The sequence below is a fragment of the Alligator mississippiensis genome, chromosome 1 (genome assembly GCF_030867095.1).
Source record: "Alligator mississippiensis isolate rAllMis1 chromosome 1, rAllMis1, whole genome shotgun sequence".
In the NCBI taxonomy this organism is placed as follows: Eukaryota; Metazoa; Chordata; order Crocodylia; family Alligatoridae; genus Alligator; species Alligator mississippiensis.
In genome coordinates, this window is record NC_081824.1 from 465,088,388 (window position 1) to 465,534,403 (window position 446,016).

Sequence of the window (446,016 nt, forward strand, 5' to 3'; positions counted from 1 at the left end):
CATAAGAGTCAGCAGTTCTTCAGGTAATGAACTTGAATCTGCAATACCTCTACAAATGCTTCACAACTACACATGGCAGCCCTTGGCCCTTAGCTGCCCTTATTGGAAATCAGGTCCAGCTGGAGCCGAACTGGTGCAGGATAGTCCAGAGCAGTTTCTTCAGGATGAGAGGAAACCACAAAACCAATGCAGCTGCATCCAGCTCTCCTCTGCAGCGCCCTGCTTTGACTTGGGAATTACCCCAGAAGTCACTACAGGTACAAGCAGTTCTGGCCATATATTTCACTCTTAAACCAACAGCAAAAGACCTTCTGGGGCTTTGGTTCAGTGCTGATTGAGGGAAGAGCATTGCCCGTGTAGCAGGCCAATAAGGGGCACTCCTGTGCTGAACCACCCACCTCACTGCCCCCGACCAACTACCAAGCTCCAAGCATCTCCCCTGGGGCACCTATGACCGGCCGACCCCCCTTCCTGGAGCACACCCGTAAGCCTGGGGTAACTGCCGCCACCACCTGGTCTCAGGTCTGTCTGGGCCCTGTGCTGCCCGGGATTCACAGGCCCTGTAGACCTTGGGATGTTTCTATAAGCCTGAAGCATAGAAAGTAGCCTCCCTTAGTCAGCCGAGCAAAGGGAGCAAAAAGACATGCTCAATCCCTCTCAAGCATGTACCACAAGGCTTGTCAATGGATAGCTTTAATGGGTAGAGGGAAGGCTTTGGGAGAGGTACGAGTCAGAGAAGTATCAAAATAACCCTGAGCAAACCGAATCAGCCTGATAGCCATTTAATACACTTTTAAATGGCTGTAAGCTACCTTTCTAGTTAGGTTTCTGGTCATTTACTCACTTCAGCCTCCTGGAAGAGAGAGAGCTGCAGAGGTTCAAGTTGCTGCGTAAAAGTCCCAACATTTGCTGGGAGGAGCAGACAGCCAGGTCTGACCGCTCACGTAGGTCCCTGGCTGTATTACAGGACCTTCACCTTATCCAGGAAGTGCACAGCCCCACTAGGGGCAACGCCTTGCTGGACCTGGTCCTGGCCACAGGGGATGACCTGGTGAGGGGACTGCAGGTCCTTGACCACCTGGGCAATAGCAATCATCACCTGCTGGATTTCATTATACAACGCAAGGCATCTAGGGCTCACACCAAGGCTAAAGCCCTTGACTTCAGAAGGGCCAACTTCAATGAGCTTAGGAGACTAGTGGGGGAGGCACTGAGGGCCCAGAAGGTGGAGGAGATGGGAGTCTATGAGGGATGGTTGTACCTTAAGGGGGCGATCCTCCAGGCCCAAAGGATAACAGTCCCTGAGAGAAGCAAGGCAGGTAAGAGTGCTCAGAAACCCCCTTGGCTCAGCAAGGGCATTCAGCAATGCCTGAGGACTAAAAGGGGCGTACAACCAGTGGAAGGGAGAAGCTATCACCGAGGGGTACTCCTCCTTGGCCCAGGAGTGTAGGAGGGCTATTAGGAAGGCCAAGGCAGAGATGGAGCTCAGGTTAGCGTCCAGAATTAAGGACAACAAAAAGTCCCTTTTCAAGTACATTGGGAGCAAGAAGAGGGCACCAGGTAATGTAGGGCCCCTGCAAGACACAAATGGTAATCTGGTGGCCACGCCAGACAAGAAAGCTGATATTTTTAACAGTTTCTTTGCCTTTGTTTTCTTGAACGGGGACCGGGATATCCCACCTACCAGTGGTAGGAACAATCTTGGAGATAGATCTATCAAGCCTTCAGTCAGTGCAGATGTAGTTAGGGATCTTCTGGGAGGGCTAGACATTTTTAAATCTGCAGGTCCAGATGCCCTCCACCCAAGGGTGTTGAGGGAGCTGGCAGGGGTCATCGCGCAGCCCTTGGCCTGGCTGTATGAGCATTTGTGGCCATCTGGCCAGGTGCCAGGGGATTGGAAACTGGCTAATGTGGTCCCAATTTTCAAGAAGGGGAGGAAGGAGGACCCAAGCAACTATAGGCCTGTAAGCCTTGCCTCAGTGCTCGGGAAGATCTTGGAGAGAATCAAGGAGCACATCTGTGGGGGCCGGCAGGGGAGATCATGCTCAGGGGCAATCAGCATGGGTTCATCAAAGGCAGGTCCTGCCTGACCAACCTGATTGCCTTTTATGACCAAGTAACTAAATCCTTGGATGATGGTGTCACCATGGACGTAGTCTTTCTAGACTTTAAGAAGGCCTTTGATACTGTCTCTCACCCCATCCTCATCAATAAATTAAGCAACTGTGGCATTGATGCCTGCACAGTTGGATGGGTAAAAAATTGGCTGATGGGGCACACCCAGAGAGTAGTGGTGGACAGGTTGTACTCAAACTGGCAAGATGTGAGCAGTGGGGTCCCCCAGGGCTCGGTCCTCAGGCCCGCACTGTTTAACATCTTCACCAGCGGTTTAACATCTTCATCAGTGACTTGGACGAGGGGGTGGAAATCACGCTGTCCAAATTTACTGATGACACTAAGATGTGGGGCGAGGTGGACACACCTGAAGGGAAAGAGAGGCTGCAACTAGATTTAGACAGACTACAAAGGTGGGCAGATGAGAATAGGATGAGGTTCAACACAGACAAATGCAGGGTACTGCACCTTGGGAGAAGGCATCCACAGCACACAGACTGGGGAGTTCCCTTCTTGAAAGCACAGAGGCAGAAAGGGATCTCGGAGTCATTGTTGACTCAAAGACGAACATGAGCTGCCAATGCCAGACCGCAGCCAGCAAGGCCAGCCATACCTTGTCATGCATCCAAAGGTGCATCTCAAGCCGGTCCAGAGAGGTGATGCTCCCCCTCTATGCGACTTTGGTCAGCCTGCAGTTGGAGTACTGCATCCAGTACTGGGCGCCGCACTTCAAAAGGGATATGACCAGCCTGGAGAGGGTTCAGAGGAGGCCACCCGCTTGGTGAGAGGGCAGCAGGACAGGCCCTATGAGGAGAGACTGAGGGACCTGAGCCTGTTCAGCCTCAGCAAAAGGAGGCTGAGGGGGGACCTGGTGGCTGCCTAAGCTCATCAGGGGGGATCAACAGCAAATAGGCAGAGCCCTTTTCTCCCCAGCACCACCTGGGGTGACAAGGAACAATTGTCATAAGCTGATGGAGAATAGGTTTAGGTTAGAGATCAGAAGGCAAGATTTTAGTTAGGGTGGCCAAATTCTGGAACCAACTTCCCAGGGAAGTGGTCCTCGCCCCTACCTTGGGCAAATTCAAGAGGAGGTTGGATGATCACTTGTCTGGGGTCTTGTGAACCCAGCATCCATTCCTGCCTGTGGCAGGGGGTCAGGCGAGATGATCTGTTCAGGTCCCTCCTGACCCTAGCTACTAGGAAATTATGCCTCCCTTTCTTCCTGGAGAGCCTCTCCCTTAAATAGCCCTCCTGACCTCACCTTCTAGATCCCATCAGGGGCAGGTGTTATTTGATGCTGACCAACCAATTTGAAAAGCATCACACCTTGACCTGGACTCGAGCCCCTGCCCCCAGGTCAGGAGGCCAGAGCTCAAAACAGTAGAGGCTAGGTCTACACCTTCTTACCTGACAAAGATCACATACGCCATAACCTGGGGCAACCAGATTGACAGACAGGTGAGAAGACTGAGACAAAGAAAGGAGAAAAAAGAGAAAGAAAAAACCCCAGAAGTCTAAAAGTGTGAGTCTGGAAGAGGACACTTCCACAGCCGCCTTCCTTTGCCATGTGCAGCCCAAATACTGTGATGTAGTTGATGAGCTGCGAGAGGATTGCAGCCACTAAGCGGTGAGGCTTAACAGGTGCAGCAGTTGTGTAGCCTAGACAGGCTGGATGTGAAAGGAGTGCCTTGGAAGTATGAACAATTAAGACTGCATCTTGCAGTGTGCTCCCTGCCTATTCAGACCCAGAGAACCAGCACTTGTGAGCAGAGCTGTGTGGGATTTAGCCCCCAACCATTATGCTCACTCAGCAGGCCAGGGGAAAAGCAACCCAGTGACCCTCCTGCCTGTAACCAGTGCCTTTAATGCCAGTTCTGCCACGCTGAGTGCTAATCTGGAGGGAAATCCAGCTGCCTTTTGAGCTCCACCACTGGCCCTTCCCCAGTCCCCATGTTCTGCAGGACACGGATGAGCCGAACTGGTTGGCAGTGAATTTTTTTTTAATTAAAATCAAAACCTCTCCCCCCCTATTAAAAAGAAAACAGTTTACATCACTTTACATAACAGTTCTCCAAATCAACATCAACTCTCATCCTTTAACAGCTGTCTTCACAGTGAAAATCCCAGCACAGTCGCAGATTCTGAGCAAGCGGACCATCCCAGCTTGTCCAGGTGGCGCATGCGCAAAGAACCCTCCCGAGGAGGGAAGCGGGGCAGCGACCTAACGCACGCGCACTAAACCCTCCGGGGACCGCTTGGAGGCGGCGGTGAAGCTGGCGCATGCGCAGTGAATCCTCCCGGAGGGGTGGTGTATGCGCAGTAAACCCTACCGGGGGGGGGGGAGAGAGACTAGAGCCCGTTAACGGAGAAAAGTAGGCGCATGCGCAGTGACATAGGGGAGTGCTTCGTATTGGCGAGGGGAGGTTAGGGCATGCGCCCTGCGGTACAGGCGAGCGCATGCGTCCTGCGACCGCCGCCTTTCGAACGGTCCCGGCGGGCTCGCCGCTTCCCGTCTGCGCATGCGCAGTGGCGCCTCAGCGGTTCTGTCAGGGCGGGTGTGACATGGCGGTGGCGGCGGCAGGAGGCGGAAGCGGCGGCTGGTTCCCGGCTCTGGCGCTCGGGGTTTCCCTCCTCAAATGTCTCCTCATCCCAACCTAGTAAGGGACCCGAGCCGGCGGCTCTGGCGGCCCCTCGCTTCCCTGCCTGCTGCGTGGGGAGGGGGCAGTGCCGCCCGCGTCTGGCGCGCATGCGCAGCAGGGTACAGCCGGGGTGGCGGTGTGCGCATGCGTGATGGCTGCTGAGCTGTCAGATTGTCCTCGGTACCGTAATTGCACGAATACAGCAGGACTTTGAGTAAAACGAGACCCCCAGGATTTTGATGGTGTATGTGCAAAACTGCATTTGTTACCATTTTGAAAGTGAAGATTCCCCTTGTTGGAGGATTTTGTTACATTTCTCCTTCCACTCTGGAGGCATGTGGCTGGGGTGCTCCATATGATGCATGCGTGACCAGCTCCATGTGCATTATGGGGGATTGGTCTGAGGCCCCTGGGCCAGATCCTAGCACTCCATGGGCTTGATTTGTTTTATCAACAGTATTTCTGGCACCCCCTAGGTATTTTTGGCATCCCTGTGGTGAATGAGCCTCCAGGCCCCTTTCAGCCCCGTGATTCATAAATGATTCACTCAGTGCAGCAGCGTTTGCCAGTCCGTGCTTATGTCACCTCCCCACTCTCTTCCTTCTGTGGCTGAGGACAGTATTTGGGCCAGCCAGTGGGTTACAGATCTGTTCCATTTCTCCCCAAAGTGCACGTTTCTATGATACGAATATTCTGTGTTACGCTTTGATTGGCCTTTTTACCCATAAAAATGATGCCAAATTTGCATATAATGGACTACACGCATTGCAGCATTTTGTCGCGTAGACAGCTCTGACTCTTCCCAGAGTCCCAAACCTGAGGGGAGAGGCAGTTTAAGGACTAGAAGTGCAGTGTGGGGTGTAATGGTGTGGGAGTGTTTGGGGTGGGTTTTTTTTCCTGGAACCTGAAGTTCATAATTTATCATTTCTGAGACAAATAAGTGAGAATCTCTCTTCCATATTTATTCTGGTGGGGGTTAAATTTGAACTTGTAATAAAAGCAGTGTTGAATGGGACAGAGAATATTAATGGGCTCATTCTGAAGGGGACTTTAAAAATGGCCTGAAACAGGCTAATTGCTGTTCAGACCCCCTCCAAATTTCAAGTTTGATGTGTTCCAGATGGGCAAAGTATGATTCTTGCTCTTTGAGGAAAGCAGCATAGTCAGTCTTGCGTAAAACCCTTACAGCCACTTAAGTATTAGCTTTTGAAATAAATAGTTTGCATAAAACTTTCACAGTAAGATAGAGGCTTCGTGCAAGTTGATTTACTTTTTTAAGTAACAATAGTTCTGCACTCAAAGCATACATTTACTTTAGAAATTTAGTGTAATTTTTTTTTCTCTACCTCTGCTTCCCAAAAACATGTAAACCGTTAGGAAAACAATGGACTTTGTGTTTCAGGTTCATTTTGGCACTCGTGAAATTTCCACCTAAGATTTGTTATTAAAATTATGAAGTTTGAATGCTTTCAGTTGCTAAACAAGTCTATGCAAGTATTCAAAACTTCTTTACTGTCCAAGCCCACAAGGCTGGGAATAAACTCCCTCCAGAGGTGGTGAAGTCACCTACCCTGGAGGTTTTCAAGAGGAGCTTGGACAGTCTATCCTTAAGTGTGGAGACGTCTTCCCGCCTAGAGCTGGGGGGCTGGACCCAATGATCTGCAAGGTTCCTTCCAGCCCATAACAATCTATTAATCTATTTGTAGTAGTAGCTCTGTATTAATACTGTGTAATGCCCAGGATCCTGGTTTTCTCTGATTTTAAAAAGTCCCCATTTTTTTATTTAAAAAAAATTACCTCAGATCCACATTTTTCTGTGATTTCATAGATTCATAGATTTCATAGGCATTAGGGCTGGAAGGGACCTCGGAAGTTCATCAGGTCCAGCCCTCTGCCCCAGGGGCAGGAAGTCAGCTGGGTCAAAGGATCCCAGCAAGGTAAATGTCCAAATGTTTCTTGAAAGTGTCCAGAGTAGGTGCTTGCGCCACCTCTGGGGGGAGTTTGTTTCACGCCTTGGGGGCTCGGACAGTAAAGCAGTTTTTCCTTATGTCCCGCCTAAAACGGTCTTGGAGGAGTTTGTGACCATCCCCTGGGGTGCTCTGGTGAACAAATGTTTCCCCAGATCCTGATGCACACCCCTTATGTACTTATAGGCTGCCACCAAGTCACCCGTGAGCCTGCACTTTTCCAGGCTGAAGAGTCCCATAGCTTGCAGCCTGTCTTCATAAGGCCTGTTCTCATGCTGTCTGATTATGTGCATGGATCTTCTCTGGACTCTTTCAAGCTTCTCCACATCCTTCCTAAACTGTGGAGCCCAGAATTGGATGCAGTACTCCAGCTGTGGCCTCACCAAGGCCAAGTACAGCAGGAGGATGACATCCTGGGTCTTGTCTTACTCAAGATGCAAGCCAGAGTTTTGTTCGCTTTGCCAGCTGCGGTATCGCATTGGTGGCTCATGTTCATCTTGTGGTCAGTCATGACCCCCAAGTCTCTTTTGTTCATGGTGCTAGCAAGTGTAGCATTGCCGAGCCTATAAGTGTGATGTGGGTTTTTATTCCCAAGGTGGAGCACCTTGCATTTCTCTGTATTGAATGCCATCAGGTTTTCATCTGCCCACCTTGCAAGCCTATTGAGGTTGGCCTGGATCACCAGCCTATCCTTAAGTGTGGAGACTCTTCCGCAAAGTTTGGTGTTGTCAGCGAACTTGGCCAGTCCACTTTTGACACTTATGAAGACATTAAAAAGTACAGTAGAACCCTGATTTATGCAAGTATTGTGTTCCGGGGGAATTTTGTGTAAGTTGGGATGACTTTCCCCATAGGAAATAATAGAATAGTGAGAGGTTGCATTAAGCAAGGCCTACCCGCAACAAACCCGTGCTGGCTGTCCCTCAGGACACTGCCTTCTCTTAGCCTGTCAAGAATCGTTTCTTTAATAATTTTTTCCAAAATCTTCCCAGGAATTGAGGTCAAACTGATTGGCCTGTAGTTTCCCAGGTCTTCTTTCCTCCCTTTCTTGAACATGGGCACCACACTGGCCTTCTTCCAATCTTCAGGTACTTTGCCCAAGCACCACGAGTGCTCGAATATCCTTGCCAGTGGCTTCACTATGATGTCTGCCAGTTCCTTTAACACTCTTGGGTGCAACCTATCCGGACCAGCTGATTTATGGGGGTGGGCATATATTCATCTTCACCCCGGTCATCCCACATCAGGGTCCCTTTGGGCTGGTGAAAAACTGACGCAAAGTAATCATTAAGCAAATTTGGCTTTTTCCTGAGTGTTGGTAGTCAGCTGCCCCTGCTGATTTAGCAGGGGTCCAATGTTGCCCTTGTTTTTCTTTTGACTTCCCACATATCTAAAGAAGGACTTTTTATTGTCCTTGATTCGTGCAGCCAGATGGAGTTGAGTTGCAGCCTTGGCTTTTCTAGTTTGCTCCCTGCAGGTGCAGACCAGTACAGAATATTCCTCCTTAGTGATGTTTCCTGTCCTCCATCCACTATACGCCTCTCTTTTTAGATGTAGGAGGTCCATGAGTTCCACTATATATATATCTTTAAATATTTATATTTTTTAATTGCGTGCTTGTATGTGTGTAGGTGTTTTATTTTAAAATCACAAAATGTGGATTTGGGGTTACTTTTTTAACCGAAACCTGGGCACTTTTTTAAATCGGAGAAAACCAGGATCCCTGGTGATGCTTAGCCTTGGTTTTAAGGTACATTAAAGCTTTTTCCCTTTCTCTTTTATGTATGCGTTGTTTGATTCTGCTCTTATAGGCTGGGATGGTTCATTTTATGTTTTAAATACATTGCTAGACAGTTTTTTATCACAAACAAAGGACTAAAATATTTATTGATCTGTTATTATAGAACTCAGACCTTAAGACAATCCACCCTTAATGTAACCAAAACTTCTGAATATTTATGATGTAACTTTAATTTGGCAGAAAGCCATTTCAGATCAGAACATCTAACAAGTATCTTCCGATATCTTGGCTAATGGTTTTTGCATTACCGAGTAACAGGAGTCCTCTTTTTTTCCCAGTGAGATGTGTTCTCATTTTCAGGTTTCCTGTACAATAAGAATATTGGCTGCAATGAGTCTTTCCATGTAGTTAATTTGTTTTTTTAAATTTCTATGTTTTTCAAGGTATTTGGTAGCATAATTTGATTCTTTACTTTTAGCCTCTCAGTAGCAGGCATTCTAAAAAAAAAGACTCTTGTTGTCAAGAAAAACTGAACTATAACTGGATTTTAGTGCTCCTTCTCTAAAGTATTTTAGAAACCAAGCTGTGACTCGTGGTGTCTTGTTACTACTCCGCCTGCTTCTTTTGGACTCATTTCTGCAAGCTGCATCAAAGCTGTAGTGACAAGGCAGCTGTTCTACCAATACAAAGTGATGTTTCTTTATTCTTTTCTTTAAATGATGAAATGTTTTGGAAAATGTTGTATTGGCTAGTGTGGATTTAAAGACAATTAATGCAAATGTTCTTTACAGTCATTCCACAGATTTTGAAGTACATAGAAATTGGCTTGCCATCACTCACAACTTGCCAGTCTCTCAATGGTACTATGAAGTAAGTTTTTTGTTCTGTTTCTTTTTCTCTCTCCTTAAATTGTGCCTGTGTGTGGTGCATATCGGGCACCCACCTATTGCGTCTTGGAGAACATAGCCCTTTCTTCACAGAAAATACACATGGATAATGTTAGTAACTGGGGATGGCTGTATTGCAGTAATGGCTAGAGATGCGTCATGGATCTGTGCTGTATGGGCACTCAGTGAAAGGCAGCACCTATCACAAAGAGCTCATAATTAACATTATCACAAAATGTAACAGGCATTTCAGATGGATCATAAGAAGGACCCGATAACAAAGTGAGTAAATTGTAGGAGATTAAGCAGAAATTTTATCTTGCTATTTGCTTGGCCATTATCAACTAGTAAGTCTGGGTAGGTATCACAGTAGAGGTTGAATTTTAGAGGGATATGCAAGAGGAAAAGAGAATATGTTTGTAGGTCTATCTAGGGGGTTCTTGAGCAACCCGTTTGTGCTGCTTGTGTGTATTCCTCGTTTATAATCTAAATGGTCACTTTTTGAGATAACATGAGGATAGTTTTTTGGGCATGAAGCCATCAGGCCATGAAAAACCCAATTAATACAGAATGCCTGTAGAAATATCCTCAGCAGGTACAGCTTTTTACACTGGCTCCTCGCAAAACACTGATTTAAATTCAGGGTGCAAATCCTTTACATTTAAGGTGCTCAGTAGTCTGGATATACTGGATCTAAAAGATCCCCTAAGGTTCTGGAATGAAGACTGTGGTCACCAACTCTATACTCATTAGGCACAGTGAAACTTGCTGCCACAAGGGTAAAGCTTACCTGCTCAGGAGACAGGCTCCCTCAAGTTTGGCACAAACTCTCACAGGAAACAGTAGCAAGTCTCACCCCCTTCTGCTCAAAGTGCACATTGTCCTTCTTCAACACAACATGCACACAGAAGAGTATGTACGTTAACAAAATCCCTGAAAACACACCGTCATGAAACCCGGCACTTCTCACAAAATCTCTTTCTGGAGAGACTGAGAGTTGGTAGCAGTGTCTGGTGTGCTGTTGGAAGGTACATGGATGTATACAAGGATGGTTAAGTCTATAGGACATATATAGAACAAAATAAGTCTGCTGAGGCTGCAATAAGGATATTAGTTGCTGTTTTCTGATGTCAGCAAATGTCCGCTGTCAATTATTTTGTTCAAGTTCTTGCCTGTTGTGCCTATTACTGTGGTGTCCAGCTTGAACGGAGGCCACAAAACTTCTGTGAGATTGTAACTCTTCACTCCTTTACAACATGTGCTGGGTATAAACCAGGCACCTGTAACAAGCTACCTGTGATCTGTTATCAGTCCCAAGGGGTATCCTGTTCCTCTGTCGCCGTGGCCATTTTTACATAGAAAACTGCTCAAGTCTTTCATAGATTTCAAAGACATTAGGGCTGGAAGGGGCCTCGGAAGATCATCGAGTCCAGCCCCCCGCCCGAAGGGCAGGAAGCCACTTGGGGTCATAGGATCCCAGCAAGATAAGCATCCAATTTACTCTTGAAGGTGTTCAATGTAGGTGCTTGAACCACCTCTGATGGCAGGCTGTTCCAGACCTTGGGGGCTTGGACAGTAAAGAAATTCTTCCTTATGTCCAGCCTGAAAAGGTCTTGCAGTAGTTTAAAAGCATTCGACCTCATCATCCCTTGAGGCACTCTGGTGAACAAACATTCCCCCAGATACTGGTGGTCACCCCTGATAAACTTATAGGTGGTCACCAGATTACCCCTGAGCCTGTGCTTTTCCAGGCTAAAGAGCCCCATAGCTCTCAGCCTGTCGTTGTAAGGTCTGTTTTCCTGACCTCTGATCATGCACGTGGCTCTCCTCTGGACTCTCTCAAGCTTCTCCACATCCTTTTTGAATTGTGGAGCCCAAAACTGGATGCAGTACTCCAGCTGCGGCCTCACCAAGGCCGAGTACAAGGGGAGAATGATGTCCCAGGATTTGCTTGAGAAGCATCTGTGGATGCAAGCCAGCGTTTTGGTCACTTCACTAGCCGCAGCATCGCATTGGAGGCTCATGTTCATCTTGTGGTCAATGATGACCCCCAAGTCTCTTTCTTCTGTAGTGCTAGCCAGTGTAGCACTGCCGAGCCTGTAGGGATGCTGCAGGCTTTTCCTCCCAAGGTGGAGAACCTTGCATTTTTCAGTGTTAAATACCATCAGATTCTCGTCCACCCATTTGCTGAGCCTATCCAGGTCAGCCTGGATTGCCCTCCTGTCTTCTGGTGAGGATGCTTTGCCCAAGTTTGGTGTCATCAGTGAACTTGGCCAGTCCGCTTCTGACTCCAGTGTCCACATCATTAATGAAGATGTTGAACAATATGGGTTCAAGGACAGAGCCTTGGAGGACCCCACTAGTCACAGGGCACCATGACGATTGACTTTCGTCAACCACCACCTTCTGGGTCCGACCACGGAGCCAGTTTCCCAGCCAGCGGATTGTGGTGGACCCAAGGCGACAATTGGCCAGTTTCTCCAAGAGGTGATCATGGGATACCAGATCAAAGGCTTTTTTGAAGTCAAGATATATGACATCAGTCTTTTCTCTCTGCTGCAGCTGTTCCACTTTGGATCTAATTGAGAGGAGCTCTGTGTACATGATCACTCTAAACAACTGTGCCTTGATATTCATTTGTAATATATTAAATCTTCTTTTGTCCTTAGGCAACTTCTGAGTGGACCTTGGACTACCCTCCCTTCTTTGCTTGGTTTGAATGTGCACTGTCACACATTGCCAAATACTTTGACCCAGAAATGTTGGTTATCCAAAATCTGAACTATGCCAGTCACGCCACTGTCCTCTTCCAAAGACTCTCCGTCATCCTTACAGATACTCTCTTTATATATGCAGTTCATGAGTAAGTCTTAATTGTTCTGTTTCATATGTTGTCTGTTTAAAATATTGTTTTTAAAGATATGCGCTCATCACAAAAGATTGCTTTAGGTTTGTAAATTTATAGGAACAGCACAGTTGCTGAAGCCTATGTCAGGAACAAATGAGGGTGTGGAGCTAAGAGAAGGTATTTTTTTCCTATTGTTCCTGGAAGGGCTGCTGCTAATAATAATTCTAAATAATAAAATAAAATTAATGATAAAATAATAATAAAACGTGAGCTTGTATGTTTTACACATTAGCTACCTTGTTAACATGTTGTGCATTTGTTGTGCATTTGGCTGGTGAATTCTGAAAGAATTAGGGGGTTACTCTGGATGACCCCAAATGGTCTTCTAATCATCCTATGGTGATTCTTAAATGAGTCACTTCCTTGCTTCTATTTAATGTGTTCTCCTGTCATATATTAAGTCATTCTATTTTCTGTTGCTCTTCTCAGTAAAAGCTAAACATGACATACAGTCAGATGAAAATAAAAATACCTAGTGTATTCAGATATACCTTACAGTTGGAACGTGCATGTTCATGCGTGAGAAAGAGAGGGAGTGATGTCTTGTGTTGAAAGGGAAGAAAAAAGGCATATTGCCTGCCACAAGGATATTGTAACTAGGTCTTATACAGTAATACCCCATTTATTCTTTGTAAAACATGGCCTGAAGGGCTGATTGCCAGGGATCCTGGTTTTCTCTAATTAAAAAAAAAAAATCCCCAATTTTCAGATTTAAAAAAGTACACTAAACTCCACATTTTTCCACGATTAAAATGAAACACCACTAATATAAATAAATAAAGGAATAAATAAAAGCCCTATGCCCTCCCAAAGTTCTACTCCAACCTCTTTTCCCTGCCTGACCTGCCACTTTGATCTCTCCCTGCCCTCTTGTTCTGCTTTCTGCTGCCTGCTCTATTTTCCAAGCACTACACCGTAGAGGCACTTGGGGCATGTTTGCTGCTGACTAGCCACCCCTGCAAGAGAAGATATATCACAGCAAATCCCTACCTCTAGTATTAAGTCAAACGATACTTAAATACAAGAAACTACGTACATGCAGTTACACACACGCACACACAAGTGATATTTCATTTTATCATGGAAAAGTGTCGAGTTTAGGTTACTTTTTTTAATCCAAACACTGGAGATTTTTTTTATCAGAGTAATCAGCAGGGATCCTGGTTTTCTCTGAGTCTCTGTCTCAAGATATAGTACATGTATGTAGTTTCTTGTATTTAAGTATCTTTTGACTTAATACTAGAGGTAGGGATTTTCTGTGATATATCTTCTCTTGCAGGGGTGGCCAGTCTGCATCAAACATGCCCCAAGTGCCTCTACGGTGTAGTGCTTGGAAAATAGAGCAGGCAGCAGAAAGCAGAACAAGAGGGCAGGGAGAGATCAAAGTGGCAGGTCAGGCAGGAAAAGGAGATTGGAGTAGTACTTGGGGAGGGCATAGGGCTTACTTTGGCTCCCACTGTTTTAATGAGCCAACTGTATAATTGGGAGAACTGTTGAATAGGCTCTCTTTGACTTAATGTAATGAACTTACCCTTTTAAAATGACACTACTGCATTCAGTTCAGCGTAAATCTTTAATAGATTTCAAACGTATCTAGTTTAACCAGCATAATACGCTTCATATTAAGAAGCAAGATAGCAAGGATTTTATTTCAAAATAAAGGAAATGTCTGTTGGTCTAATTTTTTTCCATTTTTAGTACACTTTCAATAGAAATGATTTCAGATATTATCTTAAATATTCCATTTTAAACACTGTAATATTGTGCTAGTGCATGAAAATGTGGAAATAAAACTTACTGATTCTATAATAAACAAGTTATTCTGTCTGTCTTCTCTAGAAAAAGAGACTGCAAAAACAACTAATTAAAAAAAAATAATAATATGCTTAAAGGCCTTACTATGATTGTAGAAGATTTTTCCTTTTCTACATTGAGATTCAAGAATTGTGTAAATTCTGCCTGAGGCACTTTTTCTCTTGAAGAAACTAATAGGGCCTTCAGAGATGTGTAAAAGGAATGCAGAACTGTTCCCATTTTTAGGAAAAAGATATTTCTAGTTCAACACTAAATAGTATCAAATCATTTTTTCCCTTTATTTGTTTGCTTGAACACTAGCAGAAAACCATTTTGCTGTAGGTTAGTAAATGAGAAATGGCAGTACTTGCCTGAAGAGACCAGCACTTGTGCTAATAAAATAGATGCCAAAATAAATGACTTTGCATTACTGTTTCATTTCTCCCTTGTTCAGATGCTGCAGGTGTGTAAGTGGGAAACGAATTGGAAAAGACCTTCTGGAAAAACCAATGTTTGTTCTTGCTGTGCTGCTGTTATGGAACTTTGGTTTGTTAATTGTGGATCGTATCCTTTCAGTTAGCTGTCCGAAAAAGGAAGACGGATACCACAAACAGATGTGTGGCATAAAACCACTAGTTGTTGAATATATGGTTACAATGGTATTATTGATCTTGTACAACATCCTCTAAGAGGACTATGACCTTGGGATTGAAAAACGGCTCTGCACTTACTCGGTGTGTGCACTTATCCACACTTTATTCAGATAATCAGTGCTAGTTAAGTACATTGAGCTTTGAAACTTCTGCCTCATTTTCAGGGCATCTAATAGTCACTGTTAAGGCTGCTCTTAGAAGCTTTGAAAATGAGGAGAGAAAGCAGTAAAACTGCCTGGCTCCTGCCACTTGGCTTCTAATAAGCTCCCTTGTATAGCTACTTCTCTTTCACTGTTTCTGGTGCAGCTGAAGGGTGCACAGTTAGTTACAGTGCAGTGCAGTGCTGTGCATGTAAGCAGTTTATGCACTTACCTAATATTCAGATAACCTAGGGTAATAATGTAAGTCATTTCTGGGTCATGGCTCCATTTGACTGTCTTTTATCAACTAGATAACCTTTCATGTCTCTTTAAGCAAGCAGTGATGGAAAAGCATTCTCTACTTCTTCCTTGATTCATGCTTAGATATTCACTTTCAGTACAATGGATTTTTATTTGGATTAATGCTTCTTTCTGTTGCTCGCCTGTTTCAGGTAACTAAAATCAAATATTCTGTTTTTTGTCATTTGTTGTGTGTGACATTTTCAAAAAATAATTTCTAATAAAAGTGTAAACTATTTCATGGGCTTGCTTCATTTGAAACCAAAGGAGTGAACTGCTGTCTGCTAAAATCAAACATTGTAGGATTTTTTGTGCTATTCTTGAGAGTTCAGATCTGGCCATAAAAATATTAGCTGTGCTGTGGATACAGTCTTCCTGTCTTTCTGTGAAGGAAGGATCTGTGTATCCCTGCGGTTAGCAAAACAGCATATTCCTCCCCACCCTGGCTGTTATATCAGCTTTTCTGGAGGGAGCTACCTTAGACAGAAAAAAAACTTGTCTTTCTGGGAGAGTATGTCTGCAGCAACAAAGAAACAAGAAACCTACTGAATGCTAGCACCCTGGTAGAGGGGCAGGAAATTATCTTGTGCTTTGCATCTACCTAGTACTGTTGTTGTCTTTTACTCCTGATAAATGAGCACATGGGCTCCCCTTCTCACTGCTGTAAGATATATATTTTTTCCTTTAAACAATGCAGGAGGGATGCCATTAAAACTTAGTAAAAAAGGTAGTTTAGGGTTGATTTCAGACCTCATTTTTTTTTTTTTTATAACTACAAAACCACTCCTTTCCTTTAGGAAAGGCATTTGGAAGGGGCTGCTCTGTTTGCTGTTCTCCTACATTTCAAGCACATCTACATCTACGTAGCCCCAGCCTATGGTGTATACTTGCTACGATCCTATTGCTTTACTGAAAATAAAGCAGGTAAGTGCAGTTAATGTTTGCGCTATAGTCCGGCCCCGTAGTGCTCCAACCTGAGGGCCCAGCCATGCATAGGGGCAGAGTGCAGGATCTGCCCCACTCGGCCCTGTAGCCACAGCCCCCACACTCCCATCCCTTTCCCCCAGTGGGAGTCCCTGGTGGAGCCCTCCCCTGCATTCCCACTCTCACAGGCAGGGAGGGAGGCTGAGAACAGCCACAGGGGGAAGGGGTGGCCGGGCACAAGCTCTGCCAGGCAGAGGATTCTTGTCCCCAGAGCCCCTGGGCTTGGTGCTGGGGTGGGTCAGGCCAGGCTGGGGTGTGTGTGGTGGGGGGCAGGTTGCCAGCAAGCAGAGCTGTACTTCCTGCAGGGGCACGTTGACTTGCAGAGGGGCAGCCCAGGGCCAGGGCTTACAGAGAGGCCCTGCAGACTGGATGGAATTGCCTGGCGGGTCTCATCCAGCCCACAGGCCATATTTTGCCTACCTCTGCTTTACATCCTGATGGGCTACTGTAAATATTTCCTCGTGCATATGAAAATAAGGATGAAATACTATAGGAATGACCCACTTTGCTGGGCATCACAGAGAAGAGTGAGTTTTAAATATTTAAATGAGTGGGTAGTAGATTGGCAGAACAGACTAGAGTAGGTCTTTTATGCATAGTAAAGAGCAAGTATATGGGAATAAACATTGCAAAAATGTTCACTACTTTAAACTTCAACATTTCACAAATTAATGGTGTTTACAGTAGAAAACAATTGCATCCCCCGTCAGGGAGAATTCAGGCAGTCACTGGCTAAGTGAATAAGCCACTGTGTGGTTGTTGAATCCATGTCACTACCTTCTTTACTTGGAACTGATTTAATCACACTGAATTGGTTGTCTTTTTGTAAACTGCTTTGAATTTTAGGTTTTCATTTTCACCAAAAGAACTACTTATATCCAGATGGGTGAAAAATACAGTCCAAATATTTAAGAGATTCCTTCTCATGCCTGCCTCGAAATGCAACCAGTCAATGGTGTATACATTTCACTGAAAAAATAGACTAAGACTCTGCTGCCAGAAAATTCAGTGACCATGAAATTCAGGCCAAGGGGGACAGGGAAGGCGGGACAGGTATAGGTTGACTGAATTTAATTCCCCTCATTTCCCCCCTCCTCACTCCTACTTTGAAATACTGTAGAGATAAATTCTGATGGGCCATTGTGTGTCCTTCTAACGTATAACATATAACAGTATTGAATGCATCTTTTTTTTATTGTTGTTCTGTTGGATATCCATGCTCATGAAGGCACAGCAGTTAAAGATCATAGATTTTCAAAACTGATGTAAAAATGTAGGCATTTTAAACTGCATGTAATGTGCTGGTTTTTTTCTAAGGAATAGCTCCTCATCTTACATTAGATTTCCTGGAAATGTGTGTATACATTATTTACAAATAATTACTTTAATTCTTTAAAATAGCTTTAATTCTTGTTGCACAAGCAAAATAAACATTCTAGTTGTGTTCTTAACATGACTTCTGGAAGTAGTCCATAATTAAAAATAGGGGGGGAGAACTTTCTGTAGGCCATATTTTTGCGTTTTTTACCAAAAAAACCCCACTGTAGGGAATATGAGAAATGTAGGCCATTTCTCATTTTAAACTTGTACAGAACTTGAGCTTTATAAAATAACTATAATGTGCCCATTTAAATGGAATTGTCAGTGGTATGAATAATATGTTACCATATTATATAAATATAATATATTTGTAATGACTATGCCAAGAGTAGAGTAGATCTGTATAGTGTTTGAGGAATAACCAAGATTTATGAACCTAGCTGTTTGAGAATGATACTTACTGAAAACCTTCACTTAGTGCAGGGCTGTCTAACTTTGGTGTGGCCAGGGGCTGCAGGACCACATACAGTACAGGCTGCATGCTGCAGGGCTCCTTGGGAACCCTGCTGCGTACAGATCCCTGTTTGTACAATCAGTGGGAGCCTCTTGCCCCCCACTGCTACCACCACTGTGGGGACTTTTTTCTCTTCTGCCCACCTCCCCCCCTGCCCTTCCCCTTCCCCTGCTGGTTCTGTTGCAGGGGAAGCAAGTTCACTGGGCCTCCTGCCATGCTACCCTACCCCAGAAACCCAAGCTGCTTTCACCACAGCAGCTGGAGCAATAGGAGCAGGGATGTGACTGGACAGGAGCCTTGGGGGGCGGGGGGAATGGTCACACATTAACTCTTCATGGGCTAGATGTGGCCTGCAGCCCTGACTTAGTGATATCTGTCCTAGTCACTGACTGTTAAAGTACATGTTTTGCCTTCTATTCCAGAGCAATTTATATTAATAAGACTGTTGTTCTGTAGATGGATCCCTTAAATGGAGCAGTTTCAGCTTTCTTCGCATAACTCTGCTGGGATTGATTGTCTGCCTTGTTTCTGCTCTTTCATTGGGACCCTTCATAGTATTGGTAAAGACTTCAGTTTCCCTCCCACTCCTCAAATATTTCTGTAAACTAAGTTTAATGTCAGAAATGAAACAAAAAGCCTAATGAATCTCCTAAACGGGTAATCTCTTCTGTTGTTTTTCTGTACAGGGCCAGCTACCTCAACTCATCTCACGGCTTTTTCCCTTCAAGAGAGGGCTATGCCATGCTTACTGGGCTCCTAATTTCTGGGCTTTGTACAATGCTGTGGACAAAGCATTAGCAGTTATTGGTACAGTAAATTCACTTTGTATTTTCAATGCTTATTTAGCTCTGATGCCCTTGGGGGGAGAGAAACAAGACACAGAATTGTATTTGTTACATGACTTTCATGAATTTGAAACATCTGCATAGTTGTTTGCTTTATGAAACTGTGTGATTCCCAATTGCTGCTATTAAAGTAGTTTGATTTACTCAGTTTTTTAGTAAAATGTCTGTAATAATGCAAACATGTATTAACACAACTGTAGAACTTTATTTGGCGTAACAATTGTGCATGCTTGTAGTTCTCTGACTTATCTTCACTTGCAGGTGTAAAATATAAATTCCTTGATCCTGAGAAGATGCAGAAGGCTGCCATGACAGGAGGATTGGTTCAAGAATTTCAGCACACTGTCCTTCCTTCTGTGACACCCTTTGCAACATTAATCTGTACTGTCGTCTCTATATTGGTAAATCTAAGCAAATGGTAGTCCTAGAACTTAGACTTTTTTTGTCTATGTTTTATTTCTCATTTGAGTAAAAAGTTTTTAGTGAGCACTTTCAATGTCCTATTGCTCTGGAATTAAGTAACTTTGCCTTGAAAAATGATGATCAGGGTAGATATTGAGGCAGTTGCAATTTTTTTTTCTTTTCTCCCTGTATAACAAAACATAATCCTGTAGATCAGGGCCATCCAGCTGGCAGCATGTGGCATTCATGTGGCCTGCAAGGGATTAATCTGCAGACCCTAGTCTCCTGCCTGGCTGCTGCTCCCCTATTGCTTTGAACCCTACTGCAACAACAGCCAGGGTTTCTGGTCTTTTCTTCTGGCGTCTGTTTTCTGGGCTTGCTCTAGGAAGTGGTGCAGTGCCCTGGAGCCTGTGGCTTGGAGACAGGAGTGGGGGCAGTGCATGTTCAGTGAAGTGCCTGCCCGTACATGTGGTATAGCAATGGGGAGGGGACTGGCCACACATGATGTGCAACAGGGACAACACTGGGGGCATGGCAGGGAGGCCTTTGGTTTGCCCTATTGTGCCCCTAAACACTGAGAAGTTGTACAGCCCTGCTGTAGATAAGTAACCTGCTTTAGAATTCAAGAGGTTTGTCAAGGCTGGACTGAGAATAAGTGACAAGTGTCAGGGAAACTGGCTGTGTTCACAGTAGAATTAGCTGGAGCCAGGCATAATGTAGATCTCTTGCTTTTCATCAGGCTTAAGTTTGATGCTCATCTCTCTTGTAATAAAAGATGGGAAATTGAAACTTCAGATTAGCAATTTCATTAAGAGATCTTCCAGTCTAGATAACATACAGATTTCAGTTAGCAGTTGGGCAAATGTTACTGAGTAATTAGGCAGTATCTTGAATGAAATGGTTTGGTAAGTTAAATTCCCAGAGGCCATTGTCCCCTGTCATGCAAATCACCATTGGCTTGTTGGTGCAACTGAAGCTGTGCTCCTGCTGCACATATACCTGCTTTATAGAAGGAAGAGTTTGTTCTCCAGTGTCATCTGTTTGTCACCTTTTGTAGCCATTAGATCTACTCAGCCAAAATACATACCTCTTCCTTTGCTACAAATTCCCTCCAAAGTAGAATTGGAGCTGGATATTCATTTGCACTTGTCAGTAATATCAGTAATTGTCATAAGGACAATGGATTGTATCCAGAATTGTGAAATTTTACACTGAAGTCTTGTTTCTGCCTATTGTTTCTAGCCCTCTGTTTTCTGTCTTTGGTTTAAACCTCAAGGGCCCAGGGGATTCCTTCAGTGCCTGATACTTTGTGCCTTGAGCTCCTTCATGTTTGGCTGGCATGTGCACGAAAAAGCAATACTCCTTGCTATTCTTCCCCTAAGGTGAGTGACTACTTACATGGCAGTTTCTCAGACTTATGACAGGTTGATAAGCCTGTCAGGAGGTTTTGACCTTTTCCATATGATGAGATTTTTGTCAGAGAATCCATACTTTGCATGGAAATGTTCATCCTGAAACATTCAAACGAGCTTTACATTCAGGAATCCTGTCACTTACTGCTTAAAAGCAGCCACCTACATAAGAGCATAAGAACTGCCATTTACTGGGTCAGACCATAGGTCTATCTTGCCCAAAAGCCTGTGTCTCACAGTGGCAGAAGTGGGTGCTGAAAGGATAGCACATAACTGTTCAATAATGCATAAGTCAATGCAACACAAATATTTTTTCTCAAAACAAGTAGTTTTCTTCCAACACTGTTGAGCAGTTCATCCTCTTAAAAAAAGAAAAAAGACCTTTAATTTATGGAAACTTTTGGATGAAAGGTTTCTAATAGCTGCTAATTCCCACAATAGCCCTCTGACATAGCTAAGTATTATACTAAAGTACACGCAGCAGAGGTGAGGAGAAACAATGTGTTCTTGAACAAATTGCTTTAACAAGTTAGTAGTAGAGTGAGAGAGAAATTTGGGAGTATTGACTCCCCTACATTTTTTTTCCTCATCTTTCTTTCCATTTTGAACAAAGTTCTGAGATTCACTTTGCAGTAGGTTACATTTGAGGGCTAATTTTTTGACCTCTGAGTTGCTCTGTCACTTCTCTGATCAAAAAGGACTGTGCTATTTACCATTTTTATTTAACATGTTTATGGTAGTTCCCAGGAACGAGGGTTTTCTGTAACATCTTTAACAGGAGCAAATGCATGGTTGAAATAGGTGGGCCAGTAAAAGATCTCACAACAGCCCCCTGCCTCTTATATGTTTCCCTGACCTTCATGGTTATACTGGCACTCCAATCTTACTACAACATAGTGTGTCTAGGACACAGTTAAGGACAAAGACCCATTCTGTGAGCTGCTTAGCATAGGATTTAGGTTAGTCCCTGCCCCAAACAGCTTACAGTCTAAATAGGGTAAGTCAGAGGCTAAGATAATTTACAAGCAAAGTCTGCAAACTTCAGATTCCCCAATACTTTGGTTCTGATTCATTTTTAAAACATTACAGTGGTGGTTTTTTGTTTGGAGGGGATTAATTAATGGAAAGATAGGGAGGGGTTGAAACAAAAAGCCAATTGGAATAGGGGAATGACATTAGAGTGAAACCTGCACAACATCCAGTGTTAGTGTTCAGCTCCATCCTTGAACTGCATTCTGTAGCTGTGCTACAGCTTAAACTTCTGGTTTGCTCTTTTCTACAGTTCCTTCCCTGCAGTTCCTTCCATGTTTTATGGGAAAGACATGTCATCCAGGTTGTAGTGACCAGATAGCGGAGTCTCTGTAGAAATCTGAGTCCCAGAATTGTTGAGCTTCTCCTAAGCTCCTTTTTTTTTTTTTTTTTTTTTAACACCATCCAGTCCTGGTGTAGCACTGTCTACTTACGCTGCTGCTGCAGCCATCCACCTGCCTTCAGGCTCCATCTCCAGGGACTTGCACAATTAAAAAAAATGAAGTTATTTTTGAAGAAGCAAAAATCTAAATCAAAATTCTTTTATATTTTAGCTTATTGTCTGTGCAGAGAGCAAAAGATGCTGGCCTCTATCTGATTCTAACGACTACAGGGCACTTTTCACTCTTCCCATTGTTGTTTACAGCACCAGGTAAAGCCTCATGCTTCCTCCTCCTCCCCTGTTTCCATTTGACTTTTCTTTCTGTTTTTCTAAAGATGATTTGGTGCCAGACCTTGGTTATTATACAGGCAATGTCAGAAAAGGTGACCAGTGAAAGAGAAGAAATTCAGTTGAATTCAGTAACAAGAATGCATGGAGCACAGTGTGATTTGGGGGCTATGCAAACAAGTGTGATCTTTTTCCTAAACCAAAAATGATTTAGTCCAGAGAGGAAGCACTGAGGCCCTGGCACACTGTTTCTATGATCAGACTCCTAGTATTTAAGTAAAGATGGGGGATAGGGTGCAGGGGAGAACCTGGTAAATGCTCTCTCCCCCTTGTGGTTTAGCCACATTTTGGAGAGTCCTCACCTTCCAAGTTATACATAATGATTAGCATCTTTCTGCCAGAGGGTATCTGGATTTGGAGTTCCTTTTTCAGTATCTGGCAATGCTACTTTTTAGAAGCATAGGGTTGTCAGGGCCCTCAGGGGTCATCCATTCCAACTGCTGCATGAACACAGCTCCTAAATAGTCCCTGTCCAATGCATTTCCAGCCTCCTCTTGAAAACCTCCTGTGAAGGATATCCCACAACTTCCCTGGAACAGAGAGTCTGTGCTCTTAAGAAAAGAAAAGCTTCCTTTTTCCTCTTAACTGTTTTGGTATAACATTTCCTCTTTATTTAAAAAAAAATTGCTAATTAGGGGAAAAAAACCTACTGGCCATTTCTAGTTTTATAGATGACATTTTCCAGTAGCCTTGTTTATTAGCCAAACTAGGTGGTATCTAAAGTCATAAACAGGCATTCATCTCTTGCTGTAGAGAATTCCTGACAAATTTCCACCACTAGAAATCTTTCTGGGAGAGGGAGCATTGAAGTGCTCAGCCTGCAACTAGGAAGGCATGGGGAGCAGTGGCTGTTCTACTCTCACCCCGAGGAGGGAGTTGAATTTCAGGGAAAGACTCCCTGTGCCTCCCCAAACTGGGGTTTGGGGAGCAGGTGGGGAGCAAAGCCCTCAATCCATTCCCCAGGTCAGGGAGCCCTGTCTGGGGAGTAGCAAGCAGCTTCTTCTCTACTCTGCTCCCAGTCTTCAGGAGAGGAGCAGAAAGGCAAACCCCCAGCCTGCTCCTGAGACCCCAGTCTGCTGGTTCTTCCCTCCTAGTCTAAGGAAGGGGCAGGAACAGCAGGGAAATGCCCCTGGTGTTTTCTCCAGACTGAAGTGACCCCAGTCTGGGGAAGACATGGGAGCCTTTCTCTGCCACTTGACTCTTCCCAGGACCAGGAGGAGTCAACCAGTGGGGAAGCATACAGGGATTCTTTCCTACAGGAGAAACTTGATGAATGCCTGGACACTTGTAGTTTTACTGGGAGAGTGGCGACCCTCCCAATGGAAACAATGCCTGTACATAGCCTAAGTATCAGTTATATTAGTCATTATACAATACTAACATTGTGCGCTAATCACCTAAAATGAAAAATTTAATGTGTAAAAATATGTTAAAGGGGAAAGTATCAGATCACTGTGAAATGACTGAATAGTACATTAAGTAGTCAAACACTAAATAGCCCATGGTTATGTAAGTAGGATGTCTGCTCCTTTCCTTTAAAGGCAACATTCATTAAATAGTGAAGGTGTTAATATGATCTTTCACAGTGTGACCTTGAGGATGCTACAGCACACACGATAAAATGAAGTATTGCATGTGTGCTCCGTTTTAAAAATATTTCTTACATTTCAGAACTTCCAATTAAAATACTGCTAATGCTGCTGTTCACAGTCTATAGCTTCTCTTCACTGAGGACTTTGTTCAGGTAATAACTGAATGAATATTTAACACCTAGGCTACTGTTGAAGCGTTTGGCTTGTATTAGTGGGAGGACCCAAAGGGTGAAGTCTTGGTCCTGTGCCCAGTAGACAGCTGTCCACTTCAGATACTGGACACCTTTGTCGTGAGACAAGACAGTGGTGGAATATCGACCAACTGAAGTACTTACCTGGCCTTCAAGATGGTGAATGCGCAGCTGAGTGGAAATATTGCCAGGGCAAATGAATTATAATGCCCCAGTGTATAATCTCTCTCTGTTTTAGAGACTGATTTCAATCTCTAGACAATCGGCACAATAGCTTTCACAATCGGTAAAACTCACTTAACTTTTCACATACTTGATTTTCTTTTTAAGGAAATCATTTAATGTGTATATTTAATGTGCTACTGCATTGTTAGTTTAGTGCAATTTGCCATGGAAACACCAAATGTTTTGGCAACCAAATATCAGCAAAGGACTAAGCATTAACTGCAGGTGCAATCCTCACTGAAATGACGGGCCACCCACATGCCTTAGCAAGTCTGATGTGTCTCCCACTGCATCATCTAGATTCTAGCACAATGGCTCACAAACTTTTTGGACTAACAGACTAATGTCAAGCCCCCCAAATAGCTCATGAACTTTCATACACCCTTATCATCAAATCTTTAATTAAAAACACTACAGGGATAATATAAACAAAGATACAGTCCTAGTTTTGTTAAAGTAGACATCCTAGTGTGCCTTTATTGATTTAATATTGACAAGATGAGTGTTCCCTGCATCAATGAAAACCAGTTGTCCCTGTTAAGGCTGGCATACTGGTTCTGACCGCAATTTTTCAGCCCCTAGTCCAGGGGTTGTATGAGCTGGAGAAAGCAATGGTGTTTGCTTGGAAAAGACAGTCCATTTCTCTTCTTGCAGTTTGATTTACTGTATTTTCTTAAATCTAAAACAACACTGAATTTAAGACAATCCTCCAATAATTACATTCTGTACATGGAAAATGTATACATTTATCCCCCCACCCCACCCCTGCAGCGGGCAGGCACTGGGGAAACAGGTGGTGTGGGGAGGTCAAGCAGTCTACTGCCTCCCCGCACAGTCTTGGGCTGCCCCTTTCCCCTCTACCTCCGCATGCTCCATCCCCATTCTAGCCTGGGGCGCTGAGCAGGGCCGCAGCCCCAAAGCAGCCATGTAGGCTGCATGCTGCTGCTACAAGGCCATCTGGGGCCATGCTCAGTGCCCCAGGCTGCAGCGTGGATGGAGCTTGCTGGTACAGAGCAATGGGAGAGGGACAGGTGGGGGAGTAGAGACTGCAACTGGAAGATGGCAGGGAAGCAGGCACTAGCTGTGGTTATAGCCAGACCCTGGGTAGGAGCTGGAGCCTGAGCCACAGCAGTTGCCTCACCTCCCCCCAGCCCCTGCCCTCATACTCAGTTCTAAGATGAGGGGCTTCCCCCTATGTTAAATAGCAGGAAACAAAGCCTCACCTTAGAACTGAGTAAATACAGTAATTGTCAGCCTTCTAGTTGAACTTCCATTTCTGCAAAGCTCTGAAATTCTGCTCCTACAAAGCTTAGATCTCTGTAGTGCTTAGCGCTATATCACTTTGCTAGTCCTGATCTTAGATAATCAGGAACAGCTTAGGGACAATGAGAATAGTCTCCCAAGGCTTCTCTTAATGGCTTCATTACAATATGAAATTCATTTAAAGGTACACATGCAGGTGTTAATGGCTGTGTTCTTAGTTCCTGTACAAAATGTCTGACAGCTTGCTTTCAATTTGGAGACCTCTACAATGTGTCACATGTAAGGTCAGAAATAATGACATGATATCTCCTCCACTTCCTGGATGTAGAAGAGGTGGCTTCAAATGAAAGTACCTCTGAAACTATGAAAGGCCTCTTGGCCTCCATTTTGATAGGGTGGGAGTGGCACGTGGTGACGTGAAATGGTTACTCAGATTTCTAGTCTAGATGCAAACCTGCTAAAATGTGGGCTCTTGTATTTGGGTGTTATCATCCTGTGTTATAAAGAAACTAGCTTTACATTGTACTTAAAGTATGCTCCCAAGCTGTGTCTTTAAGTGCATGTATTTAAAGGTCTAATTGCGGTTTAAAGTCTTGTGACTTGGTTCATAGTGAATAGGCAGGGCGAAGCCAACGTGCTTCATGTTAACTGGAAAATAATAAAACCTGCAGTTTCTTCACTGAAACCACTTATTTCCTCTTTCGCAGGAAAAATGGGCCTCTGCTGAACTGGCTGGAAATCCTCTACCTCACTGCATTGGTGCCTCTGGAAATCTTCTGTGAAATTGTATTCCCTTTGAGCCCCTGGAAACTGAAATTGCCTTTTATCCCTTTGTTACTAACTTCTGTATACTGTGCTCTAGGCATCACATATGCTTGGCTCAAACTGTATGTCTCTGTCTTGACTGAATCAGCAACTGTCAGACAGAAGGCAGAATAAAGAAGCATCACTGGGATCAGTGCCAAGAAAACCCTTCACGTGGACCATCCGGCACTAGGGGGAGTCTTCTTCCAAGGACACGTCCGCAGTGAAAAGCCAACGGTACAGTGTACTGTTCGGCTCATAAGTGCAGCTTTTCAGCACCTCTGTACCATCCAACTGTTATACCTCTGATCAAAGCAGCTGTCTAAAACACTGCGTTTCTCATGAGATGCTCCTTGCCATGTATAAACTGTGAAATCTAATGGAGAAAAAAAATTATATAAAAAATATTGGCCGCTTAAAATGTCCAGATTGCTGCCCTCAAGAAAATATGGCTACTGGTAAGGGATCATGGCTGTGTAGACAAGAACATTGTAATCATGTGCTGTGGAAAATGTAAATAAAATTCTTTTTTAATATTCCTGCATTCATCATCTTGAATAGCCTTGCAGCTGATATGTTTGAGCTTTGCTGCAAAGTTATTCTCCAAAGGAGGTGTATGAATTCAAGTCAAATTGTGAACTGTTTTTATGCCCAGTAGTTGTTTGGCCAGACTTGTATGAAAACCCAGTTCTTAAATGCTGATGAAGTAACATACATGAACCTGATTCTGTTTCTACTGCACTGGTTCCTTCCACCCCTTGCCCTACTTCCCAGTTACCAGACATATTCCTGAGTCCACCTCACCTTGGAAAGTGACAGCACTAAATGATGACCAGCTCTTCAAAAACAAAGAGAGCAATTATCGTACCTCCAAGAAAAGCACAAGGAACTTGCTGTTGGAGAACATGGGATATTTTTATCGCTATTACATTTTATATAAATAACTTGAAATGGAAACACAGCAGAAGAGATTAAGGGTTTTTATATAACGTGAACTCTGCCCCCCATCCAAAGGAAAAGCTATTCCTCTACATCTCTGGTTGTGCAGTGGCAGAGAACAGGTTCAACTTCCACAATCTGTTCACAGCCTTTTTAATCAAGGTTCCTAGATGCTGAACTGTATTAAGCTGTGCATCTCTCTTTTTGAACTCACATTGCATGTTTTGCCTACTACATGGAGAAAATTCTTTTCCCTAAAATCTCCCTAGTTCTAGTAAACAGTTGCCAGATCCTGTATTTCTGATACCTTTTTCTGATGCCAGATCCTGTAACTGTCTCAGGGAGGGTTTTCAGGGAGCAACTTGTAAGCAGATCTCTGCCTCTTCAGCACCCATGGAAGAGGTCAGCCTTTATTTACAATAAAACATAGGATCCCATGTTAGTAGTTAATATGGTTTAAGGGCTTGTTGTTTCCAGAACTCGGCCATCTGTTTACATAATAGAAAAGCAGGACACCAAGCAACCAGCACAAATATTTTAATATATTGTGAGATAATAAATGCTTCTCTGCCCTCAGCAAAATATCTCCAGGTACCTGTAGCATGGAAGAGATCAGCAGCATCCCTGTTATGTAGTGAAGTTATAAGTGAAGTGGTGCTTGCTTTTTTTTTTTTTTTTTTAATGCTTGCCCAAAATACCAGCTTCCACTGCCGCTTTTTACCCTCTGCACATTTCTGTTTGGTAAAACTTTCTTGTTTGATGTTTTTGGATAGTTGTTGAAATTTCTCTGACACCTGCTAGTGCCTCATGCTCTTTATTTGTAGTTCTCTTACTGCTTCAGTGTTGCAATGTACAGCAAACTCTTCAATCCATCTCTGTTTTCCATCTGTAAAATGGACATAATATGGCAGTGGAGCCCAGAGCGCAGCTTATGAAGTTCAATTAACATGTGAGAGTCTGGTGTGAAAGCTCCTAGCTCATATGCAGTGCTTCTACAACTGACCACTGAGTACCCAGCGGGAAGAAGTGCTTGTCCTCTGGTTTTCCTGCATCTCCTACTTGCACCAGCTCCTGCCATTTCTGTTCAGGTTCATAATATTGGGTGTTTGATAAAAAGCCGATTTCCTGTGTTAAAAGCAGGTTTAGATATTTAATAAACAACCGTGGAGGTCCCAGGCCTTCAGGTTACAGCTTGACATTGTGAAGGCAAGTTAATTAGAGAAGGCAAAGCTCCATGTTAAGCATCTCCTCCCTGGACAGACAAAGGGAAGCAGTGAGGTGGCTGAAACCTGTTACCAGCACAGGCCTCCCAGGATATCCGCTCCCAGCCCCCTGACCTGCAGCAAGAGCCATTGGAAAACAGTACTGGGTCACTGAAGATGCCACAAGTGATTTGTTAGATTTGTGTTTTTAAGCCTCCCTTGGAGACATTGGGTGTTGGCTGCCGCCCAGGCTGGGGATTGTGACTGAGCTGCACCAGGGCTCCTGCTACAACTTGAAGCCAGTGGTTCCTGGCTAGAGGGTCTTGCCCTCTGCTCGGGGCCAGACTGATGCTACATTTGGGGTCAGGAAGGAATCTTCCCCCACGTTCAGGCTGGTATGGACTGGGGGAGCCGGGGGTGGGGGGGCATGGCCCTCTACCCAGCATCTCTGGAGTGGACATTAACCTTTTATAGAAGCAGGGAGTTGGTGGCCATGGTCCCCCTGCTTCACCGGTGGCAGGTCAGGGTGTGCCATCTGCTGCATCGGGGTGACCAGTTTTGCGAAAAGATTAGAGACTGGAGAGCAGGATGGTCTGGACAGAGCTGATCCTGCCTCGGGCAGAATTAGTTCTCAACATTTTATGTACACAGACCCATTTGCAAACATCGATGGCCAGCCCCGACCCAGTGCACCTCACTCCCAGCCCCCAGCGTGTGGGGCAGGGAGCTGTGTAGGGAGCAGGGCCCCTACACCACCAGCCCCTTGCAGGCTGCAACTCTCCCCGCCTGCAAGGGAAAAGCCAGGTCCCCACAATTTTTCTCCTTTAAAGGAGAATGCATCCATTTTCAAAGCGTGTTCATCCATTTCTCCAGGTTGTAGCCATACGGGTCCAGAAGAAAAGGCGATCGGGATCTCTTTCCTTTATCACGGGAATTTATTTTTTTTTTATTTTATTTTACTGTTTTGCAAAAAAATCTTGTTGGCCTCAAAAGATATCGTCGCTACAACGAGTCCTGATAGCCTCGATCCATTTCCCTCCCCCCTCCCCAAGCTGTGTAATCTATTCTTGTGACCCACTTTCGGGTCGCAACAACCTCCAGGTCGAAAAGTCCCGGGCGAAGTGACCTCCGCAAGCCCCCGGAACGGGGCCGCGGGGCCACACGGGATTCGGGACAGGACGGACCGCCCGTCCCTGCTCCGCCCTTGAGCGCCGCGGGGCGGAAGTGGGGGAGGGAGGAGGAGGTGGAGCGCTGCGGGGCGGAAGTGGGAAAGGAGAAGGAGAAGCAGGGGGCGGCCATGTCGATACTGCCGGACGAGTCGCGGTCGCTGCTGCCGCCGAACATCGTGAACCGCAACTCGTTGGTGCTGGGCGGCATAGGCTGGGCCGCGGTCGTGCTCAGCAACCTCGGCTATCGCCGCCCCCCACTGGGCTCCGGTGAGGGCCCGGCCTCGGCCTCCCCCCTCCCCCCCTTGCCCCGGGCCCGGGTCGCAGCGTAACGTGTGTACTTGTGCGCGTGTCCGCAGGGAGAGCGCTCTAGACACACATTCACAGACACCTGTTTACAGAGAGATACCTATAGATGTGTATAGGGCAGGGGTGGGCAGTTATTTCGGGCGATATGTACGGTATAGGGATTTCTATCAAATCTATACATGATAATATCTGTATTTCTGTAAAACCATACATATGTGTGTGTGTATCTACCTGCCTCTTTAGATCCATGGATATCTGTGAGTGTGTGTACAGGTGTACACGCACGCAAAAGTACACATACATTTATCTAGCTATGTATCTAAATAGGTAGCTATACAGCTAGGCCGATATCTATAGAGAGAGATGGATAGGTATAGAGAGAGATCTGGATCTGCATCCAGGCACGCTCGTACAGGAGACAGAGAGAGCGTGTGTGGTTTCGTGAGCCCACGTTCAGTTCGTGAGACGTCTGAAGTCCCAGAGAGGTCAGTAGCCGTGTTCGTCTGAAGTCGGGCAGAAGGCAGGGGAGATGTGTACCTTATGGACTAACTAAATCATGTATAGAGAGATTTTATATAAATGTGTGTGTGTCTGTGTACACCCAGAGAGGGAGCACACAAGAGTGCAAAAGTTTGCACAGATGCAAGTGCACTTTATCAAAAGCCTGAAGTCAGACTCAATCCGATCTACAAGGAGCACACGCTTTTGTGACCTTGAGTTTGCTTCATCCGATGCTGTGAACTTGGGTTCACAAAAGCTTGTGGTGGATGGATGGATAGATAGAGTGCGTGTATGTGGGCGTGTGTGCATGTATAAACTGATTTAGTTAGTCTATAAGGTGTGTATCTCACCTGTATTCTGCCTCAACAGCCAGATTGTGGGCAATACCAATCACATTTCCAGCACTGTGTGTGACAGAAGGGACCGGGTAGCTTATTGCCTGCTCGCACGTCTCACAACTGCCCATTGGGAAAGGAAAGAAAGATCTTCATGGTGACTTCCAGGTTTGTTGTGGGGTCATTCTAGCTGCCTGGGACAATTTCTTTCTCTCTGGGTTTTCTCTCCATGTCCCAGGTGTCCATCGCCAGATCCTTGGTCTATCGATAGGCTGGTTTATTGGCTATTATGCAACCAGACGAGAAAACTACTACTACGCTTGCCGGGACAGAGCTCTGTTCCAATACATAAAGCATCATCCAGAGGACTTTCAGCTGAAAGGTGCAGTGAGTCGTTGCCTTAAAAAAGACCTTAACATCTTGTAGCACAGTAGTTAATATGGAAGAAATATCGGGAGAATAGAGTCAAAACCCACTCTTCCATGCAAAGCCCCACTGGTAGCCTGCTGGCTGTTGGGTAGGCAGTGTCTGTGATGGATTTGCAATGTGAAATGTGGTTGTGGTCAGGAAGGTTAGAATAAAGAAGGGACCTTTTTCACTTATCAGATCTGCTGCCTTAGTGGCTTTCCCTCATGCCTTGTTGACAGGATGAGTTGGGTCAGGCATGGAGCCGTCGTGGCTGTGAAGGAGCAAGCTGAGGTGGAGATGCAGAATCAGGTGGTCTTGTGCGTTCCACTAGGGCAGCAATCCTGAACCTTTGCAGGGCCCTGGCAGCCCATCATCAAGTTGCAGCAGGGAGGTTTAGGTTGGATATTAGGAAAGACTTTCTCACTAGGAGGGTGGAGAAGCACTGGAACAAGTTACCCAGAGAAGTGTTTTTCCATCCTTTCAGGTTTTTAAGGCCCACTTGGCAAAGCCCTGGCTGGGATGATCTATTTGAGAAAGGTCCTGCTTTGGGCAGGGGGGTTGGACTAGGTGTGACCTCCTGAGGTCCCTTCCAACCCTTATTTACTATGATTATCTCTCTGCTGCTATGAATGTGGTGGCCTCCCTGGCTGAGACCCACTGCTGGTGCTGCTTTCACTCACCCCAGTGCTGCTCAGCCAGGTGCTCATGCTGCCTCCAGGTGGAACTGCCCTGTGTACCTGCTTCATCACCTGCCCAGGAAAAGCTGTGCCATGTGCATCTCCCCCTGCACTGGGGCTCTGATCTGACTGGGGCTTTGTGCAGCCCTTAGTGGTCTGGCATCCCCTCAACTCCTCCTGGAAACAAGGGGATGGGACAGTTCCACCCATGCCTGTGTCCGGAAGGAGGGTAGGGGACACTGGACCAGGAAGTGTTGCACGGCACAAGGCAGCTTTGCAGTCTGCTTGAGACTGATTAGAGCCCTAATGCAGGGGGAGCAGATCCGAGGCAGGGTGGCTTTACCTGGCTGCTGCCATACCCTTGAGAGGGCCTTGTAGTACCCTGCTTCAAAACTACTGCACTAGTTTCGAAATGCCTCCTCCAGGATGGGGAACCTCTTGTGCCAGGGATTGGCTAAAATAGTAAGAGATGGTCCCTCTTGCAAAGCTTTCAGTATAAGCGTTGGTAGGTTATCCAGTGTACATTGGGAGTATGTCATCCCTAGCGTTTTCTGGGATTAAGCATGCCATATGATGGATTCTGCCACTTCTTTGGGGAGACTGTTTCATAACTCTATAAGTTTTGCCAGATTGTTATCAACTCACTTGAGCCCAGGAGAACTGTTGGAGACACTCAGAGGGCTAGCAGTGCTGGTATAGTGGAGATGTAGAGCCCATCTGGCTTTTCAGGCCTACTCCAATGGCATCTTTATCTTTGATTTTGTTCTGAAATTACTAAATGAGCGTGGGATCCCACAATGTCATTCCTGCAGGGTTCCACTTCACCTCAGCCATTTCCAAGAGCCACTGTCCTGCAATGCTTGAATTCAGTCATCCTACCTGATTACTGTTAATTCTTGACTGCCTGGTTAATCTGTTCATAGATTCATAGATGTTAGGGTCGGAAGGGACCTCAATAGATCATCGAGTCCGACCCCCTGCATAGGCAGGAAAGAGTGCTGGATCTAGATGACCCCAGCTAGATGCCTGTCTAACCTCCTCTTGAAGACCCCCAGGGTAGGGGAGAGCACCACCTCCCTTGGGAGCCCGTTCCAGACCCTGGCCACTCGAACTGTGAAGAAGTTCTTCCTAATGTCCAATCTAAATCTGCTCTCTGCTAGCTTGTGGCCATTATTTCTTGTAACCCCCAGGGGCGCCTTGGTGAATAAATACTCACCAATTCCCTTCTGTGCCCCCGTGATGAACTTATAGGCAGCCACAAGGTCACCTCTCAACCTTCTCTTGTGGAGGCTGAAAAGGTCCAGGTTCTCTAGTCTCTCGTCATAGGGCTTGGTCTGCAGGCCCTTAACCATACGAGTGGCCCTTCTCTGGACCCTCTCCAGGTTATCCGCATCCCTCTTGAATTGTGGCGCCCAGAATTGCATGCAGTACTCCAACTGCGGTCTGACCAGCGCCCTATAGAGGGGAAGTATCACCTCCTTGGACCTATTCGTCATGCATCTGCTGATACACGATAAAGTGCCATTGGCTTTTCTGATGGCTCATCACACTGCTGACTTATGTTCATCTTAGAGTCCACTAGGACTCCAAGATCCCTCTCCACTTCTGTTCCACCCAGCAGGTCATTCCCTAGGCTGTAGGTGTGCTGGACATTTTTCCTCCCTAGGTGCAGCACTTTGCATTTCTCCTTGTTGAACTGCATTCTGTTGTTTTCTGCCCACTTGTCCAACCTGTCCAGGTCTGCCTGCAGCTGTTCCCTGCCCTCCGGCGTGTCCACTTCTCCCCATAGCTTTGTGTCATCTGCAAACTTGAACAGAGTACATTTCACTCCCTCGTCCAAGTTGCTGATGAAGACATTAAAGAGTATCGGTCCAAGGACCGAGCCCTGCTGGACCCCACTGCCCACACCCTTCCAGGTCGAAACCGACCCGTCCACCACGACTCTCTGGGTGCGACCCTCTAGCCAACTCGCCACCCACCGGACTGTGTAGTCATCCACGTCACAGCCTCTGAACTTGTTCACCAGTATGGGGTGGGATACCGTATCGAAGGCCTTCCTGAAGTCTAAGTATACGACATCCACCCCTCCTCCTGTGTCCAGGCGTTTTGTAACCTGGTCATAAAAAGAGACTAGATTAGTCAGGCACGATCTGCCCACCACAAACCCGTGCTGGTTTCCCCTCAGCATAATTTGTCCTGCCGGGCTCTCACAAATGTGAGCCTTGATAATTTTTTCAAAGACTTTGCCAAGGATGGAGGTGAGACTGACTGGCCTATAGTTGCCCGGGTCCTCCTTCCTCCCCTTCTTGAAAATGGGGACCACGTTAGCCCTTTTCCAGTCCTCCGGGACTTGGCCCGTGCGCCACGAGCATTCAAATATTCCCGCCAGTGGCTCTGCAATGATGTCAGCCAGTGCCTTCAGCACCCTCGGATGGAGCCCATCCGGGCCTGCTGACTTAAAGGCATCCAGTTCTTCCAAGTGACTCTGCACCATCTCAGGGTCTACGCATGGCAGTCTGGTGCCTTGCTGCTGCCTCTCTACAATCCCAGTGAGAGACTTGTCGTGCCCCTCACTTAGGAACACTGAGGCAAAGAACTCGTTGAGGAGTTCAGCCTTGTCCCCCCTGTCTGTCACCAATTGTTTCTGCCCATTTAGCAGGGGTCCTATTCCTCCCTGGGCCTTCCTTTTACTCCCTATATATCTAAAAAACAATTTCTTGTTGTCCTTTACTTGGGATGCCGTCCTCAGCTCCATGGTAGCTTTGGCCCGCCTAACTGCCTCCCTACAAGCATGAGCAGAGGAGGTATATTCGTCTTTGGTGATCTCTCCTTGTTTCCACTTTTTGTGTGCTCCCCTTTTGGCCCTTAGGCTGCCCTGGATTTCTGCGGTCAGCCAGGGAAGCCTCCTGGCCCCTTTCCCTCTTTTACCCCACGCAGGGATTGTCTCGCTTTGTGCCCAAAGGATCGTTTCCTTAAGGCACAGCCACCCTTCTTGGGCTCCCATCATTTCAAAACTCCTACTCTGCAGTGCATCCTTGACTAATCGCCTGAGTTCATTTAAATCAGCTTTCCTAAAGTCTAGCACTTTCACCCTACTAGGTACCTTACCCACTCGACGTTTTATGGTGAATTCTATTATTAGGTGATCGCTGTCCCCCAGATGACCACCGATCTGTAGGTCCCCTACCATGTCATCCCCCGTTGCCAATACCAGATCCAGTATGGCATTCCCCCTAGTGGGACACCATGTACCTCCTGTGTCAGGTGGAGGTCCTGTACACAGTAGTTGTCTGGGTTTGTGTAACATTTCTGTTGGTGCCATTTCCGTAATACTAATAACTCCAGAAGATGTTGTGAACTCTCCATCCCTGGAGGTTTTTAAGGCCTGGCTAGACAAAGCCTTGGCTGGGTTGGTCCTGCTTTGAGCAGGGGGCTGGACTAAATGTGACCTCCCGAGGTCCTTCCCAACCCTAATTTTGTATGATTCTAATATTGTTGTTCCGCCCCGCCCCCATCCACAGCCCAGAATTGTAGACACTGAAGAGAGGGTAACTTGAGCTGTAACCCAGAGTCTAGTTGATGAAACAGCTTCTGTTGTGATGCTGCATGCCCCAACAGAAAATTTTGTTTCCAAGAATGGAAGCTTAGCTCTTGACTGCTTTTGTTTGTGATGGAGGGCTTCCAGCCAATGGCTGACAGACCTTGAATCTTTCTTTTCCTGGAGAGGAATGGGTGAAGTTCACTCCCTCAAATTTACTTCTTTTAACTTACCCTATTTCTTTTTTAAACCTGCTTCTTACACAGTTTACCTTTCCCTCCCACCTAACCAACCCCCTCTTCTGTTAACCAAGTTCATGGTAATTAGCCAGTCGGGCAGAAGAGAAAACTGCTTCTTTAGAGCTTATTTCATTTCCAGTCTGGATCAGAGGTCAATTGTAGACTGGTCCCTTTTCTCCCTTTGTCCGCTCCCTTTCTTCCAGTAATGGCCTGATTTAAAGCACGTGGAACTCAGGTTAGAAGTGGCAGACATGAGCTGTTCTGCATTTGGGCATGCATCAGCAAGCTGGTTCAGTGACTGTTCAGACACATTAATGTCCAGCTGAAGTAAGCAAAAATAGAAAAGTTGTGACCCTGAAGTAGAATAGAATCTGGCTCACTGATACCTGGAAGAGAGATACTGCAAGCAACTGAATTTGAAAAAAATTGGGGGTGCGCCAATAAAGATTTTTCTTGGTTGTTACCGATAGCCGATTATTAACCAACCATATCAGCCAATGCTAATCCAATAACTAATTTACAGGAATGCAGCCAGGCAGTGTGGAAAGCAGCTCCTTGCAGGAAAGTCTGTGGAAGAGAAGGAGCATGGGGGGGGGCAGCCCCACTCCCTCCCTCAGTGCAGGCCCCCAGAGTGAGGGAGGGAGTGGGGCTCAGGGAGCTGCTCAGCCAGGGCAGTGGAGCAGGATGCAGCTGAGGGTGGCTCGTCCAGGGCATCAGCGCCCCGGTGCTTAAAATTGGCAGCGGGTCACTTGAACTAAAGTTCATTGACTTGTTCCCACTGCTGCCAGGGAGGCAGGGGTTGCATGGCCGGTGTGGGGCTCTCGAGGGAAAGACAGCAGAGCGGAGAGCCCCAAGCTCGCACTAGATAGCCTGCATCTGCCCCTTCATAAATTTGGGGCACACATGACCCCCCCCATGCCTCTCCTAGGGGGTGCACACAGCAGTGGGAGCTGCCCCTCCCTGCTTCCCATCCCGTGCCCCCTCCCCACGCCCCCTCCGTGTTTCCCACCCTGGCCCCGGGTCCCATTCACCACACTGGCTGGGCAGCACCCCCAGCCCCTACCCCACTCCCTTTCTTACCATGGGGGCCTTGATCTGCTCCCCCCCCATGCTGCCCAGCTGCATTCCTGGCCGCATGCATGTGTGCTGGTGCGTGCATGTACATGGCATTTACGAGCCCCGGCCAGAAACCATATTTACCGATGAACTGTACCAGCTACACTGGCCAAAAAAAGCCAGTAGCCAATAATGTTAATTTTCCTGTTATCAGTGTTTATCTGATGTGCAACTGATATATTGGTGCACCTCTAAAAAAAATTAGCAAGGAAGCAAACAAATAGCATTAGGTATAGAATCTGTTCTACTGCCTAAATGGTTGGTTAATAAGGGAAACTAGATTATAATTTGGCCTTTCTAACATCCTAATAACCTCTGTAGAAGTACTGAGATGTATTGATAACACACAACCTCTGTGCTGGAGTCTATTAAACCTCCTTCAAAAATGGAGATGGGAAAAGTTTAGTAAATAAATTGAGGTGCCCCTGGAATAGCACCAAATGCAGCAGTCACTGGGATTGATTAAGAGTCAGGATCCCAATGTTTTCCATGAGCTTTGGGTTCAGTCTGTAGCAAAGGTCTTGATTTATTGGTCACATACAATGCTGAATAAACCTTTCCAACTGCAACAATTGCCTTTTGCAGAAAAGAAAAAGTTGGGTGAAGTTTTGGAGCCCTTCCATCCAGTACGCTGAAGACTCCCCAAGCAACTACTGACTTGTCTTCTGGGGCACGTTCTTCTCGCCATTTCCATGCATATGATTGGAGCAGGCTGTATACGACTAACTGTCCAAATACCCTGGCTTAAAATGCAAGGATCTTGTATTTAAAAAGTATGAATAAAAACTGTTCCCTTCATTAGTAATATTTATTCCTAGGCTTTTCAGTAGTGTTGTTGAATCCATGACAATCCAGAGAACATGCAAGAAGCAAGATTGGTTTGGTTGCATCTTTTTGTATTATAGTTGTGCTGGAAGACTTGTCGAATGCTTCCCCCCCCCCCAATTGTATATTTGGTCTAGTAAAATATATTCACTGCATTTATTTTTGTGGTGCATTTAAATCTCTATGTCACTTATTCCTCTTTAAATCTTAGGATGATTTTGTGTCTTTTGTCAAATTGCTTGATTTAAATATTGTTAAGTTACAACTGTAACAAAATGGTGGAGGTCCATGGCTAGACAGTTAATGAAGAGAAAAACTGCAGGCTCCCTTGCTGTGAGCTACACTTAATTCCCACTTTCTCTTGTCATTAGCCTGCTTTTTTTTAGGGTTCTTGCTGGGGTTGAACCAAAGGCTGTCTTGCTAGGCAGGATTTCTATCATGCTGAGAGAGACCACAAGGCTGATACAACGTCTACACTCAGTTCTTCTTGCCCTCTGTATTCTCCACCTGTCTCTCCTCTGCTGTTATTACTTAGGGCCAGACTCTTCCTACAGGAAGTAGTCTAAATCTGTAGGCATCTAAGTAAACGTTTGGCACGCTTTTAAGGCTGCTGGCCAGGTTGACCCAGGGGTCAGAGACAGGTAGGCAGGTGCTAGAACCCAGGTACCTCCCCTGCTTTTCCCTGTATTGGCTACTGCAGCGGTTCCCAATCTTCAGGTCACAGCAATAAAAAACGGGGTTGTGTATTCCCAGGGAGGGAGGCATGGGGGGAGACACGTGCCCTCCAGATTTGTGTGCGAGGTGGCAGATGCGGGCTGCCCACCCGCCAAGGCCTCCACAGTAGAGTGGGATGGGGAGGCTCTGTGCTGCTGCTGGGAGCCCCCGCTGGCTACGCTGCCATGGCAAAGTGCCCCCTGCCCGCCTGGCAGCAGCGGGGGGCACAAGTCCATGCTGCTGCCATTGCTGCCAGGTGGGCAGGGGGCACCTTTGTCATGGCAGCTTGGCCAGTGTGAGGCCCTGGCAGCGACGCCAAGCCTTCCCACCCCATCCTGTGCCAAGTCCCACCTGCTGGGCCACAGGGGCCCTGAGGGGAGGGCAGCAGGGTGGGGAGCCCTGAGCCCACCGCCTCCCCACCACCACGGGCTCCACTCTGGCCCTGCTGCCCATGGGGAAAGGGGCAGGGGATGGAGCAAGGCTCTGGCCAGCTGGGGCTCAGGTGCTGCTGGGTGGTGGGCAGGGGGCTCTAGACCCTGGCGCTGGTCCTACAGCCCTGGCAGCTGCCCCCCCTGCAGGCTTCAGATCATGAGTGAGGGGCACCAGCAGGGCTGGTGGAGTGGGGGGCTGTAGGTGGGGAGTGAAGGGCACCTGGCGGGGTAGGGGGCTGTGGGTTGGGAGTGAGGAGTCACGCTGAGGTAACGTTTGGGAAGCACTGGCCTACTGCCAAAGCCCCGTGTCCAGGGTCTGGATCAAATGAATCCATGGCCCAGATCTGATAGGCAGGCCCTGATCTAAGTTAGGCAAGGTTCTTTGGATATCTTTTATTAGACCACATCTACCCTGTGGCCTTTTTTGTCCCCTGTTTTTCTTCGTCCTCCCCTGCTTTACCTTTTTTGGTTTTTCTCATTTCTACCCTTTTATATTTTCACTGACACCCTGTCACTTTTTTAGCTTCTCCCATTCCTGCTTTCCTGATCTCCAGTTATTCCCCTTTTCACAGGCAGCCTCTTTTCCACCTTGGATTTTATCACTGTTGTCTCCTGACCTTTTTGTTTTCTTCCCCCTCCACTCCCCTGCTTTGCCATTTGTCTTGCTTATCTCTACCTAGTTACATGTTCACTGACATCCCTCCACACTTGTAGCTTTTCTCATTCCTGGGTGTCGTGGACCAGCAGAGATTCCCTATGCCCCACGAAGGGTGACTGTGTCTGAAAGCTTTCTAAGAGCTTTTTTCCAACTACTTAACTGATCTAATAAAAGATATCGCGTCTACTCAAAGAACCTCGCCCACCAGTGTCTTTGGACCAACACGGCTACAACCAAAAACTCAGTAACGTCAATGCTCTAAGTTGGGTTTTTACCAAAGGCACCGAGCATCAGCATCTCTTCTCCGCTCCGCTGGGATCTCGGGTTCTGTGGTGCTCGCAGCCCGATGTGAGCACTGAATACCTGATTTTTACATTTAAAGGGGAACTTGTTGACTGTGGGTGCATCTGTCCCTCAGACTGGCTGATCACTGCAGTGCTGAGCTGTGGCACTAGACAGATGCCTGAAAATTGTCTTGAAACAAAAAATCCTTGATACAAAAAAATCAGTGGACTAAATAGAGACATTGGATTTATGACACGTTATCACCTCTCTAATACCTGACTCCCCAGGTACCTTTCCACTATTTACTGGCTACATTTATTCCCCTTCCTCCCTCCCCACCCCAGCCTCTCTCTCACCCACTGACTCCTCAATTTACATCTTTGCTGACTGCCTTTCTTGCATGCAGCCCAGCCTCAGGCTTCTTTACTATTCATTCCATCCAGGAAGAGCACACACCAGCTGCAGATGCTTCCTTAGTCTGACAAAGGGTATTTATACCCAAAAGCTTGCTATGAAGAACTTTGCCAAATATTTGAGTTGATTGGGTATCAGATTTACCCAAATAACCTTGTCTGAAAACTGTCTAACACTTAACTCATGAATCCTCTTTATCCTCTTTGTGTGAACTGTTGCATCCTCCCTGCTGCTGTTGATGGTGAAAGGAGTTGGGCCAACAGCTTAATTCAATGATTCTCAACTAGGGTGCCATGCAATCCTTAGGGTGCTACACAATATTAGCAGTGCTAGGCCTGCAAACACTTGCATGTGACTTGTAAGATAAACCTAGAGATCTCAAATGGGAATCCACGGTGTCAAAATCATCTTGGCCTGCTGTGGGTTTCCCGAGTTCTTTGCAACAGAAGAATCACTCTAGTATTTTCTGTAGTCAAAAAACAAGTGAAACTAAGAGCTGGTACTTCCCAAAGGGATCTAAAAAGTTTGAGAACCACTGGCTTAATGTATCACTTTGGGTCATGCCTTTAAACACATGCTGCCCCTCCTTTAGTTCAAACCTGTTTCATAGTTTTTAGGGCCTGAAGCATGTACACCTTTTGCTGCTGTCACCATTAGATTTTTCTTTTTCCATCATGCAGCTGCTTCATAACAGTTTCCCAAATGTGCTCCTAATAAATTGCATCTGGTCCAGATTGCTCCCATGCTTTTGAATCCCGGAGTGATACCATTTTCTCATAGGCACAGCCTTTGCTTGCTGCAGCATCAGAAAGTAATTCCTAGAGCATCTCTTGCCTAAATGAGCTCTCACAATTTGATTGATACTTAGTTAACAAGCCTCTCTTCCTACCAGACAACTCTCTAGGGCTGTATTTCCCAATCTCTAGAGCAGACTCTTGACTCATTTTCTTTACCTGACTCAGTCAGGTCAGCTCCATCTCTGCTTCTGCTTATTAATGGCTTCTCACTAGACATGCAGAAAGTATAATGGCTTTCAAACTTGCTCTGATCTCTCAATGCATCTTAAGGAAGATCATTTGGATAATAAATATATTGGGAATTAAAAATAAGGCTCTTGTAAGATAACTACCTTGCAGTCCCAAGCCCTTTTGTGTAACCTTCACCTGTATGGCCTTTACGGGAGCAGCGAAAACCCATTCCTAGAGGTGTGTCACTATTGCTTGTTTCTGTGTATACCCCAACTGCTTGGCTCTAAGGTACAAGCTGCAATAATTTGGGTATGTTTTAAAGCAATCCCAAGGGAAAATAACAAATGGTGAAATCAACGGTGCTTGCTTGAGCTTTGTTTGGGACAGCTTGAGTGATTCTTAACCATTACTTTTATTCCCCTCCTTTATTTTCCTCACTGTCTGTTGTGGTGTGTGTCAGGCAAATGCAAACGCCAGCTAGAGCTGCTGATGTTTTCCTGAACAAATACCCTCCAGGCCAGTGGTTCCAGGCCAGGGGTGCCCAAGCCCCAGCCCATGGGCTAGATGTGGCCCATGGAGCTGTGTGATCTGGCCCATGGGGCTCCCAACAGCTCTGGAAATTTAGCAGAGGAGGAACAGTGGCAATTACCAGTGCTGCTGCTCCTCTGCTGCCCAATTTCCAAGCCCCACAGGCCAGATCCCATGGCCCCATGTTCTGAATCTGGTTGGCATACGTGGAGCCAAGGCAGTGGACCTGATCCAACATGTAGGCTGGGGCTGAAGTGGTGGCCCTAATCTGCCACATGTAGGGCCAGGGCACTGGGTGAGGCTGCAGAGTTGAGGCAGCAGACCTGAACAAGGTGCACAATCCAACCGGTGCCAGATCAGGCCCACAGACTGACCCAGCACCACTCCTCCAGCCCACGGGGCCCAAACTGTTCTAAACCCCTTTAATCGTGCAGCCTGCCCCCTCCTCAGCCCACACGCAGTGCTGCAGCCCACCTCCTGCATGGGCCAGTAGCCAGGTATGCCAGACACCTGCAGCACCTCTGGACTAGAAGCAGTGTAGCCATGTTTGTGTGGCACTGTCCCCAAACGGATTAGTGCTGCCTCTCAGCAAAGCTAATTTGGTTTCCGATTCCATCCCCTTCAGCCCTAGTATCTACCTTTGCAACCCAGCAGTGGTCCTGCAAGGCTTGCTGGTTGCAAAGTGCTGCTCCAGTACAAATGTCATTAATGCTCTAGAGCAGGGGCGTCAAACTCAGCTGGGGCCCCAGGTTGGATCTGATTCAGCTTGAGGCATGAGGGCTACCACAGGGACTGCTGCACGTGTGGCGGCGAGGGGCCTAGGGGGTATCAAGTCCAAGGGCAGCAGTGGCAAGCCAAGTTTGCTACTGATGGCCATGCCCCCAGCATCTGGTGGCTCGCTGGTAGCCCAGTGAGCTGGAGAGAGGCTCTGCAGGCCAAATCTGGCCCACAGGCTGAATGTTTGACACCCCTGCTCTAGGGTAGTGGTTCTCAACCCTTTCTAGGCCCCGTCCTACCCCCCTCCTCATAAAATGTCAGCTCTTCACTTTCACTCATTTTTTTGACTGTGGAAAATAGAGCAATCCTGTTGCAAAGAACTGAAGGAGGCTGCAACAAGGCAGTATGGTTTTTACACTGTGGGTGCCTACTGTAAATCTTTGGGTTTATCTTGTAAGTTACAGGTAGGTGTTTGCACACCGAATTGTGCTAATAACACAGAGTACCCTTAAAAGGATCCCATGCCACCCTGATTGAGACTCACTGCTCTAGAGAGCAGAAGGTTGCTTTGATGTTGTTCAAGACTTTGCTTTACTTGCTTGCATGTACTTGTAAGAAACCAAATGAAACTCAAAAGATGACGTTTGTGTTGGTGGACTAACGAATCCACAAGTGAAAGTTTTTCAAAGTATGGCTGCAGCTAGGGAAAGTGTCATCCAACCGAGTCAGAACAAACCATTTGTCTCAGCAGACATCACAGTGTGGAAGAACCCTATTTATTTTGGCTATTGCAGCACAGCATACGGTTAGCAGAAGGTCAGGATCTCAGTGGTCCATCAAATAACTTCAGCGGCAGTAGTTGCAGTAAGGCGCTGGCGGTACACAGTCTCTGGGTGGCGGGCTGCCCCTATGGGATTCATCATAAGAGAGTTGGGAACTTTGAAATGTTCTTGTTAGTGCACAGAGATGTAAATATCCTGAGCTTGGCACTAGGTCTGTTATTCCAAATGGCCAGTGGGAGGCTATTTCGTGGCAACAGTGTTTAAAACAGGTGATACTATCATCATCATCATCATCATTACTACTACTACTATATCTTTGCTCTATTAAACACCTTCAAACTTCAGTACAAAAAGAATAGGAGACTGGTTTGCCTTCTGAGCGTAATATTATTATTAACTCTCTATATTGTGGCAGTGCCTAGTGTAACAGTCCCCCAAGCATCACTCATGGGTGATACTTTATTTGCAAGACCCTCCAATGTTGCTTAATGCCATGGGCAATTTTGCTTTCCAGTTTCTTCAGGCTGACAGCAAAGTCTGACATCGGCCACAGGGTGTTATTCAGTGCTGTTGTTTGTAGACCAGGGAGGTTTGGGACTGCTGATCTACAGCCACAATAAGAGTTAGGAGCCCTACTGTGCTGTGTGCAAACGCCCAAAATTTTGTTCTGCTTCCACAAGCTTCTATAAGAAATAACAAGCGATCTTGGAACAATTCAACTGCTTAACTTCAAATTGTTGTGATGCCTGTGTTTTTCTCATTTTAGTATGAAAATTAATGGAGTATCATTACACAGCAGCTTTCAACCTGGATGACTCCAAACTACAGTACACATGGCACATGCATATAGTAAAGTAGCCAACAGGATCCAACGCAAGCCTTGCCTCCACAGACCCTTGCCTTAGCCAAATCCCTAGTCTTACTAAAGAGATGGGATCTCCAGTGTCTGCACACAGCAGCAAAGAGGGCTAGATTTTAAGGTCTTATCTAAAAGCTGGAGCTAACAATATTGGAGACATTTGAGTCATTGTGAATGTCGCTGCCGTGCACTGAAGCGAGGGGTTCAAGGCCTTAGGAGGCCCGGCAGGCGGGTACTTGTGACGCTTGGAGTGGAATTAATTAGGCGGACACTTATCAGTTGCAAAGCAAGATTGTTTACTTACGCCGCCAAGGTGGTGAATGACGGAGGTCAGATACTTGGTTAGTTACAGCTTAGGGTTCATTAGGTCGGTCTGCATAAGCGTTCGGGCAGAAATAGTCGGGGCGGCAGTCGTTGATTTACATCTGAGATTGGGTCAAGACGGGGAACTTAGACAAGTGATCAAATTGTCTAATTACTCTGACACGTATGTTCAGAGGAATCCAAGGTGTGTATGGAGGACTCCGACTTTACGGAAGTAAAAACGGGTTTTATTTGTGTAATAGCCAATTGGTTTTTGCCACGTCATAAATTTAATTAGAATCGCCAATTATATAGCGGTTTTCGCTAGGGTGTTATTTTAGGGCTACTCCCTGTATTACTCTGACCAGTTATAATGATTTATGTAAAGCACAGAAGGTTAAAGTTTCATTTCTGTTAGTGGCGCAGCTATAAATCTCTTGTTGCCATGCACAGCGGAGAAGGCTGTTACGACCATTTTGTTAACCCTTAGTTAACCTAGTGCAAAATAAAACTGCTTTAAATAATATCTCTTGCTTGTGGCATGGGCACTGCTTAATTGGGTTATGACAGTGAAGTGAACCCCTTTTTAAAAAGATCTTCAAAGAGGGAAGTGAAAAAAATCAAGTAAAATGCATACAGCACAAGTTGTCTATCATGGAAAGAAAGGCTGAGACTTTCCCTCCAGGATTTGAGCCAAGGGTGCCTAACAGCTTTGGGTGATAACACAAATAGCAGTTAAATGAGGCTGATAATCACTTGGATTTTGGGGGAAAGAAGAGGGGTGATATGTGGCCCTGCTCTATTGAAGTCTCATTTCTAAGGATGTGTGCACATTTACTAAGTCAACTTAAAATAAGGCAATTTAACTAAGACAACTTAAGCCACATCAGAGCATACATAGGTATAGCTCATTGACATGGTAGTAGCCATCTTGTGAGCTAAGTTGATTTAACTAATGCAACTCAAGATAACACACCTCAAAGGTATATTATCTTGCACCGCATTTAAGTCAACTCTGTTCCATGTTTGTATGTACTCTCTGACAGTTAAGTTGACTTTAAAAAGGTTAACCATCAGAAAAATAGTACATGTGTACACACCCCATGATGCCATCTCGCTGAGGTCTTACCTTTGAAGGTAATGGCGGGCATTTCACCAGGTAAGCATGGTATCATTCTGGTTGATCTCTCCAATAATATCATTGTACTTTCTGGTCAGTGCATTGGCTTTCCTGGTCAGGGTCATCAGAACATGGTACAAGCCTGTAAAATGATGGTAAAACAGCTCTTCGAGATTGGCATCCCCTCTGTTCTCTTTTTTTTCCTCTTTGTTGGTGACAGGGAGTTTGCATTTCTCTCTGGGGACTTGGGCACCCTCCACAGCGAGTTTGATTGATTTCAGCTGGAGGTAGTGCTCATACAAGTCTTTTTCACCAAAATCAGCAGTGGCTGTCTCATCCTGTTCCACAAAAACACCTCTCAGGAGACTGGGGAACAAGACCAATTGTTCCATTTTTTGGACAGCAGAGAAGTACTCTTCCATGGCCATAACCAGATGGTTCTTCTGCCACCAGATCTAAACTAAAGACTGTTCACTAAGTGCAAGTGCTGAAGCCTTGCACCTTGCTTGGTGCTAAGGTGGGAGAGAATAAGCACAGCAAGCGTGCAGCCTTTGAAAGTGAAAAAGAGGTGGTGCTGTCATCTCCAGACACTCCTCTATATGTAGCTAATCAAAATGCTGAGCAGCAGGAGGTCAGAGTCTGCTTAATCACTGTTTGGCACCATGATGAGTGTCACCCAAAATGATCCCTAACTTGACCACAAACTGAGACATTCAGCGGTCACCTTATCTTTCAGTGCAGAGATAAGAAAGGGTTTGCAAGAGTAGCGGCTGCATGGAAATCTAGTGTGCAGCCGATTGCAACAGATCTTCCAGACAAAATAGGGAGAATTGGGATCTGGAATCCTGCCTCCCCACACAGAGCCTGAGAAGAGCAATGCTTCCCCAACTTGACTCTAACTGCAAAGCTGTCACACAGTTATGCCATTGCTGGCACTGAGTTCCCTGTAAGCCCTTATTGCAGAACTCAACAAACACACATTTCCCAAATGACCAGCAGACTAAATGCAATGTATTAAGCCCAGATACAGAGAGAAAGAGCAGTAGTTTGTCTGGAGAACAAAGGGGAGGTGGCAAAAAGGAGGGGAGAGAATAAGAAAAACCTGTCTGAAAAAGCTCAGGGCTAAATCCCTCAAGTTTAGGTGCCATCCAGTGTCTGTTAGGCCCCCTGCCAGCTAGTGGACTACACAGCCCTGAGCTAGGTGCTCAAGCTCTCTGCACGATGCATAAGCAGAGTTATCCCAGACTCATACAGAAGTTGGGCTGGAAGGGACATGCAGAGGCATCCACTGCTCAAGGCAGCATCATTCCTATCCTAACCATCCCATGCAGGTGCTTGTCTACTTAGGTCACGCTGAAGCACTGCCTGGTACAAGCATTGATGAGCACGTGTTCTATTCTTTTGCTAAGTCATGGACCAATGCAGTCCTCACTAGAGCTAAGACTGGACCATGACTTGCTTGTGCAAGTTTCAGCTGAAATACATATACACAAGGCTGAAACAAGGTAATATGAAATGATACAAGATAGGGGGGGCTGCCAGGAAGGGGAGCCAAGTGCATCGAGCATGGGACAACGCAATACTTTTATGATGAAGAAACAGGAACACGTGGATAAGGATGCACAACAGGGACATGGCAGCCTGAGGTAACCAAGAGCTTGTGACGTGGTTTCTTTTAGTCAACATGGTTTTGCTTAGTAATGTGGGTTAATCTGTAGAAAAGAGGAGCTGGGACACCTGGAATCTTGTACTGGCCTGGGGGAAGGTCACAGGTAAGCACAGGTAAGCCTCGTCACAGGTAAGCACAGGCTAATGCAGGGACGGGCAATTATTTCAGGCAAAGGGCCTCTTACTGAGTTTTGGCAATGCATCGAGGGCCGCATGACAGGCAGTTCAGGGCAGATAAATGTTAATTTTCTAAATTTTTTAGGGTCCCCACAGGCCAGATAGAATGGCCTGGTGGGCCGCATTCAGCCCACAGGCCTCATTTTGCCCACCTCTGGGCTAACGGGAGGGAGAGCACCGTGTTCAGAAGACAATGAACCTCCGAGTCTTCACCGCTGAGTCCTGTGGTCTTTCTTCGTATATGCCATGGTCTTCGTACACTAGAGTCAGAGATGAGCAGACACCAATAAATATAGATACAAAAGTCTAGTTCTACTCTTAAAATGACACAGCCAACCCTGTTGCACAACTACAAGGCATGTTGCCCAAAACACCAAGGGCACCCTGACCTGCCACAAGAAACCAGGAGGACGACATTGTCAATCCCGGCTGCTGCAAAGGCAGGCAGCAGTTGTTAAAATATATTCGCTTAATTCAAGGAAGAAGGCCACATCTGCCCCGCAACTGTACAGAGGAAGGCAAAACCCCCAATGTCCGTGCCGATGGGACCGTGGGGGTAGGATTCCTTCCCGATGCGAGAAGTGGTTGGTCTGACCCTGAGCAGAGCCTCCAGGCTTCAAACACAGCAAGAGGACCGGCACACCTAGTCACAAGCCTAGTCCCTAGTGGTGGTTGCAGCCAACACCCTATGCTTTGAGGAAGGCGAAACAAAATCCTAGGGTAATTGAGAATGGGATTCAAAGCAGCCAGTATGCTGCCGCTGCAGCATGCTGAGAAGAGGACTGTTGCCTCGCAAATCTGTTCAGGGCTTACAGCCAGGATCCTTCTCCCTAGAGCTCCCTAGTGTCTAAGCCAGATTTGCCCTTCCTGTGGGGCTCTGGGGGGAGAGAGATGATCTATCATAGCCCAGGGACTTAGGCACTCACATAGGAGATGGGGAACGAGTTTACCATTCTGCTTCCACTTGCACTAGGGACTTGAACCTGGGTTTTCCCCTTCTGATAGCCTGCAGACCAGTGGGTATTTTGGGGGCGAGTTACTCTAGATCTCTCCAGTTGAACTTATTGCATTTTCCAGAAATGATGCGCAGCACTGTCTGCAACATGCATTTAACTCACAGCAACATGTTCCTTTGTCCATAGCCTCAATTTCCCCAACTTTGAAATGGACATAACACCACCTGACTGGGGTTTTATGAAGTTTTTATAGGACCCTCTTGTTCCCCCTTTTGACACAGGTGTTTCATCAGGACTTAGCCACCATGGGTCAGTCCAGTTAGGAGGGGAGCTGTGATCAGGTATCTTTGGTACAACTCTGTTTGCTTACACGAAGGTACAAAGTCCTGTTTCCTAGAACACACGAGCCGCCAGTCAGTTCCTCTGCTTACAGTAACAAACCTTTCACTTTTCCCCCTCGAACACCTCTGCCCAGCAGTTATATGTGATCTACCAGAAGGTGGCTTCAAACCATCAGCGCTGGGGGTTATGGGCCTAGCATACTTCCACAGACCATCTCAGCTCCTGAGCAGCCTTTGGTTTGGGTGCAAGCATGTGCATTGCAATCACTTGCAGCTCTCTCTAAGCTAAGGGACCTACAAGTCTTATAGAAATTAGCTTTACTTACTGCCTCGATCAGCTAGAAATGGAGACTCTTTTAAAACCCATCCAGAAGGAAGGCAGTAAGTGACTGGGTACACTGCAAATGTTACATGCTGACCTTTCATATCACCACTGCAAAAACAACTCACTTTTTCACTCTCCACACCTCTTTCAACCACCCAGTGTTGAGTGTCTCGAGGTCTCTCCGAATTTTCTGATGAAGAGACTCTGCCCATCCTGTTCCAAGGAGGATCTCGCTCCCGTGACGCGTCCCCGGCCTCAGTTCCTACAGATACATTATCCGTTTCAGGGGACAGCAACACTGAATTCCTGTCTCCTGAAACCTCCTTACATTGTCCATATGGGTAACTCTGGGCTTAACCCTGAAACCCAACTCTATCCCATGCCCCATTCTGTTTATTCAGCAAAAGTATGTGCCTGTTTAGTTGCGGAGTGTAAGGTTTCTGACTAGACCGGGGTGGGCAATACTTGGACTAAAGGACCACTTAGGGAGTTTGAATGAGCTGTTGCTGGTCAGGTCAGCACCTGCCCCCACACCCTGCAACAACTCATCCGAGCTCCTTGAGTGTTAGATTACTAGACTGGTGCAGGGGTGCAAGACAGTGTGGGCAGGTGGGCAGGCAAGGACTCCTGCGGGTAGGGCGGTCTCAGCTGGGTGGAGGAGATGGGGCCACAGGAAGCGGCATCCTGGAGCAGGATGGGTGAGTGGGGCCAGGGCTGGGATCACAGGATGATGACAGTGCAGGGCCAGGGCCCAGGGCAGAGCCACAATCTGCTCCTCACATGGGCCCGCACTGTTACCACCCCACAATCCCAGCCCTGGTCCCCACCCCACCCATCCATCCTGCTCCTGAATGCCTCTCCCCACCCTCCTGCAGCCCTATCCCATCTTCCCAGCTGACACACTCTGCCTGCAGGGGTCCCAAGCCCATAAGTGGTGAGGGGGAATATAATTTAGGGGGGGCTAGGCCCCGCCTGACCCCTGCCTTCCCCTCCTGCATGGCCATTGCAGGGCTGGCACAGGCTGGTGCTGTATGTGGCAGAGAAGCGGCTGCACACCGAGTGATGCCGGGCACTGCAGGACAGCAGCTCCGTGGTGCTGCTCATGTTGCCAGCTGCCATGAAAAGTTTAGTGGGGCTAAGCCCCGTTAGCCCCAGCCTTCTACCGCCTATGCCCAGACCTGTCTTCATGGAGACCCTGCCTGCTCCATCCAGCACCCCCAGCAGTGGATGCAGGGCAGACAGGACCAGGAACAGCTGGGGATGCTGGAAAGTTGAGTCTGGCCACTGTGCCACCCCAGCCCCACTGTGTGCCTGGGGTGGTGGGACCAGCCACATGTGCTATAGCCTGGGCTGCCCCCGTGCCTGGGCCAGGCAGGGCTGGGGACCCACCGTGAGCCAGATGCAATCCTTTGGCAGGCTGGATCTGGCCCACAGGCTGTATTTTGCCCACCCCGACCTAGACTACTGAATCTACATCCTTTTGCTCATTGTGTGGGCTCCTTAGCTCACACCCAGACAGAAGTGCTGGGGTATGATTTCTCCTGTCATCCAGTACAGGTTGAGCAGCTGGTCCCATCCCCTTGGCACTGTTTTACCAAGCAGCCAGCTGAACCTGTTGAACGTTGCCAGTACATCTCAGCAGTATTGGGGCGGGGAGGGGGGGGCAGCACAAATGTTTTAGCTGCTTTGAATATCACAAACCTGAAACACTTCAGATTCAAAACTTCTCCCTTGACTTGTATCTCACGTGGGACTTCAAGTGCAGCGAAGAACACATTGCCTGAAGCTTCTGGTACTGTCAACAGTCTCTTACATAAACCTCAGGCCACCTTGCAAAATAGTCCCGAGCTGCCAGGACGTATTGATTACTGACTGGTCTCTGCTCCAGGCCAAGGCTCAAATCTGTCTATGGCCATATGCTGCCATGGTGTCCTTCTACCCAAAATAATTCTGCCCTGGGACTCTCTCAGTCTTACAGGCCCTCCTTTTCCAATGCAGACATCACATTTTCTGCACAAATTATCCACAAACAACCTTTTTGCACAACCACCAGACACAATACTGCAAAACACCACGAACACCCTAACTTGCAAACAGGCAAAGCAAGGGAGTGCGAGCACCGTTAATGTCCTGCAGCTGAAAGACCTGGGAGTAGTTGTTAAAATAGACCTGAGTGATCCAAGGCAAGCCATGCCCCGCTCTGCAGAGAAAGGCAAACTCCAGGCCAATCTGACCATGGGATGAGTCCTTCCTGATCCCAGCTATGACCCTCAGCAGAGAAGCAAGACCAACTAGCCTGGGGCGTCCAGGTTTTTTAGTCTCAGCAGGAACATTAGCTCACCACAATCTAACTCCCTAGCCTTGGCTGCAGCCAACACCAACTGCTTTTGAGGAAGGCAAACTAAAACTCCTGACACCGGTAGCAACAGAAGGGGGGAAAAAAATCCCTCCTGGCTCTATGTGGCCAACAGCAAAGCCCAGAAGACTGGGAAAACCAAACAGCTCTACTCTGCACCACCACCTGGGGACTGCAAATACAGGTCCACGTCTCACACACCCCAACTGGAGAGACAGCACTTCCCTTTCAGCCATCCTATCCCCTGCAGAAATGTGGATAATTTGTGCAGAAAATGTGATGTCTGCATTGGAAAAGGAGGGCCTGCTCCTTTAATCCTCTTTAAACTTGTCCCAGCTCCTTTAATCTTCTTTCATATAACCATGCCATTTGTGCAACCTGCTTCATTCAACAGCAGCTGAGCCTGGTCCTCTCCTTTTGGCACACACTCTGGTCTGCAGAGCTCCTCTCATTACCTCCAAGCCATGTGAGTGTTGGGGCAGGGGGTCTCCTGGGCCTCCTATGGCAGAATTGGGTACAACCAACAGGGACATATTCATAATCACTAGTTTTTCCCAGTTCCCATATAATATTTTCCTTTAAACTTCAGCTTTTCCTACCATGACCAGAAAGCTGTAAGGTAGCATGGTACTGGGAGGGGGTTTGCCTATTCATCATCCTGTCCTGACTACTTTGACACTGGGGTCCTCTCTTTTAGAAGCTTTCAACTGATCTGGGATGCATTTCTGCTTTCCCACATCCAGGAGATGTACCAGGAACCACTTCTGTTCTGCAAACGATGGGAAGAGGAGACAGCTCTTCCTCCCTGACCACACTCACTCCCTTGGATTGCAGATTCCTTGCTCTCCCACTGAGAACAGCATTTGTAAGAAGTCCCGCTGGAAAACTCCCTGACAAGGTATCAGGATGGTCAAGCTTGCTCCTAGGCCTATGAAGGATGGTGAAATCAGAGCCTGGCGGTTTTTCCACTTGACATGTGGCCTCTCATGTTTCCTGAACCTCCAGAGCCATTGCAAGGTGGCTGGGTCTGTCCTTGCCACAGACTTCCTCCTGCAGAAGTTAAAATGTGCTCTAAAGTTAACCGTTCAGAACAGGTCCTTGTCAGGTGGCACAATCACCTCTCTGAGGACAACTTAGACCTTTGGTCCAATAATCCTTCACCCGAGTCCTTAGGTTTCCATATTGTCCGCAAACCAAACCATAATCATTGACATCTGTGTCCAGTATGAAAGGGGTTTGGAAACCCAGATATGCCTTACCATGACCAGGCATCGTGAGCAGATGGAGTTACTCAACCGACTCATGCCCACTGCAATGGTTTACATTCCTCACCTATTGCATACAAGGATTTTGCAATATGAAGAATTCATAATGAAACCTTCTGTAACTGATGCAGAGTTCAGCCAAACTTTGCATCTCTGTGAGTGTTTGGGGATGTGGTCTGTTGTGACAGCCTTGATTGCGTTGGGTCTGTGGAAATTTTCTCTTTGCTGACTGCAGGTCTCAGGTACTTTACCTCTTTTTGGAACAACTTACACTGCCTTGGGCCCAGTTGCAGGCTGGCAGCCTTCAGCTCCTCCAAGAGCATTTGCAAATGCATCAGGTTTTGTTCACCGGTATATCCCATATAGGCCCAGAGGGTCATGCCACACAAGGCCCTCCCCAGAAGCCTCTCACGTGTGGCAGGTCCATTGCAGAAGCCATCACTTCAACTTGTTACAGGCTTTGTCCTGCTGTGCTATGTACACGAGATAACTTTCAGTGCCAGAGAGTTGAGAATAAGACTCAAGCAGGAATCACCTCTCTTGGATCTTTTTCTGACCAGTAGGAAAGAACTGGTGGATGCTGTCAAGGTGATAGGAAAGTTGGGAAGAAGTGATTGTGTTATGACAGAATTTACGATTCAAAGACAGGGAAGGCAGGAGATCAGCAGAACTGCGATACTGGATTTCAAAAGGGTGGAAATCTAACTCTGGGGAATAGTAGGCAATATAGTTGGGAATAGTAGTAAGGGTAATAGTAGGTAAGGCCCAGGACAGACTGAAGATAAAGGGTTCCAGTAGGGTTGGCCATTTCTAAATAACATAGTACTAGAAGCTCAACAAAAAGCTATTCTGAAAGGATGGAAGCACACGACCAATGGCAGGAGAGCAATGGGGCTGCACAAGCTGCTGCATAGATGCCTCCAAATCCAAAGGAAAACGAAGAGGCAATGGAAGGAAGGGCAAATCACTGTGGAAACAAACCTCACTCTCACCTGCCCCAGACCAGTCCTTGCAGCTCCAGCGGAAGACACTTGCCAGCCTCTGGGGTGGTCATCTTTGCTTTGCAAACAGAGATATGCCTGGAATTAGCAAGGTTCTGAAAAGCACCTTTTTTACAGACAATCAGAGAGGGAAATAAAACAGAAAAAGGCTTTGTCACATAGACGATCAAACTGAACTGTAAGCTGAAGAGACAGAATGCAAGAAAATCAACCAAAAGTGATCTCATCCTGCTTTTCTTACTAGAAAGCAGCACATCCCTCTGACCAGCAGAGTCCCCCCTCACCGCCCCTTTGAAGATTAGAACAGAGATCGGAGAGGGAGTGACGGTCTTGTGAGAAGTGGGCACCCACAGGTGCCTGGATATTTTTATCTTTGATGGATGTTTTGTATTCAGAACACTTTCTCTGTTTGATATACTGCTCTGTGAATGTCCTTTCACAGCATCAGATGAAGTGAGGTTGGGATCACAAAAAGCTTATGCATATCTGATTTAGTTAGTCTATCAGGTGCATCTCAACAATGTTTTATTACATCAGCTCTTTACAAGTTTTCTCTGGCAGTTAATTAAAGGCATGGTAAAACAGGACAAGTTCTCTTGGCTTCTCAGGACAAGTTCTCATAATGGGCCAAATTCTCAGCTGGTGTAAAGTAGCTTGACTCTGATGAGCTGTGCCAATTAACACCAGCTGATGAGTCAGTCCAACATCTATAAATAAAGAAAACTGTTGAGCAATGACTCTCTGGTGGGTTTAAATAGTATCTGTTTGAAGAGAAAAACAGGATTTTTTTTAGTTGTAGGTGCCAAAGGTAAGTAGGGTTGACAAGCCAGTCGATCGACTAATCAAATATTGTCAATTTATTGGTCAATTGACTGCATATTTTTGACTGGTCAAAGATTATAGCAATTTTACAATAAACTAACGCTTTTTGTAGTCTTCTTGACAAAATTATGATTTTTTATTTGTGTTGACATATTTCTTAATGGAATTTTTGTGTGTATTATTTTGACCTATTAGCAATTTTTTTTTCAATTTTTTACCAATGTTTGACCAGTCAATTGCCTGGACTTTATTCGACCATTCAAATACGCAGCTCTAGAAATAAGACATTGTAGTAGGATTCATGGCTCAGGTGCTGCAGCCCAGCTGCAGGTGATTGAAAGGGGATTGCCTGCCTGCCTAGGAGGACTGAGCCAGATGATTGCATGGCCCTGAGGAAGTTAAAAGTTCTCAAGCAAGGGAACAGAGGGGAAAAGGAAAGGCTGAGGAGTTACCACAGAGCTGAGATTACTCTCTCAGGGTCTGGGAAAAGACCCCAGGGTGTGAGTTAACCCTTTATTATTTAGTTATTTGTTTGTACTGTGATTATATTGTTTCCTGTGTGGACAAGTTTGATCCAGGAAAAATAAAACTGTGCTGTAAACAGTGACAACCTCCTACAAACATGTTTTCTGTATTTCTATCCTAGACTCCTGGGAACAGAGACGGAAAAGACCTGATAGTGAAATCACATGCTTCATCTCCCTGAAGAGCAGACTCATCCTCTCAGCCAGCATTTCCCTGTCTTTTGGGGCCCTGGTTCTCCCTTTTTAAGTTTGCTGTACTTGTACCCCTAGGTTTTTGTGTTATGGATGACAAAATCTTATGGCCCTACAACCTCACTGTAACCTCTCTGGGGACCTGAAGGATATAATGGAGTCAGTCAGAGGCATGATATATGAAGAATGCACCCAGGGCTGCCCCCCACACTGGGCAGCAAGCACTGTTGCATACAGTGTGTGCCACTGAGTGCAAGACATTCTGGGAATTATACAGGAGACCCTTGCCATTCACGGGGTATACGTTCCAGAGATCCCCACGAATGGTGAGATCCGCGAATACCGATGGAGCTCCCCATCAGACCCCACAGCTACCCCCTGCTCCCCCCCCATTGTTCGAGGGGCTCTCCCCACAGTGCCTGGGGACTGACCCCTTCCTCCCCGAGTGCTGCCATGGCTGCATCCAGGTGAGAAGATGCCACTGCTAACACCACTTCCCTCCACGTCCCCAGCGCGATTTCTCTGCCCTCCCCTGTAAATATTTGAATCTGCGAATCTGGAGTTCGCGAATAGTGAGGGTTTCCTGTAATTCCTGTAATTCTCTAGACTGGCAGAAGAGGTCATTCTGGGGGGGGTGATTTTCACCCCATTTTTTTGCTGCTGAAGCTCCTGTCCGAAAAGCAAAAATGGGGTCAATTATACCCCCAACAGCAGCAAACTCTACCCTACGATACTATGATGTTCAGAATGCCTTGCACTCCATGACACACACCGCCTGCACTACTGCAGTGTGCAGCCAGAAAAGTGCAAGCAGAGCAGGGAACAGGTGAGGGAGCCCCCACCCCCAAATCCTGCCAGCCTTCTTGCACCTCTCCCCTTGGGCAATGCCCAGGGCACATACCCCCTCCCCTGCTCCACGTTGCACTACTGGAGTCAGTCCTTGTCTACACCACAATGTTGTGTCAGTAACATTTCAAGGGCCTTCACACTCGAGACTCTCTGACATAGCAGAACCCTCTGCTCTGCTGGCAGAGATACTCCAGACCTGCTGAGATGAAGCCATCCCCTGACAGGTGGTTGAGGCATGTGAAAACAACCCCACGCCTGAGGCTGGCTGCTGCAGTCTCTTCAGCCCTTGGTGCCTTCCCAAGGTGAGTGGAGCTATGTGGAGCTGCTGGAAGCGCCCAAGGGTGGCTGCTTGCCAGTGGTGGCGGCTGTCTCCTGCTAGCCATTTTGCACAAGCAGCCTCCTGAGACAAGGTCTTGTCTTTTTTTTTCCTTCCTTTCCCTCTATATTAACCCTTTCCCATTTTCTGCTTCCCCATCCCTTCCTGTGTACTCTCAAGAAATCCACATATCCTGGCTTGAGAAACACTGGGCGTGTCTACACAAGACACTAATGTTGCAGTAAAGTAATTCCACTGCACGTTAACATAGCTGGCAAAAATCATGCTAATGAGCTAATGTGCAGTAGAATGAATACACTGCACATTAGTGTCACATAAAAAGTGTTTGTCTGCTTTACTGTGCAGTAGTGCCAATTACAGCTCATTGAGTTAGTATCTCTTATTACAGATGCTAACTTATTGTGCTGTAATTACAGCGCATTAATGAACGTGTAGATGTGTCCACTGTCTTAAGCCATATTTTCAACCTTGGGAGCCCAAAGATACACAGATAAGAGCCTTAAATAAGGGAGAATGGTGTCCACCCATTCAAGTCAATGAAGCAAAACCAATTAAAACCAGCCCAGGGTCTAGTCAAACTCCTAAATACACATTAATTTTCAGAGGTGCTGAGGCCTCACAACCATCCACTAGATGTCCCTGAAACCTTAGGATTTTAAAAACTTAGTGCTGACAAATGCAGGGCCTGATCTTGAAGATTAAGAGGACTAGCGCTACCTGATGCAACTTCTCAGACCTTGAGCACCCTGAGTTCTGGGGAGGTTCAGCTTCAGGGAGATGGTGGCTGGTTTCATGGCATCAGTGGAGGCTTGGTATGGTGGGAAGGGGTCACTAGTTCTCACAGCTTTCCCATGACTCTTAGAATACCAAGTGCCTTTTCCTAGACCCCTGGCCTCTAGGTGAATATAGTTAGGTAAATACTTCCCATTTCATTAAGAAGACAAACAAGCAAGGTAAGTGTCTAGGCTAACCTGGTGAGAAGAAAAGCTGCGAAACCTGAGCTGAGTGCATCCAAAGGGCTCAGAAAGCAGAAGACCAACAAGCAGGACCCCAGATTTGTTTCTTTCTTTTGAAGGTAGTGGGGTTTTTTATTTCAAAGTTAAAGCCTGGCAGGTAAGGGGCTGACTTGTCATTTTTGAAGGTCTGAGCTTGGCAACCCAAGGAGCAGCAAGGTGGACTTTTGAGCTTCTGACTTGCTGTGTGCTTGGGGTCCTGGTGGTACTCTGGCTTGGAAAGGTGGACATAGAGCATCATATATGTAGTACCACAGTCATTGGCCTGGGGCGCTCGCTCACTCTGTGATGAGATGCTGACAAGCCTTTTCCACTGTGAGAGTTGACACCCTATATTCCAGGGCACCTTACAGAACTGGACTCTCACCTGTTCCTCAGGTAGGGTTTGTGTCTGTGTGTGGGTGGAGCTGATATGGCTGGAATGCAAAGGGCAAGACAGGTGGGGATGAGAGAGGCAGGGATGTTTGCACAGGCAGGGAACACCTCTGTTTAATTTAGGAGTGATTCACGGAGGCTCACACCCTACCTCCCCATTTCAGCCATCACTGCCTAGTCATCCGTTCAGCTGCCCAAGCCACCCACAGGGTAAGTGGTCAGTCACTGGGATGCACAAAAAAGTTTTGCCTGTCTGTGCTCAGGATTTGCATGGAAGCAGCTGCTGATTCCTGTAACTGGTGCAAATCCTCAGGGAACATGTTCATCTCCCACCTTAAAGATCAGCTAGGGGCTGGACATATGGGGGCTGATTGCTGGACCTTCCATTCATGGCTGACATCAATGGGAATTGATACAGGAGTGGGCCCTGAGCTAGGGACTGATGAGGGCTCATGACCCTCAACTGAAAGGCGCCTGCAGCACAAGCCTTGTAGGAAGGTCTCGTGCCACGAAGGCAGACAAGGTTCTTTGGGTGAATCTGATATCTTTTATTAGACCAACTTAAATAGTTGGAAAACAATTTTTAAGCAAGCTTTCAGGTTAAAAATAAGGCACTAAGGCACCCTTGCAATACGCAAATGCTAAGCTCTGGTGAACAGGTGTTCCCCCAGATCCTGATGCACACCCCTTATATACCACCAGGTCCCCCCGTGAGCCTGCACTTTTCCAGGCTGAAGAGTCCCATGGCTCTCAGCCTCTCATCATAGGGCCTGTTCTCCTGCCTTCTGATCATGCGCGTGGCTCTCCTCTGGACTCTCTCAAACTTTTCCACGTCCTTTTAAAATTGTGGAGCCCAGAATTGGATGCAGTACTCCAGCTGCAGCCTCACCAAGGCTGAGTACAGTGGGATGATGACATCCTGGGATTTGCTAGAGAAGCATCTGTGGATGCAAGCCAGAGTTTTGCTCACTTTACCAGCTGTGACATCACACTGGTAGCTCATATTCATCTTGTGGTCAATCATGACCCCCAAGTCCCTTTCAGCTGTGGTGCTAGCAAACATAGCACTTCAAGCCTATAAGCGTGCTGCAGGGGGGGGGGGGGGGGTGTTCCCAAGGTGGAGTACCTTGCATTTTTTGGTGTTGAACACCATCAGGTTTTTGTTCACCCATTTTCTGAGCCTGTCTAGGTTGGCCTAGATCACCATCCTGTCCTCAGGTGTGGATGCTGTACCCCAAAGTTTGGTGTCATCAGCGAACTTGGCCAGTCTGCTTCTGATACCAATGTCTACATCAGTAATGAATATGTTGAAGAGTATTGTCCCAAGGACAGAGCCCTGGGGGACTCCACTGGTCACAGCACACCACAATTATTCACTTCCGTTGACCACCACTCTCTGGGTCCAAACTCGGAGCCAATTGCCCAGCCATCGGATTGTGATGTAGCCAAGGCCACAGTTGGCGAATTTTTCCATGAGGAGATCATGGGACACCAGATCGAAGGCTTTTTTAAAGTCAAGATATATGATGTCAATCTCTTTGCCCTTGTCCAGGTGATGGGTCACCGGGTCATAGACAGAGATGAGATTGGTCAGGCAAGACCTACACACAACAAACCCATGCTGGCTATCCCTCAGGATGTTGCAGTCAGCCAGCTTGTCAAGAAAGGTCTCTGATAATTTTTTCCAAGATTTTCCCCAGGATAGAGGTCAGGCTGATAGTCCTGTAGTTCCCTGGATCTACTTTCTTCCCTTTCTTGAGAGGCGACCTTGTGGCTGCCTATAAGTTCATCACAGGGGCACAGAAGGGTATTGGTGAGTATTTATTCACCAAGGCACCCCCGGGGGTTACAAGAAATAATGGCCACAAGCTAGCAGAGAGCAGATTTAGATTGGACATTAGGAAGAACTTCTTCACAGTTCGAGTGGCCAGGGTCTGGAATGGGCTCCCAAGGGAGGTGGTGCTCTCCCCTACCCTGGGGGTCTTCAAGAGGAGGTTAGATGAGCATCTAGCTGGGGTCATCTAGACCCAGCACTCTTTCCTGCTTATGCAGGGGGTCGGACTCGATGATCTATTGAGGTCCCTTCCGACCCTAACATCTATGAATCTATAGGCACCACATTGGCATTCTTCCAATCTTTGGGCACTTCACCTGAGCGCCAGGAGCTCTCGGAGATCTGTGCCAGGGGCTGAGCTATGATGCTTGCCAGCTCTTTAAGTACCCTGGGGTGTAAACTGTCTGAGCCAGCTGATTTGAAGGTGTCCAGCCCCTCAAGGTGTTCCTTCACACGGTCTGCAGTGATGTAGGGTAACAATTCTCCCTCGCCCTGGCCGTCCCATACCGTGTTGAGCAGGGCAGTTCCTTGGGGCTGGTGAAAGACCAACGCAAAATACCCATTAAGCAGGTTGGCTTTTTCCTGGGCGTCAGTTGTCAGCTGTCCCATTTGGTTTAGCATTACCCTTGCTTTTCCCCACATATCTAAAAAAGGACTTTTTATTGTCTTTGATACATGTAGCCAGTTGGAGTTCAGTCTCAGCCTTGGCTTTCCTAGTTTGCTTCCTACAGGTCTGGACCAGTGCAGACCTCCTTTGGGGTGGATCCAGTCTTCCATCCTTTGTAGGTCTTTCTTTTTAGATGCAGGAGGTCCACAAGTTCCCTGCAGAGCTGAGGGGGCTGCTGTGCCCTTTTGCTGCCTTTCCTCTGAGACAGGATAGACGTTGCTTGTGCTTTCAGGATCACTCCCTTAAGGAGCAACCACTCATCCTGAACTCCCCTCCCCTTTGGGTCGTGGTCCCTTAGGGCCACACGTACAAGTCTCCTGAGCTTGTCAAAGTCAGCTTTCCTGAAGTTGAGGACTTCTGCATTGCTGAGTGACTTGCCAGCTTTACGGTGGATAGTGAATGTGATCAGTTCGTGGTCACCGTCTCCCAATTTCCCTTCAATCATTAGGTCGCTGACTAGTTCATCCCCCGTTGCCAGTTCCAGGTTAAGTAGCACTTTGCCTCTTGTTGGTCCATAGACTTCTTGCGTCAGATAGAGCTCATCCATGCACATGAGGAAGCTTTGTGACCATTCAGAATTGACCTAGTGCTCGTCCCACGAGATGTCTGGGTAATTGAAATCTCCCATGACAACCGTGCACCAAGAGTGTGCAGCCTCAGCCAGTTCCCTGGCGAATTCCTGGTCGAGCTCTTGATCCTGATTAGGAGGTCTGTTGTAGACTCCTACCATTGTGTCCCCTGTGCCACGTTCTCCATGTATTTTAACCCAGAGGGTCTCCAGTCATCCACCCTGGGTGCCAATGTCGGCTTGCAGGGACACACAGCTTTTCTTGACATAAGAGCTGCTCCCCCACCCCTTTTATCTGCACGATCGCTCCTGTACAGGGTATAGCCATCTATACCTGTGGCCCAGTCATAGGTGGAGTCCCACCGGGTCTCCGTTATCCCTATGAGATCGTAGTCATTCTTTTTTAGCAGGAGGACCAGTTCCTCCTGTTTATTCCCCAAGCTCCTGGCACTGGTGTACAGACAAGTAAGTGTCCCACTGGAGGCCCTAGTCCTCCTGCACATCGCTCTGGAGCTGGGGCAGGGGTGGGCTCCCTTGAGTGCCTTAGCCTGCTGGATTTGCAAAAGTTGCCCAGTGGGCTGGCTGTGGCAGTAGTCGCCGCATCCCCCAGCGGGCTTTGTTTAAAGCCCGGTCGAGCAGATCAGTTATTCTGGCTGAGAAGAGCCTCCTCCCCAGTGCAGCAAGGTGGAGGCTGTCTCTTCCCAGCAGACCACTGCCTCTCTCACCAAAGAGCAGACTGTGATCGTGGAAGCCAAAGCCTTCACGATGGCACCAATACCACAGTCTTTGGTTAACTACCTCGATCCTCCTCTCCCTCCTCAGCCTATAACCTGAAAGGGGGAGGATCGAGGAAAACACCACCTGCGCCCCCAACCCTCTAAGCCCCGCTCCCAAAGCCCTGTAGCCCCTCATGACCCAGCTGGGATTGCTGCGAGCCGTGTCATTCGTGCCCACATGGATAAGGAGCATAGGGTAGCGGTCAGTGGGCCAGATGAGCTTTGGGATCCTCTCGGCTATGGCCTGGATACTGTAACCTCCATGACAGGCGCACCCCATCCTACAGTCCTTGGGCAAAATTCAAGGATGTGGCAAGACTATTAATTACACATGGCAGTGGTGGTAGTTCAGTTTTAGAAAAGGAGAAAGGACAATAGACCTCCTGTTTGTCTTCAGAATCCTACAAGAAAAGTAGAGAGAAAAGAATACATGGACTTTGTGTTTGTCTAGGTTCTAAGAGAAGAAGAGGAAAGTATCAGCAAAGTACATGAGGCTAATAAAAGATATGTATCACCATATCTCCACACAAGTCAAAACAAACACTAGCAATACAGATGTTTGACGCTGAAGGTGGTGTCCATCAGGGGTCTGCACTCAGCCCCCTCCCTCTTTGCTAGGGTGACAGATGTAACGAGCAAAGACATTAGAAGACCTGTATTGTGGGATATGTTGCTTACAGATGACCTTGTGACTTGCAGAGAGAAGTAGTACCAGAAAATTTCAAAGAATGGCACAGCATACTTGAGAGCAAAGGTCTTCTAGCCAATGCAACGCAGACCGAATGGAACATCTGTGGAAATGCACATGCGGGTGTAATAGAAAACTGCGGGCAGAAAATTAAAGAGATGAATTGCTGTAAATACCTGGGTTCTATCATGAATAAGATGTCTCTATATCATGAGCTGGGTGCACAGAATAATTGGAGGGAATTATCAAGGTGATACAGGATAAAAGGATACTATCCACGCTATAGCATGAGATTTACAGAATAGCCATCAAATCTTATGTCTTGAAAAGTTGGGTGGTAGTCAAGAAAAAAGAAAGGAGACTGGACCCTTTTCTGTACTTAATGGGTGCTAGATCAAGAGCATGGTACAAAAGAATCTGACTAGCCCTAATAAAGGATGGTTTGAAAATAAGAACCATAACACAGGGCCTGATCAATGAAAGAAATGTGTGGCAAAAGCCATTTAAACATTAGCAGCCCTGGAGAAGAAAAAGGCTGAAGAAGTGTGAGCCGTAGTGGTAGTACTGTCATGGACAAAGACCCCATTGTTCAAGGCAAAGAAGACAGATGCTCCCTGCCTCAATTTGGTGCCTACAACCTAAGACAAGAGCCAACAGGTGGCTAAGGAGAGACAGACAGGAGTTGAGCCTCATTCTGCCCCACCCACTTTCCTGTGCTTTAATCTTCATATTTTACGTTATGGTACAACATCAGCTTCCAGTAAGTAATTAATTTCTTTATTTAATGTTTTTGCTGTGTTTGCCTATTATAGATATAAATAATGTATGCTACATAGATAACAACAATTGTATATTTTATAAAGACCTATAAAATGCTAGTCTAAAGGACATCCACCTACTAATGCGGAACAGAACAGACGTTCCAATTCATTAGAAATATGACATCTGTTTAAAGCTGATACTATTTTCCTAGAAGATGTATAGCAACAGCTTGGAGCCATTCCAGCTCATTGTTAAGTACATATTTGTACAATTTGAAAAATGTATATTTATTCACCATATAAGGTGTGACCAAGTTATTTGTTATCTAAGAGACACAAGGCTCCCATGATTATTTTTGTTTTATTTATTATAGTGTTGTGGCTCCTAGGAGCCCGAGGCATAGAACAGCACCCCAGAACACTAGGTGCTGTACAAACACAGAACAGACAGTCCCTGCCTCAAAGAACTTACACCGTTCCCCTCCCATGGGAAAACTGGGAAAATAACTTGTTGTTGCAAGCTCCATGATGGGAAGGGAGGGGCTTGAGGCCACATGGAGCAGAACAGATGTATGACTATTTAACATGGTTGATCTCAAGGATCTGGGGCAGGACAGCAACCTAGATCCCAGCCTTGCTCCACCTGACTGCTCCTCGAGCATCAGGGTTTTCCTTGTTCAGATAGAAAGTTCATGGACACACCCCATGAAAACTGTGCATCAGGTCATCTCTCCTGAGTATCACACAGATTCCCTGCTCGCCTTACAGAAAGAATGACATGAAATCTAGAAGTTGCTGAGCTTTTGTAATGCTCCCATGAGCCAGGAGATACCGTGTGATCCCCACTGTCCTGGTGAATGCCCATGGAGGGCCCCAATCCCAGGTGTTAAGGTGGTTCCTGGCATCATCTATTTAGCGCCCCGTGGAGCCTATGTAACCCACTAGTGGAGTCAACTTGGTGCCTGCAGAGGCCGTGTGCACAGTGGGTATCACCTGTCTCTGCAGAAAGTTTGTAGCAGTCACAGAACCAGGTGGGATATCCCCAGTGGGAAACACTGCTGAGAGAAAAGGCAAAGACTACTCTGCCAAGCAAGGGGGGGCAGCATCGGGCAGTTCACCTGTCAATGCATCCTGGTGTCCCAGCTGGCCCCGAGTGCTCAGGACGGGGTCTGAAAAGTCCTTCTAGCTCCTGACTCCTTGAGGAACAGCAGGAGAGCCTCCCAGCCAGCAGGCAGGCCAGCCTGGAAAGGGGTCGTCACTGGATGGGGAGCAGCTCCACGTGATTTTTCTGCCTAGCAGGAGCCACGGGTTTTGCCCAGTCCAACACACCATTTTTTGTTGTTGCAATTTCTCCCTCGGTCTGATAAAAGCTATCATCTTCTCAGTGTCCTCAGGCTTTGAGATGCAATTCCAGCTCAACCCCAAGCAGCAGTGGCCTTAGGGCTTTTGGGGCTCTGGGCAAGAGAGTCATTTGGGGCTTCTTCGAGGCAGAAGCTGAAGACAAAGTTTGTAATAAGTTGAAGAAAGACAGAAGGAGGGGGGGAGTTAAATAAATAGTTGAGTGCTAAAATGCAAACCTCACCCCCTCCAAAAAATGGCTGCAAAATCTGGGGGCCCCCTAAAGCACAGTTTGCCCTCCCCTACCAGCCCCATGCATGCCACCCGAGCCGAGCCGGCCTCCTCCTCCTGCTCCTGCCCCAGGCTGCGCACGGGCTTGGAGCGGTTTTGAGGGGTGGAGAGGAGCCTGCAGCTGTCACCCTGTAACACAAAACCGCTCCAGCCTCAACCCTCCTGCAGCCAGGGCTAAACTTGGGGCAGCTGGAGCGTGACAGCTGCTGGGAACCACCCCTCGCCCTCCCCTTCCCCGCTGCAAGGACGGCTCGGGAGCGACCCGCGGCAACGGCAGCAGCGCTGCTTTGGACCGCTTCATTTTGAAGCACTTCCCGGAACGGCGGCGAGCCGAGAAGGGCATCCCACAGTGCTCCGCTCCGGGCTTTCACAGCCATTTTGAAGCGCTCCAGCGGGGGCGGGCGGGGCGCGGGCGGGGCGCGCGGGGCTGGAGCGCTCCGAATGTGGAACGCTCCAGGCGCGGGCGCCGCAGCCGCAGCCGCAGCCGAGCCGGGCCGGGCGCTGCGCAGCCTCCCCGGGACGCGGGCAGCCCTGGGGCCTCCAGCCGAACAGGTCAGACCCGCAGCTGCTCCAGCGCAGGCAGGGGCGTGGGAGCCGGGTTTCCTCCTGGATCTGCTGGCCTGGGGCCCCAGCCTGGGGTGCTCAGGGCTGTTTTGGGGTGCAGACCCAGGCGCCAGGAGGATCACCACGCTCCGCCAGCCTGGGGACGGAGATGGGCACAACCTGGCCAGGAAACTTAACCCCTTTCCCACTTGGCTTCTAGAATGACCAGCTTTGCCACCCTTTGGCAGAGGTGCGGGGACCTGGCTGCCCCCAGGATTTGGGTTTGGCAGACCGTCCCCCGAGAGAAGCAAAGTGCCTGTCCTGTCGCCCGGCGCTGCAAGCCGGAGAGGTGAAAGGGAAGGTTAAAGAGAGGCGGCTGAGTGGCTCCCGTCAAAAAGACTCGCTGAACACAACAAAGTCATTCAAGCCCTGCTAACGTCCGCGGGTTTTCAGGTGCATAAAACCCCGGATGCGTTTGACGGGCCGAAAGGAGACAGCTCTGGGTAAGAACAGGATCTGTAAGAATCAATGACCCAGAAAATTCAGACCGTCCAACTCGTGCTGTTTTGAGTCTTGACTTTTTTTTTCTTTCTTTTTTTTTTTTTTTTTTTTTTACAGTCCCCTCCCTCCTCTCCTGGTCATACAGCTTCCTGAGCTCATGTTTCACTGCATCCAGCCCTGCTAGCTCTTTTGGTCTGGCAAAGAGAAATCCAAGCCCCTGCAGTAAAAAAAGGATGAATAGTAACTCGGGGCATAGACATCTGTTCGGTTTGAAGCTTTCCAAGTGCCTTTGAAGTGCTGCAAAAAGCAGTGGTGCAGACGCACACGCCTGACGAGGCACTTCAGAGATGCCCGTTCCGCTTCAGAAATGACCCTGGGAAAAAAACAGCAACGCCTTTGAAGTGCTTCACTCCAGAGCGCTTCATGTCACATTGGCACCCTCCAGCAGAGCCCCATAGGGAGTTGCTCGGTCCTCCAGCATCCCACGGTGCTCTGCTCCCCACCCCTCCACACAGCTCGAAGCAGCTGCCTCAGTGACTCACAGTGATCTCCACTGCTCTGAGCTCGCAGAATCAAGCTCACATGTGGCCGTGGTTATTGATTTTTGGGCACGACGGCAAGCCAAGCCCTCGCTTTGCCTGACCCCTGCCCCAAGGGCTCAGCCTCTGTTGTACTGGGATAGCATTGAGGACCCTCTCAGAGCGGGTCCCCCGAGGCCAGCACCCATGATGTCACTGCAAATCCCTCCTGCCCCACCTGCAAAGCGCTCTACCAACTGGAGGGAATCGGAGGTGATGGACCTGCTGGACATTTGGGGCGAGGAGGACATTCAACGGGCGCTCCGGACAACCCGTCGCAACCAGGCTGTCTACGAGCGCATTGCCTCTGAAATGACACTGCGGGGGCACAACCGCGACTGGCACCAGTGCCGCGCCAAGGCCAAGGTGCTAAAGGCACACTACAAGAAAGCCCGCGAGGCCAATCGGGCTGGTGGCGGCTGCAAGGTGACATGTGCCTACTACGAGGAGCTGTCACAGATTCTAGAGGAGGACGACTCCACAGAGGCCCTCTACATCGTCGACATCGGTGGCAACCCTCAAGCCACTGAAATCTCTGATGCCTCTGACCGGGAGGAGAAGGAGGACACTCCAGTTCTAGCCCCCATCATCATCAAGGAGGAGGCACTAGAGATTCAGGAAGAGTCCCCATCCTCACAGGAGACCTCCGATGAGGTGGACATCAAACCACCAGCCCCGTTCTGGCAGGACATCCTCCTGACCTCACACCAGACCGGATCATCAGCCTTGTGTCCAGCTGCGTCCTCCTCTCAGCCAACTGTGCCTTCCACGTTCCCAACACCTGGGCATCTGCCGACTGTCCTCTCGCAGACACCACCAAGCGCTGCCCCACAGCTGATGACAGCAGGCCAAGCCTCTCCTTCCCCAGGACCCAGCTGCCTGGGGATGCAGACAGACTGGCTGGGCACACCACCCCCTGGTAAGCTGCGCTCCATCCCCATGACAGTCTGACCCCACGGCATCATAGGGCTTTCCAAAGGGGCACAGGGTCCTGCTGGGTTATCCAGGGAGGACACGGATAACCATGTTCAGGCCATCCCTGGGGAGACTTTGCTTTGCTCTGCACACAGTGGGCACAGGGGGCATGCTCCGTGATGGGTAAAGATTTCCCACCAGTGGAGGTGACCGGGATGCTGACACATCTGCTGATGGTTCCCGGTGCCCTGCCTTGGCTTGTCAGCTTGGTGTTGATGGCAGGGTGACCGCAATTCTATCTCCTTGCAACTGGAAAACAGATTGCTGTTAAAAGGGGCAACAGTGAAGCCAGGGTTGTAGGGCACCACACGGGAATCTCCCCGGAGAGTTTTAGGACCCGCCCTGCCGTGCATCTCTGGCTGCACTGTCAGTTCACGGGGACTTGGCTAAAGGCAGCTTAAGTGCTTCCTCGTTGCCATCCACGAAGGGGTTAAGATGATCCTACCCATCCCTAGGCTGGCAGGCACAGAAGCAGCTGCCGCTCCCTTCCCTCCCCCCCACCCCTATGGCTTGCTGCTGAGACAGGGAAGAACTGGGAGGAGACAAGTCCATGGGCACAGCCCAATCCTTCCCCACCCCCATTTCCTAATAGGCCGGAATGGGCACTGAGGAGTGACCAAGGCTGCTGGCCCGCCTAGCACCAGCTTCCAGCACCTCCCTGGGTGTCTGGCTGGTGCAAGCAACTGGTAAACAAAGCAATACAGTAGAGTTTCAGGCACACCCCCGCCCAGTCACTTGCCATGGTTTTCCAGCCTGCCGTGCACCTGTCCCAGCTGGCCACGACAGCCCCTGCCCCCACCAATCCCTGGGCAGACAGTCACAAACAACCACCCTCCCCAGGTGTCACAAGCTCTTGCTGAGCACTCCCCTGCGCAGTGGGGAAAAGAGAGACTGGCAGTGCAGGGGGGAGGGGGAGGAAGGGAGAAGAAAGTGGCATTTAGCCCAGGCAAAGCTTTTGTTGGCCCATGTAGGACATCGTCTCTAGGTCTGCTTGCTTGGGACTTCCCAATGGTATCAGAGCTGTCGTGCCCACTTCGTGTGCTGTCCTGTGCTCTGGACCCTGGAGCTCAAAGTACACCCACAAGACTTTCTTCTCCATTGTGTTCCAGGTGTCAAACTCATCTGGCCCAACAGGCCAGAGGAGTGATGCAGGATAAGTCTGTGAGCTGGATGAACAGCATGGGGCTGGCCCTGCGGGCTGGATTGGGCCCATGGCTCCCCCTGCTCCCCCCTCCCACCCCCATGCCAAATACAGCACCAGACTGGGACTGCATTGCATGTGGTCCCTGATTGGGACATGAGTCACATGCGGTGCCCACTCCAGCTGGTCTGGGGTGGATGCTGTGTTGAGCAGGGGTCCCAGACCAGGCAGAGTGGGCGCTGGATCCGGGATGCAGGGGACCCATGGACCACCCCCATCCCTGCATACTGAACCCAGTACCAGTTCTGGCTGCTCTAGGACTTGTGCTGCACACAGTGTCTGCTCCAGGCCAGCTGGCGCAGATGCCATGTGTGGCATGTGTCCTGGACCAGCCAGAGCAGGTACTACAGGCACTGAATGTGGCATGTGGGGGTCCTGGACTGGCCCAGAGTGGGTAAGATGATGAGGCTCTGTGCACTTTATCTGGGACAGGTCTCTGTTGGCTGGCTGGGCAAGGTTCACAGGAGCTTCCGCAAGTGCCCATGATGACCCAGGGGGAGTTGGCCCATGAGGTTTCCAGCGTCAGGGTGGAGGAAGTAACAGACCCCCATATGACAGTCATAGACCCAGTGTACCTGCTTCTCCCCTGGCTTGTGAAGCCTCATGCTGGGCACTCTCACCTGGCTGGAGGCCCGAGCATGATCAGGTTTGCAGAGTGACTCACTCAGGTGCATGACTCTCTTACCTCAAGGCAGGGTAGATTTGCACCTTACAGATTAACTGAATCAGAGATAAGCTGTCATAAGCAGAGGGCTTACTTCATCTGATGCTGTGAAGGGACTGCAGGAAGCAGAGCTGCTAAATAGAAAGCAATGACTAGGACACAACAGAAAGGGAAGCGAGATTGGGAAAAAAGCAGGGGACACTGCTGGGAGAGGCAGGGTGGGTAGGCAGGAGAAAAAAAAAAACCCTTGAGGGACACAGGACTTGTAAAAACGTATCCAGGTAATGGGATCAGAATCCGTGATCTTGGTTAGACCAAATTTAACACACTGCAGTCTGTGGGTGATTTCTTGTCCTGCAATTTCCCATTGAAGTTCACTTTTAAAGTGTTGTTATCTAAGAACAGCTACTCTGAGGTCCATGATAGAGGGTCCAGGGAGGTTAAAGAATTCTGCCACAGGCTTGTCTCCTTGTGGCATTTATGTCAGATCGATGTTCGTTCTTACAGAAGGTTGGCCCTGTCTGTCCAGTGTTAGCAGCAGGGGGGCACTGTAAGCAGGTGATGGTAGATATGACCATGGTGAAGGTGCAGGTTAGTGACCCTCAGATGTTATAATAATTCACGTTGTTTGGTCCAGTGCTAATGTGGGCTGTGTCGAGGTGGGGGGACACAACTGGACATCTTGCACTGGAGCAGAGTCTGGTGCCTTGGTGAGGAGTTAGGTAGCATGTTGCTGGAGAGATGCGGTTTGCGGCTGGGGGTTGCCTATGAGCCAGGACAGGTTTGTCCCTCTTGACTACCTTGAGATGGTTGTTGTTTCCAGTGGGGGTTGGAAATCATTAATAATGTGGCTGAGGTGATCAAGCTAGGGGCTGTAGGGTCTTTTCCCATTACCTTGATTTGCTTTTACAAGCCCTATGCCCCTCAACGGGTTAATGGCTTTATTTTTCTCTCTCCTACCCACCTTGCCTCTCATCAGTGCCCCCTCCTTTTTCCTTCTCCCTTCCCTACCTGTTGTAGACTAGTCACTGTTTCCTATTTAGCAGCTCTGCTTCCTGCAGTCCCTTCACAGCTTCTGATGACGTAAACCTGCTGCTTAAGAGATCTTGTGCATTACTCTAGAAAGGTACATGTCTACCTTGCCTTCTGCCTGACTTCAGACTAACGCAGCTAACCACTTCTCTCTTACCTGAACTTTCAGAGACCCTGTGTATATTCACCCTTATTCAAACCTCTGTGATTTAAAAATAAGCCGAGAAATATAATGAATGCAGAATCCTTCACAACTTCTCCAATGCTGCCTAATCCCGGTTATGCTAGAAATACCACAAAGGAATATTCAGCATTTTCCACTTTCCTGGACATTTGAGAGAGGGGTGGGATAGGGATACTAACCAAACACTTGTGAGCCATCAAAAAGTTTTAGGCTGGAGTCTAGCTTCACATCCTGTCTGATTTTTATCTGTACAATTTTATCAGGCACCCATTGGCACGTAAGCAACTAGGACTACTTGTGAAGATGCCTGACTACAGACATCCATGCCTGAACATGTGGGCTGTGGTGTGTGTGAGCAATGGGAAATAATTCTGATGAAGCCATTTACTGTATCTTTAAAACAGGGAGGCCAGAACCTGGGAAAGCAGAGTATAAGCAGATCAGTGAGACAGTCCCTCAGAGGCTGCCAGTGCTCCTAGTCTGCCCTCTGCCTTGGGCCACAGGCTGGGCAGGAATTGTCTGGGCTTCGTTACTGCACGGAGATTGTAGGGAGGTGCCGCGGGCATGTAGCCAAAGTTCGCTCTGCCCCTTACGAGGTTCTGCGCCGGTTGCTAGAGGACTGATGAGTAAACACTTACTCCTACCAGCTGTCCCTCCCCTCTCTGACACCTGTAACCTGTGACTGAGCAGTGGCTGGGCTGCACTTACACACAGCAACCTAAAAAAGACCCAAGCCACTTCCTAGACACTAAGGGAGGAATTAGACCAGTGCCTTGGAGCTGTGTAACCCCTTGAGCAGGAGACAGGATTCCCTTGCACCTCTGAGCTTTCCCCTCCTTCTCTGCCCTGCAGGCCCTGGGGAGATGAGCATTTCATCAGAGCACAAGTCTCTGGGGAAGCAAGTCACAAGCAACCTGCAAACGGTGAGTGGGGCTGGCCCAGGCTCTGTCTTGGGGGGATCAGAGCAGTTTGGGAGAGGAGCAGAAACCCTTCTGACCTCTTCCTGGCTCTTATGGTGCATTTTGTCTGCTTGCTGTCCCTGAGCTGTTGGGATCTGCCTGCACCAGGATGTAGGATCTGCCCGCGCCAGAGCAGGGCAAGGGGATGAGAAGTGTTTTCTGTTGACCTCGCTTGGATCACACTGTTGATTCGCAGCATAAGGATCCCTGAGCAGGGACATGAGCTGTGGCAATAACAGCCCTGGAAACAGGCAGGTCTTTGCTGCCCCCGAACAGCAAGAAACTAATTTGACTTGAACCTAAATCTGTCAGACCCTTAAAGGAATACCTGAGCTTTTCTTGATTGATGACTTCTACACAGTCAAGAATTAAGGCAAAGTTGTGTTGGAGTTTAGGCCATGTCTGCACTGGATCCCTGGACAGCTGCTCTCAAAGACAACCCCCCCAGCCTGTAAGGTGTGAAGCTGCCCTGAAAGTTTCCCCCCTTGCCATTTTCCAGCACACCAGAGACAGGGAGCTCAGGTGAGGGATTGCAGTGGTTTCACCACGTCAGTTCTGGGCTTGGCACATGCTGGGCAGGAGTAGGTAGGTGGGACTTATTCAAGTGCAGCCCTCCTCTCCCAGGCAACAGGGACACAGTGCAGACATTACCTTTGAACAGCATCGCCAGAGAGTAGTTTCACTCATTCATGCCAGTGTCAGTGCTCATGCAGCGCCTCTCCTCAGTAGATCTCAAAGAGTTTTTGGAATTACTGTCCCCATTTTACAGATGGGGAAGCTGAGGCATAGATCCTGGGAGTGACCTGCCTAAGGTCACCTCACAGGGTAGTGGCAGAACTGGGAACAGAACCCAGTCTGCTGAGTCCCAGTCTGTTGCTGTATTCACTGCTAACTGGTAAATAACTGTATCTTTGGATCTAACCTTATATCCCCCTCCATGTTCCCCCTGGCTCTGGGTTCAGTCCTGCAAAGTGCTGAGCACTCAGCGCTTGACCCAGTAAAAACCTTAAGTACTTTAAGCATCTGACTAGCATCACTGAAGTTGATGCTCACATAATCAAGCCCTACCTGCAAACTAAGCAAGGGAGCTCGGGTAGAAAGGCTGATCTGTGCCTGGTGATAACTTCCCAGGGGCTAGCTGTGGTCACAGCAGGGTTGTATAATGCATGTGACTTGCATTACAGGAATAATAGAGTAAAAAAATCCCTGCTTCCGTCACTAACTTCTCCCCCTGCTTTTGCCTCAGGGAGCACTAAAGACTGTGCACAGAGGGGGAAGCATTGCAGTTTTTCAGTGGCGTCAGGACTGAATGGAGTTGAGGGATCTTGTACTGCTGGAGGGAATGGAAGGAAGTAAAGTGAATTGGACATTCAAAGACAGAAGCCAGAAGTGGATCCAAGATTTTACAAAGGGGAAAGAGGGAACAGTGACCGGTACCTCGAGAGTGGCTGCATCTCCTGCTCCCAGCTGCACAGCCTGGCTGGAGTGGGAGAACAGCTCCTTTCACCCCCAGACAAACAGGCAGGGGATGGGGGGATGGAAAGGAAGGGAACATGCCTCCGAGCATGGAGGGGAAGGGAGAAGGGAATTGTTACCTTCTTCAGGGACTTAAAAAAGCCTCCTGCTGCTGCTCCCACTGCATGGTTAGAAAGGAGGATACACCACAGCATTGCTTCTGTTTGTAGATTATTTGTGGACCTTTTTTGCAAAGGCTGTGGCGATAGACAACTCCAGTATCCTGCACAAACTCAAATCTGAGTAGCAACTTTCTTCCTCCTGAAATCCCCTTACCTCTTCAGTTGGATAGACAATTATACTTCGCTTCCTGTCCTAACATATTAACATATTGCAGTTTTATGATGCCTTGATAAACAGCTTCTGTCTTCTGCCCCAGAAGTAGCTGCATTTCAGTGGTAGGAGATCAGCTTCCCCAGCTCAGCTGTTAAGGTATAACAAGATCGTGAAGTAGGTCACCCCCATTTGGGTTTTTACAAGTAATATCTCTCACAGCACTAGTTTGGCCTTTTAAGGGAAAACTCTCATCAAAATGAGCAAGAAAATCAGATTTGAGTGGCTACGACTATATCAGGCCTAAGGCTCAGTGCTTGACACATTTATTCCACAGAAACTTCCCAGTAACAAAGAGAGCTCAGATCTACCTGCTCCCCAAGCACATGCCTCTGTCACTTAAACAAAAGAAGAGTATGGGCAAGGATAGAGAAAAAAAAAGATGGTCCAGCAGTTACAGTGCTCGCCTAGGAGTATTCAGTCGTGTTCTCTGCCACAGCCTTCCTGTGTGACCTTGGGCCAGTCATTTAGGCCATGTTTGTACTATCCCTCATGCTTCCAGTGAGTGCTGCTCTCCCAGCCCACATGCTTCTGTTCACAGATGCCAAACCCAGCCCTGAGGTGGCAAAGCTGCTTCCCAAGCCACACACATTTGAGCTCTCTGTCCCTGGCATGCTGAAGAGCAATCATGGGGGATACTCTCAGGGGCCACATTCACATGAGTGTGCAAGTGCATTTTGTGGCACCTCAAAGACTTTTGAAGCACCACAAAACACCCCCCATGCATTTGATTTGGTTCTCCGTGCTGCATATTTGCAGTGTGGAACCAAATTTAGATACCAGGAAACCCCAGTTTAAAAAGTGCACTGAAAAAAAGCATTGTGTCCCACCTGAAACCAGAGCCTGGCCAGCCAGAGCCATGGTCCAGCTACCGACCAGGCTCCGCGTGCCCAGATTGCTGCTGCTGGAGCCCTGGGAGGCCCCCAGGACCCCAGGTAAGGCTGCTGGGGCCAGCCGAGGCCAGCCCACTTGGGGCAACTTGCTACATGCAAGATCATGTATGTAGGGGTGTTCCCCTGAGACAACTAGCAGCAGCACAAATATGTGCCACTGCGATTTGTCCCTGGGGACATGCCCATGCACACTCATCTAGATGCACCCAGAGTGGCTTCACTATTTTGGGGTCTGGTGCATGGAACAGGAACACCGAGGAGCCCCCTTTAGCCCTTCTATGCTTCAATTCCCCATCTACAAAGTGGGCGTAATAGCCCTTCCCTTGCTTCCAGGGAGGTTGTGAGCGTAAGTCCAGGTAAGAGGGTGGATGGGTGAGACGCTACAGTAATGTCAGCTCTTCAGTACAGTCCTAGTTAGCTGGTAGCAGGATGTGGCCTCTGACACAAAGACAAGCTGCTCTGGTCCCTCCAGGAGAGGGCAGAGGCACATCTGCCCCTTTGATCTGTCATTCTGATCTCCAGCTGCTATTAGGTTTTTTTTCCTTTTTTCCAAGACCCTACCAGCCTGCGGTATGTAATGAGTGTGGTGTTTTTGTCCCTGTGCCTGTAGTTGTCGCCGATCATAGAGCTGAATGTTGGTGGGGAGATGTACATAACAACTCTGAGTACCTTGAAGAAACACCCAGGCTCCAAGCTGGCTGAGATGTTTACAGGCCAACCCAAGCTCCGGACCGACTCCGAGGGGAGGTACTTCATTGACAGGCCAGGGACCTATTTTAAATACATCTTGGAATATCTCCGTAGTAACCAAGTGCCCACCCAATGTGTCCAGGATGTGTATAAAGAGGCCTTGTACTATGACATTGAGCCTCTGATCAAGCAGCTGGAAGATTCCCCGCAGATCTTTGGTGAGCTGGTGGCAAGGAAGCAGTTCCTGGCCCGTGTGCCCAGCTACAGTGAGAACATTGAGCTGATGATCCGCATCGCCAGGGCGGAGGCGGTCGCTTCCCGTCAGTCTAGCGTCATGGTCTGTGTGGTCAGAACTGAGGAGGATGTGGCCAAGTGTCACGAAGCCCTGAACAGTTTGGACACGGATAAGAAATCGGTGGTGAAGTTCGGCCCCTGGAAGGCGACGCCAACTATTTCTGACCTGCTGGACTGCATCAAAATGGATGTGGAAGCCAAAGGGTACAATGTTTCCATCCAGCCCCACGTCGCAGAGAAAGGCTTCCGGTTCAAATCCTATGACTTTTTTTACAAATTTGTCTTCACGTGGTGGTAGCAAAACGCCACCCCTGGCAAGGATTGTTATTAAAACAAAGAGACTTTAATGCAAACAGCCTTGAATGGTAGCCCATCAGTGCCCTTCCTGCAGAACCATTTGGGAACCGCGTGCGGACTTTCCGCAGAGTCTCTTTGTGGACTTTGTGGACTTTCCGCAGAGTAACATGGGCCAGGGGAAGGATCTCTTGTGTTGTCCTCTGCAAAGTTAATGAGGAATCAGGACTGTTTTAATAGAAAGGTAATAGAAATGTAATACACTAAAACTCAGATCATTTATATGATCGTTTGTATGAAGCATCTGGGTTTTAACCCCGTGAAATATCCAGGTTTTGCTATCCACTGGGCTTATTCCTGCTATAACTTTCAGTCATTTTATGCCTGCTCTCCTGAGAAGTGACAGGCCTGGCAGAGCCAGTACAGATCCAGAATAGGCTAAATTTCACTTAACTTGTGCGTTGTCAGCTCCAATGAGGGACGTGTGTTAAAGGTGGGGTAAAGCCCCTGCTTTGTGCTGTCCCAAACCTGAGTGCCATGTGCAGGGCTAGTGCAAATGAGCAGCCAGTTTCATTCCTAAAAGCCCTGAGAGATTAAAACTGCTGTCAGGACCCAGAGCAGGATAGGGATGCACTGTCCTTCCCCTTTTCCCTCTCACCTAATTCTATGCCAGAAGCCAGGACTGGCAGTAGAAGAGAAAACTCTCTGCAATGCACTGCCACCAAAAGATCCCCTTGGCTCTGTGGGGATCCTTCTGGGACCTGCCAACCAGTTTGACTGCAAGAAACAACTGTGGGAGCAGTGCAAACATTCAAAGGACCCAATCCATAATGTTTATTTTTGAGGAACAGGGAGGATAATAGGCAGCTCCACCTCCAGACACGAGGTTGCATTTCCAGGGTGGCAGGGGCATGGGGATCATCTTTGTAGAGCAGCCCATCAGATCTGGCAGTGTCAGTGGGACGGAATAAATGCAGGACACCAAGTCCTTAGTTTGATTATAACTTCACTCTGAAGGTCCTTTAGATTAGTTATACATATTCAGATGAAAGTCATATGAGCACATGCAACTCCCATTGAACCTCCTGGGAGCTGTGCTCATTCTTGCCATGGTTATATTTGGTCCTCCACTGAGAAGTTAAATGCTGTAGCACAGTGGCTTTTAGCCTGTGCTCTGTGGCCACCTGGGGGTCCACAGACTATGTCTAAGGGGTCCATGAAAGATGACTATGATCAATCAAAAGCAGGTGAATAGCCACAGTTATAATTCAAAGGGATCTGCACCTCCATTCAATTTTTTTTTAGGGGTCTGCAAATGAAAAAAGGTTGAAAACCACTGCTGTAGTACAGTTTGCCCAGCAGGCTGGATGGGCAGTGCCTGGTCTGTCCACGGGCTGGATGCCAGTCTGACGCACAAGTCAGATGTGGCCCCATCCAGGTGTGGGGAGCGGGATGGGGCAGCCCGACCTTGATCCAGCCATGTGACATAAGGGGGTTAGCCAGGTCCCAGCGAGGCCCCCCAGGGTGGGGAAGAAGCATAGCATAGCCCCATGAGGGGAAGAGGGTATGGCCTGGCCCCCTTTCAGCCATGATTCGGGTATGCAGGGGAAGGGGGTTTGGTCTGGCAGAGGGCATGGCTCAGCCCCACAAGAAGGGTGTATGGCCCAGCTCCAACCCACTGCACGGGACTTGGGAATCTAACATCAGGGGAGGGTGGTGGTATTAATCATCACTGCTCCCCACCACTGCCAAATTCCTGTGCCATGGCTCTGCAAGCTGCATGTGTCTTGTAGGCTGGAGGTTGAGCACCCATGCCTTTGCATAGTGTTTGTCATCCTTTTCCATACCAGGATCCCACATTAAAAAAGAGAATCATCAGGGCCCTCTCTCACCATAAAGAAAGATGTTATGCTGTCCAGGCTGACAAGCTATTCCTAAGCAAATATAATTATGTTTATTTTCATGTATTGTCTTGCAGTAGGGCCATAGAGCCCCAGTTCTGGACAAGGACCTCAGTGTGCTATGTACTGTACAAACACAGAACAAAAACTGTTTGTCATTTAAGAGGAACATGCACTCCTCTTGAGTGCAGCTGTGTTTAGCTGCTTTTCTTGCGACATCTGTTAATGTCGTCACGTTGCAAATGAATGCGGGCTTTCGAGCTGTAAGAAAAATCCACAATGATTTTGGAAAGGAGTGCTCCTAAAACAAAACTCAGTGGAGAATTTTTGCCTGAGCAGGGGCGCAGGATTAGATCTCATACACTGTTTTGAAAAATTCTTAAGATTCAGAAGTTTATTTTGTATTTATTTTTCTACTTGAGGCCACAGTTGGTGATTTTAAGGAAATGGAAAGCTGCAGGGGGGCCTGGAAAATTAGACTGGCCATTCGAGTTTGTGGGTATGTTTACTCTAACTCTGAGAATATGGGTTGCCCCAAGGGCAACGTGTATTACAGGTTGCTAAATAAATATATGTTTAAAAGCCTCTTTGTACAAATTAGATGGGCCTTCTTTATTCATCTGTTCTCCTTGTACACTACAGGTTTAAAAAAGTAAAATACAGTATAGAAGGACTGACTGCTGGTGCAGGTATTCCAGGAGTGTGAATAAGGAATAACTCCACTTGAGCCAATGCAGTTATACTGTGGACAACAGGAATAAGTGTGAGGAAGGTTAGTGCCATAATATTTAGAAGCTTAAGCAAGAAGTTAACTTTTTAGGAGGTGTCTAAAAAGGTTTAGAAAGAGGAAATGTTAAAAGGATCTGGTTAGCTTAGTCTAAAAAGAGCAGACTGAAGTTTATTCTAAAGGGGATGGTGGTGAATTACTCTCTGTGTCTTTTAAGCATAGAAGTTGTCATCTACTTGATTTGCAGCAGTGGCCATCCAGATTAGCTCTTAAGAAAAGACTTGCTAACTATAAGAATAGTTAAGCACTGGAACAAGTTACCTAGGGGGCTGTGTCTAGTTTTTAGGAACAGGTTAGCCAGACAGCTGTCAGGGAGAGCCTAGGTACATCTTGGGGAGGTTCCTACTTCACAGCAGGATGATGGAGCATATGACATCCTGAAGACCCTTTCTGCCCTGTATTTCTATGATTTCTTTTAATGTATGAATTTTGGTGTCCAACTTGAGACACCTTTAAGCAGAGTGACTATATCTTTCTTGTCTCGAAATGGGACACTGCTTCCCACCTCCTCCCCTCTCAGTTGTTTCTGAGTTCCTGTTTCAGCTGAGTGTGGGGGGAAGGATGCCGAGTGCTGGAACTGGGGAGGAGGGAGGGGGAAACAGCTCTGTGTTCATCAGCACTCACTATCCCTGGTGACTTCTGAAAATCCTGGCCCTGACCCTCAATGTCCTGAGCATGCAACATTCCCAATTAGTGCTAAGGTCCGTTGCTCTAAGGTCCAGAGCTCTAAGCTCAGATCCTAGGTACATTGAAATAAAAGTCTCCCTTGACTTCAAGGGAAAAGAACCTGGTCCTGTGGTTCACTGAGCTCATTCTGCTTTCAAGGCAGTCAACCACAGGTGAGGGAGCTCAGCATTTCATAGGATGTCACAGAGGGGACTATCAGGAGGATGTATGTCAAGCTCAGGGCTGTGCAAAATGGTCAGATGCAAACCCAAAAGCTGAGTTCTTGGTCTTGTTACTAACACGAAAGATGCCTCAAGTTTAGAAAGACACGTCTCAAGCATGGAATTTAAGTGGTGCTGGTGGTGATATTATTGTTAGACATTATAGATCGAAGTCCCGTATCCCTTACAGACATGATTGGGTCTTGCAGCAGTAATGCATTTGTCCCAATATCTTCTCTATGAGTCTATGTGACTGACTGGTATTTTGAGAAACTATCCTTTCAAATCCAAACACCCAAGTGTGAGGGAAATGGGTTTCAAATCTACACACAGCTCCAGAGTCAAAACTGGTATTTGGCCTCTCTCTTTGGAAAACAGAAAGTTTAAAACCTGGGTTCCCTTTATAATTTTGGTATTTATAAAATCCTGTCTTATGGAGGGACTGCCCAGCCTCCCTGTGAAACTGAAGATAGTTTCCCAGGGAAGGGTCTTCTTAATTTCACCAAAAACCAAATAAACTGTCCTGGAATTTCCCAACGCATCTTAGAACAGACATTTTTTTGGAGAGTTTGGGTTGCTTCTGCACAGCTTCAAACCTTTCCTGAAAATAGAGAACACAAGCCAAACAACCAACCACAACCAATAAACAACAGGCAATGAAGTATTTCTTCATGTACATCTGAGTGCTGCTTGAACCATCACGCATGAATCAGGCCGGGAAACCTTCGGCAAAACAGCTTCACCCTTATGTACCCAGCCTCCAGCCCAACCCCTGCTGCAGCACACTCATCGAGCTTGCAGACCAAATCCTCCCATTTGAAAAGAGGTTGGGATTTTTCCCTATTTAAAGAGACATCAGGATCAGGACCTGATGCCCCCTGCCTGCAATCAAAGGCACACTGCCAGTGACATCGGGTTGTCCAAGCCTTAGGGGAAACTGTAAATAATTGGCACGAAGCGAGACCTTCTTCTATATATTTTACCTGTGCCTTTAGACCACGTTCTGAGCACACGTGCAGGTATTGATCAGGGCACAGTGCTGAACCAGCCAACAAGAACAATGGCAACAGGAACTGATCCTCCCGCCTCCCTGAATTGAGCAGCAACAGCCCTCCCCTGGCAACCCCACGCAGGCAAAAGCATACACAAGTAAGTCAGGCCTTGCAAGAAATGAAGTGGGGGCTCTAGGACCCACAGAGCAGCGTCTTGATTAGGATGCACTGAGCTGTAAATTCAGTGTACGTGAGGAGATGCAGAAACAGGGATGTGTTTGTGGTGCTCGATACACCCCCCTCCTCACACTGGGGAAGTGAAAAGTGAGGAGCCAGCCCCCAAATTATACTGATTTACTAAGAAAGAGGCATATCTCCTGCCACGCCTGGATGCTGCTTGTTAAAGCTCGGCCAACTGCAGCTAAAGGGAGGTGTGGGTCTCTCTCCAGTGTCTGGTGAATTCGTGCCTGCCAAGGACCACGCGCTCCATCCTTGTGGACAGCCACGGCTGTGAGCGCAGAGCGTGCCAGGCAGGGCTCGAATGACACTTGGACCCTTGCGGGGGAGCCTGCAAACAAAATTAAACCAGTTCATTGATGAACAAATCCAGCTCAGCGAAGGAGCAATCTGCTCGGAGACCCCCCCCTCCCTAGGTTATAATTTCCAAATCTTATATCTCTTATGGGGAGCCCCCCCACCCCCAAGCTCCCCCTTCATTTGCACCCTAGTGCCACGCACAGGGTGCCTCAGTGGTGCACCCCACGCGTGCAGCAGCCAGGCCAGTGGCAGCATTAGCATGACCCCCTGCCCCTGCACCAGGCTGCAAAGGCAGCTCCTGACTCAGGGATCTGCATTTCTCAAAGGGGACAGCCTGGCTCCCACAGCAAGCCCCGCCCCCTTCGTGGACCATTGAGAGGAAGACCTCCGCGGTCCTAGAGAGGCCCGTCTCGTTTCCTCTGTGTGCTGCGGGACGCTGAGAGAGACAAGCCGGCTACGGTGGCGGCGGCGGCTCAAGCCGCGCAGGTGAAAGGTGGCGCCCAAGATGGCGGCGCACCTGAAGAAGCGGGTGTACGAGGAGTTCACCAAAGTGGTGCAGGTAACGGCCGGGGAAGGGACGGGAAGGGAAGGGAAGGGGGGGGGTCCGCCCGCCCGCACTAACAGCCCTCCGCCCGCAGCAGCACGAGGAGCCGGCGGCCAAGAAGCTGCGCCTGGCCAAGCCCAGCAAGTCGGCGGCGCTGCACGTGGACCTGTGCAAGGCCGCCTCGGCCGCCGACGCGCTGCAGCACCTGCTGCACTTCGCCCGCCAGCCTGTGGAGGCCGAGAGCGTCGAGGGCGTCGTCCGCATCCTGCTAGAGCACTACTACAAGGTGGGCCGGGCTGCGGCTCCGCCATCCGCTCCCTGCCCTCTCTCTCTGTCTGTCCCTCCCCACCATGCTGCGTGTCCCTTCCTGATCTGCCACGTGCCACATGCAGGCTGCCCGTGCCACTAGCATGACGCCTGCCACAGGTTAGCATATAACTACGCAAGAGTCTGATGAGCTTGTATAGAGGTGCTTGGCTGTGTTAGTCTGAATCAGGCTTTAGGTAAGGCAGGCTTCAAACATGGAGGCTCACTGGTTTGGAGAAGCACCAGCTTTCACAGGCAGCAGCTTCATCAGATGTGAGGAGCGTCCATTCCTTATGTTTGATGAAATAGCTTGTCACCTGCAAAAGATTGTCTCTCTGAACCAGTTAGCCTCCAAGGTGCCAGCCTTCCTTATTCACTGCCCATCCCCTGTATGAATTGTACTGCAGCTTTTACAACCTTGGTGTTTTTGTTGTCTGTTTCAGCAGACAGGCGAAGGAGTTAGCACATATTCTGCATATGCGCTATCTCCTTCAGGGTCAGGCTTTAGTTATTGGGGTAGCTTGGTGTGAGAGAAGCTAGAAAGTGATTGCTGTATCTGGTTTGTGAACAGGCAGATTCTTACTCTAGGCTGCCGATCTAGTCTCTGTCATCATCACCCTTCAAGTTAAGTTTTATTAAAAAACAAGAGAAATAACACATTTTGCTGTCAAGATGGTGGTCTTCTCCTTGGTCGTCCTTCAGCTTTGTCTTGCGAATCATAGCCTTATTGTAAATAATGGGTCTTTATTGCAAGCTGAAGCTTTGTTTCTGCAGATCCTTATAACAGTTTCGTTTTAAATCAGTCATTCACTTGCCCTGTTGAAGAAGTCATGAGGGAAGTTTCAGTTTCAGCCCAGGAATCTGCTGTCTGGCTGGAAAGAAAATATTTTGTAGGTGAGAGGTTTAGAGCGAACTCTGTTTTTTAACCCCGTGAATCCTGTTCTGTTTAAACAAATGATGTGGAGGCTCCTTATAGCCGTTCTTACTCGCTTTACAAGATGTTGGATCAGCTACACATGTTTCCCTCGCTTATGGTGTACATGAGTTCTTGGAAAACAGCACATAACTTGAATTTGCATAAAGGGGACCGACCTACTTTACAATGTAACAAATAGGGATACTTCCAAGAGCTCAACTGTACTGCCCCCCAGACCCACTTCTGCCACTCTTACAAGATAACTTTGGTATTCACCAACAGCAGACAGTACACACAAGCACAGCTGTGGCTCCAGAAGCACGGGCACCAGCTGCCAGGGCTCTGCGCTGATGGGACTGGACTAGGTCAGGCTGTAGGGGCTGGTGCTGTAGCCTGACCCAGGCACCACCACCCGGCTCAGTCCCCCCCAATTTTTTCTTCCTCTGTCTATGGCATCACTCCCACAATGCTCCGCACAAAGCAACTGACTGCAGGCCTCCACTACACTGATTGCATACAAGTGAATTTATCTTGCATATAATAAAGGTTTGGTATAAAAAGAGTCATTGCATAAGAGCGATTTCACACATACAGAACCTGCATAAAGCAAGGGAAACCTGTACTAGTTCTTTTCCAAATATGAATTTACAATGTTCTTAGAAAAAAGAAAACCCCACAATGTAGGGAACCTAATATATCAAGGCCCTGACCCTAAGAAGGTGTTGGAACATTTTGCCTGTAACATGATTTTCTCTCTTTTTTGTGATCTTGAGTAGGAACAGTTGAATGAAACTGTCTAGGTAGCATGCTTATTATTCGTTAGAATATGGTCAACCTTTTGGCCCTGTGGGCTGGGTGAGTAGCATGAAGCCAGTCCGCGGGCCAGATCTGTGCAGAGTCAGTGTCTAGATTGTGCCCTGTGTGGCCATTGCAGAACCATGCTATCCAGTCTGCTGGGCTCCCCATGGGTCTGGAAACTTGGCAGCAGGGGAGCAGCAATTAAGGTTGCCCAGTTCCCCTCCCACCATGAAGAGTCCTACAGACTGGATGATATGGCTGCTCAGGCCAGATTTGGCCCGCAGGCTAGAGATTGAGCACTGTTTGTATTTCAGGGGACTTATCTAGGGTTCAGATGCATATCATCTTGTTGGGAGCCGTTGTACAATCAGAAGGTAGATGAAATTCTGCGTAGATAAGGACAAGTGAGCCAGTGTTGGAAGGAACAGTTTTAAATCCGCACATGAGGCCAGTATTTCCAGTACTGAGCCTCTGCAATAGGGGCCAGTTTTCGACATGCACTAACTCTGGTTATGGTGCTCCTGGTCAGACTTTTTAAAGAGCCTGGCATCCAGCCTGCTGAACTCCTCTGAAAACATGGCCACTCACTTGGTGCCTAAATGGGGTGAGAGCTGTGCTGTTTTGAAAATATAACCTTTGAGGACTCTCCGTTTTAACTAGAACAGTCTAGACAACCTTTTCCCAGCTCTTTCACTTCACCAGGAAGAGGGGCTACAAGTCACTTCTGTACTGGTCCATGAGGTGATCGCTGGGCCTAGAGGGTAGGGTAGGTTTCCCTGGCTTTTCTGGGAGTAAAGGAAAATCAATTCAAAAGTCTTTTAAATTAAAAAAAATAAAATAAAATCACAATTCTCATTTATGAAACATTGTCAAAAACATTGGAAATGGTTCATGTTCACCATTATCTAAATTGTGGGTGCTCAGTCTCCAGCTGATGGATCAGATGTGGCCCATGGAGCCATTGCATCTGGCCTGCAGGGCTCCTAACATGTTGGTAAATTTGGTGGTGGGGGAGCAGTGGCTATTAATACAGCTACCCACCCCTGCTGCCAAAGTCCCAAGCTCTGTGCAGCAGGTTGGAACCAGGCCATGCCCCCTTCTTCCTGCCCACCCGCAGGGTCAGGTTGTGGCCCAATCGTGGTCTGGCCCCACCCATGCAGGCTGGGTTTTTTATAGCCCTGCCCCCATTTTTGCACAGCCATGCCCCCTTTTTTCCCTGTGGAGTCAAGCTGCCCCTCACCCCTGTCCATGTGGCTGGATGGGTGCCTGCTGCACCTGCCCTGGGCAGGCAGGACTACCAGTCACATCTGACCTGTGGGCAGACCAGGTACTGCCCATTTGCTGCTGCCCCCTCCCCTGGAAAAAAGGTTGAATACCATTGTTCTCAATTAATAGTTTTCTCTTAATTGAAGAGCATAAGAAATTGTGGAAGCACCTTGTGTAGTAACCTCTGGAAGTACAGCTTGTATTACTGAGGCCAATAGCTAAGTTAAGCAACACATTGCTAGGGTACTTTATCTTCATTTTTCAGGGTATACACTATTCTCCATCTGGAGTCAGGTAAATGTTTCTCCCCGTTGACGCATTGTTTTGTATTATGGGGTATCTGCTACTGAAACTGCTGCTGGAGACAGAACACTGAAGTAGTTGTCTGTTCATTTGAAGCCCTGTGATAGATTCTGTGTTTGAGGTCCCTTGATTACTTGGCCACCTTCCTAAATGTAGAATTCTGGCCTTTTTTGTCTGCATAATCTAGGTCAGGAGTGGCCAGCCTGTGACGCAAGTGACATGGGCAGCCTGTTTGGCACATGATGGATCAGGGAGGTGACAGGCAGCACAGCAGCAGATAGGGCAGAAGGCAGAGCAGGAGCTCATGCAGAGGATGGAGATTGGAATAGAATTTGAGTGTGCAGGGCTGATTTGTGGCATGCCTGCTAAAACGGGCGGCCCCCACTGATCTAAGTGATTTCCCTTAGACCCTCATGGCAGAGAGAACTTACCTCTAGACATCTTGAACCAATAAGTCTGTTATATATGCAAATTGTTCTACTGTAAATGAGTTGACACTGATACCTAATGATGACGAAGTTGTCAACAAGGACTCTTTCACTGTTGCTTGAATTTACCAGGAAGCTGTGGCTAATATACTTATCCATTGTTCTGGATGCAGGAAGGCACTTGTCTTCTTTCTGTGGGAAGAGGCACAAGATATGGTTCCTCCCTGCTGCTAAAAGACTTCCTTTGTACTAGACTCAGAAACTTTTTATCCTGATGCTTACTGGGTGCCTCAAATTCAAGCTTCCTCTGACTGCCTTCTAAAGTCTCTTTTCTCCCCTTAACAACTGGTAGAATGCTGGTGTGTTCTCCTACTGTTTGAATACCGAAAATGTACAGTGTAAAACAGAGCTATTTAAAACCATAAGAATTTAGTACCATAACAACAACCCTTCAGCTGCAAACCCCCCCAGAACCCAGTTGTAAGTACCACATTCACCCAAATACAAGACAACCCTGAATTTAAGACTACCCCCCAATAATTAGATTCTGGACATGGAAAATATATGCAATTATAATTTTCATGAATGGAATCTAATTATTGGGGGATCATCTTAAATTCATCCTCCCTTATTACTGCAGGTGGTAGAGGGAGTGGTGATGAGGGGAGCAGTAATAGGGCAGCTGATAAGGGGATAGGCAGTGGGGGGCAGTAAGGGGCTAGGCAGTGGAGGGAATAGTGGGGGGCAGGTGGTAGGGAGCAGGCAGTGGGGCAGGCAGCACGAGGCTTGCCCCCAGCCCTTGTTCACCCCCCCCTTACATTATGCCTGCCCCCTCCCCCCAGTTTCAGGCCCTCGATCCCCCTTCCTCTCTCTCTCTCGCTCCCTCCCCCCCCCGACTCCATGCTGCTTCTGCTTCCCCTTCCTCATCCTCCACCTGCCCTGAAGTGTCTAAGTTTCTACTTCCCTCCAGCCTCTCTGTTCATGCTGCAGCCTGGAGCACTGATTATGGCTCCAGCCTGCCCCATAGCAGCGGAGGGCCAGACTGGAGCACATGTTCCAGGCTGCAGAGGAACCTGCCAGCATGAGCAAAGGTAAGGAAGAGTGCAGCAGGGGTGGGGAGAAGCAGCACAGGGGAGAGACTGGGGGCAGCAAGGGCTTGAGGCTGCAGAGGAGGAGTGGTGGGGAGTGCACAGGCAGTGCGGGGCATGCAGCAGCTGGAGCTCATCTAATCAAAAAAATACAGTGTATCCTTTATTATTGTGTTCAGTAGATGAATTCTCTAGAACTGTAGAACTGCCACAGAGCTCTCAATAATCAGCTGAATTTGGCCTGGGTGTGCTGGAGAAATGGGGTATAGTTATGTTGCATGCTCAGTGGTTAGTGCTGCACTGTATGTGGGTCTTAGCCAGTTTCTCTACATTATAGTGTTCAGTTTATGCATTGGGTAACTTGTTTCTTTCATCTCAGGAGAATGATACCTCTGTAAGATTAAAGATTGCTTCCTTGCTGGGCTTGCTATCAAAAACGGCAGGATTCTCTCCAGACTGCATTATGGATGATGCCATTAATGCGCTTCAAAATGAAAGTAAGTTGTACTTCTCAAATTGTGTTGGGGATCCAGTGAAAATCCTCTAATATTTATACATGTGAAATGGCAGCAGGACTGCTACGTGAGCACAAAGAACAGCAGTGTGTGAGTGAGGATTATTGTCGGATGGAAAACTTTCTCCTCCACCCTATCCTATTCTCTATTTCATAGATAGGGATGTTCAGCAAATGTGACTTTTGGAACCACTGCATCTGGTCTGCAGGACTTCCCACAGGCCAGGAAACTTGGCAGCAGGGGAGCAGTGGCTATTACTGTGGCCACCCTCCTCCCTTCCCCACCAAATTCCCAAACCCCAAGCTGTGTGGCCTGGTTGGAACTGGGCCAGTTCCCCTCCCCCCTTGCAACTGGGTTGGGGCCCTGTTGCAACCACCCTGGGAGCTAGATTGGGACTACAGGCTAGATCTGGCCCATGGATGGATGGGGCACTGCCTATCCAGCCCTCCAGCAAGAATTGTTAAGCACCACTGCTATAGATAGAAGAAACCTTATTATCACGTTCTTAGGACAAGCAAACCATTCAGCAGTACTTTTTTTTTTTTATATATAACTTCAGGCTAGAGATGCAAATAGTAAGGGAGTGGTGTCTTTTGTTGTAACAACATAGGGTGAGAGCCACTGTGTTCTCAAGGTTCAGTTTTTAGGCAACGATCTTGTTTGTAAATAGAGTATTTTCTTACCCTGTTACAGAATAAAACATCAGAAATTAGTTGCCAAGCTGCACAGGAGCATCTGTCCACAACATTGTTCTGAGAATAGTGAACAAAGCCCAAATTATCCACTTAAGTAGCTGTGAAAAAACTACTTAATTTTAAAAGGCTTCCATCTCCCTGAGTGTGCTAATTAAAAACCACAGAGGAAAGCTTTCAAAAAGCAAGAAACTGATTTGAGAGCACGAGTCCTATTGCCAGTCATTGGGATTAAATAATTTGGAAAGTTCCCCCTCTCCCCCCCAAATACATTAATAATTTGTGTCATGGAATTGAGTACATACTTAGCAAATTTGCAGATGACACCACGTTGTGTTGAGTTGGAGGCACTGGAGGGTAGGGTTAGGGTCCAGAACCAGATGAGATTTCAGCAAGAACAAATAATTGCATACATAAATATAAACAGGCATTCCCCAATCTAGGCTGTAGTAATACAGGGAAGGACCTGGGATTACAGTAGAACATAAGTCAAATATGAGACAACCATGCTTTTGTTGCAAAAAGACCAACAGTATACAGGGTCATATTGCAAGAGTCACTTGCAAATCAAAGGAAGTGATTATTTCATTCTGTTCAGCCCTGCTAAGGCCTCTCTTGAAGTACTGTGTCCAGATTAGGACCCCATGCTTTAAGTTTGGAAAGAGTCCAGAGAAGAGTAACAAAAATGACTAGAGGCCTGGGAAGCAAGACATACAATGAAAGCCTGACAAACTAGGGTTATTTAGTCTGAAGAAGAGAAAATTGAGGGGGAATTTGATAACAGTCTTCAAATACATGAAGGGCAATTATAGAGGGAATAGAGATGTGCTTTTCTCTGTGGCTATAGGGGACCAGGAGTATGAGCAACAGCCTCAAACTGCAGCGGAGGAAATGTACATTGGAGATTAGGAGGAACTTTCTGAATATGAAGGGGGTCAAGTATTAGAACAAGCTACCTAGAGAAGTTGTAGAATCTCCATCCCTAGAAGTTTTTAGGAGTAGGTTGGGCAGACACTTAGCTGGGATGATTTTAGTCATTTGCTTTGAGCAGGGGGATGGACTAGATGACTTTGTGAGGTCCCTTCCAGTCCTACTTGCCTTTGATCCTGTCATTTTAAGAGATCATCTTTAATGTAAATACACTCTGGTGTATTTGCTTTACTTGCAAATAAGTTTAATACTTACTTGCAAATATATATATATATATATATATATAAAATACTTTCTTGCACAGCTGGGCAGAGCCTTCCCTTTATTTGCAAGTAAGCATAATACTTACTTGCAAATAAGATCTCTCTAAACTTACGAGTTCAGTAGATATGGGAGCCTTTCACGGTTTTGTTTTACAGAGTCCCACCAAGTTCTTGCTCAGCTGCTGGATACGCTGCTGGTGATTGGAGCTAAACTCACGGAGAATGCAGCTGTCAGAATGAGACTGGTAGATGTAGCCTGCAAGGTAATATAACCTTACTGATGTAGTAAACATGCAGTAAAGTCAAAATTCTGCATCTTTATATTGCTACAACTCCTGTTGTGATCACAGGAAGTTGCAAGCAATTTATTTTGTTTAGTATCTTCATCAACAACCTGGAAGATGGTATAGAGTGGACCCTCAGCAAGTTTACAGATGACACCAAGCTTGGGAGAGTAGTAAATACACTGGAGGGTAGGGCTAGGATTCAGAGTGACCTAGACAAATTGGAGGATTGGGCCAAAAGAAATCTCATGAGGTTCAACAAAAACAAGTGCAAAGTCCTGCACTTAGGACGGAACAATCCCATGCACTGGTAGAGGCTGGGGGCTGACTGGCTGGGCAGCAGCTCTGCAGAAAAGGACCTGGGGGTTACAGTGGGCAGTAAGATGAATATGAGCCAACAGTGTGTCCTTGTTGCCAAGAAGGCTAATAGCATCCTGGGCTGCATTGGTAGGTATGTTGCCAGTAGGTCAAGGGAAGTGATTATTCTGCACTGAAGAGACCACATCTGGAGTACTGCGTTCAGTTTTGGGCCCCCCACTACAGAAAGGATGTGGACAAATTGGAGAGAGTCCAGCGGAGGGCAGTGAAAATGGTGAGGGGGGCCAGGGCACATGACTTGTGAGGAGAGGCTGAGGGAATTGGGCTTATTTAGGTCCCCACTGTGAGGGAGGGAGTGGGGCAGGGGCAGGCGCTGCCTGGGCAGGGTGTGGGATGCTGCTGTGGGTGGATTGTCCAGGGGGTGGGGAGGGGACACTGGAGGATAGGCAAGTCCTACTGCTGTGTGTGTCCCCAGGGGAGGCATGGAGGGCATGTGCCTGTCCCCCCTTCCCCCCCAGATTTATGCACAGGGCGAGGGCGGGCTGCCCACTGCCCTGCCCCAGCTGGGCAGAGCCTGTCTCTGCCTCAGCCCCACTCCCTCTCACCACAGAGGCCTCAGTCTTCCCGCCTCCCCCATCCCCTCACTCCCCCACACCCCTTCCTCCCACAGACTTACCGGCTGGATGCTGCTCTCCAAGCTGCCAGACTGCATTCCTGGCGGGGCGCATGCTGCGGCTGTGCTCATTCACACAGTATTTATTGGTGACATTTATCAGCTACACTGGCCAAAAAAAGCTGATTGCCGATAATGTCAATGTTTCCCTTTATTGGTGCCAATCTGATATGGACTGAGATAGATAGTTTCATAGTGCTTAGGGTCAGAAGCGACCTAAACAGATCATCAGGTCCAACCCCCTGTCCTGGGCAGGAATGAGTGTTGGGGTTATAACACTTCAGTCAAATATCTATCTAGCCTCCTCTTGAAGACCCCCAAAGTAGGCAAGAACACACCTCCCTTGGAAGCCTATTCCAGAGCCTGGCAGCCCTAAGCTTAAAGTAAATTAAAACAACTCCTGGACGTGGGGGTCCAGCCGGAAGTCTGGGTGCATACCCAGGCTTGAACTTGCAACTGTTTGGCCCCAGGGCAGCACCCCGCTAGGCCAGATGTCAGTGCACCTACAAAAAGGGTATAGGAAATGAATAAATAGGAAGTTCATACATACTCTTTACTGACATTAATTTGCATCACTGGTGGAGCATTCCTTTGCAAAATGTTTTATTTAAGTTTGTCTCATTTTTCTCTGTTTACTTTGAAAAATCAAACCTTGACCATACTCAACAGTTGTTACAACTGTATCCTTGAAGTATGCTCTATGGAGTATAGGCCACCTTGAATAAAAATCAGAGTGAACTGTTGCATATTATTTTTCATTATAAAGATTAACTGAGTCATTGAGCTGTTTCTTTTAGTTATGTTTTAAAATATGCCTTTTAATATTTGTCTTGTGATGAATCCTCTCTTGAAATATTTTGTGGAGGATATCTAAAAGGAAATAATATTATAATAAAATATTTTTTAAAATAATGGATTAATGGGATTTAATAATGGTATATTTCATTGATATGGAAGATTGGTAAAATAGTGCCTAGTTATGTTTACTGTTTGAGAATTTATCTCTGGAGGATTTTCTGTTTTAATATTCTATTAGGGTGCTAGCTATATCTGCAATGATTTCATCTCTCTCTTGTCCCGAATCAACTGGAGTTTTAAGTGAATTTGTTGCAAGATGCAAATTCTTGTTAGCACTAATAAACTTGAAAATATATTTTAAGATAAATTATGGTAACATAAACTCAGAGACTGATAGGGTGTGACTACAGGCTGGGAACTAGGCAATCTGTTGGGAATAAAATTGTCAGTCTAATGTGCGGATGATATTTGTACGTGTCAGGTATCATTGCTGCATGAGTAGTTGCTCATTTGGTGTGTTCTGCTTGAGCAGGATTTTGCAGGCATAACTGGGATACTTGTTTTTAAAAATATTGCTATATGAGACTGTCTGTTTTAACTCTTATTGAAGAAAGCAACTCTCTAAGCAGACAATGTAGTTTTATTGTTTAAAATTATGTACAGAAGTTTTATGTCCGATAACACTTTCTCTGCATAGTTGGAGGAGGCATTTAGGAAAAACTGCTAAGGATCCAATATTTGCAGGGAAGTTACTGGAGTACTGAGTCCAGTTTTGGGCTCCACAACTCAAAAAAGATGTGGAGAAGCTTCAGAGAGTCCAGAGAAGAGCCACACACGATCAGAGGTCAGGAAAACAGACCGTATGACGAGAGGCTGAGAGCTATGGGACTCTTCAGCCTGGAAAAGTGCAGGCTCAGGGGTGATCTGGTGGCCACCTATAAGTTTATAAGGGGTGTTCACCAGGATCTGGAGGAACATTTGTTCACCAGAGTGCTCCAAGGGATGACAAGGTCGAACAGTTATAAACTGCAAGACCATTTCAGGCTGGACATAAGGAAGAACTTCTTCACTGTCCGAGCCCCCAAGGTCTGGAATAGCTTGCTGCCGGAGGTGGTTCAAACACCTACTTTGAACGCCTTCAAGAGAAATCTGGATTTTTTTTTTTTGCTGGGATCTTATGACCCCAGCTGACTTCCTGCCCCTGGGGCAGGGGGCTGGACTCGATCTTCCGAGGTCCCTTCCAGCCCTAATGTCTTTGAAATCTTCCTTCCCTCCCTCCCCCCACAAAAAACCCCCCAAACAAACCCCCAAACCAAACCACTATTTTAACTTAAAACAAAACTATTAGGAGACTTAATCTCTGTCCAGTGTCTTTCTGCTTGAGAGAAGAAAAGGCCAAGATAAAAGTTCCCAGTTATATCTTGTTCTCTCCTATTTATATAGCATCTGACAGACGCTTCCCATGGTGTACGAAACAAGTGCCTCCAGCTAATAGGCTATCTTGGATCTGTGGAAAAAGGTGTTACAAAAGAAGCAGAAAGCCAAGCTACTAAGGATGTCCAGAAGATAATTGGGGACCACTTCAGTGACCAGGACCCACGTGTTAGGACTGCAGCTATAAAAGCTATGGTAAACGCTCTTGGTGCATTGGAGTAAATTGGGTGGCTGGTTACAAGAGAACTTGTACAAGATTGTAAATGCATCCAGAGGAATTCAGACGGGGAGGTGATGTGGTAAATTATTTTGATTAGTGTGAAAATTAACATTACTCAAGTAACAATAAAATGAATCTTAAATAAGTGGAAGAGAGAGCTAGGGTCTTACACAATATTTTAGATTTTTAAAAGTATCATAACATTTTCACTGTAGTGGCTGCAGTTTTTCATAGATTCATAAATGTTAGGGTCGGAAGGGACCTCAATAGATCATCGAGTCCGACCCCCTGCATAAGCAGGAAAGAGTGCTGGGTCTAGATGACCCCAGCTAGATACTCATCTAACCTCCTCTTGAAGACCCCCAGGGTAGGGGAGAGCACCACCTCCCTTGGAAGCCCGTATCGTATTTTGTTGGTATCGGTAACCATAGCACTCACCTTTTAGATTGGCGTGAAATCTTTCTTTGCCTGAGTTATGCTAGATACATAGAATGATGGAAAAATAAGGCTGAAAGGGACCTCAGGAGTTTGAATCTAATGGAGGTGATCTTTTTGGCAGGTGCGCCACAAATTATCCCTAGACATTCTTTGAGTGATGCTCCCATCACTTTTCCTTCCCTGATTGTGCTGCTTTTTCCCCTCTGCCCTGTGCATCCTTCCTGATTTGCTGCTCTGCTTTCTGCTCCCTGCCCTGTCTGCTACTGTTGCCTCTCCCCTGGTCTGCCGTATGCCACACACACAGACTACCAGTGCCACTTGTGGCACATGTGCCACAGGTTGGCCACCCCTGATCTAGTCCAGCCCACTGCTCAAGGTAGGATCATTCTTACCTAAACCATCTGAGACAAGTGTTTTATATAGTCTATTCTTTAAAACTTTGTAACAGGTTTTAGAGGTACTCAAAATTACTTACCCACTTTTGACAGTCTTGACTGCATTTTCTTGCTACTGTGTTAATCATTTTTCTTTAGAGCTGTGCGGGCCGGGCCCCGATCCCGCCCTCGTCGCCATGCACGGCGGTGATTCCGATCCCATTCTGGCCGCCATGGGCTAGCCGGGGGTGAGCCGGGGTCAAACCGGACCCGTCTTCGGTGCACACGGGCTGTGGCCAGCAGCCCGGGCACGCGGGGCGGTTTAGCGCACGCGAGTTAGAATTAGTTACGGAGGCGTAATGGTTGATTGAAAAGATTATTTACTTACACCGAAGATGGTATTGGTGTAGGCTGGACAGGTTTCCAGGCACAGCTCCCGCTTGAACCCTCGTTGGAGGACTCTGACAAATCGATTGCTCTCATGGAGTTTGCTAGGCTCTGCGGGTCCGGTTAAGTTGGGTTCGAAAAGTTTCCCCGGAGTTACTCAAGCTCCGTGGGTCCGAAATTACAGGAAAGGGATACATCTAGGATTGCGCTCGGCGATGGGGAGAGGCGAGAAGCGAAAGCTCCGTAGACCCGGTTCTATTGCCTCTATTGCCTACTTAGGGGAGGCGCGCCAGGTCCGCGAGGGTCCGTAGCACTTGGAGATCTTCACACAGAATCTCTCTTGTCCTCCCTCCTCCGACTTGGGCGGAAACTACCCAAGCCTTTTGTATGGCTAGCAAGCCAATTGCTACATTAGGAATGGGCCAATAACGTGGCGTGAATCCTAATACAAATGGCGGGAACTTCTTTACAATGTGTATCACTACGATGCAAGAAAGAGATGCACACTGCAAAGAAGCTACAATTTGGCGGGAAATTCCCCGTTGCACCAGAGTTCTCTCTTGCAGCAGAGAGCTCTACCGTGCAAAGAAAGCGACAAATAGCGGGAAATAATTTAGCGGTGCTGAAGCGCACGCACAAACAAAAAATCACAACTTTGGGTTGTGACAAGAGTAATCTCATTGGCAGTTCATTTGTAAAAGCCAGCTTAGAAACGTTAAACACATTTTATTTCTAATGACAGCTGATAACACTTTACCAAATACATATTTCCTTTATAAAGGAATGAAGGGAAGGGTGGAAGTCCTATCTGATTTACTGGAGTCTTTTGAATATATGAAGCAGTTTTTACAATGAAATGCTGCTTAAGTTAGAATTTAAAAAAATTTAACACTGTCTTAAGCAACATAGATGTTATATTCTTGTAAATGTGCCTTTATTTGATAGAAATAGTAAGGATTCTGTGATTCTATAATGTTTTGGTTTTGTTTCATTTTGCTTTCTTAAATTGAGACTCAGGAAATTTGGTAGGTCATAAATTTAAGAGAGTCGTATTCAAAGAAATATGGTATTTCAGACCTGGGGTTACAATTTTGCAGGAAGAAATTGCCTTGCTTATAATATAAAATGAGATGGTTAATAACTCAGTAGAATTCCTGGTTAAATATAGAGGGAATCAACAAGAGTAAGTAGCTAAAGATGATCAAATGGCAGGAGAGTAGCAAGGAACATGGAACGTTTTGCTTAACATTTCTGATCTTAATATTGGGTGTGTTTTTTTCTCTAGCTGCAGCTGCATGAAAGAGGATTAAAATTGCAGCAGACTATTTACAGCCAGGTAATGCTTTATGTTTAATATTAGAGCATTTATTTTTGGTTTCTGTGCAATCCAAGAGTCTGGGGAGGGGAAGTAGTATGTTCGGAGTCAATGAACAGAGAGGTATTTGCTTTCTGAGGATATAATCAAGTTCCATGCATCATTCATTGTCTTTAGTAAACTAGGTTTGAAAATGTAAGTCTTTTTCAAATCCTGTTGTGCTCAGATATATATTTTTACTGGAGGGCAGAAAGGGTTGGAGTAAAGCATTTAATTATAGCCTGCAGTGTGCATACGTAGAATCATTTGGAAGTTCAGATGTGATATGAGACCACTGCATGGGTAAGATTGCAGGATCAAGACCTATGAAAGTGAAAATAACCTGAATAATAGATCCTTGTAGTGAGGATAGATACTATCAAACATTCTTCGCACTTCTCTGTTAATTCAGTTAGTCCAAGGGCTCTCCTGAGTTGGACCGAACTGAGCCTATAGATATTACATAGAATTAGTGGAAAGGACAACATTCTGGTTGGGACTCGATGGGGAGACCAATGTATTTTGACCTTTAATCTTACCTAGCTGATAAAACAGCCTTTATAAGAGTTTGATGAGAACTTTAATAAACTTGGTGGAGGATTTTAAAACACATTTGATTTGGAAACTTTAATTGCAGGCTTGCAAACTGCTCTCAGATGATTATGAACAAGTGCGCAGTGCCGCAGTTCACTTGGTATGGGTCCTCAGTCAGCTGTATCCAGAAAGGTATGTACCATATGAAAGTTAAGAGAAAAGTGAAGGAGGTATTATTCTTTTAGTTTTCAGTGTCAGAGTTGCCATTTAAAAGAGTGTTGGATATTAAATGCCTGTATACTTGCTTATACCCTGATAAATCAAAAAAGGGCAGAGAGATTAGCCTAGAAAACTTTGGAACTCTTCCTTATAATCATTGTGTTACAGCAGTAGATGTATAGCATTATTCTTTATTTTGATGGCTTTTACCATGAATAACATTTTATACAAAATCTCAGCAATATAGTTTACATGATGTGCTATTGTCTTGATCAGCATTGTCCCGATTCCATCTTCCAATGAAGAAATCCGCCTAGTGGATGATGCATTTGGAAAAATTTGTCACATGGTCAGTGATGGCTCATGGGTTGTTAGAGTGCAAGCTGCTAAACTGTTGGTAAGTTTAATTTTTCTCCTATCATCTCCATAGAGGGTCATAATGTTTGTTTGATTTAGGAGGTATGAGGAGAACATTGGGTTTTATTGCTGGTTGGGAGTGCATAGTCCAGTGTTCAGATCAATTCATTTTTGCCACAACTTGAAGGCACTTTCAAGGTGAAAGTGGGGGTGGGGATTACTTATGTTCAGGAGATTAGAAACTGGATTCCAAGCTGGGCTCTGTAGTTGTCCTTCCTGTGGAGTATGGGTTCCCCAGCACAAACAGATACTCCTTTCACAACTCTCTCATCCTACCACTTAAAGCCTAGACTTGTGATCCTCAACTGATACAGATTTTGGAGAGAATAGATTGGGCAAAATCAACTTATAAGCAGATACTCACACTGTTACTCTCCTAAATACTGTGGAGATGAGTACTTACATAACATCCTTAACACATGGAAATTGGGCCTATCTATGCTGGGAGTGCTAGTTAACAGATTCTGCTGTGTTAAATCGAAAAATTGTGTTTCTTTGTCATTCTTGGGATTTTTTTCTAGGGATCTATGCAGCAAGTGAGTTCCCATTTCTTAGAACAGACACTTGACAAGAAGCTGATGTCTGATCTGAGGGTACGTGAACATTGTCTTCATTATCTTGTACTATGCATAGTGTATTGCAGTTGTACAACAGGTATGTTAATGCCAAGCTGATTTGTTTATCCAATTCACACCTCAGGGCAAGTGAGAACTAATTGATGATGACGGGTTTTCTGTTAGATTAAAGTTAATGAAACATTTTCCAGTTTAGGTTTCATTAGTTGTTGTGTTCTTGTAATAAACTGCTTTAGGCTATTTTAGGTTTTGGTGGTGAGGGGAACATTAGCAAGCACTTCTAACAGCCCTGTAGTTGTATGGCTTTTCATTGACAACAAGAAGATGAAGTTCTAGTTTTTGGAACAAGCTATACCATTAGTGCTCAACCTTTTGGCCCCGTGGACCAGATTAGGCCATCTGCAGGCTGGACTGGCCACGGGTCCTGGCACCGTACTCTTCCTGATCCCATGCTCCACGACTGGGTTCTAGAGCACTGGCAGTGGCCTCTTCCACTCCCCACATGCTGGGATTGGGTCCTGGGGCCCAGCCTGCCCCCACCTGGCCCTATGCACTGGGTTTGGGTGCACAGATCTAGCGTGCAGGGGGCCTGGGGCTTTTCATGGTTTTGGAAATTTGATAGTGGGGGAAATGAGTTACCAAATTTCCTAACCCGTTCCTAACCCTTGTGTGCCAGATGGCAGAGCATAATGGTTGGGAGTTTGAGCACCTCTGAGTGAAACGCAGGGTCTTGCTGGTCATTTCAAGTGATAGCAGATGAAGCAAGGGACTGAGAATTGGGAGGCTTTGGGATTTTATTGCTGACTATGATTGATTCACTTAATATCTTGAGAGAAACCCTTCATTTGGTTCAGTTTTTCCATATAAAATGGTGATCATTCCAGATTCACTAATCTTTTGTAAAGTGCTTTGGAACCTTGTATGGAAGGTACTCTAAAATTATGTGTGTGTGTGTGTGCGCGCGCACGCACGCACACATGCATACACTTCAAGTGAAGCCTTTACAAGATGCTGACTGACACATTTTAATTAATAGGTTGTCATAAATCATGTAAAATGGACAGAAATAGTAGCATCAGTATTAGGATTTAACCACAGCTTAACAAGTGTAATAAAAGTGACATTTAACAATGTATAAATTAAACTATTTGTCCTTTCCCAGCAAATTGTTGTTGTGATTACTAATTTTCAAATATGGAGATAGTAATTTTCAGTTTTGGTAATGATGACTCTCTCTTTGTTATCAACATTGAAACTGCTGGCTACACCTTCTTATGGAATTAGGACAGACTATTCAGTATATTAGTCATTCATTTTTTTAAAATCTGTTGGTTGCAATGGTAAAATTTGTTTGTATAGAGGAAGCGAACTGCACATGAACGAGCCAAAGAACTCTACAGCTCTGGGGAGTTTTCAAGTGGCAGAAAATGGGGAGATGATGCCCCCAAAGAAGAAATAGACACGGGTGCTGTGAACTTGATTGAGTCGGGAGCTTGTGGGGCCTTTGTCCATGGCCTGGAAGATGAGATGTATGGTAGGTAGAAAAGGGAGAAATTGCATCTAAGGTCCAGGATGTATTGGGTATTGTAGGCTTTTAAAATTCCATTTGCCCCAACTATTTTATTTTCCATAGTGAAATACCTTATTGCAAAACTCTTCTCATTGCAATTACAGTGGCCATGATATGTGGGCAGCTTTTCTTCCTGGTTTTGTTGTTATTCATGCTTTTGCCCAGCTGATATAATGTAATATAAGTATTGATACAAGCGAAACAGTCAATAATGTACCCAGAGATGAGTAGTTTTTAAGAAGCAGCTAATTCTTAGTTAAGTGTCTTTAAAAAGAGAAGCTGTTTCCACTGTTGAAAACCCCCATTTGGAGTTTTCCGGTTCACGTAAATAATTGGATTACGTCCTAAGCTGGAACCATTTGTTGCTCTTGCTAGAAATCGATACATCCTGTAGAGCAGGGGTGTCAAACATGTCTGGCCTCATGGGCTGAATCAGACCCATGGATCTCCCCATCCCCCCATGCGAGCTCCTGCTGGTCCTGGACTAGGGAAGAAGCCTGGTGTTCCAGGTGCTTGGCTGCTGCTGCAGAACAAGTCATGGTGCCAGGTTTCTTCCTGTGGTGCTGCTGGGACTACAGTGCCACAGGAAGGTTCCCCCTACCCTACCCCCATGGGCTATGTGTTTGACACCCCTGCTCTTCAGCACGCTCATCCTGGGATCTGACAAAAAGCCTTGGTTCTTTCTAGCTTAACAATAACAGATTTTCTTTCTCTTGGAACAGTTGTGTTGGATTTATAAACCACTGTGTGAAGCCTACTGGCCCATAACTGTTGGCATCACAGTGACAAAACAGTAGAACTTTTGTCATTAAAATAGTCTGACTTGGAATGCACTCACATCCATTCAGTAATGTGATCACACCTCTGACCACTGCTCCCAATCCCACTGTAATGCACAGCACTGTAGGCTTCCTTGCTTTTCATGTTCAGTTTTTGAAGCCATCTCCTAGTCTACCAGCTTGTCAGAGCACTGTCAGTGAAATTGTTCATCTCTGGTGCCTTAACACTGCAGAGGAGGTTGGTGGATAGGGGGAAATCTTCTTCTGTTGCATCTTTCTACTTAATCACAGGCATCAGAAATCAAAACAAATTCATCATACAGCCTAGCCTGCTTTATTTCCAAACCTAATTAATTGTTCCCAAATTGAGTTTGGATGACAAACAGAAATTTCATTAAACAATAAGTTGCGACATGTCAGATTAGGTTCTCTTATGTTTCTGCTCTGGTGCACATGTCACAGAAACTGGAGGGAAATAATCTTTTATCGTCACAAACTTCCTATGTTTGGAGGTTCTTCAGATGCACACAATATTTGTATATTATGAATAAATTCTAAGTATTTTGATCTCTACTGGGCCAGTAGCATATAGGGATGGTTAGCCCTGTTAGTTGAAAGTCAAGCAGAAGGTAGGGTAGAGTGGCATCTTAGAGACAAACAGGTTTAGCGAAGTAGGAGCTTTGCAGGCAACAACTTAACTTTGTCAGAAGCCAACATACAGAATTTGCTCTGTGACATCAGCAAGCGCTGTCAGATAGCAAATTTTAAAAGTAGGCTGTTGCCTATGAAAGTTTATGGTTCTGAACCAGTTAGTCTCTAATATACCGCCCCCCTTACCTTCATTCTAATAATATGGATGTTAATCATGCACATGGGGATTTCTCAGTAGAAGGGAAAAGGCTCTAAGCACTAAGCGAGCTAACTTTTTGCTTTGACTATGTTGAAGTGAAATCATTTTTTGGATGAATGCTACTGTTCAGTACTATGTGGAGTACTGCACAACAAGCTGAAGAAGAAAGTGAAGAATACTTCAGCCAATTGAAAGGGCAGGTCATGTATAGGGAGGTAGAATGCCATGCTCTTAATGTGTTGGACCAGGATACTGGGGTTAGAAATCTAGTCCTGCAAAACGCTGCATTTATTCATATACCACAGACCCTCTCCCTGCTGCCCTACATAAAACATGCTCCTTATTTTGGGAAGGTAGAATGTAGGAAAAGATTTCTCCAGTCTTCCCTGTCACAGCACTGGCTCAGCCAAGACTGGATCTGTTGGGCACATGTAGCAGGGATGGAGTTCCATTGTCAGTCACTCCCCTTCCCTTCCCGTTGCTGCTTCCTTAACACAGCTGCTGGCAATTCAGCAGTGGTTGTTAGAGGGTTAAACCTATAGGTGGGTTGGCCCTGCAGCAGGTGGAAGGAAAGTGATGCTGAGACTGGTGGGAGTCTGCCCCATGCCGAGCACAGCCCACTACTGCCAGTCCCCCACAGAAATCAGTTTTCTGGCCTGTGTCATGCATCCCAATTTTGACTGGCTTATTCTGGGAGGTGGAGGGGAAATGCATGTGGCCTGCAAATAACTATGGTATGCCTCGAGCAGCATCAGGTAAGGGCTTGGTGTTGTACCTGACAGTACCTCTAGCAGCACTTGTAAATACTAGCATGTATTATGCTGAAGGTGATACCTTCCAGGTTAGAGGCATTCATTCAGTACTAGCTTGGCAAGGATGAATTCTACCTGCTGAAGTATCTCTGGGTTTTCCTTAGCAATCTTCTATCATAGGCCTGAGTTTTGCTTAGTTTGGCCATTAGGTGGCATGGCTTTTTTGACCAGTGTTAAAGTGAACAATTTAACATGGGATTTTTTTTCTTCTCTTTTCAGAGGTTCGGATTTCTGCAGTCGAGGCTCTCTGTATGCTGGCTCAGTCTTCACCTTCTTTTGCAGAGAAATGTCTTGATTTTCTAGTAGACATGTTTAATGACGAGATTGAAGAGGTGAGATTGCAGTCAATACACACCATGAGAAAGATCTCCAACAACATCACTCTACGAGAAGACCAGCTTGATACTGTGCTGGCTGTCTTGGAGGTAAGCACTCTGTTTGGGAGGGGTTTTCTGTGTCCATTGTAGGAGTATTAGAGCTATTACCTTTTCTGTGTAAAATCAAATTTTAGACTATGTAGAATACAGCTGAAATTTTCAAATGTGGCTAGAGATTTTGGGTACCTAGCTTAGACCCCCTTCAAGGTATTTCAAGCTGAGCATTCATATATTGAGGCACTTAAAATAATTAGTCTTTCTGGAAAACTTAGGCCTGTATCTTTTTCTTTTATTCTAATTTCTCTTCATACTTTAGCTACCGTTAGGGGTATATACAGACATTCAAAGAGGTTTATGGGGAAGTTAGATCGTGTTTAAAAATGGCTACCCCATCTAACTTCGTTTGCTCAGGTGTGGACCTTACACAAAGCCCTAGTGAGGTGGATCTAAGTATGAAATGTAGAAATTCAGGATGGCTAGATTGGTCTAAAAATGGCTGACCCAATTTAAATTGACCTTGGAGGTAATCTGACTTAGATTTGGGTCTGGCAAGACTGATTTTAACTGAACTTCTGTACAGATCCCAGCATTGCCCCAGGGCTGGGAAAGCTCAGCTGCTGGCCATAGCCCCAGGGCTTTGCTTTTTCTATTACTCCCCCTCCCCAAGGACCAAACAGCCCCCAAGCCTGCCAAACCCCCCATTCTTCAAGCTGCCTCTAGTGCATTGCTGGTGTTTGCCAATGCTGGGAGCCAAGTAAGTAAGTTGGGGTTGGTGATAGAGGGATAGGGGTTGGTCTGCTGCGGTGGGGGTTGGTGTTTGTGTGGGCATGGAGGGGTTGCGGGGCTAAAAATAATCCCTGGTCCTGGGGGTGGGGAGAAGAGCCCACACCCGATTATTTCCCCCCCCCCAACCCCCCCTAATCTCCCTGATTGGCAACCAGTGTTCCTAAGGTATGTACAGGCAGTCTCCATATAGTTTCTCTCATCCTGAAAGGTCTCAGACTGCTTTAGCTAACACTTCCCAACTTGGCAGCTAAATCATATTTGGGCTCCAACATAAGTGATTTTAAAAATCACTTTTACTTAGGCAGTTAAAACTGCACGGAGGAGGATAGGTTTGGAGCTGTTCGTTCCTATTGCTGCTTCCCTCACATTCTGTTGCTTTGTCACCTGCTGCTGCTACCTCTATCTCCTCCTTGGATCGCTCCATTGGCTGCTGTTTGCGTGCTTTACCAAACCGGGACTCTTCTTCACTTCCTTGTTTCTGCTCAGTTCTGTCACTTCTGTGATCTCTTATTCCCCTCTGTTTTAGCTCCTCCCAAGCCCTGCAACTATCCAACCCTTTATGGCCATCTCCACTTTTGTCACTGTGCCGTATTTCTTACGTGTCCTGTCCTGGAGTTTGGTGTTTTCACTGTGATCTCTTTGAAGCCTGTCTTTAGATGGAATACAGTTTCTTTTTGAAGTTTAGTCCACTCAGCAGTGGCCATTTATTTACCAACCCTCAAATAAAAAAATACTGAACATCACTGTCATGCCTCCATTCTTTGATCATTTCTTGCACTGCTTCTGAACATTGATTTGTTTGCTTAGACTGCGTTCCTTGACAGCCAGGCCTCACTGCTCCTTTGTTCGAGACAGTGCTGACTAGGCTGTCTGTGCTCAGCAGATCATGAGTAAAACCAATCCACTCAGCTCTGGAGTAAAACCATGGAAATACAATGGTGCAGAGCAACACGCCCCAAGCATTGGCAGACGAGGGATGTTGATTTGCAACTGCAAGGTGTTTTTAGGCAGATAGAATGTAATTATCCAAATTGGAATTCAGCCACAGCATCATGTCTAACATTTCTAAGGACGGTGCTGGGAGACCTTGGTGCTACGGTGCATGTTAACATGGCACTTCTTGACAGCCAAGTGCCCCTTGAAGTGTCATTTCATCCTAAAAAGTCAGTGTAAAAATGAGGTATTTTGCAGTTCCAATGTATTGTGTGATTGGACTGCATTATTCAGCTTGTGCATATATATATAATATATTTTTTTTAAATCTGAACTCCCAGTCCCACCAGCTGAACTTGGCATCCTTCTTGTCTGTATGTTATCAGCACTAATAAACATTCTCCAGGCTGCATTATGTCCTTGGGGGCATCTTTGCAAACCCACTAAAGACCAACAGCATCTTTCACTAAACCGAACAGAGGCCTTTTCCCTGTTCAGTGGCCCTCAGGGTTGATTTTCAAATGGTGAATAATGGACCATTTCTTCCTAAAGGGAAAATGTGGTTTTTCAGCCATTATCATCTTAGCCATGCAGTAGTTTCCCAGAACTTCTGTATATCTGCCATAGACTGTGCTTGGGGGCACTGTACTACTCCTACCCAACAACAATTGTACTCATTCTGCTTGGGAGGGTTAATGGCGGAGAAATTCACATTCATTTCCATAAATGAAGCATTGATATAAGGTATCTTGGCTGAGTTCAAAAGCAGTAGAAGCCGCAGCTGTTGAGCTGGTTTACCTATTTGTGTATTTTGCTTTAACTGTTGGATTCAGGGAACCTATGGGCTTAATTCTATAAAACACATAAAAGGAGGCAACATCTTTAAAATATGCACACACCCACACGTGTCTTGTTTTTTAGGATTCCTCCCGAGACATTCGGGAAGCACTTCACGAGCTACTCTGTTGCACCAATGTTTCTACGAAAGAAGGCATCCACCTTGCACTTGTGGAGCTACTGAAAAACCTAACTAAGTATCCTACTGACAGAGAGTCCATTTGGAAGTAAGTATAGCTTTTCTGCATAGTTCTCACTTGTTTGTTTTCTTAGGATGCTTATATATTCTTTTTAATACCTGGATGTTTTATTTAAATGAAGCACATCCACTACTGATGTGACTTCCTGTACCCTTGTCGAAACTGAGGACAGAAATGGTACTAAACATTGTTTAACTGATACCTGAGGTAGACATTCAGATAGAATTTAGCTACCAGCTATATTTGCCAGCATGCCTATAGATCAGGGGTGGGCAAAATATGGCCCACAGGCCAGATCTGGCCTGCAGGGGGTGGTGGCTCTGGCTCTAGTAGCTGCATGGTGCTGTGCAGCCAGAGCTGCCACCCATGGCAGAGCATGAATCTGCCCACAGGCGTAGTACACCCAGCACCCTCCTCCCTCTGGAGCCCTGACCTGGAAGCTGATGGCCACATTTGGGCAGCTGTAGGCATGGCTGGCAGCTGCCAGGTCTGGACTTTAAGGGGTGGGATGTGTTACAGCTACGAACGGGTGGATTCGTGCTGCAGAAGTGGGGGGGGCACGCTAAAGTTGAGGGCAGGTTCAGGTTTCCACACTGGTTGCAGCCAGGGGTGAGGAGGGGGAGGGAGTTGTGGCTCTCAGCAGGTCACCAGAATTCCTTAAGTGGCCTGCCCACCCAAATAATTGCCTACCCCTGATGTAGCTGAATCCCACTAAGGATGACTCCACTGATCACTTCCTTATCATAAGTAGTCACTTCAGAGTATTCCCAAGGTTTCCAGAGTAGATTAGTTTTATTCATAAGTTTAAATATAATCGTTTTATGGTTTGTTGTGTGAGTGTTTTGGGTTTTTTTTCTGGTAACTTAAGAATTCATTGAATATTAATGTTATACTCCTCTGACTTTTTGCATCATATACTAATTGACAAATATATTGGTTATGGGTTATTATCCTGTTGTATGCAGGGTTTTTTTCTAGTTGAGCATTATGATGAACATCTGGGTTTTGTCTTTCATGTAAGATGAGCAATAAACAGAAACAAAAGACATAATCCTATCAAGCCCTTGGATTGAAATGGAAATGTTGGGATTCTTAGATGTATTTCTTTTAACTGCTTTTTTCCTAATAGGCTTGTACCTTGCATTATTGTTAAAATATATATAATAATTAAAAGGGAGGGGTGGTTATTTGCTAGTATTTAGGATTTGACTTTTTCCATAATATATTGCCCCAAAATATGCCGGGTATTTTAGGGACATGTAGTAAGACAGTTTCTTGCCCCAAAATGGTTACTGCCTGTTGCTTGATGTTTTTTTTTTCTCCCTCTAGTTATATTTTTGGATTGTGTTTTTTCTAGTTATGCTTTCGGTTTGTTAAGCTTCATAAACTATTAATGAAATATTTAAGACTGTTCTTCAGAGTAGGGTAATTCCTGGTTCTAGTTGGTACCTCTGGGTGCTATTGCAGTATAAGTAAATAACATAGACAAAGATCACAATATTGTACGTCTTGCTAAATGGCCCCTCGTTTAAAAGTGTTCTTGCCTGTGCATTTTCAGATGCTTGAAGTTCTTGGGAAGCAGACATCCAACTCTGGTGCTTCCACTGGTCCCAGAGCTCTTGAGTACACACCCGTTTTTCGACACGCCAGAGCCAGATATGGATGACCCAGCCTGTATCTTTTTTTTTTTTTTTGTACTGTCAAATGGTTGTGCTAACTTCGAATTTGTACATATTTGTCTAATTCTCAAATTTTGTTACGCTCCTGAAAGCCTACAGCGGGCAAATCCTGTTTTCAGAATTTATTATGCCATTTAGTTTTATTACTCATCCAAGAGTGGATCAGGTTTTCAAATAACCAGGCTACCTGGAACCATCCTTTTAAATCCCAGCTGCTTCTAATTAGCCTGTTATGCCTCAGAGGAATAAACTGGGTACCATGAAATTTGTAGTTCATCAGGTCAAACCATCATAGTGCTGATGTTAGGGTGTATGGTTCCTTTAACCCTTTTGTTGAGGAGGGGGGTGTTTGGGACCTTTGCCAAAACTTCCCCTTATTTCACTGTTGTAGATTCCACTGGTTCGCTACTTTCTTTCATTCAGAGGTGGCTGAAGTCCATTTGTGCTGTAATTCATGGTCTTTGGGCCTCTGTTTTCTTTAACAAATCCTTAAATTCTAATTTAAGTTTACAAATTAACATGCTTAGTCACTGTTTGCATTGGAACATCTAAAGCACTAGAATTAGTTACCATTGTCATCATCATCATCATTAACATGGAATATAAAATACAGTTTTTTTTATTGGTTATCCTCCTCACTTGTCTAATTGCAGACATGATATTGTTTACAATATGTGCGGAGAAAAGTTTCATTTCCCAAGGGAAATGAAAGGAATCTGAAATGAGTTCAGAGAAGAATTTATACCTAACCAGACAGTTAAATACAATAAATTGAAACTTCTTTTGATCCAGGATTAGAAGAACTTAGAGGAAGAAGACTCTTTCGGTTGTATATTTTTTTTCTTATTTGAGTTCAGAGGAGGTTGGTTAACAAGTTCTCCCCAAATGACTGTGTGTACAACTCCTGCGTCAGAAGAAGGTGTTGGTCTTAACACAGAACTGGGAGCCAGGAACTCCATAGTAAAGTTCAGTAATGCGCTTTGTTGGTGAAGAAGTCATTCTCTGCAAAATGTGTCTTTGATTTCAACCAAATCATTTGCAAATTTGCATTGAATTAGTCAGTGAGTTTCAGCTGAAGATGTTCTGGGAGTAGATTCACCAAACAGTAAATGTATTGGAGAAACTTTTTTTAAACCCAACCTGTGGTTAGGGCATTCATGCAGGCTGTAGGGGAAACAAGTTGGATTCCCTCCTTCCAACTCCCAGAAGATTGCCCTAGCCCCTGTGGCCACAGGGTGTTTGGAGGCAGGGTGCTGTGAGCCTCTTTAGAGCTGTTCCACTTTGGGTAAGAATCTCTAATCTTCGTTGGATATGGGGCTGGAATCCAGGTGTCCCAGCTCTCACATAAGTGTCCTGACTTCTAGGCTGTGGAGTCACTCTGCAGTCAGTGTTCAGTCATGGTATCCATGTAGCGCAGTGTATAGCATGTACCCTTGCCTTCTTCCTTTCCATTGCTTCTCGGCTTCACCAGTATGATGATGCACCAGTCTGTGGACCACACTGAAACATTTAGTGCCTTTGTATCACACATTTACTTGGTCAGACAACTGTTGATGATGATGATTATTACTCAGCATTCTTGTTGTACAGAACTTCATAAATACTCTTCAGGCAAGGAAGTGTCGGTGTTTTTTTAAATTGCCATTCTCTGAAGAATCTAAAATCACCTTTTTCTTTCCCCCCTTTCTCCTTAACAATTAAATTAGATATTGCTGTTCTTGTCCTCATTTTTAACGCTGCTAAAACTTGCCCAACAATGCCAGCGTTGTTCTCAGATCACACCTTTAGGCACTATGCCTATCTTCGTGACAGTCTCTCTCATCTTGTCCCTCCATTGAGAGTAAGTTTAGTCACCTTGATTTGCACTTTGGTGTTGGAAATAACCACTCATTTTCTTGATTGCTGTGAATATTTAGTGGAGGTATTCCTCACTTTTTTTTCTTTTTTAAAGAATACTGGCCTTCCTTAACCACTTATTTCCTTTAGGTGGGTGAGTATTTGCATTTGTATTGTAAAAGCAGCAAAAAAACATGAAATAAGTACAGTGTGGGTTTTGTAATATTTTACGGTGTCTGAGAGAATGGTCAGGGGTTTTTTTTTTTTCCTGTGACAAGCAATGTTGACTAGTTGTTAGAAAAAGAGACTGAGAGGCAGGACTCCTGAGATCTTCACGGCTCTGCCTGTGACTTGGTGAAATTCAGGTCATGTGGATGGTGTGCACAATTAACTATTTCTGATTGATTTTGATTGCATTCCTGCTTGTTTATGTCCTGAGACAGCAGGTGGCCTTAAGTGGGTCCCTGTGCGCACCTGCTTTGCATGCAGGGGTGAATTTCACTTTGTGATCTTGGCAGTGTCACTTAGCCTTACTTTCTTCCTCTCTGTAAGCGGGCGATGTTTCCCTCAGAGGTGTTGAAGTTTTCAATTGTCTTGTACTTGAGACCTTTGGCAAGAGGGAACTAGTGTTATGCAACAAAGATATGAAACTGTAGGCTATTCTGAACTTTAAAAAGTGTTGAAGTTCTCACTTTGGGGTCGTCTTGTTTAATTTTGGACACGTTTTGAGATCCTGTTATCCGAACTTAAGACTTTTTGGTTTCCTTTTATTCAGTTGCCAGGTAGAAAGCTGGTGTCCTCCCCTGTGTCCCAGAGTGTTACACCACATGAAGATCCTTCCCAGCAGTTCTTGCAGCAGAGTCTTGAGCGAGTTTACAATCTTCAGCACTTGGACCCACAGGGCACACAGGAACTGCTCGAATTCACCATAAGGTAAGGTGTAGTGGCTCTTGGGACAGGAAACCAGTTCCCAGGTTTTATGAAATAGCTCCTTGATTCCCAGTACTGTTGTTTAGTTTCCCAGTTTCTAAGGGCTGAGCTCTCTGCTGGAGAGAATAATTTGATGAACAGTACTTGGGTTATATGAAATGTAATGGGTGTTCCCCACCCCATGGCATGGAAACTAAGCAGCTACCGTGTATTTAGAGTGGCCATGTTGTGTATACAGGCAGATGAGATGTCTTCAGAGTTTTCTTCTGTTTGTCTGAAACCTTTAGGTTGACCCTAAGGTCTGCATCCCTACCTCTGCTTGTCCAGTTTTAGTTGCCACAAAATCCAGAGATCAATGCCCATAAGGGGTGGAGAGGTGGGGGGAAGTAGCACTTCCGGTGGGCGTTCTTCCCACCAATCAGTGTAATTGAATAGTCTGGCCCTTCCCCCCCAGTACAGTTATTTTGGGGATGATCTTTGACTTTCAAAGTTGTTGTGCCCCGCAGCCTGCCTTAGTCTAGATGCAGGTGCAGTAGAGCTTGGAAGTAGAGGTTTTGTGCTGCCTCTCCCATTTCATCTCCGGATTGATTAATCTCCACCTCTCCCAAACCCCCACGAACAAATTAAAACAATTGATTGTAATACAAGGCTTTTGGGGGTGTACAAGAGACTGCTGTCCTGACTATTGGGTAGGGGGAAAGGAGGGAAGAAGTAGTAGAAGACTCCCTCCTCCCTTGCCATTAGTATTAGGTAGAGAAGTCATGTACAGGCCCAGTGAAGTGGCATGTCTTCCTGGTTCTCACTTCCAGCTCTAACTGCAGCAGTTTTGCTAGTGGTTAGAGCATGGGCCATGTGGGTGGGGGTGAGGAAGAGAGAAACAGTTTAGCCAGTTGCTTAACCTCTGCCTCAGTTCTTCCATCTGCAGATTCAGAACTCTGCTTGCCTTGCAAGGGTGTTGAAGCTTAATTAATGTTGCTATAGAAATGAGCATTAACTGCATTGTCAAAGCACAGGAGGAGGAGTTTTCTGGCTGACTGTTAGTTAGAAAGCAGCTCTCCCCCACTCAGAACATAAGCACTCATTGAGCAGGACACAGGGAATGGTCCACAAGGAGTATGTGGTTCTTTCTTCTAAAATGGCAAGGGTGGGCGTGAATGGCTCTGTGCACCCCAAGTTGGATTTATGTGGCTGTGTCTAAGGAAGGAGCTGCTGCTTTGTGTGGGAAGGATCCTTCATGGCTGCAGAGACTGGGATTCTTATAGAGTCTTTACAAATTGACAGCAAATGGCAAAACAAATGGCACGTTTAGTACTGCCTTAAGCTGGGAACTATTTCACGTACAGCATGTTTAATTAAAATGAAGCCACTGCAACCTATTGTTATAAGATGCCTACTGTAGGGGTCAAGCAAGGAACCACAATGCTGATTTAAAAGATAGTCTGAAAATAATACATTGCAAAGCAGAATGCAGAACAAATGACAAGGAGATGGACTCTGTTTATTCCTTGGAATTCTATGGAACTGGAGACAGATGTTTTCTTGCTAGAAACCTAGATTTGGTTTAAAATGTCACAAAAGCTGGAGCAGTAAAAGCTTGCATGTTCTATTAGATTGCCCAGTTTATTCTGAGAGGCAACATGGCTTACTGCTCCACTGGTATTCAAGTAGTTACTTGTTATGTATTACATTATATAACCATATCTTGTAGACTGTACATCAGACTTTCAAAGTAAACCACGTTTTAAAAATGCAGCTATATTTCAAATATAACAGGTTACATGAGCCCAGCATGTTCCAAACCCATCTATTTTAGCCAGTACCAGCAGTGAGATTTCCCAGCTGATTAACACAAATGGACTGTTTGCTGCTCTGAAAAAATCTGAAGCATTTGAGTTAAATTTGAAGCTGCTACACTATACAGTTCCCATAGGGCTGCAGAGTAATGCAGGCTGACAGACTAACTGCCTCTCCTGCTGTGCTCGTGTCAGCTTTCAGGAAGAGGAGAGAAGTGAGCAGGTCCCAAGGTGCAGGCTGATCTGTACTCTGTTTTCCTACCGCTGCTTGTGGGGCTGGGCAGAGGCAAGGCTCAGGAGTAGGTAACATCAGAATTACCACTGCTGTAGGATTTGCAATGCATTGAGATTTGCCATTTATGGTGATTTATTTTCATCATCATCATGAAAGTGATATTTGCTTTTTCTTGTCTCTGCTCCAGTGACCTCCAGAGGCTTGGAGAACTGCAGTCAGAACTGGCAGGGGTGGCAGACTTCACTGCAACTTACCTTCGGTGTCAGCTGCTTCTCATCAAGGTTTGGCTTCCTCTGCATTTCTGAGAGCTGGAATCCTGTTGTAACTGGCTGTTGCATTTCACAGTGGCATGCTAAGCAACTCTTGCACATTTCACATTTTCTCCCTGTTAGTGGATCAAACTATTCCTAAGGTCTGCTTTAGGAAACTGATTTACAGTGTAGTCTCAGATGCAGTGGTACTCCAAGCACAGGCCTGGGACTGGGGAGCTTTTAACTCGGCTCTGACACTGCTTTCCCACTGTGGCTTTGGCAAATCATCTTTATACTTTGTCTACACTGATTTCATCCACCAGTACAGCTGCATTCATAACTTCCTCGTGTATATACCTGGTTTACATTGGCATGTGAGGTCTGCATTGTGATCTGCAGTGTAAAAAATGTGTCTGTGCCAGGGGTTGCACAGTACAGCTACACTGGCTGAAATGTGAGTGCAGACAAGATCACTGAGAAGCTTTGTTCAACAGGAAATTTACATTTTCCTATTCATGGCTGTCAGCAAGTACTTTTGCTGAACTGGTTTTAAAACTGGTTGAACTGGTGGTGGGTGAAAATTACCCTTAGCACCTTTGTAGAAACGATACTTCAGACTCAGGCAAGCCCAATTTCAGTTGTGTTATTGAAAGGTGGTCCCATCATTTTTTTTAAATAACAGCAGGTAAACTGATTCATCAGGAGCCATTATTGATAACCAGGTCATGTTCTTGTTGCATTTGGGAATTTGTACTCTTTGCCTCATTTTCCAGTCTTCAAAATGGGAAGGAGGCTTACCAGGCTTCTAGGGATGATATGAAAATTAGGTTTTTTTGCTTTGAAGGTGACCTATATAAATGCAAAGCATGAATAATTTGTAAACAGTTTCCCAGAAGACTAGCATGACTGCCTACTGAAATACAGTGCTGCTATGAAAGTTAGGGGGAAATCAGCTTCTTTGCTCAGGGTGAATTTACAAGTTGGAATTTCTTATACCAAGCTAGCAAGTCCTTGACTCATTTTCACTCCAAAGATATTCTACATAAGCACAGTTACAGTTTAATATGCTATTCAGTTGCTGACTCAGCAACTTTTTGCAGAAGCAGCATGTGCTATCCATGCAGAAAATCAGGATTTGGGAGTCATTTTGAGACTCGTTCTTCTTTAGGAAGAGGGTAATTGGAGTGAACAGGTACACAGGGGCTAAGAGGATACTTTCTTGTGCTTCTGGCAAAGACGTGTTGCTTTGTTTGTAAGAACTGGGAGGCTTGGGCAAGGGAACTGTTCTTAAATGAGAAGTTTGATCACATAGAAAAATGTTGTAATAATAATCGTAATAATTTGGATAAAAACCATAAGCAGTTCAGAAACACCAAACCATTTATATTCCTAAATAGATTACAAAGTGAAAACCCTTATGTGTCAAGCCAACCCCTTTCATTTGGAAAATACTATGTCAGGAAAGGGTATTATCTTCCACAAAATAGAAGTGGCTCGTACCTTCCCAGTCTCTCTGGGCTGACAGGGTTCCTGACATAGAACTATAGGTGTTCCCTTCTTTTTGGAGGTGATGGACCAGGATTTTGAGAGCTAATTCAGATGGTGCGTATACTCTGCGTATTCTGAAACTCGGCTTCCTAGGAATTCCTGTTCAGCAATATGGAAAGGAAAAAGAGTTTGGAGGTGGGATGGAGGCAGTGGGTCTGGGCAGAACATCAGCCTTGCTACCTCTTACTTCTGCTGTCTCTAATTAATGAGTTGCTGTTAGTGCTTATTTATCATCTTGGCCTCTTGCGGGGGTGGAGTCATGGACGAATGTTCTGGGATACCTGGAGCTGAGAATTTTTTTGGGGTTGGCTCTTAGTGCCTGAAATCTGGAGTTCTGTGACCCCACCATATTTTTATTCCTGAGGGCACCACAGTATGGTGCTGACACATTCTTGAGGAAGAAGAAAGCCAATGCTGCTGTTGGACCAGCACAGAGGGGTTGTATGGGAAGAACGCCAAGCTTATCTAGTCTTTGTTCCTAAATCTATTGAGCTCTTCGTATTCCCACTAGAGTGTATTAGCTAATTATGAACTGTCCATGGTTTGGTTTGGTTGTTTGTTTTTTTTTGTAGGCCCTTCAGGAAAAACTGTGGAATGTGGCAGCTCCTCTGTACCTGAAGCAGAATGCATTGGCATCAGCAGCAGCAAGACAGGTGAGACTGAAGCCATGTCTTCCAGGGTCAGGTCCTCTGGGTAGAGACCTTTTCTTTTGTGCCTTATGCCTATGACACTCCTACATAAATGAAAAATGCCAGTAATCTTGGATTCCAAAAGCCATGTGAATTGTGTAAAAGATGAGCCAAACATGAGGGTTTTTTTACTTGCTCCTGACTCCTGGATAATTGGAGAGATACTTTATTGCCTGGATGCTGATTTAGAAAATAATTATGTAAGTAGCAGGTAATCAAGTGATAGTTTATGAGAAATTAACCGTATCCAAGATTTTAGGCTTATGAGTACTTCTTCAGTATAACTAAACTGATAGCTGAAAATTAGAAGTTCTGTGTCAATGTCAAAAGATATAGCTAGGTGGTTGACTTAATTCCAGTTGTATCTGAGGCTGATAGTCATCTGGGTAGACTGATAAGGGATTCTGATGGCCTTCTGGAGATTCAGCTTGCAAGATCAGCTCAGCTCCAGCCCCCTTATATGTGACAGTCTGTATTTTAAGCACTGACAGCCAGTTTTAAAAGTGCCTTAAATGACAGTGGAGCAGTGGTGAAAGCTAGAAATGTAGAATCCATGACTGCTTTAGAGATGGAGTGCATGTCATTGTCTATGAGCTGGACCTGAGGTATACAAGTCTTTTTGTTCAGTTCAGGTTTGAGACTGAACTGAACATCTGAACTTAGGAAAACTGTGAATCCAAAACCAAACCTTGATTCGTGCCCATGTTTAGTGTGGATAAGAGCCATCTGTGAGTCAACAAAGGCTACAGCTGCAATCACAATGGTGACCATGTGCAAAAAACCCCCCAAGCTGGAGAACCTAAATAAAAGTGGACAAGAAAGCAAGCTATTTAACAATCTGGAAACAAACCTAGGCTAGCAAGGAGTGTGTCGACCTGCTGGGAAAAAATATTGACCGCACGCAGTCTGCAGTTAATTAAAATGTAGCGAGAGGTAGCTATCTCTGTCTGTCAGAGCCTTCTATGTTGTAGACGGCTGCCCCCAGAGACTGGAGGAAACAAACGTCTATCAGCCTTGTAAATCTTTCTCTAATTGCAATATCTTTCTTGGGAGCTCTGCCCAGCAGCACATCCTCAGGGAGGCTGATATTTCTTCTCATTGTACCTACAGATCACTTAGCAGCCAATAGGAAGAGAGGGAGCCTTTCCTATCATGTCATTTCCCAGTACCTGAGTTCAGTGTGAAATGCTGATTTATAGAGAAGCTAGCTACCTTTAACTCAAGTACTTCTTTCTTCTACATAAACCTATCTTCCTCTATTTCAGTGACTGTCAAACTTTTTAGGCTCAAGTCAACCCTCCATAACTCTTCTGAATTTTGCAACAGCCCCATTGAGAATCATCGAGTTAGTCTAAATTCAGAAAAGAGATGGAGGGAGTCTTGAGACTAAAAAGGTTACGAACCACTGATCTAGTTGAGGGTAGTGGGGGCAGGGCTTAACCCTGCCATGCTATGCTGTTTCCATTGTGTCCCCTCCTTGCCTTCAGTCTGTACTTGAGGGATGAAGGTGGCCCTTGCTGCTAATGTTTCCCCTGTGAGGTCTTGTGTACCAACAGTGACCCCCAAGCTCCTCTTGCTGGTTCCAGGAGCATGGGAAGTGTGAAAGGGATGAATCGAGCTTCTAAGCCAGATAGGGGAAGAGAGCTTTTACTTCTCTGTACAGGAACTAGGCAGCCTTAATGAGATCTTGTGGTTCCTCCTTCCTCTTTAGACAGCCATGGCACCCTGGTTGAGAATCACTGGTCTACATAGTAAAATTAGGCAAATTGACATTATCGGGAATTGGCTTTAATGGCCAATGTGGCCAATAATGTCACCGATAAATGCCATGCACATGCATGCACGCGGCCAGGAATGTAGCCTGGCAGCTTGGAGAGCAGTGTTTGGCTGGTAAATCTGTTTGGAGGAAGGGGAGGCACCAATTGAGGTCCCCACAGTGAAGGAGGGAGTAGATCGGGGCAGGGGATGGTGCTGTCTGGCTTGGGTGGGGCACAGGGCAGAGCTGTGGGTGGCTTGTCCAGGGGTTGGAGGGGGTGGCTCTTGCTGCTGTGTGTACCCAGGGGGAGGGTGGGGGGGAATGTGCCCCCCCAGTATTTGTGCGCAGAGCGTGGGCAGGCTGCCTGCTGCAGGCTTGGACCTGGGGGCTACGCTGGCCTCTTTCTGGCAGTGGGGCTGGGCTGGGGCTGTGCTCAGGGTGGGCAATGGTAGTGCTGGGAGGGAGGGCTGTAAGGAATTTTGGGTGGCTGTAGCCCACCATGTGGCTCCCCTCTCCCAGCTCTGGCTCCGCCCACCCCAAGCACAGCCTTGGCCCAGCCCCACTGCCAGGAAGAAGCCGGTGCAGCCCTTGGCCCTGAGCCTGCAGCTAGCAGCCTGCCCTCACCCCGCACAGAGGCTTGCTGGCTGGATGCTTCTGTCCAGGCTACTGGGTTGCATATCGGTTGTCGCAGGGGTGAGCAATTATTTTGACTGGAGGGCTGCTTAACGGGTTCTGGTGAGCTGTCGAGGGCTGCAAGGGCAGCCCTGCCCCTTGACAGGTGCCCTGCCCATGATTGCTAAGTGGAAGTCCCACCCCCTAACCTGTGACCTTTGCCACCTGATGTCCCTCCTCTTGCCCTGGAAGTAGTGTTTGGGAAGGAGGTTTGCCATCTTGCAACTGAAAAAAAACCAAGTTGTATACTAAAAATCAAATGTCCACAATAATATATTTTAATTTTATTTAAAATATTTTTTTCCTGATTTGTGTGTGTTTTCATTATGTATATAGAGGTGATTGCATAATAGCTCAAAATGAAGTCTTACTCATGTATATTGCAGGGGATCTGGGGGGAAGTGTGGGGTTTTTTGGGGGCTGTGCACATAGATGTGAATGTGGGTGGGTATGGGGGTTTGTGGGGATGTATGGATGGGTGTGTGAGTGGGTATGGGGTTGGGGGTGTGGAGGCAGAGGGTGGCTGGGGGTATGTGTGGGGGGTGGGAATGGAGTGTGCGTGGGCGGGGGGTGTGGGTACATAGCAGTGAGTGGGATCCCTGTCAGAGGCGCATGGGTGTGTGGGCAGTGCTTGTGTGGAAGGGTGTGGGGGGATGTGAGGGAGGATGTGGTTGTGGGGTTTGCAGGGGAGGGTTTGTGAGTGGTGGGGTGTGCATGGGACCCCTGTGTGCGTCCCCTGAGCTGGTTAGCACCTGCCCCCACCCTACAATAGCCTGGTGCTTGTGCGCCCTGCAGTGCCTCCCTAGCAGCGCCCAGTCTCACCCTGTGTCCACTCCAGACTCACCCCAGTAGGAGTGGATTAGCCAGAACCCAGGCACAGCTCCAACCCAGCATGCCCTGTGCCTGTTCCATACCTCCCACCTGTAGCATGTCCTGCCACCTGCTACATCCTTTCTAGGCAGACCAGACGGCGGCAGCTTCTTGTACCTGGTGCTGCTGTTGGCCCCAGCCCCGCAGTACTGGTGGGGACCTGCGCTGCACGGCTCTGACCCTGCACCTGCTCCGGACTCACCTGCTTACACTAAACTGTGGCAGCAGCAGTGCTGGCCAGGCAGAAAATGTTGCTCAGCACTGGGGAAATATGGCTTTTCCCCATCACTGCTGCCCAGTGCTCACTGGTACAGCTATTTGGAGCCCGTGCAGGGTTGCCCAGCATCTGCTCTGCATTGTCATCGCTGCTTCATGGGGCAGCCCAGAGGTGGCAGTGACAGCAGCAGAACCACAGGGCAGCCCAATGCCTTGGCTGGGCAGCTGAAGCAGGGAGTAGCGGGCAGCAGCAAGGGGGATGGGGGCACTTTTCCACTGCGCTGAGCAATAGTTTCTGCCTGGCTGCTGCTGCTGTTTTAGTGTGAGCAGGTGAGCCCAGAGCAGACGCAGGGTCGGGGCTGTGCAGCGTGGGTCCCCACCATTGCCACAGGGTTTGGGCCAGCAGTGGCGGCAGATGCAGGAAGCTGCCACTGCCTGGTCTGCCTAGAAATGCAGTCCAGCTGCAGAGCTGCCCCAACCCCTCTGCATGCCCAGGGGGAGGCAGGATGTGCCTCCACCTGATAGTGCCTGTGCCAAGCGGGATCGAGGGACACACTGCAGGCCCAGATAAAGCCCCTCCACTGGCTGTTTTTTGCCCACCCCTGGGTTATCGGATTGGTACTGGCCGATATGGCTGGTTAATAATTGGCCATCGGTATTGGCCAAAAAAATCTTTATCAGTGCACCCCTCTTGTATGGTGTAGTTAACACTTAAAATGGGATGTGAATTATTTCATGACTGTAAGGTTGGTTGTTAGAGAAGGCCAGTGGTATTGGCCTTGCCCACTCTGTCCCCACCATCATGGTGCGCCCCACCTCTGCCTCCTGTCCAGGATCTCTTGGAGCACTCTGGTTGTTTCAGACAATCAATTGGAGCGTGAATAAAGTGTTACGGACAAGCAGACTACGGCCTTTATAATATTAGAATGGGGTCCAAAATTGGACATAGTACTCCAGATGATATCTCACCAGTGCTGAATAGAGCAGAAGAATCACTTCCCTTGATTTGCAAGTGATACTTCTGTTAATACAGCCTAGTGCTGTTGAATTGAAGGACTCTAAATCACTTATTTCAGATCTGAAGCACCCTCCTCTTTGGATTTATGCATAAGTCTGCTACCTTCTGCTGCTTACCTCTTGGATCAGTGGTTCTCAACCTTTGCAGGCTCAAAGCACCCCTTGGAAATGATAAGCTCTTTGTTTTTGCTCAGTTTTTAACTACAGAAAAATACCATGGCAAGTCTTCGGTTGCAAAGAACTCAAAGCTTACAACAGGGCAGAATGTTTTTAACACTGGATTCCTATTTGAAATCTCTCAGTTTATCTTGTGAATCACATCTGCACACCTAACAGAGCAAATATTGGATGAGACCAAATGGCACCTCTGAAAGGATCTCGAGGGACCCCAGGGTCCCATGGTACCATGGTTCAGAGTCACTGTCTTAGACTGATACAGCAGGCTAGCATGAGTAATATAGTGTGTGGCTAGTGAGTATCCTGTCCTGAAGAGCTTACTATGTAGATGCGAGGAAGACCGGATTCAGGAGAAACATAGATAGAGGAATGCTTGTTTCCACAAGGGTTGTGCATTGTATTTCTTTCATTTACACGGAGATTTAGGTTCTGATGCCCTTATGCCTGCTAGGTAGTACATCATAGTATCATAGTAGCTAGGGTCAGGAGGGGCCTGAACAGATCATCCAGCCTGACCCCCTGCCACAGGCAGGAATGAATGCTGGGTTCGCAAGACCCCAGACAGGTGATCATCCAACCTCCTCTTGAATTTGCCCAAGGTAGGGGCGAGGACCATTTCCCTGGGAAGTTGGTTCCAGATTTTGGCCCTAACTGTAAAATATTGCATTCTGATCTCTACCTCATTCCATGGGTATAGTTCCACTGAAATAATGGGGGCTACTTGTGGAATAATATACTATTCAGTAAAGGCAGAAGAAGTAGAATCGATGACTGCGCCTGTCGAACCCCTAACAGTTTGATAATCAATTAATCCCATGTTGTCTATACTGTAGATTATGGAAGAAACTTACAAAATGGAGTTCATGTACAGTGGAGTGGAAAATAGACAAGTGGTCATTATTCATCACATGAGACTGCAAGCAAAAGCGTTACAGCTTATAGTGACTGCACGTACCACAAGAGGGTAAGAATTGCGTATAATCAAGGAGATGGGGCTTCTTGAAAGGAAAACTGTAATAGCTTCCTTCCCTTGCATGTGGCTGAAAATGTCATTGTTGTCATTGTCAGCAATCCCTCAATTCAAGAAGGATTTCTACCACGACTCATTGATGGGTCTTGAGATGACTCAAGAGTCCAATCCTTGAGCCACAGATCTATCTGCAGAAGTTTCAGGTCTTTCCACAGGGGAGGGTAGGCCATAAGCCAGGCTTCCTCTCCTTTTCCTTCTTCCACTCTCTCTTCTCTGGTTCAAGGGAAAGATGCTTTACCTCAAAATGGGCAGCTACGTGGTTGAGGTTACGGTGCCATTGGAGTTGGTCAGTAGCCAGGTCCTCCCATGTCTGAAAACAGCAAAGATGTAAATAACTGTTTGTTAAAAGAATGTATATTAAGAATGAAAAGATTTAATCAAAGAACTTGTACAGCTACACAGCACAAAATCAAATTATAAAATAGCTTGGAATGCACAAATCATTTGATTTGAGTTGTCTATGACACACTGATTTATAAAATACATAAATGAAGATATTGAAAATTTATAGCATGCCATTTATTTTTAGACATATTTAAATAAGAAAAGTTTCACATTAGTATTGTTAAAGGATTCCATCATAAACTTGGTCAACAGGTCTTTTCTGTTTAAAAAAAAAAAAGGGATAAGGGAAAGAAAAGTGATGTTTTGCTTAATCTTTTTTTCTTGCAACAGGTGTTTTATGTCCCAGTTGGGTAGATATTTAATCATGCAGATAACTTTGATCATTACAGAATCATAGACTATTAGGATTGGGAGGGACCTCAGGAGGTCATCTAGTCCAACTTCCTGCTCAAAGCCGGACCATCCCCAACTAGATTATCCCGGCCAAAGCTTTGTCTAGCTGGGTCTCAAAACCCTCCAAGGATGGAGACTCTACAGTCTCTCTGGGTAACCTGCTCCAGTGTTTTACTACCCTCCTATTAAGAAAATTCTACCCAATATCTAACCTCAGCTTCCCTTGGTGGAAAATTACACCATTGCTCCTTATTCTGTCATCTGCCACCACCGAGAACAGTCTCACTCCATCCTCTTTTGAACCCTGCTTCACGTAGTTGAAGGCTGCTATTAAATCCCCACTCAGTCTCCTCTTCCGACTAAATAAGCCCAGTTTCATCAGCCTCTCAAGTCATGTGTCCCAACCTCCTAACCATTTTTGTTGCCTTCTGCAGGACTCTCCAATTTGTCCACGTTCTTTCTGTAGTGGGGTGCCCAAAACTGGACACAGTACTCCAGATGTGGCCTCCCCAGTGCAGAATAGAGGGGAATAATCACTTCCCTTGACCTACTGGTGACACACCTACCAATGCAGGCCAGTATGCCATTAGTCTTGGCAACAAGGGCACATTGCTGCTTACGTTCAGCTTCTTGTCCACGGTAACCCCTAGGTCCTTTTCTGCAGAGCTGCTGCCCAGCCAGTCACCCCCAGTCTGTACTGGTGCATGACATTGTTCTGTCCTAAGTGCGGGACTTTGTACTTGTCCTTGTTGAACCTCATGAGATTCCTTTTGACCCAATCATCCAATTTGTCTAGGTCACTGAATCCTAGCTCTATCCTCCAGCTTATCTACTACTTCCCCCAGGTTGGTGTCATCTGCAAACTTGCTGAGGGTGCCCTCTATGCCATCTTCCAGGTGGTTGATGAAGACATTGAACGAAACCGGCCCCAGGCCCCAACCCCTGGGGCACTCCACTTGATACTAGCTGCCAACTAGACATCAAGGCATTGATTACTACCCTTTGAACCCTCCAGCCAATTTTCTATCCACCTTGCAGTCCATTCATCCAGCCCGTACTTCCTTAGCTTGCTTGTGAGAATGTTGTGGGAGACGATACCAAAAGCCTTGCTGAAATCAAGGTATACACATCCACTGGTCTCCCTGCATCCACAGAGCCAGTCACCTTGTCATAGAAGGCAATCAGGTTAGTCAGGCATGACTTGCACTTGGTGAATCCATGTTGACTGTTCCTAATCACCCTCTTCTCCTCCAAGTGCTTTGAGATGGATTCCTTGAGGATCTGCTCCATGATTTTTTCAGGAACTGAGGTGAGGCTGACTGGTCTGTAGTTGCCTGGATCCTCTTTTTTCCCTTTCTTAAATATGGGCATCACATTTGCCCTTTTCTAATCATCTGGGACCTCTCTTGATCACCTTGAGTTTTCAAAGATGATGGCCAGTGGCTCTGCAATCTCATCAGCCAACTCCCTCAACACCCTCAGGTGCATCCCATCAGGCCCCATGGAGTTATATATGTCCAGCTTTTCTAAGTAGTCCCTAATCTGTTCTGTCACCACTGTTGGCTGCTCACCTCCTCCCTAAAATGTGATTCTATGATTCTGCCATACTTGCTAATCTTCCTGTGCATCAGGATGGCTTGTTCCTGCACTCTCAGTAAGGCTTTTTTAAAGTACAGCCAGGTCTCCTGGACTCTTCTCCCCTCCTCAGTCTGGCCTCCCAGGGGATCTTGCCCATGAGTTCCCTGAGGAAGTCAAAGTCTGCTTTTCTGAAATCCGGGGTCCTTACTCTACTCCTCTCCATCCTTCCTTTCCTCAGGATCCTGAACTGAATCATCTTGTGGTCATTGCTGCCCAAGTTGCCATCTGCTACTACATTCCCCACCAGTTCTTCCCTGTTTGTGAGCAGCAGGTCAAGAAGAGCACAGCACCTAGTTGGCCACTCCAGCACTTGCGCCAGGGAGTTGTCCCCTATACTCTCCAAAAACTTCCTGGGTTGCCTGTGCACTGCTGTTTTGCCCTCCCAGCAGATGTCAGGGTGGCTGAAGTCCTCCATGAGAACCAGGGCTTGTGATAGGGAACATACATGATCTTAATAAAGATGATCTTAATAAACATGATAACATGATTGGGAACATGCATGATCTTAATAAAACAGATCATATTTTATTAAGTTTAGTTTGATTACTCCAGTAAGTAAAGTTCTAAATGACTTTTTAAGTATTTGTAATTTTAAGGATTGTAATTTTAGCTTGGTAGAGTGTGGGTAAAATAGTAGGAAGATAGCTAGGAGTTGAGCTTTTATTTTTTGCTTACTACCAATGTACTCCATTGCCTTGAAGTTATTTTACCTATTTGCTTCTCAATTTCCCATCTATAAAATGGGGGACTTCACCTTGGCACTGAGAGCTCATTTGTTATGTAAATGCAAAGCGTTGGGGTTTTTTGGGGGGAGTGTGGGGGAGGGGTTGTGGTAGTATCACAGTGGCTTCAAATTATCTTTAGGATTTTGCTTATCTGTACTATCTTCTAAAATTTCCATGTAGCTTTACAATGTTTATGGGACTAGCCAGTTTCTCTCTAATATTTCCCTTTTATTTTCCATTCATCTTCACTTCAGAGTGGAACCCCTTTTTGGGATGTGTGAAAAGTTTTTACAGGAAGTGGACTCTTTTCAGAGGTAATTGCATTGCTCTTTTCCTTTTCCATTTAAACTTTTCTTTTTTTTCTATGCTATCTTAAGTAGAGAACGTGTCAGACTAATCTTAGGCTTTCAGATACCTAATTTTTGTTTTAGAATTAAGTTGGGCAGTAGGTAGAGTTGGGCTGTAGGCACTGCTAGCTCTATGCAGTGAGTTTCATGCTTGATATTTGGTTTCACCTGTGTGTATGCAGCTCCAAATGGCACCAGTATGCTTTGTACATAAAAAGCCTGATCATGCACCTGTTGAAATCAGTTATAAAGCTCCTGCTGTCTGATATAGAATCAGGGTCTTGGAAAAAAGAATATGTAAGTACAGCTTTACTGGGAAGATCTGAGAGCACAGTTTTTCATTTGATTTCTTTAATTAACGAACCTTGGTTATAAGAGTAGTAGTTAATGGGAAGGTTAGAAACTTTGAAGGTAGTTTTTGGCCCCTGATACTCTGACAACTCCTCTCTAATGCTTTTAACATAGCCCATCAGGCCCCATGGAGTTGTATATGTCCAGCTTTTCTTTGGTATCTTAGTGCCAGCTTTTCTTGCATTGCTTACCTTTCTTTTGGTATTTTTTGTGAATTCTTTTTAAGTACTTGTTCATATGACTGCTACTTCTGGAGCACATGCACCTGAGATTGGATTATTTTTGTCAGCTGTGTCCATGGGACTTCCCACTGTGCCTTTAACATCCTTACCCTGTCATCATTTCTGGGAATAGTGAAGGGTGCTTAAATCCTCTCCGTTTATTCAGCCACAGAGTAGTTCAGAGCTCTTCATCTCTGACATGGTGCATGTTTTACCAAATCACACGAGTAGCATTTGTCTATAAGGCATGCAAAATCTTATAGCTGATTTCAGTGGGTTAAGGACAATGAATGGACTGTTGACCCAGTCTTGCAGACCACCTCGTGCAACTGGGGATGTACACCAGCAGATTGGTTTACTTTAGAGCAGAACAAGAAATGGTAGACTGTCTTCTCCTGATCCCAGGCTATTTGTACAGTGCTATCATGCCACAAGCTCCAGAGATGAGCTATGGGTCCTATGAATTCTCCATTGCATACTCTTGATATAATTAGGATTCTTTCATATTACCTTGGTAGGGTTAGACTATTCAGGATCTCCCCAACTGTTTGTAGCTTTTTGCTGACAGGATGAAATTCAAGTTAGTATTCACCTAGTGATTAACTAAATGGGTGTTTGTTGTATTAGCTCATGCCATGAATTAGCAAAGTTAAATCCACCAATGCAGATTGTGTGTACCCTAATAGAGCATGCTCAAATCTGTTTGCTCTGAGCAGCATATCCGTTTTAGAAATTTGGCAGGAAGCTGCATGGGAACCAGACCCCACTGTCATCCAGGCCATGTTCTTAGTTGAGACATCAAGATCCAATTCCTCTTTGGCAGAGCTGTCTTGCGATCATTAAATAGGCTTTCTGGCACTCACTGATTGACACTCAGGTCACGAGACACTAGTCAGCAAGAACAGAATCCCTGGGTAATGGCTTGAACCAAGAACAGTGACTGCACAGTACCTCCTCCTTAGAGGTGTGGTGTTCATATACATCCCAGGACCTCCCCTCTTCCCTGATGCTGTTGGATCCTATTCTGGCTGGATCCCCCATTGGTGAAGAACTGAAGGATGGGTAAGCCTTCAACCCTTTTATGCTTCCAGTTTGGGAGGAGGAGAGGGTATGAGGAGCCCTAGGGTGGAGGCCTGGCTCCAACATAATTGCTGGCTAAACTAATCCCATCTTGTGCCCATGTGCATGTGTGCACCAGAAATGGGAATCCATGTGACAACCTGTCACAAAAAAAATAGGGTAAGTAGTAGGTGGGTTTTTTGTTAATGTTGCAGCTGACCTTGAAGCTTGTCTGTTGATTCTGACACTTTTACAATGTCAGCCCTGTTGTGATAGTTGAAACAGATAAAGCTGAACAGATAAAGCTGAACCATTGAGAGAACCAAGGAGTACAGTCCTAGGAAATGACTTTGATTTACATTCCTTATGTTCTTAATACACGCAGATGTTTTATCTCTGAGCTCCCCCACATGCAAGGCAGTTTTGTGGATAAGCTGCTAGACCTGATGCCCAGGCTTGTGACCTCCAAGCCTTCAGAAGTGGTAAAAATCCTGCAAACAACGCTACGACAAAGCGCCTTCCTTCACCTTCCTCTGCCAGAGCAGGTGAGCAATCCACAGGGAGCGAAATAGAGGCATCTTCCAACCTGTTCCCAGAACTAACTTCATGAGGGGCCACCACAAGCCTTTTATGGGCCAGTCATGAGGGACGTTTTTCTTCATACTAAATGTCAGGGTCTTCAGGACTGTTGCCAAAAAAATAAAGAGCTTGAATAATTTTTAGATAATGTCAGGAATTTAAAAAAATTCACACACAATGGATTCTTTGTTAGAAGCTGGAATAATTGTCTCTTTCTCCCACTGCTCCAGCTCCATAAAGCTTCTGCAAATATCATTGAACCTACCGGTGAGTCTGATAACCCTTTGAGGTTCACATCAGGGTTAGTTGTGGCTTTGGATGTTGATTCAACTCTGGAACATGTGCAGGATCCTCAGACCACAGTTAAAGTTCAGGTAATGAATGATTGTTTTAAAGGATAATGGAAGTAATTAGCATTTTCTCCTAGTGTTCACCATAATGATAATATTCTTAAGTTACAAAAATGCTATGCTTATTTTTGATGAGGGGTTTATTTTCTGTGATTAAATACGGCATTACATTTAGATCAGTGGCTCTCAACCTTTTTAGACTTAAGCAGTACTCAATAGACTCAAAGCATCCCTCCACAACTCTTGTGAATTGAGCAGCAGCCCACTTAAAAAAACAACTTATTTATGACAGTGCTTACCTCCTTCCAGAGGGGTTGGATAATGGGACACAGGGTATCGGGCAGGGACAGGGACTGAACCTGAGCCTCCTCTTATCTGCTTATCTTCTCACACCTTGTGGCACCCTTCAAAGGATCTTGTAACACCCTATTGAGAAACGCATCTATTTAGGTACTAGTTTGCAGCTAGTACACAGGCTTTGACTTAAGCACAGTCCACAGAAGTTTTGGTTTGAGTCCACGTCTGCTTATGGGACAGATCAGGGCATTGGGGTAAGCTATGTAAAATTCCAGGTGGTCAAGCCTTCTGATGGCACTCTGTCATTGTAAATTTTTCAGGTTAATGCTGCTTTTTGTATTCAGGAAGCATGTTGTGGGCACAAGCTAAAACAAATATTAGACGCTATGCATCAGAAGGGTGAATGAACTGGTGGGAGCAGAAGTTGCTGTTTGAAAGCTTACACAAAGATATAGGCACATTGTCCTCCTTATTTTAAATATCCTTCCTGCTATTTAGTCACTTACAGAAAACATAACCAAGGACACAGTTGTGATAGTGCAGAATAAATTGTATAGCCCTAAAGATTTTCATTGCAGGCTGGGAAACCCAGTGTGTAGTGCAGAGGTGAAAGCCAGTTTTAATGCATGTTTTTCTATGCAACAGTCCGGAATGGCCACCATGTAGCCAACAAAACTAGAGGATTAGCTACAAGGTTAGGAAGGTAGGGAATATAAGTTAGTGTGAGAAAAGCCAACCACGATGTATAAATTCCAGGTACAGTAAACTAAGAACATAAGTGTAATAAAATCATAGAGCAGTAGGACTGGATGAGACCTCCAGAGGTCATGTAGTCCAATCCCCTGCCTGAGGCAGGGTCAGCCCTATCCAAACCATCCTATAAAATCCATGATCTAAACTCTACATAAGACTACCATCAACCCTGACACAACATAGACATAATACCCTAACCTCCTGTGTCTTGTATGTAATGCTTCTATTGATGAATCCCAAAACTACTTTTGCCTTTTGGGTCAGACCAGTGGTCCATCTAGCTCAGTATCCTGTCTCTGACAGTACTAGAAGTAGATGCTATAGAGGGAAAGTATTGAACTGGATGTTTCTAGAGTGATCTATCCCCTATTCAATTCCCTCATTGGCATTCACCATTATATGTTTAGAAATGCCAGACAAAACATCTCCAGCCGAATTCTGTTTAATAGCCATTAATAAGAACAAACTTCTGGTGGTTTCTTCTTTACTTCCATTAGGTATTATATCCAGATGGGCAGGCACAGTTAATCCATCCTAAACCAGCGGACTTTCGAAATCCTGGTCCTGGAAGGCACAGATTGATCACTCAGGTTTACCTTTCGCACACTGCCTGGACAGGTAAAGAGCACATGCTTGTGTATATTATCTTCTCCTATCCCAGCCTTTTGTACCTGAGGTGCATCTCACACAGACAATGCTACTCTCTCTTAAAAGGACTTCTGGGGAAAATGCAATCTCCAGCTGCCATTGCCTCCTTCCCCAGAGCTTTCCATATTCTGGAGGGAGCTCCTACGTATCCTTGTGACCCCCTGAGCAGTTGTATCCCTCAGCCTGACAGGGCTGACAGTCCTTTGCCACCACTCCTTAGCTAACCAAGCAGCCTGCTGCCGGTGTGAGAGGGTGTTTGTGTGCCACCCAAAGGGGAGCACGTTTTCCAGGACACACAGCCTTTGAATGAGAGAACAGGTATTAAATGCGAGTCACTCCTTTTTTAGCAGAGAGCAATTAGCACTAGGTCTCAGGACTCAGTATCCTAATTATAGAAATGTTGAGTCCTTTTTAAATGATCCAAGTAATTAATTGTTCTACTTCCAAAGAGTATTTGAACACAGCAGTGAAACCCTGAAACTGTGCATTTGACAGTACTTTACCGCTGATTTTAAATATATGCTTTTCTGTATCTTCACTAAAAAGAAAAGCTTTATCCCTGAATTCATCTTGGGCTTTGATGTTAATACTTCAGTAGTAGTTGGCATTTTGCACTTGTCCTCTACAATGTGCTTCCACGACTGGTATATAGGGCATTAGCCTACCAACGTAAAGGTCCAATATTTCTTTTCAGTGTCTCCTAAACAGGGTTCCTGCTTTTCCCTTTCACTTTATTCTATTCCAAGATTTTATCCATTTCCAGTTAACAGTATTTGGTAGGATTTTTCTCTAACCAGTACTCACATTTATTGTAGTTTTCTGTTTGCTGTGATATTTCTTACATTTCTACAATTTATGGAACATAATATAGCTTTGAAGCTTTCACTTATGCAGTTGTGTGCTGTAGAAAAGATGGCTTTCTTTTAAGATATGGAGCACCTGAATGTAGAGTTTTCATGCTCCATTGAAGTTGATGGAAATTTTGCCATGGCTTTCACAGAGTAGGATGAGTCCTGTTATTTTATGATTCTGCAGTAGGCCTCCTGTGTGATCTTGGTCAAGTCACTTAATATCTCAGTTTTGGGGGTTGCTATTTACCGTATTGTGTAGATTAGTGAATAAAGTGCTTGAGGGAAAGAGATCATGTAATGTTAACCATTATTCTTAGAGACAAGCGTGAGAATAATGGTGCAGCTGTTGAACTTTTGAGATGTCTAGTCACAGACATCAGGAGCATGAGGAAAAATGGGGGGAAGAGAAGCTTACCTTGCAACTAAAGCAATGACAGACTGGCATTAAGAACATTCAGACTGAAGTTCAATGCTGCCTTTGCTTTAGTCTTGACCAAAATGACCAGAAGATTTTCAAAATGAACTTTAATAAAGAGATGGAAGTATAGACCAGAACAGGGAAAAGAGCCAGTGTAAGAGCACTTAGGTATGATAGGTGTATTCATATTGGCTGGGTCTGAAATTCCCCAAAATAATTGTTGCGCAGTTGAGGAAATAGCCAAAGTACACTCAACACCATTAGGAAGCATCTTAGAAAGCTTTTGGAAATTGGTGAGGTCCCAGAGGAGTGGAAAAGGGCAAGAAGCCAAGATCTTTTAAAGCTGTCAGCTTAACTCTCATCTCAAACAAAGTATTAAACAATTTAACAAGAAAAGCAGATTGCATCAAACCATTTAATTTCCTTCTGTGATAGGGTTGTTGAGTTACTGGATAAAAAGGAAGCAATAGATCTGATCTGTCTTGACTCAAGTAAGGCTTTAGACGGTATCAGACCTATCATTTTTGTAAGCTAAGGAACTGTGATCTAGGGCATGTAATCACCATAAGGAGGGTGCACAAGTGGCTAAAAATCATTCTTGGAGTAGTTATCAGTGACTTGCTTTCAGACTAAGAGAACATTTCAAGTAGGTCTGTGCAGGTCTATCTTGGGCCTCACTCTAATTGGTATTTTTATTGATGATTTGGATGGTGGAATGGAGCATTGACTTGTAAAATCTGCAGGTGATACCAAGCTGGGAGAGCATCCAAGTGTGCTGGTGTACAGGGTCAGAGTTTGAAATGATGTTGACAAATTAGAGAGAGATTCCACAATGAACAAAGACAAAATGCAGTAAAGGTAAAGGCAGGCTGCTACACTCTTAGGGAGAAGGAATCAAATGCAAGGGGGGGATAAGAGAGTAGAAAATGCTATGGCATAAAAAGATCCGGGGGTTTCTTGTCCATTACAAATTTAAATGGGAATCAACAGTATGATGTAGTTGCAAAACAAGGCGATATATTTCAAAATGTGCCTTAGATATGACATGGGAGTAATTATCTGCCGTATTCACCCCTGATGAGTCTTCAAGTGGAGTACTATGTCCAGTTGTTGGCATAATACTTTAAGAAAAATGTTGCTTTCCTGAAAAACAAGAATTTTAGAAAATATGTCCTGTGAGGAAGGGTTGAAAAAGACTGGATTTTTATAGTCCAGAAGGAGAAGACTGAGGGGAACACCAGCATCCCAGTGTGTGCCTGATGAAGAAGAAATTGACCGAATTGGCAATGAACATGATGTAGCCTAGATACTAGGAAATGCTTTTAACAGTTAATTGGGGTGGTGAAACACTGGAATTGGCTACCTAGGGATGTGGCATCTCCTTCATTGCAGGTTTTTAACAGCAGGATAGGCAAACAGCTGTTGAGGATGATCAAGGTATATTTGATTCTGCCTCTGACCTAGTAAAGGGGCAGCTGGAGGGGTTGGATATATTTAAGTAAACCAGCCCTAATGATCTTTATCCTAAGGTACTTAGGGAATTAGCTGGAGTCATAATGGACCCACTGGCGCAACTGTTTTCACACTCGCGCTCAGGATAGGTCCCGGAAGATTGGAAAAGGGCCAATGTGGTCCCTGTTTTCAAGAAGGGGAGGAAGGAGGAACCAGGTAACTATAGGCTGGTTCGCCTCACCTCTATCCTTGGGAAGACCTTTGGGAAAATTGTTAAGGATCACATTTATGGGGGACCAGCAGGTAAAATAATGCTGAGGGGCACCCAGCACAGGTTCATGGCAGGCAGATCCTGCCTGACTAACCTGGTTTCTTTTTATGACCAGGTCACAAAATACTTGGATGAAGGAATAGAGGTAGCTGTTTTTTACTTAGATTTGAAAAAGGCCTTTGGCACAGTGTTGCACCCAGTTCATAAAAATAAGCTAAACAGTTGCAATGTAGATTATTACACAGTCTGATGGGTAGAAAATTGGCTTATGGGACACACCCAGAGAATGATGGTGGACAGGTTGGTTTCTACCTAGAGAAATGTAGGCAGTTTAACAAGGATAAATGGTGTGTGTTGCACCTGGGGAGGAAGAGTCATAGACACTCCTACAGCCTGGGAGGTACCACTCTAAGTAGCACAACTGCGGAAAGGGACATCGGAGTTGACTCCAAAATGAACATGAGTCACCAGTATGATGAGGTAGTAAGTAAAGCTAACCGTACTCTTTCTTGCATAAACAGGTGCATCACAAACAGGTCTAGGGAGGTGATACTTCCCCTTTTATGCAGCATTGGTCAGGCCGCAGCTGGAGTACTGCATCCAGTTTTGGGCGCCGCACTTCAGGAGGGATGTAGATAACCTGGAAAGGGTTCAGAGGAGGGCCACCTGTCTGGTTAAAGGCCTACAGGAAAAACCCCATGAGGATCGATTTGCAGGACCTGAATCTCTTCAGCCTCCTCAAGAGAAGGCTGAGAGGTGATCTTGTGGCTGTCTACAAATTCATCGGGGGGGGACAGAAGGAAACAGAGGATACAGTGTTTACCAGGGCACCAGTTGGGGTAACTAGAAACGATGGCCACAAACTGAAGGAGAGCAAATTTAGATTGGACATCAGGAAAAAATTCTTTGCAGTGAGGGTTGCCAAAATATGGAATACACTTCCAAGGGAGGTGGTGCTGTTCCCTTTCTTGGACGTATTTTAAAGGAGATTGGACAAACTCCTGGCTGGGGGTCATCTGCCCCCAGCACTCATTCCTGCCCAGGACTTGATGACCTAATAGGTCCTTTCCAACCCTAAAATCTATGAATCGGTGCAGGGGGCTGGACTAGATGATTTCTTGAGGTTCTTTCCAGTCCTAGCTATTATAATTCTTGTCTTCTTCTTTGGAGCCTGTCCTAGGGGTCTCTCTTAGACTGCTATAAAGATAAAACTGGCAAAACTGTATTTGCTGTAAGCATGCTGGATTGCCATCTCGGTTGCACCAGTGTAAATGCCAATAGTCTGACTTGGGAAGACAGATCAGCGGTTATCTACCACTTTAGATTCAAGACACCACTTGGAGGAAGTGCCACACTTAATTTTCACTTGTCTTCTGGCTACAGAAAAATAACAGAGTGATTCTTCTGTTGCAGGGAACTCGGCCCACAGCAGGACAGAATTAATTTCTATTTGAAATCTCTGGTTTTATCTTGTGAACCATGTTTGCACACCTAACAGTGCTAACATTTCATGGCACTCTGCAGCACCCTTGAAAGGCTCTCAAGGCACCCTTGTTGAGAATTGCTAGGATAGGTAGTCTGGTACTTGCCATGCAGGATCAGGTTCTGATCATGTAAACCAGGGGTGGCCAGCCTGCAGCATACATGCAACAAGTGGCATGGGCAGTTTCTGTGTGTGTGGCATGCGGCAGATCAGTACAATGGCAGATAAGGTAGAAAGCAGAGCAACACATGGGGCAGGGAGCAGAAAGCAAAGCAGCAGATTGGGCTGGGGAAGAGAATTAGAGTGGCACTTGTGGAGGGTGCTGGGGTAATTTGTGGTACACCTGGAGTAGCTATATTGAAATTTGTGGGTTGACCATAGTTGTACACAAATTTTAAATGAGATCAAATATCATCTATATCCAAGACATCAGTAATTTGCTTTTTCTTCAGTATTGTTTATTCAGCTTGCTGATCAGGGATTGCATCTGTTTCTTTTCTTTTCAGAGCCATGTCAGATTGAAGTGAGGTTACTATTGGCATACAATTCCAGTAGGAGCAAAGCTTCCACTAAAATCTCCAAATCCACGTGGAGCGACAGCATGGACACTTTTCCACAGTCTGAAAGTGGCATTGAAGGAACTATCCCATTCAGCAAACCAGTCAAAGTGTATATAATGCCCAAACCTGCCAGACGGTGAAGTCAATTGCTAAAAGACTTTATTTGTGGGATTGCTGGGTTACATATACACAGATTATTGTATTGCAGGATAGTGGATCAAACCATAATAGTGTTCTGTTAAAGTGAAAGACTGCAAAACACAATGAAGAATACAGCTATGAAAGAATAAGTGGCCTCCTTTATTAAAAGACTGGTTACAGCATAAGTTATGGATAGGTACCATGAACACAGGCATTTCTAAATCAAATCAAGAAATGTGAGACACTTAATATTGATGTTCCATCCATTACTCTTTTTATTGGGTCAAATTCTGCAGTCCTGAGTTCCTCCTCTAGGAAAGATCTCCTGTAGAGGCCACTGGGAGTTTTGCCTGAGTGAGGATTTGGTAAAACTGGCAGTGTTTACTATGTAAATACTTAGTAAGGCATTTTAGATGCTTCTTATGGTTTAATGATGATCTGAAATAGAGCAGAGTTTTTTGAAATGTCTAAAATGTGTGTTGGTCTTTCAGCGCTGGGTAAAGATTTTTTTCCTACAGCACTGCTCTATCTGGGCAGGAGCCACTTCTCAGAATGCAACACTGGGCTGTTCCTGGGCTGGCTTATGCCTTTGCAGCCATATTGAAGGCAATGAATGATTGATGGCCCTTGCCACTCCAAAGTTTTTGGTGCCTTGGCTGTTTTAAAGCAAACAAAAAACCCAAACAACCCTCTTGCAAACCTGTAGGCTTTCTGTTTCAGGGTAGGCTGCTTACCTTAGAACAATGGTAATGCAACACCTGTGTAAAATCACTGACTTGCCTCTGCATATAATGAAAAAGATGCTCTATATTTTTACCTTGTCATTATTAACACTCCTTCTCACTTGCTTTCTGTACGTCTCTGTGAAGAATGTGTGCAGTGGCACAGGCAAAAAAAACCCCCCAAAAACCCAGCTAGCTGTCCTGTCAGTAAGATGCAGGATCTTCTACTGCTGTGCTGTGCTCAGGAGCTGAAGCAGATCTTGGTGTGGCATGATAAATGGTCTTTCAGCATATACAGTTTTGAATCAGTTCAGTAGTTCACTCTCTCTATTAAATTAGCGAGGTCAGTAGTCCAGGCTTCTTATCAGGTGGGAAGAGGGGGCAGTTAGGGATGAGATGAAAGGAACAAGGAGCCTTGCCTAGAGGATAGGCACCATGGCATCCTTACACTGGAGCAGAATGACTGTTCCTGTCTAGTGGCCTCAGGCTCCGGAGGGGTTGTTCTTACCTGAGTTCTGTTGCTTCTGCAGCTTCAGCTGAGAAGGTATATCTTGACATCATTCCCCAGCACAGGCCTGTGTTTCAAAGGCCTCTAGGAGCACCCAGTGACCCCCTAGCAGTCTGTAATACAATTTACTAGAAATGCATGGTATATGAATTTTTCCAGCACAATGGCCAAATAGTCCCTGTGTTCATAAATTATTTGTAAAAATGTATATTTGCAGCAGGTAAGTCAGATAGCTGAGGATGATAGTAAATCCTTCTATTTACTTGTATAGAAACTAGCATAACACATTATGCATAAACCCTTTTAAATGTGCTTTTGTACAATAAACTTGGAAAACGCCAACCAGACTTGTTTCTCTTTATTAGAAGAGTGAACATGTATTTTTGGCAGAGGCTTGTGCTAGAGAGACCACACCCCTGTTGTTTCCACAGGGGTACTATTGGCATGTTTCAGGTGACTAGGTACAAAGCCACAAATATCTGTAGTCCCTGGGCTGTGTTAGTTTATCATAGATTTAACTTCACTTCTTAACTTTTATTGCTCTTACAAGCTGTTTTTGTATTTCACCTTCAGGGCACTGGTTTGAAAACTTCCTGCATCTGTAGCAAAAGAGCTGGTCGTCATCTGACTGCGGGCTCAGTTCTGTTTCCAGTGGACAGGGGTTGATGTACATCTCTTATCACGAAGCTGCATCTTGGGCAGACACTTGATGTATTGAGCTACCTCCTTGCAGATTTTCTTCCTCTCTGTTTACACTTTAGCAATATGTGTATAGTTTGTCATGGCAATAAAGATTTGTGATCCAGTTCGTGTCCATATTATACAAGCCACTACAATTCATCATCTTGCTGGCAAGTGGAAATAAACCTAATCTGAGTGGACTGTGGAGAGTGAACTGGCTATTCAGCCCTAGAAGTTGCTTTGGCGTTGCAGAAAGAAGCTGTAACACTGGTGGGTAGAAGAGAGAAGCCCTCACTGATGCTACCTCTTTTCCAGTGAAACCTTGAGGTTTCAGCATTAATCAGATGTCTTTCATGAACTCTGCATATCTGAAAAGGAAGGAATTGTCTGGGCTCTTCTGTGACTAAAAAAATGTTGAGCTATGAATAGTCACCTGGTCCAGGGCAGTAAGCCAATCATACTCTTCTTTCTGGATCTTTAAATAAAATAAAATGCTTGCCATCTTTTTCCTGTTGCTCAACATGGTCATGAAGATAGTCTGCTTAACCAAGGGAAATTTGTGATACAGTAGGCCTCATTGGAGAATCCATTCTTCTCTTGGTGCCTAGTATTAACAATTGGCTACATGTCATGTAAAATCAGACCAGAGTCTTTTATCCTGCATGTTGGTAAGGACTGAGAGTCAAAGCCTAGAGGAATTTACCAAAGCACCTAATCTGCATCTTGAGGTCAAGTTTTTGAAGGTGTTTAGACACCAGAAGTGCCTTGCCTAACAAAACTGGACTGGTAAGGGATGGTTATATTTGCTTATTTACTGATTTTTAGAGTGAGGACACCAAAGATTTGTTCTCTTGCTTCTACCTTTCCATTCTCCTGTTTGGATTCAAAACATGGGCTCTTCCATTAGCCATGATGTTATCCCACAGTCAGTTTAATCTTTGATACTCACCTGACATTTTCCTTTCTCTGCATTACTCCTTGTTCAACCTACAGCCAAACTCTAGAAATTCCTTCTTCTCCTCTTGGGTGTCTTAATGCCATTGAGACAGGTGAATTATTCCCCCAAGTCATTGTTTGACTAAATCACTGTCAGTTCATTCTTATGAAGATTAAAACTCAATGCTGCTGCTCTGAACACTGCTCTTTTCAAAATTAAAATGTATCTACATCTTCCTGGTGTGTTGACAGACAGACTTGAATGGATACTCTTGATGCAGTTCTGTCTGTCCCAAGGGAGAGACTATCACCTACCTGGGATGTTACATGAGCTATCTTGTTGCCTTATTTGCATTGCAAATTTAGATTTATTTTACAATTAGCTCTCAGACCTGTCTCTCTTAAGATGTTGCTTTCTAGTCCTTTCCCTCTTATTGAATCTGTGCTAAGTGTGTTGTCCTCTGATGCTTTTCTTATCCACCCAGATTTCTGATCTTGTTTGTTTGGGTTTTGTTTGCTTTTTTTTTTTTTTTTTGGGGGGGGGGGGGGGAGAGGGATTGTATTTTATGAGTATTGTTATTAACTTAATGTACCAAGCCATACGTTGAGTAAATTTGTATTGTACTTGAAAAGACATGGAGAAATTCACCTTTTTCAATTCATGGTAAATCTTTTCTGGACCCTGACTTCCCATTTCTTTCTGCATCTGAGACATTTAAGCACTTCCTGAGAAATGATGAAGACAGCTGACACACTCATAAAGGTCACTTTGGCCACACCCCTTGTCCCATCCTAGCAGACTTTCTACTCCCACTGTTTCAACTTTCTGCTTGAATTCTTGGATTCCTACCTTGCAGTAGGAGACAAAAAAGGACTGATCTGGGGATGGATGCCCTTCCACAAAGGGCAAAAGAGAACCAGAAGAACACATGTGGCAGAGTAGTAGCTCAAAGCCTCATCTTTTGTGAGATCTAGCTCCCTCTACGGGGAAGAGGTGCGCTCACGGTAATACAGGGAGGCAGCAGAGGTCCTTTGTGCAGAATGTACTTGGAACAGTGGAGGAACATAGGGAGTACTTTGGAAATTGTGCTGGAGAGAAGCTGATTAACCTAAAGCCAAAAGAGGCAACATGTTGCTGAGAAGAGCTTCATCCCTCTGCCTGAGAAGTCATTTGGGAGGAGCATGGAGTATTTGACAAGGAGCAAAAAAGACGGATCTTTGAAACTTTATAAGGTCCTGGATGTCTTTCCCCTCCCAGATATGATGCAGCAGTGGTATCATGACATCACTGCCTCCACTGGCAAAGGGCAGAGCTCTGAAAAAAGGCACACAAAGCTTTACAACCTTCTCATCAGCCTTTGGCCTCCCAGACAAACCTCTTTCCCCAATGTAACAGGAACTTGTTCTCAGACAAGGTGGAATTTTGAGTCTGTATTGAAGGAAGTGCTGCATTCGTGGCAGGTGGATCTGTGGGGTTGGCACTTACCATCTTTCATTTAGTTTTGCCCCCAGATAAATTTTGAAGCAGGGGGGTATTAAGCTCAGAGAGGGGCTGGTCCAACAATATTTTACGGAGTCAAGACTCTCAGTTTTCTTTTTCATTTAAAGGAGCCTGCCCCAGGCACCATGGCACAGCAGCGGGGCAATGGAGTTGTACTGAGCTTAGGCATGAATTTTGAGCTGAGGTAAGTGGCCCACAGATTTGATTGAAGGTTACTTTGACCTGGAGTTAGCTGGTGACCTTTGTTGCAATTAGGAAGGAAAAATCAGCTCTACATGTTTTGTTTATTATTATTATTATTGCAAATTGATTAGCAAGCAAATTAAAAGTCAATTTTAAGCCTAATAACTTAGACTTTAAAAAAATGGATCAATGCACTCCTCAAATCAAGGATGCAATTAACCACAAAATCAATTAACAGCATGATCAGAGCAGCAGCTGAAAAGGAGCAGTATTCAGACCAGGAAGTTATATAATGTGCCAAGTGAGTCTTATGAAACACCAGCCCCAGCAACTGCAATGTAACCAGCTTCCTAGCCCTCAGAAGCAGGAGTTTTAGGCCCTTGAAGGTTGCTGTTTATTGAAAGATTTCTACAATTAACCTTATTCCACCACAAAATGGCTTACCACTCTCCACTCTGGTGGCACATTAGTTTTATGTAACGAAGTAATTTAAGGGGGTGTTTGCTAGAAAGGTAAATCCTAACACGGGTATCTACACAAATGCACATTGATCCTCACCTTAAAAAGTGCTTACTTACTGATTAATTTATCTGAGTTGCTGCTGTAATAAAACACAGGTTCAGTGTGGGGGGTGGGTATTTTTTTAGACTTGTGGTCTTCAGGGCATCAGGAGTCAGGATTGCAGTTGGGTGGGGATGAGGTGGTGTCTCTGGTCTGCCTCGTGCCTGTGGGTGTCTTGTGTGTAATTGGCTCAAGGCCTGACTTCCTGCATGTTTTTGGCAGGATCAGTGACTGTCTCACTATTATTATCTCTCCTTTTTGACTCGCACGCATGTTTTCATTCTCTCGGCATATCTGAAAACGATCGTGGTCTGTTTGAACCGCTGCAGAGTGACACCAGAATGACGCGCCGAGGGACTGGCCTTCATTCAGTTCACATTAACCTTTATTTCTGCAGAACAGAGTTGGAAATTTCTTGTGTGCTGGGCCTTACTTGAATGAGGCCTCTGCTTCTCACACAGAGCTGGCGATGATCTGCCTTGGTTGTATGCGAGGCTTGTTCTGCCTCTCCCCACTGCTGGATCCCGCACGCTGGCTCACAAAGATAAGCAGTGTGGGCTGAGCTGTTCAGTGGCAGTAACAGCTGGGATGAAGTCTTTTTGGCACGGAGCCCAGAAGTGGCTCTTTGCTAAAGAGTTTGTCAGGGTGGGAGTTCACCGCCTACTGGGAGACGCTTTCCCTCCTCCCCTTGTGATGGGAGGGAGAGAAGCTGAAACCTTGTGTATTTGAAATCTTTCCCCAGGAAGTTCAGTCCCCATCAAGCCTTTCCGCTTTGGAAATAGCCTGTGGCTTCAGATCAAAACAGCAACTTAGAATAAGATGCACGTCTGGGATATTTAAGGGAACGTAGCGTAATCCTAATGAGATGCGGATGGGGTTGATACAATACTGTGGCCTAATCCAATAGAAACTCAGCTTCCGTGTTTGTTGGCTTGTGAGGCTGTTTCAGATGTTGAGAGAAAAGCTTGGTCTTTGTGGTGTAGTCGATTCCTCCGTGTGGGGCTAAAGAAAAGGCAAAGCTGCCTCCCCAAATCACCCCATCGCTATGATCATTGAAGGCAGGGATGACAGAGCTCTCTGGGATTGACTCGCTTACCTCTCTGCTAATGCTGTTGATACTGGTGATGGGATGCAATTTACAGGGAATCTGCCTTTCCGCCCACAACATCCAATGGATGGAGTCTTCCCTCATTGAACAGTCACCCAGAGAAGACATTTAAGGTGGCTGCTTGAAGCAGCAGAGGACACCCTGCAACAGGTCAGCCAGGCAATGGTGAGGAAAGGCTCTCGCTGTCTCAAACAGCACGATGGGAAGGGAACATGCTGCAGCTCCCGGAGCCGAGTGATGCTTTCTTCTTCAGTACAAGCTTGGGGCCAGTTAAGCCTCTAAAGCATTTCCTCCTGAAACTAGTTTGAATGTCATGTGAATGGGGCAACTAAAGGAAATATGGGCCAGGAGATGTTTGCATCACTTCTGGCAATGCCTCCCATATGACTCGGTCTGTGCTAATGGGGCTGGGATTGTTTGCAGTGGGCCTTTTGCCAAGTGAATGTCTTCCTACTCTGGAATTTATTCTATGCCTTAAGATTAGGAAAGGGGTGCTAAACCCTGGCCTGCAGGGCCATGTCATCTGACCTGTGGTGTGTGTCGTCCCCCCCCGAGGGTCTGGAATTTGATGGCAGGGGAGAGGTGGCAGTGGTAATTGCTGTTAACCTGCTGCCAAATTTCTGGGCCCTTGGGAGGAGCCCTGTGGGTCAGGTAATGTGGCCCTGCATACTAGATCAGCCTGCTGCTGGATCAGGCTGGCACAGGATCAGGCCCACAAAACAACCCCACAAGCTGAGCTCGCACAGGATCTGGCCTGTGGGCTGATCCCATTCACTCATCCAGCATGCGAAGCCAGAAGGTGGGGTGCCACTGGCTTAGGAGATCACACATGGTAACCAGGTTTGGCCAGGAGCCACATCCTGGTCCAAACAGTTAAAGTACAAAGGCCTTTTAATGTCAGGCTGTATTTTGCATGATGTATCTGTGAAGAATGTGTTTTGAGAGCTCCCCACTGGAGACAGCTATGGCTTTTTGGGCAGTGTTTCCTTTTTTATTCCTTACCCCCTAACTATTTGGGACTATGTCATAGCACTTAAACCAAAAATAATTGCCTACTAATTATCCTGGCTGCTGTGTCAATGAATGCAAATGCAGTCCAGAAAGCAACTCCTGGTGCTCCCGGTGGGCCATTGCCTCAAATATAGCCCTAATGGTGCAAGATATGATTATAATTAAGAGATATGAAGATGCATTTTTATTCTATGGATACATTTTGTTTCCCCCTTGCAGCTATTCATTACTAGAACACTTGCACTTGGTTTAATGTCATATGGAGGAAAGCAAATACAACACTGTAGGGCCCTGATGTAGTGCCAAAAACACCCTGACCTTGACTTGTAAGAAGTTGGTGTGTCAGGGGCAAATGGCAGGAGAGCGACGAGGGGCCCAGTCCTTGTTGTGGCAGCACAGCTATGGCCCTTTCCCCTTCATCCCCCTGGCGATGCACATGCACCTGCCAAAAAGCCAGGATGGGGCTCTGCAGACCTTGGTGCCGTGGCTTGCAGCCTCCCTACCACCTGTTGAGAGCAGTCCAGACTCCGTGGCGGGCAGTAGGGGCCTGCCCAGAGCCCAGGCCACCTGGCTGGGAGGCTGCAAGCTGCTGCACTGAGGTCTGCAGAGCCCCAGCCTGACTCGTTGCTGGCAATGTGTGCCCACGTGCCTTTGGGCAGATGGCGGAGGAGCTGCAAGAGGTGCAATCCTTGTGGCAGCACAGCCCTAGCCCCTTTATCCACCATCTGCCCTGAGGCATGGTTGCCAAGCAAAATGCCTTTATGTGCCATACTCTAGCATATGTGCCAGGGGTTGCAGACCCTTGCCATAGTGGGGCCCTGATGCAATTTTGCAAAGTCAAGGAGCTGTGTACCCTTCCCAAAGCAGGGCTGTGCAGTGCCTAACATGCACAAGCCCGGACTGGTGTCTCCTATGCACCACTATAATGGAAATAAATTAGATGGACTTGACAAGAAGCTAGTCAAGGAAGAAATTCAGATGTGTTCCAAGTTATAACCGGTTGGTCATGTTAGTCCACCTGGAGAAAGGAAAAGGTGCCATAAAACAAGAAGCTTACAATCTGCAGCTTTTATTGAAAATCTACTTATTCTCTCAATGTTAGCTGATTGGAAGCACCTGAAATAAAGATCCCAGCCTCACTCCCCCAGCTTATTAGTAACTATTTGCTAATCTTGTCTGATTTAGGGTACCTATTAGCTTTCATTTCCATGACATCAAGCTCTGGCTTTCTAGTTAATCTCACTGCTGAAGCTGCATGTTAATTTTTTTCTTTACTCAAGTGAACTAACATCACAGGGGTTAGTGCTCATCATTTCTCATTAGTGGGGCATCCCTTTCTTTTAAGGCCCATGTTTTACATTCATCCCATGCTGACATGGTTTTTGAGTTAAAGCAAGATTTACAAATGCAATATTATGGAAGTCGTTTAGAAAATTATTCATCCCAGAGAAACAAATGTGCGCTGCTGGGATGACTCCAGGACTGGTAATGGGATGAAGCACACTTAAAATAATGGGCTTGGGAGAGACCTCATGGGTCAATCTCTTCACTGGATTTAGACCGAATCCAAAGAAGATGCCAAATGCTTTTTGTATCGCCATGCATCTGCCACACCATGGTACTCAGCAAATATTCTATGGGTGTCGTATCTCCAAAGTATTCCTAGTCAAAACATTCACGTGTCCAAAGCTTCAGTCCAAAAGAAGATGAAGCAAAGGATGAGTCAGCCCTCAGAACTACAGGACTAGATCAATTTTGTGATGCAAGGAAGCAGACCTCTAATTGATTACTCCGCCATTTCTGTCAATTCACTTATGTTCTGCATTGCTGTATTTGTTCACTCTGGATTTTTAATCTCACATTCATGCCTTGGCACACTGAAAATATGAAGTACAAAGCAACAATCTTGGCTCTTTATGGAGTCAAAAGGCACAAGACTGTTCTGGAAGAGGGCTGATGGGCTTAATGCCTCAGCATGTTGAATGGAAGACACCCCCTACTTTGGCACCCTGAGCAACTAGGGCATTGTACTCCTTCACGGCCTTCTCTGTCTGCAGAACTAGCACATCAATTCCATTTTTCTTAAGATAGTCCACCGTAGATGCTGGTACCTGAAACAAGGAAAGGAAAAGGTAGGATCAGATGGTACGTTCTTTCCCTCGTATATTAATGAAACCCAGTCACTGATTATCTCTATTAATGAGAGATTCTTTGGGGCTGCAGTGGATAGGACAAGGAGCAATGGTCTCAAATTGCATTGGGATAAATTTAGGTTGTATATTTGGAAGAACTTTCTTGACTATGAAGATGGATCAGCACTGGAAACGGCTACCCAGGGAGGCTGTCGATGCTCTCAAGAACTTTCAAGGATGGAGATGATTAGATGGACACTCGACTGGGATGGTTTAGTCAGGGATGATCCTGCTTTGATCAGGGGGTCAGACTAGATGATCTCCTGAGGTCCCTTCCAGCTCTACTAGTCTATGAAAAACATTAATGTGATCCTAGGTACAATTCTGAACTTGACTAGTAGGAAGGTAACTGTGGAAATGGCCTTGAAATGATACAAAGAATGAAAAATGTTGTAAGTTTGTAACACCACAAGACTGCCTGTTTAGCTCTGCCTACTAGCTCAAACAGAGTATAGCATCTCAAAATTAATTATGTTTAACTGAAGACCAGCATTTCTGAATTTCTGCAGCTATAACAACATCATGCAACACTAGCTGGGGTGTTCAATGACACTCAGTCACAGTATCACAGGCGGGGGGTCTAGCTTACCATCAGTTTTAAGAGTTTAAAAGAAAAGTGACCTTGTCAAAAAATTCTTACTGTTAAACCATCCCCTGGCAGATTGTGCAAACCCATTTATAGTTTGACATTGGGCTTCCAGCATGGCACTATGATGCTCTCAGCAATACTGTCACTACCAGGAGACTGCTCAGAAAAAAAGATGCTAAATTCACATCTTTTTCCATAGGATGTGTCTCTTGGCCCTTTTCTTTTTAAATGCAACTATTTTATGAAGGTCAGACCATGGGGCTGACAACCAGTTGGCCTGAAGACCAGTTGGCAGCTCTCTTGGAACTAGTGAAGGGAACGACAACCATGTAAGGAGGAGAATTATAAGCAGCTGCAATTTGTGGTTCTCTTATGCTAAGAGTGGCCACACCATGGCTTGCAAGCCACATGATGCTCCTGAAGAAAGGAAAGTAATGGGATGTTATGTGCAGATCACCAAAACTGGAGCCAACCCAGCTCTCAAGCTGCGTGTCCTCTAACAAGGTGTCTGTTTGTGGCTAGAAGGGTTAAGAAGTTGATCCAACCCATTATAGACCAAAAACTTACCTGTAAGGCCTCACTCATGCCACGACCAATCACTAAAGTTTTAACTCCTTTACTGACGACTTCTTCAAGATCGGCAGGTTGCACTCCAGGGGAATGCTACGTATTAATGGGGAAAAAAAAGGAAAAAAGCTACAGTTTGCAGGCTGAGAACGTTGAGCAGCCCAAGCTTTCTCTACGTATGTTGTATCGGGTATTATATTAAATTTATATGGAACAAAAACATCCCTTTCTTCCCGACACCCAATTTAGGTAATACGAGCAATTTCAAAGGATGCTCTAGAAGCAGTTTTTAAGTGCACCAGTGAAATACGATTGTCCTCAATTGCTAATTTCATGCAATCACTCTTTATAAACAGCTATAAAGTGAAAGGCTGTGTAGCCAGATTATATACATTTAAAAGATTTCTGGTGGCGAAGACCTAACAAATACTAAAAGATTTAAAAAGACAGTTTAAACAACAAAAATCACTGAAATATAGTGGATTTCATGCTTATGGCAAACCAAAATTATCCCACTTTTTTTTTTTTTTTTTAAGGCTCCTTTAGATGCTCAAAATTTAAATTGAACTTTGCGTATATAGTTTCTTCATATCTGGTTGGCAGGCTTTCCAGGCTAGAATGACCCAGTTTGGGTCAAAGGTAGCTGGCTGGTAGGACCTGGCCATCATCATGTCCTCTGCTATGGTACAAGGGAAATGCCCACTACAGCCACTTCTCGTCATTGCAGCAAGGGATGAGCCCCCACTGCCAGAGCTCCATATTTACAGGTCATATCCAGTGGTTTAGCGGGCTGGATGCAGCCTGCTGGCCATGGGTTGCTGAATGCTAGCTTACTTGCTGGAATTAATTTGCTAGGGACAACTGAAGCGTATTGATCAGCGTCTTGTTTAAACTCGGTTTCATTTTCTGGTTTTGCTGCACTCGTCCAAGTCCTTAATTTGGCAAAGGAATGTTTGAATCCAAACAAAGTGTTCTCACAAAAAGAGATTCATCTCGTAAAAACCTGGAGAGTGCTTGAAGTTCTTTTTAAAAAATGATTTTTGACTGCAAACAACTTGTTCCTTTAAAAAAAAATAAAGTACTTTTGCAGACATTTTTCCATTATTTTTTGTCTTAATTAACTTTCCCCCCAACTTGTGACTGTCTATACATGCAGGGTAGCAAGTGTTCTGTGAACAGACACGGAACAACCTGTGTGGCTTTTTCTTATTGTGTGCATTTTGTCTAGAAAACTGTTAGCTCTCTTGATGGCATTTAAGAGTCTTTAAGAAGCCTGTGAGTTGCTCTTTATTAATGACAAATGGGCAGCACTGCAGCATATCTTTTAAAGGATACTCTTTTTATGGAAGCAACGATTTCTAGGATGTGAATGTGATCTGAGAACCTGCTAACAGACACATGCAGAATCCACCCCTCTCTCTAGAACATGCTGTGTTCACTGAGCAAACTAAGCTCAGGGCATCCATTCAAGAATTTGGCTTGTTTTACTTGTTTGTCATTTTTGCTCTCCAGTACTTTGGGGATGTGCCTATTTATTTCTCCTTGACACAATGGCTATGATGGCCAAAGGAGACTCAACACTAGGGCTTTCTCCAGCACCAGTCACAGTCCTAAACAGTCGACAGGTTCCTGGGATGTTTTTTATTCTGAAGTCTTTCCAAGGCGAAGCCTCCTTGTCCAACATAGAACCGATATTCTGGATTAGACTGTAGGCCTTTCTGTTTTCATAAATGGGGCTCTGGGTAAGAAAGTGTTGATGCTTCAGAAAGAGTATAAGAAACTGGGCATGTGTAGAGTGATCAGAGCTGCCTGGTTAGCTGTTATATTTTATTGCGTACCACATGCTCCCAAATAAAACATGCACCTTGCTTTTAGAAGGCAGGCTAGAAAAAAAAAACTGCTCCAGACTCCTGGCAGACTGAGACACACGGTACATCCCCCTGGAAATGTAGACTGCGTTAGGGTTGCCAACTCTTGACTGAAGCTATTCCGGGAGATCTTTCCCCCCAACATTACGTAATGTCATTAATTGTACTGTTCAACCTGTTCATAATATCAACCTCCCAGATTGCTTTCAATAGTCACCGGGAGATCAATGCCAATTCTGGTAGACTTCCGGCCAATTCAGGAGGGCTGGCAACCCTAGGGTCCATCCAAATGAGTGTGCACAAGCCTGGCTGCCTGGAGCCACATGTGCACTCATCTGGACCCACCCATAGTGTCTGGGAAACGTAGCATCCCAGGAAGCAGTCTGGGTGAGGCAGCAGGAACTTCTTGGTGTGTCAGGATCATAAGGCTAGGCCCCAAACCCTTGCAAGGGTAGTAGTAAGACTGCTAGCTCTTTACTTGTATAAAAATCTATTTATAAGTTTCCATAAATAACGAAGTGTTATTTCCACACCACAAACCTCATCACGATACTATCTATCAGCCAGCTCTGTAGCTTTTCACCCAACAGCCTACTGCCTCACCTAGTACCTGCCTCTTAGTTGGTCATATCTGCTTTTTGCCTTTTCCCAAAAGCTACTGCTTCCTGTGACATTTGAAGCAATGGTGTGGCCAACTAGTTAGTCCTTGAATTACTGGGGAGTTGTTGCAAGAGGGTTAGCACTGGACTCTGCCCCTGCTGTTTGCTGCCCCAGGGAGAAGTGTTGCCATCTTATCAGCCATGAGTCATAGCATCCGCTTGCTCTATTCCACTGTACTGCTATAGCCATGAAGAAAAATCAGCGTTGCTGCTGAAGACACTGCACCTCAACTTTGGAGGGCTGAGTTTTTGGAGTGGGGAGATGTGTGGGGTATGCCAGCAAATACAGTACCTCCCTACCTCGTATTTAACAACCCTGATGAACCAATCCTCCATAAATGTTTCTAATCCCTTTTTGAACCCTGTTATGGTGTTGGCTTCTATGACATCCTGTGACATCAACTCCCACGCATTAGTTATGTGTTACGTTAAAACGTTCTTCCTTTGTTTTTGTGCTTAAGCCACTGCCAGATGATAAAGGAATGTCTTTGGATGCCCCCTTGTTATGAAACATGGCAAATATCAGTTCCCTATTCAGTTTTTCCACATGATCTTAGACCATATCCTCCTCTCCCTGCAGCCATCTCTTTTCCAAAGTGAAAAGACCCAGCCTGTTCAGTCTTGTGCCCCCTCAAGTGAAGGAAACCCTGGCCCTATGGTAATTGTGCTATCCTGAGGTATAAAATGCCAGCTATATACAGGGGGAAGGCAAGTTTATCCCCCTAATAGGCACGTGGGCCAGCATGCTACTGTTCAGCACCCCGCAATGCCAGTCAAGACCTAGGTCCTAGCTTTGGTCCTCCAGCTTGGGACTGTTGCATAGCCACTAGGCTGCTCTTGCCTCAGAAAGGGAAATAACCCGTTAACCCACTGAAGTTTTATCCCCCCACCTAAAAAGAAATCTTGATATAAGGCCCTGTTGGGGTGAGTTAACCATTTAAAAAGCATGCTGATGACAAAAGGGAGACATGTTCTTAGGGGCCTCTAAAAGCTCCAGGTGTACTTTAATGATAAGGCACCTGGATCCAGACAAAAGAAAGAGGTATGGCCAACTAATTACAGTCCTTGGATTGCTGGGGAGGATATGAAGTCTGCAATCAACACTCTGGAGCCATTAAAGCCTTGGAACAAAGAGCAATGAGGATTGCGTTTCATCTACTCTGTAACCCCCTAGAAGGAAGGGGCTGCTGCCTGTTTTAGATCCCTCGCTCCAGGCTATAGGAACAGCTACATTTTCCCAGTCAACTCTATGGATCTGGGGGCAAGAGGGAGACAGGAACTACAGCCAAAGACCCTGCCTGTTTTCTCTTTTCTCCTTTTCTTTCAGGAACCCTTCCCCTTGTCTCCCATTAGCAGCTGGCACCAAAGTGCAGCCAGCCAGGAAGGCTGCCTTTTATCCCCAGGGTTAAGGTCACATGGACTATTAGGCCTTAGTTACAGAACCCTGCCAAGCCACTTATACAACTTTCCCAAGGAGAGAATTAACCTGCCAGGCACCAATTTGTCAGCACAGCAGCAGAGGAAGCAATTTATTTCTAACAAGCATGAAGCAAGAGGGGCACCTGGGGCAATGCCACCTGTTTCACAATTCCATGTCCCCTGAGGACTTGTGTCCCCCCTTTCCTACCCCAAAAAGGAGTGGGTGGAAATACTGCCAAACCCTTCCCGGTCTGCTAATCAAATCAAGCATTGCAAAGCTCCCTCAGAGCTGGGCAATGAAGTGTCAAGTCAGGAACCCTTGAATCCAGTCCCCATTTTGCTATGTGACCCCAGCAGTCATCTTCAGCTGTGGAAACAAGTGTACAGCAAAAACATGTACCCGAGTCCAGAGCTTTAAAGAGACAGCAAAGAGAAAAATACGGATTTTTTTTTTTTAAACTGCTTTGATAATGTGGAAAGGAAGCCTGAAAAACCTCCCCCTGTTGCCCCTAATTTTTCCTTGGGTTTTTTCAAGCCTTATAGAGATCCAAAATGTCACAGCTCTTCTCCCCTGTTTTGACTGGAGGACTTGTCAGATGACTCAGCTGTGGACTTAAAGCTCTTTAAATCTTCATGAAGACAGCATTTCTCCCTAGTGTTTTATAGGTGCTAGCCAAAAAAAAAAGGTTTATCTGGCAAAAGAAAAAAAAAATCAGTCTCCAACACAATTAACCATGTTTCATATAGGACTGATATTACAAACCTAGTTTTCCAGTTATCGATTCATCCTTCCAGGAAAAATAGGATAGATAAGCCTCGAATTTCTGATGTGAAAAAACAGACTCAACCACAGTGAAAACTCCCTCTCCCCTCTTTCTTCAGGCCATCCCCGTACAGAATAAAGTAGCATGGAAAAAAACAGGCCTACAGTTCTCAACCCTGTTTGTCTCTGCAAAGCCCTTCAGCCCTTTGCCCAAAGGGTGCTGTGTACTGGAAGCATCATTATAAATTGATAACATTCAACACTGGATGAAATTCCTTTCCCTGACCCTTTTATACTAACTTCCAAACAAAAGCATCAAGCCTGCAATTGGCTCTGCACAGGATCCAACTGGCTTCAGTGAGGCATTGTGTGGGTTTACATGAACACAATGGCAAGTGGAAGCTGAGAGCATTTGGCCTGGGCTACACAGTTTTGTATTGTTTTTGCCTTCACTTGGGGGTGTGGACTTACTGTGCATCAGCTACTTTGTGGTTACCGTTGTCTGTCAATGCCTGTCTTCGGGTAAATGGAAGGTAAACCATGGTCACTTAACCCTGTTTCATTCAGGGATGAGTTGTCCTGGTTTTGCTTCTGCTTACCATGCGATAGCGCCAGACATACAAGCCAGTTACTATGGAGCAGCTGACGTGGGAAGTCCCTCCTTTAAATTGGTGTGACTTGTCAGTTCTTATATTTATATCAATAGAAAATTATTCCCTTTTCTATGTCAGAATGTGGACTCATGGAAGTACTTCCATACTGACATTACTATGTTGCTGGGTTTCTGGTTGGTCTAAGGAGATAGGCAGGCGAGGTTCTTTGGGTAGATGTGATATCTTTTATTAGACCAGATGAGTAGGTGGAAAAAAGTTCTTAGCAAGCTTTCGGGTGCAGTCACCCTCCGTCGGGCATAGGGAGTCTCTGCTTGTCTGAGACTCCAAGGAATGAGACAAGCTAAAAGTTAAGACTTCCTTGGAGTCTCAGACCAGCAAAGACTCCCTATGCTCAACAGAGGGTGACTGCACCCGAAAGCTTGCTAAGAACTTTTTTCCACCTACTCAGCTGGTCTAATAAAAGAAATCACATCTACCCAAAGAACCTCGCCATACTAATATTACTGCATTCACACTTGGAGGAGGCAGTCTGAGTACTTCCACTATACTGTTTTTAAAGCACTTAGTCTTGAAGAGGTTGCATCAGATGAAGGGCACTGTACTGCAATTGCATTCCTTATCAGGCAAAGAATCCCAAAAAAGTACTTGGGAAGTACTACAGTAACTGTTCCCCAGGCTGCTCCTGTAACCCATTTAACATGGACCAAGGATAGAAAACACAACACTTACATTAGTCCCCGTTTCTCTCCAATCCCAGGTTCGGCTTCCCCCTGGCCACACTTTGCAGTCCTTATAAGTCGCAGAACAACCTTTCACCTTCATCTGACCCCAGGAAAGGGAAGCAATTTCAGGAGAAGACATTGCAGAGCTGAACCAAAGGTCTGAAATAAAGGATGTTTATCCCCATAGCACCGTATGCCTGGTACTCAACAGAAAAGGCCAATCACATCCTTGCCCTGAGGAACTTAGAAGGTAAATGCAACTCTCATGTACAGTTAGCCCTGAGGAAGGAAGGCTGTTCTTGTGATTTAGGCATCGGGTTGGGGTTCAACAGATGCGTTCTGTTCTCAGCTCTTCCCAAGAGTTTATGGGGGACTTTGGGCAGGTCACCTGGGCCCACATTTTTAATAGATACTTAGGCACCTAATTCACATTTCAGTGGAAGTAAGACACCCAATACCTTCAACAATCTGAGCCTTGGCTCTCTTTCCATGTACGAATGGGGAATTTATTATAGTCCTATACCTTAGAAAGGTATGGCAAAGGCAAGGCTGCAGACCCTAGGGGGATGCTCTGATGTTATAGCCATCTAGGCTGTTGGGACCTACTGAGAAAGTGGCGGATGTGCTGATTATGAATGCAAAGAGATGGATGATGAGATGAGGATAAGCAGCAAGATATTTGCCTAGCTGGCTTTAAATCAAGGGCCAGATGTATTCAGCAGAACAAGAGGGAGCTGTATTTTGGGCAAGGATTTACTCTGTACTGCTGGGTCCCTGGGTGGTCTTCCTCCCCCATTTCTCTTGGGGCACTGGTTCTCAAACTTTTTAGACTCCAGACACCGCTGAATAGACTTAAGGCACCCTTTGGAAAGTGTCAGATCTTAGTTTTCTTTCTTTTTTTTTTTTGTCTACAGAAAAATAATAGAACAGTTCTTCTGTTGCAAAAACCTCAGAAACATCACAGCTATGGATTTCTGGATTTGAAATCTTTATTTTGTGAATCATGTTTGCACACTTAACAGTGCTAACATTGTGTGACACCCTTGAAAGGACCTCAAGGTACCCTGATTGAAACCCACTACCTCAGAGACTGTGAAGGGTCGGATGAAATTCTTTCTTTTGAAACCCCCCTACAGGCACATCTGAATTGCCCACCACAGTCGCATCTAAGCAGCAGTCAAGGAGAGATGTAGAAGCTAGGAGGGAGCAAAACACTCCCCAATTCTGGAAACCAGTGTGCTGTCTCTACTAGACTCGGAGACACCATAGTCTGACCTTTGCTAGGATTCTGGCACCGTGATGGGAACTACATCAACGTGTTGGGTCACCTTCGAGGAGGGTGGCCTTTCTGCCCTTCCAGTTGAGGACAACCAAGGACAGTCTGACTACAGCATTTCAATAGAAAACGGTTACCTGTGCACTGAAGAGAGCTTTGTCCATTCTGCTCCAACTAATCTGAGGGGTCGACTCCATCAGGTAAAAAGTGACGTTCCTTAATGAAATGTATGGAATTCAATCCCCCACTCAAGCACTGAGTTCACTTCTCCAGTGTTTCCAGATTTCTACCCAGAAAAACCTATTCCCATCCTCGAAGCCTTTGTACGTTGTTCAAAATCAGCAGCAAAATCCACTGCCTGAGCCCATACTACTGATTAAAGAAAGAGCTCGCAGAAGAGCAATCTGTGGATTAACAGACGTTCCATCCTCCTGGAAAATCTCAAGAAAAACCTACTAACGTTTGCACAGGGGATCAAATAACATTACAGTAACCTTGCAAACCCCCTCCTTCCCCAACATGCATGGAGATAAACTACAGGAGAGACAGCACTACTCTTCCCTGACTGCCAAGAATGAATTTGAGTGCGCTGCCTCAAATGTCACATGAAGAACAAACAGCGTGACTACTCGCAGATCAGCAAAAGATTGAGACGGCTTCACATCTGAGAACAGCAACTTTTTTTGCCTCCTTTCAAAGCCAATGATAGTCTCCTCAGACACATTACTTGCATGAGACTGGAATTCGACTAGGCGTGTTCTAGATTGGGTAGTCGGGCACTGGTAGTGCCATGGAGGCTGGTTCCCTTCACAATAAATATCTAAATTTTTAGGTTGAAAGAACGTGCTAAAATGAGGCAGCAGCAGGAGGGGAAAAAAAAGAACTAAGGCAAATTCCAAGCCCTCTGGATTCACTCTGTGGCCTTAGTAAAAGCCAAACACAGACCATCCAGCAGCTGGTTTTGGAGCAGTTGAGTTTCTGCCTGAAATGTCCTGGATGATTTAATTCTATGAAAGTAGTAGTATGAATTCATGTTAGTGGGAGATCAGTGGTGGCCTTAGGGTTGTTAGGGCCCTGGGCAAGAGTCATTTGGGGCCCCTTAGAGGCTTAATTTTGATGACCTATAAGCAAGTCGGACATTTTCAATTTCAATTTCACTTTGCCCTACCCATGAAACTGCAATGAAAGGATCTTAATACAATATTGATAATACAAATATTCAGTGTAATTAATTTTTATTTTTATAAAATGTGGGGCCCTGAGCAGTCACCCGGTTTGCCCTCCCCTAAGGCCGCTACTGGGGAGATGGTACAGAAGGAAGTTAGTTGTCTTTAGATGGGCAACCGAAACACGGATGTGGAAGGATTTCCATAGAAAGAGATTTAAAAAGCTGAAACTATACAACTGAGAGAGAGATGTGATGTGAGAGAGACCAAGTAGTTAAATAAGAAACTTTTATTTATTCTTACCAATAACATGAGGAGGAAGTGCAACTAAAAGACAAAAAAAGCTTAAAGGGAGTATTTTTCCGTTGTGAATACTTCGTTTGGAATTTATTGCCACAAGGTATCACTGGAGTCGACATTACTAACAATTCACAAAGATTCATCAGGCAGGAATTTAAAAACAAGTTTGTTTTAGAAGGACTAAGATGCAGGGCCCAAACCATCCCCCAAGTGGTGGGGGAGGTCGAGAATGGTATTCCTTAACGATCCACTGCGGCATGACCCATACGTTTTTATGAAGCATCTGCTACTGGTTAAGATTGGAGATGGGTTAATGTATTACAGTATGCGGCCGCTGGTGCAGCATTTATCCTGAGCTGCAGCTGGCAAGCCAAGACAGACTGAAGATTACTCCAGCAGTGGCACACAAAGACAGCTGAATTAGTATGGCTATGTTTTCAGAGGAAGAGTTGTATTTGAGGATGCTTTTTTCACCCCTTGGCAGACAAGGTTCTTTGAGAAGATGTCGGGTATCCAGGTGGTAGCCGTATTGGTCTAGAGGAAAAAGCAAGCGGGACTCATAGTAGAGATGATATTTTTTATTAGACCAACAAGATTTTTGCAAAAAAATTCTTTAATTGCAAGCTTTTGGGCGCAATGACCCTTCTTCAGGCATAGGGAGTCTCTGCTGTTCTAACACACCAAGAAATGAGAGAAGCTAAAAGTGTGACAGGGTGTCAGTGAGAACATAAATAGGTAGAAATTAGGAAAACAAAAAGGTAAAGCAGGGAAGGAAAAGGAAAGGGGGGGGGAGGGGGAATGTAAGTGAAAAAAAAAAAGCCAAAGGTGAGTAAGAGAGACGCTACAGTAGTAGTAATTCAAGGTAGAAAAGAGGCTGTCTGTGAAAAAGGAACATGGAATATATAATTTCATTACCCTTTGTCTCTCTCTGAGATATGGAGAGGAGGTAGATAAAGATGAAGCCATACACTGAAACCACTTAGAGAGAATGGATGGAGTCATCAGAAGGGCAGAGAACACAAGCAATCGGTAACATCAGAAAAACGGCAGCAGATTTGTTTGACATCTGAAAGATCATCATGCAGGACAATGACAGAAAACACTGCAGAGGGCTAAGAACTAAATCTAGTGGAACCTGAAAAAGGGGCCTTGAGGCCAGGTTTTCAAGGATATTTCAGCACCCAAAGTTGTTGATATATTTTTCAAATAGCTTTTCAAATCCACCAAGGTCTCTAAGCTGGAGTTGGAGATCAGAGTAGCCTATCAAAGTCAAAGCCTGTCCCGAGTCAAGGAGTATGAAGACAAAGGAATCAAACAACGTGAAGTAGTAAGTTCTGACTCTGTGGAGGAAAACAGCTCCTGCAGAGGACAGTGCAGTTCTCTTGATGTTATTCCAAGAAGGAAGAACAGCTGGGACAAGATGACTTTCATGCCCTTGAGAAAAGGAGCAGCAGGTGGATTGTCAGGATCAAGGGAAGTTTGAACATAAAAGTGGGTAGGCAGTAAAGCAGGAAGCAAGAGGGAGGGACAGGTGTAGATTTACGGGGGAGAGAGAAGAGGATCAGAATTCAAGACCTGTGAAGTTCAGGTTCAGAAACCGACCAGTTCAGCTTCACTCTTTAATCTGGGGAAAGCCTGAGTAAGGTCAAGAAGTTCCATCCAGCCAGAAAGCCACCATCATACATGGTAGAAAGCTGAGAATGGCAGAGGACGAGGACCTGGGAAGAAGCAGGGAAAACAATAGCAGATGGGGGGCACTATTATATAGACCCCAGCCTGGGAAGATCTCTGGTTGCAAGTATGCATAGGACTAGTCTCCGTCTCTTGTCCTTGAACATTGGAAGTGTTTCCTTGTTTTACACTAGTGGCACACATCTGGCCTTTAGCAAGCGAGTGCTAGCCTGGTGCCCCGGGTAGCACTGCTTCCATGGGGCTACATGGGAAACAGCAGCTCCAACCAGCGTGTCAGCACCCGGGAATGTCACGTTTAACCGTGTCAGCCAGCTGTCCACGGGAGGCGTGCTCGCAGCAGCTCGTGGCTTGTCCAGGGGTTGATCCTGCCGTTCTTTTGCATGCCCACTGCCTAGCTTAAGCACTGCCGTGGAGCCCGAGCACCTTGCAGTGCTGAGTGTATTTATCCTTGCAGGACTGCCATGAGGCACACAGTAGCAATTTCCCCCATTTTGCACCTGAGAGCCCAAGTGACATGCCCAAAGTGCACAAGAAGCCAGCACCAGCAATGGGCGTTAAGCCCAGCTCCTCTAAGGCCCAGGGCCATTGCCCTCGCTGCTGGACCCTTCTCCCTCTCCTACGGCCAAGACCTTCATTTATCCCCTCCCCATTTACCCCTAGGAGACTCCAGCTTCCCCGCCCCAGCTACCCCGCAACAGAATCCCATCTCTGGGGTGTAGGTGGGGTCTCTACCTGCCACACAGACACCCACCTACCCAGCCTCCACCAACCCCCCAGATCCCAGCTACCCTGCCACGTACCCCAGAGACCCCCCATCTACCCTGCCCTGTCTACCCCCAGAGACCCTAGCTACCATCCCCACATCTACCCGCCATTTACCCTGCCCCATCTACTCCGCCAGAGACCCCCCCATTTACACCATCTACCCCCCTCCCCCAGCTCCCACCTACCCTGCCGTGTACCCGAAACCCCCTCTACCCCCTGCGCAGCCCCTCCCGGCCCGCGGGGGCGCTGCAGCACGTCGCTCACCCGCACCCGCGCTCGCCAGTCCCGCACGGGCAGCTCCAGCCCCGCCCCTCTACCCCGGGGGGTGCCCCGCCCGCCTCACCCCCTCATTGGCTAGCTACAGTCGCCGGCCCCGCCCCGCCGCCGTCACGCCCCTTCACGCTGCCTACCAGGAAGCGGACGTTGCGCCCCCCCCACCCCCGCCCTCCGGCGCCGATTGGCCGTGCCCGCGTTCTGGGGCCGCCCCTGCCCTCTCCCCCGCCCAACCCCCCGCCTTGTTTTCGTTCCCGTGTCACACGAGGCGCGGGGCAGTCGAGTGGCGTCGCTCTGCCCCCCGCCGCGCTGCATTGTGGGCTCGTGGCGCCGGCGAGCGCGGGGCGGCCCGGAGTGCGGCTCTCCAGCGCCCCCTCCCCCCGCCCGTCGCTTTCTCCATCCTCGGGTCCAAGATGGCGGCGGCGGCGGCTCCTCCGGCTCCATCTCCGCCCCCCCCCGCGCCGCCGGGCCCGCGCGGCCCGGGCTCGTGGCCCAACTTCGCCGTCGTCTGCTCCTTCCTGGAGCGCTACGGGCCACTCCTCGACCTGCCCGAGCTACCCTTCCCCGAGCTGGAGCGCGTCCTGCAGCCGCCGCGGGAGCCCGGGGACCAGGGTGAGCGGCCCGGCGGCCCCTCCCCCCGCCCTGTGTCCACGCCCCCTGCGGGGGGAGGGGCGCTGTTGGGGGGGCACCCCCTGTGGGGAGAGGGTTGCCGTGGGGGGGAGGGTGCCGTGGTGGGACCCCCCTGTGGGGGGAGGGGTGCCGTGGGGGGGAGGGGCACTGTTGGGGTGCTCCCCCCCGTGGGGCGAGGGGTGCTTCTGTCTCCTCGGGAGGTGCCACACGCACGCACCCACAGCAACTTCCCTCTGCCCCCAGCACGAGGGGGGGTTTGGAGGTGCTTTGCAGCAGGTGACCTGCCCCACCCCCACCCAGTCCCAAACTGCTGTCGTTGCCCGTCTTCCAGCGCCCGTGTCCTCGTGCCGTGGTGTCTCGCGTACAATGCGCCCCGGAGGTAGCGCGTGCCCACGTTTTGCAAGGAAGAAGGCAGTGGTTTTGTAGTAAGCGAGGGGGCGGGGTGTCCCCGATCCTGCTCCCTGCAGCTTGGTGCCCATCATACTTGGTTCCTTGGTGAGTGTCCAGCCCACGAGCCGGCGACTGGGGGCAGAGTTAGTGCTTGAAACAACTCCAGCGCCAGTTTCTGTTGGAGCGAGTGGCAGGGCCCTGAGCCGCTGGCGGTGGCATCGTGGTGTTGCTCAAGAAAACGTTGTCTTTGGAGGCCTCGGGCAGGCGGTTGGATGAGATGATCTCTCAAGGTCCCTTTCAGCCCCGCTGCTCTATGATCACTGTGATTTCTGCGCCTTGCAGCTCTGTTGATTGCCCCAGCAAGGCCTTGCTCTGCAAACAGCCCGTTCACCCAGCGGTTTCCATTTGGCTTGTGCTCATTTTCCAGGGCTCCCCTTTGAAAGTTCCTTATTCTGTCGCTCTGGAGAGTTTCGACATGGGATTGATGAGGATTTGATTTTATGGGACTTCAGCTTATCTTCCCGCCCCCCCCGCCAAGAGTATAGGGAAGCGTGACTGGTGAGCCAGTACGTTGCTTCAGTTTCTCCCGCTTGCGGGAAGTGCGTTGAACTCTTTCTTTTAAGCTTTAGATTCTGCATTGAATGTTTTATTTAGACGGTGTTAAGAGGGGGGTGGGTGGGTGTGTGTGTGTGTGCATATTCATACATACGTATACATAATATGGTTATGCACACACGAGGACACTAGGATGACCTGGGAGATGCTGTCATCAGGCAGGCCTCCAGAAGCCAAACATCTAATGAAGTGAGCTTCAGCTCATGAAAGCTTGTGCTATATATTATATAAACTAACCAAAGTGTGTGCGTGCATGTGTATCTGTGCGTTCAATGTTGTGGTGGTCATGTCTTTTTAGGGAAGGAAAAGTGTAGCATGGAAAACATGAGGTTGACCATCTTCTAGGGCTTGGGGCAGAGCCTGTTCATTTTCTCTTTTGCTGGATACCGTATTGTCTTGCATGTGACACACCCTGGAGTATAACATGTGCCTTGCTTTTGAAAGTCAGAATGAAGAAGGAAAAGATCTTTTCTTGTAGTAAGTAAATGGAGTAGTGGGAGCTGAGCCTGCCCGTTGTTCTGCTTCCTGTGGATCAGTGCTGATTTTAGTTTGTTTCGCCTAAAAGCGGCAGAACTTGCTCTTACCTTCTCTCTCGCATATAATCCACATTCCAGTTTCCAGCAGCTGTGTTTGTTTGTTTTTTTTGTTTTGAAAGGCTTGTTGTATACCAGAAAATATGGTAACTGAAGGTTGAGCAAGATTTGTGTTGGACACTGCCCTCTTGCACATGGCGATCTCTTGTATCAGAAGATGTAGCTGTGTGTTTTTTATAGAACTGTTGTAGAAAGTAAAAGTTAATATGTGAAGTTTTTTAATAGGGCATTTGTTGTTTTTTTTTTTTAAGGAGATAAGCTCAAAAAAACAAAGCTTTATTGCTTGTTAACAAAGGAACTAGATTAAAATTAAAAACCTTGTAGTAATTTTTCTTGAGTATTTGAGGTTTAACTGTATGACATTCAGCTTGGATAGTAAAATTTAAGATGGTTTGTAGTAACTTTCCATGTGTTTGGTTTCACTTTTTGTTTTTTATCTCTTACCTTATTTCATACAATGCAGTTGCACATAGTGCCTGAGGAATATATTTACGTAAGCCATTATTATTTTTATTAAAAAGCATGTAAAAATTTTTTTTGAAAAACTTATAAAGGTTTGGGCCTGTACTTTACCCGGTAGCATCTTTAAAGCTACATTTGTTGTATTTCAGTTATAAGATGACTGTTTTATTTTGGTTGTCACATGAGTGCTGAGTTGAGTACGAAACTACTGAATATTGCTTTTGATGTGTTGCTATTTAAATCCAAGAAGTTGTTATTGCTTTGGTAGCAGTTGTGTAGTATTATATGGCCTTTAACATATGAACGTCTCAAGAAAGGTGTTGATCTCTGTTTCCAAGTATTTCTTTTTGTTGTCTAGTTTACAAATTATCAGTATCTAAACATAGCACCAGCAGGGTACTGGGTGCTTAACAGGGTGGTGCAAAGTCAAGCTTTTTTCCTTCGGAGAACTGCTTCACTATATAACAGTGGACAAATACTATCTGCAGGGGAGGCATTTTGGGGTGGGTAATGACAGACTGATTGACTAGTCAAGTTTTGAGTGCATCATGTCAGATTTGTGACTTTAGAAAAGTTGCCTGGTGTTCAGGAAGACTTTACAGCAAAACATCCTTTTAGCTTGTGCTGTTGGTGGTTTTTTAGAAACTTGATATTTATTCAGCAATGGAGTTTACAGCGGTTTGACCAATCACTTAATTTACTGCCAAGACAAAAAAAAGTTTGACTGTAAGATGGCTCATTAGGCCTGGAGGCAACTGGGCTTGATAATGGTCATAACTAACTTTTAAACACTGGGCTTTAAAGTAGAAAAGAAGATTATGTAGCAGGATTACTATATTGTTGATGGGTGTTAATATTTGGTTGAGTAGACACTTTTAAATATAATTTTGATATTTGTTCTGCTCTCATTAAAAAGAGAACCTATATTTGTTAATGAATTGAATCTTGGTAAAGGCTGAGAAATGTCATTAACTTCCATATAAACTGTGACTCGCACATTGACAGAAAACTAAGGTAACAGTAGGGATCATTTGATAATGTGCCACAAGAACATGGACTTTTAAATGAAACTTCAGTGGCAAAATTGTGCACATTGGAACGAATTGTCACAGCAGAACAAAACTTGCCATGTCAAACACATCATGCAGGCACTTACTAAGAGGTCCACTTGTAACAGGGGGCAGAAGTACTTTTTAAATATGATACAGATATAGAGATCTAGTGTAATATTTAGAGAAAGAGAGAGAAATATCAACTCATTGCTGCTTTTGTGTTTGCAAATAGCTTGAGAGCCAGTATAAATGTTAATTAAGTATTCAGTCCCCTGTGAATGAAAATATTAGTAGTGTGTTAGCTTGCACAACAGAGATCTAATTTTACACATGACTACGCAAAAGCCTTGCTAGTTTGCCAGGTTCCCTACTGTATGAATGGGAGAGCCTCTTGCTGAGGTAAATGGCATATTCTCAAATATGTTAGTCAGGCTTTATCAGTTTATCAACTTGTCAAATTTTCCTAGTCAAAATAACATTTGAGACGATAACCGTAGGGATAAGTGCTTTGCATGACCTTCTGTCTGAATCGGTGAGAAGCAGCTGATGTAAGTGGTTGGTAATTTTCGTGAGGGAGCTTTGGATGACAAATACGGTAAATAGTGTGGTGCATTCAAAACTGGGACCACAAGAAACCTGTGATGACTTTGACCCCAGCTGCTGAAAACTGTGCTGCTGCTGCTTCTAATTTACCCTTTTTCTGTAGTTCTTACTTTTTCTCTTGCTCTTCACATATTCAGGGGTGTAGGACGGCTTCCAAGATGCTCTCCCGTTCCTTTTAAGGTGGCATGGATGGGGAGGCTTTCTGAGCTGGATGCTGCCATGGTTCGTCTTTTGTCTGCTCCTTATATTTGTATTCTTCCCACTGCTCTGAAACCTCTTTCATCTTCTTTGACTCTTTCACTTGTATTAATGAGCTGGGCCTGCTTTGAAGACTCTCTTTTGACATAGGGGCTTATTAGTATCGTTCTGTTGTACTGAACACTTGGATTCTGACAGTAAAAATGGTTAGAGAGTTGGCTCGGATTCCAGTTTGGGATATAATTTACAAATAAAGTAACAAAAATGTGCTACTGTGTTTTCACTGAAGGTGCTATGAAGTTGCATGTTTTTGAATCTATAAATCTCTTTCTGTGCTTGCTATTTTTTCATTAAAGAGAGCTTAGACTAGAGGTAATTACTTAGAATACCTACAGGTGTATGCAGGACTTGACTTCATACGCGTGTGGCTTTGCTTTAGTTTGCGCCTTTGAGATGGTACATAGTACTACGCAGAGCTGTAAAGTTGCCTTAAGTTGTTGCTTGGGATTGCCATGTTTCATAACAAAGACGTTGCTGTATAACTTTGTATACTCTACAACCCCTTTTAGCTCCTTTTATTTTGCATTCTTTGAAATTCTTGATTGTATATACAGCAGGGTGCATGTTTTAGTTCCTTCCCATCCCCCTTTCCATCCACTTTGCCCCTCCCCCCCGAATGCTGACATCACTTACAGGTGTGAAGTTTGTTAGTTCTCATAGCTTGCAATTCTAGCAATTTTCAGAGGCTTGAAGGCGTAAAAAGTTTGCAGAATGGGTTCTAATTTAATTGTTGTCTTGAAGAAACTAAAGAGGCAACTTGAGCTTGATATGCATCTAAATGGGAAAATGTATCTGAAGCTGGAACTTTCCTTAACCTAGCACCCAGGCAGCAGAACTTCCAAGAGTAAGAAGATAAAATTCATCCTGGATGAATCCAAATGGGAAGTAAGGTGTAGAAATTTAGCAGTAATTAACTATTAGAATGGTTTACCACATGATGTAGAGCAGGGGGAGTCAAACTCATTAGGCCCAGCGGGCCAGATGAATGACATGGAACTGATCTGCAGGTTGGATTGGGCCCACAGGCTGGCCCCATATGCTAGATCCAGTGCACAAGGTTGGTTCAGGATGGGTGCTGCAAGCATCCCTGCCCCTGCACACAGGGCTGGTCTATATGGCTTGTACTGTGCCTGGCATGAGGGCCCAGTGTAAAGCCCGCAGGCAGCACAGCAGGCTGTATGATAGGGCTCGGTGGGCTGATCTGGCCCATGGGCCATAACTTTGACAACCCTGATGTAGATGTTTCTCTCTGTTGGTGTTTTTTCCATAGAATTATAGCAACTGTACATTAAACTCTACATTGTTTCCTATAGAAAATGTATTCAAACACAATCATGACTTACTGGGCTGGATGTAGAGAACGTTGATTGAAATTTTGTGTCTCTCGCTTTCTTCAGGAGAGATCAAACTAGATATTAATATTCTAGTAAGAACCTTCACAGTAGTAGAGTAGATATGTGCAGCACTAAGCACTGCCAAAAGAAGTATTACCTGTTTTGGTCAATAGCTTGCACTTAAGGTGTGTTGTTTGTATCTATAGGAATCTGAACTTTTGCTGGATGACATCTTTTCACATAAAAAGACAAGTTTGACATCTCTTCTTGTTGTTAGTGTTTCTAATGTTGGACAACATTTACTTGTAGAAATGTGTAACGTGCGGTACGATGCCTGGATCCTCTGGTATCAGTTAAGAACCAAACAGGTGATTAAGGCAGATGACCTAACTAACCTCCATGTCCTAAAAAATGCGCTAAGTATTTAAGTTTCCTCTGAACATTATATTTATGCTGCAATTAATGTACACCCAATTTAAGATGCCTTAAAATGACAAACCAGCCATAAAAATGTTCCATGTTTAATGTAGGACACTTTTATGGATGGTTTTCATAGTGCCTTAAATTGAACCTGTGGCATGTCCAGAGCTCTCCCAAGGCCAATTAACAATTGACAGCAGGGTCTCAAACTGGCTCTGGTGTGGTCCTGAGGCTAGGGTTGACACTTGGCTGATTGTCAGCTCCAGACCCACACTGGGTTACGTTGCGTGGGCACCAAATTTTCAACTTGCTGGTGCAGACGAAGCCTAGGATCATGATGCTAGGCTCCCTCAGCACTAGCAAGTAGAAAGGATGCAATTTGGATCTTATCCATGATCCCCAAATCATGTCTCTTGCTATGCCTCATGGCATTGGGGTCATATCCCATGGTGCTTTTAAATGAACGTGAGCCGGGAGCCTTAAATATGCCATTTTCATCCACTGTGGATTTCAAATGTGTGAGCTCCAGTTCAATACATACAGCTATTTACACCTTTCTAGAAATGTAAATACATATCTATGTCATCCATGCTTGTGGATCCTGCCAAATTCTAGAATATCCTCATGGAATACCTTAACTCTGCTTCCTAATAAACATTTGTAGTTTTTTAAATAAAAACAGGTACTAGACAAGAGGATTGAAGCTTCAAATCCGTACCCAGTTAGTTGTTTGAAGCAGTAATTTAAACACAGAATAATGAATGCTTAGAAGATCAGAATAGGCTCTAACCAGCATGATTTCTGTAAAGGAAAAATTGTGTTTCACTAATCTGTTAATATGATTAAGCTAAAGGAGAATTTTAGCTATCCTAACTGGTCAAATGTCAGAACAGGGTAAAGTTCCAAGAAACAGGCTTTAAAGAGATTACTTCCTAGAATGACCAGTCCTTGAGAATATGGGAGAAGTTAGTGACAAGCCCTTAGTAGACTATTCTTGAAAGATATTTCATATTTACTTGTGAAGAGAAACAGATTCAGTCTGTAGAATGCCAAGATGTACAAGATACTGGATATTGGTCCTGATGAAGAAGAGCTCTGTTCAGATGCAGTCCAGAGTCACAGTTGAGGAAGGAGCTCCTGTAGGATTGTAAAAATGCCAGGAGAGTGACAAGATCTGATGGAGCCTGCAAGACCTGCATTTCCTATAAGGAGAGCTGAACAGGATCTGTTCTCTTGAGAGAGCATACTGATGATCCAGGACATGGTCTGGACCAGCACTGAAATCACTTTAGACGGGGCCCTAAACAGAAGGAAGCCTATTACAAGTATTCAAGATCTCTTCTGTGTGCAAGCTGCCAGTGTAAACATAGTACCAGAAGAAACCTAGGAATCCAGGCAGAGAACCAGCCTCAGTGTGCAAGGAGAGCACTGCTTTCAGTAAGTATTATGTGCTATGTTTCAGTACATCTTTTTGTGGGGACTTAAGTCGGGATGCAACAATAAAGATTTGCTTGGCCAATACCGATAGCCAATTATTAACCAGCTGTCCCAGCCGCCTGTGGAAGGTTTGGGATTGAGAGTGTGGTCGGGGTAGAAGGTAAGAAAGGTTTATTGACTTAACAAAAACACAACTACGCGTAAATAACAAAACAAGGAATAATTCGCATCGGCAACTTATTGGCAGTCGCCTCTGATGCCTGATGTACAACAAGTTTCTCTTTCTACAAAGCTCAGCGAAGTCAGGCGTCCCCGATCGGCGCTATCTGAGGGGTACCAGGAAGGACCCTGGTATTCAGTCCTTGGGCTCCTCGAGATCCACGGGCCCACTGAATCCAGGCCAGCAGCTAATCTGTAGTTCCTTTCACAGAGCTGTATCTTCCTTCTAAATGATTTCTGGATGTGCCAGCCAATTTATAACTTTTGAACTATGCTGATAACTTGCAGCCATTCAGATTATCTTTACTTCAACTGTCCTTAGACTGACCAGTAGCAGTACAAGCCTTGCATTCTTTTGATAAGGTTAATTTTTACTATGCCACAGGGCTTACTACTTCAAGGCTTTGTTAAATTTACTAGGCCTTACTTTATACAAGGCTTTACTACATCTTTGACTGTAATTAGGCTCTTAGCAACAACATATAGCTTAATATTTGAACAAATGACAGAAAAACTCTTGGTCTAATCTTCATAGAGCCTTCAGCAAGCACCTTATCACACAGAGGTAATTTTCAGCTGTCACAACCAGCCATATCGACCAAAACCAATCTGATAACTGACTGACAAGAATCCAGCTGGGCAGTGTGGACAGCAGCTCTCTGCAGTAAGTCTGTGGAGGGGAAGTGATGTGTTTTGGGAGGGGGGGTGGGGGATACTGATTGAGGCCCCCACGATGAAGGAGGGAGTGAAGCTGGGACTGGGGACACTGCCCAGCCAGGGTGGTGAATGGGACCCGGGGCCAGGGTGGGGAGCGAGACGGAGCCATGGGCAGCTCATACAGGGAATCAGTATCCCAACACTTTAAAGTAGTGTTGGGGGTGCTTGAACTAAGGTTCATCGAATTAGCTTTAGTTCAAACACCACTGCCACCACTTTTAAGCACGGGGATGCTTTTAACCAGAGCAGGGTAAGGGTGGAGGCAGGCTGCCTGCTGTGGGCTTGGGGCTCTCTACCCTGTTGCCTTTACCCTGGGAGCTCTGCACCAGCCATGTATCTCCTACCCACCTGGCAGCACGAGGCACAACTCGCTGCCCCCACTGCTGCTGGGTGGCACGGAGGTCCTGGGGGAAAGGCAGCAGAGTGGAGAGCCCTGAGCCCACAGCAAGCAGCCTGCATCTGCCCCATGCACAAATCTGCACCCCCTCCCCCGTGCCTCCCTCAGGGGGGTGTGCTGAGTGGCGAGAAGCCTCTTCATGCCCTGGACGAACCACCTGTGACTCCATCCTGCTCCCAGCCCCAGTTCCCCTTGATCTGCACTCCACATCCCTTCCCTTCCCTTCCACAGGCTTACCTGCAGGGAGCTGCTCTCCACATTGCCCAGCTGCATTCCTGGCCACGTGTATGCATGGGGCTGTGCATGCATATGGCATCTGGGGGCTGTGGCAAGAAGGCATAATTAATTACATTTGTTGGTGAACATTACCGGACAAAACAAGCCAATAGCCAATATGTAAATTTCCATGTGGTACTGATCCAATATGCAACTGATATATCGGTGAACCCCTAGTCTTAGGCAGTATTTTTTTTTTTTTTGTTCTGGGTCTGTTAGGAGGTCACCATGTTGGCAGATATGAGCTAGGAACTTCTCCCTTTGCTTAGCTTCTTTGTTTTTGCTCCTCTTCCTTCTTCCATGTGCTTGAAATGGCACTGTTAGAGAATTTAAACTTGGAGGTCCATCCCTGCCCCCTCTGACATCAAATCCTGCAACCATCAGATGAATTGTGCCATCCCCCTTCCCATATTGCTTACTGCTACCTTACCCAAGATGAGAACAATCTGGGGGTTAAAAAGGCAGATACTTTGCATGGCAATGATATCAACTGCAGATGCAGAGAGAGGTTTGGGGGAGCAGCAGTGGGAGAGGTATTTTGTCTCAGTTTGATCAGTGCTCTGAGCTTTTAGGTGGGAGGTAATCTCACCAAATTTGGCTAGGGGCACATTTCAAAACATGACCCAATTAAGGCAGTCATGACTTTTAATTGCACCCTCAGCATCCTTAGCTCTGAGTTCAGAACAGTTAATGCAAAAGTCAGTTCTGCTGTGCACTTCTTGCTGATCTGCAGGTAAATAGGAGTAAGGCATACCTTCCCGGTTTTCCTGGGAACAAGATCTTTTTGAACAAGGATCTGTTTTATGGGGGAATGTTTTACCCTTGTGCTGGAGGATGCACATGCTAATAGGCATGCTCATATTAATACTAATCTGCCCTCTACTGCTCACCTATCCAGCCAGTACTGGTACTAAGGCCCTGTTTAAGGGGGAATGAAAAGCTGAGTGTCATACCATCTCCAAGCTTACTGCAGACTGTGACAGGCCTATCATAAAATAATTCCAAAATAGAATAGAAATTGACACTTTATCATTGTTGGCATGGACACGAGAGCTGGGACAATAACTACTTGTGGTGTTTCTCTGTTTCTCAGTATGGAACATACAGGAGTGTTGTCCATGGCTGAATACTTGACAAATCACCAAGGGAAGAGAGGATGTATTTAGTGACTTCATGGCAACATCCCAGCAGAGGCAGAAGGCTAACGCTTTCCTTCATCATGTTACCAAGGAGCACAGGGAACTACTAAAGAAGTTCAGTAACAAAGAGCCCAGATGTTAGGGCAGATGATGTAGAGGTAGACAATCCTGCTAACAAATTTAATGCTGCTTTTGTTAACTTTTGCCTGCAGCCTAGTTGCATCCCGTAGCCCCACGAAAACACTGGGTAGCAGGAGTGTTCTTTGCCTTCCCCAGTTTCAAAGAACAAACCACTTCTCCATCCTTAGCTCTATTTACACAATAGTGTTTACCCTTCTTTTACACATCGCGGTGATCTCAAATGTGTCCAGAGCATTTTAGGCATATTTGTTACAGTCCCATTGCGTTCAGTAATCTAGGCTGGGCTCAGGCAGCTGGAGAAGGAATCAATTAGAGTTCTTAGACAAGGAGTTTTTAAGTGGGCACTGCTATGTTCAATAAAGGCATTTATTATTTACAGTCTGGCTGCAAATTTTAATAAAATCATTGAACAAAATGCTATAAAACTGTTGTACAAAAGTGTGCTCTTTCCGTACACTAAAGCCTCAGATTAGAAGCGTGGTCCATTTTGGCCCCATGTCTGTGATCAGTTCTGGAATTTAATAGAGGCAGCTGCTGAGGCTGTCCATAACGTTCAGAAGGTTTCTTCCCCTCTCATCCATCAGTAAAATACTTACTGCTACAGATGTGCTATAAAATATATCAATAAGTTGCCACATGAAGCAGCTATTACTCAGCAACCTCTTATTTTGTCTGAGGCATCTGCACCTTCACTCAGTCTTCCAGAAGTATGCTCTGCTATCATTCTTTAGTATTCATGGTGTAGTTAGGCCATTTCTTTCTCTACTGAGAGTCCAGCAAAAGGCTTGAGAAGGCAGGTGACCATCAGGGACTCCCAGACTGACAGCAGTAATTGCAGCACCATAGTGCTCCTGTGAGAAGTTTTATTTTTCATTGCTGAAAACAGGCCTTAAGTTTCTAAAGAGCTGGCATTATTGACCTTTCCAGAGTGTTGTACATTAATGTTAGTGAATCTTTTGCAGTACAGGGGAGAGGGAGATAGGTTATCTTACTCTGTTGATTAACTTTACAGTGTGGTCAGGTAGGCATGATGCATATGCATAGGTCCTAGATTAAGCTAAATGGTGGCAAATTGCTAGGGCGGAATGGTTTTTGCCCGAGAGTCCTGAAGGAGCTCCGACTTAAAATTGTGGCTATATTGCCTTTAGTGCATTATCTATTGCCAAAAACACCTCTTGTACTAGAGAACTGGAACTTACCCAATGCTATGTTAGTCTTCAAAAGGGGCTTCATAGGGGATCTAGGTGAGCATAATTTAGCAGATTGGTAGATCTCCTGGCAGATTGGTAGAAAGAGGTAGTTAGTCTGAAGTTAGTCAGAAGGCAGGGTAGATGTGTACCTTTATAGGTTAACTAAATTAGATGCATAAATTGGTAGAAGGCATAGTAAAAATAGGATTGTCAGTCTACATGATTAGGACTTGCTGGGTAAGAGTCAACTTTTATAAAGTCAGTTTGAGGGCATCAACAAGCAAGTGCATCAAAGGCTAGAAACAGACATGGATATTCCCTGGGATACTACAGTGTGGAAGCGGATCCTCCTCCCTGCTGCTCCACACCTGTGCAGGCACCCCCTCACTGCACACCTTGCATGTGGCTCCCTTGTGGGTGCCTCCTCCTTTCCTCCCCCACCAACAATGCTCTCCCTTATGGCCGCAACTCACCTCCCTCTCACCCCAATATGGAATCTCAGATGTTCTTATACCCTGTCTCTATAATATACTTGTCCCAGCCTTGGAAATGCATGGAAAATTTCTTTTTCCTTGTCATGATTACAAGCGGGACTGCTAGCACCCTATTCCTAGCAGCACCTGGCAGCGAACTTGTGAGTGACTGGTGAGTCTAGTTAACCATGTCTGTGTTGTTCCCCACCCTAGGGAGTTTCTATGTAAGCTTTCTGTTACTTCAGTTTCAGGGGGTGATTTGCACAGATTTTTAGGCAAGGGGCCTTTGCCATTTTGAAACTCTTCTTGGTTCCTGACTTCTGGCTATTGTCCTGTCTCATCAGCCAGCATTAAGTGGTTAAGCCTAGAAGCGGCTGTCCACCAATCGAAGCAGCTCCAAGAAAAGTTAAAATACAAGCAACTACTTGATGTCCTGGTCATCCTCCTCTGTGAGATTCCTTTGGTATGACCCTGGTGGTCTCCCAACTTCCTCAAAGTTCTGGCAAATGCACAGGTTTTACCTATTCATACTGATGACTGTCATGGTGCTCAGCTCTTGACAGCAGTTTCAAAATGGTATTGGCTCACAAAAGCCAGATGTTTGAATGGCTGACAGGAGGCAATGTTTAAAAGGTTGGTGCCTTCTGGTCAGTACATCATAACGGGCTTCAAAAATAATCCTGGGATACATAGAGCCTTGTGGTAGAATATTGTACTGTGGGATGTCTACCAAGACTATTGCGTGTACATTTGAAAAAGAGCACCCTTTGAGCATGAGATGATATGAAAGGAGAGGACCTTTAGTTGGCATACCAAAGCAATGTGAGTTGCACTACAGGCAGTCCTTGACTTACAACATTTGAAGTTACAACATTTTGCACTTAAACGTTTATAAACTGACACCCTGTTTCAACTTTATGATGTCAGTTTCAACTTGCAACGCTTGAGCCGATGCGACGCCATGCCAGTGAGCAAGTTTGCTGCGTTGCCCATCTCCCTGGAGAACATCTGTCCAAACTTCCTTGGACACCTTCTTTAAGAAAGCAGACAAGACTCCTGAGAGAACTCCAGCCAAGATCCTTTCAAAAAGTCCAGCAAAGTCACCTCAAAGAAGTCCTTCCAAATTAATATGATTTCTATTTACAATATAAATACATTAATGTAGCTATATTACTCATCTATAATTGATCGAGTACAAAATTCTGGGGTATTTTTGGTGAAAATAGGGTATCGGGCCTTGGTTCAGGAACTAATCCTCCATTTATAACATTGTTTCTTATGAGAAAATTGGTTCTCAGTTGCATTGTTTTGACTTAAGACGCAGTTTTCAGGAACCAATTGTGTCATAAGTCTGAGGACTGCCTGTACTTCCAGAATTATTATTCCTGAGAAAATGGGAAGACATCATCTGAAAAACTCCCAGGTGTGGACAAATCCTGTCTTAAGTAACTATAATCAAGTCACTAACAACATGACTGCAATATAATTAGATTCAGTATCTGGGCAAAAGATAATATGCCAAAAGGTGATACAATAACTTCTTTTGAAAACGTCGCTCTCAGTAACAAGGGCCACATCCAGATTAGTGTGGCCGTGCGTTTTGCAACGCCACATACCACACATTCGGGTGTTTCCTGTGCTGCTACCTTGCAGTGCAGAGAGGTTTTATGACCCCTGGAGATCAAAAAACCCCCTGCAGAAAAAAAGCAGGGTGATGCACATGGGGATAGCGTGCGCTGCCCAAAACTGGAGCCTGGCCGGTTGGACCCACACTCCAGCTGTCAGCCAGGCTCCGAGCTGCAAAAGCAACGTGGCTGCAGCTTCCCTGGCCCCTGGGGTCCCAGGTAAGGCTGCTGGGACCAGCAACTTTGCTGACCCTAGTCTCCTCTATCCCACCTGGGGTAACTTGCCACGCACTGGATATGGCATAGGCATTTCCCAGAGACAACTAGCAGCAGCACAAGGTGTCCCACTGCTAGTTGTCCCTGGGGAACCAAATGTCCATGCTCGTCTGGACGTGCCCTCAGGGTCTAAAGTCAAAAGGAAGTAAAATCTATGCCACATGCAAGCATTTTGTTTAAGGAATGAATCATAGCCGCAAAAGACCATGTGTGCCTGTGAACAAACAGGGAGCCAAGAACACCTGAAGTGGACAAACATGGCAATATGGCAAAGTTCATGAGGTTATTTGGGCCAAATAGAAATCCTTCAAAATTTGCAAGTCTAATATTGTAAAGCCAATTACTGGAATTCTAAATAACAGCAGGCAGCAAGTAATAGGAGACTGAAGAAAGATTTTGAAAAGCAAACCACTGAAGATATGAAAATAAACAAGAGCTGGTTAGATGCAGGAATCTTGAGATGAATCAGTCCTCTGGTTGACAAAGCTAAATCGGTTAAGATGAGGCTGTTGTTGAAAAATCCAAAAGATTTTGGTGTCAGACTTCCCCGTAGAAAATGTTAGAAAGATACTTGCTGTTTTTTGGTAGTAAAGATGAGATACTATTCAGCTGAAGTGTTAGAAGACTTGTTGGAACAAATTGATACTTTTAAACATCAGCAAGCTCAGGGGATGTCCATCCAAGCATTCTGAAGGAGCTCCCAAGTATGAGGTATCTGAGATGCTAGTAAAATATATATGCTCTCATTCAAGACTGATACTGTAGAATTGAAAAGTAGGAACTCTTATTCCTATATTTAATGAAAAGGGCTTAGCAGTGGCCTCAGGAGTTACAGACCTCCAGGCCTCACGCTTGTGCTTGGTGAACTCATTTAAATGATAGAAGATCGTGGTAGGGTTGTATGCTTTCTCCAAAGAGAAATCTTACCCTGCAAATCTGTTAGAATTCTTTGAATGTGTTTGAAAACAGGAAACTGCTTGACATAACTTACTTGAATTTTCAAATAAATTGTAACAAGGGTATTCATGAAAGGTCAGTAAAGACACTAATTAACTGTAGGCTAAGAGGCGAAGGAATGGCATAATAAAAAGCTGGTTAATACAGGAAAGAGGACTAGGAATAATTGGTCACTTTTCTTTATGGCATGTGGTTTGGAAGCCTCTTCATGGTGTTTACTGTATTTATGAATGATCTGGGAAATGCATGGAGTTGTCAGGTAGAAAAAAATTTCAGATAACATTAAGTTAATAAAGTCTGGACAGGGATTTAATGAAGGTGGGTTAATGGGCAACATTGAAGGAATAGTTCAGTGTTGTGCATCAGCAACATCACTGCAGATAAAATTCAAAACAAACAAAAAGTTACATGCATCAAAGGGAAAAGTTTGCATTACCTTTATACCCGTAGGTTCTAAATTAACAGTATTGGTTTGTGGAGACAAGCTAAGCATCATTGTAAAATGTTCAATGAAGAACCCTGTTCAGTGTGCCCCTGAAGGTAAAGCAAACAAAATTATTGGTGGCACAAAGGATGGGGAATCATCTGGATTACATCATTTGGTACTAGTTACATCACCTCAAGAAGATATTGCAGGATTAGAGAGGAGTTGAAGCTGAATGACTGGAATAATTAAGAGCATAGAAAACCATTTGAAGTTTGGGATTGATTACTTTAGAGAGGAGGTAACAAGAATGTAAAAACACTGGTATTGGAAAATGTTGTTCTTGTTTTATGAAATAGCATTTCCTTTTATCAGTTTTGATTTAGCCACGTGTCAGTGTCATTGACTGTCTCTTACTCCGTTTTCATACATTTCATAATTAGACTTTAGAATTCATAGCCACTTCAAAGGAAATTACTTCTAGTTTATCAAATTGGTCTACAGATCCTAGACTGTTTGTGACTGCTGGGCAGTGCATAGGAATGTCACCAAAAGAATAACGTTGCTACATCATGGGAAGTGGAGAAGAAACTTAAATTATTCATTAGAGTTACAGGAGGCTCTGGTCTTTGTAGTTGCTTGAGTACTACATTGGTGGTTTCGTTATGAGAACTTTGCTGAATGATACTTAGAGCTGTTGCATTGAGGAAGGCATACAAGAGGTGAGAGAGGCTTTCTTGGCAATGTGAAAACATGAAGCTGAGGGAGAGAGAATTTCAGTCTGAGGAAGAAAAAGTTAGAAGAAAGAAACCAGGAGAAGTATGCACAAGTAGAGGCCAAGTTGGCTGATTAGACTGAAGAAAGCATTGCCTTCAGGAAAGGCAACTAAGGTATGCAGAAACAGAAGACTAGTTAAAGGAATTTCAGATTGCTTAACTGAAGGTAAAAAAGTATCTGTGAGCCTTTGAAATTATAGACTTGAACAGAGAGGTATTTGGCTGTGGTATTTTGCAGTCATGCAGAAGATGGTGTAGATTTGCACCTTATACACCAGGGGTGGGCAAAATACAGCCCATGGGCCAGATTTGACCTATCAAGGGATTTTATTTGGCTCGTGTGGGGTCCCTCAGCCCCACCTGGCCCAGGTGCAGCGGGCAGCCTGGGCCATGGTGTGTGCGGCTGGTCCTGCTCCCCCCAGGCATGCAGCAGGACTGGGGAGGCACAGTGACTAGACTTGCTTCCTGACAGCCCCAGGGGTGACAGCTCCTTCCGGCTGCCACTGCCAGTCTCTACCACCACTGCTGGACCTGGTCCAGCTGCCCAGGCAGCCTAACCCATCTGCCCCACACCCACTGCCAGGAGCGCCAGACAGAATGGGTGAGTGGGGTCTCCACGGAGGCTGGCAGGATCCCCGTGGGCAGAACATGCTGGGCTGCATGGATGGGATGGGCCATGGCTGAGTGGGGAGTGGTGTGGGTGGGTGGGGCTGGGCCTGGGGACAGGATTGTGGGGTGGTGACACCAGGGGGTCACGCTAGGAGCAGATTCTGACTCTGCCCTGGGCCTGGGCCCCAGCCCCATGCTGTCAACACCCCCCCACACTCACAGCCTTGTCCCATCTGCCTGGCCAGCTGTGTGCTGCCTGTGGGGGTCCTGAGCTGGTCTCCATGGAGACCCTAAATGGTGGATTGTGGTGAGCTGATGTGAGTAGGGGGTGGGGGCTGCTGACCTGACCAACAACAGCTCACCCAAAACTCGCTAAGTGGCTCTCCAGCCCAAATAATTGCCCACCCCTGTTGTAGACTAAGAGAAATATAGCTTAAGCTTTTGGAAGCAGAGGGCTTACTTCATCAGATGCTGATGTGCAAGTCTTCTGTTTATGAAAGCTTATACCGTACAACCTACACCCCTGATATATATCTCTGAATTAGTGTATAAGGTGCAAATCTGCCCTGCCTTCTGCCATCTTAGACTTGCTGTTTGTTAGTGCACAGTTTCACTGTTGTAGCAGTGGATTCTGACTCAATTCTTGTCATGTCATTTTTGCTTAAAAAAAAAATAAAAAAAAAAGAGAAATGATTACTGGAATAAAAAAAAAGTCTTATTTCACAATGCACTGATTTAAAAAAAAAATTCCACAGGAATCACTAAGAGAGTCTGGGTAGTAGATACAGGTTAACCAATGATTTGCTAAAGTAACTTCTTCTAGGCGTTTATACATCTCTGGCTTTTGAGATTGGGACCCTGTGTACAGCAGTATTCACTGAAGCCTTGAGTTGGGTGTCTGCGCCTCCAAAAACCTGGATCAAGGAAAGACAGCTTTAGTGGTCCCTGTTCCTTATGACCACTGAAGCAACGATCCTGCTAACCTTCAGCTGGGATCTGGCTCTGTTTGTAGCTGTTTAGTCTGTTGATAAGATCTTGTGCACAAAATCTGTTACTGAAGAATGCCTCGAACTTTGGGCCTACATTATTACTGTCAGCTGTTAAATTGTGACATGTCCTTCAACCATCAGTCATGAAAACTGCCCAAGATTTGAAGCAAATGGAAACATTTAAAAACATCTGATGCACTGCATTGATTTACATGCTTCCCAAAATGTGTGTGACTACAAGCAAATGTTGTGCATCTGCATCTCACAGAAAGGGAAGAGAATCTTCTCTATTCAAGACAAAGTAGCAATTTAAAGTGGGTGGTAGACAAGGCACATGCAGTACAAACCCAGACTCTGCATGTTGCAAACAAACTGAGCCACTGTGACAGAGCATGCAGGGAACACATTTTTCAGTTGTTTATTGTGCTTGGAGTCTTGGTAACAAACCATAGGAAATTAAATCCCAATCATGAGAAGAAGTGTTATGTAGGCTTCATTTTGACATTCAGCTTCTCCTGGGAGAGTCGGTGCTCTCCCAGGAGAAACCATTACTGTACAGATGTTCAGACTTTTTCTCCCAGGGTAAAAACAGTCATTCCAAGAGAACAATAACATGGGAACAACCAGGGTTAAGTCACTCCCAGGAGAGCTTCTCCTGGGACACCAAATGTCCGTACATGCCATGGCTTCTCTCAGGAGAGAGCGTAGTCCTTCAGCTTCTCTTCTGCCCCCTCCAGGGAGACAGTGTGTTGCTCTCTGGACTCTGCTATTCCAGAAAGCTTTATAGAGGGATCACATTGTGCTGCAAGGAAATTCAGGCTGACCATGGGCAGCCTAGGTCAGTCAGTCAAGGTTGCCCTATGTACCGCTGCAGTCTCCTGTCAGGCAGACTAAGCAAACCTACAGAGTACACTGAGATGTATGCACAGGCCATCACCCCCTGGATGCACAGTATTAGGACTGCAAGCTTTCCACTCTTCAGGGTGTGAGCCCTCGCAGCTCTGGGTAAGCTTCCTACTTACAGGGCAAACCTGGGAAAATTCTCCCAGGTTATTTGAATATGTGTATTCAGTGGAGGCCTGTAACAGACCATAGAATCAAGCTAGAGAACAGGATGAGGTAGTCTTTAATCTGTAGAAAGAAATCTGATGTTCTGGGAGATTTCAGTTTGGGATACATACTGGAAATCTTTCATGGTAAAATATTAAAACTTATGAAGATTGTAAGTGACAACTTTCTAATATTAAAGCTATTGCACCCAATATGAGGTAACTCATATTTGAACTTTAGTGGGTAAAGATGAATTAATTAAAGGACTTATTGCATTTATTATAGGCAAATACATGATAGTACTAGTCTTCAGTGAGGCTGATTTCTGTAATCTGAGAAAAGTTCAGACCAAAACTTATTGGGAAGAAAAATGTTTAAAAACCTGAATGAACATTGCAAGTTTTTGAAGAGTTTATTAGTAGACCAGAAAGAACCGTAATCAAGAAAGAGGACAACTTCAGCTAATAGCCCATCCTAATTTAATGGCAAGTAAAGGCAGTGGTAAGAGAGTGATGTATAAAAAAATAGGACAGAGGGTGGGGAGGATTAGGTAGCAAGCAATATTAAATAGAAGATGTGAAGTGTAGGAAATTGAAAGGGAAGCTAAAGATTGGAATACAATTCCATGCCTGACAGGTTTCAGACAACGAGAGAAGTTTAAGTATATTCGGAACAAAAGAAATCCTGGCAATTGTTTAGGCCCATTAATAGGTGGAGATTATCATGTTAATGATGATGCAGAAAAGACAGATGTGTTAAATGACTGTATTGTATCTGTTCTGTATTTGAAAGCAAGCAGGATGATTTGCTTATAGCAGATGAGGATGTTGAAGTTTTTTTCGCTCCAGTAGCAAACAATAATAACCCTGTATTAGAATAAACATTTTAATTCAGCTGGGCCAGATACCTTGTACTCAGGAGTCCTTAGAGAATTGGCTGAGGAGATCTTTGGCTTATTGATGCTGTGTTGTAATAAATTTTGGAATCCTAGGGAGATTACTGGAGACTAGATAAATACTAATATGCTAGCATTCAGAAAGTACAAGTTGGATGACCCAACTAATTATAGGATTGTTAGTGTGACATCAGTCCTGGGCAGAATAATGGAAAACATGATACAGAGCTCAATGACTAAAACATTGCAGGTTAGGATAATTAATACCAGTCAACATGGTTTTATGGAAATTAGGCCTTGTCAGAGAAACCTGATTCCATTCTTTGAGATTAGAAGTTTGGTTCATAAAGGTAGCTGTGGAGATGCAGTTTTAAGTGGTTAATAAAGTGCTGCACATCATTCCAGTCTGAAAAATTATCACCATGAAATATCAGAAAAAAACATGCATTAAATTGATCAGGAATTGGCTAATTGAGGGACCTCAAAAAACAGCTATCAGTAGGGAATTATTGCATTTGGTGTTTATGGATGAATTTTACAAGGATAAGCTTGGTGCAGTCAAACAGAAAGTGTTTTAATATAACTAAGTATATCATGCTAGGCTGTATCTAATTTGAGGGACAGTGACTTGGAGGTAACTGCGAGGTCCAGGGATCATAGTGGATCAAACAACTTAAAGTGAGCTCCCAGCTTGAAGCTCTGACAGAAAGAGCTTGGATGTCTGAACAGGAGAGAAGTGAGGAAGAGTTAAGGAGGTGACTTTACCATTTGTAGGCAGCGTTGGTGGGACTCGTGGGGACCCTACGTTTTACTTAAGATCCATATTTTTAAAAGGATGTTGCAAAATTGGAGACAGTACAGAAACAATCCGCAAAAATGAGTCAGGGAGTGAAAAATGCCTTACCATGAGATACTTAAAAGAGCTCAATCCTGTTTAGTTCATACAAGAAAACTGAGAAGTCAGCAGAAAATATAAAATATAGGGTACTAAGGGCTTTTCATTTAGTGGAGAAAATATAGCAAGAATTAATGGCTGGAAGCTAAAGTTAGATAAATTCAAGTTGGAACGAAGCATAGGTCATTTTTTTAAAGGTGGGTGTGATTATCTATTGAACAGACTACCAAGGAAAACAGTGGGTTAGCTACCTCTTGATTGCTCCAAAATTGGATACCTTTCTGGAAGTGTGTCAAACACAAGTTACTGAGTGTAATTTGAGGGCCTATCATATAAGACTAGATGATCTAATGGTTGCTCCCAGCTTTATACTCTCGTGGATCCCGTTATTTTTGGACAGCATTGCATTTGAGGAATTCTTCAGTCAAGTGGTGGTTTGCATTTTTCTCTACAGAGGTGTTTTTGAGCACCAATCACGTTCAGTTTTACAAGTCATGCTCTGTAAGTTTCAGGTTCTGAGTAATGAAAGTAGTTTCCGTTGTGTATATTACTGGACTAGGTCTGACTGCAGTGCATAAAATAGCTTTTCTCCAGGCCTTCTCCAAGTGGGGACTTCCTAAGCATTTAACTTGATAGACCTACTCTGATGTAGAGCTCTGATGTAGATTAAACAGTTTAGATGTGCATAAATATTGGGCAAACCTGAAAGGAGAAATTGAGGACCAGCAGACATCCTGGTTGATCTGAAAGCTTCTGTAGATAAAGTACGTTCTGTAGGTGGAACAGAAAGAAGACATGAAGTTGTTACCATTGGAGATGTAGAGCAAGGCTGAGTTCCTCTGACCTAGCCTAGCTATTGAGTGATCTGTTTGGAAGAAGAAAACAAGTAGGAGGCATTCTGGGTTCACTGTTCAGGTGCTAGAAGCAAGTGCATGTTATGCAGCAGGTTCTTGATAGTATTTAACCTGCACTTAGATGGTTGAGAACATGAAGGGAATAGGAATGGTTTTACAACTAAAACATCCTCAGAAGAGAGTGCCAGACACAGACTTCTGATAGAAGCCTTGAAGTTCACAGCCAGCTCCAGGGTAATTGTCTGAATTCAGTTCACAGATTAGGCAGAGATCTGATGAGCGACGCAGAGGTTCCTCAGATTCTCTTATCAAAGCAAACGTTACAAATCGGAATGCTAAAGTTTGTCAAGCATATTCATAAATATGTTAATAGTCTTCCCCCCACCCTCCTGTCTCATCCTTTGCCTACAGCCACTTTCATTCCCCCACCTGTGTCTCACCTACCGACCACCTCAATTTACATTTTAACTGACTGGCTTTCTTGCATACGTACTGGACTCTGACTGTGTTACCACTCCATCCAGGAAGAGCACAGACCATCTGCAGACACTTCCTCGGCCTGACGAAGGGTATTTGAGCCCAAAAGCTTGCTTAGAAAAATTTTTCCAACTATTTGAGTTGGTCTAATAAAAGATATCGGATTTACCCAAAGAACCTCAAATGCCCGGGAACAAGGAATACATTTTGTGTAGATCTCTTAATCAGAAAGTTGGCAACGGTGACCAGTGAAACAAAGCACTCCGTGTACCCAGGAAACAGAATGATAAAAGTTAAAGAGGTGTTGGTTGTAGCCATGTTGGTCTAAGCACATAGGCAGGCAAGGTTCTTTGGGTAGATGTGATATCTCTTAGTAAACCAACTAAATAATTGTAAAAAAAAAAAATGTTCTTTGCAAGCTTTTGGGCACAAACACACTTCTTCAGGCAATGGGAGACTCTGCTGGATCAGTAGTCTTCCACTGCCTGAAGTAGGGTGTTTGTGCCCAAAAGCTTGCAAAGAACTTTCCCCCAACTACTTAGTTGGTCTAATAAAAGATATCACATCTACCCAAAGAACCTTGCCCATCTGTAACAAAAGTAAAGGTAGTTAGGTCTACAGAACCTGAGCCAGCTGGAAGGGAAGAATAAGTTTGTGATCCCACTGATTCAGAATCTTGTAGAATTAAATCTTTTTTCAGAGGAGCGAGTTCAGGTAGCAGCATTAACCAGGGTTTTTGCTGGAGCTGTCTGATATCTCAGATGTCCTAATTCAGCCCATAGAATTTGCCTGAGAGCAATAATTTTATAGTCAAGCTGCCCTTAAAACTCTTTTAACATTACCTGTTTATTCAATTGAGAAACACTTAGGAGACATTGTGTTTTGTAAGCATTAACACTCTGGCTTTCCTTTAATTAAGGATGGAAGTTTACGGTCCCAAATCCTAAAGTTCTTCAGACGAATTGGGGCAGACCAAACCTGGGATTTTCAAGTTAATATAAACCAAGTAGAAAAAAATGTCAGGCTGCTTTACTCCGGGTAATGAGACAAAAAGTACCTAGCTCTGAGGTGGGCACAGTACAGCCCATGGGTTGGATCTCGCCGCCAGGCCATTCTGTGCAGCCCATAGGCTCCTAAAAAATGTATAGAATTAATTATGATTTGTCCGTGGCTCCCTGTATAAGCTGATGAGGTGCCAGTGGTGGCAGGACCCAGGAGAAGCTGGCGGTAGGACCCAAGGGCAGCTGCAACAAGGCCCAACCAGCTCTGCCCTGCCCCAGCCTCTGCCCCCTCGCCCCCAACTGGAAGCCTCTGCCTAGCAGAGGCTTCTGGCCTGGTGACCCTGGGACTGCTCCCTACCTCCCGCCGTCCAAGAGTGCAAAGTCAGGTAAGAACAGGATTGCCCCAGTCCGTGGGGGCTGGGCTAGCTCCTGCTGTGTTCTGTGGTCTCGGCTATGCAGCCGGGAACCGTGCGCTGCTGGAGCAGCCAGCAGGGAGGAGGGAAGAAGTAGTGGGAAGGTAGAGAAATGGTGGCAGTGGTGGCAAGTTGTGGGAGAGTAGCAGTGAGTGGGCAGGCAGGAGTACAGTGACAGCTGGGCTGGAGTGCAGGGCAGGAGTGCAGAGCCTGGCCAGCTCTACCCCTTTCCCTTTTGGTGCAGCAGGAGCTGGCCTGTCCCCTGCAATTCTTGGTTGGCTCTGTGCAGTGTTGGCCAGGCTGGGTTGGCTCCAGCGCCATGCTGGGTACACCAGGAGCCAGCCAGGAACTGCATGGTGCCAGAGTGGCGGGTGGGCAGGTGGGGAGCAGCGGGGATAGCAGCAGCAGGTAGGGGGAAAGTGGCAGTGGGTGGGTGCCCCAGGGCCAGGGCCTGTGGGGGCCCAGGGTGGGGCTGCAGGAGCTCAGAGCCCGGGTTGGCAGGGTTTCCATGGATACCCAACATACCCACCCACACGCCGCATACACGTATACCTGCACACCCCCCCCACAGCCCCCCGACAAACCTACACCCACCCACCCATACCCCCCACATCCCTCCACAACCCCCCACATTATACAGGAGTAAGATGTCATTTTAAGCTATTATGCAATCATCTCTGTGTACACTATGCAAACACATGTAAATCAGGACAAAAATATTTTTGAAATCAAATGTATGTTGTAGTACATGTTGGATTTTTAGAATATAATTAGGTTTTTTTTCCTGGTTCCAAGGTGGCAACCCCTTGCTCAAAGGAGTACTTCTGGGAGGCAAGGGGGAGGGACTTCTGATGGCAAAGGTCAGAGGTTAGGGGGTGGGACTTCTGGTCCCAAGATGACGACCAGGGGGTGGGGCACCTGTCAAGGGGCAGAGCTACCCACGTGGCCCTCGACAGCTCACTGAAACTCTTTAAGCAGCCCTCCAGCCAAAATAATTGCCCGCCCTGGACCGAGGCCCTGTTTGCTTACTTTCTAACAGGCCACATCTAGAAAGAGCTTGTCATTTCTGAATACAAACAACAGTTTATAATATTTCAAAATTAATCTGAAACTTCCCCAGCTACTAACATATGCAACTCTCTGCCCATTTATAACATTTTTAACTCTGTTATTGTCCATCTGATGTCCTCTCAGTATGAGATCTCATTCACTGAGGCTGAAAGGTTTTCTTTCCCTTTCAAAGTTAAATGAAAAAAAGCTCTGGAGGGCCATACTGAGTTATCAAAAAAGTTTGCCTTCCAGCAAGATCTGTGTAACCCAAGAAACCTTAAGAACTGGGGCCTGGATCCACAAAAGAATTTGGGTGCCAACGGTCAGATTTAGGTGCCTAAACCTAAGAGTTAAATCCTAAAAGCCTCTACTTAAACCCAGTAGGTGCCTAGGTTTTTGCCAGGAGTTTCCCCAGGCATCCAGAGTTCTGCTAAAGCAGTCCATCCTCCTGTGGCTCTTTCTCTATTTGATGCAATAACTATTTCATAGATTCATAGCTTGTCAGGGGCTGGAAGGGACCTTGTAGATCATCGGGTCCAGTCCCCCTGCACTAGGCAGGAAAAGACAACTGGGGTCAAGTGACCCCAGCGAGGTGACTGTCCAGTTTCCTTTTGAAGATTTCCAGGGTAGGTGACTGCACCACCACAGGAGGGAGTTTATTCCACAGTCTGGACACCCTGACTGTGAAGGAGTTTTTCCGGGAATTGAGCCTGAAGCGGCCTTCCTGGAGTTTGTATCTATTGCTCCTGGGGTGCCCTGGTGAACACCTGTTCGCAGAGTTCTTGATGTACTCCTCTGATGTAGCGGTAAACCGCTACCAAGTCCCCTCTCAGCCTTCTCTTCTGTAGGCTGAAGAGGCCTGAGTCTCCTTGTATGGCTTGTCTTGCAAGTCCCTGGTCATACGGGTGGCTCTTCTCTGGACCCTCTCAAGTTTTTCCACATCCTTGTTGAAGTGTGGCGCCCAGAACTGGACACAGTACTCCAGCTGCAGTCTCACCGGTGCGGAGTACAGTGGGAGTATCACTTCCTTAGTTTTGCATGAGAAGCAATGGTTAATGGATGCCAGCGTGATGCATGCCTGTTGGCCACAGCATCGCACTGCCGGCTTATGTTCATGCGATGGTCGAACATTACCCACAGGTCCCTTTCGGTCATGGTGCAAGTCAAATTGTCACCACTGAGCCTGTAGGTATGTTGGGGATTGTTTGCCCCCAGATGGAGCACCTTACACTCTGAGTGTTGAACTTCATCTAGTTCCGGTTCGCCCAACTATTCAGCCTGTCCAGGTCCACTTGTATCTGTGACCTATCTTCTGGCATGACCACGCTCCCCTGTAACTTGGTGTTGTCTGCAAACTTGGCCAGCAAGCTTTTCACTCCCACATCCAAATAATTGATAAAGATGTTTAGAAGGACTGGTCCAAGTGCAGACCCCTGAGGGATACCACGGGCCACTTCTTGCCAGGGTGACACAGAACTCTCTGGGTCCTACCATGCAGCCAGTTTTCCACCCACTGAATTGTTAAGCAGTTAAACACACAAATTTAATGCCAGATCCCTAGGACTGGGACTAGGAACCCAGGACTTCCCTCTCCCAGGTAAGTGCCCTTGTCACTGGGCTAGCATCATGTTCCCTTTTGTATTTCCGTCCTCTGGCCCTTCCACTTTTTACCACGCTGCTTCAACAGGAAAGGTGGAAAGTGCCCTCATCCCAGTTTGGCCCCTAGCATGGTCGTTTGGACACTCTCATGGGAGATGTCTTTAAAAGGCAGGAGTAAGCTCAGTCCTCTTTTTGCCGAAGGAATGACTTTGGCACCTCAATCCTAGCCTCATATAAGCACCTATTCCATACAGGATCAGACCATTCACATCTGCCCTGTACCACTGTGAGATACAGGCTGTTGGGCCATCTAGCTCCAGCCATCTAGACCAACAGCCTGTATCGCACAGTGGCACAGATCAGATGTGAATGAGAAGAGTATTTAAGCAGGGCCTGTCCAGACTGATCTGCCACCTGCCCTTTTTCCCTTGCAATTTGCAGCATTCAGAAGCCTAAGAAATCCTAATTTGGAGCATGTGCCCATAACTATAATGTTTAATACGCACTGATGGACCTGTCCTAAATTAATTTGTTTAGTCCTCTTGAGCCCTGCTAAGTGGTTGGGCTTGTGGCATCAAGTTGTAAATATAAACTACATGCTATGTGAAAAAATAACTTCTTTTAGTTCATGTTAAACCTGCTTCTTAATTGTTTCTTTTCATGTCTTGTAGTTCTGGTATTATGAGAGATTGTAAATGGTAAATCTCTGTTGACTGTTTCCACACCAGGCATTACTTCATAGAGCTCTGTCACTTCAGACACATTTCCTGTTGGCACGCTTAGGGAAGTCAGGTGTGTAAATGAGAGCTGTAGATTCGGCTTCTAAATCTTCTTCTGGATCTCACTCTAGGTGTTGTTCTTTTGGCCAGGTGCCTTCGTTTGATCCTGTCTTGAGGCACGAGTCTAAAACAGAGCGATGATCTGTTCTTATATAACAATGTGTGTGTTCCTAATGGTTTGCTGTCAAGACAGCACACAGCTGGCTTGTGCTTACTGTAAAAAAATATACTGCAAAGGGGTTATTAAGAGCAAAAAACAAGGCCTGTGATTTTTGTGGGTTTTTTCTTCACAATATCCCCATAACTTCTTGTTTTTAGTGTGATCCTCATTTAGCTGAGAACGGTATCTCAGGCAGATGTATTCCAGGGAATGGAGGGTGTTTTGATTATTCCTGATTATTTCCTTTTATTTACTAGCCAGGCTAAAAGATACCTTGTGGTGTCAAACCTCTCCTTCCCCCTGCATTTCATGGCCCTGATGATTGAAGCTTTTATAGGTGGCTTAATTGCAGCATTGTTCACCCGTTTTCTATTTAAAACCTTTTTAGAGGGTGGGGGAACACCACTAATTCTTGATATTGTTTACTGTCTTTTCCTGGCTTCATTCCAATTTCTATAATAACTCATGGGTTATCTTTGTTCCAGCATTATTTCATTGGCAGTTTCCTCTTTTCTTTCTTCCCCTCCACCTTCTTTGTTGCATTGTGCATTTTCTCTCTTCTCCCCTATGTCATTCTCTTTATTCTACTGCTTTGCTAACAGCAGATTTTCTTTCTTCCTCTCTCTGATGTTGGTTTTGAAAAATGTACTGGGTACTTAATAGCCAGAAAGCTAAGCAGAGGGTCCTTGTTACCACAGGGTCATTACCAAGTGAAAAATTAAGCCACCTTTCAGCTGCCAGGATTGGGCCCTGGGCTACCTCCAGCTGCATCAGGGCCCCACACTCTACCCAGCCCCTGCTTACCCAGATCCATATGCCATATGCAGGTGCTTTTTTAGCATGCGATCTGGCCTGTGGGGCTCCCCACAAATCCAGAAATTTGGCAGCAGGGATTTGGCAATTGCTGCCACTGCTCACTCTGCTGCAGCCAAATTTTTGGATCTGTGGGAACTTCTGCAGGCCAGATGGTATAGCTCTGCAGGCCAGATGTGGCCCATGGGCCACAGGTTGAGCACCCTGGCTCTCAGGTATTCAAAGCTTTACCAGGTTGCTGCAGAATGAATCCCTAAATCTTGTGTTTCAGTGGTGCACACAAGGTTCCCAGTTAGCAACACTAATTTAGCACTTAAATTTGAGAAGGCTCAAAGCAGCAGCAGCAGACTCAGAGGGAGCTGCCTGTCTGCAAACCTGAGTAGACACCACTGGTTGGTTTGTGCTCTGTTCTTGTATTGGGGGAGATTTTATTTTAACTGGGTATTTGCAAATACAATTAAAAATGAGTACTTAGATGTTGTAAATAGATGTTGGTGAGGTGTGTCTGGAAAAGCTTCCTACACTATGTGCGTGCATATGTTTTCAAGCGTAGGGATAGTTCTCTCTCTGCAGCTCAGGTGAAGGTGCAAGTTTGCATTCAGCTCTGACTACTGTTTCCAGACTGCTATTGACAAATTGAATGGGGAGCAGGAAGACAAATTAAAGGGATAGAGAGAATGACTTAGGGAAGAGTGACAATATGTGGGACAAAAGAGGACTTGGAGAAGAGGTGGGAAAATGAGACCATTAGAAATATTTGACAAAGTGTAAACTAGAGGTGCACCAATATATCAGTGCTGTATCAGATCAGCACTGATAAAAGGAAAATTAACATTATCTGCTATTGCTTTTTTTGGCTGGTGTAGCTAATAATGTACCGCTAAATATAATATGGCTTCTGGCCAGGGCCCCTGGATGCTGTGTGCATGCGTGCAGCCGCATGTGGCCAAGAATGAAGGCTGGCAGTGTGCAAAGCAGCGCCCTGCAGGTAAGCCCGTGGAGGACAAGGGTCATGGAGGAAGGAAGGAGCATGGCGGGGAGCAGATTGAGGCCTCCACAGTGAGAGAGGGAGAGAGACTGGAGCTGGGGCTGGGGTCACTGCCCAGCCAGTGTGGTGAATGCGATGCCAGCAGGGAGTGGGACAGAACCATGCGGGGGAGGGCTCGTCCAGGGGATGTAGGGGAGGGAGGATAGCTCCTTGCCACTGCTCGTACCTCCCAGGGGAGGCATTGGGGGCACATGCCCCCTCCCCCCCATTTGTGTGCAGGGCAAGGGCAGATTCAGGCTGCCCACTGCAGGTTCAGGGCTGTCCGCCCTGCAGCCTTTTGCTTTTGCCCTGGGACCTGCCCGCTGGCCATAGATCTGCTGCCCATCCAGCATCAGTGGAGGTGGCGAGTTCTCCTGCTGCTGGGCAGACAGGGGACACGGCACAACCAGCGTGCAGCTCCTGGGGCAAAAGGCAACAGGGCGGACACCCCGAGCCCGCAGTGGCCAATCTGCATCTGCCCTTGCCTCACTCAGCTCCTCTCCTAAAAGCATCCCCAAGCTTAAACATGGTGGTGACGGCGCTTAATTCAAGCTCCACCACTGTCATTTTTAAGCGCCGGGACGCTAATTCCCTGGACGAGCCTCCAATGGCTCTGTTCCATTACCTGCCCTGGCCCCAGGGTCCCATTCACCGCGATGGCTCGGCAGTGCCCCCAGCTCCAGCCCCTGCTCCACTCCCTCCCTCACCATGGGTGCCTTGATCTGCCTCCCCCCCATGTCCCTTCCCTTCCACAGAGTTACTTGCAGGGTGCTGCTCTGCAAGCTGCTGGGCTGTGCTCCTGTAAATCGGTTATCAGATTGGTATCGGCTGATATGCCTGGTAAATAATTGGCTATTGATATCAGCCAAGAAAATCTCTCGGAGCACCCCTGTGTAAACGCTAAGTTTGGGGTGAATTTTTAAGGTGGTTGTCGTCGCTGACATCCCCTTGATACAAGAATGACAGTCTTCCAGTAGGCAAGGAGGTCATTGGTGTGTCTGGAGATGACTGAAGAAGCCAATCCGAGACCTGCATGTTCAACTGCAGATGTAGCATACAGTTGCAGAAGGAAGGAGTGGATCTTGGTGATGTTGGGTCCCAGCTCTTTCCCTTTATCTCTCTTGCCTGTTCCTCCCCGAAGTGAGGGGGTGTACTGGAAGCTGGTAAACTGTAATTTAACTAGGTTTAGCGGGGTGAAATTAAATAAACCATCTCAACAGCAGGACCTTTTAGCCTATGAAATACTTTAACCAAAGAAATGATAGAAATTTGATTGCTTGGGGTGAGTGGTATGTAGCTTATCATTTGTCTTATGAATAGTCTTGAGTAACCAGGGGATGAACTAGATCAGTGATGTCCAGTCATTTTTGGAAGGTGGGCTACTGATTAAGCCCTGCCTGCTCCCAAGGGCTGCTCTTATCCCAGCCCCTCTACCTCATAGACTGTGCACCCTGGGGCTCTGGAATGGTGCGGGGGAGCTCAAGTCTCCAGTTGCAGGGCTGAGTGGGGACAAGGGCACTGCTGTGGGAGGAGATGTCACCACCAAGAGCCAGGTTAGCCCTTCCCTGACCCTACAACTGCTGCAGTTTTATATGGCAAGTGAGGATTCAAAGCCTTGAATTTGGTGGTGGCTGTGGGATGAAGAAAGGTTTAACTTGGTTCTTGGTTGGCGGTGACACCTGTTACTTCCTGCCACCATTCCGGTGCCTCCCTATACTATGTCTCTGGGGCTTGGGTGCCTCACCCAGCATGTATTCGTGCCACTTGTGGCATGTGTGCCATGGCTGGCCACACCTGGCCTGGATGATCTATCAGTAGCTTTGGTGCTAATATGATCAGCTGCTATGCAAATTTCCCTACACAGCTCTGCCAAATTGCCATGGACTTCATGTCCAAATAAAACTTATTTCCCATTCTGGTTCTGTTGAGTCATGAGGACAGACTAGTGCAATAACAGTGCATTGCCTGATCTAAATATTGACTTACTCTTAAGCATGTAAATGGTATTTAAACATGACTGTCATATTTCCAAACGCATGATACCAAAACAAAAGGTGATAAAAGTGAGCTTAGGGTGAAGTTCAAATCTTAGGAAAAGTAGCTGGGCCTTATAGCTCTTGTGTAAACATTGCTTTGCAATGGTCTTACTGATGATAGCTTTTATGGGCCCAACTGTTTGTATTTTACAAAGGAAATAAATAAGTATCTTTAATCTCAATTTTCCAGATGAAGAAGCTGAGGTGCAGAGAAGTTAATAAATTGTCCAGGGTTGCCCAAGTAGTGAAGCTGGGAAAAGAGCCTATGTCTTGCCATCCCAGGCCTAGCCCATGCTACAGAGTTTTGCCAGCATACCTCCAACTCTGTCAGCATTGCTGCAGGTGTGGTCGTGCTCAAGGCCTCTCTGCTTACAGAACCCTCTCCTCTGCCGCTGAAATACTCTGCTCCGCAGACCGGAGAAAGGCTTCACTGCCACCTTGCAGCTGGCTGAAGGCATGTGTAGAAAGACCCTTTGCCTTCAGCTGGCTGCCCTGCTCCTTTTACCAGTTGGTGTCTTCCTAGAATGCATTTCACATTTGTAGCAGCACTGCCAGAAGTGCATGAATTCACATGTGCTCTAGCAGGTTGGCAGTGGCAGTGGTGATTGCTTTCTGGCAGCAGAGTTAGCAGCAGGTGGACTTTGCTGCAGTCCAGTGCTCCATGCACCAGGCAAGAGATGGAAATGGAAGAGGTGTCAGTCTTGGAACCTGACATGGAGGAGTGGCTAAGATTAAAATACTCAGATCATGGCTAGATTTTGGGAAAAGTTAACCCAATGTGACTGAAAGTGGCTGTGTTCTAGGGAGCCCAACCAAGCCAAGAGGTTTCTGTTGATATTTTAAATTTTGAAGTAAATAAAGTTGCTATGCCAGTAGTCATGTAAAAATGATGTAGTCTGCTAGGATCATAATTCTACTTAAGTGGCATGTGGTTTTTTGTCTGTTTGTTTTTAAGTGCCTGCCAAGATCTTTGTGGGAACAGGACCTAACTGCTAGTGGGTGACTTGTTCCTTCTGTTCGGATCTTCACTCTAATTACTGCTTACTTGCTTGTTCCCTTATGTTCGCTTTGGAGCATGAGCTGCTGCGCTGCTTTGCTGTCCTGCACAATTTGCTTATGGAAATGCAAGCTGGAGTTAGGATAGGAATACTCATCTGGTCACTCAGAAGCTGTGCTCTCAGGTTGTGAGCTCCTTGGAGCTTGTGTGGTTCAAGAACACCTCGAAGGTAGTAGGTTGAACGTTTTATTGCTATTTTAGGCCACCAGGGGCTGCTTGCATTGCTCTTTTATTGTACTCATCCCTGTATTCTCCGTTTTAGGCACTTGCTGCGCCCCCCTCATATTCCAGGCCAGGGTCTTCGTTATGCCAGGACTCTTTGTGCAGCCCATTCCCCTGTACAAGGACCCCCAAGATTCCCCTTCTAGAAGTTCAAAATTAAGTCACGACAAGAGAATAAAAAAGATGAGGAAACAGGGTAATTCATAGAAACGTGACCTGCACTAGCTGGAGACGCAATTAACAGGTCTCGACCCATTTTTTAAGGGCTTGTCTACAGGGGGAAGTTGGTGGGCAGTGAGCTACAGCGTGTCTTAACTGCACACTTGCTATTCTGTGTTAGGTCACTGTGCGGTCTCATGTAATATGTACGAGCTGTACCTTTGCACGAGGGGCTTACTCTACTTTCAAAGTGCAGAGCAAGGGTGGGCAATTATTTGGGCCTGAGGGCCACTTAGGGAGTTTTGGTGAGCTGTTGTCAGGCACGCTGGGTCAGCACCCCTCCCATCCACAACACCTCACCAAAACTTAAGTGGCTGGATGGATGGGATGGGGCTGTGGGTGGGAAGAAAGTGGCCTCCGTGAGTCAGCTGGAATCACGGGATGGGACCGCAGGGCCGTGATAGCACAGGGTCAAGGCCCAGGGCAGAGCTGTGATCTGCTCCCTGTATGCCCCTGTGATGTTAGATGCCACTCCCAGCCCCATCCTATCCTCCCATCCACGTGTCCTGTCCGTAGGGTCCTGGACTAATCTCCATGGGGACCCTGCCTACCTGCTCCATCCAGCAGTGTGTGGGGACGCACAGCAGTGTCCAGGGTGCCTGGGCAGCAGGGCTGGGGCTGGCGGTGGAGACTGGCATTGGCAGCTGGAAGGAGCCACCACTGCGGGGACTTCCAGGAAGTGAGTCCAGCCAGTGCTGCCCCAGCCCTGCTGCGTGCTGAGGGGCGGCAGGACTGGCTGCATGCTCCATGGGCTGGTCAGGGCTGAGGGACTTGGTGCAGACCACATAAAGTCCCTTGGTGGAACTGAACTGGCCCACGGGCCATATTTTGCCCACCCCGATGTAGAGTAAGCACCTTGCACATAGAGCACACTAGGACTGATCATGCAATGAGTTAGTATAGAAAAGCTGGTGTGCTGGAAAGTCACACCCTGCTTTACCATGCAGTAACTTTTCCATGCAAACAAACAGGAGCTCTTAGTGATGCTAGTAATGCCTGCTGTCTACCAGCCACATTTCCAACGATGACCAAATATGAAAGTTTATATTTGTTTGAGAGAGAGAGAGGGGGACTGTAAAGAAGGGCAGCTTGTTAACCAGAATTTTTGCTCTGGAGCTCTGAGTCGCTTTGTTTCTTACATGCCAAAACAAGTTAACTGAGAAGCTTTTAGTATATTGTCGTGTTCATGCATCATCAAACATGTCAGCTATGCTCCCCACTCAAAATGTCATCCAGCTGTTTCTTCTTTGGCAGGTCTGCCTGGGAGCCCCATTCTCATTTGTCCCCCCTTATAACAAGGCTCCCTCCCATCACCTCTGAATGCCAGGTGTGTACCTTGTAGTCTCTCCTTCCATCCTGCCAGGAGTCTGTGTCCTCCCCTGTTTGTCCACCACTGCAGCTTGGGGACTCGCTGGCTAAGCAGCGCCTCTGCAGAAAAGGACCTGGGGGTTACAGTGAACAGTAAGATGGATATGAGTCAGCAGTGTGCCTTTGCATACTGGGCTGCATTAGTAGAAGCGTTGCCAACAGATCAAGGGAAGTAATTGTTCTGCTCTATTCAGCACTGGGGAGACCACATCTGGAGTATTGTGTCCAGTTTTGGGCTCCCCACTATACACAGGATGTGGACAAGTTGGGAGGGAGTCCAGTGGAGGGCAACAAAAGTGGTTCGGGGGCTGGGGCATGTGACTTATGAAGAGGGGCTGGGGGAACTGGGTTTATTCAGTCTGCAGAAGAGGAGACTGAGAGGGGATTTGACAGTAGCATTCATCTCCCTGCAGGGCGGTTCCAAAGAGGATGGAGCTGGACTGTTCTCAGTGGTGGCAGATGACAGAACAAGGAGCAACGGTCTCAAGTTGCAGCAAGGGAAGTTTAGGTTAGATATTAGGAAAAAACTTTCTCAACAGGAGGTTAGTGAAGTACTAGGGGAAGGGGTTTTCTAGAGAGGTGGTAGAATCTCCATCCTTGGAGGTTTTTAAGACCTGGCTCAACAAAGCCTTGGCTGGGATGATCTAGTTGGGAATTCATAGAATCACAGAATCATAGAAGTAGGCCTGTAGATCTTCAGGTCCGACCCCCTGCCTGGGCAGGAAGAAAACTGGGCTCAAATGACCCCAGCCAGGTAGGCATTGAGCCGCTTCTTAAAGACCCCCAGGGTAGGAGCCAGCACCACTTCCCTTGGAAGTCGGTTCCAGATCCTAGCCGACCTAACTGTGAAGTAGTTCTTACGGATGTCTAATCTAAACCTACTCTCCAACATCTTGTGGCCGTTATTCCTTGTTATCCCGGGGGCGCTAGGGGAAACAAGGTCTCCCCCAAACCCTTCTGGTCCCCCCTAGTGAGTTTATAGACTGTCACCAGGTCCTCCCTCAGCCTTCTCTTGTGAAGGCTGAACAGGTTCAGGTCCCGTAGCCTCTGATTGTAGGGTCTGCCCTGCTGTCCCCGGATCATGCGGGTGGCCCTCCTCTGGACCCTCTCAATGTTGTCCACATCCCTCCTGAAGTGGGGTGCCCAGAACTGGACACAGTACTCCAGCTGTGGCCTGACCAGTATTGCATAGAGGGGGAGGATCACCTCCTTGGCCCTACTTGAGATGCACCTGTGGTTGCACGATAAAGTCCGGTTAGCCCCGCCGACCGTGACCTCGCATTGTCACCCATGTTCATCTTGGAGTCAGTGATGACTCCCAAGATCCCTTTCTGCCTCCGTGCTCTCAAGAAGGGAGTTTCCCATCTTATAAGTGTGCTGCCGGTTACTACTGCCCAAGTGCAGCACCCTGCACTTATCAGTATTGAAACACATCCTGTTTTTGTTAGCCCACCCCTGCAACCTATCCAGGTCTTGCTGCAGTCTTTCCCTCCCTACTAGCGTGCCCACCTCACCCCATATTTTGGTATCATCAGCAAATTTGAACAGGTTGCTTTTCACCTTGTCGTCCAAATCGCTGATAAAGAAATTGAACAGTGCGGGCCCAAGGACCGAGCCCTGGGGGACCCCACTGCCCACTTCCCCCCAGGTCGAATATGACCCGTCCACCACCACCCTCTGAGTACAACCCTTCAGCCAATTTGCAGTTCATCTGACCGTGTAGGCATCGATGCCACAGTCACCTAGTTTTTTAATGAGGATGGGGTAGGAGACAGTGTCAAAGGCCTTGCTGAAGTCCAGAAAGACTACATCCGTGGCGACACCTGCATCCAATGCTTTTGTGACCTGATCGTAAAAGGCAATCAGGTTGGTCTGACATGACCTGCCCCTAATGAAACCGTGCCAGTTGCCCTTGAGCATTATCCCCGATGCCGGCCCATCACAGATGTACTCCTTGATGATCTTCTCAAAGAGTTTCCCCAGGATTGAGGTAAGACTGATGGGCCTATAGTTGCCCGGGTCCTCCCTCCTCCCTTTTTTAAAGATGGGGACCACATTGGCTATCTTCCAATCATCTGGCACCTGGCCTGAGCACCATGAGTGCTCGTAAAGCTGTGCCAAGGGCCCTGCAATAACCCTTGCTAGCTCCTTCAACACCCTGGGGTGGAGAGCATCTGGACCTGCTGATTTGAACACGTTCAGCCCCTCCAGAAGCACTCTAACTCAGTCCTCCTCAACCTGAGGTCTTGAGGCATTCCCCTTGAGTCCGTCTTGAATCACGGTGGGGGAGTCCCGGTCCCTGCACAAGAAAACGGAGGTGAAGTCTCCGTGTCACCCTGGGCTGGATGATGAATTCCAGCAAGTGATGATCACTATTACCCAGGTGGTCAAGGACCTGGAGCCCCCTTACCAGATCAGAATCTGGAGCTCCCTTACCAGATCAGAATTGACCTGCTTTGAGCAGGGGGTTGGATAGATGACTTCCTGAGGTCCCTTCCAACGCTCATTTTCTACAGTTCTATGATTTGCCCCTTCTTTTCCATACTGGAATCCTACATTTTCCTCTCCATTCCAGCAACTCTGCATGCACCTGCCAGAAGACATCAGGGTCTGCCTTGTCCCCTGTATGCTAGGGGCTCTGTGTTGCCTAATTTCCCCCCTTTCCCCAGTTTTATTATTTTTCTTCTTTCTGTCTGGGAAGTGAGTCACCAAGGTGTCAACATGATAAATGCTGTTGGGAAGATGGATGGAGATAAGGTGAGAGTATTGTTTTGCTGGAATGTGTTAAGGTGCTGTCACCAGTTCTTTGTCTGTTGCAGTGGTTCTCACTGCGTTAATAACCAAACAGACAGTGAAGCACCATTAGGTTGAATGTAGGGCCTCACAAACCCAGCCAAGTTTTACCAAAGAATCCAGCCTGCATGTTCAGAAACTCCTCCTTCAGTTTCATCTTGACTGGCATCCCCTGTAAAAATGCTACATTTCCATCTAGCTTAGGAGATAAAACAGTGACCTACTGCACCCTAACACAGACCTGAATCATAGATAGAATCATAGAAAAATAGGGTTGGGAGGGATCTCAGGAGTCATCTAGTCCAACCCCCTGCTCAAAGCAGGACCATCCCCAACTAGATCATCCCAGCCAAAGCTTTGTCTAGCTGGGTCTTAAAAACCTCCATGTACTCTCTGCGATATCCTGTTCCAGTGCTTTACTTCCCTCTGAGTGAGAAAGTTTTTCCTAATATCTAACCTAAACATCCCTTACTCAAACTTGAGACCATTGCTCCTTGTTTTGTCATCTTCCACCACTGAGAACAGTCCGGCTCCATCCTCTTTGAAACCATCCTTCAGGTAGTTGAAGGCTGCTATTAAATCCCCTCTCGGTCTTCTCTTCTCCAGACTAAATAAGCCCAGTTCCCTTGGCCTCTCATCATAAGTCATGTCCCCCAGCCCCTAACCATTTGTGTTGCCCTCCGCTGGACTCTCTCCAATTTGTCCACATCCTTTCTGTAGTGGGGGGCCCAAAACTGAATGCAGTACTCCAGATGTGGCCTCGCCAGTGCCAAACAGAGAGGGAATCATTTCCCTTGATCTGCTGGCAATGCTCCTACTAATGCAGCCCAGGATGCTGTTAACCTTCTTGAGAACAAGGGCACACTGCTGTTCCCCAGTTTGGTGTCATCTGCAAACTGGCTGAGTATGCACTCCATCCCATCCTCTAGGATGAAGATACTGAAGGTTGATGAAGATACTGAACAAAACCAGCCCCAGGACTGACCCCTGGGGCACTCCACTTGATCCTGGCTGCCAATTAAACATTGAACCATTGATTACTACCCTCTGAGCCCAATGATGCAGCCAGTTTTCCAACCACTTTAGAGTTCATTCATTCAACTTGTACTTTCTTAGCTTCCTTGCAAGGTTGTGGGAGGCCATAACAAAAGCCTTGCTAAAGTTAAGGTATATCACATCCACCAGTCTCCCTGCATCCACAGAACCAGCCATATCATCATTGAAGGCAAAAGGGTAGGCCAGGCATGACTTGCCCTTGGTGAATCCATGCTGACTGTTCCTAATCTCCTTCTCCTCCAAGTGCTTCAAAGTAGATTCCTTGAGGATCTGTTCCATGATTTTTCCAGGGACTGAGGTGAGGCTGACTGGTCTGTAGTTCCCAGATCCTCCTCCTTCCCACTGGTGTTGCCCTTTTTCAATCATCTGGGACCTCTCCAAGTTGCCATGAGTTTTCACAAATAATGGTCAGCGGCTCTGCACTCCATCAGCACCCTTGGATGCATTGTGTCTGGTCCCATGGACTTGTACATATCCAACTAAATAGTCCCTAACCTATTCTTTTGCCACTGTTGGCTTCTCACCTTCTTCTGAAACTGTGCTGCCAGGTGCCGTGGTCTGGAAGGTGACCTTGCCTGTGGAGATTGAGGTGAAAAAGGTATTAAGTATTTGAGCCTTTTCTCCGTCATCTGACACTAGATTGCCACCCCCATTTAGTTAGGGACCCACACTTTCCCTGATCTTCCTCTTGTTGCTGACATACTTGTAGAAACCCTTCTTGTTACTCTTCATGTCCTTTGCCGGCTGCAACACTTTATTCTTTCTGATTTCATTCCTTCATGCCCAAGCAATACTCTTGTACTCCTCCCTGGTTGTTTGTCCAAGTTTCCACTTCTTGTAAGCTTCCTTTTTGTGTTTTAGCTCACTGAAGAGTTCCTTGTTAAACCAAGCTGGTCTTCTGCCATGTTTGCTGGTCTTCCTGTGCATTGGGGTGGTTTGTTCCTGCACCCCCAGTAAGGTTTCTTTAAAATACAACCAGCTCTCTTGGACTCCTCTCCCCCTCATACTGGCCTCCCAGGGGATCCTGCCCATCAATTCCCTGAGGGAATCGAAGTTGGCTTTTCTGAAGTCCAGGGTCCTTATTCTGCTACTCTCCTTCCTTCCTTTCCTCAGGATCAAGAACTCTATCATCTCATGGTTGCTGCTGCCCAAGTTGTCATCCACTTCTGCATTGCCCACCAATTCTTCTTCCCTGTTTGTGAGCAGCAGGGGCTGTATGAGGACTTCCAGCTCTTCCTGCTTGTTTCCTGGGCTCCGTGCATTCATCTCGGATCTGGGCTCCGGGCAAGCCGCAGACCTCCCGAGACAACAGGTCAGACAGGCAGCAGATGGATGCTTTCTTCCACCACAGAAGGGAGTCTCCAACCACCACCATGGTGCTTCTTGGTAGCAATGGTCTCAATTCTCCCAACCTTGGGGACACTTGGCTTGGCCTCTTCCCCCAATGGAACGTGCTCCTCCTCCGCTGTCGCTAGGGCTCCCTATCTGTTCACTGAGCAAACTGCTGCAGTTGGAGATGAAGATTTCTGCCACAAGCTGCCAGCTTCCACCTTCCTGGCAGTCCGTGTCCTCTTTCTTCTCTAGCACTGCCTCTGACAGTCCTTCTTCTGCTGTCCTAGAGGTCTCCTCCAGTATCAAATTGATGAACTCCTCATGGTGGAGGATGCTTTTGGAGCCTCGCCACCTCCTGTTGCTGTCTTCCCTGCTCCCTGAGGGACATGACCAGGAGGCACCGCTCACATCACAGGCACCCCTCCACCTGGCTGTCACTGCAAGTCACAGTCTCCACTATGCCAAACCAGGACCTCGGTGGAAGCCTCAACAGTGGCCGGTTCTGCCTGGGCAGACATGTCACGGGTGCAAGCAGAGGAAGAGCTGGCAGAGACAGCAGCACTGATTCTGGCATTGCAATGTCCTCTTTTTTTCTAGGTCTCCTAATCTGCTGCCTCTCTCTTCCTTCCCCTCTTTCCAAAAGATTTTCTGTAGCAGGCTCCGCTGTAAGCTGGCCTGTTCACTGCTCCTTGGTCCCAAAAGCTTCTCTTTTCCCAGCTAACCTGCTTCCTCTTATCAAGCTTACAGTGAAGGAAGGTGAGAGTTTCCCTGCAAACTCCCTAGTGAACTCCTCCTAGCTCTGGACTGTAGTTAAACAAGGGGTTTAAGTATTGGTCTGATTGTTGAGTTTTACCTACTTACACTAAATATATATAAGTTAGTTACTCTTAATTAAAGAAAGAGCTTACCTTAAAGGCTTCCCTTCAAAGAGGGGACAGCAAACTGACTTGTGAACTGCTTGCAAACTGCCCTGTTCACTCACTCCTGATGAAGAGCCCGTTCTGCCTGAAAGCTTGTCTAACATCTCTCCTAACCATAAGTTGGTCCAATAAAAGAAATCAACAAAAACAACTTGCTTCTAGCTCCTTTAAAAGTAGTGATCTCTTCCTGTAAAATACCACTGCACCAGGTCTTGTTTAACTCAATAATTGGGAGTCCAAGAGTTATTTTCAGACCTCAGTTAAGCTCATTTTAAGGCTTTGTCTATACTGTAAAGTCCTGCTGGCATTGCTGGGGGTGTCACCCTGTAGCCAGTGTCACCTTTCCAGCTAAATCCCCAATTTGGGTGTGTGTCTGCTAGGAGAGATGCTGCCAGTCAGGGGAGCTGGTATAACTGGTGGCAGAAAAACTCCCTTTCCTGGTAGAGCCAAGGGAACGTGGTCACTTTATTGCTGCCACCATGGTTAAAGCAACAGTCCCCTCTTAGCATAGACTTAAGCTCACAGACTGTGCACCCAGATTTTTTTTTTTTTTTTTTTTTTTGCCCCAAGGACCACTTTTTAAATTAGGTGCATCTTACAAGCGATATAACAAGGTAAGTGGGCTGGGAAAGAGTCCCCTTTTGCCACTGTAATTTTGGTTTTAAACCTGCTGCACCATTGCCATAAAGTGACCTTCATTTTGAATAGGTAATATCTGAATTTTTTTTCTCTTCATGAAGAATGAGCCAACAAAGCAAATTTACTACTCTATGCAAACTAAGTTTATCCCATAAATGGAGATAGTAAGTGATACCCAGGCCTGTGGGGTTACACTTCATAAGAAAGAGAGATGAAGATGTTTGTCATCACTAAAAAATAAAACCATTAGTCAAAGGCATCTTACTTGTGAGAGTGTGAAATGTAGTGGTACAGAAACATTTGAAATGGCAACCACTAGTAGTCCTCTGTATTGAACAGGAACAGAGTAACCATATATTCTGATCCAGGGTGGATCAACTTTAAAGGTGGCTGGCTCCAATAACCCATGAACAGGACCCATGAACATTGTACCTCTGAGCTGGCCTGCTTCCTCTCCATGCTAGATATCTTCTTCCAGACAGCTAGACAAAGACACATCTTTGTCCTATCCTACCCTTGATTTTTTTTTTCTTTGCTCTAAGGAGACAAGTCAACCTGTGCCCACAAATATTCTTCCTGTGGCATTCAGTTTTGTACTTGCCTTTACAAGATGCTATTCAAAGTCGATCTCTGGTCATCTTCAGCCACAAGGTTAATGAGCTTGCTTTTTTCCACTCCACTGTGATTTTGAGTCTGAGTTGGATACAAAGGCTATGGTACAAACACACCTTTTAACTGCTTGGAAAGGGGAAGAGGAACTGCTGCTAGGGACTGTGCATCAGGTGTTAGAGTAACTGTGACATCTGCATTTCCTGTAGCAATACAAGTTAGCTAAATTGCTATTACTGTAAACCTGAATTGCAAGCATTTTGCCTTTTTTTTAGTTTGGTTGTGGGAGCATGAGGCAGTAGGGATTACATCATAACTCAGGGCTAGGCAATTATTTGGGCTGGAGGGCCACTCAAGGAGTTCTGTTGAGCTCCTGAGGGTCAGAGGGTGGCAGGGAGGGGCAGGGCGTGAAACCAGCTCCTGTTGCAGGGATCATAGAATCATAGAAGTCGGGTCGGAAGGGACCTTGTAGATCTTCAAGTCCGACCCCCTGCCTGGGCAGGAGGAAAACTGGGCTCAAATGACCCCAGCCAGGGAGGCATCAAGCCACTTCTTAAAGACCCCCAGGGTAGGAGCCAGCACCACTTCCCTTGGAAGTCGGTTCCAGATCCTAGCCGACCTAACTGTGAAGTAGTTCTTACGGATGTCTAATCTAAACCTACTCTCCAACATCTTGTGGCCGTTATTCCTTGTTATCCCGGGGGGCGCTAGGGGAAACAAGGTCTTCCCCCAAATCCTCCTGGTCCCCGCTAGTGAGTTTATAGATGGTCACCAGGTCCCCCCTCAGCCTTCTCTTGTGAAGGCTGAACAGGTTCAGGTCCCGTAGCCTCTGATTGTAGGGTCTGCCCTGCTGTCCCCGGATCATGCGGGTGGCCCTCCTCTGGACCCTCTCAATGTTGTCCATATCCCTCCTGAAGTGGGGTGCCCAGAACTGGACACAGTACTCCAGCTGTGGCCTGACCAGTATTGCATAGAGGGGGAGGATCACCTTCTTGGCCCTACTTGAGATGCACCTGTGGATGCACGATAAGGTCCAGTTAGCCCTGCTGACCGTGACCTCGCATTGTCGCCCATGTTCATCTTGGAGTCAGTGATGACTCCAAGATCCCTTTCTGCCTCCGTGCTCTCAAGAAGGGAGTTTCCCATCTTATAAGTGTGCTGCTGGTTACTACTGCCCAAGTGCAGCACCCTGCATTTGCCTGTATTGAAACGTGTCCTGTTTTTGTTAGCCCACCCCTGCAACCTATCCAGGTCTTGCTGCAGTCTTTCCCTCCCTACTAGCGTGCCCACCTCACCCCACATTTTGGTATCATCAGCAAATTTGAACAAGTTGCTTTTCACCTCATCGTCCAAATTGCTGATAAAGAAATTGAACAGTGCGGGCCCAAGGACTGAGCCCTGGGAGACTCCACTGCCCTCTTCCCCCCAGGTCGAATATGACCCGTCCACCACCACCCTCTGAGTACGACCCTTCAGCCAATTCGCAATCCATCTGACTCTGTAGGCATTGATGCCACAGTCACCTAGTTTTTTAATGAGGATGGGGTGGGAGACGGCGTCAAAGGCCTTGCTGAAGTCCAGAAAGACTACATCCGTGGCGACACCTGCATCCAAAGCTTTTGTGACCTGATCGTAAAAGGCAATCAGGTTGGTCTGACATGACCTGTCCCTCATGAAACCATGCTGGTTGCCCTTTAGCATCATCCCCGATGCCGGCCCATCACAGATGTGCTCCTTGATGATCTTCTCAAAGAGTTTCCCCAGGATTGAGGTAAGACTGATGGGCCTATAGTTGCCCGGGTCCTCCCTCCTCCCTTTTTCAAAGATGGGGACCACATTGGCTATCTTCCAATCATCTGGCACCTGGCCCAAGCACCACGAGCGCTCGTAAAGCCATGCCAAGGGCCCTGCAATAACCCCTGCTTGCTCCCTCAGCACCGTGGGGTGGAGAACATCTGGACCTGCTGATTTGAACGTGTTCAGCTCCTCCAGAAGCACTCTAACCCGGTCCTCCTCAACCTTAGGTCTTGAGGCGTTCCCCTTGAGTCCGTCTTGAATCATGGTGGGGGAGTCCCAGTCCCTGCACAAGAAAACAGAGGTGAAGAATTTGTTAAAGAGGTCTGCCTTCTCTGGCGCAACCACCAGATTGCCCAGCGTATCTTGCAGGGGCCCCACGTTTCCCGGCGCCTTCTTCATCCTCCCTATATATTTGAAAAAGGACTTTTTATTGTCTTTGATTTTGGACTCTAGTCCTAGCTCTATGTCCGCCTTGGCTTTCCTAACAGCCCCCCTACAGGCCCGAGCAGTGGAGGTATACTCCTCTTTGGAGATCGTGCCCCCCTTCCACCGGGTGTACGCCGCCTTTTTGGCAACCAGGCATTCCTGGATGTCCCTGGTGAGCCAGGGAGGCTTTTGGGCACTCTTGCCCCCCTTGCTTCTTGTTGGGATCGTCATCCCTTGTGCCCTGAGTATTGTCTCCTTAAGGAACAACCACTCATCTTGGGCACTGAGTTCCCCTACCCTCGAGAACCCCAGCGCCTCTCCCACCAATCTCAAGTCGTTGAAGCTGGCCCTCTTGAAGTCTAGGGCTACCACGTTGCTGCAGTCCCTTGACACCCTGCGCTGGATGATGAATTCCAGCAAGCGATGTTTGCTATCACCCAGGTGGTCCAGGACCTGGAGCCCCCTTAACAGATCATCGCCTGTGGCCAGGACCAGGTCCAACAGGGCATTTCCTCTGGTGGGACTGTGCACCTCCTGGGTTAAGTGGAGGTCCCGTATCTCAGCCAGGAACCTACTGGAACAGTCCGACCTGGCTGACTGCTCCTCCCAACAGATATCCGGGTAATTTAGATCACCCATGACAACTACATCCCTTGCCTTAAGTGCCTCTGCAAGCTGGCCTGAAAATTCCCGGTCCAGCTCTCCTCCCCTTGGTTGGGGGGGTCTGTAGTAGACCGCCACCATTATGTGTGGGGAGTGGATTGCGGCTCTGCCAACAACCCCTGTGCTGCGATCCTGGCCCCATCCATCCTGCTCCCAGGTGCTGCTCCTCACCTGCTCACAGGCCCATCCAATCTGCCTGCCCTAGCGGGCCCTGCCCATGGGGGTCCTGGGCTGGTCTCCGTGGAGACCCTGCCTGCCTGCTTTGTCTGGCACCCCCAGCGGTGAATGTGGGGCGGAGAGGCTGAGGTTCCCAAGCAGCAGGGTTGGAGTCTGGTGGGACGCACACCTGCTCCCGGGTGGCAGTAGTGGGGGAAGATGTGTGCCTTGCCAGGAAGCTGCTCTGCGGCACCCGCACCCCGGTGCCCAGTCCTGTACACTACAGCTCCTGGCATGCCCAAGAGCCATGTGAGGATAAGGCGGGCTGCCCCCTGCACCTGGTCTGGGCAGGGCCTAGGGACCTGCCATGGGCCAGATCGAATCACTTGGTGGGTTGGATCCGGCTCGCAAGCTGTATTTTTCCCACCCTTGTCATGACTCCATATATCACTAGGGATACAGTTGTTACATTTGTTGGTGTCCTTTTATGTGAGCAGGCAGCGACTCCAGAGGGGTACAACAATAGTATCAATGTTTTTGGCCTTTTTGTTTAATTTCTTAGGAAAAAGAAAGCATTAAAATATCTACTGTATGTGAATGATCTTGTGCTCTAAGTTTGTGGTCTGAATACATCAGTAAAAGATTCTTGAGGAAAAATCAGCAGTCTGGGGCCTTAGGCTCTGATCAGACTCTGGTAGCCCTTGATGCACTGGCACCAACGCCTGCAACAACATTAGTTTATTGTGTCTCCATTAAATGGTCCTCATTCCTGTCCCTCCCATCCCAAAATACACATATCTGTGGCTCATAACTGACCATACTTATGGATGTGCATTTTTTTGATAGCTATATCAGCTGAAGCAGCTTGTATTTCATCTCTCCAGGCTTCTGCTGCGGTGCTGTCTAGGCCCAGGGGTGTCAAACTCATCAGGACCCATGGACTAAATGAGTGATGTGGGACTTGTTCAATGGCTGGATAAACAGCGTAGGACCAGCTCTGTGGGCTGGATCGGGTCCGTGAACACCCCCGTATCGCATACAAATGCCAGATCCAGCACCCACTCCATCTGCTCCAGAATTGTGCCATGTGTGGTGCCTGCACTGACCGGTCTGGTACACAAGCTGCATGCAACCTCTGCTCTAGCTGGTTTGGGGCAGGCACTGCATGCAGTGCAGTTCCAGACCAGCAAGAGCATGAGCTGGATCCAGCATGTGGGGGACCCACAGACCTCCCCTTCCCCCTCCTCTTGCCAACGACAATGCTGCATTCGGCATGTGCTTCTGTTGATTCAGAACTACACCACCTGTGGCACCTGCTGCAGCCAGTCCAGGACCCATACTGCACGTGGTTCACATTCCAGACTGGCTGGAGTGGATGCTGCATCCAACATGTTGGGGAGTGAGTCACAGACTGTCCCCGTAAGTATGCAGCATACAACATGGGTCCCAGAGTGGGCACTGTGTGTCCTGGTCCCTATGCATGCTGCTTGGGGTGAATGGTTAAGTTCAAGATCCAGAGCAAGCACTGGTGGCTAGATGATGGGTCCCTGTGGGCCAGATCTTTGACACTCCTGGATTAGGCAACCTAGTTGCTTAGTCTGCATTTCAAACTCTTTTTTTCTCAGTGGCTGCAAACTGGACTCGACTTTCTGACACATTCTGTGGCTCTATGAAGTGTCAAAGAGAATGTGCACTGAAATCCTGTTAATGTCTCTGAATGGTTGGTAGGGAAGTGACCAGTTTATTACATAAGTATTTCAAGTGTGTGAGCTGAATTGTCACAACCAGCTTAACTTTTCACTTCTTGCTGTCTTTCCATAATATTGTTCATCTGTTCGTAATAATGCGGTATATGAAGGAAAGTCTGTAAGAACAGACTGCAAGTCTGTCTGCCTCCTGCCCTGGGGGTCTTTAAGAGGAGACTGGATGAACACCTCACCGGGGTTGTTTGACCCCAGTACTCTTTCCTGCCATGACAGGGGGTCAGACTTGATGATCTGCTGAGGTCCCTTCTGACCCTACCAACTATGAAACATTGAATAATAAGGAATTATCTGAACTGTATTGTAAAAAGTGAGAGCTGCAACAGTATTACTAATAGTTTCTGTTATTTCAAGGGCCAAAACAAGTAAGGCTTAAATAGGCAAGAATACTTGTTGGTGATATCTTTTATTGAACCAGCTGCACAGTTAGGATAGACGTAGGCAAGCTTTCAGGTATCTTCTTAGGACTTTCACAGAAGCAAGTGCAGCAGATTTAGGTAGCAGATGGAAGAAAAGCTTGTGTAAAACTCCAGGTGTGAACAAAAACAGTTTATATAAGATAAATAGTCAGGTAGTCAACAGGCAAGAGAGGTGCAATAAAAGCCCCATAAAGGAGGACCAAGATTGTTTGGAGAGGGTTGTTATCACCTGTGAAGTGCGGGGGGTTAGCGAGAATCAGCTGGTTTATAATGGACTCATTGCCCATGTGAAGTCCCTGGTACTTAGTGTCAATAGGCTAATGAATTTCTGTTCCCAAGATCATCTTGTAAGGGTATTGGGTAGGTTTCCTTAGAGCACAAGAACCGGGAGGTCAGACAGCAAGTGACTTCTGCTGTGAAAATTGAAAAGTATTCTCCTGCCTGTGTTCTCTGTCTCAGTCCTTTATCTGTTTTCAGTGTCCATATGCTCTGGTACATCGTTTTTGTTTGGTTTCCACCCACAGAGTTACCAGACTTCCTCAGCCTGAAGAAGGATGTTTGTACCTAAGAGCTTGCTTAGAAGAATTTTTCCAACTATTTGAGTTGGTCTAATAAAAGATATCAGATTTACCCAAAGAACCTTGTCTGCCTATGTCCTTAGATCAACATGGCAAGAACCTGTACCCCTGAATAGTTGTCATGAGGGCATGTGGTGCACTGGAGGAGGTTTAGCACGTTCTGGGGTAGATACGTGTATGATCCATGGATTTTGATGGTTTTGTTGCAGGGAGTGTTGGTTGTTGTGCCAGTAGAGTTGTGTTGACATGTCTTGCATTTATTAAGGAAGAGCTGAGTTCCTTTAGGTGCCTATTGAGCAGTAGAAAATTTACTTCTGATGACGAGTTGGCCATGGTTAGGGGGCTGTTTGAAGGCCAGGAGCAGGGGTGGGGGACACTGGGAATATTTTTCTTAAGATCTGGTCCTTTTCCAGAATATAGGCTGTACTAACTTGATGATCCTTCCCTCAGGTTCAAGCATGGGGTGGTATGTGACAACCAAGGGTGTGCCAGCAGTGGGCTTTTTATTCTTGTGTTGTAGTACGTTGCTGTGGGTGTCTGGGTGACTCTTTCGAAGATACGGCCTATTTCTCTGCTGGACTGTCCTTGCCAGCTAAAGGGGCGGTTTTTAGTTTGGCAAGATGTATGTTCCCCTCAGAGCAGACATGGTGGTATCTGAGGGCCTGGTTTTTGAGGGTGGTATCTGTGGGCCTGTAGATTGCTGGGGGTTTTGTGGTGTGTTTGGGGTGATGGGTGCCCTCCTATATGTAGATCATGGTGTCTAGAAAGTTGATGTTAGTGTAGGAGTGTTGAGTGTAGCCATCTTGGTCTAAAGAGATAGGCAGACAAAGTTCTTTGGGTACATGTGATATCTTTTATTAAACCAACTAAACAGTTGGAACTATTAGTGAACGCAAAACAGCAGCAGACTCTCTCTCTGCCTGAAGAAAGGTGTTTGTGCCCAGTAGCTTGCAAAGATAATTTTTCTATCTATTTAGTTGGTCTGATAAAAGATATCACACTTACCCAGAGAACCTTGGTTGCTGATAGTGGTAGGAGTATTCAAGAGAGAATTTGATTTGAAGGGTGTGGTTGTTAAACCTGCCATGGAAGCCAATTAATGAGTCCAGGTGTTTAGTCTAGATGATGAAAATATCAACTATGTTGTACAGTTACAATGCAGGTTTGGTGGTACAATTTTCTAAAATCTCCTCTTTCAGGTGGCTTATGAAGAGATTGGCATATTGGGGAGCCATGCTTGGGCTCATAGCTATGCCCATGGTTTGGAGAAGTTGTTGCTTGTTGAAAGTGAAGTTGTGGGAGAGGATGAAATGGATGACTTGTGCAACGTTCTGTGGCTGAAATCTGAGTGTAGTCCATTTTCCTGTAGGTATTTCAGGCAGTGTGGAATATTAGTGTACAGGCTGTGACATCCATGATTGCAGGTATGGTTTTCTCAGGGAGGTGGTTGATGTTCTGAATCTTGTTGAGAAAGTCTGTCGTGTCTTGTAGAAAACTTACTCTTTGGGTGACGAGTGGTTCCAGAACAGGTTCTCTAAATTCTGATGGCTCTTCAGTCAGGGTGTCACAGTTGAATGTGGTGGGGTTTGCCAGAGTTGCCTTCTTTGTGAATCTTGGGTAACATATTAAATGTTCCTGGCATAGAAGAGGAGGAGGGTCGGGGGGGAGTATTAGTAGCAGTATTTTTTTTTTCCTGAAGTGGTGTAGAAAGGATTTGTTAATATTTTCCATTAGGGTTTGTAAGCCGGTTAATTGACTGGTCAAATATTGTCAGTTGATCAGCCAGTTGACTGCGTGCTTTTGACTGGTCAAAGATTATAGCAATTTTACAAAAAAGCAACACTTTTTGGTAGTTTTCTTGACAGACATTTTTTATTGTTTGTTGACACATTTCTTAATAGAAAATTTGTGGGTTTTTTCTGTGTATTATTTGGACCTGTTGGCAATTTTTTTACAATTTTTGAACAATATTTGACTGGTCAGTTGAGCAAATTTTATCTGACTGGTCATATACCTAATCCTATTTTCCAGTACCAGAGCAAATATTGGTGTGGGGCCCTACCCAAGTTCTTTATAGTAACTGGTGTCCAACAATGGTATGTTAGCCTCATTGATGTAATCTTTACTGTTGAGGATGACCATGGCTCCCCCTTTGTGTGCTGGTTTGATTACTATTTGTTGTTGGATCTTAGGAACTGCATGGCTTTTCTCTCTGGTGCTCCTGGCCTTTGTTGAGTATTTCGGTATTAGCTTTTTCCCGGAAACAGTCCATGTAGTAGTGCGATGTGTGGTTCTGTCCACTGGGAGGTGTACAGTCAGATGTTTCGTTGTTTTTTGTTTTATCTGGCGTGGTAGGAAGGTTGTCAGAAGTGGTTTTTTACTGGTTGTATTCTTTCAGGTGAAGTCTGTAGTTGAATTCTTCTTCTAATTTGCCCCCTATTAGTATCTTATCAGGTTGTTTCCCTGGGCAGAAGTTCAGGCCTTTGGAGAGTACAGATATTTCAGAGTGGGGTAAACAGTATTGTGAGAAGTTAATGATATTGTTCTTCTGGTGCTCTCTTGATTCTCTCCTGGGTTGCCAGTGTTCTGCCTGCGAGCTGGCTCTTGTTGAGATGGCCGATACCACTTTTTCCTCTTACGTTGGATGGCTGTTGTCAGCTTTTTTTGGTGGCAGGGTTGAGTCTGCTGCAGTATCAAGGTATAACTCCAGGTTAATCACTCAAGTTTAGTAGCATAAGTAAGTACTATATTTACTTGAATATAAGACACAGTTTTTTCGCCAATCAGCACAGGGAAAAGAAGTTCTTTGTCTTTTACATTCACATGTAAGGAAACCTCATTGAATACATTGTCTGTCACTAAGCTGCTGCCAAAAGCAGCATGTTCTCAGTAATAGAAACCACATATGAAGTTGATTAAATGCAGTCAACACTGAGCATGAATATAAAACACATGGTCCATACTGGGCAAAGTTAGTGATGGGAGCCTACCACAAGGATAGGTACAGCCCATCTGAATAAGATATGTAGTAGTGCCCATTGCTGTCAGTCCCTTGTGGCACTGACTTTTAAGTCATGGTGAGCCACTACATTGAATACATTTCAACTTCCTCTTCTCTCGCACAGTCTTTCTTTGCCTTTTGCATTGATTCCTATTTTTCCAGAAGCCTGAAATGTTTGACATATATCACCAAACAGTTCAACAGGAATCCCTCTGTTGCGCCCTCTCTGCCTGGTACATGTGATTTAGTGTGGCCCCACTCCCCATGAGTTGAAGCTAGATTAGGTTACCCTCTGCCTTATCTGCATGTACATTTTTGGAGGATCCCAACACTCATGACAAGAAAATCTAGTTTCAGTCATGAGCAGGAGCTAATTAGCACATGGGTCCATTGTGGGGGATATCTGGAGTCCGTACACATACTGAGCAGAGCTGACCTATGGGGTCACCATGGCTTGAAACTAGGGATGTGAAAAGTTAAACAGTTAAATGGTTAAACAGTAAGTATATTTATACTGTGAATGCATCGCACTTAACATTTAGCATTGGACATAGTCTGGTGGGGAAGGGAAGCCGCACTGTGCCCCAGGAAGGCAGTTATTTGCAGCATGCAGCTCTACCTCCGCATTCCTAAAGTTCCTGCAGCACACCCCTGACTTGGGAGAGGAGGAGGAGGGAGAGGGGACTAGTTGAAGCACGTGGATGTTAGGCATGTGTTATCGGTTAACCATTTAACTGATATCATTAGAGGAGCTTAAAGGGATAATTATTTAAGCTATATTTATATTTATACTTAAAATGCTGTTGACTGCTCGGGCCCAGCCCAATGCATTTAATGGTAAATCATGAGCCTTTCAGCTTTGGACTCTCATAATGCATAGTTTGTACTATATATAAGTAGGTACAAAGGTGCTGCTTAAAAATGTGTTTATGGAGTACCTGTGCTAAAACTTGCAGCAGTTTCAGAAAAACTAAAATGCATCAGTTCTGGATGAACTAAGTCTGTGGGTACCCATAGTGATTTGCCTGTATTCGGATGACTATAGGCAGGGTTATTTCAAAGTCACTGTTGTCAAATTTTCCCCTTACTTCCATATGCTTAAGGAGAGCAGAATCGACAGTAATGAGGGGGCAAGAGGTTGCAGGAGGACCAGGATAGGTGGCAGACAGCAAGGGGACTTTCTGATCCCCCCCACCCCCCACTGATTTATTTTCCCTGCTGTAGCATGGGGATGGGGACAAATTCAAGGCAAACCTCCAATAATTAAATTCTGTACCTGAAAAATTATGTATCATTTTCCCATATATAGAATCTAATTATTGGGGGGGGGTTACATTATATTCAGGGTTGTCTTATAGTCAAGTAAATACAGTATGTCCTATTTAAATGTATCTCTTTTGGAGTAGGTCAGGCAAAGATGGTTTCTTTGTTTTTCTGCAGTTCTCCTACATAGTTCTGGATCATATTTGGAGTTTTGTATGTTAGCTAGAGGGTTGCAGAGGATAGAGAGGCCTTAAATAGTTTCTTTTAAACCAGTGGGGCCAACCTTGTTGACAGGTATACCACAAACTATCCCCACACCCTCTCTGATCTGCCACTCTGCTTTCTGCTCCCTGCCCTGTGCTTCCTACCTGATCTAAACAGGGAGCTCTATCTGTCTGTCCCCTCCCCTCTCTACCATTTGTCACACATAGAGGCTGCCCATACAAGCTGTGGCATCTGTGCCATAGGTTGGCCACACCGGTTTTAAACACGCTAGATACCCACTAAGCATGTGCAGAATTGACTTTCCTTTGGGCTTCTTATAACTCGCCCCCATTTCCTCAAATGACTGACTCCTCAGCAAGGGCTTTTTGAAGTGACCATGAATTTGAGTCTTGAGATCAAAATACAGGACATGCTTCTTCAAACTAGGTTTCCAAAAACTAAATGTTCGCATCAAACAAATTGTGCCTCGGAAACAGAGCGGAGAGGGCTCAGTCTGCAAGGTGCCAAGTACTCTGGTTCAATCCAGCACTGCCCATAAACACATTCTCGGCATAAAGCACAGGAGTAGTTTGGTTGACTTCAGCGGAGCTGCTCAAACCCTTGAAGCACTTTGTGCATAATTAAATCCGTAGCTGGATTGCCTGGCACCTTGCGGAGTCACGCTCTCCTCTTTTAAAATGGGCACTTGGGAACGACAGTTATCAGATCAGCTCTTACAAAGAAAACCCAGAGAAGAAGTACGAGTCTATGGAAATCAAAGACAAACAACTGTACACAACACACAAAGGCTCCAGAGGTGGGTGGGTGTCTGTCACACACACTCGGATGCACTCTCATGCACATTCACACTCATACGTACTCTCTCATATCCACGTGTCACACTAACATGCACTCTCGCTCTGTCTCGTGCAGCCATAGTCTCTCTGTCACACTGTCTCTAACACACACAAGCTTGCACACACATTTAAAATTGAACTGGACTAGATGGCCCAGGAGGACCCTTCAAAGAGACTGTTCCAAATCTGCCTCTCTGCTCACCCAGACACTTCTCTATGTTTAATGTTAGCCTGCACCTGGTTTGTAGGCTGCCGACTATTGATCATTAAGGATCCTGGTTTTCTCTTAAAAAATCAAAAAGTCTCTGATTAATACCCCCAAATTCTTTGATTAAAATCCCCCAAATCTGTGTTCTTTCACTATTAAAATAAAACTGTCCTATATACATAGGTATCAGTAGAATACAATGTTTTTTTGATATATATATATATATACAATTTTAAAGCAGTTTGGAAGCCTACCAGTGTCTCAATCATTATAATAAAATAAATTCTACGTACCGTCATATTTTGGCATTTGATTTTGTTTTTTTTATTATGGAAAATCAGAGCTCCCCCTGCCCCCTTTGCTCAGCAGGACGTAGGTCCAGCTGTGGCTGTCTCCTTTCTCCTCCCCCCCCTTCCCCCCCCCCCCCCCCCACTTTGTGGCACTGAGCAGCCCTGACATGCTGGTGCCTCTCATTCCCCTCCTGAAGCCACCTGCCCCCCCACCTGTCCCCCACCCCCAGGCCCCAGCTGAAAAAAAAAAAGCATAATTTAAAAAACAAGGATGATGCCTCCCAGAGCACATATTCATTTCTTCTGACAAGCGCACTCTTTAAACCTGCGAGCAAGTTTAACACGCTGGTAGCAAAATACCTGCAATCTGCCCTGGCGGAAAAAAACTGTTTGGTAGCCTGCAACTTGACCCAGGTGCTGCTTCTGCTATTAAATCCGTGCTGAGAAGGGGGTGTAAAGAGCCTCTGGGCTTTTCTGGGACTTCTGGGCAGCAAAGCCCGACTGAAACAGTTTCTGCTGGGGCTGGGCTGGAGTCAGACACCTGAGCTGCTCTGAGGCTGCCCTCAGCGGAAACGTGGGGGTGTTCCTGTGCTTGGAAGTGCCCTGGCCTGTGCCAGGCGGTCCCACCATGTCTTACAATTGCAGTCATAGACCATGAGAGCTGGAAGGGACTTCGGGAGGTCACATCTAATCCAACCCCCTGCTCAAAGCAGGACCAACCCCAACTACATCATCCTGACCAATGGTACTGGATTACCCCAGTAAATTTGAACAAGGATCCCAATAGACGTCGATGCCTGCCCTGAGAGCAACAGTCCTATTCCTAGGTTGGTTTGTGCTCCCCAGACTGGGAACTGGGAGAATACAACAAATGCAATGGAGGTGTTTCACAGATTCACAGAAGTTTAGGGCTAGAAGGGACTTCGTGAGATCATTAGGTCCAGCCCCCCTGCTCTGGGAAAGACTGGTGGGGTCAGATCACCCCAGCAAGGCGTGGATCCAGTCTCCTTTTGAAGATCTCCAGGGTAGGTGCCTGCACCACCCCCGCTGGGAGTCTATTCCAGAGTCTGGTCACACAAACCGTGAAGTTTTTTCTTATATTCAGTCTGAAACCTTCTTCTAGTAGTTCATGACCGTTGCTCCTGGTTTCCCCTGGGGTGCGTTGGTGAATAGTTGTTGGCCTAGCCCTTGATGCTCTCCCCTGATATATTTCTAAAGCTATATTTGTGTTGAGAGGGACACCACTCACCCTGGAGTGCAGAGACCAGACAGTGGGGCCAGGAGGGAGAGCAGGGGAGGAATTACCTCCCCTTCCTCTTGCTACCCAAGGCACCTGGGAGTTTACAAGCAGTAATTTGGGCTTGGTTTGGATGCCCAGAAACCTCACGCATCCTGCTCCTGGTCTGCCCTTCCTGGCAAGCCAGGGGCTGATGGGCAGCCTCAGGAATCTGACCAGCCCGGGGAGGAGGGAAGCCTCCCAAGGCAGCAGCAGCTTCTCTGGGGCCGGGCAGGGCGCTGATCGCCTCCTTACTTTCCACTAGCTGAAGTGGCCCCTGCTGCCCTTGCCAGGAGACGGGGCAAGGTTGCAAGGCGGGCAAGTTGGAGCTGCAAACACCTTGGCTCTGCTCTGCACAGCTGCATGGTTATGAGTTGTGGTGGGGAGCCTGTGCTCGAGGCACTAGCTGGGTGCAGACAGCTCCACCTCTCTGCCCTTCTGCATTGTTCCCCACTGGTCTTGCTCCTTCCGCTTCTCTCTTCTGTGGGATCCCCTCACTTCTTCACTCCCCTCTTCTGGGTCTTGCCTCCACATCGACCCCCCACATCAGTTCCCTTCCATGGTTTCCCGCTTCAAAGGGGAAAATCTGGGTTTTTCTACTTTAAAGGGGAAAAGCCATGATTTTCCACGAGAAACAGAAAACCCGGATCCCTGTTGATTACATAAATGTTCTGCTGCTGTTCAAGTAAAAATAACCTTTCTCACCTAAACCACATACTTTGAACTTGCTTTATGAAGAAAAAAAAGGCATTTGTTTTAAAGATACTTATTAGCTAGCTGGAAGGGTACAAAGGAAATGAAAGGCAGAAATTTGCACTATAACTCAGGTCTTGGGTAAAGGATTTATTGCAAGTAATAGTGATGGAAGAAGCAATTTTTCAACAACAGGGCTAGTGAATCTAAAGATCAGTGGGAATCAGGCCATAGGGCTTGTGCCATGTAACAGCAGTGTATCAAGGCCACTAGAAACAAAAGGTCTGATAATGTTTTGTTTTTATTTATGAAAAAAGTAATGTGTAATGAGCAGTACTGAAAGGTTTTAAAAAACACAGTGTAAAGTTTTATGTCTATATTGTACACAGATAGTTTTATACAGCGTATTACATGCAAACAGACCACGTTCAGATTTTGTAAAAACTAGTAGATCCCTGGTTCTTGGATGACAAATCACAAATAATTTTGAGTTTTGTAGCAGCTCCTAAAAATATACAAAACCCAAAAAGCATAGATGGTCAAAGTGATCTAAAGTAGTGGTTCTCAACCAGTGTGCTGTGGGGGCCCTTTCGGGGGTGCTGCAGTGGCGGTGACCAGATAAAAACGCCCCCACCTCCCTTCATTAGGGCTCTCTAATCAGCCTGAAGCAGGCCTTGCGCTGTGCAGCTCTTCCTGGTCTGTCCCCACCCCCTACGCTCCTCCTGGAAGCAGGCGGAGGTGGGGCTGTCCTGCCCGCCTCTCTCCGGGGGGAGTGTAGGGGGTGCCAGGCCGGAAATTGCTGCACAGCCTGAGGCAGCTCCTGCCTGCTTTAGATCAATCAGAGCCATAATATAGGAGTATGTGCACGTGGCACAGCTCTTCCCAGTTGGGTGTGCAGCACAGGGCATTTTTATCAAAGTTTCACAGTCCTTCCCAGCAGCTGAACCCAGCTGAGACGCCCTCGGGTATCCTGAGCCAGCACCAAAAGTGGCTTTCAGCTGGGGGTGTCACTGCATTAAAAAAAAAGCAGTACCCATGTGCCTTGCCCCTGAAAAAGTTGCAAACCACTGTTCTAAAGCCTGCTGAAGTGATGTTGCATAGCATTGCCACTTGGTGGTGCCAGGTCGAATTATAAGTCTCAGATGCTGGGTGAGAGAAATCCCATTGTATAATGATCAGTAGTGCAATTCTTTGTGAACTAGCAAACATCTCTGTATCACTAAGCCCTCCGTACATTGATAGTTTAGCCGTGCTAGGGCCTGTGCCATGCTATAACCCCTGTGGTCGGTGAGAAAGCTTAAGCTGGATCCAGTTTCCCTCCCTCTTGTTATAAAAGAGAGGGGATTGATGGGCAGTCATTCTCTGGGAGGGCTAGGTCCCTGAAACTTTCTGCCTCTGACCCCTCTGCCTGAATTTGGGGATGTTGCTATGAATGCTGTGATAGTTTTGGAGAGACTCGAGGGGTCCTGCTCCCTGTGATTAATGAAAGGAGATTTTGGAGGGGTCTGTTTCACTTGGTTCCTGTGAAATTATTATTTTAATGCTGCTGGGATTTTCTTGTCATGATTGGTGTACTAGGACACTTGAGTGCTTTGGGTAGGGGTCATGCTATGGTTTTAAATAAAATACATTTCTTTGTTTAGATGTAGGTTGATCTTGCTTTTTTATTGTAGAAATCTTGGTGTGGGGTTTGGAATGGTTAATACCTTACTAAGATTGTCAATGTATTATCTAAACACAGTACACTGATAATATTTAGTGGTAGTCATTGTAACATTTATCTTTTCTTTTCTCTCAAAACTGCAGTTCCCAGAGAGTTGGTGGACCTTCACTTGAAGCTGATGAGAAAGATTGGGAAGTCTGTCACAGCAGACAGATGGGAAAAATACTTGATCAAGGTACAATAACTTTGTTGTCTTGCTCTGAAATGCTGGAATCTGTGATGAGGTCTTGTGTCAGAAATCCTTGGTATGAATTTTAGTGAACCTTGGGCCGTGCCATAGCCAAAAGCAGTGTGCATGCCCAGACTTTAGTTGCATAATGTTCTAGCCTGACTTTCAGCCTGCTTGGGTATACCACAAATCACTGAAAATGCATATTCTTCATGGAGAAGATTGCACACATACAAGCATATGCAAAACCTTGAAAATTTTGGACATTTGAGTACAGGAGCAGATTAGAGTTTAAGAATGATAGAAATCAGAGCAGTGAGATCATCAACTGTATAGCTATTTATCAGTAACTCTGATATGAGGGGATTTGCCAGCTTTATGCTCACTGATAAAGATTTTGTGATTATTCATATCAGCTTACGTAGAATGGCATAAGTTGTGGGAAATGTACAGTATTTATTTGAATCCAAGATGAGTTTTTTCATCCCCATTTAACATGGGGGGGAAAAAGAAACTCTTCTCTTAGAACAAGTGCAAGGTGGGGGTTGAGTACGAGATGGCAACCACAGGTTGGGGCTGGGGCCAGAGGCAGGGCCAAAGCCATAGCTGGAGTCAGAGCTGCTGCCTGCCCCCCACCTCTGCAGCCTTGCCAAATGCCCCAACCTTTGCTGCTCACCCTCTGGCTGTGGGCCTGCTCCAGCATGGAGCATGTGTTTACTTCAGCCCTGGCTACTAATGGGGGGGAGTAGGTGCTGGGCAGGGGGGCAGGCAAAGCGAGCAAGTGTTGTGGGGATAAACAGCAGAGGTCAGGCTGCTTGACCTTCCCGCTACTGTTTGCCCCCTTGCTGTCTCCCTCACTGCCTGTCCCCTACTGCTTCCCCCACCTCCTGGCCCCTGCCACTGCTTTCCCTGCTATGGTGGTGGGGGGGAGGTGCGAATTTAAGATGACCCTCCAATAATTAGAATCTAGACATGGGGAATTATAACAAATTTATACATTTTCTATGTCTAGAATCCAATTATTGCTGTCGTCTTTAATTCAGACTTGTCTTGCTTTTGAGTAGTTATGTATCAGTAGTGCAGAAGCATTCCTTGGCCTTCATATTGCTGTGACTTAAGTCAATGGTTCTCAACGTTTTTAGTCTCAAGGCATCCCTCCATAACCTTTCTAAATTTAGCAGCATCCCAGTTGAGAACCACTTTGATAAAGGAGCACAAAAGAAACCACATGATGCTGGAACTGGGTGCTGGATCCAGCATGCAGGGCCCAGGGCTCCCTGTGGGCCCAGACATTTGGCAGCAGAGGAGAAGCACTACTGCTTTCCCATCAGAGATGACCCAAGCAGGGTCCGGGACAAATCAACCTGTGTGGGGCCCTGCCCCTGTGTGCCCCGGAGGCAAAGAAGCTGGTGGTGGATTGGGGTGGGGGGAGGTGCCAAGTGGCCGAAATTTAGATTTCAAGTTAATTGTGTCTCTTAAAAAAAAAAAAAAAAAAAGACCTCTTAATTTTTTTAAGAATAGGATTATTACATAAAAACTGCTTTTAAAACGAATAGCGCAAAGTGAGCCTAGGCAGCTTTCCCTCCTCCCAGCCTCTCTCATAGATCAGGCCTTCCTGTGCTACTTGTGTGGGCTGGGTAAGCATACAGCTCAGCTCTTTAAGACAATCTCTGACATGGTCCAAATCTGCCTGTTTAGCTGTGCCAGCAGGAACAGTTCTCATCGGAGATGCCAATACTTGCAGACGGGCCTTAAGGAGTAACCGCTGGATTCCACCTTCTTAGAGCTTTTTTTTTTTTTTCCAAACCTACCTACCTACCTGCAGCTCTTAGCTGGTTCTTTATCTTTCCATCTGTCTAAGAGTTTTCATGCTTGACACTTTCTTCACAGTGGCTATGCATTTAAAAATACTGAACAATATAATTAATATGTTTAAGAGCCACCAGTATTGATCTGTATTAAACCATTGTTTGATAAACCTATGTGCCATGAGGATTCATAGGTTAGCCTTTCCCTTTTACATACCTTGGTTTATATCTCCTTTATTCTAGGAGAAAAATAGTCTTACCATAGTCCAGGGTTATCTGAGTTCCAAGCAGCTAGGGGGTCACGCAACCCACAGGCCACATCAGCAAGGGCATCCATGTGGCCTTGAGGTCCACGCTCAGTCTGGTGTGGACCATGGAGCATGCAGCTTCCATCTCTTGGAAGTTGCACTGTTCTTTTCAAGTGGATATTTGCAGTAGGTCAGTGGTTTTCAACCATTTATCATTTGTGGGCCCCTAAAAATTGTGAATGGAGGTGCGGACTCCTTTGAATTGTAAGGCTGGGTATTCACATTGTAAACCACTGCATTAGATAACTGCCCCCAGTTAGAAATTTTACTACTTTAAGTAACCAAACGCTTCTTTTTTTGCTTGTGAAACATGCTCCCTCATAACCTCCGCTTCTTAGAAAACTTTTTAAAGGTTATTATTCCAACCCTGCATCGGGTAGGGTTGCTGTTGATCCTATGTACCCATCTTTCATCAGCAGCACTTTTGCCTGCTTTTCTTTGTCCGTCCATTTGTTTTGTATTCGTTTTTAAAGATGGTCCTAGTTTAATGTCTTAAAATATATCTTCAATGCTTTGAAAACAGGCACTCCAAGGACCTCAGCGCTTTATAAATAATTTAGCTGTTTCACAAAATGGAATGCATGTATCAGTTATGTGTGCAGCTATAGTGTGACTGGAGATTGGGATCCCGCTGTGCTTGGAAACATACAACCACACGCTAGGAGGCAGGGGCTGCTCCAGAGTCCAGAGAATTTATGTACTAAATCTGAGAGCTCTGATTCTAGCCTGTGGGTCAGATCTGGCCTGTGGTGCCATGTCACTTGGCCTGTGGGTCTCCCCATGGGTCTGGAAATTTGGCAATGGGAGATAGGGCCATCCTTGGGAGGGGGGGCAAATTGAGGAGACTGCCCTGGGCCCCACGCTTTGGGGGGGCCAGGTAGAGCAGCTGCAGGGACTCAGCACCGCCAGCGGCTTCACATCCAGCTGCTCAGCACCCCCCTCCCCACCTCCCCTCCCACCGAATCCACTGCCAGCTTCTTCACATCTGGGAAGCATGTGGGCAGGGCCCTGCACAGGCTGATTTGCCCCAGGCCCTGCACCCTGCTCAGGTCATCTCTGATGGGAGACCAGTAGCACTTTTCTGCTGCCAAATATCTGGGCCCTGCATGCTGGATCCAGCACCCAGTTCCAGTGCGGAGGGCCAGGCGGGGGCAATGCTGGGCCCCAGGGCCCAATCTCAGTATGGGGGGCATCCAATCCTGGATGAGGAGGGAAGGAGGGAGCAGTGCTGGTCCCCAGGACCCAATCTCAGCACAAAACGGGTGAGAGGGGATGGCACTGGCCCCCTGGGGGGCAGAAAGAGGGCCAGGGAGGGGACAGTGGACAGTAGGGCCCAATCTGGTCCACAGATGGCCTGATCTGGCTTGCTGACAGGCTCCAGGTCACTTATCAGGCCTGTGGGGCCAAAAGATTGAGCACCACTGGACTAAATAGATGGGGCTGACAGCAAGGGACAAGGTAAGGAAGGAATAGATGCACACAGAGTTGAAATGACTTGCCTCAGTTCACACAGCAGGTCAGAGGCAGAACTAGGAATAGAAGTTAGGTCTGCTGACTTGTAGTCCAGTGTCCCAGTCACAAGGCCATGCTGTCTCCAAAATGCTTAGCACTAAAAAAGTTGACTGGGTGATGTTCAAGGTCTAGAGGATTTGCCTTTTTAAAACTTAGAGAAGACAAGCCTAGTGTCTGCCCACCCGTGCATGGGTTCATCTTTGGGTGGGGGGGGCTGTTGTGCGTAGTCTTTTGCTTACAGGCATTAAACAGCTTGTGGATAGAAGTAAATACTTGTATTACCACAAAACAGTCCTTGTATGTAGGGGTTTCAAGTTACCTCCATCCACTAACACTAATTAATTGACAATTTCATCTTACAGATATGCCAAGAGTTCAATAGCACTTGGGCTTGGGAGATGGAGAAGAAAGGATACTTGGAAATGAGCGTTGAGTGCAAACTCGGGATTCTGAAGGTAATGTACTTGATATTTTAATGAGTAACCTTTTGTCATTAATAGGACCTAAGCTTGGCATAACTGAACACTTCTCAATCTTGTAGTTAGGTATATTAAACTTGAAACTGATGTAACAAACAGATAGGACCAGGCATAGCTTCTGGTGGTTTTATCAATGGGATAAGTCCCAGGAGAATATGATGTTCTCTACAGATATTCCCATACTTTGTACTGAAATTTTCTTGTAATTGCCATTCTGCCTGGTAGAGGGTGTTTAACCACACAGTATCACTTCTCGTAATGTAAACTGGCTTACCTCAAAATGATTTTGTCTCGGGCACAAAGGTAAGAATTGGAGCTAATCTTTTGATCTTCAACTAGTGAGCAGAAGCAGGAGTGAAAAACCTCCACTGGATTATTTCAAAATACCTGAGTTTTACTGTAGACTAAAATACTGAATAAATAATATCCACTGTTCAGATGGGTCATTCATATAAAAGAAGCTTCCAGCTTACACACACAACGTGGAAGTTACAGAGTTTCAATGACCAGTTTTAAAGGGGAAATAGAAGCATCTATTTGTTTATATATGTATTGCAGATTGATTTCTTTCTTATGGTATTACAACGTAATGGAGTTCTTTCTATGGAAGAGAGATGCCTCCACTCTTCTCTCTCCAAAGATATCTTTACATAGGCCACTAAAAAGAACTAAAAACATATTTGATTTAACAGGAAAGTGTAGAATGGAGATCCCAATCTAGCTCATTCACAAAACCAGTAAGGGCAGGTTTAAGTAGAGTCCCCAAAGTGCACTACTACAAAAATAAAGGTGACTTTTATAATTTCTGTACTATATTGGTGTCTAAAATCTTTCTTTATTGGATTTTTTTCAGTACCTCTGTGAGTGTCAGTTTGATGACAATCTAAAATTTAAGAATATTATTAATGAGGATGATGCCGACACTATGCGCATTCAACCAATTGGTCGTGACAAAGATGGCTTAATGTATTGGTACCAGCTGGATCAAGAGCATAATGTTAGGATGTATGTAGAAGAACAAGATGACCAGGATGGGTCTACGTGGAAATGCATTGTCAGGTAGGTCTCTTTTTTTCTGTTGCTTGCTACACATTTTAAATCTTATTAGTGACCATGCAGTTTAGAAGCTGACTTCAGTCAGTCTCCATTTATCAAACAGCAGGTTCCGGTTGATTTATTTTTGTCTTTGAATAATGAATAACATGTGCATAACTATATTCATGAGGAAATTGTTTTTAGGGTAGTAGCTGGCGTATAACTTGTTCTTTGGTTTATGGTACCCTTCAGAAAGTATATATACAGTATATGTATGAAAGGGAGAATCGGGAGAAGCAGTGGCTTGGGGAGAAAGGGCCTACTGTGTGCTAGCAACATTCAGGACTGGTGAGGCCTTACATAGAGTATTGTGTCTGTTTTTGGGCTGACACTTCAAGAAATCTGTGGGCAGATTGAAGAGTCCAGTGGAGAGTGACAAAAACGATTAGAGCCCTGGAAGGCATGTCTTATATGAGGAAAGGTGGAAAGAACTAGGGTTATTTAGTCTGGAGAAGAGAATTGTGAGGCAGGGGGGTATGGCAACAGTCTTCAAATATCTGAAGGATGATTATAAAGAGGATGGAGTTGGAATTTTTTCTCAGGGATTGACCAGTGGAGTTTTAGTTTCCTGGAGACACAAAATCACAGTTTAGTCCAAGTAGCCAGGAGCAAACCCTTTTGGAACAGAGCTCAGACTGTGACTAGGGATGAAGTGAAACAGTGCTGCTGAGTGCTAACACGAAGAGGGCTCACTGCCCTCTTGAATTTCCTTTGGCTCCTATAGATCGGTCTTGGTGACTTCTTAATGATCTCTTAGACTCAAAGCAGTGTGTGTCATCATTCTTAGTAAAATGAAGAGGTGGCTCTTTTTATATACTGTTTTACTGGATTCTAAGACAAGGTTTTTTTCACCCATTTAACGTGTGAGGGTGGGGGGAAATCCCCTCATCTTAGAATTGTGTACGAGAGCAGTGGCAGGCCATGCGGCTGCTGTCAGGGCTCAGGCTCCAGCTCCTACCTGAGGTTGGGGCCATAGCCACGGCTGCTGCCTGCCCTCCCCCCTGCCCCCTCACTTCTGCACCTTGTCATCTCCCCCCTGCAGCTTCTTCCCCGCATCTCCCTCCTAATGCAGCCTCTTCTCCTCCACCTGCCCCTCTCCTTCCCCACTTACCAACAGGCTCCATTCAAGCTGCAGCCTAGGGACAGCATGGCCCCAGCCCAGCTTGTAGCTACGCGGGCTGGTCTGGGGCTATGCTCCATGTCCCATGCTTGGAGGGGCATGCTGGTAGTGATCAAGGGTGAGGTGCAGGGGAAGCAGGGAGCAGAGGCTGGTGAGGAAGAAGAATAGAGGCAGAGGGGGAAGGAGGTCCTGAGGTGGAGGGAGGCAGGCAGCAGGGAGGGCAGGCACAAGTAGGGGACAAGCTGCTTGACATCCCCACACCACCTGCTTCCTCACTGCCTGCCCCCCTGCAGCGACGGGTGTGTGTGTGGCTGGGTGAATTTAAGGCAGTCCTTCAATAATTAGATTCTATACATGGAAAAATGATAAAGCTTATACATTTTCCATGTATAGACTCTAATTATCAGGAGTCGTCTTAAATTCAGAGTCATCTTAGATTTGAATAAATACAAGAGATTTTATTTTTCTATATATACGTGTGGGCCTGGATAAAATAATGGTTAGCATCAAGGAAAATCTTACGAAACCTTAAAATGCAGCTTTATAGTACAATTGTTCAACCTATTCTTTTATATGAATGTGAATCCTGGATGCTTACTAAGGCAAAAGGAAAAAGACTGCAAGTAGACAGTAGAAAGGAAAATATTTGGTGCAGTACAAGAAAACGAAATATGGAGGATAAGACATAATCAAGAGCTTGTGGACATTTACAAAAGACCTGATGTCTTGGGCAAGATAAGAGTACAGAGAATCAAATGAACAAGGAATAGCAAGAGAACAGATGGGAGAAAGCATTCAAGGTTGATTTTGGAAGCTGACCTGGACGGTATCAAACCTTGAGGCAGACAAAGGCAACAGTGGGAAGATAAAATAAAAACTGAGCTGGAAGGGATAAGGGAAGATGCAACAAGATAGAAGGAGATTATGCAAGATAGGAGGAGATGGAAAGCTGTAGTTAAGGCAGTTACAGGTCCTCGAGGCCTGGGAGACCAGAAAGAGAGAGAGACATTTGTACTATGGGATAATTTCCAATGCAAAACCTTTCATTTGGAGTTTATTTAAAATATTCGAATAATTGATTTTTAGATTTTTTTTTTTTTTAAAGCAAACGATTACAAATACTGTCTGGATGTATCTACACATACATTTTACTGTGGAGCTGACTAATTAGCTCTGCAGTAAAGCGTCACCATCTATTCTAGTTCACACCATCTATTTGTGTGCCCATATTAGGGCATAATAAATTAATTGATTCTGCTGTAGGATAGTACTGTCTGGGACAAATACTGTCAGAGTAATTACGTGTGCCAAGACACACGTGTAGACAGTGACTGAAGGACCTTGGCAAATCTTTTTGCAAATCCTAAGTGCTGTGATCACCCTTTTCATTCATAAGTAGCTTACTACACGGCCTTCCAATGAAGGAATATGACCGCTGCTAATGAAGACAAATGGGCGAAAACACATACTCCATTTGGTGTTTTAGAAAACTAACACACCATGTGTTTAATACCTAGTGGAGTCTTAGGTCCAGTGGAAGGTGTTGGCAGGTGTAGAAAATTAAAAGGGTCAGAAAAGGGTCACTTAAAAGGGTCAGAAAGGTGATTTTAGCTTTGCTGTGGATAAAATTGTGAGTAATTTCTTCATAAAATCATGGCCATTTTGATTGGGCCAGCCATGTCACTGATCTTGTGTGTAGTTTAAACTGCATCATTCATTTATTCAGGGGTAATCTTGATTTAAAAAAGAAACCATTTGTGCAGGCCAATAGGAAGGTTACCAAACAACTCATTTCTTTCCTTTGTCATTTAGAAGCCGAAATGATCTGGCTCAGACACTCGAGCTCCTGAAAGCACAAATTGATCCTGCACTGTTGAAAAACAACAACCAGCAGGACAGTTCATCACGTGAAAGCCCAAGCCTAGAAGATGAAGACCCCAAAAAGGAAGAAGAAACATCTACCCCAGGTTTTCTATCCTTATTTTTCACCAAGCTTTAGATGTTGTGCTGCATCAGTCTGAATTTTCAACCTCCTGAAAAGGAAACATTCTAGAATTGAGGTTTTTTTCTGCTGTCCTTTTGAGCTGTGTACAATGTTTGATCTGTGTACAAGGAATAAACATCCCGTTGTTCAGTTTTAAATGCTGACTATCTAGAATACACGAATCTGATTTATATATCTTATTGTTCAAAAGAATTTGGAGGAGTACTCAATTTATTTGGAAAACAAATTGTACATACAACCGTTCTTTTGAAATAGTTTCCCTTTGTTTTTGCTGTACATTTTGAGTTGTATTATTTTAAAGTCTTGACATTTGCTCTCCTATATTTACCTTTCTTCCATTTGTCCTGTACTGGGTTTTCACCCAACCTTTCACATTCCTAATGGACATCACATTTTTTTCTGTTGATGCAGTACTATAATTCAGGGGTTCCCAACCTTTTTATGTCCCGCCTTTGGCAAACCACGGACTGGAAGTGACCGCGGACCAGCAAACTGCGGACCAGCTGTGACCAGCATACTGTGGGCAGGCAGCCAACCCTTTTTTATACTCAGTATAAAAAAGGATTGACTGCCAGTCTTCAGTATGCCGGTCACTTCCAGTCCATGGTTTGCTGATCTGCGGTCACTTCTGGTCCAGCAGCCGACCCTCCTGTAGAGCAGCAGCTGACCCTTCGGGCCGTGGCCCGGGGGTTGGAAACCCCTGCTAATTGTTTTCAACATAACACTACATCTGTTGTTTTACTTTTGCATTTATATTATAAATTATGGGTTCTTTCCCCATACCTTCTGTAACCTATTTTGAAAATGAGAGGGGTGCTCTCAAAATAATTCTAAATAGTTGGATTTGACTTGATTTAATAATGAATTAATTAAAATTGAATTAATTAATATTGACTTGAATTAATATTGACTTGAATTAATATTGACAGTAAAGACCTATCGGATAGCAAGGTAACTGTTCCTATCTTGTTTTTTCTTATCAGTGAAGAACTGCTATTTCTTGTTGCTTTATTACTGCCAATTTTTGACATGTTTGATGCAGATGTTTTTAATTGGAATCAGTGAATCTTAAGTGATCTTAAAATCTGTTTAGCTGAATCAATTTTAAACCTTTTAGAAAATGTCCCTAGTTTAGAAAAATCTCGAGGTAGCATGGCACACAAATCCATCAAGAACCACTAACACCACTACTTGTTGTTTGACTGGCATCCGATGTATATAGCTAACAGAATTTGCAGTGCTATGCACAGGGGCTTTGTCCATAACAGGTATTAAGTTTGTTTGTAATTTAATTAGAAGGTTTAAGCACAGACAGTTCAGTACAACAGGTAGCACTGCTCTACACTGGTTGAGTTAAGAACTTCTGGTGTTTGTCCTATACTCTAGGCCAGAAGTGTCAAACTCACTAGGGGCTCCTTACAGGCTGGATCTCGACGTAGTAGGGTGAGTGGCAGCGGTGGCAGAGAACTGCCCCTGTCATGCACCCCCTGCTGCCAACACATACCTTGGCCAGGCTCTGTGTCCTGGATTTTGGATCTGGATACTGCCCTGAATTCCCAGCCCATCTAGAAGTCCCAGGAGCCAGGCGACACAGCTCCAGGGGCTGGATTCAGCCTGCAGGCTATTTGTTTGGTACCCTGATCTGGGCATTGTTTTTAGAAACATTGTATTCTGAGAAGTCGAAAAAGGCCTTCCAGTATTTTGTGGAATTATAGTGGAAGAACTGGTAGAATTATTTTACCTTGTCTTCACCCACGCTTGCATTAAATTAGTCCAGAATGCAACCATTTAAACTGCTCCCCTTCCTAAATTTGCTTACTTCCCTGAAATAGCATTTAGACAACTTGCAGAATGGATGAAGTCTTTTTTTCTACTACATGCGAAATGCTTTACAAGCTATCTAGGAAGTTGAAGTGGTTCTTAGAACAGTAGCTTTCTCCAGGAGAGACAAGGCTTAGAATTGCTGTTGCCTCCTAATATTCTGAGTAGCTAAGGAAAAAAAGAAGAGTGAGAGATTGAGATCCTGGATAGTGGGGAGGGAAGAGAAGACTGAAAAAAATAGAGGAAGACGCACCAATGCAGTTGCACTCATTTTTTCTCGGGTAACTACACTGTAATAAGTTACACCAGCGTACAGCTGTATAGTGCATTTCTGGTTCCAATTTAAGGAATGCCTTAAAACATTTTAGAGTGAGATCTTTGAAAGTAGAGTTTCAGGTCTTCCTTCCTTAGGTTTTGAGTAATAAATGTTCTAGAAGCAATAGACTGCTATTCATTGTGGCTAAAAGATCAGCAGAAAAAAGAGACAAATTTGGAGCTTTCTTGAATTCTTTGTTAGGTTTAGATGTTTTTGCTTTTAATTTGACAACTGCAATTCCCTTATATTTTATAGATAACATTTGGCAGTCATTTTGTTAATGCCAACATCAGAGGAGACAGACTCTTAATAATTTCTATAGGAAATTTTGATGATTAGAATGTACTGTTTGCTTGATTTTTTTTTAACATTTTAGAATTTTTCTGGTGCTTATGTAATAATTGTTTTCTTATGTTCACAGAAAAAGAATTAAAAATAAAAGAAGAAAAAAAGACAGTGGAGGAACAGTCAAAAGAATTAGAAAGTCTTCCTCCACCTACTACCACAGAAGATGGAAACATAATTAAAGTAGAGAAAGTAGAAGAAAAGGAAATTATAAAACTCCCGGTTATCGTAAAACTAGAGAAAACCCCAGAAAACAATGAGGAAAAGCAGATTATCAAAGAAGAAAGCGATTCTTTTAAAGAAAATGTCAAGCCTTTTAAAGCAGAAGTAAAGGAAATGAAAGTAGACCCAAGGGATTTAAGAGAAGTAAAAGGCAGCACAGATAAAATAGTTCATGAACCTGAGAGATTAGACTTTTGTGTCAATGTCAGAACTCCCCAGGAAATTGTGGAGAAATCTGTGGAGGAAAGTGAGAAGCTGAAAAATGACCAGCAGGCAAAGATCCCTCTGAAGAAGCGGGAGATCAAACTGACCGATGACTATGACAGCCCAATCAAGGGCCCCTTGTGCAAATGTGTTACTCCCCCAAAAGAGGTCTTGAAAGAGGAAGGGAAACCAGAAGAGGAGGCTTTTAAGCGTGTTCCTACTATTACTGCATTATGTCCTGATGGGAAATTACTAGTCAATGGAGAGGTTAGCTGTGAAAAAGCCCCAAATGTCACCCACAATAATAAGTCAGAACACTCCATCAGCACAAAGGAAGAGAGCAGCAGCTCATTAAAGGAGAAAAATGGTATAAGTGGGGAAAAAGTACCAGACTGTTTAAACTCTGTTTGCAGAATTGTGAAAATATGTGAGGTTGAGAAAACTGTGATGCCTGTGGGAAAAGAGGTAGCAACTACGATCTCTGAGATTGCTAGTCAGAAAGTGCCTTTAAAAGTGGAATCTAGTCCTACGGAAAAGGAGGCCCTCGACAGTATGACTTCTGAGATAATAGTGGAAGAGGCCTCAAAAACTGTAGACTACCCCAAAGGCCCTGAAGAGAAGCTAATTTTGAAAATTAAAAAGGACAGAAGACTTCCACTTAAGGACAGCTTAGAAAAGCTTGAAAAGTCTATGAAGACATCCACTCCTAAAGAGCCACCCAAGGTTGATGTACCCGGTGATGAGGGTTTGAAAAGCAAAAGTGAACCGGAGAAGAAACCTAATTCTCCCAGAGCTGCTGAAACACCTCCATCATCTACTTCTCCTGTTCTTTCAGGCAAGCCTGTTTCAGAACAAGAGGGCTCTGACTGTAAAAGCATACTCCCTTGTAACAGCAAAGTACAGGAAAAATCAGACTGTGAAAAGCCAACAGAGGAATCGGAAGTTTCCATGTCAGAACCAGATAAACTAGATAACACCCAAATCTCTAATGCAGAGGACACTTCGGAGACTGAAAATGAACCTACAGCACAGAAAAGCAAATTTAAATATAAACTGGTTTCTGATGAGGAAGGCTGTATTACAGATAACAAGGAGATAACCTCGGAGAGGCAGAAAGAAGGAATTAAATTAACAATCAGGATCTCTAGCAGAAAGAAAAAGCCTGATCCACCCCCAGAGGATGCCAATGCTGGTCGTACGTTAAGGAGGAGTCCAAGAATATCTAAACCTACTCCAAAAATTGTGGAGACTCGAGATTTGAAACCTGACAAAAAACGAATTGAAGATGATGAGGAAAAAATGGCAGCAGGGCAGAAGCAGGACCGAAAAGAGGATGTGAAAAAACAGGAGAAGGAGCCTAATGCTAAAGTCAGCAAGGTAACATGATCATAGGACGTAGGAGGAGATAATTTAACTCTAAGGAGAAAGCATATTTGCATAGGAATGGTGAGAAGTATGTTGTTACAGTGACCTTGTGCATGTGGCGGACTAGTAATTTGGCTAGTACAGGTACTGATTTGAAAACAGCCCCAGGGAGAGTGCTAATTATTAGCATTGTCATTTATACATTTCCAGATTCCTACATGTACCCTACCTTTAGAGTAACTACTGCAAATTAACAGGGATATCTTCTTTTGGAAAATAAGATACTCAGATCTTCAGGTTGTGTTGAAGTGATATAGCTGTGGTGGTCCAGGGAATCTGCAAGGAGCAAGGGTTTTTGTGGGTGATATTTTGTATTGAACAAATGCATCCCAACTGTGCAGTGTGTCCAATACAACATATCACCTACAAAATTCTTAGGTTCTTCAGGATATTATAAAACCTATAGGTTAGATGCCAGATGAATACGCTTATGAATATGTATTGTATTACATATACGGGTGCTTGATTGGTCAGTTTGATGACAATGATGAACAGATGGGGACTGAAAAAAATAAAAAGAGTATAGTATTAGTGCTCTGCAGAATTGAACTTGAGTTTTGTTCTTCAGAGCAACTCTTTCAGTGGGGTTATGAAGGAAATTCTTAATTATCACTTTTTCCCTAGATTGGATCTGGGTTTCATTTTGGGCAGGGGGAAATGTACTTTCCCTGAAACACTTCTGCCTTGCAATCAAACCTTTCAAAGTTTGAAGGGTAGAAATAATTGTAAGCCTAAAGGAAGACTATACAAAAGGTGTGCATACAGCTTGCTTCTAGCTCTGTGTAATTTTAATTCCTTGTATTTCTTTTGAGCCACATACCTTCCTGAAATGATGCATTAAAAAGGAAAGAGGCAGTATTTTTTAAAAACAAGTGCACATAATTGATGCGACAATGTCTACTTGAAATCCAGTTAATTACAGAAGATGAATGAATTGTTGTTTTAGGTGCCACACTTCTGAGTCTGCCTACTTACTTCTGTAGTTCTACAAACCCCATTTCCTATTTTAAAAAGTTTCCTCCCCTGTCATACATGAATCTTTCTCACAGCCTGAATGGAAAGGTGACTTCACAGTGTGTAAATGCTATAGAGGAAGGACTGTCAAATACTTAAAATAAACTACAGAAGTAGTGAGATTTCTCTCCTTTTAGTCCTAATATTCCTAGATGCTACAAGTGAAGTAAGATGTTCACATGCAAACAAGCGAGTATTAAAATGAACAGTCTTTTTGAAAGACTTAGTGATCTAAATATACCTAGTGTTCTAGTGAGATGTAAAAATTAATTCACTTTTAGGAGAAGCTTGAGGTTGGAGCTCTAGTATAAAAACACGCATACCCATAGATAGCTCTTCTAGCTGGTTCGTTAAAAATCATGGTGTTCTTAAAAACAAAAAAGCATTACTGCCTCTTTAAATTTAAGTGCAATACATTTTCATTTATAAAAATAAATGTCTTTAAACTTAAATTTGAAATTTTGACCACTCGTGTTAATGAATTTTAAAAAATATTCAGGGATCTATCTGGTAGCCATGTTGGTCTGAGACAAAAAGAAATGCAAAACTCTAGCACTCTTGGTTCAGAAATGATACCTTTTATTAGACCAACTAAGAAACTGCAAAAAAAAAATTAACAGGAGATTTTTTTTGTGATTCCTTAGCTGGTCTAATAAAAGATATCATTTTGGAACCAAGAGTTCTAGAGTTTTGCAAAAAATATTCAAGCATTTTGTGCTTGCAACTGAAGTTTTAAAGAAAGTAAAATCACTGGATTGATGGGAATTATTGACTAAGCACCTGGAGTAAGAATTTATTGAATTGCTAACTGAGCCTTTTAGTCTGCATGTCTGTAGGAATGTTTGGTTTGTTTCGGTTTATTTACCTACTTTAGTTTGAGTAGTTCATTTGGAGTTGAAAAAGCAGGAACATTTGTTTTTCTTTTCCAATCCACAAATAAACAAGAGGGTAACATCTTCCAGTTCTAAAATCTTGAAGGATTGCCTGACCAGAAACAATCAGTTCAATCAGTTACCTACAGGTAATACTTCCTTTAATAAATCAGTTTTAAATGCACAACACATTGGGCATGTCCCCACATGCAGGGGTGTGCGCTTGCAGTGGGGAAAGAAAAGTAGTGGTACAAATTTGTGTCACATTTTGGTGCTGCGCACAGCCATGCATGTGTGCTTTGGTGCGGGGCAAAATGCCCTGCTTTGGGGAAACTGCTTTTTCCCTGCTCCTACTGGCTCCTGGAATGCTAAAGAAGCCAGGGGGAAATAAAGGAGGGGAGATGCTCTGGCTAGGGGTGCACCGATACATGGGTCTGATATTGGATTGGCACTGATATAAAGAAAGTTGACTGTATTGGAAATCAGCTTTTTTTGCCTGATGTGGCTGGTAATTTGGCAAGTAAATGCCCCGTGCATACGCGGAGCCACAGTGTGCCATGTAGGCGGTGAGGAGCACAGCCTGGCAGCTTGGAGAGCTGCATCCAGCTGGTAAGTCTGTTGTGGTGGAAGGGGCATGGGGAAGGCTGATCAAGGCTCCCACGGTGAGGGACAGAGTGGAGTTGAGGCTTGGGCAGGAGCTACCCAGCTGGGGCGGGGCAGGGTGCAGGACAGAGTTACAGCTCATCTAGGGGGGTGGCTCCTGTCTCTGCATGAACCCTGGGAAGGCACCGGGGATATGTGCCCTTTGATCTGTATGGGGCGAGGGTGGACTGCCTCTGCGGGCTGGGGCCAGGGCTGCACTGGGCTCTGGCGGGGGGGGGGGGGGGGGTGGGTTGGGCTGGGCTGCGCTTGGAGCAGGGCGGGCGGCTGTGTTGGGAGAAGGGCTTAGGGGGGCTATGATGAATTCTGGGGTGGCTGCAGCCCCCTCCATAACTCCTCTCCCAGCGTCACCCCTGCCCGCCCCGAACACAGCCTGGTCCAGCCCCATTTCGGGAAGAGCCCAGTGCAGCCCTGGCCCCAGCCTGCAGCTGCAGCCCTCCCTGCCCCACACAGATCTGGGGGCACCCCCCCCCGTGCCCTCCCCAGATGCGCGCAGTGGCATGAGCTGCCCCCCCCTCTCCCCACGCCCCAGACAAGCCGTGGCTCTGTCCTGTGCCCCATCCCACCACGGCTGGGCAGTGCCTGCCCCTGCCCCAACCCCACTCCCTCCCTTACTGTAGGGACCTCGATCTGCCCTCCCTTCTCTTCCCTTCCCCTACCCCTTCCACCCCAGCAGACTTACCAGCTGGACACCACTGGGCTGTGCCAGGCTGTGTTTCAGAAATCGGATCAGTATCGGCCGATATGCTTCCTTAAAAATCGTCTATTGTATCAGCCCCAAAAATCTCTATGGGTGCACTCCTAGGTCTGGCCAGCAGCTAAGTGTTTCCTGGGAGGACTAAGCCTCCATGTCTGCCAGCTCACACTCCTGTGGTGTGCGCCATGCCGCTTTTTTGCAGCATTTTTTTTTTTTTTTTTGTTACAGAAATTTCCCAGTAGCAAATTTTGCCCCCATGCTGCAAATTTGTGGTGGGCATGTTTTAACATGCCAGGCATGCAGTTTCTGGGTCTGCAAAGTAGTTTGCATTGTCACAGACTGCACATGCATGCACATCTGGCTCCAGCCATTCTGTTCAATTTGTTTTTCTTTATGTACGTTTAATATAGTTTTATATATTAAAAGCATTTTTTAAATGCTGCTTTGTGAATTTTTAATTGAATTCCAGTTTCTGTTGAAATGCATCTTGATACAAATCAAGATTGTATCAAGATACAAGTAAAATAATAAATAAGTAAAATAGTAAAATAAGTAAAATATTACTTATATATTACTTATATCACAAGTAAAATAATAAATCATCTAATAAATAAGAAACATGTCTCACCATTTGCTAAAATAATACAAAATATAAAAATCAACAAACAGAATAAACTTATGTAAAACTGTTTGGTTGCCTAGCTAATTACATGTATTTGTTATATGTTATCTCCTGGTTGGTAAAAGATAAAAAAAAAAAAAAAAAGTATCAACCAGATATAATCTTATTTAGAAAAATAAATAAAATGTAGAAATGTGCAAAACAAGATTTAAGTTGATTATTTGAATCAGAGTTTCCTGCTTACTCATTTAAATCATAATTAAAATTTAATCACTTTAAATCACTTCATCCTGCCTTTCATATATCTTCCTCCTGCCAGCCCACACACTGAGGGAAGTCCTCATGATGAAAGTAGTGCATCTCTTACAATACTGTTATGATACTAAAAGTAAAAATCAGAGTATTTTTCTCTATTTCCGTTTCATAAAGGAAGCTGTTTGAAAGGTTCCCTTTCAGACTGAGGAAAGGCAGCTTTTAAATGAGGCTTGCTGTACTCTGGAAGTGAAAAGTTTCTCTGTTCAAGTTGTCACAATCATAGTGCAAAATTCCTTTGACAAGAAAGTGTGATGGTGATAATTTTAAAAAAGAGCTATCTTCACACATTTTAAATCTTTAATTTGAAAATTCTGTTTGCCTGTAAATTTTAACATTGTTTCCTCTTTATATTCAAGTATTTGCGTAAGCATTTTGGGACTCCACCAAAGATGGTTGCATATTGAAGCTGCTCTACTACATTTTCTCACTGCTGTTTTGTTTGCTTAGAAAAGACTAACTGGTTTCTAACTTAGAAACCTACAGCATAAATGACGAAGCAATGTATGTGGCCTTCATTGTGTTTTATCTTTGTGTAACGCCAGGTCGCACAGAAAAGCAAAGTTCGGTGGGCAGGTACACGGACGCGTGGGAAATGGAGATACTCAAGTAATGATGAAAGCGAGGAATCCGAGAATGAAGAAAACACAGAGGAGGGCTCAGTAGAGGAGGAGGAAGAGGAAGAAGAGGAACCTGCACCTGCAGATGATGATGAACCATGCAAGAAGTGTGGCCTTCCCAATCATCCTGAGCTAGTACGTTACTGATCTACAAAACATTTTAACAGGAAAAAGCTGCAGTTCAGTGCCCTGGCAGTGCTGCTTTTTTATGCTAGTATCATTTAAAACAATCACTTGCTTCTGCTACAAGAGCTTTCTTCTGAAATGGAGTGGTGTTTTTGAAGAACTGTGCCCATTGGAAGGGGAGATGGGACAGGGTTAATAGGTAGTAGCAGTCAAGAGGCATGATCAGGACTGCAATGCTTGTATTAGGGTGGCTGCTGCACACAGTTGTGTAATGTCTTGGCTCCATCCTCAGTCTTGGAGGCAAGCTGGAGAATGCCCCTCTGCATTCCCTCACGTCCCTTCTCTCACCCGCATCCAACCCCACTCTTGCTAATTATGTTGATATTAGGCTAAGGAGGAGATGCCAGTGATCTGAATCCAGCTCGATCTCTTCAGCCGCCTACAACAAGTCTCTGCCTTGCTCTCACCAGCTCTGAGTCTGGTACTGGCAAGAGTGGTAGGAGAGAAGTGCTTGAAAAAAGATCACTTAAGGCACCTAGGACTACATTTTCAGAATATAGCAATATGTGGTTACCTGTTTAAAGCAAAGCTTGTTTGTTTAAATTGTAGTTTTCAGTGTTCAGCAGCTGCAAATCAGAAGCTCATGTTGAATGGATGCTTTATCAACAAACTGTATAGACTTCTAAGTGCAGTGTATGGCATAATTCCCTTGACCTTTGCATAAGGTGATATTTTTTAAGTTTAAATCATAGGTTTGCATCCCTGTGGCCTGGGCTTTAGATAGATATAGAGGGCAAGATTTAATATACATATTATTTGGTTAGTCTATAAAGGTGCATGTCTGCCCTGCCTTTCAATCTGGAAGATTCCCGAGTTACACTGAGCCAGGGAAGTTTTGTTGTCAAACCATTTATCTTATCTTGCTCCTAATTCAAAAACAGTTTTAAAAATATTCAAACTGGTTTTAGTTTTGTGGCGGTTTTTTAAGAGTGACTAGGTGAGAAGTTTGTAAAAGTTCTTTCTTATTCAGTTTCACTGTGTCTTTGCAGTAAAAATAAATGTTCTAGCCCCCCCAAAACTATAACAGAAGAACATTAAGGTTGCAAAATCAAGTGCTTAGAAGTTAGGAGATTCCAGAATGCAAGTTGTCTGTACAAGTAGCTGGTGAAGATGATGAGCGTCAGGGGTTGGACTAAATGACTCTCAAGATCTCTTCTTACCATTTGATTCCGAGTGTATCTTACAAACAGAGCTCTCTTTTGAACTGGTGTGTGTTCTTATGCAGTAAGTTATCTAAGGATCATCACTTACAAGTTTCCAGTTATGAGTTTGTTTTTTCAATATTGTAGAATGCTAAATATTATAATATTATAAATGGAGTGCAAATCAAGGAAGAGGAGTATTTCCTGAATATTAGGAAAGATGTTGACATAGAAATTCATTGGCATGTCGCATTATCTGCACGTGGAAGTGTTGAAAACCCCATTTTTTGAGGCACTTGCCGTTAACTTGAATGTAGGACTAAGTAGTATGCTGTAGAGCAGTGGTGTCAAACATACAGCCTTTGGGCCAGATCCAGCCCACAGAGTTGCTTCATGGGGCTTGCCATGCTACCGGTGGGCCAGGGAATAAGGGGGAGTGGCTAGCAGTGGGGAATGGACCGCCAGGGAATCTGGTGGACATGACCATCGGTGGCAGGGGAACTAACAAGGGCTGTGCAGCAATGCCCTCTGTTGCCCTGTGGCCATCTAGCTCACTATCACTTGCAAGCCTCTGCCATGATGAGCAGCTGGCTGGCCTGTAGTTGCCTGAATTACTGCTGCTGCAGTGACTGCTACCAGCACCCCATACCTAGGTCAGATCTGGCCTGCAGGGAGCCCTGTTGTCCAGATCTAGGCTGAGGCCCAAGGTGAGTTTGACACCTCTGCTCTAGAGAATGAACCAGGAGGTCTCCTTTATTTCCAGTTTCTGCAATTCTGATTTCCCAGTAGTTGTCATTGATCTTGAACACCTGTATATGTCTAACAAATCATAACCCTCCATCATAACACTGATCCACACACTAAGCATCCTTTTATTTATAGGACAGATATGCAAGCATAGTTGATATCACTTTAGTAGTTCCTTGGGTGGACTATATACTGGTATTCCAGTGGACACACACAGCGTTGTCAGCTCCTACGTAATGCAGCAGAGGCATCTCGAGTTTACCCAGTTGAATCAGTTTGCATTGTAACAAATACCTAATTCCACATCGCACTGAGTCTGTGAGCAGTCCAGGATGGTGCACTGCTGCATGTGTATAGATGATCAAAAATAAATCTAGAGTGAAGGCTGCAAATCCTGGTACATAACAAAATAACAAATGTCTCCCTTTTTGGAAACACTTCCAGGAGTAAGTGGTTTTGGAGGTTCTTGGGGCTTGCATAGTTTAAAGTGCTTATGTAAAGCCTTCGACACTGTCTGGAAAGTATCTCTAGTACTTGTTGCCCATTGGCATCAGTGATCCCGGGTCCAAAGTGATAGCAATCTCTTACTTTCTTTCTGCAGATACTGTTGTGTGACTCTTGTGACAGCGGATACCACACAGCCTGCCTTCGCCCCCCACTGATGATAATCCCAGATGGAGAGTGGTTCTGTCCACCTTGCCAGCACGTACGGGTTCTCGTTGACTTTTGTCTTTCATCTTCTTCATTCCCTGCTCGATGTTGTGATTCACTGGGAGACCAGCACCATTTTTCTCAATTAAGAATAAAGCCATGGCTTGGATTGTAGTGCATTAAACTGAATTCTGTAGAAAGATAACCTTTTCCTCATGCCTTTCTTAATAGATGGCTATCACATTGCTAATGTGTAGACAGGAGAGTTCAGCAGAGTCAGTTTCTGTCAACCTTTTGAAAAGGTTACCTCAAAAATACTGTAGAATTGGAATCATTTAAGTCTGCTTGATTTTTTTTCCTGGTAGTGTTGTAGCCGTGATGGTCCCTGGAAAATTCAAGAAGCACAGGGTTTCTTTATATCTTTTATTGGAATAGCCTTAGATTTGGGATAGATGATAGACAAGCTTTTGTGCATAAAATGCTCTTCCTCAGGTTCATGAAAAGCAGATACATCCCATGCTGGATACCAGGTAGAACAGTTACTTTTGTTGAATGCTTTTATGTTAAAAAATTGATCTTTTAAAAAGGAGAGTGGTCAGTAAAGCTGTGGAGCAAAAATAAGTTAGCAAAAGTATTTACAGACCAGGGAAAAACAGTTGCTTTAGATAAACCTAATGTAAAAGAGCTATACTACTCCACAGGTAAGAGTGGCTATCATAGCAGAGCAGAGAGACATTAACAGAGGGAGCTGGTGAGTTATAATGGGTTAGAAAACTGTTGCCTGTGTTAAATCCACATTTTTTGAGGTTCAGCAAAATGATGATTTTTGTTCCCAGGCCTGTCTTGCTCTCCAAATGGAACAAGACCCTGGCTAAGTAACAAAAGCAAAACCTGCCAATGCTGCTCCATTACCAGCACAATCAACACACCCCATGGCAACATTGTCAGAATCTGTGCATCTTACAGAGGCCCATCACAAGTGCTACGCACCAGTTGCCCTCATGGAAACTATATAGATGAAACTGTACAGTTGCTATGATGCAGGCTGAACTCTTGTAGAAAAATGATAAAGGATAGAAATAGCAGTGGGAGAGAGAACAGCCACTCTATCTCCAACCTCACAGACTTGTCTGCAGATGAAACCTGTGTTGTATCATCAGAAGATGAGCCTGGGAACAAAAGTTCAGAACTTTGCTGGACACCAAAACTGGATTTGACATTGACAGTGAATTTATGCCCTCTCTACTAACCCCTCTGTTCTTTACATGTGATAACAGCCCTCTTCCCTTAAATAATATTATTCTTTACATAATTTAGTTTACCTATAGGAACTGGACTTCTTTTTATTTGGTCTGGTTTGTAAGCAAACAGATTCACAAAAGTTTAGGGCTGGAAGGGACCTCGTGAGATTATTGAGTCCAGCCCCCCTTCTGTGGGCAGGAAAGACTGCTGCGGTCAAATAACCCCAGCAAGGTGTGTGTCCAGTCTCCTTTTGAAGATCTCCAGGGTAGGCAAGTACTCACTCTTTGCTTCACAAGTTTATTGTTCATTTCCCTTTCTAAGTGATCAGTTTAATTAACATAGTAGTATTAAACAAAAGTAACGGTTCTAGCTGGTATTCAGTTTAGACTCTGTATTTGTTTCTTTCCCAGAACTGTAGAAAGGCAGTTTTTGTCCAAAAGTTTCTCTTAACCTCTTTCTCAAGTATAAAGTTAGTTCAATAAAAAGTATTAAATCTGGTTTCTTTAATTTTTCCTATAAAAAAGAATGAATACTGTCAGCTGGGCTGGTGGGGAAGTGTATCATCGTCCAAAGGAAGCAGGAGCTCTGCTTGAATATCCCTTCTGGTTCCACACACACTTGCCTGCAACCTAGCCAGTTGTCTGTTGTAATCCAGCAGGAGCATGATCTTACTGTGCCTGTTGCTCTCTGCTGAGAGTGCTGTCAATGCCAGCAGCAGGCAAGTGGCAGTGCTTCCTCTGATATGGCTCTCTGTAACCACAAAACATTTCAGTGCAAATGTATAGCTTAATTTGAAAAAATTTATTAAAATGGCAAGTTCTGCCTTGTAGAGTCTTGGCATAGTATGGGCCAGACCACATCTAATGCCATTTTTGCTGCATTATTTCGGGAAGGCTTATATACAGTTCAGAAGCAGTCTTGTAGATCTTCTATCCCAGCTCTGATTCCAAAACAAATCACAGTGTGTAAGTAATGCTCTTAAGTGCGTGGTGCTGTCAGTACTATGGCATTAGCATCTCTAAAACCGTCTAGTTCCCCTCATTTACAAGGCTTCTAATGGTGACACTAGACATTATTCCACTTGCAGCATTGTTTTCCTTGTGTGGTGAAGACATTGCACCATGTGAACAGCTTCACATGCACAGGGCAGTCTGTCAGGAGAAAGGAAAAAGGAATAACAGCTTGCACTGCTGCTGCTGACCATCTAGGGGAGCTTTCCCTGGTCAGCAGCACCACTGAAAGAATTAGAGGACAACTAAGGAATCATCCCCCAGGACCCCCACGGCTTCCCCAAAAAGCAAGCTGGGGAGGAAGGGAAATCCTCCCCCCAGTTTTTCCCCCTAACCTCGCATGGAGCCAGGGACACTCTGCTGGGCTGGGTCTAAAGCAGAGCCTGGGTCTTCCAGACATCAGCAAGCTGGGGATGGGCAGGATTCTCCCCCCCTCCCCCCCCACTGCCCCTTAAGTGTGCAGGGAGCTGGCACAGCCCTGACTGCTGGGAAGCAGCAAGCATGGGGAGGGATTCCCTCCATGTGCTTGTTGGGTAACGATGGGGTTTGTCCCCCAATCCCTCTTGCTGCTGCTCAGGAGACCTGGGATCTGCTTCAGCTGGGCAGGGTATCCCTGGCTTCCTGTACAAGTAGGGGACAGTGAGGGGGAAATCCTCTTCCCCAGCTTGCTGTTGTTTGGGAGACCCAGGCTCTGCTCCAGCCTGGCAAGGTGACCCAGGCTCCTTTGCAAGGCTGGGGAGAATACTGGGGAGAGGACCACCCCACCCCACTTGCTTTCTGGGAAAGCCCTGGGTCTCTGCTGGGCTGTGCGTATTTTCCACTGCCTGCACTTGTGTGGGGAAGGATGAGGGGTGCCCCCACTTGTTGCGGCCCGGGGTGCTCCAGCATGGCAGGGGTGTCCCTGCTCATCTACTCTCTGCTTGCATGGGGTGGGGGTGGTATTTGTAATGCTGGGTCCTGCTGGGTAGGGGGGGGATGAACCTAGGCGTTTGATTATAACTATGCTGGGATAGGCATTTTCTCCTCGTTCTTTTTCAGAGAAGTTTACACTGGAGGTGGAGCAATGCACCCTGGGATGCCAGAGGACCAGCAGATTGCCATCACACAATATATTTCTTGCTACACCTGCAAATTAAAGCTGGGTAGCAACCGGCTGTAAAGTTAATATACTTTTTTGAGGTCTAACTTTGTAGCTGGTTGAAGCTTTTAATAGCGTGATAGGTGCTTTGCCCATGTAGCTGGTCTCAGTTAATTGTGCAGTTAACCAGTTAATTTCACGGTAACTGTGACATGTATAGGGGGCCTAATGGTCGCTGATGGGGTTGCTGTTAGAAGCCTTGAAAATAAAGGGAGATAGCAGCTGTAAAATCCACTGGCTCCTGTCATTTTCAAGGCTTCTAACAACACCTCATTGACAGCTGTTTCACTTTAACTCTTTCCGGCTCAGCTGAAGGGAGTGAAAGAGGTTATGTATTAGGTGGTTTATGTATTACCAATATGTAGATTACTGCATTTTGTTACAACATAAACGATAAATAACACATTGGGACTTTCCTTGTGTTTTGTAGTTGAGCAAATAATGCAGTTATCCAGTGTGCAGAGACATTCAGTGAACCGTATACATATTCATTTACACACACACACAGAACTGAGGATTAGTGTGTGTGTGTTTGTCTCAATATTTGTGAATTTTAACTTAATCCACATTTTCTTTGAAATTTGTGAGGCTAGACAGAAAGTAAACTGGAAATAATTGGGAAGAATGTTCATTCTGAAGACTCATGTGTTATAATTGTTCTAGGCAGGAAGCATTTGACAGTAGATACCTGTTACTAGGTTTCTGTACTTCTGTGGGAAGATGATTGCAGTTTTTATAAAAGTACCTAAAATTGAAGAAAACTGACCCCTGCTTTGTTCCTGAAATATGCTCCTTCAGCCTAAGAAGTATGTTGTTGCTATGCTACTGGATCTCTGGCAGAGATTAAATGAATACAATACCTTAACTTCTTTAAAGGGAGAGAGGCAAGGATTTTTGGTGATATCTTCTATTGGATCACCTGTATAGTTGGGAGAGCTGTTAGACAAGGCTTTGGGCATCAAGTGCCCTTCTTCAGGGTTGAGCCTCTCAGACATCTCTTGGACCATCATGGCTACAACATTTCAGCCCTTCTTAAAAGGAAAGAAAAAATTATCCTTTTACCTATCACTGTGGTAAATGTGAAAACAACAAATGAATATTTTGAATAAATGTATTACATGAGGGTATTTGCTTATGAGAGAAACTAATACCATGTATTATCTCCCCAGAAATTACTCTGTGAGAAGTTAGAAGAACAGCTGCAGGATCTGGATGTTGTCTTAAAAAAGAAGGAACGTGCGGAGCGAAGGTACGGACCCTTAATTGGTTGTGTTCACAAACAGCTCGCAGCAAGTTGCTAGGTAATTGCAGTAGTAATTGATCAAACTTTAAAAGAAGCTGAAAACATGTATTAATGAGATCTTGCATCGGTAAGGCTGTTTTGATCAATACTCGGGGACTTCTCATTAATCAGAGAATTTGTTCCTGGCACCAAAACTGGAGGCTTACAAGAGGTGAGAGAGAAGCCCAATAATTAAAAAGATGAAGCAATGTATTTGTATTAAGGCTTGGTCACAGTGTCTGGACACAGTTTCATTCTTCCTGTACTTGCAGCTAAATGGTTTTCAGCACTGGCTCAGTTGTACCAATTGTCAATACCCTTGGTCAGCAATGTATAAATCTCCTAGTGTAAGCAAGTTCTAAGTCATTTGACTTTGCCACCAAAGTCTCTTCCATTAATGTGTGTTACAGACTCTACTTGCCTAATATTAGTTTTAAACTTTGTTCGCGCTCTACAGTTGCATGCTTACAGGCTGCAGGAAGTAAGAACAGCTGTAACTTAATAGAGCAAGGTGTGCATTGTAGCCATTGTCCTAGAATGATAGTAAAGTAGGGCTGGATGGTTACTGTTAATATATACCTGTTCTCTATGCTTGCAAATAGCATTTCCCCAGCAGTTTCAGAGAATTGTGGGTACCTATCCCCCAACTGCCAGCATAGATATCTGAAAAAGATTTCATAGTTATAATCTATCATTTGGAGAAATGTAGCATTTTTAACAAAGGAATTCATAGAATCATAGAAAATGAAGGTTGGAAGGGACCTCAGGAGGTCACATCTAGTCCAACCCCCTGCCCAAAGCAGGACCGTCCCCAACTAGATCATCCCAGCCAAGGCTTTGTGTGCTAGCCTGGTCTTGAAAACCTCTAAGGATGGAGATTCCACCACCTCTCTGGGTAACTTGTTCCAGTGCTTTACTACCTTCGTCATGAGAAATTTTTTCCTAATATCTATCCTAAACTTAAATATTGTGTAAGTTAGCATTGTTTTGATGTATAGAATGTGTTTTATACAATTAAATGTTAATTCTGCCGAGTATTTTTAAACAAAAATTCACATAAACTACATCCACTACAACAGGCTGCCTTGGATTACATGTCATGAACAGAAACTGCTCAAAACAAATGAATTAGGAGTACAGGGAACACAGGTGTATTGTACACACAATACAAAGGAAGGACGTGTGTATTGTAGGACTGTACTAGGAAGACCAAGTCCAACATTGAAACTTCAGTGTTAACTCTGGGCATTGTCCACCCTAAGCTTCCTTAAAGTGTCTTTCTTGTGTGCTATCACTGGTGTAGCTCTGGCAGAGGAAGCTGTGGGGGTGCTAGTGTAGACCAGCTGACCAGTATTCCTGCCATCATGTCATCTAATCCAGCTCAGGAAGTCTTGATCATACTCTGGTAAAATTGTTGTTGGTCTGTCCATCAGTTCCTGTTCTTACCACTGAGGGAGCTGCCACTGTAGGAATGAAATAATGAGGTGCAGTATGAGGTTTATTAGGAGGCAGCCCCAGCCTACAGTAAGACTGCAGTGATGCAGAGTGGCCTGACACTGCATAGTAGTGGATCAGGTTCTCCGGACACGTCATAACTGCTGGCGGTGCGTATGCACCCGCTGGGTTTGGTGTAAGGCCAGAATCTTCTAGTGTTGACAAGGCTTTAGAAAATGGTGCTCTTTTAGGTTACCTATTCCCCCTTTCGTCCCAAGTGCTGAAACTGAATCCTGTGCTCTGTTTCCTCCCCCATTGGCTGGAGCCCTGAGAAGCATTTTTAAGTGCCATTTCTAAGTGACCTGGCAATTGTCTTTATGTATGTACAGCTACAGCAAGACATCTTGATTTAGTTTTTAGTTATGTTGTTATATCATACAAATCCATAGAGCCACAACTTCCCCTTTTTGTCTTGCTTTAAAAAGTCTTTTGTATTGAATATTTATGAATATGGCCTGACAGTTGGAAATAAAAAAAGATGGGCAGCAGAAGAGTTAAAGTTCTCTAAGTGCTGTCAGCTCTACTGTATTATTTGCAAAGAGTATTTTTGGATTCCTAGTTAGGATAAATACTCTTTTAGCACACACTATTACATAAAATGCTGTCGGACTGCTTTTCATTTCCAGTTTGTCTTGCTTTTAATTTTGCAAGCTTTGTGTTGCATTAATAAAAGGTTTTGTAACTTTTACAGAACAGCATGCTCATTCTTTTCATATTATACATCTAGTTTATATGGTGAAAAATGCTATAAAAACAACCCTTTAGCAACGTGATCCTCAAGCCAAACTGCCCTTGTGCTTCCTGTTATACATCCTAAAACTTTGAGTTTTTGCTGCCCTTTGAAGCTTCATATTTTGTATTGGCCAGTAAGGGACAATATCGTGACTTGCTATCATGTTCTGATTCAGGTGTCTATTGTTTCTTTATCAGGACATGCTTTGGTAAAATTGCCAGGTAACCATGGTGAAGATGGCAGATGTGATGATATAATCTTGGAAAAAGTCTGGGGCCATGCTTTTATTACAGCTCAAGTGTAAAGGTTTATTGCAGCTAAAATGGATTATTTGAGAGACAAGCGTAAGCAGATATTAAAACAGGTTTCACTTTCAGAGCTAACCTGTGTAAAACAACATTAACTCTTTCTTGTCTTTCTCTTTCCTTTTGGAATAGAGATTTCACAGCCCCTGAAGGATTTGAAGCTATCATTGAGAGTACACTAATCTGGTTCTTTGAATCAGTGATATGGCTGTAGCTTATTTTTAATGACGACTTTTCACTCCCTGATGGCAGTGACAGTTGTGACAATAATGGAGATTTAGGTTTTTTAAGATCTGTGTTCCTTTTTTTCCCCTTGTTCTACTCCATGAGTTAAAGTACTACAGTAAAAAGCCCTGCTGAATTTTAAGTTTCTTACTTCTACATCTACTAGCATCTATATAACCATGTACTGCCACAAGGTGGCAGCAAAGGAGTCAAAAGGTTGTATCACTGCTGTTTTCGATTTAAATCAGGGATTCTGGAACTCTTTCAAAGGATTACTGTGAAATAGCAGACTCATCCTGGCACTGCTTTCCACCATGTTCCTCTTCACCCATGGATTCTCTCTCCTCTCATTCATAATATTGTAGTGTCCCTTTGGTAACGACTGCATCTACTTATGTGGAAAATACATCTTGGGAGATGTGTATCTCGATTCTTTTCACGTAATTTTGTCATCTGGAGATGAGAAAAGCTAGAATGAGCTCAGTAGTCAGTGCTGTTCCCTGCCCTGCGCTTTGAGACCTGCTGGTGCATTTATTGAGCCTTCTTCATTTATTATCTGTGGTAAGGAAGGTAGTTGATATTTCATCTCTGTATCTGGTTTTAAGATTTAGGCAGGCTTTGTGTTTTTATTAGAGGTTCACTGATATATCAGTCCATACTGGATCGGCACCGATAAAAGGAAAATTGACATTATTGGCAATTGGCTTTTTTTGGCTGGTGTAGCCGCTAATGTCACACTGATAAACACCATGTGCACGCGCGTAGTTGAAGCATGCATGCGTCCAGGAATGCAGCCCACCAGCTTGGAGAGCAGCGTCTAGCTGGTAAATCTGTGAGGGGGAGAAAAGAGGCACAAGGGGGCAGATTGAGTGCCCCACAGTGAGGGAGGAGTGGGAGTTGGACTGGGGCACGGTCAGGGGCTGCCCAGCCGGGATAGGTCGGGTCACAGGATGGAGCCGCGGGGGCGGTGGGCTGGCTCCCCACCACTGCGCGCAGCCCCAGGAGGGCATGGGGGGGGGGGTGTGCTCCCTGGATTTGTGCACAGGGTGAGGGTGGGCTGCCCACTTCAGGCTTGGGGCCAGGGTCCAAGCCAGCCTCTTCCTGGCGGAGGGCTGCGCTGGGTCTGCACTTGGGGCAGGTGGCAGCAGCTTTGGGAGGGTGAGCTATGTGGTGGGCTACAGCCACCTCAAAATCCTCTGCAGTCCCCCTGTAACCTTCTCTCAACACCACTGCCCACCCTGCTTCCACCCGCCCCAAGCACAGTCCCAGCCCCTGCACTGGGAAGAGGCCAAAGCAGCCTGCCTTGCCCCACACACAAATCCCAGGGGCACATGCTTCCCATGCCTCCCCCGGGGGTGCGTGGAGTAGTGGGGAGCCGGCCTACCCCACCCTGCCTGTGCCCCCTGACGAGCCACCCAAGGCCAACTGGAACCAGCTTCCAAGAGAAGTGGTGCTGGCTCCTGCCCTGGGGGTCTTTAAGAGGAGGCTAGACGAACACCTTGCTGGTGTCGTTTGACCCCAGTACTCTTTCCTGCCATGGCAGAGGGTCGGACTTGATGATCTGCTCAGGTCCCTTCTGACCCGACCAACTATGAAACTATGAAGGCTCCCTCCCACAACCTGCCCTGCCCTACTCTGCCCTGGCTGGGCAGCCCCTGCCCCAGCCCCAACCCCACTCCCTCACTCATCATGGGGGTGTTAATTTGACCCCCCCACAGCCCTTCCTTCAAGCAAACAAATCTAGCAGCTTGACACAAATGTTTCTATATCTTCATTTCAATGGTAGCAATTCTCCTTAGAAACTTAGACGTTGAAGATAGAGGAGAGCTATTAGATAACATCTAGTCTAGTCTGTCCCTTGCAACACACTGTTGTTCTCTATAGACTATTTTCTACCATATTATATTTTCCAGTCTGGGTTCCTGCAGTGTGATCCTCCTTAAGAGATGTGACTTGCTTATTTGGAGCCTAATAAAGCATCATCTAATCTTTTCTTGCTGTTGTATAGTTTCTACATGTCCTAGATCTTCCTAAACTTTGGTCTGTTACTGCTCGTTAACACTTGTACTACAAAAGCCAATTCCTCTTTTCTCTTTATGTCTTCTCCCTTCAGATACTATCAGTTGTCAGAATTATTTCTAAAGCCATTACATTTATGTGTGTAGGAGACTTTGATCCTTCAAGACCAAGGATAATAACACCTGATAATTTTAATCAAGGTTTGGAACATATACATTTTATCACAGGGTGCTGATTGGCCTGCTTCTCCTTGACTATAGGAACAGCTCCAAATAATGCTAATTAGAGCATTGTTTTAAGTCTGCATTATCTTAAAAATGAACAGGCTTTTTGTAAATGTTTTGTTTTTTTTCTCTTCAAGGAAAGAGCGATTGGTGTATGTGGGCATCAGCATAGAGAATATCATTCCACCACAAGTAAGTATTATTCTTTCATTTCCTAAACATTGTATTGCAATAAATAAGGGGGTGAGTGTACGTATGGAAGCGTTGTTAATATAAGAATTTGTATAATTCTGAAAGAGGATGTGTCAGCATTGTTTAGGATCATGTTTGACCAAATGAGCCTAGTCCAAAGTTGACGTGCCTTGCTGGACTGAAGTCTAAATATAGTTCACTTCTCTGTTGGCGCATGTATTGCTAATGTTAAACACTTGAGATCCTTTAGTATATCTAGTTCCAAAAGATAAAATTTCTGGACTTCTTGCTGAGAATGGCTTCTTAATAATTATCATCTGCTGTTATTAATCAATAACCCTGGCAACAGGGCAGAGACACTGGATACCTGGAATAAGTCAGCCATTTGAGAATGTAAGCCTTGTGCATGCCTGTTATCAGAGAGGAAAATAGGACCGTTGTAGTTCAGTCTTCCTGACAAAAAATGCCCAAGGCTGACATGGGCTTCTAACCCTTCTGTCTTGCTTTAACAGGAGCCAGAAATACAAGAAAGTCCGGAGGAAAAGAAGAAAGATTCCAAAAAGCCAAAGTCAAAACTACTTGAAAGGAGGTCTACCAGAACCCGGAAATGCATAAGTTATAGGTAGGCAGCCTGTTTGAATGCTGATAAGAATGAAAATAGCCAGTGTTTGCAACTAAGGGCATTAATGATAATGTGCCTTTTCCTCCTCCCACCTGCTTTTCAAGTAGTGCTTACATGTAGCAAACAAACCAAAGGTAGGAGTCTTCATTCTCACTTGAATACCATGTGTGCTTAGCAGTCAGAAAACAAAGGCATGTCTTCTGCGTCACATTGAATGAGTCACGTGTAAGAGTTGATGTATCACATTTAGTTCTGTGGCCAGGGAAGCACAGGCATTTTCAAGGTGACAGCATTCGTATTGAAGAATATGCAAAATATTGATGCAGGCCAATGGTTATCTATCTGGTTGAGAAAAGGTTAATACAAATGTCTGAGGTTTACCATTGCTCATTAGGGCTATGCATAGCTTCAGTCCCTGATTCGGTTCAGCAGAGATTCGGCCTGTTTCAGCAGCCAAATCTCCGAATCAAATCAGGAGATCCTTTAATCTCTCTGAGTTGAATTGGAACCCTCCAAATCTATTTGGAGAGATTCGGAAAGATTCAGCAATTCGGACATAGACACAGCTTTAAATGTTTGTTCTATGTACCTCTAGGTAGTAGGTGGCTTGTGAAAGTTGAGATGGTGGGGTGGATGGAGCGTCCCACAGAAGCGTGGGGGGTTCCCCAGTGTGCTTGGCAGCAGACCCGGAAGTGGACCAGAAGTGCTGGTTCACTTCCGGGTCCGCCAGGGAGCGCACTGCTGCCGTCCATCCGTCGTCGTGTCCCCCCCCCCCAGATTGGTGACTGGTGTTTTTTGGGTCGGGGGGGGGGGTCAATCGGGGTCGTCGTCGTCGCCGCCCCCCCCCCCCAGCCAGTCGCTGAACCGGGGGTCGTGGGGGGGTCCCTCCCAGTGCACTCCCCAGCGGACCCACAAGTGGACCGGAAGTACTTCTGGTCCACTTCCAGGTTTGCTGCCAAGCACACAGGGGACCTCCCCACTCTCCTGTGGGATGCTTTGTCCACCCCAGCATTGCAGTGTTCATGAGCCGCACCTGGTACCTCGAGGTATGTAGAAAAAACACTTAAAGCCGTGTGTAAGTCTGAATCACTGATTCTCTGAATCGGCATCGAATCTTCAGATTCGGATTTGGCCAAATGGAATTGGGGACAGTGATCCAAATCAGTTAATCGAATCACTGTCCCTGATTCAGCCGTATCCAAATCGAATACGGCCCATTTCGCACACCCCTATTACACATTTTCTTATTATATTCCTCCTTCTCTTGGTAAGCTTTAAGAGCATGTACAAATACAATAAACACAAATACAAACTCTATAAGAGATAAAATAAGAAAAAATGAACTTTACCTCTATAGAGTAACTGTGACCTGTTGTATAATAGAAAGATAATTAAAGAATTAAAACTCTGTGGGCTCACCTACACGTCACCCTACATCGCTGTAGCACTGCACCACATTGCCGTACGAAGTGCTATGGCGACGTAGCGATAATGTGAGTCTACACGTGATCAGCAACTACCTTGCTGTAGTGGTGGGCTCCCCTGTTTTAGTGTGCCGCTACAGCAAAGTAGCTGTGAAAACTAACCACGTGTTGCAAGCACAGCACAGTAGAGGAGGTTACTGTGCCATGCTTTAGTACTTTCAGTTGAAGTACTACCAAAAGGCAGTACTAAACCATGGTCCAGTAACAACGTCACTGTAGGGCATCATGTAGCCGCACCCCATGTGATTTAGACTTGCTACCCTGAGAGCAGAGCAATCGAGGCATCGGCACTTCCAAGTGCAGTTATTGCTAGCAGATCTTAAGATGTGTTTTTATGTATGTTATAAAACTAGTATCAATTACATACTGAAGTAGTTGGCAGTTCAGCTAGGTAGTATGTGCGTAGGTGCCCAGTGTCCTTTTCTATTTCCCAAGGAGACTGTTGTTTAAAACCCTGCTGGTAACAACCATGTTCAGGCTGTACAGCTAGTTTGGTTCACTCTACAGTGAAGAAAATCTTTCTTCTGGTATTGGACATTGAATGCTGCCGATAATAGAGATTTTGCCACAGGCAGATTTTTACAGATTTCTTGTCATGTTTGTGATAGTTGAGGTGGCCATTGACCCAGCAGAAAACATTCTTGCCCAGAGGATATTTGACATGACTGCAGTGGGATTGCTACATCCTGCAAGGATAGCGGTTTTAAATGGAAATAATTTATGTTTGTTCAATGTTAATATGAAGCTCAGTATTAAAATATAAAAAGATAAGCAAGCATCTCTTATGCAATACATCACACTCATGTCTGTGAGCTTATGAATGTATTCTGTATGTGTATTATTGGCATGTGACTTCAAATTCTCACAAAAAATTTAAGTCCTTTAGAGTTAATGAGAATTGTGCCTGTCCTCTTTCCACTGAGGGAAATAAATTGGGAAGTCTTGTTCTGCTCACAAACAGATTTATAAAATGTAGTGTTTTGGTTCTTTTCATCTATCTGATCCCTTTGTGTTGTCTGAATCATCTTAGTTTTTTGTTGAACAGGTTAGGAAAAATAACCTGCAGAAGAGCAAGGGATAATCCATTACACCTTTATATGAAAAATATATCAGGAGATATTTGATTTCTGAATACTTGTTAGCAGTGGTGTAGGAAATGTGAAGAATAGCCTGATTCTTCCAAACATGACATGCAGCTCATAAATTGTTTTAAGGGTAAAATAATCTCATTTATGAATACCTTAAAATAAAACTACTAAAGGAGTCATTTCAGAGTTACTTATCTTACCATAAAATAAATGTCCCTAGACAGTTAATCATCTTTCATTTACTTCTGCCTAATGTCATAGGCCAACTATGTTAGATAACCATCTAGCTGGGGTCATCTAGACCCAGCACTCTTTCCTGCCTTTGCAGGGGGTCGGACTCGATGATCTATTGAGGTCCCTTCTGACCCTAGCATCTATGAATCTATGAACTAGCTTTTCACAAATCCATAGCATCTTCTAAGGAAAGCACAAGACCTAAATATCTAATGAAAGAGGAAAAACAGAAATGTTTTTAGACAAACACATGTCAAAGCATAAAGGAAACAGATCCTTTTTTCCCTGGTTTGCATGTCATTTTTAAATTTTACTTCCTCTGTGTATTGAGTCACGATCAGAATTGTAAAGGCTATGTAGCAGAAATATAGTGAATATTTTGCCTTTGACCTTCCCACCAAGTAATTGTAATATTATAACAAATCCATCCAAGGAAGAATTCTATAAAGTATGTATCAGGGCAATTCGGCTTATAAGCAGCCAGGGACTGCATGCCACATGGGTTGTACCATCACCTCCAGTTTCACCATGCATGGGAACAGCGTTTCCCCCCTGCCCCACATACGCACTTGTATGACATGGGTGCATGCGGATCACCCTACCACTGAGCTTCAAACACTGGAAGCCCCATGGGATGTTCCATCCTTCCCTGATGCAGGAGCAGGAAGCGAAAGCTGAGGGATTTTTACTGGCATATGTTTTACATAGTGTAACTGTAACCCTTCTGCCAGGCCCTGGACAAGGACTGGTTTCAGATTTAGGGGTTTAACACCAACCATAGTAAAAATGTTTGGCTGTCAGTAAATAGATTGCAGATTTTCAGTAAAAAAGTTTTCTTATGTTGGCAACCCTGTTTGACTGCAGCATTGGTTTTGCACAGTATTGCTCTCACCCCAGGGTTTCCCTATTCACTTCCATGCCCTAATGCCCGTGAATGCACCCCACACCAGGCGGCCCCTGCAGCATTACCTTTACTGGCCCTGCCCTCCACCGACTCCCAAAGAAGGACTACTGTCTGCCTATCTTTGACCCAGCAGTGTTACAGGCAGACGGGATGCAGTAGCAGCACATGGCTGGGGGAAGGGAGCTACAGAGATTCCTGTGAGCCAGAGCCCTGACAAACTCCCTTCAGGATGCTGCACTCTTGCTCAGACACCAGGTGGTGCTGCCATGCTCTGTCTGTACTTCAACACTGCCTGCAGCTTTTTTTTTTTTTAATGCCAGAGCTTCAATCAAGCTCTAGTGGCTTAGATTTTTAATGGATGGCTCGATTGCAGGCTTTACGGCCAGGCATTTTTAGCCTTGTTTTTTATTGTCCATCCATACATTTATGGACAGTTGGGAACCCCAGCTGCAGCAGCAGCCAAAGTGACAGGGGAAAGGTGCCTGGGTAGGAGCCTGTGGGCTGCCAGTTGGATGGCCCTGGCATATATTATTTGTTTAGTCTAAAATGTAGGTCATTTGCCTTATTTACTGTGACTATAACACTGTCTGAAACTCAGACACCTTGAATACTTAAGATGAAACTTGTATAGGTCTGTGTTGTAAGGCTCTCCTGTGAGATGCCAGTGCATTGCCATTTAAACAGAAAGCTTCGTAAAATCAACAAACAGTCTGTTTCTTTTGAAGAATTTTGCTGAAATAATTTTTTGACAGATTTTTCTGCTTTTAGAATTCAGCCTTTTAAATTCATTAGCACACTGGAAGATCAAAGTGTGCTTTGTGAGTATATTTTTCTAAATCACTAGTAACCCAACAAGGTAGTGATAGGTATGTTGCTAGCAGATGAAAATACTAAATATACTTTCACAAAACAAAAAATCTTTGAGAATCTGTCTGGCACAGAATGCATCTGTATGCTTTTACACTGATTATTTCACCGCTTTGTCTCAATGCTGGATTTTCTAAGGCACTTCAAATTCTTATTGCTGTTTTAGATTTTTGAGAGATGAATTCAGATGATATCTGAACTGTGCTCTGTCTCAAAGTAGTAAATGCAAGATATTGTTTTTAGATTCGATGAATTTGATGAGGCAATCGATGAAGCAATAGAAGATGATATCAAGGAAGCTGATGGGGGAGGTATGGGTTTTTTTACATATTCTATCTTCATTAAAATGGTAACAAGAAAGGGTCCTGTAGCACAAATTGTTTTGTGCTGCAAGAGGCAGTGGGTGTAATTCTCTCTTATGATCGCTCACAGCTTGGAATTTTTGCTACTGTACTTTTGAACCATACTTCCTGATTTTGATGGATTCAGGGAAATGGGCATTACAAGCTAGGAAGAACTGTACAATGTGGTAGCTATAGAACTTTTATTAATAATTAATTACTCTATGTTTATACTCTTTTCAGTATAGAAACAATCAAGTACCAGGGGCCAAAATGATTACAATTGTTCACTAACTGCAGGAGGTCAGATTATGAAGTCAGTGGATGCTGCAAATATGTAGCTTCTCAGGAATTTGGGCCTTGATCTGTTTGCAGCCCAGCTGACTGCAGCTGTGGTGATATAGCCCAGCATGGGACTAGAGCAGAGCAGATACACGGAACCATTAGCCTGGTGCCTGGTGTGTAGAAGGGAAGCTGAAATTGGAAGCAGGGAGAGAAAATTTATTTAAAGTTGAATGAAAAATGCTAACATTCACTTGCAGGATTTTTTCCCCTTTCTCCCACTGTATCTAGGTGGTGGCCGAGGCAAAGACATGTCAAATATCACAGGTCACCGTGGAAAGGACATTTCTACCATCCTTGAGGAAGAAAGGAAAGAAAATAAGCGGCCCCAGAGGGCTGCTGCAGCACGTCGCAAGAAACGACGGCGACTAAATGACCTGGATAGTGATAGCAATCTGGATGAGGAGGAGAGTGAGGATGAGTTCAGGATCAGCGATGGGTAGGTTTGTGCTTAAATTACTAGTCTAGGTTGTTAAACACTAGATTTCTGTCAATATTCAGCACTACTTATGCCAAGCATACAATGGGGATGCTTCACCCATGTGGGAATACTAATATACTAAGCTGAGAAGAAGCCCTAGTGGGGATGCAATTATATGCTGCACATGGTACCCATATGGTAACATTTTCCTGCTTCCCCACAGCAATCTGTAGTATAGGCCTATCCTAGGTGATTTTTTGTGGTTTGAAGTTGTAACTGATGGTTTTTCTGTTAGGCCTGGACCACATGTAAATTTTTTACTGGTATTGCTGTTTTTGGTTAGGGGTGTGATAACTATATACCAGTAAAAGTCCTAACATGGCCATGTTAATATCATTATCAAAGTGTCTTATACCAGTGTAGTGATTCTGGTATAATAGCTATATCAGTTTTTAAGGTAGCTTTATAACCACAAAACTACATCTACACCAGATGTCTTTTACCATTTAATTCTACTCTTAGCTAAAGCAGTAAAACTTCCTTGTTTAGACAAAACCTCCTGTGTAGCTTAGAATGATGAAGAACTGAAGCAGACTTGATGCTTCGTCTCTGATAGATTAAAGAAACCTATAGAACTCAATTCTTGACTTTTAGCATTCTAAGAATTTGAGGTTCAGAAAACCAGGAGAACTAGATGTGAAGACCAGAGAAAGGTAAACAGTTTACACTCTATAAAACGTGCATTATATGAAACCTGAAATGTTAAATAGATATTAAACTGATTACAAATGCCTTCCACTCTGAATTTCTTTTCACTCCTTATATTACTTTCATTTCATTAGTTCTCTAATCATCTGAGTTCTCCAGAGCAGAAGTCATTTGAATTTCTAATGCTAAATATCATCATTTCAACCCTTATACCTCACAGAAAAACACAAAAGGGCTGTTTTTTTGGCTGACAACATTTTCGGTTGACAGCTGCCCCTTTCCCATCTTGACTGGTTTAGAAATAACCTCTTGAAAATTTCTTGGGACAGATTTTAAGTATCTCTTGAAGTCATTTTCCACATGTGGGTATACTGAATGATTTTTATCCTGGTAGTAGAACAAAATGTGCTGGAACTTTCCCAGTCAATGAATATAGCCTGCAAACATCTCACTGATTGATTTGGTATAGTGGGTTTACATTTTCAACAGTATTTTCTGTTAATTGCCTGCTGAATATTAGTTTAGAATTTGCATTCAGCTGTGGGAATTGGCTGTCCCCTTTATCCCAACAAGGATATTCTGCTGTTGTATAAATTAACTCATTCTTTAAACAACAGCAGTTCTAGAAGATCAGTAACGTAAACCTGTGAAGTAGAAGTAATTATACCATCTTTGCATAATTATATCATCTTTGCATCCATGATTATATCATCTTTGCATTTGGAAACGAGTGGTTTGATTTCCACAAGTCTATGAAACTGTTTCACAGATTGTGTTCCTCCTGAGTTATTGCTAACCCCCTGTGATATTAGAAGGTACAGCCATATTCTGTATAGGACATATACATTTGAAATCCTAGCTTTGTATGGCTCTTTAAAAGAGTGCCTCCTGAGAATAATATTGACTTGAAGTCCGGGACAAACAAGACTTCACTATACGTAACCCCCGCCCCCGCAATTTCAGTTGAAAACAGCATTCAGATTTACATAGGGCAGAACTCCATTGCCCTGGATCCATCTAAATGACATTTTTCTAGCTGTGTAAGTGAAATTTTTGGAACTTAGGAACAAAATGTAATTCTAATTACCACTGCACTGTGGACACACAAGTGTGCATGTGTACAGTGAATGTGCTCAGTAGGCTATGAACTGTCTGGTCCTGTATGCATTCCTGTTCTGGGCAAATAAGTGTATGCAAGTCATAAAGATGTAGCTGAGTAGATGCTCATGACTTAATGGACATAATGAAGAGGAGCCTCCCATGTGTTAGTGCCAGTAGCCAATTGGTTATGGCCCTTTCCCAGGAAGCAGGAGACCCAAGGTCTGTCCCCCTCTTCCCTCCATGGGGGTTTAAACCTGCATTTTTTTTACTTCACAGCACAGGGCTCTAACCACCCCACCCCACCCCAGCATTATTCGTTCTCTTTTCCAGCACTCCTTCTGAAGCTGGCCCTGGGCAGGCAAGAGACAGACATGTGGGACCAGGAGGTGATGTGTAGTTCACTGAGGTGGCTGGTGTCTTCATAGGACACTGCCCTGGGTTCTAATCTGGACCTTTGCTCCAAATGGGGCAGAAACTTCCCAACAGCATTGCTTAATAATCATTTTATTCAATGACTGTTAAATGCTGGAGAGGGGTCTGAACAACGACTGACCTGTGGTATGCTAGGACCACGTATGTGCTAGAAAACATAGGTACAAACACCCTCTGGGCAAAGGAGTTGAGGCTAGAATCCAGTTCTCCTGCTTTGTGGGCAAATGTCCTAACCACTCAACTGTTGGAGCTCAGACGTGGGAGGCCTCCTTCTCATGCTTTTCCCAGACTTATACTCAGGTACTGGCCAGTACGCAGCCTTCCACAGTGCTAGGCGGGTAATAGAACAAAGACCTGTGGTTAAGTGCTGAAAACGCTGCATGCAGTGCTTGCAATTAAAAACAAATTTTTTTTGCAATAATCTTGTGCCCATTTAGGCGCACAAAGGGATATAGGATTTTTCCCGTACTGTCCTGATCTGCTATGCAGTGTTACGTACTGTGAAGCCATCTCCAAGTACACAGGTGGTATTTAATGTCAGGGATGGGCGTAAGCATTCATTAGCTTGCATTAAGGTTGAGAAGACTCGTTTACTTTTGTGAAGCACTCTTTAAGATTCCCAGATAAAAGTGGGTGTAAACACGTAATATGGAAACAACATCCACAGCTGTTATAAACTGCATTACATACGTAGTCAACTTTTATAATATTTTAATATGTTTGTTTCAAGTATTTCTCTTTTGGCTGTCATTTGTCTTTTAACAGCTCTCAGGATGAGTTTGTGGTATCAGAGGAGAACTTAGATGAGAGCGAAGACGACCCACCGTCGAATGACGACAGTGATTCAGAGTTCTGCGCCCGCAGACCCAAGCGGCACCACTCCAGGCCGATGAGACAAAGCAGGCGGTTACGAAGAAAAAGAGTCAGGAAAAACTATTCAGAGGATGATGAGGAGGAAGATTCTGAGGACAATATCAGTAGGGAGTCTGGTGAGCAGAACTCTTTTAAACAGAGTTAAATGTTGTATGTCGGAGAAGAGGGCCTGACCAGAGGATTAGATACCTCAGATTTTTTGAGTTCTGTTCTTGGCCTTGACATTGAATTGTTATGTTGCTTGGGTTAGGTTATATGTCATCTTTGCTCTAGTATTCCTTTCTGCAGGATAGAGGATGCCTTGTGTGACAGAGGTGTTTGATTAATCTGATGTCTTTGTGAGGCATTTGGAATATGCGAAGTGCCATGCAGGTACAGATTCTGTAATGGTTATTTCCCTACTGTGATACAGGAATGCTTGTCAAGGTTTCCCTTTGCTCTGAATGGTGTGCTGTGAATGCCCAGAGTGTTGGGTACTAGATTCTTAAGGAACGCTCATTTTTAAATGCATGGGCAAATTGTGAAAGCAAAATAGTCAAATGCATGCAGAATTTAAGTTTTCCCATTGTATCATCGACTGTTCTGCTTCCAAGTGCTCGTTTTCTGAGTGGGCAAAATTGGTATTTCTTTTGAAAACGTGGCTCTTTTTCTACCAGTTTTTTAAATGATTTCCCTCTCTTTCCTTGGAGACCTGTTGATATCTCATGGAGAACCCTGAAAGTCTTCCACTTAAATTCCTTATTTAGTATAGAAGAATAAATTCTCCAACTGCATGAAGTGGTGGGTGACAGTTTACTGTCTGAAGAGTTGGTTAGGTCTGAAGAGCTGGATCACATTAAAGTAACAACAGAAGTTTTAGAAGAAATTTGTTCTAATAAGTTGCCAGGGCCAGATGGCATTCACTCAGGAGTGAAATTGTAGAACTACTGCCAGTAATATTTAACCTGTTGTTACACACAGCCCCTGTGTCAGAGGACTCCCAGGTTGCCAGAATAACACCCACTTTCACAAAGGGCTCCAGAAGTGATTCTCAGACTTACAGACCAGTCAGTCCAATGTCCAAGCTCAGCAAGTTGGTAGATTCTGTAATAAAGAATAAAAAATAAAATCAACAGTCACATGGAAAGATGATCTGCTGGGGAAGAGTCGACATGCTTTTCGCAAAGGGAAATCCTGCCTCACCAATCTGCTGGAGTCCTTTGAGGTTGTTAACAAGCACATGGATGAGGGGGATCCAGTTGACATAATATATCTGAATTTTCAAAAAACTTTCAACAAGTCCCTCACCAAAGGTTTTTAGAAACAAATGAACTGCCACGGGATTGGAGGGAAGGTTTTTTTCTGGCTTGAGAGCTGGTTAAAAGATAGGAAGCAAAGGGTAGGGCTAGATGGTCACTTTTAAGGATGGAAGAAAGTCAGAAGTGGAGCTCTGCTGGGATTCAGTTTTGTTCATCATTTTCATCAGTGGTTTTGAAATGGGGGGCGGGGGGACATAATGAAAACTCCAAGTTTGCAAGTGATACTAAATTATTACTAGTAGTCAAAGCCCAAGCTGATGAAAAGGAGCTGCAGAAAGATCTCACCAAGCTAAGTGAGGGGGCAAAAGGATGGCAGATAAACTTCAGTATCCACAAAAAAAAGGTAATACACATGGGAAAAATCACCTCAATTATAGATATATAACTCTGGGCCCTGAATTAGTTCTTACGACTCAGAAAAGAGACCTTGGTGTCACTGTGGATAGTTTGCTAAAAGCATCAGCTCAGTATGCGGCAATGACCAAAAAAGCCAATGAAGTGCTGGGCATCATTAAGAAGGGAATTGAGAACAGACGGAGAATATCATTCTGCCATTGTACTAATCCATGATGTGCCCACATCTTAGATACTGGGCATATCTACACGTGCGCTTTACTGTGGAGTAGACTAATTCGTTCCATGGTAGAGTGTCACTGTCTACGCATGAGCTGCAGTTAGGGCACAGTAGGCTAATTTACTCTGGCTTAGGATAGTCCTGTCAGAAATAAGTACTATCCTACATTGGAGTAAATAACTGTGATTAAATGAATGTGTAGACGGTGATGTGAGTGCAAATTGTGCCCAGTAAGCCAAGCCAGCAGGGGGCCAGGCTCCTACCTGCTGCTGATCCTTAACTGCTCCATCTGAACTCAGTTTGCTCCTGTCATTGGGTGCACATTCAGACACTATGCCTAGATTAGTTTACTCCGTTGCAGTTTGCATGCATACCCACTGTGTGCAGTTCTGGCCTCTGCATCTCAAAAAGGATGTGGTAGAATTAGGAAAGGTGCAGAGAAGGGCAACCAAAATGATCGGGTATAGAGCAGTTGCCATGCCAAGTGAGACTGAAAAGGCTAGGACTCTTCAGTTTGGAAGAAGAAAGCTGAGGGGAGATATGGTAAAGGTCTGTAAAATCATGAAGGGGGCTGTTACTCATAAAGTCCCAGAATACTGGAACTAGAGTATTGGAGGGGGGCATCCACTGAAGTTAGTAGGAGACAGGTTTAACACTAACAGGAGAAAGTATGTTTTTATGCAGTGCATGGTTAACTTGTGCAGTTCATTGCCACAGGAGGTGGTAGAGATGGACAACATAGACTGGTTCAAAAAGGGACTAGACAGATTTGTGGATCTGTTGGTCATGAATAGCTGGTAAGTCAGGGACGCATTCTCTGGCATCTTTAAACCAATGATGGTGGATGCCAGGGCTAGATATACCCTCTTCATGTGCTTTCCTTCCAAAGCATCCATTCCTCCCGTTGTTAGAGAAGGATAGTGGGCGAAGTGGTCCACCAGCCTGACTCGGTATGGCACTTATGTTCCTATGTTCATTCTTATGTCTCTAGCAGGGGATGTCAACTGGACCCATGAGCCAGATCTGGCCAGCGGAGCTATTGTATCTGCCCCGTGAAGCTGGGAGGCTTTGGCAGCCTTTCTCTGGTGGCGAGAAGCTGTAGCAGCGCTACTGTGGGGGGAATGGTGACGGTAGCTGCAGTGACAGTGATGCAGCCACACTCAGAGTGAAGCTCCATTAAAGCAGCCTCCACTCCAAAACACTGCCACCTCTGTGATCAAAGTCAAGACAAAGCAGTGATGATAGAAATCCCTTTTGGCTTTACAGTTTTGGGCCTGCTATGTTTTTCTTTTGATCTTTAAGGACTAGGAACACTTGCATGTCAATAGCACCTCTGTTCCTTTGCAGTTTGCCTTATAACACTGTTCCCCAACCACAATCCATCCTCTGCTTGTGAAATACCATCAAGTGCATGAAAATGATTCTTGTCCAGAGAAATAAGCAGTGAAAATGAATGAGTGATGGGGAGAAGATTTTTATCTTGTGTAAAATTGGGTCTACTAATAAAGGAGGACTCAAAATAGAAAATATAACAGATTTATTTATCTAAAAAATGCACTTCCATAGATTTCTTGAGGAGGCAGCATCTCTTTAAAAAGCTGATTCTGTAGTACTGCTTCATTTTGAGCACAGGCATGCAAAGTGCCACGGGCCCTAAACTTTCATTGCAAGCTAAGAGCACTTGGTACTGTGCAGAATTCACTCATCACATGTCAGTGAATGTCCTTTCAATTGTTCATATCCATTCTTTTAACATCAGATGTACTGCAGACTGAAATAAGTTATAGCTGAAGTACTTGCCTCCAAAAAGGATTGTAACGAGTAGGCAAAAGAGGGAAGGTATAAAAGCTTACAGTAATTGTTCCTTTCTAGTTTTCTCCCTATTCTGCTTGCTCTTAAGTGATATGCAGCAGCAGTAACTTGTGATTCATGGAAATACGTGAACAACTGATACAGAAGCTTAAAGAATATGGAATTGTTGCTAATCGGCATCTTAATGGTGCTGAAAGCTTGGGAACAATTAGTATTGGTTTGTCCGTGACAAAAATCACCACTCTGTCACAGCCCCCAATGAGTACCTTTTTTGACAGGCAGCAGAGAAGCCCAGGACTGAGGTTCCCTGGGTATTAAAGTCTCTTCTCATCTCGGGTCTCATATCTGATCCCTCAGTGGCAACCTGATGTTGTGAAGGCATACGCTACTGCTGCCCAGTCTGCATCTGTTTTCTGGACAAATTACTTCTTTTAACTTCAAACTTCTTTTTGGGTGTCAGTCCTGTTCTTTTCACAAGACAGCAGTGGCCCTCTTCATCTGTTCTTTTCCTGAGTCCTTGTCATGCTTTACACTGAGATTAAGGAAATTACCATCACTGAGAGCTGTCTTGCTTTGATTTCTCAAGTATCTGGGGCTTCTAATTGAGCCCTCTTAATATGTTTGAAGGGAGGGGGGGACCTTTTTAAATTGTAAGTCACTTCAGCCAGTAACACAATATGGGAACTTGTGCTAGGTCCAGAAAATCAGTACTGTGCTCTTGGGTAACGATTTTGAGACAGCTCAAAGAAAAAAGCTCTAAATTGAATTCATATCCTCTGGCTGTTTTCAGTTGTTGCAAAAGGTGACTAATGCACCCCCAGCAGGGTGCTGAGTGTCTGGAGCCTCATGCTGGGAGAACTGGAAGTGGCAATAGGTTGGTTTTTGTGAAGTCTCTCCTCTGGTTCTTCAGTCATACGTTCAGCTTCATTTCCACACCTGTGTGGTAGATCTCACTGTTACAGATAAAATGTTCTGAAGTTGGCACTTGCCTACAATTTAGTTTTGTTCTGTTGGTTTCTTTTCACGCGTATTGTCTCCAAATGGCTTGAATAATTAAATTAAAATAGTGGGGGTGTCGGGGAGAAGTATTGTCCAGTGAAAATTGAAAGGAGCATGTGCCATTGACTCAGATTCATGCAAGTAGTCCCAGCTGGCAGGGAGGGCATCATTTGCATCAGTAGGGGTGAGATTATATGAAAAATTCAAAAGGAAACCAGAGCTGGAGGAGTGGAGAAAGAGGCTTCCATGAGTGACTGGAGCAAATTCACAGTGGATTTTTGAAACAGGGGCAGTTTTGAGCTAGAAGTGAATGGGTGGCCAGTGGAATAGTATGGGCCTGGAAGATGTCATCATAATGACCATCCCATTTTAGGTGTGGTGGTCAAGATCTTCCTGTGCCTGAAGAGTGCTCCATTCTGTTAGGGTAAATCTGAATCTTGTGTAAAGTGGCATGCACCTAGTTTGGGTCTGTGTGTGTTCATTTTAATGGAATAATGCACATGGTTGTTTCCTTCCTTCCTTACAGACAGCGGTGATTATACAGACTACAGTGACGACGATTACCTGGAAACTAGGCGGAGAAGATCCAGGAGGAATCAGAAGAGACAAGTGAACTATAAGGAGGATTCAGAAAGTGATGGCTCACAGAAAAGTGTCCGATATGGAAAAGAGTTAAGACGAGTTCATAAACGAAGGCTTTCTACTTCAGACAGTGAAGGTAAGAGGGACGCTCCACCCTCTGAAGAGACAAAGATGTGACCATTTACCTAAGCAGAAAAATATGGGGTGTAACAAAGGCAAGGCCCTGCTGTATTGGGTGCTGTTAGTCAGAGGCATACAGAGATTTTTTCCTGAGCTCCTTGACATTTCCAAACAGCTAATACCGGGGTCGGCAATGTTTTTGGGCAGAGTGCCAAAACACCCGCAACAACGACTTGCAAGATGTTGGCATGCCAGGAGGAGACAGCGGGGGAGCTGCAAGGGCCCAATCCTTGTTGTGGCAGCACAGCCCCAGCTCCTTCCCCGTCATCTGCCCCAAGGCACGTTTGCCAAGTAAAATACCTTCGTGTACCACTCTTTGGCACCTGTGCCGGGGATTGCCAACCCTTGAGCTAATAGATCCTTTTCAAGCCATCTGTAAATATATAACAATGCATTATGACATGTACTTATCAAAATCTCTATTACTCCTGACTTTCTAGTAGAAAATTGCTTCACCTGGTCAGGAGTGTTGGGATCCTGCAGTAGGATAGGTGACTGTTTTGGAAGAAAGAAGCATTTGTTATTATTCAGGTGCAAAATCACAAAGACCTGTCCCTTGTAGTCATTAAATATTTCGCTGGTAAGAATAAGGGTATTAATCCTGGTGTTATTTCTGGAGTGCTGGTAGTATTCAACTTGGTATCTGTGTTCTGCCGCCCTGCATTCCCCTTGTAGTTGTAATTAAAGCTTTCCTTGTCTCCCATTTTAAACTCCTGGCGTGCTGCTTAGCACAGATAAACAGTTGTTGTATTCTGTCACAGAGGACGCGGTGCCTCAGTAGTAGTCAGCGTGATATCTGTGAGTGGTCTGTGTATTAGTGTAAGGCCAGAGCTTTCAAAAATGGCCGCTAATATTCAGTGCCTTGCCTTACGGGTACCCAACTTATGAGGCACCTTGGGTCTGACTTTCAGAGGTGCTGAACACTGTTGGCTGAATAAATTGACTGCTGTGGATACTCAACTCTTCTGTAAAACAGGCGTTTTGTGGCCAGTTGGGCATCCATAACTAGTGGTTGTTCCTGGAAGCATTTTATAAACTCAGTCCCACAAAATAATTTTTAGTCCTTTCCCCCACATGGGATGTAGAGATGTCATTTGGTAAGAATGAGCTCAGTAGTATGATCGATTTCAGCCCTTTGAAGTCTAGACTCTTGATTTGCTAGTGCCTAAGTGATACCTATTTTGTATGAAAACTTGCTTTATAAGAAATTTACGGTACTAGCTTTTCATCACAAAAGAACAGTTGCTATTTCCTAAAAGCATGTTAATGCATGGTGTATGTAAAAGTGTCACTGGAAATATAATTACTTGCAAAATTTCTTATGGAACCATAGGAGAGACTATTCAAATAAACCAGAGGCTACTTGGACCTGTGTTGCACTTCCTCGAAGCGAGCATGCTTTTTGCTGATGATGGCCCAATAGTGTTTGATTTTCTATCCTAACTCTTCTTACCCAGGCCATCAGAAGCTAGAAGTGTTGAAAGGATAAAGCCAGGCTCTCCCTATTCAGGGAAAAGCCCTTGCTTTCATCCAAGAGCAAACCTCCGAGCACAGAATGAAGGGAGGAGTGATGGGGGAAATAAAAAGCGCAATTGTAACTGTGTTGCCTACCCTCAGATTTGCTAATGGCTTTAAGTCTGCTACTTGTTCCAGAGAGCTACCTGTCCAAGAACTCTGAAGACGATGAACCAGCAAAGAAATCCAAGCGGTCGATCCGAAAGCGCAGCCGGAGTACAGACGAATATTCGGAAGAGGAGGAAGGGGATGAGCAAGAGGAGGGGAGACCTGTCCGCAAGCGGCTGAATCGAATCGAGACGGACGATGAAGATAACTGCGACAGTGCTAACAATGACGTGGAGAAGCCTGCTCCTGCTCATAAGCTATCGGTGCCACATGCTCCTCACGACAGCATCAAGAAGCCCTCCTACCGGATAGAGAGTGACGATGAAGATGACTTTGATAATGTAGGAAAAGTAGAAAGCCCGTTGGACTACAGCCTAGTGGATTTGCCTTCCACCAATGGACAAAGCCCAGGTAAAACAATTGAGAACTTGATTGGCAAACCAGGTGAGAAGACCCAAGCCCCCAAGGACAGCACAGCCAATGCTAGCCTGGCACCCAATGGGACAGGGAGTGGGCAGGAGGCAGTAGGTCCAGAGGAAGAGGAAGATGAACTTTTGAGAGTGACTGACCTGGTTGATTATGTCTGTAACAGTGAACAGTTATAAGACTTTCTTCCATTTTTGTGCTAATTTATTCCACGGTAGCTCATACCAGCGGGCCAGTTGTTAAAAGCTGTTTTATTTTTCCTAGAAAATTCTCCACTACAGTATCACTTTTTAGAAGCAAGAATTTCACCAGTCCTGCAGTCTTTCTGTGAAGTGACCAGTTTTGAACTTTGAAGATAAATTGCTGTAAATTCCCTCTCAATTTTTTTTTTTCCCCTCTCCTTCCAAGTCCATGGTCCTGGGTAATTTCATTCACCAAAACGTCACAGCAGCAAGAGATTTGTATATTTTTGACTTTATATTTCCTGAGGGCATACAAATTTGTGGCAATGGGTGGCCTAAGAAAGCATTCCAAACCCATCAGGGCCCAAAGTGTAACAGGGCAGGGCTAGCGGGGAGGGAGGGGTCCTGGAAGCACTTGTGCTTTAGCTTTTTCATATGAGATATATATTCTATTTAAATGTTCACAACTTAGATTACAATTTAACAGACAGGTTCAACATTAACATCTGTACTGTTCATCTTGTGAGTTGTAAATTAACATACCATAGCTCATTTTAGTAAATCACCTTCATGAAAGCAGTTTGATTTAATACCGGAGGCAACCACGGTTAGAGGCCAAGAAAGTACCATGAACACGAACTCTAGTATCCATTACGACTTGCAGTTTCCTAATAAACATCCTTTAAAGTGTTTGTACAGTAAAGTGTACTGTAATGAAGTTTTGACAGTTGAAACGTGCTAGCAATGCATTTACAAAGCTTTTCCACGCATAGTCCATTAGATGGCTTGTCACATACGGTGTCTGATGGAAGGAACTATCGAAGGGATGTTTGTCTGTAAAGGGAATAGCTTCATGGGGGTGCTGTGCGCTTTTGCAGGCAACAGAACAAGTAACTGCCTGGCCTTTTGAGTTTTATATGTCCAAGTATTTGGAATGGAATATGTTTGTACATACTGCATTGACCACAGGATTACGACACATCTGATGATGGGGGGATTTTCAAATAAACCTTGACTGGTCCATTCATGTCCTAATATCTACTTCAAATTGAAGTAAACAAATGGAGCAGTTTTCCTTTTGGAGGTTTTCTGTTTTGGGTGCGTGCGTGTGTTTGTTTTGATTTACTTATCTGCCTGGATGTATTAGCAGGTTTTGAATGTAGTGTTGGCCTTTGGCCGTTAGAATTTTCTTAATATACATTTTAATAATTGTCACGTGACCAACTGATTTCAAGAAGGCAGTATTTCTGGGAGAAAACACTTAATTCCAAGGGCCGATCAGCTTTGGAGTGGATGTGCAGTGACATGTGCTTGTATTCAAGTGTAGAGACTTTAAAAAACCTGGACAGCTTACGCAGCACATAATGAACAGCAGAGGTGCAGGTTGTTTGGGGTAAAAATTGGTTTTCTCTTCACTCTACAATAAGATGCAGGCTGCGGTGCTTGTACATGTTGCAGCACAGAGACGGCTCAAACCCATCTGCCAAACATTGAAATCCAATGAGGTCACATCTGTTAATCCTTTTGCTCTGAGATTTGGAATTTTTGTCTGGTGTTATGTCCATTGCCGGCAATGGATGCACCAGATTTGCTGCTGGCACCAAGGAGTGAGTTCTCCTTCCCTCCCCCACCCAGCTCCCCAACATAATATTGTATTTCCTAGTCAGTCAGTAGTTAAGCACTTCTGTTTTATTGTAATAAAACTGGCATTAGGCCTTTACAAAATACCTCTCTAGAAAACCTAGATCCAAAAAAACCTACCGTCTCGCCTTGAAACTCTTGTTTTTGTTGCTGTTTTTGTTTCCCTCCCTTTCCATGCGAGTTCTGTAGGACCCACTCCATTCATATTATTGATTTGAAATCGAGCGGTGCATTTATCCTTCTATAAAACTAGAATCGTCAGCATTGAAAAAAGGTTTGGACCGAATCATTATTTGCTGTGCTAAGCCAGGTTTCAGACCTAAAAAAAGAATTTTTTTAAAAATTCAGTTTCTAAATGAGAGTTTGTTCGATTTGAATTAAACGCAGTGCTTTTTCCCATCATATCAACTTGCTAACAGGTTAACGCATTTCATTATCAGATGTTAAAAAACAGGGTAGTGAAAAGCCACAGAAGTTTAGAAAGTGTTCTTAAAGCTTATGTAGCATTTTAAGCTACTGTATATGGGTTTTTTCCCTTTGCTTAGATGATGCATAAATGTAGCCCACCTACATTTCTAACATCCATGCATCTTAAAACAAGCCAGACCACTGGCTTCCTTTCTCCAATTTTAGTCATTGCTGAACGTGTTTGCTATTTGCAGCGCAAACTGGCTAATCACGTGTAGCAGCATTCCGTGCGGCCATGATTTTTCAGTTGTTTGGGCAGTGCCATAACCCTTTCACTGCTTGACTTTGCCTTTTGACATCTGATCAGTGCAGTAGCAAACAGTCTTGTTTGTAGAGTTCACGCTGACTTTCAGCTATTTTGTGGGCAAGTCCTTTAAATGTAGTAAAAATGCAGAAGAGGTGGAAGGATTGGATACAGTACCTAGGAAGAAAATCGGATGCTGGCTCTTACTCATGGGAGTGGTGTGAAAGCAAAAAGATGTCAAAAAGGTCAGTTGGTACTAATGCCTCAGCCGTGAAGCAGGAGACAGTGTGTGCAGACTGTAATACTGTTCTTGAGTCTGATTGCTCATGCAGCCCTTTTATAAATCAGCCTTTCTGGTTGATTTGAAGGTTTCTAGGGCTCCCTTGCATAGCAGTGGGAATCTTGTCCAATTAAATCCTGCAGAATTTGGCTTAAAGAGGGGGCCTGAATTTTCCCCCTCCTGTTGTGAAGATGTTCTGTTTAATGGGAAGTATATAACACCCCCTTGGAAGTCTTCAGTCCCCATGAGCGCAGACCAAAATAATGGTGCATTGTACGGGTAGCCACACCAGATCATGTCCTACTGTAATCAGTCAGGACTGAAGAGCAGTGCCTTTGGATTGCTCCACAATGATTGCTCCCCTTCACTTCAGTTTAAGAATCGCAAGATCAAACAGCTTTACAATCAACATGGAAACTGGCCTTGAGGGTTTTTAACCAGCCAGCTAAATAGAAAAGAAATCAACAGACATGAGTCCTATAAGTAAGCAAATTATTGCACAAACTGACATGCATCAGGATGCTACTAACAGCTGGCATACGGCATTTGTTTTTAATTGAACACTGTTTTAGAGCAGAGCTGAGTGGTAAGTTAGTTGATTTTAAAGTGCAATTTGGGTTTTAAGTGGGTTTGGGGGGGTGGGCTATAAATTAAGGGAGCAGGGGTGGGGGTGGCAATTTTTAATCCATATCACAAGGATGAGAGACTGGTATTTGCTGGCTTGCAAACAGCCGGTATGGGCATTGAGGACTTAAGTGCACTGTGGCTTCACTTCATGCTAAAAGGATGTGATGCAATAAACTAACCAAACCCATAATATAAGACTTGTCTGTTAAAAAAAATACAAATTTAGAGGCAGGTGGCATCTCTTGGTTCAATGATAACTATAGGAAGATCAGTGCTAAACAGTTTAACTCTTGGAGCATCTGATAGCGTGTTCAGAACTACGGCCATTAACTCACATGCCAACACAAACATGCCTTCCTGATCCTGCATCCAAAGCTTGCTCTGTTCTGATGGCACATAAGAACAGGGATTTTTTTTTCTGAATCATGTGTTTATCAGGTATATCACCTTCTTCAAAGCTTGCTTAAGGTGCCTCAGTTGCTTTTATGCTAATTTGATCTAACTGTTTAGCTCGGCTTCTCTTTTTCCATTTCCTATATCTGAACTCCTCACAGGGACACCTTGTTATTCAAAGAATGTCAAGGCAACATAGATGTTCATAAAAGGGGCAAAACCCTCCCCCCATAACCTTTGCACGGTTGTGGTACAATATTTATGATTTATCTTAACATTTATCATTTGAACTACATAACTATCCAGATCCATTATAGAGCTCTGTCTTCAGGCTCTTCCCACTTGGCCTTGAATGCTCTTCAACAGGAAAGCTTGGCCCAAAATAAATGTTCACATATGTGTGTTACTGATGTGTAAGATGCAGTGGGTGTCCTAGCAATGTTTCTCTATCAGAATATGTCCAGTTCATTGGGTCAATAAAACCTTTTAAATGGATATATCAAAATATAAAACCTTACCTCCTTCTAGCAGCAACAAACCTCCATTGAAGAAATTGGTGGGGTGAGCCCCAGTAATTCATGTGGAAGAGCCCGGTCCCTTCCATAGGGGACTGCTCCTGGGGAAGTCATCGAGATACTCATTGGCATAAGGGTGTATGGACTTGCACTCCAATTTCTTGGTACAATCCAGGAGATACTTGGTGCTGATCTTACCTTGTGACTTGCACCCTTTTCTTGAGTGAGGCTGTGGGATGTGGTTCTTAAGTCATGGAAGCCAGGAAAGGAGAAGTTATCAGAGAGAAGCCTTAATGTTCATTGAGCTCACTTTGGTCATATGTATGGAACTAATTTTTCAAAAATGACTAATGATTTTGGATGCCTCTGGTTCTGGGTATTTGCATAAAGGCAGTTGACTTCAGAAATGGCAGAGCACCCGCTTGCTGGAGATTGGACCCCTCCAAGAAGCCTCACACTGGACACCCAGGATAGGAGACACTGGGTGCGTCTACACGAGATGCTAAATGTGCAGTAGACTAATTCTACTGCGCATTAGCACGTCACAGCAAAAGCTGTGTAGTTGTGCTAATGCGCAGTAGAATTAGTCTACCACACATCAACATCACTTAAAAGGTGTGTGCAGGTGCTACTGTGCAGTAGCACTGGTTACTGTGCATTTAGTTGGTACCTGTTATTAAACTTAATGCGCAGTAACCAGGGTGGCTTAATGCACGTGTAGACGTGCCCACTGAGAAGCACTAGTCACTTTTGAAAACAAGTTGCTTGTTAAGCTCTTAGTCTAGCAGAACTGCCTGTTTGAATGGGAGAAGTCCAAACAGCAGAAACCAAGTTTGCCTGGGAGTTGAAATAATTGCCCTGACACTGCAGAGTAATTTAACTTATTTTGTACATTGCAAGAGATTTATATTGCTTAAAATGACATTTAAAACTCATGCACAGCTTCTGAAGGAAGAAATAGACCCCTCTAAAGTAGATGATGAGTATGTACAAATAAACACGTGAGAGGCTCGAGACATAAATACAGCTAAAAAATGAATGAACACTCGGGTTTCTCATTACCATTTTGTAGTGGGGGCCAAAGCAATGCAGTCAAAGAGGCCACGTACTTAGTGAAGGCACTTGGGTTCTGCAAATGTACCTGCTATTGCTACAGGTCCCCCCAAAGGTTACTGATGGGAACTGCTGTTGCTGGGTTTTTTTCAGTTTACCTTGTGCACTGGAGAGCACTTTGTGTATAATCAGTCTCTATGGTTCCCCAAGCATAGACAGAGTTACTTTCCCTGTGTAAGTGGATCCCTAAAAGAGCATTGAGGAGTAGGGGTGAGCGGATGCAAGAGAGAAACATGATTGCAAAAGTACAGTGTGGCAGGAGAGGACTCAAACACATGTAGTTGTACCTGAAACCACTGAGGCACTCCTCAAAACTGACTGGGCTTCAAATCAGTGGTGTCAGCTGAAGATGATCCCAAGACCTTCTTCCATTCACCTTTATCCTCAGGCTGCATAAAAACTTCTGGAAGGGGAGGGGGCAGGTATGCACTGCAGTGTTGGGGACATTTTGGATCAGTACATAAAATGCTGCAACAGTGTTTGGCTTTGGGGCACTCTGGTGGAGGTGACACTGTTGCTCTGATCTTTATTGCTTGTGTTACAACCCAAGCAGGTGAACTGATCAGTGATACGTAGGTTAGTCTGTCAGAGCATAACGTAAGTGGTTCAACAGGCATAAAGCTGTTCTACTAAACCATGTAATAGGCCTAGTAGCAGTGCACCATGTATTAGCTATAGCAATGTAAGGTCCTCAATAGATACTAATCTACTACTCAAGGTAATGTGATAGGAAAGGAAGTCAGATCATAAATCTATATGCCTTCATTTGTTTTCTATTTCATACTCATGACATGGACTCTTAAATCTTGTACAGTATCTTATTCTTATACTCTATTAATTGAAATGGTACTTCCTCCCTCTCCCCCCCCCAAAAAAAAACAACAAAAACAAACCCTTATATGAATATGATTTCTGTAAATGCCAATGCAATTCACCAGTGTTTCACAGCCCTCCTTTAAAAGATGCACGTAGCAGCTCTCCTATGGTATTTGCCTGATTCATAAAGTTTAATGTCCCTGTTTTGTTGTATGATTGCTCTCAGAGAGACACAGATCCTGTGCGTTATACCTGATGTTCGTGTCTGTACGCTCTGTCCCAGCAAATATAGAACAGATTACTTGCTAGCAGAATGGCTGTTACCCAGTACTCAGCGAGAACCAGGTCAAAACAGCCCAGTAAGGCCTCTGAAAATTTAAAATGTGCTTACATGAAATACAGGTTTGGGTCCTAGGCCTGTGTGCTGTTTAAATGTTTGCAGAGAAAACTTACAATTCCTTAAGAGCTCACATTCACATATGGCCTCATTCTTATTTTCTTTCTCTTCAAAGGTAACATGATAAAGTCCCAAAAATTTAGCTCTTCATAGAATTTAGCTCTTGCCTTGCTTGAGTCCTGAACCTTTATGATGATGATTTTTTTTTTAATCTCTCTGAAATCATGACTTGCTAAAATGTTGAGGGGGGAGGACTGAGGGTCATGCACTGTGTGTGTGGATGAGGAAGTGTGCTGGAAAAACTGGATTCTTGTTGCACATTGGATAGGTGGTGCTTTCGCTGGTTTTCCCCCCCCCCCCACTGCTGATCTCGCGTGCATGGAACACATGATGCGTTCAACACTTTTTAAAATGGAAGTCATGGTGGCCTCAGTGCTCAAAGGGTTAACTGCAGTTTAATAACAGCTCCTGTTTTTAGATTTGCAGTACACAACTGTTTAAATACTGTATTCCTTGTAAATTAAGTAAAAAAAAAAATGTTAAGGCTGGTGCCAATATTTTTGTTAATGAAATGTTCAATGTTGTCTCTCACTACAGTCTGGTCAGAACTCTTTGTGTATAAGCTGGGCCTGAAGCCATTTTATAGCTTGTAGGCCTAATTGTGTAACTTTTTCTTTCATAATGTTTTTGTTATAATATCTACTGTCATTTCTTTCATATAAATATGACATGTAAATTGTCATAATAAAAACATTTAAATAACTCAATGTACAAAGTATACTGTGTGTCTGAGAAGCACGTTGATTTTTAATGATTACGGCAGCTAAAGAACAGACAGAACTTGGACGGAGGCAACTGGAAATGGCTGGTGCAGGCCGTGCCGGCCTGGGAAAGAAACATTAATCTGGCTACAGGATGAATCGGTAACCAGTCCTGGTGATTTGTTTTTATGGCAGCTCAACCCATGGGGTTTTCTCTTTGACTGGCTGTTGGTGACGGTGAAGAAACTTGAAGTCATCTCTGTTCATCTTAACTGGTCTTTGGCAAGAAGGTTCTCTGTATTCTTTCTTTAATGTTAATATATCATTTTGTGTTATCCTAGCGGTGCAGCTCGTTGGTAGTAATAGTAGTGGCTCAGCCCATATGCACCTCGACTCATGCCGTGGATTGGTACGCTCGCTTGACGGTCTCCCACAACATTCTTGCCAGCAAGCTAAAGACATACAGGTTGGATGAATGGACTCTAAAGTGGGTAGAAAACTAGCTGGATTGTTGGGCTCAAAGGATAGTAGTCAATGGCTCAATGTCTAGTTGGCAGCTGGTATCAAGTGGAGTGCCCTGGGGCTAGTTTTATTCAATGTTTACATTAACAATCTGGAAGATGGGATGGCGTGCACCCTCAGCAAGTCTGCAGATGACAACAATCTGGGGGAAGTAGTAGATTCACTGGAGAATATGGCTAGGGTTCAGAAAGACTTCAGCAAATTGGAGGATTGGGCCAAAAGAAATCTTGATGTTCAACAGACAAGTGCAAAGTCCTGCACTTAGGACAGAGCAATCCCATGCACCGGCGCAGGCTGGGGGTGACTGGCTGGGCAGCAGCTCTGCAGATGAGGACCTGGGGGTGACAGTGGACAATAAGATGGGTATGAGCCAGCAGTGTGCTGTTGTTGCAAAGGAGGCTAATGACATATGGGGCTGCATTGGTTGGAGTGTTGCTGGTAGATTGAGGGAAATTACTGTTCTCCTCTATTCTGCACTGGCGAGGCCATATCTGGTGTACTGTGTCCAGTTTTGCTCCATCCCCCCCCCTCCACTGCAGAAAGAATATGAACAAATTGGAGAGAGTCCAGTAGAGGGCAACAAAAATGGCTAGGGGACTGGGGGACATGACTTCTAAAGAGAGGCTGAGGGAACTGGACTTATTTAGTCTAAGGAAGAGAAGACCGAGAGGGGATTTAATAGCAGCCTTCAACTACCTGAAGGATGGTTCCGAAGAGGATGGAGCTGGACTGTTCTCAGTGGTGGCAGATGACAGAACAAAGAGCAAAGGGAAGTTGAGGTTAGATATTAGGAAAAACTTTCTTACTAGGAGAGTAGTAAAACACTGGAACAAGTTACCCAGTGAGGTGATGGACTCCATCCTTGAAGGTTTTTAAGACCAGGCTAAACACAGCTTTGGTTGGGATGATCTAGTTGGGGATAGTCCTGCCTTGAGCAAGGGGTTGGACTAGCTGTGACCTCCTGAGCTCCCTGCCGACCCTCATTTGCTGTGATTCTGTGAAAACCTCAGCCTTGTGCTGAGAAGAGTCTTGCTGGGTGTGATATTACTTGTAAGCTATGGCTACATAGCTGTGATCCATGTTAGCAAATGTTGACAGCAACTGGAAAGGCCTCGTCTTACACCAGCATAAATTCATAGGTGTAATTCGACCTCAGAACTTAAAACAGCCCAGTGGATGAGTCTAAACAGAAATGTGTGCACAGCCTGTCTGTGATACCTGCTCTGCTGTGTGCTTATGACAAAAGGCAGTAAAAACCATCAAGAGAAGAAATGTAGTGGCCAACCAGGAAACTGCTCAAGCCATGGAAGGAGGTGGGGGCTGGATTTGGAGGGCGACTGCTCTCAGTGCTCACCCGTGAAGTCTCTCGGAACCTGATTTCTTTCCAGCCTGGGTATTTTTTTTTTTTAGTCCAGGTGCTGGGTTATTCTTTGATGCTAGGACATTTCTGTGGAGTCCATTCCCTCGCTGCAGAATCTAAGCTTGCATTTAAAACAAAGAACCTGATATCTGTTTCTAGCTTTTACGACTGAAGAAAAACTTCCAAGTCTGATCACCAACAACTACTGTATTATGTATAATTACTGAATGTCCAGGCAGCTTGAAGTGACTGTTTTGAGATGTGTAAACTTCTACTATCTCATTATGGGGTGACTCTGAAACCTAGTGGTGGTCAACTGCATTGTCAACATTGTCTATTTCTCTGCTTCATTTAGAAGGAAAAGTGTAATGCCTTACCTGGCCTTGTAAAATCCAGTATTTGATATTTGGGAGTGGGGCATCTGGCTTTTAAAGGGAAAAAGAAGGTGGGGATTTTCTCCCCTCTCTAGTGGCAAAAGTCTTCACTGTCCGTATCAGATGCATAACTCATCCTCTCAGTCCCCAACCAACTTGCCACTATGCTGCCTTTTGCAAAGCGCATGCAAGCTCTGCACAAAAATCTATGGCACAACAAAAATAAATACCTCAGTCCCTAAGGAGCATGCACTTTAAGGTAATACAACTTGCTGTTCTGCATAATAATCCACTGTGGGCTTTTCCTTAATAAAAACATTCCCTTTTTCTAAAAGTTCAATGGACTGTGTTGCAGTTTTCCTCAATAATTGCAGAGACAGTGGGAAGGGCTGTCTGGATATTGAGACAAGAGGCAGGTCAGACTATAAAACAGTGTTGTCCTTTCTTCCAGCTTGTGATCCACGGTGAGTGATAATATTTATAATGTGCTTATGCTTGATCTTGCCCGGTCTGCTGTGGATCATTGTAGCAAGTGGAAAGCACAGTTTAAGTTTGTTGGGCAAACACTTGGCATTAGCTAGGCACAACTGGAGAGAAGCAAGCCTGAGTATAGAGCCAGTCCTCAGCTCCCTCTTGTCCTGTATCAGCACAATCCTGTAAACTTTCATTCATGTGAATTGTGCCCAGCCATACTGAAGTACCACTGCCCAGTGACAGTCCCAGCACCTGCCACCTAGGGAATTCTTTGCCTGAGCAATGATTTGAATAATTGAAGCCAGAAATGGACAACAGAAGAAGAACCCTGTGGCTCTGATCTATAAATCCTTTTTCCTTCCTAAGAAGCCATAAAAGTTGTATGGCCTTATAACAGAGGGGAAACCTACAGTTGGGCCCCAGAGCAGCCTCAATTCTTGTCCTTGCTGGGTTCAATGCAAATACCCAATTATAAAAAGTTTATCAGTGCAAATTTTATTTTAGCACTTTTAGCGAATGTAATCCTTATTGTCCCCTTTGTGGTTACTTGAATCTTCTGTGGGTTTTGTGAGGGCTAAAAAAGTTCAAAGATCGTATCAGTTATCAAGTTATAACGGGAAGATTTGTTTCCAAGTTAAACTTGAAAGCATGGAGTTGCTTTGTGTGCAGGACAGACTTTTAATTGGAACAAGGCAGCATTGACTTTATTAACTTCAAAAAGTCTAAAGTATGACTTGGTGGTTCCAACTCCCTCCCTCCTGTTGTATGTGGGGAATTAATTTCCTCAACTGGCTCCTTTTCCTCAAAGAAAAATGGCTTAACCCATTGCTAACCAGGAGTATAAGGAAAAAAAGACAAATATATCAAGGTAGGAGACATTAGAGGTGCAATTGTATCCATCTTGACCCTTTTAAAATACCCATCTCTTAGCACAACTGCCTCATAGTAGCATGCTGCATTACTCCTGTTCTCGGGCAGTGTAAAAGGGTCACCTCGAGGAACTTGTCTCAGCAAGAGAAATCTGCACTGATGTAGCTTCCTGGATGTTATGGATTGTTGTGTTGGTGCTTAAATACAAAGCCTCCTTTTCCACCAATGCAGCACATCTACAATACAGACTTGTAGCTAAAAAAGTGCAGTTAGACCAAGGATATGAACAGAACCAGGGTCTAGGAGGGTAGGCTAATGTTCCCGCTTTTGCAACGTTAGATATCTGTCCTGAGACTGCCAGCAACTGACTGATCTTAACTGGCAGTAGCTTGCGATGTAGCCACGTCTGCAGTAGAATCTGGTCCCAGGCCTTTGAACCCCTTTCTCATGAGGCCACCACATCCTCATCAGAGAGAAAGTCAAGCAGAGAATTGGCGATTGTTATTTGTGACTCTGCTTTTTTTCCCTTTAGCTCAATGTGGAATTCTGCGCATGCAGCCAAAATCCAGTGTAGTGGATTGGGTGATGGTTACTGAATAGCTCTCATGCTTTTTTTCTTATCTTTGCTGCCTTTCATAGTGAGGGCTACAGCCCATTAAACTTTCAACGCTGTCCAGGAAGGTGAGTTGAGTCTAATGAGTTCTCTTATCTGAACCTGGTGATCACCTTAATGCTTCTATTTGCTTTTGTTTTCTAGATGGTGAGCATTTTAAGACAGCAAAACTGCTGAAGACACAGGCTCTTGAAACACAAATGGGATGAGTACTGGGACCTTAGGCTGGAGCGGTTTGCACGAGACTCTGCCAAACACAGCTCACAAGGAAATGGATTTTTTCAAGTGAAATGCCTCCTCTTTTAATGGAGAGACAAGGTTTTTTTGTGTAAATCTGGTATCTTTTATTAGACCAACTCAAATAGTTGGGAAAAAAATCATCTTTGCAAGCTTTCAGGTATAAATACCCTTCGTCAGGCTGAGGAAGCATCTGCAGTTGGTGCATGCTCTTTCTGGATGCAATGTGATGATTTAAAGAGTTGAACAGATATGCCAAAGAGTGACAACGCCTAGGACAGTTGTCTCTGTAGCGGTTGAAGGAGGCATGCATTTGTGTCCAGCCCATGCACTTCAGCTATGGATCACAATACTGTAATTCCTTTATTTTCTATTTGTGTCTGATTGGGACCAGGAGAGGAAGGGCAGAGTAAAGGAACCAGAAGCGGTAGTGGTTGCTACATTCCCCACATCTGCATCCCTCATCCTTACAAACTGTGGGAATACAGCAGTCACCTTTTAGGCAGTGACATCTGAGACAGCCCTGGCTGATCCACAGACAGCTGTTAGCAGCCCTGAAACGGACCACGGCTACTCAACGTAAGGGCTGGTCCAATTGCCACGTTTACGAACAGACCCTAGTCAGATGCTGCCAGGTGCTGATCCAGGAGCAAGTTTTCCAAGTCAGGCTATCCATCCCGCTTGAGGGAGTCACTAGTCTCACTGGGATATAGCTGAACATTTGGGAGGGGAAAAGCGGGCACTGGCATGGCAAAATCCAGGCGCGTCGGAAAGGGGGTGGCGGGGCCTGCTCCCCTTCCCTCTCCTGTTCCCGCAAGGCTGTCACCTCCGCCGGCATCATTTCCTTCGGAGAGGAGACGTAGCCAAACACGGGAGACGGGCGCTCCTCCCTGCGGCAGGGCTGTCAGCTGTCTGGTGGGTGGCATGATGAGCGCTGAGCGCTCCCAGCCAGCCGCACCGGAGAAGTCGGGAACGATGCGGAGCCTGTGAAGAAGAAACGAGGCCCCAGATGGGAAAGTGGAGAGCGAAGAGCCACAGATGCGAGGAAGAGGACGGGCGCCGGTGAGCGGGGAGACAGCTGCAGACGCCGGTCCTGCCAGCGCCAGCCAAGGCAGGTGGGCTGTGGCAAATGGGCCTGGCCACTGCCGCTGCGTAGCGATGGGCAGAGCGCTGGCGCGGGGCACAGGCTGGGGCACGCTGTGTTGGCAGAGGCCGAGCACGGTTCCTGCTGGGTTTCCTCCTGCCTGGTGAGTACAGCCGCATCGGCCCCTGCTTCGCTGTCATCCCGGACCTCAGGCTTGCACGGCCCTTGGCTTGACCTGCAGCGCGGCGTGGTCCCGGCGCGGCGACGCTGCGGGCCTGCTCTGCCTGGGGACGTGGGAGCTCAGCCTGGGCGTGCTCTACCCTGCCGCCCTCAGGGAGCCTGCGCGCAAGGGCCCGTTGGGGCGGTTGGCACAGCCGAGCGGGGTCGAGAGGCACCCACAGGTCCTGCCTGGCACCAGGGACTGTTGCCATGGATACCACCACCACTGGGACTGGAGGGGCTGTTGCCATGGATACGGCCAACTGTCACCTACTGGGCCTGATGGGGCTGTTGCCATGGATATGGCCAGCTTTCACCCACGGGTTGGAGGGGCTGTTGCCATGCCTACTTCCAACTGTCACCCACTGGGGTTGGTGGAGCTGTTGCCATGGATACTCCCAGCTGTCACCCACTGGGGTTGATGGGGCTGTTGCCATGGATACTCCCAGCTGTTATCCACTGGGGTTGGAGGGGCTGTTGGCATGGATGGCCAACTGTCACCCACTGGGGTTGATGGGGCTGTTGCCATGGATACTCCCAACTATCACCCACTGGGGTTGATGGGGCTGTTGCCATGGATACTCCCAACTATCACCCACTGGGGTTGATGGGGCTGTTGCCATGGATACTCCCAACTGTCACCCACTGGGGTTGATGGGGCTGTTGCCATGGATACTCCCAGCTGTCACCTACTGGGGCTGGAGGGGCTGTTGGCGTGGATACTGCCAACAGTTACTCACTGGGGTTGGAGGGGCTATTGCCATGGATACTCCCAATTGTCACCCACTGGGGTTGATGGGGCTGTTGCCATGGATACTCCCGGCTGTCATCCACTGGAGGTGGAGGGGCTGTTGCCATGGATACAGTCACCCACTGAGGTTGGGTGTGAGTGGGTCACTGCCCCTGCCGGGGGGGGCGGGGCCTGCACTACAGTGACTCCGCCTCGGGGCCCTACACCAGCCCTCCGCGCGTCACGTGACGGGAGGGGCAGGTTTCATTGGCCGGCGAAGGGGGTTTGGACGTAGCGTTCGCGACGGCGTCACGTGACAGGCCTGCAAATGGAGCGAGGGCTTCAACTTCCCCCCGTCCCGGCTTGACCATAGAGTGGCGGCTCCGGGGGCCAGCGTGCCGCCTTCTTTCTCTATGGTGGCGGGGGGGGAGAAGCGGTAGTTCCGCCTCCGGCCCGGGCGGGTTCCGCTTCCGGCGACGGCAGAAGCGGGACGGGACGGGGTGGCCATGAGCTTCCTGAAGCGGTTCCCGCCGCCGGCCGAGGGCGTCCGGCACCAGCAGCCCCACACCGAGGCCGTGCTGGGCGGCCGCGCCCTAGGCTCCGGCACCCTCTACATCGCGGAGAGGTGCGGCCGGGCCGGGGGCTCCGCGGGGCTGCCCAGGCCCAGCTGCAGCCCGGGGTGGGGGGTGAGAAGGCCTCAGGGAGACGATCCCGAGTCCCGAAGTCAGTTGAGACCCTCAGCCCCGGGTGGACCAAGAATCAAGGGGGGGAGTTGGTCTGTAAGGAGGGGAGCAGAGTCTCAGACCCGTGGGAGTTGTCCCACGTGCCCCGTGCACGGCTGGGATGAGCCAGGTCGGTGGTGCTACAGTGTTGCCAGCCCTGCCTTGCCCCAAATCATGAGATGCTATTTTTTGAAGTGTGTGTGGGTTTTTTGTGAAGGTGTTGGGGGGCTCTGTGCCCGTCTCCCTCGCTCTGGGAGGTCAGCCATGTGATGCCATTGCCACCCACTGCACGGGCAGGGGATGTGGGCGCGCTGACCACGCAGCACAATCCCTGCCCGCCCGGCAGCAGGAGGCTCACTGGGGCGTGGGGCAAATGCAGCATGGTGCAAAGCCCAGTCCATAGTGGACAGCACACTTCTGCCTCCCCCCGTGCCTCTGGACAACGTGCCCTGGCCCCGGGGCCCCATTCATCCCTGCCCCACTCCCTCACCATGGGGGCCTCCATCTGCCCCTCTCCCTCCACCTACCAGCTGGGAAAATCCAGAGATGTGATGGTTGGATATGGAGATCGCGAGTCAGTTATTTTGTCTTTGAAATCCTGAGTCTCGGGATGGTTTTGTGATAGTTGGCATTACTGCTGTTAGGCAGCTGCAGGAGGCTCGGGTTTGGGCCTCCTGTATGTCTTGCAGCCCTGTGCCAGCAAAGAGCGCTCGGCAGCAGGAAAAATCTTGGTGACGCGCTGCTGGCTGAGAAGCCAGACGGTCCTGGGGTCCTCAGCGAAGGAGAGATGGGATGGGGTTTGTTGTGGAGCAACCTCTTGTGCTGGGTTCCCGCTTGGAGTTGCGATTGCCGCTCTGTTGGTGGGATGGAGCTGCGGCTCAAACAGCGAGTGCTGTCAACCCACACAGGGCCCAGTTGTGGCCTGTTTTTTTTTTTTCAATAGACTTTTGTCTGCAGCTCGTACAAGTTGTTCTTGCTTCTTCCTCCCTGCTCTGTTCTAATGTGCTGCAAGGCTTTTTCCAGAGCTGTTTACAGGCCACGGATAGAAGGAGGCAGCGTATGCACCAGTTGCGTTATCAGCGATCTGTGTTGTGGGAGAACCAGGTGCTGCTGAATCCAAGTACAGAGCTGCCTGCTTGGAGAAGTGGGGGGAAAAGAGCTTGCTGGGCAGAAGTAGGAAAGCAGTTGCAGAACTGGAGAAGCAGGAGCATTGTAGCTATGTCTGGCCTGGAATTTATCAACAATACCCAAGAGTTGTGTGTGTTTAGGTCAAGAAGTGACCTGCACATTGAGCTGAAACTTGTCCTGGAGGAAAAAGTAGCTTTGGTCATGTTTAGCTTCAGGTAGAAAGTCCTGTTAGCACAGAGATGGAGCCTGGGCTTAGCAGTGACTGGGTGAACGCTGTTCACACCGTCTGTCGTGTGGGTGTGGCTGATTTGGCTGTTGTCTGCGAGATGTCACGGCTTTCCTGAGTTCCTGACTTGCCTTTTATTTATTTTTTTCCCTTAGTCGCCTGTCATGGTTTGATAACTCTGGTCTGGGCTTCTCCTTGGACTACCCCACCATAAGTTTACATGCTGTCTCCAGGGACCTCACTGCCTATCCATGGGAGCATTTGTATGTCATGGTGAATGCCAAGTTCGAAGGTATAGTATGCCTGCAATGTGACCCTCTGGTAACTTGTCACTTGAACAGTCAGTTATGAACAGTGGGGAGCTTGGGATTCAGAAGTGCCAGTCCTTGCCCAGCATTCCTCATTTCAAACAACATATCCTAGGGCCTCTTCTCTTTCTCTTGGGACCTCAGCTGAGTGCTTGTATTAGGACCATTCTACCATTGCACTTGCTCTCCTGCTTCTGGGCAAGTTAAACTGTCTCACAGGACCATGTTCCTGTTAAATGTCACTTTTCACCCCTCTGCTCTCTTGAACCTCCTTAAACATTTCTGCTTAGCCAGTTTCCCTTAGATTCTTGTGCCCCCTTCCCATGCTCCATGCATTGCTTTGCACTCCTCTACTCCACTCATTTAGTATCTCGTGAATGGGTGCTCACATGCCTTCTAATGGAGAGCAGACAGGAAACCTCCATCCCATGTTCATGGAATGTTTATTTCACACGAGCAACTTCCATAAGAGTTGCTTATATTTAGAGGCTTGTTGAATCTTTAAAGATTTCCTACAACAGACTTTTTTTTACAGAGGCTTTTGCCATTTCTTTATTGTTCACGGTTTGGACAGAAATTTGCAGGGCTTATTTTTTTTTAAATTACGTTTTAAAATCTTTTACAAATATCAGGTTTGCTATATCTGTTTTGGAAGACTTCTTAGGGGAGCATGTGTGGGGTGAAATGTAACGCCTCAGCTGTAGAGCACGAGTGCTAAATCTTTATTAAAGACATCTTTTCTCTGTAATTCTAATAGGTCATTTCTGCTAAGCAGATGTTAAAGCCACCTAAAAGCTATGGTTTAAATAGACTGACTTGAAAATCTTTCCACCTCTCTAGCACTATCAGCTGCTTCAGTTTTCAGACTCTGTAACCTTCTCATGTAGTAACTTTGCTGGTAATAATAATAATAATAGAAAAATAATAGAATCATAGAAAATTAGGGTTGGAAAGGACCTCAGAAGGTCATCTAATCCAACCCCTTGCTCCAGGAAGGACCATCCCTAACTAGATCATCCCAGCCAAGGCTTTGTCTAGCCAGGTCTTAAAAACCACCTCTCTCGGTAACCTGTTCCAACGCTTCACTACCCTCCTGGTGCGAGAGGTTTTCCTGATATCTAACCTAAACTTCCCTTGTTGCAACTTGAGACCATTACTCCTTGTTCTGTCATCTGCCACCACTGAGAACAGTCCAGCTCCATTCTCTTTTGAACCCCATTTCAGGTAGTTGAAGGCTGCTGTTAAATCCTCCTCAGTCTTCTCTTCTGCAGACTAAATAAGCCCAGTTCCCTCCACCTCTCCTCAGAAGTCATGTACCCCAGCTGCTGAACCATTTTTGTTGCCCTGTGCTGGACTCTGCAATTTGTCCACATCCTTTCTGTAGTGGAGGGCCCAAAACTGGACCCAGTACTCCAGATGTGGCCTCACCACTGCTGAGTACAGGGAAAGAATCACTTCCCTTGATCTGCTGGTAAAATAGCCTAATAACAATAAGAAAAAAAAAAAGCCAGCAGCATACTTAGCTGTATTAACAGGCTTATCACTTTTAAATTGAGAGAAGGAATTCTTCCACTCTGTTCAGCATTGGTAAACCTTAGCTAGAGTGTTATGTCTGGTTTTGGGCCCTGCACTTCAAGAAATTTGTGAATAAGTAAATGAGAGAGAATCCAGCATAGATGAACAAAAGAGAATGGGTCTGGACAGCGTGACTTATGAGAAAAGTCTGGAAGAACTGTGGCTGTTTAATCTGGAGAAGAGAAGACCTGGGGAGTGGGGGATGTTGTTAAGTCTTCAGATACTTGACAGGTGGTTAAAAAGAGGACAGAGATAGACTTATTTATGACTGTAGAGGAAAAGGCAAGAAATACTGGTCCTAAATTGCAGCAAGAGAAATTTAGGTTGGATGTTAGGAAGAACATTCTGGTGGGAACACATTGCCTCAAGTTGTTGCGGAGCCTCCATCCTTACAAGTTTTTAGTTGCAGATTTGCCAAGCATTTAGCAGGGATAATTTACACAGGGCTGATCCTTCTCTGAGCAGGGGATTGGACTAGGTGACTTCCTGCGGTTCCTTCTAGGCCTGTTTTTCTCCTATGCTATCGGTGTTTTGGGGCAAAGGCTTCAGTGGGGTCTTTATACACCTTAAGCAACAAAGTGTATGTGATTGTATATTTTTGTCAATTTCCTTTTAAAGCTTTAAAAAAAAAAGGCTTCCTTAAGGGAGAGTTTGACTGACATGATCATAGATGCATATGGCAAACAAGGAGGGAACAGGGGAGCTCAAATTGTCTGAGCTTTGCTGTTGTCTTGGATGCATTTTGAGGAGCTGTTTGCTTGAATTAGCCTCTGTGGTTCCATCTGCTTTAGCAGAGTTCCAAGCAGTATTTTGGGGAGAAATGTACAACTTGTATCTTTTTTTACTCCAGTTCTTGAATGCATCGTTTGTATGATGCTTGTCCTAAAACTGTACATCTAGAGTGGAGTGAACACAGTTTGCAAACTTACTGAATTTAAATATCTAAGTAATGTTTTGCCATAAGAATGCAGAGCTACTTCTGCCATGGGAGATTCCATACAGTAGGACTTCGTGACAGCCTCATTTTCTGTACAGGCTTGGCCTACAATAAATCTTTTGCAGTCTCTGGGTATGATTAGTTTTCAAGTCTACTGTGGCCTGTATCACAACTCTGTCCAATATTCAAGGCACTTGCCTCAAACCACATCTCTGCAATTGTTACAGGAATCTCCATGATTCATGCAGTGGGATTGGGCAGTGCCCTCAGTGTTCTTTCCCTTGAAGGCTTTTGTCACTCTTCCAAGTCAGCTGCATGTGCCTGGGAGTTGTTGCTTTCTGAGAAGGATGATCTTGAGATTGACTTCCCTGAAGGCATTAAGCTGGGCCCAGCAGCAGATGGTTGTGCCCAGTGATGTCAGTCTAAAGAGCCTTGGGCGGCCTCCTTGAGTGCTCTGCTTTCAGAGGTGGCAGCTGGTTCCCCCTTGGCTGGGCATCACTCAGCATGGCTTCCAGTTCCTGGCCTCTGATACAAAGCACTCTTCATGGAAGCAGATGCCTGTCTGGCTTGTTTCCATAAATCTTTAGAAATTCTGTTGATGTGTTTCCTAGATTTTGGGCTCAGTCTCTGTAGCAACAAGGCTCCACAGCACGGGCATCTTCCTCTTTGATTCCAGCAGTAGTAAAAGTGCATCAGGCTTTGCTGCTTAGTTAGCAGCCATGAAGCACTTCCTTCCCCATCTTTGAGACTCATCATGTTTCCTGCCCACCTTTCCACCGTGTGTGGCCTGCCTGGCACAGGGAGTGGTGAGATCAGAAACTGAACAAGATTCTCTATTGTGGCATGACTGAGCATGGCAGAGAGGCAAACACTGCAGCAAGGCCCTGTACTATCCATCTAGTCCAGTATCCTATGTCACACAGTGGCAGAGTGGATGCTGAAACAGAGTGAATGACATGACCAGGGTATTTTTCCATTGTTTCTTTCTTACTTGCAGCCTTCAGCATTTAAGGTGTAGGATAATGGTTCCCAAGCTCTGACAGGTTGCCTACTACCAATTTAAAACCATACAGCCTTAAGTACCACCAGCAAATTTCTCATACACATAAGTGACAGGCTATGCATTAAAACAACATCAAAACCTTTAGTAATCATAAAACATTGTTTCATCAGTTACAGTAGCCATATAAAACAATTAAAATTAAAAATATATATTGTGATTAGTAGCACAATTAAAAAGAAAATAGTTGCAATTAATGGCGATTTAATCACACAGCTAAAAACTCAAAATTATTCAGGTACTTTGTATGGTTGGGGGGTGGAGATGGGGTTTGTGTGGGGTGAATTTGTGAAAGTGTGGGGGAGCTGTGGGTGTGTGTATGGAGTTTGGTGCCTGGAGGGGGGTCCCCACATGCCTTTGCAGGATGTGGGGTACTGTGGGTCAGGAGTGAGGGGCGGCAGCAGGGCTGGGGAGGCTGTAGTTGGGAGTGACAGATAGACATGCAGATGTACAGCGCCCAGCAGGTAAGTCTGTGGAGGCGGAGGAGTGGGGGGGGAAAGGGAAGAGGTGTGGGGGAAGATCTAGGCTCCCATGCTGAGGGAGAGAATGGGACAGGGGCAGGGCTGGGATGAATGGGGCCCCAGGGCCACGGTGGGTTGTGGGACATAGCCATGGGAAACTTGTCCTGGATGGCTGGGGGTGCTGCAGCTCCCCACCATTGCATGCACCCCTGGGAAGGCATGGGGGCATGTGCCCCCCGGATTTGTGCATGGAGCAGAGTTGGGCTACCCCCTGCAGGCTGGGGCTTTGTGCCCCACTGCCGTTGTCTCGGAAGCCATGCGCAATGCCATGTGCCTTCTGTGCAGTGACTGTGCTGCATTCCCTGCCCACTTGGTGGTAGGAGGCACATGGTGTTGCATGCAGCTCTGGAGGGAATGGCAGTGGGGCACAGAGCGCAGCGGGCAGCCTGCTGTTCCCCGGAGGGTTTCTCCCCTCAGACTGGCCCACCCTGTCCCCCCAGCAGGAGCAGCACAAAAGGACATGGCCCCTCCCACTGCCCAGGCCCTTCCTGGGGAAGCCTAGGCCTTTGGCGGGGGGAGGAGGGCTCCTGTGCACACCTCCGGGAAGGCACATGTCCCCCGATTTGTGCGTAGGGTGGAGGCAGGCTGCCCACTGAATACTGGGCTCTGCACCCTGCTGCTGCTGCCTTCGGAGCCATGTGCAATGCTGTGTGCCTTCTGCTGCCAGGTTGGCAGGGGACGCAGCATAGTCAGCATGTGGAAGGCATATGGCATCACATGCAGCTTGAGGCAACAGCAGTGGGGCGCAGGGGTGTGTGTGGGATGGTGGGAACCCCAGGCATCTCATCTGGGGGGGGGGGGGGGGGGGGGGGGGGGAGGGGGTCCCATCACTGTGCACACCCTGGGATAGAGATGTGGGGCACCTGCCTCCTGGGTTTGAGCATGGGGTGGAGGCGGCTGCTGTTGCCTTGTGGCCGCATGTGACACCATGTGCCTTCCATGCAAGGGCTGCCCAGTGGTGGAAGGCACATGGCGTCATGTGCAGCTCCCAAGACAACAGCAGTGGGGCACAGGGCCCAGCATGCAGTGGCAGTTGCCTCTGCCCCAAACATAAATCTGGGGGGCAGGTGGCCCGTGTGCCTACCCTGGGGTGCGCACAGTGGTGGGAGCCTCCTCGCACCCCTGGAAAGGCCCAGTTTGTCCTAGGAAGGGCCGTGGTGGGTGGGGTTGCCCAGTGGCACCCAAGGTAGAGCCTGGCTGGTCCCGCGCAGCTCTGCAAGGGGACACTGCCTGGCCAAGACAGGATGCCAGGCTTGGTGGGAGCTTTTTGGTTCCTGCCTCGGCCTCCTTGCATGGTGGGTACAGTGCGAGTGGGGCAGAGATGTCCCTGCTGCAAGGGCCTGATCCACAGGAGCTCCTGGGAACAGCTGCTGTGACTGCCCCAGCCTGCCCATCCTTGCCCACCCGCAGCAAGGGGCTGGGGCTGGGACAAGCTCTGCGCAGGGCTGCTGCACTGCAGGCTCCCAGATGGCTTGGCACTGAGCGTTGCCTGTGGCGGCTATTCTCAGAGCCCAGGTAGTCCCTGCTGTGGTCTGGGGAGCTCTGCTCTGCTTGTGCTGCTCATGGAGGCTGAGCCAGGACTCCCCCAAGCCCGGCATCCTGCTCCGGCCAGGCAGCTTTTCCTCGCAGGCAGGGCAGCTACATCCTATCTCCCCACGGAGCTGCAAAGCCTGGGCCAGGCCCCACTTCCCATGCCGCTGAGCACCCGCACTGCAGCCTGAGTCTGTGGATCCCTGGAGCAGTCCCCGCTCTCCACCTGGCCCGCGCTTTCCGGCTGCCGCCTTCCCAAGGGCCTGGGCAGGCCAGCCTATCCCCTTCTTCCCCAGTCTCTCCACACCTCCCTCCCTCCCTCCCTCCCTCATTCCCTGTCTTCTCCTTTCTCATCACACCGTACTTAACAAAAAAGAATATACAAGAACAAAGGAAGCATATGAGGTTTTATTTTTTGTCACCAGGTTTAGAATTTTTAGAAAACCTGGTTATTTACTTAAAAAAAAGAAGAACCAATATTTATGATGATTAACTGTATTAATATGCAGTGCGTCCCTCCATGTACTCCCCACCCCAGTTTTTTTTTTTTGTGTGTGTACCAGCACTCTGGCACCTTACAGGGTACACAGTGCATTTTTTTCGATACTTCGGCCAAAAATGTTGCCTACCCCAGTTTATACTGTCTTGTTTCCAATTTACAATTGTTTTATATGGCTACTGTCACTGATAAAACAATGTTTTATGATTACTAAAGGTTTCGATGTTGTTTTAATACATGGTCTGTTTCCTATGCATATGAAAAATTTGCTGGTGGTACATAAGGCTGTATCGTTTTAAATTGGTCTGTCAGAGTTAACTCAGTCTGTCAGAGTTGGGGAACCACTACCCTAAAAGATCAAATGAACCAGATTTTGGAGAAACCATAAGCAGCTTTCTCATAAATGCTTTCCTTGAAGAGGAAGAGCCAAAAGAAGATCCCATGGCCGAAGGGGAAGAGGAGGAGGATGACAGCGATGATGATGTTGAACCCATTGCCGAATTCAGATTTGTTCCCAGCGACAAATCAGCCTGTAAGTGAAAGAGTGAAATACTTGTGCTGCTCCTGCCATCTGGGGGGTTCAAAGTGCTTTCTGAAAGCTGAGTAAAGTCTCTGTCCCTATGAGGTAGGGACACGCTACATATGGGGTTTGGGGCCTAGAGTGGGCAAATGACATGACTCTACAGCTCTAGTCTAAGTGCTAGATTTCCATCTCCCTAGAGCAGTAGTCCTGAACCTTGCTGGCCTCAAGGCCTTACATGGAAAATGCCAGTTCTTAGTTTTCACTGGCTTTTTGATTACAGAAAGATACCAGAGCCGTTCTTCTGTCGAAAAGACCTTAGAAAGCCTGCAACAGGTCTGAATGGGTTGGGCACTATTGATTCCTATTTGAAAACTGGATTTATCTTGCAAATTGTGTTTGCACACCTAATAGTGCTAATATGATGCTGCACCCCACAGCAGTTTTAAAAGGATCTCGGGATACCCTGGTAGGGAATCACTGCCCCAGAAGTAGTGACATAGGCTGTGCTAATGTTTTGTCAGTCCTTGTGTCCCAGTTAAAGTTGGGATCTGCTGGGCAGCTAGGTCTCTCTGTGGACTCCAGGTTAGTGTTGCGACATGTACCTGAATGTCATTCCCAAGAATATCCAGGCTCTTTACCTGCACGCTTATGATTTAATTAATCTAGACTGGCATTGGATTTGTATCATAGGTATGTTTAATGACAGACTCATTATCATGACTAATATAATTGTCCACATCATTACTTCATTAAGAAGGCAGCAGTTGGCCAGACCTCTGGTCTCTCCAGGCTGGTGCCTTGCCTCTAACAGTGCTTAGTGTAAGATGCCTCAGAATTAGTGCAAGAAACCCCCAGTAGATAGTCTCAGAATAAATTGCTCTCTAAAAGAAGCACCTGCTTAACTGCTGTCACCTAATGAAACAGGTAGACAGTGTATCTTAGTGGGTAGAGCAGTTGGAGCTGGTATCAATTCCTAGCTCAGCAACCAGCCTAATGAGCAACCTTGGACAAGTCACTTCACCCTTCTTGGCTTCAGTTTCTCCACCAGTAAAAAGGGAACAGGAATACTGACCTCCTTTGTAAAATGCTTTAAGGCCACTGGTGGCAAGAGGTGTATAAAAAGCTGGGTTGTGGTGTTCATGGTCAGATCTTTGTCCTGGATCATTAGATTTTGTGTCCCCTTTAAAATCTTGTTATTTAGTGTATTAGTGAATGTTGATTACCCAGAGAAATATCTCAGCCCTGTGTTTCTCCTCCTTGCCTGTTCATCTCTTCTTCTGTCAGCGAGTTCTACAGGCTACACCTGCAGTATTCTCAAGAAATCCTTGTCAGACTTGAATTAGCCACATGGGGAGTTTTTAATTAGAGCTTTTTAATTGCACCCACTGTTAGGTTGTTCTTGTAAGGCATACAAGTACCCACTTCAGTTATTCAGAACTATTGTATTGACTTTTGTCACATCCTTTTTATCTGTCTCCTCTCTCAACTCAAGAATTTTCAGTTACCCCTCACACACAAATCTCCCAGGCCTTTGATAATGTTGTTGGCCCTCTCTGACCCTCTTTTGGCTCCCCTGTGTCCTGTGATATGACCAGATCCAGGCACAGTATTCCTGTTGAAGGAGTGTCCTTGGTTAATAGAAAGGTCTTATCCTGTTATCTCATTCTATATGTGTCCCAGAACTGTTTTTGCTGCACCTTGGGTTGATGTTTGCTGAGAGGAGAAATGCAGGATTTCTTCTTGCCTATTTATTTCCTGTTAGAACCATCAGTGTTCATGAGCAGTGAAATGATAGTGGATACATGCCTATTCTTGCTTTTTTATGGGTCTTGGACAGTCTTCATAGCCATCTTTGGTTTTACATAAAGGAAGTGGTACCACCCCCTTTCCACATTGTTAAAACCTATTACACCCAGTCCTAATGTGACTCTTTGGGGTCTTGCACAGTTAACGCCTGACCATTTGTTCCAACTCCATTTTGTGTCCCAGTGGCTTCTAATCTGGGGCACAGGCTTTCTGTCACCCTGTGATTTTTTTTTAAATTTTTTTTTTAAGGCCCTGAGTTTATTTTAAAGAGGCTGTTGCCTAAAAAAGATTACTTAAATTGCCCACAAAATTATAATCTTAGATCAGAGCGTGTAGACAAATGTCCTTTTTAGCTATTTTAGATAGAGGTGGGGAGCTTCCACTTAGGAGCACTGGTAAACTGTTATAATCTCTGTGATTATACATCTCTGATCCAGTAGTGGATGAGGCAGGGTTAAAGTTAGAGTGGTTTGGCTGAACTTCTATCACTACAGAACCATGCACATGTAACAGTTGCATGGTGCCAGTTTATTTTAGTATAATTTGATAGTGATACAGTTAAGTCTGTCCATACCCATGGCACAGCCTTAGGGATTGCTTAGTTCACTGGTTCCGGTGAAGGAGTGTCTTCACCCTCTGAGCTCTTCTCCCATCCCAGGAGTTCTTGGCTGCTGCCACGGTAGATTTAAGTGGTGAGAGGTTTTTGATGTTCTAAGCACCTCTGCAACTCCTCCTGTGTGTGCAACAGGCCCCCTCCTTTTGCAGAGGCAGGTATTTAGTGCCTGATTAAGATGAGGACCTTTTTCACATCCCTGCTGTGGTCTGTAGAGCTATTTGGGCCGCTTGCCCACAAAAGAACTCTGTTTTGTTTATCCAGTGGAAACTATGTTCTCAGCCATGTGCGAGTGCCAAGCCCTGCACCCGGACCCAGAGGATGAAGATTCAGACAATGATTATGAAGGGGATGAGTACGATGTGGAGGCTCACGGTTAGTGATGCTTTTTCTATTAAATGCATGCTGCCTCATGCCCTTGCTGCCTCCCTTAACAGCTGTTCTCCAGCTAGGCATTATGTCCTGAGTATGCACGTGCAATCCAGCATTCATCAAAAAGCTCTTTTTCTGTGGTTGGTACCACTCTGAGTTCTTAAAGCCAAAGTGTTGTATATTTGTTAAGCACACAAAAAAGCAAAAAATCAGTAACCAGACTACGGAGGGCTACCTGCCCAGCAAAAAAAAAAACAAAAAATCCTAGTGCAGCCTTGTTGTATGCCCCAAACAACCAAGAGACTGATCGCAGCTGTCTCTCTCTGCCATCAACATGTTGTAAATGTGAATTTAACACCTAGACCACTTTACCCAAACTTTATATAACTATATTGTATTGTTGGCTGAGGCACCACCTTAGCCTCCCTGATGGTTGCTCAGCAGCCGCTCCAGCTTGATCCATTCAGCCACTCTCCTTTTGCTGCAGACTGCTCCTGCTTCCACGTATGTGTTGCTGGAGAAAAGGGCAGTAAAAGTTTGTTTCTCTAGGCAACGGCTGCCTGGTTGGCTGTGGTTTCTAGCCCTTTGTGAAGGAGTCCAGACCTTTGGAGGGTCACAGTTTCAGGAAACCACTTCATACCCATGCTGAACTTTAAGAATGTGAATGGTGCCACTTGATGTCTTGTATAGAAATGTCAGGAAAGGGAACTATTTCTGGAGCAGGCATATTGGCTTTTTTGTAGTTAAAGAAATGTCCTCCTGGAGATGGAAGGCAATTTGCTTTTTTCCTCCTCCCTAAAACAGGGGAAATAGTTTCCTGCCTATTTTATATAGCTTACAGCAGCAGTTGATTAGAGACAGTGCAGGTAGAACTGGCTATAATTAAGGTTACATGTATTTTTTCACTATGAAACACTGTTCTTTGCCAAGCTAGGGTGAACAATGTGAGCCAAGAACCTGTCTTAGCTAAGTTTTTCCTGCATATTCAATCCAGAACAGTTCAGCGGTTTTATACCAAGATTGGGAGGAAGTAGTAAGTGATCACATAATTATAGAGTATCAGAATACATGCACACAAGGGGGCCATATTGTTTGCACAGACAAGTCTGCATTCTAGTATTTCCTGGCTTGAGTGCTTGACTTGGCAATATTATAAATTGGCTAATGTTGTTTTCTACCTTAATGTCGTTGAAATGTTGATGAGACGACATTGACGCTTGTAAGCATCTTTAATTAACAGTACAAAATTTTCATTAAAGAAAGTATTTAAAAGCTATTTTAGATGGTGTGTGCTTTGTCCTGAAGTTGTCTTGTCATAAAGTTTAGTGACAAGATTTGTTTCTGAAATGCTACTGAACCCATCTCATTTTTATTCTGATTTGCTTTAAAATATCTTAATGGCCTTTAAAAGATATTCTTAGGGCCTGATCTAGGAATATCTAAAAATTTGCTTAGTATTGTAGGCACTTGCTAAAAATTAACTTTTTTTTTTGTAGAACTGGGACAAGGTGACATCCCCACCTTTTACACATACGAGGAAGGATTGTCCCACTTGACTGCAGAAGGCCAAGCTACCTTGGAGAGACTGGAGGGCATGCTGGCCCAGTCTGTGAGCAGCCAGTACAACATGGCGGGAGTGAGAACAGAAGATTCTGTAAGGGAGGTAGAAGGTGAGTCTTGGCCTGTTCCTTTAAGCTGCATGTTAAGACATCCTGATCTTTTCTTACATCGTTCTCTGTAGCAGTAACCATGGGGAAAGTGACTGATGGCCAGGCCAATGGAGCATATGTGCTTTGGGAATACAAAGCAGGTTTTGCTCAAACAGCAAGTAATGATGTTAAGATAAACTACCCAGGTGTCTAAATGTTTCCATTATTTAAAATACGTGATCGCTGTTCTGAGCTTTACAAATTGTGGATTGTCAAATTGGAGAAACATAGTGGAGCAAAGGAAGAAGAGAAGCTTTGTGCTGTTAAAAAGCCCTCCCATTTATATTTAAAAGTGCAGGATCTTTGCTTTCCCTTGGGTCAAAAATGAATACAGCATCTGATTATAGACTTGCACTAGTGGAGCTCAGATTTTTAAAAGTCTAAATATACATTTAGACAGTACAGGATCTCCCGTGAAATAATCTGCCAAGTATTGACCTTTTAATATCCTTTTTCCATCTCAGCAGCATAGTCCCTCAGTACACGTGATGAGCTGCACTAACCAGTGCACCTACTTTATTTTAGCTTCAACTCTGCATTTTATCTCATGGTTTAGGTCAGGGGCAGGCAATTATTTCAGGTGGAGGGCCGCTTACTGAGTTTTGGCAAGCCATCGAGGGCCGCATGACAGGCAGCCAGGGGCAGATAAATATGAATTTTCTAAATTTTTTAGGGGCCCCGCGGGCCGGACTGAATGGCCTGGTGGGCTGCATCCAGCGTGCAGGCCATATTTTGCCCACCCCTGGTTTAGGTTGTGTGTTCTGGGCTAGGAGATTAAATGCTGTGGTATAGGATGTGTTTATGTATCATTTGCTTTCATGAAGTCTCCCTTCGTTGCAGAGTACAGTCTTGACTTCTTAACCCCATATTCTGGATGTGAGGAATATGATTTTCAATTAACTATCCAACTTGAGCTTGCACTGAGCAGTTTTTGTAGCCTTCCTGCCTCTAATTGGCTATGGCACGTTGTTCATACATCAAAGTTTTTGCCCAGTTCAGAGTGAATGGATCATCAGATTTTTTTTCTGATGTTTCCTGATGTTCTGCAGCCCAAGGGATAGGTCCTGGCTTACTAAAATTGATGGCAGCTATGAATAATTAGTGGTTCCCAAAACATGCTCTGATTTAGAGTCTAACTCAGGCTACACTTGGCTTACATGTTTTTCTGATCCTGAGTTCAGCTGCATTGCAGGGGTTTGAATCCCAGTTTGAGCCAAATAAACATTCACATACTCAACCAATATTTGCAAGGTGGGGGGTAGAAACTGCAGCTTAACAGTCTTGCCTTTCTGTGGTATGAAACTTAGTGATTTAATATTGTCTGATGTCCTGCAAAGGCTTTTTATCAGCCCACAATGAAATAGATCTGGGAATCTGCAGGTTTTCAATTGGGTACAAGAGCTTTGTATTTTCTGCATTACTAACCTGTTGCTGGCAGAGGGCACTGCCTGTCTTTGTGTCATAGGCATGTGTTCTGTTTGTGAGGGCTTCAATACTTCGTTGCCTTTCTCTTCCAGATGGGATGGAGGTGGATATAGCACCAACAGTCGCAGGGCAGTTTGAAGATGCAGAAGTTGATCACTGAGGACACACTACTGTAAGCTTAAAATGTAGTTCTTTCTACCTTCAATGCAAGGCATTTCAGATTCATAGATGTTAGGGTCGAAAGGGACCTCAATAGATCATTGAGTCCGACCCCCTGCATAGGCAGGAAAGAGTGCTGGGTTTAGATGACCCCAGCTAGATGCCTATCTAACCTCCTCCTGAAGACCCCCAGGGTCTCTGCGAGACCTTTTTTCCTTGTGAGCTGGCTGAGTCGAGAATTGCCTGTAAGCCTCTACCTTAAATTGTTCTTTGAAATTCCATGGAAGGTTTTGTGGGTACACCTGGAATTTTGTTGTGTCAGTAAGTCTTTGAAAAGCATTTCTAATTGTATATCTTAAATCTCTTCACATTTGATAAGCCAGGGGAGAGCAATTATTTGGGCCCAAGGACCACATAGGGAGTATTGAGCTTTTGCAGGCTCGGTCAGCACCCCTCCTCTCCTCCCGCACCCCTCAACATCTCACCAAAACTCCCTATGGGGCTGTGGGTGGGTGGGAAGCAGTGTTCAGGAGCAGGAGGGGTGGGTGAGGCTGGGATCATGGGGCCAGGCTGCAAGGTGGTGATAGCTCCAGGCTGCTCTCTGTAAGCCTTTGCCCTCTGGGGTTTGATGTGGGGTGTGAGGAAGGCTGCCTGGGTGCTAGGTCCCTGGAGCCTGCCATGGGTTAGGGAAGGGGTGGGGGTGCATGCAGCAGAGCTTGCCTGGGCTGTGGAGTTTGTGGCACTCTGCATAGGGCTGAGCCCTGTGCGCTCATGTCAGGGCAGCCTGTACCATGCTCCCACTGGATCTATTCTGCTCCCCCTGCCTCCAGCGGCAGCTCCTATCCTTGCTGCGGTGCAGCAAGCAGCTTCTGGTGGGGCTATTCCCAGTGTAGCTGCAGCTGGCTGGGTGCTGCTCTGCTTATCCTGCCTCTAGCAGTGGCTCCTGCTCCTGCCGTGCCAGGTCACTCAGATTTCATAGACATTAGGGCTGGAAGGGACTTTGCAAAATCATCTGGTCCAGCTCCCTGACCAACAGGCAGGAAGTCAGCGGCGGTCAGATCGCCCCAGCAGGCAGGCAGTTTTGGTGGAAGGTGGCTGAGAGCTGGAGCCCTGCGCGCTGGGGCAGGAGCCACCCAGCTGAAGCTGCCCACCCACTCACCTGGAGCAGCACAATGCGGTGCGGCAGAGGCAAGATCAGGAGCGGGAGCCATCGCTGGAAGAGGGGTAGGGAGCAGAGCAGCATCTGGCTGCAGCCGTACCAGAAACAGCCCCACCAGAAGCTGTACACGCTTGCTGTGGGCACTGGCGGGAGCCTGGCAGGAGCTGCCCCAGCACAAGTGGAGAGGCTTGGCTACATCTGGAGCACCGTGGGGGCAGCCCACAGGCTGTATTTTGCCCACCCCTCTGTTAAGCTGTGGAACAGGCTACCATGTAGCATTCCAGTCTTTTCATCGCTGATCAGTTTAAATTAGTGTCTTATTTGGGTCCTGACCTTACCTGCTTCATTGAAACCTTTTGATAGATCTTAGGGTGGATTGTCCAATTCCACATCCTCTCTTGGAAGTTATCAAGATACTGAGGCCACTTCTGGAAAGCTACCACCTTCAGTATCCATTATTTCCTCTCTTTAGTGTAGACTATTTGGCAAACATTCAAGGCGCTTCTCTCATTTTCTTAAATGACTGTTATGTGGAGCAGCAATGTCCAAAGTCTTCCCTTAATGTAAGACAAGGTTCCTTGGGTGAATTTGATATCTTTTATTAGACCAATAATAAAAGATATCAAATTCACCCAAGGAACCTTGTCTGCCTATGTCCTTAGACCAACACAGCTACAACCTAAATCCCTTAATGTCAGACACTCATGACATCTGCACCTTAATGTGGGCTCTAGAAGGAAAGTTCAGCTCGAAGAGTTCCCTCCCAGTGCTTATCCAGACTTGGGTTTCCTTGATGGTGGTAATGTCAGTGCATGCCACTTTCTACAGAAACATTACAGCCAAATGTTCATGTTGTGAGCACAGGCAGAGTGAGGGTGGGTTTGGGACTTGGATATCACCTGGGAACATTGAGGCACTAGAGCAGTGCTTCCCAAACTTTTCCTTAGCATGACCCCATTTCCTCAGCATAGCTTCTCACTCCTAACTTGCAGCCTCCCCGCACGCAGGTGCCTCTTACTCCCAACTCACAGCCCCCTGGTCCTGCTAGTGCCCCTCACTCCCAATCTGCTTCCCCCCACTCTCCCCACATGCCCCAGGGCCTGCAGCCCCCTGCCCCCCACCCACCACAGCAGTACTTGAGCCCCAGCTGCTGCCTGCAGGAAACAGCAGGTGCTGAGGCTGGAGTGCAGACCCTGCCTGTCCGCCCGTCCCCTCCCCTGCTGGCAGCCGGCCTGAGTGGAGCCCGTGGGCGGGAGGGAGGATGCAGACTGCCTGCTGCAGGCTTGGGGCTCCCCACCCTGCTGCCCTTCCCCCGGGCCTCCAGCCCAGCTGGCGGGACCTGGCGCAGGAGAGGGTGCCGTGCCATGATACCATGTGCTGATGATGTGACCCCATTTAGGGTTCTGACCCACAGTTTGGGACCTGCTGCACTAGAGGAAATAATATTTGTGACTTTGCTGACACATCATCAAGTTAACCAACTTTCCTATCCGTCATCGCAACGGCAGTGCCACTGTCTTTGCCTTCTTTTACCTGTGGCACATTCTAGGGAGTTCTTGGGGTTTCTGGTTTTGTACTTTGTAGCTGTGTGTGAGTGTGTAAAGTGATGATTAGGGAAATTCTTGGGGTGAAAGGTTGCCTGCAAAGGCAGGAGACTGATCCTGTGATCTTCTGAAGGTGGTGTCCTGTCTTCCAGACTCTGCTCTTTGTCAGACTGCACAAAGTTACACTACAGGAGTTCAGTGGACAGTGGTATTCTCCTTTATCAACCTGCATTGCTGGGCAGTTAACCAACTGCTCCATTTCAGTGGTGGATAAAATAATTCTAGGCTGACTCAGGGTATGGCTGCATGTACGTATGGAGTCATTTCCAAAGGGGAACAGCTGATATGTAGGTATAGGCTTGGCAGAATTGGATTTAAAAAAAATACTTTTTATGGATAATATCAGCGTTTCTTTTTACTTTTATCAATTTTAAATTTTCAAGATTGCGCAAAATTAGGGATGTGGGAGACAGACAATTTATTAACGATAAATGTAACCACTGCAGGACTGCGGCCAGCTGAGTGGTAGAGCTGTGGTCAGTCCTGGCTCTGCTTGCCCGTAGCTCCCTTTTCCACTCTGTCACTTCCCCTTCTTTTGTTCCCAGTCCCTTGGGGTTTCCGGGAGTTGCAGTCCAAATTACAGTCAGCATGGTTCTGTAGGACCATCATTTTTCTTATTTACCCTTTCTATAAATTTTGATTATTGATGATAGAAATATTTTTTTGTCAGTCGTGTGAGGTGAAATCGATGTTTACTGATGAATCAAATCCTGCCAAGCCTTTATTATGGACAAGCGGGGGACGATGCAAATATAGCAAAATTATTCCAGCTTTAACCCTGCTTTATCCTGGGTTAGTCTGAACAGTTTTGCTGCATTTTTATCTTTCCTGGCTTGTCCAGGTCTGACAATTAACACCTAATGCCCTTTTGAAACCTTTCCCTCCTGAGGCAGCTCCCAATGTACGTGTCCACACCCTATGATGTCTCTGTCTGTGAAACAGATGAAGAGCCTTTGGTCATGGGCATCTGATTGGGTTAAATTGAGCAAGTCAGACTCTTCCTGTTTTAAAAGCTGCAAGCACATGGCAAGGTCCCTCGGGGCAGTTTAACCAGGCCCAGGACTGGCACATCTGCTACTGGAGGAATCTGGACTAAATGTGTCACACTTCAAATGCCTTTCAGCGCAGAGCCTGCTGGTGATGGGGTGAAGCTGTGGTATTACTTCCCCTCCCCCATCCCCAGGTTTATGTCTGCAGCTTTCTCTGTCCCTGTGTGTCCAGAACCTTTGGGATGAAAGAACTTTGATTATGTTGGTCTTGCTGTAAAGTCCTACAGTAAATGTGAATAATTGCAAACTCCAGGTGTTGTCTTTTCACTTCATTGTTTCTGCTGATCCCCCTGCTGACATGTTTGTAGTGCACAGATTGCCAAGTAAAGGAGGGAGCATGTTGTAACCTTCAGAGTGTACTGTGAAGCAGATCAGTCTAAGTTTAAATCTTCAGTTTCAGGAACTTTTATGAACAGACTGAATCCGCAGGAATGCTTCACTTCGGTATTCCTGTAGGGAGCAATGACCCACCTTCATGTGAAACTAATGCTGTGTGTTACTGCTCGTTACACAAACGAGACATGACAGTTGCCTGCTGAAGCTTTTATGAAGAATAGATTTTTGTTCATGCCAAATCATGTGGGTTCACATTTTTCTTCCTGTTTGTATTAAGCCGGCTGGTCCTGGGTCTCGTGCACGCGCACACGTATCCTGTGTTGATTTTAAAGCAGGTGTGTACGTGGGGCCTGGATTTCAGAGCTGTCAAGCACTTGGAGCTCTCCTCACTGGGACCTGTTGGTGTTCAGCCCCAACAAGCCATTGTTATCCCAGGCTGCTGCTAGCAACTGTCGAAAGGGTTTTTTGAAAAGCTAAATAACCTAATTCTTCAAAGCTAATGTATCTAAATGTGATGCCTTGTATTTTTCAGATTCCTCTAGTGCCACTTCCAGAGTAAGTTGCAGAAGGCGCTGCAGTGACTATCAGAAATTAACCCTTCTGTATTAATGACCTAAACATGGATGTCTAGGTCTGTAAATGCTTTTATAGATGTGCTTTAAAACAGGGTTTGACGTTTGTGACCACTGTGGGTTTATTTAAAGGATAAAACAATAAAACCTCTTGCATCTAACACCTGAAAGGGGCTAATCATGGCTTGTTTCTAGGAAGCCTTTGTAGAAATTCTAGGAATTAAGAGATACAATTGTAACTAGAACAGAATTCTAGATTGTCCTAGAATTTTTCGATATTTTTGTACCTGTTCAGTGAGTCAGCCACGTATGATAGAAACAGAAACGTTACAAGATTGGTGAAGAGAAGTAAAGTCAGGTGAGGCTGCAAAGCAAACTAAATTTAAAGCCCTGCAAAACTGACTTTACCAGTTTAGTACTTGTGTGCTGTCATTTCTTTAATGACAGTGCAGGGGTTGGGGGAGAGACTGGGATGCAATCTGTGAAGTCAGGAGATGAGCTTTGTTTTGTGTCTTTGTAATAAATGTTTAACAAGCTTGTTAAATAAACTTAGACTTTTGTATCTCACAGTCCAGCCTGATTTTTCCAGCCTCCATTCACTGTCCTCAGAAGACATGTCTTGCTGTTCTGGGCTCTGCTTGGGCAGTTCTTTGCGGTGTTAGGGTCTGTTGGTGCTTCTCCTCGAGAGGACACTTCCCTCACTGCGTGAGGGATTTGCACTGCACTGGTGGCAGGGGGGCTGGTCTTGGCACTTTTTGAGCTGGAGAGCTCCCTTTCACCATACCCCATCATATTCTCAGCCTTGCTTGAAAACAAGGTTTATGCCTTCCCTCCAGTTTGTTCCCCATAATGCATGTCCCTGAAGATAACTTCATTCCCCTCCATCTCTTCTTCTGAAGTCAGTCTGAGAAACTACTCTGATCATGATAACTCTCCACTCCCTGCTTCTGGTTACAGCTTACACCATTTATCTTTTACCGTACACAGGGAGGAGACGACTCTTGTGAAATCGTTCTGAAGTGTTCACTTACTGTTGGAATGCCTGAAAATAGTGTGTGGTATAAGGCCTGTCCTAAAGTTGTAACACCTCAGATGTAGCTGTTTGATAGAGTTCTTAAATATTCATGTTCCAGAAATGTTTGTCAAGTACCATTATAAATGTGCTGTATATGGTAAGAAGCTTTCAAAATTACTGTCTTTAAGTCTGTTATCAAGCAAAAAAACTAAGACTTTGCCAGTAAAGAACATCCAAAAGGACAGCAGCAAAAACCTGGGAAACTGAACATTCATCCATTTATATGCTGTAAACATCTCTGAAATTTTTAGATACACTGTTGAAAACTGAATGATTTTGAGAACTTGGGGAGACCTGGGAAGACTAGGTTGGAGGAACCTGTTCTGCGTGATGCTCACAACAAACTGTGATAACTGTTGGTGCACTTACACAGAAAGGAAACAATTAAATGTCCATATCCATTTGTTGTCTCTGTGGCTTCTACTTGCATCCTAACCTCAAGGGCAAGGGACACTGTTTAGACAGCACCCAGCAGAATGGGACCCAGTCAATTGTTGGGGTTTCTAGATGACACCTCTAATGCAAAAAGGTCCTGGAGTTCAGAAATGAGAGAGAGAATGGTCCTGGGCAGTAAGTAGGCTTTTGTGTGTGGGTCCCTTTATATTGCTTTTCTGGCGCTCTGTTCTGTATCAGGTTTGGATCGTTGTTGGTGTCATGGTCCAGTAGCTCTGTTCTTCTGCAGCCATTGCCCAATCAACCTGTTTGTGCTATGAAATGGGTGCAAATGAGCTAGTGCTGAACCTCACTTTAATGCAGATCTAGCCAGTTCCCTCTATTCCAGTGATTTTCAACCAGGGTGCGACAGCACCTGGGGGTGCCTTGGGAACTTTTCAGGGGTGTTGCTGAGTGCCAAGCAATGCTACCACTTCAGGTGTGCAAATATGGTTCACAAGATGAATCCAAAGATTTCAGATAGGAATCCATAGTGTTAAAACCATTCTGACCTGTTGTAGGCTTTTGGAGTTCTTTGCAACATAAGGATTCCTCTAGTATTTTTCTGTAGTCAAAAATCAAGTAAAAAGTTAAGAGCTGACACTTTCCAACGAATACTTTCAGTCTACGAAGGTTGAGAACCACTGCTCTCTTTCTCTACTCTGGCTGACATAAACTCCAAATTAGTCAGTCTGTTCCCCCTTTTTTCCCCACAATCACTCCTGGTATTTTATAAACTAATTATTTTAATACCTTGGAAACCATTTCAGTTTAGAGATGGAGAATTCAGATACTGGAAGGTTAGGTGAACTAGACAGAGATTAGGATTCCTGCTGCATGCCAGAATCTGATCAGCAAGCAAAAGTCTAACTCTGGTCTAGTGTAATCTGCTGCTGTAACTTGACAAAACTTCACTCAGGTCAATGGAGCTGCATTTACTGTCAGTAGCGCAAAAACTCAGACTCTATTGTAGTCTTCAACTGCAGTGTCGTTAAATTTATACTCTTTAGTCGGAGAACAGGCAGGATTTGAAAGCTGCATTCATTCAGTGCCATGATCTGGATTGGAAAGTTGATCTTGCAAGGGTAAAGTGGTCTTCATCTGCTATGTCTGTTCCTTCATTGGTTTCTTTGCCAAGACTGACGTTGGACCAAATCCCAAGAATTGGGCAACCTAACAGCTACTAATAGTAATTTTAGAGGAGTGAGCTTGATTTGACTGAATGGGAAAGTAACATACTAAATGCTAATCCACCTCTTTGAGACTTCAGGAAGAGGAAGTCCTAGGATGGGTATTATTTATATCCCACCATCATTATTGTTTTTCTGAGTTGAGTGCGAAAAGGGGTCCAAAGCTCTCTTAGTACCCGCAACAGACTGTTAGTATGATTAAGGCTATAGGACCAAGGACTGAGGGAAGATCAGCATCATGGCTCAAAGCAGAGTGGTGTGATTGTTTGTGAACTGTAGTGTTCTTGTATCTTTGATGTAAAAAAGCTTGTAAAAAATCCTGTTTTAAGGAATGTTAGATGGGCAGCTATGGGCACATCAATTGCAGGAGAGCGAAGTGCTGCATGACACTGTCCAGGATTGCAACATATGTGTGCATGCATGTGTTCACACACACAAGTGTTCATATATGTAGAAGGAGAAGTGGGAACTTTTCCCTATCATGTCCCTGGAGAGAGGCATGAACATCTGTACAGGTATTTCTTGACTCAGGCAGACTAACTAGCTAAGTAACATTAACTTCAGTGAAAACAGGATCCACTTTTAGGCCCAGACTTTGCTGGCTAAATTTGAATTTCCTTCTAAGTAGTCAAATTGAAAAGCCAGCATACCCAGCTTTCCCTTTTATTTGCTGACCTCAAACACAAAAGGCTCAAGTATCTGTTTCAAGTTTATCTACATGTGTATATGCTGTATAGTAGGGTAGCACCTATGGGTGCCCCTAGAGAGTAGGGTCATACTGTGAGAGACTCTGTGAAAACAGTAATACAGTCCATAGCTTGAAGATCTCAAAATGGAAAGACCAACACAGTAAGAAGGGAAACAGGCACAGAGAAATAAATGTGCTTGTCCAAAAACCAGTGGGAATTGAACTTCATAGGCCCAGTCCAAGGATCTGTGTTGGAATGTAACATATCAAGCTTGTGATTGGGATCAGGATGTCCTTAAATCCTAGAAGCATCCCTGTTCTTCTAACACTTGCCCAGATGTACATCCTCACTGCGAGTGTGCCTGCGCCTCCAGCATTCAAGCTTTCTGCCATAGCAGTATCCACGCAGTAGGTAAGCCGTGGTCTTGCTGTTCCTTGTGTTCTGTGCCCAGGGTGTAAAGGGAGGGGTGCATGTCCTGCTCCATACCTCTTGACCACCTTGCCAATTAGCTTGTATTTTTGTGGTCTGCAAACTCCTTAAAGCCTTTTTAGGAGAGATTTTGTGTGTTCCTCTTATGTATTTTGTCCTGTTTCCATAAAGAGGAGGAGGTTTTTCTTTCTTTTTTTCTCTCTCTCCTTTTTGTTGGAGCTCTGTCATTTTTCCAGCATTGGTGGCTAGACAAAAAGGCCCATCTTTAGGGGCCATTTTTCCCTTTTATCTTCCTTGCCTCTCCCTTACCTTGAGGTCAAGAGAGAGAAATCCTGGACCTTACTGAACTGACATTATGGCTTCTCCCTAATCCCTGGAATTAAAACAGCATCCATGCTATGATAGTGTCTATAGTCAGTGGACATGTTGAATGTCTGTACTGTTTGAGAGAATCTTACATTCTCAGGAAGTGTTTCCTATGCAGGTCTCTTATCCCCTGGACCAGAAAGGAGTGAGACCAGACTCCATTAGACCTCCAGCATAAATCTACAGCCTCACCCTACAATCCTAGGACCCTGCTAGGTGCTGGGTATCAAGCACCATCTCCTGAAAGAGACCTTCCAAGTTCTTGTTCTGGAAAAGCCTGAAAAAAAGTCACAGATCTAAGGAGAAGTCATTGCATGGTTGTTGTGAAGAGCTTAGCCCAGGACAAGGTTCTTATAGCAACCCTGATCACTACAATAGTGGATTGCTGGTTTAATATTAGAGTAATGATGGCTCCCTTCCTTATCTAGTGGTGAGGAACAGACCTATTTTGTGTTTTTAAATGACTGAATACAGAAACATGCATGTGAACTATGGTCTTACTGCATTAAAAGTTGGCTAAACAGGTTAATAGTCTTTTTCCATTTAAGAGCTGAGGCTCAATACATTTAGTACCCAATATATTTTACAGTAAAAACACTGCTTCATCAGATCTGTTTCTCCTGCAAACAAAAAAAGGTGAGGTATGTGATTAAGGTTGTAGTGTTTTATTTTAATCTTCAGAAAACAGATTCTGTTCATACAGTTTTACATTTTAAAGACAGAGGTCATCAGCTGAGTGGTAGTTTCACAAGGTCTTACTTTGAAAAGACCAATGTATAATGTTACAAGAAAAATAATTAGGCAGCAATATATCTGGAAACGTGAGTGTTACTGAAACAACACCAGTAGTTTGAGAAAGACTAAGCCTGAATACAGGCTGTCGGTCTTCCTGGCTGTGCTCAAATGTACTCTTGTCACATGAGAGAATTGGAAGTCGTCAGTTTGCTATATTTCCAGGATGGACTGACTACATTCTGATGACATTTTGTTTTTAGCTTTATTAATACAACCATATCAGTAAACTGACTGGCTCATCTGAAATCCAGAACAAACTAAATTGAGATGACTGATGAAAGATGGTAGCTGAAATAAGCCATCTCTAACATCCTAGGCATACAAAGGTACTGGGTGAGAGGCACTTAAAGGGGAAAAAAAGGCTAAATGCATTTCTGTGGCAACACTTGTTCTGGAAATTAACACCTGGACATAGGCAAAATATCCACTAGTACCAATAATAATGACTCATCCAGCATCTTTTTAACGTTTAGGCTAAGCGTTACACGCCGTAACCTGACAGTGCCAGTATCCTGGGAGGTTTTTGTCCAAGTGCTTCAGTATTAGAATACAAGGAGTTGTAATTGATACTACGTTCCAAAAATAGTGATTACCATTCACAGAGTTTGACACATTCTTGATCCCATTTAGTCTATTTGAAGGGTTGTACCCGGTACATTTAAGCTTCAGTATTTTTCTTTGAAATTAAGCAAAGAAACAATGACCTCTCCATCTGGAATCATTACAGAACACCCTAGGTTCAGAAAAGAAAAAGGCCTCTGGCAGTAAGACTTGAGAGAATTAATGATTTGGTACGCAGAAGCGGACACAAAATCTAAAGTTATTGGTATACATTCTTGTGCAAGATTTGCCCTAATGAGCTACTCTTAATTTAATAGGTTATTTCTATGTTAAATACTGCTTTACAGTCTAGACTATTTCATTAAAAACTGAACTCTATATTCAAAATTGTGCTTGTCTATTCCCATTTATCTGCATCAGGATAAATGCTCTCAGATGTTCACCACACCTAGAGGTGAAAATGTACTTGTGATGAGTGACTGGATCACCACTTGTCTCTCTCAGAAAGATGTGCGTGTATCCACTGAATTTCACTGATAGTTTAGAGAGAGAGAGCGCATCTGCCTAACAGACTACAGTGAGGTGGCGGGATGAGTTAGATTCTTCACAAGAGGAACAAAGGCGTTGCTTACTAGTTGTTTATTCCTCAAGCATGTCCATATGTATATTCTCAACTTTGTTATACGGCTCCTCTGGCACTGAACTGTGGGGTTTTTCTAGTGAGCAGTGTCTGTCATATTCATTTCCCTCTCCCTCAGCTGTGCCATATCTCAGAAGGAAAATAGGCAGAGGCCACCTGAAAATTAAATTTTCAGAACTCACCACCCCTGTTGTGGCTATTTTTATGCAGAAAGAAGAAACACCTAATCAGACCAGTTTGGCAGACATACACAGGTTACCTGCAGAAAAGTTTTACAGAACTCTGTATGAAATATCTGCAGGTAGCACTTAGGGTTAAACTTAAGGTGACAAATTCATTTGCAACGTTACTTTTCTTTTCTTCATATATATACAGCTTTGATGTGAAATGGCCGACAATGTTATTCTTTCTTCCCATCATCACAATTTAGAGTCCTACTATGGAGTATAGCTCAGAACAAAATGTCTGAAAATACATTTTAGAAGGCTATAAATAAAGGAAACAGATGTGACCAGTATCCTGAATGCCTGGTATCCACCATTTTCTGTCTACGTATTGTGCGGCTGCAATTCACTTTTCAAGAGTTTCTTTTTAATGTGTTTCCAGTGCTCATACTTTAAAGTCTTTCAAAATATCAGATGAAGGATTTCATCCCATACAATGGCCACAAATACTGTGCCTGAAAAGACAATACAACCCTTCAGTAAATATGGTTAAGAAATGTACAGTAGTAAAAGTATCCAGAAAATGTTGGAGAGTGTAAGGTACAGTGGAGACTAATGAGAATACTAAATTTTAGGAAACGACAGACAAATGTATTGTTTAAAAAAGCAGGAAACCATGTTTGCCTTGAGATTTCACAAAATGCATTATGTTCATGGTGTTGGGTCCCACAAACCTTTTATTCACTTGTGACTCAATGTTTTGGCATTGAGTGAAGGGCTCTACTGATTAGCACCATCTCCTTAAGGTAGGGGCGGGCAATTATTTTGGGTGGAGGGCCACTTACCTAGTTTTGGCAGGCTGTCGAGGGCTGCATGGGTAGACCCGCCCCTTGACAGGTGCCCTGCCCCCTGGTCACCATCTTGGGACCAATGTCCCAGGACCAGCACCGATGGGGCCCAGAGTGGGGCACAGGCCGGCAGGGGTCTGTGGAGCCGGGCTGGGCTGCACCAGCAGGGAGTGGGTAGCTGGCCTGGCTCCACAGAGCCTCTGCCAGCCAGGACCCCGCGCTCCTGCCACCCTGCTCTGGGCCCCACCAGCACTGGCCCTGGGACACTGGTGCGGGCCCTGTGCTCCCGCTGGCTCCCCGCCTGCTCACACCCAGTGCCCCCCAGCCCTGCAGTACAGGTTGGGGGCAGCGCACAGCCCTGACCCCCTGCTCACCGGCACAGAAGCAGCTGGTGCTGAGCGTGGGGAAGTGGCCCCTCGCCCGCCCCATGGCTGGCACTCCCTGCTGCAGGTGCTTGCAGCCCACATAGGTCTGTCTGGAGCAGGCACAGGCAGCCTCATGCAGGCTGCAGGTGGCTGCAGCATGGGGCGCTGGCCATGAGACTGGTGAGGGGCCACTTTTCTCCATGCTCAGCACCAGCTTGTAACCCACCCCACTGCGAGCCTGGCAATGGGGCGGGTTACAAGGCTGTGCTGAGCGTGGGGGGGAGAAAGCAGCTCCTCCATGCCCCATGCCCAACACCCCATGCTGCTGCTGCTTGCAGCCTGCGTGGGGCTGCTTGTGCCTGCTCCGGACAGCCCCACACGGGCTGTGAGTGCCTGCAGCGTGGGGTAGGCAAGGGGCCCCTTTTCTCTGCACAGGGAAGGAGCCTGGGGAAAAGCTGAGCACAGGGGGAGAAGCGGCCCCTCCCCCATCCCACGCTGGTGCCCCACGCTACAGGCGCTTGCAGCCTGCGTGGGGCTGTCTGGAGCGGGCACAGGCAGCCCCACGTGGGCTGTAAGCAGCTGCAGCGTGAGACACCAGGTGTAGGCAGGGAGGGGCCGCCCCCCCCCCCCCCCCCCCCCCCCCCGAGCTTCCCGCGCCTGGGCAGCCATGTGCTCCCAGCCCAGAAACCCCGGCTGGGGCTTCTGGTTGGGAGGCAGGGCCAGATGTTGTTGGAGCCCGCCGGGCTTCCCTTGGGTCCTGCTGCCCTTGATTTCTGTCATTTTTGACAGGAACCAAGGGCAGAGAAATATTAATTCTCTACATTTTTTTAGGGGCTCCGCGGGCTGGCCTGCAGACCGTATTTTGCCCATCCCTGCCTTAAGGCTACAGGTATCAGAACAGTAATTCCAGTTCCTTTGGTCCTGATCCTCTCAGAGCACCAAGGTATCCAGGGCCTACTTATGCCACAGCATCTGCATTATCCTGTTGAGTTTTGGCATCAGGGGCTCACTTAGCCACATTGGTGCCAAGTGCTTCTATGCTGTCAACCTTGATATTGGCGGCTCTGGTTTGACACTCCTTGAGTCTCCCTTGTTAACTTCAGCAAGGCCAGTTGTACCTGAGGGGATCTCAGTTAAATTCATCAAGGTCAGTTGCATGGAGACACCAAAAAAACCCTGTGTTCCTTCTCTAAAATAAAAGCTTTCATTCCCCCTTTATGAGGAGACTGACAAAGTATCTCCCTTTTCTTGCCCTTTCTTTATGATATACAGACCCTAAGTGCTTGGTCCTATTGGCCTCCAATACCCATTTGACACTCCAGCCCTACTGTGAAATCAGCTTCACAAATAAGGCTTCTACCCCAAATCAGTCTACTCTGCAATTTTAAATACGTCAACAGGCTGTATGTCTGCCAAAGTCTTCTCCATCACATTCAGTTCAGCAAACAAACACAAGAGCTCATACTTCATCCTTGTTTCCAAACAAAGCTGTGATACTTCTTGAACCTCCACTGGATGATCAGAAGTCATTCAAAGAGAATTTCAGACACACTGGAAATTGACTGTAACAGTTTGGGATAAAAACAAAAATCACACACTCTTGGACATTTTACATACTGCTTTTCTAAGCAGACTAGCTATGACCCTGCATAAAATTGTGGCAGACTCAAGGCTCTTCGTTCCAACAAAAAAGAAAGCTTAAAGAAGGTCATAAATAGTTCCCTCAGTGGGATTTGAGTATTTTAATCCCAATATGGCTCTGCTGATTTTCTAAAGCAGTGGGGGCCAGCCTCTTTGGCAGGCATGGCACAGATTAGATGTGTACCCTCTCCAAGTGCAACTCTGATCCCTTTCCTTTGCTCAATCTGCTGCTCTTCTTTCTGCTCCCTACTCCATATTCCTTGTCCAGTCCCCTCCTCTGTTTTCTGCTTCCCATCCTATTGGCTGCTGTGTTACCTGTCCCCTCCCATATCTACCAGGTGCCATAGACAGAGGCTGCCTGTGACACAGATTAGGCACCTAATCTAAGGCCAGATAAGACTCCTGGATTCTTAGATAATATTTCTCCTGATTACAGAAGGTCAACTAACAGCAGACACACTGCATGAGGTCTATGGTAACAGGTCACCATGCACTGCACACCCTAGTTTCAGTCCTCTGGGCTGCTGAGAGGTCTGGAACACCTCTGAAGACCTTTCTTTTGAAAGAAATAATGGATTTGGTGCTAGAGTGGGATGGTATCCTGGATACTTCAGAAGCTTTACATGTAGCCTTGCATCACTGGGGTATTTATTTATGTCAACCAGGGTGACATGCCAAAGTAAATAAGATTTGTCTGCATAGGTAACATCAAATCACACATCAAATCTGCAAGGTGCAGTTCATCATTGGGCTCAAAGCACCCAAGTAGCAAACATACTTTGAAATGAATATATAAGATGAGCAAATTATACCACACCAAGATCAGAGAAGGGACTGGGGAGCAGGCAGCTGCCCAGGCAGGCAATGGTGTCCCAGCCTCTGCTCTGATCTCAAAGTGGGAGCTGGGCAGGAGGCAGCTGCCCAGAGCTGGGGTGTGGGGCTGGGAGACAGCTGCTTTGGAGGCGGACCAGTTCTCCCTGCTCCCCAGAGCCCAGGCATGATGACAGTCTGCCAGCCAGAAGCTGGTACCCAGGGGAGCCTGCACCTCCTCCTGCCTGCTGTAGAGGAGCAGAGTGGGGCATGAGTAGCCCAGCACTGAACTGCTCCTGTTGGGAGCAAATTTGCTCCTGACAGGTGCATGTGTAGACATGTTCCCAGGGAAAGTTTACTGCACATTATTTTACTGCACAGTAAGCTTACAGCACATTAATAGCACATGTAGATGGGCCCTATGTAAAGCATTAAAACCCCCAATACTATAAGACCTGTATTTGCAAGAAGGAATCAATTTTGAGTATCCTAACTTGAATGATGTTCCAGCCACAACATTTAATATAACTTTTTGCATTTGAACTTAAAATGAAAAATGACTAGATTGTGAAAATGGGCAGTGACATCCTGTCCTGCGTCATGTTATATAATCCTTTTTTCAAGTGCATAAAAGTATGAAAACACACTTACCTAAAAGGGGTGCTATCCAATACACTAGTGAATACTCCCAGAATTCTTCATGGAAACAGTTTGTGTGTAATGAAAAGGCCAACGCTGGATTAAATATTGCTCCTGTGAGGTTTCCTCCTGCAAAAAACAAGCAAGCAACAGCATCAAGAAAAAGGGTTTAGCTTTATCTGTACTACTTTTGAGTTATTAGGTAGTGAGGTATTAAATAAAATGTAAAGCCTTGATGCTACAATGGAATCTATGCCTTGTTACACGGCTAATCAATAGCATTACAGAATTCAGTTTAATTCTGATATGAAATGAATACTTTTAGTAGAAGTTTAACAATATGTTCTAGGCATAGCCTATAACTCAATTAATATGTTGCTAGCAAATACCATATTTAAATCGGTTAAGGACAATTAATCAATCAAGTAGTCTATCTTAGTAGGTAGTCTGTATTATGTTTAAAAAAAAAAAATCTCTATACACACCAGGTCAGGGAAATTTCTAAAACCTTTCTGACCACTCAGTCTCCTTTGTAGGTACGGTCCATGGTTGTATTCTTGGTGTGAACTATATGTTGTCAGTCCTAATTGTTGTTTACTTAAGAAATGTTATCAAAGATTAATTTTACTCTATTCTTCTGTCTACTTAATGATTTTAAACCCTTTATATTAACAATCAGGTGCTACTTTATGAAAAGTTAACAACAAATCTCATTCACAATTGAGTTAAATTAAAAGTACTGCTACTGCTGAACCTCAACACAATGAACCGTCAGCTGCCACAGATAAATGTACTTCGTTTTCTTTTCTGGCTTTCCTAAAAAGGTTTAGCCAAATGGCGAAGGGAGCAAAAGCCCAAAGTGAAAGACTCTAGGTAGAGAGCCAGACTGCTCATCTTGGAGAAGGTTAGGGTAATAAACCATAAAATTAGTTCCTATGAAAACCTTAATACAGTGAAAGTGCCCAGGCTGCAGAGGACACAACTTATGCATGTAACAACATACACAGGTGTATACATACAGAGTGGTCATGATCTCTTACTGCTAAACGTATACTCTACATTTTATTTATGGAATTGTAAGATTATCGCATGGTAAGATCACTAGACAATAATAGCGATAGGAGAAGGTTATAACATTTGAATGATGTATCACTAAAAGACAGTAAGCCCAAACACAGGGCCACTCTCAAGGGGAACTGGGCACCTTCACCTGCCATTGACTTAAAATGGCAGTGAACATGCACAGGGCTTTTCAGAATTTGGCACATAAATAAAAATGAATTACATTATGCATGCTAGCCCCAGTCTTAGTATAACTCTACTTATATCAGGGGAAACATTTCTGGATGTACAAATATAGCCTGATGAGTACCTTTCTTATAAGTGGCCATCCTGCTGAAAAGTTAAAATATTGAAACAGGATTCTGCAGGCTGCTATAGCATTTAGTTGTGACTGCTTTTGTCCATGTTCATTTGGTTTGTTTGCTTTTCACAGCTTCTATTTAAAATTATTAAGCTGCTTTTGATTTTCCCTGTCTGAATTAGTGAAAGTAAACACTAAGTCCACTAAATATGAATGTTAGTGCCCTGAGTCCTGCTTTCTGCCCTTTGTTGATCATTAGCTTCTGATATCTCATTCTCCCTAACCATTTGGCATCACAGCATGGACATTACGTAACAGAAACTTCAACATAATGCTGTGCAGTTGGGCTCTTGAAAAGATTAAAAGGATCTTAACTGCTTTCAGAGGGCAGCCTCTCCTTAAAAACAGTGAAGTTACCCTAAACTTTGTAGTTAAGAGCTACTGAAAATAAGAGAGTGGAGGAATGTGAGCAAAGATTTTTAACAGTCGAAGAAGAAATTGTTTACAATAAAATAGAGTTTTATCAGGGAATCCTACAAGTTAGCAATGCAAAGTTTTTGTAACAGATTAGTGAAAGTGATACAAAGGCTAATGTAACCAGGTGTATTGATGTAAGAATGTATTAAGCTCATTCTGATAATAAGCAATATGGATAAAGATACATTTAAGTAGGGGTGCACCTATAAAAATTTTCTTGGCCGATAACGAGAGCTGATGAATAGCCAACCATCTCAGCCAGTGCCAATCCAATAACCAATATTTAGTAAGTGCAAGTCATTTTAAACTACTTACAGAAATAAACCATTTTGATTTGTTTTGCATTTATAACACACACACACCCCCTCCTGCCTGCTCTGGCCCTCGATGAGGAAGGCGGTGACCTCACAGCTCCTACCTGCTCCCGGCACAGCCTGTGCCACAGTCCAGGACAGGCGGGGCGGACCCCTCATGTGGACAGAGCTGCCAGGTGTGTTGGGAGCCCCAGAGCACACTACTGCCTCAGTGCCGGTGGTCCCTGTGCAGCTGAGCTCTTGCAGCCACTGGGGAGAAGCCACTTTTGCAAAGTCACCTGATGCCTGGTGGAGCAGAACATCCCTCGCATGGCGCCTTACCCCACCCATGAGCAGCCCAACATCCCTGCAGCAGCTCCAGCACTCAGGCCCTGCTGTGCGCATGGTGTTGCCATGGCAGTGGTAGCAGTATGAGCCAGTAATGGTCCTTTTGTTGCTGAGTGCGGTGCCCTGTGACCACTCCCAGTGCCCCCTCTCCCACCTGCTACTTGCTGGGACCTGTAGTCTGCTGTTGGCTTGGGTCAGTGGTGGGGCACAGGGACCAGACTACACTCTTCAGGGTGCTCCATGCACGCGGCCATAATCATGGGTGACTGGTGCCTCTTAATTCTGGGGGGGGCACCAGCAGTCACTCACCAACCGGGGGGGGCGGGGGGAGAGGTTGGGTTTGGAAGTGCCGCTGGTGCTTCTCTCAGCGCCCCCACAATCATAGGGGGGTACCAACCAGTGCTTCTTTCGGCGCCTCCATTCCCCAGCCAGCAAGGGCCAATTTCAGGGGGACACGTGCCCCTCTGTACCCCACCTTCACATCGCCTATGGCCAATAATGTCATTTCACCTTTTATCGGTGCTGATCCAATAGCCAACCAATATATCGGTGAACCCCTAAATTTAAGTGAATAGAACTGCCTGCACAGAAGTAAATAACAGTATTTATGAATCAGAGAATACTTTGTCCTAGTTAGGTTCCTGCAAGTCTCTGTCCAGAACAGAAAAAAAACCAATCCTATAAAAATCAAAAGAAAACATCTGACATGGAGTCAACAATTGAAAAAGCAACTGTGAAAAGGAATTTGTAAGTACAGCCACTCTTAGTTCTGTCAGCAGAACCTTTTAAAATACCTACTAGTATATAAAACTTCACTCTAGGCAGAAATTCAACATGTAACAATATACTCTGGTACTTCTGGTTCATTTATAACTGCAATAGAGATCAATTTGAAAAGCACACCCACAATAGCTTGTAAAAACAAAGTTTAAAAAGAAGCAATTAAGCTGAATTAAATTCCCAGGTTTAGCACACCTTTTGGAATGCATAAATAAAAAAAACCTTAAAAGCAAACTTCGGCACTTTATTAACCTATGTCAAGATCTAAACTATTTAGGTTTTTTTTTGGGGGGGGGAAGCTAAATTTTTTAAATTTAGCGTTTTCAGTATTATGTAGGAGTTAGTTTGCAATATTCTGCTTTAGATTCTAATCCATAAAACCAGTTTGGGGACTTGCTTTTCATACCTTTTTCCTTTGTTGGATTAGCTACCTATACATGTTATTTTGAATGCAGTAGTAAAAATGTTAAGATTGCAAGGTTAAAGAGTGAAAAGTTTGTAAATATTAGGTTTAAGTTTACTTTCACAAATATAGTTCATCCTCTTTCCAGGTATAGTCTGTGACAGACCCAGAGCTAGAACCCAAATCTTCTGGGTTACAGTTCAATGCCCAAAAGCAAGAGGCCATTTTCTGGAAAAAAAACCCTGCCTTTTTCACTGTCCACCTTGTGCGCTGAATGAGACCAAGTTCTTGTAAAACAAATCGTAGGTAATCATGGAATTAGAGATTGCATCATACTGCTTACAGACAGGGGATATCCATGCACTATCAATTGCTTTACTTCAGCGTAATGTGTCTACATTAAGGGTCTGGCTGCTGCTATTATTAAATCAATACCAATTTTTCTACTCTGGACAGTATCTGCATATTTCTTCCAGTCCTGCTGTTTTAAAGTCTTGCAACACAAAGTGTTATGAAGGATGTCATACATATAAAATTGTATTTAGGAGAGAATTTTTATTTGTTTCAATGATACATTTACACAAGTGTCTCGAGAAACTCTTAGCAGACAAGGTTCCTTGGGTGAATTTGATATCTTTTATTAGACCAACCCAAATAGTTGGAGAATAGTTACTAAGCAAGCTTTCATACTTTATACTGTTTATTTATAGTACTAGCAAAATGCCCGTCATTAATGACAAGGGGCAGGGGGGTCAAGATGGGATGGAGCCCCGCATCTGGCCCTGCACCCTCCTGCCACTGCTCTGATTCCAGCCCCGCTCCCCACCTCCTACCACCGCTCCAGGTTCTGCCCCGCTTAACCCCCTGCTGCTGCTCTGCATGCACAGGGTGGGAGAGCAAGGGGGCTGGCATGTGGCTGCGCAGGGGGGGATGGTGCGTAGCTGTGGGGGCATGGCACAGGGAGCAACCATGGCTCAGGGACCACTTGCCGGCTGTGTGGTGTGGGGAGTGGCCCTGGGGTGTGGCGCAGGGCGCGTGGGGGTGTGTGACATGTGACTACGGGGCACGGTGCAGGGAATGACCACTGGCTGTGGCACCATGGTGTGGGGAGTGGCCCTGGGGTGTGACGTGAAGCACAGTGTGGGGAGCGGCCTCAGGCTGTGGAGTGATGGTGGTGCACGGGGGGCGTGGCATGTAACCATGGGGCATGGCACGGGAAGCAGCCATGGCACGGGGAATTTCTGCTGGCTGTGGCTGCGTGGTGCAGGCAGCAGCCCCAAGGTGTGGTGCGGGGCACGTGGGGGGCGTGGTGCACAGCCACAGGGCGTGGCATGGGAGTGGCCGCAGGGTGTGGCACACAGGAGGCATGGTGTGCCACATGGGGGGAGGGTAGCGTGCGTGGCACAGGGAGTGGCCACAGCACTGGGAGCGCCTGCTGGCTGTGCCCATCTGACATGGGGAGCGGTCCAGGATCATGGCGCAGGGTGAGTGGGGATGTGTGGTGCATGGCTGCACAGGGGGATTGGCACACGGCTGACAGGTGTGGCATGGGGATCAGCCATGGTGTGGGGAGCACCTGTTGGCTGTGTGAAATGGGGCATGGCCCTGAGATGTGGTTCACGGTGTGCGCGGGGGTGTGGTGTGCGGCCACAGTGTGGCGCATGCGCCCCACCCCGCAGCTGCAGCTGACGGGCACTCCCATGACCCCGACGCCTGCTCCCCATGTGGTACCCTGCAGCCACACAGTATGTCCCCCACCCCCATACCTAGCACACCCTGCAGCTGCAGCCACTGGTGGGGCATGGTTGCAGGGTGCCGTGCAGGGAGCAGGCATGGGGAGCATGCTCCGCCCCGCAACCCTGTGCTGCAGCTGGCTGGCGCTGTCTGCACACCAGGCCCAGCCCCCACATTCTGTGGGCAAAGCCACTGGGCGCTCCCCATGCATGGGAGCGTGACTTGAGGTGATGGGGTGCTGCACGGTGAGTGGGTGTGGGGGGCACACCGTGCTGCAGCCAATGGATGCTGCCTGCTCCCACCGGCTCCCTGTGCTCCCCACTCCCCGCGCACCACACGGCCACAGCCGGCAGGAGATCCCTGTACAGACGCATGGCGCACAGCGGGGCTGTGGTGCTTGGCCACAGGGAGCCGGCGTGGGGGGCCCACTTTGCTCCATGGCCCCATGCTGCAGCCGGCTGGCACTGCATGCATGCCCACTGCACACACAGTCGGAAGCCAAGTTCCCCCTTGTGCACCCCACAGCTGCAGCTGGTGTGCAATCCTTGCGTGGGGCATGGCCACAGGGTGCCACGCAGGGAGTGGGAGGCACACCCTGCCCCGCGCCCACGTGCGGCAGCCAGTAGGCTCTGCCTGCACACCCAGCACCTGCTCCCTGCAGCCAGGTGTGAGGTCCCCTGTGCCACACCCCTTGCAAGGCTGCAAGCCACGCCCCCATTCCCTCCCCCCATGCAGCAGAGCACACCATGGCTCCCAACGCCTCCGCCTGTCTGTCTGTAAGGCTCCAGGCAGCGCATGCACAGTTGGCCTGGAGCGTTACGGACAGATAAGACACACAGCAGGAAGCTACGGCTTTTATTATATTAGAATACTTATTGAAGAACATCTTGCATTTGAAAGCTTGTCCAACTATCCCAATGAAGCAGTTGGTTCAATAAGAGGTATCACTCCAAGAAATCCTTAGAGGTATCACTCTAAGAAATCCGTGCCTCTTACTTATTTTTACTCATCTGTTGTTTTATAAATTCTTTAAAAAATGGGTTTTTGTTTCATTCTTAGCCCTTAAACCCTGCAACAGGGTCTATACAGACTGACCTTATTATCTACACGGAGTCCAAAGTTTGCCCTGCCTGGTTCATTTGACAGCATCTAAGCCTTTTCAGTATTTCATCTGCTGTAAAACACAGCAACCGCCTTAGGGTCATTGGGCATTTTCAGACATGTGCGATGTAGTGCCAGGTGCTTTTGAAAGTGCTACAATGCATGCGTTTGTATAAATGGAGAAATGCACATCAGAAATGTGCTGAGAAAATGGTGGTGGCACGCTTTTGAACTAAAACACATTGAAAGTGTTTTAGTTCAAAAGCGCACTGATGCCATTTTCTGCGTGCTGATGCGCATTTTGCCATTTAAACAAATGCTAGTGACAGAGCTGGCCACGTCAGCTCGCACATGGAGCAGACTTGATTAACTGAGTCTGCTCTGACGTGCTGGATCTCCAGCGGATCGCAGCACAAAAAGGTAGGTGGCTTTTAAACCTCGCAGCCGATTTAAAAAAGGGGCAGATCTGGGGCGGGGGGCAGGGCAACCCTCTTTGATTCCTGCTCCACCCAAAAGTTAAAACCAACTGCCTGGCAGCGGCATGTCTGGTCAGGCTGTGCTGAGGGAGCCAGTGGACTTCATGGCTTGTTATATCACCTACCTGATCCCTTCTAAACTTTTTGGTCATTTTTACGTGTGTTTCCAATGCAGCGCTGGGCGCTTTTAATTAGCAAGCTGTGCTAATTAAAAGCATCCAGTGCTGCTTTGGCAATACGGTATCAGTGGTGCAGTGCACCTCTGCGCTGAGAAAATGGTGGCGGTGAGCACTGAACTAAAGCATATCGAATGTGTTTTAGTTCAAAGCGCACCGCTGCCATTTTCTCAGTGCAGAGGTGCACTACCCTACTGATGCATATGACATGCAAGGCTGCCAGAGCGCGTCAATTTACATGCTCCAGCAGACTCGATTAAGCCCTGTGGTGATGGATTTCCAGCACCAGGCTCCCTGCCTGTGTAAGTGCCCTTCATCAGAGAAGTGCTAACGAGCCTCTCTTCTTTTTAATGGTCTCACCTTCCACCAATCAAGCTATCCTTTGTTCTGCAATTCTGCAGCCTGTTGGCTGCTCCTGGTCACCAAGCTCCTACTTCACAGCCCTGCCAGTTGTTTTTAACTCTTTCCAGTGACACATTTGTTTTTTCTTCAATCTTAAACTGCATAATCCAGCCCTGGGCCTCGGATATATTAATCAAGCTTCTGGCTTCTTTTTAACCGGAGTAAAATCACTGTTGTTTTCCATGGGATGATGCACCTCCTCCTCTGCACCCCCCCCTTCCCAAAATCCTCGATTAAAAACAAAATGCTGCCCCTCGAGATGATGATGGGGTGGAAATGAGGCCACTAACCTCCATAGACCAGCAGGGTGATAAGAAGAGCCACGAGATGGACTCTGAGCCTGGGCCGGACAGACTCGATGTGCAGCAAGGTCAACTGGAAGACGGCGGAGAAGAGTAGCTCGATGCAGAAGGCCTGGGTCCCCGTGGTTCGGATGGGGTGGGCGCAGCCCTCGGCCAAGGCCCTGGCATGGGCCACGCTGCTGCTCGAGCCCCAGAGACTGTGCATGTATGCCCTGGCCAAGCCGGCACCCGCCACCTGCGCGCCCAGCTGCAGCGCCCCCCGCCGAGCCGTGAGGCCGCCGCCCAGCACGTGCTGCAAGGTACCACAGGGGTTGCAGGTGCAGCCAACTAGCGTTAGGCCGTGCAGGACGGTGAGCACGTAGGCGAGGCCCAGGACACCGTAGGGCTGGGGCGGCGTGTCCGCCAGCAGCCGCAGCTCGTGGGTGCAGGCACACACCTGGAAGGTGCCCAGTGCCTCCAGCAGCAGCGCGTGGGTGGGGTGGGGGCGCACCAGCCGGCGGCCCCCGCCTGCCAGCAGCACCGTGCCAGCCAGCACCAGCACCGAGGGCCAGGCGCCCCCCAGCACCATGGCGATGCCCTTGTGGGGGGGTCACAGGGTTGGGGGGCTCCCCCTTCACTCCTGCCCTGCCCTGAGGGTGCTGCCCACTCTCTCACGGCGCCCTACGACCCCTCAGGGTGCAGACCCCCCTCAGTGAGGGGCCGCCACAAAATGGCGGCAGGGGGCGCGAGCGCGGGACCCGGGGCACGGGCAGGCGGCCGGGCAGAGCGCACAGCGCCCGCGCATGCGCACAGCGCCCCCCTTGCCACGCGCTGCTGCCTCGCCGGCTCTGGGGGGAGGGGCGCGCTAGCAGCTAGCCACCGTTGGTGGGGGGAGGAGCGCGCTGCTAGCGACCGTTGGTGGGGGGAGGGGCGCACGCCCTTCAGGTTGGGAGAGGAGGGCGCTGCGTCCCCTCGTAGCGCAGCCCTCAGGAGGACGGGGAGGCGGGGAGTGGAGCTGATTGCTCGCTTTCCCTCACAGTCTTAGGGTGCTTCCGAAAAAAAAAAAAAGAGACGTTTTGTGCAGATTTCTGGTAGCAGCTTGAGAGCGAGCTCTGGCTATTTCCCCTTCATGGCCAGGGGTAGATCTAGGCTCTTGGAAAAGGGGCGGAGGTGGTGTGGGGCAGCCTCGCGCGCAGCAGGCACCAGGTTTTCTCTGGGGCCAGAAAGAGTCGGTGTTGCCAACCCGCATGACTTCTCCGAGTTGTTTTTAAAGCCCATTCTTTGGGCATGTGGACAGCATAGCTCATATCTAGCTCATAGGCAAACGATAGTATAAAATAGGTATGAGGAGTTTCTCCAGACACTTGTGTAAATGTGTCATTGAAACACGGAAAAATGCTCTCCTAAATATATAGAAAATTGTATTTTACATGCATGCAACAGTACAAAATAAGTATGAGGAGTTTCTCCAGACACTTGTGTAAATGTGTCATTGAAACACGGAAAAATGCTCTTAAATGCAGTTTTATATTTTATATCTATTTTATAGGCACGGAAGAGTATAAGTAAAGTTTCTCTAGACACTAGAGTAAATGTGTCACTGAAGCCCAGAAAAATTCTCTCCTAAATATAATTTTATATGCATGACATCCTTCATACACTTGATGGTTGCGAAAGGCTTTGATTTAAAACGGCAGCATTGGAAGAAGCCCTGACCACAGTAGAAAAATTGGTATTGATTTAATAACATCCACAGCCAGACATAGATCTTTCTTTTATAGATATGAATATACACGCATAAAGAGCTAAGTTTTTCACATTCCTCAGGCCTACTAGCTATTTTCCTGCTAGGCGAGGGGCTCAGCCTCGCCTTCTTCAGTTTCAGGTCAGAACAAAAAATGCTTGCTAGATCTAATATGAAATTAAAAAACAAAGAACATCAAGGAGGCCCAAAATAGTCCAAAGATGTTGTGTCTTAAGTGCCCTAATCAGCCTAGTGACATGTATTTTCAATTCCCCTGTCCCTTGTTTTTCCTTTGGGACACCCTGGATGTCTCTGAGGGTTTTATTTCATCTAAAGAAATACAAGAGAAGCCAAAGCCAGTTCCTAAAGCTGGAGCTACAAACAAGCTGCAGGGTTGTGAAACAGATGGGGTGGAAAGGGAGGAAATGACAGCAAAAGAAAGGATAGTTTGAACAGTGGAATATCAAGACTATCAAAAGGATAGGGGGTCCTTAACACCCGCAGAGTAGAGAAATTAGTAGGAATCAGGGAGACAATAGCCATAACAGTCAAGAGATTTCCTCAGCACTGCCTGAACAGAGATGCTGTTCCCCTTTCCAGATAGTTGGTTTTAAAGTTTGGGTGGAACAGGAAGCAAAAGGGGGTGCAACTGCTAAACATACTAACCTCATGTGCTACTGTGCATACTGTGGATTAGATTAAGACCAGGGGTTGGGGCATCCAGGGCTGCCTTGAGAGCCTTTGAAGGGTGCTGTGCAGTATACCTGTGTTTATTAGAGACAAGAACAGAATACAGTCTGTGTGGGGCATATAGATACATGCACGGGACATCTTGTGGGAAGATGACATATAGTATATAAATTGATCCTCCCAGAAGATGGCAGCAAAAATAACATCACCATTATCAAAGCTTCTGGGAATTCCTTTTTAACTTGGAGTTTATTGAACAAGCTTCACAGGGAAAACATTTTCTGAAGAAGGTTACGCCTACCTGATGAATATACTGCCTCCCCTGACCTAAAACAAGACCTTACTTTCAGCTAAAGGTCAGTGTAATGAACAGATTAAAGTTGCAAAATCACGTCTTGAGTAAACAGAAGGAAAATCATTTGTCTGGCACAGCTGTGCCCTATTACCTGCTGTTGTTTTGCAGCTCCCTGCCCATGCTGAATCAGGAGAGTACCCTCAGAAACATTACACTTGAGGGTCTAATCTTGAGAGGCTTTCAACCCAGGTCCAGAGCATTTCCTAGGATCAGACTTAGCATGAATATAAGGAAAAGGGATGTAACTCTTAACTGGTTTAGCACAGAGGAGGCAACACAAAAAGGTAAATGCAAAGAAAGTAAAGTGGAAGATAGCAGGTAAGTAGTTCAGCATAGCATTTTATTTCTGCATATGGGATCAGCACATATGAGAGAGGCAAAGAAGCAAAGAGAGTTGCTTCATTATGTCATATATAAATTACAAAGATTTTAAATATTCTCATAAAACCTTGAATGGAATCGTTTGCTATTCCTAACTAGTGGAGTACCGAGTTGCTTGTTACTGTAATTATAATTTCCACAGCAGTTTGCTTGACATACCAATATGGTGTCTTTCAGGACTGAATGCCAACCACTCCCATACCACTCACAGTACCACTATTAAAGGTTAGCACAGAATCACTAGTTTGCACAGTTAATGGCAATTGTCTGAACGTTTGCAGTTGATACATAATTTCATATTATGACCACAAGATGGCAGCATCTTACCAAACAGTCATTTGTTGTATACCAGTTGTTTTACATAGTGTGACTGGCAAATGTGCTCTTTTTGGCTGGCAAAAAGCATTTTTTTTAAATGGAGGCTTAGGCCATGAAGTTTGTGTAACTTGTATTTATAAGGAATTTTTCATGGGTGCTAGAAACTAACAGAGGTGTTTCTGGGGTGCTGGGAGTTACACACTTCATAACTTCTATAGGCTGAGTGCATTGCTCACAGCAGGGACTCCTTGTAATCTGCCATACCCACCCCCACAAGCACTCTGTATGCTACCTGCCTATCCCCTTGCATTTCAAAGAGCCCCTACAACTTCTCCAACACCCTATCTCATGCTAGGTACTCTATGTGCTCCCCATCTCCTTTACTTCCTCTGTCAGCACCACCATGTATACCTCATGCAAGGGGTTCTGAGTGTCCAGTTCCCCACTTCTCTTCCATTCACCCCTTCTTCCCTTTTTCCACAGAGGATGGGGCCTAATGCACAAGCTGGTCGAATCCCAAGGGCTCAGCGGAGGTCAACCAGACACCTTCTCTGGAGGCCTGGGGCAGTAGACTGTCTGTGGTCACATCTCTCACCTCTGAACAACCAAGACCCTCCCCAAGAAACCTCCCCCCCCCCTTCTGCCATGCAGGGCTGCACAGGGAAGGCTCTGCCCCCCACAGCTGGGTGCAGGGGTGGGGACATGGTCCCTCTGAGTGCCTTACACAGCCAGGGAGGGCTGGGGAGCAAATGGCCCTTTCCCCTCTGAACAGCTTTTCTAGAGCTCCACAGTCCAGGCAAACCCTCCTGTGAGGACTCGCTGGGGTTGTTCAGCGACTTCACCTCTGCCCCCCAGGTCACTGCTGACAGCTGTAGCTGGGAATGGTCCAGGCTGGGATTCATGCAGCACCACAAACACCCCTGGGAAGTGAAGCCCCAGCTTTCTCCCTGTGTGCATCCGTTCAGACTGGGGCCTCTGGCTTCACAGTCCCAGCTCTGAGTGTCAGGATCTGAACATCGAACAGCAAATCTCAGAGTGAGTGAAACAGGACACTTCTGTACAGCCATGACCACCGAGAGCACCAGGCCTGTGCTAAGTGCCCAGGGCTGGAGCAGGAGGCAGCAGAACTACATGGATTTGAAATGACAAATGATGAGCGGCTGCACTCACCATGGAGTCCACCCGGTGCAGCCCTGGGGACCAGGGTGCCAAAGGCATTCCCAGGATTTGGGGCACTCTGGGCTGGACAACAGGCCTCTGAGCCCAGCTCTGGTCCTCTGGGAACATGAACATGAGGGCTCCAATAACACAGCTCCACAGCTTCCCCTGCCTTTGCCCTGGTGCAAAGGATGTGCCCCTTACCCAGGAATCCCGTCAGAGCCTCCTGCAGCTTGTTCTCTCCAGGGAAATCCTGGAGTCTCTTCTCCAGCTCAGGGAACTCGGGGGCTGGATGCAGAGGTGTCACCTCCTCGCCCCTGCAGAGACACATGGGGAATTATTCCTCTTGCTCCTCAGCCAAGTTCCCACGTCCTCAAGGCCACAAGAGGAAATGGTGGGAGTTGGGGCACCAGGCACTGCCTGCCTGAGCTGTGTGACAGGCCAGTCGGTGCCTGCGCAGGCTGCTGGCTCCCAGCCCTGGCACTGGAAGGTGAAGCCGATACTCAGAGGCCTTCAAACAGTTACACCAGCAGGTCTCAACCCGCAAACCCTTCCTGTGCAGCCACCGCTCACACCAGCAAAGCACCACTGTTCCCTGTACAGCTTGCACCAGTGTCAGAGGGAACAGCTGTACTGGGGAAGACCTGGATGCTGATGTCACTGAGTGTAGTCCAGGGTTTTTGCCCAGTAAACTACATGGTGCAGGGGTTGGAGATGTTCACTCTCCTAATGGTCTTGGTCCATCCTCAGAGAAAATGCAGCCAGGCAGAGACAGCCTGAGCCCCCCTGACATGTGGCCTGATCACAGCCCCCTCTGGGACAGGGACAGGGACAGGCTGCTCCTGGGACTGAGGGGACCAATCTCTGGGCCAGGCTGTGCCTCAGTTTCATTCCCAGCGTCCAAGGGCAGTGTCCCTGGGAGGTCTCTGCCCATGGACACTGTCCCACTGGGGCCTGGGCTGAGACCCTCAGTTCCATCCCCACAAACCCCTGGCCACTCCACCAGGACAGACTTCCAGCCATTACAGAGCCCAGATCCCAGCCCAGCCCCAGGAAGGGGCCTATTCAGCCCAGGGTGGTGGGATCCCCTGCCTGGGCTGGGGTGGCAGCAGCAGCCCATGGGCCACAAGGATGGAGGAGGCTGGATCCAGAACAGACTGCCCCACAGGTGGGTGATGTTAGCTGAGGCTGCAGCCTCATCTTGGCTAGTGGGAGAAGAGGGGCAAGATGAAACTCAAACGTACCTGCTCACCGCGCTTCTGACACCGTGGAGGGGACAAGAAACAGAACAGAGTCACTCACCGCTCAGTGCAGCCCTCTCTTGTGCCTCCAGGAGCATGGCCTCACTCACACCAGCCCCTCTGCAGGGATGGACACCCCCCTGCATTGGGCCTGGGACTAGGACAGGAGCAGGAGCAGCCTTTTGTTACCGCACCCTGCCTCTCCAACTGCCCCAGCCCCTGTCTCCCTGCAGCTCTAGCCCTGGGGCCTGGCTTGCGCCCTGATGCCTCCCTGCAGATGGAGTAAGGATGGTGGCACTCAGTCCATCTGCAGGTGGAGCTTGGGGAACCCCAGCAGCAGGAGGTTCACCATCAGGAACACCAGCCGCTCCACCAATGTAGGAACCAAGCAGGTGCGGTGGGGTGTCACAACATCCCCAGCAATGCTGAACACCCTCTGGTCGGTGGACAGGACAGGTGTTGCCGGGCAACCATGGCCAGATCCTGCCACATCTGGCTGTGGCTTGCCCAGTAGGCCAAGGGATCGCAGTCCGGTGGCTCCACATCAGCGAGATAGGTAGCCACTGAAGCCTCAGTGCTACCTGCCCGAGGCTGCAGTCTGGTGCGTTTGGACCCCAGCATTGAAGCCATCCATGCCCATGGCCCGCATTGGCAGTGGCTGCTGTGGAGGAGACTGGCTGGTGCCAGTGCTGGGAATGCTGGCCTAGGAAAATGGATCCCCCTCTTCCACATCCCCTCACCTCTGTGCTTCGGCCTCCCTGACTTCGTTCACCAGCACCTGCGTCCAGTGATCAAAGGTTTTGGGGCTGCCAGTGCACATACTCCCCTTCACCCTTGGGTTGCACATGCTTGCCATCATGTGGACCGTACTGGACTGCAAGGGATCCAGCCATCTCCTGATGCCCTCCCTCAGCCGCCTCACCAGTGCCTACATGTCTGGTGACGGCGGCCTGCCCCAGCCAGGAACACTGATCCCTTGGAACTTCTCCATTTGGTTCTCCAGTTCCCTCACTAGGGGGATCAACTGGCTGAGGAAGGCATTGCCAGCACTAAGGGTCTCAGTGGCCTCAAGGAAGGGCTTGAGGACCACCAAGATCTGGGAGATGGTACCCCACTCAGCTCTGCTCAGGGGGCCGCTGATCCCAATCTCCCCAAGCAAGGCCATCTCATGGATGGCCTTCTGTTGCTCCACCAACCTTTTGAGCATCAGGTATGTGGAGTTCCACTGAATCTCCACAATCTGCATGATTTTGTGCTGCGGGATGCTCAGCTCTACCCGTTTCTCCCACAGCATCTTGCCCTACTTGATGCTGCAGTGGAAGTAGCCTGCCACCTTCCTGCATTTCGAAAGCAGCTGGCTTGCAGCAGTAGTGGTGGTGGCGCTGTCCCCGGCAGCCCTGTCCCCCTCCAAGGCATCCCTCACTATTAGGTGCAGCCTGTGTGCCACACAGCGGATGCCAGCAAGGTTGGCATCATGGACAGCCTTTACCATATTGGCCCCGTTGTCATGGTACCCATGATCTCCCTTGCCGTGTGGGACTCATCCAGCACCTTGGCTTGCAGTAGAGCCCGCTCACGGCCTGACTGATCGCACCAGTGCCCTGTGAGGGAGAGGTAGGTGTGATCACCACCCCAGCTGCTCCAGATGTCGGCAGTGAAGTGCAAAGCTACCTGCAGCCCTGCCTTGCACAGCTCCTCCCTCAAGTCTCATACAGGGAGGGTACCACCACACTGCTAAAGGTGGTGCATGCGGGCCCTTTGTAAAATGGGGCCAGATGTGCTACGAACCGCCTGAACCCTGGCTGCTTAACTAGGGAGAAAGGCTGGCTATCCAGAGCAAGCATCTCCCCAATGCTCTGGGTGATCTCGCTCACCTTGGGAATGCGCCCCCCTTTCTGTCCACCTTTCCCCCACTGGTCCAGAGTGGTCTGCCTCTGCTTTGGGGGAAAAGGGGCTTTGGAGCGAGCAGGGGACTTCCCTTTTGGCACACTCGCACTGGTGCCAGGCTGAGCAGGAAGAAGGGCAGGGGGGTGGTGCCTCCTCAGATGCAGCAGCAGCATCGCCATGGTGGAAAAGTGTCTCACATCCTTTCCACGGCTCATGTGCCTTCGGCAGTGCTGGCAGATGGCAAACCTGGGATCATCTGCCAGCTCAAAATGCTCCCACACTACACTACTCCCCTGCTTCTGGGTTGAGGGTGAGGATCCTGCCTTATCCCCCTTCTCAGCAGGCTGAGGCTGAACAGCAGGAGGAGCTGTCTCAGCTGAGTCACTTGCCTCCACAACCTCAGCCTCTGGAGGAGACCTGGGCCTAGGGGAAATTTGAGGGGTGTGGAGCACAAACTCTGATTCCCCCTCAGTCCCCAGCACTACTTGAGCCAGCGTGCTCAGAGTCCCTGGTTCCAGCTCCAGCTCCTCCTCTGGCAGTGGGATGCTCATGCTGAGAGATGAAATTGGGGTGGAGGAGACAGTGATTCCACTGCTGCTGCCCACTTTTGGACTGAGCAGAGGTGGTGCAGGTTCATGGCACAGGAGCCTCCAGGAAATACCAGGCCAGTTACCACCCCGGTGAAAGGCGGGTCGGGGCACCTTAATAACCCCAGCTCCCACAACTGGGTGGGTTACCCTTTGTTGGGTCTGGAAGGTGGACCCCAGAGAGAGTGGGGCTATAGAATTGGAACCTGTCTTGAAATCCCCCACCTGGTCAATACTGGGGCCAGGACCAGAAGGGTCGAAGGGCCAGGGGCCCACCGTGAGGGACGCCCAGAGCTGAGGGCCTGGGGTCCCGACTGGCCTGGAGGTGAGGCCAGGGCGAGTGTAGCCAAAGGGCCCAGGGGGACCACACCTGTAAGGGGGAACAGCTCAGGGAGCTATGTAGCCTAGAATGAAGGCAGAGCAGGCTGCCTGCGTGGAGGGATCCAGGTGGGGTCCAAACTGGAGGATTCTGGGGCCCAGAATGGGGCCGGTGATATTAACAACTGTGGATGCCATCTGCGAGGCTTGGGCTGTGATGTAGGGAAGGAACAGAGCTGCAGATAGCGCCCCCCCTGGCATCAAGGCAAGAAATAGGCAGCCTCCCGCCTAATTAAGATCAGTAATTAAAAACAAGGTGTGGCAGGAGAGAAGGTGGGCAGTTGGCCCAGAACAGGTGGATGGGGCCGTTGGTAGATGGGCCCCAAGAAGGCCCCTTGTTACAGGGGGGTATTAAGTCTTCTTTCTCCCATCATAAAGTCAAGGCGGGAGAGTCCTTCCCAGACGAAACTGAGGACTAAACATCATCTACCCTCCCACAGGGTGGATAGAGCCAAAGCTGACACCGGAGAGAAGGCGCTGGACCTTGTAGCATGGGACCAATTCTGTTACCACTGTTCAAGGGAGATTAAAACCCTAGTCAAAGACAGGGCCCGCAAAACAATCTGAGAGGCCACCGAAATTGCGGACCAGCTGTTCTTAAATCATGAGGGGCTGGACAAAAGGCCTCCTTTCCTTGGGAAGGAACAGAAAGCATTCCAAAAAGAGGGGAAGGGAGACCCAGGCACAAAATGGGAAAGGAGGCCACCTCCTTCAGAGTGCAAGGCAGTCCCAGATTCAGACAAACTACCCAGTTCAGAAAAGAGGGTTTGCTGTAGCTGCGGGGAGCTGGGCCACATCAGGCCCAACTGCCCAAAGCGAAGCAACAAATCCAAGCCAATCAGCCATGCAACAGCTGTAAGCAGTGCAGAGGGAGACCCAAGCCACTCCGAGAAGCATACCAGTTGCTATAGGATTACAAACCCAGAAGAGGTGATGGCTGTCTCCCCATTGAGTGGAGAGGCTGCATAGAACTGGGAGTGCTGGAAGAGGCTCCTGTCCCTATGTTGGTGAGGTGGGATATTATGGAGCTCAAATACCTGCAAAGGGTGGGGGACCACTTCATAGAGCCCTGCGGTGTTAATGTGGTAACTCCTCAATAGTGCAGAAAAGCTAAGGCGGGAGGCTTGGAAACCTCCCAGGGCTCAGTCACCCAAGCATCCCCTACTGGCCCACCACATGGGGTACCAGGGGAGCAGGGAGCTGCAGGTTGGGAGGGAGGAGCACCAGGAGGCATGGCGGAGGTGGGAAAGTGGCTGTGGTTTGGGAGTGAGGGGCAGCGGCAGGGCTGGGGGGCCAGGGGGAAGGGTATATACCCCTTCTCCCCAGCAGGTGTCTGTTTTTTTGCAATTGCAAATATGGAAACCCTACCCCTATCCCTCCGATGAATTGCACCTACCCCAACACCCCCTGCAAATGCCACCCCCCATCCCTTTGGTTCATCAAGCCTGCCCCTGCATCCCCCATGAATCAAGCTTGCCCACATTCCTCCCGTGCCTGCCCTCCCATCCCCCATGAATTGCATTCCCTCCTGTTGCCCCTGATCTCCATCCCTCCCATTCCTGCACCCCAACCCCGCAAAGATTCCCAGTCCCTCCAGCTGGTGAATGTCCTGCATGTCAGTTCCTCCTCACAAAGCAGTATGGCCGGGTTTGCTTCTCCGGCTGTCCTTCCTGCCTGTTCCAAATAGGCGCCCCCCTCTTCTTTTTTTGGTCCTTGGGGTCTAGGTAAAAAATTAAACCCATCTTGTTTCTGCAGATGAAATAAAAACTGCCCCAGCTGTTCATTCTGTAGAATATGTTTGCCCTCTCTGGGAAGACTAACTGCACAAAGAGAAAAGGAAAGAAGTGTTGATGAATGTACTCTGGATAGTAGCACTACAAGCAAGAACAGAAAATTGGAGAGCATTCAGAGGTGCATTCTGGCTGGGCATGTGCCACTTTGAAGTCTAAATAATGTTTTTTAACATGTTTTTACTAGTTATAACATCTTCTTTCCCACCAGCAAAAGTATGAGAAGATGTTTTTGGACCATCCGAAGTCATGCTTCTGGAAGTCTGATAGCACCGAATTTACCTGTGCACTAAATGAAACAGTTTTCTGGCTCTGAGATCGTTGACTACAGACAGTAGCATGATGTGTACACACAGGGTTGTATACTTAGGTTGAAAGGCAATCATTTGACTTGCCACTTTAATGCATCATTTCCATGTGTGGTTTTATACAGCTTGTGTGCGTTGGGTGGTTTATTCAACAAAGAGTTCAAGACAAATTCTTGTCTATTCAGCTGAGACAACCCCTTTCCCTCACCATGCACCAAGAGCAGGGCTTGAACCTTGCCTTTTGGCATCAGAGGAGATTACTGCTCCCTGAGCTGACAGATACCTGTCTGCTAGCAATGGGAGACAGCTGTTTTCCACAAAGGTGTGTGTATGAGGAAGGGGAACAGTCGGGGATTGGGTTGCTGGGTCCCAGAGGTGAGCAGAAGGAAGCCAGGTCAGCCTGGCTTTCTCCCCTCCCTTGGTATCCTCTTTCACTTCAGTGGCTCTGAAAGAGCCCTGGTAAATCCCGTGCAGGGCCTAATACAGCTGCTGATTTGATGGTAATGATAGTTTGATCTCAGAATGGTCCAGGGTTGATGGTAGACTCTCCTCCTGCCACTCAAGATTCCCAACAGGCTTAGGGCTTGCTAAACACTGCAAGTACAATGCATACAATCAAGTAGCCCTCTGTGAAGGTGAAGCAGGAGATTTGGACTAATGAGGTCCCTTCCCGCCCTATTTTTCTATCAGTTGATGGCTCTGAAAATCCAGGCCTAAATTAAATCTTGACTGGTCTCTTCTTGCATAGCTTTGACTAGGCAGAAGGACTTTCTCATGGCAAGCACTGGCACCATCTTCAGCACCAATCACGCTGCCAACACTTTTTCTACTGAGTTACTTCGTGGAGAAAAACGACCTGGAAAGCAACCAGGGAGCTTATGTGTGCAAAACAGTATACTAGCAGGAAAGAACCTTCCCGGATGAGTGTGTTAAGGGTTTTTCTCAATACGTACCTTCCCAGTGTAGCTGTCCCAGGAAACTTTGTAGCAGTCAAGGCTAACTTCAATATCACAACTCGAAATCAATCCTTCTCGTGCAGTCATGCAATGTCCCATGGGACTTGCCCCATGCTGGGGGAAGGGGGAAAGATGGTGTGCCTGGCATGCTGTCAGAGAGCAATGATGACATGGTTGTCAGAGATATGCTGTGCAGCAAGAGAGATCAATCCTAGGGACTGATTCGGAGCTTTCCTAGTGCAGTGATTTCCTGAGAGAGGTTAGAGCTAAAGATACGAATGCACAACACTGACATCTTATTTCCATATTCCTTCTGCATCGCATCACATCAGGTCCGTTTACAAGTTAAAACAAGCTCTTTTAAAGGGCAGGCTTGGAAACTAGCAGGGATCAGAAGAGCTTGTTTGGGCTCTTTCTACCTCTTCCATCCGTCCCCAAGAATAAAGATTCTCTATGCTGCCCTTAACTGCCCAGGTTGTGGAAGGCAGAAGAAGAGAGAAGAGATTGCAGTTTCCTTTTTGCACTAAGATTGCCTTTCCAGGGGCTTCCATTAGTAGAACTGCACTTTCATTCAGCAGATAAAAAGGGCAGGGTTCACAGACAGCCTTTTGCTGACTCCAGTGGGACTATTCACAAACATGAGTTAGGTGTGTGTGAGTAGGACCTTGCTGAATCAGAGCCTAAGAAAGAAGGTATAAAAATTGTATTGCCTGTTTCCTAGAAAAGTACTCTTAATATTAGACTGCGGGGTAGACCTTCTCCAGCCCTCCCCTTGAAGTAGCCTCCACTGCACCTTGCATTTCATATTTCTGGCATGGAGTGGAGAAACAAGAGTAGGAGACTTTCTGGCTCACTAGGAGCAAGGGCCCCTTCCCATCCAGGCCAGCACCCATCTCACCCAGGCACAGGCTCTCTAGCTTGCTTGCCGCATGGCCCCACATGTCTCCCTTCTGTAGCTACCCAGTGCCCCAGCTTCAAGGGACTAGAGAGAGGGCTCTGGATACTGCCTACCCTGTGATCTGGTAGTTGCAGCATTTTGTGAGGAAGCACATGCAGATTTAAAACCCCTCTGAGTCAGGAAGATGGGGCTAGGCACTGGGGCTCCCACTCCCTGCATGAGTAGCCTTCCCATTATCTTAAACAATACATTAGGGGAGGGCCCTCATTCTCCTCCCACCTCTCCAATGAGCTTTGCCCAGCCGAAGTGTCATGACTTATAGTACGGCCTAATGGGCGGACCTGACCTGTTCATGGCTCCAAACATGCCGAGCTGGAGCACAACCCCACCCAAAACTGCAGCACTGTGGCTGTGGCCATGCTGTTCAGGCACACAAGGTGAAGCGGGATATAGCCCTGTGACCCAGTTCACCTGCACGGGCAAGAAAGAAGCCATGCCTATGTCAAACATCTAGTAAACTTCAGTCTTGTCCAGGAAGTTGTTGAAGTCAAGGATGTAATAACTTACAAGGGGACTGGACATATCAGGACCAAAATTGGCTTCAGCCAATACTAAACTAACTGGAAGAGAGGGAGGCTGTACTGTGCTGCACCACAATTAATACTGTGATGCTGAGATTACACAAGTCATCACAAATTCCTGGTGCAAAAGATGTCAATTTTTTAAGCAGGATGGATTTCAGGGAGTGGATCTGGACTGTGTCATCCCTGTGGCTTTCTGGGCACTGGTCAGTGTACAGGTGATGCTCCCAGTTCTCTCTTCTTTTTCATTTGGCCCTGACTTCAGACAGCTGGACACATGTCAGCACTGGATCTCCCATTGCAAGTCTTCCCCACCTGCACCCATGCCATCCCAAAGGGGAGTAGAGGTGTGCTGACTCCTCCAGGTAATCAAGAGGGAGGTCTCCTCCACCTGGCCTTGAGGTGAAAACAACCCACTATTTCTAAAGTGGAGTCATATACATGTTCTTCTGCAAACACAAGGAGGATATTTTAACCGGTAAAAAGTTTTGCTTTCTTACCTTTGTCCTTTGAGAGCACCTGCACAAGTTCATACTCGGCCATGTCCTCCATTCCTTGGTTGTTCTCAGCCAATATTTTTTTAATAACATCTGCTGTCCTGTCCTGGCAAGTGAGCTGGAAAAGGGATTTTGCAGTGAATGATTTTGCTTCTTTGTATATGGAAGTCTGTTTTCAGTTTACCTTTGGGTCTGGCCCTAAGTTTCAGAGTAGTGAGAAAATGTCATGTTTTTGGAATGACTTTGTAGCTACTGCTGAGCAGAAAACTGTGGTACACCTGACAGTGCAGTATGTTTGCATTCAAAAAGACAGGGAATGCACTAGCTGGGGCACCAGTAACTCAGAGTCATTCCCTCGAGCAAATATTTGGAGACATGACGTGCCCGTCTTCCTAGCCATCCCCTTCCACGTAAATCCTTGCCCTATAAGTTGCTCACAGGCATCAACTGAGTTACAGTCTGAGGTGGCAAATACTTTCTTTGACACCTGTGAAGTGTTTTGGCCTTGTTTCTCATTTCCAGGCTGCTGTGGAAGTGCGATGGGTTGTGAAAAATCACAGGGCTCGATGCAAACCCTTTTGAAATCAGCACAAAGATTCTTCCCACCTTCAACAGGCTTTGGGTCAGACCCATAGTTCACTTGCAGGGATTCAGGTCTTTAAAACTGTAACAAAAAAATACTGAGAACTACAACTGTTCATTTATGTCACTCAAAAATCGATCTGGCGTGTTTGTCTGGTGTCTCATGGGTGAGGTGCAGACAGCGTGTGGACGGAAATTACAGAGAGATGGAAATTGCGTAGTGCACAGCACATTGTAGCAAAGGGTGACGGTTTCTGTCTCTATTTTACTCTACCAAGCAGAGTCACTAAACTGTGTTTGTCCCCGGGGTAACAAGGACCACTATGAATGTTATTTTCCCTCTGGCTCTCTGAAATCTTTCATTCCCGTGTGATCACCCACATGTCGCAGAGTCCCAGAAGCCACTGGGGTGGTCCTGTGCCATCAGGACTTTTCTTGCCTAAATCTACCTTGTGCCTGTGAGTTGGCACAAGCAGCAGCTGCATCACCATGGGTCTGGCCCAGGATTTACATCTGAATGGTTTACCTTTCACTGGAAAGATTCAGCACAGGACATCTCCATCTGGGGAGCGTAGGCAGCAGAAGAGGTATGGCATAGAGAGGTGGAGGGTGGCAGCTTTCTTGTTCACTTCAAATGCTTGTTAGACTGCTCTAGGATGGGTTTCCAGTGCTGAGATTTTTCAGAAGACATTTGTTTTTTAAGAATTCAGCCTCTGAAAACTATTTTGATCTTTCTCTTTTCATTTTGTGGAAAATCTGGGAGCATTAAAAGCATCTGAGCCCCATAACACTAGATTTTTTCTTATTGTTATTTTTCAAAATGCTCCAACAGCCATAAATAAAGCCTTGAATTTAGGGCAAAGATTACAAGCCTATCCAGATAGCATAACGACGGATGATAGTGGAGACAGAGAAGTTAGACAAGGAGATCAGATGAAACAGAAGAGAGCAAGTGATCGTGATATGATAGACTTCATTTTTCTGAGACAGGGAAGGCATGAGGTCAGCACTAGTAAGATCCTGGATTTCAAAGTGGGGATTTAAATTGACTCAAGGACATGGTAGGCAGGGTGACAGGTCAAGGATGATGTGGCCGAGGATGGCTGGCAGCTTCTAAAGGGGAAAGTCTAGAAAAGTAACAAGAAACTATTCCGAGATGATTGGATTGAAACCTGTCCTCCCCCAGAGGTGGGGGGCCTCTAATCCACCCCCCACATACACACACACACTCACTCCAGTGCAGGATGGGTAAACCCCAGAATGGACTTCTCTCTCCTTCCTGCTCCCCCTCCCATCCTGAGATAGAACTGCAGCTCGGGGGTTGGGGTGGGGGGAGGCGGGCTAGAGGAGAGAGGCTGCCTCTCTCGCTGGATTGGCTCCAAAGTGAAGCTCGAGCCCCAACTCTTCCCACCCAATAATGAATGTGTCCTGGGTCAAGAGAGTCAGGCTATCTCATGGTGCTTTCTGTGAAGTGCCATGAGTTAGACTGGGGAGCTGCACATCTTTCAGCGCCCTTTGGGATAGGAAATGTGTCTTATCTATTGTCCCAGCTTTGCAGTCTAATCTACATGGGTGGAGGCTGCACAGAGTCCTCGTGGGGGGTCTATAGAGTTCAGGCTGCATATAGAAAGCTCTGTCTACATGTTTCTCACTACATAAATCCCTTACAACAATGACTCAGCACCAAGTCTTTACATGTGCTCACGGAGAAGCATGATGAACTTTTGAAAGAATAGATTGTTCAGCTTTGTATAAACACGAGCAAACCTGATGGACACATACAATAAGTGATCGCTATCAAACAGTTCCTATCACACTCTCAAATGAGACACTGACCCGCCCTCTCCGCACTCCCTGGCACACAGACAATTTAATGTAATTACTCTCCGTTATTTCAAGATTTGGATCATTTCATTCTCATTCAAGTGAGGTGTCTGTCGCTCAAAGTTTAAGAACCTTTTTTCAAATATGAGTACAAGAAATAAATGCAAGAACAAAACCCCTGGGAACTTGTGCTCACTTTGAACAACAGTTGGATCTGAACGTAGACCTGAACATTTTCTTGGCCCACTGGAACCAAAGCCAGGACAAAACCTCATTAGACACCTATTAGCAACTTTGGAGATCTGAATGTTTTCGGGGCTGAAGAAAAAAGCATTTGTGTTGTATGCAATGTGCCTTTTCTCCACATTTAAATGCCTGAGTTTATCTGGCGGTGTGCCCAAGTCTAAAATCACGCCTTCTGTCTGGAACATCCACCCAGTCAAGTTTATGGGGTGAAATCCTGCTTTGCTTTTGTATCCTCTATTTCATATATCATTTCCTTTCACTTCTGTGCCAAAGCTAGACATTAGCACATTGCACCAGGTCCTAGAAGCATGCCCAGAAAGTGATTTGCCGTAGGAAAGTTTCTAACTGGGTTAAGGACCATGTGTCCATTTGACACTGGACATGGCTTTCCTGTATTGCCACAGCTCACCATTGTTTCAGCAGGTCTTTGACCTGTAACATCAATTTTTTCTCTGTCCTTGGATGCCAGCAGCCCATCACCCAAATAGGACAAAACAGTCACACGCACTTCCTGTGCCGTGGTGCTCACTAGCAAGAGACGCTTCATGACAAAAGGCTTTTGCCTGAAGCTGCCTTGGGTCAGAGCACTGTAACGTCTGATGAGATTTTCCTCTTTGAAAGGAGAGAACTAGGTGGAGGGCAGCTTTGGCCATGCTTCGAAGGTGCTGAAAATCCAAAGGCAGTTTGCTTCTTGGCTGCTGCTCTGACTCTCGCGTGCTGGCCAAATTCTCCGAAATGCCAAGTGCCCAGTTTCCGATCCGCACGACCAGGCCTGTGATTGCACCTGTGGATTTGTATTGCAACCCACTCTTGACCTGCTCTCCCAGGAGGGATTCACTGGGGACAGAGCTAGAAAACCCAGAAAGTCTACAGGGCCTGGTCCTGTCGTGGAAGTGATATCAGGATTAGGCCCTGGCAATATAACTGTTGGTAACATTTACCCCCCAAAATGCAGGTCTTTAGTGAGCTTTGGGAGATTAGGCAGTGATAGCTTGAGAAAAAATATAACTTACTCTCATTTTCGATGTGTTCCCCCTGAAACTTAATGAGGAGCTGTCCTGCCTCTTGTAACTGCTCGGAGCCAGGCATGTTTTTTTCCAGGTATGCCACCAGTTTATTCAAGGTGATGAACGTCGGTGGCTCCCTAAAATCCTCCGGCATGTTCTGCAGCCAGATGGTAAACAGCAGGGCTAGTGGGCTGAAAACAAATACATTGACAAAATCCCATCATAGTCAGGCTTTATCACAGGGATATTTGTCATTCAAACCTGTATCAAGTAGATGAATATATCCCTTCTGCTGTGAGCCAGCAAGGAATTGTGATCTGGGTGCCGTTTTACCTAATCATGGTCTGATCTCACTGACACCCGTTTTACCACTCCTAATTACTGATCCAAACTAGGGAATGAATACTGAATTGTATCCTCAAGATGCAAAATATAGGACAATTATAGCTATTTTTAGCTATATCAGCATCCTCCAATTTGGTCCAGTATTATGGCAAACAAGTAGAGGAGACACAGGCAAAACACGAACTTTCTGCCCCGAACACAACCTTTACACAACACACAAATTGCCTGGCTTTTCTTGCTTTCTACTTTTCTTGCTTTCTTTTTTTCTTGCAACATTTGGGCCACTTTTTGCAGTGTTTCTCTCCTAGTGTCACACACACAAGAAATGCCTGTTTGAGCGAGTAAACTTCAGCTAAGCTGTTGCGACACGTTTGAGGTCTGCCAGTCTCTCCCCTTGCTCTCCCGCAGACAGGCAGGAATAATTCCCACTCTCCTGTACAGACATGGTACATAGGAGTGTAAGAATTACAATTTCCATACTGTCTTTTAACAGCGCACGTGTCTTTCTGTATCATAGGTCCCAGGGGACTTGCAGGCAACACCCCGGGGCAGCATTCTCTACTCGCAAGGATTTACCGTTTGGATGACAATGGCACACTGACAGCTCATGCGCAGCGTTTTTGTGCTGATATTGACACGTTTGTATATTTAGCAGTTGCCAGAGTCTCTGATGAAGCCTTAAGCACTGTATGTAGGCGATTAAAACACATCCGTTCCAGAGTGGGCAATAGACTCAGGAGGTCCTGATTTCCAAGGCCATTCCTGTACCCACTAATGTACATCCCTTCCCAAGTAAACCCAAAGGGAAGCAGGTTATTCAGCACTTTGTGAAGATCAGACTTACAGATCAGGTCGAGCTTGGACCATCTCAGGTCCAGACTCACCAGCTGCTGCTTCCCAGAACACGCCATACTCGCACTTCACAACCCCACAGCCACCCAGTTCAGAAAGGAGTTTGCGATGGTGGGACTGGTACGTCAGCCATTTGATAATGTATAATCATAATTATTCATAATAATTTTGTAATGTGGTTGGAAAACCTGTGGCATTCTCTGTAACTCCCCCTGCCACAATGTCTTAGGAATGGACAATGCAAAACTTATGAAAACTAAAAACGCTAGTCATGACACTTTGTAGAAAGGTTGTTCCTGGGAGGGAAAAATGCCTTGCGAAGGCTTGGAAGTTAGACTCGTCTTGGATTTACTAGTTACGGGATACTGACTGGAGATGGCACGTGACAGAAAAAGGACATGGGACTTGTTTCTCCCCAAAACAAATGAAAGAATTTAAGCTACATGAACCCTTGCTTAAATCCCATCATTGACAAGCAAGATCATGGGAGTTAGGGCAATTTAGGAAAACGCTTACTGCCGGAAGCTGTGGAGAAATGCACAGCGATGCACTGCTGAGAGCTAAAGGGAATCAGTGGGATCAACAAGGGGGGATTGAATAAAATCCTTCAAGTCTTTTATATCGCCAGTGCATGCCAACCCTCAGACCGGGCAGATGTCAATGTAGAGATGTGCCGAGGGAAGCTTCATTAGACTTCTGCCTCTTAAAAATAAAGTAATGGTCCGTATGGACCTAGAGGCAGAAAGAAGGCATCTTCTTTTTCCATTTAAGAAAGGTTTAATTTCACCATTTTGAGCGCTATGTGCAAAGCCATCCACATGTAAACACAATTTAAAAATCCACAATGGTGAATGCTTAATCAACGACTAATTAAACAATGATTAAAAAATTCTAGCACGTCTGACTTTGGGGAGAGGTACCTGTACGTCCAGTGCCTGGCACAATCAGGGCTGCGTCTCCCCTAAAGACTGTTGGCACTTCCAGAATAGAAAATGAGACCCATAACAAACAGGAACATGCATATTTGTGGTGAAAAGCAGCAAGGGCAACAAGCATGCTTTGTTTGTTCTCCCAGAAATGATTGACCCACAAATAAAAGACTACATCTGTTCAGTTTTGGGGCAGCATCCCAGTCTCTGGCAATTCATGTAGGCATCATACAGTTAATTCTTTCTTTATACAAATAAGGCTGGCTATATATATATATATATATATATATATATATATATATATAAAGCTGATTAAATTTATCACATCCTCTGAATCCTGAGTTTTTGCTGTACAGCAGAAAGCCACACTTACTTCCCAAGTACCGGTCTGGCCTCTGAGAAAGCCTGGATGGCATCTCCTGCTACTTTTGGGGTCTCCAGGTTTCCATGCCTAAATATCAACATGGATATTTTCGACAGTTATTTAAAAACCGGTCCATGTCAGAACGGGAAGACGGTCTATGTCAGAACCTTGCCCAGACATTGAAACATCAGGCTTTCTCTATTTCTCTATCCTCCTCGTGGCTCACTCACGACCTAGAGGGGAAGTGAAGCAGGATCCAGCAACAAATAATTGCTGGATCCTACAACTGACTTCACAGCAGAGGTGCTAATGACTTGAAGTAGGCTTTGGGGGCAGGACAGTCCAGAACTCAAGGCAGACTCTACTAGTCCCAACATCGAGATCAAGTACTACTACTCCATGGCTAGCTCCACTGAAACTTGGAGTCCTTGGAAGTCAAAGTGTTTTCTGTTTGAGGTGTGGGGTTTGGTGCCCGTGTACATCAGCGCTCCCCAAAAACAGCGCCCAGAGACAAGAGCACCTGGTACATCTCGTCTGGCTCAACCAGGGTTTCCCTGAAAACCAAAGCTGTCGGTCTGCTGTCCCTCCACGAGAGCAGAGCTGGGGGAGTATTGTGGTGCAGGGTGAGGAAGGGACAGCGATGCTTTGTGCCTTTAACCCTGTGAAATCCCTCTTCTGGTCCAGCAGAGCCCGATTCATGGAGCAAAGAGTTATGCAGAGGATAGTGATAGCCTGGATTGGTTAACGCTTGGTTTTTCCAGCAGTGTGTTCAGCTGTTTGGAGGACTGCTTGCCTCCAGCTGTCCTACCTTTCTGCTAAAGAACCAAACTGTCCATTTTACTTATTGGTCTGCTTCTTTGAGAAAGTACTGGGCTCTGAGGAGGCATTTTCAACCCAGTTTCAACTGAAACACTGAATTTTTCAGGCTTGTTAGGAAGACATGCATATCATTGAGCTTCTTAAGTACGCCTTCTTCAAAACTATTTGAGATCATTTCTTGCAATGCCCCACCTCTGAAGGCCATTATAGCTTCCTCCACAGCTCTTGGCTCTTACCTGCTGAGGGGAAGCTCCAATACATGGCCTGGAGGTAAGAAGGCCCTGTAGGATTTAAAAAACCCGCCGGCATGGGTAAAATCCCTGTGGAGGAGAAATATGTGTTTCTCCAGGCTTCTTGCTCTGCAGTCCCATGTAGCCTGTGAAACAAAAGAACAAACTCATGACATGAATCATAAAACAAGGGGAGTCCCCACTCTGAAACTCTAATTCAGTTTTGCGTTTTGATAACACAGATGATCGTAGAGCACAAATTACTGAAGTGTCATTATTTTGATGGCCGGTCTAGAGATGGCGCCAATGACGAACTCGTTAGAACCGGTGATCCTTCTGTCCAGTATTACCTTGACATCCTCCCTCCCCCATCTCCGTAGCTAACTGCACCCCAGAGACAAGCAGATCTTTCCTCTCCCAACCAGACCAGCGCTGGGACGCGCTAGGGGGGAGAAACACGTCCGGGACAGAGGAACCAGCACGAGTCCGCACTGCCCCTCCTCTGAACCAGTGCCAAACCCCACGTCCACCCAGTGCTGGAGCAGGGAGGTCTTTTGTCAGAAGAGCATGTCGGTAGAGGAGATAGAAACTAAGGCTTGACCATGGGGAATCAAACTTGTTTTGTGAAGGAAGAGTATTAATCCCACGAGTCCAGGCATATCACAGAGGTAGCAATGTATTTTGTCTCCCATTATCCCTCTTCCAGTTTTACATCTAGATACAATATTTCTTGTCACTTTTAGACTTGCCCTTGCACTGGCTGGAGCCTGATCCAAGCCCAGGCAAGTTAATGGGAGCAAGCCATCATTAGTACTCGACAGGCAAATATATGTTAATGGTGGGAAATGGTCCCTGGGAGTGATTCAGTGACTTGTGTGCAACGATACTGGGGTGGAAAGTTCTAGATAGATAAAAGATGCAAATATGTACATTGACAACAACTATTGGATGTTTTCCCCCTTTTGTGTTTTTAGATAGTCTAGTTATAAAAAAGAATATTATCAGAGACTGCTGGCATTAAGAAGCAGAGAGACTTCAACACGATGTCTGAGTTTCTTCATTCCTGTATTTCCACGTGCACCAAGGTCCTGGGGCGCTTTCCCAGCGGTGACAGGGCTGTGTGCTGATAAGCACCTGCTCAGTCCCTTTCTCTAATCATCATCATCCAACTGACCTCCCGCCAGCGCTAACAGACCTTTATGAACAAAAAGACTTGTTTCCTTGGAGCTATGTAGACAGTTCACATGAGTCAATGCAAATCTATACCCTTGGGATAATGCCCGCTCACAGTCCCTAAGAGGCCTCCTTGTTCGTAATGGCTGTAGATAAACAGTTCATGGTGCGTGCGTATTTTGGGCCCCCTCGACTCATGCAGGTAAAGGCATGATGGGATTCAATGTGTGATTCATGCAATCACACAGTAGCTCGCATTACACCATACTGCTGGTGTGCGGGGAGCCCAATCCCAGGCTCCCCCTGCACTGGCAAGAAGCAGGCTCGCCCAGCTGGGAGCCCAACGCACCCCAATTGAGGGGCTTCCAGTCAGAGGGGTGCACCAAACTGCCCGTGGCCAGAGGACTGCTGCAGGGGCCATTTCCCCATCCCAGGGGTGTGGGAAAGTACCCTGGCTGGAGGAGCCCTGCAGAGGTGATCCACCACCTCGGGAGTGCAGGAAACCCACAGGGCCAGAAGACCACTGCAGTCCTTGGGCCCCAGGGGCTTTCTGCACCTGCAGGGCAGTGCGATCGGCCCTGCAGCAATCTTCTGGCCCCAGGGGTTTTCCTCACCCCCAGGCCTAGGGATCATGGCTGCATTCATGCCTAGGGCTCAGGGGTGTGTGAAACCCCCAGAGCCTAGGGATCATGGCCGTCTGATTACCTGGGGATATTTCATGAGCTCCAGGTCTTGTGCCCAGAGATACGTGAGGTCCTAGAATAAAGAACAAGAATTTAATAAATAAAAGCTAATTCTTGAAAAGAGCGAGATCTGCGAGTTTCAGTTTACATGTAGGACTGAATTCCCAAATGTCACTACGAGGGGCTACAAGGGAAGTTCAGAGCCATAGGATAAATTGTCCCTATGTCCCGATGTTTAGTGGTGTCTAGAATTCAATCCTCCTGATAGAAGACTTCTTACATCGAGACGTGGCAGACGAGAGTCAGGGTCACCATCTAGATGTCCTTGCATCTGACCGCTGGACATTTGACCTAATCTAGAGGGCTTCGAGCAGTCACACCTTCTTTCAATAGTCCAACAGTCCTCACAATTGCTCATGCTACATCTTCAGCATTTGCAATCCCAGGCACTTGCTCTCATAATAATGTCCCACACTTGATGTACTAGTGTGTACCAGCCACCCACTGGTCACATGAGTTCCACCTACCCGAGCTACCAGATCTTCCACTTTCCTCTCTCTTCATGGGCCACCTTCCCACTATTAATCAAGAAAACACCTTCAGACTGTCGTATGCACTCTGTATCAGCTCTACACAACATTGGCTTGTATCTACCCTCCCACTCTATGCCACAAAACACACGACATGTACAGCACATTACACGGAGCTTGTTTCCTTGCTTAACGTGAGCCTGAGACACACTCCTACCTCCATACTATCAGATACCCACCATGGACCTTCCCCTGTACAAACACGAACCTCAGACACAAGCCAGCCTCAGCTGAAGTGCTCTAAGCACCGGCTGCTCTCCTTAAACCACCTTAGTGAGACACAAATATCACAGGAACTGGTTTTTCTCTTCAGCAGACTGAAACGCAGAGAAGGTGAGTGCACACGTTCACTAAAGGAGTCAGTAACACAATGCAGAACGGAGCCAGAGCCCAGACGCTGTATCACCACCTGAGCCAGGTTCTGTGGGGGAAAACTTCGTCCCTGGGTTCGTTGGGCGGAGGCTCAAACGAACAGGCCAATCGAAGTTTAAAGACTTAGTTTAATAAAGAATGCATTCCTGGTCAGCATCATACACAAATTCAGAATTTTGCCATGAGGTCTGACTCTGAACATAGGCAGTGAGGGGGTAATATAGAAAATGTGACATCATAAACATAGCAACAGTATAAATCAATCAACATTAGCCACGCAGACAAGTCTGCACATGTCTTCAACTTGTTACTGGAGAAAAAAAATAGTTTAAACCAGTCTGTAACAGCAAGGTCATGACCTGGCTACATGACTCGCTCACAAACAAAATGGCAGACTGGAACCATTTTGTTTTTCCCCTTCAATTCTCTATCCCAATCCCCCTGACACCCCAGTATACCTCTCTGCTCCAGCCTCATATGGAGAGGACAGGGGACTGGGGGTTGGAGAGCCCAAATCCACCAAACTCTGCCAACCCCTGCACTAGACTCTTTGTTTCCTTCACCACTACACCCCCATGCCCCCTCCCCGAGTGACCTCCTACCACACCACCACACCCCCACCACTGCCCTCCCCGCACTCCCACTCTCGAGCCCATATCAGTAAGGGAGAGGGTTTGGGGGAGGGGGGAACGGGAGCGGAGCAGCACTGGCAGCATCCTCCGTTCCTCTGCCCTGTGCGGGGAGGCAGAAAGGGGGAGCAAAGCCACCAATTGCTGCAGCCTCGTGGAGATTTCCAAGTGCTCCAGCCAGGGGCCACTGCAGGGGCCGTGCAATGTCCTGCGGTGGTTCCCTTTTTGAAACAGCCCCAAGCCAGCTATGCCTGGAGTCATTTCAAATGTCATGTCTGCCAGCACCTTAAGACTGAGGTGCATTGTGTCATGCTTGACTTGATCTGAGTGCTCTCCACCTCATGTATGTGCTTATATTTTAGCTGTGGAATATCAAACCGATCCAGAAGATGTTCCATACTTCAGGAGCTATTCTCTCTGATAACGGAAAGGAGCATTTTAACAGCATACAAGTTTTACGCTATGTCCACAAAATTGCCCACAGCTTACCCTGTGAGAGCACGTGTCAAAGTGTACACGTTCTAGATCAAGGATTGGCAGTCGGGGTGCCCCAGGGGACCTTTCAGGGGTGCCACAGAGGATGTCTCCAGATCACAGCTGGTAGTCATCTCTAGCGGCAGTCCTCTGGGCAGCAGGCACCGAAGAGGTGTTACTCTTAATCTATGGTGTTGGTGTGCAACAAATGGCAATGAGTTGTGATGCAAAGAAGCACCCCATTTTTGTAGCTATGGAAATGAATGACTAAAGTCTCTGAATAAAGACAGCATCCTTTGCAACTGCCTCCTTAGCAATCATCAAACTCAGCACTTTGCATTCAAAATGGGGCCTTAACCCTCCGCCTCAGGTTGTCTCCAAATACAATTGGTTTCTGATCAAACAAGACCGTCATCGGGGACGGCCAAATTCTGACGACTTCTCAAAGTCTGGAACAACTTCCGATCTGGATGGGTAAAGACAGCCCCGCCGGTACTAGCTCAATTTGCCATTTGATCGTGATGTTTAAAGAGTAATTGGTTTTCTTACCAGTTAGGCTACAAATGGACATGGTTAGTTTGGAAAGGGTTCTTCAAAAGGCAGGATTACATCTAGGATTTTTAAATGGAGGAGATCCCGGAGTGGGCCCTTGGCCTCCAGACAGGGGTATATCTGCTAATTTTTGCCCCCGGGGCATAGAAGGGAGAGTGGGTTGTGCATGGGGGGAGACCGAGCATTGAATGGTCTTACCTGCTCCTGGCAGCTGCTGCTCGTCCTGGAGCTGGCTCCCTGCACCAGGCCTGCCTGCTGCAGCCGCAGCTGCTGCCTCCAGACAGCCTCCCAGGCCCTTTACTCTGCTGTGGCAAACATCTGCTGCCCTGTCGGGCTGCCTGCTTGGGGCCTCGGCTCCTGAGTGCAGCAGCGCTTGAGGCAGGATGGCAGAGGGATGCATCCGCACCCTTGTCCCTCCTCCTGAGCTGCCCTGTTGAGGAGTTCAAAACCTGGTTAATTGGAAATTATTACTTCTAGCGGTGTAAGGAGCCAAGGTGATTAGGTGCTAAGCACATCTACACCGTTCGAAATAAAACCAAAATAAATCAGGGAGACAAAAAGAGAAAAGAATTCAAAATGCAATTGTGCCATTTCTTTGTGCGCATAAAACGTGGCCCGATGAGTGTCCCGATGAGCGTGCACATGCAGTTTGTGGCACTTCAAACCCATTTCAGGCCCCACAGGCCACATGTGGTGCACATGCACTCATTTGCCATGCTGCACATTTACAGCGTGATGCCAGAGTTTGACACTGGGAGATCCTGGTGTCAAAAAAGAAAAGAAACAAAAGTGGCACGGTCCATGTGGCAACAGTGTGTGCTGCCAGAAACAGAGCCTGGCTGGGCAGAGCTCTGCTGAATGCATGTATTACAAAAAGCAAAATGCAAAAACATTTCTATTATTTTAGTGAGTCACTACAAACTCCTATACATGTGCAGGGAGCCTGCTCTGGCACGCTGGAAATGCAGCACATTGGAGCAGACTCGATGAATTGAGTCTGCCAGAGCCTTGTGTAAAAAAAAAAAAAATGGGGAAGATCCTAAAGTTAAAATTAAATACATGTATATCCTTACTTTAAATTCAAAAGCATGCCATAATGGAGACATGGACCATGAGCACACTGCCACAGAGCCATACCTCTTAACAAAAAAAGGAAGCAGGAAGGCAAGAAAAGTGTTATGATATTAAGTAACAAGTTTTAGGAGACGGTTTGCATCAACTCGTTTAGAAAATGGAAATTGAAATCCAAAAGAAGCCCACAGAGCCTGAAGTCCAGAATGAAAAGGGGAAACCAAGTTGTTATATGAGGAGCAAACTGTTCATTGATTCATGGACTGTCAGGGCTGGAAGGACCGTGTCAATCCTCGGGTCCAGCCCCTGCACCAGGCAGGACAAGACACTGGGGGTCAAGCCACCGCGGCGAGGTGACCGTCCCGTCTGCTCCTGAAGATTTCCAGGGGAGGTGACTGCACCCCTCAGGGTCACAGTCAGGGCGGCCAGGATCTGGAACCAGCTGCTAAGGGGAGCGGTGCTGGCTCCTGCCTTGGGGGTCTTTCCAAGGAGACTGGATAACTACCTAGCTGGGTCAGATGAGCTTCAACTTACCAGGGCTCATATGAGCCCAGTATTCATTCCTGCCCAGGGCAGGGGGTCGGAATCGATGATCTGCTCGGGGCCCTTCCCACCCTGCATCTATGAAGCTATGAACCACCACTGCAGGGAGTTTATTCCAGTCTGGACACCCAATTAAACACAGAGAAATAAATTCTTAAAACAGATTAAAGCAGGAAGCTTGTAAGAGAAACAGTGCATTGATAGGACTACTAAGGAGTTAAGGGAGAAGAAGACCCCGAAGAAGACCCTTCAAGGCTATCATCCAACACAAAACACTTTAATAATCAGGTTTTGGTTATATAAATCCCCCAGAGTCCATGGACGACAACCAATGAAACTGGAAGCAGAATTTCGGGGTCAGTTCAATTACCAAAAAAGCCAACAGAAAACCTGTTCTTGTTGGGTTAAGCCCTCGGCCCTTTTCCCTAGAGTAAAGAGGGGAATGAAAGTGAAGTAAGGCTTCGTTGCGTGTCTGCGGGCCTCGGGGCTCTGTCTTTCTGCACGAGCTCTCTCCGAATCCTGCGTGGAGTATATTGTCTTTTTTGGCCCTGCTCCAGCGCTTACTGCACCGCTATGTGCAGAGACCTGGCTGGGCCGTCTTCTTTCCAGTGCCACTGCCTGCACTTCCTCTCCCCTTGCCCTGAAAACAGAGGCGTTGCACGGAGATGGCATTAATCACATTTAACTTCACGTGCTGCTGTCGACAGCGACGGGTGTTTGGTCACGCGCACTACTAATTTCCTTGCCACATTTTGTGAAGATCTGCTGAGCACCGCTTTCCACAATTCACACCCAAATCTCTCAAATTAGGCAAGGCAAAAGGAGTATGTGACACTGAAAATTGGCATCTCTAGTTGATTTACCTTCCTCTGTCCCCAAAGAATCCCATCTTTGTCTCCTGGGATAACAGGCTATCCAGTCTTCTGTAGCTGTATGAAAGAAACACCGAAGAGCAGGTTGAAACCACAACCAGTAATTTCCAGTTACTTGATGTCTGGAGCGAGGGGCAGCATCATGGCCCAGGGGGCAGGGTACTGCAGTTTGGGGTGAGGGGCACTGGCAGGGCTGGGATCAGTGGGTTGGGAGTGAGGGGCAGCAGCAGGGCTGGCGGGGGCTGTGGCTTGGTACTGAGGGGCAACAGCATGGGCAGGGACAGGGCACTGGCATGTCACTGCCCCCCACTGTCATATCCCCCCATTCCCCCTCCGCCATGTGACAGGTGTCCTGTTTCTTGGACCTGGAAATACGGTAACCCTAAAGCAACGTCCACATCCTTGCTGCCTGCTCCGCGGCAACCCCTCTCTATGCCTGCCCAGCCCAATGAAATCGCTCCAAGCACCCCCGCCCCCCCATGTCAGGCCAGCACACCTAGTCTTCAGTCCTTGGCTTGTACTGAAGCGGACTAAAGTCATGTTCAGGAAAGAAATGTGTGGGCACATTCTCCGTAAGGTATGTGGGAAAACGGCCGCAGTCGCGTCCTGAGTGGGGCACCGGGTGGTGACACCAACCCAGACACGCTCGGGGATGCCAGGTGCGAGAGAGAGATGAATACCGGAGGCAATGAGAGGGTGAAATAAAGCTTGATGTTTACTTACACAACAGTCGAACAGTAGGTCGAAATAACTTGGTGGGTGATATGACTTGGGGAACGATACAGATGATAAACTATATACAACAGCAAGGGAATACAGATGATGGACAAGCGACGGGTGGCGGGTGAAGACCGCAGTCTAAGTACGATACAAGTACAATGTCTGGCTAGGACAAGGTGCAGGACGTTCCGGATTTGCGAGGCAGTAAGCTATGGCGCTCGGAGCAACCAGAGCAGCTTCTGCTGGTGACCTAGGGGTCTGACCAGGCCCCAAGACAGGTGATCAGTCTGTCTCGAGAGTCGGAGCCCAGGGACCCCGCACCAAGGCGTGCGGTCCCCTATATAAAATTTTTAGCCAATCAGAAAGCTCCCCTGATGGTAAGCTCCGGAACACATGGACATGCTGGCCAGCCATGTCCATTAGGTGGTCTTTGGTTGGCTAGACCACAGGTGATCACGCCCTACTTAACATTGTGATCACGCGCCGCTCGCATGGTGGGTTAGATTGCGGACACACTCCGCCACCGCATCACCAGTTACAGATGGTTGTGTCACTTAACCTTTTTGGTACAATAATCTGGCGGGGGTCACTTTATTTGTTGACATGCCCCCTTGACCTCTGCCAGATTATTGCATGAAACATATACAAGATTATAAAGTACTGTCCACTGAAGTACACTCGGGTTCCTCCTCGTCGGTGTCGGGGGTGGACAGTTGGGTGTAAACCAAAGTAGATAACGTAGCTACTCTCTTCTTGATGGTATCTATAATACAACACCCTATGCAGACTCAACATAGAATTCCCAACAGGGGTATACACAACGCAGTTAATGGGGTAAGTAAATGCATTAGCCATGCAGAGGGTCTCCATCCCAACGAGCTAAAAATGCTTGCAAGCCATCCCATTCCTATATCATTGATCTTATTGGTTTCCTCGGCCACTTTTTTGAGGTCTCTAATTTGTTGATTTAGGGGTATTGATATGTTTGGGATAGATATGCAACAATGTTCGTGTGATAAGTTGAGATATCCACAGGTACCCCCTTCTTTAAGGAACATAAGATCTAATACTAGACGATTTTGCAATGTCATTCGGGACGTGGCCTGGAGCTGTTGATCTACCAAAGTAAACCCCCTTGCAGTTTTGTTGGCGATGGTTTCTACCTGCTCTGTCAACACTGCGATAAGCACTCGGGTTTCCGCCATACTGAATCGTTGTCCTGCCCACCCTGTCCACCAATAGGCTCCACCAGTTGCCCAGCCCCAGAACTTGTTAACCTTTTTGTCCTGCGAGAGTGAACTCCACGTTGCACCCTACTTTTGTCTGATCAATATGGGGCTGGTTGGCTTTGCACTATTAATGGATAGTGGAGGACATAGCAGTACGTTTGCGATGAAACAACTTACATTCGATAGCATAGCCGGGAGGTTAGTATAGAGGTGGCCATCGGAGCACGCCCACAACATTCCCAGGGGAGCCGGTGTTTTAAGTTCTCCGCAGTTTCTATCCTTCCATCTGTCTCCGGCTAACTCCCTGGGTAGGGCAATGTCGCTTGACGGTAGTTCGTACCCATGGCACCACTGACTTATCACTGCAACTTTACGTACTGGATAAAAATAAGATGCCCATTCGTTTGGGTTAGATACATTGACAGCGTTTTTGATATTCCACGTGGTTAAGACCACATGGTAGTGTAATGCGATACAAACCACAGGAGTTAGGTTGGTTTGTCGAAATGGTCCAGGGGGAAGCTTTATGAACCATGTAGGTTCAGTTTTCTCTGGGTCCCAAGTGAGGGAATCGTCGTCTCTTACCCCATGGATCCCGTGTGTGTGAATGCCCCACGGGATTTCAGAACATCTAATCGGAGCTGGCCTACTGGGTACTGGTATTCCCAAGAGACTCTTAACATATTTGGTGCATTTGCTTTCTTTCATGCTAGCTACCGTTAAATTGCTTTCCCAGGTATATTGGTATTCTACAATAGATTGATCTCTTACCCTCATGTCAATGCTTACATTATGGGGATTATCATGGCTTCTGGCTCGGAACCATGCCCTGAGGTCAAGAGCATGTACATACAGGAAGATTATTGAGTCATCAACCGACAAAGGTACTCGCAAACATGCAGTGAGTCCGCTCTTATCTGGGTCCCCGATGACGTTGGCCCAGAGCGTTAGTAGACTAAGTATGGAGTTTTCTTGGTACCCGGTCATGGTGCCGTTGAAACTTTCCTCTGCTTGGATGGTTACCAGGATGGCAATTACACACGTCACAATGATATGTGAGATCTTCATTTTAGTTTTCTTATTGACGTGGCGTCGTGTCCTTGCTGGTAGATGAAGCTGGGGTGATAGTGTGATAGCCTGGCAGCTCCAAAACGCTCGTTTCTCGCCTCAGCCAAGGGTTGTAACAGCAGGTTAGCAGGTTTGGGGTGTCTGCAAAAGAAAACTTAACATCTATTAATATAACTTATTTATAACACTATATTTAATTACTAGCTAGTCGGTCCATCAGCTTCTCCTGCTCAGCCAGTTATGGTGAGCCAGGATGACGCGTGGTGGTATGGCTGCTTCTAAGGAAACAAAATAGGTGTTGGGGTAGTTCCCTGTTTTCACCATTGTTCCTGGAGCAGGAGCTGGGCGTGTCGACGTGGCTATAGGTACGGTTAACCACACCTTCTCTGGTGTTTTGTAACAAGGCCTCCAGGCTGGTGGTGTTATTGCTGGTCTCTTTTCCCATAAGTTTTTTGTCTTATTCATTGATATTAATACTTCATCATTAAATCGTGTCCAATTTTTGTAAGCTCCATTATTTTTGAGGCGTAGGTGCTCTTTGTATAGGCCTATGTGCCTTTCAATTACGCCGTTCGATTGAGGATGGTATTGTATATGATGGTGCCAATTGATATTATGTTTAGTGGCAAGCTGCTCAATAATTTTTGAGGTGAAGGGCGGCCCTCCGTCTGAATGGATCTCACTCGGCACTTGCCAGCGGGCAAATGCGTGTAATAAACTTTCTTGAACCTTTATAGCTGTGGTTTTTCTTATCGGGATAACGAGGAGTTGCCTGGGTCCTAGATTCACTATAGCCAACCCTTTATTTGGCATTTTGGCTTCCGGGAGTGGGCCTAACAGGTCGACCTGCCAGGTCTTCCCGGGTGCAAAGTGTTCAGCATTAAAGGCACCGTGCTGGTGTCTGTGATGCTTCGGCTTCTCTCTGGCACAAGCAGGACATGCCTGTACTATTTCCTGCCATTGCTTTAGGCTAGGCCCCTCTTTTGCGTCTAACTGCCATCGAGCTCAGGCTTTGTCGGCACTAGGGTGTCCCCAAAACTCTTGGAGCCAGTTTAGGAATACTTGGTTATCTGTCGCATTGTGATTATTTGTGGTCTTCGTTTGATTGAACTGTATTATTTTTACGTTGTTCGATAATGTCTTTTGCGCTAGGAGCTGATCTATGATTTGATGTACTGGATCAGTGTCCTCGCGGTGAGACCGGGTGTGTCTTATTAAAGGTAATGTTGCGAGTTGCATTAATGTTTCTCTAATATTTTCCCAAATTTGTTGATGTTCGGTGGCTTTAGCAGCCTCAGTTACAACCTGGTATATGTATTCAGAATCTATGGTGATTATAGGTACCGGTAGGGTGTCATTATGATATTTTTTAACATGCAACAGGGCTAAGTGGAACCCCCTTAACTCTGATGCTTGAACCAATTCGTTATTATATGCATCGCGAATTTCAGTACATTTGCACGGCTTACAGTGGAACCCGCACGCTCCGTTTCCCCTGGAGGTACCATCAGACGCCAACCAGCCCGGTTTTATGGTTCCGTATAATTTGGGTATATGCGGTTCTTCCTTTTCCTCTGGTGGCAGGTCTCCCTCCAGCGTTCTCCACCCTGACCAGTAGTGCTGGAATCTCAGTACTATTGTACACCAGGTTCTCGCGGTTCCCTGATATTCCGGGTGGCTTCTGCCAGGGTTCAGTGATGTTAGGAGTGAACCTCCAGGTGCAACTAAGGTTCCTATATACGGGGCCAAGTGTTCTACTAATTGGGTGACTAACATAGTTTTGGCTAGGCACCCATATCTGTGTTGGTGTTCCTGTAAGGTGCGGTGGCCCATATACACTGGGTGCTCTGTCTCGATGTTTCTTGCGACAACCCAAATGTGCTCCTGCGTGAAACCCACGTAGATGTGTAGTGGGGTGTTTCCCGACGGCGCAGTTAAGTGAGTATTCCTTACTTCAGACAATACTGACTCTAAGGCCCTTTGGTCATGGTTTGTCCAGGGCTTACGATTCCTTGGCCTTTTGCGAAGTTGTTGCTGGATACGTTGGACTATTTTTAAATGTGGGGGTGCCACATAGTGACGAAGCCAATTTAATTGTCCTAATAGGGCTTGAAAGTCAGTTTTAGTCTTTGGTTGTTTATTGATGTAGGTATGAGGTTATGTGTGATACCCGAACGGCACTGACCTGTGAATTGAGTTCCGAGGAAAATGAAGCTGTTGGCTGGTATCCTTCATTGATTTGTTGTCATTTATTCTCCAACCCTCCTTCTGTAGATGGTCTCTCAAACTCATAGCTGCTTGGTGCACGGTCTCTTGATGGTGTCCCATTATCACTATGTCGTCCACGTAGGACCAGATGCTCACTTCCTTGTTTTCTGCATAGATACCTCTAAAGCTCTGAATACTATCATTTATTTCAGTGGTGGCAAGAGCTGGGGAGTTCTGATATCCCTGAGGACACACGTTCCATTTATACATTTTGCCATTCACGCACATGTTTAGTATCCCTTTGTCATCTTCTAGTGGCACTGAATAGAACATATCTTTTAAGTCCAGTGTTACCGCCCACCATTCACCTCCCGCCTGGATTTTCATTATGCCGTGTATAATTTCCATTATTGTGTGGGTTGCGGGCATTTGTAGTAGAGCGCGCCGGCGATTGGCCTGTCGGTAATCTACTATCAGCCGAGCTTCCGATGGGTTCCCTGGCTTTGGGATGCCCCACCCCGGTGAAAGATAAACAGAGGATTTTATCTCACTTATACAGCCTCGATGTTGTAGGTTCTGTAACAGCTTCTTGACTGATTCTTGTAGACCTTCCTTTGTCGTGATTGGTCTATAACGCCACGGCATTGGGTTCATTATGGTCGGTCGGTGTTTTCCCACATGTGGAGCACATAATGGCAAGGCTGAAACGATATACTGTTGTAATTGAAGTAATTTGATTCCTGGTACCCCTAGGATGTTTACACTCCCTAGGGTTCCGGATAGAATTTTGTTGTTGATTTTAAATTTAATTACAGGGGTACTTTTGATGGCGTTAAGCCCCTGTACAAATACTATTCTTGATGTTTTCTTGTGTGGGACATTAGGCTTTAAAACATTTACTTGTGCCCCTGTGTCTAACAGGAAACACATGGGCGTTTCCTGGTCGTAACCTGGTGTCTGTACATTTAGGGTTAAATACAGGCGTTCGTAACCATCGGGGCCGGCCATTGGTGCCTGTTGCGGCGGCCGCTATTTTTTTTTTGTTATTCTAGCCTTTTATACTTAAATCCCAGTCGGGCCGCTAACTCCTTTTGACCTCTATCTCCCACTTTTTGTAATTCTATCGGCGTGAGCCCGCTGTTTTTTAGGAGGAAGCCGAACCGTGCCTTTTCTTCCAGCGTCCTCTCTCTCCAATAATTGTTGGGAGACATTTTAAGGGATAATTTGGGAGATGATCCCTTTTCTCCCTTTTGTTTTGCTACTTGCACTCTTGGAACAGCAGATGTGTTCTCTACCTTAAAGACTTTTCTAATCTCCGGCAACTCATGAAGAATATTTCCAGTGGGGGTTCCTATTAGTGTAAATAATGACATTTTGAGAAGTGGCACTTGATCACTCCCATAAAGCTCTACACACGCTCGTATTGCTTCTTGAGACACAGGGACCCTACCTGGTTCCCGGCACCAGCGATGAGGCCAATAATCACGCCGTTGCTCTCCAGTTAGTGTCAGTGGATAGGCTTCAGCATCCCAGATAAGATAACTCATGCCGGCTATAGCATATAAGAGCTGTTCCAATGTCGGGTTACTTGGTGGATTTTTGTGCCACTTATAGAGTTGATTTGTTAGAGTGGGGACCACCGCTACACTTACTGGGATTGGCCAGACTTGGTTATAGGTAATATGAGTCTGGTTGGTACATGTCCCCCCACTCCCTATCGGGTGGCGCATTAATGTAGCACTCTCATCCATATCTAATAACTCGCCCCCATTTAATAAAACTAGGCGGCCTACCCACATTACTAGGGTGTCTTCAGAATTAATTTTCGTTTCTTTCATTAATTCTTGCATTTCTCCCCTTGTTCGTGTTCGGTATACCGCGACAGTACAAGTCAGCTCACCTTCTACTGTAGTTTTCACTGTGGTTACGGGGCTCGCATGGAGAGTTGGGGCACTTGCGGTTTTGGTCTCTTCCGGGAGGCTAGGGTACGTTGGTGGTACACTGTACGGCAGTGGTGAGCTAGATGGCACTAGAGAGTTATTTTTCACACTTCCTACCGACGTGGCAGGAGACGCTAGAGAGCCTCCTGCTGCGCTCTCTGCTGAAGCGTAAGGGGTTGCTAGTGGGTTCTTGTTCTCCTCCCCTGCTAGGGTTATATCACTCGCCCCTCCCATCTTGTGGCCCACGTCTTCTCTACTCACCGTGCCTGTGAGGATTTTTGGCGCCCTTTTCTCAACGGTCGCACTCTTTCCCTCAGCATCGGCGCCATCTTGAGATCTCAGTTTGGCCAGCGCTGCATTTTTTTCAATGGCTTCCTGGGCCATGGTCTCAATGTCACCAGCTTGATTTACTGCATGTCTTAAAAGCTCAGTTATTGTGCGAAACATGATATTAATTATTTCTCCAGGACGCACAAGCCCAGGGCAGCACGTCTCCCAGACTCACAGGATCTGGAGGGTCAGGGACCTACAGGTGGGCAGTGGCCAGGCCAGCAAAGGGGTGCCGGGGGCGAGATGCGGGGCCACCAGGACACATGCAGGATGCTGGGACACCTGGAGAGCAGCCCCCTGCTGCAGGTAAGTGCACCTGACCTGCCCACGTGGCCATGGCTTCCCAGGCGGGCAGGGCCTCCTGGCCCTTCCCAGGGTGCTTTGCAGTCACGGAGGGGCGAGGTCACGCTTCTTCCCCACCCCCCTCCCCCACAGCCTCCAACGGCAGAGCTGCCCGCTCATGTCACATATGCATATGCAAATCTTGCCTGTGCAATGACTGGAGGAACAGGCAGAGCCCCGTCCCCGCCAGTGCCCGGGTCTCCGCTGGGCATCGCAGGCCTCGCAGGGACACTGCCAGCCCGTTGGGGCTCCCGCTCCTGCCCTGCGGGGCTGGGCCTGACGCGTCCCTTCCCCGGCTCCCGCCTGCCCGCCCTGCTCCGCCACCACAATCCTCCCACGACAGGGCCTTGAGCCTGCCCGCTCCTGCCTGCGGTGCCACCCGTGTCTTCCACCGGGACCCTGCAGCTGGCCAGGCTCTGGGGAGCTGGTGCCAGCCACGGGGCACAGCTGCTTGCACCGGGTGTGCAGCCATCTGCTGGGAGTAGCCCAGGCTCCAGAATCTGATCCTGCCGTGGCGTGGCGTGGCGTGGCGTGGCGTGGCGCGGCGTGGCGTGCCAGGGGTCACTGCTCCCTGCACCAAGCAAGACATCATGATAATACGAGGCCTTCTGGATGTTCAAGGGCATCGCTCCTCACAGGACCCACGTCATAGCCTCTCACACACCCCTGCTTGCACTCAATCATTGTGCCCAGTGAGGAATGAACCCTTGATAATAATGTGCCAGGTGCAGGAAGGATCTCATCTGCTCTTTGGTTTTGTGCGGTGCAAAATCTCACATAGCCTGGATTTTGTCTGCCAAAAGCTTGGTGGTCCCATGCCCTCCTAGGACTCCCAGGTACTTGGATTCCCATCTTCCTCCAGCACCTTTTCTTGGCTTGGCCGCCAGCCCAAGCTCCCTCAGTTGTTGAAGTCCAGCCATCAACGCTCTCAGATGCTGATCCCAAGTTCTGATGCATCTGACAACATCACCTATGTATGCCGACGCGTACCTCACATGTAAGGCCAAAGCTCGGTTCATCGGTCTTTGGAAGGGGCGGCTGCCCCGTGCAGCCTGAAGGGCATTCTGCGAAATTCATATCAGCCCCATGGGGTCCCAGAAGCAGTTTTGGCGTGCTCTTTTGTGGCCGTGGGTCATGGCCAGTACTCTTGGGACAGGTCAAGCGTCGTTACGTAGTGGGCCTGTCCTGTCCTTTCTAAAAGCTGGGACGTGGGGAAGGCATCGAAAGTGGCTCCAGCATTTACCTCTCTGAAACCTACACCGAGACGTAAGGGCCCGCCAGGCTTTGCCACAGAGCCCAGGACGGGACTGTTACCCCTCGTGCAAGCATCTTTTGGAGCTCCTGCTGCATGGGGCCATGTAAATGGTCGGGGAAAGGGCACCCACAGGGCTTACATAGACACATGCATGCACACACAGATGCATGCAGACACACACACACACACGTGCACACACACACATGCAGATGGGCACGCACACTACTCACTCACACTCTGCACATGGACACACAAAAACACACTTTCCCTGCCATGAACCGGGGTGATGCGTAGGGGGTTCACATGGGTGCACATTCATCCCCTAAGCGTGCTGGTGCACCCCCTACAAAAAGGCAGTGCCGACACTGTGGGCAGCGGCTGCGGGTGGTCGCCGATCCTTGGCTGGTGCTTGCCACCCCCTCCCACCACTGACAGCCACTGCACTCCTGCCTCTCTTGCTACCGCCGTGCCCCCCAGCCGCTGGGGGCACGTGTCATTCATGCCATGAACACAAAAGTGTGCATGCACGCATGTGAAGACACATGCAGATGGTCATGCAGTCTATTCATTCTCTACACATGGACACACACAGCACCGGGGCACCCGACACCCCCAGAGCCGCGTGCTGGGGACCCTAAGACCCCCAGAGCTGGCAGTATTAGGGACTCCGAGACCCCCACGATCCTGTGTGCAACGGGACCCCGAGACCCCCCAGAGCTGGCAGCATCGGGGACCCCAATACACCCCCAGAACTGGGTTGGGGGGACCCTGAAGCCCCCCCACAGCTCGGTGCTGGGGCCCTGAGCCCCCGAGACCTGGCAGCACCGGGGCCTCTCGCCCCGATCCCAGCCCCGGGCGGGGTCGCAGGTGAGCGGCACTGCCCTCCGCACCAGGTCGGGGTGTGGGGTCATGGCCTGGGGGTGGGCGGGGTTGTGGGGGGTCTCCAGGCACGAGGGAAACCACAGCCCGGCTGGAGGCTGGTGGGAAACTGAGGCAGGGCGGGGGCGGGGCTGGCGGGAGCGCGGTGTGGGAACAGGAACTGAGGCAGGGGCTTTGAAATAATGTGGGATGGGAGCGTGATGCGGAGGGAGCTCTTGCGGAGGAATGGAGGAACGTATTCCCCGAAAGGACGATGATGCCTTTTCAGCTCTCTGCTATTCGTGCTCTGTGCAATCACAGTCACAATTTCCCTCTTCTGTGTAAAGGCACTAAAACAAGTCATTTGAAGGGAAACGTGCTAGAGTCGTGTAAAGGAGAGCTCTGGGTGTAAATAACGCCCGTTCGGTAATCCATGGTGTTGTCTATGTTAAAATTAGCAGTTGATGCTCTCCTTTAATGTTACATGACTCTTCAGACTGGTACCCATGGCAGACATAGGACTGGACGCACAGGAACACATAGGATGGCAGCACAGGACTGTACTATGGTGCTGTTGTTCTTGCATGGCATGTCATCCCCTGGATTGGCTGTACATGATGCTGTATACTCCTTAATTTCCAGTATGATCCTCGTTACCACCCCTTGTATGGACACACCAGATACTTAGAGTTCTTCCTTACTTCAGACAGACAGGTGGTAAGTCTCACCACATTTTAGTTGCAGTACTTTTGTTCTGGCTGTATTATGATATATTTAACATATTTTAGTGATGCTCGGTTTAATACATTTGTACAAGTGGACTAAACGCTGAAACCCGTTATAGATTAAAATGGAAATTATCCTCCTCAGTCATTCATTTGAGAAATTAAGGAGGTTAGTTTCTTTCCTTTCCGAAGAGCTCACCTTACAGAAACGTTTCTCTGTTTCAGTAATACTAGTCTTCATTAAAATAATACCATCAACTGAATAATACTATTTTTATATAATGGATATAGTTTATAATTTTTGGTAAAAGTATACGATGAGACTATCTATTCTACCAGGTTGCACAAAATTAAAACAGAATGCAGCATATCCTGATAAAACAGAGATAAAATGAAGCACTGGACAATGACTTACAATATGGAAATGCCATTTGATTTTGGCCTTTATTCTTTGGGCAAGTAACACAAATACACCCAGAGGGCATAGGACAGGCTCTGGGTTCTTAGAGCAAAGCCAAATAATTTTCTCTGCAGTAGTTTATTATTTTCCACTAATGGAGAAATCCATTTTCCTCTTATTTCTTCAAAGAACGAGCAAGACGACAAATATTGATTGAACATATTCCTAAGACTGAAAAGCAGTCTAGTAACGGCCTCTCAGGGCACATCCTGAGAAGCGCGGCTGTGCGGTCTGTGGCGCTGCAAACACATCTTCAGCACCACACGCTGCACACTCAGGTGTCCTTGCTGCAAGGGCTCACTGTCTCCAAAAAACATGGAAAAAAAATGCAGAGCAGCACACGTGTAGGCAGCATGTGCTGCTGAGAAGTAGAGCCACACTGTGGCTGCCAGCCAGGCTCTGTCTGGCAGGATTGCTGCTGCTGCAGCCCCAGTAGGCCCCCCAGGACCCCAGATAAGGCCCCAGTCTCCCCTACCCAACCCAGGGTCACTTGCCGCACACCACAGCACACGTGGTACAGACGTTCCCCAGGGACAAGTAGCTGCCGCACAAGATGCACCGCTGGTCCTTGTCCCCAGGGATCCAAGTGTCTGTTCTCATCCGGACGCAGCCTCGTTGTTTGTGGCCGTGCTGTGGATGGAGAGGTTTCTAAGCCAGCGTGTTTTATTTATCTCAGAAAAGGAAAGTTCAAGGAAGTCTCACTGCCTGCTTACGTGTCTTTAATTCTTAAATTAGTCTTGTTTTAAATATAGGGAAACATGGGGTTACTGATTTTCAGTACGTTTCCTAGGCTGTGTGTCTGGAGGAGAATATTTAATCATTTTCAAACAAGATGGGTTTTTTTGGAAAAGGAGAGGCTTCTAAAATGAACTTCTTAAGGTGCCTGGTAGGCTTAGAAGATCTATATTTCTTCCAGAAGTTCAGAGTTCTTGAGTTAAGGTGCTGATATTAATATAGTGTCGTCCTATATATCTGCATTACAGGCTCCTCTTCCGTGAGTAGAGAGGGGAAAGGGCTTCCATGTTTGTGTTCCAGTTTCTGCTTCCTCTGGTTCATTTATGAACTATTGACATGGCTTTTACAAGGTTTGAGCTCCGGGATGTCCCGTTGACAATGTTATGTCTGTGTCCAGCAGGCCAGCAAAATGCTCTCCTGAGGCAGGAAAGTCCCATTTTCCCAGGAGATGCTCCAAATGTAAATGGGTGACATCCCATAAAATGTGGCTTATCCACTGAAGGGGCTTTCTTCTTAGCCCTCATGTTGAAGGGACAGGCAGTGACTGAGCCATCGTATCAAGCTGCTTCAAAATTGCTTTTGACTTTTAATACATGAGTTTCTTTCCTGGAAATTGTTAGTCATCATTTCTGAGCCAAGCTGGGGGATTTAAAAATACTAGTATAAGCGTTGCAGGAGCAGGGAGGGGGATGCACTGGTGGAAGCCACAAACCAGGATCTTCAACGTTTCATTCTGGATTTAGTGAAGTACTTCAACCTCCAAGTAGAATATTCCTATTTTCACATATAAAATGCAGTGAAGTAGACCACTCCGGATGATGCTATTGCAGTGGACTATAAATGTAGGTGTGGCGTCGCCAGTACTTAGTTTTTCTTTCTTCAAGGGTCACATTCGGTTAGTTCTTCCCCACATAAGGCCCCACATAGGGCTGACTAATGGCCCCTAAAAAGAGGTGTGCTAGAGGGGGAAGTAGCAGATGAAGCTCCCCCTTCTGCCATTTCTCAGCGTAACTGTGGAGACGTCACCTCCAAATGCAGACAGCCTATGAGAGCATGAAGGCAGGGGCACTCAATCAGTCAGCATAGTCTCTGCATGCCCAGATCAACCAGGGAGAGTTGCGGGCATTAGCCTTTTTGAGCATCAGGTAGGGGAAGGCAGGCGATATCTTTGGAAGAAAAGTAATTGCCGTCTCCTTTTAAGAACATCTTTTTTCAGTATTTCTGGAAGTGTAGTGTATGTTTTCTCTCCCTGGACAGGCGTGGTGTCCCCTAGGAGCCACTACATAGACACAAGTCCTCCTTCCCTACATGGCTGTGACCCGTGTATCCAGATAAGGGCCAGCGTGGGCCTGGGCTCTGCACATGTTTTGTGATGGGAAAAGCTGGATTTTGAGTGGGAAACCAGAGAGGCAGGTTCTGAAGAGTTTTCCTGCATAATAGAGATACAGAATAGATGCATAATCACACTATTACAAGAAGAAGTACTAAGAAGAAAATTGGTTCTTTGGTCAGTGCTGTTTCCAGAGGTGTTTTGTGGGTTTCTTCTCCTTCTTGCAGTACAAAAGGCTTGAGGAAAATGAAACCAAGGTGCTAAACTCAGTGCTCCTTTTGACCAGCATACTGAACACTAAGTTAATTCCTAAATATATGTTGTAAGTGAAAAACTGTTCTTCTATTCTTTCCAACTGAATTACTAGTTTGACAAATATTAACACCAGAAGAGTTGGCGTTCTGTGCTAATCCAGTGGTCTATGTAATCTGGTATGCTGTCTACAACTGGTCACAGTTATTGGGGAATAATTGACTGAAGGGTAACGTTGAGACGGGCATCCAGTCTAGATATGAAAAGAGAAAAGGATAGAGACCCTACCACTTCTCTTTGGTTTACTGGTTAATCCACCTTGGTGTTTGGGGTTGTTTTAAAGCCCAGTTTTAACCTGCAAAACCTTAATTCTTGTTTACCTGTCTCCCCTATAATTAAAAAACAAAAAACTAAGCAAAAACTAAAAATCCTTTAGTCCCCTTTTTCCATTATTTTGGCTGAGATTGCTGGTATATTAAATGACCTATAATTTTCCTCCTTGTTCTGATTGCCCTTCTTAAAAAATGGACTAATACAAGCTTTCTTTCCATCTTATTTTAGTCGCATTTAAAATATTCCCCATTAACAGCAGCAACAGGATGCAGATCTTTGTAGTCACCTCTAATACCACAGGGTTCAGGGTATACAGCCCTACTCATTTCAAAAGGGTTTTCTCCAGTAAGAGCTGTTTTATGCTTTACTAGCCAATCTCCCGTCGTGAATAATAGAGCATTTCAGGGGGAGCTGACATGCCCCCACCCCACACTCTTTGGGGCCCGTCATGTAAACCAGGGGTAATTATTTTGGGCAGAGGATGACTTATCGAGTTTTGGCAAGCTGTCGAAAGCCACATGGGTAGCTCCACCCCCTGGCAGGTGCCCCACCCCCAGTCACTGTCTTGTGACCTGAAGTCCCACCCCCGAACCCCTGACCTTCGTTACCGGATGTCAGTCCCCTTGTCCCTGGAAGTACCCTTCCAGCAAGGGGTTGTGCCGTCTTAGAGCCAGCAAAATACCAAATTCCATTCGAAAAAGGGAACCTCTACAGCATTCATGAATTCGATTTCCAACTGTTTTTGTCCTGGTTTACACGTGTTTGTGTCGTGCACACAGAGGGGATTGCACAATGGCTTGAAATGCAATTTTAGTTTTGTATATTGGGGGGTGCATATAGGTTTGTGGGGGGCTGTGGGTGTGTGGGCATGTGGGGTGAGAGAGCATGTGGGTGTACGTGTGTGGATACGTGGGGTCTGGGTGGGTATGTGGTCTGTGGGGGGCTGTGTGAGGGGGCGTGGATGTGGGGATCAGCACATGTGGCAGTATGAGGGGAGTGTGGGTGCTTGTGTATGGTGGGGAGTGCGTGTGGGACTCCTCCTATGAGCACACCCACCCACCCACCCACTCTGCCCCCAGCTGCACACCCACACCCATCCACCCAGTCTGCCCCTGGGTGCACACCCACACCCGCCCACTCTGCCCCGGCTACACACGTGCGCACACACACACTGCCCCTGGATGCACGCACACCCACCCACCCACTCAGCCCCTGGCTGCACACACACGCCCACCCACGCACTCTGCCCCTGGGTCCACAACCAAACCCACTCACCAACTCTGCCCCTGCCTGCACACCCACACCCATGCATGCTGCCCCTGGCTGCACATCCATACCTACCTGATGACACTAAGATGTGGGGCGAGGTGGATGTGCAGGCCGGGAGTGGTCCGAGGCCCTTTTTTTTGCACGGTGGGCTGTGGCCAGCAGCCTGGACACGCCGGGTCGGGGAAGGCAGGCAGCACGCTAGTATTAGGCACGGACGCTTAATGGTTGATTTAAGATTGTTTACTTACACCGTAGATGGTCGCGGTGCAGGCTGGAAAACTTCCAGGAAAACTTCGCTTAAGTCCCAGTTTAAGGACTCGGACAGAGCTCTGGATTCACTCACACGAAGTTTGCTAGGCTCTGTGGAACTTGTGCGCGCAGGGAAGGGTACGTCGAGGGATCGTTCGGCGACGGGGAGAAGCGAGAGGCTGATCAGACCCCTATAGCCTTCTTGAAATACACGCTGAGTCCAATAGGCTCCGCAGCGCTTAGAGATCTTTACGAGACATGAAGTCTCCTCCTCCTGATGTTTGTGGAGTCCTCCAACTTGGGCGGAAACCACTCAAGCCTCTAATACAGCCAGCAAGCCAATTGCTAGCCGCCACGTAGGAATAATTTAGAACTGACCAATAGTGGGGCACAAATTTGAATACAAATGGTGGGAACTCCTTGCAACGTGCATTTCTGTGTTGCAATGAAGATATGCACCCTGCAAAGAAAGCTACAAGTGGCAGGAAATAATTCAGCAGTGCCGAAGCACACACAAACAAAAAATCACACCCTTGGGTTGTGACAGTGGACACACTTGAAGGGAGAGAGAGGCTGCAACTAGATTTAGACAGACTACAAAAGTGGGCAGACGAGAATAGGATGGGGTTCAACGTAGACAAATGCAGGGTGCTGCACCTTGGGAGAAGGCATCCACAGCATACATACAGGCCGGGGAGTTCCCTTCTTGAAAGCACAGTGGCAGAAAGGGATCTCGGAGTCATTATTGACTCCAAGATGAACATGAGCTGCCAATGCCAGACCGCAGCCAGCAAGGCCAGCCATACCTTGTCATGCATCCAAAGGTGCATCTCGAGCTGGTCCGGAGAGGTGATCCTCTCCCTCTACGTGGCTTTGGTCAGGCCGCAGTTGGAGTACTGCGTCCAGTACTGGGTGCCGCACTTCAGAAGGGATGTGGCCAACCTGGAGAGGGTTCGGAGGAGGGCCACCCACTTGGTGAGAGGGCAGCAGGACAGGCCCTACGAGGAGAGACTGAGGGACCTGAACCTGTTCAGCCTCAGCAAGAGGAGGCTGAGGGGGGACCTGGTGTCTGCCTACAAGCTCATCAGGGGGGATCAACAGCAGATAGGCAGAGCCCTTTTCTCCCCAGCACCACCTGGGGTGACAAGGAACAATGGTCATAAGCTGATGGAGAATAGGTTTAGGTTGGAGATCAGAAGGCAATATTTTACAGTTAGGGTGGCCAAAATCTGGAACCAGCTTCCCAGGGAAGTGGTTCTTGCCCCTACCTTGGGCAAATTCAAGAGGAGGTTCGATACCACTACTCTAATCCAACAGTGACGATCACTAGAGGTTTCAGAGGAAAGGGCAGGACCTGTGCAGTTATGAGTGACTTTTTCCTAAGGAAATGGTTACTTTTTATTCCCCACTTAGATGAGCTTGGGTTATACCCTAAAGTTTGATGGTCTTAAGAGACTTTCCAGGTTTTTTAAAAACGTTTCTATTGGTACTTGTGATATTCTGAATAGCTGTATCTCGTACACAATTTCCATAGTTTAATGATGCAGGGTGTGTCACCTTGTTCATTTATGTGCCCGAATTACTGTGCATTTACTTCAGTATGTGTTCAATGAAGTACTAACTGCACAGTAACTACAGAAAGGATGTGGACAATTTGGAGAGAGTCCAGAAGAGGACAATGAAAATGGTTGTGGGCACATGACTGGTGAGGAGAGGTTGAGGGAAATGGGCTGATTGAGTCTGCAGAAGAGAAGACTGAGGGGATTTAATAGCAGCCTTCGAGTCCCTGCAGGGGGGTTGCAAAGAGGATGGAGCTGGACTGTTCTCAGTGGGGAAAGATGACAGGACAGGGAGCACTGGGCTCAACCTGCAGCAAGGGAAGTTGAGGTTGGGTATTAGGAAAAACTTTCTCACGAGGAGGGTGGTGAAGCACTGGAACGACTTACCCAGAGAGGTGGTGGAGTCTCCATCCTTGGAGGTTTTGAAGACCTGACTAGACAAAGCCTTGGGTGGGATGATGTAGTTGGGGCTGGTCCTGCTTTGAACAGGGGGTTGGACTAGATGTAATCCCGAGGTCCCATCCAACCCTGGCAGAGAAGGGCTTGGCTGTGGAGACCCCTTCCCCATTCACAGCCAAGCCCTTCTCTGCCAGCTCCTTGCTCTGCTTGAAACCCTGATCTCCAACTCCTGCAGCCAGCACTTCTTCTGCTGCACGCCTCCTGCTCATATTCATGTAGCCACATCTCCTTAAGGCCTCCACCCAGTCCCCCTGCTTCCCCTGGGTCCCCAAGTTTGGCGAGTGCTGGGCCCTTGCCAGGACCAGCCTGCTGGAGGGACTGGCAGCTGCAGGCACCAACCTTAGAGGGCAGGAAAAGCGATGAGCATTTATTGTTTGGCTCCTGTGGCACCAGAGACACAACTCCTTCCTCCCCTTCCCAGGCTGCTATCTCCAAAAGCTCTCCCCTGTCTTGGGAGGCCCCAGGGATGCTCAGTATGGTCCCATCTCGCCTCTCAGCTGCTGGCCTTCACCCTTGCAGACATTCAAGCGCTGTGACCTGGTGGCTGGCACGTGGGGGGAGAGCCTGACCTGCCAGGGATACAGCAGCCCGTCCATCTACGCCAGCTCCATGCTGCTCTAGAGGCTGCTAGGAAGCACGCCCTGGCCCTCTGCTCCCACTCCATGCTTCCTGGAGCCCTGACCCAGGGGCAGGCCAGGCAGGAGAGCTCCCCCAGGCTGGGGACTTGGGGCAGCTCTTCCTGTAGCCATAGCCTTGGCCCCTCCTTGCTCCTCACAAGACTCCTGCTCCGTGCTCCCAAGCTCAGACCTGAGGGGTGAGGAGCCCCGGCTCAGGACAGCACAGAGCTCCGCCCAGCTCTGCTGTATTTATTGAAGTGATCCCATTCTGGCAATACAGCATAGGGGCCTGCTCAACACCCTTCTCGCTAAACCATGGTGTGAGGATGGGCATCCATCCTCCCCCCATGGTGTCTCCAACACCCAGGTGAAGCCTAGAGGCCACCGAGTGTGCAAGCAGCAATATAGTGCCTCTCTACTCAGCACCGGTCAGGTTGCATCTCGAGTACTGCGTGCAGTTCTGGGCTCCACGCTTTGAAAAGGACATGGAGAAGTCAGACAAGGTCCAGAAGTGGGCAACAAGGATAATAAAGGGATCAGAAAGCAAGACATACAAGGAGAGTTAACATGCTCTAAGTGAAGGGCCTATTCAGTTTGTAGAAAAGGCACTTAAGTGGGGACATGACATCAGTCTTCAATTTTTTTAATATATTTCATGTTCCAGGTCAGATCAGCCAAATCAGTTCCAAAGCATATCGATTGAGCAGGCAGAAGGGCGCTACAACCGGCAGGCATCCTCCGTCCCAGGCTCTCACCCTGGGACTTCAGATACTCCCAAATCCATTGGCAGGCATGTTACACGTAGGCCCAAGCCCAGAGGTCTTGGGATTTGGATGCCCCCACTTGATCTTAGCCCACAAGAGGCCAAGACACTTGATTTGAGCCAGAAGACCGAGAAGCAGTCTTCAAATACTTGAAGGGCTGCCATGAAGAAGAGAGAAAGCACCTTTTCTCTTTTGCTGAAAAGTGGATGTGGAACCAATGGCTTGCAGTTGCAGGAAAGCAGGTTTAGTTTGGATCTTAGGAAAAACTTCTTCACCGTTAGAGCAGGGAGGCAGTGAAATAGGCACTTAGGGAAGGGTGGACTCTCCATCATGGGAGGGGTTCAAGGAGAGGCTGGACAGCCACTGGTCAGGGATGATCTAGGTGTAGCGATGCCTGTGTTATGAGGATTTCCCAGGTTTCTGGGCCTTGCTGGTGGCCCCTGGCCCCACTTTCTGCTACAGGTGTTTCCCTCAGACACTGGTTGTTGCCTGCAGCCAAGGGCTGGACTTGTGCCTGGCTGGGCCAGTGCTCCTGCTAGTGTTCAAATGCCGAGGTTCCTGGCTAGAGGGTCTTGCCCTTCTGCTCAGGAGGAGCAAGACCCTCTAGCCAGGGAGCAAGAAGTTTTGGGGCAGGAATGTTCTGCTGCATTGGGGGCAAGAAGGAATTCCCCGGTCAGTCTGGTTTGGACTGGCGGGGTTCTTGCCTTCCTCTGTAGCAGGGGCACGGCCTCTGCCTGGCATCTCTCCAGTGTATATTAACAACCTTTGCAGCAGCAGGATGTCGGGTGCTGCGGTTCCCCTGCTTGCTCTGTGGCAGGTTCAGGTGCGATGTCTGGTGCTGTGTTGGGGGTGACTGTGTGGTTTTGCTAAGAGGTTGGACAATTGGTTTGTCTGGGTTGGTGTGGGTAGGCCTGATCCTGCCTCCATCAGAGGGTTGGACTAGATGACCTCAAAAGGTCCCTTCCAGCCCCACTTCTTTATGACTCCTATGATTGCTCTATAAAACTGGAGGCTGGCAACCAGGGCGGGACCCGGCTGCATATCCAACCCCAGCTGTGCTCCCAGTCCCTCCACAGCCCCACACTGCAGGGGCCTGGTTGGATGCAGGTGGGTGTTAAATGGGAGCAAGAAGCTCACTCCGGGTTCTGATCCAAACCCACACGGTCAAGAAAAGCCCCAAGCTGGACTTCTGCTCCAGGGGGAATTTTTGGAGCAATCAGAGGGGAAGCAAAGGAAACAGTCCCACTGGGACTGGGGTAGGTGGGCCTGAGACCCAAGAAACGTGGGGCTGCGTCCTGGCAGCAGGAGTTGCTCAGAGCAGGATGGCATGTTGGGGGCAAGTGGCAGCAAGAGCAATCACAACCTGCTCAGAGATATGCCCAGGGTTGGGGGTGGGGGGGCAGCAGGTGTATGCCTGGAGGGCTCTAGGGCTCCTTGCTGTCCCAGTCCCAGGGGAAACAGGCGGTAGAGGCTGCACACCTGTCACCGGGGAGCCTGTCTGCCTCCAACCTGTGTCAGAGGAGAGGAAAACTCCAGGTTTTCAGGGGAACGCCCCCTCCCACCCTCCTCCTGGGGCAGACAGGTCTGGCCTGACCCAGAGGCAGGACCCCCAGTCCGGCAGCTATCTGGGCATCCTGGTAAGACATATTTACATTCGATCTACTGGGCCTCAGTCTCTGCCCACTGCCAGCCAAACTACATAGGCCCATGCCGTAGCAAACCCTTGCCATCAATGAAATCACTGGCCTCGTTCCACCGAGGTGGCTGCTCTTCTCTAAGGGAATGGAGGAATGATGTGCTGGGGGAGTGGGTCAGACACTGCAGGCTGTCTCCAAGGGAGGTATTTGCTCGAGGGTTTATTGGTGAGTCTCAGGGGCACTGTTCAGAACCTGCCAGGCCTTGGCACAGACATGGGAACAGGCAAAGCAGCCACGCTGGGTAACCCGTCCCTGGCTGCTGCTTCTATTGGGAACAGCCCCGGGCCATCAGCCCTGTCCCTACCCCTAGCTGCCCATGAGGAAGTGGCTACTAGCCTCTAGCTTGCTGTCCTTATGCCTGACCCAGGGGAAGGTACCTCTAGTCCCCCTGGCTGCACCAGGGGTGGGGATGCTGCTGTCATCACTTTGCTCTATGCTACTACAAAAGCTTGGAGGGACCCACTGACAGCTACTGGGCATGGCTGGGAGCGGAGTCAGCTTCCCCCATCCTCCTGCTGGAAGGGAGCCGGAGACACTGGCTCTGCTGCTTGGCTGTCCTCCCCAGGCAGTGTTGTGTCCTCGGGGCAGGTGCCTCCGGTGCTGGGAGCCCCGTCCTGGTGCACCATCACCTTGACAGGCGAGGCCTCCCCAGAGCCAGGTGCATCCTGGTTGAGCTTGTGGAGGGTGTCACGGACTCTGCGGATGTAGCCGTGCAGCATGCTGGCCGTGGCTGGGGGGCTGGCGGGGGTGCGGCTGGCAGCCAGCCCATTCTTCAGGTGCTCCACCTCTGTATGCAGGTGTAGCATGGACTTGTTCACCTCCGTGATGCGGTTCCCCAGGTCTGTCAGTAAGGGAGAGGTGTGGGGACCCTGGTTACCCACAGCTTCATCTCAGTGCATGGGCCAAGTGCAGCCTGGGGCATCTCCCCCTCCATCACACCCAGGGCAGGTCTGGCATCAGCTGTAGGCACATCAGCCTGGAGTTACCCTGTTGGCTCCAACAGCATGGCTCTTGCTTTGCCCAGCTGCAGCTGGCAGCTGTGAAAGAGGAGCACACTGGGCCCACCTTCCCATGCCATCGACCCCAGGGCAACACGAGCCTGGATGAGAAGCAGGGAGCACCATCTCTGCCATATCACACCCCTCTGCTACCCCTGAACTGAGTTATCAACACACAGCCTAGTGCAGCCTCTGCCACCTGAGCTAAAGGAGCAATTCCACCAAGTAGCAGCAGTAGAAGGTTGTTACCCTCTGGTGAACCAGTTGCTACAAGAGGACCTAGTACATGCTCCCTGCCTTGAGACCTGTATTGGGAGGTCCCAGCCAGGCACTCCCTGCCCTGTGGGGCAGATAGCAGCAGGGGATGGGTTACCTTGCCTCCTGCTCTCTTCAAACTCCCGCCTGGCCGTGTCGATGTAGCGCTGCACCAAGGCCTTGAGCACCTGCAGCCTGTAGGAGCCACGGCTCTCTCCCTGCAGGACGGTGTCGTCCAGGGCTGAGGTAGCCTGGGGTGAGGAACGGGAAGAGGAATTACACAGGTACCAGGGAACGGTGCTGCTTACCATTCATCCAGCCTCGCAGAACAGCCTCGCAGCCAACGTGGCTTCTACCAACGGCCACACAGCCAATGCAGCTCTACCAGCCGCTGTGTTGTGCGGGACACTTACAATGGTGGGGATCGAGGGACAGTCCTGCTGCTTCTTGGCTTTGCAGCAGCAAATGAACTGGAAGATGCCCCTAGGGAAGACAGGAGAACGTGGGTTACAAGGGGCCAGGCGGAAGCAGAGCTAGCCCTGCAAAATCCATGCTGGAGCCCACAGCCAGGTCCAAACCCTTCCAACATCTGGGCCTGCTTCCTGGTATTGGCCCACTGGAAAGATGAGCCCATTTCATGGCACTGGGAGCCAAACAGCTCCAGAATTCAGGGGGATTGTCTCCCATGTTGCATGCCAGCTCTCTGCAGTGCACCAGTGGCTTTATCCCTGAATTCACTCAATATATTACCTTATCAAGGCAAAGAGCAAGGAGTGATTTGAGTGCAATGGAGAGGTGTCTCCAGGGACAGAAAAAGATGCCAGAGGCCAGGAAATTCTTTAATCCACTAAGAAACAGGCAGAAAGAGAGCCAGCGGCTGGATGTCAAACCAGGCAAATTCAAATTAGAAATAAAGGCGCCCATTTGTAAGGAACCAAGCCCCAGGGCATCCCTTCACATCCCCCGGTCCAAGCTGGCTGCCTCTCTCCTGTCTGGCAGTCTTGCTTTAGCCAGACACAAGATACCAGGCTCAGTATGGAGGGACTCTTGCGAAATGCAATGGCTGGCGTGGTGGAGAACGTCAGGCCTGGTGATCTAATGAACCCTCTGGGCCTTGAAGTCTGTGAGCCGGCTCCCTGTGAAGGCCTGGCCGGTGGGAACACACTGCTTCCCCTTCCCTCTCTCCAGAACCCTCTCTCTGCTCCAGAGACCTCATCAAGCAATGGAAATTTCTGTCTGAACAACTCGTGTTTACTAGTTTCAGAAAGTCTCTTTTCTTGCAAGTTGTGGCAAAGATTTGTAGAGATGTTCAGACTGTCAAACTAAAGAGAAAGACAGAAATGCTAATTATCTTCAGGGTGGGGTCTTTTAAAATTTCCATTGAAGTTTTCTGCTTATTTTTCCTTTTGTCCCCAAATGGGGTGCAGGTGGGGGGAGAAAAAGGGAAAATTCAGTATTTTCAAACTTATTTTTGTTTTGTTTTCTGGCTTTCATTTGTTGAACCAAAATCTGAAAACTTCTAACCCTTCCCTCCCAAACCTTTCCTGTCATTTGGAAGAAAACAGATTAGTGCCATATTATTCACATCTCACACTCACCTTTTTGCTGAAAAATTACCCACTGAAAATTGGGGGGTGTTTTAAATAAAAAACCCAAACTGTTTCTGAATAGTTTGGATAAAAGCCAATGGTTTTTTTCTCTTCCTTCTGCCTTCCCAGAACAAGGTGTGTAACTTTTTTGGGAGGGTGTGTGGTATGCGAATAAACATGGCATTTTTTCTTTGGAAAGCCCCTGAGGGCTCTCCTTGCAAAGCCTCTCTCCCTGCAGCACAGAGAAAAAAGGCTGGTGGATAGACAGTGTGGTGATTCAGCCATGGGATGAAGAGCCAGTAGCTCTGGGTTCAGTTGTCAGTGATGGCTGTGTGGACCTTGGGCAAGTCCTTCCCTCCTTGTGCATCTCAGCTCCTGTCTGCAAAATGGGGCCTTGCTGGTCTCTGTCTCCCAGGGGGTGGGTGAGCTGATAGAGGTGCCTCATGCCCTGAGACAGGTGAGGGCCCTGGCATTACCTGACCATGTAGAAGAGGGACTTGGGGGTTGGAATGACGTTGAAGGGCACAGGCAGTGTCAGGCCCTCCCGGAAGTAGGACAGGTAGAGCTTGGAGCGGGCAAACTTCCACTCCACGTCGGCATCGTCCTGCAACACAAGCCAGGGGGAGCAGCTCAGAGCCGTGGGGTCATGCAAGCCTTACAAGGCACGTGCAGGAGTTCACCAGCTGGCCTACGCTCACCCCTTCCCTGGGTCACTGAGCATGGCCCTGGCATTGGGCAGCCTGTCCTGCCTTGCATGTTGGTAGTATATGAGGAGTGTAGCATGGGGCGTGGTGGCAGGTGGCGGGCACTGGGACATGAGCGGGGCAGGGGGAATCCACCCTGGAAAAGAAGGAGGCAGACACAGGGGTCCTGACTCCATTCCCAGGGTGCTGATTTCTCTTCAGTGCAAATACTGGATTGGCAAGGCTAGGTCTGCCAGGTGCCCACCTGGCATAAACCTCCAAGGGATCCTTGTCTGAGGGGAGCCAGTGACTGTTCCCCACCGTGCCGGAGGGGTTTAACTTAGAGATGGGACCAGCAGGGCCAAAGGATGGGGGTCTGCCCCGGACAGAGGTGTGGTATCTGGGCCCCCTGGGTTTCACCCTGACTTATCCCAAGTGCCCCTGTGACAGAGAAATGCAGCTGGCTCTGGGGTGGCATATACTGGTTGTCTGTACTATGCACAGTATGGATTGTGTTTGGAGGGGTGAGTGGGGTGAAACAGCTTCCTTGTCAAAGGACTAGGCTGGGGCTTCTGCCAGCTTTGCCCCTATCCACTCAGGGGGGCTCGCTCCCGGCTGGTCCCCTCCCCCAGCATGGGCCGGGCTCCCAACAGGGCTGACCTCGATCTTCTGGAAGGAGTTGGTGATCATAGCGATGAGCATGTTGAGGAGGACAATGACCACAACGATGGTGAAGATGCCGTAAAGCGCCCGGCCCACAAACTGGGCCACGAGGAACCGGGGCATGTCCACCACACGGTGTTCTTCCATGCCGAACATGGTCCAGAACAGGAACGGGAACGTCTCGTTGAAGCTGCCGCAGTGGGGGTAGTGGGTTACCAGTGGGATGTGAGCGGGCCTGATCCGGCTCGGAGCTACAGTAGCCACAGGACCATCGACCACCGCGAGTCTGGGGCCCCGCAGAGCCTTGCCCACACCCGCACACCTAGTCTACTGGGAAGACCCTTCCAACCCCAACCCTCCCACCTGACTCTGAGAGGATCCCCCCTCTCTACTGGAAGGACACCCTGCTGGGGGAAAGCCCTGGCGCTCTGGAGTTTAGCCATACATCCTCTCATTTCCTATCTAAACTGATCCGTGACCGGGTTGTGCCCGTGTGCTCCTGGGCCAGCGGTGTGCATTGGCTTGGAGAGCTCTCCTCCCTTCCCTGGTGCTTGCTCCCAGGATGATTTATAGGCAGGAGTCCTCTCCCCACCCAGCCACCAAGCAAACCCAGCCCAGCTCTCTCACCACAAGCTCTCCCTCCCTCTCACCACCCAGCAGCACCTCCCTGCCCCTGCTGTGGTCCGAATCCGTCTTCCTCAACCACGGGTGACTAGCTCCATACACGTTACACCAGCCGTGGCCACAGAAGGACCTGGTGCAACGGCACTAACGCTGCCCTCTCTCTGCTGGACATGCCTGCGACTGTGCTGGCCTTTCCCTTTCCTTTCTGCATTTCCCAGGCCCTGTGCCCTGCCCTGTGGCTCCAATCAGTGGAGAACTGTCCGCCCCTCCCCACCAGACCCTGGGTGCAGAGGCAGGGCTGGGGGTGGCCGTACTTGCCCAGCCGCTCGGACTCCTGGTAGTGCACGTAGATGTTGTTGAGCCCACACAGGAAAGCAGTGAGGATGATCATCAGGATGAACATGAACCTGCAAGGGGAAGCCAGGGAAAGGCGTCAGAGGGCAGGGAGCCCTGGGCTGGGCAGGCTGCAATGCAAAGGCCATTCATTTCTCGGTCCCCCAGTGGGAATCCAGCTGAGACTGGGCACTGGAGGCTGCATTGCTTCCCTGTGCAGGGGGCCATGCCACTGGGCAGTCGGGCTCCAGCTGCACAATGCTGCCTGCAGGCAGGGAGCAGCCTGTACCATGTGTTTGTCTAGCATCTAGCACCAGGAGGGTGCCCTCTCCAGGGCCTCTGTGACTTTATTCAGGCCTGCATCCCATGCCCATCCTTGCAGTCTGAGCACACATGTTCAGGGGGATGAAGCACCCTTGGCAGGGGCGAGGGGGCTGGCTCACTGACTTCAACAAAAATTGGGGGTGCTGGACACCTGACTGGCTCGGGCCCTGATCAGCTGTGCCCCAGCACCTCCATGCCTGGGAACCCCACACCTGCCAACTCAGGCTAGCCAGGATAGTGAGGGGCCTCAGACCCTGGGCCTCAGGGCAGGGCGGTCAGTCCCTACCGGATCATGTCATCGATCATCTTCCCAATGGAGATCTGCAGGGTCCCCAGTGACTCCTGGGCCGGCAGGATGTAAGCCAGACGGGTGAAGCTCAGCATGCTGGTCACTGCAAATAGCACCTCGGCGACAAACTGGGGGTCCTCGGCATGCCACTCATGGCGCCCTGGGCACAGTGGGGGCAGGTGAAAGGGGTTAGCAGACTGCCTGTCCCACGCTGAGCAGAGAAGCCCTCACAGGGGGCTTTGACAGGGGTACCAATGCAGCAGCGTAGCCAGAGCCATGGCCTGGGTCTTGTCCCCAACTCCCTGGCCTGTCCCTTCCCCTCCTTGTGCCCTGGGTCTATAACCTTTGACCTTTATAAGGGTCTTTGGCAAGGCGGGGGGTTGCCTTTGTTGGTAGCTGGGACAGGATCTGACCCTGCAGCTGCAACACCAGAGCACTGGCCATCCCAATGCTCAGCTCTGGGCTGTTACAGGTGCTCTGGGTTTCATGCCCTGTTATTTGGGAGAGGTTGTGGGGGGAACTCGTGGGGCAGCACGCAGGGGCTGGGCTCGCTGGCCGAGGGGGCTGCTCCTGCATTCCCGTCTTGCACTTTTCCCGCAGAGCTAAGAGCTTTTATCACGACTGCTGTTACTGCAGCGCCACAGCTGCCCTCTGCTTAGCGCTGAAGTAGCTGCTCTCTCAGGCTCATCCCCAGGATGAGGATTGCTGAGATTTGTCTTAATACTCTGCCAGCATCCTCTCCTGCTCCTGGGCATTCCTGGGGAGATTCACGGCTGGATACACGGGCTTGCCCTGACGCCTCGTGGCAGGCAGGGGCAATGCTCTGGCTCAGTAGGATACGCAAGCTCTCAGCATTTTGCTGTAGTAGGATCATTGCACATCACTGATAAATGTCCCTGCAATCGCATCACCAGCCTACACAACCTGGCAATGGGGGCTCAGGGCAGGGAACAGGCTGAGCCCGGGATATCTTGGCTGATTTCCCATATAACCTGCAGGAAGGGATGGTCGGGAGTGTTTTGGGGGGACCATGAAGCCCACTGGGGCATGAGAGGGGAGGGAGGGAGATGAGAGGTCATTTGTGCTAGAAAATCTCTCTGAACACGGGTTGTAGGAATGTGGGATAGATGGGGACTTTGGGGTCCTTCGGTCTCCCCATAAGAGGCAGAAGTACCGAGGGAACAGGGTGCCCCATGGGGCTGGGTAATGATAGAGAGTCTGTAGATGTGAGCCCAGGCCTGGCTGGGAGTCATCAGAGTCACTGCCCCTGGGAATGAGTTTGCTGGGTCTCAGCCCGTTCTTGCACAGGAAGCACTGTCCTGGCTTGTACTCGCTGGCCTCTGTGTTGGCAAGAGTGAAGTGACTGGAGGCAGCTGCCGTCCCAGACCAGGGGGCCTGCTGGACAGGGCGGGGGGTGGCATGTCCCCCAGGGGGAGAGGCTGGAGCCCCAGCAGCAGCAGTATGGGAGCTCACCGGCTTTGGTGAAGTAGTAGCACTCGGGCGAGGAGGGGGCGTCCCAGCAGTGGTACCGGCCCATCACGGAGACCAGCACCCGCAGCACGAAGGAGGCCAGGTACATGCTGAGCGTGACGATGTCCAGGAAGTTCCACCAGTCGAGCAGGTAGCTGCGCAGCCCTTCGATCCACACCTCCTTGCACTCGTACCAGAAGAAGCCTGGCAGGGTGAGGGGATGGGCAGGAGCAAGGGGTCCCTTGTTTCTGGCATCTCTCCAGGGAGGGAATTCAGGCTCTGGCTAGGGCTGGGCTCAGGTCCCCCACCTATAACATGGGGGCCACGATCCAGCCTTCCTCTGGTGTGAGTCTGCCTGGGCTGGAAACTCCTTGGGACAGAGACTGCTTCTGACTAGGGGCTTGTATAGCATCCAGTGGGGGCCTGGGGGATACGTAGAGGCACAGGACTGGCAGGGACCAGCTGTGTGAGCGAGCCTAGCCCCTGCTGGGGCAGAGACCCCAGCCCATGATCTACCATGGAGGCCTCCCTATGGCCACAACAACGCCCTTTCCAGCAGGCTCAGAAACAAAATCATTGCCACCCGGGCAGGGAGCATCCACCAGGTCCAGTGCTGGTCCTCACTGGCGGTCTCCGACCCTATTAACTCAGCTCACCGGACTCTAGAGGAGCGAGCAGCTCCCCTCGGAGATAATTAATTACTGGCTCCCTGCTTAAAAAGGGACGTCAGCCACCCAAGGCTGAGGAAAGGCAGGTCGTCAAAACCATATGAAAAAGGGGAGGCGAGGGCTTGCACTGCTGTGATTTAACTGTAATGTTTGTCCACTCCTACCCCAGTTTAAGTGGGTGAAGGTACTGGAACTGTTAGACCAATATGGGAATGGACAGATGGAACAGTTATATCGGTGCATCTTATACCGGTATAATTTACTGCTGGTCTATCCGCTACTTCTGTCCACACCCACAATCCCCACTGGCTCACAAGACCCCTTGTACACAGCTCAACCCTCGTGATTTCTCTTCTCCTAACTGCCAGGACCCTGCTACTTGGGGTGACACTGCCACTGGAGGTGACTTGACCCTTAAATCTCTCAGGCCTGAAATCTCTGCCTAGGGCCCCAGTGGCAAGGCCTTCTCTGGGGACGTACAGCTTTCCAGGGGATCGTTAGCCCTCGGCCTGTGGCTGGCTCTGGTGTAACTAGCTGCCTTTGCCTCGTCCCATGGGTGGGTTCCCGTACAGAAACCACCGTCCCCACTGCCCCTGTACAGACACATCCGAGGCCAAGAACTGCCTGGGCCTTGGAGACTAAATCCCATCTCATCTCCAGAATCAGCCCCAACCAGAGGCAACAAGCACTGGACCTGAGCACATCAGAGCCCTGCCAGGCCCCAAAAGAGCATCCAGGCTCCTGGGGCAGGGCTCCTGCCAGCACCCCTCACTGCCAGGTTGCTGGAGCTCTGGACCCTGCCAGGGCTCCCTCCGCGTGACCTACCTGCCACCCAGATCATGTGCCAGGAGTTGCCCCACAAGGTCTGGCTCCGGCCCAGGAAGTCTTTGTGCTTGCGCTCCAGCACCACGGACTCCAGCAGCAGGAAGACCAGGAACCAGAGGTACGAGGCAGAGTGCAGGAGGAACTTGATCACTGGGATCTTCAGCATTTTGCCCAACTGATGGGAGAAACTTTGTCTCGCCTTGAGCAAAACTCAAGGCCATTTGGCTGCATGGTTAGGGCCCACCAGGCAGCAGGGACTTAAACGGGAGCAAGTGCTTAGGAGCAGACTTCAATCTCCATGAGGATTCGGTCCAGCAGACCTCCAGCTTGGGTGCGTGAAGGGAGAATTCATCCATTATCAGGCAAAAAGGGGATGCAGCACCCTCTGGTCTGTGTAAAACAGACTGCAGAGCTGCACTGAGCTAGCACTGGTTGGAGCCAGAGCTAAAACGACCTTGATTTTAAAAGTGCTCAGGACAGACAATCCAGCCCCAACAAGCAGGTTTACTGGCCAGTTGCAGCTGGTGCTAAAAGTCCACACTTCAGTTTCACTCCCAGTTTACCTAGCCCCAACATCCAGCTGTTGGACCTCATTGGACTTGTGTCACCTGGAGGAACAAGCTCATCATCCCAATTGTGCTCCTGTGGGAGAGGATCCCATCATCCCTCCATCCTCTCTTGGTCAAACCGAGCTCTTGCAGTCTCTAGGTATGAGCCTCAGTTTCCCTACAGCCATTCTTTCTTTCCTTTCTCTGACGCTGCTCCAACCTACAGTGGTCCAAGGCTGTGGGAAGCCCACACCTGGGTGCAGCAATCCAGCAGCGGCTGCACCAGGGAAAGAAGAAGCAGAGCCTGCTCGCATTGGGTGTCCCCCTTCATACAGCCAAGGACAGCATTAAGTCTTGGACCATTGCCTTGTCCCTGGGGGTTCCCCAGCATCATTGCCCCTCAGCCTCTCTCTGAACGCACTGAGAAGGGGCAAGAACTTGGTGGAGACCAAATGCATGGGGGTAATTGCACATACATATGTGCACGCGCGCGCACACACACACACACGCACACACACGATTTGATGATCTCAGGAAGGGAGATCATTAGAAGTGCCATCAGGTTTCTATGGGAGACAGATATTACCAGGCTGGGTCTTTCTGGGGGGCCTTCTATCTGTTAGGGGCCAGAGTCAGGTGCTTTGGAGGCAGCTGTAAGAAGCCGGCAGCAGGGTGGTGCAGGAAACCTTCTTCCCTGAGCCCCCTTTTCCCTTTGCAGCAAGGCCACTTACCCGGGACTTGGGAGCAACCCAGTAGAGCAGGCACAGGATGGGCATGGTAAGGAAGATGGAGCAGGAGACAAAGAGCTTCCAGAGGGTGTTGCTGCCACGCCAGCCAGACAGGTTCCCGCACCAGATGGATGACAGCACTTGCTGGCAGATGGGGTGTGCGACAAACTGGGCCAAGATGAGAGAAGGGGATCAGAGGGTCAGTACCAGCAGCCCTCATGGTGACCCATTGCTTCCCCCTCCTGCTAGGCAAATACTGCTCCCAGGAATATACAGGAGCTCTCTCAGGATGCAAAGGGAGCCTTTGCCTACCAGCAAAATGCAGTTGACTCTGGGGTGCAACAGACTCCCATGCCCACACTGGGGTGAGAGCATGAAGCAAAAGTTCATCTCCAATCCCAGCTGCTGCTGCAGGGGGGAGTTTAGGGAGGTTGAATCAAATGGAGCACGTTGGAACCAGGATGCCAAGGTTTATGTCCCAACCCCAGCCAGAAGCACTCAGAGTTCATTAATGATCCCTCGTTAGAAAGGACCCTTGCAGCACCCTGGTGGGGAGCTTCCCTAGTACTGGCTCAAGGGGGGGCTGCAACCCTCCTACCTATGAAGCCTGCCCCGCACTCACCCTCTTCTGGTCGTAATGGACGGCCAGGCGGAGCCGGGCCAGGTTGGGGATGCCCTCCTCGAAGGCCTGGCTGCCCAGATCCTCCTCCTCGCTGCTGTCCCCCAGGTCGTTGAGCACGGCCGCCACCTCGCTCTGGTTGCGGCACATCCCCAGCAGCTCGAAGGCAAACTCCTGGCTCAGCTGCTCCAGGCGCAGGTACTCGGGCTGTGGGAGGAAGAACACAGCCTAGAGGACTGCCTGGGAGCCCTATCCTGTAACAACCTGAATGCACAATGATGGGACCCCAGCACCAAAGGCAGATGATTCAGCAGAGGAACTCACTGCTGCAGGGAGCTGAGACACTGACACTCGCCCAACGCAGCATCACATGCATGTGAACCAAGACTTACAGCAATGTCAGGAGTAAACCTACCAGCGTGACAGCTGCATTTGGAGGTGGTCACTCGGAGACAACAGTCCCACGACCCGCAAGCACCTATCAGGCAGCTTTTCCTCTCGCAGGATGGGTGCAAGGTTCCTAAAAATGCTACTATGAACACTAAATTATAACCCTCATTTAATACTTTTGTAACCATAACATGCTGGGGTACACACCTGTGAGGTGTTGCAAGGTCACACTACCTGGTTAAAACTGAGCAAGCACCTACAGATTTTGTCAGAGCATGAGCATTGTTAATGGTTGTGAGGAGAAAAATGAACAGAGAGGAAGGGTATGTGATAAGAAATGTCTGCAGGGAGGGGTGGTTATGATATGGGTATGTTTATGCATATGTTTTCAAAAATGCCCAGTAGTAAGAAATCAATTATGTAAGTAGATTCATAGATTCATAGATTCATAGAAGTAGTCTATAAGTAGCCAGCAGCATGGAGTGTAGCAGTAAGAATAATGAATATGAAAAAAAGATAGATGTAAAAATAGTTTGGGAACAAAAGGACATTGTACCATTGCACTACTGAATCACTGCACCACTGGAATACATGCCCAAATTTCCCAGCGAGACCCTGAATTGTCGTGTGGAGAATTTAGTGTTGGTGCTTGTCAGTTATGGTCAGCTGCTCTGAGCCTTTCTGCACAGAGCAGGATATAAGCTAAATAATAATAATAGTAACGCCTCCATGCTGCCCAGCCTGGGCATAATGTGGGGGGTCCTGTGTGCCCCCTGCCTGGCTCACACAGGGTAGGGACCAGAAAGGAGTCCAGGATGGTGCTGAGCCCCCTGGGTCCAAGCCCAGAGCTGCTGGAATAGAGTTTCACCCTCCGATACCCCCTGGCTCCCTGCTGCCCCGGAGAGCTGCGGCCCACAGGAGAACCAGGACAGATGGAGACCTGGGAGCCGGCAAGTGCCTGACCTTGAACTCGGGCTCCTTGCGAGAGAGGCGCTTGAGCTCACGACTGAGCTTGAAGGCAGCAAGCATGGCATCCTCGCTGGCAACCGAGAGGTAGGCGCGGCTGGCGAGGCCCTTATAGGTGTTGATGCGGGAGAGGGAGAACTTGAGCAGGTCGTACTGGCGGGCATTGGTGCACTCCAGGCAGGGACAGGAGACGCGGTGGGGGTGGGAGATGGTGTGGCCTTTCTGCGTCAGCATGTCCACGATCTCGTAGAGGTCCTTCTCGCAGGCCAGGGTGAGCGGCGTCACGCCGGGCGCGAAGCGGGAGGCGTCGATGGTGTTGTCGAAGAAGGCCAGCGAGAAGGACTTGAGGTCCATCTTGAGTCCCTTCTCCTGGTTCAGCCGGTCCAGCAGCAGCTTGACCACGTGGGGCTGGTTGGTGTCCACAGCCACCAGCAGAGCCTCGTGGACCTGGCGGAAGTCGAATTTGACGTAGCGCAGCAAGGCTTTGGCCACTTCCTCCCCGCCCGCACGGATGGCCAGGTTGAGGGCTTCCCGCCATGCCCGGTCCTCGGTCTCGTCCAGCTGCCGCAGGATGCCATCGCCCACCTGCAGCAGCTGCTGCACCATGGGCAGGTTCCCGTCCTGGATGGCGCTCAGCAGCCCCTGCGGGAACTTCAGCTTCCTGTTGACGATCTCCCTCCAGTTGGGCTGCTGCTGGGGAAGCAGAGCTGGTTGGGTTAGGGGAGACCCTGCAGTTCATCCCCCTGCCCACCCTGACTTGCTCTGAACCACCTCGGAGGAAGAGGATGACCTCTCCCATCCCCCTTAGATAGCCCACCCCAAGGCTTCGCCAGGGCTAGAAAGCGTCTCCGGTCATCCTGGCCAGGGGCTGAGCCTGCCCCTGGGGCCTGTGACCACTCAGCGAGCCGCACGCCCTGCTGTCCCACTGCAAGCCAGCGGAGAGGACCTAGGAGTCCTGGATCCCAGCTCCTCCGTCCCTCCAGGAGAGGGGCTAGGATTCAATCCTGCCATGTTGCTGGCTGTCATTCAGGGTCTGGGTCTCCTTCTCCACGGCAGCCCCTCAGGGAGTCGCTGTCCCGGTCACCGCTGAGCCGTGGCTCAGAGGCAGCCGGAGGCAACTGGCTCCAGCACACAACCAGGGGCAAGGCCCAACCTGAGGGCCCGTCATGCCTTCCTCCCCCTCGGGGCTCAGAAGCAGCTGCTCCCGGCTTGACAGGAGCAGCTCAGTGCCAGAGACTTGTTTCCTCCTGGCTAATTAACTCCCCTGGCGTCTCCATCAGGCGCACTTGAATTCACAGCTTGCAACACCAGCTTGCAAGGGGCTGGAGGCAGCAAGGCTGGCTCGAAAGGGATAAACAGCGGGTGCCACACTCAGGAACCACCGCGCAGAGGGGTCCTCCAAGGGCTGCTCCACAGGGAGGATAACAACCCCCTCCTGCAGCCAGCGAGTGGAGCCCCCTCTCTGGCTCACAGGGCAGGGCTTTGCTGTGGGGCCGATGCTCAGCTTGCTGGGGAGCGCTGTCTGTGGCCGGGGTGGTCACACCTTACCCACAACACCCAGGTGCAGGGGCCAGTCCCTGGTGCACAGAGCTTGGGTGGAGGGCTGCGTTATCCAGGGTCCCTCAGAGCCAGGAGACCTGGGCTCCTGGGCTGGGAGGGGGCAGGGACCTTGAGAAATCTGCATAGAAGTGGGGCAAAATTTTGAAGGTGTCCCCAACTTACCACCACCACCTGGGGCAGCCGGCCGGAGGAGGATGTGGGCATGCAGCAGGGGAAAAGCTACTGCGATGCCAGGAGGGGCCAGCACCACCACAACATGGATCGAGGCAGGCCTGGCATTAGAAACAGGTCTAATATATGGGTCTGAACCATCTCTGAGAGAAGCTGGGGGCACAAAAACAGGGGAAGGGGGTGACAGGACGAGGTGCCACAGGAGCAGGGTGGGGGCTGTTACCCAACCAGCCCCTTCTTGCCCTGCAAGGGGAGTGAAGGAGCTGTGCCGCCCTTTCCCAAGACACAAAGCCCTGGGGTCTCTGCAGCACCCACACTCTCGGTGCAGACCACGAATGCTTTCCCTTCACCGGTCGCTGACAATAATCGCACGTGCAGACAAAACGGGCTCTTACAGCCGCCCCTGCCTGGATGAGCCGTGAGGCACTTTGCGAGGTGGACCCCAGCTAAAAGGCAGCCACTTCTGGGGTGGGGGGAGGAAGCCGAGCAGAACGCAATACAAGTATGTGCGCGGGGGCAAAGGCTCCAGCCCACTTCCCTGCCCCTGACAAACCAGGCTCACAGCACCCCAGGGAAACCACCTGGGACAGCCAGCCCCGTTCACGAATGGAGAGCACAAGGCTCAGGACAGAACGATCCCGGCGCACACAGCGCTGCCTGGACCAGCATCTCTGCAGCCCCTTGGCGGGATGGAGCGCTGCACCAGCTCAGCCCAGCCAGTTTGGAGCTCGGATAGTAGGCAGACAGTCCAGGGAGCTACCTCAGCTCCACATGAAGCCCTCTGCCCTGCCCAGGGCTGCCCTCACTCTTGCTCTGCCCGAGCTCAGAGCGAGCCAGCGCCCGGCTCCCCTGCTCTGCTCCGGGGGTCACTGGGGGCCTCGCAGTGTGGCCGGGGGGCAATGGGTATTTCGCCCGCAACCTGCTCCAAGGATCACAAGAAGCCTGAATTCTCCATCTGGAGATGCCCCAGGGCCAGGTCTTAGCAGGAGCCCTGCCCAGAGACCCCTTCAGAGTAGGTCCAGTTGCTGAGCACCGCTGGACCTTTCTCCAAGGAGACCGATGCTCTGAGGAAGATGTCCGGATGGTGGGCCGGGAGAAGCAGGTCCCCGATGCAGCCGGGATGGAGAGGATGCCCGCTACTCACCATGGCACTCTCCTTAGCAGGCTCGCTGCCCTGCCGTGCCTGCCACGCCATCCCTGCCAGCTGGACGCCTAAGCCCCTGGTCGCTGGTGAGGCTTCGGTTCAGCACCCACTGACTCAAGGCTGCTGAGATGTGAAGTGCCCAACTGCCCCCTCCAAATACCCGCAGAGGCTCCAAATCCTGCCCTCCCTGCTCAGTCCCCCCACCCTGCTGCCACACCGCCCGTCCTCTGTGGCACGGCGCTGAGCCGGAGGCTTGTTTGTGCCTGTCAGGTAGGAGCAGCCTGGCAAGGAGCTCCCCTGGGCAAAGCTGTGCAGAACGAGGACGAGGACGGGCATGCCCGCCACACCGCTCTCCTACCTGCCCCTGGGACTCTGCAGGGATGCTAGCTTCCCCCTCCATCCCTTCCTTGCACCAGCCAAACCTAGCACTGAAACAGCATAAGGATGCACAGCCCTCACCGCAGATACCCTGTTCCCTTGCTGCCCTGGTGCAACCTCCCTCTCCCCCCGTCCCTGCAGGTGTCCTTGCAGCTTGGGATCCTGATTGCTGTCTGCTTGCTCCTGCCCTGCAAGGTGGATCCCAGCTGAATTTGTGCCCAGGAGGCAGAGGGAGGCAGGACAGCCACTCATGGGGCAGAGGGGCTTAGCTCAGCCCCTGAATTGCAGGATGAGAGCCCATAACATCGTTGCATAGCTGACAGCCAGATGGCTCCCACTGACAGCCAAGGATGGGCAGAGCCCTGCAGCCCTCAGCACCTCTCAGCACCATTGCAGAGCCAACCACGCTCCAGTCCAGCTCCTGACACCCGTGGGGCCTGGCTGCGTTGGGCTCCAAGACACACAACCGCCCGGCAGACTTGTGCGTGGCCTGCTAAGCAGCAGCGCTGACCCCATGCGCCCTAAAGAGGGGCACTGGCCCCATGCACCCTAAGGAGGCACGCCAACGCCATGCACCCTAAGGAGGCACACCGACCCCCTGCACCCTAAGAAGGCATGCTGACCCCATGCACCCTAAAGAGCAGCACTGACCCCATGCACCCTAAGCAGCACGCCCACCCCATGCACCCCAAGGAGTGGTGCCAACCCCATGCACACTAAGCAACCGTGCCCACCCCATGCACCCGAAGGAGCAGCGCCGAGCCCATGCACCCAAGGAGCCAGGACCAGGCAGCACGAGCCCGTCCCTCTCTCCCCTCCCTGCGCTGCTGGCGCTCCTGCCCGGTGGGCAGCCGGGGCAGCTGCAGCAGGTACCCCAGGTCAGTGCTTCCCGCCCGCTGCCCGCCTGCTCATGTTGTGCTCCCCCGCCTCGATCTTCCTGCTGTGAAATGGGCCCGTCCGCCCCGTGAGGGGGCGGGGCCTGGAGCATGGGCAGGGGGAAGGGGCGGGGTTGCTGGACCATGGGGATTGGGTGGGGGCGGGGCTTGGTGACCGTTGGGCGCCGGGTGTTGACCATTGGGTGGGGGCAGAGGCGGGGCTTGGCGACCGTTGGGCGCGGGGCATTGACCATTGACCGTTGGGTGCGGGGCGTTGACCGTTGACCATTGACCATTGGGTGGGGGCAGGGGCGGGGCTTGGCTACCGTTGGGCACGGGGCGTTGACCATTGACCGTTGGGTGCGGGGCGTTGACCGTTGACCATTGGGTGGGGCGGGGGCGGGGCTTGGTGACCGTTGGGCGCCGGGTGTTGACCATTGGGTGGGGGCGGAGGCGGGGCTTGGCGACCGTTGGGCACGGGGCGTTGACCATTGACCGTTGGGTGTGGGGCGTTGACCGTTGACCATTGGGTGGGGCGGGGGCGGGGCTTGGTGACCGTTGGGCGCCGGGTGTTGACCATTGGGTGGGGGCGGAGGCGGGGCTTGGCGACCGTTGGGCGCGGGGCATTGACCATTGACCGTTGGGTGCGGGGCGTTGACTGTTGACCGTTGACCATTGGGTGGGGGCGGGGGCGGGGCTTGGTGACCGTTGGGCGCGGGGCGTTGACCGTTGGGCGGGGGCGGGGCTGGAGGCAGAGGGCTGCTGCGCGCGCTGCTGCTGCTGCTGCTGCTGTTGCTGGGGCGGGGCGAGAACTGGAGAATAATTTTGGGGACAGGACAGCGAATGAAAATGAAGGGAGGAGCCAGGCAGGGAAATCGGCTTACAAAGACTACTGAATTGAGATCCGGATATCAGGCCTCTTGTACCTCCTGGACTAGTCGTCTGCAGCAAACTGCAGAGTGACTGCACAAAAGGGAAGGACACTGCCCAGTCAGTGTCCACTGTTAAAATATTCTGCTTTCCCAGCTTATGACTCTCTCACGGTTTCTGAGACTTCGGGTCTCTCTTCCCGAGGCGATGGTGCAGGGACGGTAGAAGCAAGGGGTGGCTAGGAACTCATGCACTACCGCTCGCCAAGAAAATGCACGTTGTTGCCCTGAGGTAGCCCAGGGGTCCGGGCTTGGGGCACGCACGTAGGATGCCTGCCATGGATTTGGGAGTGTGTGCAGGCCCGGGCTGAGGAGTCTGGGCAGGAGAGTACTTGCAGGCGGTTGCGCCGCACAGATTCGTACGGTCGAGTCCTGCTCCCTCGACAGGATTCGGAGCCGATTTGGCCTGAGAGACCAGCGGTGTATAAACCTTGTCTCGGGTGCCTGGGATTGCTGGACGGGGAGGATTCGTCCCAATCTTGAGCAAACAGTGATTCAGCTCTGTAGTGAAGTCCAAGGGCTCTTGATCAGGACGGTGACTTCTGCACAAATCATATTTAGATCTGTATAATCTGGAAGGGCATTTCCCCGCTACTACAAAGGCCAGATCCTTGTATGTTCAGACTTTCTTAAAGCTTGTTTTATGTTCCTGCTGCGTAGAATTTCAAGGTTAAAACTAATTATTTTAAGCATTAAAAAAGATGCATCTTTAGTTTTCAACTTTCCCTCTGCAAGAAAATCAAAATCTGTGTTTTTTATTTTGATTCTGAAAAAAGACAAATTTTGAGTTCTTTAAATCTTTCATAAAACAAAACTTCTGTGGGGTGCATAGCTGTACTTAAGGAGAATTGACCTCATTTTCGATGCTGAAGTCAGTGCCTAAGATTGCCTTACAATCCTACAACTATGGAGTAAGATGGTTATGTGGGGTCATATCCCTTCCAAGCACATTTCTATTCTGGATGAGTATCGTTCCATGCTTATAGTTGGGACACGTTTGATGTAGTGCGTAGTAAGTATTTTCCTTGTGACTGCTCAGAAAACTTCGTAACTCATAGTTTTGCTTATTACGATCAAAATAAAATGAGGTAGAAAGTTTTCTGAGCAAACAGGCAGTAATGCTTGCTACGATCTAAATGAAACATGTCCTAAGCGCCGGAGCCACTGAAGACTGCTGTACGCTGTAGTGTTGTCAGTCCCAGGCCCTGCAGCACAAACAGCTAGTTGTTGGTGCTGGCCTCCTCACCACATCAGAGTCTCCTGACTGTATTATGCCCGGGGCAGTCAGACATTAGCTCAACGCATGTTAGATTGCACCATCTGGAGAACCTCCTTCGTTATTCTGTGATGGCCCTTAGCACGTGTTTTACTGCTTGACATCTCAGACACTAGTGTTTAAAGTGCAGTTAACATGCCCCAAGTATAGTGTATGACAAAGCCCATAGGCTTCATGATTAACTGAACAATAAAAATCACTTTAACATCCCACAACTTCATACCTATGTGGTTACCATGTGTGGGGTCCTGTTTCTTTTATAACTCGAATCGCAGCACTGTAAAATTGTAATGTTAACACATTCTTAATCAAGCTTTTAGATTTGTCTGTTTTGGGGCTCCTTGTCAACTGTGGTGTCTTTTGCAGCCAGGGTTCCAGATAAGAGAAGAAAGATATGCTCTGAACACAGACTGATTGAATATTGACAATTTTATTTTTGTTTGATGAAAGGTAGGAATTGCTTTGCCCAAAAGTTTTAAAAAAATATTAAATTGTATGTTTTTCTGTCTTGTCTGCTACAGGCGGAGGAGTCCTATTTAATCAAAATAGCAGGAAGTCATCATATTGTTCATCTACAACAAAACATGCAAGTGCTTTCTTTCAACCTTTCCTTTCTTTTTGTAGAAAGCATAAGTGCACGTGGCAAGTTAGAGAAACAAAAACAAGAAATCTGTCCCAAGTGACTTACAGTCTGTTACCCCAAAGTGGTGACCTTTCAGTGTTTAGAAAGACACAGACTTCAGCCTGTCTGTGACCAGGACCTTTTTTGCAATCTAACAGAATTAAGGTACAGCTTCAGTTCCCTCAGTGGTCGCCGCTCAGCTCAGAAAAGAGGCAAAAGACAGATCTACAGCCTGCCCTTTTACTGTTCACACCCCAAAATTCAAAGAATATACACTTTTTTCAGTGCCTATCTAGCTATGTAAAATAGTGCAATATAGATTCTCACCTTTATCAGCTGGGGATATTTGGGGAGCGGAAGTGGGGTAGCAGCTTGCCGACGTGCAGCGTGTCATCTTCATTTGTGGAATTCTCCAATTTTCCTTCCAGCTCACATCCTATATTTACAGGGAGCTTATTTTAATGTTTTAATAAACATTAAAACATTCATTCAGATTTCTTTGTTTCACTGAAACTTTAGCACCTGGAATGACACCAGTCCTCTGGTGGATGGAGAAGATGTCAGTTAGCTGGGATTGATGTCCTTGTGAAGTTACAACTCCGCAGCAGAGGATTTCTTACCTCCTCCTTATCTCCTCCTTTGCTATCACTGTTTGCAAACCCCCTGTTTTCTTTTTGCCTTTGTTCGTGGGCTTCACTGACCAGGCTGCTTTGTTTCTAAAGTTTATCTAAGACATTTAAAATAAATGCCTCTATTATAGCAAAGCCACTGGTATATTGAGTGCTCTTGGTTCTAACAGTCATTCCTACTAACGTTATCAAACTAAAGGTGTGATATATTGCTTTTCAATGATCTGTTGTAAGCCTTCCTTACTATTATGTCATCTTTGTGACTCTTTGCTCTAGTTTTTTCTGGACGTATTAATTGCTTTCTTTCATTGACCAGGCTAGTTGTCATGTCTGCAAAAGTTCACTCCTGCTTAAGCTTCAGTTCTGTAGCTTGGTACAGGCCTCTTGAAAATGGCCCAGACTGGCAACAAGTGATTATACATTTCCACTGAGCATGCTGTGGTCATTTAACAAGAACACAGTATTCTTGTAATAGGATCCTACCAGGGGTCAGTAGGCTGGATCTGGCCTGTGGAGCAACTGGATCTGGATCTGGCCCACAGAATCCCAGGGCTTTGTTTGTGCCAAGCCTGTGCCTGCACTGGGGCCAGGCAACTTCCAGCTACCCCCTTGCCACTGCTACTTTTGACGCTTTCCCAGACCATAGAAAAGAACATTTTCAGTCTAGTTTTTGAATCTCAGTGAAACAAAAAAATTGAGACTGGAGTGTGCAGTGAAATATGAAAGTTTGCATATGGTACAAAATTATTCTGGGTAATCAGTTCCCAAGCAGATGGCGAGCTGATGTCTGTGGTGTCTATGCTCAAGTTCTTGCTGGTCCAGTCTCACGCTGAAGTCCTCATGGGGCGCATCTACCCAAGACGCTTACTGCACATTAGCCTAATAACACTGCGCAGTAGCGCATCACAGCACAAACCGTGCTAATCACCTACTGCACCTACTGTGCTATGAGGCTAATGCGCAGTAAGCATCACTAAATAACCGTGCGCTGGCACTACTGCACAGTAACTCCAGGTACTGAGCATTTAGTCAGTACTTTATTAAGCAAGTACTACAATAAATGCACAGTATCTAAGACGTGCACATGGACATATAAACATGCCCGCTGAGGACCAGGCACTTGTGAGGACTCAGGGTGCTGAGGTAGTGGGTTCTTGCTGATCAGCGCTGTGAGTGGGGGTGCCGACCTTAGCCAGGTTCAAGATAGCCCCTGCGTTTGGGCCCAGAGATGGGCCAGGCAGCCAGCACCGCCTCAGCCATTTGCAGGATTTCCATCTGCAGCCCTGGGGAGAACAGGGTTGCCCCATCCTGTCTCTGTGGGGTGGCTGAAGTAGACCCTGTCCCCCAACTCCAGCTGCCACCTGGCTTCAGTTGTGCGGTCATGTAAGTTTTCTGCAGGAATAGTACAGAGTGCACCCCTGTCCAAATGGACCTGAGGAGACCTGTCCTGCAGCCATGGATGCTGAGGCGGTGATGGTGAGGGTCCTCAGGGCTGAGGGTTGCTGGGAGACTCAGTGGGGGCTCATGAGGGACAGTGCCAGTCGCAGGGCCAGCAGCAACTGCATTCTCCTTCTGCAGATGAGACGGTGTTGTGAAAGCGGTGGGCCTGCTGGAAATCTCTGCCATTCTGCCTCCTGGGCCCCTTGCCCTCCCTCCCCAGAGCCTTCCTTCCTGGCACAAGGATCTGGTGATAATCCCCACAGCCATCCTGGTGAGCTGCACCTTGTTTCCAGAGTGCAGCGGGTTCTCCAGACTTGGTCAGGAAATGCCACTGTTTCATCATGGATGCTGCCAGTTTGCTTAATTTTCCTTTCTGTTTTCCCTTCTATACACGTATGGAGAATTAGAGTAAGTGTCCTGTCTTTAATAATGTGCATTTGCATTTCTAATCCATCAAATGCTTATCTTTGTTTTTAGAGAGTTCATAGCCAAGGACTTACCAGTTTTTACTTATGATGAGAAGGGAGACCTGATAACTGATAATCCATATATTCAAGTAAGTTTTTGGACGCGTACCTTGTAGGGCACGATACTGAATTGAATTAAGCCATCAGTTTTCAAAAAGGCAATGTAAAAATGTTGGATTTTTGTTGCAAATTTTTGTATTTTTTGTGGTACAGTTTTGAGCAAACCAAGTCCTGGGCTGAAGGCTGCACAGTCTAGCCCTAGGTATGGTAAGTAATCCCCGGGACAGCAACCCTGAGGTGTAAAATACTGAATCTTAATTAAAGGACTAGTCAGATTATGAATGGAGGAAGAACAAATGTGGCTCAGTTTTAAGGGTGCTAACCAGGGGGTTGAGACACTGTGGTTCATGTTTCATTTCCACCACGGGTTTCCCCCATTATATTGGCAAAAACATTTAATCCTTTTTCAGAAGTAGTCCTTAGATGCTGCTCTGTTGAGTTGCAGAGTGCCTCCCTGCGGGCGCCCGGCCCATGGAGTGGAATCCAGAACAGCGATCTAGGCACCTAGGGCCAGATTTTTCTTTCCCCTGCTAGGTATCTACATATGTAACACATGGTTGTCTTTGCCTTAAGGCTAATCAGGAAAAACAGAAAGAGTGTTCACTTACCTCTTACTTTAGTGTTTTTTCCTGGGACTTCTGCAGCATGGACTAGGTGGATGCTAGGTGGCCTAATCCATGGCAGTGCCCAGCAGGTGGAAGGAGACCTGGGTCCCTAGTCTCCATAAGCAGTACGTGGGGAGAGCTGGATGTCTCAGGACGGTGCTGCCTAGATCCCAGGGGGAAAATGCTCAGCCGCAAGTCGTATAGGGTGTAGGACAAACCACCTTTCCCTTGTGCCCCCACTCCAAACCCCCACCCCCATGTCCTAGCCAGCCATTGAAGCTGTTTGTTTTCATGGGGGTGGGGGAAGGGGGTTACAAAAAAGACTGAGATTATGGGTAGGCACAAAGGTACTTCTTAGCTGTTTTGAAAAGAACAAAGGCAGCAGCTGTTCAGGAGTGGGCACAGCCTGCAGTGGTGCACACTGGCTGAACTGCCCTGACTGACACTGAATAATGCAGGGTTAACGCTGTAGTGGTTCTGGTGTATTTGTGCAGATGATCAGGCAGATGTAACAGTTTATTTATTAATACATAAAGTTGCATTGCAAAAGTTTATACTGGGACTCTATAAAATTGATCCAGTTGTGCATGGAATTCCCTGCCAAGTCAGTCCAGAATTAAATGATAGTGTACATGCGTATAATATACAGGCTTAGGTAGAAATGAAGCCTGGGTAATTTCAACCCAGAAGACTTAGATTTCAGTAAGTGATCCAAAAAAAAAAAAAAGAAAGAAAGAAAGAAAAAGAAAAATGCATAGGCAATCTAACCTGAATAGTTCCCCAACTAAGACTATTAATATTGGACCTACTTCTCTGCTTTTCTTCAACTGTCTTATCCATATGCAAAGGATTTAAATGTTTCTAAATGTTGGGTATGTCCCCACTTGCCTCCTAGTACAATGACAGGGGTGCCCATGATCGCTTTCTCCCTTAATTGGACGACGTTTGTGATATATATATTAAAATAGTGAAAAGGTTAAAAGAAAGAAAAATTAGAAGTTAAAAGGCTCATGGCTATAAATATCTAATATGTTGGTGCAAAAAGGCCCAAAAGGGGGAAAGTGGAAATAAGTTTAACCAGGCCTCTTCCTTGACTAAGAGGAGAGAGAAAGAGAAGAAAAAAGGTGCTGATGCTGATGCTATGTGTTTTAACATGTTCTAAGATAAGGAGAAAACTTCATGCCTTGTTTTGTCTGTGTGCAGATGTTAACCTCCTCCTTTCCGCCGAACCAGAAGCTGAGAACTGTTCCCAAAACATAGTGCTTTTTTCTAAATAAATAAACTGCTTATGTGTGACAAACGAATGATCAACATCTTTCTGTTTCTCCCCAGGTTGCTTTGTCTGAGCCCTGCATCTTTTCTCGCTGTCTAAAGTATAAGTACGCTTGTAAATTTGTAGAGATCAGAGTTCCTTTGAGAACTCTCCCTGTGATCACTTGTATAGTTTTAAATAAACCTAGATGGCTCTGCCAATTCTAATACAACCACAACGCGAAGTTTGATTTCTTCCACACCAGTTAAAGTAGCGCCTGATGAACATCCAAGTCGCTAAGAGGGAGCTGCCCGAGTAAAGGACGGGGACATGGTATATGGGAGGTCCCTTGAAGGGGCCAGCAGTGGGATGACCTAGTCTCTCCCCGTGATGCCCTGCAGGTGCGGTTTGTGCTGGTGGGTAGTTGTAGTTCTCCCTGCAAGCTGCGAGCTTGTGAGTTGCTGAATCCTGTTCCTAATAAAGATCAAGCTGTTTGCCCGCCCCGGTCTCAGCTGAATGGTGACTCGTGGACAGACCCCAAAGGCATGGGGGTCTGAGTGAGTGCCTCATCCCTGGGACCCATGCCATAGAGCAAGTACTATCGTTGGGCCCATCCCTGGCACTTGGTCTCATGTGAGGAGCCCACAAGTGTCCTGTTGGCCATTCGGTTGTGCCACAACTATGAGCATGCCCGTCCCTGCTCCCCCTTCCCCATGTGGAGTAACAGAGCCCAGGGAGTGGCCCCCTGAGCTGCACGAGTTCGCCCCGTCCCCTTGCTGGTGGCGGGGGTGAGTGTGGGCAAGAGGACCATCAGGAAAGTCCACCCCTAGTGACCGCACCGTGCTGGGGAGCTGAGCTGTATCTGAGCAGAGGCAAGAGGAATGGGAGCTATTTCTCTCTGACAGAAGCAGGGCTGGAGGGTTCGGAGGCCATTGTAACTCTGGATTTGCAGATGGGGCTGAGGCTGAGCTGGGCTCTGTGTTCCCAGCCCCACCCCACCGGGCAGTGATCAGAGGGGGCTACTGTTTAACCGGGACCCCCTGCTCCAGGGCGCTCACTGCTGTGACCCTCCAGCCAGGGCGGTCACTGCTTGGGCCACAGGGACAAGGACAGACAATGCGCCCAAAGACTTCAGGGGCTCAGGTGATCTGGGGTGGGAGCACCCCCAGGCCAGGCCAGGCCAGGCCAGGCCAGGCCAGGCCAAAGGTGCCCACAGCCCCGCACTCAGCACCTTGCCCGGGTGGGAGGGAGACCCCTGGTTGCCATGGCAAAGGAGCTGTTGTGCCCAGTGACATCACAATGCCCAGCCTCACTCTCAGGTACCGGCTCCTCCCAGTGCTCTCTCACCCTTCGCCCACGCCACTTGCCCTTCCTCGTCCTCGTGCCTTATCTCTGTTGGTTAGTTAGTTCCTTACTTTAGCAGTTTGTTGGGTAGTTTGTTAGTTCTTTAGGTAATTTCTTAGTTCATTAGCCAGTTAGATTGTTAGTTTGTTAGCTGGGTAGTTTCTTAGTTCGTTAGGTAGGTAGTTTGTAGTTGATAGGTTGTTTGTTAGTTCGTTAGATAGTTCAATAGTTAGTTATTTCATTAGTTCGTTAGATAGTTGTTTGTTTGTTTCTTAGTTAGATTAGTAGTTCCTTAGGCATTAGTTAAGTAGTTAGGTTTAGTCCATCCTCCTATCCGGGCGTCGGAGGCGAGCACCACTTGCAGACATGAGTGCCCTTTCTCACTCAGCCGTGGGGGCGGCCCTGGGGACACGGCACGGGTCCGTCCCGGGGACTTTTGGGAGATGTGACAAGCTGTGAGTGGGGGCTGAGGTTGGGCAAGGTCCCAGCACTCGGCCCCGTGCCTCGTCCCTGCTCTCGGCAGTCCGGCTCCTCTTTCCCTCCTTCAGCTCAGGGCTGTGTTTCTTTGCAGATGCTCCAGCGGGAGAAGCTGCCCCCCGTGCTCCTGCGCTCCAGCAACCTGGGTGAGACCTGGGTACGTGCCCCGCCATGGGAGCAAGAAGGGCTGGGCAGCACGAGAGTCCACAAGGCTGTGTGGCTTCCCCTCCCGGCAGGGTTTGGCTGGCAGGCTAAGCCCACGCTGTCCATGGTGCAATCTGGACAGCCCCCGCCCTGTGCCACCCCCACCAAACTGTCACCCCCTGCTCTTCATCAGCAAGTTCCCTGGGGAAGGGGAACAGGACTGGCCCCCATGGGCTCCTCACGCTGGGCCAGGTCCTGGCCCTGCAGCCCCTGCCCATGCCCCAGCCCTGGGAGCCTTCTTCCTGGCAATGGCCCTGCTGCCCTCTGCTCCCTTGTAAGGTGGCGCTCATACGGGCTCTGGGATCCCCATCCTAAAAGAGGTGCTCAGTGCCACTCAGCCTGACGCTCAGCCCTCATGTCCTCTCAGCACCAGATGCCAGCCTGGGCACAGAAGGATGGGCCAAAAGTAAACTGCCCCCCATTAAAGGGTCCCCATCTGTCCCCTCCGTTGGACAAGTGCAGGAGAGGAGGGACCCTGCACCCTGTGAGTTTGGGACTGGTGTGAGCGGTGGAGGGACTCGCGTGGTTGCGTGGGGAGGGGACAAGGTCCTGCTCCCCGGACGGACTCCCACCCGACCCCTGTGGAGGAAGGCCCTGCCCATGTGGCACGCAGGACTCCTGGCAGGTGCCTCCACGCGTTTGTGCAGGTCAGGGAGTTCATCGTCAAAGGGCCTGTTGGGTTTGAATTCAGTCCATGATCCATCTCTGACCAGTTGCTTCTTGTGCAATCAGGAGGAAACACCCCTCCCAGGGGGTTGAGGCCAGGACGCAGACAAGTGCTCCCCCCACTGTGGAAGCCAGCACCCAGGCAGAGGGCCCGCAAAATCAGGTCGCCTCCACACAGACAAGGGCCCTCTGCCTGGTAGACGTGGGCTGTGACCCCCTGCCCCTGTGGACCAAAGCCTTGCAGGGTCCAAAGACGACAAGACAGGGGGAAAGGTATGATGATGTTCCTAGTTTTTTGGGGTATTTTCTAAAGAAATGTTTCATGCTCCAAGCCAAATCAGCCAGCTCTGTGAACCAGTCCAGAGCCATAAGTGGCCCTACAGCCAGCAAACATGATGCTTTCACTAGCGTTAGGTTGTGAACGTGGGATCAGTGAGGGGAGCTGAAGGAGGGCTGGAGCCAGGAGCCCGTTCCTGGTCCTGAGAAGGGTCTCGCAGGTTGGGAGAAGGACGGGGTGGGGGCCAGGAGCCCATGAAGGGAAGAGGTGAGTGAAGGGGTATGACTAGTGTGTCTTCGGTAAGTGTCTTGCCCGCAAGTCCCTCCAGTGCCCTGAGTGTCTAGGTGGGGCAGGGCTGGGACAGGGGCGCTGCAGGCCTCAGCTCTCTGTGCTGGGAGCCGTCCCTGTTGTGTATGTCCAGACGGCAGCCAGGAACCAGACCTAGGCACAGGCAGCGCAGTGGGAGGAAGGGAGGTGGGTCTAGCAGGACACCCAGGGCCGGTCCCTGGTACAAAGGCAGTGATGGAGAGAGGGGAGGCCTGGGCATGGGGTGGTGGCAGTGGCCGGAGCCTGGGGGCTTGGGGTAAATGGGAGGTGACCAGGGTCTCTGCCTCCCACCTGCAGGGCTGACACTGTGGCAGAGGGGAGGAGGAGAAGGTCGGGGGCAGCAAGGAGGTGAGTTTCCCCCCTGCACCCCACCCAGACCCAGGCCTGAGGGGCTGCCCCTCCACCAGCCCACATGATGATCGGGTACCCCCCGCCTCCAGGCCACTCAGGATGACCCATGCCACCTCTCTGCCAGGGCCCTAGTGCCCTGCATGGACCAGCTATCTCCTGGGTTGGCCCCTCCTTGCCCACCTCTGGGCTTGAGGACCCTGTTGCCAGGGGTTCATCCCAGGAATCAGAGCTTCTGGCCCAGGCCAGGCCTGCTGGGACAGAAAGCCACACATGTGTGAGAGCCACATCCTGCTCCCTGCTGGGGAGACGCTCCTTTACCCCGTGGTTGTTCCCGGGGGTGAGCGGAAGGACCCCACACTGAGCGTGTCCTGACTCTGCCCTTCTCCTGCAGGTTCCAGCTCGCCTGGCTGCTCCCGTGCTGCTTCACCTTGAGGAGGTGAAGCCCCGCACTCCTCCCCTCCCCTTCCACCCCTGTCGTCCCCTCTCTTCGTCCTCCCCTGCCCGATCTGCCGGGATGGGTCCATGGGATGATAGCGTCGGTACCTCTGCCTGTCTGAGCATGTAAGTGGCTTCTCACTCCTTGTAGTTTTCTGCAGCCTCTTCTCTTGTGTCCTTGCCTTGGGCCCGCGCACTCCAACAGAGGGGCTTGGTAGTCCGTATGTTGAGATGCCCCCTCACTCTCATGTAACCTTGTCACAGGCCCCCGCCCGACTCACCTCAGCACTGCCACTCAGGTGGCCCGGCGACATTCAAGCATCCAGTGTCACGGCGAACAGTGGAGCCTCGCCCAGTGGCCAAGGGCTTGGCTGCACCAGGTGAAAAGTGGGCTTGCAGATGGAGGCATCCCCGGGAACTTCTACTGGGACACTGCCAACTTGCTAGATGCTCTGTTCCCAGCCAGGAGGGATCTGGTGGTTTTCCCCAAGGCCAGCATGCCCAGGGAAACAGTTCAAAGCCATCTGGCTTCTGCAGCATCGTTGCCTTACTTGGCTGGCCAGGATGAGCCATTTAACTTCCATTACCTGTTGAGCTGTGAAGTTGAACATAAAAGGCAGAAGCAGAATGCTTGGGGTCTCAAGTCTCACCAGACACCTAAGAGAAAAGAAAAGACAAGATCGTCATACCGACATGTCACCAGGGGTAATGACAAGACCCAGGTCAGTCTGAACCTTACTGCCGGCTAAACTTTTCTGTCTGGTAAAGGATCCAATTTTGTGTCTGGTAACGTACGTTTTATTCAGGGAGAAACTGTTTGAAGCACCTTCATCCAACAGCACATCGGGCTTGTAGTTAATTAGCTAAGGCGGTGTGGGGGAGGAGGTCTGGCTGACTGAATGAATGTGCGTGTGTGTGTATTTAGAAATATGAGCCACTGACCAGGTCTGAGACTACGGTTGGGTTCAGCCACCCCAATTCTGCCTGACAGGGCAGTTTTGAAAGCAAGGCGGCCCAACTGGAACCTCGTGACCCAGTGGACAAGGCTTCCCAGTGATTTGGTCTTTTTCTATCTGGCTATTGAATGAACGTGTGTGTGTGTATTTAGAAAAATGAGCCACTGACCAGGTCTGGGACTACGGCTGGGTCTAGCCGCCCCGATTCTGCCTGCAAAGGTAGCGTCGAAAGCAAGGGCCCAGCTGGAACCTCGTGACCCAGTGGACAGGGCGTCTGAGTGATTTTGTCTTTTCCAAACCCCTTGTCCCAGTAGCTTCTGCTGAGAGCAGGAGTGAAAGGATCCCTCTTGTGTTTCCCTCCCCATTTCCATTTTATGAGCCGGTGTCGGGTCAGAAGCCGTTTGTCTGGGCAGTGAAAAACTGTGGGGCAAGGCGCTGAGCGGCCGGACATCCTAAATAAGCCTCTCCTACGCCTCCCTGTGTGACTGAAAATGGGAATAAGTCAGTCTAAACAAGTTCCCGTCCCCCCTAAGGGGACTCCGGCGTACTTCATGTACACACACTATTCTCCCGAGGCTTGCAAGTACCTGGATAAGTGGAACTGGGATACTAGGGATGATCCCCTGAAGCATTTTCCACAGGAAGGAACATTGGATCGGGATAAAATAGTGCACTTAAGAGGGGCTTTAGAGTCCCGTGGATCCAAAACACCACAATACCAGTGGGACACGTACTTCTATTGGTATGATGAAATGTCCAAAAGGCGGACAGAATCTCAAACTAGAAGTCTAAAAGACTCTCAAGAAAAATTAAAACAGCAGTTAAAAGCTGTTCAGGAGAAATTGGCTGCTCCCCCAAATTACACGCCGGCCACCTCTCCGATGTATCCAGCATTGCCCGGGGCGCCCCCACTGCGAGAGCCAGCACAGGATATCCTTGAGCTTTGTTCGAACCCTGCTCTCCTGGGACTCCCACATCAGCAACAACCGGTTCAACATCAGGCTGCAGCCCAGGTCCAAGAAGCCTTACCTCAACCACCGGATGTTCCCTGTCACAACCTCAAAGCAGGAGATTGGGTGTACGTAAAGGTCTATCAACGGAAAAATGCACTTCAACCCAGGTGGAAGGGACCTTTCCAGGTACTTCTGACCACTAATTCTGCTGTTCGTTGCCAAGGTCACCAAACGTGGACTCACGCCTCGCACTCCAAGAAGGTATCACCTCCATTAGACCCCGAAGCAGCTGAATTGCAACCCAGGTTGGGACCTTTCCCTGAGGCCAAGGACAAAGACCCTCGGGACCTCACTCAGGCAAGTGAGGAGCATCAGGGTGCAAGTGCTAGTAACCTCTCCCCTGAACCCAACACCTCAGCTGTTGCTATGCTTATGACGTCACATTTTCTATGTTACCCCCTCACTGCCTATGTTCAGAGTCAGACCTCATGGCAAAATTCTGAATTCGTGTATGACGCTGACCAGGAATGCATTCTTTTTTAAACTAAGTCTTTAAAATTCAATTGGCTTGTTCATCTAGCCTCCGCCCAACAAACCAGGGGACGAAGTTTTCCAAACATGGATTTTTTTTCATTTTAATGGAGAAACATATGGATTTTCCACTTTTGCAAAGAGCTCTCTGCAGGATGACAGAGTTCCAGCCTACGAGGGGCTGGGGGGAGTGGGAGGACGGCAGTCAGGCAGAGGGCACCATGTGCACGTGCACACGTACATATGCACATGGGTGCCAGGCAGTTTGAAGAGCAGGTCCCGCAGATAAGTGTGGAAATAAAAGTGACTGCTGGATATGCTCTCACAGCCCAGTGCACCTGCACCAAGGAATCCCAATGATCGGAGTGCCAATATCCCTCCAGGAATATGGAAAAATTAATGGCGGCTTCCTTAGACACTACTCGTTAGCTGCCCATCGGTCCACTCCTAAGGAAAGGAGGGCCGCCCCTGCTAACTGGATAATCTCCCCAAGAGTAGAAGTACCTTTCTGTTACAGATCCAACAATCCCGGAGTTTATAATAAAGCCACACCTGTAGGACACTACCCTCATTGCCTAACTACTCTAGATTATAGCCCTAGTAGCACCAGTGGAATCCTGTTGGGTAAATTACCCTCTCTCAATTGTACAGGATTCATGGTCTACAACTTTTCTAAGGAACCTCATGTTGCTCTCATTGCAAACAGATCAGAATTTGACATTCCCTCCAATTTTACTTCTTGTAATATATCTCGGTCCAGCAGGATAGCAGCCGCACGTGGTCCGTCCTATACGATGCATATCAATTGAAAGTGCCAGTAATGGCACAACACCTGTCCAGATTTGAGTACCCTTTCTGCCCCAGGCCTTTACTGGCTCTGCGGAAACAGGGCTCATAAAATCTTGCCCTGGAATTGGGTGGGGGCATGCACTCTTGGACGTGTTATCCCTGGTTTTGAAATGCATAGTGCAATATATCTGGAACAAGTAAAAAATTTCAACCATCACATGAAAAGGGCGGTTAACCCCTTAGCTACCAGAAACACAGGGTTCCATCAATTTGTGAGAGCCTTCATACTGTGGCTTGAAATAAGAGAATTGGAATTAGCCATAATTAACATTTCAGCCACAATAGAAGCTTTAGCAAGGCAAGAAAACCCACGGCAGAGTCTAGAATAATGGTGTTACAAAAGTGTGAGCAGATTGAAAGAAAACATGAAAGGCTGCATGAGGAAATAGAGGGGCTCATGAGAATGGAAGTTTAAGGCTAAAGTGAGACTAAAGACTCTCAAAGTGGGGACTGGAATCAAAAAAAAATAAATGCCTTAAACTTTGATCATTTGAGTTATAAGATGACATAACCGCTTTGTGGAGAATTGCTGGCTCTGTACAGTAGAACAGATAAGGGAAAGTGTTTGTTCTTTGTGACTCCTCTGCAACTGCTTCACTCACCACGGCCTTGAAGATAGCAAAAAGTATGTACAACTCTGATTTGCAGGTGCAAGAAGGAAGTTTGTGAACTAACCTCGCCTCCCCCATAAGTTCCCATCCTGATTACAGCAAAGAAGTAATGAAGTAATGTTTATAGCCACTTTTCATGCTAATTTCACTATATGATCACGTGAGTTGTAAGCGACTGTTAAAAAGTATATAAGCCTCCTGATTTTGCTCTTGGGGAGAACCCCTTCCAAGTGCTTGGGAAATCCATGTCACTTTGGAACTCCCCCTACAGCTGTAGTTTCTTTTGAATAAAATCTTCTGCTGACCTGACCCAAAAGTATGCTGTGTGTGTTTCCACGACACTGGTCTTTTCATTTGGAAAGGTTCACGTACAGAATGAGTGACATTCAAGTTGGGCAGGATGGTGCAAATAAAAATCGTGACTTGTAGTACCTAACTGGGGAGCACAGTACGGAGCCTGAGCCCACTCATTGCTCCGCACCCTGTAGATCACATGAAGAGTGGACTTTTGCTTTTGGCAGGAACGGTTCTCACTCTCTGGCTTGCACGTAACAAGCAGTGGGATTGCCAGCAGCGTTGGGTTTTTGGTTTTTTGTTTGGAAAGCGGGTATGTTGTATTTTGAAAAATACAGTATTTCCTACGCTGACATACTAACATGGACCTGATCATGGAGGACAGGACCTGCTGGGGAGAGGGAGTGTTGCCCAGTGTCTCAGGTCTTCCCAAGTAGGCTGGAGAGCTTGAAGGAGCACAGCAGGTCTAGGCTGATCCTCTGTCCGTTTTGCTCTCTCCTCATATGCACTTTGCTGCATGGGGAGTTTGAGGAAATCCCAGTCATAGTGGGGTGCTGCAACGCAAGGCCCCAGACTTTGGGCAGGGCAGTTAGCCCTGCCAGTGCCAGTGCCACCCTGCACACGGGCATGCATTGATCCCTCAAGTGGGCTGGGGAGGGACACTGGGACACTGTTTAAGCTGTGACCAATGCTTACAGTGGGAAGGCTGTGGCTGGCATGGGAGAGGAGCTTGTGTTTTTCACTTTTTCATCCCCACATTAAGAGAAGACATGCACAAGCCTCTTGATTCAATAGCAAGTCCCACAGTGATGGGTGAGTGGCGATGGAGGCACACTCTAGCAATTACCCGAAGCCCCTAGTCACGGACCTGCTTCTCGTCACGGACCTTTGCATACCGAGACAATGACGGTACGATGGTTATTTTGTACTTGGAACTGAGGAAGGAGTGTGATTAGGCAGCTGCAATTATGCCCGAGCAGGCCTATTTCAGATGAACTGTCCTCTCCTGTGTGTGGAGGGCACTAGAAAAGGCACATTAAAGAGCCTGTGTCATGTCACCTGCCTGGGATCTGTCCGAATCCAGAACTGAGGTTTGCATCCTAGCGCACAGCACAAACAGCGCCCAACTGGATTGAAGGACAGCACTGGATGTGGCTAACCAATGCAACATTATGCAGACCAGTACCTAGACCACCCAATGTGATTCTGGGATATAATTATGACGTATGGAATCTCACAATACCAGTTTATTCCCTTAAATGTAATATTCCTTGGGAAGGACCATGGAACCCCTCCAAATTATGAAATCCTCGTGATATAATTAATGGACCATATCCATATGGCATTAAATTAACAGAAGCAGGGATAAATGAAACTGAGTACTATCCAACACCATGGGGTTTTGTGAGAACACACCCAGAAAAGGGTGTATTTGGGGTAAAATTAACTATTATCCCAGTAGGGTTATTTGAAAATGCTACAATAGACCCCTATGGTATCATCCAATGTAAGTGGAATAAACTTTTCTGGAAACCTAACACTGTCCAGAACAGTGGCCGGCTTACCACTAGTACTTGGTGTCGGACTATAGTACATACTAGAAAAGGGATATTACCTTATCTCTTAATGATAAAGGATCCACCACACCAAGAACAAAGCACAGTAGCCTGGCATTTAAAATTTCCTGAATATTCCCGCACTGCCATGCGCATTACATATAACATTAACTGCACACAACCACAAAGAAAGCGCAGGTCAGTCTGGACAGACTGGGCACAGCAAAATCAAGATAGAGAATGGGAAGAAACAGTAAAACCTGAATTCATGTCACTTTTGGGATTTGCCACTACACATGTGACCATTACAAAAAACATTACACAAAGAATGCAAAATTTCCTAACATTAACTGAACAAAATGAAAAGATCACTAATTCTAACATGAGGAAAATCCAAGCTAGATTACAGTTCATCACCTGTACACAATTTCATGAATCCAGCACCTTTGAACAACTTATTGTAACACATTTAAAGAAGAAATTCACAGATGCTGGACATATACCTCATGTAGAATGTCATAGTCAAAGAATTATGCTATTTAGTCACGAAAATCAGGGAAGTGTACAATGGCTCTGTTCAGTGAACCCACTAATGGGTTGGACAGTACATACCCGCATTGGGGGAAAACATACAGGTACATTACCCACCATGCGGTGTACCAAGCATAATTGCACGCAAGTAAATACCAACCAAGTAAAATTAAATGACTAGCCACGATCGGAAATGCAGTGGGGAATGGTGTTAAATTCTACTATACACGAAATAGGATCGATAGGACAACAACTATGCAACACCATAAAGATTGTATTTTCGGGAAAATGGGTGATATATGTTATAAGTAGTATCAGAGGATTGTTTGGGTTAATCATTTTAGGAAAATTGAAGTTGTGTATGTTGTCATGGAATTACTGTAATAAGTTTGCAAGGCTTAGTAATGAAATATAATTGTAATCAAACTGCCTAATGGGCACGGGGGGATGTCATATTGAATTAAATAGTTTAAATGTTTGTAATGGTTGCCCATTAGCCAGTTTCAGGAAGAAGACAAGATTTATCTTCTTATCTAGGCCATTGTTTTGGTCTACGTGCGGAAAGTCCTGACTTTGCTCAAACTCTTCACTCTTGAATTTTATCTTTAGAGGCCTTTAACAAAGAGAACCTAAAAATGACCCTTAAGCAAATATCCCAAATTCTGAGAGCTCAAACCCTAGAGCCTTTTAAAAAAATTGGAAAGAAAAGGTCGCTTGCAGTGGTATGGAAGTTCCCCAAAGTAATTAAAATGATGAACAAAAGAAACTGATTACCAAGCAAAACAATCTGTTGAGTAAGATCCGAGCCCAGATTTGGGGGTAGCGACAGGTTTGGGTAGGAGGGGCCCAGGACGGCAACTCACTTAATAAAAACTGTAACCTACTCTTCCAATTTGGAGGTAACCTCACTTGCAGAACAACGAAGGAAGAATCGCAAGTGTAGGCTGGATCAGACTGATCACCTGAACCACCCTCTCCGTGAACACGAATCTCTTAGTTCACGCTGAAGCCGCGGAGCACCCGAAAGGGACTGAAGGAAGGGGACTTAGTCCTATCACTGCTGAGGCCAGCCCATTGAATCGTATTGCTGAGGCGAGCCCATTGAACCGTACTACTGAGGCCAACCCATTAAATTGTACTACTGAGGAATGAAACTATATTTAGGTGTTCGGCTTCTCGGAATTCTAGGATTGGAAGTATATTATGAAAAATAATAGTATTGATTCAAATTTAACTTTGAGTTGTAATGGTAATTGTTTTTGTAATCCTAATTCTTATAGCATTGTTTGGGAAGGAAGTGCATTCGGAGCATTGTTTCTGATATACGTAATTATTGTGTTCTTAATGTTTGTGGTGTTTCTCAAAGCTAAGCAGTGCTATATATGTAGCAAAGAATTTTAAAATAAAATTGTGTTGTATGAATTAAGTGTGTAATCATTGTGAAATCGTGCAAGTAGCTAACTACTCACCCAGCCAGTGCAACAAATTAATCAGTAAATTGTGTGGGATTTTCTCTATTCCATAACCCACTAGAGACACTCTGGCCTAGACCTTCCCTGAGTGCTGCTCTGATCTTTGTGATGCCCGTGTCTCTGCCTCTGTCCCAGCACCTCCCGTTACCTTGCACCCAGGCTCACATGCCAGACCCAGCCACTGCCCATGTCCCTCATGGCACGCATGCATGGGCTGGCCACACTAATGTAGGGAAACAGGCAGGGGCACCTCTGCACACCCACAGCCATCTGGGCTGGTTTTAGGAGTAAGCAGCCAAGACCACCACCCGGGGACCCTGTAGGCTAAGTCTGTGCCAGTCCCAGAGTCCAGGGATGGTGGAGGGGAGAAGGCAGCAGAAATGTGGTGACTCTGTTTCAACACAGGCTCAAAGTCCATGTGTGAGGCACTGCGGTGGTGGGAGAAGTGGCTGCAGGAAGCACAGCTCTCCAGGGAAGGGGCCTGGGGTCACTGGTACGGGGTGAGGGTCACTCACCTGCGTGTCCTCAGACTCTTCTTATCCTGCAATCAAGAGCAGAGAGGTGAGGATTCACACAGCAGAGACACCGCAGCAGGACCCAGCACAGACACAGGCAAGGCCTGCTCTTCCCAGTGACCAAACCCCTGGGGCTGCCCGGAGCTGGGGCAAGGGGGAGTCGGGGCCGCGGTCCTTTCTGGGTGAGCTTTTGCTGCCACATTGCAGCTTACCAGGGGAGTCGGTGTCACCGTGGAGCCATCACTTCTCCATGCCCTGGCCTCTGGGGCCTCAGTTCTCAGCCCTCCCTTCCCAGCAGCCCAGACTTGCCCCTCTGCGTGTCTCGGTGCTTGTGTGTCTGACCGTTGTTATCTCACAACTACACACACACAAGCCTGGGGCAGCTCCTGGGATTGCTAAGTGGGGGTCTGCCCATGGGCTTGTCCCCACAGCACCCAGCTTGGCACAGTCTCACCACAGGTTAGGGCTGACAAAGCACCAGCTCCCCCTCGGCTTTGTCTGACCAGGCCCCTGACGCTCATCCCCTGCTGGGCTTCACTCATTGGGACAGGAATTTTACACCACCCTGAATCTCCCTGTGATCCCACCTCTCGCATCCAAGATGGACTACAGATATTTCAGCAATTCTCCCACTGCTGGGTCCAAGGGCTGGCATTCAGGCCTGGCACAGAAGTAAATGGTACCACTGATGTAGCTGACCTGTGCATGGTCTCTATGGACTGAGATATGGGGCCACGGGTCCTCCTGGCCATGCAGGGGGTATTGCCTGGAAATCTGGAGTATTGCTATGGAAAACAACGGAACGAGAGGAGTCTCGGCTGTGAGGTAACGATGCAGGAGCCGTGGGGCAACAGGGCCCTCAGGAGTCCAGGTCTTAGCGGACATTATCTGGTCTCCCAGCGGGGTGGGGCAGGCACCTGCCCTGGGGCGCTTCAACAGGAGACTGGACGCACACCTTGCTGGGTCATTTGATCCCCGCAGCCTTTCCCGCCCAGAGCAGGGGGCTGGACCCGATGATCTCACCAGGGCTCTTCCAGCCGTAAACAGCTGTGCATCTGTGTGTGCGTGTGTGAGAGAGAGAGAGAAAGGGAGAGAGAGAGAGAGTTGGAGGGGGGAATAGAAGAGATGTATGGGTGTCAGAGACACACTGGGGGTGTATGAGAGAGACTTGGTTTGTGTGTGTGTGCGTCTCAGGGAACTGGTCGGTGTGTCTGTGTGTGTTGGTTGCAGAGCTGACCTGTGTTCAGTGTTTGCACAGAAATGTGTTTCTGTTGCACATGGACCAGGAAACAAGCACCTGGTTTTGTGGGGTTTTGAGAGTACCGCAGAAACTGCACACGCGTTCAGTGTCCTGTGACTCAAGTGGCTCAACGTTCATACATGCAACGAAAGTGTGTAGAGGACGCACACACAGCCCCCGACACCTTTGGCTCTTCTGGGAGGGGAGAGGCCTGGGGATGAGAGGACGGGGCTGGGAGCCCGGACCACTGGGTTTTGTGCAGGGAGGGGCTGGGGGAGAGCAGCGGGGCTGGGTGGCCGGATGCCTGGGTTCTCTTGGGGGCGCTGGGTGCGGGAGAGAGCAGGCAGGTTGGGGTCTCGGATGCCTGGGTTCTCTATAGGGGAGGGGGCTGGGGGCCGGGATGCCTGGGTTCGCTGGCAGGGGACAGGGAGGGGGCTGGGGGGTGAGAGCAGAGGCCCAGCTCAACCCTCAGGCACCCACGGAGCATGGGTCTGGTGCTGGGTCCACCACAAAATAAGGGCAATGTTTTCCCTTGGGGCTGGCCCCCCTTCCCTTCCCCTCTGTATTTTCATCAGTGCCAGGCAGGATAGTGGTCTGATCGCTCTGCCCAGCTGTCCCTCCTGAGCGCTGGGGCTTGCATGCATCCTCCCGTTTCTTTGCTCATAAAACAAATAACTCAGAAGAAACTTTTCTTTTAAATAGTTCTAAACTATGGCTTATGAGTTGCATGCCACCCCTAGTATCTCTATCTCCCAATACCCTCCCAATATCTCCCTGTGCCCTCAGGATCTCCCATTATGTCCCAGTGCCATCCTCCTATGTCCCAGTGCCCTCATAGCATGTCCATGATATGTCAAGGCATGTCCTTGCTGTGTGGGGGCATGTTCTGCCACCTCTGCAATCCCCTGTGCTCACACAACCCTTACATCTCCTCATGCTCTGACACCTGGAGAAGCCGCCCCGGGGCCGTGGCATGACATTGCATGTCTATGGCATGTTAGAATGTGTCTGTAAGGTGTCAGAGTGTGTCTGCAGCATGTCCTTTGCATGTCGGGGCATGTCTGTGGCATGCTGGAGTGTGTCAGAGCTCCAGCCTCTGCTCCCAGGAGCAGGACAGCTTGCCCAGCTTGAGGTGGTCATAGTCCACGCGGCTGGGGGCCAGCTGGCTGTCCTTCCTGTCTGAGTAGCTCATGCCCTCGTGCAGCTTCCCCATCATCACTCAGGGGCAGGAGACCTCCAAGACCCCCAGCCCCCAGATCCACTACCCGCCCCCCTGCCCTGCCCGAGTGCTGTAGAGGATCTGGGCAGAGAGCTTGACCTTGACCTTCTGTGCGGCGGTGCTGAACTGCGTGGCCTGGCGCTCCACACCTGCTTGTTCACCTTCTCCTTCAACAGCTCCAGGATCACGTTGCCTGCACGGGGTCACTGGGGTAAGTGCAGGGCTGAGGGGGCAGACCCCCTCTTAGCAACCCCAACCAGGCCAGGCACCCCCAGAGCCCCCCTTGCCGACCCCCCAACCCTAAGGGGCCCCCACACGAGGACGCCCCAAAGTCCCATGCCCCGCCCCCTGCACAAGCCCTGCCCCCAAGCTCCAGGCTCCGCCCATCCCACAATCCCCTTCCCGGCCCAGCCCACAGCCAGGGTTTGCCTGTGGGGCAGTCCTCCTCAGGCTGGTGCCCGTGCCCTCCGCTGGAGCTTCAGTCCCTTGCTTTGGCAGTGGCTGGCAGGCAGGAAGCCATGCTCTAGCGCCCCCTGGCTCTAGCGCCCCCCTGCGCCACTGGGGGGATGTGGCTGCCTTTCCTGAAAAAAACTGAATGTCTGTTCACTTGCTTCTCAGTTCAGTCCATGCAGCTTCGACTGACAGGTGAGCACTGACTGCGTTGTTTCATCCTCAGGCTCTTTGGCTGTCTGTGCTTAGCTCAGCAACCACTCAGCTAGCAGCACGCAAAACTGCTGCTCAGGGCACAGGACCCACACACCCAGCCCGCCAAACAAGCTCCTAGCAAGCCCAGCACAGGCAGGCCTTGCTCCCTCTCCTTCCTATCATGTGCATGTGCACATTGCCTCCGACGTGGCTTCCCCGTCACACCAGTCCCTCCCTGCCTGTGCATCCCCAGTGCAGAGCTGGGTGTACGTGGGCTCTTCCATGGATGTGACCCAGGTCAACACCGTGGCCTGTGAGCAGTACAGCAGCTGCCACGGCTGCATCCTGAGCTGTGACCCAGCCTGCGCCTGAAGCAGTGAGCTGGATGCCTGCGTTGTGCACTGGAGACAGAGCGGGTGAGTCCCTCCCCTCCTGCCCCATGGCTCTACCCATGGTGTGTCCTCTTGGCCATCTGAAGAGGTCTCCATGGCCCTCCAGATGCCCAGGACTGCCCCTGCCACAGTCCTCTGGTCCACTAAGTAGTGGTTCCTGGGTATCACCTCTGTCGCTGACCTGCTGGACCTGACACTGTGGCTCCTGCCCCTTTTTCTCTGCTATTTGCTGTGTAGCTGGTGCCCAGTGCCCAGAACCAGGTGCTGGCCCAGCGCACACCCCCTGCTCCCTCCCCCAGGTCCTCCAGGCCCTGCCCACACCAGGGGATGAGTGGGCCATGGGCATCTGAGCCTGAGGCTGGTGCAGCCACGGGACTCTGGTCATCTCTGCCTCTCTCCCATGTCGGGTTACTGCAGGACATCATATCTGCCAACATCTCGGGGCTGTGCCCGAAGGAGTTGGAAGGTGGGTGCCTGGAGGGTGATGGCGGCAGGGGAACCTAGGATCTGGGCAGGGAGGGGGAGAGGCCAAACACTCCTCAGCAATGTGGATGCTGCACAAGCTGCAGGCTGGGGAGCTGTGAGCCACAGCAGGCAGAGGCTGTGCAGCGTGTGCGTCCCTGGGTGAGCAACAAGAAACCTCAGGACCATGCATGGGACTGTGGTCCTGAGCCTGGCCGGGGTCTGCGCCCTCCAGATGTGTTGAGAAGTGGTGATTGTATTAGCTGAAGTTGGCCTGGTCCTGCCCCTCACCCAGAGCTCACACCAAGGAGCTCCGTGGCCCCACACCAGCCAGAGCTGCTAGCTCCATGGGAGCAAGGGTGAGACCTGTCCCCAGCCCCAGCTGCTGCCACCCCCGGGTCATGTGGGCCTGGGAGCCCAGAGCAGCTGGAGAATCCACTGTCCTCCCAGGCCTGGGCACAGCCTGGCTCCAAGGGCTTTTCCTAGCACTTACTGTGGCAGTAAACACCTGCAGTGAACCAGACAACACCAGTAATGATGCCCACAGTCAGCACTGGATTGGACTCTGGAAGAGGGAAGGGGTCTGTGAGTGAGGCGAACCCCCAGACTTGTTTCCAACGCTGCATGGGCCCAGTGCCCCCTCCCCATCAGTACCCCTGCATCCTCTGACCCCCCAATTCCTCCCCGCTCAGTAGGGTCAGTCAGCTCCTCCCTCCTGAGCACCACGTTTCTTCTCCCTCCCTGTGCGGGGGTCACTCACCCCTCCGGCCCTTGTCCCAGGCCACTCTCAGAGCTGCCCCCAGGCTCTCGTGCCTCACGCTGTAGGCGTAGTTGTGGTTGCTGCTCGGGTCAATCTCAATGGTGGCCCAGGTCTGATAGGTCTCATCTCTGCTGGGAAGGACCCCTGCATGGCTCGTCTCCTGGGGCTGCACCTCCCCATTTTTCAGCCAGACAGCAGCCACGTCCTTGGGGCAGAAGCCATGGACCTGGCAGGCTAGGGTGGTGCGTCCGCCCCAGGATGATGGCTCGTTGCTCACCTGTGCCACGGGACGCTCTGGGAGGGAGGAGACACCTGCTAGAGTGACTGTCCTGTTGGGCCCTCAGCACCCCTGCCAGGAGCCCGGGCTGGGCCCTGCACCGGGCCACACAAACTGGCTCCAGCGCCCATTTGAGGCAGGAGCAGGCAGTGCTGGGGAAGGAGCGCGGGGGACGAGAGACACGGATGCACTGGGCTCAGGGCTGCAGGAACGGGGTTTGACACAGCTGATCTCTGGTTCTCAGACACGCGGCCAGGGCACGGACACCATGTGGGCTCTGCCCAGCTGGGAGGCCTGACCAGGGTAGGGACAGAGGCACTGTGTCCTACAGCTGTGCTGGGGTCTTACCCAGCAGCAAGACCAAGAAGCAGTGGTCGCCATCCTGGACACAGGGGGATGGGGCAGGCATTCCTTGGGGTGAGGGCGTGCCCGGTCAGTGCTGTCCTGGGCGGTGACACTGGGACTCACTGCTCTGCAGCGCTGCCTCCCCGTGCTGCAGGTACTGCCGCAGCCACTCCATGCAGGTCTCCTGCAGGTAGGCTCCTGCATGCTAAAGAATGGCCTTATCCTCATTCCACCTGCGCTGGGTGACCTGGGTCTGTGTTGTTCCTGCTACCCAGAGCGGTGCTTCTCTGTGCGGGAGCAGTGCGGCACCGGGCAGCCTCCCCACGGGGCAGCGAGGCCCGGGAGCAGAGCCCGAGCAGGGCATGCTGCAGCTGCCCAGAGCAGGGGCCCCACTGCAGCCGCAGAGGTGCCACCAGCGCTGTGCCCCAGTCAGCCCAAACCCTGCCTGCACCAGGGGGGTGACGGGGCCTGGTCCCTGCACCCCATGACTCTCCCCACATGGACATCTGAGTCCCTGCAGTCACTGCCCACCCAGCCCTCATGCCTGGGGGTCTGGTCCTTGCCCCCTGGGACTCTCAACTTCTGCCTTGCCAAAAGTTCAAGCACTTTAACACAAAACTTTACTTCTGTCCTGCTCAGGATCCAGCTCCACATCCAGCCTCCACCCTCTTGTGTTAATGGACCCTTCTGCTTTCACCCCCAGCCCTGCCAGTGCCCTTCACTCCCGACCCACAGCCCCTGCCCCAGCACCCTTGCTGGTGCTCCTCACTCCTGACCCACAGCCCCATTATGGGATATACTCAATCACTGCACCCTGATTTATCCAGGTGTTTGGGGGGGTTGTACCCTAGCCCCCCCAGTCCCTCTGAACCCAAAGGCCCCAGCCCTGGGCCTACTGGCACTGTGGAGGGCTCCAGTGTGTGTGTGGAGGGGGTCAGTTCCAGTTTGGGGAGTGGATTTGCCCCCCTTGGGCCACAGCCTTGAGTGGCTGATGGCTGAAGGCTCCCGGTTACCTCCCAGATGCAGTTGGCTGGGGGTCCTGAGCTCATCCCCACCTGGGGGGCAGCAGTGGGAGGTTCACAGAGAGGCATGAGACCCCCCCATCCACTTCCCTCAGGGAGTCACTAGCTGGAGCTGGGGGGCAGCAGGGGCTTGGGGGCGGTCTCTGCCCTACCACCCCTCCTGCCCAATGCACATATCCTTTGCCCCTCATCCTGTCCATGGATACATGGTTCTGCATGCATGTGCTCCCCTCTGCTCTGGGGAGAGCCACCTCTCTCCCACGCCCATGTCTGCTGCCTCCCATCACATGCACACTACTATGATGGGAGAAAAGCGGGGCAGCTGGGTGCTGGGGGAGAAGGGGGTGCAACTGGAAGCCTGGAGGTAGATGCAGGTGTGACCCGGTGCCCAGGGTGGGTGGAAACAACAGGCCCTGGCACAGATGCAGTGCAAGGCAGCATGGCTGGGCACTGGAGTCCCTCTCTGACACCCTCCAGGGTGGGGGTTTGGCGGCAGAACAGGAAGAACCCCGGTGTCCAGGCTCCCAGTCCCCCATGCTCTCTCCTCCCCTTCCCAGAGAGTCCAGGCATCCAGGCATCCCACAGCCCGGGTCCTAACTGCATAGATATCTGATACAGAAAATTTTCTTTATATTGGTACTGATCCGATATTGGACCAATGTATGGGTGTACCTCTAATTATTGCATATAGTTAAAACCATAGGGGTTTTTTTGTATCATGTGACAAGTAATTTTCTGCTGCTGCCCTCCCCAGAAATGCACAATATTAAAAAGGCAGGCAACAAGATTAACTAGTATATACTATTTAGTGATCCATCATCGTTTGTTTGGCTGCTAAACGTTTAGTTACATCTCCCTTCAGCACAGGGGTAGGCAACCCCTAGCATGCATACCGAAGTGTGGCACACAAAGCCATTCTGTCTGGCACGCAGACCTTGGAGAAAGGGGTGGCGCTATGCTGCCACAACAAGGATCCGGCCCCTTGCAACTCCCTACCGTCACATTAACATTTTACAAGTCAAGGTTGTAGGTGTTTTTGGCACCCTGCAAAAACACTGCTGACCCCTTCTTTAGAAGCTCAACAAAACCGTGACGTTGAAGCTGTGGCTGTTGGAGCGCTGGCAGACACATACATAGTGTCACGGTATCTCATCCCCAGTCTGAAAAAGAAAAAACCCACCTATCCTACCAGGCCGCAAACACATAGCAGGATGGGCAACTGCTTGGATCGAGGACCAATCCCAAATACACCATTACTTTAACAGGAACCTTGCAAATCAATTGCTTTTACAAGATTACCAGGGTGGGGAGTTGAGGGGCTGCCTGCAACTGGACTGGTTGTCTGCCTGGCCTCAGAGCTCATGTAGGGACACACATCACATGCTCAATTCATGGCGCCACGCAAACCAGCCACAAAAATGGTCCACATTTTATGTCTTACCTTTGTGGCTGGTTTGCTACTTCATAGCACCACAGATGTCTGGATGTGCGGCGCTGTTCCTATTTATGGTGTGATTAACATGTACATGAACATGTGTCAGCAGCCTTAATCCCTGGCCACTGAAACTGGTACCTCTGATGAATATTCAGAAATATGTATTACCTAGTTTGATTGTTTCAGGCAATATTTATCTTTTGGCTTCGTAAGTACTGATTTATGGACGACTTAACAGAGGACCAGCATGGATCACGTCTCAGCTCAAGTCACAATCCTTTCACCATCTACTTGTACAAAAGGAAACACTTGGACAGGACAGAGCGCACCAGCACGTGTTGTGGCCCCACCGTCCTTCCTGAGACGCTGTTTCGTGACACCCAAGTAACGCACAACCACTTCCCTGCAATAGCAGTCTCCTCAGCCAGGCACGTCCGGATTGTATCGCACTTGTCAGAGTACAACACATTTTAGCTGAAAGCATTCAGTGACGGCTCCTTTCGTGCAGAATAGACAGAACAAACCGCCCAGCGGGGTCCCAGAGACAGCAGGCCTTGTGCTCCTCGCAGCAGGCAAAACAAAACGAGGCAAGTGGCCCCCGCGGACCTGCTCGGGCACGCGTGTCTTTGCAACGTCGGAGAGGTCTCTTTGTGACTTATTGCCCCTTTTCGGTGTCACTGTGCTACAACAGCTCTGCACCCCCGTGCCCTGTCCGCTTCTACCCCGCGCGGGACGGACACCCCTCTCTCTCCCAGCCCTGCTCCGACCGCTCCCCCTGACCGCCCCCACCCCCACCCCCGCGCCCCGCGCGCCCACCGCCCACAGGACACCAAGGGGCTCAACAGCCTCTCCGCCCCGCCCCGCCCGCCCTCAGCCCGCCCACCTGCGCCGCGGCCAATGGGGAGCTTGGACGTCACAACAGCGGGAGGGGGGCGGGGGGAGGAGCAGGGGGTTCGCGCGTGCGCAGCGCAGAGCAGGCTGGGCGGTGGGAGCGCAGCAGAGTGGCGGGAGGCGGCAGTCACGTGCCCGCGCCCAGGCCTCGCCCCCCCCTCCCCTCCCCTCCCCTCCCCCGCCCCGCGCCGCTGCCGGTAGGGCCGGGACTGCGTCCGTCGCCCCGGAAACGCGGCAGGAGCGGCGGGTGTGTCGCGGGCACGCGCGCGCGGCGGCAGCAGCAGCGGCGGAGGAGGAGGCGGACGCGGAGGCCCGCTTCGACACCCCCCGGCACCGCCCCGATGGAGGCCGGGTCTCTGCACAGCCGGAGGAGCGGGGGGGGGCAGGAGGGGCAGGAGCAGCCCGTTGTGGCCGGTCCGCACTCCAGAGCCGCCCCCCCCCCCGCGCAGACACGCGGCCCGGCTGCGCTAGAGTCCGGGACCCGGGACTGGCCTCGTGAGAGAGGGTTGTCCTCGGCTGCGAGGTGGGGTTGCCCACGGGTGTTGGTACAGGGGGGCGGGGTGTGGATATCCACATATACACTTGTACACGTATACATTTACGTGTGCACATCAGCATACATACATGGAAAGAGTGGGTGTGGCAGTGCACATACACTTCTGCCTGTTTGCGCACACCTGCATGCACGCACACAAACACGTGCACACTATGCACACTCACGGGATGCATATGCACCCCATACACTGCACTGTGTGTATACACCTACACGTATGCGTGTGCATGCGTGTTCGTACACACACGTACACGCATGTGTATGGCTGCATGGGCTCACATACCAAGTGCGTGAGCGTGAGCCGAGCACCGGGTGGATTTGGGCACTCGATTCCCCAGAGCGGTGGGTGCGGGGGACAGCGTTTGGTGGAGTCGCCCTTTGCAATGAGATCCCGTTTGGCCCAGGGAGGTGAATCTGGGCGACCCCTTTCCCTGGAAGCTCGTGGGCACGTGCAGGCGTCGCTGGCACTGCTCATTTCCCCTGGCCCGTGCTGCCTGCCCTGCTGGACGCGGCCCAGGTGTAAGAGTTAAGGTTGGTTCAACACTTGGGTTTCTGCAGTGACCTTAGCAATGGTGTTGGTTGTGGTACGCACCACGTAGACTCACTGAACCAGAGATGCGTCAGCTTTTGTAAGCATCTGGCAAAAATAAACTTTTCTTTCCAGCAGCGTCCCAAATAAAGAGACCTTATAAGATTGTCCGGCTGCATGGAATAAGTAAGTCTCAGCTGGGCTCCTGTGTGATATTAGCTCTATGAGGCATGTAAACACCTGCATGTGATTCACAAGACAAACCTCGAGGTTTCAGGTAGGAAGCCGTAGCATCAGAAGCCGTTCGTATCTGCTGTGGTCTAAGCTTTCTGCAAGAGGTAGGGGCGGGAGTCAGTCTACTATTTTTCATAATGAAAAAATGAGTGAAATTAATTTTTGAAATGCAGGTGCCACAAAATTCAGGCAAGTTACAGAAGGGCGCCTGGAGCTGAAAAAGGCGGAGAAACCACTGTACTAGGTACAGGAAGCCCTGATGATAGCTTTCTCTACAGCATCTTCAATAGCAACTGGATATATTTTTCATGCCTGTTAATGGGGACTGATTTCAGAAATGCTCCAGTGAAGACATTAAGTAGGACTGAAATTGTCTCCTTGTTTTATTCACCGTAGGCCTACAGGCCTCAAGTTGCAGTTAGTTCGTTACTGAACAAACTGCCAGTTTTCAGGGACTCTCCAGCGCTTGACGCGCCTCACCTCCCTCTCCAGCGCTCGGCGCTGTCTTCCCCCGGGCACTGACGTTCCTGGTTATGCCTCTGGCTTTGCTTACACAAAAAGTTGAACCAGTTTAACTCTGGTTTACTCAATCTGGTCAATTTAAGTAGTGCACACCAATTCACAGGTGGTTTTCTTGGTGTAGCTTGTGTTGATAACTTTTTAAAACCAATTTTAATTAAATAGGCACAATATCTGGCTAGGTGAGGCCTGAAACATTATTTCCTACACCCTTTGCATAGTCATGCATGCGCATGGGAAAAGAAAGGAGAAAGTGCTTGATGCAGTTACGGAACCACTTTGATTCCATTTAAGTTACTACATATCCGCTCCCTGACACAGGAAGTTGCTTGGCTTACCTTTCTAGTAGGAGCTATTCATTTAACAATAGCAGTTATAATTACGCTTTAAAAATACTTACAGTAAAATCTGATTTCACATGCTCCTGCGTTTTGGGGGGAGGGGAAAAATCTTGACTAGAAACTCTCACTTCTTGAATGAAACTTTCCATGCTTCAAAGCTAAACAGAATTATTGAAAATTAGGGTTGGAAGGGACCTCAGGAGGTCACCTAGTCTAATGCCCTGCTTGAAGCAGGACTACCTCCAACTATATCACCCCACCAAGGCTTTTAAAATTTCCAAGTGAACATAAGTAATAGGATTAGATGCCAAAAACGAGTCCAGTAATGCAGTTATTTTAGTACTGTAGTGTATATGAATCATTCTGTTCCTGTTAGCTTGAACGTGTAGGAAGAATTATATGTATCAGTCTTCTTTTGTTAAATAGAAACCAAAAGACTTATCTAGGCAGAATTGTGGTGGGGGATATTTATTCTAGTTTTTGCTATAATTTTAAATCTTCCAATTTTGCATGTTGTATCACTGGGATTTTTACCTTTTAAATGGGTAAAGTAGTGTCATGAAATACTGTATGATGCACACCCAAAGAGAAGGTACAATGTATTTGAAGGTTGGGAAATTATATTAGAGCAAATAGAAGCAAAAGTGTCTAGCCAAACCAATAATTACCCTTCCATGAATACTAGATTCTGTTTCTCACCTGTCTAAACTCTTTCCTCTGGTGAGATAGTTTCATCTTTTTACATTAATCTTAGGATTTAGTATGGGATAGTTTTAAAATTGCTCTTCTTTGTAAAGTTAAGACTAACAGTCCGGATTTCCTCAATGCTGAAAAAAGCCCCTCTTTTTCCTGATTTACATACTTAGAAACATGTTTCTGTTTTAACAATGATTGATGGAGGTTGGGTTTTTTGCTTTTGTTTTGGCGAGTCTCTGCTTTTACACTGGTATGTGGTATCATAACTGATAGGTGATTTCCCTTGTGGAGTGGGGGGTGGGGTTCCAAAGAGGAAATCATCCACTACAAATGCTTTGGGCTTGATTCAGTACTCTGTAAAGTCAGTGAAAAGACTCCCATTCATCTCAGTGTCAATTGGATTGGATCCTTAAAATGGCTTTTCTTGGGGAAACAAGAAAGATTAAAAATAGATTTAAAAAATAAGTAAAAAACAAGACAGATTAAAAATAGAATGAAAAGTTTTGACTTTTAAGCTGCTAGTTCAGGTCTAGTAAAGGCTGGTAGGGAATAAAAGTCGTAACTGTTTGGGAACCTTTTGGCCTTTTTGAAGATAGGCTAGTATGATTTGTGGTGGAAAAGCATCAAACCCTACTTTCCAGCTTTTCTTGTGCTGTTTTCAAGGTTGCTTTGAAGACTGTTTGTTGGCTCTGTTAGTATCTTTGGAAATGGTGATTTGTATTGGACATGGAACTTTTGTAACTCTTGGAAAGGATTTCTAACTGTATTGTCTACAGAACTAACCGTGGGTATTTTTAGAGTCCAAAATGTGAACTAATTCACTAATTGAGAAATTAACTTTTTTTTCTTCTTCTTTCAGCGCTACAACTTGTTGTGAAGCATTTACAGCTGCTCCACTTATGCATATTTTCAAACAGGCAGGATCTTTTGAAAACGATACCTAATGTTATATTATTAAAATGGCTATCCATACAAGGCTGAGTGTAAAAATGAAAATGCTGACAGGTATTTTTTAATCTTTTGAGATTTTAACTAACATTTCATTGATATTTATGTTTTATTAATTATCTCTGTAAGCAAATATAAATTGACGTATTATGCATCAAGGGTTGCTCAATTTCCATCCCCTGGGCCAAATGCAGCCCCATGGAGCCATCACATCTGGCTTGTGGGGCTCCCCCTGGGTCTGGGGAATTGGCAGCAAGCGAGCGGTGGCCATGAACACAGCCTCCCCCCCACTTTCCCCTGCCAAATCCCCAAGCCCCAATACCTGCACGGCTGGTCTGAGCCAAGCTATCTATGCCTCTTTCTCCCGTGGGCCTGGGCCACATTCCCCCACTTCAGGATCAGGGTTGGACCGTGTCCCCTTCCTTTCCTGCAGGGCCGGGTTGGGCCAGGCCACGCATTCTTTCCCTCCCTACAGGGTCACCTGGCTAGCCTTCTTTCCCTCTTGACAAGGATGGGTCAAGCTCCTTTCCCCATCAGGGCTGTGTTGAAGCCAGTTTGTCCCCCACCTGGCCAGATGGTGCCCACTCACGTGCCAGAGCAGGAACACCTGGATCCAGCCCATGAATGTACTGGCCACTGACAGTCTGGCCTGCCGTGTGAAAACGGGGCTGCACTGTACTATCGGTGGTCCATTAAACCAATTTTAAATAAACAAGTCATGGAATCACAGATTATGCGATCATAATTTTATCACTACTTTATATTTTCCTTTCAAAGGAAAAAATAGAAGTACTCTGTGACAGGCTCACAGCCACAGGGGCTGCCATGACACCCCTAGCGGCCTTGCTGCTCCTGCCTGGCTCCAGCTCTAATGTCACTCTCTCTTCATTGTTCACCAGCCGTGCCTCGCTCTTAATAGTACAGGTTGATTCAAGGAGGCTGCCAGCAGGCCTTAGAGCGAGCCCGAATCCAGTAAATTTCCACTGGGTCTGAGGCCCCATTGGCCTCTATCCAGACATCCAACCTTGGTAGGTTCCTCTCGGCCTGACTACAGGTGACCTACAGGGACCTAGCCTTAAGGGCAAACGGTGTGGTTCCTTTTCCTCCCCTACTCCACGCCCTAAGCCTCAGAGATGTTCTCCCTTTGATTTTCCTTCTTATACACTCTGGCCCCTTGAGCTCTCAGACCCCTCCCCTGCCCAGCCCTGGACACAGGTGGCTCTGGGCCTCTTGGACCTCGTGATCTGGGTCTCAGCCTTTTTTCAGTTCTGGGACCCCTCCCTGGGTCCCACCCTCAGTGTGAGGGCTCCTGGGATACTGGCTGTCTAAGCAAGCCTTGAGTCTGCACCCCCAGGGTTCAAGGCTAAACATAAATCAATAAGAAACATCACCGCCGTCTGGCAGACAGCTCAGTCTTTAGAGGTGTAACATAAAGACCACTTGCCTGTAAACCCAGTCTTCCTCAGTCCAAGAAACTTGCTTCTGTTTCCAGACCTGTAGAGTTGTTCAGCCAAAATCCAGTTCCCTTCAGGGACCCTGGAGCCAGGAGTTCTGCACTGTGCAGTAGCTGGGGAGAAACGAACAGCCTGGTGCAGACTCTGGGCTCATGTAGCTCCAGCCTGAGCCCTCTTCCAGCCAGGTGAGTCCCTCATTAGCTCCCCCCTGCCCCCTAAAAGCAGCCTCTCAGGCTGCTTGCTCTCCTAAAGGATCAGGCACATCCCAGTGCCCTGCTACATATTCTGTATGCTAGATAACCATGATAGTTGATTACTGTGTTAATTATTTGTATGTCCTTCGATGAAGAGAGGTGACAATCCTGACTAAAGTTCTGTTGTAGCAGATGCTGTACAAATGCAAATAAAGACTTAGGGTGCGTGTAGATGAAATGAAAATTCCCGTTTATGTCGACGCGACTGCATTCGTCACTATGGCCTGTTTGTTAGTTCTTATCCTGAAAAGATACAGTCTCAAAAAGCTCCATTTGTATTCGAAGGCCAAGTCTGTGTGTGCATAGTTTTCGACAAATGAGCTGTTAAACTCAGTAAGACTATTAGCGCATGAGGCTAAATGTATGCATAATCATTTGCAGAAGTGGGGTGTGAAACTGTAGTTTTACAAATATACAGCAAAGCTAAGGCAGGTCTTACCTTTAAAGCGGCTAATCAATCTAGTATTGTGACTTCATTTGCTTAGCTAGAGTAAACCAAACAAAGGTAATGAGACTTAATAGATACAGCATGGGATATTAGAGTTTTTACAGGTTAGTTTTATTTTGGTACTGTTTGTAGGCCACATTAGCCCACTGATTGCACTGGTTGTTGTGCAAACACACATGAGCTTCATGCTGATAAATTACAATTTTAAGCCTTGGGACCGTTCTCTTTCTCTCTTGGTTGGAGGATTTGGACCAAAAAGGAAAAACACAGGGAGGGGTGGACTTTGGGGAAGTGATTGAAGAGGACAAAATCTGAAAAACGATTCTGTAAGAATATCTTCTTTCACCACGTGTCATGATGGCAAGAGGTCAGTTTGGCTTTTAAATTCAGGAGCAGTGTGTAGGTCTGGGATGAAAAAAAACACCCCATTTCTTCCACCTGTTCCCTTATATACTAAGCAAATTTGATTTAGAGAAAGAAGGGTTTTCTTTTTACTAAAACTGCACTTAACCTTGACCTGGCAATCGCATAGCATCATAGCTCTTATTTGGATATTTGATTACTGTAACTTAAAAAAAAAATTAAACATCTAGGAATTAAGAACTGTAAAGTAATAGGTAGTGTGTTATTTTATCATCTCAGGTTCAAGCAGGACAGTTTCAGGAAAGTATGACTTGAGAGAGGCAGCCAGCCAGACAATCCAAATGCTTCAGTTGGCAGGATGAAGTGATATGCTAATGTAAGAGAAAAGGTGGGTGTACAATGGCAAGGAAATAAATACCCGTTAAAGAGATGGGAGGTCTAGGACAGTGGTTCTCAACTTTTTTTGTACCAGGACCTGTTTATGAAGATCAGTGACCAGTCCTGACCTGCCTTCCCCCAGCCCTGCTAAAGGGAGCCCCCAGCTGCCCCTGTGCCGTTCGGGCCGAAGTCCCGCAGTTCGTGCGGATTTCAGCGGAGAGAGTCCAGCCCCAGCACAGGCTGGAGGGAGGAGGGGAGGCCTGTGGCGGCCCCCCCTGCCCTGGTCTGGGGCTGCCATGCCTCACCAGGCAGCCTGGTCACGGTCCCTCCAGCCCGTCCCCCAGCAGCATCTCCCAGTTGCTCTGCCCATACAAGTATGAGCACCAGCCCAAGTGCCACCAGCCCAGCTATGCAGCTCCCCCCCGATGCCTCCTTCTCTTCGTCCCCCCTGCCCTGATGCAGCCTTGGCGCCCGGCTATCTTCCCCCATATCTGGCAGGTACCCATCCCCCCTGCCCACACACACACAGTCCCCAAGTCCCGGACCTCCAACCCCCACTGATCATACACTTACCTGCATCCAGCTATTGGTGCTACTCCCAGGACCCTGCCTGGGTGCATGCAGGCCATGGGGATGTGTGTGCAGAGACACACGTGTGCCTGCTGCCTCCAGTCACCCAAAGCAGTGACTTGCAGGCAGGCTGGAATGAAGGTTATGTGTCTGGGGAATGACAAGCTAGATGTGTGTGGAATTAAGGGCTAGCTCTGAAGAAGATGACATCGGGAGAGATTGGGGGTGGAGGGGGAGAGGTGGATTCTTTGCCAGTGAGCTTCCCTGGGAGTCAGGCAGCGTGGGATAGCTAGAATTTTCCTGCGAGCCCAGCTGTAAGCGTTCGGATTCAATGCTTGCAAGCATAATAAATATTGTTATAGCGTTTTGCTGACAGTGTTAGAGCACGGGTGCTCAACCTCTGGTCCTTGGGCCACTTGCAGCCTGTGGAGCTATGATATCTGCCCCATTGGGCTCCCCACAGTTGAGATATTTGGCGGTTTCTCACCTGTGTAAACTCTTTCCTTCGGTGAGGCACCCCCCTCCCCCCCCCATTGCAGACGGACTGTCTTCTTGTCATGCCCGTACCTTTCCTCCCTCCATGGGCTTTGTTTGGGGCTGGCCAAAAATCCCTTTTCATGCTGGATCAGGACTGGGCTGGGCCCTACCCCGCTCTGGACAGCTGGGTGAGACCCTGTCGTGAGCTCCTTGGGCCCCAGATTGGAACCACTGACTGCATACTGCTTGCATATGGATTGGGCACTGTCCATCCGTCTCACCAGACAAACAGGTTGAGCGCTCTTTGTTAAGAGTGGTGTTTTAGCTGTGATGATCCAGGAAGTATGCAAAAGGCAAGGATTTTTTGGGTGTGATGACTTTTATTGGACCAACTGCATGGTTGGAATTAAATTACTCTTCAATGTCTTCATCAGCGACTTGGACGAGGGAGTGAAGCGTACTCTGTTCAAGTTTGTGGATGACACAAAACTGTGGGGAGAAGTGGACACGCTGGAGGGCAGGGAACAACTATAAGCAGACCTGGACAGGTTGGACAAATGGGCAGAAAACAACAGAATGCAGTTCAACAAGGAGAAATGCAAAGGGCTGCACCTAGGGAGGAAAAATGTCCAGCATACCTACTGCCTAGGGAATGACCTGCTGGGTGGCACAGAAGCGGAAAGGGATCTCGGAGTCCTAGTAGACTCCAAGATGAACATGAGCCGGCAGTGTGACGAAGCCATCAGAAAAGCTAATGGCACTTTATCGTGCGTTAGCAGATGCATGATGAACAAATCCAAGGAGGTGATACTTCCCCTCTATCGGGCGCTGGTCAGACCGCAGTTGGAGTACTGCGTGCAATTTTGGGCGCCACACTTCAAGAAGGATGCGGATAACCTGGAGAGGGTCCAGAGAAGGGCCACTCTTATGGTTAAGGGCTTGCAGGCCAAGCCCTACGAGGAGAGACTAGAGAACCTGGACCTTTTCAGCCTCCGCAAGAGAAGGTTGAGAGGCGACCTTGTGGCTGCCTATAAGTTCATCACGGGGGCACAGAAGGGAATTGGTGAGGTTTTATTCACCAAGGCGCCTCCGGAGGTTACAAGAAATAATGGCCACAAGCTAGCAGAGAGCAGATTCAGACTGGACATTAGGAAGAACTTCTTCACAGTTCGAGTGGCCAAGGTCTGGAACGGGCTCCCAGGGGAGGTGGTGCTCTCCCCTACCCTGGGGGTTTTCAAGAGGAGGTTGGATAGGCATCTAGCTGGGGTCATCTAAACCTTGCACTCTTTCCTGCCTATGCAGGGGGTAGGACTCGATGATCTATTGAGGTCCCTTCTGACCCTGGCATCTATGAATCTATAAGTTAGATAAGCTTTCAAACACAAGATTCATAAATTAATAGATTCATAGATGCTAGGGTTGGAAGGGACCGCAACAGACCATTGAGTCCGACCCGCTGCCTAGGCAGGAAAGAGCGCTGGGGTCAGATGGACCCCAGCCAGATGCCTATCCAGCCTTCTCTTAAAGACTCCTAAGGTAGGGGAGAGCACCACCTCCCCTGGACGCCCATTCCAAATTTTGGCCACCCTTACCATGAAGAAATTTGTCCTGATATCTAGCCTAAATCTGCTCTTTGTCAGTTTGTGACCATTGTTCCTTGTTACCCCAAGAGGCGTCCTGGTGAACAGAGCATCTCTGGTTCCTTGTTGCACCCCCCTAATGAATTTGTATTTGGCCACAAGATCACCTCTCAGCCTTCTCTTGTGGAGGCTGAAGAGGTCCAGGTCCCTTAGTCTCCTCATAGGGCTTAGCCTTTAAACCCTGAACCATACAAGTGGCTCTCCTCTGGACCCTCTTGAAGCTGTCCACATCTTTCTTAAAGTATGGTGCCCAAAACTGGACGCCGTACACCAACTGCAGTCTGACCAGTACCGCATAGAGGGGAAGTGTCACCTCCTTGGTGCTAGTTGTCATGCATCTGCTGATAGTGCAGTTAGCTTTGCTGATGATTTCGTCACGCTGACGACTCGTGCTTATCTTGGAGTCCACTAGGACTCCGAGATCCCTTCCCGCTTCTGTGCTGCTGAGAGGGTCATTTCCTAGCCAGTAGGTGCGCTGGATATCTTTACGTCCTAGGTGCAGTACTCTTCATTTGTCCTTGTTGTACTGTGTCCTGTTGTGTTCAGCCTGCTTTTCCAACCTGTCCAGGTCTGCCTGCAGTCATTCACTACCCTCCAGAGTGCTTACTTCACCCCACAATTTAGTATCATCTGCAAACTTGCACAGAGGACACTTCACGCCCACATCCAAGTCACTGATGAAGACACTGAAGAGTACAGGTCTGAGGACTGAGCCCAGTGGGACCCCACTACCCAGATGCTTCCAGGTTGATACTGACCCGTCTACTACCACTCTCTGGGTGCGACCCGCAAGCCAATTTGCCACCCACCGGACCGTGTAAACATCTAAGTCACAGCCTCTTAATTTATTTAAGAGAATGGGATGAGATACTGTATCGGAGGTCTTCCTAAAATCCAAAAAAACAACATCCACCTCTACTTCTGCATCAGCATTTTGTGACCTGGTTATAAAATGAAACCAGATTAGTCAGGCATGATCCACCTGCTACGGATCAATGCTGGTTGCCCTGCTGCATTATTTTTCCCACTGGACTCCCACAAATATGATCCTTAATAATCTTTTCAAAGACTTTTCCAAGGATGGAGGTGAGGCTGACTGGCCTATAATGACTTGTATCCTCTTTCCTCCCCTTCTTGAAAATGGGGACCACATTGGCCCTTTTCCAGTCCTCTGGGACCTGACCCAAGTGCCACGAGTGCTCAAACAGCCGTGCCAGTGGTTCTGCTATGACACCAGCAAATGCCTTTAGTACTCACGGATGCAGCGCATCTGGGCCTGCTAACTTAAACACATCCAGTCCATCCAAGTGACTCTGCACCACGTCAGCGTTGACAGTTGGTAGGCTGGTATCCCTCTGATCCCGTCTAAGAACCTGTTAGGAGACTGATCTTGACCCTTGTTCAAGGACACTGAGGCAAAAAACTCATTGAATAGCTCAGCCTTGTCCCCCCTGTCTGTCACTAGTTGCTCCTGTTTCTTCAGTAGGGGTCCTGTGCTGCCCTGCGCCTTCCTTTTACTCCCTACATACCTAACAATAGACTTTTTGTTGTCTTTAATTTGTGTTGCCAGCCTCAGCTCTGTAGTTGCTTTGGCCTTTCTAACTGCCGCCCCGCAAGTGCGGGCCAAGTAGATACACTCCTCCTTGGTAGCTTCCTCCTGCTTTCACCTCCTATATGCCTTTTTTTTTTTTTTTGCCCTTAGGCTCTTCTGGATGTCTGTGTTTAGCCAAGGAGGTTTTTTGGCCCCTTTCTCCCCTTTCCCTCGCACTGGGATCATCTCCCTCTGTGCCTGAAGGATCACTTCCTTTAGGAACGACCGCCCTTCCTGGACTCCCATCTCGCCAATACTCCTATCCTGCGGTGCATCGCTGATTAAACTGAGCACGCTGAGGTTAGCCTTCCTAAAGTCAAGCACCTCCACCCTATTATTATCTTACCCACTCTACGCCGTATGATGAATTTGATTGAGTGAGTGGTGGTCACTGTCCCCAAGGTGACCACGAATCCGTAGTTCCCCTACCAGGTCATCCCCCATAGCCAACACCAACTCCAGTGGGACCATATACTTCCTGCGTTAGGTGAACGGTTGGATTTGGCTGACTGCTCTTCCCAGCAGATGTCAGGGTAGTTTAGGTCCCCCATGACAACCATGTCCCTAGACTGTACGGCCTCTGAGAGCTGCCGCAAGCATTCCCAGTCTAGCTCTCCTCCTTGATGTGGTGGTCTGTAGCAGACCCCCCTCACCAGGTCCCTTTCCCCTTGACCTCCATGTGTCCTAACCCACAATGCTTTAACTTTCTCTTAAGACTCCCTTCTGTGCACTCACCTGAACACTGTCTGAAGCCAGTGATGCTGATGCGCAGAGTTCAGACTCCTCCTGCTCTCCCCTCAACTAAATAGGGATGGGAGAAAACCCCTTCCCACGTCCCTACAGCTGGCCCAGCTCACCTTACTGCTGCTGCTGGTTCCTTACCACGGCACAGGCGCCAAGGGCGCACACACGCTTGCTTCAGCATCCCAACTAAAAGTCAAATGCTCTCGGTGAGGCTTGAACTCACAACCTTGGCATCACTTCCCCAGGACTGTTTTACAAGTATCACATGCTAACCCACCGCACCACCAGAGCTGAGCTGAAAGGCTCTTTGTCACTATTTTAGAGCATTGGTTTAAAGTAATTGTATCTCTGCTATTGGCTTTTGGATTTAATAAAGACATTTGAACTGAATTACTGACACGCTCAATCAAATTCTAACACAACATACAGGGCGCATCTACATGTGTCACTATGGCAACTTTACTGTGCTGTGTGTGTGGCACGTGATTATTTTTAGCCGCTACTTCACCGTAGTGGCGCGCTATACCAGAGGAGTGTCGTGGAAACACACACAGAGTACTTTTGGGTCAGGTCAGCAGAAGCTTTTATTCAAAAGAAACTACAGCTGTAGGGGGAGTTCCAAAGTGACATGGATTTCCCAAGCACTTGGAAGGGGTCCCCCCCCAAGAGCAAAATCAGGAGGCTTATATACTTTTTAACAGTCGCTTACAACTCACGTGATCATATAGTGAAATTAGCATGAAAAGCGGCTATAATATTACTTCATTATTTCTTTGCTGTTATCAGGATGGGAATTATGGGGGAGATAGGGTTAGTTCACAAACCTCCTTCTTGCACCTGGAAATCTACTTTGTACATACTTTTTTTTTTTTCTACCTTCAAGGCCGCGGTGAGCGAAGCATTTGCAGAAGAGTTACAAAGAACAAACACTTGCCCTTATCTGTTCTACTGTACCGAGCCAGCAATTCTACACAAAGCGGTTATGTCATCTTATAACTAAAATAATCAAAGTTTAAGGCATATATTTTTTCTGATTCCACAGGAGCGTGTTGCAATGGGGAGGTAGCTGCTGTTTGCGTGTAGATGCCCATGGATGCTACATTGCCAGTTTTGTTTCTTATACTGCTGTTTTTCCAAATGTTTCTAATAAATCATAGAAAACTAGGGTTGAAAGGGGTTCCAGTAACTCATCTAGTCCAACCCCTTGCTAAAAGCAGGACCATCCTTAATTTGATCATGCCAGAGACTTGTCGAGCCGGGCCTTAAAATCCTCCAAGAGTCCACCACCCTCTAGATAAGCTGTCCCAGTACTTCACCAATCTCTTAGTCAGAAAGTTTTTCCTAATGTCCAACTTGTTCACATCTCTTCTGTAGTAGGGGACACAAAACTGAACACAGTACTCCACATGTAACCTCACCAGTGCAGAAAAGTGGGGAATAATGACTTCCCTCAGTGCTGACAACACTCCTACTAATGCAGCCCAGTATGCGGTTAGCCTTCTTGGCAACAAGCACACACTGTTGGCACCTATTCAGCTTATTGTCCACCGTAACCCCCAGGTCCTTTTCTGTGGAGCTGCTGCTTAGCCAGTTGGTCCCAAGCCTGTAGTGGTGCATGAGACAGTTCTGTCTTAAGTTCAGGACTTTGCACTTCTTCCTCTTCTGGAGCTTTGCCTTCTTCCCCTGCATGGCTGGTTTGGTGCCTGGCCATTCTTCCTTCCATGGGATTGCCATGGGGATGGGCACACCCCCAACCTGCCGCTGTAGTGGGGCCTTGTCAAGCCCCTTGGGCTCGGGTTGAGGCTGACAACGCCCCCTTTCTGCGCTGTCTTGGGGCTGGCGTGCCCCCTGCCTCCCTCTGCACAGATGGATGGGGCCCTGGCATGCCTTCGTTTAGAGTGATGTTTGAGCACCCCTTGGTTTGAGCACCCGTTTGTTTAGAGTTATGTTCTACGTGTGATGATTCAGGAAGTATGCAAGAGGCAAGGATTTTTGGGTGTGATCACTTTTATTGGACCAACTGAATGGTTGGAATTAAGTTAGACAAGCTTTCAAACGCAAAACATTCTTTGTCAGTGTTTTAGAGCATTTGCTTAAGGCAGGTGTTGTCAGCCTGGGGTATGCCTACCCCTGGAGGTAATTTGAAAGGTCCCAGGGAATGTACAGGGGCGGGCGCAGATGTAGCACACCTGCTGCCTCACAGGAGCAGGGCCAGGGCGGAGGGAGAGCAGGGCCCACAGAAGCTGCACTGCCGCTGCTCTGCCACTCACCGTGCCCCTGCTCTGTGTCTGGCCCTCGCCACCCCCCGCCACATCTGACCGCTCGCCATCCCCACCTGCTCCGCATCCGGCTGCTCCCACCCCCCTGGGGGTACACTTTTTAAAAAGGGGGCTGCCGGGGGTACACTTACTAAAAAAAAGGTTGAAAACTACTGGCTTAAAGTCACTATGTATCTGCTATTAGCTTTTGGATTTAATAAAGACATTTTAGCTGAGTTCCTGACATACTCAATCAAACTCTACCACAACATGCAGTGTTGTTCTGGCTTTTGAAGACTTTGCGCAGAAACCTGTGCTTTTTTATTAATTGCTGATCATTTTACAGCTTTTAGAGAAAAAGGAAATTAGTTAAGCTCTTTCTGAGTAGTAAGATACTCTTAAGTTTATTAAAAGCTTAATGAAATTTGGGACAATAACAAAATAATACCTTTAAAATATTTTTTAAAAGTTATGAATTTATATTAGGGGCGCACCGATAGAGATTTTTGGGGCCGATATCGATAGCTGATATTTAAGGAGGCATATTGGCTGATACCGATCTGGTTTCCAATACAGCTACCTCCAGCTGGTTAAGTCCGGTCTGGTGGAAGGGGAAGGGGAAGGGGAAGGAGAAGGGGAAGGAGAAGGGGCGTGGCGGGGGTGCAGATCAACGCCGCCTGTGGTGAGGGAGGAGGCAGAGGGAGGTGCTGCCCAAGCAGGGTGGAGGGGACGGAGCCACAGCTTGTGATGGGGGGCCAGCTGTCACCGCTGCTTGCAACCCGGGAGGGCACCGGGGGGGACATGTGCCCCCCTGGATCTGTGTGGGATGGGGCAGGCTGCAGCCAGGACCGCGTGGGGCTCTTCTTGGCAGGGGCTAGGCTTGGAGTGGGTGCTGGCAGCGCTGGGAGGATGCTGCATCCAGCCCAAATTTTGCCAGGGCTCCGCTTCCAGCACCACCACCGCCAGCCCTCGGTGCAGCCCTGGCTCAACGCCCCACCTCCACCCACGCACCGGGAAAACCGGGGCCTGCGTTGGGCTGCTGGCAGCGGTGGCACTGGGAGCACAGCGGTGGTGAAATTTGGGGAGGATGCTGCATCCACCCAATGCCGCCGGCGCCCTCTCCGAGCCCAGCCTCCACCGAGAAGAGCTCCACGCAGCCCCGGCTGCAGCCCACCCTGCCGTGCACAGATCCAAGGGGCACCCCCCTGCCCGTGCCCTCCCAGAGTGCAGGTAGCAGTGGGAGCCACCTCCCCCCACCACAAGCGCAGCTCCCCCTCTCCACCCCGCCTGGACAGCACCTGCCCCCGCCCCCTCCATCACCAGCAAGAGCCTTGATCTGCCCCCCGCATGCCGCTTCCCTCCCCTTCCACCACACCGGACTTGCCAGCTGAAGGCAGCTCTCCACGCTGCCAGCTGTGCTTCTTGCTTCCTGAGTGCTGTGCTGTGACTGCACACAGCACAGGCATTTATCAGCCAATTAATCAGCCCCATCGGGCCAATATCCGATACAGCCAGTTTTCTTTGTACTGGTACCGATCCGATATCAGACCAAGGTATCAGTGCACCTCTAGTTTATATGATCGCTCACAGTGCTGCTAAGTGGTGCAAATCACAAGCTGTCTTATTGTACCTCTAGGCTTTCATATATGACTGCAAAGTTGCTAACTTTTCTTATATACAAAAAACTAGAACTCTGGGTTCCAAAATGATACCTTTTATTAGACCAACTGGAAAATGGCAAGAAAACTGTCCTTTTCTGCAGGCTTTCGGGATCAAAGTCCCTTCATTAGGCTCTGGGAAAAGTGTAGATGGTACAAGATGGTAAAAAGTCCCCATAGGTAGGACAGAAACTTCATTTTTGCACCGAGGGAGCTGAAGATGGAAGGCCGTCCCTCTGGGTCCTTGAGAATGTCTTTGTGAGCTGTGCTGAGTAGCTTTTGATGTGTAGGAACTTTTCTTATAACCTTTCAAGTAAAAATGCGAATTAAACAGACACTTGGCCTGCATATTAACATCCTGTTTGTCAAAGTTGTAGTTCTTGTGCTGCTCTTTCTCCAAATTTTCCTCATAAAGATTTTTCATAATCAGCTATTAATTAGTACTTTTGCTTTCAAGTTACAGTTCAAAAAAATCAGAATGTATTAGCTGAGAGACTGCTCATTTTCAAATAAGAACAAAAAATAATCTTGTATTTTAACTTTTTCCCCCTCCAGATATGTCAGTTGACCAGTTTAATAGTGGATGGGATTCAGTTGTCCTTTTGGTGATACCAAGCGTACATTAGGTTTGAGTGTAACCTCCTAAATACGTGTTGTGCTGTGCTCTTAATGAATAGCTTCACCAAGGTTTTGGTGTTAACATGCAAGACTATTTTATCAACCTTTGTTAATTATAGAGTTCTGAAATTGTGCTCTGTCATGATTGATATTTTCAAAACTGTACATTTATTATTGATGATGTACTAGCAGTAAGATGCACCGATAAAGAGGGTGCATCGTCCGAGGGTGGCAGGGAGGGAAGGGGTGGCTCCCACTCCTGCACGCTACCTGGCACTATAGGGAGCAATTAAGGAAGAGAGAGAATTAAAAAGAAATAAAATAAAACAACTTCTGCTCATCAGTTCTCATCCCAAAGGATGTCAAGGTTTCTGTTACTCCTTTTAGATAATATGGAGGAGATGAGTTTGGAGATTTTGGTGCCAGGAGATCAAGTGCTAGAATAAAGCGGTATATTAAAGACCATTAAATCATTAGTAGCACGTAGCATTCATTCAGGAGCTGTAAAGAATGAAATGACTGAGATTGTCTGGCATTTAAAAGCTTGTCTAACTTGATCTTAACTACACAGTGGATCCAGTAAAAAATATCACCCTAAGAAACTCTTGCCTCTCTCCTAAGAAAAATACAGTCTCATTAAAATCACCTATTATAACAGAGGGTTGTAAACTATACCTTACTTTTAAAACAGGGCTGAATGATGGTCCTGGCAATTATAAACCCATAATCCATAGACGAGCGCTATCTTCAACTGTTTGAAGAAGTAAACAGATAAAAAAAGGGGGACAAGCCAGCGCAGCTTTTGTAACGGGAAACAATTTGTCTCTAGTCTTTTCGATCATTTGAACAAAACTGGTGGATGAAACTGCAGTGGAAGAGTTCACAGAATCAGAGAAAATGAGGGTTGGAAGGGACCTCGGGAGGTCGTCTAGTCCGAGCCCCTCATGAGGTGCAACTCCAGGTGTGCTTTGGCCCTCCTGATTTCGTCCCTGCATGCCAAGCAGTACTGTTATGCTCCTTCCTAGTCATTGGTCCAACTTTCTACTTCTTGCACGCTGCCTTTTTGTGTTTTAGCGTGCTGAGAGTTCCCTGCTAAGCCGACCTGGTCGTCTGCCGTTCTTGCTAGTCTTTCTGCGCATTGAGATGGTTTATTCCTGTGCCCTCTGTCAGGTTTCTTTAAAATACAGCCAGCTCTCCTGGACTCCTTTTACTTTCCGATTGGCCTCCCAGGGGAGCCCGCCCATCAGGAGTTCCTGAGTGAAGGGAAGTCTGCTTTTCTGAAGGGCGGGGTTCGTACCCTGCTGCCTGTCTGCCTCCTGATCCTGAACTCAGTCATCTCGTGGTTGGTGCTGCCCGCGGTGCCATTCACTGATTGAGTCCCCACCAATTCTTCTCAGTTTGTCAGCAGGAGGTCAGGAAGAGCATGGCCCCTACTTGGCCTCTGCACCGCTTGCACCAGGAGGTTGTCCCCGGCACTCTCCAGCACTTTCCTGGTGTGCCTGTGCGCTGCTGTATTGCCTTCCCAGCAGATGTCGGGGATTGAAATCCCCCATGAGAACCGTGGCCTGCGATTGGTAAATCCGCTCGCTGTTTGAAGAAAGCCTCATCCACCACTTCCTGCTGGTCTGGCGGTCTGTAGCAGACACCCACCATGACATCACTCGTGTTGCTCTTCCCTCTGACCCGAACCCAGAGACTTCCTACAGACCTAGCTCCAGTTTCAGACCGGAGCTTTGAGCCGTTGTACAGATACTTGTGCATGTGCAATTCCTCCGTCTCTCCTCCGCTGCCTGTCCTTCCTGAACAGTTTATATCCATCCATTGCAGTGCTCCAGTCGTGCGAGCCGTCCCACCAACTCTGTTATTCCAGTCTTGTCATGGTTCTGTGACTGCAAGGACTTCCAAGTCGTATTGCTTATTTCCCAAGCTTCATGCATGTGTGTACAGACACCTGAGGACCTAGCTGATTGCTCTGCTTTCTCAGGAAGAATGAGAGGCTTTCCTTTTGCCTCCTTTTTCTTGCACTTCCTCCAGGTCACCTGCTTCCCCACTTACCTCAGGGCTTTGGTCTCCATCCTCCAGCGCACAGAGTTTAAATGTTAAAGCCTTCCTCGCTAGGTTAGCGAGCCCGTCTGCAAATATGTCGTTCCCTCTCTTCGTCCTGTGTCTCCCTAGCAATCCTTCTTGGAACAACTTCCCTTGGTTGAAGAAGCCAAAGCCCTGCTGGTGTCACTATCTGTGTCGCCATGCATTGATCTGCAAGATGCGTCTGCTTCCGATCAGGCCCTTCCCTTTGACCAGTGGTATTGAGGAGAACACCACCCGAGTCCCCTTCCTCTTCACCCTGGCACCCAGAGCCCTGGAGTCACTTTTGATCTGCTCAAGGTCGCCCCTGGCAGTATCACGGGTGCCTACATGGATGAGCGGCATGGAGATAGCCAGAGGGCTGGATGAGTGTGGGTAACTCCTCCGTGACCACTCAGGTCCAGGCTCCAGGGAAGCAGCAGAGCTCCTGAGACAACAGGTCAGGCTGGCAGACGGATGCCTCCTTCCCCTGGAGGAGGGAGTCTCCAACCACCCCCACCCTTCACTTCCTCTTGGTGGCAGTGGTCTCGACCCTCCCTCTCTTGGAAAGGCTTGGCCTGGCCTCTGCCACCGATGGAACATGCTCCTCCTCTGCTGCTGGGGCTTCGTGTCTCTTCTCCAGGCAAACCGCTGCAGGTGGGCGTGAATATTTCTCCTTGCTGCAAGAGGTCACAAGCTTTCAGCTTCTGCCTTCCTTGGCGTTCAAGTCCTCTTCCTTCTCCAGTGCCGCCCTTGGCAGTCTTGTCACCACAGTAGAAGTATCCTCAAGCATCAAATTGATGAAGTTGTCATGGTGGAGGATGCTTTGGAGCCTCGCCACCTCCTCCTGTAGCTCTCTCGCCTGCTTCCCGAGGGGCACCACCTGAACGCGCGGCTCACATCACAGGCTCCCCCATCTCGCTGTCACCGAAAGGAACCTGCCAGCGGCAAACCCCGTGGGGTAGATGGTGAGCGCTCCTGCCTGGGTGGACACCTCACAGGTAGGAGCCCAGAGAGAGCTGGCAGTGGCAGTGGCTCGGGGATTTTGATGTCTTCCAGCCGTGTCGCTGGGTTTCTTAATCCGCTACCTCTCTCTGCTCGCCCCTCTTTCCAACCAGACCTTTCCTAGCAACCTGCCTTGTAAACTGGCCTCTGTGCTGCTCCTTGGTCCCAAAAGCTTCCCTTTCCCCTGCTAACCCGCTTCCTCTCTCCAAGTTTACGGTGAAGGAAGGTGAGGGAGAGTTTCCAGATAAATTACCTAGCAAACGCCGCCTCCAGCTTCCCTCTCGCTCTGGACTCCAGTTAAGCAAGGAGCACAAGAACTGGTCTAATTGCTGTGTTTTAGCGACTTACACTAAATAGATTAGGTACTCTCAATTAAAGAAAGGTCTTACATTAAAGGCTCCCCTTTAAAGAACGGGGGGGCAAACTGACCTGTGAACTAACTTTAAAAAAACATATTATTTCTATATATAAATAGATACATATCTATATAACTGTACCTCTAACACAGTGGTTCCCAAACTGTAGGTCACGACCCCAAATGGGCTTGAAACATCAGCGGGATGGGGTGGCAGGGGTGGGGGGCTATGGGTGGGGAGTGAGGGGGTCATGCTGAGGAATGGGGCCATAAATGGATCGCGCTGAGGAAAAGTTTGGGAAGCACTGCTCTGACAGCCTGCCTTGTGACTGCTATGGTTCGCCTGACAGTCCAAACCACACTTTTACAGTTACACCGCTCTTAGTCTTGTTACAAAGACTGTACTGTGCAGTGTGCACACCCGGCACCGTCACATTGAAACCTGCAAACTGACTTATGAACTGTTTGCAGACTGCCCCGTTCGCTGCCCCTGGTCACGCAGAGTATCCTTTTCTCCCCTCCTGGGCCTTGTTAAGACTTGTCAGACAGAGGTAGCAGTCCCCCAGCTTGCAGCACTCCCAGCTCCTTAGAGCACGTGCCCAGACGTACAGGCAGCCCCAGCTCATGTTGCTTCCAGGAGTTAGGGTCAGGTGCCTGGCTCTTCTTCCCTTGTCTCCTTTGCCCTGTTTGCTGCCCCTGTTCACCTTGTTTCTCTCTACTGAGCCTTTCAATGTACCTCAGTCTAACGTTTATATTTAAATTCTCTTTTATTTAGAGCCCTTGCTTTCTGTAAGTGCCTTCGTTGCATCCCAAGAAGGAAAGCTGCTGCGTCATTGAACCAGGTAGTCTCCAGTGTGCCACCCTGCCCAGATTTCTTCCAAGGAAGGAATAGTGGATGTGATCTCTGCAAAAAGAAAGCTTGTCTGGTAAAGAGCACTTTTCCTCTTTCAGTAGCTTTTGACATTAAAGCAAAGAACTCTCAATACCATATTTTATGTACTTTTGAAAAATGGGCTGTTTACTTCGTTCCGTCTGTGCGGGATATGCAGATTGAGGACTGTACTGTGTTATACACAGACATCTGCGACCCTGGGTAGAGTATGTAATGACACAAATGTTACAGTCTACGTGCTTGCACAGAGCATCGCATAGAAACTAGAAGAGTTTGTGCCAGAGCCAGGGGCACAGGAGTGGCTTTTTAAGAACTGTCCTTATGTCTGTTTCTTTTAGTCTGTAGAGGTTAAAACTTTCTGAAATATTATGCAAAGCTGAGGTATTGCACCCCTGCTAATACAGTATGTAAATATTCTCATTAAATTTGGGGGGCATATTTCACCATTTTGACATATAGCAGTGCTATAGTAGGGGCATCACAAGGAGCAATGTATATCTGCAGCAATGATGAGGCAGTTATATTTCAGACATAACATCATTCTTTGTAAAAATAGTCCTCACTCTCTCTAGGCTGAAACATCACGGCCACCTGTGAAGTTTGTTATGCTACAGTCAAAACTGCAGTTGAAAGGCATTTCTTCTTTCCTTTTATTTTTGTTAACTTACGGAGGAGGAAATAATTTCAGTTCACTTTAGGAATCGGTCTTTCTTTTGCACCTGTTTTTCCTAAGTTAGTCCTTGGAACAATACCGGCTCAATTATAGTGAAGAAATATCATGCATTTTGAGCTTGTGGAATCCACAGACCGTGCAATTCTCTGTATTTCCTCCCCCTTCCTTGCATCCCACTTTTTGACAGTGTCCTTCTGCTGGAGCTATGCTGGAAAACCTTGCAAGCTTGCGTGTGCGTGTGCATGTGTGTGCGTGTGCACACATGCTGCCTGCAAAATCCTACACTTTGTTTAGTCTGCAGAACCTCTTCTGTTAGCTAATGCTCCAGGCTCCTCAAAGGTGCAGTGAGAGAGGAGCACTAGTAAGTACCTAAGGCAGAAAGCAAACAAGGGCTTTATCACTGGTCTTTAACTCCTATCAAAAGGGGAGTGAGGGAGAAGTCATTTAAACATGAGGCTTGAATGAAAATTAGCATGGATTAGTCACAGTTGTCCCAGGAGTCCTGTTATCTCAGGTCACAGGTACTTATGGTAGGGAGTGGGGAACTTTACCTCTAGGATCCCCAAATGAAAGACTCTTGAGGGAGCCAAGAGGGGGAGGAAGAGTCCTGGGTCTGTTTTTAGCCAAAGGGAATTCCCCTTGAGGCATGGCAGGAGTAGTGTGTGTCTCCCTGTCTTTTCCCAGTGGATGAGCTCCTGGGCAGTTCATGCATGGAGGAAGGATGACTCTCTAGCCTGTTCCCCGCAGGTAAACTGCAACAAATTGAAATGATTTGGAGAAACAAGTGGGTTACGTCTGAGCAGCTTCCTTGCTTGGTAGTCAGTTGGCCGAAGAGTGGTTGATGCTGATGTTACTTAATACTAGATTTACCGTTCTGTGGCCCCTGGCAGAGAGATCGGGGCATTCATCCTCCACTTTGCACAGGCTGGAGGGAACAACCTGGCTCCCATCTTAGTTTTGAAGAACTTCATTGCTGAAAAATCAAATGTGCACATGTTCCCTAAGGAACGTATCCATTCAAAGGCATGAAATATAAACGTATATTGTTACGTGCAAACGCTTTGCACAAGTACATTTGCTGGATGCTTTTGGTATGTTCTTCAAGCAAGTAGTGTCGTTAGCTGTTAAATTCTTGACTCCTCTGTTAGGCTTGGGACAGAAATTACACACAAGCTGGTCTAAGAGATTGGAAACAGGTTCAGATCTGGAACACAACAGAAGGATGGTGCACATAAGCCACTTTCAAGATTGCCGAAACGGGTTTAAAATAAGCCTGGATGGATGTAGTATTAGACTTTAACTGATTTAGATTAAATTGGTTTATTGTACTTCTGACCCAGACCCTCTCCAGATTCATATTAACACACAGTCCACCAGCATCCCTGGACCTCTGCCAGCCTGCAAGGGAAAAACCACCTTTGTCCACGTTTTCCTCCATTAAAAGACAATCCACTCTTAAAGTTTGTTGATCCAGTTTTAAAGTTTGTTCGTGACCCTTTCATAGGCACTTGTGACCCCCTTTTGGGACACAACCCGCGAACTGAGAACCGCTGCGGTAGAGCAGCAGGGTCGGTCGCGGAGCGCGCTGCTGCGGAGCGGAGGGGCAGCGCCGCTCAACCCTGTGTGACGGATCCCACGTACCAGATCAGACCTCTTTGTGGGCCAGATTAAGCCTGTGGGTTGGAGGTTGCCACCCCCTCTTATAGCTCCTTTTCAGCTGGGGCTTTGTAGATGCTTCTGTTACGTTGTTTCTACATCGAAAGACTCATGCTACAGGGCAGGGTAGGCTTTCACCTCCTAGACTAAGTCAATCAGAGGTGCGTAAGCTTTTGTAAGCTAGCTCGCTTCACACCCCTTTCTTTTTCCTCCCTTCCCTACCCTTTGTTTTCCAGTAACTGCTCTCTGTTTAGAACCGCTGCTTCCTGAAACGTCTTGTTTGACAACAGAGCCGTCCAGTTTCTGAGTGGCTGGGGCTGCAGCCCCCCTATCCGCATGCTGTAGGGGCTGCATGCCCACCAGAGCCGCCTCCTGCACGAGCTGAAAGGGGTCTGCAGGACCTCCCCGGCCACAGACTCCCTTGCACCAGGACTGTGCCGCCCTGCCTTGGCCCTAGTGCAGAAGGGGTGGCGGGGGGAAGTGGGCACGCAGGAAGCAGATGCTGGGTTAGGGAAGGGGATTTTGGTGGCAGCAGCAGCAGCGAAGCGATGGGGCAAGCAGACTCGGGACTGGGAGCGTGGGAGCTGCACGCAGCCCACAGGCCGCCAGTCAGATGGCCGTAACTGGTTGGCTTTCCGTGGTTTACTCTCCTTATGTGCTGTCCCTATATTCATTTGAGTTCTCGTTGAGTTTTCCTTTTCTTACTCCTTTTTCGAAACATCTCCTAGGTTGATCCTGACGGTAAAACAAGCGTACCCGTTAAGATGACTGTGGGGAAAGTATCCTGTTTTCATCTACGCAGCCTGGTGAGTTCCACGATTTACATTTGAAAAGTACCTCTTACAGCACATGTCCTTAGAGCTGATTTTTTCTATTATATGATAAGCTTCTCATGGCTTTTCCCTCCCCCGATACGTGTGAAGTGGGTCTAGACTTTTGGGGAGATCGCATGTTTTTCTGTCGGCAAACCACAGGGCGGGTCAGCACTGCTATTTAGGACACCGTAACGTGCGACTTCTCGGAGCGTGTGACAAAGCGTTCCCGTTGACATTACACGCTATTTAGTATTGCCAGCCCCACAACCATTGCTAGTTGTGCCATTGCATTGCTGCTGCGGCTGTTGCATTTGTTAGCAGCAGCCCCTGAACTGACAAGCTCCACACGTCTTCAAGGCTCCCAGGAGTGTTTCCGGACTGGCGTTATCACCGATAGCGCTGGGCATGGCTTACGGCGCTAGCAGTGCCGCGGTGCTTGCAGCGGGCATGCTGACAGCCTCTTATCCCACGGAGGGCTCCTGACGGTCGGTCCGTTCCCGCTGGGGATTTAACGAGCCCTTTGTTGGCAGCACGTTCCAAGACGGGCAGTTTTCCTGTGCGGGGGCAGCCTCCCGCGTCCATCCCGCGTCTCCCTGGACGAAGCAGGGCTGGGCAGAAGCCACGCGCTGCGGTTCGGAGGAGAGCAGTGCCGGGGCAGGGTTCAAGTCAGGATGTCGTCATCACGCTGGGGCGTTTCTCCGCCTTCCTGCCGAGAGCGTCTCGTCTCCGCTTCCTGTGCTCCAACAGCCAGCGCGGAGGCGAGAGAGGCAGGGAGGCGGTGAGGGGACGGGAACATGAGCAAGGCAGATGCCAGTGCTGTGGGCCCCGGGGGGGCGGCATTGCCGGAAGGAGTTTTCCCTGGGGCCGGAGGCTGCTTGTGACAGCCGAGGGAGCGGGGCTCTCGTCTGACGGTCGGGTGCGAGCACGCTGGGCACGATTCAAACGAGGCAAAGCACAGGCTCCGCGCCCCAAACTGGAAAGGTGTCGCTGCATTCGAGTTGTTCTCGGTTCGTTCCTGCGCAGCGTTGATGCGTGTTCACGCTCGGTGACAAAGCTCATTCACCCTGCGTGATGAAGTACGTTCACACACAGCAGTGAAGCACGCGGTCACACAACGAAGTGTGTGCACACAAACAGCAAAGCCTGTTCACGCGCCGCAGCGAGCGGTCTAACTGTTGTTAGGCGTGAGCTCGCTGAGAGCAACCGAGATGAAGCAGAGGAGAGGCCCCACACGCGAAACTGGAAAGGTTTTGCTCTGGTTCAATCCTCAGCTCGTTCACAGGCAGCAGTTAACGCATGTTCACGCTCAATGAGGCGTGTTCAAATGCAATTAGGTGCGTTCACACTCGGCGATTTAAGAGCGTTCAAGCGCAGTTGAAACACGTTTACACGCAGCGTTTAAGCACATTTGCATAGACGAGTGACGCGCCTTCCCTTCCTCCTCAGGGATTAGAGCTTAATAGCAGCTGCCCCTTTGAACCCTGCCCCTGGGGAAGGACTCCCAGCGTGCCTGTGTGCCGCTAAGAGAGCTGTCGCTGGGAGCAGGGCCCCGCTGGACTGGAGAGGGTTGATGCGAGACGCTGCCATCGTGGGGCTGAGGCTTCCTTGCAAATCTGGCGCCTCTGTCTCCGGTTGGCAGCCAGCGAGAGACGGGGGCAATGAATCTGGGCATGCCTCTGGACTGCCTGGGTGGGCAGGGGCACCGCGGTGCCTTGCACTCGCTGGGCAGGAGACGTTGCGGGAGGGGTGTCGTGCAGGCTCACGGGGCCAGAGGATGCTGGGGATGGCTGCGGTACATGGCGTGCGCCTGGAAGGGGCCTGCGGTGGCACGCTCCAGTCCTTCCCCCCCGATGCCCGGTGGGTGCGGTGTGCGGGTGGTCGTGGTTGTTGTTCTCCCCCCCGCAAGCCGTGAGCGTGTGTGTTGCTGAGTCCTGTTGCTAATAAAGATGAAGCTGTTTGCCGTCCCACCAGTCGCTCTGCTGAACGCTGACTCGAGGACAGAAGCCCAGGGGCGTGGAGGTCTGAGTGAGTACCCCGTCCCAGGGACCCCGTGGCCAAGGGCAACGCTAGATGGTGTCAGAAGTGACCTGCCTCTCGGTGGCGTCACCAGCAGCCTGATTAAGGGGGTTACAGCTTTCATTCAGAAGGCAGAAATATGGAGCATTTCAAACCTCCGCCAGCATTGTCCTCCGCTGGAAATCCTGGGGAGAACTGGAGGAGGTGGGAGCAGAAGCTACGATTACACCTTGCAGTCGCAAAGGCCGGGCAAGAGGCAGAGGGTATAAAGGCCTAAACATTTACAACACCGCCATGGCAGGGGTGTTTGCAGACCCTGGTAACAAAACCCTGGCAGAGGTGCTTGCAGCATTCAAGAGAAATGAACCCAGAAAAGAGGTATCAGTTTTTGAAAGGTATCGGTTCTGGCAGCTTCGCTACACGGAGGCTGCAGGCAGAGATGATTTTGTTACAGAGCTCAGAAGCAGAGCACAGCATTGTGAATTTGGGTCTGCTGAGGATGTTATGTTGAGGGACAGGCTTGTTTGCAGCATAACTGACTGCAAACTCAGGGAAAGGCTGCTGGAAAACCCCTCCCTCACCCTAGCACAGGCTGGGGATATCTGCAGACCAAAAGCTCTCTGCAGAAGCAAGCTTGCATACAGTTGAGCAGAAGCAAAGCTGCCATAGCACTTTGCAAAAGCAAAGCAAACCACCGGTGCAGTTTGCTTCACAGGAGGGCCATCAAGCTGCAAAGGGCAAAGTTTGCAAACGATGCGGAAGCACACGCAAGCCTAGATCCTGCCCAGCTATTGGAGAAACGTGTTACAAATGCTCTGGAGCGAACCACTTTGCAGAAATGTGCAAATCAAAGGGAGAGGCTCCAAAATCTGCAAAAGGAGTCAGTACCCTCTATATGGGCGCAGTGTCTGCCAAGCAGCACTCACCGACCGTTGATAAGCAGAGTGCCTGGTATAGCGCAGGTATAGCACAGGAGTTTTGATACGTTACAGTCTGCCTGGCCACTGACTCCCCAGCCCAGCCCAGCCCCTGGCTTCTTGACTTTTCATCCCATCCAGGAAGAGCACACGCCAACTGCTGAAACCTCCTTAGCCTGATGAAGGGATTTTGAACTCGAAAGCTTGCTTAATAACTATTCTCCAGCTATTTGGGTTGGTCTAATAAAAGATACCAAATTCACCCAAGGAACCTTGTCTGCCTATGTCCTTAGACCAACACGGCTACAACTTACACCCCTGGTATAGCACAGCCACGACCACTGGCTTGCCGGCTTATTGGAAGTTAGATACTGGAGCGGAGGCAAACGCTATTCCAGTAGCTGTAGCAAAGGCTTTGCAGGGAGAACTATGCAAGGCTCAAACTCATGTTACATTAGTTGTGTTTGGCGGTGCACCCATGAAACCAAAAGGTGCAGGCATTGCAGGCTGCAAATCTGGTGCTAATGAATCTGATGTACCTTTCTACCTAACCGACAACAGTGACCCACCAAGACCTGGTAGGGTGGCATGCACCACGTGAGACCTCATCAGACGAGTCCACGGAATGGCCCTGGCAATACCCACAACCAAGGCGGACCTTCTCAAACTATGTCCGGACGTTTTCGAAGGGGTGGGCCAATTTCCCGGTACCTACCACATCTGTGTCGACCCGGCAGTACCACCAGCGGTGCACGGGTGTAGAAAAATTCCCTGTGCAACCCTAGGCACGTAGAAGACTGCCCTCGAAACGCTGGAAGCTATGAGAGTCCTTATGAAGGTGACTAAGCCCACACACCCTGGGTCAATAGCCTCATGATCGCACAAGAGAAGGATGGTTCGCTACCGCTTGGTTTATACCCACGAGACCTCAACGAGGCAGTATCGAGGCAGCACTTTTCTATTCCCGCTGTAGAGGATGTGCAAAAGAGCTCGTCAGGTAAAAAGCTGTTTACCGTTCTTGATGAAGAGGACGGCTACGGGCAAGTCAAACCGGACGAGGAATCAGCTGAGCTGCGTACCACTTCAGTCGCCTTCCCTTTGGTGTCGAGTCGGCTAGCGAAGTATTCCCACAGAAGAACCACGAGCGCTTTTGGGGACGTTCCAGGAATCCACGTGGTCGCAGATGAACCACGTTCCTACGTGGTAAAAACTCCCAGCAGTAATGTCTACAGGAGAAACAGAAGACACTTAAGGAAAGATCAGTCCTCAGTAGCAGCAGAACAAGTTGATGCGCCCCAGGAGACGGCAGCAGAACAAGCATCGGAAGTGAAACCAGATCACCGAGAGCAAGAGTTTCGTTACATTTCAGAGGATCCACCAGTACCCACGGAGACACCTGATGGCACCACGGAAACTAAGAGTGAATGGGAGGTGAGGTTGCCTGTGAAGTAGAAGGTTTATGTAATGGGATCCAGACCCCTTTGGTGAGCCAAGTGCTAGCAACCTCTAGCTCCGCAGTCCTGAAATGTTCCCAGTTAAAGTAGCCGCTGGTAGACTTTCAGCTACGGGAGAGGGAGCTCCCAGAGTGAAGAAGGGGGATGCGGTCCACGGCGCGCGCCTGGAAGGGGCCTGCGGTGGCACGCTCCAGTGCTTCCCCCCGATGCCCGGTGGGTGCGGTGTGCGGGTGGTGGGTTGTTGTTGTTCTCCCCGCAAGCTGTGAGCGCGTGCATTGCTGAATCCTGTTCCTAATAAAGATAAAGCTGTCTCCCATCCCACCGGTCTGTGCTGAACGCTGGCTCGAGGACAGAAGCCCAGGGGCATGGAGGTCTGAGTGAGTACCCCGTCCCAGGAGCCCGGTGGCCACGGGCAAAGACTATAACGGCTGTGAGTGAAACAGACTCCTTGCAGACTAAGTAAATCAGAGGCACGTGAGCTTTTGTAAGCTAGCTCACTTCATCAGCAGGGATCCAGGTTTTCTCCAATTATAAAAAAATCCCCAATTTTTATATTTTTATATAGAGAGAGAGGGGGGGGGGGGGTTTCATTTTAATCATAATGGGAAAATGTGGATTCAAGGTTAGTGTTTTTTTAACTGAAAATTAGGGAATTTTTTTTCATCAGAGGCCCTGTTCATCAGATGGTCAGACGGGAGTGCCGGAAGCAGCACTCCTGTATCAAGCGGTGATGAGAATGGGAGGGGAGGAAAAAGCAGGTGCCGGCAGGAACTGCGGTACCCTGCAGGTGTCAGTCAGCAGGGCTCGCGGCCCCCCTTTCTTTGTCCTTCCCCTTCCCTAGCCTTTGGTATTCCAGTCCCTGCTTTCAGTTTAGCATCATTGCTTCCTCCAGCTGCATCTCAGCATCCGACGAAGCAAGCTGCTGCTTTTGAAAGCTGATGCATCCCTGGTTTAGTGAATCTAGGAAGGGCAGATCCGCGCTGCAAATCTCCCCTGAATCCAGGCTAGCGCGGCCAATTCCTCTCCCCGCTCGGATCCTTAAAGGAGCAGGCTGAAGGCAGGCCCTTCGGGCTGCAGGCCAGAGTGAAACCTGATGCCACGGCATATCAGAGTACGGTGGATGCTCATACTCTGGTTACTTGATGAAGCTGCGCCTTAGAAATGGGTGCTGTTGATTACGTAATATGTGCGTTGTGTTTTTAAAAGATTTTCAGAAACGTATCGCGTTTTCCAGCAGGGCTGTCCAGTTGTTCAGAAGCACCTCTTACACCTCATCTCCGTAGACCTCATACTTTTATTTATACCACAGACTTTTTGTAGCTTTTTTGGTTTTTTCCCTATTTCTGAATTGGGCCTTGACTTTTGGGGAGACCAGATTTTTCTGTCACGATTTGTGCTCAGCAGATAAGAGGGTGGGTCAGCGCTTCTCTGTAGGATACAGGAACGTGCGACTTTTTTGAACGTATAACAAGGTGTTTGCTTTGACGTCACACAGTATTAATATTACCAGCCCCGCAATACTATACTGGCAACTATAGGCCAGTCAGTCTCACCTCCATCCTCAGCAAAGTCTTTGAAAAAATTATCAAGGCTCACATTTGCGAGAGCCCGGCAGGAAAAATTCTGCCGAGGGGAAACCAGCACGGGTTCGTAGCAGGCAGATCGTGCCTGACCAATCTAGTCTCTTTTTATGACCAGGTTACAAAACACCTGGACGCAGGAGGAGGGGTTGACGTTGTTTACTTAGATTTCAGGAAGGCCTTCGATACGGTATCCCACCCCATACTGGTGAACAAGTTAAGAGGCTGTGACTTGGATGGCTGCACGGTCCGGTGGGTGGCGAACTGGCTAGAGGGTCGCACCCAGAGAGTCGTAGCGGATGGGTCGGTATCGACCTGGAAGGGTGTGGGCAGTGGGGTCCCGCAGGGCTCGGTCCTAGGACCGATACTCTTTAACCTCTTCATCAGCGACTTGGACGAGGGAGTGAAGTGTACTCTGTCCAAGTTTGCGGATGACACAAAGCTGTGGGGAGAAGTGGACACGCCGGAGGGCAGGGAACAGCTACAAGCAGACCTGGACAGGTTGGACAAACGGGCAGAAAACAACAGAATACAGTTCAACAAGGAGAAATGTAAAGTGCTGCACCTAGGGAGGAAACATGTCCAGCACACCTACAGCCTAGGGAATGACCTGCTGGGTGGCACGGAAGCAGAAAGGGATCTCGGAGTCCTGGTGGACTCCAAGATGAACGTGAGCCGGCAGTGTGACGAAGCCATCAGAAAAGCTAACAGCACTTTATCATGCATCAGCAGATGCATGATGAGCAGACCCAAGGAGGTGATACATCCCCTCTATCGGGCGCTGGTCAGACCGCAGTTGGAGTACTGCGTGCAGTTTTGGGCGCCGCACTTCAAGAGGGATGCGGATAACCTGGAGAGAGTCCAGAGAAGGGCCACTCGTATGGTTAAGGGCTTGCAGGCCAAGCCCTACGAGGGGAGACTAGAGAACCTGGACCTTTTCAGTCTCTGCAAGAGAAGGTTGAGAGGCGACCTTGCGGCTGCCTATAAGGTCATCATGGGGGCACAGAAGGGAATTGGCGAGGCTTTACTCACCAAGGCGCCCCCGGGGGTTACAAGAAATAATGGCCGCAAGCTATCAGAGAGCAGATTTAGATTGGACATTATAGATTTCATAGATTTCACAGACATTAGGGCTCGAAGGGACCTCGGAAGATCATCGAGTCCAGCCCCCCGCCGAAAGGGCAGGACGTCAGCTGGGGTCATAGGATCCCAGCAAGATAAGCATCCAGTTTCATCTTGAAGGTGTTCAATGTAGGCGCTTGAACAACCTCCGGCGGCAGGCTGTTCCAGACCTTGGGGGCTCGGACAGTAAAGAAATTCTTCCTTATGTCCAGCCTGAAACGATCTTGTAGTAGTTTGTGACCGTTCGACCTCATCATCCCTTGGGGCGCTCTGGTGAACAAACGTTCCCCCAGATACTGGTGGTCGCCCCTGATAAACTTGTAGGTGGCCATCAGATCACCCCTGAGCCTGCGCTTTTCCAGGCTAAAGAGCCCCAGGGCTCTCAGCCTGTCATCGTAGGGTCTGCTTCCCTGACCTCTGATCATGCGCGTGGCTCTTCTCTGGACTCTCTCAAGCTTCTCCACATCCTTTTTGAATTGTGGAGCCCAAAACTGGACGCAGTACTCCAGCTGCGGCCTCACTAAGGCCGAGTACAGGGGGAGAATGACGTCCCGGGATTTGCTTGAGAAGCATCTATGGATGCAAGCCAGCGTTTTGGTCGCTTTACTAGCCGCAGCATCGCACTGCAGGCTCATGTTCACCTTGTGGTCAATGATGACCCCCAAGTCTCTTTCTTCCATAGTGCTAACCAACATAGCACTGCCGAGCCTATAAGGATGCTGCGGGTTTTTTTTCCCCAAGGTGGAGAACCTTGCATGTATCGGCGTTGAACACCATCAGATTCTCATCCGCCCACTTGCTGAGCCTGTCCAGGTCAGCCTGGATCATCCGCCTGTCTTCTGGTGTGGATGCTTTGCCCCAAAGTTTGGTGTCATCTGCGAACTTGGCCAGTCCGCTTCTGACTCCAGTGTCCACATCATTAATGAAGATGTTGAACAGTATGGGTCCAAGGACAGAGCCCTGGGGGACCCCACTGGTCACAGGACACCACGATGAGGGACTTCCATCAATTACTACCCTCTGGGTCCGACCCCGGAGCCAATTTTCCAGCCAGTGGATCGTGGAGGACCCAAGGCGACAATTGGCCAGTTTCTCCAAGAGACGATCATGGGACACCAGATCGAAGGCTTTTTTGAAGTCAAGATATATGACATCAATCTCATCTCCCTTGTCCAGGTGATAGGTCACCTGGTCGTAGAAGGAAATGAGATTGGTCAAGCAAGACCTACCCGCAACAAACCCGTGCTGGCTATCCCTTAAGATGTTGGCGTCGGCCAGTCCATTAAGGATGGCCTCCTTAATAAACTTTTCTAAGATCTTCCCCGGGATAGAAGTCAGGCTGATGGGCCTATAGTTAGCCGGATCCACTTTCCTCCCTTTCTTGAAGATAGGCACCACGTTGGCCTTCTTCCAGTCTTCGGGCACTACACCAGAGCGCCAAGAGTTTTCAAAGATCCGCGCTAGAGGCTGGGCTATGATGCTCGCCAGCTCCTTGAGTACCCTGGGGTGAAGATTGTCAGGGCCGGCTGACTTGAAGGTATCCAGCTTCTCAAGATGTTCCTTCACGAAGTCAGCATTAATGGAGGGCAGGGGATCACCCTCACCCGGACTTCCCGGCCCAGTAGCGGGCATGGGCGTCCCATGGGGCTGATGAAAGACCGACGCAAAGTACCTATTTAATAGGTTGGCTTTTTCCTGGGCGTCAGTTGTCAGTTGCCCCATCTGGTTCAGCAGGGGTCCAACGTTGCCCCTGCTTTTCCTCCGGCTCCCCACATATCTGAAAAAGGACTTTTTATTGTCCTTGATGCTCAAAGCTAGCTGGAGTTCAGTTGCGGCCTTGGCTTTCCTGGTCTGCTCCCTACAGGACCAGACCAGTGCAGAATAATCCTCCTTGGAGGTGACTCCCATGCTCCATCCTTTGTAGGCCTTTCTTTTTAGCCTCAGGAGGTCTGCTAGGTCCCTGGAGAGCCAGGGGGGCTGCTGTGCCCTCTTGCTGCCTTTCCTCCGAGATGGAATAGACTTAGTTTGTGCATTGAGGATCGCTCCCTTGAGGAGCAGCCACTCTTCTTGAACTCCCCTGTCCCTGTGGTCACAGTCCCTTAGGGCCTCACTGACAAGCCTCCTGAGCTTGTCAAAGTCGGCTTTCCTGAAGTCAAGGACTTCCGTGTTGCTGACTGACTTGCCAGCTTTTCGACGGATGGTGAAGGTGATCAGCTCGTGGTCGCTGTCACCCAGCTTCCCATCGATCACTAGGTCGCCGACTAGGTCCTCCCCAGTAGCCAGCACCAGGTCGAGCAGCGCTTTGCCTCTCGTTGGCCCATAGACTTCTTGAATCAGGTAGAGGTCATCCACGCACGAGAGGAAGCTCTGCGACCGCTCAGATTTTGCTGAGCGATCCTCCCACGAGATGTCCGGGTAGTTGAAGTCACCCATGACAACCATGGTCCTGGAGCAAGCTGCCTCAGCCAGTTCCTGGGCAAACTCCTGGTCAAGCTCAGGACTTTGGGTGGGAGGTCTGTAATAGACTCCCACCATTGTGTCCCCTGTGCCGTGTTCCCCACGGATTTTAACCCAGAGGGTCTCCAGCCGTCCACCCTGGTCGCCAATATCGGCTTGCAGGGACGCGTAGCTTTCCTTAACATAGAGAGCTACACCCCCGCCCCTTTTCTCTACACGATCCCTCCTGTACAGGGTATAGCCATCTATCCCCGTGGTCCAGTCATGGGTGGAGTCCCACCAGGTCTCCGTGATCCCTATGACATCGTAATTGTGTGCACTGAGCAGGAGGATGAGCTCCTCCTGCTTATTCCCCAAGCTCCTGGCATTAGTGTACAGGCAGGCAAGTGCCCCCTGGGGGGCTCCTTCCTTGCCCACAGATTTTACCAGGGCTGGGGCAGGGGTGGGCTCCCTTGAGTGCCGTGATCCGCTGGCTTTGCAAGGATTGCTCAGCGGGCCAGCAGTGACGGTAGTCCCCCCGTCCCCCAGCGGGCTTAGTTTAAAGCCCGGTGGAGCAGGTCAGCCAGTCTGGCTGAGAAGAGCCTCCTCCCTAGGGGAGAGAGGTGGAGACCATCTCTTCCCAGCAGCTCGCTGCCTCTCTCGCCAAAGAGCGGGCTGTGGTCATGAAAGCCAAAGCCTTCCTGACGACACCAGCGCCGCAGTCTTTGGTTGACCACATAGATCCTCCTGTCCCTCCTCAGCCCATAGCCTGAGACTGGGAGGATCGACGAGAACACCACCTGTGCCCCCAGACCCTTTAGCCCCGCTCCCAAATCCCTGTAGCGCCTCATGACCTGGCTGGGAGCGCTCCGAGCCGTGTCATTGGTGCCCACATGAATAAGGAGCATGGGATAGTGGTCTGTGGGTTTGAGGAGCTTTGGGATCCTCTCCGCAATGTCCCGGATGCGGGCCCCTGGGAAGCAGCAGACTTGCCGGGCTAAGGGGTTGGGGTGGCAGATTGGCCCCTCCGTCCCCCTCAGGAGGGAGTCTCCCACAACAAACACCTTACGTTTTGTCTTGGGGAGAGCAGGGGCGGGAGCTGCAGTTGGGCCCGTGTTGCCTGTGGGGGCCGGCAACTCGGCAGGCTCTGCCGGGGCAGCAAGAGGTGCGTACCTGTTGCTCAGTTCTGGTGAGGGAGGGGCCTTGGTGCGGCGGGCCTTAGGGCCCTTGACCACCTTGGTCCATGCCCCTGGCTGGACACAGCAGGAGGTCCCAGAGTCCTCCTCTGGCCTGGAGGGAGACTGTGATCTACCCCCTGCCTCCCGGGGGAGAAGGGCCTGGCAGTAGGAGTCTATCTCCTGCTCGCAGTCCCTGATGGCACGCAGTCTGTGGACTGTGGCCTGGAGCTCCTCCAGCTGGCGCGCCAGAGACCCCAAAATGGAGCAGACCCCGCAAGGGAAGGTCGCCATGCTCCCAGGCCCCAGAGCCTGAAAAAGGGACAGGCAGCCCCCGCAGCCGAGAGCCAGGGGCTCCGTCTGCGTGGAGCCCGGGACCAGGGGCTCCGTCTGGGTGGCCGTCTCTGAGGTGCCGGGGGGGGGGGCCGCGGAGCCCGAGGGGACCCTCGGGGTGCGGCGCGTGCCCATCCGTGTCATGCCTCTGGTAGGCTGGCTACGACTGGGACTGTCTACCCTGGGGGGTGCGCAGGCAGGGTCTGGCGCCCTCCCGTGCGCCCTTCCGCGCGAACTCCGCGCTAACTCACGCGCCGGCAGAGAAGCGCGCCTGTTTGTGCAGCCTGTTCGTGCGGCTCCGGTCGCGTGGCTCCCTGGGGGGCTGGGCGAAGTAGGGGCCTGGGCGGGGCTTGACCCGGCCCGGCTCCACTCAGCCGCTGCCTCCCACACACACACTAAGGGGTTAGCCCCTTCTCTCCACGGGCCCCGCTTACCCCGGCTGCGCTGGGGGTCAGCGGGGGGGCTCCGCGGCTGCTGGAGGGTTTCTGGGGGGCTTCGGGGGAGCGGGGGCGCAGCGAGCTTTCACCCGCGCGTCTCTCGCCGCTCCCGCGTCTAACTGAGGAAGAACTTCTTCACAGTTCGAGTGGCCAAGGTCTGGAACGGGCTCCCAAGGGAGGTGGTGCTCTCCCCTACCCTGGGGGTCTTCAAGAGGAGGTTGGATAGGCATCTAGCTGGGGTCATCTAGACCCAGCACTCTTTCCTGCCTAGGCAGGGGGTCGGACTTGATGATCTATTGAGGTCCCTTGCGACCCTAACATCTATGAATCTACGAACTGTTGTTATTTTTGTTGCTGTGGTTGTGACGTTTGCTGGCAGGTCCTGAACTGATGAGTTCCGCGAACCTTCGAGGCCCCCAAAAGTCAGTTTCTGAACTGGTGTTATCGCTGACAGCGCTGGGCATTTCACGGGCCCCGCTTACCGTCCTGGCAGTGCCGCGGTATTTGCAGCATACAGGGAGACTGACAGCCTCCCGTCCCGTTGAAGACTTCTGACTGTCAGTTCCAGCTGTGTATTTAACGCGCACTGTGTTGACACCGCCTTCCAGTAAGCGCAGGGTCCCTGTGTGGGGTCGGTCCCCTGCTCGTGTCGCGCGTGCTCCTGGAGGAAGTAGGGCCGGGCAGAGGAGAGGGCGGGCGGCCAGAGGCACAGTCCCCTCGCCAGGGGAGGGTTCAAGTCAGGATGTCGTCATCACGTTGGGGCGTTGCACTGCCTTCATGCAGATCCTGCGTGTCTCTGTCTCAGTCTCGTCTCCTCTCCTCACGCAGCCAGCCAGGAGGCGAGAGGCAGGGCAGCGTTGAGGGGGCAGGAATCTTTGGGATACACGAGCGAGGGAGACGCCAGTGCCGAGGGCGGTGTTGCGAGAGGGATTTCTCCCCAGGTTGCTGGGCCCAGAGGCTGCTCGTGACAGCCGAGAGGAAAGGGGCCTTTTCCAAAGGGGAGCAGCAGCTCCGTTGGGACGGCGGGGTGCGAGCACGCTGAGAACGCCTCAAATGAGGCAAAGCAGAGGCTCCGCGCCCCAAACTGGAAAGGAGCTGCCACCTTCAAGTCGTTCTCGGCTCGTGCCTGCACAGCCGTTAAGCGTGTTCATTCAGCGTCCACTTTGTGCGATTAAGTGCATTTTCACGCAACAGCGATGTCCACTGAGACACAATTACGTGTGTGCACAGAAACAGTGAAGCGCAATCACGTGCAACCCTGTTCTAGTTGTTAGCTGTGAGCTAGCTGAGAACAACGAAGACGAAGCAAAGGAGAGGCGCTGCAGCCGAAACTGGAAAGGAAGGTTTTGCTCTGTTTCAGTCGTCCGCAGCTCCTTCACAGGCAACAATTAAGGGTGTTCCTGTTCCACTACCGGTGGGTGGGTTCGCGCTCAGTGATTAACAGGTGTTCGAGCACAACTGCAGACACTCACACTCTCACAGGCAACAATTAAGGGTGTTCCTGTTCCACTACCGGTGGGTGGGTTCGCGCTCAGTGATTAAAGGGTGTTCAATCACAACTGAAGCACAATCACAGTCTCACAGGCAACAATTAAGGGTGTTCCTGTTCCACTACCGGTGGGTGGGTTCGCGCTCAGTGATTAACAGGTGTTCGAGCACAACTGCAGACACTCACACTCTCACAGGCAACAATTAAGGGTGTTCCTGTTCCACTACCGGTGGGTGGGTTCGCGCTCAGTGATTAATGGGTGTTCAATCACAACTGAAGCACAATCACAGTCTCACAGGCAACAATTAAGGGTGTTCCTGTTCCACTACCGGTGGGTGGGTTTGCGCTCAGTGATTAACAGGTGTTCAAGCACAACTGCAGACACTCACACTCTCACAGGCAACAATTAAGGGTGTTCCTGTTCCACTACCGGTGGGTGGGTTCGCACTCAGTGATTAACGGGTGTTCAAGCACAACTGCAGACACTCACACTCTCACAGGCAACAATTAAGGGTGTTCCTCTTCCACTACCGGTGGGTGGGTTCGCACTCAGTGATTAACGGGTGTTCAAGCACAACTGCAGACACTCACACTCTCGCAGGCAACAATTAAGAGTGTTCCCATTATACGGGTGGGTGGGCTCACACAGTGATTAACGGGTGTTCAAGCACAACTGCAGACACTCACACTCTCACAGGCAACAATTGAGGGTGTTCCCATTATACCGGTGGGTGGGCTCACACTCAGTGATTAACGGGTGTTCAAGCACAAGTGCAGACACTCACACTCTCACAGGCAACAATTAAGAGTGTTCCCATTATACGGGTGGGTGGGCTCACACAGTGATTAACGGGTGTTCAAGCGCAACTGAAGCACAATCACGGTCTCACAGGCAACAATTAAGGGTGTTCCCGTTCAAATACCGGTGGGTGGGCTCACACTCAGTGATTAACGGGTGTTCAAGCACAACTGAAGCACAATCACACTCTCACAGGCAACAATTAAGGGTGTTCCTGTTCAAATACAACCGGGTGGGCTCACACTCAGTGATTAACAGTGTTCAAGCACAACTGAAGTACATTCCCACTCTGCCACTAAGCACGGTGGCACCGACCAGTGAAGCGCATTGCCCCTCAGGGATTAGAGCCCGTTCTCCCTCGGATCAGCAGCTGCCCTTTTGATCCCTGCCCCTTTGACAAGGGCTCCCAGTGTACCCCTGTCTGCTCAGGGGCTTGGTGCTGCTGCTGCTGCTGGCGGCGAGAGCAGAGCTGGAGGAACGCCCCGCGAGATGGTGTCGTCATCGTGCTCGCTCGGGCTTTGAGCAAATCATCTCTCCTCTCATGGCCAGCGAGGAGGAGGCGAGAGGCAGGGCAGTGTTGAGAGGGCATGAATGGGGGGACCTTTGGGCTACGTGGGGGAGGGTGGGGGGGGTGCTTCAGACCTGTTGGGCACGAGATATTGCGGAAGGACTTTTCCGTGTGGGTTTGTGGCGCCAGAAGCTGCAGGCGATGACTGTGAGCGGAGGGGCCTCTGTGGCAGCTTGCGGTGTGTTTGGGAGGGCTGCCCATGGGGGCCCCGAGGTTTCCGAGGGGCTCACAGTATCGCTTCTCGGCCTTTTGGCTAAGATCAAGTGTAGTATCTGTTCTTATCAGTTTAATATCTGATATGTCCTCGATGTGAGGACTTTATATTAAATGGATTTTTGGAACTGGGAGATGGACTCGGAGCTTGCTCCATCCACTCCACGCATCGGCCTGGTATTGCAGTGCCTCCAGGAGCGGTGCACCTCCCCTCGGGGAGAACTTGCTGCTGTCAAAAAGTAGATCTCGTTGCTTCTTCGGAGACATCTGGGGGGGCTGGTGCTGGGCAGGGACCCCCGGCAGTCTGGCAGGCAGGCTACTACTTGTCCGAAGCCTTCAAGAGGACGGGGTGGCTAGCTGTCCGGAAGAAAGCAGTCCCTCTGCCTGCACGTGGATGGAGAGCGCGGTCAGCAGCGTGCAGCTGAGGGGGGTGTCAGGGGCAGCCTGCTTGGTGACCCCCTGCAAACAGCTCTGTTACAGCGCAAATCCTCTGTCACAGCAGAAATCGGGGGCTTTAGGATGCCAGAAAGCCGTGGATGTTGTTGTCACACTGTTATGAAGCAAAACGAACCAAACTGAACACAGGCGGTACGGTACGGTACGGTACGTCTCAGAGGTCAGATGCGAGCCAGAACTGAAAGCTGGAAGGCCTGGGAAGAGCCAGAGGCCGCAACAACATCGAGGTGACGTCGAAGACCTTGCCCTGGTCGGGTTTGGCCCTCAGGTCGCCGGCGTATTTGTTGCGGACGGCGTCCTTCAGGAACCTCTCCAGGAAGGTCCTCGTGCGGGGCGTCACGGTCACGGAGTCGGCGTGCGGGGCTGGCTGCAGGGAGACTGCCAGCTCCCGGCGCTCCTCGGTCCAAGTCCAGGCGCAGCCGATGCGCTTCCCGAGGCGGCGCGTGGCGTTGCGGGCTCGGCTCCACAGCGAGGCAAAGTCCCCGCCGTCTCGGCTGAACTCGCCCTCCAGCGAGCCGCTCAGGAAGGTGGCCAAGTCACGTCCGGTGGGTTGCCTGCCGATCCTCTTGCGGGCGGTCTCCTCCAGGGCGCTGGCGGCGATGATACTTACCGTCGCGTCCGGGCAGGTCAGGAGGCGGAAGGCGTGGGTGACCACGGCGATGTCGCCGAGGTCTCCCATGCGGGGCACGTTGGCACCCCCCTGCCGGTAGGGGATGTGCAGGACCTCGTTGCTGGCCCGCAGCGGCAGGTGCAGCCACTTCTTGAGCAGCCGTCGGATCTCGGCGTCCGCCTTCTTGAGGGGGGTCTTGGGGACCGCCGAGCCTCTCAGGACGAACGCGACGCGGGGGATGAGGAAAGTGTTCACCGCGTCGATCTTCTGCCACGGGGCCAGCAGGGACGAGTCCAGTTTGTGCGCGTCCTGCACGATGCCGTTGATGGTTTCCTCCGGCGTCTGCCTGGCCCGGTGGCCGGTGGGCGTCCCCAGGTGGCAGTAGGCCTCCCCGTCGCGCAGGTGCCGCATCGCCTGGCCCTGGATCGTGAGGGTGGAGTCCAGGACGCGGCTCTTCTGCTTCCCGTCGACGTGCAGGGAAGCGCACTTGGCGACGTTAAAACGCAGGCCCATCCACCTGGCTGCCTCCGACGTCACGTCCAGCATCTGCCATCTGGAGGGCAATTTCACCCTCCAGATGGCCCTGGACAACGCCCGGAGGGCCAGGAAGCAGTGCGCGGTGGCGTGGCTGGACATTTCCAACGCCTTCGGGTCCGTGCCCCACCGCCGGAGGGGTTCGAGGATGCCTCCTCGCCCCCGACGCCATCCAGCTGCAGCAGCTGCCCGGACGCGACGGTAAGTATCATCGCCGCCAGCGCCCTGGAGGAGACCGCCCGCAAGAGGATCGGCAGGCAACCCACCGGACGTGACTTGGCCACCTTCCTGAGCGGCTCGCTGGAGGGCGAGTTCAGCCGAGACGGCGGGGACTTTGCCTCGCTGTGGAGCCGAGCCCGCAACGCCACGCGCCGCCTCGGGAAGCGCATCGGCTGCGCCTGGACTTGGACCGAGGAGCGCCGGGAGCTGGCAGTCTCCCTGCAGCCAGCCCCGCACGCCGACCCCGTGACCGTGACGCCCCGCACGAGGACCTTCCTGGAGAGGTTCCTGAAGGACGCCGTCCGCAACAAATACGCCGGCGACCTGAGGGCCAAACCCGACCAGGGCAAGGTCTTCGACGTCACCTCGATGTTGTTGCGGCCTCTGGCTCTTCCCAGGCCTTCCAGCTTTCAGTTCTGGCTCGCATCTGACCTCTGAGACGTACCGTACCGTACCGTACCGCCTGTGTTCAGTTTGGTTCGTTTTGCTTCATAACAGTGTGACAACAACATCCACGGCTTTCTGGCATCCTAAAGCCCCCGATTTCTGCTGTGACAGAGGATTTGCGCTGTAACAGAGCTGTTTGCAGGGGGTCACCAAGCAGGCTGCCCCTGACACCCCCCTCAGCTGCACGCTGCTGACCGCGCTCTCCATCCACGTGCAGGCAGAGGGACTGCTTTCTTCCGGACAGCTAGCCACCCCGTCCTCTTGAAGGCTTCGGACAAGTAGTAGCCTGCCTGCCAGACTGCCGGGGGTCCCTGCCCAGCACCAGCCCCCCCAGATGTCTCCGAAGAAGCAACGAGATCTACTTTTTGACAGCAGCAAGTTCTCCCCGAGGGGAGGTGCACCGCTCCTGGAGGCACTGCAATACCAGGCCGATGCGTGGAGTGGATGGAGCAAGCTCCGAGTCCATCTCCCAGTTCCAAAAATCCATTTAATATAAAGTCCTCACATCGAGGACATATCAGATATTAAACTGATAAGAACAGATTGACTTTTATCAGTAAATGGTAAGGATGGTAAATCCAAAAAAGATGACAAAGCCGATAGGGAAATACAGAACGCCCGGGCGAGGGACTAACAATAAAAGGATGGGGGTGAGGTTGGGAACGCACCTAGGTTACATGCGATACAAAGTTAGCCAACTAAGCCCGGGGGTAAGGGGAGAGGGGAGTGGGGAGGGGGAGGGAGGGGGGGGTTTCGCGACGCTGAGAGAGAAAGAGGATAGAAACACACATACCCGTGACAATGGTCCGCGACGGTGGGAGAAGTGGTCCGAAGATGAAGCGTCTCAGTCTAGATACAGTCTATCGCGGGGGTCCTCTTCGGGTGGCGCTGGGTCGTCGTCCGTCGTTGATGAGTCCTCTTGAAGCGAAGGTCCGTCTGTTGCGGAGGGGGGCGGTTCAGGCGGTCCCCTCCGGGTCCGGTCCGGCGGCTGTTCTCCTGCTGGGGTCCGTGTACTGGCGGTGGCCCGTGATGTGTTCCACGTAGATGTCGCGGGACCACCGGATGGTGTCGGACACCATGAGGCAGCGCATCAGCTTGGCGTAGCGGCGGGAGACGCGGCAGGCGCGCAGGACGCTCTCGTTACTGGGGTCCCAGGCTCCGAGCGTCCCCACGATGAGCGCGTCGACCGTCACGTCGTAGCCGCGGCCCCTCAAGGTGTCGGCCAGCGGGGCGTACTTCTCCCGCTTGCGAGCCCGGGCGTCGGCGAAGGCTTGGCGCCGGTTCTCGAACGGGATGGTGACGTCCACGATGGTGATCTTCTTGGCCTCCTCGTCGGTGATCACGATGTCGGGGCGCATCTGGCTCTCGCAGCCCGGGACGGTGCGGTTGACGGAGACCTGCCCCGCGGCGGCCGGGATGGCCCTCACCAGCCGGTCCTGGACGGCGTTGTGGCGGAGCTGCCAGGCCCTGGCGTGCGGCTTGCAGCTGCACAGCACGTGGGGGAGGGTCTCGGCCGCGTAGCCGCACCGTCGGCACCTCTTGTCCCGGTGGCCGAAGCGGACGGCCCCGTTGAGAGGCAGGCAGTTGAGGCGGGGCGCGGTGGAGGAAGCGCCAGTCCGCGAAGCGCGTGAAGCTCCCGCTGGGCATGAAGTGGTTGCTGGCGTCCCACTTCGAGGTGACGTCGAAGACCTTGCCCTGGTCGGGTTTGGCCCTCAGGTCGCCGGCGTATTTGTTGCGGACGGCGTCCTTCAGGAACCTCTCCAGGAAGGTCCTCGTGCGGGGCGTCACGGTCACGGAGTCGGCGTGCGGGGCTGGCTGCAGGGAGACTGCCAGCTCCCGGCGCTCCTCGGTCCAAGTCCAGGCGCAGCCGATGCGCTTCCCGAGGCGGCGCGTGGCGTTGCGGGCTCGGCTCCACAGCGAGGCAAAGTCCCCGCCGTCTCGGCTGAACTCGCCCTCCAGCGAGCCGCTCAGGAAGGTGGCCAAGTCACGTCCGGTGGGTTGCCTGCCGATCCTCTTGCGGGCGGTCTCCTCCAGGGCGCTGGCGGCGATGATACTTACCGTCGCGTCCGGGCAGGTCAGGAGGCGGAAGGCGTGGGTGACCACGGCGATGTCGCCGAGGTCTCCCATGCGGGGCACGTTGGCACCCCCCTGCCGGTAGGGGATGTGCAGGACCTCGTTGCTGGCCCGCAGCGGCAGGTGCAGCCACTTCTTGAGCAGCCGTCGGATCTCGGCGTCCGCCTTCTTGAGGGGGGTCTTGGGGACCGCCGAGCCTCTCAGGACGAACGCGACGCGGGGGATGAGGAAAGTGTTCACCGCGTCGATCTTCTGCCACGGGGCCAGCAGGGACGAGTCCAGTTTGTGCGCGTCCTGCACGATGCCGTTGATGGTTTCCTCCGGCGTCTGCCTGGCCCGGTGGCCGGTGGGCGTCCCCAGGTGGCAGTAGGCCTCCCCGTCGCGCAGGTGCCGCATCGCCTGGCCCTGGATCGTGAGGGTGGAGTCCAGGACGCGGCTCTTCTGCTTCCCGTCGACGTGCAGGGAAGCGCACTTGGCGACGTTAAAACGCAGGCCCATCCACCTGGCTGCCTCCGACGTCACGTCCAGCATCTGCCATCTGGAGGGCAATTTCACCCTCCAGATGGCCCTGGACAACGCCCGGAGGACCAGGAAGCAGTGCGCGGTGGCGTGGCTGGACATTTCCAACGCCTTCGGGTCCGTGCCCCACCGCCGGAGGGGTTCGAGGATGCCTCCTCGCCCCCGACGCCATCCAGCTGCAGCAGCTGCCCGGACGCGACGGTAAGTATCATCGCCGCCAGCGCCCTGGAGGAGACCGCCCGCAAGAGGATCGGCAGGCAACCCACCGGACGTGACTTGGCCACCTTCCTGAGCGGCTCGCTGGAGGGCGAGTTCAGCCGAGACGGCGGGGACTTTGCCTCGCTGTGGAGCCGAGCCCGCAACGCCACGCGCCGCCTCGGGAAGCGCATCGGCTGCGCCTGGACTTGGACCGAGGAGCGCCGGGAGCTGGCAGTCTCCCTGCAGCCAGCCCCGCACGCCGACCCCGTGACCGTGACGCCCCGCACGAGGACCTTCCTGGAGAGGTTCCTGAAGGACGCCGTCCGCAACAAATACGCCGGCGACCTGAGGGCCAAACCCGACCAGGGCAAGGTCTTCGACGTCACCTCGATGTTGTTGCGGCCTCTGGCTCTTCCCAGGCCTTCCAGCTTTCAGTTCTGGCTCGCATCTGACCTCTGAGACGTACCGTACCGTACCGTACCGCCTGTGTTCAGTTTGGTTCGTTTTGCTTCATAACAGTGTGACAACAACATCCACGGCTTTCTGGCATCCTAAAGCCCCCGATTTCTGCTGTGACAGAGGATTTGCGCTGTAACAGAGCTGTTTGCAGGGGGTCACCAAGCAGGCTGCCCCTGACACCCCCCTCAGCTGCACGCTGCTGACCGCGCTCTCCATCCACGTGCAGGCAGAGGGACTGCTTTCTTCCGGACAGCTAGCCACCCCGTCCTCTTGAAGGCTTCGGACAAGTAGTAGCCTG

At 47.8% G+C, this 446,016-nt stretch overlaps 9 protein-coding genes, 1 long non-coding RNA gene and 2 other non-coding genes across 16 annotated transcripts; 7 read left to right on the plus strand and 5 right to left on the minus strand.

Annotated features, from left to right (window-relative positions):
- The first annotated feature begins 4,610 nt into the window (after positions 1-4,610).
- Positions 4,611-26,991, plus strand: ALG8 (ALG8 alpha-1,3-glucosyltransferase). Its single transcript, XM_006272442.4, has 13 exons — positions 4,611-4,772; positions 9,254-9,332; positions 12,019-12,212; positions 14,506-14,615; positions 15,229-15,296; positions 15,942-16,068; positions 18,419-18,522; positions 18,649-18,769; positions 19,069-19,208; positions 20,452-20,591; positions 22,205-22,302; positions 24,052-24,124; positions 26,359-26,991. The coding sequence occupies exons 1-13, from the start codon at positions 4,678-4,680 to the stop codon at positions 26,588-26,590; spliced, it is 1,581 nt and encodes a 526-aa protein (XP_006272504.1). The 5' UTR covers positions 4,611-4,677; the 3' UTR covers positions 26,591-26,991.
- Positions 26,992-29,855: 2,864 nt separating this feature from the next.
- Positions 29,856-37,683, plus strand: NDUFC2 (NADH:ubiquinone oxidoreductase subunit C2). The gene is made up of 3 exons (XM_006272435.4): positions 29,856-30,032; positions 31,146-31,289; positions 37,471-37,683. Exons 1-3 carry the CDS (start codon positions 29,894-29,896, stop codon positions 37,518-37,520), a joined length of 333 nt encoding a protein of 110 aa, XP_006272497.1. The 5' UTR covers positions 29,856-29,893; the 3' UTR covers positions 37,521-37,683.
- A 5,499-nt stretch (positions 37,684-43,182) lies between these two features.
- LOC102568407 (uncharacterized) lies at positions 43,183-46,048 on the minus strand. Its single transcript, XR_001373302.3, has 2 exons — positions 45,499-46,048; positions 43,183-43,332 (listed from the first exon to the last, which is right to left on the minus strand). It is a non-coding gene; the product is annotated as an uncharacterized LOC102568407 (long non-coding RNA).
- A 19,006-nt stretch (positions 46,049-65,054) lies between these two features.
- KCTD14 (potassium channel tetramerization domain containing 14) lies at positions 65,055-77,755 on the plus strand. The gene is made up of 5 exons (XM_019493604.2): positions 65,055-65,165; positions 65,377-65,659; positions 65,775-67,154; positions 71,144-71,214; positions 74,602-77,755. The coding sequence occupies exons 3-5, from the start codon at positions 66,383-66,385 to the stop codon at positions 75,271-75,273; spliced, it is 1,515 nt and encodes a 504-aa protein (XP_019349149.1). The 5' UTR covers positions 65,055-65,165; positions 65,377-65,659; positions 65,775-66,382; the 3' UTR covers positions 75,274-77,755.
- Positions 77,756-80,788: 3,033 nt separating this feature from the next.
- On the plus strand, positions 80,789-133,590 carry INTS4 (integrator complex subunit 4). Of its 3 annotated transcripts, none has more exons than XM_019493589.2 (24): positions 80,789-80,932; positions 81,012-81,203; positions 86,402-86,519; positions 88,579-88,685; positions 91,939-92,124; positions 94,634-94,684; positions 95,340-95,428; positions 95,732-95,852; positions 96,394-96,465; positions 97,807-97,981; positions 100,678-100,883; positions 103,476-103,618; positions 105,150-105,265; positions 106,977-107,110; positions 107,882-108,039; positions 110,252-110,345; positions 112,436-112,516; positions 118,094-118,224; positions 121,646-121,705; positions 123,755-123,914; positions 124,179-124,322; positions 125,846-125,966; positions 130,978-131,167; positions 132,976-133,590. In XM_019493589.2, the coding sequence occupies exons 1-24, from the start codon at positions 80,879-80,881 to the stop codon at positions 132,986-132,988; spliced, it is 2,916 nt and encodes a 971-aa protein (XP_019349134.1). In that variant the 5' UTR covers positions 80,789-80,878; the 3' UTR covers positions 132,989-133,590. The 3 variants fall into 3 exon arrangements, with proteins under 3 accessions (XP_019349134.1, XP_019349135.1, XP_014462082.1); XM_019493590.2 differs by having other exon boundaries at positions 81,015-81,203; XM_014606596.3 differs by lacking the exon at positions 132,976-133,590 and having other exon boundaries at positions 130,978-132,744.
- A 5,846-nt stretch (positions 133,591-139,436) lies between these two features.
- Positions 139,437-153,302, minus strand: AAMDC (adipogenesis associated Mth938 domain containing). Of its 2 annotated transcripts, none has more exons than XM_006272438.4 (4): positions 153,240-153,302; positions 147,784-147,935; positions 141,732-141,827; positions 139,437-140,494 (listed from the first exon to the last, which is right to left on the minus strand). In XM_006272438.4, exons 2-4 carry the CDS (start codon positions 147,913-147,915, stop codon positions 140,354-140,356), a joined length of 369 nt encoding a protein of 122 aa, XP_006272500.1. In that variant the 5' UTR covers positions 147,916-147,935; positions 153,240-153,302; the 3' UTR covers positions 139,437-140,353. The 2 variants fall into 2 exon arrangements, with proteins under 2 accessions (XP_006272500.1, XP_014462078.1); XM_014606592.3 differs by having other exon boundaries at positions 153,246-153,272.
- A 287-nt stretch (positions 153,303-153,589) lies between these two features.
- Positions 153,590-269,969, plus strand: RSF1 (remodeling and spacing factor 1). Of its 2 annotated transcripts, none has more exons than XM_019493587.2 (16): positions 153,590-153,860; positions 209,915-210,006; positions 213,991-214,083; positions 214,961-215,166; positions 218,135-218,289; positions 220,886-222,612; positions 227,383-227,592; positions 230,134-230,238; positions 234,743-234,822; positions 239,993-240,047; positions 240,560-240,669; positions 245,490-245,557; positions 246,161-246,368; positions 249,357-249,580; positions 254,674-254,865; positions 268,753-269,969. In XM_019493587.2, exons 1-16 carry the CDS (start codon positions 153,662-153,664, stop codon positions 268,815-268,817), a joined length of 3,789 nt encoding a protein of 1,262 aa, XP_019349132.1. In that variant the 5' UTR covers positions 153,590-153,661; the 3' UTR covers positions 268,818-269,969. The 2 variants fall into 2 exon arrangements, with proteins under 2 accessions (XP_019349132.1, XP_006272506.3); XM_006272444.4 differs by lacking the exon at positions 268,753-269,969 and adding an exon at positions 256,563-264,401 and having other exon boundaries at positions 153,592-153,860.
- A 1,289-nt stretch (positions 269,970-271,258) lies between these two features.
- Positions 271,259-291,278, plus strand: CLNS1A (chloride nucleotide-sensitive channel 1A). The gene is made up of 7 exons (XM_006272440.4): positions 271,259-271,503; positions 273,110-273,246; positions 279,803-279,916; positions 282,591-282,701; positions 284,195-284,368; positions 285,925-286,004; positions 290,672-291,278. Exons 1-6 carry the CDS (start codon positions 271,385-271,387, stop codon positions 285,990-285,992), a joined length of 723 nt encoding a protein of 240 aa, XP_006272502.1. The 5' UTR covers positions 271,259-271,384; the 3' UTR covers positions 285,993-286,004; positions 290,672-291,278.
- A 4,263-nt stretch (positions 291,279-295,541) lies between these two features.
- On the minus strand, positions 295,542-310,013 carry AQP11 (aquaporin 11). The gene is made up of 3 exons (XM_006272445.4): positions 309,199-310,013; positions 301,368-301,484; positions 295,542-297,567 (listed from the first exon to the last, which is right to left on the minus strand). The coding sequence occupies exons 1-3, from the start codon at positions 309,776-309,778 to the stop codon at positions 297,515-297,517; spliced, it is 750 nt and encodes a 249-aa protein (XP_006272507.1). The 5' UTR covers positions 309,779-310,013; the 3' UTR covers positions 295,542-297,514.
- A 47,641-nt stretch (positions 310,014-357,654) lies between these two features.
- On the minus strand, positions 357,655-370,218 carry LOC132249448 (short transient receptor potential channel 2-like; the record flags this gene model as incomplete). Its single annotated transcript, XM_059724604.1, has 12 exons — positions 357,655-358,355; positions 358,886-359,018; positions 359,181-359,250; positions 360,833-360,960; positions 361,700-361,892; positions 362,641-362,733; positions 363,270-363,432; positions 364,746-364,946; positions 366,236-366,410; positions 367,515-367,679; positions 368,134-368,337; positions 369,484-370,218. Coding segments are annotated over 12 exons (2,607 nt in total), but the record flags the coding sequence as incomplete, so codon positions are not given.
- Positions 370,219-440,223: 70,005 nt separating this feature from the next.
- Positions 440,224-440,414, plus strand: LOC132248083 (U2 spliceosomal RNA). Its single transcript, XR_009459433.1, has one exon. It is a non-coding gene; the product is annotated as a U2 spliceosomal RNA (small nuclear RNA).
- A 2,445-nt stretch (positions 440,415-442,859) lies between these two features.
- LOC132247807 (U2 spliceosomal RNA) lies at positions 442,860-443,045 on the minus strand. Its single transcript, XR_009459246.1, has one exon. It is a non-coding gene; the product is annotated as a U2 spliceosomal RNA (small nuclear RNA).
- Positions 443,046-446,016: the final 2,971 nt, after the last annotated feature.

Excerpts from the sequence above, each read along its gene's own strand:
- INTS4 (XM_019493589.2), top strand. The coding sequence starts at position 80,879 with ATGGCGGCGCACCTGAAGAAGCGGGTGTACGAGGAGTTCACCAAAGTG. Across the intron at positions 92,125-94,633 it reads CTGCAGCTATAAAAGCTATG|CTGCAGCTGCATGAAAGAGG; the intron begins GTAAACGCTCTT and ends TTTTTTCTCTAG. Across the intron at positions 124,323-125,845 it reads AGACCACAGTTAAAGTTCAG|GTATTATATCCAGATGGGCA; the intron begins GTAATGAATGAT and ends TACTTCCATTAG.
- CLNS1A (XM_006272440.4), top strand. The coding sequence starts at position 271,385 with ATGAGCTTCCTGAAGCGGTTCCCGCCGCCGGCCGAGGGCGTCCGGCAC. Across the intron at positions 273,247-279,802 it reads GGTGAATGCCAAGTTCGAAG|AGGAAGAGCCAAAAGAAGAT; the intron begins GTATAGTATGCC and ends CTTTCCTTGAAG. Across the intron at positions 282,702-284,194 it reads GTACGATGTGGAGGCTCACG|AACTGGGACAAGGTGACATC; the intron begins GTTAGTGATGCT and ends TTTTTTTTGTAG.
- ALG8 (XM_006272442.4), top strand. The coding sequence starts at position 4,678 with ATGGCGGTGGCGGCGGCAGGAGGCGGAAGCGGCGGCTGGTTCCCGGCT. Across the intron at positions 14,616-15,228 it reads TGGTTTGTTAATTGTGGATC|ATATTCACTTTCAGTACAAT; the intron begins GTATCCTTTCAG and ends ATTCATGCTTAG. Across the intron at positions 18,523-18,648 it reads TGGGACCCTTCATAGTATTG|GGCCAGCTACCTCAACTCAT; the intron begins GTAAAGACTTCA and ends TTTTCTGTACAG.
- AQP11 (XM_006272445.4), bottom strand. The coding sequence starts at position 309,778 with ATGGTGCTGGGGGGCGCCTGGCCCTCGGTGCTGGTGCTGGCTGGCACG. Across the intron at positions 301,485-309,198 it reads CACCCTGCTGGTCTATGGAG|GAGGAAACCTCACAGGAGCA; the intron begins GTTAGTGGCCTC and ends TGTTTTTTGCAG. Across the intron at positions 297,568-301,367 it reads TTGGATAGCACCCCTTTTAG|GCACAGTATTTGTGGCCATT; the intron begins GTAAGTGTGTTT and ends TTGTCTTTTCAG.
- NDUFC2 (XM_006272435.4), top strand. The coding sequence starts at position 29,894 with ATGTCGATACTGCCGGACGAGTCGCGGTCGCTGCTGCCGCCGAACATC. Across the intron at positions 30,033-31,145 it reads CCGCCCCCCACTGGGCTCCG|GTGTCCATCGCCAGATCCTT; the intron begins GTGAGGGCCCGG and ends TCCATGTCCCAG. Across the intron at positions 31,290-37,470 it reads AGAGGACTTTCAGCTGAAAG|AAAAGAAAAAGTTGGGTGAA; the intron begins GTGCAGTGAGTC and ends TGCCTTTTGCAG.
- RSF1 (XM_006272444.4), top strand. The coding sequence starts at position 153,662 with ATGGCGGCGGCGGCGGCTCCTCCGGCTCCATCTCCGCCCCCCCCCGCG. Across the intron at positions 240,670-245,489 it reads CGGAAATGCATAAGTTATAG|ATTCGATGAATTTGATGAGG; the intron begins GTAGGCAGCCTG and ends TATTGTTTTTAG. Across the intron at positions 249,581-254,673 it reads CAATATCAGTAGGGAGTCTG|ACAGCGGTGATTATACAGAC; the intron begins GTGAGCAGAACT and ends CCTTCCTTACAG.
- AAMDC (XM_006272438.4), bottom strand. The coding sequence starts at position 147,915 with ATGTCTTCTCCTGAAATTGCTTCCCTTTCCTGGGGTCAGATGAAGGTG. Across the intron at positions 141,828-147,783 it reads GGAGAGAAACGGGGACTAAT|CATTCCCCTGGAGTGCAACC; the intron begins GTAAGTGTTGTG and ends ATTAATACGTAG. Across the intron at positions 140,495-141,731 it reads GCATGAGTGAGGCCTTACAG|GTACCAGCATCTACGGTGGA; the intron begins GTAAGTTTTTGG and ends TCCTTGTTTCAG.
- KCTD14 (XM_019493604.2), top strand. The coding sequence starts at position 66,383 with ATGATGTCACTGCAAATCCCTCCTGCCCCACCTGCAAAGCGCTCTACC. Across the intron at positions 67,155-71,143 it reads GCTGGGCACACCACCCCCTG|GCCCTGGGGAGATGAGCATT; the intron begins GTAAGCTGCGCT and ends TCTGCCCTGCAG. Across the intron at positions 71,215-74,601 it reads TCACAAGCAACCTGCAAACG|TTGTCGCCGATCATAGAGCT; the intron begins GTGAGTGGGGCT and ends CTGTGCCTGTAG.